This window comes from Schistocerca serialis, chromosome 12 (genome assembly GCF_023864345.2).
Source record: "Schistocerca serialis cubense isolate TAMUIC-IGC-003099 chromosome 12, iqSchSeri2.2, whole genome shotgun sequence".
Classification (NCBI taxonomy): Eukaryota; Metazoa; Arthropoda; class Insecta; order Orthoptera; family Acrididae; genus Schistocerca; species Schistocerca serialis.
In genome coordinates, this window is record NC_064649.1 from 42,495,281 (window position 1) to 43,071,996 (window position 576,716).

General features: G+C 43.2%; 5 protein-coding genes, 1 long non-coding RNA gene and 1 other non-coding gene across 9 annotated transcripts in view; 3 read left to right on the plus strand and 4 right to left on the minus strand.

The window, feature by feature from the left end:
* Positions 1-95,311: 95,311 nt before the first annotated feature.
* LOC126428282 (general transcription factor 3C polypeptide 3) lies at positions 95,312-125,809 on the minus strand. Of its 2 annotated transcripts, none has more exons than XM_050090196.1 (3): positions 125,697-125,809; positions 100,625-102,571; positions 95,312-96,492 (listed from the first exon to the last, which is right to left on the minus strand). In XM_050090196.1, the coding sequence occupies exons 2-3, from the start codon at positions 102,566-102,568 to the stop codon at positions 95,692-95,694; spliced, it is 2,745 nt and encodes a 914-aa protein (XP_049946153.1). In that variant the 5' UTR covers positions 102,569-102,571; positions 125,697-125,809; the 3' UTR covers positions 95,312-95,691. The 2 variants fall into 2 exon arrangements, with proteins under 2 accessions (XP_049946153.1, XP_049946152.1); XM_050090195.1 differs by lacking the exon at positions 125,697-125,809 and adding an exon at positions 125,192-125,673.
* A 62,985-nt stretch (positions 125,810-188,794) lies between these two features.
* LOC126428413 (angiotensin-converting enzyme-like) lies at positions 188,795-478,138 on the plus strand. Of its 2 annotated transcripts, none has more exons than XM_050090336.1 (14): positions 188,795-189,119; positions 366,344-366,566; positions 395,892-396,050; positions 429,142-429,238; positions 431,177-431,320; positions 433,869-434,060; positions 438,160-438,257; positions 438,488-438,657; positions 447,218-447,342; positions 466,067-466,313; positions 468,375-468,473; positions 469,603-469,743; positions 473,283-473,458; positions 477,891-478,138. In XM_050090336.1, the coding sequence occupies exons 2-14, from the start codon at positions 366,345-366,347 to the stop codon at positions 477,959-477,961; spliced, it is 1,941 nt and encodes a 646-aa protein (XP_049946293.1). In that variant the 5' UTR covers positions 188,795-189,119; position 366,344; the 3' UTR covers positions 477,962-478,138. The 2 variants fall into 2 exon arrangements, with proteins under 2 accessions (XP_049946293.1, XP_049946294.1); XM_050090337.1 differs by lacking the exon at positions 447,218-447,342 and adding an exon at positions 454,896-455,020.
* Positions 195,973-196,049, minus strand: Trnar-gcg (transfer RNA arginine (anticodon GCG)). Its single transcript has one exon. It is a non-coding gene; the product is annotated as a tRNA-Arg (tRNA).
* Positions 478,139-487,565: 9,427 nt separating the features above from the next.
* On the minus strand, positions 487,566-510,972 carry LOC126428123 (protein NATD1). The gene is made up of 3 exons (XM_050090028.1): positions 510,700-510,972; positions 497,020-497,129; positions 487,566-487,859 (listed from the first exon to the last, which is right to left on the minus strand). Exons 1-3 carry the CDS (start codon positions 510,839-510,841, stop codon positions 487,749-487,751), a joined length of 363 nt encoding a protein of 120 aa, XP_049945985.1. The 5' UTR covers positions 510,842-510,972; the 3' UTR covers positions 487,566-487,748.
* A 108-nt stretch (positions 510,973-511,080) lies between these two features.
* LOC126428124 (migration and invasion enhancer 1) lies at positions 511,081-516,219 on the plus strand. Its single transcript, XM_050090029.1, has 3 exons — positions 511,081-511,323; positions 511,422-511,519; positions 515,822-516,219. The coding sequence occupies exons 1-3, from the start codon at positions 511,292-511,294 to the stop codon at positions 515,983-515,985; spliced, it is 294 nt and encodes a 97-aa protein (XP_049945986.1). The 5' UTR covers positions 511,081-511,291; the 3' UTR covers positions 515,986-516,219.
* A 5,792-nt stretch (positions 516,220-522,011) lies between these two features.
* Positions 522,012-531,644, minus strand: LOC126428130 (uncharacterized). The gene is made up of 2 exons (XR_007576782.1): positions 531,402-531,644; positions 522,012-522,921 (listed from the first exon to the last, which is right to left on the minus strand). It is a non-coding gene; the product is annotated as an uncharacterized LOC126428130 (long non-coding RNA).
* LOC126428129 (all trans-polyprenyl-diphosphate synthase PDSS1) overlaps positions 531,610-576,716 on the plus strand; it is an 804,750-nt gene continuing 759,643 nt past the window's right edge. Inside the window, exon 1 of the mRNA XM_050090031.1 lies at positions 531,610-531,817. Coding sequence (XP_049945988.1) covers positions 531,668-531,817 — 150 coding nt within the window. The 5' untranslated portion in view covers positions 531,610-531,667. The remainder of the gene's footprint in view (positions 531,818-576,716) is intronic.

Genomic DNA, 576,716 nt, shown 5'->3' on the forward strand with positions numbered 1-576,716 from the left:
CAGGAAAGGAAATGACTAGTAGAGGTACAGGGTACCATCTGCCGCACACCATATGGTGGCTTGTGGAGTATGTACATAGATGTAGATGTAGGGCCGCAGCAAACGTGTTCTGTAGGTTGGGCAGAGATCTAGGGACTTAGCTGACTATGAAAAACCTCAGAATTACACAGGCAGTTCATAGTCACATGTGTCATGAGTGGACGAGCATTGTCCTGTTCAAAAGTGCCACCACAATACTGCCACACGAGAGTTGACACCTGAGGAAGCAGTATGTCCATGACATACAGTTGTGCTGTCACATGGTCGACCGGAGCCTTGAAGATGAGTATGTCTGTCCTCACATTCCTATGGAGTCCAACACTGGACCACTGTCACATCCAAATGCCTCACAGATCTTGATGTTCACGATTCACCAGCCAGCCAACTGGACATGCATAATGAGTCCCCTTTCAAACAAAATGGTTCAAATGGCTCTGAGCACTATGGGACTGAACATCAGAGATCATCAGTCCCCTAGAACTTAGAACTACTTAAACCTAACTAACCTAAGGACATCACACACAACCATGCCTGAGACAGGATTAAAACCTGCGACCGTAGCCGTCGCGCGGTTCCAAACTGAAGCGCCTAGAACCGCTCGGTCACACCGGCTGGCCCTTTTCAAACAGTGTCTGGTGCTGATGACACTATCTCATACAAGTATTTGGCATTTTCATCGCCTTCACAGTGATCACTCTCTACGTCTCACAATGTTCAGGTCCCTTATATGATCTACCGAGCCTGGTAGCAACACTTAACACACAAGAATGATTCCTATCACAGACAAATGCTATCCTCATCATTTACACACCTCCTGATAGTGTGTAGTGCGTACAAAGTTACACTACCATCTGATCGTGGGAGTGTTTCACATTTTTTTATGTCAAGCAGTGTACATGCATGAAAGTCAACATATCCCATCAGATTTTCGGAAAAATATCGTTAACACAATCCTGAAAATTTTTTGTGGTAAGTTCCTATGGGACCACACTGCTGAGATCATCAGTCCCTAGGCTTAAACTAACTTACGCTAACGACAACACACGCGACCACACCCAAGGAAGGACTCGAACCTCTGATGGGGTGAGCTGCGCGAACTGTGACAAGGCACCCTAGACTGCTTGGCTACCCCGCGTGGCCACAATCCTGAAGCCACAAAGGACAGCTAAAGAGAACTACCGCACAATTAGTTTAACAGATCATTCGATACTCCTTAGGTAGGGCTTGCCTACCTTCAGGCGTTGGAGCAGCTTGAGGCTGAATTGGTGTCGAAGTTTCTCACAGGCGCACCTATAATATGCTCAATAAAGGTGCGTGGGTGGCGCCGAGGGTTTTGCCCAACTGGGATGTCTTACAAGGACGCTTTGTCATTTCATTCACGCACAAGTTAACATTGTACTCCCTCGTGATTCCTCCAAGGAGGGTGCAAAACAGGAGGGCTGAATAAACATAAGTACCCTTTGCTGCCTCCGATCACGCCCAGATTGCGTCGAATTGTTTTGAAGAGTCCCTAGTAGTTCCAACCTGTACACGAGAGCAAAAACCGCGGTCACGCTTCACTCCAAAGAGGTGCGATCATATACAGTGGGGATGCAGCCCCGCAGTGACCTTACAGAAGGGACGAAATGTCCACGGGTGTCAGGACTGTCAAAGTTTGTCAAGAACGTTTTCCCACTGCTCATCGCACTGCAGATACACTACTGGCCATTAAAATTGCTACACCAAGAAGAAATGCAGATGATAAACGGGTATTAATTGGACAAATATATTATACTAGAACTGACATGTGATTACATTTTCAGGCAATTTGGGTGCATAGATCCTGAGAAATCAGTACCCAGAACAACCACCTCTGGTCGTCATCAAGGCCTTGATACGCCTGGGCATTGAGTCAAAGAGAGGTTGGATGGCATGTACAGGTACAGCTGCCCATGCAGCTTCAACACGATACTACAGTTCATCAACAGTAGTGACTGGCATATTGTGACGAGTCAGTTGCTCGGCCACCATTGATCAGACGTTTTCAGTTGGTGAGAGATCTGGAGAATGTGCTGGCTAGGGCAGCAGTCGAACATTTTCTGTATCCAGGAAGGCCCATACAGGGCCTGCAACAGGTGGTCGTGCATTATCCTGCTGAAATGTAGGGTTTCGCAGGGATCGAATGAAGGGTAGAGCCACGGGTCGTAACACATCTGAAATGTAACGTCCACTGTTCAAAGTGCCGTCAATGTGAACAAGAGAAGTGTAACCAATGGCACCCCATACCATCACGCCGAGTGATACGCCAGTATGGCGATGATGAAGACATGCTTCCAATGTGCATTCACCGCGATGTCGCCAAACACGGATGCGACCATCATGATGTTGTAAACAGAACCTGGATTCATCCGAAAAAATGACGTTTTGCCATTCGCGCACCCAGGTTCGTCGTTGAGTACGCCATCGCAGGCGCTCCTGTCTGTGATGCAGCGTCAAGGGCAACCGCAGCCACGGTCACCGAGCTGATAGTCCCTGCTGCTGCAAACGTCGTCGAACTGTTCGTGCAGATGGTTGTTGTCTTGCAAACATCTCCATCTGTCGACTCAGGGATCGAGACGTAGCTGCACGATCCGTTACAGCCATGCGGATAAGATGCCAGTGATACGAGGGCGTTGGGATCCAGCACGGCGTTCTGTATTAGCCTTCTGAACCCACCGATTCCATATTCTGCTAACAGTCATTGGCTCTCGACCAACGCGAGCAGCAATGTCGCGATACGACAAACCGCAATCGCGATAGGCTACAATCCGACCTTTATCAAAGTCGGAAACATGATGGTGCGCATTTGCCCTCCTTACACGAGGCATCACAACAACGTTTCACCAGGCAATGGCGGTCAACTGCTGTTTGTGTATGAGAAATCGGTTGGAAACTTTCCTTATGTCAGCACGTTGTAGGTGTCGCCACCGGCGCCAACCTTGTGTGAATGATCTGAAAAGCTAATCATTTGCATATCACAGCATCTTCTTCCTGTCGGTTAAATTTCGCGTCTGTAGCACGTCATCTTCGTGGTGTAGCAATTTTAATGGCCAATAGTGTAGTTTCGACCGCAAAGCGTGGGAATAAACGCTCCAGGGACCGGGTGGTTTCATTGACGCCATTTATACTACCCCGTGAGGCGTCTTCGTGTAGATTCTGAGTGGCGGTGTGTCTGATCTGCCACCCATAAAAAAACGCATGATTTCAATGCTGCGCGTCACGTTTCTTACCTCGATCGTAGAGGCGTCAAGAGAAGGGGTGGAATATGTGTAAGAAGGGGTGTGACGAACTTCCCATCGTGCGACACGTCTTTTAATTCTGTGGTGCAGTGTAGTTCACCAATGAGCAATACCACCACTCATCCTGCAGTGAGTCCCTAGCAGAATTTGAGTAGATCGTTATGGATAATGTGAGTGAAGATATAGATTAACAAACAAGTATCATCTTGAGCCTGTATAAGTGGTCAGCACTTAACCTCGCTCCACCCATCAATGGGAGTATCAATGCGTTGTTATCTTAAGTCCGAAGACTGGTCTGATGCAGCTCTCGACGCTACTCTATCCCGTGCAAGCCTCTTCATCTCTGCGTAGCTACTACAACCCTGATTTGGTGTCCTCAAGCCTTGACCACCCACTATAATTTTTACCCTCCTCCTCACTCTCTCTTATTTCTTGAGGCCTTCATATCCTCTCTCCTAGACTCCTTTTAGTCAAGCTGTGTCATTTCACCTCATTTCTACGAAATACCTCCTCAGTAGTTATTCGGTCACTGTTTCTAATCTTCTGAATTCTCCTGCAGAATCACGATATGTGAAACATCATTCGTCCACATTTCACTTCCGTACGCGACTAGAATTCAAAGAAAATCGTTCCAAAAAAGACGTCACGATATTAACATTTGTATGCAACGTTAATTAATTTCTCATTTTCACAAATGCTTTTCAGGCTTCATTTTACATCTTGTGTATATCGGCTATTGTCAGTAATTTTGTGGCACAAACAAAAAAACTGATTTTACTATCCCATTTACTAACCTAATTCCCTCACCATAGTTTAACATTATTCGACTGTATTCCATTAGCCTTGTTTTACTTTTCTTGATATTCTGGACTTTATTTCCTTTCCAACATATCTACTCAGTTTCTTTCACACCTCGCTCAGTGTACCCACTGAATAACATCGGGGTTAGGCTGAAACACTGTCTCATTCCATTCTCAACCACCGCTTCCCGTTCTGCACCACTGAGGTCTGGTTTCAGTAAAACTTGTGGATAACCTTTCACTCCCGGTATTCGCTCTCTGATACCTTCAGAATTTCAAAAAAATGTAATAAAATCAACAACGTATGTTTTCTGTTCTTCCAAATATCGTTTAAGATACGTCATAGGATCATAATTATCTTGCATGTTCCTTTCATTTCTTCGGAACACAAACTAATTTTTCCGGAGATCGCATTCTACCAATTTTTCCATTCTTGTAGAAATAGACTGTAAGAAAAGAATCGGCGCACAAGGGAATAATCCGACTGGAAGGGAAATAGGCAGGTGTGATGTTGCCATACAGACAAACAATCGATAACAATTTCAGATGAAATGGATGTCTACTCGAGAGAGAGCTTAAGAAATTTAGCAGGTCAATATTGCGTTGGGTCACCTCCGGCCCTTATGCAAGCAGTTATTCGATTAGTCACTGAAGACAATTATGTTCCAGTCAATGAGATTCCAGGCCTAAATCGTACATTCCACAAGTCACAGAAAGAAATGTCCCATGAGTACAATGTCAATGAGGCACAATTGGATTGGTTGGTTTGGGGGGAGGGGACCAAACAGCGAGGTCATCGGTCCCATCGGATTGGGGAAGGATGAGGAAGGAAATCGGCCGTACCCTTTCAAAGGAACCATCCCAGAATTTTCCTGGAGCGATTTAGGGAAATCATAGAAAACTTGAACCAGGATGGCTGGACGCGGGTTTGAACTGTCGTCCTCCTGAATGTGTGTCCAGTGTGTTAATCACTGAGCCACCTCGCTCGGTACACAATTGGAGTCTGTCAGCCAGTACGGATACGTGGGTGCAGTAATTTGTAAGTGTATGAAATGGAATCATCACATAGGTTCAGTATAGATTAAGCAAGTGTCAGACATGATTCAGTGTCAGAATACTGGGGAATCGTGGTCGGTCTAAAAAGCAGATTGTCACAAAACACTTGTGCAACACACCCTAGAACACTGCTGAAGTGTATGGGGTTCGTACCAGATAAGACTAACAAGGGATACTGAATGCAAACAGAGAAAGCCAGCACGAATGCTCAGAGGTAAGATGGATTGAAATGGCAGACGGCTGAAGATATAAGAACAATATGCTGAGACGACTACTTAGTGTGCACAGAAGCATATAAGTAATAATACTGCCACACTCCATATATGAATGGAACGGGGTCAGGTCCTAACAGCTCAAACAATGGAGAGTACCTTCTGCCATGCACTTCATAGTGGTTACCAGAGTGTGGATCTAGATGTACAATGCACTTCGTTTGAGACATTAGGAATATAAACTGAGTGCTCCCACAAGTTAGAAAACGAACCGAAAATTTGGAAGTGTTCCTACAATCTAGATATATGTCTAATAGTTAGTTGCATCGTATTAGCGGATGCCACGAGCGGAGGAATGATGCGAGTATATTGCCGTCAGATGGGGACAGATGTTATGAGTTTCGTGTGCTGCCATTCGAACTCAGTGAGTGCCAAAGTATTCGTCAGTGCACATGGATGAGGTTCTTGGCCAAAAGTGCTTAGAAAGAATTAGGGTTTCCGTGGACGACATACTGATCACCAAGCCATTGTAGAACAAACTAAACTGCAGCAAAATATACTGGCACTCAGAGAGTCCTTTGTTAGTGCCAACCTTAACAAATCAAAATGTGGGCTCACAGAACTGAAATCCGTTCGTCATACTGCTATGTCGGAAGGCATATTTTCCTGATAGCTCGAAAACCAGTCCAGCAGAAAATTTTCCCCAACCACATCCGAAAAAAGTATCATCCTATCATCCCGACAGTTAACAATGGCCATTAAACCAGTGCAAAGTGGCAATACCTTTTCCCTGAGAGGAACACGGGAAAAAAGTCTTGATAGGCATCCAAAAAGCAGCAGGAAACAAGTCTGCCTAAAAATGTATTCAGGGAACTGATTCTGTTAGAAGCCAGAGTAATTGCTTTGCTTATCTTTGGCAGTCTGGAGAAATAATGAACACCACCATTAACTTCACACTTCATGAGTTAATGTTCAGATAACAAGAGAACAATGAAGGTGCAACAGAGTACCGAAGTACAATGATATTATTATCTAGAGTAGTGGTCTTTTACCTGTGCTTCGCAGCACCCTGGCGCGCCACGAATGACTGCATAGGGGTGCCTTAGATTTGTTTCGTATACTTAGTGGCAAAGAGGACATTTGAGGAGAATTTCATTTCTGGTGTCAACCTGTGTGGCCACGGAGGAATGCCACTTTCGATATTGGCCAGCCTGCGTAGGCAGTCACAACCTCAAAGCTGAACTATCGCACTTTAGTCTTAGCACCAGTAGCGATTGCTGAGTTTTCCATCAGTTTGTATTGTGGCTCTTATAAAGTTGATGAAGCTGATAAGCTATATAAAAGATTTTAAATTTGTTAAGTGGATGTATAAAGCGAGAACCCATTGAGGACAACAAGGAAAGTGGTAATGAAGATATTACACAAGTATAGATAATGCGACGACAGCTACTTAAATTTTGGTTTCAACTGGACTGTTGTGAAAAATGAAGAGCATCCAAGAGTGTTTTGTGTCTGAAAGTACTTTCTGTTGAATATATGCTACCTAGGCAATTAAAGGGTCACTTAGAAAGTGTCCATAAGAGTGGCGTGATGAAATAAAATGCATGTTTATCTAGAATACAGTATTTTCTAAGCAGGCGAAAAACTCGAATCAAGCACGTCTAGTGTCCTACAATGCAGCAAAATGAAAGAAATCCCATTCGATTTGTAATGAAACTGTACCAAGAGTAATTTCCGATACAAGATGTTTTATCACACATTTTGCAATACCCTTTTTTAATTGTCATAAATTTTGTAAATATTTCTTATAAAAATGTCTCCATTGGTTTGATGAATGCAAGTGTCAAAGAGGTATGTAAGCATGGAGAAATTTAATAATCTTTGACCAATATGTTGTTTCGTTTGTATTTAACAATCTGTGGGCTATCAACGTGTAATGTAAGTGGGCTGCTATGGAGTAGTTTGCGGAGAGAAGTGGTGTATGGCCGCATGTGGTCAAAGTTGGTCGTGTGTTGTCCATTAGGTCTAAATAAGAATGCTCAAAAGTGCAGGGGATAGGTAAAATCACGTGAACACCTGTCCTTATTTGGGAATGGTTTATTAATAAAGTGTTGGACCTCCATTTGCCCATAATACAGCTGCGATCCTCCTTGGAATACTGGCATATAATGATTGTACAGTCTCAAGTGGAATGTTATGCCACTCTTCGATCAGAACTTCTTCGATCAGAACTTCTTCTAATTCCTGTAATGACGAGGGAGGCGGAAATCAGCTCTGGAGTCTGCGCTCCAATACTGCCCATGAGAGTTCGATAATGTTCAAGTCCGGGGACTGTGTTGGCCAGGGAAGAGGCTGCAATTCACTTGCATGCTCCTGATACCACGATTGTACTGTCCTGCTTGTGTGAATGGGTGCATTATCGTCCTGAAATATGGCATCATTGTTGGGGAACAGCATTTGAATCATGGGATGCACCTGATCACCTAAAATGGTCACATAGTCGTTGGCTATAACATGGCATTTGAGAGGAATGATGGGACCAGCAGAATACCACGATATAGCTGCACACACCATAACACTTCCACCTCCATACTTAACCGTTGGAATCAAGTAATCAGGAATGTAAGCTTCTTTTGGCGTTTTCCAGTCGTAAACCTGACCCGATATTGGAAATAACGGAAACGTTGACTCATCGGACCAAATGACATGTTTCCACTGATCAGCCATCCAGGATTTATGTTCCCGAAACCATGTTTTACGCTTCTTTGCGTTGGTTGTCGTCACTAATGGTTCCGGTGCAGCAGCTTGTCCATGAATATTCGCCTTATGAAGTTCTCGGCGGACAGCGTAGATAGATACAGGGCCTCAAAGATGGCCATTGAGTACTGCAGTCACTTTAGCCACCGCAGTTTTGTGTTGTTTTGACACAATTCATATTAGCGCATGACGATCTCTGTCATTTAGTTTTGATTTGCGCCCACTATCACTTTTACACGATGATGTCTTTCTGTGTTTTGTGAAGGCTGCCATGACTGCCGAAACAATTGCTCTTGAAACATTCAATAACTTGACTGTCTTGGTTACTGATGCTCCAGCTAACCGGGCCCCCACAATCTGCCGTCTTTGAACTCTGTTAGGTCTTTCCTTGCACGTCAACCTCAGCCTCTGAATAGAAATGCGAAATGTGCACTATTCGTGAACAACCTTCACTGATGCCTAGTCCGTACTGAACACGCACAGTCCAGGGCGACACGTCCCTTACCTGCGTTGTTGTCCGTCAGACATAACCATCCCATTACAACCACTGTTTACATTATTTTGCCTATCCCTATATCATTTTATATTTGTGAACCACAAAGAAAAATTGTTATTTTAAATTTGTGAATTGATTTCAAGAATATATCAACAAAGTGAAAAGTGAAACGAATTCATTGTTTTAATTAGAACTGATACAACAAGATCAAGAGGGAAATGTGCCATGTGGGTGAGTATACTGTTGGTAACTGTGGTTGTTCGAAATTACCCGAGATCGGCACAGTACAGTGTGGTTGTCGGGGAACATGCTTTGCCTTTGCTTTATAATGGTACATTGAAAGTGAGCTGTGGCATGACGCATAATCCAATGTTACGCTGCAGTATACAGGGTGTCCCAGAAATTTGGACGGGCTCCAGGGGGGTGTTACAGGACAATCAGAATATACAGGGTCTTTATGAAATGTTGCAACAAATTTCGATGGGTTGTCTGGGAACGTCATCGAATGACGCTACAGAGCGTCGAAGTTCTAGGTGCCGGTGCGCCTGCCACAGCCGGAAAGTCTCGCAGTGTTGTCTGTTATTCAGTGATCAAGACTGATTGCCACGATGGAAGTAGCTATTGCGTACACAGGCCTTTGTTATGCAGCTAATGCGCTGTTGCCTCAGTGGATGGCGCTTTCAGACACAGGTTTCCATCTACAGTTTATTTTTATCCTCTGTACAGAAAAACGTTTGAGAGTTATGAGGGCTCCAGGATAAAAATAAAATGTGGATGGAAGCCATGTCCGAAACTAGTATCCACCGAGGTAACACAGCATCGCCGTCAGAGGAGTGAAGGCCTGCTTATGCAGGGCAGCTAGCTCCATCTTCTCCACTTGCGATTATGGCAATCAGTTGTGATCACTAAATACCGAACAACATTATGACCTGTTCTGCTTACGATCCGTTAGTTTACAGAGTCACATTTGTTGCTGTGGGGGTGGCCTAGCGACACGCGCAAACACCTATAACTTCGACACTTTGTACCGTTAGATGATGTTTCCGGATATAGATTCCTATCCTCGATTAAATCCTCAAGACACCCTCTACAACCCCTCGAAATTTATCGCAGTACTTCTGGGCCACTCTGTGTATTGAAAAGAACTTATATTTAAAGAAATTTAATTTATAGTGTTGTGACTTGGCAAGACAGCCAAGCCACTAGGAGGTGAACCCGAAAGGCACGCATTTAAGCTCACGCAGGTGAGGTCTGGAACAGTTAAAGGATTTGAGTGTAGCAAATAAAGTACGTAGCTGTTGGAATACTTAACTTTAATCCATAATTGGTGAACATCGGTCTGACGGTACATGCATCACAAGATAAATAGCAATTGATAATGGCGCCTTGTTATGTCGTAGCAAATGACGTAGCTGAAGGCTATGCTAACTATCGTCTTGGTAAATGAGAGCGTAATTTGTCAGTGAACCATCGCTAGCAAAGTCGGCTGTACAACTGGGGCGAGTGCTAGGACGTCTCTCTAGACCCGCCGTGTGGCGGCGCTCGGTCTGCAATCACTGACAGTGGCGACACGCGGGTCCGACGTATACTGCCGGACCGCGGCCGATTTAAAAGCTACCACCTAGCAAGTGTGGTGTCTGGCGGTGACACCACATATAGTAACATCCGAAGTAAAGCAATTAAACGGTTTATCAAATATAGCAGCTTCACTGCAAAAGTGACGAAACAATAAGCAGTTCCAAATAAGATACTGTACCGCATTTCGGTATGCACACCGCCTATATACGCCAATTTAGTATTGGAGGGCAGCGTGGAGGGTAAAAATCGTAGGGGGAGACCAAGAGATGAATACACTAAGCAGATTCAGAAGGATGTAGGTTGCAGTAGGTACTGGGAGATGAAGAAGCTTGCACAGGATAGAGTAGCATGGAGAGCTGCATCAAACCAGTCTCAGGACTGAAGACCACAACAACAACAACAACAACCGCCTATATAAGACAACAAGTGTCTGGCGCACTTCGTAGATCGGTTAGTGCTGCTAGAATCGCAGGGTATCGAGATGTGAGTGAGTTTGGACGTGGTGTTATAGTCGAAGCACGAGCGATGGGCACAGCCTCTCCGAGGTAGCGATAAAGTGGGAATTTTCCCGTATGACTACTTCACGAGTGTACTGTGAATATCAACAGTCCGGTAAAACATCAAATCTCCGACATCGCTGCTGCCGGAAAAAGATCCTGCAAGAACGGGACCAACGACGACTGAAGAGAATCGTTCAACGTGACAGAAGTGTAACCTTTCCGCAGATTGCTGAAGATTTCAATGCTGGGCCATCAACAAGTGTCAGCTTGCGAACCATTCAGCGGAACATCATCAATATGGGCTTTCAGAGCCGAAGGCCCACTCTTGTACCCTTGATGACTGCCGACACACAGCTTTACGTCTCGCCTGGGCCAATCAACACCTACATTGGCCTGTTGATGACTGGAAACATGTTGCCTGGTCGGACGAGTCTCGTTTCAAATTGTATCGCGGGGATGTACGTGTACAGTTATGGAGACAACCTCATGAATTTATGGACCTTGCATGTCAGCAGGGGATTGTTCAAGCTGGTGGAGGCTGTGTAACGCTGTGGGGCGTGTGCAGTTGGAGTGATATGTGATCCCTGATACGTCTAGATACGACTCTGACAGGCGATACGCCCGTAAGCATCCTGTCTGATAACCTACATCCATTCATGTCCTTTGTGCATTCCGACAGACTTAGGCAATTCCAGCAGGACAATGCGACACCCCACACGTCCAGAACTGCTACAGAGGTGGTGCTCCAGGAATGAGAGTGAAATAGACGATTCTGACACGGACCCAGACTTCGAAATAAACAGTGAACATGACAGCAATAGCAAAATAAGTAGTGATAAGGAGGAAGATATTGAGCCTTCTGCCAGCACCGATGCACCTACTGTTGTTGATTAAAGTACAGCTCTTCCAAGTGACCCATCTACGTTAAAGAAAAGCCAGAAATTCCGGTTGACTTTTCATTAAAAAAATTTAAAAAAAACGTACGCAAGAAGTATGTTTAGGTTTCAGGAAGACGTCACATTGCTTTCATGTGCACCAAAACGAAACAAATCAGTACTGCAGTGGACTTTGTGGAGTAAATTTTTCGACGACCGGCTGCAATCCCGAAACCTCTTCGAACATTTAAATTTTAAATTTCAGTGCTTATTTCGTCAGTGCATCATGATGATGAAATTGACAGTGACAGCGGCAAAAGAAAAACCAGTTATAATAACGTACTACAACAAAACAAAGGGCCGCGTAGACTCATCGATGCTGTGTGTGGTGAACATATTGTTGCTACAGAGACAGATGATGGTCTCTCTGCCTCTTTTTTCAGTTTTGAACATTTCATCTCTCAGTGGCTGCAGTGTATTTAAAGCAAACAAAAACATTTCAGTTGGAACAGAATACCTCAGAACCCAAGGCAAGTCTCCCATAACGCCATATTTAACAATGCGTGCAACCTAGCTATACATAAAGCGCGAAGTTCTCATGCTTACCTGTAACCTCCCCAGCACCCAAGAACAAAGGATTGTTGAAGATCCACAACTAGGGAAAAGGGGGATATGCTACAAATGCAAGGAAAGCAAAACTAAATACTTTTGCAAAGTTTGCAAGGTGTGGTTATGCTTGGTGCGTGCTGAAATGGTTGTGGCAACTGTTTTGAAAAATGATGATTTTAGAGGACGATATTTCACAAACTATTTATCGCATTCACAATTTCTATTTATATAATGAAAATCCACATTTTTTCTTCTTAGTTCTCTAACTTATTCTCATTTATATTTCAATCAAATTTACTTGTGTTTCCAGTTTTCTTACATTTAGTACTAGAAAGAAGTATGGTTTTAAGTTATTTTCTGCAATTATTGTATAATTTAAAAATTTTAAATAATGCCACTATAGTATTTAGTACTACCTGAACAAAATAAAATTCGTCATTTGATGTAAATGTACTGTTTGTCACTCGTTATAAGTGTTTTATTTATTGTGTACCACAGACCCAGCTCGCTCATTCCTGAAACCATTCTTCGCCCAACAGTTCTAGGGTTAACGCACCTGCCTAGTAATCAGGACATCCTGGGTTCGAATCCCAGTCCGCTACACATTTTCACTCGTCGCCGCTGATTCCGGATAATGACCTGGTGCAGCTGACAGCAGTGATCCCATCCCTTTCCTCTCCTTTCTCCACCTTCAGTTTTACATACAACTGAACGAAACTAATCTGCAGCCGTTTCAGTTTCCAGGTTTGAGCGGCTTCACTTAATGTGACTGACACAAGTACTGTCAGTTACGTCAGTTATATAATTTTTTCCACTCACTCTCTGGGTTCGAGTGATTTCACTTACATACTTATTTCACCCTTTTCCAGGGGAAGCGCGTGGTAGTAATGGCGCTTATCGCCGAAACAATCGGTTTTCGGTTATATCTGTTTTCTTTCCATGCCAATTTAACCTGACTCTCAAAACCGCTTAAAATAATCGTTTTTCGTTTTTTATGTATATTAGTTGCCGTAATAAACGTACAAAAATGGAACAATATTGATTCACTCAGTGTCAAGACACGTAGAATCGGTATAAATTAAACAGGCAAACAAAAGAAAATATAGTCCATCCACCATTCGAATAGTCAAGATCAAAACAGACTGAAGGACTATTTTTGTGTTAATTTGCCCGTTTTCAAGGGCTACAAGCAGGTAACGGCACATTATGTAGACGCAGACAACAGATCAGTTACTTTCTATTTTTGTAGTATATTGTTAAGTTTTTAATTCATTACTGTTACGGGGTACATGAAAGGAGCCCCCACGAAGATTTCAATGATTTCCGACCAAGACAAGACTTACAATCGGGCGTACCTTGGGCGTTAGATTTCTCTGGCGGCTGATCCTTCCGCACCAGAAACATCACCTTGGTCCTTCTCAGGACCACAGCTCACCATCACATCGGTGAGTACAGAAGGTATACCATCACCAAAAGAACTGCTACAAGAGCTGCGCAGACAAACCAAGTGCGATGTACTCTGCATACAGGACACCCACAGAACCTGTGAAATGTGCAGACCAAAAATAAACGGAATGCGACTGGCTATGGGAAGACCCCATCCAAAATACGGAAGTGCTATATTTGTCCAACCAGATATACAGGTAATATCAACAGCCTTTACTGAAGCAAATGATCTTGAACTCTGGAAATCAAAGGCTGTACAATCACATCCGTATACAAACCACCGGATGCTGATCTTAAAATCAATGTACCTGATAACATCTATAGTCAACATACACAGATAGTGGCTGGTGACTTCAACCATCACAGCACTACGTGGGGCTATGAGCATGATGATGAGAATGATACAGCATTACAAGAACGGGCGGAAGGCAATCTTCTGAACCTTATACATGACCCTAAGCAACCTGCATCTTTCAACAGCGGCAGATGGAAACGTGGATACAACCCTGATCTGATATTTTGCAGCGAGAACATCTCACAACAGTGCGTAAAACCGGCTGCAACCCTATTCCAAATTCACCTATCATGTGCGAAATTTACGCAGCATATTAGGCCGCAGACAGTTCCGTTTAGAAGGAGGTTTAACTTCAGGAAAGTCAACTGGCCGAAGTTTACAGAAACGCTGGACGCTGCAGTTCCCAGTGTTGAACCTTCACCTGACTCATATGACACTTTTGTGGAGGCTGCAAAGAGATGCTCCAGAATTGCCATTCCTAAGGGTTGTCGAACATCATACATTCCTCGTCTAACTTTAGAACTCACAGAGTATAAGGTACTATTCTAAGAAGATCCATTTGGTGAGAAACGCTGGCAGCTGGGGAAAAAATTATTATATCTCTGAAAGAATCCAAAAGGAATTCTTGGGTTAAAACTATGGAAGAACTTGATCTAATCAGAAACAGTCATAAAGCGTGGAGATTATTGAGACGCCTCAATAATGACCCAACCAGATGCACAGCACACTGCAACACCAACTGTTCGTGAATGGGAAAGGAAGCTATAGAATCAAAGTGCCAAAAGTACACCAAGAGTCCCAAGAGCAAACGAAGGATCTGACTCTCCCATTAGAGACATCAGAATTAAACAAGGCTATTAAGGAGAGCAAAACTGGGAAAGCATCCGGTTTAGATGATATCCATATGTAGCAAATCAAGAATTTCGGCCCAGCAACCAGAAAATGTATCCTGCAGCTATTCAACAACTGCATGAACCAGTGCCAAATATCAAAGATCTGGCGAAAGAGCAGGGTGATAGCTCTTCTCAAACCTGGAAAGCAAGCAAATCATCCCAAGAATTTCAGACCAATTAGCCTTTTGAGTCACCTTTATAAACTGTTCTAACGTACGATTCTTAATAGAATCCTACCACTGGTATATAAGCAGGATTTCAACCAAACAGAAGCTCCACAGGGCAACTTTTGAATCTGACTCAGTTTATAGAGGATGGCTTTGAAACCTGACAAGTAACAGGCGTGGTCTTCGTGGATCTCACAGCAGCTTATGATACTATCCATCATCGGTTACTAAAAGAAAAATTATAGAATATGATGATGAATGCCCACCTTGTTAGACTAATCAGCACCCTCCTCCAAAACCTCAAGTTTCTAGTTGAATATCAAGGACAAGGCAGTGTCAGGATGCAGGGAAGCATCTTGGCTCCACTTCTCTTTGACATTTACACCAACAACCAGCCACTAAACCCAGCACAAGGAGATTCTTACATGCAGATGACCTAGGCCTTGATACGCAGAGCTCATGCTTCGAAACTGTGGAAAGAAACCTGACAATTGCACTTAGAACACTGTCAGGTTATTACCACCGGAACAAACTCAGACGAAACCCCTCAAAGAGACAAGTGTGTTCCTTTCATTTAAGGAGCTGGGAAGCTAATCGTGAGCTACATATTGAATGGTCAGGCATGCAACTCCAGCATCATCATGCCCCTAAATACTTGGGAGTCACTCTCGACAGAACTCTGACATTCAAAACTCACTGCAACAACACCAAAATGAAAATCTCCACTAGAAAAACCTAATTCGCAAACTAGCAGGGATACAGAGGGGTTCACATGCACAAACTATTTGCTCTTCTGCAACAGCACTGTTCTTTTCTTCTGCCAAATATGCTTCCCCAGTCTGGTACAAGTCATCTAATGCCAGACAAGTAGATATTGCTCTCAACCAAACCTGCAGGTTGCTTAAGACCTACCCCAACTGATAAGCTCCACTACCTGGCTGGAATACCACCACTATGGGTATGCAGAGCAGTGGCTGCCAACAAGAAAAGACTGGTACAGACCAGTGCCCATCCACTGCATGAACATAATCCACCAAAGCAGTGGCTGAGCTCGCGAAAGAGCTTCCTGAGGACATCCAAGAAACTCACCGTTTCACCATAGAAGGCAAGGCTGGAATTATGGAAGAAGTCGACGCCCACCCGCACGGATGGATGCCAGAAGCTGAAGAACTACTACCTGGATACAATGAAAGCTGGCTGGCGTGGAAATCTTTAAACAGATTGCGATCAGGAGTTAGACGATCCAGAGACAACCTTAAGAGATGGGGCTTCATAACAGAAGATACATCCTGTGATTGTGGACAAGGACAAACCACAAGACACATGCTTCAATGCCCTTTGTGCCCTACATCCCACAAGAAGATTGATCTCCTGCAAGCCAACCCAAGTGCCTTGGAGGTTGCAAAGTACTGGACACATGTAATATAAATACAATTTGTATATATATTGATGTGTATAACTACTGTAAATTTGTATTTTCCTGACTCGAGAATAATAATTACTGTTACCATCATTTCCTTCCTCTTTTATTATTTAATAGAAATGACAGATGAATCTTTAATCTTTCAAAACAAATGAAGCATTGTACTCCATTGCTACATCATATCATATAGATGTTTCTGCACTATGGTTGGCGCCATTCTGCAGTACAATGGATGTCTGGCGATAAAAGCGAGAAACTACTATTTAGACCAGGTCGGAACAAGAAAAGTCTTGCACACTGCACATGCACTCGTACCTTAAGCCACGACATGCAACAAGGACATAATTGTCTCAGCAAAGCTGTACCAGTTCTTAGGCTATGTATCTGTTGCTCGTTTCTCTCTGCATTGTTAAAACAGCACTAATAACTTTTCCAATTTTTCTACAATAAAGCAATATTTCAAACCAATGCAGATTTCACAAATAAAAATCCTTTTTTTTAAAAAAAGTTTATTTTAGCACTGCTGCTATATACACTCCTGGAAATTGAAATAAGAACACCGTGAATTCATTGTCCCAGGAAGGGGAAACTTTATTGACACATTCCTGGGGTCAGATACATCACATGATCACACTGACAGAACCACAGGCACATAGACACAGGCAACAGAGCATGCACAATGTCGGCACTAGTACAGTGTATATCCACCTTTCGCAGCAATTCAGGCTGCGATTCTCCCATGGAGACGATCGTAGAGATGCTGGATGTAGTCCTGTGGAACGGCTTGACATGCCATTTCCACCTGGCGCCTCAGTTGGACCAGCGTTCGTGCTGGACGTACAGACCGCGTGAGACGACGCTTCATCCAGTCCCAAACATGCTCAATGGGGGACAGATCCGGAGATCTTGCTGGCCAGGGTAGTTGACTTACACCTTCTAGAGCACGTTGGGTGGCACGGGATACATGCGGACGTGCATTGTCCTGTTGGAACAGCAAGTTCCCTTGCCGGGCTAGGAATGGTAGAACGATGGGTTCGATGACGGTTTGGATGTACCGTGCACTATTCAGTGTCCCCTCGACGATCACCAGTGGTGTACGGCCAGTGTAGGAGATCGCTCCCCACACCATGATGCCGGGTGTTGGCCCTGTGTGCCTCGGTCGTATGCAGTCCTGATTGTGGCGCTCACCTGCACGGCGCCAAACACGCATACGACCATCATTGGCACCAAGGCAGAAGCGACTCTCATCGCTGAAGACGACACGTCTCCATTCGTCCCTCCATTCACGCCTGTCGCGACACCACTGGAGGCGGGCTGCACGATGTTGGGGCGTGAGCGGAAGACTGCCTAACGGTGTGCGGGACCGTAGCCCAGCTTCATGGAGACGGTTGCGAATGGTCCTCGCCGATACCCCAGGAGCAACAGTGTCTCTAATTTGCTGGGAAGTGGCGGTGCGGTCCCCTACGGCACTGCGTAGGATCCTACGGTCTTGGCGTGCATCCGTGGGTCGCTGCGGTCCGGTCCCAGGTCGACGGGCACGTGCACCTTCCGCCGACCACTGGCGACAACATCGATGTACTGTGGAGACCTCACGCCCCACGTGTTGAGCAATTCGGCGGTACGTCCACCCGGCCTCCCGCATGCCCACTATACGCCCTCGCTCAAAGTCCGTCAACTGCACATACGGTTCACGTCCACGCTGTCGCGGCATGCTACCAGTGTTAAAGACTGCGATGGAGCTCCGTATGCCACGGCAAACTGGCTGACACTGACGGCGGCGGTGCACAAATGCTGCGCAGCTAGCGCCATTCGACGGCCAACACCGCGGTTCCTGGTGTGTCCGCTGTGCCGTGCGTGTGATCATTGCTTGTACAGCCCTCTCGCAGTGTCCGGAGCAAGTATGGTGGGTCTGACACACCGGTGTCAATGTGTTCTTTTTTCCATTTCCAGGAGTGTAGATAGCTAATTGATATTTCTAATTTTTTCTGGGTAATTAGTAAAAACTAATATCTATTGTAACAGAAAAATGCCGAAAAATTCCGGTTATTCACAATTAAAATACCGTATCGGTTTTAACCGGTCGGTTTGTCCTTTCAAGCCAATGCAAATAAAATTACTCCTTTTTTTTAAAAAATTGATAATTTTAGTTATCGATATTTCGGTTATTTAGACGGTTATTCATATAAAGTAAAAAACACCTATTGTACCTGGTAACAAATAAAAACCGAAAAGTACCGGTTATTTACACTGGTGTCAGTTTTTTTTTCCATCCCTAACGGCGTGGTGCCGCCGCCGTAGCCTCGACCTGCGGCTGCCAGGGCCAGGGCTGCAGCCGGCACGGGGAGGTGGCGCGGTGGCCGATGCAAGCGCAGTACTGCAGGAACCTGCCTACCTCCTCCAGCCGGCTGCTACCCTGATCCTCACTGCGGCAGGACGGAGTGTGTAACCTCGTGTGTGCTTGCTTGGTTGGTCGTCGACTTCATTTTTCTATACACAACTAACTAACTATTGCCACCTAGAATAACTCTGAAAGTATGTCAGTAGCTGAAACGTTTGTGGGACAAATGTTGCATGGGACAACGGGGGCCATAATGTGACGGATTTTAGGTCAACTTTGTTTTTTTTTTTTAACATCACACACTTCGAAAATTTCTGATCGCTGGCATCAGCCAAAAACGTGTAGATGTACATCGAGAACCGGGGGCTAAAGGATGCAACAGTTTTGTCTATATAAGTAATGAGTTTGTTAAGAAGGCGTCAGTTTTCGTGAAGTCGCACGTGCAGCAGCAACAATGGCTCACAGACTGCATCCCATGTGGCTGATGCAATATGCTCATTAATTGAGTAAGCGATTTGATTTTTTTTGTTTTTTGTTGGGATAAAGGATAGGAAGTACTTTATTTAACTTCTATAATAATGCGTGAGATCAACCACGAGTTTCATCTTTTTAAAGTCAGCACCTTTCACCCACACTGACACAGATTCAGATTCATTTATTTTACGATGATTCCTGGTCCTAAGAACCAAGGAAATTGACGACAGGTAATGTTTAAAAAAACAAATTTGACCTTCATATCTCTGATGCGACCCCATCTAGCAACAAAAAACCAACGTCATATTATGGCCCCCGTTGTCCCATGCAACATTTGTCCCACAAACTTTTCAGCTCCTATCATACTTTCGGAGTTATTCTTGGTGGCAATAGTTAGTGACTCACCCTGTATACGTACTTACTACTCCCATCGATTTTTTTTGTTAGTTACGCATTGAATGCACCTGGTAAACAATTTAATTCACAGCAGTTTATTCGTCAGTTTTAAAGGGCGAAAAGAGGAATTAGTTTTTCAGCACAGAATTAAATCTTAATGGTCCCCACCGATCGCTTGCGTAGACTGTACGGCCTGCACAGATTTTTTTTGTCTTTTTTTCCTTAATGGAGTTTTTTATGTAGCAATGAAGGCCATAGAAGCACGGTCTTTTCCGAATGTACGTCTGATCAAAAAGCGGTTTATGTGTTCTTGTGGCGGTATTTCATAGAAACTTTCATCCCTTAAGAGGGAAATTTTTATCGCAGGAACCGCTAGCTTAACTATCCAAGAATACGCTGTCAAAATTTCAAAGCGAAATGTGCATTCGTTCAGATTTTATGAGCATAGAACCGAGTGCACATTATGAAGATTTGTCAGGGGATGAATTACTGGAAGTATGTTTAGGTGGCCACACACAAAATGCGAATGAAAGTTTTAATTCCACTATTTGGCGATTAGCTCCTAAACATATTCAATGAAGGAAATTCATCCCTTCTAATGGTCATGAACGCATAGGCATGCAAAGCTTCAATTATGCCGAACAAATGGATAACCAGCGCGTGAGCCGGCTGAATCGACGTAGTTCATTTGAATCGAAGGAAGGTCGGAAAGCACTGCCGCAAGCGCAAAACGAAGCCTATGAGGAAGAAGAAGGACTACTATATGGTGCTGGAATCGCAGATTAATCTATAAGCATTTTACGCCATTGTTAACTTCCTTAAACTTCTAGTTTCTGAGAATTTATTTTACAAAAGCGTTCATCTCGAAATGGCACATTTGCGTGCAGTCTGACTCAAAAAGTATAGAAGCGATCATTATGAAAATTGATAGTATAATTCTTTATACAATTACGAATTATATGAACCAACTTGTGAGATGATATCATGATTTTAAAGGTAGTTTTCTCTTCATAATTAGAGAAAAAATCGTGAAAATCGAAGTAAACTGTTCCAACGCCTGCAAAATTTTTAATTTTCATTATTCTCTTCTGCATTGAAGATCATATTCTTAGAAAATACGTTATTAATGTAAAATAATAACCTTTCTGACTGCGGAATGGCTACACTGCACGTAATTGGAGAACTAATACTCACAACCTTCAGCGGACATCACAGCGTAACTTTGTTATTTTTGGCTGAAATTATTCTAAAAAATTCACAAAAACCGTTCGAAATATGAATGAAATTATGTCAAAATTTGATTAAATTCTAATTAATTCCTCCTAACCAAAAAAATCTCAAAAAATCTGTCTCAAACAGCCCCCTAATGTGGTTTCCCCCCTTAGCACATATTTCATTGTATTTAACCGAGCACTGAAATACCAGTTGTAATAGATTTAGCTTTAAAATTTCTTTAAACTAACGACATATTTTCTTTAAAATTTCCATCCCGTTTTCATCCCCGTAGGCGCTAAACTTGCAAAAACATTGAAACCAATACATTTTTAAATTTGTAACCTAAATTGAAATATGGGTTATTTTTTCAGAGTACAGAAGCGGAATAATGGTGTATTCGGTGTTGATGTTTTGTGATTATGTGTGTTAAATATTTTCAATGTGTTAGGTACGTTACATCACAACTGAACAGCATTTTTAAAGAGGAACATAGGAGGAAGTCTAGGCCTTTGTGTAATTTACGTACAGATTACCGTCTCTTCAAATTGGTATTGTCGATTAATTTTTGTAATACCGTAACAGGAATGAAGTTGTCATTCACGACTATTATAGTACACAGCAGTTACAGTAAGCTTTAAACGTGCTCAACATTTTATGTCATTCATTATCCAAGACTGCATTTGACATTATAGAACAATTTGCATTGTTACCACGTCCTTCTTCACTTATTAAAGGTTTTTACACTTCACTGGCATTTTATCGTTGTATGTATTGCATAAATACGAGAAAAATTCCTCTTCAGTCCCTCTCCATGAAAATGTGTTGTAAATACTCTACTGTTCTGTATTTCTACTAATTTTTGAAGTATAAACTCCACGGCAGCCTAAAATTGGCAGATACGTTTTTTTTTTCAAAGAACAATGCAAAAACCCGGCTATAACGACTGTAAACCGTCGGCGTCATGATAACCAGTTTCGACCGTATATAAATTGCTTATTTTAATTTTGGCGTACCCAATGAAGTATCTTCACGAACACCAGGCAATGAGGCTACATCTGCCCCTCCCCCCGCCCCACCCTGGGAGGGGGGGGGGGGGTATGCGTTCCCCAGCTTGTATTGTGTACCAGTGCTTTACCTCACCTAATGAATGTACTACAGATTGGTTTCCCTCCAGAAGAATAACTGGATAACTCAGTCACCTAAACCATTAGACCCTGCATCCAGTACAATGAACGAATGCCTCCACCGACAGAAAAACTAAGAACTATGTACGATATTGCAGTACCACCGTTGTTCCGAATTACAGGCAAAGCGGAACTACAGCCGTTATGAAATACGTGAACTATATTCGCAATTGCGAAACTGACAACCATCAGCTCTATAATGGAATGACAACAATAAAAATTTGTGCTGGACTGTGACTGGAACCTGGATTTTCCCGCTTATCGTTAGCGGTCGCGTTGTTACTTGACGCATTTCATAACGGCTGTGTTCGCCGCAGTACGTAGTCCTGCCGATATACTTCCATGTCTGAAGGAACTTGGCATCGTTATTCGGAATAACACAGGCACTGCAATACCGTATTTACCCGCCGATACGGGGCAACCGACTTTCAAGAAAAATGTCTCCTCTGTACGGGAATGCACACGGTGAATGTACGAGTACAGGTTGTAGACACATGGCTGATGACTTGAGGAAGCTTGGGTCGGGCCGTCAGTGGTGTACGGACAGCCAAATGGTAAGGCGGTCGCTCGCCGTAATCGGGAACACCGGGGTTCGGGTCTCAGCCCGGCACACATTTTCACCGTCGTCATCCCATCATACGGCTGATGCGCCGCTCTCTCGCCTTTAATGATGACGCCCTCCGTCACGTAGAAGAGGACCCGACGGCGAGTGCTCCAAACACTGGCCACGCTGAAGGGCCCCTGTATCAGAACTCACTGTCTCCGACGCGAGCGTGCCGTGAAGTGGCAGATTTGAAACTGATCCGGCATTCGAAATTATGAGAGTTTCACTCGAAAGAACGAACGAATAATTCAAACGATACATGAAACTACGACAGAATGAGTCAGGGTTAAGCGCCAGCTCTAGCAGTTACGTCGCCCTGGACCAAAAGACAAATTGCCACTCCTTGAGAATCAACTACACTATATTCACAAACATTTTTTTTTTCTAACTTTCAATTCTGCAAGCTTTTTTATTACATCTTTTAAATTTATTTTATAAGCAATTTCATACTCAGTTGCTTGAAACCCAAACCATGAAAGCTATTTTGTATAGTGTGTAGTCTAATGTAAAAAGTGCGTGGTTGATTTTGACTTACAGAAGCTACTTTCGCCACTTGCTACAGTTATTGGTGTCGTTGGCCAGATTCTTGAAGCAATAGTAAGATTTGGGGCAAATTTTAACTTCGTAATGAAGCTCAGTGGATTGATCAGTTTTCCTTCCTTGCCCAAAAGCGCTACCGTCAATTAAAATATATTCTAAATTCTTGCGGTGTTTTAGTAGCATTTGTTTGCACACAATATTTAAATCCTATATATTATACAGAGTGTCCCAGAAATATTGCGGCAAATTTATACGGGAGGACTAACAACAGCAACCATGGCCGCAAATGTCAAGGATAAGTGGCAGCAGAGATCGATGATCGGAAACGTGACAGGGATTCGTTTGAAACATGGTGTACGACGTGAATACAGCTCTGGTGTTACAACAGATGCACGACGTTTGTGCCATCAGACGCCAAGTGTGGGTGACACAGGCGGAACATTGGCTGCAGGACACGCTCGAACACACGGGCAGTTTCTTTGAGTGTTGAAGCTGCGCAAAAAATTATTGCGAAAAGGATCCATTTCAGACTCCACGTTTCGTGGCTCCCCGCAAAGAGATATCAGTGCTCTATAAATCCCCCATGGATGCAGAAATGACTTGTTCAAATGCCTACATACATCCAGTCCAAAAAGAGTAGGAGACCTATCGAGTTGGAACCACATGCTGCGCCTCACGTTTGCGAGAACATCTAACATCTTCAAACAAGCTGGGAAGAAACTGTTCGAGAAAGGTCTGATAATTCACGACGGTCAAGTGGTTTGCTTAGAGGTGCGGCCAAACCCCCGTTCTCCCCCCCCCCCCCCACTCCGCCCCCCCCCCCAGAACACACACACACACACACACACACATACACACACAAACACACACACACACACACTATGGAGCGGTCCTGCGCCGAGTAGTCCCATAGACCGCGGTGTTTTCTTGTACGGCAGATGATAATTGTGCAGACTGAATACGCCATCGTTACTGGAAGTGATCTCACCAGTGAACAATACATATTCTGGAAAACGCGTGTCTCGGCCACTTTGTTGTAGAAATCACTGTGCGAAACACACATGCAGGGCGGTCATGTGGGTGCAGTAACTGTACTCTTTGGAGGTGAAAGGAGTGTGAGGACTCGGCTTTCAAGAGACCCCAGACACTGCTACGATATTTTCTTAACTCCGAGGCAAACACACGTCACTCAGGTGACAAAATACATGGGATACTCATAATATCGTGTTGGACCTCCCTTTTCCCGGCGTAGTACAGTGTGGTCTCAACAAGTCGCTGAAAGTCCCCTTCAGCCATGCTGCCTCTATAGTCGCCCTTAATCGCGAAAGTGTTACCAGTGCAGTGTTTTGTGCACAAACTGATCTCTCGATTATGTCCCACAAATGTTCGATGGTATTCATGTCGGGCAATCTGTGAGGCTACCTCTAATTGTCCAGAATGTTCTTCAAACTAGTCGTGAACAGTTTGGCCCAGTTACATGTTGTTGTTGTTGTGGTCTTCAGTCCTGAGACTGGTTTGATGCAGCTCTCCATGCTACTCTATCCTGTGCAAGCTTCTTCATCTCCCAGTACCTACTGCACCCTACATCCTTCTGAATCTGCTTAGTGTATTCATCTCTTGGTCTCCCTCTACGATTTTTACCCTCCACGCTGCCCTCCAACACTAAATTGGTGATCCCTTGATGCCTCAGAACATGTCCTACCAACCGATCCCTTCTTCTGGTCAAGTTGTGCCACAAACTTCTCTACTCCCCAATCCTATTCAATACTTCCTCATTGGTTATGTGATCTACCCATCTAATCTTCAGCATTCTTCTGCATCACCACATTTCGAAAGCTTCTATTCTCTTCTTGTTCAAACTATTTATCGTCCATGTTTCACTTCCATACATGGCTACACTCCATACAAATACTTTCAGAAATGACTTCCTGACACTTAAATCTATACTCGATGTTAACAAATTTCTCTTCTTCAGAAACGCATTCCTTACCATTGCCAGTCTACATTTTATATCCTCTCTACTTCGACCATCATCAGTTATTTTGCTCCCCAAATAGCAAAACTGATCTACTGCTTTAAGTATCTCATTTCCTAATCTAATTCCCTCAGCAACACCCGACTTAATTCGACTACATTCCATTATCCTCGTTTTGCTTTTGTTGATGTTCATCTTATATCCTCCTTTCAAGACACTATCCATTCCATTCAACTGCTCTTCCAAGTCCTTTGCTGTCTCTGACAGAATTACAATGTCATCGGCGAACCTCAAAGTTTTTATTTCTTCTCCATGGATTTTAATACCTGCTCCGAATTTTTCTTTTGTTTCCTTTACTGCTTGCACGATATACAGATTGAATAACATCGGGGAGAGACTACAAACCTGTCTCACTCCCTTCCCAACCACTGCTTCCCTTTCATGTCCCTCGACTCTTATAACTGCCATCTGGTTTCTGTACAAATTGTAAATAGCCTTTCTCTCCCTGTATTTTACCCCTGCCACCTTCAGAATTTGAAAGAGAGTATTCCAGTCAACATTGTCAAAAGCTTTCTCTGAGTCTACAAATGCTAGAAACGTAGGTTTGCCCTTCTTTAATCTAGCTTCTAAGATAAGTCGTAGGGTCAGTATTGCCTCACGTGTTCCAGTGTTTCTACGGAATCCAAACTGATCTTCCCCGAGGTCGGCTTCTACTAGTTTTTCCATTCATCCGTGAAGAATTCGCGTTAGTATTTTGCAGCTGTGACTTATTAAACTGATAGTTCGGTGATTTTCACATCTGTCAACACCTGCTTTCTTTGGGATTGGAATTATTATATTCTTCTTGAAGTCTGAGGATATTTCGCCTGTTTCATACATCTTGCTCACCAGATGGTAGAGTTTGGTCGCGACTGGCTCTCCCAAGGCTGTCAGTAGTTCTAATGGAATGTTGTCTACTCAGGGGGCCTTGTTTCGACTCAGGTCTTTCAGTGCTCTGTCAAACTCTTCACGCAGTATCGTATCTCCCATTTCATCTTCATCTACATCCTCTTCCATTTCCATAATATTGTCCTGAAGTACATCGCCCTTGTATAGACCCTCTATATACTCCTTCCACCTTTCTGCTTTCCCTTCTTTGCTTAGAACTGGGTTTCCATCTGAGCTCTTGATGTTCATACAAATGGTTCTCTTTTCTCCAAAGGTCTCTTTAATTTTCCTGTAGGCAGTATTTATCTTACCCCTAGTGAGATAAGCCTCTACATCCTTACATTTGTCCTCTAGCCATCCCCGCTTAGCCATTTTGCACTTCCTGTCGATCTCATTTTTGAGACATTTGTATTCCTTTTTGCCTGCTTCATTTACTGCATTTTTGTATTTTCTCCTTTCATCAGTTAAATTCAATATTTCTTCTGTTACCCAAGGATTTCTACTAGCCCTCGTTTTTTTACCTACTTGATCCTCTGCTGCCTTCACTACTTCATCCCTCAGAGCTACCCATTCCTCTTCTACTGTATTTCTTTCCCCCATTCCTCTCAAGTGTTCCCTTATGCTCTGCCTGAAACTCTGTACAACCTTTGGTTTAGTCAGTTTATCCAGGTCCCATTTCCTTCAATTCCCACTTTTTTGCTGTTTCTTCAGTTTTAATCTACAGTTCATAACCAATAGATTGTGGTCAAAGCCCACATCTGCCCCTGGAAATGTCTTACAACTTAAAACCTGGTTCCTAAACCTCTGTCTTACCATTATATAATCCATCTGATACCTACTAGTATCTCCAGGTTTCTTCCAGGTATACAACCTTCTTTTATGATTCTTGAACCAAGTGTTAGCTATGATTAAGTTATGCTCTGTGCAAAATTCTACAAGGCGGCTTCCTCTTTCATTTCTTCCCCCCAATCCGTATTCACCTACTATGTTTCCTTCTCTCCCTTTTCCTACTGACGAATTCCAGTCACCCATGACTATTAAATTTTCGTCTCCCTTCACTACCTGAATAATTTCTTTTATCTCGTCATACATTTCATCTATTTCTTCATCATCGGCAGAGCTAGTTGGCATATAAAGTTGTACGACTGTAGTAGGCATGGGCTTCGTGTCTATCTTGGCCACAATAATGCGTTCACTATGCTGTTTGTAGTAGCTTACCCGTGCTCCTACTTTCTTATTCATTATTAAACCCACTCCTGCATTACCCCTATTTGATTTTGTATTTATAACCCTGTATTCACCTGACCAGAAGTCTTGTTCCTCCTGCCACTGAACTTCACTAAGTTCTACTATATCTAACTTTAACCTATCCATTTCCCTTTTTAAATTTTCTAACCTTCCTGCCCGATTAAGGGATCTGACATTCCACGCTCCGATCTGTAGAACGCCAATTTTCTTTCTCCTGATAATGACATCCTCCTGAGTAGTCCCTGCCCAGAGATCCGAATGGGGGACTATTTTACCTCCGGAATATTTTACCCAAGAGGACGCCATCATCATTTAATCATACAGTAAAGCTGCATGCCCTCGGGAAAAATTACGGCCGTAGTTTCCCCTTGCTTTCAGCCGTTCGCAGTACCAGCACAGCCAGGCCGTTTTGGTTATTGTTACAAGGCCAGATCAGTCAATCATCCAGACTGTTGCCCTTGCAACTACTGAAAAGGCTGCTGCCCCTCTTCAGGAACCACGCGTTTGTCTGGCCTCTCAACAGATACCCCTCCGTTGTGGTTGCACCTTCGGTACGGCTATCTGTATCGCTGAGGCACGCAAGCCTCCCCACCAACGGCAAGGTCCATGGTTCATGGGGGGGGGGGGGGGGGGCGGGGAACATGAATGGCTGCAAATGGTCCTCAAACAGCCGAACATAACAGTTTCCAGTCAATGATCGGTTCAGTTGGACCAGAAGACCAAGTCTGTTCCACGAAAACACTGCCCACATCATTATGAAGCCAACACCAACTTCTGAGCCACCACCAGCTTCTACAGTTCCTTGTTGACAAATTGGGTTCATGGCTTTGTGGTACCTGAGCCACACTCGAAATCTACCATTAGCACTTGGCATCTGAAATCAGGACTCATGTAACCAAGCCACGGTTTTCCAGTCATCTAGGGTACAACTGACATGTTCACGAGCCGAGGAGAGGAGCGTTTTGAATCAGAATTGTATAATGAGAAGACGAGAAAACCAAATCATAAGACACTTTACAAAGCTTTCACCTACCTCACAGGAGATTAGCCTCTCTGACAGGAGTAGAACGAGTGCAGTACAGAAACAATAAGGAAGATGAATGCTCCACACACGACTCGAGCAACCTGTGGACATCAAACCACATATCCACTAGCATAGTTCGCCGGCCACGGTGGTCTCGCGGTTCTAGGTGCTCAGTCAGGAACCGCGCGACTGCTACGGTCGCAGGTTCGAATCCTGCCTCGGGCATGGATGTGTGTGATGTCCTTAGGTTAGTTAGGTTTAAGCAGTTCTAAGTTCTAGGGGGCTGATGACCACAGATGTTAAGTCCCATAGTGCTCAGAGCCATTTGAGTCACTAGCATAGTTCCATGGTGAACTCTTACACATTGAACTCACGCGACAACACTACTTTTGATAAATCAGTCATGCTGTTAGCAAAGTCACTTGCTTCGATCGATTGCTGCTATAAACCCATTGCCATTGACGTCAAATTTCGTCACAGTGTCCCAATGGATAAGTCTGTCACGTCCCACATTGACTTCTGCTCTTATATTCACACATTGTTGATTGTCTGTTAGCACTGATATCTCTACACATACGCTGCTGCTCTCGGTAATTAAGTGGCGGCCGTCAGTCACTGCTATGTCCATGGTGAGAAGCAATGCCCAAAATTTGTTATTCTTGGCACATTCTTGACACTGTGGATCTATGAATATCGAATTTCCCAACGACTTCCGAAATGGAATATCCCATGCGTCTAGTTCCTACTATCGTTCATAGTTCGTTAATTCCCATCATGTGGGCATAATCACGCAGGAAACGCTTTCATATTAATCGTCTGAGTGCAAATGACATCTCCACCAATGCGCTGCCCTTTTAAAACTTGTGTATGCGATACTACCACCATCAGTATATGTACTGTCGCCATCCCATGACTTTCGTCATCCCGGTGTATGCTGACACTTGGATTAGTCTCCACGGCATCTGAACGCACAAATTGTAGCCTGGTCTCAATAACCCGTCCACTTCGTAATAGAGGAACTCCTCACATTCCCCTCCAGTACTGTTGTGTACAGCGACACCTAGCAGCACAACGACGTCTGTGGCCATGGGTTGCTAAGCAATTCTCAATTCTCATGATGGCCCCACTACCTAAGAAGTTTGTCGCAACATTCTAGGACACACTGCATAAGAACTGAAAATGTTATTACACTGAAGGACCAAAGAAACTGGTATACACCTGCGTATTCAAGTATAGAGATATGTAAACAGGCAGAATATGACGCTGGGGCCAGCAACGTCTATATAAGACAAGTGTCTGGCACAGTTGTCAGATCGGTTACTGCTGCTACAATGGCAGGTTATCAAGATTTAAGAACAGTCGGCGCACGAACGATGGGAACAGCGTCTCTGAGGTAGTGATGAAGTGGGAATTTTCCCGTACGATCATTTCACTAGTGTACCTTGAATATCAGAAATCTGGTAAAACATTAAATCCCCGACATCGCTGCGGCCGGAAAAAGATTCTGCAAGAACGGGACTGAAGAGAATCGTTCAACGTGACAAAAGTGCAACACTTCCATAAATTGCTGCAGATTTCAATGGTGGGCCAACAACAAGTGTGAGCGTGTGACGCATTCAATGAAACATCATCAATATGGGCTATCAGAGCCAAAGGCACACTCTTGTACCCTCGATGACTGCATGACACAAAGCTTTACTATACCTCGCCTGAGCCCATCGACACCGACATTGGACTGTTGAAGAATGGAAACATGTTGCCTAGTCGAATGAGTCCGATTTCAAATTCTATCGAGTGGATGGACGTGTATTGGCATGGAGACAACCTCATTAACCAATGGACCCTGCATGTCAGCAAGGGGTCCTTCAAGCTGGTGGAGGCTCTGTAATGGTGTGGGGCGTATGCAGTTGGAGTGACATGGGATCCCTGATATGTGTAGATACGGCTCTGACAGGTGACACGTACATAAGCATCCTGTCTGATTGTCAGTATCCATTCATGCCCCTTGTGCATTCTGAAGGACTTGGGAAATTCCAGCATGACAATGTGACACCCCACACCCAGAACTGTTACATAGTGGCTCCAGGAACACTCTTATGAGTTTAAACACTTCCGTGAGCCACCAAAGTCTCCAGACATGAACACTATTATGCTTATCTGGGATGCCTTGCAGCGAGCTGTACAGAAGAGATCTCCATTCCCTCGTATTCTTACCGATTTATGGACATCCTTGCAGGATTCATGGTGTCAGTTCCCTCCAGAACTACTTCAGACATTAGTCGGGTCAATGCCACGTCGTGTTGCGGCACTTCTGCGTGCTTGCGGGGACCCTACACGACATTAGGCAGGCGTTCCAGTTCCTTTGGCGCTTCAGTCTGTCTTGTACTTCTCACACAGTCATCTTCTAAAACCGTGTAGGTGCTTTTGTATTAGTTTGGTGCAGATGTTTGTATCGCTTTTCGCCAAGTCTCATTAATACATCAGATGCATTTAACAGAGACTCTAGTCATTAACAATATACCTGGTATACCCCTACACTATTTACAAAAGTCTGCCAGCGCTGAGATAACTTTTCGATACCGCTGCTGCAGAACTCACGTGGTTTTAACGTGAAGAACTCGTCGAGACATGCAAAGAGTCTCATCCGGAAAGGAAGTTCCTTGAAGGTTCTTCGGTAGAGAGCTGAAAATGTGAAAATCTGAGGGCACAATGTAAGGTGAGTAGGGCGTGTGCGGAATGACTTCCCAACCCAACTCCTGTAAAGTGTCTTCCGTCAGTCTAGCAGAATATGGGCGGGTGTTATAGTGGGGTAGCATCTCATGACGCCGTGTTGCTGATCGTTGTTCTTGGATTGCGTCAGCAAGACGTCTCAGTTGTTGACAGTAACTGTCAGTAGTGATGGTTACACGTCGGGCACAGCATACCTCACTATTCTACCAGATGCATATGATTATCTTCTGTGGATTTGCGTGGATCTTTGTATAGGGGCTCTTTGTTAGGTAGGATAAACCAACATTCTAGTAACCAATAACGATACAAGATAGGAATGGTCAGTCGGAGGTTCGAGTCCTCCCTTGGGCATGCGTGTGTGTGATGTCCTTAGCGTAGGTTAGTTTGAGTTAGATTAAGTGGTGCGTAAACTTAGGTACCGATGATCTTAGCAGTTTGGTCCCATAAGACCTTACCACAAATTTCCAATTTTTAATTTGATCCATAATATGAGACTTTACACTTTGATGCACGAGACCTGTTTCATCGTTTGTGAATTTTTACTGAGATAGTGAGCTTTAGTCTCTTCTTTCTTTACCATCAACGAACGTACTCTTCCATAATGGGATCAAATTCAGATGGCAACTCACTATATTCAAGACAATGCTATTATATTCGAACAACATATCACTTGTACCTTGAAAAGCCAGACCACTTTTAGCAAGGATTTTCCAACTACTTGTTTCGGTATTAATAATTCTCTGAAGGGCCACGTCTACAGCTTTACAACAGTTTAACACTTGGTTCATATCCAACTATGATTTTGGCCGTGAATTTGCTTTTTGGAAATTTCATGCTCTTTTAGAGTTTTGCCAAGATGCTTTCAAATTTTAAAATCCTGATTTGAAAGAGAACTAACTATGAGAGAACGCTGAAAAGTAGTACCTCCGATTTTTCTTTTAGTGAGAATTCTTAAAACTTTTTATGTCCCCATATACGCAGCCTTCTGCCGCTAGAGGGCTCCGAGTTGTACTGTGTAACGTGTTGGTGTGTAATGTAACTACGTCGGCGCGTATGAAACATCGTACTGTAATCGAGTTTCCAGTTCGAAGAGTTCATCCACACATGGGGGCGCCTCTCCTTCAGTATGACAATGCCTGACCACATGGTAACTCTGCGATATCCGCAACAATACAACACCTCGGGTTCACTGTCATCGATAATCCTCCATATAGTCCCCACTCGGCCCCATCCGATTTTCATCTACAAGGTGTACAACTTTGCTTCCACCACTTTTCCACAACACTTGAGACTTTAATGAAACAAATTCCTTACACATGTATCGGTCAAAGTATTTTCCATCGCTGGCCACTACTTTCTCCCATCTTTCAGGCAGTGTACGAATCCCGCATTGAAAAAATTGTTCATCTTTTGAAGCAATCCAATTTGTGACTTCTTCATGAGATCGGAAGTGTTGGTCAGCCAGGTCATGCGCCATTGATCTAAACAGGTGATAGTCAGAGGGAGCAATGTCTGGAGAATACGGCGGGTGGGGTACATTTCCAAGTACGTTTTGACCTCTTTTGCAATGGGGTCTAGCGCTGTCGTGCTGCAAAATCACTTTATCGTGCCTCTCCCTGTATTGTGGCCGTTTGTCTGTTAATGTTCTGCTCAAACGCATTAATTACGTTCGGTAATGAGCACCTGTAACTGTTTCACTTGGTTTTAACACCTCATAGTACACGACGCCGAGCTGGTCCCACCAAATGCAGAGCATGATCTCGGAGCCGTGAATATTCGGTGTGGCCATCGACGTGGAAGCATGGCCGGGATATCCCCGTGATTTTTTGCGTTTAGGGTTATCGTAATGAACCCATTTTTCGACCACGGTCACACTTCGATGCAGAAATCCCTTCCGTTTTTGCCTCTGAAGCAACTGTTCACAAACACACAAACGCCGTTCAACGTCTCTTGGTTTCAGCTCACACAGGACCAAAGCTCCTTCTTTCTGAATCATGCCCATAGCCTTGAGGCATTTTGAAATGGCTTGCTGTGTCACTTCCACTAATCGTGCCAATTCTTCTTCAGTTTGACGCGAGTCTTCACTCGGCAATGTCTCCAATACTGCATCTTCGAAAACATTCTCTCTTCCACCACTATGCCGATCTACGACGTTAAAATCACCGTTCTTGAAGCGCTGAAACCACTCACGACATGTTCTTTCACTAATAGCATCCCTACCATACATACCTGAGAGCAATGGATGAGACTCAGCCGCTGTTTTCTTCATATTGAAACAAAACAGTAACACCTCCCGCAAATGACGAGAATTAGGGTCGTAAACTGACATTTTCAATCAAGGACAACTTTATGACGCAGACACAAATCGACTACTGTTTGAATGAGGTTATGTTGACCGAGGTCCAAGCTGTTTCTTTCGACCTCTACTTATCGTTGTGTCACCTACGGCGGAAGCAATGTTGTACACCCTGTATTTCCAAAACTCAAAGAACACCTTCACTTTGACAATGATGAAGTGCTGCAGGCATAAGTGATGTTGTGGGTCCGTCAAGAAAGTTGAACATTCTACAATGATGGTACCGACAAAATGGTCTCTCATTGGTAGAAATGTGTTCGTCACCAGGGTGACTATGTTGAGAAATAAATATGTAGACATAAAGAAGATGTAGAGTGCTAATAACGTTTGTTTTATTGAAAAAGATATTAAGAGTTTTTCCATAAAATGTTGGGAGGCATTACTTTTTAGCACACCCTTGTATACTTTTTGCAACAGAAACAGTAAGCGTGATTTCGTGAAAGAGTGTACTCTAGTCAGTATCGTAAAACTTGCTATGCATTGGTTAAAATTCGTATGTAATAATTTGCGCCAAAATGTAGACCGGTGTCATTGGGAGGAAACTTGTAACTGTGCAATGGTTTAGGTGGACCCTTGTCTTACTATAAAAGTTATTGCAGCGTGTCTTACAATTCATGGTCACAATACTGAACCGGTTCTCAAAGTTTGTAGGACGCTTTCTGTGGGAATCACGTTAGTGTCAATTTTTTTTAGTGCATTCATCTCGTGATAACAAGAGTCAGAGTGTTGTCCAGTTCAGTTGATTCAGAAACTTTGTACCTCTGTTTTCGTTATCATCATAAACGATTCCGTAGTCTCATAATCGTACCAGATGTTGCATCCTAGAGCCGTCATTTGTTTTGGAACAGATTTTGATATAATTTTTAACGGGCCAGCTTGTTACTGCCTTTCAACTTCCTTTTTAAGTCTTCTTTTATAGTGCTGGTAACCAGACAGTACTGCCTAATAGCTTGACATTCTGGAAAAGGCACTCACATAATGCATAAAAAATATTTCCTCGTTATAAATAAGCCAACACCGTAATGTATTGCTTCCCCCTACTTATACCTCCCGAGGAGATCACGAATGTAAAATTAGAGAGATTCGAGCAGGCACGGAGGCTTTCAGACAGTCGTTCTTCCCACGAACCATACGCGACTGGAACAGAAAAGGGAGGTAATGACAGTGGCACGTAAAGTGCCCTCTGCCACACACCGTTGGGTGGCTTGCGGAGTATAAATGTAGATGTAGATGAAGATGTAGAATTAATGTAAGTTCAAAATTATATTCCGTCAATTGCATGAAACATGTTGATGCCCTACACAAAATGTTTTTCATAGTATGTCTGGTGTTATTCTATGTGTATTTTGTACATTGAAGTGACAAAAGTCATCAGACACCACCTAATATTGTGTCAGACCTCCTTTCACAGGCTTAGTGTAGCAGCTCGAAATGGCATGGACTCAACAAGTCGTTGGAGGTCTCTGCAGAAATATTGAGCCATGCTGCCTCTACAGCTGTCCATATTGAGAAAGTGTTGCCAGTGCAGGGTCAGGGTTTTGTGGACAACTGACCTCTCATTTATGTCCCACAAAAGTTCATATCAGGAGATCTGGGTGGCCAAATCATTCGATCGAATTGTTCAGAATGTTCTTAAAACTAATCACGAAGATTTGTGGCTCAGTGACATGGCGCATTGTCCATGCAAATTCCATCGTTGTTTGGGAACATGAAGTCCATGAATGGCTGCAAATAGTCTCCAATTCTTACGAACTGAAACTGGGACTCATCTAACCAGGCCATGGTTTTCCACTCGTCTAGAGTCCAACTGATGTAATCACAAACTCAGGAGAGGCGCTGCAGGCAGTGCCGTGTGGCTACCAAAGGCACATGCATCAGTAGTCTGCTGGTATAACCCATTAACGCCAAATTTCACTGCACTGTCCTAGCAGCTATGTTTTATTTCACACAGTGTTGCTTGTCTGTTAGCACTGACACCTCTACGCAGACGCCACTGCTCTCGGTCGATAAGGTCTTTGGCCACTGTGTTGTCCGTGGTGAGAGTTAGTGCATGAAATTTAGTACTCTCAGCTCACTCTTGACACTGTCGATCTCGGAATATTAGATTCTCAAGGGATTTCCGACGTGGAATGTCCCATGCATCTAGCTCGGACTGCCATTCCACATTGAACTTCTTTTAAATCCTGTCGTGTGGCCGTAATCACGTCAAGCACTTTTCACATAAACCAATTGAGTGTAAAAGACAGCTCCGCCAATCAATGTCGTTTTGTACCTTTCGTACATGATACTAATCTCATCAGCTGGCAAGTCGCTGAGCAGTTCTAGGCGCTACAGTCTGGAACCGCTTGACCGCTACGGTCGCAGGTTCGAATCCTGCCTCGGGCATGGATGTGTGTGATGTCCTTAGGTTAGTTGGGTTTAAGTAGTACTAAGTTCTAGGGGACTGATGACCTCAGAAGTTAAGTCCCATAGTGCTCAGAGCCATTTGAACTATTTGAGCTACTGTCATCTGTATATGTGCATATTGCTATGACATGACCTTTTTCGCCTCAGTGTAATAACAAATATTTCACCAATCATAAATAATCGTAAAAAACAGTTTTAGAATTCTTGGTTTTGAGATCTCATTCAGTTCAGTTATTCAAATACATTGTTGTAAAATGTGTTTTATTGAGGGAAATACAAATAATAAATACCTTACATTATTGATTCAAAAAATTATTTTCATAAAAGAAAAATACAAATAAATATATCTATCAAATATATTCCTTTTTAAACACAATAGCTTACTGATTCAGTATATAGCCTTTTTGGGTTTATTAAATATTTATTTTATTTGTTCGGTTTGGTATCCATCAAACTAAACAACAGCGTAAATATAACTGTATTTCCCTTCGAACTAACTGGACAAGTGCGAGAAGGGCGTGCGCTCTGAAGGTTCCGCACTGCGAATGGCACATGGCTGCTGCTCGTATTACCTGGAGCCACATAACAATAAGTCACACAACGGAACGATGGTATTTCAAAGCGAGCGTGCAGCGAGAGAAGTCATCATAGACATGAAACTGTAGACAGCTGACGTGACAGAAACACTTCGCCTGACTCATTTTGTGTTTACAAGCAGTAATATTTTTCTATTATTGTGTAGTCAACACGTCAATATTTTTATCACACTTTACAGACAAAATTGCCCCCCCCCCCAATATAACGTGTTTCAAAACGAATGATGTGATTTCAAAACTCCATATTTATTGACAAAAAATATTACAAATGTGGGATGGATTGCGAAATACTCAGAAACTCTTGAAGTTTTAGCTATGCTATTACAAATGCTCTGTGTGTCCAGAAGCAACTGCATGAACAACATCTAGACGATAGCTAAATTCTTCAAAAACTTTACACACTGTACTTGCTTTTAAAGAAGTTATGGTAGCCGTTATTCTGTTCTTCACTTCTTCTGTGTCATGAGGTAACTGGGGGATGAACACATTTTCCTTCACAAATCTCCACAAGGAAAAATTGCATGGGGTCATGTCTGAGCATCTTGAATTCCAAGAAAGAAGGGTAGTATTTCAGGGTTTTGTGTGCCCTATTCAACATTGAGGTAGAGTGTCATTGAGAAACTCCCGTACATTGTTGTCCAACGTGGTGGAGCTCCAAACTGTTGGACAATAAAGTCATCAGAGTCCTTCTGAAGCTGTGGAAAAACCATTTCTGCTGCCTTTGAAGACAACTCATTCCACTCACTGTGGTTTACTCAAAATAGAAGAGACTGTATATTTTTTAACCATAAATGGCACGAAAAGACGTTCACTTTAGGTGAGTCTCTTTTGTGTCGGGTAATGTCGAGGATTCTGGAGACCCCATATGGGCACATTATGTTCGTTTACTTGACTGCTAACATGAAATGTAGCTTCATCACTGAAAATTAACCTTGGTAAAAATGTGTTGTTTTTCCATGTCCTCTAACAGAGAACTGCTGAAGTCCACCCATTTCCTTTTATCGTCAATCCAAATAGCCGGCACTGATTGTAGTCTGTATGCTTTACAAACCAAGCAACATCTTAATACTCGCATCCTCAATTCTTTGCTCCCCAGTGAGAAGAATTTTGTGGACCTCACTCAAACTTTTACCAAATTCTTTGCACTGTGTCATCAGATGTGCGAGGTCGGCCTGGACTCTTACCTTTCCACGACGATTCTGTTTCTTCAAATTGGTGATACCAACAACGAATGTTTCTGGGTGCAGACAGATAAATGCCATAATGCTGATGAAAAGCACTCTGGACTGAAATCCCTCATTCGCTCTTTGCAAACTGCAGCACACACAATGCCTTCTGTTGAGCAGACGCCATCTTGCTTCCAAATGAGAAGACGCATTGACTGACACCTAATGGCAATATTATGAAACTCTAGGACTCGCTCATTCAAGCATCACACATTTCCTTGCCAGCACGTCCAAAATCAGGTAATTCTTTTTGAAACACCCATTACTTTGATGCCCTGGACAAACGTCTGGACAGAGCAGCAGCTGTCATTATTCCAGCAACTGACTGTACTGGTGGTTTTTATTCATTTGTTCTCACCACTAGCTAGTAGGCGATGCAGGGCTTAGCATAATGGCTACACTGAGATGGAGTAATTTCTACACAGAGTGCGGATACGGAGGTTACAGCCTCACTGCTGGCACATCGCTGACTTCACCGGTGATTCTTTTCTCGCCGGGAATCTTTACGCTCTGGCTGCTCACTTCGCCAGTTGAATGGATTACGTGCAGTGTGCGAAGCAAAAGTGATATTCTCTGCTCATCTGACGAGATAGGATAAAAATGTGGTTACTGACACAGAGACAGAAGCACAGTTATGGATGCATTCTTTTAATGTAGACTGCCCACACAGCGGATACGCTCAACAATTAGAACAGCCGCTCAAAAGTTATCCGGAGCACTTTTTGACAGTTGCAAACGTCACAACAAAATTTCCAATTTGTTGTAAATACAGGGTATCCCCCATAAAACTGGTACGCCTCAGCCGGAAATTCGTGTAACAATGAACTACCTAAAGAAGAATAAATAACAGTAACACTAGAAACATTTATTACTTGTTTATAAGAGATCCTGGAAGTGGTGGCCACGGCATCAAGGCATCACTGACTTTGTGTGATGATGTTACCGGCAATGCACTGTAACTCTGCAGGCGTAATGTTGTTAGTTCTCTAGTAATGTTGCGTTTAAGATCGTCTGTTGTGTGAGGATTATCAGCATACACTCCTGTGTGCCTCATAAATAAAAATCATAGGTTGTTAATTCCGGGGACTTTGGGAGCAAGCTGCCTCTACTGACAAGTCTGTTTTCACACAACACATCGATGATGTGGGTCATTCTTTGGTTAGATGTGTGAGCGGTTGCACCATCTTCTTGGAATAGTGAATACAGCTTTTCTGCAACTGTTAACTGTGCACAGAGTCAAAGATCTCTAGATATCTGGCACTGTTTAAGGCGAAATTGAAAAATATGGGGCCAATAATGCGGATGCTGGGTACCGCACACCAAACATATATCTTCTCTGAATGGAGAAGTTCTTCATGCAGAATATTTGGATTGCCCTGCGACCAGCATCTGCTGTTCTGGAAGTTTAGATTTCCTAACAAATGAAACCAGGTCTCATCTGACATGAAACAAAGCAAGAGATCCAAGTAACCATTAGCAATTGATGTTAACAACCAGTTACAATAATGAACTCTTTTTTTTTTTTTCCTGATCCTCAGATTTCAGCTCTTGCACCACACTTATACAATAGGCTTTTTACTTTCACATCTTTTAGTACACGACACAGTATACGAAAGAGCCTGTTGCGATAACCTCCTTACCGACGTCTCGTAATGTCCATGCAAGTTCTCTCTATTGTTTCAGGGGTCTTCACTGTGTCGCCATTCCTGTTCATATTCTGAACAAATCATACTGCACTCCATTTCTTCTACAGATCTTGAATACTGCTACTTGTGGGGAGTTTCCTACCGGGGTACTTCAAATATTTCTTAACACTCCTTGATGGAGCTTGTCCTTATGTAACACTACACGTCATCAATTCGGTGTTCTAACGCAAACTGCCCCACTGCTGTAACAACACAATTTGAGCTTCTCACAGCATCTGACGCATGAATGCAGCTGCACTTAACTTTCTGGTAAAATGCAGTGTAGGCAAGTTTCAAGAAAGTCTTGCCACTTCACAAGCAGTTCAGCGAGATGATTAACCGGTACATGAGGCATACAGATTTTATGTGGAACACCCTGTGTTATTGAGTCAGAAATAGTTAAAAATATAAGGATTCGACCTGCAATATTATTAACGAAATTTCTGTAGAAGAGCGGTTGGTATAACTACTCACACTGTGGTGATAGTTCGTCAGTTTTTATTCACATCTACTTCATTCATTACATCTGCCACTTGGAGCTTTTTGTCCTTCGAAAAATAGAAAACATTAAATAAAGTATAACAGTGAAACTTATTACCAAAATTTATTACATTTAATATGACTTATCCTGAAGCTGTGACGATCTGTAAACCTCTAGCACCAGATAGCCTTACATCCAAAACTGCCTCAAATAAGTGCCTGTGTAAAACAGTTGCTTGCAGTTCTCACTCTTGATATTATCTCGTAAATGAAAATGGACCTGTCTTCTTCGTATGACAGTTTCATTGGCAGGATATTAGGAAAATGCGGTTAGTCTACAAAGAAGATTGCTTACAGAACACTCGTGCAACCATCCCAGACTATTACTCAGGTTTGTCAGATCCACACCAAACAGAGGTACTGAATGTCTCTCAGCACTGTGCAACCTCTAGATGGCACTTACAAACCCAGACCTCTTACTGCTCTCCAGGGTGTTGTGTATGTCTGTTGATAATGTGCACAGCAGCCAACAGGAAGAACTGTCAACCACTTAAACATTACTTCCGTCTTGTACTGGCAGACATGGAAATCCTTTTGTCAACACGCCCCAAAACATGACATGCCATGGACACACGCCTTGTTACAAACCAGCAGCTAGATATCTCAGAAACTCCCCGTGGAAAGACTTGCCCACATCCACAATGGATAATTTTATGCATCTGGTGGAATAGTACTGGTCTGGTGTGCTAAAAATTGCTGCAACCATCACTGTAGACATTTATTGTCAACAACTGAGAGGTCTTGCAGTTGCAGTCCAAGAACAATGATCAGGGGGACTGCATGAAGTGATGCTATCCACGATAACAACTGCCCGCATTCTGCTTGACTGACAAAAAACACTATACACGAGGTGGGTTCAGATGTCATTGCACACTGACATTATTCACTTGATCTTGCGCCCTCAGATTTTCACCTTTTCCTCTCTCTATAGGACAGCTTTTGAGGAACATCCTTTCTGAATGACAATGGTCTCCAAATGTGGCCCAACAAGTTCTTTGCCTCAAAAGACATCGTTCTTTAGTCATGGAGTCAAAAAGTTACTCAGCATTGTCAGGCTGTAGTAAATAGTGAAGGAGAATATATTATTGATGGCTAAAGTCTCTGTTATGTGTATCTGCTGTGTTTATTAAACTTATAGAAAAATGCTACAAACTTATGCACCAACTTAATAGGGAGAACTGAAATAAAACCAGGCAAAGTTGTGAATATTATTTATTACTGAAACTTTACTTAAATGAATAATCTTGAAGTTCGCATAATCAATGTAGATAAATTTAATTTTCAATACAAATTCAAATATTAACAAAAAATAAAACCTTGGTGTGTCAGATTACTTCGCAGAGCATGTGGTGATTACAAATGATGTGAGGCATGATCACCGACATAGACTAATCATCTTGATGTACTTTCACAAAACGTGCAACTTTCGTGGATCCATAATTACATTTGTGGCATTGTATCTAATCATCAGTTGAAGGATCTTCATACTTGTCTTCACAAATTAAGCAATAATACTCACTCTCCACTGCAGCTCCTACACTGACCTTTTTCTTCTTGTGTGGTATGTCCTTCATCTTTGTTATATCTGTGAATATCTTGAATGCTCTTCACACCTTTCCTCCCTGTTGTGGAACGTATAACCCTAACAGTTTCTTTCATTTGCTGCTTATTGTTTTTACTTTCTTCTTTTTTTCTAATACACAGAGTGAGTCAGGAGGAAAGGTACATGCTTTGAGGGGTGATAGTGATTCTGATGAAAAAACTTCATATGGACGTATGCCCTATTCCGAATGGTTTCCGAGATAGAACACATTTAATATCATTTTGTACGTTTTTCTCAAAAACCATGCCCTCCAGCAAAAACGTGTCACATTACAAAATTAAACAATATTAAACTTCCTACAAAAAAAAAGGTCCTATTCATTATTTTCTCTAGAACTAATGGTTCGTGCGAAGAGAGCATGAGAATGTTGAAAAATTTGCTCGATGTGCATAGGCTGTAGCTTTCATAGTTTTTGTAAGCCAATTTGTGGTAGCATATTGAAATAGCAAGCTGAGATGAACAGTTTGATTCAGGCACTTGTGGTCTATCAAGTTCGGAAACTATCTCAAATTGGCCTACAAAAACTACGTAAGCTAAAGTGCATACAAGTCACGTTCTCTGCTCTATGGAGCCTTGAGAGGCCCAAAATATGGCAGGTCCAGTGGTTGAATACGATGTGATCTATGTCGTGGAAGGGATAATAATATTATTACATTCTGGCAACAAAGCAGATAGCAGGCAAAATTTATGTGATGTTCATGAATGTCTAAAATATGCAGGACTGGTCCTGCAACAGTTGGTTTAGCATAGGAGATGAAGTGGTGTAGCCTGTCTACAAATAGCTTTTTCGTTGATCAAACCCGAATCCTTAACTGCTGCTATCATTGCCTCCATGCAATGACTGAGCATTCATTCACTCTCTCTTAAAAATAAAAAATTGAGGAACTTAGTTTCCTGAAGCACTACATGCACAAACAACTGTTGTTGTATTGCCTCTTTCACAACTTGTTGCCAGGCCCTTTGGTCCTAAAATCTTTGAATTTCTTCTGACATTAGAAATGCCTGTCTCATCAATATTGTAAAATGTGATTAACATCAAAGTGGTATTTGGTTTGCAAAGCTTACAAGTTGTTGTTGAACATTTTCACTTCCATTTCATTAAAAGCTGTAATTCTATTTGTGGAAGGTTTTTTTTTTTTTTTTTTTTTTTTTTTTTTTTTTTTTTTTTTTTTTTTTTTTTAAAATCCATAGAATCAGTCTTTTCCTGCCATTTTGGATGTTTTTGTCAACATCCCATGTCACTGGGACCACAATTAACGCTGACAGGTACTGTGACACTCTGAAAAAACTGAAACGGGCAATTCAGAACTGGAGAAGAGGAATGTTGAGCAAGGGCGTACACATTCTCCACGACAACGCTCGCCCACACATCGCTCAGCAAACCGTTGCTCTCCTGCAACAGTTCCAGTGGAACATAATCACACACCCACCCTATAGTCCTGACTTGGTGCCCAGTTCCCTAGGTTAAAAAAACATTTGGCCGGAAAGCGATTCAGCTCCGATGACGAGGTGAAAGAAGAGGTTCATAACTTTCTGAATAGCATGGCGGCAAGCTGGTATGACATAGGCATACAACAACTGCCACAGTGTCTACAAAATTGCATTGACAGAAATGGTGATTATGTCAAAAAATAGCAAAATGTTCAAGCTGCAAACTGATGTAAACCATTGTAGATATAAACAGGTCTATGTACTTATAAAAAAATAGGAGACCATACTTTTGGGATTTCCCTCATATTCCTATTATTTCCTTATGCTGCCTTCTTAGATCCCAGGTTCCTTACTTCAAATTGTGCAGTGGGGCATTCTCTACATTCTGTTGAATTTTTGCACACTCTTGCAGAAACATCCTGTATTTCACACCAAAATCTGCTGTATATTTTGAAAATAAGATATCAACAATGTAGGAAGAGATAGATTGCTACTTACTGTAAAAAATGGCATGTTGAGTTGCAGACAGGCACAATTAACAAGCACTTACAAAAATCTTTCCACCACAGACTCAACAACAAAAGAGAAACACATACAATTAGTATACACAAGCAAGTACACCTCAAGCACACATGACCATCAACTCTGGCAGCTCAGGCCACAATGCAGCTATCAATGGGACAGAAGAAGCAATCTGGAGGGGTGGGGAAGGGAAGAAGATAGTAGTGTACAGGTGGTGGAAAGAGCAATGCTGTCTGGCAGAGTGTGCAGGGACTAGAATGCCAACACGTGTAGTGTCAGGAGGTTGTGGGGCAGGGAGGTAGGGAAAAAAGGGGCGAAAAAGGAGAGGAGCTGGAAAAGATGGGCGGATGTGTTGGTAGAGGGCAACAACAGGAAGGTGGAAGACGAGAATTGGGAGAAAATGATAGAACAGAGGGGGTAGAAACTCTTGGATGGTGGGTGTAGGTACAGATGTTACTGTAGGTTGACGCTGGGTCACTGGAGCAGAGAATGTGTTTCGAGCATAACACCCATCTGCGCAGTTCAGAAAAGCTGGTGGTGGAGGGGAGGACCTGGATGGCTAGGGTAGTGAAGCAGCCATTGAAATCAACACGTTACGTTCAGCTGCATATTGTGCCACAGAATGGTGTATGTTGCTCTTGGCCCCAGTTAGGCGGTCACTGTTCATCCTACTGCACAGCTGGTTAGTAGTCATACCAATATAAAAACCTATGTAATGACTGCAACAAAGCTGGTAAATGATATGGCTGCTTTCAGAGGTGGCCCAGCCTCTGACCAGGTGGAATAAATATGTGACAAGACTGGAATAAGAAGTGCAGAGTGGGTGGATATGGCAGGTCTTGCACCTGGGTCTTCCACAGGGATCTGATCGTGACGACAGGATGGGATTGGGAGTGGCATAGGGATGGACTAGGATGCTGTGGAGGTTTCGTGGGTGGTGAAACACCGCTTCAGGAGGGGTGGGAAGGATCTTCGGTAGGATGTCCCTCTGTCCCCCATTTGAGAGCATGATGATAGATAATCAAAGTGCTTGCAAAGGATGTGGTTCAGTCGTTCCAGTCCAAGGTGGGACTAGGTGATGAAAGGGCAGTCCTTTGTGGCTAGTCCTTGGAGGTGGTGGAAAGATGGGGGGTGTGAAGGAAATGGTGAGAGGTCTGTCTGTGACTTGATCTTGGGGATAGTGTTTGTCTGTAAAATCTGTGGTGAGACCCTCAGCATACTGAGCAAGGGAGTTCTTGACACTGAAGATGCACCGCCCAGGGGTAGCTAGGCTGTATGGGTGGGATTTTTGGTGTGAAAGTGATGACAGCTGTCAAAATCCAGGTACTGTTGGTGGCAGGTGGGTTTAATGTGAACAGAGGTGCAGTTGGAGCCATCAGAGATGAGGTGATCAACGTCTGGGGAATTTGGCAGCTGAGTTAAGGTGAAGCGGATGGGAGAGGTGTTGAGGCTGTGAAGGAATGAAGATAGCTTGTCGTGGCCCTGAGTCCAGATCATTAAGATATCATCAATGGACCAGAACCAGATTAGGGGTTTTTGCATTTTGGGAGGCTAGGGAGGTCTCCTCTACACGTCCCATTGGTTGGCATAGGAGGGTGCCATGTGTGTGTACATGGCTATGCCACAGATTTGTTTGTATACCTTTCCTTCAAAGGTTATAGGTTACAATACAGTTAGTGAGGTGTATGAGGAATGAGATAGTGGGTTTGGCGTCTGAGGGATGCTGGGAAAGGTAGTGTTGAAAAGCGGTAAGACGATGGGCATGAGAGATGTTAGCGTACAGAGGGGTGGTGTCAACGGTGACAAGCAGGGCTCCAGGACGTAAAGGGGTGAGGAGGTGGAAAGTCATTGAAGAAAGTGGTTGGTATCTTTGACATGGGAGACTAGATAATGAACAACTGTTTGGAGGTCTTGATCAATGAGGTTGCATGGGACTTGTTTGATGGGATCACTCTGGCACAGTTCATAGGTGGAGGCAGTCCTGTCATAGTCTTATCTTACTACACAAGAGGTCAGGTCACCTGTGAAACAAGGCATGTCATACAGCAGCTCTGCAGCTTTTTACATTGGTATGACTACCAATCAGCTGTCCACCATGATGAATGGTCACTGCCTAACTGTGGCCAAGAGCAAAGTAAACCAACTTGTGGCACAACATGTAGCTGAAGATAAAATGCTTGATTTCAATTCTCCTTCACTTTCCGACACATCTGGAGCCTCCTCTCCACCAGCAGCTTTCCTGAAGTATGACATATCCTCCACTTCCAACATTACCCTGGCCTCATCTTATGGTGACATACTGCCTCCACATTTATACCCAACAGCTTCCACCTCCTCTGACCCTGTTCTCATCCCCTCATTCTCTCTATGTGCCAACCCCTGTCAGTACACCTGCCAATCTTTCCCCTTCCCTTCTCCTCTCCTATTTCGCTCCCCATTCTCCTCCTCCCCTCCCCACGTCAATCCAAACAGCCTCCTCATGCTGTGTCTGTTGGCAGTCTAGTCCCTGCAAGTTTCCCCACCAGCACCCTGCTAACCCCTTCCTCTTCCCTGCCTCCTCCAGACCAATTACATTCTATCTGCAGCCCAGTCTGAGCTGCCAGAAACGGCGGTCATAAATGCGCCAGGTGTGATTGCTTTGTGTGAATGAATGTATGTGTATTTTTTTCCAATTTTGAAGGCTTTAGCCAAAAGCTAATGCGTAAGCCACTTTTCGTTGTGCGTTTCAGCAGCTCAACGTGTCGTCTTTACGGTGGATAGCTATTTATATTTTCCTTATATTGTTGTTTTCATTATATATAAAAACATATAGTTTAAATATATTATTTCATTGTAATTTTATACTCTGCCTGTGTCCATTTACATTTTATAAAATACTTTAGCATTTCATACTTTTCCTACGAAAACTATTAAATTAAAATTAAATATCGGACCAAAATGTTCTAGGCATTCTGTATATTGCCTTTATTGGACACTTTGCCAGTAACATTTACACCAAAAATTAGTGGCACATGTTAAGGGTCCCAGGAGAAACTGTCAATATTCAGAGATATGACAGGAACTATCGTTCAAATGGTAAAAATCTAGTAAACGTGGGCTCCAAAATCCAGACCACAAGAGCTGCAAGCAGTTCTTCATCTCTGATACTGTGAAACAAATCTCTTCTACTGCAAACCCATTGCTTCCTGTATTTTAGTAGATAGTGTGGACCAAAACAATAAAAAAATTGTCTAGTGAACATGGAGTCTAAAATGCATATCTTCAGACCTACAAGTTCAGTAGTAGAGATGTAGTTCACAGTAGCAATGATGAACAAGAGCTCATAGCTCTTTAAGGCATGCATTATACAGCCCATGTCTGCTGCACTTTTTTGCTCTGAAAGATCGTTCATCATATCCCTGAACACTGACCATTCATCCTGAGACACCCTGTGTGATGGAGTTCAGATGTCTCTAAGTAAGCATAAATCTCTTTTGTTAACTGTTTCAATGTGCCTCTAAAAATATTTCCATAGGGCTTCCTGTTATCATTTGAAAATCTATTAAAAAATGTCTTCTAGTGGTAAGTAAACTGTGATCTGTAAGACATTTATTACTTAGAATCATATGACAGTTATCTCAGGTTCATATACTCTAATGGTAAACATCTCTATCCATTATGCTGTTTTCTTTACTTCACTCACTCCCTCATTCACTCACTCCATTCATTCATTCATTCATCCATCCATCCATCCACCCATCCATCCATCCATCCAGGGATCCATTGTGTTCCGTTGCACCCTTCAAGAAGGCGAACCTTTAAGGATGTGGAATGAGTCATATCTTGCATTTAAGAAATCAGTCATGCCAGAGAATAGTACAAACACACCAATGTTTGAACATCGAACAGACACCCTTGTGGAGGTCATACTAATAGACATCCCTGGCACAGAGAAGCAACTGAAAGAGTTGAAAATAAATAAGTTGCCAGGTTTGGGTGGACTCCCAATTCGGTTTTACAAAGGGGCGCCCCACTGCAGACTCTCAATGACAATACAAGAATACAGAATAGGTTCCCAGATATGAGTGTCTCAAATCATTCTTAGATAATATGACCCAGCACACTGCCTTCAGTGGTGAATATTCATCAAAGACAAGGGTATTGTCAGGAACACCCCACAGAAGTGTGATAGGACCACTATTATTGTCTATGTACGTAAATGGTCTGATGGGCAGTGTGAGCAGCAATTTGCTGTTGTTTGCTGATGATGCTGTGGTATACAACAAGTGATGTCATTGAGTGACTGTAGGAGGATACAAGACAAAATTTCTAGTTTGTGTGAAAATGGTAGCTAGCTCTAAATGTAGAAAAATAGAAGTTAAAGCAGAAAGACAGGAAAAACAATCCCACAATGTTTGAATACAGCTTAGTAGTGTTCTACTTGACACAGTCAGGTCAATTAAATATCTACGCATAATGTTGCAAAGTGATATGGAATGGAATCAGCACATGGAGATTGTAGAGGGGAAGGTGAATGGTCGCAGAATGGTAGCAAAATTTTGGAACATGTGGCTCGTCTGTGAAGGAGATTGCATATTAAGATGCTAGTGCAACCTATTCGTGAGTACTGCTCAAGTGTTCAGGACCTGCAGCAGGTAAGATTAAAGAGTGACATCAGAGCATTTAAAAGGCGGGCTGCTAGATTTGTTACTGGTAGGTTCAATGAACATGCAAGTATTACGGAGATGCTTCAGGAACTCAAATGGGAATTCCTGGAGGGAAGGTGATGTTCTTTTCAAGGAACACTACTGAGAAAATTTTGAGACCCAGCATCTGAGGCTGGTTGCGGAATGATCCTACTGCTGCCAACATATATTTTGTGTAAGGACAACAAACATAAAGTAAGAGAAATTAGCACTCATGCCCACGAATATGGCAGTCACTTTTCCCTTGCTCTATTTGAGAGTTGAACAGGGAGGGGAAAAAATGTAAAATGTACCCCCCACCTCACACAATACGGCAACTTGTGGAGCACATTTGTAGATTTAGATGAAGAAGGTATACATTAACAAAAGTAAGTGATATCACAGAAACTTACTCTGTTTACTGTATTAACAACAAACTATCACTATGCTGTTTCATACTATTTACACTTGTCTAACTTGAGTTGAATAAATTAGAAAAAAAAACATCGCGCATGTGGTGTCACCGCCAGACACCACACTTGCTAGGTGGTAGCTTAAATCGGCCGCGGTCCATTTAGTACATGTCGGACCCGCGTGTCGCCACTGTGTGATCGCAGACCTAGCGCCACCACAAGGCAGGTCTCGAGAGACGATATAGCACTCGCCCCAGTTGTACGAGGAGATTGCTAGAGACCATACGGACGAAGCCTTCCTCTCATTTGCCGAGAGCCAGTTAGAATAGCCTTCTGCTAAGTCCATGGCTACGACCTAGCAAGGCGCCATTAGCCTTACCTACTTTGAGAGTTATAGTATAAATGTCTCAAGAAGAATGCTGTAGTCATCAAATAATAAAGTTAAGTATAAAGCAGCTACGTACTTTTCTTGCTACCATTCAATAGTTATCCTGCCCGCGGTGTGCTACTAGACATTCGCGTGAACATTGCCCGTCACGCCAAGCTATTTGCTTTTTCTGCAATAAGAAAGGACATGTTCAAAGTGTTTGCCAGAAAAAGCTCTGTTCAGACAATCACAACCATTCCAGGCCCTTTGCTTCGCGCCGGAATCGAACCAAGGACACTCAGGCTCGTGGACCTTCGCCCATGGACATTCATGTCGTTAATTCCACTTCGTCCAGTGACACTTTCTCTAACAGTGCCTGTGTTCGTCCCACAAAAACTGTGCGTCGACGTCGCCGGAAATCACGTCAATTAGCAAGTGATTCTGTACCAGTGTCTGTTCAAATTGCACACAACAGTCGCTCTTGTCGTCAGCGGAACAATAAACTTTTTGTGGACTTAGACTTTGAAGGCAAAGTGATACCATTCCAGCTCGATACCGGAGCTGCAGTTTCATTGCTCAATCACGACACGTACAAACAACTGGGCAAACCTCCGTTGCGTTCCGCAAATGTTAAGCTAACCACATATTCAGTACAGACAATACCTGTGTTAGGACAGTGCACTCTTTTTGCAACATATAAAGGACAAACAAAACTTGTGTCATTTTACGTTCTTCGTTCTTCTACGGCAGTGAACTTGTTTGGCTTAGATTTATTTCAGTTGTTTAACATGTCTATTGTAAATCAGGTCCTCTCAGTGAATCAGACTGTGCCTTCAGACAGTGTTTCTCGCTTATGTGACGAATTTGCAGACATTTTTGCACCAGGCTTAGGTTGCGCTAAAAACTATGAAGCACATTTGGAACTGAAAGTAAACGCGCAACCGCAATTTTTCAGAGCGCGCAATGTTCCCCACGCATTGCGTGATGAGGTCGCAAGACCATTAAACGATTTAGCATCACAAGGTGTGAGTGAATGTGCGCAATGCCTCTTTCATTTCAGCTCCGCTTCATCGCTTACGCCGTACAGGTGTTCCGTTTCTCTGGACGACGGAATGCGAACGTGCCTTTCGCCAGTTGAAATCGGCGTTGCTTTCTCAGACTTGCCTTACGCAATTCGATCCCCAGAAACCCCTTTTGTTCGTGGTAGATGCATCGGATTTCGGGATCGGTGCTGTGCTTGCGCACAAAGTTGGCTCCCACGATCGCCCTATTGCCTTTGCGTCCAAATTGCTCTCGTCTGCCCAAAGAAATTATTCACAGATAGAGAAAGAAGCTTTGGCTCTCGTGTTTGGTGTTACTAAGTTCCATGATTTCTTGTATGGTCGTCATTTCACCATCATCACAGACCACAAACCTTTGACATCGCTTTTTCATCCGACCAAGCCTGTACCTCCACGTACAGCGCAGAAATTCATTCGCTGGTCTATTTTCCTCTCGCAGTACCGCTACGATATCTTGTATCGGTCCACTGCTAAGCACGGAAACGCCGATGCGTTGTCCCGTTTGCCTGTTGCTGAGGATAAAGCATTCGATTCTTCCGAACTTGCTTGCATGTTCATTGATTCGGAAACCGATGATGTGGTCGAATCGTTTCCGATTGATTTTCGTCGTGTAGCTACAGCCACAGCTGCTGACCCTGTCCTTGCTACTGTTTTGCGTTTTGTTGCTACGCAATGGCCTTTGTCAAAGTCTCGGATCGAGGATCCGTTGGTTCGCCAATTTTTTGCTCACAAGGAGAGACTTTTTGTTCGACGTGGTGTTTTGTTGTTGCGTTCTGATAATGATCAGTCCAGAGTCGTGGTCCCACGTTCGTTACAGTCCTCTGTTTTACGACTTCTTCACCAAGGACATTGGGGTATAGTGCGAACGAAACAACTTGCTCGTCAGCACTGTACTTGGTGCGGAATCGATGCTGCGATTACAAATATGTGTTCTTCTTGCATGGCGTGTGCCGAACAACAATCCGCACCGCCGCGGAAAGTCTTTGCATGGCCAAAAGCCACTTCCCCTTGGCAACGCTTGCACATTGATTTTGCTGGTCCATTCTGGAATGCTCGATGGTTGGTTCTGGTCGATGCCTTCAGTAATTTTCCTTTTGTTGTCCGGATGTCTTCCACGACGTCCTCCGCCACCATCCAAGCGTTGTCTGCTATCTTTTGCATTGAAGGTCTTCCACAGACTATTGTTTCCGACAATGGCCTACAATTCATGTCCGCAGAATTTCAGTCATTCTGCCAGGCCAATGGTATTCAACATCTAACATCCGCGCCGTTTTCGCCTCAGTCCAACGGTGCCGCTGAACGATTGGTCCGGACTTTCAAGTCACAGATGTTGAAATTGAAAGAGTCGCATTCTCGGGAGGACGCATTGTTGCTCTTTTTGTCTTCGTATCGCTCTCAGCCCCGAGATGGTCGCTCGCCGGCTGAGTTGCTCCACGGTCGTACTCATCGCACCTTGATGTCTTTGCTGCATCCGCCGCATCAGGTTCCTATGCAGCGGCAGACTCCTGCTTTTGCTCCAGGCGACGTTGTATTTTATCGCAACTATCGCGGTTCACGGCGTTGGCTCGCAGGGCGCATTCTTCGCTGCCTCGGCCGCGCGATGTATTTGGTTTTGGGGGCCTCTGGTGAGGTGCGTCGGCATCTCAATCAGCTGCGCCTCTGTCGTCGCACGGGTTCTGCCGCTCCCCATCTGCTTTCAGCGATGGTGCCGTCCGGTCAGCGCCCTAGGGACCCATCTACTGGCTCGCCTCATCCCCAGGTGTTACCGACGATGCCTTCCCATTTGCCCCATGGCGACGCGCCGCCGCAGCCGCAGCCGCCGCCGCCGCCGCCGCCGCCTGTTCTCCCGCCGGCGCCGCCCGCATTAGACACTTCGCTGCAGCCGCCAAGCGCCTCCCAGGGTCACACGCCGCCGATCGCTTCCCGTGACCAGCTGTCCTCCGCCATGGAACTCCCGACCGCTCCGGACCACATGACGTCATCGCGTGTCGGCTACCCCGACGCAATGGAGTTCGACACTTCGGCCCCTCATGTTTCTTTACGGGCGCATACACTGCATGTTGACGTGCACCCTGGACTAGCTTTTCAGGCGTTTCCTAGCTCCCCTCGGACCGAATGGCCGGGTGCGGGTGGCACAGCCTCGCCTGTTGTTAGGCTCCCCACCTCGTCGCATACGTCAACATGGGGTCCTCCCCACGGCGGGCGGAAGCCTTATCTCACAACCGTTCGCCGATTTGCGGGGGAGGAATGTGGTGTCACCGCCAGACACCACACTTGCTAGGTGGTAGCTTAAATCGGTCGCGGTCCATTTAGTACATGTCGGACCCGCGTGTCGCCACTGTGTGATCGCAGACCTAGCGCCACCACAAGGCAGGTCTCGAGAGACGATATAGCACTCGCCCCAGTTGTACGAGGAGATTGCTAGAGACCATACGGACGAAGCCTTCCTCTCATTTGCCGAGAGCCAGTTAGAATAGCCTTCTGCTAAGTCCATGGCTACGACCTAGCAAGGCGCCATTAGCCTTACCTACTTTGAGAGTTATAGTATAAATGTCTCAAGAAGAATGCTGTAGTCATCAAATAATAAAGTATAAAGCAGCTACGTACTTTTCTTGCTACCATTCAATAGTTATCCTGTTCCAGAATTGACGCCCTTCGGCGTGAGTGTGTACGCGTGCCTTTCTATCGGCTACCCGTCACTGTGGACTGGCTGCCTTGTCAGTCCACTTCAGCGCAACTTAAGAAAGCTACTGCCTCCTCAGTTTTACTATATAGCTCCTATTTGTAGCTTGATATTTACTACATTACAATACCGCTGCCATCAGTGCAGAAGGACCAGGGTTTGATTCCTGATATCTCCACATATTTTTTCTGATGCAGGGAGATCTGGTATGGGGTCAACTCATCCTGTGTAGGGCTGAATGAAGAGCCATTTTAACAAAGAAGCTGCTGCATCATCAGTGGCCATATACCAGCAATGACGGATGGAGGGATTGGTGGCATGCTGATCATCAATCCCATCATAAATTGTTCCTTATACCTTGTAGGCAGCAGTTGCAACATCGTTAAGGCCTAACCTGTGAGTGGTACTTACATTATATTTCTTATTCTTTTGTATATGAGCTGCTCTGGGTTATATTAAATATTGCTCCTTCCTTCTCATCCATATATCTCTCTACACTTCCCACTGTCCAAGTCCAGTCTTCTTGTGTTTTTTATGGAAACCTTTCAAGTCCTGTAATGTCTTTCTGACTGGCTCTCTTTCCTGAATATCTTGTGGAGTAATTTGAAGTTCATTCACATCCCTTCCAACTTATTTGCACCACAGAAAGCTATTCTCCTTTCCCCGATCATGTCTGTAATTTTTTCAATATGTGTATAAAGGTCACCGTTATGACGTCTTCTGTACAGTCTTTGAACTTTTTCTTAGTATTTTTCTTTCTGTGATTTCCAGTGCTCCCATCATCACCTTTTTGATTAGAGCTTAAAACTCCTCTGCATAAAGAGCTTATGAGCATGTTACTATGGAGTAGTATCTAACTTTGGCATTGACTGACATTGATTTCTTATTATTTATTCCTCAGTGAAGTGGTATCCTACTTTCATCCTAGTAATTCTTGCTGTGCTGTACTGGTTTCTTTCTCTGAATGTTAAATTAATTTGGTTTTCTCAAAGGAGATTCATAAGCCTGCTTTTTCAGTTTGTTCTTTAAGTAATTTTATTTGTCTACAGACTGCTTCCATTGAATGGTTAAAAGCAGCTAGGTCATCCACAAACACTCAGCAGTTCATTTGTAGTTTGTCCCTTTTGTAACCTAATCGACTCCCTCATTAAATTGACTTTCTCCTAATGACAATCTCAATTCTCTCATTACTTTTTCTAGAACATGATTAAAGAGCAGTGGGGAGAGAGAATCTTCCTGCCTCAATCCAGTTTTGATCTCACTTCTAGAAACTACACCTCAAAATTTTACTTTACAATTGTTGTTTGTTAGTGTTTGCTTAATTAGAGCTGTGATTTTACTAAGCCAAGTTCACTGAGTATTTCAAACACTGACTTCCTATCAACCCAGTTTTTGCTGTTAGCCATGTAGAAGAAAGTGATCATGAAAATTTTAGATTTTCTTTCCTTCTAAAATCCATAGATATTCACCAATTACAGAGTCAGTCAAGTTGTTATTGTGCCCTAGCTAATAATGGTTTTGATAACATATCATGGGTAACCAGTATGAGAGAAATGTCTCTGTGGTTGTTCACATTCAGTTTTAGTACTTGCTTTGTGTGATGGATGGCTCAGTGCCATTTCTAATCTTCATGGATCTCTTATATTACAATTTCAGTTAGTTTGTAAAGAAATTTGTTAATTGAATATTGTCAAAGTTATGGAGTCCTCCCCAAGTGCTTTATTGTTTATGAGAGATTTGATGATATCCCAGTTTGTTAGGTGTCTGAGTGTTTCCTTCTGTAAAGTTAAATCTTGATTTTGGACATTCACAATTTAGCAAATTTCTGAAGATACTTTGCTAAAATGTCACACATTTTTTTGTTATTATTTGTTACTGATGGGTCAATCCATTTTAAATCACCCAGGCAATGTTGCTCCACATTTTTAATTTTCATGATTTTTTATAATGTGTTTCTTACAGGCAGACAATCACAAAACACTGTTTTAAAAAATTTTATAAGCCATAGTTTTTTCTGGCTGCCATTTTTAAAATGGAGGTTGGCCAAATTTTAATGGAACAGTTTGCAGAAAGTTTAATTGCCAAGTTATTTTAAAAGATATTAGAATAATTCAAAAACCAGTGTGTTCAATATGAAATTTTTCTACCATGCAGGGGAGTCAGTCAAACACTTTCTGTAACGGCTTGGAAAAATTTTATCAATCTTTACTTTTTACGATCCTAATTTTTTATGAAGGAAGTGAGACTCACTAATAATATGTTATTTCTGTGTTGAGCACTTACATAACTACCTGCAGTATAAGTTTCAGACCTGTCAGTGCGCTCCTGTTTCTTCTAGAGCTTTTCATAAAGGGCCACAATCCTTTTAACATCAATTTTCCCAGGTCAATTTCTAAAATGGGCTGAATAAAAGCAAATGAAAATTTTACAGAATGTTCTTTATACTCAGAGGAATATCAAAAATGGCTGAGACTCATCTACACTGAGAGTAACAGGACAGTGTATTTCCATAAAAATGCAACCCAGTGCCAAGTTAGCAAGCAAGGGCTTGAAATGTTTACAACTGACATTGGTCAAATGCTGTTTAAATCATTGCATATAATAAATGATCAAATATTTCTACTTTTAAATAACAATAGGCAGTGATAACAATAGTTAAGAATTCTAATTCTTAAATTTAACTTACCAATACTTTTCTTGTACTACAACTGTGTATAATAAATACACAATACTGTTCCCCTATGCATTTAGATTTCTGTGGGTTGGAAGTATTTTTGTCCAAAATGAGGTATACCACACTATGTCCTACATAGAATATTGGCACAGTTACAGTGGAATGAAATAACACCAAGTCCACTTTACCTTAGAGGTATACAACACCATCTGGACACAGTGCTGTATACTTCTGCACACTCTGGTGGTGCTAGTATGAACTAAGGTCAGTCCAGTCAGTTTTATATGGGATTTGGCAGCATTATCTGCAGTGTGTTTTTCGTACAAGTTAATAATTATGAATCCAAACTCTCGTGGGTACAAAATGATGATGTTACTTAAATGCAGTGATCGTGCTGCCTCAATAGGTAAACTATGTTTTCTACACTGTCGTTTTGTTAATGAATAATGTGGCTGTAAACATAACCTAACTTATTTGTATTTGTATTTCACCAGATGAGGAACCATTATGTGGTCTGTTTTGTTTCAGAATCAAATACTAATCCAACTAACTATCATACTATTGGCAGCAAAGAAGACGTGGGGAACATTCGAGTAACGACGAGGAGGATGACTCCGATTGTGACAAAACCTATGAACCTTCAAGTGGGTCAAGTTCTGACTCGGATGACAATAACAGTACACAGAATTAATCACAGAATAGGTTAAAAACATTAGTAATGTTCAAACTGTCACAAATGAACAACTAATACCGAATATACTAGTGGAAGATTTATACTTAAGCACTGATAGTGAAAAGTGATGTAAAAAGTTGTGGAGTTTTGGAAACAAATGAATATGTGGGAAGGAAAGTAAACAATAAAACTAATATATCACAGCATGGTAAAAAGTGTGTAGTTCATGCTGACGAATGGAAATGTAACGTCCGCAAACACAAAGTAGCTGGTGGGAAGGAATACGTCAATAAAATAGGTAGGTCTGTTCCTGCTAAAGTACTGCAGCCTCCGTGCATGTGTAGGATGAAATGCTCAGAAAAACTGCCTGAAAAAGAAAGACAGAAGATTTTTCATTCATACTGGCATGAGGAAATGTCTACAGATATGAAAAGGCAATTTGTTGGCTCGTGTGTTGAGCAACGTAGTACAACTCGTTCAAGAAAAAGAAACTTAAACTCGAATACGTGTAAAGAAAACACTAAGCTACTACAGCTACTATTGTACTGTAAATGGTGGATGGGTTAAAGTGTGCAGATTATGTTTTTGAACACACTTTCTTTCTCAAATACAGTTGTAGTAAACATATTAAAAAACATGGAGCCAGGTGGCATACTCCAAGCAGAAAAACATCAGATGAAACCGTTAAACATATCAAAAGACATATTTCTTCTTTCCCGCATTATGAAAGTCACTACAGTAGAGAATAGAGTGTCAGGAAATATTTAGGGCCAGAACTGGACATACAAAAAAATTGTGACCTATACAAAGATGACTGTATTCAAACCAATATTGACCCAGACATAAGGGTTAAAAACGTTGCTTTATGCGGACATCTTTAATAAACAGTTCGATTTGTCATTCAAAACACCTGAAAATGACACCTGTGATACATGTGATATATTTCAGGAAAAGCTGAAAAGTAATCTGACTCCAGAAGAAAAAGAATCTGTTGAAGCTGAGCATACTGCTCATCTGAATTAATCAAAAAACAGTTATCTTCTAAAAAGTAATGACACTAACAAGGCACAAGAAACACCAACACACAAAGTGTTAACAAGCGACCTTCAGAAATGTTTGCCATCCCCAATCATATCAAATAGTATTAGTTTCTATAAAAGGAAACTTTGGGCTTTAAATTTTACCTTGCATAAAGCATCAGATTCCTCAGTTCACTGTATGATGTGGGATGAGTCAAAAGGAGGGGAAGCGGAAACAAAACTGAATCAGTAATTTTAAAGTGAGAAGATACTGTCATACCTGACAGTGACATGGAAGAAATCACAATTTTGACAGACAACTGCTATGGACAAAATAAGAATGTGAATATTATAATGTGTTTTTTTCTGGTTACTGCATAAGCATCCACAAATTAAGACCATAACTCAGAAGTTTCTACTAAAAGGCCATACCCATATGGAACACTTTCAGCAAGTACATTGTTCATAATATGTAACTTCAAGGTTTCTAAAGTTTTAATTCACTGTATGCCACAAAAGACTCTGAAAGGCCTCTCCTTGTTCAGAGGAAAATGGATACAGAGAAACGGCCATTTTTGTTATCGAAGTGTGTGCAATTACAAGTGAAAAAGGAAAACATGGGAATTCTGTACTTCATAACATCTTTTGATGATGACAACAAACTGGCCGACTTCGTTAGGTTATGTAGACATGGACTTACATTTCCAGCAGATTTGAACCAACTCTCATATGTCCCAAGACCTATTTCGCTGCAGAAATATAATGATTTACTGGCACTGTTGCCATATATCCCTTCAGTTTGTCATGCATTTTATACGAACGTGGAACATATGCGTAATACAAACATAACAGACTATCCAGAAGAATACAAAGCTGTGATTTAGGACCAAATGTGACATTTATGTTTGTACAGCACGTTGTACGACAATGTGAATAATGTTCTGTTCACGCAATATATTTTCATAGTGAAATGAATGTGACTGAGCAATATTATTCTTTAAATACCAAGAGCACTATGCCATACAATGCAACATGTTTATGAGAGGTATACAACACCATGTCTGTTACAAAATGAAAAACAGCCATTACATGTGAAGCAACATGATACTTAATGTTCAAAGTGTAAACTGACCAAATTTCATACAGTGATGCTATTAATAGGCAAAATATTTAAGGGAGAACACAATAAAATACCTTCAAACTGCTCTCCTGTAAAATTTAATAAATGTGACATAGTGTCCTATACCTAGGACCCACAGATTCAAACTTTAGTTGTAAACTAATTGCCAGTTGCAATCTTCATTAGAGAGTTAAACAAACATCATATTTCATTATGTAGTTTATCAGTTACGTTGTGTGTTTTACAGACTAGATAAGTTGCTGCAGAATGGATTTTGCATATTATACAGCTGAAAATAGATATTTCATATAACTGAATTTATATTGAATATAATGGCCACCTTGCAGCAGCCCCACAAAAAACAGCAGTGAACTGAACTGAAAAACAGCTGCTTCTGAATTAATGAGGCTTATACCTTAAGGAAAATCAAAACCATTTGACAGTTTATAAAATTAAGAAACCACAAAACAGTTGCTTAATCCACAATCTTTTTATTATGTAAACAACTGGTTTTGGGGTACTAATTTCCATCAGATTGTGTAAAAAGTAAATTCACTTAACAAATGGAACAACATAAATTCCACAAGAACTGTTCCCAGTGCTGCACGACCAGGAACACAGACAGGAAAACTACCAATCCCCGTCATGCAACACAAGGGAATGGTTTTTATGGCATTTATGTCCCTTTTATCCTTTCGACAGGGAACCTTTGATTCCATGACAACATTGAGGTGAGGATGAACTCCGATGGTTAAGTGATTTTATTTTTTACACCATGTTAAGTGTTCCAAATGGTCATGTACAAATGATCCGATTGTGGATTAAGTAACTGTTGGGCCTAATAGTTTATTACAGCCTATGTTGTTTAGACCTTTGTACACACAATTCTGCCTACACTTAACCAGAAAGAGATGCTAAAGGTCAGGTGCATATTGGGGCGCAGACAACGAAGAGCAGGGCGATGCAATGAAGGTTTTTGTGATCACAGGTGTAAATAAAACAGAGTTAATTGTGGTGCAGGATAGAGCAGCACAGTGCCTGCTTCAGCCTTTGCTGCACAGTGTCTGCAACACTTAAGCTGATGGAAAACATGCATATGCTCTTGCAAGGTCTGTGTGACACTGGAAACTGCCTCCCAATATATATTCACACTGTGTCACGAAGTATTTCCTTCACTGCGCTGCAAAGTGAAACACGCCAATAGAAGTACTGTTTCCCCTGCAACCAATACTGTTTTTCTTTCATAAGAAATGATCATCTGCAATGTCGTCAATTACGAAATAATTATTTTGTGTCTTCCGAAGGGAAAGTCTACTGAAACAAAAGTAAATAAACAGTTTTATTTGTTTCTACCTTATCAAAGCCTTTAAACAACAGCAACATACTTTATATTCAAATTTATGTATTTACAAAAATTGTGAAACTTCTGCCATCAATACAAACAAAATTGTCTATTTTGGTAGGCAAAAGGCAAATACAGATAACAATAAATTTACATAGCAGGGAAAGTTCTAGCAGAATTTAAATAATTTGGGTGCAAATGAGACCACTCTTCAAATATCAGAAGCTTTAATTTATCGACAGACATACACAAAAGAGAAAGAAAGAATAATTCTCCTTTAATCCTAAATTATTAACTATAAATTCAGCTCCATGTGAATAATGCCAGGAACAAAAACACAATTTTTGACACCTCACTCTTCATCGCTGAAATCTAACAACAATGTTAAACAGTCTTAATTAATTCATGAGGTGCCACTTTCTGGCGACAGATTACTGTACACTTTATAAAATACACATTAATTTCAATGCAACACAGCACAGCTCAATAAAAGAAAATGATAGATAAAGGAGTATATTGTTCATATGAATTTCACATACATAAAAAGGATGTAACACACTGAAGTTATTCTTTGTGACTCTCAATAGTAAACTAATGATGATATATTTGGAGCTGACTAAAACATACAGAATCATTAAAAAGAGAACTCCATAGCACTTATACCCATAGATCAAAATCAATGTTAACAAATGATGAACAGACGGCTTGTACTAAAATAGCCCTGCACTAATTACATATTAGTTGGGTCAGGTCATATAATTTTTAAAAATGGCAGTCCTGTCAAAAGTCAGATTTGTAACACTAATCTCTAGGCGCTCAGTCCGGAACCGCGCGACTGCTACGGTCGCAGGTTCGAATCCTGCCTCGGGCATGGATGTGTGTGATGTCCTTAGGTTAGTTATGTTTAAGTAGTTCTAAGTTCTAGGGGACTGATGACCACAGATGTTAAGTCCCATAGTGCTCAGAGCCATTTGGACCATTTTTTTGTAACACTAATTACAGACTGAAAATCACAAATTACATGAGCAGGCAACTTTCTACTGTCTTTTTAACGTAGAAAATTTCGTGAGGTTGAGACATAAGTAAATAAATAAGATGATCTACAAGCAGAAAACAATAAGAATTATCCTAAGTAAACAACATTCTAATTACAAACAAAAACGGAATTACTTAAAAGTTCAAAGGATCTAGCCTGGCAAGACACCTGTTGACATTTCTCCCAATAATTTTGAGAATAAGTACGTTATGTGATCAAAAGTATCCGGACACCGGACACCTGGTTTAAAATGACTTACAAGTTCGTGGCACCCTCCATCAGTAATGCTGGAATTCAATATGGCGTTGGCCAACCTTTAGCCTTGATGACAGCATCCACTCTCTCAGACATGCGTTCAGTCAGATGCTGGAAGGTTTCTTGGGGAATGGCAGCACATTCTTCGCAGAGTGCTGCACTGAGGAGAGGTATCGACGTCATCGGTGAGGCCTGGCACAAAGTTGGCTTTCCAAAACATCCCAAAGTTGTTCCATAGGATTTAGGTCAGGACACTGTGCAAGCCAGTCCATTACAGGGATGTTATTGTCACGTAACCACTCCGCCACAAGCTGTGCATTATGAACAGGTGCTCGATCATGTTGAAAGATGCAATCGCCATCCCCAAATTGCTCTTCAACAGTGGGAAGCAAGAAGGTGCTTAAAACATCAATGTAGGCTTGCGCTGCGATAGTGCCATGCAAAACAACGAAGGGTGCAAACCCCCTCCATAAAAAACACAACCACACCAGAACACCCCCGCCTCCAAATTTTACTGTTGGCACTACACAAGCTGGCAGGTGAAGTTCACTGGGCATTCGTCATACTCACACTATGCCATTGGATCACCACATTGTGTATCGTGACTCATCACTCCACACGTTTCCCCACTGTTCAATCGCCCAATATTTACGCTTCTTACACCAAAAGAGGCGTGGTTTGGCATTTACCGACGTGATGTGTGGCTTATGACCAGCCACTCGACCATGAAATCCAAATTTTTTCACCTCCCGCCGAACTGTCATAGTACTTGCAGTGGATCCTGGTGCAGTTTGGAATCCCTGTGTGATGGCCTGGATAGATGTCAGCCTATTACACATTACGACCCTCTTCAACTGTCGGCAGTCTTGTCAGTCAACAGACGAGGTCAGCCTGTACGCTCTTATGCTGTATGTGTCCCTTCACATTTCCACTTCGCTATCACATCGGAAATGGTGGACCGGGATGTTTAGGAGTGTGGAAATCTCGCATACAGACGTACGACACAAGTGACTCCCAATCACCTGACCACGCTCGAAGTACATGAGTTCCACGGGGCGCCCCATTCTGCTCTCTCACAATGTCTAATGACTACTGAGGTCACTGATATGGAGTACCTGACAGCAGGTGGCAGCACAATGCACCTAATATGAAAAATTATTTTTTGGGGGTGTCTGGATACTTTTGATCAGATACTGTATTTGCACTGAAACATCTACTCAAAACATGGCAGATTACTGTTAAAGATATTTGGACAACACACAGTAAAGGTCTTCTGTCGCAGTTGGAGTTAATAACCCCTCTTCTCTTCAAAACATTACACATGTGAATTTCATAAGATAACATAAACCAGTAAAACAATTTGCTATCACACAGCACATCAAATCCACACTTTACAGAAAAGCTACTACAACTGATGTGAAATAGCACAATACCTTATATCTACTATCTTGTTCCACAAAATGCCAGCATAGAAAAGCATGTCTCACGTGGCTTTAACGATAGTTTTTCACTGTTTAAAAATCAACTGTAGGATCATCATATGCACCAATGTACAATTAATGAAATACACATTTATGACAATGAGAGTTTAAAAAATTATCTGAGAGAAAAAATGGGTAACTATCAAATACTTGGTTGTAGAAAGAACATATATAGCTTTAGTCCATTTAAGATACTGAGAATGTAAACAGGATTATCATCTATCTTAACCAACAAAAAGAGCTTTGGGTTATATAAACATTAAAGACACTTAAACATCACAAACATATAAAAATCAATGATTAATATTGGAAAGCTTCTAAGTAAACTATGTTTTTACTAAACTGTGAGATCATTTAATTGAAACCACAGAATATTCAGAATGTATACTAAAGTGATATGGTGAAATGACTCACCAACTGATATTTACTTTTATCGTAAGATTGATTGTAAGCAATATATGCATCGAAATTGTGATTTTTAATGACATTTTTCTATTACCATAAAATGCTGTTTGCTACCTGCATGATGACATATTAATCCTATAACTTATTCTTATTCCATGTGTCTTCATGGCTGTGCACTTCACCCTTCTCTCTCATATTTTTGTGTAGCTATTCTTCCATTTTACTGATAATTCTCAATTTTTGTCCTTTTAATAACCATCCAGCCACACAGCTAATAGTACCCTTGCAAATCTGTAGTAATATTGGTGTATGATACATACACCAATGTAATTCTGTGGAAAAGTGCTTCCATATTGATAACAATATAAGGAAAGATTGCTACACACCATAAACATGTGATATCTTTATGTGACTAGCAATCTGGCCATTCCTTATATTGCTGATATTCCAATATGGAACCTCCATATTGTCATATACTTGCATTATGTTTTCCCATGTGTGTCTGTAAAATTTGATATGTAAATCATTCTCTCTGTCTTCCTTTCAGCTTTCGAATCTTTTAATGCAGACATTATACCACCATAAAAATTTTCTGTGGACGTATTCTATATGAATTGCTGCAGTAATCATTTTTACACAGATTAGCACAGGTTCTACCTGTCACTTGACTCCAAGATAAAATTTCTATGGCAGAATAAAATAGTGTAAACATATTTTATATTTAGAGAATGAGACTGATGATGATGATACTGCAGCTTGCTTCGAGACGCGGGAGAGCCAACATTGGCACGCAAAGATGATTTACACATTTCCTACTTGGCCAGTACTCACAGAACGTGAACAGCGATGGTTTCGTACCAGTATCTGATATAGTTCCATAGACTCTGAAAAATGTTAAAACTCTTGCTGTGCTGCAATCACCACCATGAATCTGCTACAGAGATTTCGCAAAACCAGCTGTATAGTGTCATGATAGACACTATCACACTACATGCACCCATCAGTGAAGTGACTAGTGACACAATCATCACATCCCACAACACAAACGCATGTTCCAACCGTCGCTGCAACTACAGTGAGAGGCCTGCAACACTCACGGAAACAACGGGGGTCTTACACAGGAGGAAGGACACGACGACCGAGGAGATAAAAATGGAAGAAGTACAAGGGGGTACTGAAAAGTTCTTGGCTTTGTTCCCTTACTGTACAAATATTAAGTGTTCACTATTTGCAAAAATTTTTCTGCTGGCGATGATAGCCTAGATGGCAGCATCACAAGCAAGTTTCTCTCACTGGAGTTACGGCCCATCATGAAGTTTTATTTCTCCAGGGAAAATCAGCAAAAGACATTCACACTGAGATGTCACAAACACTGGGACAGAAGTGTGCTTCCTACAGAACTGTGAAAACTTGGATATCTTGTTTCTAGACTGGCCATTTAAGTGTTGAGAACGAGCCTTGCCATGGTAACTCTTAGATTGGAACAGACACTGCAACATCTGATGCTGTACATGAGCTGCTTCTTCAGGGAGCTGATTCTTCAGGCCCAATGAATATCTACCAAAAAGATAGCCAAGATGCCGGACATATTCCAGGAGTATGTTTGTTTCTTAGCAACACTATCATGAACATGCACAAACGCTCAACAAAATGGATGTTGAAATGTTTGAACTATGAGCAGTGGAAGGAGTGCGTTGAGACACTGAAAGCCCATTTGAAGCTTCAGAAACTTTCAGGTGAGGTGAGTGACTGAGGATGAAACTTGGCTTTACATTTATCACCCTGGAACCAAGAAACAATCAAAAGAATGACGCCACAGTGAGTCTCCGTGGCCTAAGAAGTTCCGCACCTCGAAATCGGCCAAAAAAGTTTTCTGGGACACAGATGGCATTCTGCTGGTGGACTGTTTACCTCAGTGATCTTCTATAACCGAACAACATTATGCTAGATGTGACTCTTCAGGCTTTCCCGGCAGATATGTTGTAAATAGTCTTCACGGGTGTGCCGCCAGATGATGATGTGCAAATCCCACAATATTTCCTCGGAGCAACTGGGACCATTCCTATCTGAGATGTGATTAGTGGAATAGAACAGGCTGTTTTGAAACTTCCTAAGGAAGCTGCAGAAGAGATTAGGCGTGATTCATGCGGCATCCTGACTCGGGTGCCACCTAAGAAGACCAGCTTTAACATTAAAACAGCTGAAAGAACTGCACTACAAGATCTGAGAAGAGACCAAGACATCGTCATCTTACCTGCTGACAAAGGAAATGCTACTGTTCTCCTCTCACACACACAATATAACAGCAAGGTGCACAAACTGCTCATTGATCCTGCATACAGTAAATTAAAAAGTGATCCGACAGGTAGGATCCAGAGGAAGACTTTGGAACTCATCAGGAAGAGCTCGATCCCAGCGCAAGTCGCTAAGGGTTTACGTCAACAAGCTGCAGTTCCTCCTAGACTCTATGGCCTAACCAAGATCCATAAGAATGGGGTGCCTCTGCACCCTATCGTGAGCAACACTGGAGCACCTACTTATTTTGTTGCCAAATATCTGACGTCACTATTGGGACCTCTCGTAGGCAAGTGCGACCATCATATTCGCAACTCGGAGGATTTCATAGGTTGCTTGAAAACTCTTAGACTGCAATCATCAGATCTCTTAGTAAGTTTCGATGTTGTGTCTTTCTTTACAAAGGTGCCCTTGTAGAACTCTTTAGAGCTCATTAGTAACAAGTTTGAGGAGGACATAGTGGCACTATTTAAACATGTGCTTACTTCAACATACTTCTTATTTCAAGACCAATATTTTGAACAAATGGATGGTGTTGCCATGGGGAGCCGCCTTTCACCTGTGGTGGCCAATTATTTTATGGAGGACTTTGAAGATAAAGCACTACAGTCAGCCACTCTCAAACCCTCTTGTTTTCTGCGGTATGTTGACGATACGTTTGTGGTGTGGCCACACGGACTGGATACTCTACCTACGTTTCTTCAACATTTAAATTCGCTCTATCCGAATATTAACTTCACTATGGAAGTGGAAAAAGATGGCACTTTACCTTTTCTTGATGTTTTGGTACGAAGGAAAGCAGATGGAACCTTCGGACACAGCATATACCGCAAGCCAACGCATACAGATCTATATTTGCAGGCCACAAGCTGCCGTCATCCAGCACAATGCGGTAGTGCATTATGTACGCTAGTTCATAGAGCACGTGTGGTATCTGACTCTGAAAGCCTGCCGAGTGAGATACAACATTCTGTCAAAACGATTATTCTGAGAGACAGATATGTAATGTATTCAGGCCCAAGCGAGTTCAATCTATGGAGCAGAATGAAGATACGAAGACACCCACCACCTTGGCCTTCTTGCCGTACTTTGGTGCCAAGTCGTCAAGAATCAGAAGAGTCCTCAAAAGATATGACATCAAGTGTGTTTTCCGACCATCTGCAAAACTGAGGAACCTGTTAGGTTCGGTTAAGGATGATCTCGGTATGAGGAAACGTGGTGTGTACAAGATTCCTTGTCAGTGTGGGGCGGCATATATAGGTCAGACATGTCGCACAGTACAAGAACGTTGCGAGGAACATCAGTGTCATGCACACCTACGCCAACCGGAGAAGTCGGCAATTGCAGAACACTGACTGAACACAGGACATCACATGATTTATGAAAAGACGGAAGTTTTATCCCCAGCATCCTCTTTCTGGGATTGCGTCATTAAGGAAGCAATACATATCCATACAGCTGATAACCTTATCAACAGGGATGCGGGATTTCAATTGAGTACAGCCTGGAACCCTGCATTGGTTGCTGTTAAATCACAACAAGACAGCAAAGAGCTTTCGATAATAGACCCGTCATAACTTTGGCAGCATGTTAGTAAACACAGCGTCGGCACACGTGCAGAACGGCCACTCTGTGTTTCCCGGCAGAGGGCGTTTGAGTCTGGTGCCATCTATCTGCAAATTTTTGTGCATGCATGGTTCCCGCGCCTGCGCAATCTTCACGCGCGTGCTCTATATACAGCAGTGTCGACATGCAGATCTTGTCAGTCATACCTAGCCTCCAGCGAGGTTCAACCACCTGATGATGTCGGACAGTTGCTCCGAGGAAATATTGTGGGATTTGCACAATGTCATCCGGCAGCACACCCGTGAAGACTATCTACAACATTATGCTAAGCTGCTGGACTAGCTGATGGGGCAATTAAGAATAAGAGTGTAAAGATCATGATAAAAGAAGAAATTGCAAGTTCAAGACAAAAGGCGCTCGACCACGAGATGCAAGTCCACAAGCTCCAGAAAAGAGAGCCTGGCTCTATGTAGGACGGCTTAAACCCGAGACAACACCGGACTCAATAAAACAATTTCTCAATAAGAAAGGAATCAAAGAAAACGTGAAATGTGAAGAACTGGCAAACAACAATAATACAAAGTCTTTCAAAGTAGGCATCCCCTTTCACAACTTAGAGTTGGCGAATAAATCTGAATTCTGGCCAGCAGGAGTCACCGTCAGACGCTTTCATTTCCCCCGTTTTTTTTTCCGAGAAAACGGAGGGGTGCCTCTTCCATAAGACACAAGAATGCAGCCCAAAAGAAAGCAAAGAAGGAGGAGCAGTAGGAACCTTAAAGATCCTCCTGTGGAATATAGAAGGTCTATAAAGTGCAACCAAAACAGCTCCAACAGAATTTCTGCAGGGATATGACATAGCAGTCTTAACAGAAACGTTCTTAACCAAAGACTGGCAACACCCAGAATTTTACTGTACTCATCTCCATGCAAAACAAGGTGACAGAGGAAGACCCAGTGGAGGAATAAAGGTGCTCATAAAACTGGAATTAACGCCAGTAACTGCAACTATCAAACAAGAACATACACTCCTGACAGAAACGAAACACATTACAATAATATCAGCATACTTCCAACCGATCAAAACATGCATTGATATAATAGATGAAATAGGCCAGCTGATCACTCAGAGTAAACATAATAAACCACTAATTATTGCTAGAGACTTAAATTTCAGAATGGATATACAAAATTACAAAGCAAAAGTAACAGTGGAAAAGTTGCAGGAAGAAGGCTTTATCCTGTTAAACAATTCCAACATACCTACATATATTTCCCACAACGGCAAAAGTACAATAGACATTGCATTCATAAGGGGACCAATCAGGGGTAATATATCACCTCTCTGGACTGCAGACCACACACCACTTCGGAAACATATCCCTCTGGAAATAAATATCCAAGGAGCATGGCGAAAAACACGAGGAAGCAGCACTCTCGAAAACAATAGATGTTGGGAAAGTGGAAGCAGAATCCAACCATATAAAACAAATCAAAATGTTAATAGACAATTCGCGACTAGAGGAAGCAACAGAAGCGATAGGAGAACTTCTAAGACAAGCCACCAACCCCAGATACAAAAGAAGAGCGAAAAAATGGTTCGACACAGAGTGTTACAGTCTAAGAAAAGATGTACTAGGAAGCCTACATCACCTAAAACAGTGTGCGGAGAACCCTATACTCCTCAGGAATTACGCCGAAAAACAAAGCATCTATAAGAAAACTCTAAAGTAAAAGAAGAGATCATTCTGGGCAAGAGAAGGAAAGAAACTAGTGGAGGAAGCCTTTAAAGACCCATATATTGTGCTACGCCCCAGAAAACGAGCAGGAACACATTACATAGACATGAAAATATGGGAGACGCACTTCGACAACGTACTGAATAAGGAAGGACTAAAAAACTGTGGATTGGATCCCACTGACCAGGGAAGAGATCAAAGATGCCATTAACAGCACCAAGAGTAAAAAAGCTGCAGGCCCTGACAGACTTTATAGTGAAAATCTGAAAGACACTGCCCAAATACTAACTCCAATGTGGACAAAACTCTACAATAAGTGTATAGAAACAGCCTCCATTCTGGAACAGTGGCGACAGTCAACAGTAAAAGTGCCTTATAAAGGGAAAGGAGACCCCAAGGACCCTAGCAAATACTGAAAACTTACCTTTCAAAGTGTTCACAAAAATAATAACAGGAAGAATAAAGCAAATAATCGACGAACACCTCCCCAAAAGCCAAATGGGATTCAGAAAGGGAAGATCAACTCTGACAGCAATAGAACTCCTGCTAAAGAGCATATGGGAAGCCCTTGAAGACAGAGAAAAGTTCTATGTAGTATTCTTAGATTTTACAAAAGCCTTTGACTTTATAAACAGAAATTAATGACCAAAAAACTAGAGGAAACCCTGGGAAAAAGCAACATCTCGGCACAAATTATAAGCGCAATACTGCAATGGAACGAAGTAAGAATATCAGACAATCTCTCCCTATCGGAGCTGATACTCCAATCAAACGGAGTACTACAGGGAGACCCACTGAGTCCTCTGTTATTCATCCTTGCAGCGGAAGAAATTGTAAGAAAACCCCACGGGGGGGGTGTAGTCTCGTATGCATATGCAGACGATATTGTAATAGGTGCAAAGAATATTGCAAAGTTACAAGAAGCGATAAACGATATGGAAGATTGGTGTGTCGAACACGGCTTCGAAATAAATGTGGCGTAAACAGAAATGATGGTACTCAGAAATGGAGGAAGAACACCTGCATCAGCTGAGATCTTCATACGAGAGAGAAAACTGAAGATTGTACCAGACTACAAGACCCTAGGGGTCACAATACAAACAACTGCAAAATGTTTCACAAAACATGTAACAGAGGAAGCAATGCAAGCAATAATGGCAATACATGAAATAAAATACATCAGATCCCTTAGCCTAGATAGCAATGGCACTATTCAGAGCCAAAATCTTCCCAATACTGACATACAGCATAGAAATTATTGGACCACATCTTACAGTGAACAACCTAACACCACTAGAAAGAGTGAAGGCGACCTATATAAAGAAAGCAATAGGAGTGTCCAAACAACACGATCGAGACTTGTATACATGTTGGAGAGGGAACCCTTCCTCATTGAAGACCTTCGGCCAATCCTGATGCTACCCAATAGCAGCGCCTTGGAAAGTTTACTTCAAACATTGAAGGAAAAAAGGGAAGACAAACCTCCAGAATTTTACAGCACAGATGACATGATGACCGAACATGGACAAAATAAAAAATTCGAAATGAGACATGTGATCACCAGATTGGCAATCCATGGTTTCCACCTTATTTGCAACAACACATCATATCATGAACCAAAAAAAAATGTGTGAGTGTAAACTGTGTCACCAAACGTGCAAATGTTACCATACAGAGCTCTGTACCAAAAGGACACAAACAATAAGTGACTATGCAAATCACAATATGTGAAATTTCTAATTTATCTTATTATTATCACTGTACATTGAATTTGTGTGGCTATTTGGCTGCAATATACTTATTATTAAGAATAAATGCCAAGGAAGGCTGACCAATGCTCCATGACAATGCACCTGCGACTGCCAAATTGATAACCCTAGGCTTCCAACTAGTAAACCATACTCCCTACTCACATGGTCTAGCCCACTCGGACTATTATCTGTTTCTGAACTTTAAGAAACACCTGAAGGGCAACCATTTTCAGGACAGTGAAGAAGCCAAAAAAGTTGGGGAGACTTGGTTTCACGACAGCCCACATGACTTATTTGCACAGAGTAGAAAATCTGCAACAGCAATGTAGGACTATATTGAATAAATGGGCAATATCAAAACTCTGGCTTTGTTTTTTCTAGGCAAAGCCAGAAATTTTTCAGCACCACCTCGTATTACATGTTGACACCACCCAAGAAGGAACCATCAACCACTAAAACATTAAATGCTTGCACTGCTAACTTCTATGCAACTACCAACAAAGGGCCTTTCATCTTAGTTGCTGAAAATAGGAAGGCTCCACCTTATGGCATGAATGTGAGCCATTATTAAAGCACATAATCAATATTATGGCAGAAGTGGAAAACTGTGTGAAAATCAAGACTATATTAGAATTAACTGCAAGTAACTAACATGTATTCAGTGCGCTCATGGTGATAATGCCCTGTTTAGAACCTGCCCAATGTATCTCAAACACAAGGACATTAAGAGAATTATGTCTCTCAGTAATATTACCTTTTCACAAGCAGCAACTGTGTTTGAAAACAGGCCTTATGCAAACGCTGTTACCTCTTCCCCAAACATTCCCAGCAAAACACCGAAATGCAGTTACTTCTTCCCTAAACTTTCTGACACAGGAGACAATTCCTGGCCCTTCTGACCCAATAGCAGCTCAATGCAAGTATTAGCACTATCACTTATCATCTGCAGTAACCAACTCGAGTCATGATGACAGTGACACAGACATCAGTAACAATGGCTGCAGTGGATTCATCAGCAATACCACTGCCCTCTCCTGTAGAGCATCATGCCCAGATGCACCACCAGCAACCCCAAACTTCTGCAGAGCATAAAGGGCCCCACCAAAGTGTGGTCAGCCAGGACAAATGTATCAACCACAATTTTGCCTTCATCTTGGATGAATGGGTCCAAACTCCTACATCACACACTCAACCAACTGAAATGTTAAGAACTATCTGGTTAACAACATTTTTAATACAATTACAGCTGTGATAAATGATATATTGAACTACCAGACTACTAATGGGGCCACTCCAGTATTACAAACAAATTCAATTAGGATGCCAATCCAAAATATGTTGACCCAGTACTTACACCTCAAAATGGCTTATAAAATAATCCAATGGAACACAAAATCAAACAGAGCAAACAATGACAGCCTACGCTATTTTCTGTTTAAGACTCCACCGGGAGGAGAGTGTATAGAGTCACATCACTCCATAAGAAGAATAAATTAAACAGTGCATCTTGGAATAAATGTCAAAAACAAGTAGTCACAGGAATTCTGTGTATTAAAAGCAACTTCTGGTTGCATGAAAAGTGTGCCAAAATTTGTCTAAAATTTATCAGTGACAATTTTCAGCGGTCATGTTCTGACTTTTTTAGAAGAAGAAAAAGTGTATTTAGCATTGGTAGTGCAGTTGAAAGGTGATGTTGTAAAAATGTTATTAAGCAATTCGGGCATTCTGGACATTGAATGGTATCATCCACCAAGCCAACTTCAAACTGCACCAACATGCCAGACTTCAACTCAAAAAGCTATTCCACCTTCTCCTAAACTACCTGAACAGTGGTATTTCCCTTCCTGTCCCTCTGCAGCTACCTAAACAGCCACACCATCAACCACCACCCCTCTCCTACAAATCGAGCTTGGCCAACCTCCTCAACATCCCACAGGCATCAACACTGCCTCCCAGACCAAGAATTGCCCATAATCCCAAGAACCAGTGACAACAGTAAAATATCCTTAACATCTCATCTTCAGCACTCTCCTCTCCTGTATTATCTAAGGGCCTTACTTTCAGCCCTAAACTTGCATTTGATCATGCTGCTTTGATGAAGGACCTCCTTTCCTTCACATGTAATATCCATTGGAAATATCACTTTGCATCCCAATCCCAAAAACCTTTCCAACAGCAAACCTGACATTGGACCCTGCCTTGAACAGTTCAGACTAAGATCCTAACGTGATCCACCACACTACCTCAGAATCATCCCTTACAAGCCTTCCAGGAATTCCTCACATCCAGCATTGCCTCACAACCCTTCCGCAGGTCCCTTCAACATGACCCTAACCTGTCCTCTGCAGATCTCCAGGCTCTAAGTTTCCTAAAAGCTGATGACTCTCTCCTCCAGACAAAGGACCTACCACTGTAGCACTTGACCACAAGGAGTATGTTAGTGAAGGTCCACACCAGCTGTCCGACACCTATACATACAGTGTCTGCCACCAAGATCCCATCCCTGTGACTCAAACTGACCAGCACCAGCACCAGCAGTCCCTTCTTAAAACCTCAGGCCCTCACAAGGACTAACACCTCAATCCATAGAACTTCTCACCCCACCCAAACCACATATCCCCACATTTTACCTTTATCGTAAGATCCACAAACCAAATCATCCTGGCCATCCTATAGTTGCTGGCTTCAATGCACCCACCGAACTTATATCTACCTTAGTTGGTCAACACCTGCCACTCAAGAGTACAAAAACTCCCCTCCTACAACAAAGACACCAACTATTTACTATACTGCCTGAAATTTGTGCCTGTTCCACTCCCACCACACATCTTGCTTGTTACCATTGATGCCACCTACCTCTATACCAACACCACCTACATACATTGTCTGTCTACTGCTGAACATTTCCTCAGTCGGCACTCACCTGATTCCAAACCTATGACTTCCTTCCTACTCACCTTAATGAGGTTACTAAAATAGATAATGTCACCTCCCTAAGTTGTGAAAAAGACTTTGAGATGACAGTGATAAAAATTCCAAAATTAGGTTTGATAATAGCTACAGTGTACCGCTTTCCAATGGGAAAGTTTGAGGTATTTTTAGAAAAAAATGGAAATTTTCTTAAATAAGCTGCATAAAACAAGGTGCAATGTTGTAGTATGTGGTGACTTTAACACAGATTTTCTTAGTAAGTGTAAACAGAAAACCGCCCTTGGCAATCTCATTAAAACACATAACCTTACAGCCACAGGTGAAGTTGCAACGAGAATAACACTAACCAGTCGGACAGGTTTAGATCAAATCCTGATTGATAAAGAGAAATTGGAGTGGTCAGTAAAAGTGTTTAAAACAGGATACAGTGACCACAAAGCTCAAATACTTACCACCACAAAGGAAGGAAGACCAGTTAAGAATAACTTACTAAAAGGTCAAGAGAAGGATCTACAGGCAGAAAAGCATTGACCACTTTAACTCACTATTGCATACTGAAGACTGGTCTGATGTCTATGAAAAGCAAAATCTGAATTCGAAATTCAATATTCTTCTAGAAAAAATGGTAAAGCATTTTGATTCAGCCTTCCCTCAAAAATGGTAAATATAAGAGAGAAGACAAGAGGAAAGGGTTGGATTACTAAGGGAATCAGAACTTCTTGCCAGAAAAAAAGGGAGCTCCACAGAATCTGCAAAGAAAATAATGCCACTGAGGAAATCCATACTCACTACAAAACATACACTAAAATCTTACAAAAGGTTATTAAACAGGCAAAAAGAATGTACAATGATTACTACATAAACAATTCTACAAATAAAGTGAAAGCTATGTGGGACATCATTAAAAAAACTGGTAAAAATAAGAGAACTGAGGAGAACATTGTCTTGATACACAATAATAAAAAGATTTTACAGGCTAGAGAAACAGCAAACATATTCAACAAATACTTCACTGGGATAGCTGAAAATTTATTAAAAACTAATTTTAGTTCAACTCAGCATCAAGTGGTAAACAAGTGCAACAGTAATAAATTTTCAATGTTTGTGGACCAAGTAAGCAGGGAGGAGACATTGAAGGCTGTCAGAGAACTAAAGACAACATACTCAGCAGGAATTGATGGTATACCGAACAGAATCCTAAAACTCTGTATCCAAAATATAATTGACTCCCTTACTCACTTATGCAACTGTTCCCTAGAGCCAGGCATCTTTCCAGATCAACTAAAAACATCAAAAGTCATCCCTATTTTCAAAGCTGGTGACAAAGATGAAGTAATAAACTATCGTCCCATTACATTAACATCCTGTTTCTCAAAAGTAATAGAAGAAATTATGTGTAGTAAGTTGTTAAAGTTTATAAACAAAAATAGTGTGCTATCTAATACTCAACATAGCTTTAGAAGCAAGAAATCAACGGAGACAGCAATCTATGAATGCATATCTACTGTATTAAAAACAATAGATGAAAAACAACAAACAACAGCTATATTTTTGGACCTAACCAAAGCCTTTGATATGGTAAACCACAAAACCCTATTGAAGAAGCTAGAGCACTATGGAATTAGGGGGTTGGCAAATGATTGGATTCGTTCATTTCTCAGCGACCGTAAACAAAAAGTATCCATCAGACATACAGATGATAAAGCACGAATAATCACAGAATATGTATCATCAGAAAGCCCAATCACTTACGGGGTACCGCAGGGGTCAGTAATGGGACCCCTACTTTTCTTGTTATATATCAACAATATGGATATACAAATTGATTCCCACAAAGTAATACTGTTTGCTGACGATACAACAATACTGGTAAAAGCAGCAAAAAATGAAGATATACAAGAAGAAGTAAACACAGTTACAAAACGTCTAAGTAATTGGACAGCAGAAAATCAGTTGATAATAAACAACAAAACAGTAGCCTTAAATTTCCATAACCACCAAAACACCACATTGATATATCCAGAAATAAAAATCAATCAACACCCTGTTGCAAATGATGAGGCTACAAAATTTCTCGGCATCTGGATACAAAGAGACTTAAAATGGGACAAACACACAGAACAAATTAATGCCAAGCTGAGCACGGGCTGTTATCTTCTTAGGGTTCTCAAACGATGCATAAACGAACAGGCACTATTGTGTGCCTATTATGCGTACTTCAATGCCCATCTCAAGTATGGACTCATATTCTGGGGAAATTCCCCAGCAGCTCAAGGGACTTTCAGAATACAAAAAAGAGCCATTAGGATTATGACAGGGAGTGGTGTTCGACAGTCCTGCAAACCAATATTTAAAGCACTGAATATACTACCTCTACCGTGTATGTTTATTGTTGACACACTAATGCACGTAAAAAAGTATATGATTGGAAATGATGATAATACTTCAAAAAACAAAGATATACATGATTATAATACTCGAATAAAATATAACTTGCATGTACCCCCAGCCAGTACCAGTTTGTATCAGAAAGGTACATGCTATCTGGGTATTAAACTCTATAATAGACTATCAAATAGTATAAAATGCTTACAAAATATTAGTGCTTTTGAAAGATCTGTCAGAGAATATCTACAGTAGCACTGTTTCTACTCAGTAAGGGAATACTTGGACGAGAGTAACTGTTAATAACTAAAGCTACTGTAATTTGTAACACTGTATCATTGTAAGAACTACAACTATTGAAATTGGTAGCATGTTGAAAAATGATTATTTAAATATGTATCATTTTGAACTTAGTAATAAGTCCAATATCATCCTGTACACTGTACTACATATGATCAAAGGACTCAATAAATAAATAAATAAATAAACTTCATGCTTACCAACATTTACTTTAACTTTGAGAAGCAGACACAGAAACATGTTCAATTCATATTTTCCTGCAACTGCAAATGATTTATTGATCGAAAAATTGGGTAAATTGGATGTGTAGGACATTCAGTCACTTGGAAACCTCAGTATCAACAAAAGAATCATGTTCCTTGGTCTTGCTAGTTAAGATGAGCTAAGAAAAATCATACACCCATTAAAAAATATCAATTCAGCAGGTGTTGATGAGATCCCTGATCATATAATAAAACTGCCAACAAAATTTATTTTCATGCCATTTTTAGATATTTGCAGTTCTTCAATGTCGTAGGGCATTTTTCCAGATCAGCTAAAAACTGATTAAGTCCTACCTCTTTATAAGAGACATGTAGCACTGCTGTCTGGCTTTTCAAAGATTGTAGAACAACTCTTCCTAGCTGAGATAACAAAAGCTTTCACACATAATGGTTTCAGGGCACAACATTCCACTGAGAGTGCTACCTTTCATGACATCTTAAGTGCAATGTCAATTACTCCAAAATTTTAGATATTTTCTTAGATTTAGCAAAAGTCTTTTGATGTTATAGGTCATTTAGTTCTCTTAAAAGGAATTAATTGTTATGGTGTGTGACATGTGCCAACTGAGTTGCTGAAATCCTACTTAAGAAATCAATCTCATGTCACAGAAGTCAGACAGACACACACTAACATTACACAGAACTACCTGCAGTGCCATCCTCACTGTCAAATTGTGTATTGCAGGGCTATTTCTTTTTCTAGTAAACATTTATAAACTGCTATTACATATTGATACCTCCCCTTGTGTTCAAAGAATGCAGGAGCAATACTATCTGCAGATGATACCAGCCAGGTTATTGAAGCGAAATATGATGAAGATCTTATCACTGCTGCAGATGCCATCATAGATGAAGTTTCACGGTGGCTCTGTGGGAAAAGGCTTGTCTTAAAAGCAACAAAAAATTGTCACTCTACCTTTTCAATGCAAGAAAAATAAATATACAGCAAAGCCAGCTACTCACCTGAACAACAGAGATATTCAGAATGCCACTGCAACAAAGTTTCTAGGCCTTTGCCTGCAAGAAAATCTCAAATGGAACTCTCACATAACCTCCTGAAACTCCCAACTCTCTAAACTAACATGTGTAATCAGAGTATGATCTAGCAATGCAACTCTCAAACTGTGTATTTTACTCGGATACACTTGCTGTTAACATATGGTGCTCTTTTTTGGGGAAATTGTCCTCTTGCTATAACAACATCCAGGAAGCAAAAGAGAATAATCCAAATAATACAAAAACAAACAAGTCTTTTTTTCTTTTGGATATTTAAATATTCTCCTTCTCCCTCTTCCCTGCATTTATATCCTATAACAGTGCTTGGGGGGTGGGGGCACTGCTGTGAATGAGCACCAGACTAGGTTAAGGAAAAGTCTATCCCAAAATGGTGTTTATCACAAAGCTGCCAAAAATTATTAAGAATACCAAACATATAAATGCATTCAAAAAAGCTGCTAAAACTTGTTTATTAAGTAAAACTAGAATAGTTGCCTAATTTTACCGTAAAATATGTACAAGATTTACTGGACTAATAAATGAATAAACAAACCAACAGACAGCCGTGCCACAGTTGAAACATGATTAAAACCAAATGAACTGTTCACAATCCTGGGCTACTCTGTCATAAGAGATGATAGCTACGGTCTTGCGGCACTGCTGGTAAAACAAGATATCAACTTTTCTGTTATCAGTACTGGCACTCAAGTATGATACATTGCAAATGGTGAGTATTTGCCTACACATCAAGGATCCCTATCTGAATTTGGTCTCTGCATACAAAGCACCTATCAACAGTGCAGTAGCCACCAGAAAGATCGCGGGAGGCGCACATCGGCACGGCGCGTCACGGATGGTAGTTGCCGCAAGTAGAGTCCCGTCCACCAGAGGGCATGCGAGAATGCATACGCGACCTCTGCCGGCATAACAACAACAACTCTGGCAGCACGGGCCGTGCCCAGTCAGTTAACATCGGGCATGCCTAGGACACAGTCCCGATCTACGCTAAGTGAAGTGCGACGTAAACGTGAACAGTGTTACTACAAACAGACTTTCCAAACAACAGTTAACAACTATAATAGACTCCACAGGAAAACTGCTTCTGCTATCATGTGACTTTAATGACCACAATGTACTGTGTGGGGCTGCAGAAATGCTAATGAAATGGGACAAATATTGGTGGATGTATTAGATTCTGAAAAATGTATAGTGCTACATGATAGCTCACCGACATGAATAGTCTGACCAAATGAAGCCTGATGGCAATGGACTTGAGGATAGCGTCCCCTGTATTGTCTACCAGAACAACATCAGAGTGACACCAGATGCTTTAAGGTTCATTTAAGTGGGCATATTTTATAGAAATATTTGGCTGCAATAGCATTGCTGTGAAGGTAACTGCAATAGACAGCATTTTGTGGTGTAGATGGACATGTTGCTCATTTTGCAGTGAGATACTGCCAAGTTGTTGCTGTATTCTCCAAGGGTGAAAAATATTTCATACTCTGTCTGGGTCTGTAAATTCCTTTCTCTTGCTATCACCTGTTTCCTATGCATCTCACTGGCACTGATGTAGTCAAGTGTTTTGAGTGAAAACAATATCGTTACACTTTTGTTCAAAAGATTGCTCATACATAGTGTTTTGTTTTGAGATTCTTGACACGACAATGTTGTGCGTAGCAATTAAGAAGGGGATAAACAACAAAACTACAATTTCTATAAATGCTATTTGTCTACGTCTGGAGCTATGGGACATGGAAAGTAATGTCTACAAAGACAGCAATGCGAAACAGGATAGTTGCGAGGCTGTTGCTGGTGAGTTCAGAATCAGTTGACGAAGCATACAAAAAAATTTCAAAATCTTCGAACCAAATGTGAGGTAGAAAAGTTGCATAGTACGAGTGGAAGTGCAGGTGGCTGTTTATCCACATGATTTGCATTTGATGCCATTAGTTTCATACTATCTTGAGGTGTGCCTGAAGCAGGAACTGATAGTGTGAACCCTAGTGTGAACCCAAGTTCAAAGGTAAGCAAAAACTTTATTTCATGTCAACATCAATAAATTACTCCAAGCTGAAAGGTCTACAGTCACAAAATTTGCAAAATGATATTCTGATGGAAATCATATCTTTATGGGTGTTTCCATCATTCTGAGCAAAAAGGTATTCAGTTCAGTGCGTGGAAATACGGAAACTGGAGCCTCTTATTAAAAAAAAAGAGTTCTACGCAGAAAGGAATTCAATACAGGACTGAAGCTATTTGTTCTAAGAAACTACATTGCAGCAAGAAAGCTGGAGATTTCACAGGGAAATTCTGTTAACTTAGCTAGTCTGCACCAATTATTCACTGAATCGAAACAGCTGATATTGTACATTGCAGATCTACTCTTTTTGTAGATAATACTTCGTTTTATTTCTGAAAGAAATTGAAGGAGTCATTGTACGGACAAGAAGAAAGTAGACAAAGGAAGAAATGAAAAAGTAATTACCATGTAAGAGGAATATTTCAAAAACAGTAAAGCTAAAACGTCAAGAATATACTGACTATAAAGGACAATTCGTACCAGTTAAAACTACAGGATCTGACTGTAGATATTTTTAACTACATTGAATGTTACAGACAGTTTCTTGAACAGTCTAACTAGTGTTTGTACTACATACTACACTGTATTATAATCATGCTAATTGCTTAAATATATGATTTCAGGTACAAGAGGTTCAAGTGCTTTCAAGGTATTAGTGGAGAAGGAAGCTATTTTAGTATGATTTCATAGCCTCCCCTCTACGGATGAACAAGCTATTTATATCCAGTCACTTATACATGACATACAGTGAGTTTGACAAGAGGATTCAGCTCGACAAATTGACAAAATTTTTATTTGCCATGTAATTGTTGGTAATAGGAGAAGGAACGTATGTTACAAATCATTTCTGGTTCTTCTAGCTATGGCTGACAAGAGAGTGGCTGACAAGAGAGTGAAATGACTGAGAAAGCTCTATATATTAGACAGGAGTCCGCATAATAAACAGAGGGACAACTCCCAGTATAAACGCTTTGTCACCCAAAATCAGAAAACTTACCAGAGAACACATTAATAGCTACCCAGTAAAAGAAAACCACTACTCTGTGAGGTCAACAGAAAGTTGATTCATAAAATGTTCTGGGAGAGACAGCTTATGTTAAATGTAGCTACCAGACTTTTGCTTTGTTCTTCAATGAAACCTACTAATTGTCATTTGGGCGAGCACATGTAGGTGTGTGCTGCTTGTGTGAAGAATTGAAAGTAAAGATTTGAAATCCCCTTATTAACGATGCGGCAAAAGAGCGTGCATCGGCTGAGATGACAGTGCACAAGAAAATAGCCAAAAAAATTCTTTACTAAACATGAAGCTAAAACATTGATGAAAGATCAACCCCACGTATTATCTCTGGGAATAGATTTTATGCAGAACATTCAATTACAAGTCACCCCTGTCCATGATGTGCCAGCTGACTACTAACGATTTTTGGATTCATGATATTGGGAAAGATAAAGCTAGAATATACATTAGAGAGAAAGAACTGCAAGAAAAGGTGCAATGAGGTGTGTTCTTTCAGGACATTTCTGCTGAAATTACAGAGCTACATTCATTTTCTGACAACTGTACAGAGCAAATTACAGGGTGTTTCAAAATGAAGATACCAGTTTTAAGGCTTTGTAGCATTTATTGCATTCAGCTTACATTATTATAAAAATACATCAAATGAAAGAGCAACTCAAACACTTTTCCTTACAACTATTCAATGTGAGCATTATTCATCACACAGCACACATCGAGCTGACAGGTGAGTTCTTCCCAAACCTTGATCGGTGTGTCCGAGGTCATTGTTGCAACAACAGTTTCAGTCCTGTTTCAGGAACGCCAGCTTGTAGCACAGGTAGATACACATGATCCTTTATGAATCACAAAGGTAAAAATCCTTGGCATCACAGTTCAGGCGACTGTGGAGGCCATGCGAAACGAGCTCTGTTGTACCGCACCTTGCAGCCAACGTCATTTAACCAACTGTGTAGTGTGTCTCGTCAGTGAGACAGCACACCATCTAGTTGCCAAATGAAGTCGTGTGGTTCAGTTTTGTCCGGTATAATGAAAGAGCCATAGTTCTAACATATCAAGATAAGAAGCACCAGCTGCAGTTGCTGCACAGAAAAAGAAAGGCTTTGAACCCATTAACTGCCACAATCCCCATTTGGGGACTGGATAGTTTTTGTCCCATCAGTTGGCAGTAGTGTCTTTGTTTTAATGCTGAGTAGCTTATAATGTTTGACAACAGTCTAACTGAAGTGCGTGACAGAACATAACCAAAATATTGCACTTGGTTTCTTGTGTAAAGTTGAATAAACCACAAATCATATGGTAAGTCATGTAATACGAATATCATAGATTTTCAATAGTGTTATTTCTGCATTATTTTTATTATTATGTCAAATGATGCAATCATATTGTAAATTTGTAGGTTACAGTAGCTCAAAAATGTTTCCTTGTTCATTTATTATTAGTAAATAATGTTTTATTACATCCCCATTTGGGGATACGAAGTACTTTCACACAACCACAATCATTGTATCTTTTTTTTATGATATGGGAACCAAAAAGTTCCTCACGCTAGCCAAAGTAAAAGATATGATAAATGATCCTAACTTTCTCACCGAAGATGATGATGTGATAGATATTGTAGAACTTCCCCCTGACATTGTGGGTGGTGTTTCCGACACTGAAGAATTTGATGACAACAGTTTGGAAGACCCTTATACTAACAATGTTCATGGTAGGCTGGAAGTTCATTCAAGTGCAACTGCAGCTACCGATACCAATACAGAAACTCTGGCCAAAAAAGATACTAGTACTTCACAGCCCAATTGGTCAAAGAAGTGAGACTTGAAAATGGTTAAAATAGTTTCCGATTGGCAAAGTTCAGCCTGATTACGAAAAGACATTTGGGTATAATGACGATATAAACAGAGCCATGGAACAAGTAGCCTCCTTCAAAGGAGACTGAAATTTTTGAAACACTATTTGACCAAGACATAATGAAATTTCACTGTCAAAGGAAGTGTCAGATATGCTGCAGAGCACAACAGGCATGGATTTACATTTTCGGCAGACTGTTTTCAAACATTAACAGGCTTTTTATGCCTTACAGGTTACCATTCTTTGCCTCAGGAGCAAATGTATTGGTGCGAGGATGAAGGCTTCGACATTAGAAATGTCAGAAAATGTTTCTCCAGAAACAGCTGATGAAATCTGTATAGAAACAGTGAGAATAATAGCCAATGCAAAACCGCCAAAGAGTAATATAACTGTGGGTGAGAGAAGAGCTTTAAAACTCCTGAATGACGACAATAGTATTTCGATTCTCCGAGCTGACAAAGGAAGCGCAATGGTGGTTATGGATGTGGCCGACTATCAGAGTAAAATTACTGATCTACTGGATCCGCAAGCATATAGGAAGCTGAATAAGGACCCTACTAACAACATCCTTAGAACTGTGTCACGTTTAATAAAAAAAGTCCTCCATTGAAGAGAGTGTACGGAAAGGTTTCTGCAATTCGGTTGCGCAACCACCGAGGCTTTATTGATTGCCCAAAGTTCATAAAGAAAATGTGACATTAAGACCGATACTAAGTGCAATTGGTTCGCCCCCTACTCATTAGCCAAGTTTTTGACTACACTGTTAAAACCACATATGGGCCGTACAGGCTCTTATATAAAGAATTCGACACTTTTCATTAGCAGATTGAATGGCATAGTGGTCCAGCCGGAGGACATATTGGTCAGCTTCGATGTGGTATTGCTGTTTACCATGGTTCCGCTTAATGATGTATTGGAACAGCTGGATCGAATTTTTCCTGCCGATATTTCAGAACTGTTTAAGTGTTGTTTGACGACCACATACTTCAAGTGGAATGAATAGTTTTATGAACAAATGGATGGCATGGCATTGGGAAGCCCCGTAAGTCCCATAATTGCAAACTTCTTTATGGAGAAATTCGAAGAACAGGCCTTAGGTACTACCAGCAAGAAACCAAATGTATTGTTGCAATACGTGGATGACACATTTGTGCTGTGGAGACATGGCAGGGAGGAACTAAGCCGGTTCCACGAACATCTGAATAGTATAAACTCGAGAATTCAGTTTACAATGGAGGAGGAGGTAGACGGCAATTTACATTTCCTCGATGTATTTGTTTTTAGAAACGAAAATGGTAGTTTGGGCCACTCGGTATATCGCAAACCCACACACACAGACCGTTATTTGCACCGGGATTCAAACCACCACCCACAGCAGAAGCGGGGTGTTATCAGGACGTTAGCGGACAGAGCTAGAAATATTTGAGAACCTGAGTTGCTCGACGCCGAGATGGAACATCTCCACAATGCACTAATGAAGAACGGATATTCGTCCCCCGAAATAAAACGTGCGTTGAGACAGCCACGCAGAAACCATAGTTACGTACAGGCTACTGCAAAATCTAAGGTTTTCCTGCCGTTTGTTAAAAATGTAACGGAAAGAATAGGGAGGATCTTGACAAAGCGAAATATTACCGTAATTTACAAGCCCACCAGGAAGATACAGGAATACGTTAAACCTGCCAAGGACGCTCACAAACCATTGGAAAAAGCTGGAGTGTATAGGATCCCATGCAGCTGTGGAGATGTTTATGTGGGTACCACTAAAAGAACTGTTTCAAAACGTTCGGAAGAGCACAAGGACAACTGTAGAAGAGGAGAAACGGAACAATCAGCAGTTGCAGAGCATGCTTTCCAACCAGGTAACCACCATATTCGTTATGAGTAGACGCAAGTACTAGCGGCCACAAGGGGATATTACGAAACGCTCTACAGAGAAGCAATCGACATCACCAAACACACTAATAATTTCAATCGAAAGGAAGAGGGTGTGAAACTAAACGGTATATGGATGCCGGTGTTGAAGAAGATGTGTACCACCCGTACACCACTGGGTGATGGCAACGGCGATCGACGGCAGTGGACAGCGGCCAATTGCACTGACATTTTCAAAACCCCTGACATCAAGCCTCGGCGTGGGAGCACGCGGACACGGAATTTAGCAGTAGTCAGTAGTGAGCCAGTGGGTGTGTTGGACCCTCCATCGAGCTACAGACCCCCTCGAAGACGTCCTCCGCAGACGGGGACGAAATGTTGGGAATTGACACAGAATTCATCAACCGACCACGGCATAACAGCCTGGATAATTGTAATGGATATACCATGAAAGTAATCAAGGAGATTACATCGATGTTAAAAGGTGGTCTCAACACCTCATGTAGGAGCTCATCGGTGAAGTTTTAGGCATCCACACCCCCAGACTGCAGAACACTAAAAGATTACTTTCAGAGACATAACATCCCCCACCACACATATCCAATGTAGGAAAGAGAGACATGCAAGGTGCTGATAAAAGGTCTCCCCCATGACACACAGACCGAGCAGAAATCAAGGCGGACCTCATCTTCCGCAAGTTCAAGGTGATAGAAGTCAAACAAGGAATACGCACCTCTGACCCGGCAAAACCAGGAGAAGGAAGCAAGAAATGCGCGTCTTTCATGGCCATTCTCCATCCCGACCAGAAAAACCGAGAACTGTACGCAATAAAGCTCATGCTGCATTGCGGAGTAACAACTGAAAAATATTGGCAGCCTGAAGGTCCTGTACAGTGCCACCAGTTCTTTCATAGTGCTGAAAGCTGTAATCACCCGCCGATGTGCGTAAAATGCACTGGCCCCCATCACAGTAACACGTGCACCAAAAAACGGGACAGGTCGGCTAAATGCACTATCTGCACCACCCTGAGTGTCATCGCCCCAGATGAGCCCACAAATACTCCTGGCAACACGGACAGAAATTCTGATATATTAGATATTTTTGTCGCAATAAACTTGGATGTCGATGCAGCAGCCACAGTGCACTAAGAGATGGACTCCGACCACAGTCCTGTCGTGCTGGATCTCGCCAGTACCAAAGATGATGCCAGGAAGATGGCAAATACACAAGTAATCACAAACTGGGACAGGCATGTGCTCTCCCACTCACCTGGTGGGAGAGCATGTGGAGGAAACTCCCCCACTCCAGACAGAAGGAGACGTGGACAGAGCCATTGAGAAATTCACTGGCATTCTCCACGCATGTGCTCGTGCACCTAGCGTCAGGATAACCACTGATCTCGTCACCAGGGACCTACCCCCTGACATCTGGGACCTCATAGTTGCGAAACGCAGAAGGCGTAGGCTGTGGCAACGCTACCGCGACCCACCCGGTCGCCGTCTGCTGCGGAGTTTAGAGGACCAGATGAGACAATGACTACAAGAGCACAGGAGCCGCTGCTGGGAGGAGAAACTGAGATACGCCGAAGCAGACATACTCATATGCAAAATCTGGAAAATAGCAAGACAGCAGAAAGATCTCACCAGAGAAAACAAGTCACTCCACGCTGAGAACGGTCTTGCATACGACGAACAAGAAAAGGCAGAAATAATGGCAAAGTCACTGAAGTCACAATTCCAGATTCATGTCATCCACGATGAAGTGAGCGATAGGCATGAGAGAATAGTTACTGGATGAGTGACTCAGATAAGAAACATGTGCCCAATGACAGAATTCGAGCCCGTTAACGAGCCAACAATACGTGCACTCATCAAGTGGCAGGGCAACCACAAGGCTCCGCGTCCGCATCCCACTCCTAAAACACTTTCTCCCTCCCGCAGTATCCTACCTAGCAAGTATTTATAATACAAAATTGTTAAGGCTTTCGTGGCCACTTGTTGACAAACTGCCTATTGGCTTCTGTCTCGGGTTCTTCGGCCGACGTTCATCTAATGATTTTTCTGACATTTCGCCAGCACGAGTGGCTGGCATTGTCAAAGCTTCACCCTCCATTGCCGGTGTTCACCACCGGCAATGGAGGGTGAAGCTTTGACAATGCCAGCCACTCGTGCTGGCGAAATGTCAGAAAAATCATTAGATGAACGTCGGCCGAAGAACCCGAGACAGAAGCCAATAGGCAGTTTGTCAAGTATTTATAATGCCTGCTTTAAACTCACATACTTCCGCTCAGCATGGAAAACTGCTAAGGTCATCACCCTAACCAAAGCCAATAAAATCCGGCTCCTTCCTGAAAGCTACAGGCCCATTTCTCTCATAACTGGCCTTAGTAAAACCCTGGAATTAATAATCCTTTCACCCTGTAACGGAACTGAAATGGTGGTAGGCTGCCAGTAATTTGGAGCCCGCGCGTCGGAAACGGGCACTCTGGCATGAAACTGCCAGGGAGCGCACCCTGATGCCATCTATTGGCGAAACCAGGAATTAGCGCAAGCTGACACCAGCGGGAACTAGCGGAAAGGCACCACCACGCTATCTGTCAGACAATGCACTAAGCTCTCGGACTCAAATTTATTCTTTTTCTTGTTAATTATAAGTTATTACTGTATAATTTAATGTTGTTAAGCGCTAGTAGTAAATCATTATGACTGGTATGAACTCCAGGGTAATAAATATAAAATTTCTTAAACACTAAATGATTTCGATAAAAATGTGGTAGGGGAAGGCCCCCACTCTTGGTGATACGAGCGTCGCTCGTGGTAGCTGGAGACACAGGGACTGAACAATAGAATGGCCTGGGTAGTGTTGACGTGATCGGACATGTGTAACTGTGCTTACGCAAAAGTGATTGTGCAATGGCGAAGAGGCAAATATCATCACCGTTTGTGGAGTCAAATGCAACGAATGGTTATTGAAGTCACCTATATGCCACAATAGAATGGCCTGGGTAGTGTTGACGTGATCGGACGTGTGTAACTGTGCTTACGCAAAAGTGATTGTGCAATGGCGAAGAGGCGAATATCATCGCCGTTTGTGGAGTAAAACGCAACGAATGGTTATCGAAGTCGCCTATATGCCACTGGGGCTGATTGTAAGAGTTCCTGCGCCCAGATTTTATGGTGAAGGTGCGGTAGCTTATACGAGTGCTACGGCTCGTGGTTCCAGCTGCCATTAAGGGCATGAGGCGTGAAGAGTTGCATTATCCACATACATCTCACCACCAGCACCGGCACATCTACCCAAGGCAAGACTGCTTGTAATTGTTAATTCAAACTTTATAGAAATGTAAAAGGAGAATACCAGTTGTTCTTTTTATGCAAGTACAGAGGACAGAATACATTTATGAGTAAAATTACGACGCATGTTGTTCATTGTAAAGTGTAGTAACCTCAAACATAGTATAGTGGAATCAGACTGAGGCCACCATCGCCTCTTTCATTTACAATTCTTTTTGTTGTAGAATACTTTAGCGTATAAGAATGCTGAAAAGAGCAATGATCACACCAGAATGAGTCACCATTTTATAGTTAATTTAAATTTTTCTGAGTAACTTTTTAAGTAAAGTCACTTAAGTAATTCTATATCAATTGTTCAAAGAGTAATATCCAAAATCATTACATAAAGTTGAGAGATAGAATTTTGTTAACCCAAGTTGCATAAACAGCCTTGGTAGTAATTACCACATCAACACACAGAAATTGAAAGAGTATTTGCTTTGTTGAATCACCTTGAATGATCAGTAATAGTAATATTCAAAATTAAGTTTAAATTCAACTCAAGCCGTTTCACTTTTAAACGAGCCAAAAATTGATCTATTCTTTTAGTCCTTCAGAGCTGGCGACGGTAGTTATAAGTATTTTGAGGAGGATTTGACGATAAGCCTGCTGCTCTCGTCGTGCTGATAGGATTATCCACTGCTGCTAGCAGTGATGATTGGATACATAAGCCCACTACCCAGTTAAGTGGGTCAGGTAGGCAGTGTTACCGTGTGAACTGTAGGGCCCTGTAGGCCATGGATCGAACCCGTTCAATCATCACAGCTCTTTGGGAAATAATCTGGTTAGGAGTGTGCTTTAATCACTAGGTAAATACTGGTGAGTAACGGTCAAAATGTACACGCAAGTGAATTTAATAGCTTAGCAAGGTCCAAGTAGCACATAGTTAATGTTGTGCAATGGCACGGGTAGGAGCGGAGTAAAAGTGAACTGAGCGTGTGTCAGCTGTGCTGTATTCAAATATTAACAACTTGAATTCACTACTACCTCTTACCATTAGGACTCAACTATTTGCTGTTAAAATACGTAGCAGTAAGCGCAAAGGCCTGACAGCTACAAGTCCGTATTGGTGATATACATACGGAATTAGGAAGCGGGTCATTCCGTCAGTGGAGGGGGTTAAAACAACCGAGTCAGTTGAGAACATACCTCATTTACTGACGGAAGGATTCGGCGGTTCGGTCGCAACCTCTCCATCAATAGCTGACTGAAAACAACATCCTTATGCCCAAACAGTTTGGTTTACGTGCTAAGCACTCCACTACTCAACAATCCCTTCGCTTGGTAGAACACATTTGTCTGGCCAGGGCAAGGAGAGAAGCAACAGGACCAGTGTTCCCAGACATAGAAAAAGCATTTGACCATGTCTGGCACAACGGCCTTATCTACAAACTTGATCAAATAGGGTGCCCAGGACACATAATCAGGGTCATTGACTCCTTCCTTACAGGACGACAGTTCTTCAAAAGGAACGGAGACAAGTCCAGCCAGACATGACAGATTGCTGCAGGAGTCCCACAGGGCTCGGTTTTAGGTCCTGTCCTCTATAGCATATACACAAATGGCATCCCTGGGCAGATTGGCAGAGAGACTGCTCTCTATGCAGACAACACTGCCATATACAGAAGCAGTCACAGCCTCCTCCTCCTCATACACTGCCACCTCCAGCAACATCTCGACAAAACAACCCAATGGCACAACCGTTCGAAAATTAAAATCAATCCTGCAAAGTGCTAAGCAATCTATTTCGCCCCTAAAATCGAACTCCCGGATCGCCAACTCACAACTGACGGCCAAGAGCTAACTTGCAGAAACTCAATCATTTGCCTGGGGATCGCAATAGATCACCGCCTAACATGGAACAGGCACTTCACTACTGCTGCAAACAAGGGCTGCGCCCTCTTCTGTAGGCTATATCCACTCCTGAAAGGCGATGGTATAACCATCTAGTGCAACCTCCTTCTCTGGTGCCAGCTCATACTTCCAGTCATCCTGTGTGGCTCGGAAGTATGGTCTATGGCGTCAGACACAGCACTTTCCTCACTGCAACGTCTCCAGGACAAAGTTTTCCCTGTCATCTCTGGTGCGTGCAGAAACATCCCTAACACACACATAAGAGACCTCCTAGGCCTACCCACCATCTACACACTTATTCAAGAAAAATCCACAAAATTTTATGAAACAACACAAACTTCGACCTACTTTCTCATACAAAATTTAGGAAATGAACCACCAGAAGCTTCTCACAAATGCCCAAAAACACACCTCTTTAGAGACCAATAACACATACATAAAACACCAAACACAAGCTTACACACAGAAAACATGCACACAACTCTAATCCCTCAGTTTCAAGAAAACCCCTAGTGCATTCCGAAGTCACACAGGCACAGCCGAGTGGTACTTCATGTACAACCAGAACACCCACAGCCTCATATAGAATTGTACACTGGGGAAAGGAACGACACCACTGAAGTGCAAGGTTTGGGTGCATCAGTTATAATGAGCAAAATATCTATGGCGAACAATCCCTCTAAGCACAATATCTTTTTTGATAATTTTTTCAGTAGTTTTGATATAATGAAAACCTTAACAGACTGAAATGTAGCAGCAACAGGAACAGTTCGATCAAACCAGATAAATAAATACCCTCTCAAGTCAGGTAATGAATTCTGAGAGGGGCCTCATGGAGCTATGGATTACAGATTTTATGTCAAAAAAAAATATTCTGTGCTGCATGTAAAGATAATAAATCTGTAGAAGTCTTTTCAAACCATCAGGAAATATATCCAGAGAAGAAAGTAACTAGATGGTCCAGATTGGAGAAAAAAGACATGAAAAATACCCCAGCTTCTCTGTATACATCTCTACAATAAATTTATGCGTGGTGTGGACAAATTACACTGGTATATAAATAAATATAGGAAAAAATGTGTGGAAAGAAATGGTATTTTCCCATATTTACAAACATAATTGATAGAGCAGTAGTTAAAAATGGTTCAAATGGCTCTGAGCACTATGGGACTTAACTAGAACTTAGAACTACTTAAACCTATCTAACCTAAGGACGTCACACACATCCATGCCCGAGGCAGGATTCGAACCTGCAACCACAGCGGTCTCGCGGTTCCAGACTGTAGCGCCTAGAACCGCTCGGCCACTCCGGCCGGCCTCAGCAGTAGTGAATGCTTACGTATTATACTGTTATGCTAACAGCAATACACCCCTTTTAGCATTTAGGAGGCAAATAACTAGAGGCTACCTACAAACACAGTCTATTTCTAATCCTAAGAGTCTTGGTAGACTATCATTGCAGAAAAAGACCCAGAAACGTGTTCCAGATACAGTGAGAAAAAAAAAAGTCAATTGGGATATTATCAAGAAAGAATCTGTGAAGCCAAACAAAGAAAATGTGTGATATGCAAGAGGAATGTAAGAAAACAATGTAGAAAATGTAATGTAGGCTTACATATGGAATGTATAGAACAGTGGCATCAATAAGTTTTTTACTTACACAAATGTAAAACATGAGTTCATACGAAATGTAATGTAATTTGTGTCCAAATAATTAAAAATAAACAGAACTGTAAAATATTATCACAAATAAAATTTGTTTCCAATTATTCCTTTTTTTTCATGTCATCTGCCACAATCCTCATTTGGAGCTTTCTGAAAAAGACTGCTATACTTTTGAAAAACATATTCTGTAGATAAAAGTGGTATGTCAGGTTCAAATCTCTTACACAAATAAAGAGAATTTCCCAGGAAATCAAAATAAAAAAACTGGCAGTTAATGGGTTAAACTTTCTGCTTGGATATGACACAAGGAACATTTAATTCAGGGAAGCCTTGTTACAACTATACCATCTCATGAGGATTTGGTGACCCTCCCCCCCCCCCCCCCCCCCACACACACACACACACACACACACACATTATGTGTGTTCACATTTCTGCTTAGATGAAATGTCGACTCATCACTGAAGACAACATGATCTAGAAAAACTTCGTTACACACCAACATTTTGTTTGCATAGTTCATATGTACACCATAGTCTGTAGGCTTTAGAGCTTGTAAAAGGTTTACAAATAAAAATATCTGCACTGCTCTTTCATTTGATGTACTATTTATAATTGTAAGTTGAATATAATAAATGCCACAAAGTATTGAAACAGTATATTCATTTTGAAACACCCTATGAGAACCAAACTTTCGTAAGGTGGCTTCCATTTTTAACGGGCACTAGCGCAAACGCGCACACACACACACACACACACACACACACACACACACACACACACACACACACACACAATAAATAAAAAAAATAAAAAATCGAATAATTCTTCCCTTTCAGAGACCATTCTTTTCTGCCTTGTGACAGGGATTTTCTACAATCAAATACAGCCTTAGAAGGTATTACCGATTGTACACTGTGCATGAAATAACCAAACTGATCACTGAAAATAGCACATCTATGGAATTTTTGATTCCAAGAATGGGTGGCCAATGATTTATGAAATAAATTGATCATATGGCATTTACTGGCCGGGATATCCCCTTCGGGATTCGGCCACCATATTGCAAGTCTTTTGAGCTGACGTCACTTAGGCGACTTGCATGTCAATGACGACGAAAGTGATGACGATGGATACACAACACCCAGTCCCCTGCCGGGAATTGAACCCGGGCCCCCTTGCGTGTTAGGTAGTAATGCAACTGCTGTGCTACGGAGGCAGACAACAAAGTCGGAACCACGAGACAACAAAGTACATTCTGATGATTTATGTACAGCAGCCAACTCGATGAATGTATAATAATGCCCCCCAGCGAACTTTGTGGATGTATAATAATGTCCAAGTTTATTGAGGTTTCAACAAACATACATTTCTACGGACTGGAGACATCAACATTACAGTCACCAAGATAGTGGTCATAAAGGAAAGTTGCTGCAGAGGGGGTTGGTATTGACTTGTGTTTATTCTACCAAACGAATTACACAAGAAGTTGAGTTCAGATAATGTAGTGAGCAGGTAGTGCAATGCAACAACGTGACTTACCGAAGCTATGGCATGGAGAGCCATAGGACGGTTTGAAGCAGGACTGACACAGAGGGAGGTGCCTGCAGCCATTGGAGTGTCCCAAATTGTAATTTCCAGGACCTGGAGGCGATTTCAGACAACAGGAACCGTTTAAAGAAGGCAAGGTTAAGGTTGTCCACAGGCAGCATCAGCAAGAGATGACTGTTATCTCCAGTTAACAGCCCGTCAAGACAGGAGGCCGAATGCAACTCAGCTGCAACGCACCCTCCAGGCAGCAACAGGAAGCGCAATATCAACACAAACAGTCCGAAATCGCTTTCGGGAATGTGGCCTCTATGCACGGAGGCCTATGGTGCGTATCCCGTTAAAACCACAACACCGGTTAGCCCACAGAAACTTGGCAGAGGAACATCAAGATTGGAGTCGTTATGCATGGTGCCGTGTGCTGTTCACAGATGAGTCAAGATTTTCTGTTCAGCCAGACAATCATTGTTCCCTCATCTGGAGAGAACGTGGAACTCGGAGCAATCATGCTTATGTACAGGAAACATCACCATATCAAAGAATGGATAACCCAGGATGGAATGTAACAATACAAGAGAGCAGTGTAGTTTCAGCTCTCTAAGACTGCAGATGTGTGTGAAAGTTGCTCTTGCGTGTGTGTGTGTGTGTGTGTGTGTGTGTGTGTGTGTGTGTGTGTGTGCTGCTGCTGACAAAGGCCTTAATGGCCGAAAGCTATGATTGTGCGAATCTTTTTATTATGCCTATCGCAGCTAAACATCATCACATCATGGTGGTGGACGAATGGTGTGGGCAGGAGCCAGTATTGGTGGAAATGCAGACTTCTATGACATTTAGAATGGTGCTTTGACTGCCCAGAGGTATAGAGATGAGATCCTTTGACCATTTGTTGTGCCCTACACTGGTGCCATAGACGATGGGTTTATTCTCGTGGACAATAATGCTCGTCCTCACAGAGCTGCACTGGTAGACAACCTGCCTGAGGCTGAGGGAATTGAATGAATGGAGTGACCAGCTTGTTCAATGGACTTAGACGTAAATGAGCATGTCTGGGATGCACTTGGTAGATGCACTGTAGCCAGGTCAGCACATGTCACAATGGGCGCAGAGCTGGATATTGGCCAAATATCCTTCAAGAACTGACTGATAACATCATACTGTCCACGCTACACAGGTGTGCAACTGTACTGGTCGTCTGAGGTGATCACACATCACATTAGAGGGCAATGAGAACGACTGTTTCATTATTGTGGCTGCCCCATGGTGCCTCGCTCTACGTAAACACCATGTAAACCTCAAGTAAGGAGTTGAGATAGCAAAATATCATACTGTATCACACAAATTGCAATTGCAACCGATATCTGTATAAAATATGTTACCATATGTTGAAGCAGAAAGAACTTCAGTACAACACCAAAAAAACTATTTTTGTAGTTTAAGACACTTCAGATTCATTGAATCTCGATAGAACTTTTGTACTCTGTCAATATACAGCAGTGAATTTTTCCTTCACCTTTGCATTCCTATAGTAGTGTCCAGATTCTCCCCCCCCCCCCCCCCAGTTATCAAAACTACGAATAATGGACTCCAGCTCTTTCTGCATAGGGTGATTCAAATATGATTATACACTTTTCTAATATACCTGCTGAAGCTGATGACAGTATTGAGGGAGGTGACACCAATGGTGACAAGCAAGGTGTGTGTGGTGGAAGTGGGATGGTGATACCAACATTATCCACGTACACGGTCTGCCCATTGCTGAACATTTCCTCAAACAGTGCCCACCCGATTCCAAACCTACGACTTCCTTCCTGCTCACTTTAATGAACTTTATGCTTACCAACATTTACTTCACCTTTGACAAAGCAGACAGAGAAACAGCTCGGGAGCATGGCCATGTGAACCAGGGTGGCTCCTCGTATGCCAACCTTTCCATGGTTCGCTAGAAGAGGCTTTCCTGGGATCCATAAGCCTTCAGCCCGTGACATCTTTGGCTTATGGACTCATCATGAGGCTGGCCAGTTAAAATTCTTGGAATCTCTAAATACATTCTCCCAGTACATCACGTGGTCCTATTCAGAATCCCATGCCACTTTCCTTGATGTTGATCCCATCCTCACTGAGCATCAGCTACACAGTTCAGTTTTTATTAAGTCTACTAACAAACAACTATACTTACATTTTGACAGTCACCATCCTTTCTGTGTCAGATATTCCTTTCCACATAGCCTTTGAATTTGACACAAATGTATTTTTTCGGGACGCTTTAGAGCAATACGTAACCATTCTTACCACAGCCTTCACTGGACTTAATTACCTTACCAGCCCTAGTCCACTAGCACATTTCCCATGCCATCATATCCAATAGTGATACCTCCAAAAAACATCTTAGCCATACACCTCCTGTCTCTCAGTATTATCCAAGTTCGGAATGCATTAATCAGTTACTTCAACAAGGCTAGGACTTCCAAAGAACACGGCCTGAAATGAATTCCATTCTGTCTGACACTTTTTCCCACAACATTTAGAATAGCTTTTCGTCACATTCCCAATCTCCGCAATATCACTGTCAGACACTCTGCTCCTTTTCCACCCATTTCCCTACCCTGTGACTCCTACCCCTGTGACCGTAACAACTGTAAGATTTGCTCTATGCACCCTCCTATCACCACCTGTACCAGCTCTGTAATTGGCAAAACATATACTTTCAAAGGAAGAACCATCAGTGAAACAACATGTCATGTGCTAGCTGTTATGTAAACAATGTTTGGCCATTTACATTGGCAAGACTACATCAAGTTATCGGCTGGGACGAATAGACGTAGGCAAAAGGTGTATACTGGCAATGAACAACTCTCTCACAGTTTTCAATAACCTATAGTTTCTGACCTGTCAATATTTTCTCCACCCCACCACATACAGCACACTTCGCTTTCCACTCTTATTAGTCATGCCCAATGTTTTACCAGTAATCTCAATCTTGAGTATTACCATATCTTCTGCCTTTAAAGTCTCAGATTTGAAAATCTCATCTGATGGAATTTGCAACAATCTCTCTCTCCTCCCCATTCCGTCTGATAAGTCTCCCTTGGCCCGAGGCTACCGATTTTTCCAAACTTTCCCCAGTTCTCTAATCGCAGAGATATCCTCATATTTTGCTAATTGTACATACAAAATTATATCACTGAACACCACATGTTTCAAGAGACATGACATCATTAACACGAACATGCATGAAAAAATGCTGTGTCATGCATGACATTTTAATTTATTACATCCTCAAAACTACAAATTTTGCAGACATTATCTAAAGAAGGATCTAGATAGAGGGAGGAGGATAAGGAGAAGGTGTACAAATAGAGGGGAGTAGGAAATGGGCAAAGAAAGGAAAGAGGATGAGATGGACAGAGAGGGGAGAGGAGATGGACACAGAGAGGGGGGATGAGGAGATGGACAGAGAGGGAAGGAGGAAATGGACTTACAGGACTAGAATACATACCCGGGCAACAATGGGTACTCAGCCAGTTTATAGTAAAACTTGCAAGTTGCTGCAGCTCCCATCATTTTCATTTTTCTCTATATTCAGTTACATACTATGAATGTCAACATTTTAAAGATAATCCTTAGTATTAGACAACAATATACTTTTCAAGGTAGCTCCTTGCGATATCACTGGAACCTGAACTGTGGTAAATTAAATACAAATTGAATGCCGCTTCTCTTTGAAGGTTCAATCGTTTCGGCGACTGCTCAATTAATGGCGAGACATTACTCTCCAGCGCATTACGGTAGTTAAATATAGCAGCAGGTAACAGGCCCAACTGGTGGAAAGCTCGACCTAAATTGTAGGACACTTCTTGGAAACCCTCCTGACCACGGTATTTCCTGTACAGACTCATAAATGACAGCCCCTGGACGACAAGTGCATGTTTTTTTGCGGAAAATTTTTGACACGCGACCTGAATAAGCGTCACTCCGACAAGGAACGCAGTCATTGCTGACGGTCTGGCACGGTAAGCCGTGGTGTACTCACTCAGGGCATACTTGTACGTCCCCGCCACGAGGCAGTTGTTGGCATGCAGGAGGGTGAGGGCCTCGTGGTTGGGTTGCCTCGCAAGAAGCCTCATGAGAAACCTATTGTGACGCACGTCATCAGCACGCTGGATGACCAAGTTGAACAAATTCCAAATCCTGGGTTTGGAGGAGTCTCTCAACACATTATCTCTCGCCAAATTGTAGCCGTAGTATGCGTCGGCATTGTAGAAGCAGGCCAACATGCACATGAACTCGAGCTCCCGCAACATTTCTGGCTTGGATGTCAACTTCTTTGAGCCCAGCGCCGAAAATGTCAGTCTCTGCAGGAGATTGAACCGCTCAAGTCGCATACACGTGTTGCACATTTCTTTGAAGAGTGCCCACTCTTCTTGTACCTGTAACAGAACAAGATGGGACTATCGTAATTTTCCTTAATACCACTCCCAACATTAATATTGTTAAAAGCATCAATAATTACACAAAATAACTAATTTCTTTGTAAAGCTGTAGCTCATTGGACATTATTATTCCCTGCATAGTTTTTTCAGTTACTGATGACAATATTATAGCTAATGCAGATGGAAATACTTTTTCGCAAGAAATATCCATGATTTATGATCCTTACTAAATGCAAGGAGGTGAAATTTTCATTGAGCAAATAGCTGTTTATTTCTAAATTTGATTACCTCATTTGAAAACTCTCATTCTCCTCTTCTCAACAAACAGTTTATTCCAAAAACTTCCTATTTAAAAAGTTATACATACTCAAAATTTTGGTGTACCGCAAGGTTGAATCTTAAATAGTGATTATTACCAGAATTCAGTACCACACTTCTATAGTCTAAATTTTCCCAAATTAGAAAAATATCTGCTTCCACCAGAATAACTTTTTACTTTGTTAATTATTCAATTTGAAAATTGCACCTTTAAGAATTTTTTTTTTTACTTCAGGAATCCTCGCATAAGTAGGCTGGTCATTTGAAACTATGCATGCCTGACCATTACAGTGGTGCGATGAAGTTGAAATTCGTGTCAGTTGTCAATGAGACTTTAGGGGTGACGGTCGTATACATGTCTGCTGGTTCACGTGGTTGTCTTGTGAGTAATTCAGGTTTAAAATGGAAGCAGAAACCTAATCAGGTCAGATTACGCGTAGTGACCAAACAGAAATTTACAATGCTTTGAAAGAGGTGTGTGGAAATAGTGTGGTGGACCATAGCACAGTATCACAGTAGTCTGCTCATTTCTGTGAAGGTCGGGTAAGCCCTGAGGACAATCCAAGAAGGGAATGCCATCAACTGCAACACACTAAACCTCTCAGGTTATTGTCAATGACACGTTGAGAGAGGGTCGTCAAAAAGTATGAGAGAAAATGAAATATGAGGCCAGAATATGTCATTTGAGTTTACAGAAACATAACTGTAATGTTGACGATAAGGTAAGTTGCTGCCGGATGGGTTTCACATGATGTGAGTGAAGAGCGGACAGCAGGTTGCAAAAGAATTGCTTCAATGTTACTGAACAGAATGAGCACTGTTTCTGACATGGACTGTTGCATTTAATGAAACCTGGATACAAGATAATGCACCAGAACTGAAGTCTCAGTCATCACAATGGAAAAGATCTGACTCTCCACACCAGAAAAAAATTCTGCAACAAACAATCATCAAAGGTGAAACTCATGATTATCTTTGTGTATGACACGAATGGAGTCAAAACTATAAATAAAACTGCCCCATGGGACATCTGCAGCAGGTGTGTACTACAAGCTGTTTCTGCAATATGTTTTATACTCAAAAATTCATCAAAGAATGCCTAACGTTCTTGCAGCTGGTCTCCTCATTTTGCACAAAAAAGGAAGCCACATGTTGGCCTACCAGTGAGTGAAACAATCAACAAATGGATGGGAAATCCTTCCCCACCCACCACACAGTCCTGAAATTAGCCACCCCAGGCTATGATTTGTTTCCCAAATTGAAGGAACAATTCTGTGGAAATATTCTGATACAACTGAAGAAGCTTACAGTCAGGTGACCCCAGTAATCACACAATTCAACAATGAAGGTGCTCCATCTGGAACAAAGAACTTACCAAATTGTTGGGAAGCTGTCATAAGCAAGAATGGAGATTATATTGAATGCCTGTAAATTATTCTCTAAAATAAATTATTTGCTTCAATTCTATCTCGCAGTGTGCAGAACTTTTGAAATGATCTTCGTAGAAAACTTTTTTCATAAATTAGCGCCTGTAATTTTGGTTTTTTTCTTGTTATACAGCTCTTGATCTTTTACTAATGTAATTGTGTGTCCTTATTTTTGCTATGTTATTTGTTGATAATAACAATATAACACTAAGTTTTGATTTTTAATCTTATGCATATCTAAAGGCAGGTTTGTAGGACAATGAAGTCAGAGGCTATCATTCATTTCTTCAACATCGTGTACTCTGTGTAGATGTATGTCTATGGTCAGTTATTTGAAACGTAAACTTAATTGTGATCAAGTCTTTAGTTTACAGCCATCAAGTCAACAACGTACAATGCTTTTTAAAACAATTCCCATTTATTCTACCGTCTCAGTTGCACAATTTTAATTCATGACACGTTTTGATCACTCTTGATCATCTACAGATCTAACAAGAAGAGGTCCCCAGCAGTGAGATTTACTTTTTTACTGCATTAATTACTTCTATTCCTCATTTTGCTTGAATTTTGTTTCACTTATAATCCCTTCTTTCATTTAAATCTTCATCTTCATTGTTTTGTCCATAGTGTGACAGAAATTTGTGTGTTCAATGTTTGTATGATGATTATCATCTAAAAAATGCACACCTGATAAACTAAAAACACATTTTTGACATCACTGCACAGTCAATATGAATACATTTATTTCGTCTTTTATTTCTTAACCAACAGACCAGCATTTTCAAATGTTTACATATTATAACACATAAATAAATATAAATAAATTTGGTGCAGATATAGAAATTTACATTTAAGCCAAACTGAATAAAAGTAATGAAGAATGTCATTATGATTTTTAAAAAGTAAAACAAAATAAAGTACCTGACAAGATTCAGACCCACAACCTCTGCTCACTCAGTATATAAGCTACACAAGCGGCAGAAAGTGGACATGCACTGTAGGCAACTTCGCAACTCTCACACTACACACTCCGCCACTGACGACCTCAAGGCAAACATAGATGTAGATGTAGAAGGCATCAGTCTGCATTGCACTACAGCCACGTAAACATGGCTGTCATCATTGTTGCTCCCGCCAAGTGTGAATCACGAAGTGTAATTTGGTTTCTCCAAGCAGAAGGGAATAGTGCAGCAGAAATTAATTGGAGAATGAGCTGAGTGTAAGGTGATAACTTCATGACTAACAGTGTTGTGCGCGAATGGTGCCGAAAGTTTAAAAAATGGCCGAAATGACGTGCATGAAGAAGGGGGCCGAGGACACATGTCTGTCATTACAGCCGACCTCATTGAACAAGTTGACAGAATGGTTAGAGGAAATCGTAGGTTTGCCATAACTGCTTTGTCTACGGAAATTCCGGAAGTTTCAAGATCTGTCGTACACTCTATCGTGCCTGAACATTTAGGCTACAAAAAACTTTGTGCTCGTCGGATTCCAAAAATGCTGACGGATGCTCACAAAAGTCACCGAATGGCGTCAGCTTTGAATTTCCTTGACGGTTATCACGATGAAGGCAAAAACTTTTTGAAATCAACTGTTACTGGAGAAGAAACTTGGATCCAATATGACACACAAGGGAAAAAAAAAGACAATCACAACAATGGATGCATCCAAATTCACCACACAAACAAATAAATTCAAACGAACATTCAACAACAGAAAGGTTATGGCTACTGTGTTTTGGGATCAAACAGGTGTGTTGCTTGTAGAGTTTATGTAGCCTGGAACCACTATCAATGCAGCTACTTATTGTGAAACTTTACGACGTTTGTGGAGAGCCATTCAAGCAAACGAAGAGAAATGCTGATTTCAGGAATCGTGTTGATCCATGACACTGCTCATCCACACACTGCTGACACAACCCAACGGCTCACTGAACAATTCCAATGGGACATTTTCGATTATCTGCCATACGGTCCTGACCTGGCACCCAGTGACTTTAACCTTTCCCCTGAACTGAAAACTTGGCTAGGAGGGCATCACTTTCAAACCAATGAAGATCTTCAAAACGATGTCAATGCTCATTTGAAATCAATGGTGGTAACATTTTCTGAACAGGGTATTACAAAGCTTGTCCACAGGTATGATATATGTCTCAATCTTTTCGGTAATTATGTTGAAAAGTAACCATAAGTGTACAAAACTTTGGTAATAAAATAATTGTTTTCTATGAACTGGTCTTTTATTTATAGCCTATCAGAGGTTGAAAACGGCCCTGGTACATTACTGCATATCTGTAAGAATTTTCACGACAGGAAGATCATGATCATTGTCGACAGTGAAGCTACTACGAAAGGGAGGAAAACTATATGAGCAAAGTTACATACCGACGGTTCTCCTTTGCCAGAATGGAAGTCCGGAGCGTCAGGGTCATGGGATGGCTCTCCACGGCTGGTACGTATTTCCCTGAGCGCGTCGCGTTTCTTTGTAAACCTCCTCATTCGGGTGAGTGCGTACATTTCCTCACGGTTCCTGATCCGCGTCCAGTGCCTGGACAGCAAAAGCTGGCCCACAGCCAGGAATTCTTCGGTCTTACCCTCAGCATCTTTCAGAAGCAAGCACCGCTCATACAGCAGTCCCGGTTCCAGTACTTCCGACTCTTCATCCTGTGTGAGGACCACGAGTGCCTCCTCCTCACGGCCCACGACTTTCAGCAGGTCCGAAAGTGTCAGCCGCGCGTCCAGGTGCTGTGGCGCCTGCGTGACCACCTGCCTGTACGCAGCAATTGCCTCCTCGGTTCGGCCGCACTGCTTCAAGCACTCTGCGTGCCGCAGCCACACCGCGGGCAGGCTGTAGTTTTCTGTCTCTGTAAGCGGTTCTAATAGACGCAGGGCTTCACGGTGCTCGCCTTCCGACATCAGGGCCTCCGCTACGTCAAGGTACAGGTCGCCCGACTGCTCTGGGCTTTGCCCGTTCAGGAGCAAGTTCAGCAGCTCGTCAATCAGGTGAAAAGTTTTCATATGGATTAGTACGACTATAACTTTAACTTTGAGGTCAATCACCAGTGTCTCCGGGATATTGCACGACATTATCTTCAAAACTGGTTCTCGGCCGGACGCCTGATTCTCAGATATTGCTTCCACTTCCACTCCACAATACTGAACGAGGATGTTGATGCATTCCTGGTAGTGCTGCAGGCTCAAGAGAAGTTCCAACATCAAATTGACATCTTCCGTAGTGACGGACTGAGGACTTTTGGAAAATGCGATGTCCATAACTTCCTTCGCACGGACCAGTTCATTGCGCTCGTGGTACTTTGTAGCCACAATCTTCGCTATGTGGAACAGGACCAGACCCTGGTCGTGACGGAGGAGTGTCATCAGCCTGATGAGGCCCCTGAGGCCAGCCTTCGTTTCACCCACCTTGTCCAGGAGCTCCCAGCGTTTCATGTATATACTGACCATGTGCTCTTCCGTATTGGCCGAATCAGCTGCAATGGCCTTGGAGTAGCAGGTTGCCGCTTGCCTCAGGTTGCCCTGCTCTTCAGAGATTTCAGCTAGGCGTACCCATTGGTCCACATCGTTTGGGTTCAGGTGGGCCGCAATCAGTGCAAACTGTAAGGATTTCTCCGGGTAGCCCTTCTCCTCATACAACACCGCGAGCGTGTGGAAAGGCTCGGGGGCTGTCGGCACCTGCCTTATTATCTCTAGGCACATTTTAATGGCCATCTCGTGATCACCTCGAGCGTACCTTAAGTTTGCCTCACCCATCAATCCCTTCAGGGCGGGAGGAAGGTGCCGTCTGACACGTTTGGTCTTTTCTGTAGTTGATTTCCTCTGCCTCTGTGAAGGCCCGGCTGCTAGTTCTTCAAATTCTTTAACTGCTGCACTTGAAGGTTTAGGCTGGATTGATTCGTCTGGGCGGTCTTGTACAGTACTGTAACTGTCAATAACATCGTCGTCGTCACCATCGTCGTCCTCATCGCCACCCATCAAACTCGCGTACTGACTAAATGTCAATTCCCCATTCAGAAAACGATTTGTTAGCTCTGACTCTTTAGCATCTACCAGCAAGTCACGTTCCAACACATCTAATTCCATCGGTTCCATATCATTGCTAGAGGATGAACTTTCATCCATTGTGACCATAGGAACTAAGTTACTCGTTGGTGGGCTACTACCTTCGTCCCAGAAGCTGAAAGATTCGATGATCTCAGCATTGTTCAGGGCTTCACTCAAGTTTTCAACAGCGATGATGGTGGTGATGCCACTGTCCGATGTATCGTGTTGTGCATTTACACTTCCAGAGCTGGTGTCCTCTTTAGCATCCATTGTCTGCAACAAGTATTTCAGTTCAAGGCACTGTTTCTATAATGACTAGGTAAACAGTACAGTATTAAGAACTTAAGTGCAGTCTATAAAAAACAGAAATTAATAACAAAATGTAGGTACTTTACCATCAACCTGCTATGCACTATTAATAAGTCATGAGGTGTATAAAACAGCATCTCCCCTTCTTATTAATAATCTCCAACTGTATAGTGTAAAGTGACTACAAACATCTAATAGTACTGAAGAACACAATACCCAAAACTAATACGTAGCCTAATACAAGGGTTGAAGCTTAAGCAGTGGCAACTATTTATTCACAACCGATACAAAAGAGTTAAATGTTTGCACCTGTTACTGTCCTTAAAAGTAGTCACCAGAGTTGTGTAGAACCTGTTGCCAGCGATGTGGAAGGCTTAGTAAACAGTTAGCAGAGCCTGTTCTGCTGATGGTGCGAATGGAGCGGTCTAAAGTTATGTGATTCTTGTGTACGATTGTGATGGTGTTATCCTAATGCATTACATTCCTTCACGGCAGAGCGCCAATGCACAGCATTACTGTTCGTTTTTGGAGCATCACCTGCGACCAGCTGTACGAAAGAAGCAGCGACACTTTCTGCGTAGCCCACCCATCATTTTGCAACACAGTGCGCCGGCGCATACAGCGCAAGCTGTGGCTGCTCTGTTCTGTCGATGGGACTGGGAAGTACTGTACCATCCACCACACTCCCAGGACTTCCGTCCTTGTGACTTTGATTCAATTCTTAATGAAGGAACCACTTCACTTCATGGCATTCACTTCAGAACTGTTCCAGAGATTCGACAGGCAGTAGACCGCCCCATTTGCACTATCAACAGAATGGGCTCTGGTAATGGTATACTACGCCTTCCATATCACTGGCAACGGGTTATACGTAACGCTGGCGACTACTTTGAAGGACAGTAACAGGTGCAAACATGAAACTCTTTTGCATCAGTTGTGAATAAATAGTTGCCACTATTTAAGTTCCAAACCTCAGATAAATTCCATTTTTTGCTCACTTACATAATTTTACTACCAAAAGATGTTTTGTTTCACAACTGACTTGTAACTGAATGTTTTATATTTATTTTGTGTCAATTTCAGCTCTTATAACATTTTACATTTCATTAATAGTTGTTGTTGTTGTGGTCTTCAGTCCTGAGACTGGTTTGACGCAGCTCTCCATGCTACTCTATCCTGTGCAAGCTTCTTCATCTCCCAGTACTTACTGCAACCTACATCCTTCTGAATCAGCTTAGTGTATTCATCTCTTGGTCTCCCTCTACGATTTTTACCCTCCATGCTGCACTCCAATGCTAAATTTGTGATCCCTTGATGCCTCAGAACATGTCCTACCAACCAGTCCCTTCTTCTTGTCAAGTTGTGCCACAAACTCCTCTTCTCCCCAATTCTATTCAGTACCTCCTCAGTAGTTATGTGGTCTAACCATCTAATCTTCAGCATTTTCTGTAGCACCACATTTCGAAAACTTATATTCTCTTCTTGTCTAAACTATTTATCGTCCATGTTTCACTTCCATACATGGCTACACTTCATACAAATACTTTCAGAAACAACTTCCTGACACTTAAATCCATACGCGATGTTAACAAATTTCTCTTCTTCAGAAACGCTTTCCTTGCCATTGCCAGTCTACATTTTATATCCTCTCTACTTCGACCAGCATCAGTTATTTTGCTCCCCAAACAACAAAACTTATTTACTACTTTAAGTGTCTCATTTCCTAATCTAATTCCCTCAGCATCACCCGACTTAATTCGACTACATTACATTATCCTCGTTTTGCTTTTGTTGATGTTCATCTTATATCCTCCTTTAAAGACACTGTCCAGTCCGTTCAACTGCTCTTCCAAGTCCTTTGCTGTCTCTGACAGAATTACAATGTCATCGGCGAACCTCGAAGTTTTTATTTCTTCTCTATGGATTTTAATACCTACTCCGGATTTTTCTTTTGTTTCCTTTACTGCTTGCTCAATATACAGATTGAATAACATTGGCGAGAGGCTATAACCCTGTCTCACTCCCTTCCCAACCACTGCTTCCCTTTCATGTCCCTCGACTCTTATAACTGCCATCTGGTTTCTGTACAAATTGTAAATTGCCTTTCGCTCCCCGTATTTTACCCCTGCCACCTTTAGAATTTGAAAGAGAGTATTCCAGTCAACATTGTCAAAAGCTTTTTCTACGTCTACAAATGCTAGAAATGTAGGTTTGCCTTTCCTTAATCTTTCTTCTAAGATAAGTCATAGAGTCAGTATTGCCTCACGTGTTCCAACATTTCTACAGAATCCAAACTGATCTTCTCCGAGGTCAGCTTCTACCAGCTTTTCCATTCGTCTGTAAAGAATTTGCGTTAGTATTTTGCATCCGTGACTTATTAAACTGACTGTTTGGTAATTTTCACATCAGTCAGCACCTGCTTTCTTTGGGATTGGAATTATTATATTCTTCTTGAAGTCTGAGGGTATTTCGCCTGTCTCATACATCTTGCTCACCAGATGGTAGAGTTTTGTCAGGACTGGCTCTCCCAAGGCCATCAGTAGTTCTAATGGAATGTTGTCTACTCCCGGGGCCTTGTTTCGACTCAGGTCTTTCAGTGCTCTGTCAAACTCTTCACGCAGTATCATATCTCCCATTTCATCTTCATCTACATCCTCTTCCATTTCCATAATGTTGTCCTCCAGAACATCGTCATTGCCTAGACCCTCCATATACTCCTTCCACCTTTCTGCTTTCCCTTCTTTGCTTAGAACTGGGTTACCATCTGAGCTCTTGATATTCATACAAGTGGTTCTCTTTTCTCCAAAGGCCTCTTCAATTTTCCTGTAGGCAGTATCTATCTTACCCCTAGTGAGATAAGCCTCTACATCCTTACATTTGTCCCCTAGCCATCCCGCTTAGCCATTTTGCACTTCCTGTCAATCTCATTTTTGAAACGTTTGTATTCCTTTTTGCCTGCTTCATTTACTGCATTTTTATGCTTTCTCCTTTCATCAATTAAATTCAGTATTTCTTCTGTTACCCAAGGATTTCTACTAGCCCTCATTTTTTTACCTACTTTATCCTCTGCTGCCTTCACTACTTCATCCCTCAGAGCTACCCATTCTTCTTCTACTGTGTTTCTTTCCCCCATTCGTGATAATTGTTCCCTTATGCTCTCCCTGAAACTCTGTACAACTAACTCTGTACAACCTCTGGTTTAGTCAGTTTATCCTGGTCCCATCTCCTTAAATTCCCACCTTTTTGCAGTTTCTTCAGGTTTAATCTACAGTTCATAACCAATAGATTGTGGTCAGAGTCCACATCTGCCCCAAGAAATGTCTTACAATTTAATATCTGGTTCCTAAATCTCTGTCTTACCATTATATAATTTATCTGATACATTCTTCCATGTGTACAATCTTCTTTCGTGATTCTTGAACAAAGTGTTAGCTATGATTAAGTTATGCTCTGTGCAAAATTCTACCAGACGGCTTCCTCTTTCATTTATTATCCCCAATCCCTATTCACCTACTATGTTTCCTTCGCTCCCTTTTCCTACTCTCGAATTCCAGTCACCCATGACTATTAAATTTTCGTCTCAGTTCACTACCTGAATAATTTCTTTTATCTCATCATACATTTCATCAATTTCTTAATCATCTGCAGAGCTAGGTGGCATATAAACTTGTACTACTATAGTAGGCATGGGCTTCTTGTCTATCTTGGCCACAACAATGCTTCACTATGCTGTTTGTAGTAGCTTACCCGCACTCCAATTTTTTTATTCATTATTGAACCTACTCCTGCATTACCCCTATATGATATTGTATTTATAACCCTGTATTCACCTGACCAAAAGTCTTGTTCCTCCTGCCACCGAACTTCACTAATTCCCACTATATCAAACTTTAATGTACCCATTTTCCTTTCTAAATTTTCTAACCTACCTGCCCAATAAAGGGATCTGACATTCCATGCTCCGATCCATAGAATGCCAGTTTTCTTTCTTCTGATAACTTACTTGTAAATAAAAGATATGCATTGTTCCAATAAATTTTGAACACACTTTCAGGAACAATGAAAAACATTATAAAAAATGGTATAGGGAGAAATGTGAAGAATGACGTATGTTCCTTCAGGAAATGTTGGAACTAAATATGGAATGGATTTATATGTACCATATATCAGCAACACAAAAAAGTGGATCTTTGTACTTCATCAGTTACTTTTGGATATTCACAAACAGTTGTACTTTCAAACATGTAGATTGAAATTAAGTCACACAAAAATACTACAACAATTTGTAACACTTTGAAAAATAACAGTTTTCATCTTATTTTTACATTTTAACGATGAGACATACTTCTATAAAATTAAAAAATTTATGATAGCTCCATGCATATGTAACTGTTGTTATTGTTGCCATGTAGATATGTGAGTTGGCGTCTGAACTGATTGGCATTGTACCTATGGCCGCGACAATACTTTTTAACTATGTCTTGGACTGTGGTAAATAATTGAAAAACTGCAAAAGAAGTGTGTTGGATTATTGTCAAATAAGAATCCAAGACCTGTTAATCCTTGCCCTTAGTTCATTTAAACCATGATTACAATATGTCTCTCTCTTTATTGATGTTTTTCGTTCTATCTGACAAAGTACATCACACTCTCAATTTTTATGAAAATATAACATTTTTGTAATGTTTTGATGAGGTACCATACATTAGAACAGGAAGTGGGAGAACTGTGGAGATCTGCTGTTCCAGACATCTGCATAGAAACTTCCTTTTCACAATAAATGTTATGGGGGGGGGAGGGCAAAGGAGACATACTTCAGTAAATCAAGCAGAGCCTTGCAAAACAAACATGCATAAATTGAGGAATGTTCAAGTACTACACATACCAGTGTTTGACATATAGCAATATGGCAGACATAATGTGTGCATGCCCTCTATCTTTATCATCTGAAAGTGGACTCAACATTTTTAAAAAGAAAGTGAAGGTTGTCGTTCGGATGCAGCTCTCCATGCTACTATATCAGCGCCAGCTTCTTCATCTCCAAATAACTACTGCCACCCGCATCCTCCTGAATCTGGTGACTGTATTCATCTCTCGATCCCTCCACAATTTTTACCCCCACCCTCCATACTTCCCACCAATACTAAATTGGTGATTCCTTCATGTCTCAGAATGTGTCCTCTCAACCAATCCATTCTTTTGGGCAAACTGTGCCACAAATTTCTTGTCTCCCCAATCCTATTCAGTACCTCGTCATTTATTATGTGATCTAACCACTTAATCTTCAGCATTCTTCTGTAGCGTCAAATTTCAAAAGCCTCTCTTCTTGCCTACACTGTTTATTGTCCCTGTTTCACTTCCATACATGACTACACTCCAGACAAAGACATCCCAACACTCAAGTCTCTTCTTCAGAAACACATTTTTTGCCATGGCCAGTCTACTTTTTATACTCTTTAATCAAACAATGGAAAAAATACTCTTTCTATTTCAGGCACCATCAATTACTTTGTTGCCAAAATAGCAAGACCTATCTAGTGCTTTAAGTTACTCGTTTCCTAATCTAGTTTCCGCAGCATTACCTGGTTTAATTCCAACTACATTCCATTATCCTTGTATTGCTTTTGTTAATGTTCATCTTATATCCTCCACTCACGACACTGTACATTCCGTTCTTCCAAGCCTTTTGCTGCCTTGGACAGAATTAAAATGTCATTGGAAAACCTCAATGTTTTAATTTCTTCTCTCTTCTCCAGAACTTTTTTTTAGTTTCTTTCGCTGCTTGCTCGATGTACAGACTGAATAACATTACAACCCTGTCTCTCTCCCTTCTCAACCACTGCTTCCCCATGGAGTAGAGCTGGATGCCCTCGGCAAAATCAAAATCACAGTTGTAGTTCCCCTCGCTTTCAGCCATTTGCAGTACCAGCACAGCAAGGCTGTTTTATTTGGTGTTACTACATCAATCATCCAGACTGTTATATCTGCAACTACTGAAAAGACTGCTAACCCTCTTCAGGAACCGAACATTGTCTGACCTCTCAACAGATAGATACCCCTCCATTGAGGTTGCATGTACTGTACAGCTATCTTTATCACTGAGGCATATTTGTAGGATGTATTTTTTAATTTTAGTACTGTTTCTAATGATACCTTGAGTCATAGTAGCAGCTGGTTCACTATTGCCATTGTAAGAATTGGTAGTACTGCCCCTGCTGCTGCTGCTGGGTTGGAGAGTTTCAATTCTCATAATGTGATTGCTTGTCTCACCTATCATATTGGTGAGGTAGCTAATAACTATTTTGGGAGGAAAAATGACGGTAGATAATTGTAACTGTAAATCACTGATTAGTCCAATTGATACTATTAACTGATGAAGCCACTTTCATTCATGATGGTACCACTAACTTTTGACTTACATCATGGTCCAACAAAAACCCCCATGTCTTTGTGAAGACATTTCCAAAAATGCTAGTCTGAAAATGAATAGTGTGGTATGGTGGAAAATAAGCTGACTGGGTCTGTCGTGTTACTGAATCCCATTGAAGGGCCGTTATCTAATCTTCCTCAAAAACCAACTTCTAGCATTATTTGATGAATTTCCTTTGGCTACAAGGATGGGTATGTTCTTTCAGCATGACGGAGCTCCAGCACATTCTACTGACTTGATCTAAGGCTGACATTCTCCAGAAAATGAACTAGCAGAAATGGTCACTTGTTTGTCCAGCAAGGTCTCTAGACCCCACTCCTTTAGATTTTTACCTGTGGGAACGGCATAATCCACAAAGGAAAAGTAAACACAAGCGAGGAATTTATTATTCACGTAATGAAGAGTGCTGTCTTCATAAAAAGAGTGCCGAGAGGACCTCACAAGAGCTACTTGTGCTGTTATCAAGAGAATTCAAAGCTGTACTAGACTTGAAGATAGGTTTTACAAAAATCAACTCTGAACTTAATCATCTGCCTTTGCTTAATACCTTCTTTGAGTATTTGTTTGGGTTAGATTCTAACAACTGTATCTCTGGAAACGTACATTATATGGAACACTTTATTGAAATTAGTCTATACTAACACCTCCTAAAAAAGTTACTATTCCTTCTGGAAGACCCTGTATGTATGCACGTATTGGGCACCAAAAAACTTTGAGATTTTTCTGCTTTACAACACAGTGTTACTGAATTTACTTTGCAGTTTTAGTATTTATTAAGAAAAATGCATTTAATATGAAACGAATGTTGGCTAAGACAGCGTACCAAAATCAGAAATGGTTGAACCAATCACAAAACAGGGCCAACATATTACAATGACGTACATTAAACATGGATAAAATATAACCAGTGACACACATATGCCTCTAGACTACAGTACAGGCCAATATGTCACAACAGGCAAGATTTCTGCAAGGGGGAGGTAAGAGGGGAGGAGGGTGGTTTGACGTTTATGGAGGATGGTCCTATTACACTTGTGCCACAACTGTGGGTTGTCTACAGACTAAATAAATAATGGTGTGCCTGACGATACCACGTAGTATGAATTAGCTGGGAGTTTATGCAGAATTTAATACTCTTTTCATTGTGATTTAAAATCAGTAAAAGATACTTGAATCTTGAGCCACACAATACACCCTGTAAATTATAGCGGCACAGGTGTTTCTATTTATCGACTAAAGACAAAGAAACTGCAAGAGTGCAATGTTCCAAGTTTAACATTAAATGTCAGTTACCCAACTCTGTAAGTCACATACACGGCATATCAAAAAGAATTATCTGAATTTAAAAAAAGTCACAGCTATTCTGTTGTTTGAGATGTGTGTGCGAACAATGTACTGTTGGAAAGATCAAACTCACGAATTTTACATGGTCCCCACTAGGTAGCAGCAGTGCACGCCCACCTCAGTTCTAGGAAAAATGGTGTCGGAAAAACAGAGATTTGCGCAGTGCGGGTCAATAATACACTAGACTCTCATTAATTCAGCCCTCAGTACGCTGTCCTCTCAGAAATCCAGCGCACATCAAAACACACATGCACAATGAATTATCATGTGCAACAATGTTTAGTTAAACAATGCTGTATATACTGTATTTGAAATTGTAGCTTTCTTTAAGGTTTGGAATCAAGTCTTCTAAAAGGAAACACGTTACGCTAGACCTCAAGCGGAAACTCGAAATTTTAGGTAAGTTAAATCGAGGTTCTTCACAGAAAGCCATTTCTGCTGAGTTCAATGTTGGACAGGCAACTATTTATGACATCAAAAAGAAAGAAGATGTTATTCGACAGTACTCAACACAAATGGATAGTGAGTTGGGAAAACAGAAGGTTATGCGAAAGTGTGAGAATGAAGAACTGGATGTAGCTGTTTATAGATGGTTCGTACAACAGCGCAGTAAAGGAATTCCAGTCAGTGGCCCAATTGTAAAGGAAACAGCAGCTGCATTTAACAAACAACTTGGCGGTAGTAACTTGTTTGCAGTGAGCGCAGGCTGGCTATCAGAAAAAAAACAACATGGCATTCGGCAGCTGACAGTCACCAGGGAAAGTCACTCAGGTAATGATAAGGGATTCTGATGAGTTTGTAAGCAAGTTATGGAAAATAATAGAGGAAGAAGATTTCGCTGCTGATGACTTGTATAATGCTGATGAAACAAGACTATTTTACAAGATGCTTCCTTCAAAAACATTAGCTGCCAAGAACAAGAAGGAAGCTCATAGTTACAAGTAACAGAAACAGTGTGTAACATTAATGGTGTGTTGTAATGCAAATGGGAGTCATAAACTATCACTTATAATAACTGGGAAATCCCAACATCCATGTTGTTTTCAACACACTGACATAAATACTTCAGAAGTGCAGTACTGCACTCAGAAGAAAGCACGGATGGACAGACAAATATTCTCTTTGCGGTTCCATGAAACGTTTGTACCAGCAGTGAGAAAAGAGCTAAAGAAGAAAAATCTTCCACTGAAAGTTATCCATATAACTGACAATGCTCCTAGCCATCCTTCAGATGTTTCTCTAAAGTCCAATGGTATACAAGCACTCTTTCTCCCACCCAAAGTGACAGCCCCAATTCAGCCCGTGGACCAGGGGATTTTGGAATCAAACATCATTATCAAAATTCACTTCTTATCTCCTTGCTGAACGAAAGTGAAAGCAACTCTATCGAGACTATGCTGAAGGCGTGGAAAGTAATTAACAAATGTGATGATGTTTTCCAAGCAGCCGACGTATGGGAAAAAGGGAGAGCGCTACCATAATGAAGAGCTGGAGAAAATTGTGGCCATCCATTGATGCCGAGTTGGGTCCAATAGTCAGCGACAGCGATGAGTCAGTCAATTCATAACTAACACTGACATGTTCCACAACCTTTCAGGAGGAGAAGAAACTGATGGTGAAGATGTTATTAAGTGGCTGAATGAGGAAAACTGTGATATGGATCAAACTTTAACAGATGAAGAAATAATCAAAAGCGTGCAAGAAAGTAATGAAGAAGAGGACACAGGACGAGAGAGGATGAAGATTTCTCACAATGCTGGTGCTGAAGATGCTGAGGTCTTCCTGGAGTACATTATGCAACAACCAGATACATGCATTACCAATGTAATGCTTGCAAAGCGGTTGCGTAATAAAGCATGCCACCATCACGTATCATCATTGCAACAGTTAAAAATTATGGACATGTGTCACAGTGAGTGATATGACTGTCTAATTATGTACAGTATACACTCAAGGCTGAGTTTTCTTTGAAAATTAAAGTACTTTTGGATTTATTAAAGTATATCATCTTTGTTTTAAAATTGTATCCTTCGGTTTAATAAAGTTCGGAACAATATATCCCATATGTTTCAAAAATAAATAAAAAAACAAAATAAAATAAATTCAAGACACTCAATAATTTGGCACTTCTGCTAATTTGGCACCCATATGTGCGAGAAATGGCAAGATTAGCAAGAGTCTAGTCATGACTTTAGGTATGGTGTGGGTCCTCCTATAGCACAGAGCATTAGACATTGGCCTGATCAATTCCAAGAAACAGGTTGTTTGTGTAAAGGCAAATCGCCAGGCCGTCCCCAAGTGTCTGACACAGACATCGAAAGCATATGCCATAGTTTCACAAGGAGTCCACAGAAATCCGTTCGCCGTGCAACTCAACAGCTCAACATGCCCCCAATGTCTGGTGTGTGTTGCATAGACATTTACACACGAAACCATACAAAATTCAGCTACTGCAAACTGTTCGTGAAGGTGAGAAACAACAATGTGTGGAGCTCTGGAATTTTGTTCTTGTCAAGATGGAGGATGACAGTTTTCTTCCACACTTACTGTTTAGTGACCAGGCATTCCATTTAACTAGAAAGGTGAACCATCATAATGTGAGAATATGGGGTATGGAATAACCACATGATGTTGTACAACATGAGCGGAACTGTCCAAAATTTAATGTGGTTTGTGCATTTTCACAGGAAAAGGTGTATGGACCATTTTTCTTTGCCAAGAATACTGTTATGGGAAGCACATATCTCAATATACTTGAGAGCTTTCTTTTCCACAGCTGAAGACTTATTCAAATGACTTCACTTACCAACAGGATGGGACACCACCACACTGGTATCTGGAAGGGCGGGAATTTTTAAATCAAAGGCTTACTGATTGGTGGGTCAGTTACACTTCACCAAATAATTCAGCCTTACAGCATTGGCCTCGAAGGTCACCAGACGTGACTGTATGTGATTATTTTTTGTGGGGATTTATAAAAGACAATGAATCAACTGAGACATCGCATAACAGCAGCTGTGGAAGCTGTAACTCAAGATATGCTCACTGCACTGTAGAAACAATTTGAACACCCCATTGACATATGCCATGCATCTCAAGGAGGGCGTATTGAACACACATGAAAAAAAATTTCTTGAGCTTCCCGTTCATCAAAAACCAAAATTCACTGTATATGTTTATTAGTTTCAGAAATATAGACATGCCAAATCGAATGATTCTTTTTTAATACACCCTGTATAACGGGGACTAGATTCCGCACCTTTCCACCCAACAGTTCCAATCCTTCCATCCTATTAACTCCCCCCTATTCTCATCACCCACCCTCTTTGTGTGCTGCCCTCTGTCAACGCACCCGCCCATCTTTCCCTGATCCTCTCCTTTTCACCCTGTTTTCATCCCCCCCCCCCCTCCCCCAACCCCATCTCACTGCTCCACAGCTTCCCGATGTTGCGCCGGTTGGCAGTTTAGTCCCTGCACACTCTGCCAGACAGTGCTATTCTCTCTCGCTCTCTCCCCACCCACATACTGCTATCCCTTCCCCTTTCCCAGCTCCTCCGGACTGCTGCTCCAGTTTTATGTGACAGTTGCATTCTCCTCTGAACTCCCAGAGATGTGTGCTCACTCATGTAAATGAATGTGTCTCCTTTTTTTTAACAAAGGCTGTGGCCAAAAGCTAATGTGTACTTGTCTTTTAGTAGAACCTGTCTGCAACTTAACGAGTCATCTTTACAGAAAGTAGCAATCTACCTTTTCCTTAAATTTTTGATATTCCAACCTGAATCCTTCTGAATCTGCTTACAGTATCCATTGTTTGAACTACATTCAGAGGTGGCAGTCCCAAATCCTGTAGGAGGAAGTTTCTTTCAGTATATGGTCAGGAAGGAAGGAAAGGCGGTCGCCTAAAATTTCTTATCATCTAACTTTGTGCCAATGTCCTGGGTTAAATTGTCAACCACAATGTAATGTCTCATGAACTGAGGACAGATAAAATGGTTGATGACCAGTCCATCGGATGGCAAAAATAAACTTGGTAAATCCCTTGGTGATATCCAAGAGAATTGGGTTATGAACCTACACTGGATTTCAGTCTCTATTATCATCATCTCAAACATGATAAAGAGTTATGTAGTGCAATGCCTTCCTTCCCCACCCTCCCCTCCCATTCTGTGTTTTTCGTATTTAATTTATAACATGTACATAAAATGCACCAATAAATTCATATTTGTCTGCTATATAAAACAGCTTTTCTGAATTTACATTTCAGTTTTAGTTACTTATAATGGAAAAATGAAATTAGTACTAAAGCTATGCTACAAATCAATATGGTACCACAGCCTTTATTTCTCACACACATTCATTGACTCTGCCAATGCTCAACCAAATTGTCCTCTTACACCCTAATCTAAACGAACTGATATATCACAGATTACCACAAGAAATATGCTGAGAGGTATACTATCACACTTAACGACACAAACACACAACACTGTACACATACTCACCACCCACCTTCTCAAAAAAGCTAAATTTACTACAATAATGTGTAGACTACACACTACGCATGTTGTTCACAATCTGAAGTACACCCGAAGAAGCAGTTAAATATAGTAATCAGTATATTATTAGAGTGTGGGAAATGCATTACAGCTGATATGCACAGAATATCTGTCTTTGTCTTTGAAATTATGCAAACAATGACATTTGGACAATAAATTAAATTCATAACAATGGCAAACAGACCTGCTCACCAACAAATAACAACGAGAGCACTTATTTTTGTCAGGAACAAATTTCTCAATATAATGCAAGTGCCTGAAGCTGCCAAGCTGTACAAGCAGACTACAGAAGGCACCAACACCAGCCCGCAGAAGATAATTTACGCCAGTGGCCAGAAGGCACACACATTAAATTACTTTAGTCTTATCCCATGGATCACAAAGAGAGAGATCTCCAGGATTGGTAAATAAGTCAAGGACGTTCATTTAAGTGCAATACAATGGAATAACTTCATGTTATTGTATCTGACCTAACAATTTATCGTAAGAGATACACATATATATATATACCATTTGTAAATGCTTTTTACAATGGTACAAGACTACACTCTTTAAAATTCTGAAGGCAGCAGGGTAAAATGCAACAGTGAATGGTTATATACGCAGCTTGTACAGAAACCAGTCTGAAGTTATAAGAGTTGAGGAACATGAAAGGGAAGGACTGGTTGAGAATGGAGTAAAAAACGGTTGTAGACTATCCCCAATATTATTCAATTATCGCACTGATCAAGCAGCACAAGAAACCACAGAAAAATTCGCAGAAAAAATTAAAATTCTACGCTATAATTTTGTACAGAAACCAGATGGCAATTATAAGAGTCGAGGGACATGAAAGGGAAGCAGTGGTTGGGAAGGGAGTGAGACAGGGTTGTAGTCTCTCCCCGATGTTATTCAATCTGTATATTGAGCAAGCAGTGAAGGAAACAAAAGAAAAATTCGGAGTAGGTATTAAAATCCATGGAGAAGAAACAAAAACTTTGAGGTTCGCCAATGACATTGTAATTCTGTCAGAGACAGAAAAGGACTTGGAAGAGCAGTTGAATGGAATGGATAGTGTCTTGAAAGGAGGGTATAAGATGAACATCAACAAAAGCAAAACGAGGATAATGGAATGTAGTCGAATTAAGTCGGGTGATGCTGAGGCAATTAGATTAGGAAATGAAACACTTAAAGTAGTAAAGGAATTTTGCTATTTGGGGAGCAAAATAACTGATGATGGTCGAAGTAGAGAGGATATAAAATGTAGACTGGCAATGGCAAGGAAAGCGTTTCTGAAGAAGAGAAATTTGTTAACATCGAGTATAGATTTAAGTGTCAGGAAGTTGTTTCTGAAAGTATTTGTATGGAAGTGAAACATGGACAATAAATAGTTTGGACAAGAAGAGAATCGAACCTTTCAAAATGTGGTGCTACAGAAGAATGCTGAAGATTAGATGGGTAGATCACATAACTAATGAGGAGGTATTGAACAGAATTGGGGAGAAGAGGAGTTTGTGGCGCAACTTGACAAGAAGAAGGGACCGGTTGGTAGGACATGTTCTGAGACATCAAGGGATCACCAATTTAGCATTGGAGGGCAGCGTGGAGGGTAAAAATCGTAGAGGGAGACCAAGAGATGAATACACTAAGCAAATTCAGAAGGATGTATGTTGCAGTAGGTACTGGGAGATGAAGAAGCTTGCACAGGATAGAGTAGCATGGAGAGCTGCATCAAACCAGTCTCAGGACTGAAGACCACAACAACAACAACAAAAATTTTGTCAGGGACAGAGGAAGTCTTGAACGAAAAGTTGAGCAGAATGGATGGAGTCTTGAAAGGACGTTGTAAGATGAACATAAAAAAAGTAAAGTAAAGGTGGAGGAATCTACTCGAATTAAATCAGGCAATGCTGAGGGGATTAGATTACAAATTGAGACACTAAAAGTTGTAGATATGTTTTAGTACTGTATTTAAGCAGCAAAGTAATTGATGATGGCTGAGGTAGGGAAGACGTAAAATGCAGGCTGACAATGGCAAGAAAAGTATTTCTGAAAGAGAAATTTGTTAATACTAAATGTAAATGTTACAAAGTCTTTTTTGAAAGTATTTGTCTCAAATGTAATCTTTCACAGAAATGAAATGTGCTGACAAAAAGTTCAGACGTGAAGAAAACACAGGCTTTTGAAATGAGGTTTTACAGAGAATGCTGAAAATTTTATGGGTAAATCAAATAACTAACTGAACTGCTCTCTCTCACTCATTGCTGAGTGCTGTGACCTCATTTTCTCATTATTCTTACATAGTTGAAACTTCAGACAGATGTTTCCACCCACAGCGATCTTCGGCCTTTCTTAATATGACATGAAGAGGCAGACTGGTAATCTCCTTCGCTTGCTCCAACTGTCTGTCTGCTGCTCTCCCATGTGGTCTTCTGCTCTCAATCTTTCCCTGCACGAGGGTCTTCTCTAAATTATCCCCTTGTACAGGCAAACCAAGGGCTGCATACAGTAAACAGGTTCAAATGGATTTAAGTTACTGTAGTTTTGCAGAGATGAAGAAGCTTGCACAGGATAGAGTAGCATGGAGAGCTGCATCAAACCATTCTTCAGACTAAAGACCACAATAACATAGTGCCAACAATTATGAAACAAGCTAAAACACCAGTTTTAAGATTAACATTTGTTACCAGCCAGCACACTTAATTTGTAAGGGAAGGATACCAAAAAAATCAAGGAACATGCATACAATGTCAGAAGTCAGCAATTCTGACAACAGACTTGAGGCTATACGGAATTTAGTTGAATGAGGGACAGAACAATAAGCTACAGAGCAAGCTAGCCTCAGTACTGAACTGACTAGAAGGACTATAAATCATGAGTCACAAGTAGCAAACATATTAAATCATTTCTTAAACATAGTAGAAAGCATAGGGACAAACAGTTCAAGAGAAAAATCACAGCAGTATATTGAAAATGTAACTCACACAAAACTGAATCATCTGAATGCATCACCAACTTATCCTTCTGGAATTAAGAAAATTATACATTCTCTCAAAAATAAAAGCGCATGTGGTTTTGACGGTGTTTCCAATTGAGTACTAAAGATTTGATACTATATAATAAACCCGGTCTTATCCGAAATGTGTAATGTCTCACTCACTCCAGGCATTTTTTATGAGGTAGAAATATGCTGTTGTTAAAAACATCTTTAAGAAAGATGCAATAACTACCTACATGTTTCACTTTCGATCTCATTTTCCAAAATTTTTGAGAAGGTAATGTATTCTAGAATAATATTTCACCTTACAAACAACAATATCTTCAGCAAATCACAGTTTGGTTCTCAGAAGGGTTGTGCTACTGAGAATGCTGTTAACATGTTCCCTCACCAGATATTACATACATTAAATAATAAAATATCACCAGCTGGTATTTTCTGTGACCTCTATACGGCATTTGACAGTGTGAATTGATGATATAGCCAACCAATGGCTAATGTAATATATAACCAAAAGAATGGAGAAATTAGTAATTTAACCAAAATAGTGCCGAGTCTTAATTCTGATTAGGGAGAAATCATGTATGGGAGTTTCCCAATCTTAGGTTTACTGTTGTTCCTCATATATGTAAATGATCTTAAGTCTAATACACAACAAGCATAATTAGTTCTTTTTGCAGATGACACTAGTATTGTAATCAATCCAAGAGCACATACAGAAATGGAAAAAAAATGGTAAACAATGTCTTAAAAGTAACGCTGACAGGTGTCGTCCTCAATTTTAGAAAGATGCAACATACTCATATCTGCACATCTAGAGGTACATCAATGATATGTGAGACACATGGTGAGGAAATAATAAATAGTGTGGCAACTTCAAAATTCTTAGATATCCATATCACTGAATATTTAAATTGGAAAATTTTTGAATACTTTTAACAATTTAGTTCGGCCACATTTGCACTTAGAATCATTGCAAATCCTGGGAGACAAATCATTAAGCAGACATATTTTCATTCAGTAATGCTGTATTGAATAATGGTCTGGGGTAACTCATCTATAAGAAAGAAGTATTCAATGTGCAAAAATGTGCTGTAAGAATAAAATGTAGTGCTTGCCCATGATCATCCTGTAGACATCTGTTTAAGGCGTTGGGCATTCTGACTTCTGCTTCATAGTATATTTATTCCCTCATGACGTTCAGGATAAATAATCCACTACAGTTTAAAATGAACAGTGATATACATAATTACGATACCAGAAGGAAAAATTGCATTCATTACTCCACATTAAGGTTGTCTTCAGCATAGAATAGCGCGCAGAATGCTGCAACAAAAATTTTTGAACCCAGTGATACAAAATGTCTGACAGACAGCAAAGAAAAATTTAGAAAATTTCCCCTTGACAATTCCCATTCCATAGAAGAATTCCTTTCTATTAATGTAATGTGTAAAAAGTGATGGATGGAAATTACTAACTCACACCTGCGTACCTTTTCTTTATGTAATATAAACAAAAGCCTTAGAGATTTTCAGACTATTAAACACACGCAAAATGTTCTTCGGAAGGTGTAACCAACTAACTATTTTTGTGGAGGTATATGTTGGTCCTATCCGTGCAAGTTGCAAGTGTACATCAAATTGCAGATAGTGGAGACTACTTTTGTTTCTGGTGTTATATTTACAAACACTACCATTTTCAAATTGTGCCTGAATACTCACAACAAATTCCATATGAGAGTACAAGTAACTTCTTTTTTTAACAAGACAACTACTGTGAAACTACTGGTGGACAAAGCAGAGGTTCATGCCCAATGTCATGTGTCCGACAACACATACATTCCACTCTACTACAGTCTAACTTCAAATGACGAGTAAAACTGTGAGAAACAAAGTTCAAAACACTAAACACCACTGTACCTGATTTCCTGTACACCACAACCAAACAAAAATTACAGATTAATGCAAAGTACTGAACTATATAACAAAAACACCACTCAGAGATTAGGCCTGTTCCAAATGGTGGACTGGTGCATACAAAGCAGTACGAGGTAAGATCTATGATGTCAGACACGTCATCAGCATGTCGACAGATCCTAGAGCAGTCACTATCAGTAGATGAATCCTCATGATGTTGCAGCTTCTTGATTCAAGCAGCTCCTCATCGGCCTAATAAGGGCTGAGACCACTCTGCCTCAAAAAATCTGAACTGAGAGCCAAACCCGGATTCTTCTACACCGAAGGCTACAGAGGCTGTCTACAGAACTGTTGCCCGTAGGCGTTTAAAGGTGGACACCTTACTGCATGTCTTTGTGTTATAAATACCTTGTGTCTAAATATGGAATTGCAAACAAAATTATTCAGTTACATCAGTAAATGAACGTATGCAAAGTAAGTTAATTTTCTAATTGTTTCAAACCCAGCAACTTACGTAGAGCAATTGTTGTGAACTGAAGCATTTGATACTAACTTAGGCCTCACATTTTGTCGGAATTTCATATGTAGAAGCCAACAATTAACTCCTGATGTACAATACTTAGGATGTTACACTCATTTGTGTGAGGACTGTCAATGAGTATGCAGCATTCTGAATTTTATCATCTTTGACAAATGATTACATAGTAGCAATACCTAAGAGTGATCTCCCTGTGACAGTTGCTGCATCACTTCACTGCAAACTGTGCTAACAAATTTAAAAACTGCAGAATTCAAGATTGAACAGTCTCGTTATCAATGCCACTTTAAAACTGAGAAATAATTAGCCAGGTCAAATACCTTATAAAGTATCATCGATATTTTTTTCTAAACTTAAAAACCTTAGGAAGGCCTCTGTTGTAAAATAATAAATGATCCTTACGATTAGCTAAGTTACCAAGTCCTATGAATTACTTAGTTTAAGAATATTTTGTGGTAAAGATGGTCCAACAGATTTTGAATTTTTTTTTTCTTTTGAAGCCCTGTATGTCATAAAAGGGACATCTCAACTCTTAGCTTAATCTGTAATTTGAAAGAGCTCATTGTTTTGTACGAGAATATGTAATATTTTAAAAATGTAATTTGTTTTATGGAGACACTTTGGGACTAGTCTTTAAACAACAAATGATAATGGCTACAAAAATGCTTATAATAGTTCAAGATTCAACTGATATTTTAAAAGAAAATTTCATGTAATGTTTAAAACATGATTTCCTAGCTAGACTGGAATTTCATTTTGTATCCAGCAGAGAAGTTAAAAATCAGCTGGAATTTTTAGTTAAGATATTCATGAATTAAGGTGCAAAAACTTCTCCATTCTAGGATATTCAAAAATTAGCATTCTATAATGCAAGTATTACACACATTTATGAGCATTTTGTATAAAAGATATTGTGGAGAATAGAAAGTGTTAACACTGTTTCAAGATCTCCAAGGCATTGTTAAACATAATTTTGTTGCTGAACTGCTCACTTTGGCTGTAAGACAAAGATTCCATCATGAACCCAGGCAACAATGAAGAACTATCGAAGAGTATTACTCGAATTCATAACAATTCAGTTCATCTGTTGACATATAGGCCCCTACTTGAGGAACAAAACTGAAATTCCTGGAAAAGGGAAGTATCGGATTCCACCTGTCTGCTTTGACCTTTGGCATAAGTGTGTCGTGTTGCGTTATGTCATTGTGTTTTTGAGTCGGGTCGTGTTTTTTGATGGAATGTTGTTGTATTTGGTTGCGTGTTCCTGTAGTGGATGTTCAGTTCTGATGATGTTTGTGTCGTGTGATATTCCGTCATTTAACTTTGTGTAATCATTCTGTGAAGTAGTAGTTGGAAGTGTGTGCTGTGTCGTGAGTGAGTTGTGTTGATTTATTGTTATGGGGGTTTATGCACCAGTGTTCGTGTAAGGTATGATTACTGTTGTGTGTTTTTATGGACTGAAATGTAATACTGTTTTTCTTCGTTTTTGCCTGAGACAGATATGACAGAAAAATTTAATAGTTATTCACTTCGAATTGGCTTGTTGACAATATGATGATAACATTTTTGCAACAGTTCGTTTTGATTGATGCCAACATGAGGTTTCATGCATGTAATGAAAGTACAAAGCTGACAGAATTTGGCTTCTTGGATCAGGGACCTGTGTATGAGGCGGTGTCACCATGACAATATTTGACGATTGGTCCGATGGGGAACCTTGTTCAAGAGATCTAGGTCAGTCATCAGGGAGATTGTTTTACTAACATATTTTTGTTATCATTCATCTTTATACATCTTTGAGGAGTTATTTTGTACTCTGAGTAATATTTTGTGTGTGTGTGTGTGTGTGTGTGTGTGTGTGTGTGTGTGTGTGTGTGTGTGTGTGTGGACACACGGGTGCTTCATGTCACTGAAGCAGCTCTTCACGTAACATCATGGGGCTGAGTGCGTCCTTTTCCAGGCATCCCAGAAAGGAAAAATTCCTAACAATGCTGGTAATCAAACCCAAGTCTTCTGCATAGCAGCTGGAAATGCTGATCACTTACTTATGGTGGAGGACTGGAGAAATTTTACAACTTCTCAGTTTTGAAGACAAATACAAGGTGAGTAGAATTTATTATTATTATTATTATTACTATTACTACTGCTATTTTTTTTTTTTTTTTTTTTTTTTTTTTTTTTGCAGTGATGTCAATGGCACAGCAAAGCAATTAGGTGCTAGAGCAAGGTTGCAATGTACAAATGAGAATCCCATTCTCACACAATTTGGCCTCCACAAATTTTGTGATAACTTGTGAAATGTCAAATACATTTTTGTTGAAAAATCAAACTGAATGTGATCAACCTGTTCCAGTGCAGTTTGCATCCATTTCCGTTGTTGTTGAAATAATGGAAAACCATTAGTTTATTCCTGTTGGTTTACACAGGATCTGTAAACAACCCGGTCAGTACATTTCTCATGTTTAGGATGGCAATTGGTGGGTTAGGAATGTATGCAAAATCTCAGCTGAGCGTCATCAAGGAACAATAAAATTTTTTGCACCACAGTGGACCATCATATTCTTTCCATTGGTCATTGGGAGAAGATCCAAGCTGAATTTTGAACAGCCTCTTTTAGCAACTCCTCCTGCAGCTGCTACAACCTGATTGGGCCAGCAGTATTTAGATGCTATTGTCTAATATGTAGACAGTAAGTTTGGTTTCTTGTAATGATCACTTTCTTACTGTGTTTTGATTAGGCAGACTGGAGAACCTGTAAGACACCCACCAGAGGCTTCGGATCCTCAGTTAAGACATTCGCTAAATGCTTATGAACCTGAGCAAAGTTTTCCACCAGTTCTGGACTTGCCTCGGTATCAGGCATACCCACTAGCAATGAGAACATTGTTTCAAAACGCTGTAGTGGCCAAAGTCACTGTGAACCGACTCCAATTTATTGTCCATGCACAGAATGAGTTAATCAAACTCTAGAAAGCATTTTGGTATGCATTACTCTGTCATTTAAAGACTATTCCCCAGGAAACACTACGAAGCAAATTACACAGTCCTGCACGAACAAATGAACCCATTCACATGGTGCTTAAAGCCAAAAAAGTGGAACTGTCCATTTTGTGATATAGGACTTCGAAAAGCAGTACAATTTGGTGCAATGGTCTTTGACATTCTCTTTACCTTACACTACATATCTGAAACTGTTTAGCTGTAAAGCACAGAAACTGGTGGCTTTGCTACTCATACAGTACTTTACATTATTACAAAGCTTTTTGACTCGGGAAAATTTGGCAACAATTTCACAAATATTTGACCTGGTGAATTTTTCCTTAACTTTAAGTGGCCATGGTACCCTGTCAACATAACCTTGAACCCTGCAATTTGTAAGCTGGTTATTACTCTTAGCAGTGGGTTGATGTTGTACTCAAGAACACCCATAACTACAACGTAATCCTCTGTCCAAAGCTCTGAATGCCACATTCATTTTGACTGCCCTCATATGAATGTGTGCAAAACCTCCAGAGTTGCACATCAAGACCTAAAAATCTGTAGTTTAAGTTTTGGCAAATATTGGAAACTACATATCAAAATCTGAAATACTAAATTGCGGATGATAGACTAGTTGCAATTTCCATTTAAAATCCACTTTATGAATGCCTACGAATTTTTAGCAATAAGTTTAATGTATTTTCATGCACTACATTACCCATAAGACAACTCACTTTGTAAAGTTGTTAAATACATGTGTTCTCAAGAATTTGGCTTCTTTCCATACTACTGTTGAGCCCTGTAAGTCTTTTGAGAGTATTTTTTTTTTATCCTAACACTATATTTACACTTTGCACTACTTCTTAAAAGAAGAGAAACATTTGCAACAGTTAATAACATTTGTGAACATACTTGCTCTTAACCCATTGTTTAAAATTGGAAGATGTTTATGCAGGATGTTTCTAACTAACACCAGATACTGATACAACTGATCTGCAGCATACCCCTAGTCTATTTATGTTGGACATGAGATACTTATAGACTTATCTGCAGCATGGCCCTAGTCTCTTTATGCTGGGAGATGTGTATCTGATACTTCACAGAGCCCACAAATGTAATTGCAAAAGAAGGGTTACGTAAACACACTTATCTGTAGTGTAATTTTTGTCTATGTTTGTGCAATATTTCATGCCTTTTATCATGTTTAACACACTTTTCATCATGAACACTAAAACTGCATTGTAGATTCTGGAAATCTATCTATACTGGGGCAGATGAGGCTCTGAAGAGTATTTTGGTGGATTAAGACGAGAGGGGTTTGGGAGGGGGGGGGGGCACCACATAACTTTTACTTCTATGTTCTGAGAATAATATCCATGTAAGTCCAGTTCCCAAGAAATCTCACTCCGGAACTCAATAATGGGTTTATTTGTTATAGTTTCTTCTGAATGCATAGAAAAAGGCAAGCATCGTCAAATTACTTTGTAAAAAACTACCAGTACTATCTGAAGGTCTGCATTAAGGACTATGAAGCCAAATAGCTCCTAGTACGAAACTCTTGCGGAAAGTTTTCAGATACAAGGGCACTACTGAACTCTTAGGGCAGTGCAGAAATTTAAACACAAGTTCAAGATTACTTTGAGCACTGTATTCTGACGAAACGATCTGGCACGAAGGAACTTCAGTAAAGGAGAGCACAAAAATTTTGTTCGTGTTTAACAAAGAAATAGGTGTATTGTTAATATTTAAGTTCTAAAATAACACAGAAATATATACAATAGTGAGATTTGATATCAAACAGATTTCACTAACACAAGACGTAAAGACGATTAAGTTAACGTAACCTCAAGTAATATCAAGAAGTTAATTTAGCACTCTTCGGAATGTTCTTGGCTGTTTCATTCTCATTACAAATTTGAGCAAATGAAAATAAGTTATAGCAATATGTGGGCAACTGTGGAGATGTAAGGATGGGCGGGCAACACACTACGAAAGCCCGATGACAGTTGCACATCAGAGCCATTACCAACACTGCTGCTCCCAACAAATGAATTCATTAAATCATTTTTCACTCTTGGAGATTCATTGCATTATCATTTGTTGGCTTCAGACATTTTAGTTTGAAGGACTTAATACAAGGCACGCGACTTTTACAAGCTTCTGCACTTTTGAGCATTACATCACGACTGCTGACACTAAAATCCAACAACAGACTTCAACAAAAACTAAATAACTTGGCGAACACATCAACAGAACGATCAAGCCACATGTTAGCAGCACTATAGTGGGGATATTCACATGTACGCAACACTTTAACATGATGCACCCACAATTTAGAAATAAACTTACAGTTACAGAAACGCGTGAATCGGTTGTTGTCTAGGATATTAACGAAATATTTGCGATGAGAATGTAAACACGCACTCAGTGTATCGTCTTCAAACCTTCCCACTTGCAACTCTATAATCGATATATCGATCGATGTGCAGTTTCATTTTCGATACGCTGCATTAGAATTACTACCGGCGGAACTTTCAAAAGCACGCCTTCTTTTGTTTATTTATTCGTCGATTTATTTTGTTTATTTATTTGTCCGTTTACATGCAGTCGATGAGTAATTTAAACACAACTTTTACACTAAAGATTCATGGAAATCTTTGACTCTCGTTCGTTTGAGCAGTTCCCGGAGAGCGCCAGAAAACAGGCAGTACTGTGCATGCGCAGCTACGAAGACGTACGCTGCCCTTGCTTGGTGTTTGCTCTTCTCATTCGTTTTTCGTCGCATTTCTGTTTGGAATTTAATGAATGGTGGGGCATCACGTTGCCATGTGCGGCCATGCTGCATATTGCTGAGAGGACATAGCGAGTTGCCTCGACAGACTCTCCACAGTTCCTGTCCCTTTACCACACGGTGCCCTGCTCGTCACTATTGATGCCACCTCCCTGTACACTAACATTCCTAATGCCATGGCCTTACTGCTGTCGAACACTACCTTTCCAGACGCCCTGTGGATTCCAAACCAACAACCTCCATCCTAGTCTCCATGACCAACTATATCCTCACCCACAATTACTTCTCCTTTGAAGGCATTACCTACAAACAAATCCGCGGTACGGCTATGGGCACCCGCATGGCACCATCCTATGCTAACCTATTCATGGACCATCTAGAGGAATCCTTCCTAAAAACACAGAATCCTAAACCCCTCACTTGGTTCAGATTCATTGATGACATCTTTGCTATTTGGATTGAAGGTGAGGACACCTTATCCACATTCCTCCAGAACCTCAACAACTTCTCCCCCATCTGCTTCATCTGGTCCTACTCAAGCCAACAAGCCACCTTCCTAGATGTTGACCTTCACCTCAGAGATGGCTACATCAGTACCTCCGTCCATATCAAACCTACTAACCACCAGCAATAGCTCCACTTCGACTGCTGCCACCCATTCCATACCAAGAAGTCCCTTCCGTACAGTCTAGCCACCCGTGGTCGTCGCATCTGGAGTGACGAGCAGTCCCTCTCAAAATATACCGAGGGTCTCACTGAAGCCTTCACAGAGTGTAATTATCCTCTCATCCTTGTACAAAAACAAATCTCGCGTGCCTTATCTTTCCAGTCTCCCACCACCCCCCAAAGTCCCACAGTCTGGCCGCAGAGGAGCATTCCCCTCATAATTCAGTACCATCCAGGACTGGAGCAACTGAATTACATTCTCCACTAGGGATTACCTCTCGTTGTGCCCTGAAATGAGAAACGTCCTGCCCACTATCCTTCCCACCCTTTCTACCATAGTATTCCGCCGTGCACCGAACCTACACAATATACTTGTCCATCCTTATACAACCCCTGCTCCCTATCCCTTACCTCATTGCTCATACCCCTGTAATAGACCTAGATGCAAGACCTGTCCCATACACCCTCCTACCACCACCTACTCCAGTCTAGTCACTAACATCACCCATCCTATCAAAGACAGGGCTACATGGGAAACCAGTCATGTGATTTACAAGCTAAGCTGCAGTCTCTGTGCTGCATTCTATGTAGGTATGACAACCAACAATCTGTCTGTCCGCATGAATGGCCACCGACAAACTGTGGCCAAGAAACAAGTGGACCACACTGCTGCTGAACATGCTGCCAAACATGGTATCCTTCATATTAATGACTGCTTCACAGCCTGTGTCATATGGATCCTTCCCACCAACACCAGCTTTTCTGAATTGGACAGGTGGGAACATTCCCTGCAATACATCCAACGTTCCCGTAACCCTCCTAGCCTCAACCTTCGTTAGTCACTGTCCTCACCCATCCAGCCCCCTCCCTGTTCCCGTTTCAGCACTACGCAGCCGTCATTTCACTCTCACACCCAGTCTTTTATTTCTCTCCTTTCCATTACTTACCTCCTCCCCCCTCTGCACCTTCTCTCCTGCCCTCCATCTAAACTGCAACACTTGTGTGTCCGCCACTCCCACCATACTATCCCTCCCCCTCCCCGCTCCAGCCTCCTCCTTACCAACACCCAGTCACCACTCCCATCATGCAATGGTGCTGCTGTTCGCAGTGTGGTCTCAGCTCTCTGAGGCTGCAGACGTGTGTGCGAGTTGTGTTTATGTGAGTTTGTGTGTGTGTGTGTGTGTGTGTGTGTGTGTGTGTGTGTGTGTGTGTGTGCGTGCGTGCGTGCGTCTGTGTATGTGTATGTGTGTCTACTGCTGACAAAGGCCTTAAAGGCCGAAAGCTTTAATTGTGTGAATCTTTTTGTTGTGCCTATCGCGACTCAGCATCTCCGCTATATGGTGAGTAACAACTTTCCTTCTCTGGTATTGTTACATTCCATCCTGGATTTTCCATGGTTTAAGTAAAGTTTCAGTAATAAATAATATTCACAACTTTGTCTGGTTTTGTTTTATTTCAGTTCTCCCTTAAATGATTGCAATTACCCCACTCTCCCTATTAAGTTGGTGCCTAAGTTTGTAGCATTTTTCTATAAGTTTAATAAACGCAGCAGATACACATAACAGAGACTTTAGCCATCAATAATATATTCTCCTTCACTATTTACTACAGCCTGACAATGCTGAGTAACTTTTTGACTCCATGACTAAAGAACAATGTCTTTTGAGGCAAAGAACTTGTTGGGCCACATTTGGAGACCATTGTCATTCAGAAAGGATGTTCCTCAAAAGCTATCCTATAGAGAGAGGAAAAGGTGAAAATCTGAGGGCGCAAGATCAGGTGAATAATGTCAGTGTGGAATGACATCTGAACCCACCTCGTGTATAGTGTTTTTTGTCAGTCAAGCAGAATGCGGGCAGTTGTTATCGTGGATAGCATCACTTCATGCAGTCCCCCTGATCATTGTTCTTGGACTGCAACTGCAAGACATCTCAGTTGTCTACAGTGATGGTTGCAGCAATTTTTAGCACACCAGACCAGTACTATTACACCAGATGCATAAAATTATCCGTTGTGGATGTGGGCAAGTCTTTCCACGGGGAGTTTCTGAGATATCTAGCTGCTGGTTTGTAACAAGGCATGTGTCCATGGCATGTCATGTTTTGGGGCGTGTTGACAAAAGGATTTCCATGTCTGCCAGTACAAGACGGAAGTAATGTTTAAGTGGTTGACAGTTCTTCCTGTTGGCTGCTGTGCACATTATCAACAGACATACACAACACCCTGGAGAGCAGTAAGAGGTCTGGGTTTGTAAGTGCCATCTAGAGGTTGCACAGTGCTGAGAGACATTCAGTACCTCTGTTTGGTATGGATCTGACAATCCTGAGTAAATGTCTGGAATGGTTGCATTAGTGTTCTGTAAGCATTCTTCTTTTTAGACTAACCGCATTTTCCTAATGTCCTACCAATGAAACTGCCATACGCAGATAGGTCTATTTTTATTTACGAGATAATGTCATGAGTGAGAACTGCTAGCGACTGTTTTACACAGGCACTTATTTGAGGAGGTTTTGGATGTAAGGCTATCTGGCGCTAGAGGTTTACAGATCACCACAGATTCAGGATAGGTAATCAGTTTCACTGTTTGACTTAATTTAATGTTTTCTATTTTTCGAACGACGAAAAGCTCCAAGTGGCAGATGTAATGAATAAAAACTGACGAAATATCACCACAGAGTGGGCAGTTATACCAACCGCTCTTCTACAGAAATTTCGTTAATAATATTGCAGGTCGAATCCTTACATTTTTAACTATTTCCGACTCAATAACACAGGGGGTTCCACATAAAATCGGTATGCCTCATGCACCGGTTAATCATCTCGCCGAACTGCTTGTGAAGTCTCAACACTATCTCGAAACTTGGCTACGCTGCATTTTAACGGAAAGTTAAGTGCAGTTGCATCCATGCGTCAGATGCTGTGAGAAGCTCAAATTGTTGTGTTGTTACAGCAATGGGGCAGTTTGCATTGTTGTTCTTGTGGTCTTCAGTCCTGAGACTGGCAGCTCTCCATGCTATTCTATCCTGTGCAAGCTTTTTCATCTCCCAGTACCTACTGCAACCTACATCCTTCTGAATCTGCTTAGTGTATTCATCTCTTGGTCTCCCTCTACGATTTTTACCCTCCACGCTGCCCTCCAATACTAAATTGGTGATCCCTTGATGCCTCAGAACATGTCCTACCAACCGATCCCTTCTTCTGGTCAAGTTGTGCCACAAACTTCTCTTCTCCCCAATCCTATTCAATACTTTCTCATTAGTTATGTGATCTACCCATCTAATCTTCAGCATTCTTCTGTAGCACCACATTTCGAATGCTTCTATTCTCTTCTTGTCCAAACTATTTATCGTCCATGTTTCACTTCCATACATGGCTACACTCCATACGAATACTTTCAGAAATGACTTCCTGACACTTAAATCAATACTGGATGTTAACAAATTTCTCTTCTTCAGAAACGCTTTCCTTGCCCAGTTTGCATTAGAACACCAAATTGATGTCATGTAGTTTTACGTAAGGACATGTTCCATCAAGGAATGTTAAGAAATATTTGAAGTGAAGTAGCATGGTAGGAAACTCCCCACAAGTAGCAGTATTCAAGATCTCTAGAAGAAATGGAGCGCAGTATGATTTGTTCAGAACGTGAACAGAAACAGGCGACTGACAGTAAGGGCCTCTGAAACAACAGAGAGAACCTGCATGGACATAACGAGAATTCGGTAAGGAGGTTAGCGCAACAGACTATCTCGTATATTATGTCATCATGTACTAAAAGATATGAAACTAAAAAGCCTATCGTATAAGTGTGGTGCAAGAGCTAAAATCCGAGGACCAGGAAAAAAAAGTCCATTATTGTAAATGGCTGTTAACATCAATTGCTAATGGCTACTTGGATCTCTTACTATATTTCATGTCAGATGAGGCCTGGTTTCATTTGTTAGGATATCTAAACTTCCAGATCTGCAGATACTGGTCGCAGGGCAATCCATTCAGAGAAGATAAATGTTTGGTGTGCGGTACCCGGCATGCGCATTATTGGCTCCATATTTTTCAATTTCGCTTTAAACAGTGCCAGATATCTAGAGATCTTTGACTCTATGCACAGTTAACAGATACAGAGAAGCTGTATGCACTATTCCAACAAGATGGCGCAACCGGTCAAACATCTAACCAAAGTATGACTCACATCATCGACGTGTTGTGTGAAAACAGACTTGTCAGTAGAGGCAGCTTGCCCCCAAGGTCCCCGGAATTAACAACCTGTGATTTATATTTATGGGGCACACAGGAGTGTATGCTGATAATCCTCACGCAACAGACGATCTTAAACGCAACATTACTAGAGTACTAACAACATTACGCCTGCAGAGTTACAGTGTATTGCCGGTAACATCATCACACAAAGTCAGTGATGCCTTGATGCCGTGGCCACCACTTCCAGGATCTCTTATAAACAGGTAATAAATGTTTCTAGTGTTACTGTTATTTATTCTTCTTTAGGTAGTTCATTGTTACACTAATTTCCGGCTGAGGCGTACCATTTTTATGGGGGATACCCTGTATTTACAACAAATTTTGTTGTGACGTTTGCAACTGTTTGAAAACGTGCTCCGGATGACTTTTGAGCCGCTGTTCTAATTGTTGAGCGTATCCGCAGTGTGGGCGGTCAACATTAAAAGCATGCATCCATAACTGTGCTTTCTTCTGTGTCAATACCCACATGTTTGTCCTATCTCGTCAGATGAGCAGAGAATATCACTTTTGCTTCTCACACTGCACGTAATCCATTCAACTGGCGAAGTGAGCAGCCATAGAGTAAAGATTCCCGGCGACAAAAGAAACCCCTGTGAAGTCAGCGATGTGCCAGCAGTGAGACTGTAACCTGCATATCCACACTCTGTGTAGAAATTACTCCCTCACAGTATAGCCATTAGGCTAAGCCCTGCATCGCCTACTAGCTAGTGATGAGAACAAACGAATAAAAACCACCAGTTCAGTCGGTTGTTGGAATACTGACAGGGCATGCTCTATCCGGACATTTGTCCAGGGCATCAAAGTAAAGGGTGTTTCAAAAAGAATTACCTGATTCTGGACGTGCTGGCAGAGAAATGTGTTATGCTTGAATGAGCGAGGCGAAGAGTTTCATAAAATTCCCATTAGGTGTCAGTCAATGCATCTTCTCATTTGGAACTAAGATGGCGTCTGCTCAACAGAAGGCATTATGTGTGCTGCAGTTTGCAAAGAGTGAATGAGGGATTTCAGTCCACAGTGCTTTTCATCAGCATTATGGCGTTTATCTGCCTGCACCCAGAAACATTCGTTGTTGGTATCACCAATTTGAAGAAACAGAATCCTTGTGCAAAGGTAAGAGTCCAGGCCGACCTTGTACATCTGATGACACAGTGCAAAGAATTTGGTAAAAGTTTGAGTGAGGTCCACAAAATTCTTCTCACTGCGAAGCAAAGAACTGAGAATGCCTAATACGACTATCTGGCGAGTATTAAGATGTTGCTTGATCTGTAAACCATACAGACTACAATCAGTGTGAGCTATTCGGATTGACGATAAAAGGAAATGGTTCTGCTAAAGGCCATGGAAGACATTTTTACCAAGGTTAATTTTCAGTGATGAAGCTACATTTCATGTTAGCTGTAGAGTAAACCAACATAATGTGCCCATATGGGGTCTCCAGAATCCTCATGACATTACCGAGCACGAAAGAGACTCACCTAAAGTGAACGTCTTTTCGTGCAATTTCCGGTTAAAAAATATGCAGTCACCTCTATTTTGAGTAAACCACAGTGAGTGGAATGAGTTGTTTCAAAAGGCAGCAGAAATGGTTTTTCGACAGCTTCAGAAGGACTCTGATGACTTTATTGTCCAACAGTATGGAGCTCCACCACATTGGACAACAACGTACGGCAGTTTCTCAATGACACTCTACCTCGTCGTTGAATAGGGCACACACGACTGTGCACTGGCAACGCTCTCGCAATATGGACAGCTATAGAGGCAGCATGGCTCAATATTTCTGCAGAGACTTCTAACGACTTGTTGAGTCCACGCCATATCAAGCAGCTACACTATGCCTGCGAAAGGAGGTCCGGCAAAATATTAGGTGGTGTCCGATGACTTTTGGCACTTCAATATACAAAATACACAAAGAATAACACCAGACGTACTATGGAAAATATTTTGTGTAGGCCATCAATATATTTCATGCAATTGACGTTATATAATTTTGAACTTACATTAATTACGATTTTGGCTTATTTAGATCGAGGAAATATTTTTTATGCGTTATGTCAGTGCCTTTTCCAGAATGTCAAGCGATTAGGCAATAGGGTCTGGTCACCAGCACTATAAAAGAAGACTGAGAAAGGAAGTTGAAAGGCAGAAACAAGCTGGCCCGTTAAAAATTATATCAAAGTCTGTTCCAAAACAAATGACGGCTCTAGGATGCAACATCTGGTACGATTATGAGAGAAAATACGGAATCGTTTATGATGATAACGGAAACAGAGGTACAAAGTTTCTGAAACAACGGAACTGGACGACACTCTGACTCTGTCATCACGAGATGAATGCACTAAAAAAATTGACACTTACGTGATGCCCACAGAAAGCGTTCTACAAACTTTGAGAACCTGTTCAGCATTATGACCATGAAATGTAGGACACGCCGCAATAACTTTTATAGTAAGACAAGGGTCCACCTAAACCATTGCACAGTTACAAGTTTCCTCCCATTGACACCGGTCGACATTTTGGAGCGAATTATTACACACGGATTTTAACCAATGGACAGCAAGTTTTACCATACCGACTAGATTACACTCTTTCACGAAATCACGCTTACTGTTTCTGTTGCAAAAAGTATACAAGGGTGTGCTAAAAAATAATGCCTCCCAACATTTTATGTAAAAGCTCTTAACATCTTTTTCAATAAAACAAACGTTATTAGCACTCTACATCTTCTTCATGTCTACATATTTATTTCTCAACATAGTCACCCTGGTGACGAACACATTTCTACCAATGAGAGGACATTTTGTTGGTACCGTCATTGTAGAATGTTCAACTTTCTTGACGGACCCACAACATCACTTATGCCTGCAGCACTTCATCATTGTCAAAGTGAAGGTGTTCTTTGAGTTTTGGAAATACAGGGTGTACAACTTTCCTTCCGCCGTATGCCGATAGGTGACGACAGCGATAAGCAGAGTTCGAAAGAAACAGCTTGGGCCTCAGTCAACATAACCTCATTCAAACATTAGTCGATTTGTGTCTACATCATAAAGTTGTCCTTGATTGAAAATGTCAGTTTACGACCCTAGTTCTCGTCATTTGCGGGGGGTGTTACTGTTTTGTTTCAATATGAAGAAAACAGCGGCTGAGTCTCATCCACTGCTCACAGGTATGTATGGTACGGATGCTATTAGTGAAAGAACATGTCGTGAGTGCTTTCAGCGCTCCAAGAACGGTGATTTTAACGTCGTAGATCAGCATAGTGGTGGAAGAGAGAATGTTTTCGAAGATGCAGTATTGGAGACATGGCTGAGTGAAGACTCGCGTCAAACTGAAGAAGAATTGGCACGATTAGTGGAAGTGACACAGCAAGCCATTTCAAAACGTCTCAAGGCTATGGGCGTGATTCAGAAAGAAGGAGCATCGGTCCCGTGTGAGCTGAAACCAAGAGACGTTGAACGGCGTTTGTGTGTTTGTGAACAGTTGCTTCAGAGGCAAAAACGGAAGGGATTTCTGCATCGCATTGTGACCGTGGTCGAAAAATGGGTTCATTACCATAACCCTAAACGCAAAAAATCACGGGAATATCCCGGCCATGCTTCCACGTCGACGGCCACACCGAATATTCACGGCTCCAAGATCATGTCCTGCATTTGGTGGGACCAGCTCGGCGTCGTGTACTATGAGGTGTTAAAACCAAGTGAAACAATCACAGGTGCTCATTATCGAACGCAATTAATGCGTTTGAGCAGAGCATTAAAAGACAAACGGCCACAATACAGCGAGCGGCACGATAAAGTGATTTTGCAGCACGACAACGCTCGACCCCACGTTGCAAAAGAGGTCAAAACACACTTGGAAACGTTAAAATGGGAAGTCCTACCCCACCCGCCGTATTCTCCAGACATTGCTCCCTCTGACTATCACCTGTTTAGATCAATGGCGCATGACCTGGCTGACCAACACTTCCGATCCCATGAAGAAGTCACAAATTGGATCGTTTCAAAAGATGAACAATTTTTTCGACGCGGGATTCGTACACTGCCTGAAAGATGGGAGAAAGTAGTGGCCAGCGATGGAAAATACTTTGAACGATACATGTGTAAGCAATTTGTTTCATTAAAGTCTCAAGTGTTGTGGAAAAGTGGTGGAAGCAAAGTTGTACACCTTGTAGATGAAAATCGGATGGGGCCGAGTGGGGACTATATGGAGGATTATCGATGACAGTGAAGCCGAGGCGTCGTATTGTTGCGGATATCGCAGAGTTGCCATGTGGTCGGGCATTGTCATACTGAAGGAGGGGCGCCCCCATGTGCGGACGAACTCTTCGGACTGGAAACTCGATTACAGTACTCTGTTTCACACGCGCCGACCTAGTTACATTACACACCAACACGTTACACGCTACAATTCGGAGCCCTCTAGTGGCAGAAGGCTGCGTATATGGGGACATAAAAAACTTTAAGAATTCTCACCAAAAGAAAAATCAGAGGTACTACTTTTCAGCGTTCTCTCATAGTTAGTTCTCTTTCAAATCAGGATTTTAAAATTTGAAAGCACCTTGGCAAAACTCTAAAAGAGCATGAAATTTCCAAAAAGCAAATTCACGGCCAAAATCATGGCTGGATATGAACCAAGGGTTAAACTGTTGTAAAGCTGTAGACGTGGCCCTTCAGAGAATTATTAATGCCGAAACAAGTAGTTGGAAAATCCTTGCTAAAAGTGGTCTGGCTTTTCAAGGTACAAGTGGTATGTTGTTCGAATATAATAGTAATGTCTTAAATACAGTGAGTTGCCATCTGAATTTGATCCCATTATGGAAGAGTACGTTCATTGAGTGGTAAGGAAAGAAGAGACTAAAGCTCACTATCACAGGAAAAATACACAAAACGATATAACAGGTCTCGTGCATCGAATTGCAAAGTCTCATATTATGGATCAAATCAAAAATTGGAAATTTGTGGTAAGGTCTTATGGGACCAAATTGCTAAGGTCATAAGTACCTAAGTTTACACACCACTTAATCTAACTTAAACTAACTCACGCTAAGGACAACACACATACCCATGTCCAAGGGAGGACTCGAACCTCCGACGAGTGGAATCAAATTTAAAAATCCAAATATTTTTCCATTATTTTAGACTGTACTCCTGATATTGGTAAGATATGGGAGATGAATCTCGAAATCAGATAAGTTTCAATCAATAAATTTACGCTGATCTTGAAATTAAAATTGCCGGCCGAAGTGGCCGTGCGGTTAAAGGCGCTGCAGTCTGGAACCGCAAGACCGCTACGGTCGCAGGTTCGAATCCTGCCTCGGGCATGGATGTGTGTGATGTCCTTAGGTTAGTTAGGTTTAACTAGTTCTAAGCTCTAGGGGACTAATGACCTCAGCAGTTGAATCCCATAGTGCTCAGAGCCATTTGAACCATTTTTTTGAAATTAAAATTAATGAAAGCTTTTATTGTTTCTTGACAGTCGAAATAATGCAAATGGCTAATATAATTGGAGAACTTAATGGGTTTAAATTTGCAGGATACAAGGTGGCAGGGATACGACAATGGGTGCAAATTAAACAATGCAATTCGCGAGCATTGTAGTTTCCGTAGTGTAGCCACTCTCTCAATCTAGTTGTTAATGATATGGCAAAAGCATCCATGGAAACCGTTTATTTCTTCAACATTGTCTAAAACACGTATTTATGTTTCTCCGTATCTACTTTTCGATGGGCAATACCTTTAAAACATATTCAAGGTTTAGCTTTGAAACCATTGAGTGACACTAGATGGGAGAGTATGGTACAGGCCTTAAAGTCTTTGAGATTCCACTTGACAGATGCTTGCAGTGGCGAAAGTTCAAAAGTCGGCTCTAAGCCAAAATCACAAAAATCAGTGGGTGGCCATACATGCAACTGCGCTTGCTCGTCATAAACTGGCTTCTGAATAACAACTGACCATTCCTATCTTGTATCGTTATTGGTTACGAGAATGTTGGATTATCCTAACAAAGACCCCCTGTACAAAGACCCACGCACATCCACAGAAGATAATCATATGCATCTGGTGGCATAGTGAGGTGTGGTGTGCCAGACGTGTAACCATCACTACTGACAGTTACTGTCAACAACTGAGACGTCTTGCTGACGCAATCCAAGAACAACGACCAGCAACACAGCGTCATGTGATGCTACCCCACTGTAACACCCGCCCATATTCTGCTAGACTGGCGGAAGACACTGTACAGGAGTTGGGTTGGGAAGTCATTGCGCACACAGCTTACTCACCGTACATTGTGCCCTCAGATTTTCACATTTTCAGCTCTCTACCGAACACCCTTCAAGGAACTTCCTTTCCGGATGAGACTCTTTGCATGTCTCGACGAGTTCTTCACGTTAAAACCACGTGATTTCTGCAGCAGCGGTATCGAAAAGTTATCTCAGCGCTGGCAGACTTTTGTAAATAGTGTAGGGGTATACCAGGTATATTGTTAATGACTAGAGTCTCTGTTAAATGCATATGATGTATTAATGAAACTTGGCGAAAAGCGATACGAACATCTGCACCAAACTAGTACAAAAGCACCTACACGGGTTTAGAAGATGACTGTGTCAGAAGTACAAGACAGACTGAAGCGCCAAAGGAACTGGTACACCTGCCTAATATCGTATAGGGTCCCCACAAGCACGCAGAAGTGGCGCAACACGACGTGGCATGGACCCGACTAATGTACGAAGTACTGCTGGAGGGAACTGACACCATGAATCCTGCAAGGTTGTCCATAAATCCGTAGGAGTACGAGGGGATGGAGATCTCTTTTCAACAGCACGCTGCAAGGCATCCCAGATACACTCAATAATTTTCATGTCTGGGGAATTTGGTGGGCTGCGAAAGTGTTTAAACTGAAAAGAGTGTTCCTGGAGCCACTCTGTAGCAGTTCTGGGCTTGGGATGTGGTTTGTCTTGCTGGAATTGTCCAAGTCCTTCGGAATTCACAATGGACATGAATGGATACAGGTGATCAGACAGAATGCTTATGTAAGTGTCACCTGTCAGAGTCGTATCTACATGTATCAGGGGTCCCAGATAACTCCAACTGCACACGCCCCACACCATTACAGGGCCTCCACCAGCTTGAAGGATCCACTGCTGACATGTAATGAGGTTGTCTCCGTACGCATACGCGTCCATCCGCCCAATACAATTTGAAACCAGACTCGTTCGATCATGTTTCCAGTCTTCAACAGTCCAATGTCGGTGTCGATGGGCTCAGACGAGGCGTAAAGCTTTGCGTCGTGCAGTCATCGAGGATACAAGAGTGGGACTTCAGCTCCGTGTAGCGGGACTTTGAATTTCGCCGCGCTACTCTCCTTCCCTCGGATGTAAATTATACTGTCGCAGCTGTATGAGCGCTCGACGGCAGAGAAAATAAGAAAATGAAGGTACAAAAAATTGTAACTCTTCTTGTTTTCTACCCGCTTTTGTCTTTGAGAGAGGAAGCTTAACTTACTTATTAGCTAGTCTTGGTCGGATTAAGACGAAAAAGCTTATTAATGTGCAGACGTATTGTGGAAGTTAGTATGAAATTTGGAGGATGGAAGCTGCAACGTAAAATACATTGCATTCAATAGCAAGATGGTTTTGATTTGTATACATTAGTAATTCCTGGACAATGAAATTTATTGCAAGATTTCGGAGCAGCTAAGACTTTTCACGCAGAAATGAAGCAGGAGATTTTTGGAGAATAAGACCTGGACGCCGCACGAGAGAAGACATGTTAACATGATAAAGGATGAACTCTTATCTACGCCATTTCCCCCTGTTAATCACATTTTGTTATTCTCTGTTCTCTTTCAAATAATTTTTGTAATGGAAATTGGTTTGACTTTTGCTCAGAAACGCCACGAGGACCACCCCAGCAATAGCTTTTCCGAATCATGAAGTCCGATAACGTTTCTGTAATACGAAGTCCGATTTGCATTTCACTCTTTCCCTTTTTCACGGTCATTAACGATTTTAAAAACTCCTTTTTATTCACCATTTCTTCCCACATTTTAAACCTTTTCTTTTCTTTCCTTCTCTTCTCTTTTTCTTTTTTATTAACCACTACAAGTGGCGACCATGACAGGACAGATTGTCTAGTGTTTCATTGAATGGTTCACACATTGACCCTTGTTGATGGCCCAGCATTGAAGTTAGCAGCAATTTACAAAAGTGTTTCACTTCTGTCACGTTGAACGATTCCGTTCAGTCGTCGTTCTTGAACGATCTTTTTCCGGCCACTGCGATGTCGGAGACTTGATGTTTTACCGCATTCCTGATATTCACGGTACACTAGTGAAATGGCCTTACAGGGAAGTCCCCACTTCATCGCTACCTCGCAGACGCTGTGTCCCATCGCACGTGCGCCGACTATAACACACGCTCAAACTCACTTAAATCTTGATAAACTGCAGTCGTAGCAGCAGTAACCGATCTGACAACTGCGCCATACGAGGTGCGGCTAGAAAAAAACCGGACTGATGCTGGAAAAAACATTTATTTACAATTATTTACAATTTCATGTTATCTCCTTCAATGTACTCTCCTCCTCGGTCTCTACACCGCTCCATACGAATTTTCCACTGTTCATAGCAATGCTGCACATCATTTTCGGTAAGTCCATACATTACTTCCGTCGCTTTTTCTTTTACTGCCTCAACAGTCTCAAATCTAGTTCCTTTCAAAGCTGACTTGACTTTAGGGAAAAGAAAAAAGTCACAGGGGGCCAAATCAGGTGAGTAGGGTGGACGATCTAAGATGGGAATGTTGTGTTTTGCCAAAAACGTCTTCACTGACAACGCACTGTGAGCTGGGGCATTGTCTTGGTGAAGGATCCATGACTTTTTTCTCCACAAATCGTTCCGTTTTCTCCGTACTCGCTCACGTAGGGTAGCCAGGACGCTAATGTAGTAATGCTGATTCACTGTTTGTCCCTCTGGTACCCAATCAATGTGCACAATCCCTTTGATGTCAAAAAAAACAATCATCATTGCCTTGAATTTCGATTTTGACATTCGTGCTTTTTTTTGTCGTGGAGAACCAGGAGTTTTCCAATGCATCGATTGGCGTTTAGTTTCGGGATCGTAAGTAAAAAACCACGATTCATCGCAAGTAATAACATTTTGTAAGAAGGTGGGATCACTTTCAATGTTTTCCAGGATGTCAGAACAAATCATTCTTCGGCGTTCCTTCTGTTCAATTGTGAGACACTTTGGAACCATTTTTGAACACACTTTGTTCATGTTGAAACTTTCATGAAGAATCTGCCTAACACTTTCCTTGTCAACTCCTGTTAACTCAGACACTGCTCTGATTGTGAAACGGCGATCTTGTCGAACAAGTTTACCGATTTTTTCAATGTTTGCATCACTTTTTGCTGACAATGGTCTGCCAGTGCGAGTGTCATCACTGGTGTCTTCGCGGCCATCTTTAAATCGTTTAAACCACTCAAACACTTGTGTTCGCGATAAACAATCATCGCCGTACACTTGTTGTAACATTACAAACGTTTCACTTGCAGATTTTCCTAGTTTGAAACAAAATTTGATGTTAACCCGCTGTTCTTTCTGTACACTCAACATTTTCCGACGCACAGACAAAACGTCAACTACTTAAAACAGACGCCACGGGCAGACTGAGTGCGGGAGGTAGATGAAACTCGAGCAGTAGGCGGAGCGAGAGTCAATTCACAGGCCACGCGACTTTCAGCCTTATTGCATTCGTTTTATTGTTTCACCAGTACTAGTCCGGTTTTTTTCTAGCCACACCTCGTATACCAGAATTGTTGCGACTGACTTCTATGGGAATGGGGCCATCATGAGAATTGAGACTTGCTTAGCAACCCATGGCCGCAGACGACGTTGTGCCGCTAGGTGTCGCTGTGTACAACAGTACTGGAGGGGAACGTGACGAGTTCCTCTTTTCAGCGCTAGCCAGCATACGAGAAGCACGGGTCAGAATGCGATCGGTGCAGACACGCACTTAATGTACAGAATAGCTGAGGGCAGAGGATGCAGCGCTGGGCGCATTTATAGAGAACGCTTTCCATGCTGTTGTTGTTGTGGTCTTCAGTCCTGAGACTGGTTTGATGCAGCTCTCCATGCTACTCTGTCCTGTGCAAGCTTCTTCATCTCCCAGTACCTACTGCAACATACATCCTTCTGAATCTGCTTACTGTATTCATCTCTTGGTCTCCCTCTACGATTTTTACCCTCCACGGTGCCCTCCAATGCTAAATTTGTGATCCCTCGATGCCTCAAAACATGTCCTACAAACCGATCCCTTCTTCTAGTCAAGTTGTGCCACAAACTTCTCTTCTCCCCCACCCTATTCAATACCTCCTCATTAGTTACGTGACCTACCTACCTTATCTTCAGCATTCTTCTGTAGCACCACATTTCGAAAGCTTCTATTCTCTTCTTGTCCAAACTAGTTATCGTCCATGTTTCACTTCCATACATGGCTACACTCCATACAAATACTTTCAGAAACGACTTCCTGACACTTAAATCTATACTCGATGTTAACAAATTTCTCTTCTTGAGAAACGCTTTCCTTGCCATTGCCAGTCTACATTTTATATCCTCTCCGACCATCATCGGTTATTTTACTCCCTAAATAGCAAAACACCTTTACTACTTTAAGTGTCTCATTTCCTAATCAAATTCCCTCAGCATCACCCGACTTAATTTGACTACATTCCATTATCCTCGTTTTGCTTTTGGTGATGTTCATCTTATATCCTCCTTTCAAGACATTGTCCATTCCGTTCAACTGCTCTTCCAAGTCCTTTGCTGTCTCTGACAGAATTACAATGTCATCGGCGAACCTCAAAGTTTTTACTTCTTCTCCATGAATTTTAATACCTACTCCGAATTTTTCTTTTGTTTCCTTTACTGCTTGCTCAATATACAGATTGAACAACATCGGGGAGAGGCTACAACCCTGTCTCACTCCTTTCCCAACCACTGCTTCCCTTTCATGCCCCCCGACTCTTATAACTGCCATCTGGTTTCTGTACAAATTGTAAATAGCCTTTCGCTCCCTGTATTTTACCCCTGCCACCTTCAGAATTTGAAAGAGAGTATTCCAGTTAACATTGTCAAAAGCTTTCTCTAAATCTACAAATGCTAGAAACGTAGGTTTGCCTTTTCTTAATCTTTCTTCTAAGATAAGTCGTAAGGTCAGTATTGCCTCACGTGTTCCAACATTTCTACGGAATCCAAACTGATCTTCCCCGAGGTCGGCTTCTACCACTTTTTCCATTCGTCTGTAAAGAATTCGCGTTAGTATTTTGCAGCTATGACTTATTAAACTGATAGTTCGCTTTCCATACAGACATCAAACTCGCCACAGTTTGTTTGCACGTCTGCATCGAAATTTTTGAGAGTACAGGTCACTTAGAAGTGGACGGGTTATTGAGAGCAGGCCACAATTTGTGCGTTCAGATGCCGTGGAGACTAACCCAAGCGTCAGCATACACCGGGGTGACAAAAGTAAGGGGGTGGTGACAGTACATATACTGATGGTGGTAGTATCGCGTACACAAGTTTCCAAAGGGCAGTGTATAGGTGGAGATGTCATTTGTACTCAGATGATTAATATGAAAAAGTTTCCGGCGTCATTATGGCCGCACGATGGAAGTTAACAGACTGTGGGGAAGGCTTACTAAAGGATGCGTTTTATTGGCAGGACACCTAGAAAATGTAACAGATCTCCGAAGGAGACTGCCTACACTACGCTTGTCCATCCTCTTTATGAATACTGCTGCGCAGTGGGGAATCCTTACCAGATACGACTGACAGAGTACATCGAAAAAGTTCAAAGAAGGGCAGCACGAAATGGCTCTGAGCACTATGGGACTTAACTTCTGTGGTCATCAGTCCCCTAGAACTTAGAACTACTTAAACCTAACTAACCTAAGGACATCACACACATCCATGCCCGAGGCAGGATTCGAACCTGTGACCGTAGCAGTCCCGCGGTTCCTGACTGCGCGCCTAGAACCACTAGACCACCGCGGCCAAGGGCAGCACGTTTTGTATCATCGGGAAATATGGAAGAGTGTCACTAAAATGACACAGGATTTGGGCTGGACATCATTAAAAGAAAGGCGTTTTTCGTTGCGACGGAATCTTCTCACGAAATTCCAATCACCAACATTCTCCTCCGAATGCGAAAACATTTTGTTGACAGCGACCTACAAAGGGGAAACGATCACCAAGATAAAATAAGGGAAATCAGAGCTCGTACGGAAAGATATAGGTTTTCGTTCTTTCTGCGCGGTATACGAGATTGAAATAATAGAGAATTCTGAAGGTGGTTCGATTAACTCTGTGCCAGGCACTTAAATGTGATTCGCACAGTATCCATTTAGAGGTAGATGTAGATGCATGGGACAGTCCATTTCGAAAGTCTTTAAGAAATTCGATATTGCGAGATCCAGAGTGTCAAGAATGTGCCGAGAATAACAAATTTTGGGCATTGCTTTTCACCATGGACATAGGAGTGACTGACGGCCGTCACTTAATTACTTAGTTATCGAGAGCAGCAGCATATGCGTAGAGATACCAGTGCTAACAGACAATAAACACTGTGAAATAAGAGCAGAAGTCAATGTGGGATGTACGAAAAACGTATCCGTTACGACACTGCGACGAAATTTGGCATCAGTGGCAATGGGTTTATGGCAGCAATCGATCGAAGCGAGTGACTTTGCTAACAGCATGACTGATTTACCAAAAGTAGTGTTGTCATGTGAGTTCAGCGTTTAAGAGTTCACCATGGAACTCTGCTAGTGGATATGTGGTTTGATGTCCACAGGTTGCTCGAGTCGTGTGTGGAGCATTCATCTTCCTTTTTGTTTCTGTACTGCACTCGTTCTACTCCTGTCAGAGAGGCTAATCTCCTGTGAGGTAGGTGAAAGCTTTGTAAAGTGTCTTATGATTTGGTTTTCTTGTCTTCTCATTATACAATTCTGATTCAAAACGTGCCTCTCCTCGACTCGTGAACATGTCAGTTACACCTTAGATGACTGGAAAACAGTGGCTTGGTTAGATGAGTCCCGATTTCAGATCCTAACTGCTAATGGTAGATTTCGAGTGTGGCTCAGGCCCCACAAAGGCATGAAGCCAAGTTGTCAACAAGGAACTGTAGAAGCTGGTGGTGGCTCAGAAGTTGGTGGTGGCTTCATAATGGTGTGGGCAGTGTTTTCGTGGAACAGACTTGGTCTTCTGGTCCAACTGAACCGATCATTGACTGGAAACTTATGTTCGGCTGTTTCATTTGCAGCCATTCATTTTCCCTAACATGTAACTGGGCCAAACTGTTCACAACTGGTTTGAAGAACATTCTGGACAATTAGAGGAAGGCTCACAGATTGCCCGACGTGAATACCATCGAACATTTATGGGACATAATCGATCAGTTTGTGCACAAAACACTGCACTGGTAACACTTTCGTGATTATGGGCGGCTATAGAGGCAGCAAGGCCATATTTCTGAAGGGGATTTCCAGCGACTTATTGAGTCCATGCTGCGTCACGCCGGGAAAAAGGTGGTCCGACACGGTATTAAGAGTATCCCATGTCTTTTGTCTTTGTCTCTTGAGTTACGTGTCGTTGCCTCGGAGTGTCTGGCGTCTTTTGAGAGCCAAGTCTTCACACTCCTTTTACCTCCAAAGGGTACAGTTACTGCACACAGATGACTGTCCTGCATGTGTGTTTCGCACAGTGATTTCTACAACAAAGTGGCCGAGACACGCGTTTTCCAGAATATGTATTGTTCACTGGTGAGATCACTTCCAGTAACGATGACGTATTCAAACACCACAATTATCATCTGCCGTACCAGAAAACATCGCCGTCTACGGGACTACTCGGCGCAGGGACGCTCCACAGTGAATATGCGTGTGTGTGTGTGTGTGTGTGTATGTGTGTGTGTGTGTGTGTGTGTGCTTGACCGCCGCTAATTATCAGACCTTTCTCGAACAGTTTCTTCAAATGGTTCAAATGCCTCTGAGCAATATGGATCTGAGGTCATCAGCCCCCTAGAACTACTTAAACCTAACTAACCTAAGGACATCACACACATCCATGCCCGAGGCAGGACTCGAACCTGCGACCGTAGCGGTCGCGCGGTTCCAGACTGAAGCGCCTAGAACCGCTCGGCCACAGTTTCTTCCCGGCGTGCTTCAAGATGTTCTGGCAAACGTGCATGTAGTTCCAACGCGATGGGGCTCCTACTCTTTTTGGACTGTCTGTTCGTAGGCATTGCAACAAGACATTCGTGCATCGATGGGTTGGGCGTGGTGGACCGGTTCCCTGGTCTCCATGCTCACGGGATTTCCCTGCGGGGAGCCACGAAATCTCTCAAGTATCGCGGTCCTGTAGAGTCTGAAATGAATCTCGTCGCAATTTCTTTGATCGAATGCCCGTGTGTTCGAGCGTGTCCTGCATTCAATTCTCCGCCGGTGTCACCCACACTTGGCCTCTGATGGCACAAACTTCGCGCATCTGTTGCAACATCAGAGATGTATTCACGTCGTACACCATGTTTCAAACGAATCCCTGTCACGTTTCCGATCATCGATCTCTGCTGCCACTTATCCTTGACATTTGCGGCCATGGATGCTGCTGTTAGTCCTCCCGTATAAATTTGCCGCAATATTTCTGGGACACTCTGTATAACATTTAGGATTTAAATATCGTTTTTGTCCAAAGAAATGCTACTAAAACAACGCAAGAATTTAGAATATATTTTAGTTGACGGTAGCGCTTTTGGGCAAGGAAGAAAAACTGATCAATCCCCTGAGCTTTATTAGGAAGTTAAAATTTGCCCCAAATCTTACTGTTGCTTCAAGAATCTGGCCAACGACACCAATAACTGTAGCAAGTGGCGAAAGTAGCTTCTTTAAGTCAAAATTAATCAAGCACTTTTTACATTAGAGTACTGCACAAAATCGCTTTAATGGTTTGGGTTTCAAGCAACTGAGCCTGAAATTGCTTATCAAATAAATTTAAAAGATGTAATAAAAAAGTTTGCAGAACTGAAAGTTAGAAAATAAGATTTTTTTGATTTTAGCGTAGTTGATTTTTAAGGAGTGTCAAGTGGTCTTTTTGTCCAGGGCGACGTAGTTTCATGTATCGTTTGAATTATTCGTTCGTTCTTTCGAGTGAAACCCCCATAATTTTGAATGCCGGATCACTTTCAAATCTGTCGCTTCACGGCACGCACGCGTCGGAGACAGTGAGTTCTGATACAGGGGCCCTTCAGCGTGGCCAGTGTTTGGAGCACTCGCCGTCGGGTCCTCTTCTACGTGACGGAGGACGCCATCATTAAAGGCGAGAGAGCGGCGCATCAGCCGTATGATGGGATGACGACAATGAAAATTTGTGCCGGGCTGAGACTCGAAACACGGTGTTCTCGATTATGGCGAGCGACCGCCTTACCATTTGGCTGTCCGTACACCACTGACGGCCCGACCCAAGCTTCCTCAAGTCATCAGCCATGTGTCTACAACCTGTACTCGTACATTCACCGTGTGCATTCCCGTAGAGAGGAGACATTTATCTTGAAAGTCGGTTGCCCCGTATCGGCGGGTAAATACGGTATTGCAGTGCCTGTGTTATTCCGAATAACGATGCCAAGTTCCTTCAGACATGGAAGTATATCGGCAGGACTACGTACTGCGGCGAACACAGCCGTTATGAAATGCGTCAAGTAACAAGACGACCGCTAACGACAAGCGGGAAAATCCAGGTTCCAGTCGCAGTCCGGCACAAATTTTTATTGTCGTCATTCCATTATAGAGCTGATGGTTGTCAGTTTCGCAATTGCGAATACAGTTCACGTATTTCATAACGGCTGTAGTTCCGCTTTGCCTGTAATTCGGAACAACGGTGGTACGGCAATATCGTACATAGTTCTTAGTTTTTCTGTCGGTGGAGGCATCTATTCATTCGTTCATTGTACTGGATGCAGGGTCTAATGGTTTAGGTGACTGAGTTATCCAGTTATTCTTCTGGAGGGAAACCAATCTGTAGTACATTCCTTAGGTGAGGTAAAGCACTGGTACACAATACAAGCTGGGGAACGCATACCCTCCCCCCCCCCCCCCCTCCCAGGGTGGGGCGGGTGGAGGGGCAGATGTAGCCTCATTGCCTGGTGTTCGTGAAGATACTTCATTGGGTACGCCAAAATTAAAATAAGCAATTTATATACGGTCGAAACTGGTTATCATGACGCCGAAGGTTTACAGTCGTTATAGCCGGGTTTTTGCAATGTTCTTTGAAAAAAAAATCGTATCTACCAATTTTAGGCTGCCGTGGAGTTTATACTTCAAAAATTAGTAGAAATACAGAACAGTAGAGTATTTACAACACATTTTCATGGAGAGGGACTGAAGAGGAATTTTTCTCGTATTTATGCAATACATACAACGATAAAATGCCAGTGAAGTGTAAAAACCTTTAATAAGTGAAGAAGGACGTGGTGACAGTGCAAATTGTTCTATAATGTCAAATGCAGTCCTGGATAATGAATGACACAAAATGTTGAGCACGTTTAAAGCTTACTGTAACTGCTGTGTACTATAATAGTCGTGAATGACAACTTCATTCCTGTTACGGTATTACAAAAATTAATCGACAATACCAATTTGAAGAGACGGTAATCTGTACGTAAATTACGCAAAGACCTAGACTTCCTCCTATGTTCCTCTTTAAAATGCTGTTCAGTTGTGATGTAACGGACCTAACACACTGAAAATATCTAACACACATAATCACAAAACATCAACACCGAATACACCATTATTCCGTTTCTATACTTTGAAAAAATTACCCATATTCCAGTTTAGGTTTGAAATTTAAGAATGTATTGGTTTCAGTGTTTTTGCAAGTTCAACGCATACGGGGGTGAAAACGGGATGGAAATTTTTAAGAAAATGTATCGTTAGTTTAAAGAAATTATAAATCTAAATCTATTACTACTCGTATTTCAGTGCTATGTTAAATACAATGAAATATGTGCAGAGGGGGCAAACCACATTAGGGCGCTGGTTGAGAAAGATTGTTTGAGATTTTTTTTGGTTAGGAAGAATTAATTAGAATTTAAACAAATTTTGACATCATTTCATTCATATTTCGAGCAGTTTTTGTGAATTTTTTTGAATAATTTCAGCCAAAAATAACAAAGTTAACGCTGTGATGTCCGCTGAAGGTTGTGAGTATAGTTCTCCTATCACGTACAGTGTAGCCATTCCGATTTTCATCTGCAATGAGAAAGGTTTTGATATTACATTAATAACGTATTTTCTAAGAATATGTTCCTCAACGCAGGTGAGAATAATGAAAATTAAAAATTTTGCAGGCGTTGGAACAATTTACTTCGATTTTCACGATTTTTTTCTCTGATTATGCAGAGAAAACTACCCTTAAATCATGATATCATCTCACAAGTTGGTTCATATAATTCGTAATTGTAATAAGAATCATACTATCAATTTCATAATGATCGGTTCTATACTTTTTGAGTTAGAGTGCACGCATATGTGAAAAAAGCCATTTCGAGATGAACGCTTTTGAAAAATAAATTGTCGGAAACTAGAAGTTTAAGGAAGTTAACAATGACGTAAAATACTTACCGATTAATCTGCGATTCCAGCACCATATAGTAGTCCTTGTTTTTCCTCATAGGCTTCGTTTTGCGCTTGCGGCAGTGCTTTCCGACCTTCCTTCGATTCAAATGAACTACGTCGATTCTACCGGCTCACGCGCTGGTTATCCATTTGTTCGGCATAACTGAAGCTTTGCCTGCCTACTCGTTCACGACCATTAGAAGGGATGAATTTCCTTCGTTGAATATGTTTAGGAGCTAATCGCGAAATAGTGGAATTAAAACTTTCATTCGAATTTTATGTGTGGCCACCTAAACATCTCTCCAGTAATTCATCCCCTGATAAATCTTCGTCATGGGCACTCGGTTCTATGCTCATAAAATCTAAACGAATGCAAATTTCGCTTTGAAATTTTGACAGCATATTCTTGGGTAGTTAAGCTAGCGGTTCATGAGATAAAAAATGGGATTTTTTGAATCACCTAATGCGGTTTCGCCCATTAAGGGATGAAAATTTCTATGAAGTACCTCCATAAGAACGCATAAACCTTTGGACTGCAGTTATCAGAATCGCTTTTTGGTCAGATGTACATTCGGAAAAGACCGTGCTTCTATGGCCTTCATTAGAGCGGGAAATTGCAACTTGTGAACAGCATAAAAAATTCGTTTAAGAAAAAAAAGACAAAAATAATCTGTGCAGACCGTACAGTCTGCACGAGCGAAGCAGCGGGACCATAAGATTTACTTCTGTACTGAAAAACTAATTCCTCTTTTCGCTCTTTACAACTGAAAAATAAACTGCTGTGCACTAAATTGTTTACCAGGTGCATTTAATGCGTAACTAACAAAAAAAATCGATGGGAGGAGTAAGTAAGTATACAGGGCGAGTCACTAACTATTGCCACCAAGAACAGCTCCGAAAGTATGATAGGAGCTGAAAAGTTTGTGGGACAAAAGTTGCATGGGACAACGGGGGTCATACATGACGTCAGTATTTTGTTGCTAGGTGGGGTCGCTTCAGAGAATGAAGGTCAACTTTGTTTTTTTAAATGGCATACTATATATAAAGTTTGGTACTTATTTTCTGATTTCCATTGCTACATCACTTAATATAAATGTTTCTACACTATGGTTGGTGCCGTTCTGCAGTACAATGGGTGTCCGGCGATAAAAGCGAGGAACTACCATTTAGACCAGGTCGGACCAAAAGTGTTGCACATTGCATGTACACCCGCACCTCAAGCCACGACACACAACAGGGACATTATTGTCTCAGCAAAATGGTTCAAATGGCTCTGAGCACAATGGGACTTAACTTCTGAGGTCATCAGTCCCCTGTCTCAGCAAAGCTGTGCCAGTTCTCATGCTATGTATTTGTTGCTCGTTCCTCTCGGCATTGTTAGTAAAATAGCACTGATCGCTTTTCCAATTTTTCTATAATAAAGCAATATTTCAAACCAATGCAGATTTCACAAATAAAAATCCTTTTTTTAAAAAAAGTTTATTTAAAAAACGAAACATTTTAGCACTGCTGCTATATAGCTAATTGATATTCCTGCTTTTTTTCTGGGTAATTAGTAAAAAATAATATTTATTGTAACAGAAAAATGACGAAAAATTCCGGTTATTCACAATTAAAATACCGTATCGGTTTTAACCGGTCGGTTTGTCCTTTTAAGCCAATGCAAATAAAATTACTCCTTTTTTTTAAAAAAAAACGATAATTTTAGTTATCGATATTTCGGTTATTTAGACGGTTATTCATATAAAGTAAAAAACACCTGTTATACGTGATAACAAATAAAGACCGAAAAGTACCCTCACTGCATCAGGACGGAACGTATTATCCTTTATGTGCTTGCTTGCTTGGTCAACTTCGTTATTATATACAGGGTGAGTCACTACCTATTGCCACCTAGAATAACTCTGAAAGTATGTCAGTAGCTGAAAAGTTTGCGGGACAAATGTTGCATGGGACAACGGGGGCCATAATATGACGGATTTTTTGTTGCGTGGGGTCGCATCAGAGATATGAAGGCCAACTTTGTTTTTTTAAACATCACACACCGAGTTTAGGCTTGGAAAATTTCTGATCGCTGGCGTCAGCCGAGAACTTGTAGATGTACACTACATCGAGAACTGGGGGCTCAATGATGCAACAGTTTTGTCTATGTAAGTAATGAGTTTGTTAAGAAGGCGTCAGTCTTCATGAAGTCGCACGTGCAACAGCATCAACGGCTCACGGACTGCATCCCATGTGGCTGATGAAATATGCTCAGTAATTAAGTAAGCTGATTTTTTATTGTTGGGATAAAGGATAGGAAGTACTTCATTTAATTTTTATAATAATGCATGAGATCAACCACGAGTTTAATCTTTTTACAGTTGTCAGCACCTTTCACCCACAATGACACAGATTCAGATTCATTTATTTTACGATGATTCCTGCTCCTAAGAACCAAGGGAATGGACAACAGGTAACGTTTAAAAAAACAAAGTTGACCTTCACATCTCTGATGCGTCCACACCTAGCAACAAAAAATCCAACGTCATATTATGGCCCCCGTTGTCCCATGCAACATTTGTCCCACGAACTTTTTAGCTACTGATATGCTTTCGGAGTTATCTAGGTAGCAATAGTTAGTGACTCACGAAGTTGACCAAGCAAGCAAGCACATAAAGGATACGTTCCGTCCTGCTGCAGTGAGGGTCAGGGTAACAGCCGGCGGGAGGAGGTAGGCAGACTCCTGCAGTACTGCGCTCGCATCGGCCACCGCGCCACCTCCACGTGCCGGCTGCACCCCTGGCCCTGGCAGACGCAGGTCGAGGCTACGGCGACGGCACCACGCGCAAGTTAGGGATGGGAAAAAAAAGCCGAGCTGGTTGGTTATATATAATAAAACTGTAATTGTAAATTACCGGTACTTTTCGGTCTTTATTTGTTATTAGGTATAGCAGGTGTCTTTTACTTTACACGAATAACCGTCTATATAACCGAAATATTGATAACTGAAATTATCAATTTTTTTTAAAAAAAGGAGTAATTTTTTTATTTGCATTGGCTTGAAAGGAGAAACTGACTGGTTAAAACCGATACGGTATTTTAATTGTAAATAACTGGAATTTTTTGGCATTTTTCTGCTGTAATAAATATTATTAAATATTATTTTTTACTAATTACCCAGAAAAAAATTAGAAACATCAATTAGGTGTATAGCAGCAGTGCTAAAATAAACTTTTTTTTAAAAAAGGATTTTTATTTGTGAAATCTGCATTGGTTTGAAATATTGCTTTATTACAGAAAAATTGGGAAAGTGATCAGTGCTATTTTAACAACAATGCCAAGAGAAACGAGCAACAAATACATAGCATAAGAATTGGTACAGCTTTGCTGAGACAATAATGTCCTGGTTGTGTGTCGTGGCTTACGATACGAGAGTATGTGCAGTGTGCAAGACTTTTGGTCCGACCTGGTCTAAATGGTAGTTTCTCGCTTTTGTCGCCGGACACTCACTGTACTGCAGAATGGCACCAACCATACTGTAGAAACATTTATATGACGTGATGTAGCAATGAAGTACAATGCTTCATTTGTTTTAAAAGATTACAGATTCGTCTGTCATTTCCATGAAATAACAAATGAGGAAGGAAATGTTGGTAACAGTAATTATTATTCATGAATCATAAACATACAAATTTACAGTAGCTGTGCACATCAATACATATAAAAATTGCATTACATGTGTCCACTACTTTGCAACCTCCAAGGCACTTGGATTGGCTTGCATTAGATCAATCTCTTTGTGGGATGTTGGGCACAAAGGACATTGAAGCATGTGTCTTTTGGTTTGTCCTTGTCCACAATCACAGGATGTATCTTCTGTTATGAAGCCCCATCTCCTCAGGTTGTCTCTGGATCGTCCAACTCCTGATCATAATCTATTTAAAAATTTCCACGCCAGTCAGAATCGTCAATGCGTTGCTGCATTGGCAAAACCGGTTTTCAGATCACTCAAGTGCTTAGCTAAAACTAGGGTGGATGTCTGTCAGGATCTGTTGCCAAGTGGGGAGTACTCAGACCATGTGAAGCAAACTGAGGAACTATCTGACTGAGAAGTAGCGGCTCGGGTCTCATAAACTAACAACGACTGGGAGGATTGTGTGCTGACCACATGGCCCCTCCATATTCGCTCCCAGTGACGTGTATGGGCTGAGGATGACACGTCGGTCGGTCCGTGCCTTTTCCCCTTCTGAGGCCTGTTCGGACAGGGTTTACCTTCTAGTTTTTAATGTACGTACTGGTAAGTATTCTGTGCCACGAGTTTCACGGTGGTTTACAGAGTACGTATGCAGACGTAGTGGGGAGCATTCCTAAGGGAGGGCGGTGCCGCAGGTCCTCGACCTCTATGGAAGCGCTAGAGGACTTCCGCGAGGTATTTCAGGCGCCGCCGGCAGCGGCAAGCGGCGGCAACCGGTCGCCGGCCTGCGCATCCAGGCGGGCCGGCTGCCAAGGACCGCCCCCACAGCCTCACACCTCACGCCTCACACCTTCCAACCGGTCCCGCTGTAGGAGCAGGGCGGACGCCGACCTGGCGGACTGACCGACCATTCCCAACAGAGGCGCGCAGCAGTGCTACACCACATCTAGCCTCCAGATACACAAAGTAACTTCGGGCACACCGCAGGGGTCTGTTCTAGGACCATTACTGTTAACAACACGTAAAAGAGACCAGTGTCGTGAGCTCTGTGAGGCTGCTCGCTGATGATGCTGTTGTATGTTGTCATTTTGAGCTCTATAGTGCAAGAGTGCTCTGGTGCAACTCTCCACACTACTCTACCCTGTGCATGTCTCTTCATAACTGCTGCAGGTACATTCTTTTGAGTCTGTTTACTGTACCGAAACCTTGGACTACATTTACCAATTTAACCTTCCCCGCTCCTCACTTATTTTCATGATCAAACTGACAATACCTTGATTCCTCCGGTTGTGTCCTATCAACCGATCTACATATGCATGTACATACTACTCCACAAGACACTGTACAGTCCGTGGCAGAGCGTATGTTGTACCATTACTAGCCATTTCCCGTCCTGCTCCACTCCTAAATAGGGCGGGGGAAAAAGACTGTCTGTATGTCTCTCTACGTACCCAATTTCTCTTATTTTCGTGGTCCTTGCGCGAAATCTACACTACTGGGCGTTAAAACTACTACACCACGAGGATGACGTGCTACAGACGCGAAATTTAACCGACAGGAAGAAGATGCTGTGATATGCAAATGATTAGCTTTTCACAGCATTCACACCAGGTTGGCGCCAGTGGCGACATCTACAACGCGCTGACAAAAGGAAAGTTTCCAACCGATTTCTCATACACAAACAGCGTTGCCTAATGTTCGCATTGACGGTACTTTGAACAGTGGACGTTACATTTCAGATGTGTTACGACCCGTGGCTCTACCCTTCATTCGATCCCTGCGAAACCCTACATTTCAGCAGGATAATGCACGACCGCACGTTGCAGGTCCTGTTCGGGCCTTTCTGGATACAGAAAATGTTCGGCTGCTGCCCTGGCCAGCACATTCTCCAGATCTCTCTCCGTCTGGTCAATGGTGGCCGAGCAACTGGCTCGTCACAATACGCCAGTCACTACTCTTGATGAACTGTGGTATCGTGTTGAAGCTGCATGGGCAGCTGTACCTGTACACGCCATCCAAGCTCTGTTTGACTCAATTCCCAGTTGTGTCAAGACCGTTATTACGGCCAGAGGTGGTTGTTCTGGGTACTAATTTCTCAGGATCTACACACCCAAATTGCGTGAAAATGTAATAACGTATCAGATCTAGTATAATATATTTGTCCAATGAACACCCGTTTATCATCTGCATTTTTTCTTGGTGTAGCAATTTTAATGGCCAGTAGTGTATGTGGAAGGAGATATGTAAAAACGATACCAGAGTACGTCGTCACGGCCTCGAAGACACCATATGAATATTAGGTTTGTAAATGCCTAGAAGAACGTGGCGTCCACTCAACAAAATCCGCCGCGCGGAGTGGCCGCGAGGTTAGAGGCGGCGGAGTGGCCGCGTGGTTAGAGGTGCCATGTGACGGATTGCGCCGACCCTCCCGACGAAGGTTCGAGTCCTTCCTCGGGCATGGGTGTGTGTGTGTGAGTTAGTTTAAGTTGTGTGTAAGTCTAGGGCCCGATGAACTCAGCAGTTTGGTCCCTTAGGAATGCACACTCATTTGAACATTTGTACAAAATCCGACGTAGTCGCGGGAGAACTGAGTCCTTCATGTATAAACTCTCAGATTCTTGTGGAGATTCAGAGCAAACAGTTGATCACATTGTGGAGGTCTGTCCCCAGAGATGTTTCTGTGGAGCCTGGAAAGATACAATGTGACAATTATTGAACTATATGAAATAAAATCTTCATAACTTCTGAAACGTTCAAACTGCGCGGTTCGCCGCGAGGCATGATGGGAATTAGTATGCGCATGCGCATTTAGTTTAGCAACGAAGCCCCCTTTCATTTGGATTGTTTCGTCAATAAGAAAAATTCACTCCAGACAGAAGATGGAGTTATATTCATAAGCAAAATTGGCACATTTCGGAGACTGAGAATCCGCATTTCGCAATCGAGAAGTCTCTTCATCCTCAACCATTGACTGTGTGGTGTAAAATGTCTAGTCACCGAATAATCAGTATGATATTCCTTTATGACACGGTGACCACCGAATGGTATGTGAAGGTTTTGGAAGATGATTTCATCCCCATTATCCAAAGTGACCCTTTCGACAAGCAAAACGGAGCTCGACCCCATCGAAACAGGTTGATGCCCTGGAGGAGCACTCTGGCTCTGGCATATCCAGAGGCCAGTGGCATGGGCCTTGATTGGCTGCTATATCCTCCGGACCTGAACACTATGACTCCTTTTTGTGGGACTGTATTAAAGACAAGGTGTACAACAATAACCTCAAAACTAGTGCTGAGCTGACAATGCCATTCAGGATCGGCAGCATCGATGTTCTGACACTCCAGTGGCTCACGCAGAATATCTCTCTTCGTCTGCCCCACCTCATCGCCAGTGATGTCGGCAGCGCGTGGTCTAGTGGCTAGCGTTGCTACATCTGGATCAAGAGGTCCCGAGTTCGACTCCCGGCAAGGATGGGGATTTTCTCTGTCTGGGAACGGGGTGTTGTGTTTTCCTCATCATTTCATTATCATCCTCATCATTCGTGACAGTGGCTATATTGGACTGTGAAACAATTGGGACCTTGTACGGGCGCTGATAACTGCGCAGTTGAGCGACCCACAAACCAAACATCATCATCATTATCATCGCCAGTGATGACAGGCACATCTCATAACCTAAATCCGAATATCTGTAGTGACGTTTACATGTTGAATAAATTGTGTGCACGCCGTAGTTTGTAACTAATTTACGTTTTTTTCATATAGTTCAGTAACTGTCATTCTGCCTCGTCAGTGCTACTCCAATAGCATTTCAGTAGATAGATTCTCTTGATATCACTTTGCAAGGTCAACTGAGGTCAGAACTCTTCCATATTCCTTTTGTACTTTATTGAATAATATTTCTGTGAACTGCGCAAATATTTCCATTCAATAAGTAATAATTAATAACCAGGCAGGAAAAGCATTGTGTTAAGCAATTACCGTCTTGTAGAATACGATCCTTGACCACGGTTTCTGTATATCTAAATACACCGGAACAGGAAGACACCTCCATTAACAAAAAAAACATAGCACCATAACTGAGACAGAAGAAATAAACAAACACTTATAGCTTTAAGTAACAATGAAAATTACCAAAGTAATACAAGCACAAAAACTTTTAGTCACTTACTAAAGTCACATCCTGCAGTGAAGATACATAAAATGGAGCCAAAGGCGTCGTCAGTAGTTAAATTAAAATATCACCTCCATCTGTACAACATAATTATAAAGAGATGGTCGATGCGAACACGGCATACTAACAGTACTTCGCCTGTGAACTAGCGTGAAGAGGGTGTGGAAGCACTAGGGCAGGCAGTTGCACCGAGAGACAGTTTCACCGAGAGAGGGCACTTGTGGTATGCGCGAGACACTCGCACACATTAAAACCCAGGGATACATACCCATGCGCGTCAAAATTTTAAAGATTGTGCTAATTCAATCCCTCTGTCTTAATAAATAAAACATATCAGAGCCATTTAAAACACCTACATACAACAGAAAATATGAACTCCTATTTGCCTATGTCCTAGTGTCAAATAGGTGAAGCTTGCGTTAAGGACCACATCTAACGAGAGAGAGCATTAGTGTTACGCGCGAGAATCTTGCGCAAATTAAAGACTAGGATACATTCTAGCGAAAACGAACGAAATGTTGTAGTAAATCGAAACCATCTGTCGTCATGAATAAAAAACATAACAGAATCATTTAAACCGACATACACATCGAAAACCGCGAACAACAATCATCAAAAATACGTAAAATCCCAAGACAGGAAAGGAGCATCTCACCAGCATCAACAGGCAAGAAAACTAGCTTCTTGTCAGCCAGACTATATTGTGTTAGAGCAAGAAGGGGCTTGTTTCTGAGCTGCACCTGTTCGTTAAGAATAAATACATCTTTTTGAGACAGATGTTTGAAAATTTCTAATTCCTCGAATAGGTCCAGTTTGTAGCCCTTACTGATTTCATATAGCAATTCTACGTCATCCAATTTACATGGCGTATGCTGTAAGAGCAATAGATGTTCAGCAAACGTGGAATTGTACACGTTTTCCCCATTTTTACCTCGCATGTGTTCTTTATATCTTACTTTAATGGGTCTGCCTGTCTGGCCAACGTAATAGTTCGGGCAGTCGTTACAAGTAATTTTGTAAACTACGGACTTAGTGCCAAGTTCTTCCCGTGCCCCAATAGTAAGAATCATTCTTTGTTTTAAGTTCTGATTTACGGAAAAGGCATCTCTGTAACCGTATTGCTTCTGAAGAAGTCTCCTTATCTTGGATGTTACGTTCCCAAAAATGGAATAGAAATAAAGTTATTACCCTCACTCTTTATCGCCCAGTTATCTCCTAAGGTTGAACATTTTACAGCTGTTTTTTTCCTAACAATTTGGTCGTATCCATCGTTAGTAGCTATGGATTTCACTATAGATATTTCTTTTTCTAAACAATTCTGTTCTAATGGTGTGTTCACGGCACGATGAACTGCAGAGTGAAAGAAGGCAATTTTGTGAGTTTGTGGATGATAAGAATCTGCTGGGATAATATTATCCGGAAAAGCATTTTTACGAAAAATGTCGAAGCTAATTGTGTTGTCAAGTAACTTAAGCTCCAAACCAAGAAAATTGAGTTCTCTCTCATCGTTTTGCATCTCTTTTGTGAAATTTATTTTCTCGTGAAACCTGTTAAAAACATGAAACATTAGTTGCAGATCTTGGCCACTCCTTTGAAATGTTATGAGCAGATCATCAACGTAACGAGCACAGAAAGAAATCAAATTACCCAGCCGAATGGTTGCTCATACTTTTTGCCATTAAACTGAAAGTAATTATAATCGAGCACAACCTGCAATAGTGACATAAGTTCTGACAGTTGCGACTCACTTAAAGTTTTATGTTGTCGAATGTTATTTTCAATAATTTTAAAAGTAACATCCACCGGACTTAACAACGTCGAACGGAGGAGGTAGTGAAATCTACCGCTTTTAGCGGTAGATTTTTAACGGAATAATTGTTTTCACAACCGAAGGCTTCTTTAATTGTTGTGTGTAGGAATTTCGCTGATTTATGGGGACTCTTTATTCCATTAACAATCGGACGAATTGGGTGTTGACTTTCGTGTACCGTAAATTGACTTCTAAGGGTAGGTGCTCTGGGGTTCATGTTAATTAAAGTTTTCCATTAGCTGTTTTAAACCCTCCCAGATCTTTCCACCATACGAGGTTTGTCCGGAAAATACGTATAAAAGCTGAATAATAACTTTATTTTACAATTATTCAGGTATTACAATATGGTCTCCTTCAAAGTACTCGCCCTGAGACTCGATACACTTCTGCCAATGCCGTTTCCACTGTTGATAACATTGCTGAAAGTCTTCAGTTGTGATGTTGTTCAATTGCCGTGTCGTTTCCGCCTTGATGGCTTCCACATCTCCAAAATGCCGCCCCCGAAGCACCATTTTACATTTCGGGAACATGAAGTCACACGGGGCTAAATCGGGTGAATAAGGCGCGTGGTCTGTCACGGTGATTGAGCTTCGGGCCAAAAACTCGCGCACAACGAGTGACGTGTGAGCGGGCGCATTGTCATGATGAAGGATCCACCTGCCCCCTTTTGCCAACTCCGGGCGAACTCGGGCCACACGAGTTCTGAGACGTGTCAGAACTTCAACGTAAAAATTTCCGTTCACTCTCTGGCCGGGAGGGACAAATTCCTTGAGAACAATGCCCCTAGAATCAAAGAAAACAATCAACATTGTCTTCACATTAGACCTTGATTTTCGCGACTTTTTTGTTCTCGGTTCTCCTGCTAGTTTCCATTCCTTTCTTTGAGATTTGAGCTCCACATCGAATTCGTAAAACCAGGACTCGTCTCCAGTGATGACTCGGTTGAGAAAGTCCCCTCGTTCCTCTGCTTCCAACCAATCCTCACAGCACTCAACCCTCTTTGCTTTCTGTTCTGGCGTCAAGAGCTTCGGTACGATTTCCGCACACAATTTCTTCATTTCAAGTTTTTGTGTCAGGATTTCGTGAACGATTGTTTTGGGGATTGACAGCTCGTCAGCAATCATTCTGACTGTCAATCTACGATCTTTAAGAACACAAGCCCAAATTCGTTCAACATTTGCATCGGAACTCGATGTCGACGGGCGTCCTGGGCGAGGGGTCATCGTTCACTTCTTCTCAGCCATCCCGGAACCTTTTTAACCACTTGTTCACGGTTGGTTCCTTCAGAGAATTGCCTCCGTAAACCTGTTTCACTCAAAAATCTCGCGGCCATTCTTGCCTAGCTTTGCAAGAAACTTGATGTTGACGCGCTGTTCCTCAATCAGAGAGAGCTCCATGACGACGGCGGGTGAAAAAGGGTAACTGTCAACAAGCTGCCGCCCACTCCCACCTTCACGCAGAGTGCTCTGACTCGAACTGAGCGTTGATGGGATTGATTACAGTAGTAGTCCCACCTGGCGGTGACTGCAACCTGTAACGTAAAGACATTATTCAACTTTTATACGTATTTTCCGGACGAACCTCGTATACGGCCTGCAATACTTATCACCGCCCGCTGGTCGCAAATCTCAGAATACTCGGTTCAGGATCGTCTACGGTTCTATAGTCTTCATAACTCTTGACGTTAGACGTTTGGTGCTTCCGGTGTAAAACTGCACGTCTCGCAGAAGGGGCGTTTAGCACGTGCTCAAGTTGTCGGCAGTAACGCTAGCAGCTCCGTAACGAGCAATCGGGTTAGGCGTCAGCTTGCGACGGGAGTTCCGTTCGCGGGCCGTAAACGCGGACAATGGCGTCTGCGTTTCCCAACTGACTGTTGGGAATAAGCGCGGGCCGTTCCGTTCCCCTGGTTACGCCAACTAAAAGTGCCGCGACACGTCGTAAAAGTCCCGCTTTCTCGCAGCCCGAGAAACGACGACCGGGCAGCAGCTGAAAAGACAGCCCTCGATATGAGGTTCGGAGCTGGTGGCCGAACTCACTGCTTGAAGTCACAAATGTAGATTCCCTTGCTCCCCGTATCACAGTAGGGTTCTGGCCCCCAAACTTTTGCTCTGAAGGAACACTTCGAGAATCTTGGTGCATTGATGGAGCACCGTGTTTGTGAAGATAAACATTTTAAAAAAATGAGAATAACTTGTTTTATTAAGGGATAATTTCCATTTTCAATCCTGTCTAATAACACAGTGCTTAATCATTTCCCACGGAACACCTGTGTTCTGCAGAATACTGTTGGGGAAATCCTGCTGTAGCGTCAACCCGCAGCCTACACGGGGACACTGGATTACCGAAGACACCGACACATTCATGCACAATATAACACTGACGGAAAAAAATCGCAAGATGATGTCTATCCAGATTTCGCACCAATCACATAAAAGAAACACTATGTGATCAAAAGTATCCGGACATCCACAAAAACATACATTTTTCATATTAGGTGCATTGTGCTGCCACCTACTGCCAGGTACTCCATATCAGCGACGTCAGTAGTCATTAGACATCGTGTGAGACCAGAATGGGGTGCTCCAGGGAACTCACGGACTTCGAACGTGATCAGGTGTCATATGTCTGTACGCGAGATTTTCACACTCCTAAACATCCCTAGGTCCACTGCTTCCGATGTGACAGTGAAGTGGAAACATGAAGGGACACGTACAACACAAAAGCGTACAGGCCGACCTCGTCTTTTGACTGACAGACACCGCCGACAGTTGAAGAGAGTTGTAATGTGTAATGGGCAGACATCTATCCAGACCAAACTGCATCAGGGTCCACTGCGAGTACTATCACAGTTAGGCGGGAGGTGAGAAAACTTTGATTTCATGGTCGAGTGGCTGCTTATAAGCCACACATCACGCCAGTAAATGCCAAACGATGCCTCGCTTGGCGTAAGGAGCGTAAACATTGGACCATTGAACAATGGAAAAACGTTGCGTGAAGTGACGAATCGCGGTGCACAATGTGGTGATCCGATGGCAGGGTGTGGGTATGACGAATGCCCGGATAACGTCATCTGCCAGTGTGTGTAGTGCCAACAGTAAAATTTGGAGGCGGTGGTTGTGTCGTCGTGTTTTACATGGAAGGGGTTTGCAACCCTTGTGGTTTTGCATGGCACTATCACAGCACAGGCCTACATTGACGTTTTAAGCACCTTGTTGCTTCCCACTGTTGAAGAGCAATTCGGGGATGGCGACCGCATCTTTCAACACGATCGAGCACCTGTTCATAATGCACGGCCTGTGGCGGAGTCCCTGTAATGGACTGGCCTGCACAGAGTCCTGACCTGAATCCTACAGAACACCGTTGGGATGTTTTGTAACGCCGACTTGGTGTCAAGCCTCACCTACCGACATCGATACCTCTCCTCAGGGCAGCACTCCGTGAAGAATGGGCTGCCATTCGCCAAGAAACCTTCCCGCACCTGATTGAACGTATGGCTGCGAGAGAGAAAGCTGTCGTCAAGGCTACGGGTGGTCCAACACCATACTGAATTCCAGCAATACCGATGGAGGGCGCCACGAACTTGTAATTCATTTTCAGCCAGGTGTTCGGATACTTTTGATCACATAGTGATCGAAGGTTCCTACAAGCTTGCTCTGTAACGATGCAAAAGGGGGGGCGCCCTGCGACGACACCCTCCGGCTCGGTGATGCTTCAAACAGCAGGGTGTCGACACACTCGAACGAGCGGAAAGGTGGGTTAATGATGTCGCATTGGCATCAAATTTCACCACAATTCTGCCCACTTTGACCGCGGGAGTGTCACACGCGGGAAGGTCGTCACACGCCCTCTTATCTACACTCCTGGAAATGGAAAAAAGAACACATTGACACCGGTGTGTCAGACCCACCATACTTGCTCCGGACACTGCGAGAGGGCTGTACAAGCAATTATCACACGCACGGCACAGCGGACACACCAGGAACCGCGGTGTTGGCCGTCGAATGGCGCTAGCTGCGCAGCATTTGTGCACCGCCCCCGTCAGTGTCAGCCAGTTTGCCGTGGCATACGGAGCTCCATCGCAGTCTTTAACACTGGTAGCATGCCGCGACAGCGTGGAAGTGAACCGTATGTGCAGTTGACGGACTTTGAGCGAGGGCGTATAGTGGGCATGCGGGAGGCCGGGTGGACGTACCGCCGAATTGCTCAACACGTGGGGCGTGAGGTCTCCACAGTACATCGATGTTGTCGCCAGTGGTCGGCGGAAGGTGCACGTGCCCGTCGACCTGGGACCGGACCGCAGCGACGCACGGATGCACGCCAAGACCGTAGGATCCTACGCAGTGCCGTAGGGGACCGCACCGCCACTTCCCAGCAAATTAGGGACACTGTTGCTCCTGGGGTATCGGCGAGGACCATTCGCAACCGTCTCCATGAAGCTGGGCTACGGTCCCGCACACCGTTAGGCCGTCTTCCGCTCACGCCCCAACATCGTGCAGCCCGCCTCCAGTGGTGTCGCGACAGGCGTGAATGGAGGGACCAATGGAGACGTGTCGTCTTCAGCGATGAGAGTCGCTTCTGCCTTGGTGCCAATGATGGTCGTATGCGTGTTTGGCGCCGTGCAGGTGAGCGCCACAATCAGGACTGCATACGACCGAGGCACACAGGGCCAACACCCGGCATCATGGTGTGGGGAGCGATCTCCTACACTGGCCGTACACCACTGGTGATCGTCGAGGGGACACTGAATAGTGCACGGTACATCCAAACCGTCATCGAACCCATCGTTCTACCATTCCTGGACCGGCAAGGAAACTTGCTGTTCCAACAGGACAATGCACGTCCGCATGTATCCCGTGCCACCCAACGTGCTCTAGAAGGTGTAAGTCAACTACCCTGGCCAGCAAGATCTCCGGATCTGTCCCCCATTGAGCATGTTTGGGACTGGATGAAGCGTCGTCTCACGCGGTCTGCACGTCCAGCACGAACGCTGGTCCAACTGAGGCGCCAGGTGGAAATGGCATGGCAAGCCGTTCCACAGGACTACATCCAGCATCTCTACGATCGTCTCCATGGGAGAATAGCAGCCTGCATTGCTGCGAAAGGTGGATATACACTGTACTAGTGCCGACATTGTGCATGCTCTGTTGCCTGTGTCTATGTGCCTGTGGTTCTGTCAGTGTGATCATGTGATGTATCTGACCCCAGTAATGTGTCAATAAAGTTTCCCCTTCCTGGGACAATGAATTCACGGTGTTCTTATTTCAATTTCCAGGAGTGTACATTTCATCCCTTCTTTTGACGCCTCTGCGATGGAGGTCGGAACCGCAAAGCCGAGCGTTGAAATCACACGGTTTTCTTATGGGTGACCGAGGAAAACATTTTAGGCATACCAGAGGTCAGAAAAGGCAACAGAGGGTGGCATAAGAGGCGTCAATGAAACCACCCCTTCCCTTGGGGCGTTTAGTCCCACGCATCTCGCGGTCGAAAACGATCTTTCGCAGTGTACGAGCAACAGGACGCCGTTCTTAACGAACTTTGACAGTGCTTACGCCCTCCCCCAGCTGGACGACTCAATCCTTAAGGATATCGTGGGACAGCAGCCCCTTTTAATGCGGTCACACCCCTCTGGAGTGCACTGCGACCACAATATTTCTGCTCTGTACAGTGTCCAATTTTGGGTGTAAGCGGTGACTTCCTCTTTATTCCCATCCCTCTATGATGGCCCCAGGTCTAGTGATGGGACAACCAGCTGGTTCTAACAACTAACTGGCCAGTCAATTGCTTTCTCGTTCTGTCGCGTGTTTTTTTTTTTTTTTTTTCAATCGTTAAAAACACAGAACGACTAAGTCTCTGCGGGCACTGCAGCTATACGAATGTTCTCGGTCACCCTCCGGCTTTGAGTGTCTTCACTGAACGTAAGATACTGACTGACACATGTCTGTAGCGATTACGTCAGTTATATCAACGTTTTCATTCAGTCAGAGTGATTACTGTTACCTTTTTAACCTTTTCAGTTGTACACGAACCAGCGTTGCAACCTTTTTTAGACACAAATAATGTAACTTATTTAAAGGAGAAATCAGAGAACCGAAAGTTCGGGTTCGAATATCAACAATTATGAAAAGGATAGTTTCCTACTCATTGAAAGATACAGGATGACAATTATTGAACTATATAAAAATAACGTAAATTAGTTACGAACTACGGCGTGCGCACACTTTATTCAAGATGTAAACGTCACTACAGATATTCGGATTTAGGTTAAGACATGTTCGATATGCCTGCCATCACTGGCGATGATGCGGAGCAGACGAACAGCGAAATGTTGCATGACTCGTTGAAGTTTCGGAACATCAACGCTGTCGATGACCTCTTGAATATATCCCCACAAAAAGGAGCCGCATGAGTTCAGATCCGGAGAATATGTTCTCCAGGACATCAAACTCTGTCCTGCTTCGATGGAGTCGAGTTCCGTCTTGCGTGAATTATATCTTGTCGAAATCGGGGTAACTTTGGATAATCCGGAGGAAATCATCTTCCAAAATCTTCACGTACCATTCGGCGGTCACTGTGCCGTCAAGGAATATCGCACCGATTATTCCGTGTCTGGACTCTGTACACCGCACAGTCAACGGTTGAGGATTAAGAGACTTCTCGATCGCGAAATGCCTATTCTCAGTCTCCCAAATACGCCAATACTACAATAACTACATCTTCTGTCTGGAGTGAATATTGTTTATTCACGAACCAATCCAGATGAAAGTGGGCTTCGTTGCTAAACCAAATGCGCTTGTGTGTACTAATGCCCATCATGCCAGCCGGCGAACCGTGCAGTTTGAACGTCCTAACGCAAACCGTTCAGAAGTTATAACGATTTTATTTCATGCAATTTAATAATTGTCGCTCTGCACCCTTCCAGGCTCCACTGAAACATCTCTGGGGACAGTCCTCCACAATGTGGTAAATTTTCTGCTCTGAATCTTCACAAGAATCTGAGAGTCCCCATTTACACATGAAGGACTCAGTTCTCCAGCGAATACATCTGATTTGGTTCAAGTGTGTGTTAATTCCTAAGGGACCAAACAGCTGAGGTCATCGGTCCATAGACTTACACACTACTTGAACTAACGTAAACTAACGTATGCTAAGAACAACACCCACACCCACCGTGCCATCAAGGAATTCTGTGACTGGCCATTGTACGCCATACAGTCACTTCTCGATTGCGAAATGCGGAATCTCAGTCCACCAAATGCGCCAATCTTGCGTATTGACGAACCCATCCAAATGAAGGTGGGCATGCGCACACTAATTCCCATCATGCCGCATGGCCATCCGTGCAGTTTGAATGTCCTAACACAAGCTGTTCAGAAGTTATGACGATTCTATTTCATATAGTTCAATAATTGTCACCCCGAAATACGCTCAGTTGCAGAAAGGCACAACAAAAAAGCCTTCTTCAGAAAAGGACGGCAAAATACATGTTCACACACACACACACACACACACACACACACACACACACACACACACGCACACACACACATACACACACACGACCGCTATTTAGCCGGCCGCAGTGGCCGAGCGGTTCTAGGCGCTTCAGTCTGGAACCGCGCGACCGCTACGGTCGCAAGTTCGAATCCTGCCTCGGGCATGGATGTGTGTGATGTCCTTAGGTTAGTTAGGTTTAAGTAGGTCTAGGGGACCGATGGCCTCAGATGTTAAGTCCCATAGTGCTCAGAGCCATTTGAACCATGACCGCTATTTCCCACCTCTCTGCCCAGACGGATCGGAGATAGCGGTCAAGAGTGTGTGACGTGTGCCTGCTTGTGTGAGTATATTTTCTTTTTTTTCTGAAGAAGGTTTTGGCTGAAACCTCAGTGCATAACAATCTCTCCGTTGTACCTATCTGCAACTCATTGTGTCATCATCATAACGAGAAGCAATGTATGCTTTTCATAATTGTAGTCATTTCAGGGAGAGAAGAACAAAAAGTATATTTCTAAAAAAGAAGTATTTTCAAAATCTCTATGTTTAATTACTTAAATAAGTATTATCAGTATTTCTGGCATTAAATATTTGTTTTTGGTTAGCTTTTGAAGTCTAATAACAGGTGCTACAGAGATTTATGTTTAAATAAATGAACAACTGCTTTTTAGGGTTCTATACTTCAAATAGGTAAAAATGGAATACTTACAGGATCATCTTGTTGTTCCCTTACCTGTCTGTCTGTCGGTATGTTTGTTAAAAACACTTTTTCTCAGGAACAGGTAGATGTATCACATTGAAATTTGTGTCACTTACTAAGGTCTACAGTCCCCTCACCAACTAACAAATGAAAGCTTATAAGTCAACGCAGTCAAAATATTTTGAAACTAGCAAACTCACTCAGTAAAATCCATAGGGCACTTCTCGGTGATGTAGAATCGTGAAATTTGACAAGAAGCAGGGTTTCACTGTATTAAGTAAAGGAAAAAATCCGAAAATTGTTAATTTCTAATTATATCAAACGAGAAAGTATTTCTTTTGACGTTTGTTATCCAACTTCAGACTTTAAATTAAGACATCCTCGAAAGTCTTGGCACACCTGGGACCGATATCTCACCAGTATCAATGTCGATAACAGGCAAAAATGTTCGAGATTCTCGATTCTCAGAATGGATGAACTGTGCATGTACGTAATTACATTTGTACAGAACCCTCAGTGTGCGAGTCCCACTCGAACCTGGCCAATGTTTTTTCTATCGGTCTCGTTTTTTTTTTTTTTTTTTTTTCTCTACCCCTTACAGATTAAGAACAGCAGAGGCCATATAGCACTTCCTTGTGGAGCCCCAGATGTAACTTCGGTTTCACTAGGTGACTTCCCCTCAATTACCTCGAAATGAAACCTTTCGGATAAGAAATCATTGATCTAGTTGCACAACTGAAGTGATGTTCCGTGGTCACGCATTCTGATTAGAGGCAACTTGGAAGGAACAGTGTCAAAAGCCTTCTGGAAATCTACACATATAGAATGAACTTGAGCTTCTTGAGGATAAAATGAGTGCGAGCATAGCTCCTACTGAGTCACATAAGCAGCAATTCTTCCCTCATTCCATTTGCTGGTAGTGGCCTAATGTACACACCACCTTGCACTATACCAGGGACGGCACACTGGAAGGACTCTGGCTGCATACTTCCCCCACCACCACACCGCTCTGAGCAGGAGAAAAGCTAGAGAGGAAACTGCGAAATGTGCCGCATTTAAATGGAAATGCAGTCGCACTGAATAAGACTTAGTTTCATATTTCATATGTCTCAAAAACACACGTCACAAAAACACAGATTTTCAGTATTGCGTAATTACTTTGGTGCACTGAAGACATATAATGTCTATCTGGTGTATAATGTCGGCGTACGGGCAGGTGCAGACAGTTTCACAAATTTTCGCACTCAGGTTGCCACATAATCGTAAATTACTTAGTTTCATAATCGTAGAAAGCCTTTCATGCACATGTTCAACTAAATACTTTATCACGTTGGAAACTCATTATAGAGACATGTGAAAGTATCCTTTAAAATGTTTTAATACTCGTATAATCGTGAAGTCAGACAGTGAAATATGCAAAGCTGCGTAATTGAGAAAGCTCACACTACACGATGCGAAATCCAGAGTAACCGTTCAATCAAACAATACGACTGCGAGCAAGAAATTTTTTCTCAATAAAATTTATATACACTAACTTACTCTGTGACAAAATGACTATGTGTTAAATGTTGGCCATGAATGTTCCGAATCTTTGTTGGATTAGAAAACAATTGCTGTAACAGAACTGTTTTCGTAGTTACACAAGAAATAATCACCGAATAAAATGCATCTGACCTTGTCAAATTTGTTTCGCATCATTATGTAGCACTTTCACAAAATACTTAACTCACATCAAACCTCTGAACTTACACTGATTCTCATAAATGCACTCAGACAATCATTGTGCCTGACTCCTTTATGAACTACAATGATAATGAAATATATGACTTACCTGTGCGCAATGGACTGTTCGTCTGCTCTGCAACCTTGTTTTTTATAAAATAATGATCTGACTATCAAAATTAAGTTTCACTCACTGTACTCTCGACATGTAATACGAGTGTGCAGTCAAATAAAACCATGAATGCAAATGAAAAATAGGGTACTAATCTCACCAATAAGGAGATAACTTAATCGACACTTTACGTTTTAACTGAGATTCGTTAAGTCATAGCAGAAACATGGCAAAAACAGCTTTCCACATTTCTTACACATGAACTAATTCACAAAGTACTCTTTAGCATTTGTCATTGCAGGGGAAGACAGAACCATATAACTTCATTACAATAAACATTACAGTAAATCTAAACCATAAGCACTGTTATAACAACCAGCATAGTAAGTAATTACAAATATAACAAACTTATGTTACATTTAAATGTTAATTTTCTCCTTCATACAATATTCTAATCGTTCTGCTTAATATTGCTATGTAAACATCATATTATAAACATTGCTCCAAATATTGCTGACTCCCCTGCAGGCAGGCTAGCTTCCGTCCGTTTTAAACCAAGTGCATTACCACACTGTTGCTACTAGTGAAACCTGTTAGTCAAGGAAGGCAGGATTCGATTACGATTGTGGGCGGGGTCGTAATCAGTTACTGTTGGTTGCCTTTTACAGCTACACACAATTTATTTTAAATTAATAATTCCAGACTCAACAATAAATAAAAAAATACCACACGTTATTAATGAAGGAATAAACAACTGTGTAAATAATAGTGTTTTCAGTGCCTTACAATTTAGCAAATCACTATAAAATACAGATACAGATAACGCTAAAAAAAAAGAGGAAAACAAACCATTGTGATCACAGGTGAAGGCCGTACACGCCAAGAGTGGCAATAAATTAAGAATGTTTAAGAACTCGCTGCAATTACAACTAACAGGCATTGAAAAATTAAAAAGTAAGTGGCCACAAACAGCAGAAGGTGTCGGACGCCAGGAATGGCAGTAAATAAGGTTTTAAGGTTTACTGCTAAAATACAAATATCGAATTATTTTTTAAAGCAAATGACCACAATCACGGCTGAAGACCTTACACGCCAGGAACGACAACTACATAAAAAATTTAGAATCCTGCTGTAAAACAGCAAATACAAGCAAAGGTTAATTAAAAGCAACTGACCACCAAACGGGTGAAATAAGATGATGGTACCTTGTAACACAACCCTTACACTACTAGACTTATTCCAGAAGGCGACCGGAACTATTAACTAGACATAGATAACCTTTAATGTAGGCATTACAAGGTATGGTAATAAATAATACAATAATAAAACACAAGGACCAGTCACAAAAAAGTGGTTCAAATGGCTCTGAGCACTACTTAATTTCTGAGGTCATCAGTCGCCTAGAATTAGAACTAATTAAACCTAACTAACCTAAGGACATCACACACATCCATGCCCGAGATAGGATTCGAACCTGCGACCGTAGCGGTCGCTCGGTTCCAGACTGTAGCGCCTAGAACCGCACCGCCACTCCGGCCGGCTGACCAGTCACAGATGGTGCTCCAGGAATCGACCTCTGAAAAGGTCCGGCAACAAACACTTTCGCGAGCGATGAGATAGGCAGCCAAGAGTTGCATTCACTTCACAAAATGGTAACTGAGACTAGAGGCAGTCTAACGAATGACTAATGACAATCTTGCTGAAGCTACCTGACGTACGATAAGACAAATGCAAGAATGGAACAACACGGCAGAGCTGGAACCGGCGGTCTGCACTACACCCCCAGAATAGTGTGCTTAGAGCGCCCAGAACGAGAAAGGAATCACTACCACCAGAGTAGAAGAATCACAAATGGCCTAGAATCAAGAAAGCTGTGAAAACTACGCGCCTTACCGGACAGCAGCGGCAAGACGAGGAAACGTACACCGTCATTACATACACTAACCCCCAGGGCAGGTAACTGGGGTGTTAGCGGCCACCGGGCAGGAAAAATACCGCTGGTTGAACTTGACAAATTGTAACAAGCTGAACGCAGTAAATGGTAATAAGAAGTCGAGAAAAGCTAATCAGATCCGCTTTCCCCAAGCACGCCACTCGCTGCTCTTCGCCTCGGCGACACTACGAGCAGCAACACGAACCCGAGTCACTGGGGAATCGCGAGATGTCACAGTGGTGGAGTTTTCTCGACTTGAATTGAAATTCACTCATCTTAAAGCCTGTAGGATCTGGTTTACGACGAGGTCGTGCACCCCCGTGACCACAGCTCTTCCATCTGGCAGTCCATGCGTGCCGCCAGCGGTCCCGGCGTGTTCGCACAATGCTTCGACCTGGCTCCTCCTGAGTCCCCAACCGAACTGGTCCACTCACACGACACAGAAAAACAAGGACGTCGCCCCAAACATAGAGCAACAGTTACATATCGATAACCGCCTCTGCTGCCACTAGCGGATAGGCAACGCTTGCGAAACGAGTGGCGCCAGTCAACACGAGAAGAAGACAAACAACCGCAACCATGCCAACTAAAGGATACGGTCTGGTCTCCAACATAGGGTGGAAACCTACAAACAGCACCAACGCGAACCACAGCACGGTTCAACTAGTAACCTCTGACTCTAACAAAGTAAAGGTAATCTCTCGCAACAACATCTCTGGTGCTGAACATAGTTCCAAAGTGCATAATTATAAAGGCAATGTTAAAGCGACATTACAAGGCTTGAGAACATTTATCGAATTTACAAATTAACTGATTTTGGCCCATGACATACTTAGAATTATCATAGCAAAGAGGACAGCTACCTTTCACATGCAAACTGTTCCAGAGGGAAACAACGTAGTCCCCTGGACAGTTTTAACGTAAAACAATTTGTCTTGATCAATCAGTTCCATCGGCACAGGCACAGACGCACTTTCAGCTGAAATGTCAAATGGTCTCGAAAACAGATGTGTCCTCAAAATGTTTAAGAAGCTGTCCTTCTAATACAGGTTGTGGCAAATAAAAGTGGCCCAAAGGAATGGATGCGGATGGACGTGAATGTACACTACTGGCCATTAAAATTGCTACACCACGAAGATGACGTGCTTCAGACGCGAAATTTAACCGACAGGAAGAAGATGTTGTGATGCAAATGATTAGCTTTTCAGAGAATTCACACAAGGTTGGCGCCGGTGGTGACACCTACAACGTGCTGACATGAGGAAAGTTTCCAACCGATTTCTCATACACAAAGAGAATTTGACCGGCGTTGCTTGGTGAAACGTTGTTGTGATGCCTCGTGTAAGGAGGAGAAATGCGTACCATCACGTTTCCGACTTTGATAAACGTCGTATTGTAGCCTATCGCGGTTGCGGTTTATCGTATCGCGACATTGCTGCTCGCGGTGGTCGAGATCCAATGACTGTTAGCAGAATATGGAATCGGTGGGTTCAGGAGGGTAATACGGAACGCCGTGCTGGATCCCGACGGCCTCGTATCACTAGCAGTCGAGATGACAGGCATCTTATCCGCATGGCTGAAACGGATCGTGCAGCCACATCTCGATCCCTGAGTCAACAGATGGGGACGTTTGCAAGACAACAACCATCTGCACGAACAGTTCGACAACGTTTGCAGCAGCATGGTCTATCAGCTCGGAGACCATGGCTGCGGTTACCCTTGACGCTGCATCACAGACAGAAGCGCCTGCGATGGTGTACTCAACGACGAACCTGGGTGCACGAATGGCAAAACGTCATTTTTTGGGATGAATCCAGGTTCTGTTTACAGCATCATGATGGTCGCATCCGTATTTGGCGACATCGCGGTGAACGCACATTGAATGCGTGTATACGCCATACTGGCGCATCACCCGGCGTGATGGTATGGGGTAGCATTGCTTACACGTCTCGGTCACCTTTTGTTGGCATTGACGGCATTTTGAACAGTGGACGTTACATTTCAGATGTGTTACGACCCGTGGCTCTATCCTTCATTCGATCCGTGCGAAACCCTACATTTCAGCAGGATAATACACGACCGTATGTTGCAGGTCCTGTACGGGCCTTTCTGGATACAGAAAATGTTCGACTGCTGCCCTGGCCAGCACATTCTCCAGATCTCTCACCAATTGAAAACGTCTGGTCAATGGTGACCGAGCAGCTGGCTCGTCACAATACGCCAGTCACTACTCTTGATGAACTGTGGTGTCGTGTTGAAGCTGCATGGGCAGCTGTACCTGTACATGCCATCCAAGCTCTCTTTGTCTCAATGCCTTGGCGTATCAAAGCAGTTATTACGGCCAGAGGTGGTTGTTCTGGGTACTGATTTCTCAGGATCTATGCACCCAAATTGCGTGAAAATGTCATCACATGTCAGTTCCAGTATAAAATATTTGTCCAATGAATGCTCGTTTATCATCTGCATTTCTTCTTGGTGTAGCAATTTTAATGGCCAGTAGTGTATGTATATAACCACATCCTGTCAGTTACCTCCAACAGGAAGGAACAACGGCCCATACAGCCGGTCATACCTGGGAGCACATTTACACAGTCTTCACTTCTAACAGATTTGTTAGCAGAGGTCAGTCTGGTCGCGGTCGTAGCTGGCCACCCAGGTCACCTGATTTGTTAGTGTGATTACTTTGCGTGGGGAGCTCTCAAGTCTAAGATGTATCTAAACAACACTCGCTGTCTTCAAGAACTGCAGCAGAACATTTCAGATGAGACTGCAGCAGTTCCAGCAGTCCAGCTACGTTCCGCCTTCAGCAACTTGATGACCAGGGCCCAAAAGAGCCAACAGATGAGTGGTGGTCACTTTCAACATCTACTATAACCAGATTAGTACTATATTTCCTTTCCTCTGCTGTGTTTCTTTGTACTCTGGAACTATATTCTCCAGGCTAGCTTTATTTGAGGCACCCTGTACTTCAAGCATACAATGACGTCTTCAGAGCTCGCATGTTCAACGCCAGTGAGCTACGGGAATTTATCCTTTCCACAATGCGATTTTCTTTTTAAACGCATCCACATCAAATCAAGTTGTTTCCCGCCTTGCAATGTTTTGCTATGGGCAATATGCAGTCAAGTCCAATAAAAATGCGAAGTCTGCAGTCCGTTACGGATGTTCTAATTTTTTTTCCTGCTGTTCATTTCCCTTCGTAAATTCAACAATAGCGGATTTTAAGTTGGAAAATGGTTCCAGGCATGCCTCTTGACTGCAGTAATATGTAAAGATTGCAACTCGTTCAATTCCGTCAAAAACTGTTGCATATGGCAGCAGAATCAAGCGTACAACTTCAGAAAATTTTCTATTCGTACCACCAGTTTCATCGTGTGCCCCATTACTGACAATTTAACACAAACTGCTTTTTGATGTGCCTTTCTGTGCTGCTACTGCGAACGGCTGAAAGCAAGGGGAAACTACAGCCGTAATTTTTCCCGAGGGCATGCAGCTTTACTGTAAGGATAAATGATGATGGCGTCCTCTTGGGTAAAATATTCCGGGGGTAAAATAGTTCCCCATTCGGATCTCCGGGCGGGGACTACTCAGGAGGACGTCGTTATCAGGAGAAAGAAAACTGGCGTTCTACGGATCAGAGCGTGGAATGTCAGATCCCTTAATCGGGCAGGTAGGTTAGAAAATTTAAAAAGGGAAATGGATAGGTTAAAGTTGGATATAGAGGGAATTAGTGAAGTTCGGTGGCAGGAGGAACAAGACTTTTGGTCAGGTGAATACGGGGTTATAAATACAAAATCATATAGGGGTAATGCAGGAGTAGGTTTAATAATGAATAAAACAATAAGAATGCGGGTAAGCTACTACGAACAGCACAGCGAATGCATTGTTGTGGCCAAGATAGACACGAAGCCCACGCCTACTACAGTAATACAAGTTTATATGCCAACTAGCTTTGCAGATGATGAAGAAATTGATGAAATGTATGATAAGATAAAAGAATTTATTCAGGTAGTGAAGGGAGACGAAAATTTAATAGTCATGGGTGACTGGAATTCGAGAGTAGGAAAAGGGAGAGAAGGAAACGTAGTAGGTGAATATGGATTGGGGCTAAGAAATGAAAGAGGAAGCCGCCTGGTAGAATTTTGCGCAAACCATAACTTAATCATAGCTAACACGTGGTTCAAGAATCATGCAAGAAGGTTGTATACATGGAAGAACCCTGGAGATACTAGAAGATATCAGATAGATTATATAATAGTAAGACAGAGATTTAGGAAGCAGGTTTTAAATTGTAAGACATTTCCAGGGGCAGATGTGGACTCTAACCACAATCTATTGGTTATGAACTGTAGATTACAACTGAAGAAACTGCAAAAAGGTGGGAGTTTAAGGAGATGGGACCTGGATAAACTGACTAAACCAGAGGTTGTACAGAGTTTCAGGGAGAGCATAAGGGAACAATTGACAAGAATGGGGGAAAGAAATACAGTAGAAGAAGAATGGATAGCTTTGAGAGATGAAGTAGTGAAGGCAGCAGAGGATCAAGTAGGTAAAAAAATGAGGGCTAACAGAAATCCTTGGGTGACAGAAGAAATATTGAATTTAATTGACGAAAGGAGAAAATATAAAAATGCACTAAATGAAGCAAGCAAAAAGGAATACAAACGTCTCAAAATGAGATGAACAGGAAGTGCAAAATGGCTAAGCAGGCATGGCTAGAAGACAGATGTAAGGATGTAGAGGCTTATCTCACTAGAGGTAAGATAGATACTGCCTACAGGAAAATTAAAGAGACCTTTGGAGAAAAGAGAACGACTTGTATGAATATCAACAGATGGAAACCCAGTTCTAAGCAAAGAAGGGAAAGCAGAAAGGTGGAAGGAGTATATAGAGGGTCTATACAAGGGCGATGTACTTGAGGACAATGTTATGGAAATGGAAGAGGATGTAGATTAAGATGATATGGGAGATACGATACTGCGTGAAGAGTTTGACAGAGCACTGAAAGTCGAAACAAGGCCCCGGGAGTAGACAACATCCATTAGAACTACTGACAGCCTTGGGAGAGCCAGTCCTGACAAAACTCTACCATCTGGTGAGCAAAATGTATGAGACAGGCGAAATACCCTCAGACTTCAAGAAGAATATAATAATTACAATCCCAAAGGAAGCAGGCGTTGACAGATGTGAAAATTACCAAACTATCAGTTTAATAAGTCACGGCTGCAAAATACTAACGCTAATTCTTTACAGACGAATGGAAAAACTGGTAGAAGCCGACCTTGGGGAAGATCAGTTTGGATTCCGTAGAAATATGGGAACACGTGAGGCAATACTGACCCTACGACTTATTTTAGAAGCTAGAATAAGAAAAGGCAAACCTACGTTTCTAGCATTTGTAGACTTAGAGAAAGCTTTTGACAATGTTGACTGGAATACTCTCTTTCAAATTCTGAAGGTGGCAGGAGTAAAATACAGGGAGCGAAAGCCTATTTACAATTTGTGCAGAAACCAGATGGCAGTTATAAGAGTCGAGGGACATGAAAGGAAAGCAGTGGTTGGGAAGGGAGTGAGACAGGGTTGTAGCCTCTCCCCGATGTTATTCAATCTGTACATTGAGCAAGCAGTAAAGGAAACAAAAGAAAAATTCGGAGTAGGTATTAAAATTCATGGAGAAGAAATAAAAACTTTAAGGTTCGCCGATGACATTGTAATTCTGTCAGAGACAGCAAAGGACTTGGAAGAGCAGTTGAACGGAATGGACAGTGTCTTGAAAGGAGGATATAAGATGAACATCACCAAAAGCAAAACGAGGATAATGGAATGTAGTCGAATTAAGTCGGGTAATACTGAGGGAATTAGATTAGGAAATGAGACACTTAAAGTAGAAAAGGGCTTTTGCTATTTGGGGAGCAAAATAACTGATGATGGTCGAAGTAGAGAGGATATAAAATGTAGACTGGCAATGGCAAGGAAAGCGTTTCTGAAGAAGAGAAATTTGTTAACATCGAGTATAGATTTAAGTGTCAGGAAGTCGTTTCTGAAAGTATTTGTATGGAGTGTAGCCACGTATGGAAGTGAAACATGGACGGTAACTAGTTTGGACAAGAAGAGAATAGAAGCTTTCGAAATGTGGTGCTACAGAAAATGCTGAAGATTAGATGGGTAGGTCACATAACTAATGAGGAGGTACTGAATAGAATTGGAGAGAAGAGGAGTTTGTGGCACAACTTGACTAGGAGAAGGGATCGGTTGGTAGGACATGTTCTGAGGCATCAAGGGATCACAAATTTAGTATTGGAGGGCAGCGTGGAGGGTAAAAGTGACTGGCGCAATTGTTAGATCGGTTACTGGTGCTACAATGGCAGGTTATCAAGATATAAGTGAGTTTGAACATGGTGTTGTAGTCGGCGCAAGAGCGTTGGAACACAGCATCTCCGAGGTAGCGATCAAGTGGAGGTTTTCCCGTACGAACGTTTTACGAGTGTGCCGTGAACGTCAGCAAATCTCCGACACCGCTGCGACCGGAAAAAGTTCCTGCAATAACGGGACCAACGACGACTGAACAGAATCGTTCAACGTGACAGAAATGCAACCCTTCGCAAATTGTTCCAGATTTCAATGCTGGGCCATCAACGAGTGTCAGTGTACAAACTATTCAACGAAACATCGTCGATATGGACTTTCAGAGCTGAAGGCTCACTTGTATATCCTTGATGACTGCGTGACACAAAGCTTTAGGCACCGCCTGGGGTCGTCAGCACCGACATTAGACTGGTAATGACTGGAAACATGCCTGGTGGGACGAGTCTCGTTTGAAATAGTATCGGGCGGATGGACGTGTACGGGTATGGAGACAACCTCATGAATCCATGGCCCCTGCATGTCAGCAGGGGACTGTTCAAGCTGGTGGAGGCTTTATAATGGTGTTGGGCGTGTGCAGTTGGAGTTATAAGGGACGCGTGATACGTTTAGATACGACTCTGACGGCTGACACGTACGTAAGTATCCTGTCTGATAACCTGCATTCATTCATGTCCATTGTGCATTCCGAGGAACTTGAGCAATTCCAGCAGGACAATGCGACACACCACACGTCCAGATTCGCTACAGTGTGGCTCCAGGCACGCTCTTCTGAATTTAAACACTTTCGCTATCCTCCAAACTCCCCAGTCATGAACATTATTGAGCATATCTGGGATGCCTTGCAACGTCCTATTCAGAAGAGATCTCCATCCCATCGTATTGTTACAGATTTATGGACAGCTCTGCAGGATGCATGGTGTCTGTTCCCTCCAGCAATGTTTCAGATATTAGTCGAGTCCATGCCAAGTCGTGTTGAGGCACTTCTGCATGATCGCAGGTGCCCTACACGATGTTAGGCGGGTGTGCCAGTTTCTATGTACGTAGACTTAGGTGGAAGTTGAGCCTAAAGAACGGAGAAAGTCCCTGTCTCAAACGACTTTGAAGAAGGGGAGATGATAATGGCCTGTTAGCTGCGAGCAGTTTCACGGAAACTACCGTAAGAGGCCCCATTACAAAGTCATCATAGTCATCATTAAGCGACAAAAGGTCATCGTCCGCTCACGGCACGTCACGTCGTCAGTATCTGTCGAGCTGAGGGGAAGCTGCCAGCTAAAGGCAACGAGTCGCACGCCCGTCGCCTTCTGGTCTGTTCTTAAGCACCTTCGCATGGATTGCAAACTGGATATGAGAAACGCTGAAAGTGCAAAATGTAAGGAAAAAAGAAAAAAAAACTGCGACAGATTCACATCACGAAACATTTTATTCGAAGGAATGCAAATTACGATAGTTTCAAATTATTTGTAACTTTTGGCAGATAAAGTGATGTAGAAGTGTAACAAGTTTACAGTTGACAAAATGTACAAAAATGGAAGTTTAGGTAAAGGTGTAAAAGCCATGCTTCACCTTCACAGCGTCACCTCACATATTTCGGCGCAGTAACAAAGAATATACACTACTGGCCATTAAAATTGCTACACCAAGAAGAAATGCAGATGATAAACGGGTATTCATTGGACAAATATATTATATTACAACTGACATGTGATTACATTTTCACGAGACGATTTCAATTGGTGAGAGATTGGAGAATGTGCTGGCCAGGGCAGCAGTCGAACATTTTATGTACCCAGAAAGGCCCGTACAGGATCTGCAACATGCGGTCGTGCATTATCCTGCTGAAATGTAGGGTTTCGCAGGGATCGAATGAAGAGTAGAGCCACGGGTCGTAACACATCTTAAATGTAACGCCCACTGTTCAAAGTGCCGTCAATGCGAACAAGAGGTGACCGAGACGTGTAAGCAATGGCACCCCATACCATCACGATGGGTGGGACGCCAGTATGACGATGACGAATACACGCTTCCAATGTGCGCTCACCACCGGCGCCAACCTTGTGTGAATGCTCTGAAAAGCTAATCATTTGCATATCACAGAATCTTCTTCCTGTCGGTTAAATTTCGCGTCTATAGCACGTCATCTTCGTGGTGTAGCAAATTTAATGGCCAGTAGTGTATATTAGGCGAGTGGGCAGAACACAACAGTGTCATTGTGATTTTATAGAAACAGAACGTCTGTTTCCGTGCATAATGTCTTTTGCTTAAAGCACTAGGTCTTACAGATACCGCATCTGGTATGAAGGTAACAAAGCTAACAAAAAAAAAAAGTGCTCTAAGCACTATGGGACTCAACATCTGAGGTCGTCAGTCCCCTAGAACTTAGAACTACTTAAACCTAACTAACCTAAGGACATCACACACATCCAAGCCCGAGGCAGGATTCGAACCTGCGACCGTAGCTGTTGCGCGGTTCCAGACTGAAGCACCTAGAACCGCTCGGCCACTCCGGCCTGCAAGGATGACATATTAGAAAACTCTGGTTATGGGGAAGGCCCCTACCCTCACACACACACACACACACACACACACACACACACACACACACACACACACACACACACCAACCGACCGACCGACAAACTGGACGCTTGTAGACGCTTTGGCCAACCTGCCGACCAACGTTTCTTGTGGGGGTGGGGGTGGGGGTGGGGAGGGAGATGTCGGTAAGGTGGGACACTCTACAGCCAGCCCCCCCCTCCCCCCTCCCCCCACGAATCCACCTAACAAATTTTGTTTGTGGCTGTCGTGAAAACTGTCCGACAAATGTTCCTCGTTTGTCACTGCTCTAGAAATGAATTGCTGTTCTAATACACAGGGTGATTATAATTAGAGTGCAGCTGCTTACAGAAGTTCAGGATAGATCGTAACTATGGCAGCGAAACTTGGTACATATTCAAATTTGTTAATGCACAACCTCTTTACAATGGGAAAAAAATTAGTTCCAATTTTGGCAACCAGATACAAATCTGGTGCTGTGAGTGCAAGAAAGACGTATAGAAATGTTTTCATGTGTAATGGATTAGGAATGGGACAACACGAACAAGTGAAAAAGGCGTAATGTTGATTTTATTATTAACACGGTTCGTTCAATATGAGACCGGAGACGTCAACGAGTGCTGTACAGCGACAGACTCGCACCTGGTGGCCAAAATTGGGACTACTTTTTCCACAGTAAATCGGTTCCGTATTAGTGCGTTAGCGTATCCTCCACGCCTCCACGTTTAGCTGGACCTGCGTGAGTAGCTGCACTTTGATTATAACCACCTGGTACATGATAAGAGTGTGAAGCGGGCGAAAATTTACTAATAGAGCTTCTGGAGAAATTTAAAAACTGCAGATGTTTGTGGGACATGGCAAGCGAGAAACACAGCGACTGGGGCGCAAGAAATGGTTTCGTGTGGCACATATTTTATTAATAAAAGACCGGCGACCTCCTGCATTTCAGTTTTTAGGTTTTACTTCCGATACTTATCGGAAATGAAATGAAAACACCGAAATATAGATATACTATTTTAGATTTCATTTCCGAGACATACCAGAAGCAAAATCTGACAACCGAAATATAGACAGTTTATTCATAACATATACATGCTTTATTGTTACAAGTATTAAAATGTCCAGCCTGTATCCAAGCCTTCCATACGAAGAGCAAAGTGTAGGATATTTTTGTTTGTTTTTACTGTTCTAACAGTCGCTAAATGCTTCATTTCGTTTGTATGTCTTGTGTCCATTAGACGATGTGCGCCAGCACCAATTTTAGCCTTTTTTCTTCTAATCTGAAATGTGTTTCTTAAACGTGCTGCATGCATAAATAAATTAATATGGTTTATACGAACATGTTTTGTTTTATTTATTTTGCTTTACCATGACGTGTTTCCTCAGACAACTATAAATGACGCTGTAGCTTTTAAGAACTATTTTAGACAATGACTGTGAGGAAACAAGAGCACAGAATTTGTCGTCCTCGTTACTTCTAACCAGTGGCTAGAAACCATAATGTAGGCAACAGCCTCTGCCTGCAGCTTTCACCATCTCTCATGACTGTATTCCCTTTCTTTGCAAATGGTTTGATGATATTCATGAGGTCCAAAATGCATGTTTTATCCGTTCTTAGATAATTACGAAAAACATCGGCTGTCAGCTCCTTCAGTAATAGAACGTGGGTGAGTTTCTTTCTTTGCCCACAGCTTTCTATAGACTTTTTTTTGGTGTCTTACCTCCAAAACATCCAAGGCAAAATACCTCTCATAGAGCATAAACTCCGTGAATTTAATATAAATAGATCCCAACAAAAGGCAGAAATTCACCCAAATTCTGTTGCTTAAGGAGCTGGGAGCGGATGATCTTAGTAAACATCCAAGAATGGGTGAAGCATATGTTTCGAAACTGCTGAAAATCATCAAACCATTCTTAAAGAAAAAGAATACGGTCATGAGAGAGGTTGTAAACTGCTAGTAGAGGCTGTGAGCTACGTTAAGATTTCTACCCACTGGCAGAAGATACGGAGGACGTCAAATTCAGTGCTGTTTGAACCCCAGAATTATTAACTAAAATAATTCCTGAAACGTGCAATTTGATTTATAGTTGACTGAGGAAATAGATCACTGAGCAAAATAAATAAAACGAAAGCCACTCATGTAAACGTTGTTAATTTATTTCTGTATGCAACTTAAAAGATGACCTGTAAGTTTAAGAACTCAAACATTTAGCATCTGTTTTTTTTTCTTTATTGTTATTTTAACACCTGAACAATCAGGTAGGCTGGCAGCGGCATGCTACGCCGCTCTTCAGCCATAGTGTTGACAATAACAGTACAATAATGGAGAATTAAAATGAACATAGTGACGGGCAAAAAATAGTGGTCACAGATACACAAAAAACACGGAGCCGTTCACACTCGACGATAACGACACTGAAAACACGTTGACACGGCGCACATAACACTGATGAATCCGACGGCACAAGTGAACGTAGAAGCGTGGCGGCGGACACTAAAAACACAAAACGACGTCACACACACGAGACACTGATGGCGATTAGCATCTGTGAGAAGCGAAAAAATAAATCCCACACCTTGCTCTTTAGAGGGCTTGAGTATGGGCTGGACTTTTTTAACACTTACAACAATGAAGCAAGAGAATTTCATGAGTTAACGTGCTTTGATTGTCGATAGTTGGGTTTCTAGATTAATTTTATGGTAAGTATCGGTAATAGAACTTTACAACAGAAATACAGAGGGGCGGTGTGGTGTACATAGTTCCGCGTAGTCACCGCGTACACAACTTTCCCACTGGAGCGCGCCCCGCTAAGCACAACAGCGCAGGCGCAGCGCTCGTCCGTCTCCGCACTACGAGATGGCGCTGCCTTAGAGACGGATCAAATTCTGCTTCCGCCGATCCGCGTATTAATATGTCACGCAGCCAATGAGATTGCTGCTAACGTAGAACCTTTTCTCCTCGCGGATCACACTCGCGCAGTGATACCTGAACGCGCGAGGTATTATAACGAGTGTACAGACCTCCGATTAGTCAGTCTGCATTAGTCTGTACGAGTCTGAATTTATCTGCACCTGTCTGTACCAGTCTGCATTTGTCTGTACCAGTCTATAGTCAAGTTTCAGTCTGCGCCTAATAAGATTATCATATTCCTGTACATAGCCATGAAGATAAATGAATAGACACTTTATCAAGTATCAGAGATATGTGAGAATAAGATTAACGTACCAAGACCAAAGGAACTTCAGACGTGTCAATTATAAACAGCATCCAGAATCAAGTTACGTAATATCTATGATTTTTATTATTTTAATAAAAGTGTGTGAAAATTAATCAAGTTCTGTTTAAAGTTGGTCACCGTCAATCTGCTACTCTAAGCGTGCAAGTGGCATTTCTACCGTCTGACCTAACGGCAGAAGATAAACACGCCACGATAAGACCACGAGACATATTGCTGACACTCGCCTACTTCGTTAGAGCGACAAGTCAAATAATCCGATGGTGTGTGTACCGAAGACCTTACAGTACGCACACCACAGTCGGCGAAGTTTTATTTTCTCTGTATGCCACATGAAACCATTAAGAATTCGTTAAAGAAATGAGAAAGTGCTTCATACACTGAAGAGCCAAAGAAACGCACACATGCCTAATATCGCTTAGGGGCCCCTCGACCACGCAGAAATGCCGCAACACAATGTCTGAAGTAGTGCTGGAGGGATTTGACACCATGAATCCTGCAGGGTTCTCCTTAAATCTGTAAGGGTGGAGATCTCTTCTGAATAGCACGCTGCAAGGCATCCCAAGTATGCTGAATAGGGTTCATGTCTGGGGAGTTTGGTGACCAGCGGAAGTTCTTAAACTCAAAGGAGAGTTGCTGGAGTCACTCTGTAGCAATTCTGGAGGTATGGGTTGTCGCATTGTTCTGCTGGAATTCCGTCGGAATGCACAATGGACACGAATGGATGCAGGTGACCAGAAAGGATGCTTACGTAGGTGTCACTCGTCAGAGTCGTACCTAGACGTATCAGGAGCCCATATCACTCCAACTGCACACGCCCCACACCATTACAGAGGCTCCAACGGCATGAACAGTCCCCTGCTGACAAGCAGGGTCCATGGATTCAAGAGATTGTCTCTATGCCAGTACACGTCCATCCGCTCGATACAATTTGAAACGAGACTCGTCGGACCAGGCCACATGTTTCCAGTCATCAACACTCCATTGTCGGTGTTGACGGGCCCAGGTGAGGCTTAAAGCTTTGCGTCGTGCAGTCATCAAGGGAACAGAGTAGACCTTGGGCTCCGAAAGCCCATGTCGGTGATATTTCGTTGAATGGTTCGCACGCTGACACTTGGAGGATGGCCCAGCATTGAAATCTGCAGCAGTTTGTGGAAGGGTTGCATTCCTATGACGTTCAACGATTCTGTTCAGTAGACGTTGGTCCCGTTCTTGCAGGATCTTTTTCCGGCCGCAGCGATGTCGGCGATTTGATGTTTTACTTATGAAATTCACGATACGCTCGTGAAATGGTCGTACGGGAAAATTCCCACTTCATCGCCACCTCGGAGTTGCTGTGTCCACAGCTCGTGCGCCGACTATAACACCACGTACAAACTCACTTGAATCTTGATAACTTGCCGTTGAAGCAGCAGTAACCGATCTAACAACTGCGCCAGACATGCCGACCGTAGCGCCGTATTCTGCCTGTTTATATAATTCTGTACTTGAATACGCATGCCTGTATCAGTTTCTTTGGCGCTTCAGTGTACTGATTTTCTGTTGCTATACTCCTCGCAAGACGTGTCCTGCAAACATATGCTGTTTTTTAATATTTTTCCAGGAACTCTATTCTTTAAGTTCCGTCCGCCTTTCAACTTGTCACGTGTAAATTAATAGAACAACGTTTAATCCTGCGTGGAGTGACTGAGTGACACGGCACGATTTGTTTGGAGTGATTTGGGGGGGGGGATTCCGCTGTTGGGTGGTTCTACCCTCCCAACATACCGACAAGGAAAGTTCGTCGGTCGGTCGGTCTCGAGACGCCTACACACATTTACTTTGTTGGTCGGTCGGTCGGTTGGTGCATGTCTAGGGGCTCTTCAGCATGACAGCAGACCGTGAAAGTACACTCCTGGAAATTGAAATAAGAACACCGTGAATTCATTGTCCCAGGAAGGGGAAACTTTATTGACACATTCCTGGGGTCAGATACATCACATGATCACACTGACAGAACCACAGGCACATAGACACAGGCAACAGAGCATGCACAATGTCGGCACTAGTACAGTGTATATCCACCTTTCGCAGCAATGCAGGCTGCTATTCTCCCATGGAGACGATCGTAGAGATGCTGGATGTAGTCCTGTGGAACGGCTTGCCATGCCATTTCCACCTGGCGCCTCAGTTGGACCAGCGTTCGTGCTGGACGTGCAGACCGCGTGAGACAACGCTTCATCCAGTCCCAAACATGCTCAATGGGGGACAGATCCGGAGATCTTGCTGGCCAGGGTAGTTGACTTACACCTTCTAGAGCGCGTTGGGTGGCACGGGATACATGCGGACGTGCATTGTCCTGTTGGAACAGCAAGTTCCCTTGGCGGTCTAGGAATGGTAGAACGATGGGTTCGATGACGGTTTGGATGTACCGTGCACTATTCAGTGTCCCCTCGACGATCACCAGTGGTGTACGGCCAGTGTAGGAGATCGCTCCCCACACCATGATGCCGGGTGTTGGCCCTGTGTGCCTCGGTCGTATGCAGTCCTGATTGTGGCGCTCACCTGCACGGCGCTAAACACGCATACGACCATCATTGGCACCAAGGCAGAAGCGACTCTCATCGCTGAAGACGACACGTCTCCATTCGTGCCTCCATTCACGCCTGTCGCGACACCACTGGAGGCGGGCTGCACGATGTTGGGGCGTGAGCGGAAGACGGCCTAACTGTGTGCGGGACCGTAGCCCAGCTTCATGGAGACGGTTGCGAATGGTCCTCGCCGATACCCCAGGAGCAACAGTGTCCCTAATTTGCTGGGAAGTGGCGGTGCGGTCCCCTACGGCACTGCGTAGGATCCTACGGTCTTGGTGTGCATCCGTGGGTCGCTGCGGTCCGGTCCCAGGTCGACGGGCACGTGCACCTTCCGCCGACCACTGGCGACAACATCGATGTACTGTGGAGACCTCACGCCCCACGTGTTGAGCAATTCGGCGGCACGTCCACCCGGCCTCCCGCATGCCCACTATACGCCCTCGCTCAAAGTCCGTCAACTGCACATACGGTTCACGTCCACGCTGTCGCGGCATGCTACAGTGTTAAAGACTGCGATGGAGCTCCGTATGCCACGGCAAACTGGCTGACACTGACGGCGGCGGTGCACAAATGCTGCGCAGCTAGCGCCATTCGACGGCCAACACCGCGGTTCCTGGTGTGTCCGCTGTGCCGTGCGTGTGATCATTGCTTGTACAGCCCTCTCGCAGTGTCCGGAGCAAGTATGGTGTGTCTGACACACCGGTGTCAATGTGTTCTTTTTTCCATTTCCAGGAGTGTAGTTAGCCCGGACTGGGGCATGGTAACTTGAAGAGCGCAGTATGCCTTCAGCAGGCGAGCTAGCAAGCTTGCCGGCTACGACAGCGGTCTCCGCTGCCTGGGCCATTGCTGTAGTATGACCGATCACACCGGCGCCCCGGATTACATCGCATCAACACAGGACCACAACAACTTCTGACAACAGCAAGTTACAGTAGCAGAGATTTGTCCAAAGATAACTAAAAAAATTGGTTAACATGGACCTACGTGAAGCATTCATTGCAAGCAACATTCCTCTTCACAAACTTACGAACCCTATTCTCAAAGGATTCCTGCGCAAATATTGCTTGAATCAAAATATACCAGATGAATGAACATTGCATAAAAATTTACGTGAATGTTCTGGAAGAAATACGCAATGAACTCGACAGCTTTATCTGGATTTCAGTTGACGAAACTACAGACACTTGCGGCCGTTAAATTGCAAATTTAGTTGTTGGTGCTTCAAAAGAAGAGCCTTCTTCTTCCTATTTAGCGGCGTGCAAAGAACTTGAAAAGAGCAAATAATACTACGATCGGCAGAGTTGTGAATGAAGATATTAGAAAAATATTTCCAGAAACTTATGCAGATGAAAGGATGTTTGTGCTTATTTCAGATGCTGCTCCCCATATGACCAAAGCAGGAAAAGCCCTCCGAGTATTTTATCCCAGTTTGATTCATGTGACGTGTTTTGCTCATAGAGTACATCGTCTCGCTGAAGAAGTACGTTTTAAGCTTCTGAATGTAAATAAACTGATTTCATCCACAAAGAAAGTTTTTCTAAAGGCTGATGCTCGCATCAAGACCTACAAAGGAAAACTACCAAATGTGTCTTTACCTCCCGAATCAGAGGTAACTCGTTGGGGTACGTGGGTCGAGGCTTTGCTGTTTTCCACTGAATATATGGAGGCCATTAGACGGGTAGTAAACGAATTCGATAGTGCAGAGGTTTACGCAGTTTGCCGGTGCAAGGAAACTTTTAATGATGCCGGTATTGCTGTCATTAGCACTCATTTTCTCCATATATCTCCAAGTATTAAAAAGCTTGATACTCGAGTTTTGGCGTCAAATTAATCTATTCAGTTAATGAATAAAATTATTCTAATGAACTCCTCATTTCCAAGAAAACTTAAAGAAAAGTTCGAAAACATTTTAAACAATAAGCCTGGCTTTGTACCACTGTGCCAAATTGATAGTTTTGTTAACGGGACAGGTGAACTTTTACCAGAAACTATAAGTGCCAACATAGCACTCAAATTCAAATACTGCCTAGTTACCTCGGTTGATGTACAACGGTATTTTTCTGCTTATAAAAATGTTTTGAGTTATTGAAGACACGATCTTACTAGCGAACATTTGGAACAGTAGTTGGTCGTTTATGTTTACAATACTGGAAAAATGTAAAATAAGTTGTGAATGATGCTTTGGTCCAATGCTGTTAAAAATTACGATTGTATGTTTCTTTGAATAAAATGTTGCCGAGTTTTTGAGCGTGTCTTCTACGTGTGATATATCTCGACGTTGATCCTGTACATATCTATTGTTTCGCTGCGACTCAATCGCATCGCATCCATCTGTTACCGATAGCAATAGCAAAGGAGGAACAATTCTTGAATCACGGTATGCCTCCCCATTTTGCAAATTTTTGGAAAATAATCCCAGAAAGGCCCCCTTCCTAACCTCTACCAGAAAGTATTCACATAATGATATCAGCGTTCTAAAAGTACCGACTTTTCGCGAGGCTGGCTCTCTTCCTCGTAGTTGATATGCAGAGTTTCGACTTTGAGATACAATGCAGGCAGTAACTACCATGTTTTTTTTATTATTTGATCATGCATATTTCGACACTTTTTATGCATTTCTCGAGCATTTTTCATGCGTAACTTAAGGTTTTTATGATGCATATAATCCGGTCTGTAATAATATATCCAATACATAAGTAGTACGTACATAAATAGTACTACGGCTTCTGACGAATCATCGCGTTTGTATTTGATCAGGTGTATGCTTTTGATGAATAGAATATATTGTATAAATAAATCCTAACCCGTACGATCGTGTTTCTTTTTTTCTGTAAAATTAGTGTAAGGAGGTTTTTCTCAGTATTTTTCCTTACCTAATTTTAAACTATAAATTAAATTAAAACTAGAAGTTCACGAAATCAAAACGAAAAAAAAGTCAGGGGTGAAATGGATAAATTGTCAATATTTGAAAATTTTAATTTTCTCATTTTGAGGGCAGTGAAGGCGCGATTCGTTTTACTTGCTAAAAACGTTCAACAGCCTACATAGCATAAAATATTTCTTTATTAAGGCAACTGTTTTCGACAGACTTCGCTGTTATCTACCCGCCTTAAAATGTGTGTGTGAAGTCCTATGGGACCAAATTGCTGACGTCATCGGTCCCTAGACTTACACAATACTTAAAGTAACTAAAACTAACTTTCGCTAAGGACAACACACGCACACATTGCCCCCCAATTTTGCGTGAGGTTCAGCGTCAAATTAACACGTTTTACAACAAAAAAGAACTGAAGTTAACGGTAAAGTCTGTCGAAACCGGTTGTTTAAAATAGATATATTTTATGCAATCTAGTCTGTTGAATGTTTTACATTCCAGAAGTAGCAGGCAAGTGGATGCAGCCACAGGAAGTGCTCGATATGTCCGGTTCAGTACAATGACTCCATGAGCGGTGTAATGGGATGCAGACTTGCTTGCGTGAAGAGACGGTTCGATAAACAACTTTACAGGGCAATATCGATCGAGCAACATTTTTCTCCTAGCACCGAGGCTAATAAAAACAAGAAAGAGGAGCAACAATCCGGGAGGAGGTTCAACGGACTTCTTGTTGTACAGCCCGCCCACACAAACGCCGCCATTGGCTGCCCTCGAGTTGGCGAGCGGAGCGAACGCCTATGGTGGGGGAGCCTGCCGAACAAAACACGGCGGTAGCGGGCCGTGATTCGCAGAGGGCCGACAGGAGCGCTGGCATCGGCGGAAGCGCGCCATTCGTCTGTCAGCCAGGTGCCATTTGACTATCTGAGCGCTCGCTTCTCTTTGAAGCTCAGTTCGCGACGCGACTCGTCGAATGGTGTACGCGGGCGGCCCTGTTAAGCAGACAGGAATGTTGACAACCGTTCTGTAGAAGCCGCGAGCTCCGACGCTTTTGCCGCACGGCAAATAACGTTAACTTACGCCGACGTTTTTCCTTCAAGGAGAACACAAAAGACTTTCACATCCTCGCGCGACCAAGAGCTGTAAACCCGTCTTACCTACTGCGCGGAGTCAGGTAAGTTTTGACAGTTAATCAAAGGTTAATGCAACTGATCCTTTTTCTCTGTTCAAAAGATTGACAGAACATTGGGGGGGAAAGTTTCAGTCTGTTCTGCTATGCTTTCCGCGGAGAATAAAATTCTGGATCGTATCTATGCAAAAGAGATGTAGTGTATGGACTCTTTCCACATTTTTAGCGAATGCAGTATTGCCTCTTACTGCCATTATGAAATGATGTTATGGAAAAATTCGCCATAAACGATTCGTAGGTAGTTATCTCTAAGCTGTTTTTATGTTTTCCTCCGTCGTTCACATTTCGTATTGAAAACAACTGCATTTTACAATTTCCGCATCGCTTACTTCCTTTACTGATGGTAAAAATGTGAGAGAGAACCTATAATTGCACATAAAATATGTAATGTTCTGGATTCATACGTAACTGTTCTGCGAGCAATTTAAACTGTTAGGTGCAGACCTATTTAGAAGCGCTTTGTTTCTAAGACAGTAAGACATCGGAATTTCTAACGGAAGTCACCGATTATTATCAGTAGTTTCTGAGGGTAAACTTAACACATTGGAAGAAACAGCGGTGATTTTTAGGACGAAATATACGTGCGTTTCTTGACAACTTCTATAACCATCTAAGATGGTACTCATAATAAAATAATGCTTACTATATTAACTGAACAATCGCAGTTGATTTGCATGTTGTCAGTACTCGGACGTGTAATTCTCGCATTTCAACGGGGTTCATTTCTTTTTTTCTTTTTTTTTTTTTATACTTCGGTTTAAAATCAAGTCATCACGTTTCTGGCTGTTGTAAGTGACTGGCCTTATGTTAATTCCACAAACTAGAGAACCACAGCCAATTAAGAGTGATGTTTGAAATCTTAGCTTTGAACACGCTGTAATTCAATAATATCATCGATATAAATATTCGACTGCAGACAACAGCCTCTAACAATGCATTTGAATAGGGTTTCACTAAAGTTTTCCAAATAAGCTCTAGGACCGCGGTTTCTCCAGGTTTTTTTTTTTCCTGATCCAGACTTAACATATATCCACATCCAAGAAGCTAACTGTCGAAGGCTCTTTAAATGTTTTGTCTTATATTAATTGCAACGGTTTTATGCATAAAACTTAAGTAGACTTTTTGTTTCTTTCCCCCTTGTGCAGTGCTGCAGCCAGTGGGAATATAATAGTTCTAGACTCCGGAATAATTAGAATCCCCCACCACAACGTACAAATTGTCCCAAATGTTTAGGGTCAAAATTAGGAGCGCCCATTTTGGAAGACGAATGGTAAGTAGCCATAAAAATGTTCCATTTCCGACTCTGTTGAAACCTACGTAATGCCGAATTTTAAATCATTTCCTTGAAAAGAAAACAGCTGAGTGTATTATGTTTTCTCCTTTCCCTGACAACTAGGAGGACACACGCAGCCCCCACTTGCTGCGTGGCATGGGCGCCTTTGGTCAAAATTATAAGGAATGTAAATTAGTATTTGGGCATAAAGAACGAGTGGTCGGATCTTAGTCTGCATACATATTCCGCAAGTCACCACACGGTGTGTGGCGGAGGATACCTTTCCTGTTCTACCCGCGTATGGAGTGAGGGAAAAACAACTGCCTATATGCTTCCATAAGAGACCTGATTTCTCTTAGCTTGTTCTCGCAGTCCTTACACGCGGCTGACGTTAATGGCAGTAAAATGCCGGTTTTCTAAACTTTTCCCCAGTAACGTTTTGCGTTCGCCGCGTTTCCTCCATGTATTTCCATTTGATTTCACGGAGTATATCCATAACCCTCGCGTGTTGAGCGAAGCTGCCAGTAACATCTAGCAGCACGCTACTGAATTGCTTCGATGTCTTCATTTAAACTGACTTGGTGGGGATCCCAAACACTCGAGCGGTGTTCAAGAATGGGTTACACTAGTTTTCTATAAGCGGTTTGTTTTAGAGATGAGCTACACCTTCCTAGAATTCTCCCAATAATTCCAGTCACAGCCCGTGAATTGACACCATCACTTAAAGCGCTTTCTATTGCTGCGCGATTGAAGATTTTTAACTTAATACCCACCAATTAGTTCCTTATCTCAAACTACTCGCTCTGTATAATTTTGATCAGCAGGCTGTGTATTGCGGAGTATTCTGTGAATCAGTAAATAGAATCTGCCATAATGCCTTTAGCCACAAGACGTGTTAAAAAAAGAAAAAAAATGGTTTTTTAGTATTCATTTATTCGTATGAAGTAACGTTGTAAATAGCCCTGTTTTACACCTACTCCAGCACTTTTTCAAATTCTTAAAATGTAGTTGGAACTCTATCGCTGGGGCATCTTTCAGCTCTCAGTAATGCTAGGGAAACGATCGTTCTTTAAGATTTCCTATATTTGTCGAAACAGACAAGTCATATGGGTCATGTACGGCGAATATGGAGGCCTGCCTGCTTCACGCAAACGGCGTTGTAATTGTAAATACTACTTGTTATTGAGAGTTCGACTCACGGTGCACTGTGCCACTGGAATCGAAAAACAGTGATGAGTATAACGTTCCACTGGAACGACTGGGCTTAATTTTGACGTCATATCCGTAATCCCATGTTTCATCACCTTTTATGACACGTTTCAGTAGTTCTGCGTACTTGTTGACTCCATCAAACGAAATCTGATCGTTTTTAATTTGCCACAGTTTTTGTTCGAAGGACAACCGTTCTAGGGCAAATTTTGCTGTCACACATTTCATACCCAAAACATCCGAAAAAAATTCATGACTGAGCCAGTTGGTATGCTAACATCACCGACTTCTTTGATTGTGATCCGGTGATCGTTCATAATCATTTATTTCACTTTTTTTATCTCTTGTTGATGTTCTGTGGCATCTAGGGCGCTCGCCATCTTCAGCGTCTTCACAGCCTTCTTCAAAAAAACGGTTATACTCCTCAAAACCCTTATTTTACTCGTCAAAACAATGTTTAACATTTAAAAATGGTTCAAATGGCTCTGAACACTATGGGACTTAACATCTGAGGTCATCAATGCCCTAGAACTTAGAACTACTTAAACCTAACTAACCTAAGAACATCACACTCATCCAGGCCCGAGGCAGGATTCTAACCTGCAACCGCAGAGGTCGCGCGGTTCCAGACTGTGAAGCGCCTAGAACCGCTCGACCCAATGGCCGGCTAACATTTCAAAAAATTTACGCCTCTTCATTCCGTGATAACAAGATTAGGACAAAATAAATTCTCTTATCCATTTTCGTACAAAAAATATAATCATCGCTACTAGCAAAACACATGTAACCTCCTTAACCAGACTAAATATGCTGTACGGTTAACAGTGTACAGATACTTGTAGGGTATGTTTAGCAACGCGAAATCGAAAAAATCCGCCTGTCGTACGAATACAAAACTTGGAATTACAAATTGCGCGTTACTTTTTGAATACGTTTCGTGTATTTTTATAGGTAAGCGTCATGTGTTAATGAGTTTCTGGTGTTACCACAGAAACCTATCTGTGTAGCGCAGTCGGACAAAAATACGGTAAGACTTTGGCTGCGACTGAGCATTGATTGAAATCAATGGGGAAAGTTGAAAATTTATGCCAGACCGGGATTCGAAACCGTGTCTCTTTGCTTCCAAGGCAGATGCTTTGACCACTTTTTTTTTTTTTAATCTAATTTTGTTCGTTGCGGACATCCCACGACACCCGTTCAAGTTCATCGTTTACCCAGTCATTGAGTTTTTGTTTTACAGAAAGCAGCTAACCCTCTGACCGGACACGCTGAGCTATTGTGCCGACTACTACTGAGCCCTTTCCATCGAGTGGTCGTAGCAACTGCAGGGAGTACTACAGCACGCCTGCCGCCAGGCCCAAATTCTCTCTCACACACAGCAAATGTAGTACCTCTTGCCCATTATCCTCAGTACTCGCAGTGTTTCACCAATTTCCATGAGCTCGAGCCTGGTGTGCATCTGCGCTCAAGAGGTAATTGGTCTGTTCTTTCGGACATCGCGAGAAATGCATGCTAGAACATAAATGCAGATGCTAACCAAGCCGGTAGCTTGCACTGCTGTTTTTGACCATAAACGGCACCCATGCTATGTCCTCAATACGTTGAAAGTATCAGTCGCGCTGAGAACAGTGTTCTGCTTAGCTGCGAACGCATTATGTCGGAGCTAAGTGAATTCGAACGTGGGTAAATGGTTTGTGGCCGTGTGCTGGGTGCTTCCTTAACGAAGTGAGCCGAAGTGTTTGATGTTTCCGTATATTTACACCGCATACAGGTAAAGCAGGAAAACACTACGTGCTAAGTCACAACGCGGACGAAAACGTGTGTTGAGTGTTCGAGACAGACAGTCAGTGAAGAGGATTATGACGAAAACTAAGAGTACGGCAGCTACAAAAGCCACTACAGAACTGAATGTCGCACTCGCAAACACCAAAACAACACCAAGAACCTTATAAGCTGGGAATTGCAGGGCGAGCTGGAATTCCAAAGCCACTTATCACTGAAGCAAATGCTCGTAACGGGAAACGTGGTGCCGAAGCCATAAAACATGAACTCTGGAGCAACGGAAGGAAGTCGTTTGGTCCGATGAGTCTTGTTTCACACCTTTTCCAACTTCTGGCCGAGTTCACGTCCCATGACGGGCGCGGTGATGATTTGAGAGCCATATCGCGGTATTCCATGGGCTGCAAGGTCGTATTAGTGTCAAATATTATATGACCATTTCGGCAGATCAGGTCCATCCTACGGTACAATGTTTATTCCCCAGTGGTGATGCTGGGAAGACATCAAGCATGATGGGATGCAGGTGATCCACAATACAGCTCACATAGTCCACAGCTGTCATGGCACTTTCGACTACTACCACAGACCCTTTCGGTGCCCAGGTGAGTAATGTCCATAGCGTAGTACTGCCGGCCGATGTGGCCGAGCAGTTCTTGGCGCTTCAGTCTGGAACTGCACGACCGCTACGTTCGCAAGTTCGAATCCTGCCTCGGGCATGGATGTGTTTGATGTCCTCAGGTTGGTTCTAGGGGACTGATGACCTCCGAAGGTAAGTCCCATAGTGCTCAGAGCTATTTGAACCATTTGAGCATAATACTGACGCAGTCACTTGCTTTCGTGTCGCGGTGCATGTTTCAAGCCGCCGTTCGCTTGAATGACGGCCTATCCAGACACGACCATCTACCCGTTGCAACAAGAAAAGGCGACAGGTTGCCGTTGATTAATGGCCCAATTTCGATTATCCCTTGTCCACTAGAGTTGCAACTGATGATGTTGGGTCAACGTAGGAACACATTTGCTGTCGTTTGCTGCGGTGTTTCATGTTCAACCATGAACGCTGAAAGGCGTTTTCTGAAACACTTGTATCTGCAGCATTGTACGAGGCATGTTCAGAAAGTAAGTGTACAGTTACCGTAACGGGCTGCGCTTTTTTTAAATGTTTTTTTTTAGCGTTGGCAATACTGAATGGTAGAGAGGGATTCTCTGACCATAGCGAACATCGCAGAAACGCGCCAGTACATAATCTCACGTTGTGGTGTCCATTTGCCTGAAAGATGTCGGTAAGAAATCCCGCCAAGTGCGAACCACTGATTCGCTTCCTATTCGCGAAAGGAATATACCTACTGAAATTGTATAGCGCGTCAAAACAGTTTACGACGAAGGTGTTTAAGTGGTGTACGTAGAACAAATGTTCATGAAGAATAAAGGAGTGGACGACCTTCCATTTTGACTCTTAGTTGGTTCAAAAAAATCGAGGAACCTGTTCGTGAAGACCGCCGTTTGTCAAAGTGGATGAAATTTCTGTGATGTTTCCACGGCCCTCTAGAACTCTCTTAGATGTGACCCACGCAGAAACGCTGAGACACCGGAAATCTGTGCGCAAGATGGGTCCCCAAACACCAGAAAAATTGGGACATTAGCGCCCGAGACTTTCTTGAGCGACTTGATGTGGAAGGCGAGCATTCCTTGAGTTCTATTGTGACTGGAGACGAAACGTGGGTGGCTCATTAAACGCCTTAGACAAAAAGGCAATCGTCACAGAGGCGTCACACTAATTCCCCATCTGCCAGAAAATTCAAAACCGCAATTTCGAGCAAAACAAGATTATAGATTCAGTGTTTTGGGACCGAAAAGGCGTCATTTTGCTCGAATTTCTGCCTCAGGGGAGATCATCAACCCACAACGATATTGCGAAATCCCAAAAAAATCAAAAGGAACATTCGAAACAAAAGGAGGAGAATGCAGACGAGAGGAGTGTCCTTTTTGTACGATATAGCTCGTCTTCACAGAGCCTTAGCAATCAAAGTGCTCCTGGTCCCATTTGGTTGGGATGTTATTAACCATACTCCCATACTCCCCTGACTTGGCGCCTTCAGATTATCGTCTTTTCATCTCCCTGAAGTGCACACATGAGTGGATCTAGATTTTCATCGACGAGCAGGTGCAGAAAGAGGTTCTGAAATGGGGAAAGGAGCTGGCAAGAGAGTTCTTGGAGGAGGGCATAAAGAAGCTTACGTTATGGCTCACCATTTGCGTTGATCAGGATGGCGATTATGTTAAAAATAGTCAACAAATGTATCAACAATACCCTGTAACTTGCCGGCCGACGTGGCCGTGCGGTTAAAGGCGCTGCAGTCTGGAACCGCAAGACCGCTACGGTCGCAGGTTCGAATCCTGCCTCGGGCATGGATGTTTGTGATGTCCTTAGGTTGGTTAGGTTTAACTAGTTCTAAGTTCTAGGGGACTAATGACCTCAGCAGTTGAGTCCCATAGTGCTCAGAGCCATTTGAACCCTGTAGCTTCTGGAATGAGATTTTCACTCTTCAGCAGAGTGTGCACTTCCTGGCAGATTAAAACTGCGTGCCGGACCGAGACTCGAACTCGGGACCTTTGCATTTCGCAGGCAAGTGCTCTACCAACTGAGCTACCCAAGCACGGCCCGTCCTTACAGCTTTACTTCCGCCAGTACCTCGTCTTCTACCTTCCAAAGTTCACAGAAACTCTTCTGCGAACCTTGCAGGACTAGAACTCCTGGAAGAAAAGATATTGCGGAGACATGGCTTAGCCACAGCCTGGTGGATGTTTCCAGAATGAGATTTTTTTTCTGCAGCGGATTGTGCACTGATACGAAACTTCCTGGCAGATCATAACTGTGTGCCGGACCGAGACTCGACTCGGGAACTTTTCCTTCCGTGGGCAAGTGCTCTATCAACTGAGCTACCCAAGCACGGCTCACGACCGTTCACAGCAGAGTTTCATATCGGCACACACTCCACTGCAGAGTGAAAATCTCATTCTGGAAACATCCCCCGGGCTGTGGCTAAGCCATCTCTCCGCAAAAACCTTTCCTCCGGGAATGCTAGTTCTGCAAGGTTCGCAGAAGACCTTCTGTGAAGTCTGGAAGGTAGGAGACGAGGTACTGGCAGAACTGTAGCTGTGAGAACAGGTCGCGAGTCGTGCTGGGGTAGCTCAGTCAGTAAAGCACTTGCCTGCGAAAGGCGACGGTCCCGAGTTTGAGTCTCGGTCCGGCACACAGTTTTAATCCGCCAGGAAGTTTCACCCTGTAACTTTTTTTCCAATACTCTTTTTCTAAAAAGATGTAGTACACGTATTTTCTGAACATGCTTTGTACTGTGTCATCGGTTCTGTCACAGATCGCCGCCATTCTGCTATACGGAGCAGCCAGGCCTCCGACCTACGCTTTCTGCGATGTGGCGTTGACGTCCAACACCTTGTCACTCCCTCGTTGGTTCACCGTCCTTCCAACACTACTTTCCCACACACGTTCACGACTGCAACACGCCAACAGCCAAGCAGCTTCGCCGTTTCCAAGATACCATTTTCCACTTCAGAATTGATAATGTCCCCATTTGCAACCCGTATCGACGCTCCAATGACTCCCCATTTGCTTCTGCTACGCTTATATCCTTTGTTGCATTACGAGACCGCAACGTTTGCAGACGGCATAGTCTCGTGGTGGGCAGTAGTCTGAATGTTTTGGGTGATCACTTTATAAACCCGGAAGAGAAAACTGGTTAACAAAACGCGAATTTGGTCTTCCGCAAGTTGTGTTTCGTGACTGAGGCGGCAAGTCTGTCTAACCAGTGACCGTAACTGATGTTCCACTGAACGCTAGTACGTCGCCGAGTACCGCTGCATCGGACGACCTCGGCGCGTCCTCCAGATTGGCGTAACGAAGTGGTTCTGTACTTTGAACCGGCTGATACGGATGAACAGAGATAACTAACAGCTCAACTGTAGGGTTTCCCATTTGCGATAGTCGAGCAATTAGCGATAGGCTTACTCTTTTAAAACTCAAAATAGCAGCTGCGAAATGCAGGGAGAGAAAGGTAATCAGCTGGGTTGGTTGATAAATCCTGGCGGTTTTGTTTTAAGTGAAAATTCTGCACGAAAAATAAAATGTTTTTTAGAGGATAATGTATTCTACACAACCGTGTGTCATTAAAATGAGGAGTCGACGTCTTCTGCTTTTTGCGTTTAATCGAGCTACCAAAGCCACAGAAACAGCTGGAGGGATTTGTAAAGTGTATGACGGAGAAGCGATGGCCCTTAGCATGGCTCAAAATTGGTTTAAGCGATTCAAAGACGGCAATTGCAAACATCAAAGACATGGGTAATCCACCAGGAACTACTTGATCGTAACCAAGCAGTGAACGCGGAACATTACTTCCAACAAATGCAGCGACTCAGGAATGCTATGCAAGAAAAACAACCTTACCGCCGACATGGCATTCCTTCGTTACACGACAACAGTTTCACATCGCGAAGCAGATCGTTCAACGCTTGACTGGGACGTGCTGCCACATCCTACATATTCTCCTGATTTCCATTTGTTCCGATCCCCCTCGAAGTACTGCGTGGCGTTTCACTCAAAAATGGCGTGAAATTGAAAGCTTAGCTGTACGATTTCTTCGAGTGAAAACCAGGTGATTTCAACCGTCAAACCAGTGACCACCTTGTTAAGTGGTGGGGAGAAGTTGGAAACAATAACAGAGTATACCGAATGTAACTGTACAGTACCAGAAACCTTTTCAAGTCTTGAACTTCTAACACTTATACAGGGTGTCTCACCTAAATCTGCCATCTCAAATATCTCTGGAACAACAATAGATATTCAAAAATGGTTTTCACCAGCATGAATGTACGGCAGGGGCTTAGGAAACCAAATACTATGCGAAATTTTAAAACGTAAACAAATACTATTTTCAACACAAACTTGTGTATTTTCAAACGGACATCACCTATTATTTCGTATGCAATCAACAGCATGAAAAATCACAAAAATCATGGCGTTGGTTGCATCGCAATACGTCGATTACATCCCGAGAAATTGCGAAGCGAAGCTGACGCTTGAAATGAATGAAGCGCACAGCTAGCGCGCCTCCTGAGACTCAAGCGTGCCCCTCACGCTGCCGGTAATCGTGATGTAATTGAGTACTACGTCAGTGGAGTATTAATGTATGGTGTGGTATTGTGTGACAACACATCATTGGCCCATATTTCATTGATGGCACTCCTAAAGGGGGTTAGTTTAGTCCTTTCTTGAGCTGTACCTTATTTGAACCGGTCCATCTCTCATAATGTGTCAAATAATGCGGTAACAAAAAAATGGTTCAAATGGCTCTGAGCACTATGGGACTTAACTGCTGTGGTCATCAGTCCCCTAGAACTTAGAACTACTTAAACCTAACTAACCTAAGGACATCACACACATCCATGCCCGAGGCAGAATTCGAACCTGCGACCGTAGCGGTCACGCGGTTCCAGACTGTAGCGCCTAGAAACGCACGGCCACTCCGGCGGGCATGCGGTAACAGAATGATGGATGTCCTACGCATAATGTTTATTGTGGCGAAATGACAACTAGAGGTACAATTAGTGGTAACACACTTGGTTTCGTGTTTCTAAACCTCGTAAGTTCTGAAATATGTGCCTTGTAAAGGATAGCAACGGGGTCACAGTTTCTGACGTAATGCATCGCATGTAGTACTGTGCTCAGAACAGGGGCTGCCTGCACTGGCGCCTGTATCCTGCCCTAAACATAACAATATCACCACGGCACGCTCTATCTTCAGTGTACAAGTATCTCCTAATCTAGTCTGTTTAACTGCTCTCTTACTGTAACGTAATTTACATACGTTGCCACATTAAAACCTGTTTTCTTGTGGCCTGTTACTTTTGCCGTCATCTAGTCGATATGCCGGCCTTCAGTAATGAAGAAAAACTAGATATTATTTTAATTTATGGCGAATGTCACAGAAATTCAATCTCAGCTATGACACTGTATGCTGAACGCTACCCAGATTGGGGGTGTCCGTCACGTCGAACCATTGGCAACATCAGCAAGACAATCACGGAAACAGGAAGCTGGGCTCCCACAAAACGTCGACGTACAACGCCAGCGACTGGCAACGGAAACGAAATTGCTGCTCTGGCTGCTATAGCGCACAATCCTCAGGTGGGTGTACGAGAAATTGCACGAGGTGTAAGTAAAGGGTGTTTCAAAAATGACCGGTATATTTGAAACGACAATAAAAATTAAACGAGCAGCGATAGAAATACACCGTTTGTTGCAATATGCTTGGGACAACAGTACATTTTCAGGCAGACAAACTTTCGAAATTACAGTAGTTACAATTGTCAACAACAGATGGCGCTGCGGTCTGGGAAACTCTATAGTACGATATTTTCCACATATCCACCATGCGTAGCAATAATATGGCGTAGTCTCTGAATGAAATTACCCGAAACCTTTGACAACGTGTCTGGCGGAATCACATGCAGATGAGATGTACTGCTTCAGCTGTTCAACTGTTTCTGGATTCTGGCGGTACACCTGGTCTTTCAAGTGTCCCCACAGAAAGAAGTCACAGGGGTTCATGTCTGGCGAATAGGGAGGCCAATCCACGCCGCCTCCTGTATGTTTCGGATAGTCCAAAGCAATCACACGATCATCGGAATATTCATTCAGGAAATTAAAGACGTCGGCCGTGCGATGTGGCCGGGCACTATCTTGCATAAACCATGAGGTGTTCGCAGTGTCGTCTAAGGCAGTTTGTACCGCCACAAATTCACGAAGAATGTCCAGATAGCGTGATGCAGTAATCGTTTCGGATCTGAAAAATGGGCCAATGATTCCTTTGGAAGAAATGGCGGCCCAGACCAGTACTTTTTGAGGATGCAGGGACGATGGGACTGCAACATGGGGCTTTTCGGTTCCCCATATGCGCCAGTTCTGTTTATTGACGAAGCCGTCCAGGTAAAAATAAGCTTCGTCAGTAAACCAAATGCTGCCCACATGCATATCGCCGTCATCAATCCTGTGCACTATATCGTTAGCGAATGTCTCTCGTGCAGCAATGGTAGCGGCGCTGAGGGGTTGCCGCGTTTGAATTTTGTATGGATAGAGGTGTAAACTCTGGCGCATGAGACGATACATGGACGTTGGCGTCATTTGGACCGCAGCTGCAACACGGCGAACGGAAACCCGAGGCCGCTGTTGGATCACCTGCTGCACTAGCTGCGCGTTGCCCTCTGTGGTTGCCGTACGCGGTCGCCCTACCTTTCCAGCACGTTCATCCGTCACGTTCCCAGTCCGTTGAAATTTTTCAAACAGATCCTTTATTGTATCGCTTTTCGGTCCTTTGGTTACATTAAACCTCCGTTGAAAACTTCGTCTTGTTGCAACAACACTGTGTTCTAGGCGGTGGAATTCCAACACCAGAAAAATCCTCTGTTCTAAGGAATAAACCATGTTGTCTACAGCACACTTGCACGTTGTGAACAGCACACGCTTACAGCAGAAAGACGACGTACAGAATGGCGCACCCACAGACTGCGTTGTCTTCTATATCTTTCACATCACTTGCAGCGCCATCTGTTGTTGAAAATTGTAACTACTGTAATTTCGAAAGTTTGTCCGCCTGAAAATGTACTGTTGTCCCAAGCATATTGACTAATGACCTCAGCAGTTGAGTCCCATAGTGCTCAGAGCCATTTGAACCAGTCAGCCAAGCATATTGCAACAAACGGTGTATTTCTATCGCTGCTCGTTTAGTTTTTATTGCCGTTTCAAATATACCGGTCATTTTTGAAACACCCTGTATAAGCCACAGTAGTGTGTGCGGACTCTTGCAGCGGCATCGGTTTCATCCGTTCCATATCTCACTGCACCAAGAACTGCACGGGGATGACTTTGAATCCCGCATTGCATTCTGTCGTTTTGCACTTCAGCAGTTTCAAGGCAATCCAGTATTCCTAAGCAATACGTTGTTTACGGATGAGACTTCATTTACAGATCATGGTAATGTGAATCTGCGGAACATGCACTACTGGTCCGGCGGAGGAACCGTGCGATGGCCAGCACGGTCCCCCGATTTGACGCCATTAGACTTATTTTTCTGGGGCGCAGTGAGAGAGTATATCAAGAACACCCAACGACTGTAGAGGATATGCAACATCGTATTGCAGCGGCGTGTGCGGCAATATCTGTAGAAACTCTACAGTCTGTGCAACACTTTCTCATTATCCGTCTGCAAACGTGTATTGATGCGCCGGTCGTGGTGGCCGATCGGTTCTAGGCGCTTCAGTCCGGAACCGCGCGACTGCTACGGTCGCAGGTTCGAATCCTGCCTCAAATGGCTCTGAGCACTATGGGACTCAACTGCTGTGGTCATAAGGCCCCTAGAACTTAGAACGACTTAAACCTAGGATTCGAACCTGCGACCGTAGCGGTTGTGCGGTTCCAGACTGTAGCGCCTTTAACCGCTCGGCCACTCCGGCCGGCAATCCTGCCTCGGGCATGGATGTGTGTGATGTCCTTAGGTTTGTTAGGTTTACGTAGTTCTAAGTTCTAGGGGACTGATGGCCTCAGATGTTAAGTCCCATAGTGCTCAGGCCATTTGAACCATTTTTGAACTATGGGACTTAGCTTCTGAGGTCATCAGTCCCCTAGAACTTAGAACTACTTAAACCTAACTAACCTAAGGACATCACACACATCCGTGCCCGAGGCAGGATTGGAACTTGCGACCGTAGCGGTCGCTCGGTTCCAGACTGTAGCGCCTAGAACCGCTCGGCCACCCCGGCCGGCTCAGTACATGTACCAAAACAATATCGAAGATACAAAGCACAATAACTGACAACGTTGTCTCAAAATCTTCGTCGTTCAGCGAGTTTTGATGTGAGAACCAATGTACATGCTACCCTCCGCCTCGTGAAAATATCTCTGCAAGGATTTTGAAATATGTTTATTGCATACCTTTGCGCATTTTTTGGCTTAAATTTCTCCCTTTTCAGAGCAGGGGTCAAAATATTTCTTTGTACTTTATCACTGCGAAAATTGTAACCAGTTTTGAGATTACATAAAAACATGAAACTTCCTGGCAGATTAAAACTGTGTGCCTTGCCCGCGAAAGGCAAAGGTCCCGAGTTCGAGTCTCGGTCCGGCACACAGTTTTAATCTGCCAGGAAGTTTCATATCAGCGCACACTCCGCTACAGAGTGAAAATCTCATTCTGGATACATAAAAACACTTCACGAACTTGAACAGTACACAGAAAATATGTATATTTCATACAATTCCGCAGATTTTTTATGAGACACATCATCATTCAGTTCATAATATTTAGACACAAACAAATATTGTCAAAGAGAACGTCATTCGCAGCTCTTGGTATTCACTGATTTACTCTCGAAAAATTCGTTTGCAACTTTTGGATATGTTTTAAAATAGTTTTATCTGTGAATCGAAATATTACTTCCTTTCACGTATGTTACCGTGCAATGAAACGCCGTACGTTTCACCTTAATAACACGAGGAGAGTGCCAGAGATAAGTCCCTGCAGTCGCAGTATCGTCTGTGTCCTCGGTGGTTTAGTCGGCTAGAGCGTCTGCAATGTAAGCAGAAGGTCTCGGGTTCGAGTCCCGGTCGGAGCACACATTTTTCAACTGTCCCCGTTGATATTTATCAATGCCTGTAAGCAGCTGAAGGTCTGGATTTCATTATAATTTCATTCTTCGAGAGCTGCAAGATCTTCATGAGGAAACTTCAACTGAAAATAATACAGTTATGATAAAGATACACCGACCAGTGTTCCAAAGTCGCCTGCAAATGGATGTTTGTATCAATGTAACGATGCAATGCGTGGTCTTCATCATTCATGATCCAAGATATATGCCCATGTGTGGCAGTATGCGCTATACTTTCCTTGTTGGGTTGGCGTTGGGTTATTTGGGGGAGGAGACCAGACAGCGAGGTTATCGGTCTCATCTGATTAGGGAAGGATGGGGAAGGAAGTCGGTCGTCCCTTTCGAAGTAACCATCCCGGCATTTGCCTGAAGCGATTTAGGGAAATCACGGAAAACCTTAATCCAGATGGCCGGACGCGGGACTGAACCGTCGTCCTCCCGAATGCGAGTCCAGTGAGCTAACCACTGCGCCACCTCACTCGGTCTTAGTCTCCTTGTAACTGATAAACTTAAGAGCACTGATAATGTCACAGCAGAAACAAAACCGAACCCTAAATTAGTGTACAGAAGGATATAGCAACAGTCACCATGTTGCAGGGACTGATTGTAAGATTAGTCGCTACTTAAGTAATCCTCTAACATTAGCCGCAGACTTATACACACACACACACACACACACACACACACATCCCAAAAGTAACAAACAGTTGGATCACAGAATGAATTTTCGCTCTGCAGCGGCGTGTGCGCTGATTTCAAACTTCCTGGCACATTGAAACTGTGCATCCGACCAAGACCCGAACCTAGGACCTTTGGCTTACGCAGACAAGTGCTCCACTGAATGAGCTTAGGTTTTGGAACGACTTACGATCGCCCTCACAGCTTTGTTTCTAAATCTATGTCCTGCAAGTTACCGGAAGGTGTGTGGCGGAGGGAACTTCTGGTACAACTTCCTTTTCTCCCTCCCCCCGCCCCCCCTTCACCCTTCCTGACTCATTCACGAATGGTGCGAGGGAAGAACGATTAGCGGCCGGTATTAACCACCGCATTAGCTCTAATTTCTCTGGTTTTTGTCGTCCTGATCATTTTGCAAGACATTTGTGATTGATAGTAAAATAGTAGGCGACTGTTCCCGGAACGTATTCTGCGAACTTTATTGGTAAACCTCTTCGTGATGCATAACGGCTCTCATAGCATCTGCCACTGCAATTTGTTCATCATCTCTTCGTAACGTTCCTGCGCCGACTAAACGACTCCGTCACGAGACGCGCCGATGTCTGTTGATACTTCTCTCTCTCATCTATTAATCCCACTTGGCAAGAGCCCCAGAGTGATGAACAGTACCCAAGCATCGATTGAACGACTATTTTGTGAGGCGCTTCTTTCGCGGATGAATTACATCTCCTTAAGGTCCAACGAATCTCAGCCTGGCGCCTGCTTTCTCTAAATTTTTCATGTACAAGAATTTAAGAGAAACGAAGTACTCGGCTGCAATTTTGTACTGAAATAAGTTCATCGGTTACAAGTGAAAATTTGTGCCAGACCAGAACACGAACACGGACTACGCGCATTACGCGAGCGATTACAATAACCTGCTCTTCCATCTGTACACGCTTCCCATCCGACCCACATTCTCAACTTGGCACACGTTACTAGCGTCCGCTGTCCACCCCCTTTGATCGTATATTTTGTCTGCCTCTCGCTAGAGTTCGGACGTACACTGAGGTGACAGAAGTAAAGCGATACCCTCTGATATCGCATCGGACCTCGTTTTAGCCGGCGAACAGCAGCTACTCGACGTGGCAAGCCGTTGGAAGTCTTCAACAGAAAAACGGAGCCATGATGCCTCTATAGCCGTCCATAATCGCGCAAGTGCTGCCAATGCAGGATTTTATGCGCAAACTAAGCTCTCGATTATGTCTCATAAATGTCCAATGAGACGGATATCAGGCGATCTATGTGGCCAAATTATTCGCTCGAGTTGTCCAGAATCTTCTTCAAACCAATCGCAAACAATTGTGCCTTGATGAAAAGACACATTGTCATGCATAAAAATTCCATTGTTGTTTGGGATCATGAAGTCCATGAATATATGCAAATGTTCTCCAACTAGCCGACATAAACGTTTCCAATCAAAGATCGGTTCAGCTGGACCAGAGGACCCAGTCCATTCCACGTAAACACAGCCCACACCATCAAGGAGCCCCCACCAGCTTGCACAGTGCCTCACTGACCACTTGGATCCATTGCTGCATGGGGCCTGCGCCACTCTCGAAGCCTACCATCAGCTCTTACCAACTGCCATCGGGACTCATCTGACCAGGCCACGGTTTTCCAGTCGTCTAGGGTCCAACCGATATGGTCATAACCCAGGACAGGCGGCGCAGGCGATATCGTGCTGTTAGCAAAGGCACTTGCGTTGGTCGTCTGCTGCCATGGCCCTTTTAACGGCAAATTTCGCCGCACTGTCCTATCAGATACGTTCGTCGTACGTCCCACATCGATTTCTGCGGTTATTTCACGCAGTATTGCTTGTTTGTTAGCACTGACAAGTCTACGAAAACGCCGCTGCTCTCGGTCGTTAAGTGTAGGCCATCGACCACTGCGTTGCCCGTGGTGAGAGGTAATGCCTGGAATTTGGTATTCTCGGCACACTCTCGACACTGTGGATCTCGAAATATTGAATTCCTTAACGATTTGCGAAAAGGAATGTCCCATGCCTCTAGCTGCAACTAACGTTATGCATTCAGAGTCTGTTAATTGCCGCCATGCGGCCATAATCAGTCGGAAATCTTCTCGCTTATACACTCCTGGAAATTGAAATAAGAACACCGTGAATTCATTGTCCCAGGAAGGGGAAACTTTATTGACACATTCCTGGGGTCAGATACATCACATGATCACACTGACAGAACCACAGGCACATAGACACAGGCAACAGAGCATGCACAATGTCGGCACTAGTACAGTGTATATCCACCTTTCGCAGCAATGCAGGCTGCTATTCTCCCATGGAGACGATCGTAGAGATGCTGGATGTAGTCCTGTGGAACGGCTTGCCATGCCATTTCCACCTGGCGCCTCAGTTGGACCAGCGTTCGTGCTGGAGGTGCAGACCGCGTGAGACGACGCTTCATCCAGTCCCAAACATGCTCAATGGGGGACAGATTCGGAGATCTTGCTGGCCAGGGTAGTTGACTTACACCTTCTAGAGCACGTTGGGTGGCACGGGATACATGCGGACGTGCATTGTCCTGTTGGAACAGCAAGTTCCCTTGCCGGTCTAGGAATGGTAGAACGATGGGTTCGATGACGGTTTGGATGTACCGTGCACTATTCAGTGTCCCCTCGACGATCACCAGTGGTGTACGGCCAGTGTAGGAGATCGCTCCCCACACCATGATGCCGGGAGTTGGCCCTGTGTGCCTCGGTCGTATGCAGTCCTGATTGTGGCGCTCACCTGCACGGCGCCAAACACGCATACGACCATCATTGGCACCAAGGCAGAAGCGACTCTTATCGCTGAAGACGACACGTCTCCATTCGTCCCTCCATTCACGCCTGTCGCGACACCACTGGAGGCGGGCTGCACGATGTTGGGGCGTGAGCGGAAGACGGCCTAACGGTGTGCGGGACCGTAGCCCAGCTTCATGGAGACGGTTGCGAATGGTCCTCGCCGATACCCCAGGAGCAACAGTGTCCCTAATTTGCTGGGAAGTGGCGGTGCGGTCCCCTACGGCACTGCGTAGGATCCTACGGTCTTGGCGTGCATCCGTGCGTCGCTGCGGTCCGGTCCCAGGTCGACGGGCACGTGCACCTTCCGCCGACCACTGGCGACAACATCGATGTACTGTGGAGACCTCACGCCCCACGTGTTGAGCAATTCGGCGGTACGTCCACCCGGCCTCCCGCATGCCCACTATACGCCCTCGCTCAAAGTCCGTCAACTGCACATACGGTTCACGTCCACGCTGTCGCGGCATGCTACCAGTGTTAAAGACTGCGATGGAGCTCCGTATGCCACGGCAAACTGGCTGACACTGACGGCGGCGGTGCACAAATGCTGCGCAGCTAGCGCCATTCGACGGCCAACACCGCGGTTCCTGGTGTGTCCGCTGTGCCGTGCGTGTGATCATTGCTTGTACAGCCCTCTCGCAGTGTCCGGAGCAAGTATGGTGGGTCTGACACACCGGTGTCAATGTGTTCTTTTTTCCATTTCCAGGAGTGTATTACCTGAGTACAAGTGACAGTTCCGTCAAAGCACTACCTTTACGCGAGCCTACCGCCATCTACGTATGTGTATACCGCACTCCCATGGCTGTTGACACCTCAGTGTAATCTAATCTTCGGCATTCTTCTGTAGCACCACGTTTCAGACCTTCTATTCTCTTCTTGTCTGAACTGCTTATCTTCTACGTTTCACTTCTATACAAGGCTACACTCCAGACAAATGCCTTCAGAAAAGACTTCCTAACGCTAAAACTGACATCAGGTGGTTACAAATTCCTTTTTTCAGAAACGCTTTTGTCGCTCATGCCACTCTGCGTTTGATATATTTTCTTCCACTGACCCCAAACCACTGCCATCTGAGACTTCAATGGCGTCAAGCAAGAGACCGGTGGAGGGCGGGTTAGAGGTCTGTTGTGTTTTCTGATGAAAGCCGGCTCTGCCTCGGTGCCAGTGATGGGGGATTGTTGGTGAGAAGGACGCCAGTTGGGGGCCTGCAACCAACCTGGACCCAATTACTGGACCCACTCCTGGGCTTATGGTCTAGCAAGAGGGCTCTCGTGGTTATCCTCCCCAAACTGACAGCAAATTCGAACTGTTTTGTTGTCATTCATGAGCAGCATTCCAAGGGAGTGTTTTCTAACGGGATAACGTTCGCCCACATATCGCTGTTGTAACCCAGCTCGCTCTACAGACATTATGGAGACATGTGCTTATGGAAATAGATGTGCTTTCTTATAAAAGCACAATGAAACATTTCGTACATATTGTTGAGGAATCGCCAGAAAATAAATGACTTTTGCTAAAATGATATTCAATCTGTTACTCTTATGGAAACAGTCAACTAAATGACGCAGAGTGCAACAAAAATAGCAACTCATTTCACTGTAATTCTCTCATTTCTAAAAAGAAAGAGCTGCCAATGTACATAAATTAAAAATTTCAAACCTTTCACCTGGCCAAATGTAACAACGATAACCGTCCGATTAATATTGGGTTAATTGTACTACTCCACGTGTAATGCTTATACAGTAGATTGTTCGCTCCATTTCAGCTGTAAGTGTGAAAAACTGTAACTATTGGCTCCACCTATGGCAGAGACTCGACATTTTGTCGTCCGTCACATGAATCAGATGTCGGCTGCTTTTAGATCTTTCCCAATCTCGTCTTCCTGTACAGGTTTTACTCTCTGCAGCTCCCTCTAGTACCATAGAGTTTATTTCATGATGTTGTACCACGAGTCCTATCATTTTTTTCTCTTAGTCGGTACATCCTGGAGAATGTCTTGAACACATGATGTAGAAATGTCACACGACAACTTTGACCACAGTGGCTTCACGCCCACTACTTAACAGTGCCTGCTCGCAGCTGACACTGGAACATGATTTCGCTGCCTATTGATTGTCGTGAACGATGGAGAATGGACTTATCTAACACAGTTGTTCCTTTTCTGCGAAGTAAATACGTCCTTTCTACATCTTGCCGTACAATTGCGTAGCATACTCGCCATTCGTAATGTCACAATGCTGAGAAGACTTTGTTGTGGAGAACCACAGGGAAATGGTTTCTCCATCAATGTGGTGAATTCAGACTGAAGCATATTGAATATAAATCAGATTGGAAGGGAAGATTATTGTTTTAAGTATACTGATGTACTGGTCAAACACACATTTTCTCTTAAATGCTACAATATCTCTTTTAGTCTACGTCATGAGAACGCCTACATCACTGATATTGTTCCAATAATGACAAAAAGTGAAACCTCTGCATAAACTTATACAATATGTTCCGGCAAAATAAAGTGAGTTTTGTGAGACACATTTCAAGCGGTCGGCAAAATACTGTGTCTTATGAGACACTTTTCAAACACAAGAAGAAGACAATGGATGAGAAGAAAAACTGACTGTAATTAATTCATATGTCTTTCTGAAGATCTTTATTAGTTTTGCTCACATGTTTATTTTCTCATGTGAAATAGTATTATAAAAGTTTTTCTGACAGTTTATTGTTTGTTCCATTAAAATTTTCAAAGCTCCTACAATACAGAAAAAATGAACAGAACTTTTTGTGGGAAATGTAATGTAGTTAAATTGTGTACTGGGATACGTTTTTGCTAGAGGGCAAGATTCTCCAGTTGTTTAAGAAAAACGCATTCGAAGGTCACTTTTGTATGTTTTTCTTGAATAAATCGAAAATTGTAGCATATCTTGAAAACTTACTGCAGTACAAAATTTGACTACATTTAATTTCCTACAAAAATGTTCAGTTCATCTTTTCTGTAGGACCAATTGTTTTCGCGTAACGAGCGAGAGAATATTAAAATCTCGCGCCTGGTTTTTGAAGGCGTTGTGGGTTGCTTAAAAATCAAGTTTTATATAACGTACGATAATTGGCTGATATGTCACATGTTGGGGTAGTTTTCCTTTCATTATTGTGGCAAAACATGATTGACAAAATGCAGAAAAATTCCGCGTGCAAAGTTTGTGCTTCAAACCATCTCTGAAGTTTTCTGTATCTACTGAAAATTTTCGCTTTTGTTAGGTATGCCTTTTCTGTTTCCTGTAATTTGGTTGTATAAGCTCCCACCTTAGTTACTGCGCTAATATCGCTTATACGACAGAAATAAAGTAAGTCTCCGAATTCCTAAGCGGATTTTATGATCTCAGGGCTATACACTTCTTGAAATCAATATTCAGTATAATCATACGAAAAAATGTGCTATGACCAACCCTAAGTGCGACACTGAATAACTTCATAGGGTTTCGTACCTGAATCGGTAAAGTGGAACCCTTAAAGCATCACTGTGCTGTCTGTCTGTCCAACTGTTCAAAAGTCTTTTTATCGGGAACAAGTTGACGTATCAACTTGAAATTTATGTCGCATGTTAATGCCTACGTCTCCTTGTTGATATAAAAAAGTGAAGCACCTGACTCAATGCAATCAAAAGACGCGGTCATTTATGCCGCACATTTTGTTATTCACACACACTCATCAAAACCTACAGGACACTTCCCGTTGCCGTAGGATCATGAAATTTGTCAAGAAGCAAGGTATCACACTGCAACCTAAGGAAAAATCTGAAAATTGTTAATTTGTAATTGTATGACACGAAAAATTTTTTTGTCATTTGATATCAGACTGTCTGACTGTCATTCGTGTGTTAAGACCCCTTTTTCTCAGGGACGGGTAGACGTATCAAGTTGACATTTTATGTCACATACTGAGGTCTATAGTCCTCTGGTGGTGTAGAAATGTCACGCTTCGAAGCCAATGCAGTCAGAAGATACGGTCGTTTGTGTTGCATATTTTGACACTCGCAAACTCACTCATTAAAACCTGTAGGGTTGATTTATAATCATGAATTTGCCAAGACGAAAAGTTTCTCAACGCAAGTAAAGGAAAACAATCAAAAATTTTTATATCACAAGCACAAATGTTGCTTTTGTCATTTGTTATTCGGCTTCAAACATGAAATTAAATCGTTCTGGAAAGTCTTGGAAATCGTGGCACCGATATTTGCCAGTATCAATGTTGATAACAGGCAAAAATCGACGACAGCCTTGATTCCTGAAGTGCTTGAACTGTCTATATGTCTAAATACTTAATTAATTTGTAGGGTTGCCTCAGTGAGTGAGTCCTCCTCGCACCTACCGTTTTTCTTCATTTGTGTGTGTGTGTGTCCAATGACTGATGACGGCGACAATACTGAAACGGAAAGGTCCATTTTCACTCTTCTGTACTACACAACCCTATGTTTTTACGCCGTAACAACTGAGTTTGTGGAAAGCTGAGATCTCTCCAAATAGTGTGTACGTAATGAGACTGTGGATGTTGCCTAGCGGAATCTGTGCGTGAGGGGGACGTTCCCGTCGACTTGTCTGGCTGCTCGCAGCGCTATACATGTCGCAGGACCTGTTGCACGTATAACTGGTGGAGGGTGTGGGGGGGAAGAGGGGCGGTAAGGACGGGGAGAGAGAGTCAGCCAGTGGAATGCAAAAAGCCAAGGCTGCCCCGAGAGAGAATTTGAGGCCAAGAGGACTGCGCAAGGCGTTTTGCAACGAGCACCTCGCCTCTGCAGCTGGAGCCCTTAGAGTCTGGCCCGCTTTTAACGCTCAAGCTGTTAGTATCTGTTCTGTTGGCAGTGTCGAGAACGTCGTCACAAAAAAAGAAAATCGCAATTATGAATATCTGTATTAAAGATCCCGCGGGCAATATCAGAATGCGGTTCCCTGCGGATCGATACGAAGACATGGGTGACAAAAGTCATGGGAGACCTCCTAATATCGTGTCGTTCCTCCTTTTTCCCTGCGTAGGGGAGCCCCCTATAGCCGTCCATAACTGCGCAAGTGTTGCCGGTGCAGAATGTTGTGCACGAACTGACTTCTCGATTATGTCCCATAAAAGTTCGATGGGAATCATGTCGAGCGGTCTGTGTGGCGAAATCATTCGCTCGAACTCTCCAGAAAGTTCTCCAAACAAATCGTGAGGAATTGTGATTCGGTAACAGGGCGCATTGTCGTCCACACAAATTCTATCGCCGGCCGGAGTGGCCGTGCAGTTCTAGGCGCTACAGTCTGGAACCGAGCGACCGCTACGGTCGCAGGTTCGAATCCTGCCTCGGGCATGGATGTGTGTGATGTCCTTAGATTAGTTAGGTTTAATTAGTTCTAAGTTCTAGGCGACTGATGACCTCAGAAGTTAAGTCGCATAGTGCTCAGAGCCATTTGATCCATTTGAACAAATTCTTTCGTTGTTTGGGAATTTGAAGTCCATGGATGGCTGCAAATGGTCACCAAGCAGCCCAACATAACCATCTCTAGTCAATGACGGGTTCAGTTGGACTAGAGGACCCAGATCCGTTCCATGCAAACACAGTCCACACCGTTATGGAGCCACCACCAGCTTGCACAGTGCCTTGTTGATAACTTGGGTGCATGGTTTCGTGGGGTCTGCGCCACACTCGAACCCTACCATCAGCTCTTACCAACTGGAATCGGGACTCACCTGACCAGGCCACGGTTTTTTAGTCTTTAGGGACCAACCGATAAGGTCACGAAGCCAGGCGATGTCGCGCTATTAGCAAAGGCACTCGCGTCGGTCGTCCGTTGCCGTAGCCCATTAACGCCACCGCCATCCTAAAGGATACGTTTGTCGTACGTCTCACTCTGATTTCTGCGTTTATTTCAAGCAGTGGTTGCTTGTCTGTTAGCACTGACAACTCTACGCAAACGCCGCTGCTCTCGGTCGTAAAGTGAAGGTCGTCGGCCACTGCATTGTTCGTCGTCGGAGTAATACTTGAAATTTGGTATTCTCGGCACACTCTTGAGACGGTGGGTCTCGGAATACTGAATTTCCTAACGATTTCCGGAATGGAATGTCCCATGCGGCCAGCTCCAACAACCATTTCACGTTGAAAGTCCATTAATTCCCTTCGTGCTAGCTCCGCCAACACATTGCTCTTTTATACCTTGTGTTCGCGATACTACGGCCGTGTGTATATGTGCATATAGCTGTCCTATGACTTTTGTCAGTGTATAGCTGTGTGTTCTATAGGCCGTGGTCGAAGGCACATTTCTCTGCGTCCTCTGCATGGTTCCGTCTCCTAATGCAGGAGTTGTCATCAGGGGCTATAAATGCTCTGAAGCAGTTTCAAACTTAAACAAGCGCACAATCCGAACTGTTGATACATATCCATGCGACAGTCGGACTGTGACGTCACCACACCGCAGCCCAAGACTTACAGACCGTAGGTGCATGTAGAAGGCGCACGCCCCCTAACTCTAGCGTGTTGAGGTTTGAAGCGAAGATGAGAAATGGAGCCGACAGTTAAAGTTTCTCGCATTCATAGCTGAAGCCCGCATCCCGTGGTCGTGCGGTAGCGTTCTCGCTTCCCACGCCCGGGTTCGATTCCCGGCGGGGTCAGGGATTTTCTCTGCCTCGTGATGGCTGGGTGTTGTGTGTTGTCCTTAGGTTAGTTAGGTTTAAGTAATTCTAAGTTCTAGGGGACTGATGACCATAGATGTTAAGTCCCATAGTATTCAGAGCCATCATAGCTGAACTGGACGCTTGTTGTCTTACACATGCAGTACCATAGTTAAGTTAATCTCTACAAAAATTCGCAATATTAGTGTTATAAAAGAGTTCCTCGTCCAGGGCTTGAAGGTCCAAGGTATGTCGATTAGCCGCCATGTCATGCGGATGGGGGTGGGGGTTGGGGGGAAGGAGGGCGGGGGCATACTACAGCTAAGATAGAAAAATGTTAAAGAAGGAAGTTGCAGGACTTAAAAAGGTCCATCAATTGCTTTCTTTCATTTCGAGATGAATCGGAAAAACCGGTACAAATCGAGTTCTCTGCTGCGCGATAATATTCACGTTCCCATACCTGCGCCGGCTGGTGTGGCCGAGCGGTTCAAGGCGCTTCAGTCTGGAACCGCGCGACCGCTACGGTCCCAGGTTCGAATCCTACCTCGGGCATGGATGTGTTTGATGCCCTTAGGTTAGTTAGGTTTAAGTAGTTCCAATTTCTAGGGGACTGATGACCTCAGATGTTAAGTCCCATAGTGCTCAGAGCCATTTGAACCATTTTGTTCCCATACCTGCAATTTAATGTGATCGTAACCAGCGCTAAGGCGAAAAAAAATTGTTGGTTTGAAAAATTTGGAAAAAATTGAAGAATTTTTCGAGATATGTCGACATCTTGGAAAAAAAAGGCGCTCTCGATTATTGGCTAGTTCTTCTCAGTAGATGATCTTATAATAACGGTCTTAGAATTATTTTCTCTGCAAGTTGTGCTATCATGATATTAAATAAATTTTAGAACTCTATTAATTGTAAGGATCAAAATACGACTTCCAAAAACTTGCATTTTGTTGCGCATGTTTCTTTAAATATCTAAATTTTTGTTGTGTGAAAATAACTTTTGAAGAAAGCAATTGCCGGCGTTTTTCACAAATTAAAAAAAATTACGACTTTCTGGATGTGAAGTAATGTTTATTATTATTATTATTATTATTATTATCATTATTATTATTATTACTTAATGAATGCAGTTAACATTTTACAGCAATGCGCTTGATGCAGATTTATATTGAATACTTATATTCTCCAGTCTTAGTGTTAATAACTGAAGCGTGCAGTCACGGAATGCAACAGCTTGAGCGGCCGGTGGTGTGTGTGTGTGTGTGTGTGTGTGTGTGTGTGTGTGTGTGTGTGTGTGGATGGCCTGGGGGGGGGGGGGGGGGGGAGCAGCCATCGCTCGCTCGCTCGCTCTGAAAACTGATTGGAACGGTCTGCGCTTGCATAACCTGAGATATCTCGGCTTCTGAGTCACGTACAAACACTCTTTTTGCACTTACTGTGAGGTAGCTTGGAGAGATATACACGAATGTTCTAGTCGTTTTCCTCTTAGAAGCAAAACAGCCGCAGAAAAATTTATTTAATTTTCAATTTTCTTACGTTTATCATCGTTATAATAATTTTTGTTACAACGGTACTTTTCACATTTACTTCATTACTTCAGTATTTAATTACTTTTGGTACACTCCGCTAACGCACTTCGCGCTTCCAACTTCGCTTTATCACTCAATTACTAATAATAACAATTAATGAAACACGTCCTAGCATTGTTCTTTAAACCTCCATCAAGATCATTGTCGCAAAATGTTACTTGCATGCATTCCCTGTATCAAAAAGAAAAAGGTTATTTCGCCTGCAGAAGATCGTAATTGTTTTTAATTTTGTGGAAAAATGTGAACACTTCCATTATTTAAAAGTTATTTTCATAAAATAAAAATTTATATATTTTGTTTTTAAAAAACACGTACAATAAAAGTGCTTGCTTTTCGATGTAATATTTTAATCCTTCCAGTTGATAAAACCGTAAAGATATTTAATAGTGTTGTAGCACAACTCTTTGCGAAGAAAATAAATCCAAAACCATTACTGAAGGGCCATGCGTTGAAATGTTCAGCCAGTTGTCGAGAGGGTCTTGTTTTCAGACAAGCGATATCTCACGAAAACTAAATAACATTTTTTTAATTTTTAAGAGAATACTTTTCTGACTTACCGCAGGCTATGGTTACAGTAAATAGAAAGTATGGCAAAGTGAATGTTAACGAATTGTAGAGAACACGCTTTTAACGGTGTTTTCGGTATATCTTTAAACGTAAGAAAGCAATCGATACCTACAAGAAAGTAATCGACAGATCGTTTTAAGCCCAGCAACTTACTCATTTAACATTTTTCTACCGGAGCTAATGTTTTTTACTTATTTGAGGAAAACCGACGTCTGCACCTTTGCGAATTTTTTGACATTGTTCGCCATTCTTGGATCGAGTTTCATGAAAAAGAAACAGTTTAAAATTTGACTTCCTGTGCCATCATCTTTTGTTGTTTTCACGTAATAATTTTTTTGCAAATTTAACATAAGGCCGGCACAGAATGCTAGGACTGTAACAGCAAACGTCAGACAATATGGCTTTATCTGGATATATGTGGCACTGTTCATAATACAGCATTGTGGTGGTGACAAGAAAGAATGAACAGTAGAGACCATCACATATTAAGCCTTTAAATATTGTGGACAAGATACCACGCAACAAGTTGTAAACAGGAACCCACGCAACAATCTTAAAATCTGACACATAACGAATAGATAGGAACGAATAGATGGATGTTTGAAAGATGATAGGTAAGTGTAGTGGGACACAAAGACGAGTGGAGATATTGGTATAGTAGTGTGGCCAGAATTCAAAGACATTTTTGATTCATTTGAATGTGACGTTCCTCTACCAGATACGCTATTAAGCCCGAAGACTGGTTTGATGCAGCTCTCCACGGTAGTACAAACACGTCACTGGCTTCCTCCATTCACTTAATTTATACCTTAAGCGAAGTATCTGATGCGTTGAAACCTCGAAGTGGAAAAACATGGAAATGGCGAGATATCTCCAAGACTATCTCGCATCTCATCTTGCGCTAGCGTAACCAGCCACTTCCTGGCATTCATCTTGTCATTCAAACGAAGGATCTACAAGAACAGGGCAGCAAGGAAAAAATCGTGGCAGGTTCACACTCTGCGTTTTTAGGTTAAAGTCCATTTGTCTTCTGGCTTACTCCCCTTTTGCATCAAAATACTTTGTCAGGCGTATTTCCAGTGAGTAGTTCGATCTCAGGAAGTCTCAATTAAGTTTGCTGGCGAAAGCTCTTCATTGGGCTCGGAACGTATCCAGACAAAAAAAAAAAGTTTTGTACCATCTTCGTGTATGGAAACGCGTACAGATTCAAGTGATCAAAAGAATAAAAGAATAAGCCTTAAGAAACTAAAAAAAAGCTTTACTGCGAAACAAAAGCAAGATAGCAACTAAAATAAAGACCATCTAGTTGAAGGTACACGTCTTTGAAATCAAACTGACGCACAAAACTTGAGTCTTACATGTCTGAACATGTTTGGTACACAAATATTACATTTCTGGAGGTCGAAAATCTCATCTGCAGCAACCAACATGGGTTCCGAAAACAACGATCGTGTAAAACCCAGCTCGCTCTGTTGATCCACTAGACTCAGAAAGCAACAGATACGAGCGCCTAGGTTGTAACGTGTTATTTTTTTATTTATCATAGTCCACTATCTTGAGTACAACAAAGGACCATTACATATAGAATTACATGTGCGTGTATTTTCATGTTAATCTATTTATTTTTCTATCCGTTTTTTCGTGTTCTAGCTGTGAAGTGTTCTTTGATTTCGGAAGGCGTCCGATACAATTTCGCTCTGCCGCATAGTGAACCACATGAAAGTGAGCGAAATACCATGCCGGCTATGCGACTGGATTGCAGAGTTTTTAGCAAACAGAGTACGAAATGTCATTCTCAATTGAGAGAAGTCCTGAGATATTAAAGTAACTTTGGATGTACCCCAATGGAGTGTTATCGGACCACTGCTTTCCACAGTATACATGGTGAACACTAATGAAACCGACAACAGCAGGGACGGATTCCTGATTGGAAGTGGAGGAAAAAAAGTCCTATGAACATACGTCGCCACGCGTAGTGGCCGCGCGGTTAGAGGCGTCATGTAACGGATTGCGCGGTCCCTCCCGCCGGAAGTTCGAGTCCTCCTTCGGGCATGAGGGTGTGTGTTGTTCTTAGCATAAGTCAGTTTAAATAGTGCGTAAGTCTAAGGATCGATGACCTTAGCAGTTTGGTCCCTTAGGAATTTACACACATTTGAACATGTGTCCGGAAATGCGTCCTTGCCATGGTAAGCGGCGCTGACGAATGACAGTTCCTCTGACCACGAGCCGTGTGTTCCTTGTGTGTTGCAGGCTGTGTGATTGACGCAGCGTACTGTAAGCCGCAGCATGGCCCGGTATTCATGTCAGGAGCAATCTGAGACGGTGTTTGTGTACGGCCGAGCGGATGGAAACGGTCGACAGGCAGCACGGCTGTACCACACCAAATACCCTCACAGACAACAGCCACATTACACAACATTTCAAGCCCTTTTTGGGCATTTGTGTGACTATGGGTCCTTCCAGACAGACGAACGTGCAGGGAGGCGGTGGACTGTGCGTGCACGAGATTTGGAGGACTAGGTTCTACAGGCTATTGAGATGAACCCTAGTACAGGCTCCAGGCAACTGTCCGACCAAGCTAGAGTTGTATTATGTGTGTCGTGCATGCAACGTGTATTCTCCCTATCACTTGCGACGAGTACAAGTATTATCAGCAGCAGAATTGCGCTCTGCGGGACGGATTTCGTCGACAGCTTTTGCACTAGATCATCACAATTATGGGATTTCTGTCATTAGTCTTCTTTGCGGCCAACGGCCTTGTCGCAGTGGTAACACCGATTCCCTTCATATCACCGAAGTTAAGCGCTCTCAGGATGGGCTAGCACTTGGATGGGTGACCATCCGGTCTGTCGAGCGTTGTTGGCAAGACATTGTGAAGCAAACTGAAGAGCTACTTGACTGAGAAGCAGCTGTTCTGGTCTTGTAAAGTGACATACGGCCGGGACAGCGATGTGCTGACCACATGCCCCTCCATATCCGCATCCAGTGACGCCTGAGGGTCGACTCGGCGGCCGGCCGGTATCGTTGGGCCTTCACGGCCTGTTCGGGCGGAGTTTAGTTTACCGACGAAGAAATCTTTACCAGAACTGGCATCATTGATCTGCATAATCATCATCTGTGGGCTACATGCAACCCTCGGGGAATGACTGAGTCATCTCATCAGCATCGATTCAGCATCAATGTGTCGGCAGGGAATCTTGGATCAGTTATTATTCCACAAGGCCTCGATAGAGGAATGTACCTGGACTTCCAGCGGAATACTCTGCCTGGACTGCTTGAGAAGGTGCCTTTGGCAATACGACAGGTTAAGTGGTTTCTGTAAGACGGAGCACCACCCCACTTCCGCATTACAGGTTCACCGACATCTCAACAGCATCTTAACTGGACATAGGATAGGATGCTGCTAGATTACCGGACTTCCGTACTTTTACCTCGCGCATCTGAAAATCATTGTGTATCCTGAACCAGTTCCTTATGTGCAGGCCCTTCAACAGCATGTTCACGACGTCTGTGATGCAATTCAGAGAGAGGCCGGAGTGCGTGAAGGGCTGTGGCAATCTATGACACGATGTGTGGACGTGTGCATTACATCTCATGAAGCTCACTTTGAACATCTTTTGTAACGTGGATGCAGTGTTGTTGTCGTTCCACCCACATCATCCATTTCCGGACACATGTTCGTAGGTCATTCTTTCCTCCATTTCCGGTCAGGGATCCCTCCCTGTAGTTTGTGGGTTTTATTAATGTTCACCCTTTATACAAGCTGATTTAGCTGCCCCTACCTATGAGTTTTATGCAACGTGCAATTCCTTCAAAAACAATGTGCGAGATTTTCGTATGCTCTTGCTCGTTATGTGTACACTACTAATAATACAAAAAAAAAATGAACAATACTTTTTTGTAGGAAATTTAATGTACTTTAATTCTGAGCTGGGATACGTTGTCGCTGGAGACCACAGTTTTAGAATTATTCAAGAAAAACGTGTTTGAAGGTGACTTTTAAACGTACTTTCCGAATAATTCGAGAACTTCAGTCTTTAGCGAAAGCGTATCCCAGTACAAAGTTTAACTACATTAAGGTTCCTACAAAAATTCATGTTCATTATTTCTGTAGGACTAATAGTTTGCACGAAGCGAGAAAGAGAAAATGAAAACTAGCATGTGATATTTGAAGGTGTTGCTTAAGCCCGTAGGTGGGGGCAGCTGACTCACCCTGTATAAATGACATAGTGGATAACGTTTAAAGTTATATGAGGCTTTTCGCGGACGATGCTGCTGCATACTCCAGAAAATTATAGCGAAACGCATGGAGAGCTCCTGGCGATGGACGCTTGGTGCAGGGCTCGGTGGTGGACCCTCATCACAAACGAATGTTCCATATTGCGCATAACTAGGCAGAAAAATGCGTTGTTATATGATTACATGATTCAAGAACAATCACTGGAAACAGTCACAGCGATAAAATATATAGGAGTTTGCGTACAGAGAGGCTTAAAGTGGCACAACCACATAAAACTAATCGCAGGTACGGCAGACGCCAGACTTAGATTCGTTGGAGCAGTTCCACGCTTTCGACGCCTTAAAAACTCTTGAAGGGTCGACGATTCCTGTCGGACAGGGACGTGCAGTAGGTAGTTACGGACTTGTTCATGATGTTTCAGCAAGCGGTCTTCTTCAGTCCCTGGTGTGTCTGAGGAATCATTGCCTCAGTGTTCACGGCGATTTTGCCTGATTGGCATACCGATTCTGGGCTGTACGGCGTTTGAACGGAAACTTTTTGATCGTTCCTTATAGTTTCAAACATAGATCTGAACTTGAGGAAGAATGTAGTTCTGGAGGGCAGCATTGTATGGATCTGAACTACGTAGTGTGGGAAAACTGGGAAGGACAAGAATGGAAACACTTGTGCTGTAGTGTTACAGAAGAACGGTGAAAATTAAGTGGACTGACAAGTTGAGGAAAAAGGTAGCTCTCCGCCGAACCGACGAAGACGGGAAACTGCTGACTACTAGAAGGGACAGGATCCTAGGGTGTACATCTATATCCATACCGCGCAAACCAATGTGAAGTGCGTGGCAGAGGGCGCTTCCCATTGTAGCGGTTGTTACATTTTTCGCATTCCATTCACGAGTGACTGCTTAAACACCTCTGTGTGCGCTGGTGGTATATCCGTAGAATCATTGCTTAAAATTGGTTCTAGAAACTTTCTAAGTAGACCTTCTTGGGATAGTTTGCGTCTGTCTGCCTGTTCAGTTTCTTCAGCTTCTTTGTGACACTCTGCCACGGGTCAAACAGACCTCTGACCATTCGTGCTGCCCTTCTCTGTATCCGTTCAACATCCCCTGTTAGCCCTATTTGGTATGGGTCTTACACTTTTCAGCAGTATTCTAGAATGGGTCGCACGATTGTTTTGTAGACTGACTGCATTTTTCAGTACTCTAGCAATGAACCGCAGCCTGACACCTGCCTTACCATCGACTAAGCCCATGTGATCGTTCCGTTTCATATCCGTACAAATTGTTAGATGCAGGTATTTGTGTGAGTTGACTGATTCCAGTCGTTGCTCACTGATATTGCAATCACGGGATACTATTGTATTTCTGTTTGTGAAGTGCACAGGTATACATTTTTTAACATTTAAAGAGAGTTGCCAATCTTTGTGCCACTTTGAGTGATAGGTGTTAAGATATACTGACTCGTTTCGTGACCTTGGAGATTTGCTCCTCAGTTTGGTGCTACGGAAATAGACGTGTAAAATGAAATAATTTAAAAAACGTTAAGAAATAACAACCATGATACTTGAGGGATCTGTGGAGGGCAGAAACTTTATGGGAAGACGGATATTGATATGCTAACGTCAAATAATTTAGGACGTTCGGTATAAGCCCTACTCTGAGATGAAAAAGCTGGCACGAGAGAGCATATCGTACCGGGCCACATAAAACAAGCCAGAAGATAAGAAAACAAACTTGGCGATCATATTTCTTCTGCGAAAACGCTTCAGAGATCAGGTAGGATAAAAAAAAAAATGATGGTGCTGCAAATGATTGCTAGCAATCTTCATTCTGGAACTCACCACTTCACGAAAGATAGATCATTAAAAAAGCTTACTCCGGTGCAGAATTTCCTTCCTCTCGATGTTGTCGACACGTTTTCTTAACGAGGTCGCCGTAGAAGCAGTTGAACAGCGAGAGTTTTTAGGGTCGTCAAAGCAGGCCAAACGATCGTTTCCTTATTGTCCGGGAAAATATATATTGTGTCCCTTCAGAACGAGGTAGGCATCCGACCCGACATTTTCCGAAATCGGATCAGAACAACAATAAAAAACTGACTGACGCCATAAACGCCGTACTGCTGGTATTTAACATCCGGAGGTATTCAACGATCGCTACCAAAAATTGTGTTGCTAAATAGGCGACTAAAATCTTTGTCGTTCACTACCGCTATTTACAGTGAATAATATTTTGTTGCTTTATGAAAGATTTTTATGGGTGAAGTATCCTTTATTGGTCAGAAAGTGAGAGAGTACCCGTAGTTTCGTTTACGCTTGGGTTTTCCTCTTCGGTGACGGACGCTATCGCGTTGAGCAGATAAAAGGAACGCCAGATCCGTCCTGACAAAACTTATGTGATTTCTGTGCTAGTGAACTCGACCATGTTACTCAGATGGGTTTCCGAATTGTGCCTCATGTAGAAAACACGAGCTTACCGAGTAAAGGGCCAGATTTCTGATTGCGTACAGCACTTCCTTGCAGAGAGAACTCAACACGCCGTTGTTTGCTGAATAGAATCGATAGGCGTAATTTCGGGAACGTAGGCAGGGGAATATTACTGCGCCGTTACGGTTTACAGTTTGTTACGGATCTATTGTGTAAAGCTGGAGGTTCCGAGTTGTTGTCTTTAGGGTCGTCGCAACGCGAGAATCCTGTGGCGAAATGCGCCAAGGCTTACACAGTATCGACGCTTGGCGCAACTGACATTGCAGTTTACATGTAGCCTACTGCACATAAACAGTCGAAGATATTCAGTACCGTTGTGTTGCCACTATTAGCGACAAATTACTGGATGGGGTAATTACCGTGAAATACCTAGAAGTGACCACCGGGTGCGACCTAAAGTGAAATAAACCCACAAGCTTGTCCGTTCCCTGCTACAATATTACTATGCAGCACGAGATCTTTACCACATGGGACTGACGGAGGACATCGAAAAGGTTCAGAGAAGGGCAGCTCGTGTAGTGTTACGGGGAAATAGGGGAGAGTCAATCATTGAAGCAAAGGCGTTTTTCGTTGCGACGAGATCTTTTCCCGAAATTTCATTCTCCAACCTTCTCCTCCGAAGGCGAAAATAATTTGTTGACAGCCACCTACATAGGGGGAAACGATCATTGTAAAAATGGTTCAAATGGCTCTGAGCACTATGGGACTTAACATCTGAGGTCATAAGTCCCCTAGAACTTAGAACTACTTAAACCTAACTAACCTATGGACATCACACACATCCATGCCCGAGGCACGATTCGAACCTGCGACCGTAGCGGTCGCGCAGTTCCCGGCTGAAGCGCCTAGAACCGCTCGGCCACACCGACCGGCGATCATTGTAACAAAATACGAGAAATCAGAGCACACACGGGAAAGATTTTAGTATTCGTTTTACCTGCGCGCTGTAAAAGAGTGGAACGGTAGAACAATATTATGAACGTGGTTGGATAAACCCTCAGCCAGGCACTTAATTCTGAATCGCAGGGTAATCACGCACATGTCGATGTAGATAAAAATGTAGGTAGATAAAAATGTAGGAAAAGCATATGTCTGGCTGAGATTCGTGAGAAGAGCCTTAAGTAAATTTAATTCATCCACGAAAGAAGTGGCCCACTTGGATATTATTTACCAGTCTGGGATCCTTACCAAGTAGGATTAATAGAACAGATGAAGAAGATCCAACGAAGAGCGGCGCGTTTCTTCACGGAATCGTTTAGTCGGCAGACGCTGCAAGAGAGGCGTTGTGCATCACGGAGACGCTTACTGTCGAAATTTCGAGAGCGATTGTTCCGGTAAGAGTCGGGCAACATATTACTACCTCCCACACACGAAGCGTCTAAGACGACGGTGCAGTCTTTCGTCTCTGCTGTTCAGTCTACACGTCGAAGAAGCAATGACGGAAATAACGGAAAGGTTCAGGAGTGGGATAAAACTCAGGGTAAAAGGATATTAAAAATAAAATTCGCTGATGGCACTGAAAGAGAAGAAGAATTACAGGACGTACTGAATGGATCGAGCAGTCTAATGTGCACACACTGTGGATTTAGAGCAAAGCGAAGAAAGATGAAAGTAGTGAGGAGTAGCACAAATAATATTAACTATAAACTTAATGTCCGAACTAATGACCATGAAGTAGTGGGAGTAAAACAATTCTGCTAACTTGGAAGCAGAATAACGCATGACAAAGGAAGCAAGGAGGACGAAAATGTTAAAGTAGCGCAGGAAAAGAGGGCATTCTTGGCCAAGTGAAGTTTACTAGTATCAAACATAGTACTTAATTTCAGAAAGAAATTAAGAAATTTCTTAGAAATATAGTATTGGTTAAAAACAGTCTTGGTTGCAATTTTAGTTTTTTTATTTTTCAACGACGCGTTTCGCCTTATTTAGGCATCTTCAGGTTATCTTTTCTAGATGGACGCGAGAGGCACCAAGTTCTGCATAACGCGTTCCCATGAACGCGTTCATCTAGAAAAGATAACTTGAAGATGCCTAAATAAGGCGAAACGCGATGTTGGAAAATTAAAAAAAAAATAAAATTGCAACCAAGACTGTTTTTAACCAATACTGTTAAGCACTGGTTTGCTGTTATGCCACATGTGGACTGGAAGAATTTCTTAGAAAGTATGTTCGGAGCACAGCATTGTATGGAACCGGATGAAGGACTATGGATAAACCAAAAAAGAGGACAGTCGAAGTATTTGAGATGTTTTTATATGTCCATCCTTCTGATTGAAGGTTTTAGACACTTCGACCCTTCACTTGTGTAATAAAATGGAACACGTACAGTCGTCCTTTCTGTGTTATTTATTATATGGCTCCCATTGTCGGTGATTCAATACACCATCTTCAGGCCTTAACTAACGCTGAGGGGCATAACTTCAGTGTATACACGATTCCATCAGTGGCCAACATCTATGAACTATTTTCCGTGGAGTATAACAACGATATTGTGTCTCCAACCATACTAGTAGTTGCTACAGTCTACGGAAAATAGTTTGTAGATGTTGGCCACTGACCGATTATTTTATACATTGGAGTTAACCCTGTGAGCGTCCGTTAAGGCCAGAAGATGGTGTGCTGAATCACCGAAACTGATTGCCGTACTACAAATTATATCGAAAAGACCTCTGTAGGTGTTCCATATTATTACATGCACTGAAGAGCCAAAGAAACTTAGAAGTGTCGCAACACTACGTCTGAAGTAGTGCTGGAGGAAGTGACACCATGAATCCTGCAGGGCTGTCCATAAATCCGTAAGAGTACGAAAGGGTGGAGATCTGTTCTGAGCAGCACGCTGCAAGGCATCCTACTTACGCTCAATAATGTTCATGACTGGGGAATCTGGTGGCCAGCAGAAGTGTTTAAACTCAAAAGAGTGTCCCCGGATCCACTCTATAGCAATTCTGGTCGTGTGGAGTGTCGCAATGTCCTGCTGGAATTGCTCTAGTCTAATTCACAATGGACTTAAATGTATGTAGGTGATCAGACAGGATGCTTACGTACGTGTCTCCTGTCAGAGTTGCATCTGTACGTATCAGGCGTCCCATATCACTCCAAGTGCACACGCCCCGCACCATTACAGAGCCTCCACCAGCTTGAACAGTCCCCTGCTGGCATGCAGGGTCCATGGATTCATGGTGATGTCTCCATACCCGTACACGTCCGTGCGCTCGATAAAATGTAAAACGAGATTCGTCCGATTAGGCAACGTCCAGTCATCAAGGCTACACGAGTGGACCGTCGGCTCCGAAAGACCATATCAATGATGTTTCGTTGAATGGTTCGCACGCTGACACTTGTTGATGGCCCAGCATTGAAATCTGCAGCAATCTGCGGAAGGGTTGCACTTCTGTCACGTTAAACGATTCTCTTCAAACGTCGTCGGTCCCGTTCTTGCAGGATCTTTTTCCGGCGACAGTGATGTCAGAGATTTTATGTTTTATCGGATTCCTGATATTCAAGGTATACTTGTGGAACGGTCGTACGGGAAAATCCTCACTTCATCGCTACGCCGGAGATACTGTGTCCCATCGCTCGTGCACCGACTGTAACACCACGTTCAAACTCACTTAAATCTTGATAACCTGACATTGTAGGAGTAATAATTGATCTGACAACTAGCCAGATACTTGTTTTCTAATACAGGCGTTGCCGACTGCAGTGCGGTTTTCTGGCTGTTTACATATATCCGTACTTGAATACGAATGCCTATACTAGTTTCTTTGGCGCTTCAATGTATTTGAAATGTGGTGCTACACAAGGATCTTGGAAGTTAAGTGGACTGATGAGAAGTGAAGATATTCTCCGCAGAATCGATAGAAGAGATGAACATACGGAAATAACTGACAATAAAAAGGGATAGGATGATAGGACATGTGTTGAGACATCTGTGAGTAACTTCCATAGTACGGGAAGAGAGAATGCATCCAGCGTATAATTGAGGACGTAGAAGAGATTAGCACAGTAGAGTAATTCGTGGCGGGCCGCATCAAACCATTCAGGAGACTGGTGGCAATTCTTGGAACTGCATTTGTAGTTCCCAAACAGAATGCGCTTAAACAGAACAGTAAAATATTGTGGCTGAAGTCGGCGTGTTTCTAGCCGAAACATTCTCAACCTTTAAAATGCAATCGCGGGTAGCCCTTGGCAAAATATTTGTTAATAATATCGTAAGGTAAGTTTTGATTACCATTTTTAATTAACCAAAAGCAGTGAAGGCCGATTCATCTTCGGTAATGTGAAATGCAACCCCTGTATTGAACAAGTGCTCATAGCTCTTAAGGTATGCATTTTAGAGCCCATGTATACTGCACATTTTTTTTCTTGTATTGCTTCATAATACCACCTCTGAAAGCTGCCTACGCTAAATCGAAACAACAACAGTACCGGTACATGTGTAACACTGTCACAGGTATCAGAACGATTTTCGCTTTTGATTTTCGACTCTTTAGTTTCCGGTACAGGAACCCTTTCCTCAAATTGATACATTTATCCTTCTCCATCATCCTTGAAAGTCTGTAACATCATCACGGAATCACCCCCTATACACTGTTGAGCCAAACCATTATGACCACCTGCTTAATAGCTTGTTTGTCCGTCTTTGGAACGAAATAAATCACTGATTCTGCGTATCAGATATCCGACAGTTTGTTCGTTAGTTTCTGACTGTGTGTGGCATTACATGTCTACCCACAGGTCATGTAATTCGATTAAATAACGGGCCGCTGATTTGCGTACCCGGTGACGGCGGCGACTAGCGACCAGGATCTACATCAGGGGTTTTGGTAGCCGAGACATCAACGCACTATAATGGTTCTCAAACCACTGTAGCACGATTCTGGCTCCTAGACACGGAGAGTTATACTGCTGAAAGATGACATCGCCGTCGGGGAAGACATAAGGCATGAACTGATGCAGGTGGTTCGCAGCTTTCAGCGAATTTTCGATTACTACCACACATCCCACGCAAGCGCAAGAGAATGTCTCCCATAGCATAATACTGCTCGCCCCTGCCTGTGCCAGTGGCGCCCTGCACGTTTCGAGTCACGGCTCACCTCGATGACGGCGTTTGTGGAGGCAACAGTAGACCTAGTACGGCAAAAATATGATTATTCCCAAGAGGACACACATAGGAGATGTGAGATAAGTTAATACATATGACAGACGTATAGCATCGACTTCAGCAGTTTGGTCATCTGTCGGATCCCGATGGTCCGTGCCCATTGCGATCGTAACTGACGATGTCATTGGGTCGACGTGTGAACACGTAGGAGTGGTCTGGTGCGAAGCACTCTGTTCAACAATGTACGATGAACAGTGAGCTCCGAAACACGTGTGCTCTTTCGGCAGAGATGCCACAGATCACCATCCATCCTACTTTACAGATCAGACGAGTCTCCGAACCCCACGTTCTGTGAAGAGTAGAGGGCGTCCAACCATTTAGAGCCTACTGGTAGTTTCACTGTCCTACTTTCTTGCATAGATGCTCACGACACTAGCACGTTGGACCAGCTTCGCCGTCTTCGAAATACTCGTTCACAGACTCTGCGTTATAATGTCCCCTTTGTCAAAGTCGCTTATGTTAAGGGATTTCCCAGTTAGCAGCTCACATCTTCGCCAGCCATTTACAAGTGCCAGCGACTATGACATTGACGCTCTGTAGCGTCGTTGGATGACTTTTACCGATATGGGTTCCGGCGTAGAACTTGATCTACCGCCGGCCGCGGTGGTCTAGCGGTTCTGGCGCTGCAGTCCGGAACCGCGGGACTGCTACGGTCGCAGGTTCGAATCCTGCCTCGGGCATGGGTGTGTGTGATGTCCTTAGGTTAGTTATGTTTAAGTAGTTCTAAGTTCTAGGGGACTTATGACCTAAGATGTTGAGTCCCATAGTGCTCAGAGCCACTTGATCTACCACGTCTTCCCCACAACCTCCAGGAGTGCGTAACATGAGTATTGTGAAACATCGAATACATACATACATACACAGGTACTGGCGCCTTACTTCGACGCTATGAAGCGTCGTTGGATGACGCTTCCAGACAGGGGTTCCTATACTCATTTTGTTCCTTAAGACACCTTCTACAGTTAGCACACTGGACCCGCATTCGGGAGGACGACGGTTCAGTCCCGCGTCCGGCCATCCTGATTAAGGCTTTCCGCGATTTGCCTAAATCGCTTCAAGAAAATGCCGGGATGGTTACTTTGAAAGGGCACGGCCGACTTCCTTCCCCGTCCTTCTCTAACCCGATGAGACCGATGACCTCGCTGTCTGGTCTCCTCCCCTGAACAACCCAACCCCCAATGCCTTCTACATTCGCTCAAAGTTTGTCGTCGCTGTTTTGAAATATGCCGTATATGCAAGCACTCAAATTTATAATATCAATATACCTCCCTCCCCACCCCAGATTTTTTAAAGACTCGAACTCCCACGTATAAAACAGCTTCAAGCTTCAGATTACTTGGCAGATAAGTTACTGCGTCAAATATTTGACGTTAATCATGTAACGAGCAAAAATGAGGAATGGTCTGAAATTATGCTTAAAGTTTGTTGGAAGTCGCTAAATGCTCTCATTGTCAAACACTGAATGAGTATAGTCTGCGCAATTTTCGCTCTGTTTTAGGAGAAGCTAGTTTTTCACAAATCTGAATGTTTATGACGTCATTTCTCCTGAACGATGTGCCTTACGTTGATATAATATTACAGGTAAACTCAGTGGCATAACTGGATACTCTGTGCGAAACATGTTGGGACTAGAGACAGTAGTAAAGAAGTAATAAGTTAAAACGTTATATCTGGTCCTGATGTTATACTGCACGAAGAGCGAAAATGTAGAGGGCTATAAACTTTTTACTTTGAACTTGCGGAGGATGTCAACGAGAAAAAGTTCCACGAAGGTTTGAAATTATCTGCAAGTCGTCCTCACACGGGATGTGTTTGCCATTGCGAAGCTCACCAAACGTGATGTCCGTCGCGGTTGCCGCTGGTTCTGAAACAGCCTCCGTACGTCTCACGGATCACAACGCGCTCCTCACTCCTCACCGTGATTTCTGATCGCAGCGCTCTCCGGCGGCACTTCCCGGCGTTACGTCTGTGGGCGGTTGTCCAAAGCAAACGGCTTGAACGGCGAACTGCTGGTAGAGGAACGCTACACAATGGCGTATGCTGTACTACGACCAAAGATACATACTAGCAGATGTTATTCGTTAACTCAACCGAATCTCCCATTTTCGGTTGTAAATTGAATGCGATAAAGGGCAGTATCTTGTCAGTTCGCGCATGAATAATATCCAAATTCTCGATGTTGCGTTGACCACCACCACTCTTAAGTAATGTACTTCAACACATCGATTTCAAGATCGAGATTCATTTCGTAATCTCATTTGAACAGAAGAGAAGCCACTCACCATCATTGAAAAAAACTATTTACTGTGTGTGTGTGTGTGTGTGTGTGTGTGTGTGTGTGTGTGTATGTGTGTTATCATAAAAGCAAAAATACCACTGTTTAACTTGTGGTTACTGTCTGACACAGACTGGCAGTCCCAAATCAGTAACATCGACTTTGTCTTCCCGGTTCACGACACTACCAGCTATACAACTTCGACGTGGTAGCCAGGTCTCCGTGTTTGTTGTATACATAGTACAGACTGTATGTGCAGATGTCATTACTTCGGCTCACGACACTATCAACTATACGGCTTCGACGTGGCAGCCAGGTCTCCGTGTTTGTTGTATGCTGGGTACAGAGTGAATATACAGATGTCATTATTTGACATTTAGCTATGAAAAACAGTATCAAGACGACGCGCTTTTGATAGATAGTCATTGTGTCATAGCACTGAGACGGTATACTTTCATAATACACAATTTATAACGCTAAAAACATGAAACACAGTAAGCCTTTAACTACCGATACCTAGTTTCCTCGTATTTTATTATAACAGATCGTATCTGAAACGACATGTTTTCTAGAGGTCCTCAATTTGTTGATCTCTTGAACCACATTATATTCATAGCACGTAGTCTATAATAATTTAAAAAAATATCGCACAAAATACGAAGTTCCGCTCCTTCCAATATGGCGGCTCCTAAGTTCTGCTTCTGACGTAAAAACGATGTTGCGTGTCATTGGCCACGCTTCTCTCCGCGAGGCAAAAATCTGACATGCGAAATTCTTCGTTTCACGCTTCGTAGTGCAGTGGAACATGGAGTTCCACGATACGACGTCACCAGCTCCTCCTCCAGGTCGCGTCAGATGACGGCTTAAAGCTTGTCAGAAGTCGCTAAGTGGTCTCATTGGCAATGCTGAATGAATGTAGTTTGGGCATTTGTGCGCGGCGAGTTGCGCTGCCTCAAGACATACTGGGTGATTCAACTACCCCTACCGATGTCGTTTTATGCAACCCGCAATGTTACGTGTGGCCTCCATAAACCACGCGCAAACTATTAGTCCTATATAAAAAATGAATAAGACCTTTTTTCAGGAAATTTAATGTGAGATAATTTTGTACCAGGTAACGTTTTCTCCAGAGGCTGTAGTTTTCGAGTTTATCAAGGAAAAAAGTACAAGACTGACCTTCAGACTCACCCCCACTCCTACACTCAGTTCTCACCAGTCAGGATTTCCAGCATGTTGTTCGTGGCACTCCCTCCTATCACTGTGAAAAAATTCGCCATTGCATGAATTATTTCCCACAGTGGACCTTGTTTGGTCTTCATTCACTGCTCTTATTGCGCCACAGACTTAGTTGAGCACTTACAATTTGTCATAACTGACGTTTGTGTAAATTTTACCTAACAATTTTGTGCATTTTAATAGCATAATACAGTTAAACAATTACGCCGATGTATTCGTCAGGCCTTGTGACTACGAAACTATTGTGTTTGTAAAAGATTGTTTGGGTGGTGGTGTCAACGTAATTAGTTTTAGCGCAATGTTTACAAAAGTGGTTTTTATTACCCTCACAGGCACATTTAGTAAATAACGTTAACGAAATAGCCGTTTATGCTATTGGCGTAATAGCCCAATCAATAGAACCAAAAAAGTCGAGTAATGGGAATAGTTCATGTTGCCAGAAATTTTTGTGCAGTGGTAGGAGGGAGTGCCACGAAGAACACAACTAGAAATCTCGACTGCTGAGGGATGAGAGTGGGGGTGGAAGTGCCTGTGAAAGTCACTTTTGTACGTTTTTCTTGAGTAACTTGAAAACCCTGGGCTGCAGCTAAAACGTATCCAGGTTACAGTTTAACTGCATTAAATTTCCTACAAAAAGGTTCTGTTCATTTTTTTCTGTAGGACTAATAGTTTGCGATTAGCAAGCCAGAGAATATGAAAATCTCGCGGGTTGTTTATTGGAGGCTACACACTGTGGGTTGTATAAAACGACATCGGTAGGGGCAGCTGAATCACACACTATTCACAGTTTGTTGGGTTGGGTTGTTTGGGGAAGGAAACCAGACAGCGAGGTCATCGGTCTCATCGGATTAGAGAAGGAAGTCGGCCGTGCCCTTTCAGAGGAACCATCCCGGCATTTGCCTGACGCGATTTAAGGAAATCACGGAAAACCTAAATCAGGATGGCCGGACGCGGGATTGAACCGTTGTACTCCCGAATGCGAGTCCAGTGTCTAACCACTGCGCCACCTCGCTCGGTTTCACAGTTTGTAACTGTGAAGATAGAACCTCTTAATGACTAGATAGCAACAGCATTTCAGGTTTTTAATAACTGTATGAATTATTAAAAATCTAATTTTTGTTGCCCCTGGAAGCCGTCATATAGTCGACAGTCCACTAGGTTAGCTGTTTAGCAGTATGGATACCGTTTGGCCACAGGTTTACGCGCACTTTTCGGACACATTGTGAAGTAGTACGTTTCTTACTTGTCGGGACTGAATCTCTTTTCCCGCTATGGCACTATTTTTTTTCCGCCGTTTTCTTGCGTCGCGTCTCGGCCGAATTTTCTCAGAACTAAACACATTACTTGAGCAGAGATCCGTCGACATCCCTCTATTGTTGTTCGGCTGGGCAATAAAGGTGTGGAAAACCTTGCCAGAAACGATGACCGTGCCCGTCTCGAGGCAATAACACGCAGTCAGCGACAGAAACGAGCAGCATATTCGCTCTTTATCTTAATGACCCTTCTCGCTCGCCGGTCGTTTCGCGTATCAGCCGGAGATTGTAAAAGCAAGCAGTCAGTATCCCCTTTGTTGCTGCGAGTGGTGCGCGCTGTAATGCCCCATTCCGCTCGCTACGTTTTGCAAAGCCGAGAAACAGACAATGGACGGTACGGTGCTGCAGAACAGTGCGTGGCGCGCCGCGTTTCCGCGGGCCCCTCACATTCACGTCAGCAGGCGCTGCCTGAGGAGTTGAACATGTTGCGGAAACGCCGTGCTCCTCGTTTTGTTTGCGCCCACGACAATGGTATCCATTTTACAGCTAGCGAGTTCGTTGTTTCGTAGTAGAAATTCCAGTGTGACATTTTAGGTATACCGTCAACCGCGTTTCTGTTCTTCCTTCTGTTTCAAAATCTGAGCATTCTTGTAAGGTTCACTAGTAGGAAATAACCCACCTGAAATAAAGTGGCGTACGTGGAAACTAGCAACCATTATGACTATAGAAGATATAGACTTGTAATATCTACATCACATTTAAGCGCTTGGGAGAGGATTCACAGAACTACTTTCATAGCCTCTCTCGATCGTTCCACACGCGAATAGCTCTAGGAAAAATCGTAACCTAAATCTTCCCGTGCCAGCTCTGATTTCTCTCATTTGATTACAGTCATTTCTCCCTAAGTATATGGGAGGCAACAAAACAGTTTCGCATTCGGAGGAGAAAGTTGGTGATTAAAATTTCGTCAAAATCTCGCCATAAAGCGCCTACGTTTCAGTGACTGCCACATCAACTCGCGTAGCATATCCGTGAAGCCCTCTCCCCTGTTCGTAGAAAATACTAACGAACTGTGCTTCTTGTAAATTTGTATCCTGCGTCAATCCTGTCTGGTAATGATTCTTGCAGCGATCTCCAGAAGAGGACGGAAAAACGTAGTTTAGGGATGGTTTTCCTTCCACACAACGTTTTTGTATGAGATGGTCCCAGTTCACGTTGTTCGTAGTTGTAACCCCAAGGTATCTACTTCAATCGATAACCATACAATCGATGCGATTTTTCGTGTAACTGACGTTCAACGGAATTTTTTTAGTAGTGGAGAATTTTATTTTTCTTATTGTTCAGGTCATTTTCTACTTTGCACACCATGCAGATATCTTGTCTAAATTATTTTGCTGCTCGATCTTATCTGCCAGTGCCTCTACTAGACGGTAAGCGATAGCATCATCTGCCAACATCTAAGAAGCTTGCTCAGATTGTTTCTTAAATAGTTTCTGCTGTATAGATTAAGATCTGTAGAAGGCCTGTAACACTTACTTGGGGAAACCCAGATATCACTTCAGTTTAACCCGATAACTTTCCGTCAGTTATTACCAACTGTGCAAGTTCTGACACGAAACCACGAATGCAGTCGCACAACTGAAACCATACTCGAGAGACAATGTGATTAGATGCTGCTTGTGTGGAACGATGTCAAAAGCCTCCTGGAAATCTAGGAGTGTAGAAAGAACTTGGGATCCGCTGCCGATAGCACTAGTTACTTCGTGTGAATAAGGAACCTTTTGTGTTTTCTCAAGGATGTTATTTTCTGAATCAGTTGTCGTGTGACGTAGATCTTTTTTCGGAAATTTTTAATAATACGGTATATGTTCCAAAATCCTGTTGCAAATCGATGTGAGGGATATGTGTCTATAATTTAACAGACTACTTCTGCTTCGTTCCTTGTGTACTGGTGTTACCTGTGCTGCTTTCAGTCTTTACGTACGGCTCTTTCGTGGACAGAGCCTCCTATACATCCAACCCATGGTCCCTAGTATTCTACAAATTCCGAGAGCTCGGTTTGCGGTAGCACTGGACAGATATGCGACACAGACGCGCTGACGTTCAAAACTGCGTACTATAATGGTGAGCAAAATTGACGGACGAAAGTAACTTCTGCATGATGTGTCATTGCCAAGTAATGAAACTTCGACCATACTTAGAAGAAATGCTGCAGTATAGTACTGAAGGTAATTGAAAGAAATGGACAATAAAACGAACAGTTTATTCAGAGACAATAAACACATTGAAGTTATCGTCATTTATGATGATCTCCTGTGCTTTACGAAAGGTGGGACATGTTCTTGATAGGGTGTGTAATCACGAGAGACGGCAGTGCATGCCCTCCAACGTTTTCGAATGCCGGCCACAAGACTGGTCATGAGTTCTTCTGGTACTGCATTCCATTCCTCCATCAATGCGGTTGACAACTGCCGCATGGACATTGGTTTATCTGGACGTGATACAGTAAGTCGCTCTAGCGCGTCCACACGTACTCGAAGGGCTTTAAGTCGAGAGAACTGGCAGGGCAGTCCATTCGCCGAATATCCTCTCGTTCCAAGACCACCTCCACCTGTGCTGTTGGATGCGGTCGCGCATTGTCGTACATAGTAATGAAGTCATGGCCGAATGCACACCTGACAAGACGCAGATGGGGAAGGAGTACAGTGTCAAAATAATGTTGAGTAGCGAGTGTTAGGGTGAAACTTCCTGGCAGATTAAAACTGTATGCCGGACCGAGACTCGAACTTGGGACCTTTGCCTTTCGCGGGCTCTATCATCTGAGCTACCCAAGCACGACTCGCGATCCGCCCTCACAGCTTCAATTCTGCCAGTACCTCGTCTCCTACCTTCCAAACTTTGTAGAAGCTCTTCTGCGAACCTTGCAGAACTAGCACTCCTGAAAGAGGGGGATATTGCGGAGACAAGGCTTAGCCACAGCCGGGGGGGGGGGGGGGGGGGGGGGTTTCCAGAATGAGATATTCACTCTGCAGCGAAGTGTGCGCTGATATGAAACTTCCTGCCAGATTAAAACTGTGTGCCGGACCGAGACTCGAACTCGGGACCTTTGCCTTTCGCGGGCAAGTGCTCTACCAGCTGGCAGAATTGAAGCTGTGAGGGCGGGTCGTGAGTCGTGCTTGGGTAGCTCAGATGGTAGGGCACGTGCCCGCGAAAGGCAAAGGTCCCGAGTTCGACTCTCGGTCCGGCATACCGTTTTAATCTGTTAGGAAGTTTCATATCAGCGCACAGTCCGCTGCAGAGTGAAAATCTCATTCTGGAGTGTTAGGGTGTTTAACGACCCGTCGACATCGAGATCAGTGAGTACCAGGCATGCAACATTATGCCTCCTCAAACTATAACAGCTGGTCTGACAAAACCATCATGTTCGATGATGCTGGACGTACCCTCATGTGGCAACAGGTGGGAACACGTAGTGCACCTAGCAACATTGTCGAAGATGATCGTTTTGTTAGTCCACGTGTTACGGTGTAGGGAGGAATGATGTTGCATGGGCGTACTGACGTTTAAACCTTTGAACAAGGTACGCTTACCGGTCAGCGTAACTGTCACAGACTACTCCTTCCTCATGTGCGTCTTCCCGGGACTGCATCAGCCCTGAGTTCATTTTTATGAATGGCAATGCGCGGCTGCATCGAATAGCGCGGGCTCAAAATGGTTCAATTGGCTCTGAGCACTATGGGACTTAAGAGCAGAGGTCATCAGTCCCCTAGAACACAGAACTACTTAAACCTAACTAACCTAAGGACATCACACGCATCCATGCCCGAGGCTGGATTCTAACCTGCGACCGTAGCGGTCGCGCGGTTCCAGACTGAAGCGCCTAGAACCGCTTGGCCACTCCGGCCGGCAATAGCGCGGGTGGACGAGCTCTTGGAGCAAGAGGATATTCGGCGAAGGGATTGGCCTCCCCGTTTCGCCGACTTAAATCCCACCGAACACGTGTCCGATGCGTTGGGGAGACGTAGTGCAGGAACGACCAGCTGGCTGTTTGCAATAGCGCTGGTGGACGGATGGAACGGCCTACCACAAGGACTTCTTACCAACCTCCCACCCAGCACGGGAGCACATTGCAGAGCATACGGTGTCGTGTGTGGAGATCACACACCCTGTTAAGAATCATATCCCGCCGTGTGTATTTTCAAGAGGACCACCATGAATCGCGGTGGCTTCAGTATAATTATTGGCTCTGAATTAAAGCTTCATTTCTGCTCGTCTGCCTCCGTATTTCTTTCAGCTACATTCCTGTATTGTACTGTAGCAGTTCTTTTCATGTCTGGTCCAAGTCTCATCGAGCTACGTTGCTTGGCAGTGACGCATACTGCGAAAGTTACTTTAGCGTGGCTGGAGCTACGGCCGCAATATCCTATGAAGAACTGCAGTAGTGGTCGGTAGCGAGCTGAACGAGCGGGGCGCGCCGATTGCTGGACGATGCAAAATCTGGAGCGCCTGCGCAGTCCAGTTTCGCGGTCAAGGCGCGGCCTGGAATGCTGGAGCAGTGTCGCGCGGTGGCTCCAGACCAGGGAGGAGGCCTTGCGTCACGCTCTGCTGCCCGCCGCTGGTCCCACCGGCGCGTTGGGCGCGAAACCGCTCTGCGTGCAGAATCTTTGTGGCGACTGTTGAGGGTCACACAACTCACAAGGGGAGGCCACGGCCTCGGACTCATAGATTTACACCGTCAGTAGACCAGTGAAACAACATAATGTGCAAGTAGTAAGGGGCGCTACTCTGGCAATTCAGAGAAAATCGTCTATTATGTAACAGGTGTATCTGTGCCTAGGTGCTAGACGTTAGAGTTCATGGTGGTCAAGTGGTTAGCGTTTCACTTTCATATAACGAACGTGTATGAGGCGATGGTTCGAATTCGCGCAAACTTAATTTTTAACCTATTTTTTTCGTCACTGGTCATATTTTTTAATTTATATGACGTTTCATGTTATTTGACTACTTACTGGTTTAATTAAATTTAATTATTAGAACAAACATAAATATAACTATCGACAAGCAAATGAAGAAATGCATAGAGTTTTCCTGGAAATGTATGCCTGTATGCCTGTCGTGATTTGCGAAATCTCTTACACATGCAATCTGGTAAGGTACCCGGAACTGCTATGCACCTCGAGGCTTCGATCTACAGAGACAGAGGCAGGCCCCATTTGGCAGTTAACCTGCGTAGCGGTGAGACGTCGATTTTTTTGAATATCACAGAATTTACACTTGAACTGCAAAACCGAGCGAGATGGCGCAGTGATTAGCACACTGGACTCACATTCGGGAGGACGGCGTTTCAAACCTTCCTCCAGTCATCCTCATTTAGGTTTCCCGTGATTTCCCTAGATCGCTTCAAGCAAATGCCAGGATGGTTCCTCTGAAAGCGCTCTGGCGACTTCCTTTCCCATCCATCCCAGCGATGACCTCGCTGTTTGGTCCCCTCCCCCAAATCAACCAACTTGTAATACAAAAATGAGGGTTTCAGCGGGAGTCGAACAGTTACCTCATACACGATCGCTTTACGAAGCTCGAACGTCAACCATTGGACCACTATGGGCTATAACTTCCGACCCCCTAAGCACAGAGACATCCGTTACATAACAGACGCGTAAAACTTCTTTTGCGACTTTCTCGGAATCGCCAGAGTAGTGCACCTTACAGCTTGCAGATTATGTTGTTTCGGCGCTACAGTCTGGAACCGCGCCGCTGCTACGGTCGCAGGTTCGAATCCTGCCTCGAGCATGGATGTGTGTGATGTCCTTAGGTTAGTTAGGTTTAAGTAGTTCTAAGTTCTAGGTGACAGATGACCTCAGGTGTTAAGTCCAGTAGTGCTCAGAGCCATTTGAACCATTATGTTGTTTCAATGATCTACCAAAAGTGTAAAAGGTTGGAGTAAACACTGCAACATTTCAGTCGGAGACTCGACACAATTCGGTGTAATTGGGATGTTTTCGTCTTTTTCGGCGCAACAGTCGTGATAAATTGTAAGAAAGACTCAATTTCTAGCAGGCTGTTCTGGTAGTATACCCCCATAATAAAAAATAGAGTATAGTGAAAACGATAGTTTCAGTGCTGCAGGTGTTCTACGTAGTCTCTCCCTCCCGCTTGAGTACAACGTACAGGACGTTGCTACAACTATGTGAACTATGTCACAAAGTCCTTCTTCGGGATGATGTTCAACTCGCACTCCACTTTCGCATCTTATTTGGTCATGCTAAACCACCAGAGACCCATTCTGAACGTTGTCGTTTTGTGGTAGGTTCGTATTGATAAGACCAAGTGACGTCACCTGCGACGATTTTTTCCAGAAAAGAGCAGTCTGCCTTTTGCATTTCAAGCCGCAACTCGCGACCACGCTTCGTTGTTTTTGTTCTCGAATCGAGGAGTGCGGGACACACTTTCACACACTTTCTCTTCTTCAAAATACTCTGGAGAATGTCTTGGTTACTTGACTTAGAAACGTTGCTCCATTGCGATTTGTATCACAACAACGTTGATACTCTACTGCCGCATGTCCATTACTTAACATTGGCTGCTCACATCCGACTGGTGGAATGCACATCTGTTGTTCACAGTTGTTTCTTCAGGCTGCTACCGTGGTTCATTGCGCTGACGTCGCTTATACGCGAGGAATAAGAACAGTCTCAGAACGTTTCCTGCGGACTGAGTGTATGTGTGTGTGTATGTGTGTTTACATCTCTTAACACAATTGCCGAGTTCTGCGCCTACATTCCCACTCTGCAAACCACCGTGATGTGCATGGCAAAGGGAGCTTCCTATTCTACCAAGTACAAGGGATTCGTGCGTTTGATTTGCGTCTGGAGCGTGGGTGGGATGCCTTTGTGCGCACATTAATCAGGCTGATCAAGTGTTCGCAGTTCCTACGGGAGCGATGTGTAGAAGACTGTGGTGTATTCCTAGATTTCCCACTTCGTACTGATTCTTGAAACAGTTCAACAGCTGCACTTTCTTGATTTTTTTTTCACTTATTTGTGTTTGTTTCCTTACCAATAGATTCGCTGCCACTCCTTCATTCTCGAGCGTCCGAGTATAAAAATAATAGGTAAAGACAGGGTCTAAGCACTAAAGTACAGTTTTCCGTAAATTACATTATACCAGTAATACGTAGACATTTATTTTCCCTCTTTACTTCCTCATTCCTTCTCTCTGGGGGCCGGTTAGCAGCAAAGCCGCTCTTCAGACGTACAGGTTTTAAAGCGTACAAGAAGTGGTTAAAGTAATCGATGAGAGACAGCCCTAGATATCTGTTAAATCTTTATTTTACCAGTCTCAATTGCAAATTACAAAAAACTGGCAAGTAACTCCGATCGTTTAAGGATCCATTCTCTTAAGTCAACCTACAAAATTCGCTATCTCTACGAGTTTTTTTGGAAAAACTAATGAAGCAACTAGCGTAAATCTCGTATTTATTGATTTTGAACAACATTTTCTGATTTTTTTCTTAAGAGATTGTTATTATACGAGGAGTTAAAGTTGTTCTACCCAAAATGAGATGTGTCCACGACAAAAGTCCTGCAGTCTGGAAATCTTATCTGAAATTAAAAAACGAACAATTTTCTTACTCTATAATATGCTGCACACGGAGTAATAGGACAGATTTTTGAAATTTGACAAAATAATGAAATGAAGGGCATCTGAAACAAAGATGTAGTTTTGTCGTGTGTTTTTTGGTCATGCTTTGGCAATAATTAATGAATAAATTAAAATAAGTAATTAGAATATTACTCCTGCTGGACATGGCTGAGAGGTAATTCAGCCAAATTTCGTAAAGATCTCTTTATTAGGGTGCTTGCAGTCCATTCCATCAGTTTGAGGTACACTGCAATACTCCCTGGGCATGTCCGCAAGGAGTAGTAGGTTAATTTTTTTATTTAAATTTATTTATTAGTTATTGCAAAAAAGTGACCAAAAATACACGACAAAATTACACCTTTGTTTCAAACGTCCTCCGTTTTATTATTTTGTCAAATTTCAAAAATCTGTCCTATTACTCCGTGTGGAGCATATTATAGAGTAAGAAAATTGTTTCTTCGCTTTGTAGATTGAACAGTCCCTGAGAATGTCGAAGATATTGCTCTATTTTACATTGTCGAACGCTTTTTCTATGTCGACAGCTCCTACGAAAGTGTCCTGATTTTTCTTAATTTTCGCTTCTATCAGTTAGCGCAACTGTCTTTCTGGTACATTTACCTTTCTTAAAAGCCAAACTGATCACCATCTAATAGATGTTCAGTTTTCTTTTCCGTTCTTCTTTATATTATTTTTGTTAGCAACTTGGATGCATGCATCGTTAAGCTTATTGTTTTCTAGTTCTCGCACTTATTTGCCCCTATTATCTTCGGAATTGTATGGATGATATTTTTTTCCGAAAGTCTGGTTCAAATGGCTCTGAGGACTATGCGACATAACATCTGAGGTCATCAGTCTCCTAGAACTTAGAACTACTTAAACCTAACTAACTGCGGCTGGTCCCGGCGGAGGTTCGAGTCCTCCCTCGGGCATGGATGTGTGTGTTTGTCCTTAGGCTAATTTAGGTTAAGTAGTGAGTAAGCTTAGGGACTGATGACTTTAGCAGTTAAGTCCCATAAGATTTCACACACATTTGAACATTTTTTGAACCTAACTAACCTAAGGACATCACACATATCCATGCCCGAGGCAGGATTCGAACCTGCGACCGTAGCGGTCGCGCGGTTCCAGACTGAAGGGCCTAGAACCGCTCGGCCACTCCGGCCGGCCCGAAAGTCTGATAGTAAGTCGCTAGTCACATAGATTTTGCACACGGGGTTCAATAGTCGTTTGGTTGCCGTTTACCTCGGTGCCACTAGAAATTCTGAAGGGTTCTTATCCATCACTTTCGCCTTATTTGCTAAATTAGAACACGTATTTTCCGCTGCAGTGCTGTTGGCGTGTCTGCTGAGAAGCGGTTCGCTCGACGAGTACTGTGCCTCGGTGCGTTCTGCGGAAGATTGTTTGGTCTCGCCAGGTGCAATTCGATATATCGATCCCAGGCTGTTACGCGGCCGCGAAGATTACGCAAGCGTCAGGTAGGGGAATGAGTGAGCGATGGCAGCGGTCCAACCGCCGCTTCGTTCTGTTGCGTCCCGCGGCGCGGGCGGGACATGCGTTGGATGAGGGCGACAGCACCGCTCTCTCCGACATAGTGCTGGTCACGTGAGAGGGGTCAGGGTCTGTCGAGCTGCCTGGTGACCCGCTTATTCACGAATCTTGCACCAGAGACAACGCTGGAGGATTTGGGGACAAGTTCCCCACTACCAGGGTAAACACGAAAATAGTTATGGGCCGATGCTGGCCAATGAATGGATCTGCTCGACTGCATGCTCATCGGGTTCTTCCAGAAAGGTTTGAGTGGAGTATAGCTCTATTCATTAGGTTCAAATGGTTCAAATGGCTCTGAGCACTATGGGACTTAACATCTATGGTCATCAGTCCCCTAGAACTTAGAACTACTTAAACCTAACTAACCTAAGCACATCACACAACACCCAGTCATCACGAGGCATATTCATTAGGATCATCATCATCAACGTGATCATAATCAACTATATGGTCACCATCAACATCACAATCACGACCATCAACAACGGCACGGTCAAAACCACCAACACCATCATGGTCAAAACCACCAACATCATGGTCAAAACCACCAACAATGCAATCATCACCACAATCAACATCATGATCATCAGTGATATCAACAGTAATTTGGGCACCGACAATAGCATGATCGTCACCAGTAAGAAGATGATCACATCAAAAGCAACATAATCAGTATAATCATCAGCACAACCGTCATCAGTAATAGCATCACGCAGAAAATCTTGTAGATAGGACAACCACAGCTGTGACTAATCATCTTGGGGATTAAGAAACTATTTCGGTTGTGTAGAACCTTTTATTATCAGGTCACAACTGGTTTTGTGGCACTGAAAACCACATCCTCAGTTGAGATGTAGCTATGTCATAAGAGCTAAGTAGCCGGTTGTATGGTATCCAGAATTCGTTGTCAGACCAAACTAATAAACCACAACTTAACTACATGACACCAGAGGATCTGGTTTTAAGTGCCACGAAACTATTGGTGATCTGGTAGTAAAAAGATTACATACAGTTGAAGCGTTTTTTTTATCCCCAAGAATATCATCATGATCATCAATGTAATCTTGAGCATCAGCAGGGTCATCATCAACATTACTTTGAGTAACAGCATGATTATCATGCTCTTGGTGATCATTATTATCGTCAACATCAACACTATTGTCATCATAACCATAACAGTTGAAACATCCCCTCAGAAAAATTTATGAATGACTGTGCTGATAAAACTCTTACGTTATTTGCTTTTCAAACAGCTGAGCAAAACTGAACGTAGTCAGTCATTACTCTCTTTACGTATTCTGATCAACACTAAACTGACACACAATATTTTTAGCGCAACGCAGTCTGACTTTTAATAATCCCTACAAAAGAATGGCCCTGACTAACAATAACCTATACCTTTCATGAATCACTTACCTCACAAAAATCTTCGTTACTCAAACTACTGCAATACAGCGAGCGCCAATACTGCCAGCTAAATAAAGGATTCTAACTACTGAAGTCACTAACTACTGATAGGCATAGTTAGCAAATGAAAGATTTTGATAAAGAACAAACAACGTATTTACCTTAATAGTGTTCAAAAGTCATATATATACCGCTTCATGACATCCAGTCTTACAAATTTACTGTCTCTGATGGACACACGTCCAGATCATCCGCTCTCAAAACTCCGCCATCTCTCTCTCCACATCCACCACTGATGGCGGCTCACCTCCCACTGTGCAACGCTACGCGCTTTTAACAGCCAACTGCCCAACACTACAATAGCAAATTCCATCAATGCAAACCAGGCACAGACTGCACACAGCACAGTCAGTGATTTTCATATAGAGCGCTACATGGCGCTACCAACATAAAAACCTAAACAGCCTACTTACACAGTCATCATCATCATCATCAGTCATCATCATTACTGTTATCATGACTGTTATCGTTACTGTTGTCATCATCGTTATTGATTTCATAATCAATCATTATCATCATCACCATCGCAGTTTCCATCATTATTGTCATCATCATCATCATAGTTCTCATCATTGTAATCGGCTATTCTGCATGCACTGTGGGATCAAGTCAACGTCAGTATCCATGAATGTTGCTCTTGCATGTGTTCTATTCTCACCTATCCACTCTTCATTAGGACTCGCATCGGACGTTTAGTATCTCTACAACCCACCTGAGCACTTCCTCCGTCCAGCTACGACCTCTTAGCGCCGCCACCTGTCCCGGTCATCTCCATTACACTGTCGCTACTGCCTCTCTCATTCTGTTCTGTTCTGTGATCTACTTCCTTATGTCCTTGCCTCTTTAAATAATACTCAAAATGCATCTCTCCACATCTCTTTGAGTACCTTTCGTTTTGAATGATTTTTGCATTTAATGTCCAACCGAGTGCCATAAGCCCAAAACTAGTGATACACAGTGGCTGTAAATTTCCTTTTTAGACGTACTGGAAGCTTTTTCTTGGAAACGGTATATGGTTCACCTCTTTATCAGGGGAATAACTACAGTCAAGGGGTCCTAGGGCAGGTGCTCCTCCACACCGGGTGGTGGCCTCTTTTTCAACTGAACTAAATGTTCCCACGCCTCATCAGTCATATGCTGCTTTCCCTCTTCTCTTTTTTTTTCGTTACAGTTGTTATTCGATTGTTAGTGCAAGATATCCGTTTTTCTATACAGAATTCTAAACATGCCTCAGAAGCTTTTGGGATTACGAAACGTTCATATGAACCTGGGTTGGAAAATCCTTCGGCAGGGAGTATGAAAGGATTTATGAATCACTAGCTGAGAAACCCGGCGTTGCCCGGGTATTTATTTATAGCTGTGCCTGAGAAATTTTACGTGTGGGTTTGCACTGAAGCGCCAAATAAACTTGTATAGGCGTGCGTATTCAAATACAGAGATATGTAAACAGAACACGGCGCTGCGGTGTACCCTTGATGACTGCATCTCCGATGTAGCGATGAAGTGGGGATTTTACCGGACGACCATTTCACGAGTGTACCTTGAACATCAGGAATCCGAAAAACATCAAATCTCCGACATCGCTGCGGCCGGAATAAAAATCCTACAAGAATGGGAGCAACGACGACTCAAGAGAATCGCTCAACGTGACAGAAGAGCAACTCTTCCGAAAATTGCTGCAGATTTCAATGCTGGGCCATCAACAAGTGTCAGCGTGCGAAACATTCGGTGAAACATCATCGGTATGGGATTTCGGAGCCGAAAGTCCACTCGTGTGTCCTTGATGAGTGCATGACACAAAGCTTTACGCCTCGTCTGGGCCCATCAACACCGACATTGGACTGTTGATGACTGGGAACATGTTGACTGGTCGGACGAGTCTCGTTTCACATTGTATTGAGCGGATGGACGTGTACGGTTATGGAGACAGCCTCATGAATCCATGGAATCTGCATGTTAGCAGGGGATTGTTCAAGCTGGTGGAGGCTCTGTAACGCTGTGAGCCGTGTGCAGTTGCGGTGATACATGATCCTGATACTTCTAGATAAGACTCTGACAGGTGTTACGTCCGTAAGCGTCCTTTCTGATAATCTGCATCCATTCATGTCAATTGTGCATTCCGACGGACTTCGGCATTTCCAGCAGGACAATGAGAGACCCCACACATCCAGAACTGCTACAGACTGGCTCCAGGAACACTCTTCTGAGTTTAAACACTTCCGCTGGCCACCAAACTCCCCGGTCATGAACATTATTGAGCATATCTGGGTTGCCTTGCAACGTGCTGTTCTCAAACCCTTCGTACTCTTAAGCATTTATGGATAGCCCTGCAGGATTCATGGTGTCAATTCCCTCGAGCACTACTTCAGATATTAGTCGAGTCCATACCACGTCGTGTTGCGGTATTTCTGTGTGCTCGCGGGGGTCCTACACGATATTAGGCAGGTGTTCCAGTTTCTTTGGCTCTTCGGTGTATTTTGACTTGTAGAGCTTCTTTACATACAACATTTAAAATAATACGACTGGGGACATGTTCGAAGAGCTTGTTTGCTTCACTAAGATTGGAGAGAGCCACGTAGAGCTGTCTGTGCGAAAAACAACTGCCACGCAGCGCCCGGCCTTATTAGGCTTCGTGTACGGTCATCGCGTATCATAAGCTCACCTGGAACTGAGCAGGTTCAAAGCAAAATAGTGAACTGTTAGGAACAAGCGAGGTTTAGGGTATAAGAACTCTCCCACCTGCACCATTTTCCGTCAGAATTTCCACTTCTATAGTGTTACAATTGGAGAAAAGCAAGTGAGTGAACGCCTCTGAGAAGCGAGATAATGCATGACGCTGTCGGTCACAGTTACCCCGCACCTCGCTTTCGGAAGGACTTACAGCCCGATGTTTTCCAGCCACACCACTCTCGCCTGATTATATTCATTGGATTATTGAGATGACAGAGTCTTTTAGCCATTCTCGTCTATTCAGAACTACTCGACCGTTTTCTAGGCATTTTTATTCGTGATCTAAATGTATCAAAATTTAATGAACGGGCACACAAATCACAAAGCAAAGTTCAACAATTCGTTTTTCCTAGCAAAGATACGAAACTAAAACTACCGAAAGAAGCAAAGTACTGTCGTTAAATTTTTAGTACACAAAGTAAACTCAGGAAATCAGTATATCCTAGGCAAGTCAATTCGTTGGTAGTTTGTATTCGTACAGATAAGATTGCGGCGCATAATTTTGTGACATGTAAACTTCTGAAAATACATGAGTCACTGAGTTAAAAGAATTAACAACGCCATTCATTGGTTCTTTCGTGTACTGCACCGTGATGATTAAACATCCGAACTACGAAGCTAAGCAGAAGATTTTAGATAAAACTTTAGATTACAATATCTCTTTTTCCTGTGTTCCGATTGTGATGGAATTAAGCCTGTGCGTTGTCCCAAGCTACGCTCAAGTTATCTGTGAAACCCAATGAAAATTCGTCTTGCAGTTTTGTAGATTAGAGTGTTCATAAAGATAGTCATGACGGTATTGCAGTTTTATTATTAGCATAGACATGGAACTCACGAAAATGATACATTTACGAAACACATTTGCATTTTAAAGTATTGCTAGAAATGATTACCTGCTTCCGTGCATTCTCTGAGCCTGCGCTCCATACTTTGCATACGTTGTGGAAAACTCCTTATGCCTTCCGTATCTCGTCAAATCCGTTTTGGGTACGCTCATTCAGAAGAAGGAGATTGGGAACGGAAGTTCAGTACAGCTGACAACTCTCATAGTAGTAGCACGACCTTGACGAAGTTGGCTGATGAGCACGCTGTTCTGTGCCCAGCAATTTCAACACTTCCGAGACGGAGTCGAGTCTCACAGGCACGACGTTGTAATTTATTATTTCTTTCTACTAACTCCTATTCGCACCAATTCTTGCAGACAGAATCCACATTTGCCGCCGAATGTACCTGCAAAATTACATCATTTTACGGCACGTAGTTCAGAAGGTATGACCTCTATGGCTACGGGCCTGTGCCCGAGTGAGATTCGGGCCCCTCTCGAAAGTGTTAAATCAGTCCATCATTCCATCCATCCGCAGCGCGGATTTTAAATGTTCAAATGGCTCTGAGCACTATGGGACTTAACTACTGTGGTCATCAGTCCCCTAGAACTTAGAACTACTTAAACCTAACTAACCTAAGGACATCACACACATCCATGCCCGAGGCAGGATTCGAACCTGCGGTCGTAGCAGTCGCGCGGTTCCGGGCTGCGCACCTAGAACCGCTAGACCACCGCGGCTGGCGATTTTAAATGTCCCCAAAGAAGAAACATCACTGGCTTCAAATCTAGTGATCGGGCAGGTCATTACGTGGATGTTCCTGGACCAATCCATCTGGTGGAAAATGGTTATCGAGATGATGGCGAAATTTCCGTGGAAAGTGAGGAGGAGAACCATTGTACGTGAACCATATTCATCAGATGCCCTCTAGTGGTACGAGGATTGGACAAAAATGAGTGTTTGAACATAAATGCAGATGCTAGACAAGCCTACAGGTTGCGCTGTTGTATTTGACCAAGAATGGCACCTACAGCTACATCTACATTTATACTCCGCAAGCCACCCAACGGTGTGCGGCGGAGGGCACTTTACGTGCCACTGTCATTACCTCCGTTTCCTGTTCCAGTCGCGTGTGGTTCGGGGGAAGAACGACTGCCGGAAAGTCTCCGTGCGGGCTCGAATCTCTCTAATTTTACATTCGTGATCTCCTCGGGAGGTATAAGTAGGGGGAAGCAATATATTCGATACCTCATCCAGAAACGCACCGTCTCGAAAGCTGGACAGCAAGCTACACCGCGATGCAGAGCGCTTCTCTTGCAGAGTCTGCCACTCGAGTTTGCTAAACATCTCCGTAACACTATCAAGCTTACCAAATAACCCTGTGACGAAACGCGCCGCTCTTCTTTGGATCTTCTCTATCTCCTCTGTCAGCCCGACCTGGTACGGATCCCACACTGATGAGCAATACTCAAGTATAGGTCGAACGAGTGTTTTGTAAGCGACCTCCTTTGTTGATGGACTACATTTTCTAAGCACTCTCCCAATGAATCTCAATCTGGTACCCGCCTTACCAACAATTAATTTTATATGATCATTCCACTTCAGATCGTTCCGCACGCATACTCCCAGATATTTTACAGAAGTAACTGCTACCAGTGTTTGTAGCGCTATCATATAATCATACAATAAAGGATCCTTCTTTCTATGTATTCGCAATACATTACATTTGTCTATGTTAAGGGTCAGTTGCCACTCTCTGCACCAAGTGCCTACCAGCTGCAGATCTTCCTGCATTTCGCTGCAATTTTCTAATGCTGCAACTTCTCTGTATAGTATAGCATCATCCGCAAAAAGCCGCATGGAACTTCAGACACTATGTAGTAGGTCATTTACATATATTGTGAAAAGCAGTGGTCTCATAACACTCCCCTGTGGCACGCCAGAGGTTACTTTAATGACTTTAACGTCTGTAGACGTCTCTCCATTGAGAACAACATGCTGTGTTCTGTTTGCTAAAAACCCTTCAATCCAGCCACACAGCTGGTCTGATACACCGTTGGCTCTTACTTTGTTTATCGGGCGACAGTGCGGAACTGTATCGAAAGCCTTTCAGAAGTCAAGGAAAATGGCATCTACCTGGGAGCGTGTATCTAATATTTTCTGGGTCCCATGAACAAATAAAGCGAGCTGGGTCTCTCACGATCGCTGTTTCCGGAATCCATGTTGATTCCTACAAAGTACATTCTGGGTTTCCAGAAATGACATGATACACGAGCAATGTCCTCAGTACATTGCAAGCGTCTGTCGTAAGAACAATTTTCTTTGTAGTTGTGAGTGCATTATGTCGGAACTGAGTGAATTCGAACGTGGTGCTCGTGTGGTGGGTGCTTCGATTACCAATGTAGCCGAATTAATGTTTCAAGAGGCTCCGTATCTAACATATATACCGCATAGAGGGAAAGAGGAAAACATCATCCCGTAAGTCACAAAGCGGACGAAAGTGTGTGTTGAGTGTTACAGAAAGCGGTCATTCAAGAGGATTGTGACGAAAAATAAGAGACGGCAGTAGCGAAGGACACTGCAAACTGAATGTCGCACTCGTGAACCCTGTCATAAATCAAAACACGAAGAGAGTTACATAAGCAAGGAATTGTTGGGCGAGCTGGAATCCTAGACCACTCATTAGTAATGAAAATGCCCGTAAGAATGTCATTTGGATGAATGACTCTTGTTTCACCTTGTTTCCAACCTCTGGCCGAGATTACGTCCCAAAAGTAAAACGTGACCGAGTGGTGATTTGGACAGCCATATCGTGGTTTTCCACGGGCCCCTTGGTTACCCCACAAAGTCGTAATTCTTCCAAGGATTATCTCACCATTTTCGCTGATCAGGTCCATCCCATGGTACAATGTTCGTGCCCCGATGGGGGTGCCGCGTTGCAAGACGACAGGGCTCCTATTCACGCTCCTCGCATTGTCCAAGACTGGTTTTGTTAGCAGTTGCATGCATTTTCGCATCTCTCCTGGGCCACCACATTCACAGATCTCAATATTATTGAGCCTTTGTGGTGTACTTTGGAGAACAGGGTGTTCTATCGCTATGTACAAAACTTCCATTGTGCAACTTTCTTACTGTTTTACAGGAAGAACTATATATATTCCATCTAAAACGACACAGGATTCATTTTTATCCATTCCGAGGCGACTGGAAGCTGTTTTGAATGCCAACAGCTTTGCTACACCTTAGCAGTCATAGCAGTACACTGTCCAGTCCATTAATGGGACCACCGCGAGACGTGCGGGAAGGGAGTTAGTGAGTGTCTGGAAGGTACCTGCAGGGGTGTGGAGCCATGCTGACTACAGTGCCTTCGACAGCTGTGCTAGGTTGAGTATGCATGGCGCGAATAGCCCGATCGAGGTGGTCCTCCAGATTCTCTTTTGGGCTTTAATCCGGGGAGTTTGGTGGCCAGAGGAGCACGGTAAACTCGTCATGGTGCTCTTCGAATCATGCACTTAAACTGCGAGCTTTGTTATGAAATGTTGTGTTGTCCTGGTCCCCAAATACACTCCTGGAAATGGAAAAAAGAACACATTGACACCGGTGTGTCAGACACACCATACTTGCTCCGGACACTGCGAGAGGGCTGTACAAGCAATGATCACACGCACGGCACAGCGGACACACCAGGAACCGCGGTGTTGGCCGTCGAATGGCGCTAGCTGCGCAGCATTTGTGCACCGCCGCCGTCAGTGTCAGCCAGTTTGCCGTGGCATACGGAGCTCCATCGCAGTCTTTAACACTGGTAGCATGCCGCGACAGCGTGGACGTGAACCGTATGTGCAGTTGACGGACTTTGAGCGAGGGCGTATAGTGGGCATGCGGGAGGCCGGGTGGACGTACCGCCGAATTGCTCAACACGTGGGGCGTGAGGTCTCCACAGTACATCGATGTTGTCGCCAGTGGTCGGCGGAAGGTGCACGTGCCCTTCGACCTGGGACCGGACCGCAGCGACGCACGGATGCACGCCAAGACCGTAGGATCCTACGCAGTGCCGTAGGGGACCGCACCGCCACTTCCCAGCAAATTAGGGACACTGTTGCTCCTGGGGTATCGGCGAGGACCATTCGCAACCGTCTCCATGAAGCTGGGCTACGGTCTCGCTCACCGTTAGGCCGTCTTCCGCTCACGCCCCAACATCGTGCAGCCCGCCTCCAGTGGTGTCGCGACAGGCGTGAATGGAGGGACGAATGGAGACGTGTCGTCTTCAGCGATGAGAGTCGCTTCTGCCTTGGTGCCAATGATGGTCGTATGCGTGTTTGGCGCCGTGCAGGTGAGCGCCACAATCAGGACTGCATACGACCGAGGCACACAGGGCCAACACCCGGCATCATGGTGTGGGGAGCGATCTCCTACACTGGCCGTACACCACTGGTGATCGTCGAGGGGACACTGAATAGTGCACGGTACATCCAAACCGTCATCGAACCCATCGTTCTACCATTCCTAGACCGGCAAGGGAACTTGCTGTTCCAACAGGACAATGCACGTCCGCATGTATCCCGTGTCACCCAACGTGCTCTAGAAGGTGTAAGTCAACTACCCTGGCCAGCAAGATCTCCGGATCTGTCCCCCATTGAGCATGTTTGGGACTGGATGAAGCGGCGTCTCACGCGGTCTGCACGTCCAGCACGAACGCTGGTCCAACTGAGGCGCCAGGTGGAAATGGCATAGCAAGCCGTTCCACAGGACTACATCCAGCATCTCTACGATCGTCTCCATGGGAGAATAGCAGCCTGCATTGCTGCGAAAGGTGGATATACACTGTACTAGTGCCGACATTGTGCATGCTCTGTTGCCTGTGTCTATGTGCCTGTGGTTCTGTCAGTGTGATCATGTGATGTATCTGACCCCAGGAATGTGTCAATAAAGTTTCCACTTCCTGGGACAATGAATTCACGGTGTTCTTATTTCAATTTCCATGAGTGTATATAGCTGCACACCTGCGTTTATCCCTTTATCCAGAATGACGGGATCACCCAGGGCATGCCTCAAAAATATTGCCCAGGCCATAACGCCCCCACGTGCTTTGGTTTGAGGTTTTACATCGTATATGTCGACGGCCATCTGTCCGATGGAGCATAAACCTAGAGTCATCTGAAAAGGCCATCTGTCGCCACTCAGTGGACGCCCATTTGCGGTAATGGCGGTGAAGAGCAGTCAGCATGGGCGGACGAACGAACCAGGCGCCTGCTGCGGCAGCCCATACGATACGATACACCATTTGATACAATTGAAATTCCACCCACCCCTCCTTCTGAAATTAGGAAGATAATAAACTCTCTCAAGAATAAAAGCTCACATGCAATTAATGGCATTTCCAGCAGGATAATAAAAGCTTGTTCCTAAGAAATAAGTGGGATTCTCAGCCACACATATAATAGGTCTCTGAAGCAGGGTATTTTCCCAGATAGACTGAAGTATGCCAATGTTAAACCACTGCATAAAAAAGAGGATACGTCAGATGTCAACAACTACCACCCAATCTCTCTTCTGACTGCCTTATCCAAAATTCTTGAAAAAGTAAAGTATTGTAGAGTAGCTTCACACCTTTGTAAAAATAAAGTTTTAACAAAATGTCAGTTTGGTTTCCAGAAGGGTTTTTCAACGGCAAATGATATATATACTTTCACTAATGAAATATTAAATGCTCTGAGTAACCGAAAGTCACCCGTTGAGATTTTTTGTGATCTATCAAAGGCTTTTGATTGTGCAAATCATGGAATACTTCTAGATAAGCTCAAGTACTGTGGTATGAATGGGGCAGTGCTCAAATGGTTTAGATCATACCTAACTGGAAGAGTGCAGAAAAGTTGAAATAAGCAGTTCACATAATTTGCAAAAAACTGGTGATTTCTCAAACTGGGGAACAATCAAGAATGGGGTGCCGCAAGGTTCGGTCTTGGGTCCTCTGCTGTTCTTAATTTATATTAAAGACTTGCCATTCTATACTCACGAAGATGCAAAGCTGGTACTTTTTGCCGATGGTAGGAGTATAGCTATCACACCCAACAGACAAGAATTAACTGGTGAAATTATAAACGATGTTTTTCAGAAAATCATTAAGTGGTTCTCTGCAAATGGGCTCTCATTAAACTTTGACAAATCACAGTATATACAGTTCCACACAGTAAATTGAATGACACCATTAATAAATATAGACTTCGATCATAAATCGGTAGCTGAGGTAGAATATTCTAAATTTCTTGGTATATGCATTGATGAGGGGTTGAACTGGAAAAAACACACTGAGGATCTGCTGAAATGTTTGAGTTCAGCTACTTGTGTTGTTAGGGTCATTGCAAATTTTGGCTATATACATCTGAGTAAATTAGCTTACCATGCCTATTTCCATTGTCTGCTTTCGTATGGCATCATATTCTGGGGTAACTCATCATTGAGTAAAAGAGTGTTCATTGCACAAAAGCGTATAATCAGAATAATTGCTGGTGCTCATCCAAGATCATCCTGCAGACACTTATTTAAAGAGCTAGAGATCTTCACTGTAGCCTCACAATATATATATTCTGTTATGAAATTTGTTATTAACAATCCGAACGAATTCAAAAGTAATAGCAGTGTACATGGCTACAACACTAGGAGAAAGGATGATCCTCACTACTCAAGATTAAATCTAACTTTGGCTCAGAAGGGGATAAATTATGCTGCCACAAAAGTCTTTGGTTACTTACCTAATAGCATCAAAAGTCTGCCAGATAGCCATATAGCATTTAAAAGGAAATTAAAAGAATTTGTTAATGGCAACTCCTTCTACTCATTAGATGAATTTTTGGATATAGTAAGTGGTTAATTTCCCAACCTCCAAAAAAAAAAAAAAAAGAAAAAAAAATTAAAAATATTGAGTGTCATGTAATATTTTGTGTAATGTAATATCTTGTATAGACACCTTTTATTAACCTGCCACGTTCCACATCATTACGAAGTGTCGTATTCATGATCTATTGAACAAGTACTAATCTAATCTAATCTAATCATACGCAGCGACGTTCGCTGAGCGGTCGTTGAGGAGACACTGTTGGTAGACCCCTGGTTCATTTGGGCGGTCGGTTTCTCACCAGTTGCACGTCTGTTCGCCCTACATATCTCTGCAGCCATCTTTCACCCCTGTCATCTATGGTCCGTGGTGCATCCCAGTTGCCTCGATGCTGGTTTTGGGTAGCGCCATCTTGCCGTGCACGGTATACATTAACCACGACGGCACGCGAACAGTTCACAAACTTAACCATTTCGGAAACGCTTGCTCCCTTGGCCAGAAAGTCCATGATCGTGTCCTTCTGGACGTTGCATAAATCGCTCCGTTTCCGCATTACGATGACTACGGCACCTCTTCCGCTCACACACGACACGCTTTACATACCCTCCACTGCTAGTGTTGCCACTTGGCGTTTGTGAGTAGTTATTGCACGTTGACGTCAAACATAGGCGGTGGTTGCATCAGTGTTACTGGACCGAGCGTGTTGCGTTTTTGGTGTTCCGTATTTTTGTCGAACCTCTGTACATCGTCAACTAAAACAATCATATGTCTGAGGAACGCTAGTTACGTTTCTCTAGTAAGACGTCGTGGGAGAAAGAAAGCCGGGCTGTTCGCCAGTCGAAATACCGGCGATGGTCCATGTGGTGGTCAATCCACCCTAATCAGTCAATTGCTGTTGAGTGGGAGGGCCGGGCCACATAAGCAACATTCACAGTTTATAGCAACAACACTTTTATTAAACATTTTTTGGGAAAATAAAATTTTATCTTTAAAATTTTTGTGATAAGGTAAGTAAGCAAAAAATCCTTACAAGCACGGGCAACCGCCCTATTCAAACAACATTGATCTTTAAACAAGCATTAAGTGATTCGCAAGTTAATTAAATTCTTTACACAGTAAAGCTCCCAGAAGGAGGCTACAATAATGAGATAAACTTTAACCAATAATGGATACTACAAAAATTTTTAACACAAGATAAAATACAAACAGATACGCCCCTTCGTGACACATTTTCAAAACAGGTGGCGTCACATAGGCACGGGCAAATTCTAGTAGCAGAAGGGGGGCCCACTGGACCCAGACCAGAGGCGGCTTGACCCAGAGCCCACAGCAAGCGGGCGAGCTGGACAGCCCGTGCTACTATAGAATTTCAGAGAAAGGGATGGGGGGGGGGGGGGGGGGGGAGAAAACGGCAAACATTAATTCCTCAAACGTAAAATAACTACGATGTATAAAATGATAGCCTATTTCACGAACATTGAAATACAAGAGTCAAGGGGGAATCAATAACTAATGCCCTTGACGTAACCCTTAAAGGATGAGGGCGAATAGCATAATACTAAGTCAACTTAGAAATTTAAACTACACTAGTAGGTTAACAGATGGTCACTGAAACTGGGGAGCTCATTTAAATTACCCCTTAACAGGATACTGATAAACTTAAACAGTCAAGTCAGGCTACCATTTCACAGTTTACGAGTGAACAAGTAATGCAATTAGATAACACAGAACGTACAGATTCAATGTGAAGCCTGTGACCGAGCGAGGAGGCGCAGTGGTTAGCACACTGGACTCGCATTCGGGAGGACGACGGTTCAACCCCGTCTCCGGCCATCCTGATTTAGGTTTTCCGTGATTTCCCTAAATCCTTTCAGGCAAATGCCGGGATCGTTCCTTTGAAAGGGCACGGCCGATTTCCTTCCCCGTCCTTCCTTAACCCGAGCTTGCGCTCCGTCTCTAATGACCTCGTTGTCGACGGGACGTTAAACACTAATCTCCTCCTCCTCCTTAAGCCTGTGCTTTGGACCAACTATAACAACGTCCACACGGCTCACTGTACCAGGAAAAATATTACAGTTTCACCATACTGGCTTATGCCGTCCGTCACTCCGAACAGCAGTAGTACCAATTAATACACGTCGCTTGCTCGGACTGTATCACATCACAAAATCGAGATAGAGCTTTAACTAAACACAATAACACGCGTTTACTTAAACAGCAAGACAACAGTTTCCGGTCATGGCGCCGATACTTGGGAAGCAAGGATCAGTATAATATGCGCACCAAAAACATGACAAGCAATTCTCACCAAATCTTTTACGAAATTCTTTACAGATCCAAATCAGGACCGCACGACTCGATTCGGGTATTGTGACCGAGTCCAGTTCCCGCACTACAAGCCAGGTTCGGTCTTGCAAACGTGTCAAACACACCACAGCCTCTGCGTCGTGCCCCGGCCTGCTCCACGACGCTCGCCTCCGATTCTCCAGCGCCGCGCGGCTCTCCGGCTGTCCCTCTCGAGCGCCGCACGCCCGTCGCTGCCAAAAGCCACGTCAAACGGCCGAGCCCAAAGATCACACCATGCCGACCCGATCGATCAATCGATACGAGCCGGCACGGCTCAGTCCAAAACATCACGCATTGCGGAAAGAACTAAGTGCCAATAAAATGATCATAAATGATTCCACCAGACATGTTGAGGTTGAACCCCTGCTGATGTCGTCCAGAGTTTCCCGTAAGTTGTTTGAACATTTTATACCCCGGGAGAAATTCGAGATTCACAATGCAACGTCTCAATTACAGCCAAGGTGTCGAGATCCGCAGCTGTGAACGTGGGAAACGAGGAAAAACGAGCGAGTCCTTCAGCGCAGAGTCATTTACCCGAGAGAACTAACGACGTGGCAGTTAAACTAACGACATGACAGTTAACGGCAGGCCCTAGACAGGCGAGCAGCGCAATATATGACCGGCTGGAGGAAGCGCTCACTCGCCCATTATGCTGACACGTGGCTCATTTTAGTCGAGAGTACACAAAGCCGTATCGCTGGAGCTCGGAGTAACGGCCGAGGAATAGCCAACACGGGGGCAGGTCTTTAGGAGGTATAAACAAGATTTGGGTGGTGTAAGTGTCACTTCTACGTAATTCTGTGCAGAGGGAATACGGCACGAGATATTCACGAAAGTGGCAATCTACCTTATAGAAGAAAGGAAATGGTTCAAAAAAATGGCTCTGAGCACTATGGGACTTAACATCTGTGGTCATCAGTACCCTAGAACTTAGAACTACTTAAACCTAACTAACCTAAGGACATCACACACATCCATGCCCGAGGCAGGATTCGAACCTGCGACCGTAGCAGTCGCACGGTTCCGGACTGCGCGCCTAGAACCGCGAGACCACCGCGGCCGGCAAAGGAAATGGATTTTGATATCCATTGAAACAACAAATTGCGGTAACCGGACAAATTCACTCCGCATTTCAGTGCGTCTTCATCATGAGGATTTATGTTGATTATTTAATAAGGCACTGGCGCTCTAAATATACAAGTTTTGTGTACAAACAGTGGCACTGTCTTGCAGCACAAGACAAAAATGTATGTCGATATTATGACATACATAACTAACCTAAGGACATCACACACATCCATGCCCGAGGCAGGATTCGAACCTGCGACCGTAGCGGTCACGCGGTTCCAGACTGAAACGCCTAGAACCGCAAGGCCACACCGGCCGGCAAATCAGCTGTGACGGGACACGCCTTGTGGTAGGAAACCACAGCGTTCCATCTGATAAGACTCAGGCTCTGGCAAGCACAAGCAGATACTACACAGTGGGTTGAACGGACGGGAGACAGAGGTTGCTACTCAAGCAAACAGTTTTATTCGGAAACAGGAATGCGCGAAACTCAGTGATGGCTGGTTTTTGGTTACGAAGAGGAACTGCACCAAACTTTGTTACATCTACAACTTGTTTGGCCACGGCGTACTATGGTAGTAGAATTCACAAATTTGATCTGCGAGTACGTTCCAGGTAATGCTCAACGCTTTGGCCTAGGACATAGGCGCCGTCAACGAACTAAGACTCGTTGATTTTCTCAAGACTCCGATAAACGTAATTCTTACAAATAAGGAATGTGGCGAGTGAAGTGTAGCGATCTGTCTTTAAAAAAAGAAAAAAAAATGAATTCTAGAGCTTCGTTACCCTTTTAGTAGATCAATGCAAAGTACTAGAAAAAAATCAAGAGCGCATCAAATGTTATAAATCTGAATCTAAGGACGTCGCAGTTGCATATGATATGTGAGGAACTGCTCTATTAGAAACAGATTACTTGACGATGTACAAGTTACTTGACGATTTTTTAAATTCTTCTGGGCCCGCTGCGTAGAAGATGTCTCTCAACGACAGTGTATAATTATATTTTTATAATTCGAAGTACGCTGCTAAGTGATTGCTTCTGTTTTACAATAGGCCTATTTCGGTTGAACTGTCATCAGATTATATCTGATGCTTTTGACGTGCACGCGATATCGGTAGTTCTCTATTTGCTTGTTAGTTATTTTCCGTTGGCGTTATTGTAGTAATAACAGTTAGTTACCACCTTATCTAACTTATTACTTTATGTAGTTCTCAGATTATATTCTATATATAGGAATTTTCGTAACACCTTCTATACAGATAAATAAAAATGCAACAAAGGCAAGTCTTCCGCTCCAGACTGTTTGCCAATTAGGTTCCTTTCAGTAGCTCCATACTTGGCTATAATATACAACCGCTCGCTTGTAGAAAGATCCATTGGGAAGAACACACAGAAAATGTAATGGGGTAGGCGAACAAAAGATTACATTTATATTGGCAGAACACTTTAGAAGATCCAACAGAACTACTAAAGCGACTGCCGACACTACGCTTGTCCGTCCTTTATTGGCGTACTGCTGTGCGGTGTGGGATCTTTACCAGATAGGATTAGCGGAGTATGTCGAGAAAGTTCAAAAAAGGGTAGCACGTGTTGTATTATCGAGAAATAGGGGAAATCATTAAAACAAAGGCCTTTTTCGTTGCGACGGTATCCTCTCACGACATTTCAGTAACCAACTTTCTCCCCCGAACGCGAAAATATTTTGTTGACGCCGACCTGCGCAGGGAGAAACGACCATCATAATAAAATAAGAGAAATCAGTGCTCGAACGGGAAGATAGAGGCATTCGTTTCTTCCGCGCGCTGTTCAAGAGTGGAATAATAGAGAATTATTGTGAAGGTGGTTCGATGAACCCTCTGCCAGGCACTTGAGTTGCAGAGTAGCCATTTAGATCAGATATAGAATAAGACTGTGTTGTCTGTCAAACAAGCTGTCGCGAAGTTACAAGTATAAAGAATATAATCTCAGACTCCATGAAGTAACACCAACGGAACGGAACTAGCAAGCAAAATGACAGTGTCAGAATCATCGATATCGCTTTACCGTCTGTCATACCCTGATGATGGCAATTCAGCTGAAATAGGCCAACTGAAAAATGAAAGCAATCAAACTTAGCATCGTACTTGGAATCATAAAATATAATTATACTTCACGGAGATTTTGACATCTGTGAAATACAGGGAGTACATGTAATAGACGTTAGGGGTTTATTGTTCACATAAAAACGTTACGAAAGGTTCATATGAACACGGGTTCGAAAATCCTCCGTTATGGAGATATGAAAGGAATTTCCCATAGTGACTTCTGACTTGTAATGTACCTCAAACCTGAATTTTCACCCTTTTTTTGTTTACAGTTAGTCTCGGCATTTGTTTATTTGTCTGATTGGCCTTTGTTCAGTTTTAGAGGAACTTCCATTAGAATACATCCCGGCAGTGTATTGAGTTTCTGAAATGATGAGTATGCACATCTACGGCGCAGCAGATGGGAATGCGGACACACACGTAGACTTGGGTGCTACACATTGCCCTGGGAGGCAGTTACGTTGTGCAAGAAAGTTTGTACGACTCTACCACCGGTTGCGAGAGACAGGCTCTTTTGAGGAGAGAATTGCAGATGGTGGGAGACCATGCGATGTACGAACGCTGAGACTCAAGAACGGGTTCTTCGTGCTGTGGGTGGTACTCCATCAACTAGTGCAAGGAGAGTGTGGTGTATCAACAATCGATGCGCCTTAATTTATCCTACGAACTTGGATGCGCCTAGTTAGAGCTATCGATCCGAGTGGACGCTACACAAAGGGGCCTGGTAATTTGTTAACTATCTCAGTTAACTAGCCCTCGATACTCTCTCCAATTGCCTGACTTCGTATTCAGCCGAGAAGAAACCAGAACTACTACGACAGCTAAAAATTTCCGCTTCCACGGAACCTGTATCTCCTTTAACGAATAAACAGTCTGTCACTTTGACGTAAATATTTTTACACTCAATAACGAATGTTCCTTCTCAGTGTAAGACTTCCACCAAGCAAGCACATTAATAAATTCACTCTATAAAGTCCACAGCTAAGCACAAATCAAGAATTTCAGTAAATCAGTAGTGGTATAAGCTATTCTTCTTCTTATTATTATATATACCAGCCGGAAAATACTACTGTCGGAGTACAGAAAACGCGAATATGTTCCTGTTTATTTATTAGTCTCTGACTGAAATGTGGGGTACCAGCTGCCTCATTCTACTTTCCTCGACACTTGTAAAAATTTTCTCAAAAATTTTGGCATGTGAACATTGTTGCACTATTTATAACATGCAACTCACTTCAAACTTCCACAAGCTCCCCCAACTGTAACTCACTCACACCCACCAGTCCATCGCTGTAAGTCACTCATACCCATCCACTCCCACTTGCCCATTCTCGCTCACTCATTCAGCCCAACTCGTCTTCTGTCTCACAGCCAGCGCTTCCTTCGTTCTGTCCTCTCCCTTTCACAGTCCCCCTCTTGCTCTCTCTCGCTGTCACTGTCCTTCCCACTGCTGCTGTCCTCATTGTCACTATCCCTCTCTTCTTCGTTGTCACTGTCGTACACTCTGTCCCTCATTATCACTGACTCTCGCCCACTTCCACTTTCTGCTTCTCTTTATTGCTCTCCCACTGGCACTGTGTCCTTCACTTTTTTTCTAGGACTGTTGTGCCGCTGTCAGCTCTGTTCCATTGCCATAGTGTCCCTCTCTTTCTCTCACACATCAGTTGCCTCCTTCGCTCTTTCTATAACACAACCACTGTCTACTGTCTTTCATTATTTATTACTTTTCCATCGCTTTGCCACTGCCACTGTCTTCTCTGTGAGCATAAAAAAGCGCTGGTATGTTTGCATACCAAATTTTTGGGAAAATTTTTAAGGGTGCTACGGCAGCTGTGCCCCACTTTTCAGTCATAGCAGTTTAAAATAAACGGAAACAATTTCACATTTTTTGTGCTCCGATAAGAGCATTTTTCCGCTGCTTCCTTTCTTTACCCTGCTGCAGCAGGGCATGTCACTCATACAAAAAAATGCATTGCTCAGTAAAATTTAGATACTTCACTTAAGTGAAATTGAAATAACGCAAAACTAATTTGACGCTTCAGAACGAATTTTATGTGCACAGAAATTATGCGTGTGCTTGTGGTTCCCAGATGATAACGGAAACACTTTACACCATATTTTTACGTGCGTATTGTCCATGTACTAGTAGGATAAATTTTGAACTTCTGCATCTTGGAAACGGGTAAAAATATAATGAAAATTATTAATGTTGTTCGAGAACGGGATCTTAGAAATACGTGGTAAAAATTACAGTCATCTGCTGTGCATAGCCGTGTCTGCGTCGTCGGATGAGTTTTGGTCTGCTGGTGATGGTGAAAATATAATAATAAGCCATTTCTGTATGGTTTTCCGAGGAACCGCACATGAAATAACGGTGCCTGCGAAAGTCCCATAAAGCTCACCGTAGACCACATCAAATGCAAAAAGAACCAACCGATTTGCTCCATTCGCCTAAGCGGGGAGAGGTTTGTAATATTCGTAGTTTGACCCTATAGTGTAGGATAGTGACACTAAAACAATCCTTTTGTTGGGTATACAAATGGTCCCCAGCACAAGGGCTATCCAAAACACTTGAGACTACCTTTTTGTCACCAATAGAACCGGAACTATGAGCACTGGAAAGTCCCATTTTTATTCGCGGCGTTTTTTAACAGGTTGGGTACACGCTATTGCATGCAAGTAGGTTATTGTTGTTGTTGTTGTTGTTGTTGTGCTCTTCAGTCCTGACACTGGTTTGATGGAGCTCTCCATGCTACTCTGTCCTGTGCAAGCTTCTTCATCTCCCAGTACCTACTGCAACCTACATCCTTTTGAATATGCTTAGTGTATTCATCTTTTGGTCTCCCTCTACGATTTTTACCCTCCACGCTGCCCTCCAGTGCTATATTGGTGATCCCTTGATGCCTCAGAACGTGTCCTACCAACCGATCCCTTCTTCTGGTCAAGTTGAGCCACAGACTCCTCTTTTCCCCAATTCTATTCAGTACCTCCTCATTAGTTATGTAATCTACCCATCTAATCTTCAGCATTCTTCTGTAGCACCACATTTCGAAACCTTCTGTTCTCTTCTTGTCCAAACTATTTATCGTCCATGTTTCACTTCCATACATGGCTACACTCCATACAAATACTTTCAGAAACGACTTCCTGACACTTAAATCTATACTCGATGTTAACAATTTCTCGCGCCATAATTCCCTAACTTTCAGTAATATTTCGCTTCAAATTGAAATCAAGTAAATCTAGTGTGGGGTGTACAGCGAATACCAGACATCTTTCTTAACAAGACAATACGTGACTGGCCTTTTAACAATATTTTCAAATATTTTGAGACGACCACGGGCGCAGACGGACGTTCCTCGACCACCGCTGCATTACTGTCGCTGTCAGTGACAAGCTCGAGTAATTACATCATTCTCAAACAGTTTTAAGCCATGTAATACGCAGAAAAGCTCCCACCGCGGGTACTTTCTCGGCCCCCACAGTAACTGTTTAAAAACTTGCGGATTAGAGCACCTTTTCTATTATTAAAAACAGCTTATAGCGTTGGACTTAAGCGATTCGTCGCATAAGAACGAGTATGGAAGGCGCTTATCACATGATGGTCTGGAACATTCTTCATGAGAATCTCGTGTGCAGCCGGTTCTAGGCGCTTCAGTCTGGAACCGCGCAACCGCTACGGTCGCAGGTTCGAATCCTGCCTCGGGCATGGATGTGTGTGATGTCCTTAGGTTAGTTAGGTTTAAGTTAAGTCCTATAGTGCTCAGAGCCATTTGAACCAATCTCGTGTACCCGTACCACCTTGAACAAGAACAAGGATTAAATGAGACAACTTTCAGCCAAGAATAACGTTCTGTGCACGCATGTTAGCAGCGGTCTTGTCCTTAGCATTGCTGACACGTGATCACGGGGCCCCGGCTTCGATTCCCGGTCATCGACGAGAAAAACGAAAGAGAGACCTGCACCGGGCGGATGAACTCCCCAGAACTGGTATCCCCACCAAATATTAGGGTGGTGCATAAGTTCGTAACGCGTTCCTTTTGCATGTTGGTATTCCGGTTGCTATGGGTTTAGTTATCGATTGTCTTTGTTTTTTACTTGTAGTTCACTGCTATTTGAGTTTACATATTGTCATTCTGTCATTTAGAGATGGTGTGTGGGCTATAGACGCTAGAAAATGGATCGCCAAATAGAGAAACCGGAACGTTTCCGACGTATTCTTCTGTTCCGGTTCAGTAGAGCGGTGACAACCAGCTGAGGCAGCCAGAAACCTGAGTACTGTGTATGGGGATAATGCCATTGGACAGAGCACGGCAGGAAAATGCTTTTTTCGTTTTAAGGAGGATCGTTTTGGTATTAGTGACTCTCCACGTTCAAGAAGATCTTCGGAGTTTGATGAAGATCGTTTAAACTCATTAATCGACAATGATGCATGTCAGTGTACGCGATAACTGACAAAGGTGATGGACTGTGATCCACCATCGCGCGACATTTGCACGCAATGGGAAAGTTTCAAAAACCGGCTGAGAGGTACCCCATATTCTGAGCCAAAATGACAAAAATCAGCGGGTTGCCGTATGTGCATCTGTGCTTGCTCTTCATCGACTGGCTCGTGTATAACACCGACCGTTCCCATACTGTATCGTTACTGGCGACGATAAATTGTATCTTTATGCTGATATAAAGAAGAAAAAGTAAAGGTTGAACCCAAGCAAAGCAGCAATTCCCAATACAAAGAACAGCGCCCATCCACAAAAGATAATGTTATGCAAGTGCGACTGTGTGGTGTACAACGAGGTGCTTCCCCAAGCTCTAACCATCTCTGCCGACATTTATTGTCAACAAGTGAGACGTCTTGCAGAAGTAATCCAAGACTAACGACGAAGAAGACAGCGTGAAGTGATGGTACTCCACGACAACACTACTCCGACAAAAAACATTATACAGTAGTCGGGAAGTCATTCCGCACGCACCTTGTTCACCTGATATTGTGCAGATTCTCACCTTTTCCACTCTCTGTCGAGCAGCCTTCAAGGAACTTCCTTTTCGGATGAAAACACGCTCCGACCGTGGCTCGACGTGTACTTCGCCTCAGAACCACTTGATTTCCACAGTCGTGGAATCGGAAAGTTACCCCAGCGTTGGTAGGCTGTTGTAAACAGTGAGGAAAATATATTATTGATGACTAAAGTCGCTGTTATGTTTATCTGTTGTATTTACTAAACTTAAGGAAAACGATACGAGCTTAGCTATTCACTGATGAGGCTAGCTTTTCACGTGATTGGATCTTCAGTTATCATTACAGTCATGTCCGAGCTTATGAAAACGTTCATGAAAAGCGAAAAGAGTGTCATCAACAGAGGCTGAATGTCAGCATGTGGAGTGTAGTCATCCATCATCTCAGTGGCCCTTACTGTTTCCGGCAAAGCGTGACGTCTTCGACCACCGCCGAGTTTTCGACAGGTGAACACCCCGGCATTTTCAGAACACAAACGCAACGAGGGAGCGAAGTGCAACGAAATTTAAATCCTCAGAAAGACAACACACGCCGTAAGAACTAACGCCACCACACAACAAAAGACGACCTACATCAGAAGTTGTCGCTCTGTTGTTTGACCAGGAAGAGAGCGTGATTACAAGCAGAATTTAAGCAAAACCGGCCGTCTGTATTTATAAGGTCCCTTACTAGTTTAAGCTCAACTACTTCTTTACTAACACTATCCCAGCAGCCGGAACTGGACAGAAATGGATGTAAGTAACGTATCTTAAGCTGATCAGTTTGCTATATAATTTTCTTTTCTGTATTCGGTGTTTAATGGTTGCTAATATCACGTGATTTGGATCAACTTCTTTTCACTGTCATGACCATTCACCGGGGAAATTTGGTAGGCGTGTTTCTAGGTCTGAAAGATGATGCCTATTGAAACTTCCCGATAGTCGCACAAGAGTGGCGCTATGAGGATGCAAATCATGTTGGCTTTAAATACACATTTGACGGTCGTGAGCGTTAGTTACCTTAGAGGCTGGACGTGGTGACTTGATGTCAGTCACCGAGTTAAACGAGGTAGTGTAATAGGGCTACAAGAAGCTGGATACTCCTTCTCCGATATTGCGGAAAAATTTACCAGGATACAGCCACTGTACATGATTGATGGCAGCGGTGATCAGGAGAATGTACGGTCGCAAGAAGAAAAAAATGGTTCAAATGGTTCTGAGCACTATGGGACTTAACATCTGAGATCATCAGTCCCCTAGAACTTAAAACTACTTAAACCTAACTAAACTAAGGACATCACACACATCCATGCCCGAGGCAGGATTCGAACCGGCGAGCGTAGCGGTCGCGCGGCTCCAGACTGAAGCGCCTAGAACCGCTCGGTCACTCCGTTCGGCCCAGCATGAATCGTTCCTGTATTGAGCGACCAAGTTCAGTGCAGGGAACCCAATCCCACAAACTGACATCCGGCACCTGTACAACACAATGAATGCACATTTGGATGCTTGCGCCTTACATTGTGGTGGTTACCCCGAATAATAATGTACCAGCATTTCACATTTGCAGTGGTTTAGCTCACACTTGCGTTAACCTGTGATCTTCCGGTATTAATCACATAAATGTTACGTAGAAAAACGTATTCCCGACATTTCATTACTCTGCATTATTTTTTTGGTGTTGCGAATTTTTCCATCAGAGTGTTTAAGCTGACAAACTCTGGGAGGATGAACGGGACACCAAAACAAACATTTTTCTCTAATGTCACAATTGCCAATGAACTTTTTTTAATCCGGTAGAGGACGTAATCGCTATCAACACGCGTGCAATTACGCGTAACATGGGAAAGAATCAGACGAATGTAAGAAATGTCCGTGATGAGCAATTGATAATACATTTCATGTACAAGCTATGCGCAACCTGGAACTAGATGATTATCCACTGAGATCACAGTCTTCACAGTGGTGTCTAGAACAGTGTCAGATGCATCCTATATACCTGCCCTCGGTGCTGTTTATAGATGAAGCAACGTTCGGGCGTGATGTGTGTCTTCAGCATCCACAAATGGCACCTTTTGAGTGACATTAATCCACATGTCACGTTTAGTCGCGCTCATCACTTGCGGTTCTACGTGAATGTGTGGGCAGGTATTGCTGGTGACTACATAACATCTACATCTACATCTATACTCCACGAGCCACCTTACGGTGTGTGGCGGAGGGTACTTATTGTACCACTATCTGATCCCCCCTTCCCTGTTCCATTCACGAATTGTGCGTGGAAAGAACGACTGCTTGTAAGTCTCCGTATTTGCTCTAATTTCTCGGATCTTTTCGTTGTGATCATTACGCGAGATATATGTGGGCGGTAGTAATATGTTGCCCATCTCTTCCCGGAATGTGCTCTCTCGTAATTTCGATAATAAACCTCTCCGTATTGCGTAACGCCTTTCTTGAAGTGTCCGCCACTGGAGCTTGTTCAGCATCTCCGTAACGCTCTCGCGCTGACTAAATGTCCCCATGACGAATCGCGCTGCTTTTCGCTGGATCATGTCTATCTCTTCTATTAATCCAACCTGGTAAGGGTCCCATACTGATGAGCAATACTCAAGAATCGGACGAACAAGCGTTTTGTAAGCTACTTCTTTCGTCGATGAGTCACATTTTCTTAGAATTCTTCCTATGAATCTCAACCTGGCGCCTGCTTTTCCCACTATTTGTTTTATGTGATCATTCCACTTCAGATCGCTCCGGATAGTAACTCCTAAGTATTTTACGGTCGTTACCGCTTCCAATGATTTACCACCTATGGCATAATCGTACTGGAATGGATTTCTGCCCCTATGTATGCGCATTATATTACATTTATCTACGTTTAGGGAAAGCTGCCAGCTGTCGCACCATGCATTAATCCTCTGCAGGTCCTCCTGGAGTACGTACGAGTCTTCTGATGTTGCTACTTTCTTGTAGACAACCGTGTCATCTGCAAATAGCCTCACGGAGCTACCGATGTTGTCAACTAAGTCATTTATGTATATTGTAAACAATAAAGGTCCTATCACGCTTCCCTGCGGTACTCCCGAAATTACCTCTACATCTGCAGATTTTGAACCGTTAAGAATGACATGTTGTGTTCTTTCTTCTAGGAAATCCTGAATCCAATCACAAACCTGGTCCGATATTCCGTAAGCTCGTATTTTTTTCACTAAACGTAAGTGCGGAACCGTATCAAATGCCTTCCTGAAGTCCAGGAATACGGCATCAATCTGCTCGCCAGTGTCTACGGCACTGTGAATTTCTTGGGCAAATAGGGCGAGCTGAGTTTCACATGATCTCTGTTTGCGGAATCCATGTTGGTTATGATGAAGGAGATTTGTATTATCTAAGAACGTCATAATACGAGAACACAAAACATGTTCCATTATTCTACAACAGATTGACGTAAGCGAAATAGGCCTATAATTATTCGCATCTGATTTATGACCCTTCTTGAAAATGGGAACGACCTGCGCTTTCTTCCAGTCGCTAGGTACTTTACGTTCTTCCAGCGATCTACGATAAATTGCTGATAGAAAGGGGGCAAGTTCTTTAGCATAATCACTGTAGAATCTTAAGGGTATCTCGTCTGGTCCGGATGCTTTTCCGCTACTAAGTGATAGCAGTTGTTTTTCAATTCCGATATCGTTTATTTCAATATTTTCCATTTTGGCGTCCGTGCGACGGCTGAAGTCAGGGACCGTGTTACGATTTTCCGCAGTGAAACAGTTTCGGAACACTGAATTCAGTATTTCTGCCTTTCTTCGGTCGTCCTCTGTTTCGGTTCCATCGTGGTCAACGAGTGACTGAATAGGGGATTTAGATCCGCTTACCGATTTTACATATGACCAAAACTTTTTAGGGTTCTTGTTTAGATTGTTTGCCAATGTTTTATGTTCGAATTCGTTGAATGCTTCTCTCATTGCTCTCTTTACGCTCTTTTTCGCTTCGTTCAGCTTTTCCTTATCAGCTATGATTCGACTACTCTTAAACTTATGATGAAGCTTTCTTTGTTTCCGTAGTACCTTTCGTACATGATTGTTATACCACGGTGGATCTTTCCCCTCGCTTTGGACCTTAGTCGGTACGAACTTATCTAAGGCGTACTGGACGATGTTTCTGAATTTTTTCCATTTTTGTTCCACATCCTCTTCCTCAGAAATGAACGTTTGATGGTGGTCACTCAGATATTCTGCGATTTGTGCCCTATCACTCTTGTTAAGCAAATATATTTTCCTTCCTTTCTTGGCATTTCTTATTACACTTGTAGTCATTGATGCAACCACTGACTTATGATCACTGATACCCTCTTCTACATTCACGGAGTCGAAAAGTTCCGGTCTATTTGTTGCTATGAGGTCTAAAACGTTAGCTTCACGAGTTGGTTCTCTAACTATCTGCTCGAAGTAATTCTCGGACAAGGCAGTCAGGATAATGTCACAAGAGTCTCTGTCCCTGGCTCCAGTTCTGATTGTGTGACTATCCCATTCTATACCTGGTAGATTGAAGTCTCCCCCTATTACAATAGTATGATCACGAAACTTCTTCACGACGTTCTGCAGGTTCTCTCTGAGGCGCTCAACTACTACGGTTGCTGATGCAGGTGGTCTATAGAAGCATCCGACTATCATATCTGACCCACCTTTGATACTTAACTTAACCCAGATTATTTCACATTCGCATTCGCTAATAACTTCACTAGATATTATTGAATTCTTTACTGCTATAAATACTCCTCCACCATTGGCGTTTATCCTATCCTTGCGGTATATATTCCATTCTGTGTCTAGGATTTCGTTACTGTTCACTTCCGGTTTTAACCAACTTTCCGTTCCTAATACTAAATGCGCACTATTTCCTTCAATAAGAGATACTATAAGAGATACTGGTCCGTATCTCCTACCTAGACTGTTAAATGATAGGAATTATTACAATTTTCTCGTCAAAGTTGCTGGATGTGGTGCTACTCCCAAGACAGCGCATGTGGTTGCAGCATGACGGGATGACGGGGCCCCGGCATATTTCAGTCGTCCTCTGCGTCGGTTCTTGAAGCTACAGTTTCCGAAAAGTGGATTGGCAGACGTAGTCCTGTATCGTGGCGTACTCGAGTCCCTGATCTGAACCGTCTGGACTCTTTTGTGTGACGAGAGATGTGTAACCTTGTTTAGAAAACCCCTGTTGAATCAGAAGCGTATCTGGTTGCTCGACTAGTAACAGCAGCAACAAGAATCAAGGACACTCCCGCAGTCTTTGACGTGTTAGACAGAACATGACCCACCTGTGTAACCTCTGTTTACAAGTCAATGGCAGCAATTTTGAAGCTCTACTGTAACTGAAGTACTTGTTTTGCGTTAATGTTGCTGTCTCATGGTAATACCTGTTTGTTACTTTTTGTCCTCACTGGAAAACACCTCAGAAAATGTTTTCACTGTCCCATGCAATCTCTCAGAGCTTGTCAGCTTAATTACTTTTCTTCCAGAGAAATCTGCCTCCGCTTCTTTAAAAAATCCTCATAGGAAAGTATGACATTAAATAAAAATATTTATTTCGGTGTCTCGTGCCGTCTTCCAGAGTTTGCCGGTTTAAATAATTTTCACCCTGTAGAGATGACTGGGGTGACATCCACCTCGTAACCGCATTCGTATTATGGAGCTCTGATGCTGTTTACTCGTTCTGACTCATTCGGCAGTTCCGGCTGAATGCGGCGATTAAAACATTCCTTTATTTGTTTGGGTTATTGTTCGCTCCCAGATCCATTCCTGCAGTGCTTGTTGGCGTATTTTCCGTACAGTCACTCCATGGGAGTGTAACTCCTCGGAATATGGCTTGAGGATTACTTTCTTCGGCATATCTCTCGGCTATTTTCGTTTCGATTGATGCATGAATGCCCTTTGACGCACACGAAGTTTACGTCGGTGTTGTGATGTGTTTGTGCAGCAAGCAAACGTTGCCAGAGGGCGCGGGTACGCTAGACTGGAGTCCAGTCTACTTTCTCCAGCGAGCAGCGGTACCGCGACCTGCATACACGGCGACACTTGTGGACACCCCTGTTGGCCGCGCAGCGTCTTGAAAGCTGCGCGTTTCGTCTCACCGCTGTCTAGTAGACCAAATCCTTCCTTGGTCACCTGACGGCAATAGGATTCTTGTGTTTTTATATACGTATATATCTATTTGTGGTACGTGAAGTTCAGAACTCAAATATCAATTTGAGGACTTCTATGCATCTCTCAGAAATTCTCGAGAAACTAGACGTAGAAGTTTTACCAGCGTCTTTAATACCTTAAAGTAACGACATACTTTGGACGAACTGCGTGCCTCTGTAGTAGACTGCATGCCTGCCACCTGTGAAGTACATTGCTTGTTATCAAAACATCTTCTTTTACTCGTATCTTATGGCCCGACTTTGGTTACGAAGCTGTACGGACACTCACTGAATGTGTGCTGTTTCCAGCTTCAGTGTAGAAATGTCAGTTAGCAAAATGAACAGTAACCCACAGAAACCTTCATTGATGATGTCATCAACAGACGCCTAGACGCATTAGTTTGCTGTAAATGTAAGTAATTGCGTGCAATAAAATTATTTTATTGATTACCATAATTTTATTCTTTAAGATAATTTATAAACTTAGGCTATACCAACTTAGTACTTACAAATAATTTAATTAAATATCACTGATTAATAAAATTTTTTGAATATTATTACCATTGCTATATGTTTAGTATCGCATCACTAAAATTGAAGCCTAATGAAAAATAATTATTTAAATAACTTTTTCAATACAACACGTTTTTAAAACGGACTGAAAAGCATAGAATAATTTCTCCTTGCACCATGCAGATTCCTAATCCTCATAGAGAGAGCCCCGAAAATTTGTGCTTGTGAATTATTAATAGCTATGACAATACTTGCAAAATTAAATATGAAAAAGTGGCGTGCATACAGTAGATAAATGATGCATGAATAGTTCACACAAGTCACTGACAGTTTTATTGAACTGCAAATGTTATGAACAGCTGCATGATTCTTCTCAACGATGGCTACACTCTATACACGTCTACTGGAATGGATTTCTGCCCCTTCTAAATTTTTCAAATACTGTCATAGCTATTAAAAATTCACAAGCATAAATTTTCAAGACTATCTGTTTGGGTTTAGGAAACTATATGGGGCTAGGAGAAATTATTTTATACTTTTAAATACGTTTTTAAAAAGTTTTGTGTTAGAGTTTTTACGTAAATAATTAATTTCTGCTTTTTAGTTTTGTGTATGGCAAATTTTTCAGTCGCTTTCAAACATTTTCATAATATTACAACAGAGACATGTGGCAAATTCCAGGTTTATTTCAGTTTTTTTTTTCAGCTGAGTGAACTAATGGCTGTAAATCCTTTTCTCCTACGTATATTTCGCAAAAAGACGGCGAAGGTAAAAATTAGAGAGAAATTCGAACTAGCACGGGGACTTACCAGCAATCGTTCTTACAGCGAAACATTTGTAACTGGAACAGGAAAAGGGGCAAACAGCAGTGGTAATCCCCGCCACGCACCAGGCACGAAACGAGTAAATATTGCATTGGCATCCAGCTGCGAGCCGTGTTGAAAGTTTCAAGTCTATAGCTTATCGGGAAGTTACATTATGTGATCAAAAGTATCCGGACACCCCCCAAAACATACGTTTTTATATTGGGTACATTGTGTTGCCACCTACTGCCAGGTAGTCAATATCAGGGACCTTAGTAGTCATTAAACATTGTGAGAGAGCAAAATGGGACACGTCTGTACGCGAGATTTCCACTCTCAACATCCCTAGGTCCACTGTTTTCGATGTAATAGTGAAGTGGATACTTGAAGGGACACGTACAGCACAAAAGCGTACAGGCCGACCTCGTCTGTTGACTGACAAAGACCTTCCGACAGTTGAAGACGGTCGTAATGTGTAATAGGCAGACATCTATCCAGAGCATCAAACAGGAATTCCAAACTGCATCAGGATCCACTGCAAGTTCTATGACAGTTAGGTGGGAGGTGAGGAAACTAGGATTTCATGATCGAGCGGCTGCTCATAAGCCACACATCACGCCGGTAAATGCCAAACGACGCCTCGCTTGGTGTAAGAAGCGAAGACATTGGACGATTGAACAGTGAAAAGGCCCGGTGAACGTCATCTGTCAGCATGTGTAGTGCCAACAGCAAAATTCGGAGGCGGTGGTGTTATGGTGTGGTAGTATTTTTCATCAAGTTGGGTTGCACGCCATATTGTTCTGCGTGGCACTATCACAGCACATCCCTACATTGATGTTTTAAGCACTTTCTTGCTTCCCACTGTTGAAGTGCAATTGGGGGATGACGATTGCATCTTTCAACCCGACCGAGCACCTGTTCATAATGCACGGCCTTTGGCGAAGTGGTTACACGATAATTACATCCCTGTAATGGACTGGCCTGCACAGAGTCCTGATTTGTATCCTATAGAACACCTTTGGGATGTTTCGTGGCAGGCCTCACCGACCAACATCGATACCTCTCCTCAGTGCAACACTCCATGAAGAACGGGCTGCCATTCTCCAAGAAACCTTCCAGCACCTGATTGAACGTGTGCCTGCTAGGGTTGAAGCTGTCATCAAGGCTAAGGGTAGGCCAAAACCATACTGAATTCCAGCACTAGCGATGGAGGGAGCCACGAACTTGTGAGCCATTTTCAGCCAAGAGTTAGGATGCTTCTGATCACATAGCGTATTTTAAAACCAATTGCAGAATCTGAACCGAACGGAAAAGCAGACAAAAAAACAACCTAAAAAAGTGTTAAAATGTGATACTATGGAATATCAGACCAATTGTGTAAGATTAAAGAGTTCTTAGGAAACAGAAGACAGCACGTCAACCTTGATGAAGTGAAATCTTCAGACGTAAAAGTAACTTAGTGGTTGTCGCAAGGAAATGCAGTAGGGCTATTCCTGTTGCAAATACATATAAATGACCTAGAGGATTACGTTGAAAGTTCCAGAGGCTTTTCGCGGATGATGCTGTTGTGTCAGATAAGTCGCAGCGCTAGGAAATTCTAGCAAACTGCTGGAAGACCAGTATATGATGGAGCGTTGGTGCACTGAGTGACAGTTGACCCCAACATAAACGAATTTATGTATTGCTCATAAATTGGCAGAAAGATACTTTATTGTCTAATTACATGTTTTCAGAACAATCACTGAAAGCAGTCATATCGATTAAATATCTTGGAGTACGCATACGGAGGGATTTAAAGTGGAACGACCACATAAAACTAGTCTCAGGTAAGGCAGATGCCAGACTGAGATTCATTGGAAGAATCCTCAGTGAGTGAAATCTCCCCACAAAGGAGGGAGCTTACAAAATCCTCGATCTACCAATATTTGAAAACTGCTCGTCAGTCTGGGATCTGGACCAGAGGGGAGTGACACAGCGCGTTTACTTGCGAGTGCATTTAGTAAGCGCGAGAGCTCTCGGGGATAGTCAACAAACTACAGTGGCAGAGGCTGCAAGAGAAGCTTTTTGCATCGCCGTGTGGTTTATTGCTATAGTTGCGAGAGCGTACGATCCTAGAAGAGTCGACCGAGGTATTGCTTCCTCTAGCGTACATCTCGCGAAAATACTGTGGACGTAAATTTAGAGATATTATAGTTCACAAGAAGTCTCACCATGAATCCGCCCATACACGGATCGGTCAGAAACCTCAATATATGCTACGACACAGACTGCAGAGTCACACCCTCCGTAGCAGCTAGCAGAGAATATCTGCAGAACAAATTCCAGAGGCGTGCCGCGTACCAGTTACGACATGGCTGCTTCACGGTGTGAAGTAACGTGCGGGAGGCCTTGTAGACTTCCCAACAGCCGACAGAGCTGGCCGGACTGTTAGTGCACTGGACACGCATGCTGGACACGTCGATGGAAGTTTCACACTGGACATCTTTCAAAGTATCTTCCAAATTGTTTCAGTCTGTATTTACATCTACTTCTGCACTCCGCAAGCCACCTTTCAGTGTGTGGCGGAGGGTACGTTGTGTATCACTGCCAACCCACCTTTTTCCTCACTCGCAAAGCAATAAACCGAGCGAAGCAGTGCGTCACTCACGCCCCCTAACGGGGAGCCAGTCAGTCGGAGGATCCAAAGATAGCACAATGCCGCCGCGACTCATTCTAAATGCTCCACTGTTTTCGTCAGGTGGTGCATGCGGTCACCAAATGTAACTGCACAACCCCAAACTGTATGAGTAAAGACGGGTTTTTCATGATCAACCTCGTGTAACACTAACCATTTTATGTCTGTCAGTGAAACGAACTGAAATGGTACTTTCTTTGTTGCAGGTAAGCAGCTATGTTGGTGTCTGACGGAGGCTCATAAACGTGGTAAGATTAAAATTTTTGTGTTCTCATTGCATAACTTTTTTGAATGTGTGTCATCGAATAGATCATTCTGGCGAGTTGCACTACTCACGAGGTAGGTCCTCTGCAAGAGAACACAAACTTCGACAACGACCAGGCGAAACCTCTATCTTTTTAGTGAACGAGGAATATCCTATGCCTGCTAATATTCTATTGTAGCCCTTTTATGCTACTGAAATTGAAATAAAGAGCAGTGCAGTATTCATCTAAACTGGTACAATGGAATGGACTTCCTCTGGGGTCAGGATGACAATGAGCCTCAGGATAGCTGCCACGTTCTCTTGCTTGAGCTGTAGTTTAAAATTTTTCGCTACACGGCCCACATAAGTAGTTTTTCTTGTATTTACTGCAGTCAACTCCCAAAATTTTTATTTAAGCGCCGCAGAAGTTATTCTATCGAATTTTGACGAGAAAACAATAGACCCACATTTCAAATGCCTCCTTATTTTTCACTGTTAACGTCAACCTACTATTTGGTAGGGAGCACCGACCAGATTTGTGTGTCCACCTCTGGCGCTGCAATCCGTATTATTAACAACTTCCTGAAATTACATTAAAGTACTGCGAACATACTCTGCTCGACATTATACACCCACACCCCATAACCAGCGTTCAGACCTACAGCCATAGCTGAACCTGTTAGAGTGTCTTAAATCGTAAATGCATAGGTTAGTCGGCAGTAACGTTGCTAGCGAACAGCAGGGTTTCAATTTCGGCATTCGGCACGTATCATAAATTTTCATGCTAGCCCAATGTTTTCAGAATATAAATCGTGTTCAAAAAACAACAGCACTTTTTTGGAAAGAATTTGATTTGTCCGTCTACATCCCCCCGCAAAGTAGATTATTGTAGACTTATGCAAGCTTTTTTCTTTTTTGTCTCAAATACGAAAAAAGTTCTGGAATTCTATCTTTGGGACAGCTTTTAGTCCTCTCAGCGGCATGTTTTTGATCTTATTAGTGCTTGTAAAACCACTAAAACCACAGATTTTCTTTATTTTTGGGAACAGAAACTCACAAGAGGCCATGTCTGGCGAATATGGAGAGGCCGGGGCATCACAACTTTGTTTTTGGTCTAAAATTCACGCACAAACAACGAACTGTGAACAGGTGCATTAGCATGATGCAAAAGTCATGAATTGTTTCGCCACAAACCCGAATTTTTTTTTCTCGGCGATCCAAATGAGAGTTAGTTTACACGTAAACTAATGTTTCAGGACTTCTGCATCGTCGTTGACTCCATATAAACACGCCCGAGTAACCTGTCACTGTTTTCGTTCGAAGTTAAACAATTCGTCGTTAATCGTTTGTTTCACTTTCACCACGATTTGATCGGTTGATGATGTCCTGGGACATGTAGGGCGTTCTTCATCTTTAACATCTTCACGGCCTTCTTCAGAACACTTACTCCACTCGTAAAACATAGTCGACCCAACAAAAGCAACATTTAACGTTTCAAAGCCTTTGCTGCACTCCATTCCGTTCTTATAGCAAAAATTTGAAACAAATTCTCTGATCCCTCTTTATACAAAATATGTCAGACGATAATACCAAAACACATGCAACCTTTTTGACAGCTGACAACAGACTAAGTATCCTATATGAGTAATAGTGTACAGATATCTCTAAGTTAGATATGTTTACTAAAACAACGATGAAAAAATTGCGCGAATCGGGCTGGTGCAATATATATTATTGGCTTGGACTGGATGTGGAGGAAAGTTTAGAGTGTAACCTCCCGTCGATGTGAAGAAGATCGAATTGGCGAATGGTGAGAAAGGTGTCCGTCACACGCTTTTGTGCGAGTTGTCTACAGGCCTTTAAGGTCGTTTCTCGCAATCTCGTATCCAGACTCGTCAATCGGTGCATAAATTTTCTTTCAAGTTTCTTCGCTGCATACCCTCATTCACTTGATTTTTCCATTCTGCACAACATCTTACATCTTTCGTCATGTGTAGTCCATTCAACGAAGGAAAATTAAGAAAAAAAATTGCGTGTGGTCGCAAATTTTTGTATGATGGTAGGAGAGAGTGCGATTAATAACATACAAAAAATCTCCACCAGTAGGGTGTGAGCCCGGGGGTAGGAGGTATTTGAAGGTCATTCGTTTATGTTCTTGTTGAATAACCGTAAAACCGCCGCTTCTAGCGAAAATGTTTCCGAGTACAAAATTAAACAAGAAGCAACTACACGGTGTTTTATAAAGTTATACCGCCTCCCGCCCCCAGTTAGCGTACAAACAGGGCCTGGGGTGTTAATTTTCCACAAAGTGCTTTAACCTCACTTGGAATAAAGATATGAGATAACAGTAATACTAAAGCAAGAAAGGAATATGAACAGTGTGCGTAATCTCTGCACACTTTTCTAAGCTGCTAGAAGCGAAACTGATTGTTGGTCTTGTTCTACGGGAGTTGTAGCGTTCTTTCACCACAAACTCTGCCCACTTTTCACTTTACAGACGGACTTTATCTCCCCAGTATTTCCTGTCTAGTTCTCTCAGATGGGTGGACACAATAACATCACTCAGCTCCTGTTTATATTGTGTAGTTATTTTCAGTTTCTAAATGAGATATTATTGAAAATACGTCACTATGAAGAATGACTGTGAAGCGTTTAATTTCTAAGTGTGATGCTGTCAGTGACCTTTGTAGTGATGATGGGAATGGGATTAGACTGGTAAATGTGGCCCTTGCCACTGTTTATCAGTGATAGCGTATTGTAAAGCCGCGTAATTGTACTGTTGTCACCTGGTGGAGACTTAGTAGTGACCAGATAGTTACTGAACTTCTATCACCATTAATTGTGTCACTAGTAGACTGCATAAATTTCGTCCATTCAGAAATTGTTGACACTTGCCGAGTGGGCTGCACTGAGTGGCACCTTCAACATCGCAGCGCCTCAGCAATCGTTGGTTAATATATTAAAAAACTAGAAACCCGCCTCGATTGCGAAAAAAGCACCTAGTGTTAACCTAGGTCTCGGCGTAGATAACTACACCTTCTTCAGAACACTTGTGGGTTTTATTGTTCTGAAGAAGGTGTAGTTATCTACGCCGAGACCTAGGTTAACACTAGGTGTTTTTTTCGCAATCGAGGCAGGTTTCTAGTTTTTTAATATGCACTGAGTGGAGACACTTGCCACACATGCACAGTATATCTTGCAAGGTGGGTTTGAGTACCTCATATGGAATGGGACTGATTATGACCAAGTGTAGAACAGTAACCTGTTGCAATGCATTCCTTGACATATCCGTATGTTGATATATCTGAAGCTCCGTAAAACCAAGGTGACCTACTTTTGTTAGAGGTTACTGGCAGAGCTGAGGCTGGGGTGATGCATTTGATATCCCTCATGATGTATGAAGCATTCCAGCCACTGATAAATGGATACAATGAAATCGACATACTCTAATCCATATTGACATCATGTTGCGCTTGGTACAGCCCCTCCAGTGTGGTAGAGATTTCACAGCTCAACTGTTGCTTTTTTGAGTGTAATAGCTCACTTTACAAGTGCAAATAAGTACCAGCTTTACAAGTTGAAAGAATTTCTCCCCTTCTACAGAGGCTCTTGTGTCGTAGCCGTTCTTAACGGTTCTTTTAGTATAACTCCCGTACGCAACACTCCGTCTCTGATGCTGAGTGGTCAACGCGGCTGACTGCCATGCAGGGTACACGAGTTCGAGCCTCATTCCTAGCAGGAATTTTGGCAGGAGGACTGGTTGGGGTGCACTTAGCCTCGTGAGGTCAGCTGACCAGCAACTCGACCGTTCGGTAGTGGTTTCAAGGTAAAGAAACCCGACAACGGCTGAGAGAGCGCTGTGCTGACCACATGCCCGTCCATAGCGCCTCCAGTGACGTCGGTGACGGAGGATGAGACGGCGGTCGGCCGTAGCTACTGGAATTTTGTGGTAAGATCTTATGGGTCCAAACTGCTGATTTCATCGGTCCTTAAGCTAACACACTACTTAATCTAGCTTAAACCAACTTACGCTAAGGACAACACACACACCCATGCCCGAGGGAGGACTCGAACTTCCGACGGGGGGAGCCGCACGGACCGTGACAAGGCGGCTCAGACCGCGCGGCTACAATCCGTTTAGTTAAGGTCTTCAGTATGGTGTCAGTTACGTCTTTAACGAACGGCAGGAAAACCATGGATTTTGTACACGCCCGTACATTTCTGTGATCTTGTTTTGGCTAAGCTCTTTTCATCTCAACGAACGAATACCCAATCTTCATCAACGCACAGGTGAAATATCCCAATTTCGCATCGAGCAGCTCCCATTCACGTAACTGCACTATCGGCGAGCCTGTTTATAACAGCTCGCCTTTTTCGTCGGTGGTTATCTGGGTCCCAATGTGGGTAATAGTCTACGTGCGAGGGCTTTCGGTTCACGGTGTTGCCTAAGCCATCACCTTCTTTCTTGAAGACTAGCAAATGTAATCTACCTTCTGCCTCTTGCTCCGACATACTGAAGTTAATCTTAGGATTAATCTCACAGAGATGTTCATCAAAACGAACCAGTTTGTTTCAGCCTCGTCCCCAGAACACAGACGCGTCACCCACATTGCGGAACTACATATCCGTTTTTTTGGCACTTGCTAATTCCTGTTCTTCGATTGTAAGATTAAGAAATTTGTTGACACCGGGATCGAGGGTCTCCCCCTTGGCAAGCCATTCGTCGTTTATTAAAACTCGCCGTTCCATTGGAAGTACGCGATCGTGACACAGTATTTAAACAGTTCTGTAATATCGAGAGACTAAGACGAACCATGCTTAACAGCGGTACAACAAAAATTTAAGCATATTTAAATATGTCTACTTGTGTCTGTATGTGTGGATGGATATGTGCGTGTGTGCGATTGTATACCTGTCCTTTTTTCCCCCTAAGGTAAGTCTTTCCGCTCCCGGGATTGGAATGACTCCTTACCCTCTTCCTTAAGACCCACTTCCTTTCGTCTTCCCTTCTCCTTCCCTCTTTCCTGATGAGGCAACAGTTTGTTGCGAAAGCTTGAATTTTGTGTGTGTGTTTGTGTTTGTTTGTGTGTCTATCGACCTGCCAGCGCTTTTGTTCGGTAAGTCACCTCATCTTTGTTTTTATATATAATTTTTCCCACGTGGAATGTTTCCTTCTATTATATTGATATGTACATACTCTGCAAGACACGGTACGAAGTGTGGCGGAGGGTACCTTGTACCACTACCAATCATTCCCTTTCCTGTCCTTTGGCAAAAGGAGCTACGGAGAAACTCCTGTCTATATGTCCCCATCTGAGTCCTCTTTCTGTTACCTTGTCCTATCGGTGCTTAATGCGAAGTGTACGCTGGCGACAGAGGAATGTATCTGCAGGCAGCCGCAAATGTCACTTCTTTAAATTTTCTTAATAGCGTTGCACTAAAATAACGTAGTCTTCTCTCCAGGGATTTCCATCTGCGTGTTTGTTTGATCGAAAAGTTAAAAAATTTAGCTTCACGCCTCTGAATTGCTTCAATGTCTTTCTTTAATGCGACATGATGGGGATCCCAAACACTTGAACAGTCAGTACTCAACAATAGGTTGCGCTTGTGATCTATACACGGTCTCATTTGTAAATGAGCCACGCTTTCCGAAAATTCTCCCAATAAACAAACCTCGACCATTCATCTTTCTTGCTACGATCCTTTCGAGTGCATTCCTCTTGATATCACATTGCAACTTTGTGCCTGGATATTTAATCGAGGAGACTGTGTCAAGCAGCACGCCACTAATACTGCAGTGGAATATTACAGGATCTTTTCCCCTACTCATCTGCATTAACTTACATTTTTCTACACTTAGAGTAAGCTGCAATTCATCACGACAGCTAGAAATTTTGCATACATCTTCCTCAGTCCTGCTACAGTCACTTAATGAAGACACCTTACCCTACACCACAGCGTCATCAGCAAACAGCTGCAGATTGCTGCTCGTGAGATTACTTATGTGTGTAGAGAATAGAAGGGGTCCTATTACATTTGCCCGGGGAACTATGACGACGCTTTGATTAACAGTCGTCGTCCAGGAAAACCTACTGGATCCTATTAAGAAGTCTTTGCACTACTCACAGATCTGGGTTCCTATTTCATGTGCTCGGACCTTCGTTGAGAGTCTGCGATGCGCACAGTGTCAAACGCTTTCCGGAGATCTAGGAATATGGAAACTACCTGTTGCCCTTCATCCGTGGTTCACAGGACATCGTGCGAGATAGCAGCCAGCAATGCTTTGTAAACCTATGCTAATTTGTGGACAAATGTCGCATGGAAATTTATTAAATTTGAACTTAGAGCGGGTTAAAGAATTCTGGAGCAAAGTGATGTCAAGAGTATTAGCCTGTCATTTTTGCGACCATTCTTTTAACCTCCTTGTTTACTAGAGTCACCGGCACTTTGTGTCATTTGGGGCTTTGTGATGGGTGATCCAATGCCATTACCATAAGTCTGAGCGGAACTTTTTCTTTATGATTTTTTGGCAAAAGCTTGGTGTTATAAAAACTTTACAAGAAGAAATAATAAATATTTAATGTCGCATTATAGGACATTAATTGGAAAATTCTCTAAAATTGTATATCTGAGGGTTAGTTACCACAGAATTTTCCCACATCACAGGTTGAGCCTAGAGATCCTAAATACGGCACTGTTTCTCTGATACAAATGTTCTCCTATCGAAACACACAGCCACGTCAGATTTTTGAGTTGTAATTGGAAGCGAAGCCGTGGTTGTAACGTAAACAGCGGAACATTAAACTTTGGCCTGGGTTTAGTGAAAACGCGAGACGGATCGTTGACATGTTTCATCACTAACAGTACGTGGTTCAGCTACGTTTCGATTGGTAAAAAGCTCCACGATTCAGAACCAGTGTGTGAGTTGCTGCAGGTCTTACGGTATAAGAGCCGAGTCAGCTCCGCAGTGTGTTTTATCGCTCATAACGGTGAGCCGTTGACTCGGTCGTTAGTACATTCGTGCAAAAAGCTTTAGTCTGAGGAATGTGCACATGTTGGGCTATTCTCCTGTTAACATGCCGTGCAAACGCTTCTGGAAAATTTTCCATTGACGTTCTGGTGGAAACCGGTACTAATTCACAGCTTCACGGGAACGTGATGATTCTACACGCAGCTGCGTAACAAAAGGTAAATCTGCCATTTACCTTCCCTCCTCCTACTTCAGGTTTCCGTGCTCTGGTTTAGTCAGCAGCAGCGCTCTGTTCCCGCCTCATTTCTACACTCGTTCTCTTCCTCAGCGGTGTGTGGCGGAGGGTGCATACTACATACAATGTGACTCAGCTAAGCAGCTCAGACATATCCGGCACCGTTTAAAATGTCATAATTCTCATTTCACCCAGATGAAATGAGAGAAAGTGCTCTCTAAATGACGTACAGTTTCTTTTCATAGCTAAAAGTTGGTAAATCCCAGTTTCTATATATTGCAATATCTCTGAAAGTAGTAATCGGATTTTGGAGCGCGAATCGGCGCTGAATTTCTCTTTTAGAACTACGATACTAGCATCAGAAATTAGAACCGGTATATCTGTAATTAATGTAGCTGTGAAAAGAGGGCTTTTTGACAATTAATTCTGATAAAAATATTGTTAAGATATCTTACACGGTTCAGGAAATATTTGAGGTGAATTTAGCTGAATCACCCTATATAAATCCTCCTTCGTATGTTTTCGCAGATGGTACTCGCGACAAAAGAGTCTGTCATCTCACAAATTTTACCATATCACTGTTCTTGTCTTAAGCTTTCTACATGTTTGCATACAAAAATCTGCAGAAATTTGCGTGTACCCTTTTCGTTCTCTAAGGCTTCCTTACTTTTCACTCCCAATTAGGATAATTTTTGTGGCATTGTTTTCCCATCCCCCTCCTCCCCCCCCCCCCCAATTTAAAAACTCACTTCCTTTCAGCTCTTCTTCCCGTACCACCATCCTTAGATCGGTAAACATCAGGGACCTGTACCAAAGATGTCCAACACTCCCAAAGATTACGGCTTTATGAATATCAGTGCAGAACTACTCAGTAACACAAACTTTAAAAACACCAAAAATCGGTGTCGGGAAACAAAAATAGTCTTACGCAAAGGAACCGTTCTTGCTCCCACAGTATCTAACTTGTGCTCCAACGACGAGCACGTAACAAGGCTTGCACCTCATTTATTTATGCCGACGACCTGACCCTCTCGATCACGCATAGTAAGGTAAATATTTAAAAACTTGCGTGCGGTTGGAAACGACCTGTGCAAAATGAAATGGCTCCAAGCACTATGGGACTTAACATCTGAGTTTATCAGTCCCCTAGACCTAGAACTACTTAAACCTAACGAACCCACGGTGATCACACACATCCATGCCCAAGGCAGGATTCGAACCTGCGACCGTAGCAGCAGCGCGGTTCCGGACTGAAGCGCCTAGAACCGTTCGGTCATAACGGCTGGCAAGACGTGTGCAACAGTAAGATTATAAGACAGCGACAGCTCCACGATGCAATATGGAAATAGCCTGAAAATGGCGATAATGCCGAAATAGGAATATTGTTAATGTAAAACGTCTAGCAATTAGCAGTTATAGCATCATTCTGGTACATTGCCGTCTTTTATTTTATTATGACTATTTGTTATACAGCACTGAATATAGTGTGTTTTCTCAAAATTTAGAATCCGGTTTCAGGCAACCACTAAATAGCTCTTTGGCAAACATTCTCTCTCATGGTTTTTATTATAACACTAGTATCAGCTGCAAGAAGTACCAATTCCTCTTGATGAATGTTAAGGTCATTAACATATATAAGGGATAGGAGTGGCCCTAAAATTGTACTTTGTGAGACTCCCTTGTGTTTCCTCCCCGGTCACTAAAATTTGCACTCCTTCCAAGATTGTTTACATTATTCAGCACGACGTTTTTGATACTGTTCTGTTAAATATGATTCAAACCATTTGTCTGTAAAGCCATCAGTTCCATAAAATTCAAGTTTTGGTAAGATAGTAACACGATCTTCGGAAACACCTTGGAAGGATCGCAAAAAAATACCAACAAGCAATATTTTGTTATTTAGGGGTTGTAACATTAACGGCCACGCTCACTTGCATCTGTTTGTTGCTTCGACGCCGAACTACTCTCTCTCTCTCTCTCTCTCTCTCTCTCTCTCTCTCTCTCTCTGTGTGTGTGTGTGTGTGTGTGTGTGTGTGTGTGTGTGTGTGCGCGTGTGTGTGTGTGTGCGCCTGTGCCGTTGCGATAGCTCGTGCTATTTTCCTGTGGGGTGTTTGTAGGTATCGTTGGGCCACCATCCCGGATGTCACACGGTGCGAGGCGTGTTTGCCGGGATCGTTTCTACCATTAGGCAAGAGGAGGCGGCCGCCTAGCGGCAAGAGGAGGCGGCAGGAAAATTTTAGGGACGCCGATGGGCAGAAAAAATTAATTTCGAATCAAACAGCGAAAAAATTGGGCAAATGAGGAGAAAAAATGAAAGATGAGAAACTGTAATGTCTAATTGTTTTCTAAAGCGCCCGGAACACAAATTTGGTAAGTTGATTGACGCAAGTAAACACATTGCCTCTACCTATCTCAAATGTGAAGTAGCCTCTACTGAATACAAAACGGAAACAAACGCTGGAGCGTGGCACATGCGCTGGTTTGCAATCATGTTGCGACTCAGATCTTCTTTTTGTTTTTTCTCTGCAAATCATTTGTCAAGTCAGTTGTATTGAGTGGGTCTGTTGATGATTTTAGTTGTACTATAGTTCCCTGCGGATAGTCGACTCACATATTCACAAGCTAGATATTGTGCTTCTCTTTCGCCATAGTTAAAAGGAGCAAAAGGTAAGTGCAGTTGATGACACCCGTACGTAAAAATGAGTATGTGTCCGTCTGTAGGTTTATCTTTGAGTGTGTGAGACTCGCAGCACGAAAAAAGAACTACGCTTTCTCAAACAAATTAGCTGTCGTGTTCTTAAAACTGAGGACAAGAAATAAGAAATTTGGGACATTTGTTGTCCTCAAGCAATTTTAAAGTAATCGAGGACAAAACATGAACGTTGAGGACTGTTCACAGAAAATACGACCGTCCGCTCATCTTAGTTTAATGATTAAAAGTATAATACGAGGTCTGCCTTATTGTGCAGTTGGGTGTTGCTAATGGTGGAGGGGTGGAAGATACCGGAGAAATCGATGGAAATAAAAAAGAGGAGGCTCATTCTTCAATTGTCACCTAGGGTGCTAGAACACCCAGCAACGGTGTTCAAGATGACTGAGGAGCAACCAGGATTAAAATTTTATTTCTTTACTAATGGAAGTTGTTTGAGTAATTTCTTCATATATCTTGTTATTATTCCTTACTGCTTTACTTACCTTATAATTCTCCTATTCGTATCAATTTCGATACTGAAAAATACAAATAAAAAAACAGCAGAATGTATTTGTAAACCTAAGACCTGTTCTCTGCTCTCCAGTCAAATATCCTGCGCATAACACGAGCGGCGCTTTTTTAAAATAGCGTTTACCTTGTAGATGATTAAGTGGCGGTCTAACAGTTATATGAGTGTCCGTTTCTTTGTAATTCATACAAATCTGCAGTTTTATTCCGACCTTGATGAAATTTTGCACACTTTACTCTCAAGAGAAGAGGTAGATCATTGTCTATCTAAGGTTCGTGATCTCACTTGAAACATATATGCATGTAATATATAAAGGGGGAAGGTTGTTACCAGAAATCTCTAAAAGTTCTTTTCCGATTTACTTGAAATTCCTACACGATCCAGTAGTGAACATTTAGGCGAACTTTTGTTACCAGTAATAGCAACATGGTAGCATGTGCCATTTTATTTACGACGAGTCATCGTGGCTTGGATATAATTCCACTGAAGTTAGCTACACAGAGGCTGGAGTCAATCTGCACTAAACACATCAAAATTTACGACCGACGCTACCCGCCTCCTATCTTGTATCTCATCAATACTTACGGTCATGGAGCACGCAGTTACTGATGGAAACAAACCTCAACTTATTTTTATTCCTAAAATGCATAGTGCCATACAAGCGTTAAGGCAGGTCATGTATATAGTACTGTATATAGTACCAACAAAAGTCATTAGATCGCGGGCCGAACAAAAGATCGAACAAATCCCGAGATTTTCCGAACTGCGACGTAAACTGTTCGAACAGTTCAAGTCGTGCTAAAACACAGACCTATTTGAAACAGTGAAAGCTGACCTGAAAAATTGGACGACGATTTGTCCAAAAATAAAATGTGGTACTAATTGCAAAATATAACAGCCCATGTCGGAACTAATCATCTTTTCGTACATGTGAAGACGTATTGCCAGTGACTCAGATACACCCTTTGATTTAAAGCGATTGCAGTTTCCCATGCGGCTTCCATCCGCTATGGTCAACAGGGCAAGGTGGCAATCACATTGTGTGGTAGATATTAAAGATCCCGGCCAACGCCAAGCATTGCACCTACATGACGCCAAAGAAACTGGTATAGGTTCAAAATGGCTCTGAGCACTATGGGACTTAACTTCTAAGGTCATCAGTCTCCTAGAACTTAGAACTAATTAAACCTAACTAACCTAAGGACATCACACACATCCATGCCCGAGGCAAGATTCGAACCTGCGACCGTAGCGGTCGCGCGGTTCCACTGGTATAGGCATGCGTATTCATATAGAGAGATGTGTAAACAGGCAGAATACGGCGCTGCAGTTGGCAACACCTATATAAGACAACAAGCGTCCGGCGCAATTGTTAGATCCGTTACTGCTGCTACAATGGCAGGTTATCAAGATTTAAGTGAATTTGAACATAGTGTTATAATCGGCGCATGAGCGATGAGACACAGCATCTCCGAAGTAGCGATGAAGTAGGGATTTTCCCGTACAACCATTTCGCGAGTGTACCGTGAATATCAGGAATCCGGTAAAACATCGAATGTCCGACATCGCTGCGGCCGGAAAAAGATCCTGCAAGAACGGGACGATCGACGACTGAAGAGACTCGTTCAACGTGACGGAAGTGCATCCCTTCCGCAATTTGCTGCTGATTTCAATGCTGGGCCATCAACAAGTGTCAGCGTGCGACCCATTCAACGGAACATCATCGAAGTGGGCTTTCGGAGCCGAAGGCACACTCGTGTGCTCTTGATGACTGTACGTTCCCTAGTCGGACGAATCTCGTTTCAAATTTTATCGAGCGGATAAACCTCAACAGTACATGAACTCTGCATGTTAGCAGGGGACTGTTGTTGGGTGCTCTGTAATGGTGTGGGGCGTGTGCAGTTGGAGTGATATGGGACCCCTGATACGTCTAGATATGACTCTGACAGATGACACGTATGTAAGCATGCTGTCTGATCACCAGCGTCCATTCATGTCCATTGTGCATTCCGACGGACTTCGGCAATTCCAGCAGGACAATGCGACACCCCACACGTCCAGAATTACTACAGAGTGGCTCCAGGATCACTCTTCGGAGTTCAAACGCTTCCGCTGGCCAGCAGCTCCCCAGATATGAACATTATTGAGCATATCTGGGATGTCTTGCAACGTTATATTCAGAAGAGATTTGTACCCCTCGTACTCTTACGGATTTATGGACACCCCTGCAGGATTCATTTTGTCATTTACGTCCAGCACTACTTCAGACATTAGTCGAGTCCATGCCACGTCGTGTTGCGACACTTGTGCGTACTCACGGGGGCTCTACACTTTATTAGGCAGGTGTACCAGTTTCTTTGGCTCTTCAGTGTAGTAAGGAATAATAATAACAAGGTATGCGAATAAATTCTTCTAATAACTTGAATTAGTGAAGAATTAAAATATTAAGCCTCGTTGTAAGAAACCAATTCCGAGTAAGATTACCGCGAATTAATCACGAGGGACCACAGACAGCCGCGAGACGCCTGCTTATAGACAGATGCGCGATATTGCTTTGTATCTAGGCTTCAAAATTGCAGTGTGCTTGCGGAAACCGAGAGGGAGTTGCCCAGCTGCGTGGATGCACAACGATTTACTGCATAATTTATTAACAACTTTTAGCACCGACTTCTCAGACGATGTTATGGTATGTGTGGTTGCACCAGTATATATAACATTGACGGAAAAAAGTCGCAACACCAAGAAATAATTAATGTAGCGTAATGACATTTCTTGAAAACATTTGTCTAGGTAACATATGTAAGCAATTTACATTATAAGATCACAGTTCCATGTAAGCGCGAGATACGCCATTGTAAATTTGAAATGCTGGTACATTAATAACCGGTGTAATCGCCAGAATGTTGAATGCAAGCATGAAACATGCATGCATTGTGTCGCACAGGTGCCGGGTGTCAGTTTGTGGGATGGAGTTCCATGCATGTTACACTTGGTCGGTCAATATAGGGACGTTTAATGCTGGTTGTAGATGACGCTGGGGCTGTCCTCCGATGTTCCCTATGTGCACGACTGGAGATGGATCTGGTGATCGATCCAAGGCAACATATCGCCACTCTATAGAGCATGTTGCGGTACAACAGTGATATGTGGACGAGCGTTATCCTGATTGAAAACACGCCCCGAATGCCGTTCAAAAATGGCAGTAAGACACGTCGAATCACCAGACTGGCGTACAGCTCTACAATGAAGTGCGTGAGATAACCCTAAGAGTGCTTCTACTGTAATACGAAATTGCAAAAATGACTATGGGCCTTAACATCTGAGGTCATCAGTCTCCTAGAACTTAGAACTACTTAAAGCTAACGAACCTAAGGACATCACACACATCCATGCCCGAGGCAGGATTCCGGACTGAAGCGCTAGAACCGAACGGCGGCACGAAATTGCACCCCAGGCCATAACTCCAGGTGTAGGTGCAGCGCTAGCACGCAGACAGGTTGGTCTCTTTCTAGTCAACACACGGCCACCACTGGCACCGAGGCAGAACCACCTTTCAGCAGAAAACACAACAGACCTTGTCTCTACCCTCCAATGATCTCTCGCTAGACACCACTGAAGTCGCAATTGGCGATAGTTTGGGGTCAATTGAAAGCACGCTACAGGGCGTTTGCCCCGGAACTGTCCGATTTGTAACCGTTCAGTTGGTGTGGTGCCCACTGCTGTTCGAACTGCTGCTGCAGATGCAGTACGAAGCGCCAGAGCCTACGCCGAACACAACGACCTTCCCTCTCGGTAGTGCCACGTGGCCGTCCGGAGCCGGGTCTTCTTGCGGCCGTGCATTATCTACATCTACATCAATTCTAGTCCGCAAGCCACCCAACTGTGTGTGGCGGAGGACACTTTACGTGCCACTGTCATTACCTCCCTTTTCTGTTCCAATCGCGTATGGTTCGCGGGAAGAACGACTGCCGGAAAGTCTCCGTGCGCGCTCGAATCTCTCTAATTTTACATTCGTGATCTCCTCGGGAGGTATAAGTAGGGGGAAGCAATATATTCGATACCTCATCCAGAAACGCACCCTCTCGAAACCTGGCGAGCAAGCTACACCGCGATGCAGAGCGCCTCTCTTGCAGAGTCTGCCACTCGAGTTTGCTAAACATCTCCGTAACGCTATCACGCTTACCAAATAACCCTGTGATGAAACGCGCCGCTCATCTTCTCTCTCCTCTGCCAACCCGATCTGCTACCAATCCCACACTGATGAGCAATACTCAAGTATAGGTCGAACGAGTGTTTTGTAAGCCATCTCCTTTGTTGATGGACTACATTTTCTAAGGACTCACCCAATGAATCTCAACCTGGTACCCGCCTTACCAACAATTAATTTTACATGATCTTTCCACTTCAAATCGTTCCGCACGCATACTCCCAGATATTTTAAAGAAGTAACTGCTACCAGTGTTTGTTCTGCTATCATGTAATCATACAATAAAGGATCCTTCTTTCTATGTATTCGCAATACATTAAATTTGTCTATGTTAAGGGTCAGTTGCCACTTCCTGCACCAAGTGCCTATCCGCTGCAGATCTTCCCGCATTTCGCTACAATTTTCTAATGCTGCAACTGCTCTGTATACTACATCATCATCCGCGAAAAGCCGCATGGAACTTCCGACACGATCTACTAGGTGATTTATATATATTGTGAAAAGCAATGGTCCCATAACACTCCCCTGTGGCACTCCAGAGGTTACTGTAACGTCTGTGGACGTCTCTCCATTGAGAACAACATGCTGTGTTCTGTTTGCTAAAAACTCTTCAATTCAGCCACACAGCTGGTCTTATATTCCGTAGGCTCTTACTTTGTTTATCAGGCGGAACTGTATCGAAAGCCTTCCGGAAGTCAACGAAAATGGCATCTAGCTGGGAGCCTGTATCTAATATTTTCTGGGTCTCATGAATACATAAAGCGAGTTGGGTCTCACGCCATCGCTGTTTGCGGAATCCATGTTGATTCCTACTGACAAGGGAACCTCCCCATCGCACCCCCCTCAGATTTAGTTATAAGTTGGCACAGTGAATAGGCCTTGAAAAACTGAGCACAGATCAATCGAGAAAAGTTGTGTGGAACTATGAAAAAAATAAGCAAAATATACAAACTGAGTAGTCCATGTGTAAGATAAGCAACATCAAGGAGAGTGTGAGCTCAGGAGCGCCGTGGTCCCGTGGTTAGCGTGAGCAGCTGCGGAACGAGAGGTCCTAGGTTCAAATCTTCCCTTGAGTGAAAAGTTTAATTTTTTATTTTCAGAAAATTACTATATGTCCGTCCATGCGTCCGTCCGATGCGATCACTTTTTTGGGAGTGATTATCACATCCACAAGAAAACCTAAATCGGGCAAGGTAGTAAAATCTTTTTACCCATTCGCCAAGTGTACAAGTTACGTGGGTCGACAACATATTCCTGTCATGTGACGCACGTGCCGTCACCAGTGTCGTATAGAATATATCAGACGTGTTTTCCTGTGGAGGAATCGGTTGACCTATGACCTTGCGATCGAATGTTTTCGGTTCCCATTGGAGAGGCACGTCCTTTCGCCTACTAATCGCACGGTTTTGCTGTGCGGTCGCAAAATACAGACACTAAACTTATTACAGTGAACAGAGACGTCAATGAACGAACGGACAGATCATAACTTTGCGAAAATAAAAAAAGTTAAATTTTACTCGAGGGAGGACTTGAACCGAGGACCTCTCGTTCCGCAGCTCTTACACTAACCACGGGACCACGGCGCTCCTAAGTTCTGAGAATCTTGATGTTGCTTATGTTCCTCAAGGACTACTCAGTTTGTATATTTTGCTTATTTTTTTCATAGTTCCACACAACTTCTTCCTGTTTTCTCGATTGATCTGTGTTCAGTTTTTCAAGGCCTATCCACTGTGCCAATTTATAACTAAATCTGAGGGGGGTGCGATGGGGCGGTTCCCTTGTGAGTAGATTCTGGGTTTCCACAAATGACATGATACGCGAGTAAAAAAACATGTTCTAAAATTCTGCAACAGATCGATGTCAGAGATATAGGCCTATAGTTTTGCGCATCTGCTCGGCGACCCTTCTTGAAAACTGGAACTACCTGTGCTCTTTTCCAATCAATTTTCTCGTGACCACTGCTGCCAGCAATCATGATCAGTGGCTACATACCTACCAAGTCTTCTGCAATATCGCAAAAGGGATATCCAGCTTCTCGTAGTCCTGTTACATGACCTCGTCCAAACTCTGTGAGCTGTTGATAGAGACATCTTCGTCATCTTCAAGGCATTCTTCACTAATATCAACACGTCCAATTTCAAAGCTAACTAACGCTCACGACCGTTACACCGTTACAGCGTCTAATGAAAGCAAAAATGATGTGCATTCTCAAAGTGGCGGCACTGGCGCCACTCTTTTGTGACTGGCGCGAAATTTTAATAGACGTCGTCCTTCAGATATAGAATCACGCCAATCATCCTACGTTTATCTCGCACATCTCGTTGTTGGTGTCGGGATTTTTTTGTCAGTGTATTTTAAATGCAAACCGAGTCTGTTTTCGCCGAATCTTCATATTGAACAATATAGTTGCTCGAAGATGACATTGATTAGCTTTCCTTGGTGCCACGAGTATATTTGTATTGAACATTTACATAAGTAGCATCAAAGTAGTTGTTGGAAGGAGAGTGAGGACATTTAAAATTTAATTACATTGAAATGAATACCCCTAGCTGCATATAGGCGTTGATATAAGTCAACGGGGACAGTTGAAAACGTGTGCCCCGACCGAGACTCGAACCCGGGGTTTCTTGTTTACATGGGAGACGCTTTATCCAAATGAGCCACCGAGGACACAGAGGATAGTGCGACTGCAGGGACGTATCCCTGGCACGCCTCCCGTGAGAACTACATTCTCAGGTTATTGTCCCGCACTATATTCATAGTGCCCCTGCCCATTATACTCACTACTCGCGACTTGTTGTTGGGAATGTGGTTATCAGGGGAGGCCTGCCAGAGACAAGTCCGGTCAGTCTCACTATGCTCGGTGGCTCAGATGGATAGAGCGTCTGCCACGTAAGCAGTAGATCCCGGGTTCGAGGCTCGGTAGGGGTACACATTTTCAACTGTCCGCGTTGACATATCAACGCCTGTATGCAGCTAGGGGTATTCATTGCATTGTAATTTCATTCTAACGAGCTGCATGGTCACCGGTGGTATCTGATCTTTCGGACATGGTAGCCACGTAACTTGTCTGGTCGAAGAGAGCCTAGTTGGGCGTCTGAGGCACTGACCAGGTCAAACTGGCGCATGTTGCGGACGCAACGCACGCGAGACGAGTTTTCTTTCTGACAGTCGAGCAGGTAAAGTGTGTACGTACCCTCCGCCACACACCGCAACGCAGCGTGCTTTCGGAGTGCAAGTGTAGACGTCGGTTTGACCGCAGATCTTGATCGGACACATGGCAGCTGCCAGCCGCGAAATGTGAGTCTAGGACTGCACGCGCCACATGGCAAATAACCCGCCGCAGCGCAACATCAATTTCAATCCGGGCGCCTTTTATGAAGCGCGCGGAGTAAATTGCAAGCGACAGGCGGTCCTAGCATTTACCGCCCCTCCGCCTGAATTATGCCGGTGCTGGCAGCAAATAGGGCACACTAAACCCCCGCTATCGTTATTTACGAGGCAGTAAGGCGCCAATATGTTTCGCAAGAGCACCCGTTACAGGTGCGACATTTACGCGTGCCTCCAATACGGAGCAGAGTTCCCCTCCAGCGGCACTTACCGGTGTCTGGTTAAGCCTCGGGCATAAATCGAGGTCCACACGGACACGATACGATACCCAGTGTCACAAGCGACACGAAGCAGGACATGGGCCGATCACATAGAAACGTAGCAGAAGCGACTTAAGGGGGGACGTTATTGGAAAACACACACACTTTGAAAAAGATGCACCAAAGCCAAAATTTTGAAGATAAAGCAAGGAAATTTTGTATCATGGTTCACATGAAATTAACAAATTTACTGTTCTGATATATATATATATATATATATATATATATATATATATATATATATATACCTTTTCCATAGAACTTAAAAATTTTATTTTAAAAAAATAACATGTGTACCATTTTGTCAGAAACTCTTCAAGAGAATTAAAAAAAAATTCGCTGTTTAATCCTCTGACGAGGTTTTTTGAATTTATCGAATAGGAGAATTTTAATAATTTTTTACTTTAATTCTTCAAGTACAATATAAAATTCATGGAAAATTCCATGCACTTTGTCGCATATCTCATTTTATACTCAGTTTCAAAAGTTGGTCTTGAGATAACATTTATTAAATTTATGGAAATAAGTGTACAGAATTTCATAATTATAGAAAAGTTCGGAGTAGGTATTAAAATCCATGGAGAAGAAATAAAAACTTTGAGGTTCGCCGCTGACATTGTAATTCTGCCAGAGACAGCAAAGGACTTGGAAGAGCAGTTGAACGGACTGGACAGTGTCTTGAAAGGAGGATATAAGATGAACATCAACAAAAGAAAAACGAGGATAATGGAATGTAGTCGAATTTAAAGTCGGGTAATGCTGAGGGAATTACATTAGGAAATGAGACACTTAAAGTAGTAAAGGAGTTTTGCTATTTGGGGAGCAAAATAACTGATGATGGTCGAAGTAGAGAGGATATAAAATGTAGACTGGCAATGGCAAGGAAAGCGTTTCTGAAGAAGAGAAATTTGTTAACATCGAGTATAGATTTAAGTGTCAGGAAGTCGTTTCTGAAAGTATTTGTATGGAGTGTGGCCATGTATGGAAGTGAAACATGGACGATAACTAGTTTGGACAAGAAGAGAATAGAAGCTTTCGAAATGTGGTGCTACAGAAGAATGCTGAAGATTAGGTGGGTAGATCACACAACTAATGAGGAGGTACTGAATGTGATTGGGGATAAGAGGAGTTTGTGGCACAACTTGACTAGAAGAAGGGATCGGTTGGTAGGACATGTTCTGAGGCATCAAGGGATCACCAATTTAGTATTGGAGGGCAGCGTGGAGGGTAAACATCGTAAAGGGAGACCAAGAGATGAATACACTAAGCAGATTCAGAGGGATGTAGGCTGCAGTACGTGCCGGGAGATGAAGAAGCTTGCACAGGATAGAGTGGCGTGGAGAGCTGCATCAAACCAGTCTCAGGACTGAAGACCACAACAACAACAGCCGTAATAGATTCTGAGAAAAAGGTAGGCATACATAAACTTTAAAAAGCTAATTTCCAAGAAAAGCTATTTAAAGTTGAACGTAACCGAAATATCAGTTAACCGTAGCAGCAGATTTGAAATTTTTCGTTTTTAAATAAATTAAAAAAATAAGATCGATCTTTATTCGTAAAATTTGCACTGATTTGAGATATTGCGTTATTATAGAAAAGTGGGAAAAGCGATCAGTGGTATTTTAATAACAATGCTGTCACAAACTAACAACAAATACATGGCATAAAAACTGGTAAAACATTACTGTCCCTGTTGCCTTGTGTCGTGGCTTGAGGTATACGCGTACGTGCAGCGTGCAGGACTTGCCCCCCACCTGGTCTATACCGTAGTTTCTCGCTGTCGTCTCGCAGACATCCGTTGTATTGCAGAATGGTACCAACCCTAGTATCGAAACATTTTTCCGAAGTGACATAGCTGTGAAGTACAATACTTAATTTGCTTTGAAAGATTAAGGGCTTATCTGCCATTTCTGTGAAATAATAAAAGAGGATGGACATTATGGTAATAGTAATAATAACTCAACAACAGTTCATACATAGTATACAATAAAAGTAGGAAGTGGCTGATCTGCTGCCTGTGTCTACATAATATACCTTTATGTAGCTCTTGAAAACGGACAAATCAGACGAAAAACAGATTTATTCATCTAAGTTTTCACCCTTTGGCACTAACTACTCGTATTGCCGAAATAGTGGTATGATCCGCGATTACATGATTTTTGTGCAAAAATCAGTGGGTGAATACTGGCGATTTTCTGTAGCATTCCACCACTTATCACTTTTCGAAAAAAGCAATGTACAGTGGACAAAAAAAAGTTTTCTTTTATTTGTCTATTTAATTAAATATTTTGATTTTATGCATCTTGAAACTGAGGGAGTTAAATTTTTTTATCTTTCTTATATGTCTCCATTTGTTAGAGGAATAAAAAAACCGAAAATCGGTTATTTCAGAAACCGGTTATTTTCAGCAGTTTGAACACTCGGCTTAAACTGGAGTGGGAAGAAAAAACGGGTATAACCAAAGACCAGTTGTTTCAGCCATAATCGCCGTCCCTAACTGACATGCGTCGCGTCGCGCGACATGTATTGGATAGTGTCGTATCGCATACCTTATCGTCCCCGTGTGAGCCATGCCTCAGACCGGTGCAACTTCAGTCAGTAGCTGGCTGGCAGGAAGGTATCGGGTGCTTATAATTAAACTTTCCCTATTTAACACCTTATAACACGAAAACTAATTGCCGTACCAGTACCAAACTTGCTAGCATTCATGTCAAGGACATGGGAAAGAGAAATAATGCACAATCAATTCAGTTGAAACAGTTTTAATATGCTGCTACAGTACATCATCGCATTATATACCGGTACCATTACTGCTACAAAAGGGGCCCAATTTGGCGCACACCAGTGTCCAGAGGGGTCTGAAAGCGCAGGATTGCATTCTGCACAGCAGAACGAAGCATCTCCGTAGGTATGTTAGCTATCTCTCATGATATGCCGCACTTCAGATCAGCACGTGTGTGAATGTTCCCCTGGTAAACCCTGTCCTTCAGGTAGCCTCACAACCAGAAATTACAAGGAGTGAGATCAGTGATCGTGCCAGCCAAGCATTTGGAACCGATCGGCTCATAATTCGATCGTTTCCAGTTGTGTTTCGGAGAAGCAGGTGAACTTCACGAGCGATGCGCGGTGAGGCCCTATCTTGCATGAAAACTGTTGAAGTCAATACGTCTCTCTGCTGTAGGGCGGGCGTGACATGCTGGCGAAGCATATCGCAGTAACGCTGGCCAGTCGCACTGCACGTCTTTGGTCATTGGGCACCAACCTGTTCAAGAAAGAATAGGCCGATGTTGAACGTAGCCGTGAAGCCACACCATAAGGTAATATGTTCACCGTATAGAGGAACTTCATGCACAGTGACTGGAGGTGAAGATCCACACACGCGTCAATTCTGTGTGTTCACCTCAACCGTCAGAGAAAAATGAGCTTCGTCTGTCCGAAGGATGGTCCAGGGCCCTCGTCAACTTCAACCCGTGCGAGAAGGTGGAGAGAGAAGTCAACACGTCGTTGTGCGTCCTGTGGTACAAGCTACTGTATGATATGCATCTCGTACGGATCCATATGAGAACGGTTCTAAGCACCTTCCGTACAATGCACCACGGGATGTTCAACTGTCGAGACACAGCACACGCGCTGCCAAACGATCGGGAATTGCGCACAGCACTGTCTGCCACAGCAACAGCGATTTCATCAACCACTTCTCGTGCAACCGGTCATCGGCCTCTTTCCGGAGCGACGCCCAGTTCTCCAGCTGATTCGAACTTCATGCTCCGTAGAGTAGGTGGAGAAAGAGGACCCTTCCGTAATCCTTCCAGCCGGGCGTATTCTTGAAGTGCACCTGCAGCATTACTGTCTTTTTGATAACACAGCTTCACCAATAATATTCTGCTCCTTTTGTCTAAGCTGATGTTGTCACATCAACAAGTGCACTGCGACTGGTCAGGTGTGTGAGGCTATGAATCACGACGACTGATCACGGCAGCCGATGGCCGTGGTTGGAACTGGACGGTGGCGCTGTGACGAGTGGAAATCATGCACCCAATACTCTGGACATTAATGCTGGCAAGTTTGGTACTCGTGCGGTAACTAGTTTCCGTGTTATAACGCGTGAAATATGGAAAGTTTAATTATAACCACCCGTTAGCACTACTGACTGTAGTGCCTATCGACGCTGGTGTCAGCTCGCTCTTCTGGACTGAGCAGCCACCGGCGTAAGTTCGCAGCGGCGTCCTGGTCTCTCGATGCACTAGTGGTCATTAAAATCGCAACACCATGAGGCGGCACGCAACAGACGTCAAACTGACGTAAAATGTACTGCGTGCTTGCTTATGCAAATGATCAGCGTTACAGTGCAGCGCCATCTACATTCAGTGTGTAAGGAAACATTTTAAAATGGTTCAAATGGCTTTGAGCACTATGGGACTTAACTTCTGAGGTCATCAGTCCCCTAGAACTTAGAACTACTTAAACCTAACTAATCTAAGGACATCACACACATCCATGGCCGAGGCAGGATTCGAACCTGTGACCATAGCGGTTGCGCGGCTCCAGACTAGCGCCTAGAACCGCTCGGCCACTCCGGCCGGCAAGGAAACATTGCGCAAGAGGTTTCATCTACGTCTACATCATCTACATGGATACTCTGCAAATCACATTTAAGTGCATGGCATAGGGTTCATCGAACCACCTTCGCAGTTCTCTATTATTCCAATCTCGTATAGCGCGCGAAAAGAATGAACACCTATATCTTTCCGTACGAACTCTGATTTCCCTTATTTTATCTTTGTGATCGTTCCGCTCTACTTAGGTCGGTGTCAACAAAATATTTTCGCATTCGGAGGAGAAAGTTGGTGATTCGAATTTCGTGAGAAGATTCCGTCGCAACGAAAAACGCCTTTCTCTTAATGATTTCCATCCCAAATCCTGCATCATTTCTGTGACACCGTCTCCCGTATTTCACAATTATACAAAACGTGCTGCCTTTCTTTGAACTTTTTCGATGTACTCCGTCAGTCCTATCTGGTAAAAGGATCCCACACCGCACAGCAGTATTCTAAAAGAGGACGGACAAGCGTAGTGTAGACAGTCTCCTTAGTAGGTCTGTTACATTTTCTAAGTTTCCTGCCAATAAAACGCAGCCTTTGGTTAGCCTTCCCCACATTTTCTATGTGTCCTTTCCTATTTAAGTTGTTCGCAATTGTAATACCTAGGTATTTAGTTGAATTTACGGCTTTTAGAATGATTCATGGTCTAACCGGAGTTTAACGAGTTCCTTTCCGCACTCATGTGCATGACCTCACACTTTTCGTTATTTAGGGCCAACTGCCACTTTTCGCACCATTCAGATATTTTTTCTAAATCGTTTTGCAGTTTGTTTTGATCTTCTGATGACTTTATTAGTCGATAAACGACAGCGCCAGCTGCAAACAACCGAAGACGGCTGCTGAGATTGTCTCCCAAATCGTTTATATAGATAAATCGCTTTTGTATGTTGTTTGCGGAGAGATAGTATTATTCCTCGTGTAACGAAGATAAATGCGTACCAGCGCACATACGAAATTCAATAGGGGCAGGATCGTGACCTATCGATACGGTGGCTAACAGTTTCACAGAACTCGTGCTTGCATTCGTTGGGGTACAGTGACTGCCGTGGGGATCAGCAGAGCTATACCAGACGCAGTGCCGCGATTCAGCGGCCCAGCGCGACTAGGGCTCAAGAGGCGAGACACATCTTTCTCCTGGCAGTGCAAGACGGTACTTCCACGTCACATGACTTGTTTGCAACAAGACAAGTGTCCAAACGGATTGTGAGACGACGTCAGGAGCACCATGGAGTGTCACCATGGCGACCAGTGGGGTGGCGCCCTTTTGTCGCGGCAGGAGAAAGAGGCGCACCAACAGTGGTGCGACCAGTGGTGATAATGGGCACAGGAGTGGGCACTAGGGCTGTAGATATAAGACCGATTTATCGATATTTATTCCAAAAGGTGACTACACTACTGGCCACTAAAACTGCTACACCCAAGAAAAAGAAAAAAAAAACATACAGATGATAAACGGGTATTCATTGGACAAATATATTATACTAGAACTGACATGTGATTACGTTTTCACACAAATTGGGTGCATAGATCCTGAGAAATCAGTACTCAGAACAACCACCTCTGGCCGTAATAACGGCCTTGATACGACTGGGCATTGAGTCAAACAGAGCTTGGATGGCGTGTACAGGTACAGCTGATCATGCAGCACCAACACGATACCACAGTTCATCAAGAGTATTGACTGGCGTATTGTGACGAGCCAGTTGCTCGGCCACCATTGACCAGACGTTTTCAGTTGGTGAGAGATCTGGAGAATGTGCTGGCCAGGGCAGCAGTCGAACATTTTCTGTATCCAGAAAGGCCCGTACAGGACCGGCAACATGCGGTCGTGCATTATCCTGCTGAAATGTAGGGTTTCGCAGGGATCGAATGAAGGGTGGAGCCACGGGTCGTGATACATCTGAAATGTGACGTCCACTGTTCTTAGTGCCGTCAATGCGAACAGGAGGTGACCGAGACGTGTAACCAATGACACCCCATACCATCACGACGGGTGCTACGCCAGTATGGTGATGACGAATACACGCTTCCAATGTGCGTTCACCGCGCTTTCGCCAAACACGGATACGACCACCATGATGCTGTAAACAGAACCTGGATTCATCTGAAAAAATGACGTTTTACCATTCGTGCACCCAGGTTCGTCGTTTAGTACACCATCGCAGGCGTTCCTGTCTGTGGTGCAGCGTCACGGGTAACCGCAGCCGTCGTCTCCGAGCTGATAGTCCATGCTGCTGCAAACGTCGTCGAACTGTTGTCTTGCAAAGGTCCCCATGTGTTGACTCGGGGATCGAGACGTGGCTGCACGATCCGTTACAGCCATACGGATAAGATGCCCGTCATCTCGACTGCTAGTGATACGAGGTCGTTGGGATCCAGCATGGCGTTCCGTATTACCCTCCTGAACCCACCGATTCCATATTCTGTTAACAGTCATTGGATCTCGACCAACGCGAGCAGCAATGTCGCGATACGATAAACCGCAATCGCGATAGGCTACAATCTGACCTGGATCAAAGTGGGAAACGTGATGGTACGCATTTCTCCTCCTTACACGAGGCATCACAACAACGTTTCACCAGGCAACGCCGGTCAACTGCCGTTTGTGTATGAGAAATCGGTTGTAAACTTTCCTCCTGTCAGCACGTTGTAGGTGTCGCCACCAGCGCCAACCTTGTGTGAATGTTCTGAAAAGTTAATCATTTGCATATCACAGCATTTTCTTCCTGTCGGTTAAATTTCGCGTCTGTAGCATGTCATCTTCGTGGTGTAGCAGTTTTAATGGCCAATAGTGTATTATATCGGCGGCGACATCTTTTCACCGATACATCGATAACCAAATGGCGTTATTTTTTTCGCAGTTTTCGGTAAATATTTGAAATTTTTCCTTTGAAACTGTAGTAGAACATAATTTTACTTTCACTTTGTGAAGGAATTTTACTTCTTTTTGAGCAATCATCACATACAGTGTTTTTCTTTGACTGTGTGAAGCAAGTATTGGTGACACAAAGAAGGAGTCTGATTGCACTAGGGCACATCGCCATTCTTCAAAAACTGTTGCTGAAAATAATGAACAAAAATCTAAGAGACGAGATTGGTCTTTGCGGTGAGCGGACACACGTGAGGGGAATTGCTCACGTAATTGGCGCTCAGCGCTACCGGCGGAAACTGCAACTTTTAACTTCATCACGTAGTTTCGACAGTAGAACTGCTAGGTCCCTGGCGTTTACAGAAATGATAAAGCCGGGAAGTCGACATGGAGCGCTCTGGACAAAACTGGTATGTGAGGAAACCAAACGACGTGCCCATCGGACACTTTTTATTGAGCCACTTACATGCAGTTACCATTGTTAACATAGTGGTTATCAATAAGCGTGAACGTACATCGTTTTCCTTTCAATTCTTGCTCTAAGGGGGATAAGCAGGCTGCTAGCTTGTTGATGTACAGAAAATCTAATAATAAATCAGTACTTAAATATACAGCTCTAAAAACCGGCAGTATGCTTATGTAGAATGTGCAGCCGATATTTTCATACAGCGGTGCGTCGATGTTCTTTTCGTCGATATATCGATAAATCTATACTTTCTTCGACATATCAATGGCCGATAATGACACTTTTTTAAATATCGGTATATCGGATACCCGATATTTTTAAAAATGTCGACAGTCCTAGTGGGCAGCTCATAGTCTTTATAGGCGAGTGCCTGTTCTGCGTACAGCATCGTGGAGGGCGTGTCCGTGTGAGGCCGCTCTGAGTAGAAAGAATGTTGCGCGACTGTGTTAGTCATCGTCATATAGGCCTGTCACGTGTCTTGTGTGTGAAATGTGTGTGAAATCTTATGGGACTTAACTGCTAAGGTCATCAGTCCCTAAGCTTACACACTACTTAACCTTAATTATCCTGAGGACAAACACACACACCCGTGCCCGAGGGGGGACTCGAACCTCCGCCGGGATCAGCCGCACAGTCCATGACTGCAGCGCCTTAGACCGCTCGGCTAATGACACATGTCCTTTTGCTTAATTTCGTCTACTTCGTGATCACTAATTCTGATATTAAGTTTCTCGCTATTCTCATTTCTGCTACTTCTCGAGGTTTTTGTCTTTCTCCGGTTTACTCTCAAATGTTCAAATGTGTGTGAATTCCTAAGGGACCAAACTGCTGAGGTCATCGGTCCCTAGACTTACACACTACTTAAACTAACTTACGCTAACGACAACACACACACAGACCCGTGCCCGAGGGAGTACACGAACCTCCGGCGGGAGGCGCCGCGCAATTCGTGACATGGCTCCTCTAACTGCGCGGCCACTCGGCGCGGCGGTTTACTCTCAATCAGTATAGTGTACTCATTAGATTGTTCATTCCACTCAATAGATCCTCCAATTCTTCTTCACTTTCATTAAGGATAGCAATGTCGTCAGCGAATCTCTTGAATTTTAATCCCGCTCTTGAAGTTTTCTTTGTTTTCCGTGATTCCGATCTGCCCTATGTATTCGTATTCGCAGATCAGTGGCCCACGATAACGCGAGATGCTGTTATTTGGCCGTTCTGCATTGAAAATAATGTCTTCACAAATCCGTTACATATCTGCTCCATACAGTCGCAGCTGTCGTCTAGAACTTGATGTTGCGCAACTTCAGTTCCACAGTGTGCACAATTCCAGCACATGGCACTGATAAATTTACGGAGTATGTTTTGTATGCACCACGTCCTACTCTGTGACACCTGCGAAACAGTTTGTGTTTTCTGAGCGACGCGACACAGTACAAGGCTAATGCCTTTCTTCGCGCTGGTACGGTGCACACCTCAATTGAAGTGTTTTGCCCGCATCACCGCAAAGGAAAACCAACCCAGGAGTCGTCACAGACGCCTAGCCTTCGATTGATCTTCTTCTATGTATGAGAGGCAATTTCCTAACTGACTGATTGACTGACTCATGATTGCCCAGCTCAAATCGCTATGGATAGAAACTTGAAGTTCGGAGTGAATGTGCATCTCATACTATAGGAGTCGTATAAGAAGGGATTTTTAGAGATTCCCACCCAAAGGGATTGAAATAGGAGATGAAGGGTTGTTTGAAAAATGTCGCGATTAAGGAAATTTTGAAACTAGAAATACGAAAACTGGTATTTGGTTTTTCAGTCAGAAAATTAAAAAAAATACGTATTTCAGCATTTTTGAAAATTCAAGCACTAAAGGGGTTTAATAATGGGTGAAAGTCTCTTTTTGAAAATAAATAGGTACTAAAGAACTACTAAAGGATTTTGAGGGAACATCTGTGTCAACTAGTATTTGACTTCTAGGTCAGAAATAAAGAAAACACGTGTTTCAATGGTTCCGGAAATTCAACCCTTAAGGGAGTGCAATAAGGGATGAAAATTTTTAAGAAAATATTTCGTTTCATCAAAACAATTTGAAAGCAAAATTTATTAAAATTTGTATTTCTTTTCTCGGTTGGATATAAAGAAATATTTGTTAGGTGATGAAAGTTGCTGTGAAAATATATCTACAAGAAAGCAAAAGGCATGATTAACAAAAGCTTTGGATTCCAACTACCAGAATCGCTTTTTGGACAGAAGCACATTCGGAAAAGACCATGTTTCTGTCGACTTAATTAGCGTGAAAAGCGTAAATGGTGTTGCAATTTTTGAAAAACATAAAAATTCGTTTAAATAAAAACCAAAATAATCTCTGCAGACTATACAGTTTACGTGAGCGATGCAGTGGGCGCTAGACCAAAGAGACTGTATAGTCGAAACACACTCTCTTACACAATTATACGGAAAGACACGGTGAAACATTTACGTTCAGTTGTATTTGTAATACACAGTAGCATTTATTGCTAAATATAATGAACAAAACAAAATAATGCAAGGACAGAGAGAAACTATTTATACAGGGTGTTTCAAAGTCTTTTCATCAAAAATATAAGGGTGATATATAACATTATGGGGAACAACTTTTGTTAGAGGCAAAATGGTCGCTGATACTTCCCGCCGATGTTAGAGTAGTTTTTTATTAGTAATGCCCCCGAGAGGCGCAGGTGTAGGCATCTGCGGCGAGCGTATGTAATGCGAGTTGCTCATATTCCACAGTCACGTCTTCTGCGTGAAACGAGGTAGGCGGTGTAAATTATTTTCTTCTAAAAGATCGTTCTCCACTTAGATACTCATTCTTAGGGTTCTTTTTATTAAAAGGCACTCTGTATTTACTGAGATAGGTAGTATGCAAACGCGGTACATCTGCTAATTATGTGAAACTTCGTCGTCCCACGGCCGGAGGATTAAAGATAAAGACGCCTGATGTCGTCGGGAAACTTCGCCGAACATTTTGTCCCTAACAAAAATTTTGCCATTAACCTAGACGTTTGATGAAAAGGCTTTGAAACGCGCTATTCACAGGCTCCTTAGAACATTAGCTTTACATTTTAAATAATGGAAACAGTTTGTGTAACTGGAACCACTGAGAAGACTTTACAGACTCGGCGAGCCCTCCATACAAGCACTCATTTCCCCCAGACTCCTATGTGATGATGCTGGAAGGTACTTTAATTGGGGGGGGGGGTGTATTGATGACTTTGATGACGCATAGAGGCGGTGATGCCCCGCAGTAGGCTGGCCTCGTGTATCGCGTGTTAGTTCTGCCGTAGAGGATCCCACTAGAGATGTTTGTAAATACCAGGGATCAACTTTCACTGCCCGATGAGCATACGCGGCTAATGTTATGTAAGCATTACACTGGCTCGGGGATTCTGATTATAACACTGGCAAGTTATGCGGCCATCCGTAGGCAGTGCCATTGTCTCTGTCAGGCTCGTGCTGTGTTTTTATGTGCAGCGCTTACGATCGATATAAAGTGGGGGTTATTCGCCACTGCTCTGTAGAAACTTCTGCACTAAAGAAGTTTCGCTTTCTGGTCAACACTGCTGAGAGGTGAATGGTGTCTTACAGCAGCTTTTTTATGTTCTCTGTACTTACTGAAACTCGTTCAGTTTTCCATTCTTCTGACTTGGCAGCTTCCTTCTTTATTCACATTTATTATTCTCAATTTGTCCCCCTCCCCCGGTTCATTTATATATTTTTTGAGTCATCTGTCTTCTATCAGTTTAATAAGACATGGTTACAAAATACTAACACGAATTCTGTACAGAAAATGGAAAAACTGCTGGAAACCTGCCTCGGGGAAGATCAGTTTGGATTCCGGAGAAATGTAGGAACACACGAGGCGATGCTGACCCTACGACGTATCTTATAAGATAGCTTAAGGAAAGGCAAACCTATATTTGTAGCATTTGTATACTACAGAAACGTTTTGACAATGTTGACTGGAATTCTCTGAAGGTACCAGGAGCAAAATAAAGGAAGCGAAAGGTCATTTACAACTTGTAAAAAAACCAGACGGCAATTAGAAGAGTCGAGGGGCATGAAATGAAGGCAGTAGTATAAAATGGAGTGTGACAGGTTTGTAGCCTATCCCCGACGTTATTCGATATGTACACTGAAGAAGCAGTAAAGGAAACTAAAGAAAAATTTGGTGTAGGACTTAAGGTTCAGGAATAAAAAGTCTGAGGTTTGTCGATAACATTGTAATTCTGTCAGAGACAGCTAAGGCCTCGGAAGAGCAGTTGAACGGAATAGGCAGTGTCTTGGAAGGAGGATATAAGATGAACATCAACAAAAGCAAAACGAGGATAATGGAATATAGTCGAGTTAAATCTGATGATACTGAGGGAGTCAGATTAGGAAAGGAGACGCATAAAGTAGTAGATGAGTTTTTCTATTTGGGCAGTTAAATAACAATAATGGACGAAGGAGAGAGGATATAAAAATTAGACTGGCGATGGCAAGAAAGGCATTTCTGAAGAAGAGAAATTTGCTAACATCAAGTATAGATTGAAGTGTTAGGAAGGCTTTTCTGATTGTATTTGTCTGGAATGTAGCCAGGTATGGAAGTGAATCATGGACGATAAACAGTTTAGATAAAATAGAATAGAAGCTTTCGAAATGTGGTACTACAGAACAATATTGAAGGTTAGATGGGTAGATCACGTAAATAATAAAGAACTACTGAACATAATTGAGGAGATAAGGAAATTGTGCCGCAATTTGACCAAAAGAAGGGATCAGTTGATAGGACACATTCTGAGACGTCAAGGGATGACCAGTTTAGTACTGTGTCTGTGTGTGTCTGTGTGTGTTGGGGGAGGGGGGGTAGGTTAAATCGTAGAGGGAGGCCAAGAGATGAAGAAAGCAGATTCAGAAAGATAATAGGTTGCAGTAGTTTTTCGGAGATATCTTTCCAACCTGAATTTTAATCCCACTCCTGAACTTCTCTTTTCCGTGATTCCGATATGCCTTATGTATTCGTATCTGCGCTTAGGACTTACTTCTTTCACCTTTTCGTTGCATTATACGTTTCCTAATTTAGCGTTTTCTACCATTCACAGAATGCTAACGACTCTAGCTGTAATGTATCATTTCCTAACCGCCAACGTGTGGTAGTCCTGTTTACCACCGCACTCGTCTAGGCCTGTTCCCAGTTGCAGGGAGAAAGTTGTTTTATTCGGGCAGAAGATGATGGGCCCCATTTTTCCTAATCCTCCTTAATGGGTTGTGACCGGACCCGACTACGCGGATTTCGAGGGCGGAGGTCTGGCGTTTTTCAACAGCCTTTGCAGACAGACATCTAAAAGTCGTGCCAAGTAGAAGCACCTTGCAGAAACGTTTTGAGTTCGAGCAGGAAATGACCACTGAAGTTACCTACATTGTGTTCCTCATTCTGATCGGCTAGAAGGCCCAAACCTATACTACTGTGCAAAGGTAAGACTTTGTTTAACGTTGTTACCAAAAATTCTCGAAAAGTGCTTGACCGGTTTATTTAATTTTTACACGATGCTCTAATAAACTTCCAGACGGATAGAACATTTAAAATATTAGACAGATTGTTCCTCCTAGATACTTTCTTTCTGATGAGGCTGGAATCCATGTGATGCCGTTGTGCGCAGCGATCGTTGAATACATTCTTTCTCTTCATATGTAATTTTAAAAAGAATTGTATGCACAACTATGTGCCGTCTTGTTTTCTTCCTTGCAGTCGGTTTTAAAAGCAAACAGGAAAGTTGTATTTATCACTTATAGGATAATGATTAGAATACTAATACGGAATGTGAGTCGTTCGAAACTTTGTAATCCAACCCGTTTACAGATTAAAATTGTACGAAACACTGTCACTGAAGCTACTATCCTCATGTATCCAGCAGCTGGAGACATGTCTCTCATTCTCCGTATACCAATTATCCCAACCGAAGGACGTACTCATTTTGAGTGACTTCAGTCCCAATCAGTGTTTCGTTTGCAATAAGAATAAACAAGTCTCAAGCTCAGAGGGAGGGGGGGGGGGCGGCAAAACGACATGGAGAGGGAGAAATTGGAGACGGAGAGAGAGAGATGAGGTGGAGGAGATGGACAGAGAAAAGTGGGAGGAGGTGATGGACAGAGAAAAGTGGGAGGAGGTGATGGACAGAGAGAGAGGGAGTAGGCGATTAGGACGTACATGGAATAGCTATACATATTTAGCAACTGCAAAGCATTGCCGAATTCGCTAGTATCAATTTTTTTCTTTACAACTAATTTAGTTCAGTCGTGAATCTGCCTATGTCATTTAAGCCATAGTGGTCTAGCCAAGACCTTGACAATTAGTTGTTAGCACTGTAGCATTTGGAGAGATGGTACTGGGGCGTGTGGGAGAGCTAATTTAGTTACAAACTAAGGCGTGCACACACTTCATTCAACATGTAAACGTCACTACAGATATTCGGATTTAGGTTATGAGATGTTCAGTATGTCTGCCATCACTGGCGATGATGTGGCGCAGACAAATAGAGAAATTCTGCGTAAGTCACTGAAGTGTCCCAACATCAAAGCTGTTTTTGACCTCCTGAATGGCTATTTTCAGCTCAGCAATGATTTTGGGGTTATTGCTGAACACCTTGTCTTTAACATAGCCCCGCAGAAAGGAGTCGCATGTCTTCAGATACGGAGAATATGGGGGCCAATCGAGGCCCATGCCAGTGGCCTCTTGGTACCCCAGAGTCAGAACAAGATCCCCAAAGTGCTCCTCCAGGATTAAGCACTGTCCTGCTTCGATGGGGTCGATCTCCGTTTTCCATGAACCACATCTTGTCGAAATCACGGTCACTTTGGATAATGGGGATGAAATCATCTTCCAAAACCTTCACGCACCGTTCGGTAGTCATCGTGCCATGAAAGAATATCGCACCGATTATTCCGTGACTGGCCACTGCACACCACACAGTCACCCGTTGAGGGTGAAAAGACTTTTGGATCGCGCAATTCGGATTCTCAGTCCCCCAAATGCGCCAATTCTGCTTATTGACGAATCCATCAAAATGAAAGTGGGCTAAACCAAACAATGCGCATACTAATTCCCTTCACGCCCCGCGGCCAAACGTGGAGTTTGAACGTCGTAACATAAACCGGTCAGAAGTTATGACAATTTTATTTCATATAGTTCAATAATTGTCACCCTGTACATCGATAAGCACCCTTCTGTTTGTCCGTGAAATGCGCATTTCGGAGAACACAGCGTGGAGAGTATTGGTAGAGTATCAGCTAAAAACGGCGTGCGGAATCAAAGGGACCAACTAATTTTAGATCCTGTGTTCAGTTCTGCCAAAGGATGGTGTTGCGGAACTTGTGTTGAGACTGGCGGTAGTCACTTTGAACACTTGCCTCGAGATTACGTTCTTGTCATAATGTGTGAGTCACTTATGGCATTGGAAACGTAGATTCGTTTACGGCCATTAGTTCCTTATGTCAAGCCACCGATGGTCTTTCATCTAAGGGTCTGACACGCGGTCTGGAAAGGAATATTGATGAATCTGCGTCTGTCCGGCAACCAGTAAATAAGCCCGAGGTCGTATCGACCTGCAGTATCGATGGTCGTCATTTTTCACAGGTCGTCAGGTCTGTTTTCTTGTCGTCTAGTTACATTAGACTTCCACTAATGGTATCCACCGCAAAGAAAATTAATCACAAAAGAAACAGTCGAAAGAAGGAAATAACTATCAAGACTTTTTTTCTGTCTTAAGCGTGCTGTACTTTAATAGAAGGAAAAACCAGACGCGTTTCGCTTTAATTTACAAAGCGTCATCAATGGCGTTTTTCATGTGTTACTCATTTTTACATATTTTAAGTTATTAGCAAAGGTTGCAGTCGGAAAAAAAACTTGGTTGCACTCTCCGCCGCTGCAATTTGTCGACTTTTAGAAAACCACTCTTTCTTTTGGTGTATTTGCCTTGTTTGCAATTCAATTTTATAAAACTTCACACAACTTCCCTTCATAGAAATTTTACCTTGGTCCTACCTGTTTTGTATTCAGCGCTGTGTGTTTGTGTGCTCGTATGTTTTCCGTGTGCGTCGTATGCAAAGAACGCAAATGCCGCAAACGGAATAGCAGATTCCCATAAGCCAAAAAGGCGCAAAGGCAGAAAGCTAAGAACGATGGAGGTACTGTCGACTTTGAAACGAACAAAAAAAAAAAAAAAAAAAAAAAACAGGAGTGAAAGTCAAACACCACTGATAATACTTTGCAAAATGCGCCTAACGTAACATACTCTTAAAGTGTAGTATACTCTAGACAGAAACGAAAAACAAATAGTAATTGATATAAAACTGCGTAAAGTAGTAACCCGAAAAAACGCTTAAGTTAATCTCTCTCTTCGATATCAGGCCAATTAGAGGCTAATTTAAAGCCGTACATTCCATGTCTCGGCGCTTTTGAGGATATGAAGCTTTTGATAAAGATGTAAAATGAACCAAGAGTATTTAATTCTAAGAAATACTGCTCCATATGGTCAAAGTTTTTAAATTATGTCTACACTTAACGTTTTTTCCAGCAAATGTATGTGCAATTAAAGTTTCCCATTGATCATCTAGCCATCCCACCTAGGAGATCACGAATTTCGTCTTCAGTTAGATCCACTGCCCGACATACATTCACATCCACCCGAGTGCGAAGAGAGCCGCTCAAGAAGAAATAAAGAAAAAAAAACACTTTGTGAAAAAATCACTCTGGAAAAACCTGTGCTGTGTGAGTTGAGATAATGTCATCGAATCCTTGGGTGACGCGCCCAGAGAACGAGATAGCTACTGTTCATTTCCTTATCGTGATCTGTGCCGAGTTATGTTGGTTATATCAGACGTCGTTAAGGTGTCGAGAAATGTGGAATGCAGGACCAGCTGAAGAAGAGTACAGCATTCTAGCGCAGCGTTGGTTATTGTTGTCTATTCTTATCGAAAACTTAAGGAACGTTGTCAGTTAATGTGACGTGGAATGATCTCGACAAGTAACAGTTTTCAAAATTAATCATCTGATGTGTTTGGAATGACCAGTGTTTAGGTCATAACAGTTCAGACGTGCGGCAATGGCATTAAAAAACTGAGAATTGTTGACCGGGAAATTCCTACCCGATAAAACTAAACTCTTCGTTCCTAATGGGATGAGCCGGCCGATGTGGCCGAGCGGTTCTAGGCGCTACAGTCTGGAACCGCGCGACCGCTACGGTCGCAGGTTCGAATCCTGCCTCGGGCATGGATGTGTGTGATGTCCTTAGGTTAGTTAGGTTTAAGTAGTTCTAAGTTCTAGGGGACTGATGACCTCGGATGTTAAGTCCCATAGTGCTCAGAGCCATTTGAACCATTTTTTTCCTAATGGGATGAAATCATCGGTTGTAGAAATGCCGTCTGGACTGTGCACAGTTGACCATGATGATGTGGATAACATCAGAATCTCCGCGCAGCTATTCACGAACGGTGGTATGATGTACGCTGTCTGATCAAAAGGATACGGACGCCCCTAAGTAATGCGGAATCAGCCGATAGACGTTACGAAAGGCGGACCCGGCATTATAAAAGGAGGCATGGAGTAGTGTGTTGTCAGTACAAAAGCAGTAACAGCAAAATGTGTCATTCAGGACAGCTCAGTCACTTTGAAGATGGTCCACTCACTGGATGTCACCTGAGTAACAAATCAGTCAGGAAAATTTGAACCATTATAAAGTTGGCCACGTCGACTGTTTGAGACGTGATCGTGAAGTGCCGTGGCAATCCCGTGGAGGAGTGTGTGTGTGTGTGTGTGTGTGTGTGTGTGTGTGTGTATGTGGAGAATTCCTGCCAACGTGTGTAGTGCGATGGTGGCATGGAACGGGAGTGTTTTTAGTGGCTAGGTTGTGGTCCTCTATTGTGCTTAAGGAAACGCTAATGCGTTGTGTACTGCGTACAGAAGAGGAGCAGTTGTAGGACGATGACAGTATCAGCGTGATAATGCACCCTGTCACAGAGCAGCACCTGTGAAGCAGTGGTTTGGGGATAATGACGTTCCTGCAGTGGGCTGGCGCAGTCCCGACCAGAACCCAATGGAACACCTTTGGGATGTGCTAGAACGTGGACTTCGCTGCAGGTCCCAGAGTCCAACATCACTGCCTTCTTCGGTTTCGGCTGTTGAAGACGATTGGACTGCCACAGACGTTCAAGACAGTAGAGCTGAACTTCTTCATGTGACAACCGTTTCGATTTACTACTGATACACTCGAAAGGTAGTAATGCAGTCTAGTTAAAATCAAGCTGCGACCATAAAACTGACTACGAACATAAACCCTTCCATAAATATTACACATTAGTACGACAGATTTTTTGCTACAGTGGATCAGTTGTCGTAGACCTATGTTGTAACAGTCTGCATTTGGCCCTTTCGGAAACTTTTTGTGAATAAAACTTTCCAGATAACTTACACTACTGGCCGTTAAAATTGCTACGCCACGAAGATGACGTGCTACAGGCTCAAAATTTAACCGACACGAAGAAGATGCTGTGATATGCAAATGATTAGCTTTTCAGAGCATTCACACAAGGTTGGCGCCGGTGACGACACCTGCAACGTGCTGACATGAAGAAAGTTTCCAACCGATTTCTCATACATAAACAGCAGTTGACCAGCGTTGCCTGGTGAAACGTTGTTGTGATGCCTCGTGTAAGGAGGAGAAATGCGTACCGTCACGTTTCCGACTGTGATAAAGGTCGGATAGCAGCGTATCGCGATTGCGGTTTATCGTATCGTGACATTGCTGCTCGTGATCCAATGACTGTTAGCAGAATATGGAATCGGTGGGTTCAGGAGGGTAATATGGAACGCCGTGCTGGATCCCAGCGGCCTCGGATCACTAGCAGTCGAGATGACAGGCATCTTATCCGCATGGCTGTAACGCATCGTGCAGCAACTTCTCGATCCCTGAGTCAACAGATGGGGACGTTTGCAAGACAACAACCATCTGCACGAACAGTTCGACGACGTTTGCAGCTGCATGGACTATCAGCTCGGAGACCATGGCTGCGGTTACCCTTGACGCTGCATGGTGTACTCAACGACGAACCTGGGTGCACGAATGGCAAAACGTCATTTTTTCGGTTGAATCTAGGTTCCGTTTACAGCATCATGATGGTCGCATCCGTGTTTGGCGACATCGCGGTGAACGCACATTGGAAGCGCATATTCGTCATCGCCTTACTGGCGTATCACCCGGCGTGATGGTATGGGGTGCCATTGGTTACAAGTCTAGGTCACCTCTTGTTCGCATTGACGGCACTTTGAACAGTGGACGTTAAATTTCAGATGTGTTACGACCCGTGGCTCTACCGTTCATTCGATCCCTGCGAAACCATACATTTCAGCAGGATAATGCACGACCGCATGTTGCAGGTCCTGTACGAGCCTTTCAGGATACAGAAAATGTCCGACTGCTGCCCTGGCCACCACATTCTCCAGATCTCTCACCAATTGAAAACGTCTGGTCAATGGTGGCCGAGCAACTGGCACGTCACAATATGCCAGTCACTACTCTTGATGAACTGTGTTAAAGCTACATGGGCAGCTGTACTTGTACACGCCATCCAAGCTCTGTTTGACTCTATACCCAGGCGTATCAAGGCCGCTTTTACGGCCAGAGGTGGTTGTTCCGGGTACTGATTTCTCAGGATCTATGCACCCAAATTGCGTGAAAATGTGATCACATGTAAGTTCTAGTATAATATATTTGTCCAATGAATACCCGTTTACCATCTGCATTTCTTCTTGGTGTAGCAATTTCAATGGCCAGTAGTGTAGTTTAAAATGTGACTCGAAATATTTCTAGTCTTTTTACAGTAAATTCTCGTAAACAGAAGCCTCAAAAGCGGATTCTAATCAAATTGCGTGTGTGTTGAGTATTGTCTCAGTTGTGCGATTGGATTCGTAATTTCTCTGTCACAATTGTGGTAGCTGACGGAAAGTCATGTAGTGAAATTGAAGTAATATCAGCGGTTTCGCAAGGAAGTAGTATTATGGGTTCTCTGCTGTGCTTAATCTATGTACGCGACTTAAGAGACAATCTGAGCAGCCCTCTAAGGTTGTTTGCAGATGATGCTGCCGTTTACATTCTAATGAAGTCTTCAGAAGGTCAAAACGAATTGTAAAGTGACTTAGACACGATATCTACGTAGGGTGGAAAGTGGCTACTGACACTAAAGAATGAAAAATGTCAGGTCGTCCACATGAGTACTAAGTAAACCTTAAGCGTCGGTTACACGACACAACACTCAAATAGAAACGTGTTCGATTCATATACATTCATTGGGGTTACAATTACGAACAACTGAAACTGAAACATCAGATAGAAAACGTTGTGAGGAAGGCGAACAGAAGAGTACTTTTTACTGGCAAAGCACATGGAAGATGCGACAGATCTAGTAAAGAGATTTCCTCCAGTCCGCATGTCTCTCCTGTTTGGAGTTTTTCGGTGCGGTATGGGATCCTCTCTAGACAGAATCGACGGAGGTCACCGAAAAAGTTCAAAGCAGGACAGCTCGTTTTGTAACATCGCGAAATAGGGGAGAAAGTGTCACAGATATGATAAGCGAGTTGGGATGGTAGCCAACGAAACGACGGCTTTTTTCGTTGTGGCGAGATGATCTCCAACTTTCTCCTCCGAACGTGAAAACATTTTGGTGGATCCTCCTACACAGGGAGAGATGAACATCGTAATAAAATAAGAGAAATCAGAGCTCGCGTGGAAAAATTTAGGTGTTCATTTTTCCGATGTGCTGTACAAGACTAGAACGGCCTAGAAATAGTCTGAAAGCGGTTCTGTGAACCTTCTCACAAATACGTAAGTGGGACTTACAATGCTCTCATGTAGATGTAAGTGAAGACTCTGTAAGTTTAAAAATGTGGGGAACTAGGCGACGTTGTTATCTACATCTACACCCATACTCCGCAAGCCACCTGACGGTGTGTGGCGGAGGGCACTTCGAGTACACCTCTATCGGTTCTCCCTTCTATTCCAGTCTCGTATTGTTCGCGGAAAGAAAGATTGTCGGTATGCCTCTGTGTGCGCTCTAATCTCTGGATTTTATCCTCATGGTCTCTTCGCGAGATATACGTAGGAGGGAGCAATATACTGCTTCACTCCTCGGTGAAGGTATGTTCTCGAAACTTCAACAAAAGCCCGTACCGAGCTACGGAGCGTCTCTCCTGCAGTGTCTTCCACTGGAGTTTATCATCTCCGTAACGCTTTCGCCATTAGTAAATGATCCTGTAACGAAGCGCGTTGCTCTCCGTTGGATCTTCTCTATCTCTTCTATCAACCTTATCTGGTACGGATTCCACACTGGTGAGCAATATTCAAACAGTGGGCGAACAAGCGTACTGTAACCTATTTCCTTTGTTTTCGGATTGCATTTGCTTAGGATTCTTCCAATGAATCTCAGTCTGGCATCTGCTTTACCGACGCTCAACTTTATATGGTCATTCCATTTTAAATCACTCCTAATGCCTACTCCCAGATAATTTATGGAATTAACTGCTTCCACTTGCTGACCTGCTATATTGTAGCTAAATGATAAAGGATCTTTCTTTTTATGTATTCGCAACACATTACACTTGTCTACATTGAGATTAAATTGCCATTCCCTGCATCATGCGTCAATTCGTTGCAGATCCTCCTGCATATCAGTACAATTTTCCATTACAACCTCTCGATATACCACAGCATCATCCGCAAAAAGCCTCAGTGAACTTCCGATGTTATTCGCAAGGTCATTTATGTATATTGTGAATAGCAACGGTCCTACGACACTCCCCTGCGGCACACCTGAAATCACTCTTACTTCGGAAGACTTCTCTCCATCGAGAAATACATGCTGTGTTCTTTATCTAGGAACTCTTCAATCCAATAACACAATTGGTCTGATAGTCCACATGCTCTTACTTTGTTCATTAAACGATTGTGGGGAACTGTATCAAACGCCTTGAGGAAGTAAAGAGACACGGCATCTACCTGAGAACCCGTGTCTATGGCCCTCTGAGTGTCGTGGACGAATAGCGCGAGCTGGGTTTCACACGATCGGCATTTTCGAAACCCATGCTGATTCCTACATAATACACTCCTGGAAATGGAAAAAAGAACACATTGACACCGGTGTGTCAGACCCACCATACTTGCTCCGGACACTGCGAGAGGGCTGTACAAGCAATGATCACACGCACGGCACAGCGGACACACCAGGAACCGCGGTGTTGGCCGTCGAATGGCGCTAGCTGCGCAGCATTTGTGCACCGCCGCCGTCAGTGTCTGCCAGTTTGCCGTGGCATACGGAGCTCCATCGCAGTCTTTAACACTGGTAGCATGCCGCGACAGCGTGGACGTGAACCGTATGTGCAGTTGACGGACTTTGAGCGAGGGCGTATAGTGGGCATGCGGGAGGCCGGGTGGACGTACCGCCGAATTGCTCAACACGTGGGGCGTGAGGTCTCCACAGTACATCGATGTTGTCGCCAGTGGTCGGCGGAAGGCGCACGTGCCCGTCGACCTGGGACCGGACCGCAGCGACGCACGGATGCACGCCAAGACCGTAGGATCCTACGCAGTGCCGTAGGGGACCGCACCGCCACTTCCCAGCAAATTAGGGACACTGTTGCTCCTGGGGTATCGGCGAGGACCATTCGCAACCGTCTCCATGAAGCTGGGCTACGGTCCCGCACATCGTTAGGCCGTCTTCCGCTCACGCCCCAACATCGTGCAGCCCGCTTCCAGTGGTGTCGCGACAGGCGTGAATGGAGGGACGAATGGAGACGTGTCGTCTTCAGCGATGAGAGTCGCTTCTGCCTTGGTGCCAATGATGGTCGTATGCGTGTTTGGCGCCGTGCAGGTGAGCGCCACAATCAGGACTGCATACGACCGAGGCACACAGGGCCAACACCCGGCATCATGGTGTGGGGAGCGATCTCCTACACTGGCCGTACACCACTGGTGATCGTCGAGGGGACACTGAATAGTGCACGGTACATCCAAACCGTCATCGAACCCATCATTCTACCATTCCTAGACCGGCAAGGGAACTTGCTGTTCCAACAGGACAATGCACGTCCGCATGTATCCTGTGCCACCCAACGTGCTCTAGAAGGTGTAAGTCAACTACCCTGGCCAGCAAGATCTCCGGATCTGTCCCCCATTGAGCATGTTTGGGACTGGATGAAGCGTCGTCTCACGCGGTCTGCACGTCCAGCACGAACGCTGGTCCAACTGAGGCGCCAGGTGGAAATGGCATGGCAAGCCGTTCCACAGGACTACATCCAGCATCTCTACGATCGTCTCCATGGGAGAATAGCAGCCTGCATTGCTGCGAAAGGTGGATATACACTGTACTAGTGCCGACATTGTGCATGCTCTGTTGCCTGTGTCTATGTGCCTGTGGTTCTGTCAGTGTGATCATGTGATGTATCTGACCCCAGGAATGTGTCAATAAAGTTTCCCCTTCCTGGGACAATGAATTCACGGTGTTCTTATTTCAATTTCCAGGAGTGTAGATTTCTAGTCTCTAGAAAAGTCTTTATACTCGAACATAATACGTGTTCCAAAATTCTACAACTGATCGACGTTAGAGATATACGACTATAGTCCTGCACATCTGTTCGACGTCCCTTCTTGAAAACGAGGATGACCTGTGCACTTTTCCAATCCTTTGTAACGCTACGCTGTTCTAGAGACCTACGGTACACCGCTGCCAGAATGGGTGCAAGTTCCTTCGCGTACTCCGTGTAAAATCGAACTGGTATCCCATCAGGTCCAGTGGCCTTTCCTCTTTTGAGCTATTTTAATTGTTTCTCTATCCCTCTGTCGTCTGTTTCGATATCTACCATTTTGCTATCTGCGCGAGAATCTAGAGAAGGAAGTACAGCGCAGTCTTCCTCTGTGAAGCAACTTTGAAATAAGACATTTAATATTTCGGCCTTTAGTCTGTCATCTTCTGTTTCAGTACCATTTTGGTCACAGGGTGACTGGACATTTTGTTTTGATCCACCTACCGCTTTGACATAAGACCAGAATTTCTTAGGAAATTTCGTCATGTTGTTGACGACGTGTGGCACTCGTTCCTTACGCCGCGAAGGCTATAATTGCAATTTCGACTTCATCGCAGAGTTACGTGACGAATCCGCGGCGTGGTTAACTCGCTTGCCGCGTATTGTCCGCCTGCCGGAAGACTGGGCTGTGCCCAGCTTCACACGGTCGCAGCTGTGTGTTTGTCCATTATGCCCACAGCCAGCAAAAAGGACGAGGAGCAAGAGGCGGAAGAGGAGGAGCAAGGCGGTGGGAGGCGAGAGCTCTTTGTGTGGGGGCGGTAGCGTAGCGTGGCGTGAAACCGCGGCGAGTATTGCGTAATGGCGCTCCCATAGCTCGTAGCCGGCCGCAGCCGCCGTGGTTTGCGGCAGCGCCTGTGCGGGCCTTGGACACCATCGAAGGCTCTCTACATGAGCCTCTTCATGATTTTAAGGCCGCGCGGGGTAGCCGCGTGGTCTAGGGCGTCTTGTTACGGATCGCACAGCTCCCCCCCCCCCCCCCTCCCGTTCGAGTCCTCCCTCGGGCACGGGTGTGTGTGTGTTGTCCTTAGCCTAAGTTGAAGTTAGATTAAGTTGTAGCGTGTAAGCTTAGGGACCGATGACCTCAGCAGTTCGGTCCCATTACCGCAAATTTCCAAAATTTCCATGTTTATACTTCTCATTTAACTTAATCTCCCCATCTGTGGCACCATAATTCTGGGCGCAAACTGTCAACTACATGAAAAAAGACTGAGTAGCTGAGTGTGTCTACAATGGCCACAATGTATATTATCTGTATTTCACTTCACATTTCACCAAGATTTTTGGTTATTGTCGAAGACCCATATGCATATTCAATACGTGTTTGTGCAATATGTCAATAGATACTTCCTTTCCTCCTGTCACCTGATGAATGCATGAATGAGTGCGTACAATATAAATTTCAACCTGTAGATCTGTGGGAGTAAAAGTGTGGCAACGGCCTTGCCGCAGCGAATACACCGGTTCCTGTGAGATCACCGAAGTTAAGCGCTGTCGGGAGGTGGCCGGCACTTGGATGGGTGACAGTCCAGGTCGCCATGTGCTGTTGCCATTTTTCGGGGTGCACTCAGCCTCGTGATGCCAATTGAGGAGCTACTCGACCGAATAGTAGCGGCTTCGGTCAAGAATACCATCTTACGACCGGGAGAGCGGTGTGCTGACCCCACGCCCCTCCTATCCGCATCCTCCACCGAGGATGACACGGCGGTCGGATGGTCCCGGTAGGCCACTCGTGGCCTGAAGACGGAGTGGGAGTAAAAGTGGTATGCTACTGTGGCAGAATAGCCAACCGTATTGAGCACGTACTAGGTAGCGAAGAGGTTTCTGTTCGCCTCGGACGGACTTTTTGTACAGATTGGCACCACAAGATTGGGAGGTCTCTGGGCATTTCCGGGGGAATGGGACGCGTGGGTTCCATAAGAGTTCGCACGGCAGTGTTCCGAGAGACGCGAGTCGGGCAACACCGACCAAGCGTGAGAGTGTCTGACCGTAGTTAATTCATTATCTCATTTTTATAGATTTCTGCTCCAGTCAAAATTAACGTCTTGCTCTCATCGCTCTTTGCTCATTGAGCGGTATACGGAATTTTCGTGGTAATTTCGGGACATTATAACCATGTGGACTCGCGATGTATCTTCTCGGTTCAGTCTGATTTACTTAATTGATTATCCAACGAGTGCAATATAACTGAACCGATTTCTGAAACTTCGCTAATTTCAGTTCGTAGTCTAGTTTCGACAATATGTATTCGTTGTCTCAGCACGTGTTAAGTGCGGATCTGAGAGACTTAAGTTCGGAGATCGTGTCCAATTTGCTTAGTTACTCAGATTTTTACCACACATTTTATGCACAATTTTTGTTTGTGACGACCACGTATTCGCAGATTGTGAGAATCGTTACGTGTCACTGTTACTGATTCTCGGTATAAAACTCCCAAAATTTCGTCTGTGGTGCCTAACGCTTCGTCTCGTAATGCTGGAAACATCGTCAGATGCAATTAAGCAGCTCTATACTTCAACAAGGTCAACAAGTGAAACGGTTTATACGTATCCATATATCGGTCGGACCATGACGTCATCAGACTGCTGCGTCGACTTAGACCACAGATACAGTATGTGGTCAAAATTGTCAGGGCACCCCTGCGCAAAGCGCAACTGACCAACAAATTGCATGAATGGCGGATCCGCCAGTACGAAGGATGGCGGGCAGTGGAGCCAGTAGAGAAGCAGAGTAACAGCATAGTGTGTCGGTCAGGAGAGCGCAGTCATTTCGAACGTGCACTGGTCATTGCACGTCACCTGAGTAACATCCACCCTACAAGAGCTGCCTAAGTTGATTGTCGGTGACGTGACTGTGAAGCGAAAACGCGGACAACCACAGCTAATCCGGGACCAGGCGGCCCTAATGTACTGACGGATAGGGACCGCCGTGCATTACTGAGGGTGGTTGTTAAAAATCGCACGAAGTCGGCAGAAGGAGTCACTCCTCAGCTCCAAAGTGCTACCAGCAGTCCAACAGGCACGATGACTGCGCGTAGTGACTTAAAAAGCATGTGGTACATTGACTGAGCAGCTCCTCATAGGCCACACGTTTCTGTGGTCAGCGATAGGCGACGCTGGACACGGCTTAAAGAGCGGCGCCAGTGGACAGTGGATGACTGGAAACGAGCGACTCGCAGTGACGAATCACGCTATAGCCTGTGACAACTCGATGTGAGTGGCAGGGTGTGGGGAATTCCTCGAGAACGTTACATGCCGTCGTGTGAAGTACGGATGAGGTAGTTTTCCGGTGTAGGGGTGTTTTTCGTGGCCAGGGTGTGGTCCCCTTATTGAGCTTGAAAAAACGCTAAAAGCGGCAGGGTGTGAAAACGTTGTACAGCATTGTGTGCTGCGTGTAGCAGGGCAGTAGTTCAGAGAAGAGCATGGAGGACACACCCTGTCATAAAGCAATGGTTTGTGGACAATAACATCCCCGTAATGGACTGATCTATCGAGAGTCCCGATCTGACCCCTATGATGAGTTGGAACGTTGATTCGCTCCAGGCCCCAGTGTCCAACAGCATTAACATCTGGGACTTGGGCTCTGGAACAAGACTGGGCAGCATTCCTCCGTAGACATTCAGACACGCATTTCAAAGTATTCCCAGCAGAGGCCCAGCCGTCATGAACCCAAAGGGTGCAAACCCCATATTAATGCCCACTAGTAGATCTGTGGATACTATCGATCAGATAAAACAAACACCATCTGAACAAGCCGTGAAGGCCCAACGGTACCTACCGGCCGCCGTGTCATCCTGAGCCGTCACCGGATGCGGATACGGAGGGCGTTTGATTAGCATACAGCGTTCCCGGCCCTTGTCAGTTTTCGTGACAGGAGCCGCTACTTCCCAATCGAGTAGCTCCTCAGTTGGCCTCACAAGGGCTGAGTCCCACCCCGCTTGGCAACAGCGCTCGGATGGTGACCGATCCAAGTGCTAGCCCATCAACTTCGGTAATCCTGACGGGAACTTGTGTTACCAATGCGACAAGGCCGTTGGCACTATCCATCACATAGTGTATATACTCACCGGTGCATATTCCTTCCTTCACTTTGCCCGGTACCCGTCTGCTAAGGACAGAAGTACCATCTCTCAAATATGTTTCGAATGAGCTGTGGTGGCCGGTAATGCAGGCAGCGAGGCAACCAGGGCTGCAGTCTTCGCGCAACACGGGTGGCCTGTTCCGCGGAGCGCTGAAGCGGCCACTCGCGCGTATTTCTCGCTATTGTTTTCGCGTCGCTCACTCGTTGACTCCCCCGCTGCATTCACTCACGTGTCAGGCGGAGCAAAACACGGCACGTCGCTTTCGACGAGGAAATTAGCTGCGAGGCAGTTGTGAAGGGCACAAAACACTGGCCGGCAGTCGGTTTCCGCCGGGGTCCGTGGTTCTTATCCCTGCCGGAACTGAGTTTCTCAACCGCACGTACCGTCGCCGCCAGCTTTCGCGCATTTTGTGCTATGCTTGTCGCTATGCCGTATTTCATCGAGTGAGAAGGTGTTTAGTGACAGGTGTTTTATTGCAACAGTGTACGTGGCACACGTTTATCACCATCATCACTTGGTGTTTGACGGCCTGCATTTGAATTTGCCGTTCATTACTGTCTTTAACCATTTTTTTTTGTTTCTCGTTGACTCCAGTAAACAACTTCTTTGGTCCACTTACCCACCATTCATAAACCTGGTTACATGTCCCAACCGAAACTGTTTAATTTTGTTTACTGTTGCCAGATACGTTTGCATATTCTCCTAAGTCTCACGTCAATCTCTGTGTTCGCTGAACATCCCTCAATTTTTGAATGACTTATAGTTACCTTACAATGTGTTAAAACCGTTTCCAAAGTAAAAACGTCATGAATTTCCTTTCTTTTATCTGTTTATTTCTTTAACGCTCATGAAGAATACGCTTGTATATTGTCTTGTTGCTGTGAGCGATTATTATTTACTTACTATGTTATTTGCTGGCCCCTCTCCGTAGCTAAGTGCTCAGCTCGGCTGACTGCCATCCAGAGGAACGGTCTTCGATTCCCGGTCCTTCCAGCGATTTTTCCTTGCTGGGAAAATTGGGAGCGCTAACTGTGTGCTTGCTTTATTGTGTTAAACTTTTAATATAATGCCCTCTTAATAAGTACATCAGCACAGCATTTTAAATTTTTAAATTCGATGTGTAATCAGGCGAAATATCGAAAATCGAATTCTTGTTGCCCCAACACTGCAACCGGTACGGGATTCCGGGTTCCGAGATAGCGTTTTGGTAATGTAGATTATTGGGCAGATTCTATAGGTGAAGTCACGAACTGTGGCGGTCGAGTTTAGTGTCGTTCTGCGCTTCTACGTCAGGCGTATTTCGAAAACCAGTGAGTCTTCATGATAATTATTATGTTTGGTTTGTGGGGCCCTCAACTGCACTGTCATCGGCGCCCGTACAAAGTCCCAATCTTTACACACTTCAGTCTAGCCACTTTCACGAATGACGAAAAAATGATGAGGACAACACAAACACCCAGTCCTCGGACAGAGAAAATCCCCAACCCGGCCAGGAAACGATCGCGGGACCCCGTGATCCAGAGGCAGCAACGCTAGCCACTAGACCACGAGCTGCGAACAGTGAGCGTTCAGTAGCGTTCTGAGCGCTCTGCTGTGAATGTCGTGGCCAGTGTTGTCGTTAAGCGTGGTCGTAGCGAGACTTTTATGAATTTTTATTCCAGTTGTTGGGAGTCGTCATCGCTGATGGCGGTGGTAAGCGACAAATTTTGCATAAGCAAGCGAAACATAATATGCGGGTTGTCAAGTGCAAAGCACATGTACCGGACGGTTATAATAAAAGTGCAGCTCCTCAAGGACGTTCATTGTGGACTGTAAGTATCGTGTGGCAGGGAAACTTGATAGATACTCTAATGTATAAATGCGGAATCCATTTAACTGGAAAAAATTAGTTCCAATTTTGACCACCTGGTGCAAATCTGGCGCTGTACACTCCTTGTACGACAGTTGACATCCACAGTGTCATTTGACAAACCATGACGTTTAGTAATATAGTAATTGTCTTTCTCACTTCTTTGAACATTTCTGCCCACGTCCCATTCCTAATCGAATTCACAGCGCCATTCAGCACCTGGTGGCCAAAATTGGAACAATTTTTTTTACATTGTACATACTTCCGCCTTAACGCATTACATACCTGCAAAATATCGTTGCCAAACATTATTACCGCCCACACTGGACTTCTGTAAGTGGCTATATTTAAATTATAACACACCCGCTGTGTGCGTAACGCTACTGTCGCTTCCAATCGGCAACACTACAATCCTCGCCCATGGCTCGACCTGCGGAAACCGCCATGGTTCGCGAATCGGACTATAGTCCTCCTTAACCGTTCTGAGACATCAGCATGGTTGCAGAGGTGCTACGTCTGCTACACGGCAGCGGAGTTCCCTGGACTGTCGTTACGGACAGGAGACTGTTACACCGCAGGATTGTTTGGTCACGGAGGTATCAGTCAGCTTGACGGATCTCCGTAGTTGTTTGTAGTCCATCTGTGCGGGCGGTGCCCTGTTGAGTCTTGTAATTGACAAGCATCTCTTCTGTTCATCTACATCTACGTGGTTACTGTGCAATTCGCACACACGTGTTTGCACAGGTTTCCACCGTTCCACTCTCGAATAGCAAGCGGGAAAAGTGAAGATCTAAATCTTTCTATGCCAGCTCTAAATTTGTTTTATTTATTGTGACGATCATTTTTCCCTGTGTTGGTGGGTGCAACAAAATATTTTTGGATTTCGAAGGAAACCTCGTGGAAAGAACTCGCAAAACGAAAAATGCCTTCGTTTTAATGACTGACACCCTGTCTCGCCTATCTTATTCGTGGAACTCTATCCCCTATCGAATAATGCAGAATGGGCGCCCTTTCTTTGAATGTCCCCCTTCAGTCCTATCTGGTAAGGATCCACACTGCTCAGCAGTACTCCAGAAGAAGACGGACGAGTGTAATGTAAAGAGCTTCTTCAGTAGGTTCCTTGCGTCTTGTAAGAGCTGGGCCATCAAAACACAGACATTGGTTTTCTACGCGATCTTTCCAATTTAAGTTGTTCGAAACTGTACTTATCAGCTATTCTGTTCAGTCACCGACCTTTAAATTCGTGTAGTTTATCGTCTAACCGAAATGATGTTTTCGTGGATGCAGCTCTCCATGCTACTCTATCCTGTGCAAGCTTCTTCATCTCCCAGTACCTACTGCAGCCTACATCCTTCTGAATCTACTTAGTGTATTCATCTCTTGGTCTCCCTCTACGATTTTTACCCTCCACGCTGCCCTCCAATACTAAATTGGTGATCCCTTGATGCCTCAACACATGTCCTACCAACCGATCCCTTCTTCTAGTCAAGTTGTGCCACAAACTTCTCCCCAATCCTATTCAATACTTCCTCATTAGTTATGTGATCTACCCATCTAATTTTCAGCATTCTTCTGTAGCACCACATTTCAAAAGCTTCTATTCTCTTCTTGTCCAAACTATTTATCGTCCATTTTTCACTTCCATATGTGGCTACATTCCATACAAATACTTTCAGAAATGACTTCCTGACACTTAAATCTATACTCGATATTAACAAATTTCTCTTCTTTAGAAACGCTTTCCTTGCCATTGCCAGTCTACATTTTATATCCTCTCTACTTCGACCATCATCAGTTATTTTGCTCCCCAAATAGCAAAACTCATTTACTACTTTAAGTGTCTCATTTCTTAATCAAATTCCCTCAGCATCACCCGACTTAATTCGACTACATTCCATTATCCTCGTTTTGCTTTTGTTGATGTTCATCTTATACCCTGTTTTCAAGACACTATCCATTCCATTCAACTGCTCTTCCAAGTCCTTTGCTGTCTCTGGCAGAATTACAATGTTATCGGCGAGCCTCAAAGCTTTTATTTCTTCTCCATGGATTTTAATACCTACTCCGAATTTTCCTTTTGTTTCCTTCACTGCTTGCTCAATATACAGAGTGAATAACATCGGGGAGAGACTACAACCCTGTCTCACTCCCTGCCCAACAACTGCTTCCCTTCCATGTCCCTCGACTCTTATAACTGCCATCTGGTTTCTGTACAAATTGTAAATAGCCTTTCGCTCCCTGTATTTTACCCCTGCCACCTTCAGAATTTGAAAGAGCGTATTCCAGTCAACATTGTCAAAAGCTTTATCTAAGTCTACAAATGCTAGAAACGTAGGTTTGCCTATCCTTAATCTAGCTTCTAAGATAAGTCGTAGGGTCAGTATTGCCTCACGTGTTGTAACGGAATTATTTCCGTACTCATGTGGATAATCACACACTTGTATCGCTCAAAATCAGTTGCCACTTTTCGCACTATGCAGATCTCATATCTAAATAATTTTGTAACCCGTTCTGATCGTATGATGACTTTACTAGACGTAAAGGTCAACATCTAAGAAGACTGCTCAGATTGTCTCCTAAATAGTTTATATAGATTATGAAGTGCGGAAGTTCTTTCTTGGGAAAGGCCTTCCTTGCGGAAACTCAGATATCACTTCTGTTTCATTAAATGGCTTCCCGACAATTAGTGCGAACGGTAACCTTTTGACAGGAAATCACGAATGAAGTTGCATAAAAGAGACGATACTCCAAAGACACGAAATTTCATTAGAATTCGCTTGTGAGGAACGGTGTCAGAATCCTCCTTGAAACAGAGAGTTAATTTGAGAGCTCATGTCGATAGCACTCATTACTTCGTGTGTGTAAAGAGCCAGTTGTGTTTCACAAGAAAGATATTGTCTGGATCCATGCTAGTTCTGTTATCAGTAGTTTTCTTCGAGCTAATTGATAATGTTCGAATACAGTACATGTTCCAAAATCGTACTGCTAACTGACGTCGGCGGATTGATCAATTCAGCGGACTATTCCTATTTGGTTCCTAGTATACTGATGTGGCGTGAGCTGCTTTCCAGTGTTTAGGTACGAATCTTTCACCGAGAGAACGGTTGTTTATGATTGCTAAGTATGGGGCTATTGTATCAGCATATCCTGAAAAGAACCTAGTTGGTGCGCTATGTGGACCGCAAGACTTGCTTTTATTAAGTGATTCAAGTTGCTTTGTTACACTGACGATATCAACGTGTAAGGTACTCAGGTTGGCAATTGTTCTTCATTTGAATCTTGGAATATTTACTTCGTCTTCGTACCTAGTGATGGACGTGTACACGTCGTCCTTATTTGGTACAGAATCAGAAAAAACACGAACAGTAACAAAATATCCATAAAATACAGACAATACAATATCTCTGAACGATTGGACACTATGGTGTTGGTGTTACAGGTTTCCGCATGACGTCAGTCTTTCATCGTAGATGGCAACATATCAAGAGAGGTTTCAGTCGATGGTAGGATTCTTCAGGCGGCTGTGCTCCGATCTCCGATCCATACTGATGAGCCAAAATGGTGTGGCCAGCATTTTGCCAGCGTGTTCGTCCACATTTCGAATGCACTACAGCTGCGGTTCTGTGTCGAATGAATTCAGAAGGTCCCTGGTAGGTTTCCGGAGGTACGTGGCAACAGATCTACACACGGGTCACGCAGTTCCCGTGAATTACGCATTGGTAGTTTTTTTTTGGGTGGGGGGTGGGGGGGGGGGTGAGTGAGGTGGAACTGCCAACACACAGTGTCCCAGATATGTTCCACTGTGTGCAAATCACACAAATTTGGTGGAGGAGATCAAAGAGAGTTCAATAGCAGGACTCTGCTGAAACCACTGTAGCATGATTCTTGCCATGTGAAATGGACAGTTAACCTTCCGGAGGGTGCTTTCGCCATCGAGAAGGACGTAAAGTATGAAGGGATGCAGGCGCTCCGCGGTAATATTCACGTAGTCCACAGCTCTCATGGTGCTTCCGAATACCGCCTCAGGTCCCACAGTGTGTGTGTGTGTGTGTGTGTGTGTGTGTGTGTGTGTGTGTGTGTGTGTGCGTGTGTGTGTGTGTTTGTGTTTGGAGTTAACGGGCGCTCAAGAGTGAGGAGGTTATAAGCGCCCTTACACACTTTAAAAGAAACGAATGTGGGTAAAATAGCGAAATGTTAACATATGCGCTAAGACAATCAAGAAATGTGCTGTACAGGAGATTAAAACACAAGTAAAGCGACAGAGGAGCTAAAAGAAAGGCAGGCACAGGGAAATGTCACTGGCTGACCACTTTAAAACCATTCCCCTAAAATCTCCGGAAAAATATTGGACAGTTCACAAAACTTTAAAACTCGAAACGCATATGTTTGAATGTTACTTAAAACAGAGGGCGAAGCCGTCGGAAAATCCGCCGCTGCCCGCTGGTCGGAAAATAAAACGCAGGCACGGTGACCTGAAGCCGCAAGTACCACACATTGGAGGGTCCTCTCGCCGGAGCATCATAGGGCAGTAGCCCACGCGAAGGCAGAAGGACCTCGCTCCGTCGACGTGGCTGAAGGAGGTACGCCACGGCCGCGTTGTGGCTTTCCTAGACACAGTTTACTCGTCCTCCCACTTACGCAAGACTTTCTATCTCAACAGTGAGCCTGGGGGATTGCACTCTGAAATAACTGAAGATCACAACACGAGGTCCCATGGAAGCCTACGCGAATATGTTCCTTTACATAGTACAGCCCACATCGGCCTCTTCCGGTGGCGCGGTGCAGGTTTCGAGCATAGGTTCTCCTCGATGACTCCATATCCGCATATGACCATTGACTTCGTTTATTAACAAACGCGAGACATCCGACCAGGCGACACATGTCCACTGTTCCACTGTCCAATTCCGATTATCCCGGAACGGAACACTTTTGTCTCCGTCGACACTGTACTCTATCGCCAGGTCTGCCACAGAACACCCTTTATCCGGCTTTGCATAGCGGCCAAGCGTCCGACCTCCACGTCCCAACGCCTTGTGACCTATTCGTGATTCCTCTGTCCTTCAGCTGCTTTTCACAGATGCACACTGCAGCAACATCCGCCAAAGTCGCTTACACCAGTGGGTTTCCCCGTTTGCGGCACGCATCGTCGTTAGAACGGTTCCACATTCGTCTTTGCTCCGATGATATTCATTCCTTGGCGCGCCACGAGCCCCCAACGCCGTCAGCCGACATTCTGTCTCGCGGTGAGCAGCGGTCATTAAGTGTTGGTTTTTCACTGTATGTTCGCTGAAAGCTGTCTGCGAAGCATTGTCAGCAGTATTCGTATTTAAAGAATCATGTACAATGTATGTTTCCCAAGGTAACTGATTTTCCTGTATCCGTGTAACAGACGCGGATCAGTAGTTGTCGGTGGGTGAAAACTATGTCATTATGTGCACTTGAGCATACATCTACACTGGAGGGACAAAAGTCATGGGGTACCACCTAATAAAGTGTCGAACCTCCTTTTGTCCGGTATACTGCACCACCTAGATTTGGCATGCACTCAACAAGTCGCTGGAAGTCCCCTGCGGAAATACTGAACCATGCTGCCTCTATTGCCGTCCGTAATTGCGAAAGTGTTGCCGGTGCAAGATCTTGTGCGCGAACTGACCTCTCGATTATGTCGCATAAATGTTCGATGGGATCCATGTTGGGCTATCTAGCTGGCCAAATCATGCGCTCGAATTATCCAGAATACCCATCGCGAACAGTTGTGGCCTCATGACATGGCGCATTGTCATCCATAAAAATTCCATCGTTGTCTGGGAACATCAAGTTCACAAATGGCTGCAGATGGTCTCCAGATAGCTGAAGATAACCATTTCCAGTCATTGATTGGTTCAGTGGGACCAGAGGACCCACTACAACCCATGTAAACACAGCCCACACAATTATGGAGCCACCACCTGCTTGCACGGTCTGTTGATAACGTGGGTCCATGGCTTTGTGGGTTCTGTCTGCGCCACACTCGAACCCTACAATCAGCTCTTACCGAATGAAATTGGGATTCATCTGACCAGGCCACGATTTTCCAGTCTCTAGGGTCCAACCGATAAAACCACCAGCCCAGGAGAAGCGCTGCAGGCGACGCCTCACTTTTAACAAAGGCGCTCCCGTCAGTCGTCTAATGCCACAGTCCATTAACGCCAAATTTCACCGCTGAGTCCTAACAGATACGTTCTTCATACGTCCCACACTGATTTCTGCTGTTATTTCACCCAGCGTTGCTTGTCTGTCACCAATGATATGCCAACACCGCTGCTCTCGTTCGTAAGTGAAGACCGTCGGCCAATGTGTTGTCCATGGTGAGAGCCAATGCCTGAAATTTAGTATTCTCGGCACGCTCTTGACACTGTGCATCGGCCGGCCGGTGTGGCCGAGCGGTTCTAGGCGCGACAGTCTGGAACCGCACGACCGCTTCGGTCGCAGGTTCGAATCCTGCCTCGGGCATGGATGTGTGTGATGTCCTTAGGTTAGTTAGGTTTAAGTAGTTCTAAGTTCTAGGGGACTGATGGCCTCAGAAGTTAAGTCCCATAGTGCTCAGAGCCATTTGAACCACTGTGCATCTCGGAATGTTGAATTTCCTAGCGATTTTCGTAATGGAATATCCCATACGTCTAGCTACCGCTATCGTTCCACGTTCAAAGTCTGTTAATTCACGTCGTGCTGCCATATTCACATCTGAAACCTTTTCACATGGGACACCTTAGAACTAATAACAGCTCCGCCAATGCACTGGCCATTTATACCTTGTGTATGTGATAACTACCGCCTTCTGCATGCGTGCGTATCCCCATCCCATGACTCCTGTCACCTCAGTGTGTAGTAGTAGTTGTAGTAGCAGTATTAGTAGTAGTAGTAGTTTTATTCGTTCCGCAGATCTATTTTCCAAGAATATTGGACATGTCTTGGTATTAAAATTTAAGACCAACAAAGATAAAGTAATTCACATATACAAACATTTTATTGCATAGTAACGTTTAAAAACGGAAAACGGCGCGCAACTACTGCTTTTAGGTGTCAGTCCGTTGTGACTAAGGTTTGTGTGAACATGAGACTTCACAGCATTCTTGTCCAGATAGATTTCCATGCTGATCAGCAAGCTGCGCAATCGAAAACTGTATGAATAGAAATGAATATACTTGCATACGAGGTGAAACGTTTAATTTCTGTTATGAAATCAGTTGATTAACATATCAGTACCGTAAAGCTGAAATAGTACCCTCTTGTTTGCAGGTAAGGCGATACGATGGTGTGTGACTGTGCTTCCAAAATGTGGTAAGATACACTACCGTCAATTCTTGTTATTATACAACTTTTTTTTTGTATTTCCCATACTGCGGTAGTTCACGCTCGCCAGTTGTGTTACTCATTAATTTTGGTAGTAACCTCTCTGCAACAAAACACACCTTCGTCAAAACCTAGACGAAAGTTTTGCCTTTTCTTTCATGAGGAACGTAGCATGTTGCGTAATATCCTGTCACGCATCAGTTATGCAGCTGAAATGGTTACGCGAAACCAGTGCAGAATTCACCCTAAAAACTTACATAACTGAGATAAATGTTGACATACTAAGTTTGTGTTATTTACTAGACAAGTGCTTAACGTGTGTCAACCATTTCAACTCGTAGTTAGAAAAAGATAATGACGTCACACGCGACGTTTCTCGAAAGTATTACATAACGTTTTACGTAAAATGATTCATCTTCTGTGCGTCCCAAGAAGAGAAATAACTGATATGCGGAATTCAGCGACTACCATGAGTTAGTATGACCTAACTTTATGGAACACTATATTAAAGTACTAATACGGGTTGCGACAACTGAGAGACGTGACCCAAATTATATTCAAAACGAGTCAGTACACTACCTGACAAAGAAAGTGAAGCTCCCAGAAGGAGTGGAGGAAACGAAATGAAACTTCACGGATTGAGACATAATGTGATGTTATTTCAGTGATTACAACATGGAATCAAATTTACAAAGAACTTGACAGTGTAGGCCCACTTGTCAGTATGAAGGTTAGTACCCGATCTGGCCATTCAGTTGGGAAGTGTGTCATCAAGACGTTGTGTCCTCTCCTGATGCAAGATACTCCGCAGCTGTAATAACTGTTCCTTGATATCCTAGATACTGCCATTGGGACGGTGTTGATGTCCGATTTGATCCACAAGCATTGTATTGGGAACAGATTGCGGATCTAGGTGGCCACTGTGGTGCCTCAGCATCTCGCGTAAGTTCATACACTGATGTCCCATGTGGGGAAGAACATTATCGTGTTGAAAAACGGCACAGCGATACTGTCACATGAGTGATAAAATTTCCTCGGGCTTCCAGCCGCGCCCAGTGGTTTAAGATCCACGAGCTTTCGGCCGAGTTCTCCTCGGCCATTGTCAAGTGATACCAGTCGAAAAATTGCTGCTGCTGCCGTTCTTACATAGCCGCGCTGTCTTCAGTGACGTCACTGGTGCTCGCTCCAGTGCCGTATATGTCCGTGTTGTCGTTGCGTGCTTGCCGCGCCCGCTTCTACTTTCCGATAGCCGGGTTCCAAGCTGGGTTTAGCTGCAGGCCGCCGTCTTTATTGAGGGTGCTGTCAAAAATTTTTTGACTCGATCGCTTGTTTTGTCACACTGTCCCAAAAACTAGTAGTCCGCGTAATAACAGATGTCTCGGCAAATGCAGTACGGTGTCTGTTTTCTAAAGCATGTTCCACCACCGCTGATTTCCCAGATTTTCACCCTCATGAGGCCAGACTACGAATATTTCGTCGACGTTACGATAAAAACACGCGGATTCCCATCAAATACTCTTTAGATTTGCTCTCCCAGTTATTTGACGACACTGTTGTGGCTTTATTTAAGCACACTCCGACATCATTGTATTTTTTGTATGATGGAGTTTATTTTAACCGGACAGACGGCGTTGCGATGGGAAGCCCATTAACTCCAGTTACAGCCAACCTCTTCGTGGAGTACTTCGAGAACATCGCCCTGGACACGGCTCCTGCAAAGCCTAGCTGCTTTTATCGTTACGTCGACGACGCATTCGTTGTCTGGCCTCATGGGCGTGAAGAGTTGGGAGAATTTTTCAGCCACATCAACAGCATCCATGATAACATCAGATACACGATGACACAGGTGGTGCCTTGCCTTTTCTAGATGTCCTCGTCCGCCGGAAAGAAAATGGGTGTCTCAGCCACAGTGTTTATCGGAAAGCCACCCACACAGACGGATACCTGCATGCTACCAGCTATCATCACCCTTCGCAGAAAAGTTCTGTTCTGATGGGATTGGTGCATCGAGCGGAAGCCGTTTCAGATGCTGAAAGTCTTCCGAAGGAACTGAGCCACTTATGGAAAGTCTACAAAGAAAACTGATACAAGAACCGGCAGATTTCGCAAGCCATGTTGCCGAAGAAAGATAAGCAGAAGACCTCCGACGAGGGCACGAAGAAGCTGGCATTCCTCAATAACAGGATAGATTAGCCGGCTTCTAGAGAAACACAAAATCGATACTGTTTTTAGGTCACCGGCCAAAATTTGTCAGCTAATGAGGGCTGTGAAAGAAGATGTTGGACTCAGAAGAGTGTATAAAATACCGTGAGGGTGTGGACAGTTCTATATCGGACAGACTGTATGTACTATTGAATAGCGCCGTGTGGAACAAGGGAGATGTTTTAGCCTACGGTATCCTGAATGAAGCGGTGGAGGAACATGCTGCAGAAAACTCGCACCGTATTGCATTTGGCGAGACATCTGCTACTACGCAACTAGTAGCTTTTGGGACAGTGCTATAAAAGAAGCGATCGAGTTAAAAATTTCCGACAAAACCCTCAATAAAGACGGCGGCCTGCAGCTAAGCACTGCTTGGAACCCGGCTACTGGAAAGTTGAAGCGGGCGCGGCAAGCGGACAATGAAAACATGGCCAGCGACGTCACTGAAGACAGCGCGGGTATATAAGGACGGCAGCGGGAATCATTCGACAGTCACCACTTGACAACTGCCGAGGAGAAATCTGCCGAAAGTTCGTGGATTTTAAACCACTGGACGCGGCTGGAAGCCGGAGAAAATTTTGTCATTATACACTCCTGGAAATTGAAATAAGAACACCGTGAATTCATTGTCCCAGGAAGGGGAAACTTTATTACAGCCAACCTCTTCGTGGAGTACTTCGAGAACATCGCCCTGGACACGGCTCCTGCAAAGCCTAGCTGCTTTTATCGTTACGTCGACGACGCATTCGTTGTCTGGCCTCATGGGCGTGAAGAGTTGGGAGAATTTTTCAGCCACATCAACAGCATCCATGATAACATCAGATACACGATGACACAGGTGGTGCAACGGAGCATGCACAATGTCGGCACTAGTACAGTGTATATCCACCTTTCGCAGCAATGCAGGCTGCTATTCTCCCATGGAGACGATCGTAGAGATGCTGGATGTAGTCCTGTGGAACGGCTTGCCATGCCATTTCCACCTGGCGCCTCAGTTGGACCAGCGTTCGTGCTGGACGTGCAGACCGCGTGAGACGACGCTTCATCCAGTCCCAAACATGCTCAATGGGGGACAGATCCGGAGATCTTGCTGGCCAGGGTAGTTGACTTAAACCTTCTAGAGCACGTTGGGTGGCACGGGATACATGCGGACGTGCATTGTCCTGTTGGAACAGCACGTTCCCTTGCCGGTCTAGGAATGGTAGAACGATGGGTTCGATGACGGTTTGGATGTACCGTGCACTATTCAGTGTCCCCTCGACGATCACCAGTGGTGGACGGCCAGTGTAGGAGATCGCTCCCCACACCATGATGCCGGGTGTTGGCCCTGTGTGCCTCGGTCGTATGCAGTCCTGATTGTGGCGCTCACATGCACGGCGCCAAACACGCATACGACCATCATTGGCACCAAGGCAGAAGCGACTCTCATCGCTGAAGGCGACACGTCTCCATTCGTCCCTCCATTCACGCTTGTCGCGACACCACTGGAGGCGGGCTGCACGATGTTGGGGCGTGAGCGGAAGACGGCCTAACGGTGTGCGGGACCGTAGCCCAGCTTCATGGAGACGGTTGCGAATGGTCCTCACCGATACCCCAGAAGCAACAGTGTCCCTAATTTGCTGGGAAGTGGCGGTGCGGTCCCCTACGGCACTGCGTAGGATCCTACGGTCTTGGCGTGCATCCGTGCGTCGCTGCGGTCCGGTCCCAGGTCGACGGGCACGTGCACCTTCCGCCGACCACTGGCGACAACATCGATGTACTGTGGAGACCTCACGCCCCACGTGTTGAGCAATTCGGCGGTACGTCCACCCGGCCTCCCGCATGCCCACTATACGCCCTCGCTCAAAGTCCGTCAACTGCACATACGGTTCACGTCCACGCTGTCGCGGCATGCTACCAGTGTTAAAGACTGCGATGGAGCTCCGTATGCCACGGCAAACTGGCTGACACTGACGGCGGCGGTGCACAAATGCTGCGCAACTAGCGCCATTCGATGGCCAACACCGCGGTTCCTGGTGTGTCCGCTGTGCCGTGCGTGTGATCATTGCTTGTACAGCCCTCTCGCAGTGTCCGGAGCAAGTATGGTGGGTCTGACACACCGGTGTCAATGTGTTCTTTTTTCCATTTCCAGGAGTGTATATCGCCGCGAAACTGAGCATTCGTATGCCACATGAGTGGTAACACGCGAGGACGCAGAACGTTCATGACGTACCGTTGTACCGTCAAAGTTCGCTCAGTCACAACAGCCGTGACTGAAGTCAAAACTGATGGTGATCCACACCATGATGCCAGGAATAACACCGCTGTCCCTCTCCGAAACATTGCAAGTCGCTGCTACACTAGCCGACGATGGTCGTCCTGGACAGAGCAGATCGGTGATTCATCGCTGAACACAGTGCGACGCCAGCCATCAGCAGTCCATGCTGCCGGATCACGGTAATGCCCCAAGTGCAGCCTACGCATGGGAGGGCAGCTGCCTGCTCCGGCTGCTGCAATTCTCCAACCAATGGTGCGGGATGAGATACAGTGCTGCAGGCACTCTGTTACTTGTTTTCGCATGGCAGGAGCAGATGTGAAGGCGTTACGATGCAGTACGGCGATCGTCCCTCATGCTCGTCATACGAGGTTGAGTGGCACCTTGACGACAAGTAAACCTGTCCTCTTGTTCCGATGCAGTGCAACATCGGGCCACTTTTCACATCCGAATGCCCCATAAATATGAATATTTCACTATTAGGCCAGTCAGTCAGAGGTCCACAATGAGGCCCCTTTCAAACTCTTCTCAGGTGCTGATAACGCTGTCTCATACGATACGCAGCATCTCAGTCCTCTTCAGTGATCACTGTATAGCTGACACTGTTCACGCCCCTTATACACCCTACCAGGCCTGGTAACATCACTAAACACGAAGAACGCTGATGCTCTATGGTGGCCGCTCTACCTGTCACAGAGAATTGCAACTCCAATCATTTACGTACCAGGGGATGGTGTGTATGTGTAGCAAGTTACATCGACATCCGACCATGTTTTTTTGGTGCTTGACCTTTTTAGTCAGGCAGTGTATATCAAAGTACGCTTTTCGTCCAGGTACAGAAGAAAATGTGGCGTGTTGTCGGACCTACGCAAGGAATTTTTAGCGTTTATCGATCAACTTTGCGCGTCAATTACGGATAGAGTGCCAAACTTTGAGTGATTTCCTTCATCGCCGTTGCTAGGAGCTAGTTTTATCGCTGCCGAATTAAAAAATTAACATTTTTTAGTGATGATGATGTTGGTTTGTGAGGCGCTCAACATCGTGGTCATTAGCGACCGTACAAGTTCCAATCTTTCCATTTCCACTCTCGCCACTACCCAAATGAATATGAGGTGGTAATGAGGACAACAGAAACATCCAGTCCCCAGGCGGAGAAAATCCCCGATCCGGACGGGAATCGAACCCGGGACCCCGCGATCCAGAGGCAGCAACTCTACCCACTAGACCACGAATTGGACTGTTTTTGGTGCAACTCTATATTTTTTTCTGTGGAAATGGAAAGAGTCTTCGATAGGGATTCAGCGATATGAGACGTATGGAAGTTGTTCAGAAAGTAAGACTATAATAGAGCCACAAACTACCGTTTCTCTGTCAGTAGAAGAGCTTCCACGAATATCTGACACGTTCAACCAGACGTAAGCGAACGTGCTGCTCAGGTGCGGTTTGTGTGTTTGTTATTGTGACTGGCCTATCAGGGGCTCAGAATATTGACAGGGAGCGTTTATATCACGTGATGCATCCAAAAACGCTATTCCGGACAGACGGTAGTGCAACACTTCATTTATCGCAGCACAGGTCCGTACTACACCTCGTTTCATGTATTTGAATATCGTCGATGTTTGCTTGTCGACGTGTTGTTCAGTTTTCGTCACACATGAAAATCCAGAGCTGTACAGTCCGCGACGTGCAGAACATTTTCTGTTTTCTCAACGACATATACAGTTATCTGCAAACTTTTTGTTTAGGTCTGTAATTGTCTGTGTGGAATGAGTGGTACCGAGCGAAGTGACGCAGTGGTTAGCACACTGGACTCGCCTTCGGGAGGATGACGGTTAAAATCAGCATCTAGCCATCCTGATGTAGATTTTCTGTGACTTCCCTCAATCGCTTCAGGAAAATGTGGGATGGTTGCTTTCAAAGGGCACGGTCGACTTCCTTCCCATCCTTCCCTAATCCGATGGGCCCGATGACCTCGCTGTTTGGTCCCCTCCCCCCCAAGTCAACCAACCAATGGATGAGACATCCGCCATGGTTTGGCACATGTCCAGTGGCATATCTTGGAATAACTGCGGCACCATACGCTCTCTGGTCAAAAGTATTCGGACACCCATGTGTAATACGGAACTGACCGCTAGATGTCAAAAATGTCTCTGAGCACCATGGGACCTAACATCTGAGGTCATAAGTCCCCTAGAACTTAGAACTACTTAAACCTAACTAACCTAAGGACATCACACACATCCATGCCCGAGGCAGGATTCGAACCTGCTACCGTAGCGGTCGTGCGGTTCCCGACTGACGCGCCTACAACCGCTCGGCCACACCGGCCGGCGGAACATTACAAAACGAGGCGTTCATTGATGTGCATTTCATGCGTGGTATGGCTAATGGCAATGCACGGTAGCCCGTACGTTTGTGCCAAGAAGCATACCAACCAAAGGCACCCCGAGTGTCGAACGTTTGCAAGGGAGCATCGACGCCTTCAAGAACGTGGGAGCTTTGCATGTGCTGTGGGAGTCTGGTAGGCATGGAGGAATTACAGCTGCGCTTAAACACGTGGTGCGGTCGAACGTTTTCCAGGAATTTCAACAAGGAGAGTTGCCACACACATTTCTGGAATGAGCCACCGTAGTGTTTGCAGAATAATGCATCACAATGCAATGTGACGTATTGGGTGGCGAGTTTTATTACCACCTCCAAGAGTTCATTGTCTTAGTGAGGCGGACTTTGATCCTAGACTAACGTTCTGTCAGTGGATGCAACAACAAGTTGTGGGCAACCCTATTTTTGACAATAACATTTTACTTAAGATGAGACAGGTTCCACCCGCGGTGGTGTGTTTAACTATCACACCTTCCACGTTTGGAGTCATATAGGCTCGAACCCACATGCTGTGCACGAGTCTACACACCAACGCACCAGCGACGTTTCTCACTGATTGCGTGGCTTGTCGTGTTAGGTGATCATCTTATTGGGCCGTACATGTTACCAAACAAACTCAATGGACAGAATTACCTTAGGTTTCAGTAGTATCATCTTGCAGGATCGCTTGAGGATGTTCACTCAGAGCAACACCAAGAGAGAGTATGGTACATGCATGATGGAACAGCGACACCTTTTGTTGCTATGGTGAGACGACATCTCCAGTGCGCCAATACGGCCAAAAATGGATTGGGTGAGCTGAACTGTGGCCCCCAAAATCCACAGATATGAACCCCATGGATTTCTATGTTCGCAGCCACCTTACAGGTGCTGTGTTCACCACTCAGGTTAACACAGCTGAAGAGCTGAAGAACTGGGGCGGAAACTTGTCAGCGCTTGCCGAGAATTTCGAAATGATCCCTGCATGTCTGAATGGATTCGAAACTCATTGGGGGGGGGGGGGGGGGCACGAGCACAGGACTGCATCTGGGTACAACGACAGCACGTTGCACACGTCCTTTAACTACAAGTACAGTCATCTAACTGCTGTTGTGACCATTCAGAGCACTTGCACTTTTACCGAAGTATCCCTGAAAACTTTTCTTAACGTTGTACAGTGTTGTTACCTTTTCCTGATTGGGATGACGTTTAAACAGACTCAAGTCAGTCGTGGTTGGTAACCAGAAAGTCGCAGTTATGTCGCAAACTGTTCTGTACTTACTGTGTCGTGTTTGGTAACACTATCATGTACTTTACTCTATCGACCTAAGGGAGCAAATTCTTTCAGATAATTTTTGTAGAATGTTAGTTACCTTATCTGGTACTGTGGCGTTTGCACTATTAAGCGATCGGTTATCTCAAATTTTCTCACTTAGACAGTCGTACGATGACTGAAAAGGTGGACTGTATTAGGATCTTCTGTGGTGAAACCATTTTGAAAGACCGAATTGTGTATTTCGGTCTTCTATCTATTATCTTCCGTTTCGGTGTGTGCAGGGTCACTGAATGAGTCAATAGATGATTTCGAACCACTCACTGATTTTACCTAAGACCCCAACCTCTTAGGGTTTTCACTCCGATCGGTTGACAAAGTCATCGAACGCTTCCCTGATTCCATTCCTTCCGCTCATTTTCGCTTCGTTCAGCTTTCCTTTGTCAGCTATATTTTGACTTCTCCTGAATCTGTGATGAAGCTCTCTGTGCTTACGCAGCAGTTTGCTAACATGGCTATGAAACCACGGTGGTCTTTCCCATAGCTTAACACCTTTTAATGAGTCACAGTAGCCAGCCGGAGTGGCCGTGCGGTTCTACGCGCTACAATCTGGAACCAAGCGACCGCTACGGTCGCAGGTTCGAATCCTGCCTCGGGCATGGATGTGTGTGATGTCCTTAGGTTAGTTAGGTTTAAGTAGTTCTAAGTTCTAGGAGACTGATGACCTCAGATGTTAAGTCCCATAGTGCTCAGAGCCTTTTGAGTCACAGTATGACACCTTTTTTTACCATTAGTCTAATGTGATCGTTTCACTGTTTGCAGTGGTTTATCGCCAATATCGTCATCGATCAGTAATAAAACTCGCCACCCAATACGTCACATTTTGTTTGTCTTCACCATCAACTGCCATTCGCAGCACCAAGTGGCTATTCTCTGCAGACCTCGTAGTATTTCGTTTTCTGGAGTTGCAACATTTCTGTATTCAACAGCGTTGTTCGCAAAGAGTCTCACAGAGCTTCCGACACTACCCCCATATCATTCATATAGCGTGTATCATAATGAATAGCGAAAACTGACGTAGGTGACATTACGCGACAATCGAAACGAAAAATTCCAGTGCACAAGGGTCTGCGAATAAGTCTTCTGCCAGGTAACTGCGAATGTGTAGTTATAACTCAGCACTGAATTGGGTCCGAAATATTTCCAAGCATTTGAAATGTAAATTTTCGATTAAATTCCCATCCATCTTGGATCAATACACTTGCTAGAAAGCGTATGTTAGAGGACTCAGAGTAGTTCTATACCCGACTACACATATACATCATTTAAAATTAAAGTTTAAAACAGTCTTGATCGCAATCTTTTTAAAATACTTTTTTTCATTGAGGTGAGTGACCGGTTTCGACTCTATGAAAGAGTCACCTTCAGACTCCAGAGCGGTGGATGGACACTGCTAGACGAGTTCCGCCGACCTTCGAGCAGTGTCCATCCACCGCTCTGGAGTCTGAAGGTGACTCTTTCATAGAGTCGAAACCGGTCACTCACCTCAATGAAAAAAAGCATTTTAACAAGATTGCGATCAAGACTGTTTTAAATTTTAATTTTAGATACTTTTAAGACCGCTGACTATGTTTTCAAAAACCTTACATATACATCAGCGTAAATAAGGGTCGCCATTCTCACTTGGGCCCATAAGACAGGGTTTGAAGCAGTCGGTTCTACTATGCCACTGGCCGTTGACCTGTAGCATTTCAGTTCCTTTCAGAAGACTCTCAGATCCGACGACTGGTTTGGAAAACGAGCACCGCAATCCCTACATCCTCTGCAGTTGGTTTATAGCATGTCCTCTATCATAAAACAGTACATCAGTCTGCAGTTATCAAACTTGCTGGCAGATTAAAACTGTGTGCCAGATCGGGATTCGAACCTGGAACCTTTGCCTTTTCTGGCTAGTGCTCTACCATCTGAGCTATCCAAGCACGACTCACCACCCGTCCTCACAGCTGTACCTCTGCCAGTACCTCGCCTCCTACCTTCCAAATCTTACAGAATTTCTCCTGCAAAAGTTGTGGGACTAGTACTACTAGAAGAATGGACACTGTGGAGATCTGTGTTTACTGAGTCTCTTGTAGTAGTTTCAACTGTTCGCGCCATTAGTTATGGTACGCCCTGTATACTAACGAGTGTCCCAGGGTTTAGGGTTGAGGGTGTGCGTGTACCTGATAGTACCGCTGTGGAGTCCGGAAATGGCAACTTTGCGCATCTCGTGTGTTATTAATACACAGAGTGTTGAGTAAACACTGACCCCACGGTTCGCAGAAGTGTCAGAGAGACGTGTTTACGGACGCCCACCGCCGAGCGTAGTTTAGCGCGCAGTAGAGGAGTTTGGCCGCAGCGGTTACGCAACGGCCGTGTGAATGGGCCGTGGGGAATTCCGAACCCAGCCGTCCTCCGGGCAAGCCAGCGAGCTGTGTGGGCGTTGGAGACCAGACGAGTCGAGTTGTGCCCCCTGAATCACGCCCCTGTTGCCCCGTCTGCTTGAAGATGAGTCAGACCGCGCGCTGACGCCGCCATTGACGAGTGCCACGGGCAGAGCAACCTTCAGTTGGGCACCAGTTGCCGCCGGATCAGCGCGAGGGCAGGACCTGTACTCTCTCCGCAGTCGTTCCTAGCCGGGTGAGTAACGTCTGCGGTGGCAACTCGACCAGTCAGGTGGACACTGTCGGGCGTCGACATCTACACCCTGCGGACCACCTTGTGGTATGTCGCGGAGGGTGCTTTGTCTATCTCTGTGGCGTACTGTACCATTCCCTCACCGCATCCATTCAGCTAGTGCCGGTCGATTTAGTGAACGCCAGAGCCAGTTTCAGGGGGACGGGAACTACGCTGGTACGCAAAAGTTAAAGATGAAAGTAACTTTTGCACGATGTGTCACAGCCAAGTACCATAGTTCTATGAGACTTGGACTAAATGTAGAAAGAACTGAAACTTCCTGCCACATGAAAACTGTGTGCCAGACTGTGACTCGAACTCTGGACATTTGACTTTCACACGCTAGCGGTCCGGCACACTGTTTTTAATCCGGCAGGAAGTTTCATATCAGCCCGCACTCACTTACAGAGCAAAAATTTCGTTGTGGAAACATCCCTGAGGCTGTGTCTAAGCCATGCTTCCACGGTATCCTTTCTTCCAGGAGCTCTAGTCTTGCAAGGTTTGTACGAGAGCTACTGTGAAGTTTGGATCGTACAAGGTGGGGTACTGACGGAAGTAAAGCTGTGAGGACGGGTCGTGAGTAGTGCTTGGGTAGCTGAGCCGGTGCAGCACTTGCCTGCGAAAGACAAAGGTCCGAAGTTCGAGTGTGAGTCCTGCAGACAATATTAATCTGTCAGGAAGTTTCATATCGGGGTACACGGCGCTGCAGAGCGTAAAAACCACTTTAGAAACATCTCCTATGTCTCCGCAGTATCCTTCCTTCGTGAGTACTAGTCCCACATGTTTTGTAGGAGAACTGGAAATTTGGAAGCCAGGAGCTGTGAGGAGTTGTCATGACTCATAATTCGGCACCTCAGACAGCAGAGCCTTTGCTGCAGAGGGCAAAGGTCCCAGGTTCGAATCCCAATCTGGCACACAGTTTTAATCTGGCAGTAAGTTTCATAATTTCAGACTGATATCCTGTTTTATGTATAGAGGAGATGCTATAAACTAATTGTAGACGATGTAGCAACTGCACTGCCTGTTTCCCAAACCACAGTCTTCTTAAAGGAATCTAAATGCTACAGATCAATGACAAACAAATGCTTTCTAGTAAGTGCATTGATCCCAGTTGGCTGGGTCCAACAACGAAAAGCTCATATTTCTTATGCCGTAAGAGCAATGCTGACTTATAAGCACACATTCGCAATTACCTCGCAGAGATATACCTGTGTATACTGGAATTTTTCGTTTCTATCGTCGCATAGTATCACCTTTGTCAGTTTTCGCTATTCATTATGATGCACCCTATATAAATGATATGGGGATAGCCGGCCGAAGTGGCCGTGCGGTTAAAGGCGCTGCAGTCTGGAACCGCAAGACCGCTACGGTCGCAGGTTCGAATCCTGCCTCGGGCATGGATGTTTGTGATGTCCTTAGGTTAGTTACGTTTAAGTAGTTCTAAGTTCTAGGGGACTAATGACCTCAGCAGTTGAGTCCCATAGTGCTCAGAGCCATTTGAACCATTTGATATGGGGATAGCATCGGAAGCTCTGTGAGATTCTTCGCGAACAATGCTGTTGAATGTAGAAATGTTGCAACGTCAGAAAACAAAATACTAGGAGGCCTGCAGAGGACAGCCGCTTGGTGCTACAAATGACAGTTGATTGTAAAGACAAATAAAATATGACGTGTTGGGCGGCGAGTTTTATTACTGATCGATTACGATATTGGCGATAAACCACTGCAAACAGAGGAACGACCACATTAGACTAACTGAAAAAAGGTGTCATACTGTGACTCATTAAAAGGTGTTAGGCGATGAGGAAGACCCACCGTGGTTTAATAGCCATGTTAGCAAACTGCTGCGTAAGCAAAGAGAGCTTCATCACAGATTCAGGAGAAGTCAAAATATAGCTGACAAAGGAAAGCTGAACGAAGCGAAAATGAGCGGAAGGAATGGAATCAGGGAAGCGTTCGATGACTTTGTCAACCGATCGGAGTGAAAACCCTAAGAGGTTGGGGTCTTAGGTAAAATCAGTGAGTGGTTCGAAATCATCTATTGATTCACTCAGTGACCCTACACACATCGAAGCGGAAGATAATAGAGAGAAGACCGAAATACACAATTCGGTCTACCGAAATGGTTTCACTGCAGAAGATCCTAATACGGTTCCTCCTTTCAGGCACTGTGCGAACGACGAAATGAGAAAATTTGAGATAACGGATCGCGGAACGGAGAGCGACTACAATCGCTTAGAAGTGGAAAGACAACAGGTCCAGAGGTAACTACAAGAGTATACCAAAATTATACGAAAGAACTTGCTTTTCTTGTAGCTGCAGTTTATCGTAGATCGCCGTTGCAAAGACGGGTACCTAGCGACTGGAAAAGAGCGCTGGTCATTCAAATGTTAAGGAAGGGTCGTAGGGCAGCCACACATAGTTACACGCCTATATCTTCGACGTCGATCTATTACAGTATTGTGGTATACATTTTCTGCTCATGTATTATGACTTTTTGGATATCGAAAATCTGCTCTATAAGATTCAACAATGATTCTGCCAACAGACATCTTGCGTAACTCATTTTGCACAGTTACTCCATGGGATACACATCGCTGTAGACATCGGCTCCCAGGTTGATCCCTCGTTCCTCGACTTTAGAAAGGCATTTGACAGTGTCCCCCACTGTCGTTTAGTTTTAAAAAAAGTAAGAGCTTGCAGACTATCGGGTCAGATTTGCGATTGGATTCAAAATTTCCTCAACACGTCGCCCGCAACGGAAAAAAACCGATAGATGTGAAGGTAACTTCCGGCGTACCCAAAGGAGGTGTGACAGGAACGTTACTGTTTTCTTTGTGTATGTGTGATCTAGTAGAAAGCATGGGAAACCATTTACGGCTGTTGGCAGACAATGGGGTTGTCTGTAAGAGGCAAAGGTGTCTGTAAGAAAGTATTAACGTCAGAAGACAGTACTGATTTGCAGAATGACCCTCCGAGAACTGATGAATGTTGCAGTCCCTGGCAATTGGCCCTCAGCATGAATAAATGTAACACATGGCACATGCGTAGGAGAAGATATCCACTACTGTAAACCTGGAGTATTGATGTCAAAGCGCTGGAAACAGTAACCACAGTGAAATATGTAGGAGCAACAATCCAGAGCGAACACATGCTAGAAGTAGTAGGAAAGGCTGATGCCAGTACTGATTTAACTGTAGAAACAATCGGGTGCGCCGCAGGGAAGTGTATTATATATTAATAATTTGCAGACAATATTAATAGTTGCATCAGACTTTTCGCAGATGATGAAGTTACGTACAACTACACTCCTGGAAATGGAAAAAAGAACACATTGACACCGGTGTGTCAGACCCACCATACTTGCTCCGGACACTGCGAGAGGGCTGTACAAGCAATGACCACACGCACGGCACAGCAGACACACCAGGAACCGCGGTGTTGGCCGTCGAATGGCGCTAGCTGCGCAGCATTTGTGCACCGCCGCCGTCAGTGTCAGCCAGTTTGCCGTGGCATACGGAGCTCCATCGCAGTCTTTAACACTGGTAGCATGCCGCGACAGCGTGGACGTGAACCGTATGTGCAGTTGACGGACTTTGAGCGAGGGCGTATAGTGGGCATGCGGAAGGCCGGGTGGACGTACCGCCGAATTGCTCAACACGTGGGGCGTGAGGTCTCCACAGTACATCGATGTTGTCGCCAGTGGTCGGCGGAAGGTGCACGTGCCCGTCGACCTGGGACCGGACCGCAGCGACGCACGGATGTACGCCAAGACCGTAGGACCCTACGCAGTGCCGTAGGGGACCGCACCGCCACTTCCCAGCAAATTAGGGCCACTGTTGCTCCTGGGGTATCGGCGAGGACCATTCGCAACCGTCTCCATGAAGCTGGGCTACGGTCCCGCACACCGTTAGGCCATCTTCCGCTCACGCCCCAACATCGTGCAGCCCGCCTCCAGTGGTGTCGCGACAGGCGTGAATGGAGGGACGAATGGAGACGTGTCGTCTTCAGCGATGAGAGTCGCTTCTGCCTTGGTGCCAATGACGGTCGTATGCGTGTTTGGCGCCGTGCAGGTGAGCGCCACAATCAGGACTGCATACGACCGAGGCACACAGGGCCAACACCCGGCATCATGGTGTGGGGAGCGATCTCCTACACTGGCCGTACACCACTGGTGATCGTCGAGGGGACACTGAATAGTGCACGGTACATCCAAACCGTCATCGAACCCATCGTTCTACCATTCCTAGACCGGCAAGGGAACTTGCTGTTCCAACAGGACAATGCACGTCCGCATGTATCCCGTGCCACCCAACGCGCTCTAGAAGGTGTAAGTCAACTACCCTGGCCAGCAAGATCTCCGGATCTGTCCCCCATTGAGCATGTTTGGGACTGGATGAAGCGTCGTCTCACGCGGTCTGCACGTCCAGCACGAACGCTGGTCCAACTGAGGCGCCAGGTGGAAATGGCATGGCAAGCCGTTCCACAGGACTACATCCAGCATCTCTACGATCGTCTCCATGGGAGAATAGCAGCCTGCATTGCTGCGAAAGGTGGATATACACTGTACTAGTGCCGACATTGTGCATGCTCTGTTGCCTGTGCCTATGTGCCTGTGGTTCTGTCAGTGTGATCATGTGATGTATCTGACCCCAGGAATGTGTCAATAAAGTTTCCACTTCCTGGGACAATGAATTCACGGTGTTCTTATTTCAATTTCCAGGAGTGTAACTTGAGTGCCCGGCATTGCGCTTCAAATCGAAGGGAAAATATGAATCACTGGATGTCAACGGAATGCCAGACTGAATACGTCTTCATGAAGATAAAGTTCTGGGCTTTTGATTCTGACTTATGCAAATTTTAAACACCAGTTTCAGACCAAAATTTTAGTAACAACAATTACAGCATAAATTATGCTTTGATTCCCATTTAAATTACAAATAAAAGTAATATATCTGTGATACATAATTTATAAATTGCGTATGTTAAAAAAAAATTATAGTCTGTGTCTGCCCAAATCTTCGTTAGGGGATCGTGTAGAAATCTGAAGTAAATCGGCCAAGAACTTTTGGAGATTTTCAGTAACAATCTTTCCCCTTTATACATTACACACATACAGGTTTCAAGTCAGATTACGAAATGTTATGTAGACAGTGATCTTCCTTTTGTCTTGAAGGTGATGCATGCAAAAATTTCATCAAGATCGGAATAAACGTGTAGGTTGTTGATATAAACAGCCTCGGATGCAGTAATAAGTTACTCGGGATACGCGTAACCGTGAAATCGTTTTCGTGTGAAATGTTAATTTTGGGATGACGTTAATGATCTATCTTTAGTTTGCGTATGTCGTATTTTCACGTGCCGCCACAGGACAGACATTCTACCATTATTAGCGTGGCGTTTGATGAACTTTATCATCAAATTATGGCGAGCATTCACTTAAACATTTAATTTGAACAGTTATAGTTGCATCAGCGCATTAAACTCTGAACTGCTCTGGTAGTTGGATTGTGTGGATTCTTTTTGGTCTGTGACTTTCAGAATATACTGAACATTTTAGAGAGAATGGTTTTTGATTATGAATACCACACAATCTCCTAATTCCTCAGAGCTATAAGCTGTAGCTATAAATGTATTTCTCAGATGAAGTGGGCACTAGGAATTCTAATTACAGGCTTCACGTTTTGCTAATCACTTTCTGGTTGCCAATATTGTAGTTAGAGAGCCAGTGTTGAGAACGGCAAACAGCATAAATACAAAACATTTATTCTATTATTCCACCCGCCGCCCCACATTTTTCTCAAACAAACTGAGAAACGGATATTCTTCTTGTTATGTATAGACAGATGAAGTACTGTCTGTAAAAAGCTGTAAAACTATTCAGTCAGACTTGATACGATTTCAGAGTGGTGCAAAGATTGGCAAATTGCTTTAAATGTTCAGGAATGCAAATTGTGCAGTTCAAAAAACGAAAAAACGTAGTATCCTATGACTATAATTTGAACGATTTTCAGTTGGAATCGGTTATCTCTTACAAATAGTTAGGGGTAACACTTAGTAGGGATATGAAACTGAACGGTCACACAGGCTCAGTCGTTGGCAAAGCAGGTGGTAGACTTCGGTTTATTGGTAGAGTACTGGGGAAGTGCAATCTACAAAGGAGATTGCTTACAAATCATTTGTGCGACGCGTCTTAGAATATTGATCAAGAGTGTGGGACCCATACCATATAGGGCTAACAGGGGATATTAAACATCTACAGAGAATGGCAGCGCGAATGGTCACGGGCTTGTTGGACAAGGGAGAGTGTCACAGACATCTGAAATGAACTGAACTGGAAAGCCCTTGAAGTCAGATGGAAACTGTCCCGAAAAAACCTGCTTACAGAGTTTCAGTAGCCGTCTTTAAATGATGACTGCAGGAATATACTGCAACCCTTTATGTATCGCTCAAAGAACGATTTTGAGGATAAGATTGAATTAATTACACCAAGCACAGAGGCATTCATACATCGTTCTTTCCTGCTCCCTACGTAAATGGGTCGGGAAGATGCCCTAATAGCTTGTACAATGGGAAACACCCACTGCCATGCACTTCACAGTGGTTTATACAGTATTGGATATAGACTTAGATATGGTTCATTGAGGTGGCTTACAAAACATTTTTTCGACCGATTCCTCAGAATATTGTTGGTCCGTTTGGTGCCCTTAGCAGATGGGATTGGTAGGAGGCGTAGCCTGATCCAGCGCCGTTTGTCACGGGATCGTTTAGTGACTGCGAGAGCTTCACGGATATGCCGGCAGACGATACAAGAGAGGCATTGTTCCACAGAGAGGTTTAGCATAAAAATTCCCTGAGCTTATGCCACTGGAATACTCTGGTGCCTTACATACTAATCCTCACGTACGTTCATAAGGAGGTTCAGCGACACTCCACTCCATTTGCCAATGCCACAAGGACTATGGTAGATGTACCATATGTACCCTCTGCCACGGACAGTAAAGTGGGTTGCGGGGTGTGTATGTAGATGCAGATGTGTGTGCGTAAAAAAGAAAAAAAAGGCTCTTCATTTCTTACGTAGCCACCAACACCACGAAATTAACATCAAGCTGCACATGGTCCATAAAGTAATGTTTCTGTAACACCGTTTTTCTGATGATGATGAGCCTCCAGTGGCTGGAAAACTACTTCATGGTACAGAAAATAAATCGTAGCAGATTCCAAAAGCGAGTGTTTGCATCTCAGACCATCATTGTTCGTTGTCAGACTATCCTCTGATGTGATCCATGACTCATGTTTCGTACTGGATTTCTTTAAATTCTGATACACTGTACGTTCATTCACTAGACTAGAAACGTTTCGCAGCACATATTACTTTTAACATAGCGTGACAGATCTGTAGACCAAAACTTATGCACGTGGTTGGGATCCTACACTGACTACCTCCAGACAACGAACTGATGACCTGATGATATCGTCTTTTAAGCGAAACTGGTTGTCAGAAAAGAAGTATTTTCACTTTCTGCTTGTATTCAAAAAAATGGTTCAAATGGCTCTGAGCCTATGGGACTTAACATCTGTGGTCATCAGTCCCCTAGAACTTAGAACTACTTAAACCTAACTAACCTAAGGACATCACACACATACATGCCCGAGGCAGGATTCGAACCTGCGACCGTAGCAGTCGCGCGGTTCCGGACTGAGCGCCTAGAACCGCATGGCCACCACTGCCGGCGGCTTGTATTCAAACCCATTAGTTGCTTCAAAACACTTTTCTGATTAGTGTCAAAATAAAAATGAGCAGTATTCTCGGTTCAGGGCCTACAGGATTAGCTCATAGAAGCCATCCCCCTCGAAACTGTTGTGTCACTGCGAATAAGAGCAGATTATTGACTTCCTACATATTACTAAGGCAGGGGATTACTTCTGAAAGACAGCCCAAGTACGAAAACTTCAACCGCACGGAAAAAAGGAAGGGAGATTAGGGTTTAACGTCCCGTCGACATGTCAGAAGTAAACGCTCGAAATGTTTCATGAATAGGGAAGGATGTCGGCCGTGCCCTTTGAAAGGAACGATCCCAACATTTGTGTGGAGCGATTGAGGGGAATCACAGGAAACGTAAATGAGGATTCCCAGACGCGGATTTGAACCATCGTCCTCCCAAATGCGAATCCAGTGTGATAGCCAATGCACCACTTCGCTCGGCTGAACCACACTAAAAAGCTATTAAACTTCTTTGTTCTTGTTGTGGTCTTCAGTTCGAAGACTGGTTTGATGCAGATTCGACGTCACTCTATGAGCTTCTTCATCTTCGAATAACTGCTGCAACCTACATCCTTTTGAACGTGCTTACAGTAATAAACTCTTGGTCTCTACAATTTTTACCCCCGCCCCACCACTCTCTCTCTCTTCCCTCCAGTATTGAATTGTAATCCCTTGATGTTTTAGGATTGTGGAACATATTCTGCATGGTTTTAGAAACCATTGTTCATGTGAAACTCAGCTTGCCCTTTTCTTCCATGGTATACTAAGGACTAAGGATGAACGGCAACAGGCAGATTCTGTATTCTAAGCTTTCCGAAAACATTTGACGCGGTACCGCACTACAGACTGTTAATGAAGGTACGAGCACACGGAATAGGTTCCCAGATATGTGTGTGCCTCGAACACTTTCTTAGTAACATAACGCAGTACGTTGTCCTTGACGGCGTGTGTTAATCAGAGACAAGGGTGTCTTCAGATGTGCTCCAAGGAACTGTGATATAACCGCTATTATTTTATGTGTACGTAAATGATATGACATATTGACAGTGCAGGCAGCAATATACGGTAATTGCTGATCATGCCGTGGTGTTCGGGAAGATGTCGTCGTTGAGGTAATGTGAGAGAATACAAGGTGAAATGGCTCTGAGCACTATGGGACTTAACATCTGTGGTCATCAGTCCCCCTAGAACTTAGAACTACTTAAACCTAACTAACCTAAGGACATCACACACACCCATGCCCGAGGCAGGATTCGAACCTGCGACCGTAGCGGTCGCACGGTTCCAGATACAAGGTGACTCAGACAAAATTTCTGTTTGGTGTGAGTAGTGATAGCTGGCTGCAAACGCAAAAAATTGTAGGTTAATGCGGATGAGTAGGAAAAACAAACCCGTAATATTCGGGTACAATATTAGTAGTGTCCTGCTTGACATGTAACAGCGTTTATAGGTCTGGGCGTAACGCTGCAAAGCGATATGAAATGGAACGAGTGTGTGAGGATTGTGGTAGGGGAGGCGAGTGGTCGACTTTGGTTTATTGGGAGAATTTTGGGACAATAGTGCGACCTATTATTGAGTACTGCTTGAGTGTTTGCGATGCACACCAGGTCGAATTGAAGGAACACATCGAAACAATTCAGAGGCGGGCTGCCGTGTTACCTGTAGCTTCGAAAAACACGCAAGTATTACGGAGAAGCTTCGGGACTCTAATGGAAACTCCTGGTGGGAAGGTGACCTTCTTTCTGAGGAACACTATTGACAAAATTTAGAGAACCGACATTTGAAGCTGACTGCAGAACGAACGTACTGTCGCCTATATACATTGCGCGTAAGGACCACGAAGATAAGAGACGAGAAATATGGAGGCATATAGATCGTCTTTGTCTCTCACTCTTGTCTGTCAGTGGAACACGAAAGGAAACACCAAGTAGTGGTACGAGGTACGTTGCGGGACAACCTACAGTCGCTTGAGGAGTATCTGTGTTGATGTAGGTGTGTTCTATCAACCGATCCCTTCTCTTAGTCAAGCTGTGCTACATATCTCCCCACCCTCCACACACAATTCTATTCAGTACCTCCTCATTACTTACATAACGCACCCATCTAATCTTTTGCATTCTTCTGAAACATCACATTTCAAAAGCTTCTATTCTCTTCTTGTCCGAACTGTGTATCGTCCACCTTTCACTTCCATACAAGACTGTACTCCACAAAAGACTTCCTAACACTTAAATCTATATTCGCTGTTAACAAATTTCCTGATGGAGACATCCTACTGAGCACTCTCAGCCTGGAGATCAGAGTGGGGGACTATTTTACTTCACCCAAGAGGACACCATCGCTTAACCATACAGTAGAGGTGCACGCTCTCGGGAAAAAATAATGGCTGTAGTTACTCCTTCCTTTCACCTCTTCGCAACACCGACACAGCAACGCCATGTTGGTTGATGTTGCAAAGTGAGTCCAGTCAGTCTTCCAAACGGTTGCTCCTGCAACCATTGAAAAGGTTGCTACTCCCTTCAGGAACCACACGTTTGTCTGGACGCTCAACAGATATCACTCCGTTGTGGCTGCACCTACGGTACGGCTGTCTGTACCGCTGAGGCACGCAGACCACGCACCACAGCAAGATCCGTGGTTCATGTATAGGTAGAGTTAACACATATAACTTTCAACTTCATGTTCTGCCTTACGGCAGGTCTTGTCATGGGGGAAGCCTCGTCAGAGAGGTCCATCGCATGAGCGTCTGGGGAAGTGATTCCAATAGTGGCTTTCCGTTGTCTTCCACTGATGATGATGATGATGAAATGATAATGAGGACAGCACAACACCCAGTCCCTGAGCGGAGAAAATCTCCGACCCAGCCAGGAATCGAACCCAGGCCCCTTGGCGTGACAGACCGCCGCGCTGACCACTCAGCTATCGGGGCGGACTAACACATATAAGGTCAGTATGAAAAGGGACACACAGTTTCAAACAATATTGTATACTGGCCGATAGTGTCTGTCATGTTTCATCAGTTAAAACTTTTACTACACAGAATTTAGGTTACGATGAACAAGGCACTTTTCATGCGAAGCAGTCCGATGGAAATAGATAGATTAATTGGAATCAGTTTCGGATTCAAGAATTAGATCACATCCGCCTGCAAATCGTGGCCCATGTCGGCACGAATGGCTCCTGCCTTCTGGGTGCAGTTGGCATTCTAGGTTCCTACAGGCGGCTGCACATTTGGTGAAGACAGCTAGCTGCAGTGGAAGAACCAATCGTGGTCCTCTAGTCTGGAGCAGAGAGTAAGGTCTAAACCAGAGACTCAGACGATTCGGCGACGGTATCGGATGCAAATTTCTCTACCTCTGCTGTTGGGTGGAGAACTGTAGGGTTCCCATTAATAGGTCATGCACACACTACATGGCCGGCCGGGGCGGCCCAGCCGTTCTAGGCGCTTCAGTCTGCAACCGCGCGACCGCTACGGTCGCAGGTTCGAATCTTGCCATGGGCATGGATGTGGGTGATGTCCTTAGGTTAGTTAGGTTTAAGTAGTTCTAAGTTCTAGATGTTAAGTCCCATAGTGCTCAGAGCCATTTTTTTGAACCAAAAACTGGCTTCGTGGTGTTTGCGCCACAGTCGAACCCTATCATCAGCTGTTAGGAAATGAAATCTGGACTCGTGTGACCCGGCCCAATAGTCTAGGGTCCAACCGATACGGTCACGAGCCAAGGAGAGACGATGCAGGCGACGTGCGCTGTTAGCAAAGACACTCGCGTCGGTTGTCGGCTGTCATAGCCCTTCGATGCCACAGTTCATCGCACCGTCCTAACGGATACGTTCGTCGTACGTCTCACAGTTATTCCAAGCAGTGCTGCTTGTCTGTTAGCAGTGACAACTCTATGCACTAACTCCCCTGCTCTCGGTCGTTAAATGAAGGCCGTCGGCCACAGCGTTATCCGTGGTGAGAGACAATGTCTGGAATTTGATATTCTTGGCACACTCTTTACACTGTGGATCTCGGACAGTTGAATTTCCTAACGATTTCGGAAATGGAATGTCCGATGCATCTAGTCCCAACTGCCATTCCGCGTTGGAAGTCTGTTAGTTCCCGTCGTGCGGCCGTAGTCTCGTCAGAAACTTTCTCACATGAATCATCTACACTACTTGCCATTAAAATTTCTACACTACGAAGATGACGTGCTACAGACGCGAGATTTAACCTACAGGAAGAAGATGCTGTGATATGCAAATGATTAGCTTTTCAGAGCATTCACACAAGGTTGGCGCCGGTGGCGACACCTACAACGTACTGACATGAGGAAAGTTTCCAACCGATTTCTCATACACAAACAGCAGTTGACCGGCGTTGCCTGGTGAAACGTTGTTGTGATGCCTCGTGTAAGAAGGAGAAATTCGCACCATCACGTTTCCGACTTTGATAAAGATCGGATTGTAGCCTATCGCGATTGCGGTCTATCGTATCGCGACATTGCTGCTCGCGTTGGTCGAGATCCAATGACTGTTAGCAGAACATGGAATCGGTGGGTTCAGGAGGGTAATACGGAACGCCGTGCTGGATCGCAGCGGCCTCGTATCACTAGCAGTCGAGATGATAGGCATCTTATCCGCATGGCTGTAACGGATCGTTCAGCCACGTCTCGATCCCTGGGTCAACAGATGGGGACGTTTGCAGGCAATAACCACCTGCACGAATAGTTCGACGACGTTTGCAGCAGCATGGTCTATCAGCTCGGAGACCATGGCTGCGGTTACTCTTGACCCTGCATCACACACAGGAGCGCCTGCGATGGTGTACTCAACGACGAACCTGGGTGCACGAATGGCAAAACGTCATTATTTTCGGATGAATCCAGGGTCTGTTTACAGCATCATGATGGTCGCATCCGTGTTTGACGACATCGCGGTGAACGCACATTGGAAGCGTGTATTCGTCATCGCCATACTGGCGTATCACCCGCGTGATGGTATGGGGTGCCATTGGTTACACGTCTCGGTCACCTCTTGTTCGCATTGACGGCTCTTTGAACAGTCGACGTTATATTTCAGATGTGTTACGACCCGTGGCTCTACCCTTCATTCGATCCCTGTGAAATCCTTCATTTCAGCAGGATAATGCACGACCGCATGTTGCAGGTCCTGTACGGGCCTTTCTGGATACAGAAAATGTTCGACTGCTGCCCTGGCGAGCACATTCTCCAGATCTCTCACCAATTGAAAACGTCTGGTCAATGGTGGCCGAGCAACTAGCTCGTCACAATACGCCAGTCACTACTCTTGATGAACTGTGGTATCGTGTTGAAGCTGCATGGGCAGCTGTACCTGTACACGCCATGCAAGCTCTGTTTGACTCAACGCCCAGGCGTATCAAGGTCGTTATTGTGGCCAGAGGTGGCTGTTCTGGGTACTGATTTCTCACGATCTATGCACCTAAATTGCGTGAAAGTGTAATCACATGTCAGTTCTAGTAAAATATATTTGTCCAATGAACACCCGTTTAACATCTGCATTCCTTCTTGGTGTGGCAATTTTAATGGCCAGTAGTGTAACTACAAATGACAGTTCCTCCAGTGCACTGTACTTTACCTTGTGTATGCGATACTACCACCAAGTGCATATGTGCACATCGTCATATCATGAGTTTTGTCACTTGAATGTAAATGTAGAGCTAACCCGTCTCCGTTCCAGAGTTCTGAAAGAGAAGCTGCAAGGTAATGCCTCGAAGTAACATTGTCGTCATCGAATGTGCCGAGACGCGCTATCCTTGCCCCTGCAGGCGGTTCGCCAGAGACGCAGGAACCTTACAACTCGAGGTCTTTGTCGAGTCGGATAGCGTCGCCAGCAGCCTCGGTTAGCGGGAGCAGGCCTTTCCGGGAGCACCAAACTTGGCCGCCGCAGCGCGCGGCTGACGGTCGTTGCGCAGGTTGTTGTGGGCCCAGGTCCGGGCGGGCGGCGCGTAGCGTCCTTGGCGCCCCACGCCGGCGCCGCTGCACCCGAGTGAGTCACGTCTCGGCCAACTGCCGGCTAACGGGACGTCCAGGCCGGCCGGCGGGCAGTCGCCGGGACCGCGTGCGCGCATGCCAACTGGAGGCGTCCGACGAGTCCTGCAGGGAAAAAAGGCAGCGTCTGCAGAGCGCCTCGGTGTTGCTCCTCGTCACTGGGAGCCAACGTGCATTCGACTACAGCCTAGACTGTTGGTTGTCCACCTGGACGTTATCCGATTCTGGGGAGACGCTTTACTTCTCATTACCGGACGCGGGACCGAGCGGTTCTAGTCGCTTCAGTCCGGAACTTCGCGGCTGCTACTGTCGCAGTTTCGAATCCTGCCTCGGACATGGTTGTGTGTGATGTCCTTAGGCTTAAGTAGTTCTAAGTCCAGTGGACTGATGACCTCAGGTGTTAAGTCCCATAGTGCTTAGAGCCATTTGAACCATTTGAACTTCTCTTTGGAGCGGTGGGACGAAAGCGGATGACAGGGAGAGCTGCGCAGAAAATACACGAACGTGAATTTCGTAAATATTCGTGCCTTAATACATGAAAGCTGAAGCGAGAGTCATTGATTACAGTGATACACAATGCACAAGAGCACACTGGTCGTTTGGAGCTCTGTGGTTGGTGCAGAGCTGCTACAAGCCGTCGCAACCGCCCCCTCCCCCCCTCCTCCCCCTCCGCTGGGATACGAGGTGTGTGATGAAATGAGACTGATTTTTATCTGACAAAGATTTTTTTCTTCAAAGAACAGTATTGTCCTCTTCAGAGTAGTTCCTTTTGGCAGCTACACACTGGCGGAGTCTATGTTCCCAGTCTTGGTAGCAACCCTCTAAGGCTTCAACTGGTAGAGCTTGTAACATATTGGTAACATTCTTTGTATGTTCTTTAAAGTCTGAAAATGGCATTTTTAAATTTAGGAAAAAGAAAAGAGTCACAAGGATTCAGGTGAATAGGGAGATTCTGGAGCGACAGGAACGCTTTTCGGGTCAAAAGACCCGTGATACCATTGGCCGTGTGACATGAGGTCATTCTCATGATATAGCATCCACTTGTCTGCAACGTCGTCTGGTCTCACTGGATTCGCCGGCCGTTGTGGCCGAGCGGTTCTAGGCGCTTCAGTCCGGAACCGCGCTTCTGCTACGGTCGCAGGTTCGAATGCTGCCTCGGGCATGGATGTGTGTGATGTCCTTAGGTTAGTTAGGTTTAAGTCGTTCTAAGATCTAGGGGACTGATGACCTCAGAAGTTAAGTCCCGTAGTGTTCGGAGGCATTTGAACCATTTGTACATTCCCCTCTCTGAATACACCACAAAGGCTCAGTAATACTGAGATCTGGTGGCCAAGGGGGGGGGGGGATGCAAGAATTCGTCCTCGTGCTCACAAAACAAGTCATGCTCATAAAACGAGTGTGAACAGTGGCCCTGTCGTCTTGGTACACAGCATCACTATTGGGGAACAATCACTGTTCTGTAGGGTGCACCTGATAAGCCAAGTTATTCAAATGATCCTCGGGCGTAATGCGACCTTGCACAGTAACCGTGGGCCTGCACAGATCATCAGTCCCCGCCATGTTTCACTCTGAGGAGGTCAACTCCAGGAGTTGGTTCAGATGGTTCAAATGGTTCAAATGTCTCTGAGCAATATGGGACTTAACATCTGAGGTCATCAGTCCCCTTCAACTTAGAATTACTTAAACCTAACGAACCTGAGGACATCACACACATCCATGCCCGAGGCAGGATTCGAACCTGCGACCGTAGCAGCAGCGCGGTTCCGGGCTGAAGTTCCTAGAACCGCTCGGCCACAACGGCCGGCGAATCCAGTGAGACCAGACGACGTTGCAGACAAGTGGATGCTATATCATGAGAATGACCTCATGTCACACGGCCACTTGTATCACGGGATTTTTGACCCGAAAAGCGTTCCTGTCGCTCCAGAATCTCCCTATTCATCTGAGTCCTTGTGACTCTTTTCTTTTCCCTAAATTTAAAAATGCCATTTTCAGACTTTAAAGAACACACAAAGAATGTTACCAATATGTTACAAGCCTCGGCCACCGTGACCGGCCGAGGAGTTGGAAACGGTGTGAAAGAAGACTTATCTGATCAAATGGCTTTCTTCATTTGCTCCATTGTCCAGCTTTCATTGCTTCGGCACCTCGTTTTATTGTTTTGGCCATTTGCATCACTAATGAGTAGTATTGGAATTCTAGATTGCCATGCAATTTCCCTTTTATGGATTTGCATTCGAGTTTTTTGGTTGCTGACAGAGTTCGCGAGTGCGACATTCAGTTCTGCAGTGACTTTTGCATCTGTCGTCCTTTCGATCACAATTTCGTCCACGTTGTGACTCAGCGAATGATGTTTTTCCGTTTTCCCTGTATGCGGTATATGAAATGTTGGCAGAAGAGCCAACACCGTGTTGCTAGAGGAGGCCGAAATGCACGCTTTTAAGCTCACGCAGATTGGCGTGAGGTCTGGAACAATTAAAGGAGTTTATAGTAGCAAATAAAGTACGTAGTTGATGTAATACTTAACTTTAATCCACAATCGGAGAACATCGCTCTTGTTTAGACATTATTACAATCTCAATATAACTGAATATGGCGCCGTGCTAGGTCGTAGCAAATGACGTAGCTGAAGGCTATGCTAAACTATCGCCTCGGCCAATGAGAGCGTATTTGTCAGTGTAGCATCGCTAGCAAAGTCGTCTGTACAACTGGGGCGAGTGCTAGGGAGTCTCTCTAGACTAGAACTGCCGTGTGGCGGCGCTCGGTCTGCAATCACTGACAGTGGCGATACGCGGGTCCGACGTATACTAACGGACCGCGGCCGATTTAAAGGCTACCACCTAGCAAGTGTGGTGTCTGGCGGTGACACCACAGTATATATCTTCGATACGGTGCCTCTTGGAACACGAAACATTTTGGCTATCTTGGATATCAAACCATCCACCGAGCACGAACAATTTACCCACGCTCGAATCTGTGGCGGCTGCTATGTAAGGACACAAAAGCACGTGATCATCCTAACTTTTGACACATTGCCTGTTAACCGTACGGCACTAAATCTACGGCCCTGGGATACATTGCTCCTATAGACTCAGTGAAACTTGGCATCAGAGTCGCGAGCACACCCTCACTCGTGAGGGTTTTCAGGAGCTTCTGCGGATGCGCAGTTGGCGTGACGTGGTTGCCTTTCGGGCCAAATACGTGCGGATTTGACGAACAGTGTCAACGGTTGACAGCGGGCACTGCTTGCCGTGACTACTCAGCTACTACGTAGTTTGTGTCAGTGCCACCTGGTGGTAGCACACTGCAGCAGACTGTCTTCCACGTTCGGTTGGCATACATCCCGCTCACTCCACAGACATGCCAATTCACTCAGTATACAGTAAAATTAGATTGGACATCAGCATATGTTATAATTATACTGATAGAAAAACCTATATTTGGGATTCTGAGTGAGATACAGTGCGTTAAGTTTTGTATTTTATCATAGAGTAATTCTTTTGAGGCGCTGAGAACCATAACGTACATCATCGTCGACTGTGAGACTGTAGCGTTTATTCATGCTTCTGGCATCTGTCGATCCTATGGTGGGCCATATTGTACGTATATCTGAACAATCATGAAAAGCTTTTACACTCGTTTCTCAGATATTCACTTTGTGAGCGGTCGAAGATGGTGCAGTTCTAGCCCTTATGGTTCTCAGCGCCTCATTTTGTATTCTAGTCAAGTGACCTTGTTGGTAGATGAAACTACTTGAATTTAATAATTTCCGCAAACGACAGTTTGTGATTGGTGTTCGTTGTTTACTGTGCAGAAATCGCTTTTCCTGTACAGTGTCAAGATCAATTCTGTTGAACCTGTATTAAGCGCAAACAGAAAAGAAAATTACCAGGAAGAGTTGGCCGCAAAGGAAGTAGGGCCTCCCAGACCAGACAAAGTGACGAAATCAGGCAAACGTGACTACAAGAGAACTTTTTAACAAAGAAAGGTATAACAAGCCTATGTTGTATGGGAGCAACGTAAGAATGCCTGACTTTCAGCCCGGGAGGTAATTCGTTAACTAATACATGACTTAGGGATCTAGTACATTTGCCCTAAAAAATAAAAAAGCACGAAAACACCCACTTACACAAAAATGCAAAACAGTGAGTAGTGAAAGTTGAAACATTATTTCCTTCTTGCCACAAACTGTGCTTAATTATGTAGAAAACAACAAAATACCACAAAAACAATTCTTCCCTTGTTCAGACAAGTTATGCATATTATTATTATTATTATTGACAGCGGCTGAAGTTGCATAAATATTTTGACAAGTTGTTGTTGTGGTCTTCAGTCCTGAGACTGGTTTGATGCAGCTCTCCATGCTACTCTATCCTGTACAAGCTTCATCATCTCCCAGTACCTACTGCAACCTACATCCTTCTGAATCTGCTTAGTGTTTTCATCTCTTCGTCTCCCTCTACGATTTTTACCCTCCATGCTGCCCTCCAATACTAAATTGGTGATCCCTTGATGCCTCAGAACATGTTCTACCAACCGATCCGATCTTCTAGTCAAGTTGTGCCACAAACTTCTCTTCTCCCCAATCCTATTCAATACCTCCTCATTAGTTATGTGATCTACCCATCTAATCTTCAGCATTCTTCTGTAGCACCACATTTCAAAAGCTTCATTTCTCTTCTTGTCAAAACTATTTATCGTCCACTTTTCACTTCCATACATGGCTACACTCCATACAAATACTTTCAGAAATGACTTCCTGACACTTATATCTATACTCGATGTTAACAAATTTCTCTTCTTCAGAAACGCTTTCCTTGCCATTGCCAGTCTACATTTTATATCCTCTCTACTTCGACCATCATCAGTTATTTTGCTCCCCAAATAGCAAAACTCATTTACTACTTTAAGCGTCTCATTTCCTAATCTAATTCCCTCAGCGTCACCTGACTTAATTCGACTACATTCCATTATCCTCGTTTTGCTTTTGTTGATGTTCATCTTATACCCTCCTTTCAAGACACGGTCCATTCAGTTCTCAGCTGCTCTTCCAAGTCCTTTGCTGTCTCTCACAGAATTACAATGTCATCGGAAACCTCAAAGTTTTTATTTCTTCTCCATGGATTTTAATACCTACTCCGAATTTTTCTTTTGTTTCTTTCACTGCTTGCTCAATATACTGATTGAATAACATCGGGGAGAGGCTACAACCCTGTCTCACTCCCTTCCCAACCACTGCTTCCCTTTCGTGTCCCTCAACTCTTATAACTGCCATCTGGTTTCTGTACAAATTGTAAATAGCCTTTTGCTCCCTGTATTTTAACCCTGCCACCTTCAGAATTTAAAAGAGAGTATTCCAATCAACATTGTCAAAAGCTTTCTCCAAGTCTACAAATGCTAGAAACGTAGGTTTGCCTTTTCTTAATCTAGCTTCTAAGGTAAGTCGTAGGGTCAGTATTGCCTCACGTGTTCCAGTATTTCTACGAAATCCAAACTGATCTTCCCCGAGGTCGGCTTCTACAAGTTTTTCCATTCGTCTGTAAAGAATTCGTGTTAGTATTTTGCAGCTGTGGCTTATTAAACTGATAGTTTGGTCATTTTCACATCTGGCAACGCCTGCTTCCTTTGGGATTGGAATTATTATATTCTTCTTGAAGTCTGAGGGTATTTCGCCTGTTTCATACATCTTGCTCACCAAATGGTATTGTCAGGACTGGCTCTCCCAAGGCTGTCAGTAGTTCTAATGGAATGTTGTCTACTCCCGGGGCCTTGTTTCGACTCAGGTCTTTCAGTGCTCTGTCAAACTCTTCACGCAGTATCTTATCTCCCATTTCATCTTCATCTACATCCTCTTCCATTTCCATAATATTGTCCTCAACTACATCGCCCTTGTATAGACTCTCTATATACTCCTTCCACCTTTCTGCTTCCCCTTCTTTGCTTAGAACTGGGTTTCCATCTGAGCTCTTGATGTTCATACAAGTGCTTCTCTTTTCTCCAAAGGTCTCTTTAATTTTCCTGTAGGCGGTATCTATCTTACCCCTAGTGAGATAAGCCTCTACATCCTTACATTTGTCCTCTAGCCATCCCTGCTTATCTATTTTGCAGTTCCTGTCGATATCATTTTTGAGACGTTTGTATTCCTTTTTGCCTGCTTCATTTACTGCATTTTTGTGTATTGCAGGTACACGTAGCGCTGGTGGCAAAAAGGAAAACATTATACCCACCAGTCCTATGTTCGTCACGTTAAACTTCCATTGCATTAGGAATTGACGTCCATCATCGATATCAGTACGATATGTGGTAACCCAGGCAAGAATACACACTCGCATTCGTTGTGGCATGGAAATAGACTGACTCCATCATGTCATCTAGAGGGATTGCTTGCCACGTCGTAAACATCTGCTTTGTCCGTTCATGAAGATTGCAGGCTGGAATGAAATGTACCTCTTCCCGTCGCTTCTTCTCTGTGGGTGGCAAATCAAGATACTGCGAAGGGCAGTCAGGGATCCGTATTTTCCTTAAGGTATCTGTGGTGTGAGCTGTCGTGTGTGGTCTTGCGTTATCCTTCTGGAATATGCCATTGCCTACCCTGGTCACCAAGGGTATGGCAACAGGGCTTACCACTCTTGCCGCACACTGGCGGACGTTCGGCCTCCCTTCAACGATTACCACATCAGCCCTGTCGTCGTATCCAGTAGCTCCACACAGACCACAATTCCACGAGTCGGAGAGGTACAGATCTCGAGACTCGCTGCTTCCTGTGGCCTTCTACCAGGCCACCTACGGACACGCTGGCGTCTATATCACCGCCACACACAGAACAGAGACTTTATCGCCATACACCACTCAGTGTCCCAATTGACTTACACTGTGCGCTGTGCTGTGTGATATGGTATCAGCAATAAACGTCGATGCCATATTCATTACTCACCCTTGTTTCCAATAATTCATTCCTGATGGTTCATGGTGATACTCTGTAACGTCTGCCAAGAATCCAGCTGTTATCACCTGGCTGTGGGTGTGAGGCAGACAAAGAATCGTTTGATCTCATCGTGGAACTGTTGTTGTGGAATGATGGAATGTCTCCTACCTATTCATGTTGCCACTGAGCCCAGCTCGTCACCACATGTTCTGCAGTCATTGCTCTATATACACTCCTGGAAATGGAAAAAAGAACACATTGACACCGGTGTGTCATACCCACCATACTTGCTCCGGACACTGCGAGAGGGCTGTACAAGCAATGATCACACGCACGGCACAGCGGACACACCAGGAACCGCGGTGTTGGCCGTCGAATGGCGCTAGCTGCGCAGCATTTGTGCACCGCCGCCGTCAGTGTCAGCCAGTTTGCCGTGGCATACGGAGCTCCATCGCAGTCTTTAACACTGGTAGCATGCCGCGACAGCGTGGACGTGAACCGTATGTGCAGTTGACGGACTTTGAGCGAGGGCGTATAGTGGGCATGCGGGAGGCCGGGTGAACGTACCGCCGAATTGCTCAACACGTGGGGCGTGAGGTCTCCACAGTACATCGATGTTGTCGCCAGTGGTCGGCGGAAGGTGCACGTGCCCGTCGACCTGGGACCGGACCGCAGCGACGCACGGATGCACGCCAAGATCGTAGGATCCTACGCAGTGCCGTAGGGGACCGCACCGCCACTTCCCAGCAAATTAGGGACACTGTTGCTCCTGGGGTATCGGCGAGGACCACTCGCAACCGTCTCCATGAAGCTGGGCTACGGTCCCGCACACAGTTAGGCCGTCTTCGGCTCACGCCCCAACATCGTGCAGCCCGCCTCCAGTGGTGTCGCGACAGGCGTGAATGGAGGGACGAATGGAGACGTGTCGTCTTCAGCGATGAGAGTCGCTTCTGCCTTGGTGCCAATGATGGTCGTATGCGTGTTTGGCGCCGTGCAGGTGAGCGCCACAATCAGGACTGCATACGACCGAGGCACACAGGGCCAACACCCGGCATCATGGTGTGGGGAGCGATCTCCTACACTGGCCGTACACCACTGGTGATCGTCGAGGGGACACTGAATAGTGCACGGTACATCCAAACCGTCATCGAACCCATCGTTCTACCATTCCTAGACCGGCAAGGGAACTTGCTGTTCCAACAGGACAATGCACGTCCGCATGTATCCCGTGCCACCCAACGTGCTCTAGAAGGTGTACGTCAACTACCCTGGCCAGCAAGATCTCCGGATCTGTCCCCCATTGAGCATGTTTGGGACTGGATGAAGCGTCGTCTCACGCGGTCTGCACGTCCAGCACGAACGCTGGTCCAACTGAGGCGCCAGGTGGAAATGGCATGGCAAGCCGTTCCACAGGACAACATCCAGCATCTCTACGATCGTCTCCATGGGAGAATAGCAGCCTGCATTGCTGCGAAAGGTGGATATACACTGTACTAGTGCCGACATTGTGCATGCTCTGTTGCCTGTGTCTATGTGCCTGTGGTTCTGTCAGTGTGATCATGTGATGTATCTGACCCCAGGAATGTGTCAATAAAGTTTCCCCTTCCTGGGACAATGAATTCACGGTGTTCTTATTTCAATTTCCAGGAGTGTAGATCTGTGAGCGTGATGCTCCCATCATTTGGCCTTTCCAGACTCCGAAATACGCCTATAAGCTGCACGTACACTTGTTCTGTGCTTCTGTGTTGCTGTCTCCACCTGAAAAGCTTCAGTAGCAAATTTTTTATACAAATTATTCTTTGTATGTGAATTTCATGACATCGGCAGCAATGGGTTTGTGTGTATTACCCAAATGTGACATACGAAAATTTGGGCTGGACCATGACCCAAAACCAGATTGCCTGTTTATCGCGAGTGGTCACTGTAACCACTTTGGCTATCCGTGCACGATTCCCGGCCCTATCGAAACCTCCCCACGTCACAGTTCTCGTCGGTAATATGATAGTCTTAGGTAGTCTCACATTAAGCTCGCAACATTACTTTATTCCCTCTTAGGAAGAATGACACCACTACAAGGAATCGAGACCATTTTCATCGTAGTATGCCCCGTCTCAGATTATGAAGAGCACTTAGCGAATAATGATATATGTGTAAAATGCAGTGTCCCGACTGACTGCCTAACTCACTGATTCATCATCCCCTAGCTGAAACTGCCAAGGACAGAAACTTGAAATTTGGAGAGGGTTTTTATCGTTTAAGAAGGGTTTGTTCGAAATCCCACCCCTAAATGGGCGAAACAAAAGATAAATGGTTTTCCTGAAGATACGTCGCTATGAAGGCAATTTTGAAGCTAGACCTACGAAAACTGTTATTGGTTTCTCTGTCAGAAATAAAGAAATTAGTGTTTCAGCATTTTTGGAACAAGCATTTTTGGAAATTCAACCTCTAAGAGAGTAAAATTGTGAGTGAAAGGTTTTTTTGAAAATAAAAATTATTAAAGAAATATTAAATCATTTTGAAGCTACATTTATGAAAACTGGTATTTGAGTTAGGAAAAAAGCTTTGATTTCTTAGGAAAAAAGTATACGTCTTCGAACAGTTTTGGAAAGTCAGCTCATAAGGGAGTGGAATATGGGATGAAAAGTTCTATGAATGTACTTCATTATGAAAGCATTGTCACTTTTTGGTCAGAAGTACATTCGGGAAAGACTATATTTCAATGGCCTTAATTAGCATGAGATGTTTAGAAGGTGTTAAAATTTGTGAAATAACCAAAGAAAGTTAATTTACATTCACCTTGACATATTGGCTTTGTTAGAGTTCCATAGAAAAAGGAACGGATCGTCTCTGTTATAGAGAGTAGTTTCTTTGGGCTGCACAAGATAATGTTGACTGTTTTGTTTGTTTTCTGATTGGAAACTTCATTGAATTAGTACTTCTTTCAGCATTTTACTTTTGTGCGCTCTTCGGCCGGATATGGAGATTTTAAATATAAACGCCGAGTGGCTGCCTTACACATGAGCTATGGGCGTAACAGCATACAAATTCGATTAAAGAAAAAAAAAATCAGCGCAGATCATGTACAGCCTACGCGAGCGAAGGAGCGAGCTCCAAGCTGGTTGGTATATAATTGGGATTAACAAGAAAAATTGGCATCAGTCTTAATACAGTATATAAAATTACCGCAAATTGTGTTCATAAATATTCATATTCTTGCCTGTTCACTTACTGCCACGATAATTCTTGTTTTTCTCTGCAAGTTGCCTTAATTAGTTAACTAGTCCATAGAATCGGTTTTCCAGCTTTTAATCAAATTATACTAACATTTACAAAAAAAAAAAATTATCATTGCCCCTCATTTCATCATGTTGGTCGAGCGTTGCAAATTGACTGGTTATGTCAGCTGCATAAGAGATCTGGAAGCTCGTGATACCAAAAACAAATCACTCCGTAAAACTTCTATTAGTCAGGTACGTTTTCTTTCAACGTAAACAACTGAAGGTCCCTTACACGTTAATCACAGCCATTTATCCGTCGATGCCATTGTATGTATACCTGCGTATAAACTGACTGAAATAATACGGATCCCTTACGTCAACGATTATTACTTCCGTACTCAATAGGAACATCATGAAATAAGAACCGAGAAAAAGTACCAAGAACGCTACAGTTACATTATGATTAACCTGTAACGATACTACTGTTTTAAACAGAATATAAAAGAACAACCTCTTCGACGTGGAGAGCTAGTAATTACGTTCATATTGTGGCCACCACGTCAGTAAGCGCCGGGTGGCAATTTGTTTCGTCTCCAGTCACCCGAGATATCGCCAGCTGAATACGCGACGAGTTCACCCGCCAGGCACTTCTTCCTGTCACAACCTGCAAACTGTCGGCTCTCAGTGAATCCAGAATTTTTGAGTCAGTTGTGTGTACAGTAAATGCTCTCGCAAAAGAAATGACAACAGCAACAAAACGTCGTATGCGTACGGATATTATGGGGTGCCGCCGCGTGGCACACACACAATCGTTCGTAGGGGACTGAACTCACGTTACCCAAGGTGTGCGGAAGCAGTCCTTACAGCACTGATTTAATGCTAAATTTTGACGAAGTCTCTCTTCATCGGCATAGTAATAGAAGCGGATTACCATTCTTCAAGACAGAAAGCTACCTGATACCTGTGACCTGGTGCTGCTATGTTTGTCGTCAACTTATTTCACCTGGCATAGTAAATGTTACGAACGGACTAAATGCCGATGGGACCCCCATGTCTAAGTAGCAGCTGTATGCAAGGTTTTGAGCTAATTGCGCTAAGTTCTGCTCAGTTATGCTCACACTGGTGGCTGCGAAACGTGGACGACACTTTCGTCATCTCATCGAATGGAGAAACATAGTGAACAACACTAGTCTTCGAAGTATTCTTCGAAATGTGACGTCAAACGTTAGGTAGATGACGTCTCTTTCGTGTTTTCTTCGTGTAGATCGTTACGATGCCATTTTTCCAGTATGCCGTTTAGTTCTTGTGATTGGTGACTCGGATCATGTTTTTTACTAAACGTTTGTCGGTCTAGTGGAGATAGCTTGGTTGTATACCAAACTTGTACAGGTCGAATATTGACTGTGGGAGTAAAAAAAAAAAAATAATAATAATAAAAACACAGTATTTTGAAGCGCAACGGTACAGCTACCTCCATCTACTGACTGCATCTGAAAACTTCGATCTTATCTTTTGTTTAGACATGGAATTTAATTCACACGGGGTATTTGTACACAAACGCGAGCTGCTGTTACCTTACTTATCAGGCCACTACCGTATCTTCCACACGTTATGTTGCCCGGTGTCCCTGTCCCTGTCCCTCTCCCTCTCCCTCTCCCTCTCTGGACTCGCATTCGGGTGGACACGTGGCCATCCAGACAGGGTTTCCATGATTTCCCTAAGTCGTTCCAGCCATGTGTTGGGAGGGTTTTTTTGAAAGGGCACGGCCGATTTCCTTCCCCATCCTTGACGCGATCCGTCTTCGATGACCAAGCTGTCGTCGGGACCCTAATTTCTTTCTCATTTTCTCTCCCCTCCCTCTCCTAATCTCTTCCCTCTCTGCAACTCTCGTTCCGACTCCTCTCTCGCCCCTCTTTCGCTTACTCACCATTCACCTTCTATTCTTATTCTTCACTACTACCTGACTCCTCTTTTCCTCTCTCTTCCCTCTATCTCACCACTATCCTTCCATCTCACGCACCCCATCTCTCTTTACTTCTCCCCCTCTTTCTTTCCTTCTTATCACCTCCCTTTCCTTTTACCCTTTTCTCTCCTCTCCCCACCCTCTCTCTCTTTCCTTCTCCCGACTCTCTTTCTTTCTTTCTTCCTCCCCTCTCTCTCTTTCACTCAGCATCTCTCTACTTCTAACTCTCCTCCTCCACTCTTCGTCGCTCTCTCCTTCTCCTTCTCCCTCTCTCCCCTCCCCTTCTATCTGCCTCTCTCCCCTTCTCATACTCTCCTGCTCTCTGTCACCATCCTCTCTCTTCCTCTTTCTCTCATCCCTCTTTCTCCCTCCCTCACTCACCTTATGTCTCTCCGTCTTGACCCCCCGCCTGTCATCAACACTCTCCATCTCTCTCTCTCTCTCTCTCTCTCTCTCTCTCTCTCTCTCTCTCTCTGTCTCCCCCCCCCCCAACACACTTTTTTAAGCCTCCTGTACTAGTGTGGTATGCGTGTCCGGTTGCAGGATGCTCGCGGCGTGGTGGCTGTGTGTGGTGGCCGTGTCGCTGTCGGCGACGGCGCTCTCCGCCCTGGACCCTGAGCAGGAGGTGCGCGTCGTGGACCCGGAGCAGGAGGCGCGCCAGTACCTCGAGCTGCTAGACAAGGAGTACGGCCGGCGCGCCAACGTCGAGACGCTCGCCGAGTGGGGCTACGCCTCCAACATCACCGACGAGACGCTACAGTACAAGGTGAGTGTCTCACCACTCCTCCACGTACTGCTTCACAACGTCAAATATGAATCTGTTCAAACACTGGATATTGTTCCTTATTTTCTGTCACGGTCAATAGTTGTAGAAGACTGTTCAGTAAGTAAAGTCTGATGGGTCGCGAAACGAAAACCACAGCGCATATGTGTTGGGCAGTGTCTCTAGTATGCTCGTCGATCACGTCACGTCGCTCTTTTCAGTTCCGACACACAGCGAGCGTGTAAAGACGTCTAGAACGACAGTGTCTCCCGCCAAGTATGGGTGCCCACTGAGAGGTTTCGCCTGATTTCATACGACCACACTCAACGTACCTGTCATGCACGTCCTCCTTCATGACAGTTCTCGTCCACACACTGCATGGGCAATGAGGGCGCCCCTACACCGTTTCCGATGGGAAGTGTTTGATCACCTACAATAAAGCCCGGACTTGAATCCCTCTGATGTTCACATCTCCTTACATGAACCACTTGCTATGAAGACAACATTTTCGCACAGACAACGAAATAGGCCAGCGAACAAAAATTGGCGGAAGGCACAGGCGGCTGCCTTCGATGTCGAGGGTATTGGGAAGTTGGTACAACGCTACGACAAATGTCTAAGTGGGAGCGCCGACGATGTAGAGAAGCGAAATTAGAATTGTATATTAATACCTTCAGATGCTGACGGGCGTTGATATCAACGGGGACAGGTGAAAATGCGTGCGCCGACCGGGACTCGACCCCTGGATCTCCTAATTACATGGCAGACGCTCTATCCATCTGAGCCACTTGAGGGCACAGAGGACAACGCGACTGCAGGGACTATCTCGCGCACGCCTCCCGCGAGACCCACATTCTCACCTTGTATGTCCACACACTATATTCGTAGTCTTCCACCCCAACTCACTCATTACTCGTGGAAGACATTCTTACCAAATCCCGTAAGAGTTCGGGAATATGTGTGCATCTACACAGAAGAGGAAGGTCATGGCCGGTATTGCCAGAACTTTATGCTTATATGGATATGGTGTTTGTTCTTTCGGACATATCCGAAAGAAAGATACCATATCCATATAAGCATGTAGAGAAGCAGCTGGAAGGTGTAACTAATTGTTGCAAATAAAAAAAATTAATTTTGACTGTGGTTTCCATTTCGCGGATCTTACTTTCCGAATAGCCCTCGCAGATGCTACCAAATTACTCTGTCTGGTGCGGTGAATAGTCACGCGTGACTCGAAAAGAGCGCAGGTCTCTACTGTCACAAGAAAGATCGAATGCACAGAATTACAGAACAATATCGGCGACGCCCGTCTGTTGCAGGTTCCTGACCTAGAGCATATTTGAGCACAAATATATTATGACATATCTCGAGGCAAACAAGCTGCTCTCAGAGAATGGGCAAGCATTCAGAAGAAACCAGTCGTTTAGAACACAGCTTGCTTTATCCATACACCACATAATGGAAACAAGAGAACAGGTGAGCAGGTGCGCTCTGTGTTCCTAAATTTCTTACAGGCCTTCCACTGTGGAGCACAATGTAGGGTATTAACCAGGACACGATCATACGGAGTACTTTGCAAACATATGAATGGCCCAGTGAATGTTTTACTAACAAAGCATAGTACGTTATTCTGGACGGCAAAAGCTCTATAGAAACGAAAACGACATCGAATGTGCCCCAACGAAATGTAGTAGGACTCTAATGTTCTCTATATACAGGGTTACTATAAATGATTCATTCGTTTCAGAGTATCGTATTTTACGAAGTAGTGCGTGTACAAATGTTATTCTTGCATGAATGGAAGCATAAGCTCACCGATTGTGTATTCTGGCCACCAGTTAGCTTTACGGGTGCTGTGCCTTGACAAAATGGCGACTAAGCGAGAAAAGAGTATGTGTGCTGGAATATGCGAGACGTTTATCTTTTACAACAGATTAGAGTGCGTCAGAAGGAATTACGGAAAAGAACCGCCATGCAGTCAGAGCATTGTGCATTGGTATCGAAAATTTAGGTTATCTCTGTAAACAGAAAAGTACCGGTTGACCAAGTGTGCCGGATGCAACCTTGATGAGGGTAAGGGAAATTTTCGTACGCAATAAAAAGATTTTGCGACAGCGGCTACAGTTCGAACCGTACCGTCTGCAGCTGGTGCAACAATTAAAACACAATGGCGGGCATCTCACAACGCAATGCATTGCGTGAAGCACGTGAGGAACATTTAGCTTCCAAGCTGATATTCAGTGACGAAGCAAACATCCATTAATCTGAAAAGCTTAAATGCCACAATGTGAGACTGCGGGGACTGAAAATCCTCATGAAATTTTGGGGCATGGACTGGATTCCCCGAAGGTTTCCTGTGCGGTGTCATACAAGAAACTGCATGGATCATGTTTCTTCTGTGATAAGACAATGACGGGCACCTCTTACCTTGTTGTGTTGCAGTTGTGGTTGTTTCCACAACTGACAGCTGATTCCGAGAATATCATCTTCCAACAAGACGGGCCACCCCTCGTCGGAGCATCGATGTTCGTCGCTACCTAAACGAAGAATTTCCAGATCGCTGGATTGGGCGTAATGGCGAAGATGATGATGATGCATTCCCATGACCTACAGGTATCTTGATCCAACACCTGACGACTTTTTCGTTTGCGGACACATTAAGGACCGTGTTTGCGCATCCCCTCTGGCGAGAACCCCGGACAGCTCAGAGAACCCGTCAGTGCGACTGGGATGAGCATTGATAGGATGCTGCTGCACAAGAACTTGACTACCGCTTGGGGCACTCGTGCAACATTTATAGAGTGAAAAATGCTAACTTGCTTAGCTTGCGGTTGTATTTGTGCATCAGTCATACTTGTAAACGTAATACTTTGGAAAATATCGACCTTTCAGTAAATCATTTATAGCCTCTGTGTACCTGAACGACTCGTCAGATGGGATCATCAGCACTGTATGGTTGTCCGCTCGATGACGCTATTGTGTACAGTAAACTACCGTCGTCAAAGATTGTACGGCACTTCAGAGAGACTTAAAAAAATTTTCCACGTTGTGTGTTGAAAGTGGACAAATGTAAGAAAATGCGTATGACTAAGAGAAGCAACCCGATTGGTCACAAGATTAATGGAGAACATTTTGCGAGTATCACATTATTAAGTATTTAGGGCTAATACTAAGATGCATTATGAAAGTGAACCATCACGTTAAATCAGTACTAAGATGAGGGAATAGAATATTAGGATCTGTTGGAACGATTATGAGAAGTGCAGTTCATTTGTTAAGGGAATCGCTTACAAGATACTAGTGCGACCAGTTCTAGAGTACTGTTCCAACGGTTGGGGTCTGCATGAAGCCAAGTTGACAACGGACATCCAGTGGATTCAGAAACGAGCTGCTAGTATTTTAACAGATTAGAATAGCCCATAAAAATATATATACAACAGAAATGCACGTGGAACTTAAATGGGAATCCTTAGAAAAAAAGGGACGTAGTTTTTGGCAAAATCCTGTTGGGCAAATTTAGAGAACCTTTATTCGAGATGGCTTTTCTACCATTTTACAAGGAGTGATCAAAACGTTTCCGTTCAAGGGTGGTACAATCCAGAATCGGTTTGGCAGTCAGAAAAAAATCACCGTGAGCATTGAGGAAATCATCCCATCGACGCCTACAGTTGAAGATACTCATTTGGTAAAATACAGCGTCCTACTGCGTAAATTCCCTTGTACCTGGTGCATATCCTCGTCAGACAGGAATTGCCGACACTTCTAGGCCATTTTTAAGCGATCGAAGGCGCGATAATCGCATGGTAAAAGATCGTGACTCTAGGGCGAGTCCTCGAGTGTCTCCCACATGAGTTCCTATCCCACTTGAGTTCCGTAACTTCTGTGTTACGTTTGCGATATGGGGACGAGCGTTCTCAAGAATCAGCAGCGCCGTTTGTCCCAGTTTTCCCGGACGTTTCGCCTTAACTGCACACCGCAATCTCTCCAGCTTGCGCAGTACAGCTCCCCGGCTTCATTGAATTCGGTAGCAGGTGGGCTCCTGTAACCAAAGAACATGTGAAGCATCACCTTTCCAGCAGGTGGCTGACTCATTAACTTCTTGGGACGGGGGGACGATGGATGACGCCACCGTAACGTTGACGATTCAACTCTGGTTCCCCGTGGCGGTAGGAACGCTCGTAGCCTGCCACAACGCGCTGAAGGAACTTGTTGCCCCCGGCACTGAAACGCGTCAGGTACTACTTGTTCAGCATTCAACACCCGGCTGCGCAACTTACGATAACCTTACTCCAACCGGATACTGCGTTGCAAGATGCCCAAGTTGATGTCGAATCGCATCATCAACCGCCCTGGCCTCCCAGATGGAGCGGCGTCTTGTGTCGAATCGCGATCAGCTCGGAGCTTGAAGCACCAGTCCCCAATTGTGGTTTTCGACAGACATGGTGCCCAATACACATTCTTCATTCTCCGGCAGATACACTATGTCGTCAAAAGTATCCGAACACCCCCAAAAACATACTTTTTTCATATTAGGTGCATTGTGCGGCCGCCCACTGCCAGGTACTCCAAATCAGCGACCTCAGTAGTCATTAGACATCGTGAGAGAGCAGAATGGGGCGCCCTGTGGAACTCACAGACTTCGAACGTGGTCAGGTGATGGGGTGTCATTGTCTCGTACGTCTGTACGCAGGATTTCCACATTCCTAAATATCTCTAGGTCCACTGTTTCCGATGTGATAGTGATGTGGAACCGTGAAGGGGCACGTACAGGCCGACCTCGTCTGTTGACTGACAGAGACCATCGACACTTGAAGATGGTCGTAATGTGTAATAAGCAGACATCTATCCAGACCATCACACAGGAATTCCAAACTGCGTTAGGATCCACTGCAAGTATTGTAATAGTTAGGTGGGAGGTGAGAAAACTTGGACTTCATGCTTGGTTGCTCATAAGCCACACATCACGCTGGTAAATGCCAAACGACGCCTCTCTTGGCGTAAGGAGCGTAAACATTGGACGATTGAACAGTGGGAAAACGTTGTGTGGAGTGACGAATCACGGTACACAATGTGGCGATCTGAGGGTAGGGTGTGGGTGTGGCGAATGCCCAGTGAACGTTATCTGCCAGTGTGTGTGGTGCCAACAGTAAAGTCCGGAGGCGATGGTGTTGTGGTGTGGACGTGTTTTTCATGGAGAGGCTTGCACCTCTTGTTGTTTTGCATGGCACTATCACAGCACAGGCCTACATTGATGTTTTAAGCACCTTCTTAGTTCCCACTGTTGAAGATCAATAAGGGGATGGCGATTGCATCTTTCAGCGCGATCGACCACCTGTTTATGCACGGCCTGTGGCGGAGGGGTTACGCAACAGTAACATTCCTTTAATGAACTGGCCTGCACAGAGTCCTGATCTGAATCCTATGGAACACCTTTGGGATGTTTTGGAACGCCGACTTCGTGCCAGGCCTCACCGACCGACATCGATACCTCTCCACAGTGCAGCACTCCGTGCAGAATGGGCTGCCAATTCCCCAAGAAACCTTCCCGCACCTGATTGAACGTATGCCTGCGAGAGTGGAAGCTGTCTTCAAGGCTAAGGGTGGACCAACACCATACTGAATTCCAGCACTAGCGATGGAGGGCGCCATGAACTTGTAAGGCATTTTCAGCCAAGAGTCAGGATACTTTTGATCACATAGTGTATTTACAATGAAGCGGCACAGAAACTGGTATAGGCATACATATTCAGATACAGAGATATGTAGACGGACGGGATACGGCGCTGCGGTCGGCAACGCCTATATAAGACAACAAGTGTCTGACTCAGTTGTTAGATCGGTTACTGCTGCTACTAAGGCAGGTTAGCAAGATCTGAGTGAGTCTGAACGTGGGGTTATAGTCGGCGCAAGAGCGATGGGACACAGCATCTCCGAGGTAGCGACGAAGCGGAGATTTTCCCGTATGACCATTACACGAGTGTACCGTGAATATCAGCAGTTCAGTAAAACATCAAATCTCCGACATGACTGCGGCCAGAAGGAGATCCTGCAACAACGGGATCAACGACGACTGAAGATAATCGTTCAACGAGACTAAAGTGCAATCCTTCCGCAAATTGCTGCAGATTTCAGTGGTGGGCCAACAATAAGTGTCAGCGTGCGAACCATTCAACGAAACATCATCGATATGGGCGTTCGGAGCTGAAGGCCCACTCGTGTATCCTTGACGACTGCACGACACAAAGCTTTAGGCCTCGCATGGGCCCGTCAACATCGATATTGGACTGTTGATGTCTGGAAACACACTGCCAGGTCGGACGAGTCTCGTTTCAAATTGCATCGAGCGGACGGACGTGTACGGGTATGGAGACAACCTCATAAATACATGGACCTAGCATGTCAGCAGGGGACTGTTCGAACTGCTGGAGGCTCTGTAATGGTGTGGGGGGCGGGGGGGAGGGGGCAGGTGCTGTTGGAGTTTTATGAGACCCCTGACGTCTAGATACGACTCTGAGATGTGACACATACGTAAACATCATGTCTGACCACCTGCATTGTATCGATGTCCATTGTGCATTTCGACGGACTTGGGCAATATCAGCAGGATAATCAGACACCCCACATGTCCAGAATTGGTACACAGTGGCTCCAGGAACATATTCAGAGTTTAAACACTTTCGCTGGCCACCAAACTCCACAGACATGAACGTTATTGAGCATATCTGGGATGCCTTGCAACGTGCTGCTCAGGAAAGTTCTCCAGCCCCTCGTACTCTTACAGATTTATGGACAGCCCGACAGTATTCATGGTGTCAATTCCGTCTGGCACTACTTCAGACGTTTGTCGAGTTCATGACACGTTGTGTTGCGACACTTCTGCGTGCTCGCGGGGGCCCTACACGATATTAGGCAGGTGTACCAGTTTCTTTGGCTCTTCAGTGTACTTGACATTAAGCTTCATGTATCATAGTTTAATTTCCATGATTGATTCATCATTATAGCTACTAGGAGTAGTATGTTTTAGATTGGTTAGTAGCTCCAAATACATGTGGCAAGAGTAAACCATTAATACTTATTTTACCCTAGGCTGCAGGTCAGGTATTGAAATGTGGGCACATGGACACAAAGCGGTTAGTCTATACTGACAGGCATAGTCCATTTAGTGGTGCAGTTAGGCCGTGCAGAAAACATGTCATAAAGTTTGTGATGTGCTTATAGGAATACTGTTCGACACAGAGAAAAAACAACAAAGATACTGATGTGTGTACATATTATGTTACCGCATATGGAAATATCTGCTCTTATATCTGTTACATCCTGTACAAGAGGAACAGGGACAACTGGGGAAGCATTCTAGTGACGATACCGACCGAAAATCGGGAAATCCACTGACACAAGCATATTTGACAAAGGGCTAATTGTTATGGCCCCATGCCTGTCAACGAACATCTCGGAAACGACGAAGCTGGTCGGCTGTTCGTGTGCCACAGTCGTGCGGTTCTAGGCGCTTCAGTCTGGAACCGCGTGACCGCTACGGTCGCAGGTTCGAATCCTGCCTCGGGCGTGGATGTGTGTGATGTTCTTAGGTTAGTTAGGTTTAAGTAGTTCTAAGTTCTAGGGGACTGATGACCACAGATGTTAAGTCCCATAGTGCTCAGAACCATTTGAACCATTTTTTGCCACTTTCGTGAGCGTATATGGAGTGTGGTTGTCGCTACGGTCGCAGGTGGGAATCCTGCCTCGGGTATGGATGTGTGTGATGTCCTTAGGTTAGTTAGGTTTAAGTAGTTCTAAGTTCTAGGAGACTGATGACCTTAGAAGTTAAGTCCCATAGTGCTCAGAGCCATTTTTTTTAGTGTGATTGTAAGACCGTGAAGCACTAGTAGACTAGTAGCGTCGGGTCACACGCTTGCTCGCCCTGCAAAAATAGGCAGGCTGTACCACCTGTTGCATATCTGACGACAGAGTACCGTGCTGGCGCAGGCGGGAGTGTTGGAGCAATATGTTGAACACGGAACTCCGCAGCAGACAACCCCTACTTATTCCCATGCTGACCCAGTGACTCCGTAAATTCCGATTGTAGTGGGCAGGGGTTAATTGAAATGGGACCAGTGATAAGTGGAAAGGAGTCAGCTGGTCAGATGTATCGTATTACATCAGGCCGTCATCCAGGCGAGTGTCTGTTTGAAACATGCACTGGTGGGGCCAGTATTATGCTGTGAGGGACGTTCACCTAAGCTTGCGTGGGACCGGTGGTAGTAATCGAAGGCATCATGACATCTGTGGACAATGAACATTAGTATGGACCACCTGCATACATTAATGCTTGATGTATTTCCGACGGTGCTGGCAGCTTCCAGCAGGGTAATTCTCCGTGTCACAAGGCCAGAACCGTGCTACAGTCGTTTGAGCAGCATGATAACGAACTCATGTTGATGTCTTGACCACCAAACTCACCTGATATGAAAGCGATGGAACACATCTCGGACGCTACCGGGCGACAGCTCCGCACCCACACACCACCGCTCCGTAATTTACGGGAATTGATTGATGTGTAAGTAGACATATGGTGGCACATTGCTCCAGAAATATGCGAACTGCGTGCCGAATCAGTTCAGCGGGTTGGTCGTGAAAATGTCGGAGAAAGAATTACTTTCGCATTTACAATACGAGGGTGAGTCAAATGAAAACTTTAAGTTTGTAATAACAAATCGAAATTTCGCGCCGTTATCCTGTAAGTTGGTAAGCGTACTACAAACCGCTTGCAGGATGGCCTGTAGGAGGCAGCATAGTGCAGATGCACACATACCGTCGTAGTATCAGTATAAAGATGGCCGCCTCACTTGCGACTTGCACCAGGGAAGAACAGCGCTCTGTTATTCGGTTTTTGCGTAGTGAAGGTGTGAATGATGGTTCAGTATGGTGATGCATGTTTGTCACAGCAGCAAGTCTACGAATGGAGAAGGAAGTTGGCAAATGGTGTGACTTCAGTGGAAGATGCTCCTCGTCCAGGTCAGGCACAACGAGTTGTGACTCCACAGAACATGGCAGCAGTTGAAACCATAGTGAAGGAAAACCGCCTAGTGACACTGAATGACATTGCAGCATGTTTACAGATTAGTCATGGGTCGACACACCACATTGTGCATGATGTGCTCCAGTTTCACAAATAGTCTGGAAGATGGTTGCCACGGCAGCTGATTACTGAAATGAGAGAACGACGTGTTGATGGTTGTGAAGAACTTATTCGGCGCTTTGAACGAGAAGGTGATGGCTTCCTTGCAAGAATCGTTACTGGGGATGAAGCCTGGGTTCACTTCCACCAACCGGAAACGAAGAGAGCGAGCAAGGAATGGCGCCATTCCTCATCACCAAAACCAAAGAAGTTTCGAACAGAACCATCAGCAGGGAAGGTCATGCTGACTCTGTTTTGGGACGAAAAAGGCGTCATTTTGGAGCATTACACGCGTAGAGGGGCTACTGTCACCAGTGCATCATACACAGATCTCCTAAAAAATCATCTGCGGCCTGCAATAAAATCAAAGCGACGTGGATTGCTGTCAACAGGTGTCCTTTTGCAACATGACAATGCAAGGGCCCACACTGCCCGTACAACAGTTGCCACAATGACAGACCTGTATTTTGAGTCTTCCTCATCCACCATACTCACCAGACCTTGCCCCAAGTGATTTCCATATGTTTGGATCACTCAAAGACGCAATTGGAGTAAAGAAGTTCCGTTCTGATGAAGAAGGTACTCCACGCTGTGCGTGAGTGGTTGCGCGGACTACCAAAAGAATTTTTTTCTAAAGGAATTTATGCACTTTGTAAGCGCTGGAGGACTTGCATTGAGCGTGGGAGAGATTGTGTTGAAAAGTGATACAGCTTTGTACCACGTCTGCACAATAAATAATATTTTAAAAAAATATTTAAGGTTTTCATTTGACTCACCCTCTTATTAGTAAGGACAAAATTTTCAATTACGGTACCTTTTTTTATGTGATCCGATTTTGATGAAATAAAACCTAATTGTGCCCCAAGCTATACTAAAGTTGTCTGTGATAACCCCCATGAGACTGGAATAGAAGGGAGAACCGATAGAGGTACTCAAGGTACCCTCCGCCACACACCGTTAGGTGGCTTGCGGAGTATGGATGTAGATGTAGATGAAAATTCGTCTAGTAGTAGTGAAAAGTTATTAGTGTAGATAACTAGACTTTCTCCGTACATCTTAATCGCATCACTCAGATTTCGGGTGCCATAAATACCACGAGCGCTGGCCAGAACAGGACGGTGTCATAAGGAAATCAGACGAATTATCGAATTTACCTCCCCTACACGTTCCACACAACACGTCCACCCACAGAAACAGCTAGTCAGATGAGATAACTCATCAGTGGTCGGAAATGAATGACTATTCATTTATTGACATGAACAACTTACGGTCGGTTGCTCCTTAATTAGTTTACAGTTGGCTGATGACCTGTTATAACTGTGCCTTCGCGTCGGACACACCACCTCCTGAACAAGGATACCTGTTTGTCCTTTAGATGTTTATCAGTCTGATGGGGTACACTCATAACATTGCTATATACGAGGGGCGTTGAATAAGTAATGCAACGCATTTTTTCTCCGCCAATTTCGGTTGAAAAAATGCGGAATATGTTGTGAGAGAGCGCGGAATGTTCCCGCTTCAGCCCATGTAGTTCCATGCAGTCCCGATAGGTCGTGGTGCTATACATAGACTTCAAAGTGGCGTCTGCAACGAAAGTGCGTTCCAAGCAGAGAGTTGTCACTCCGTTTATTTTGGCAGAATAGCAGAGCATCCAAATATTCATACACGCTTGCAGAATGTATACGGAGACCTGCCAGTGAACAAAAGCACGGTGAGTCGTTGGGCGAAGTGTATCATCATCGCTAAAATCTGTCCGATGTCGTGCGTGCCGGCCGGCCGCACACAGGTGTGATCCCTGCAATGTTGGAACGTGCGGACACTCTCTTGCGAGGTGACCGACGGATCACAATCAAGCACCTCGCGCTGCTGCACTGAACGTATCTGTGTATCGTGCTGACACACTCTTCCACCATTTGGGGTACTCAAAGGTGTGTATCCGCCGGCTTCCATCTTACAGCCCGGATCTTGCACCTTATGATTTCCATCTCTTTGGGCCAATGACGGGTACACGTCTCGGGGAGCAGTACGTGGATGATGGGGGGTTTGTTGATGCAGCAAGACGTCGGCTCCGACGTCTACCAGTAGAGTGGTGCCATGCGGACGGGACCTCACAGTCAGGTGGCGTAAGGCCATCCCATTGAACGGAGGTTATGTTAAAAAGTAGTATGTTTTAGCCCAAAGAGTGGGGAATGATATGGTGTACTGGAATCCTCAATAAAACGAACTTGCATTCAGCAAAAAATGTGTCGTAGATATGACATGATAAGGGGGCTCTGAGCACTATGGGGCTTAACAGCTATGGTCATCAGTCCCCTAGAACTTAGAACTACTTAAACCTAACTAACCTAAGGACAGCACAAAACACCCAGTCATCACGAGGCTATGACATGATATTTACTTTTTTTACTGTGATGATGGTTTAGACCCACAGAAAAATACACTGCGGATGCAAGATAGACGATTGTCTGTTGATTCCGAAACTGGTGCCGCCAACGTAGATGCCGAAACACAGTTTACGAACACCAGGTGGCTCCCGTGCGTTTTTCATTCGAGACCTTGCGCCACATGAGGTATTCATTTCTGACCGTTCGTCCCTTTTCTCAATATACTCGGCCGAGAGCCCTGCGCCGTCCACGTAATTTAGACCCTAATGGTATGTGGGGACGCACAGTGCAAGCGCAGCTGGAGACTTCTGGAGAAGGTCGTGGCTGGCACGGACTGCTACTGGTTGGCTATCTGGAGAAGGGATCGGCCAGGCACAAGTGCCCGACCTTGCAGCTCTCTGTAGACACACACACACACACACACACACACACACACACACACAGGTATTCTCATTGTTCTGTCGGTTTACCTGCAGGTCGGACACGATTTTGTGGCGTGACTTGCGAAGTATGGACAACAGTGTTGTTGCCATGCTGTATTGAGACTTCACGAACAAGGTTCTCTCTGTATCTTAACAAGCCTCTCGGTCCGCAATTCTCTTAGCATGTTATCTAATATATCGCATATATTCCAAATACCATACTCGAATGTTGATCTGTACCTAACCAGACTGCAGTTACAAGAGTTGAATTAGGCGTACATGAAAGGAGGCGTCAATTGAGGAGGGAGTGAGAGAGGGTTTTAACCAGGGTTGTGATGTAGCCCGACCCAAAAAAAGCTGCCAGTTTTTTTTCAACACATTTTTAAATAATCGCCAGAAAACCCAACTACAGGGTGGGCGAGAATTAATTCCTTATTTAATACTTAACCAGTTTTCATAAAACAAAAAAAAAAACATTATATAATTGTAGAGCTGCCACTAGGCGCATGTAACTTATTATTTATTTTGCATGTTTCACTCGACCAAGGCGAGCATCTTCAGAACTGTGGAAATACAATGTGTTTACACCACCATACAACAAGATAAATTAATAGATTCAACTTCGAACATGATAACTTACATTTCGTGGTCGTGGGCCACTCGTTACAAATAGCGGGCTGCGTATAGCGCCATTTTTATACATAAAACGGAGCTAACGTAAACTTTCTGCTCAGGTGCATTCTAAGATTAAACAGCAAAACGTACCATTTCTTGTTGAGCTAGTCAAGACCCTATCGATATGCGCTTTTGCACACATGCGAGCAAAAAAAAGGTACGCAGTTATTAAAATAATTTATTTGACATAGTTTAATGATACTATTTATTTAATGAAAAATAATTAGTATCTAAAACATGTTTGCATTTTACAAATCCATATGATGATGATGATGAAAATATGCCGAAAAATATTTCCGCGTTAAAAAAACTATAATAATTTACAATAATAGGTGGACCTGAATTCTCTTTGTTTACTCTGAAAAAGACGCTGTTGCCAGACCTCTGAAATCAAAGTGACGACTATTTATTTCCGTTTTTAATATGTAGTAAGCTTTTCCCTGAGCCGGCCGGGTGCCCGAGCGGTTCTAGGCGCTACAGTCTGGAACCGCGCGACCGCTACGGTCGCAGGTTCGAATCCTGCCTCGGGCATGGATGTGTGTGATGTTCTTAGGTTAGTTAGGTTTAAGTAGTTCTAAGTTCTAGGGGACTTATGACCTCAGCAGTTAAGTCCCATAGTGCTCGGAGCCACTTGAACCAGGGTTCCCGGGTTCGATTCCCGGCGGGGTCAGGGATTTTCTCTGCCTCGTGATGGCTGGGTGTTGTGTGCTGTCCTTAGGTTAGTTAGGTTTAAGTAGTTCTAAGTTCTAGGGGACTGATGACCATAGATGTTAAGTCCCATAGTGCTCAGAGCCATTTGAACCCATTTTTGAACCACTTGAACCATTTTTTCCCAGCGGAAGGAGAAACGTCGAAGTGTAGTGCGGTAACTCTATTTTCTGCAGTGGACTGCTGTGGCTAAGCGAAAATTTGCTTGTTGCTGACAGGGACTTGAACTTGTGTCGCATATTTCAAAAATGGCTCTGAGCACTATGGGACTCAACTGCTGAGGTCATTAGTCCCCTAGAACTTAGAACTAGTTAAACCTAACTAACCTAAGGACATCACACACATCCATGCCCGAGGCAGGATTCGAACCTGCGACCGTAGCGGTCTCGCGGTTCCAGACTGCAGCGCCTTTAACCGCACGGCCACTTCGGCCAGCTGGGATATTTCATAGCCGATGTGTTACCAGGTGAGCTATCTGACCAGACCGACCAGCGCGAGGCGTACGTCGTGAGCGTTTGCCCAGGACAGGGACGTAGTCGCCAGTACTCTCACATTATTTTCTGAAGACGCCATTGTGTGCAGTGAGGAAATCCGTAACTACCTGGCCGGGATTTCCACGTTGTTGCCCCGAATAGCGGCGTGTGCCTTTAAGGTAAATGAGGAGGTAATGCACACGTACAAAGGAAAAAAAGAAGAGTTGCAGCTGTCGAGTATTTTATAAGAGATCCCAATGTGCTTTATCGGCTAGCTGGGTAAATGTCGGACTTCAGATCAAAAGATGAGGCCTTCTTTATTCTATTTGTTTGGCCACTGGCTACCCAGCTATTTAGCCAATTGCACTGTTATGTATTATCTCACAATTACATACGAGCTGTTACGTAAACAGTGGACTTTGGACACATCTCACTAACGTGTCGGTGGTAGAGGAATCTAATAAAGACACCCAGACGTCTACAAGAAGATAACACATTAATAAGGTTAGATATACTATGTACACTTCATCACTGAGACAGACATAATTTTGAAGTGCTGTAGGTTCAATGGGATACCGATATGCACGTACGATTACATAGATGGCGGTAGTATAGCGAACACTAGGTATGAAAGGTCAGTGCAGTGACGGAGTTGTCATTTGTACTCAGGTGATCCATGTGACAAGGTTTTCGAAGTGGGTTATGGCTGCACGAGGGGAATTAATAGACTTTGAACGCTGAATATTAGTTGGAACTAGACGGATTGGACATTCCATTTTGGAAATTGCGAGGCAATTCAGTATTCCGAGATCCACTGTTCAGGAGTGTGCCGAGAATACCAAATTTGAGGCATTAAGTCTCACTGCAGCCGGCCGTTATTGCCGATCGGTTCTAGGCGCTTCTCTCTGGAAACGCGCGACCGCTACGGTCGCAGGTTCGAATGCTGCCTCGGGCATGGATGTGTGTAATGTCCTTAGGTTAGTTAGGTATAAGTAGTTCTAAGTTCTAGGGGACTGATGCCCTCAGATGTTAAGTCTCATAGTGCTCAGAGCCATTTGAACCTCTCACCGCGGACAACGCAGCGGTCGACGGCCTTCACTTAACGACCGAGAGCAGCGGCGTTTGAGTAGAATTGTCAGTGCTGACGAACAAGCAACACTGCGTGAAGCAAGTGCAGAACTCAATGTGGGACGTACGACGAACGACAGTGCTGCGAAATGTGGCGTTGATGGGCTTGGCAGCTGACGAACGGACGCGAGTGCTTTTCCTAACAGCACGGCATCGCCCGCGGCGCCACTCCTGGACTCGTGAGCATATCGGCTGGACTCTAGACGCCTGGTAAATTGTGGCTTTGTCAGATGAGTCCCGATTTCAGCTGGTAAGAGCAGATGGTAGGATTCGAGTGTGCTGCAGACACCACGAAATCGCGGACCCAAATTGTCAACAAGGCACTGTGCAAGCTGGCGGTATCTCCGTAATGTTGTGGGCTGTGTTTGCACGGAATGCATTGGATTTCCTGGTCCAACTGAACGGCTTGGAGACCAGTTGCAGCCGTTCATGGACTTTGTTTCCAAATAACTACGAAATTTTGATGCCACCAGGCCACAACTGTTCGTGATTGGTTTGAAGAACATTCTGGACAATAGCGAATGAATGGTTTGGCCAGCAAGAACCCCTCGACGTGAGTCCCATCTAACATTTATGGGACATAATCGAGAGGTCAGTTCGTGCACAAAATCCTGCTCCTAAAACATTTTCAAAGTTATTGGCGAATACAGAGGCAGCATGGCTCAGTATTTTTGCAGGGGACTTCCAGTGACCTGTTGAGTCCATTCGACGTCGGGTTGCTGCACTATGCCGGGCAAAATGAGGTCAGACACGATATTAGGAGGTGTCCCATGACTTTTGTCACCCCATTGTATAAATAGTGTTTAGTGGCGTTGTGCTGTGTAGACGTATTGCCCTCAGTGCGGTCTTCCGTACGAATGTTGGTAAGTCTACAGTACAGAAGCACTGAATCTGGAGGCGAACCTCTGACAATGGAACCGCGCCTCCTTGTCATCACCAATTTCGTTCAAATTACAGTATAAGCAGGGCTTGGATGTAAATGAAAGTGACAAATGAGAGCTCCAGGTGGCCACGTGTGCAGGAAAAAAAGCGTTTTCGCACGGATTGGACGTTGCATGGGCCATTTATGGTAACGCAGTTTCCAGGTTCCGGTTGGGGTAGCGGAAAGAATACAGAAATTGTCATTGTCAATGAAATTCTCCAACAGCCGAGTAACTAAGATGTTATTTTATTTTATTCTGAAGGCTACCATTGTCAGAATTTCACAATGCCACCTTAAAGCCCAATATGCATCTCTCCAAATAATCGAAAATGTCATATAGTGCCTTAAATCTCTGGATATCGTTAATTAAAAATAAAATAAAATAACATCTTAAGTTACATGACTAATGCAGAATTTCATTGACATTGGCAGTTACTTAACCAGCCTAGTCCCCTGTCCATGATGAACCAACAGAGACAGAATACAGGACGATAATCCGAGGGTCATGCGTTTGAGAGCGTATGGGGAAATATTTTTATTTTCAATTTTTACGTTAAGTACACTGCAGATCAACCGAAATGATGATCAATGTACTCTATGCATTAATATTTCCATGAAAGGCGTGAAAGGAGAAAGGCAAATTTAGGATTGTAAATAATTTCCAGAAAGGGTTCTAAGCCATACACGAGAATTGCGTTTATGAAATTATTCTTTTATTATTTTACACATGATGATTTACACGCGCTGAGGTGATATTCATCGAAAAAAAAAAAAAAAAACAGGAGAAGCAATAAATTTATCGGCACCTTGCACGAGTTTACAGTTACACGAATCTTTTAAAGTGTCTATTGAAAGTTAAACGTCGTTTACATTCCTAAAAGGTTCATATTGGCGGCAAACCATGCCAAATACTGGTGAGGATAACTAGAGGCTATGTATTTTGGTTCTGTCTCCTGGGGATGTGATTTCTTCTTGTCTCTCGATGAGATAAGAGCAATTTTGAAGCTTTTTGATCAATTCTTTACCTGTCGATAAAAATAGATATAGTAGGATTGCATTAACCGACGAGGACTGCTTGAAGATCAAAATGAAACTAACAGAATGCGAAGTCATTTACGCTTTAATTACAGTTCCTCCGTGGGAAGTTCTCGTGGACGCTGACGAACTGGTGATGGAAAACAGCGACAAAATTTGTGAATATCATCGTTCCACAATTACGAAACTTTCACAACATTTCCCCCAAATTTCACGGAGTTTGTTGCATGAAACTGTGATAAAGAAGCTTGGTTACCACAGATATTTTGCTAGGTGGGTTCCCAATATCCTAACAAAAGACCGCAAAAAAAACAGACTGGCTGCAGCAGTGATCTTCCTCAAAGATTGCGAGAATAATGGTTATGGACCACATCGTAACTGGGAATGGGACTTGGGTGCAGCATGTCAGTTGTGAAAGAAAGAGACAGTCAATGGAAAGTGGACTTACATTCTCCCAAGAAACCAAGGAAGTGTTTGCAGGCGCTGTCCTCAAGAAAGAATATGGCTTTTTGTTTTGGGACTCAAGAGAGTAATTCTCGTCGATTTCCTTAAAAGTGACAACAGTTAACTCAAGCACCGACAAAGTTAAGGCGGGCGATACAAAACAAGCAGCGGGGAAAATTTATTCCAAAAGTATTTTTTTTTTCCTCTCGCGACAACGCATGTCTACACACGGCTAGTCGTATCGGAGAGCTCCTACAAGATTTTGGATGTGAGGTGTTTGATCATTCACTCCACCATAGAGCCCGGATTTGGCGCCGAGCGACTGCCGCCTCTTCCCAGCAATGAAGACATGCCTCGCTACACAACGCTTTGATACTGACGCCGAACTGCATGCCGACATAAACCAGTGGCTGCCATCGTAGGAAGCAGATTTCTACAGAACCGGTATTGAAACATTTGTGCCACGGTACGATAGCGCCTCAATTTGAGTGGCGATTATGTAGAAAAATAGCTTAAGACTGTGCTTTTAAAATGTATATAATAAAATTTGGATTTTCCATATTAATTTTATATTTCAAAGGGTCTGTTACGTTCTGGATGCCCTCGTATCTTTTCCCTTTGCCTTTGCTTGTCATGAAAATATTGATAAATTCAATATATTGGGCATTATTTCGGTTGATTTGAAATGTTATATACGTAAAAATTGAAAATGAGAGTTTCTGCTTTGGGACTCCATTCTACAACCTTCGGATTATCGTTCTGCAGTCTTTCCGCTGCGCCACCGCTGCCTGGATGCTATGTCAACGTAAACAGTTCATGCCTAGAACGATCCACACCAAAAAGGCTACTTTTCCTAAACGCTTGGCCACATGGAGCGTCCACTTCTGTCACTTTCGTTTCTGGCCACGCCCTGCGTATGCGACAGATTTGGACGAAAAGGATGACGACGAGTAGGCTCGATTTCCTTTTGAATTGCGACTGTTTAAGAAGGTGCGCCGGCCTCTCAGAGTCGCACGCAGTGAGGTCGTGCCCTGTGGTGGCGTGTAGGCGTGGCGCCACCCAGCGGAGAACGGCAGGTTTGAACATGTGTGCCGTTCCCCTCGAAGCTGAGAGGAGGCGTTATGTGCGTTCGGCGAAGCTGGCGTCGATACCGCACTGCTTTTCTTAATTACATATTATCACTAGAAATAACACAAACAAACATTTTTATTCTGGTCTGTGGATAATACAGCGTGCAGTCACGTTAATAGACCAGCTGTCAAAAGTCTGGAAAACCGCCTTCTGCAATGCGGACTACTACGATTGGTTGGTTGGTTGATTTGGGAGAGGGGACCAAACATCGAGGTCATCGGTCCCATCGGATTATGGAAGGATGGGGAAGTAAGTCGGCTGTGCCCTTTCAAAGGAACCATCCCGGCATTTGCCTGAAGCGAGTTAGGAAAATCGCAGAAAAGCTAAATCAGGACGGCCGGACGAGGGTTTTAACCGTCGTCCTTTCGAATGCTTGTCCAGTGTGCTAACCACTGCGCCGTGTCGATTGGTAGACTACTATGAGACGTGCAGGAAGAGTGTCAGTAAGGTTCTGGAAGGTACGAAAAGAAATGTGGAGCCGTGCTGACTCCAGAGTCGTGGACAGCTGCGCCATGTTTCTCTGCTGAGGATCCATGGCGCGAACAGCCCACCCGAGGTGGCCGTCCAGATTCTCGAATGGGTTCGAATCCACGGAGTTTGGTGGCCTGTAGAGTAGGATAAACTCATACTGCTGCTTTTCGATCTACACACTTACACAGCGTGCTGTGGTACATGTTTCATTACCCTGCTGCTAGATACCATCGTGCACAGGAAACACACACTGCGTATAGGAAAATCCAGTGTGGAATGTAGCAGTATTACGAAAAGGAAAGTTGCCACTCCCCATACAGCGGAGATGCTGCTTCAGTTGCCAGAGACTGCTGTCATGTGTGTGTGAGTTGCGTTTGCGTGAGTGTGTCTGTCGTCCATTTTTTGAAGAAGGTCTTGCTGGTCGAAAGCTTATTTGCGACACTCTTTTTGTTGTGCTATCTGCGCCTCAGCATCTCCACTACATGGTGAGTAGCAACTACCAGTTGCCAGAGAATGCTATCATATGCGTGTAAGTTGCGTTTTCGTGTGTGTGTGTGTGTGTGTGTGTGTGTGTGTTTGTGTGTGTGGTCCATTTTTTACGAAGGCTGTGCTGGCCGAAAGCTTATTTGTGACAAAAAAAAAAGTGTGTGAATTCCTAAGGGACCAAACTGCTAAGGTCATCGGTTTCTAGTCTGACACACTACTTAAACTAACTTAGACTAACTTATGCTAAGAACAACAGACACACCCATGCCTGAGGCAGGACTCGAACCTCCGACGGGGGGAGCCGCACAAACCGTGGCATGACGCCCTAGACCGCGCGGCTTATTTGTGACAGTATTTTTGTTGTGCTATCTGCGACTCAGCATCTCCACTATATGGTGAATAGCAACTTCCCTTTTCATAATATTGAAACTGCGTATAGGGGTGGACATGGGTCCTAGGGATAGATGCGTACTTGTGTTGACCGCTATTGCCTTCCAGAATGACCATATTACCCAGGGAATGCCACGAAAACATTCCTCAGATAATAAAGCTCCGGCCTGGACTCTTCCGACGATTGTTCTTTGCTTTCAGACATTTCACTCCTTACACGCCAGCGACCATATGTCCGATGGAACATAAAACGCGATTCATCTGAAAAGGCGTCCGCGGCTAGTGGTCTTGAGGTAGCGTTCTCGCTTCCCGCGCACGGGGTCCCGGCGGGGTCAGGGATTTTCTCCGCCTCGAGATGACTGGATGTTGTGTCTATTTCATCCTCATTCACTCGCCAGTCGCCGTAGTGGCCCCCGCGAGGGGTCTCCCGGCCACCAGTGCCATACGCTCATTATTATCATTATCTGAAAAGGCCACCAGTCACCAGTCAGTGGACGTCCAGTTGGGGTACCGGCTTGCAAACGGCAGTCAGCATGGGTGCATGAATCAGGCTTCTGCTGCGGAGGCCTATGCAGAGCAAAATTCTCAGAACGGTTGTTGGGGAGACACTGTTGACAGCCCCTTGATACATCTGGCGGTCATTTGCAAACAGTTACTCGTCTCCAGAATGAGATTTTCACTCTGCAGCGGAGTGTGCGCTGATATGAAGCTTCCTGGTAGATTAAAACTGATGTGTCGACAGAAGTGCCGACACAGTGTTATTTTGAGGGGGCCGATATACACGCTATAAGCTCACGCAGAATATCGTGAAGTCTGAAACAGGACGCTCAATTAATGCTATAAAGAAAAGTACGTTGCTTTGGGAATACTTAACTTTAATCCATCCTTTTGGTATACATCGTTCTTGTTGAGACATGCTTCAGACGATAATTATCAATTGCTATGTAAGGCTATTGGCGCCTTGCTAGGTCGTAGCCATTGACTTAACTGAAGGCTATTCTATCTGCTCGGCAAAGGAGCGAGGCTTCGTCCATGTAGTCGCTAGCTACGTCGTCCGTACAACTGGGGCGAGTGCTAGTCCGTATCTCGAGACCTGCTTTGTGGTGGCGCTCGGTCTGCGATCACACAGTGGCGACACGCGGGTCCGACATGTACTAATGGACCGCGGCCGATTGAAAGCTACCACCTAGCAAGTGTGGTGTCTGGCGGTGACACCACAAAAACTGTGTGCCGGACCGAGACTCGAACTCGGGGCCTTTGCCATTCGCGGGCAAGTGCTCTACCATCTGAACTACCCGAGCAAGACTCACGCCCCGCCCTTACAACTTTACTTCTGTCAGTATCTCGTCTCCTACCTTCCAAACTTTAAAGATTCTCTTCTCCGTATCTTGGTGGAGCACTTGCCCGCGAAAGGTAAAGGTCCCGAGTTCGAATCTGTGTCCGGCACACAGTATTAATCCGCCGGGAAGTTTCATATCAGTTGCTCCTCTGTTCGCCCGGACACATCTCCGCAGCCGTCGTTCGCCCGTCATGTATGACACGTTGTGCATCACAGTTGCCTCGTTGGCGGTTTAGGATAGCGCCATTTTCACATGCGCGGTTTACTTTAACCACAGCGGCATGCGAGCAGTTTAAAAACTTAGCCTTTTCGGGAATGCTCCACCCATGGCCCGAAAGCAAATGTTCATGCACTTCTGGACGACAGATAAATCGCTGCGATTCCGCATTACGACAACGAGTACACTGTTTTTCGAATCCGCCTGACACCCTTAATATACCCTCCACTGTTAGTGCCGCCACCTGCTGTCTGTGAGTCGTTATTGTACGTTGGCATCGAAAAAAAAAAATGGTTCAAATGGCTCTGAGCACTATGGGACTTAACATCTGTGGTCAGCAGTCCCCTAGAACTTAGAACTACTTAAACCTAACTAACCTAAGGACATCACACACATCCACGCCCGAGGCAGGATTCGAACCTATGACCGTAGCGGTCGCTGGGCTCCAGACTATAGCGCCTAGAACCGCACGGCCACACCGGCCGGCGGCATCGAACATAGGCGACTGTTATATTAATATGACTGGGTCGTGGGACTGGCAAGTCTTTTTCACTGTAGTGAGCGTTATGGGGATCATCCTTGGAATCAAATAACTAATCGGGCAAGAGATTAACACTGTACCCAAATAACCAGTTATAAAATGACTAAATGGTTGCATACAGTTTCTTCTTTTTCTTATGGTAGCAGCTGCTGGTGTTCACTACTGGGTCGGTGTCTTCATAGCTTGGGAGATAAATGTTTGTCTCTTGAAAGTTTCTTCCGGTGTTGACGCAGAGTTTTGGCTGTCGGGCAAGGTTCGTGACACTTCCAAGTGAAGGAATTCCCAGTTTGACGACTGCCTTACAAGGTTTGTCCTGCTGAATGACGTAGCCGAGCAGCAATTGATCAACTTCTGATGGGTGATCTTCGTTACTTCGAGAGGTTAAAACTTTGATTCTGTAGAGGTGTGCAGCATTAACACCCCTGTCCATTTCGCATTGTTGTAATGGATGTTGTACTCCGTTGTGAAAGTTTAGTGTTCTTACTGTTCACTTCACCTCTAGTAACCATTTATGTTAATGTGAAACTATATCTGGCTCGGTCATTCAATCCTACGTTCAGAAGGACGATGCATAATACAGCACTGAGGTCTTGAAGAAACCAACCTTTGGAGTGAATTCGCTTTAAATATTTTTAGTCCATTCGGCAGGTTTCTATATAAAAATTGCTTCGATGGCATTCAAAATAGTGTTTAATGATCTTTGCAAGCAGTACAGGTGTGTCTTAGATGTCGCTAGACGCAGCTGTGTTGTTTTCTCGATGTGTTTCTCGCCACAGCCGTGATGTGACTCCACTCTCCTCCTGTAGCCTTCTAGCGTCGACGTCACTCTTTGGACAGAAAAAGAGTTTGCACGCGGGAAGGAGAAAGTTTCTCAGGAGCACGTTTCAGACGCCCGAGGTTTTCATACTTGCTAAATCCGCTTTTGAAGTAAGAAAACATCGAGAAATTGCCTGTTGGTTTCTGTCCCTGGTTCTTCGGCCGACGTTTGTGCGGCGAGTTTTTTCTGACGTTTCGCGAGCACGATGTGGCTGGTATTGTCAGTGCTTCACTCTTCTTTGCCATCAGCAATGGAGGCTGGAACTTTGGTAGTGCCAGCCACTCGTGCTGGTGGATCGTCAGAAAAATCGTCAAACAAACATCGGCCGAAGAAGCAGGGACAGAAACCAACAGGCACTTCGTCACCAAGTGACCACGAAAGCCTTAACAATTTTGTAAGAAAACATCACACAACACTTGCCCCTTACCACCACTGTGCTGATATTAAGTACGCCGACAAATAGAACTGATGAGTATATCCGCCTGCTTCCGAAGTTCTTTCGCACTGTATACGCCGACAGTAGCTAGTTTTCCAAATTTATTTACGGATTTCACGCTCATTTTAATGCATTCAAAGCTAGACACGATTTCTACGTTCTTATATATTAGCCGCTATTTATTCTTATAAAACACCTGTTGGCCTTGTCCTTGCTTCTATGCCTTGCGCATACCTATCGCGTTTCATTTTCCCGGCTGCAACATTTAGTTCTCTGCCATGTCCACCTGCTACACTTTCTTCTTTCTGTGCCTATCTAAACCTTCAGCTAGCACATCTTTCATTACATCTAGCACAAAACTCAATTCTTATTCACTTTCAGCTATTACTGATGCATCAGCGATGAATCGTTTTGTGCTAATTTTGTGCCCTTGACAAACAACAACAGTTCCTTAATTGCCTTTTCAACGAACAAAGAAACATCAATGGGGACAATGAACTTTTCTTTCATCTTTCCTAGTTTGGAAGTCTTATACAAATCTGTCAGTGGAGACTATTCTAATTCGGGTTAAGGCAAGAGAGTGGATTTCCATCTCCCTACCTGAAAAAGCAAAAACATTTTATTTCATCCTAGATCGTAAAACATCTTTCCATATTTATAACGCCACAACAAGCACCGAAATACGACCCCGTTTGCATTTCGAATGTGGTTCTCCAGTCCATATACAAACACACCATCGTTTCGCTGCGTGTTTATACATGCTAGCGGCTTTCGCTAAACAGAAAATCGTTTTCTGTGATCAAATCTAAGGCGAAGCGCTAGATTTGTCAGATAAAGTTGAGGGAAGGCAACATCTGACAAAAGTCCCCTATTGTACCATGGGAAATATATTTGACAAAGCAACTTTGTCAGAGAAATTTGATAGTGTAATACCGATCTAAGGCTGAGATCAGAGCGTCACCGACAACGGTCGCCAGAGGTCGCCCGATAACATCGGCCGACAGCTTGGTCGCCGTGCGTCCAATATCCGTGGCAGGATGAAGGAGATTAGGATAAGTGAAGGTACAGCGTAATCTTTCGAGGAGCTTATATTTTAGCCTCCTTGGGCGGAGTGGATTCCACGATGCTCCATGCTTCGAGACTTGCGCTACATTGCGGATTTTGCTGTTTAAAGGATGTGAATAAGCTAGTTCTGTCCTCAGTTATTGGAATAACCAGACAAGAATATATGAGATGAAGAGGGAAACGTTCTGTTATGTATTGTTGTGGTTCGTAGTGACGTTGCAAACACTCTGCACAACTTCAAGTGAATTCAGCAAAACAGACATTTATAAACTAACTTTCAGGGACTGTCATTCAGCGTATGTGTGAGAGAGAATCATAAATTGCACAATAAGGTACTCTGGACACCTAAAGTACCGTACTGAAATGTTTCAAATGGCTCTGAGCACTATGCGACTCAACTTCTGAGGTCATCAGTCGCCTAGAACTTAGAACTAATTAAACCTAACTAACCTAAGGACATCACGCACATCCATGCCCGAGGCAGGATTCGAACCTGCGACGGTAGCAGTCACGCGGTTCCGGACTGCAGCGCCTAAACCGCGTGTGCGTGGTGCAGCTCTCGTAAATGTCGTCCCGCGCAGATTCTTCATTGGCGCATTGGATGTCTCTGTCGGTGGAAGCCAATTATCTGAAATTGCTGTCGACCAACTTTGGGGTATCTGTTTATTCGAAATTAACATTCAGAATGCCGTAATATAACTTTTTTCCTATTAGATCAATAATGAAACACTCATGTCACAAACTACTCGTAACCGAGAATTTGGCTACCATCGAACAAGACAGGAAGAGCTCTTAACGCCGACTGCCGACTTAGGCGCGCAGTCCGTATCTCTTACTAGTTTCGTCACAGTTCGTGGATTTCCGATCAAGTTCGTACTTACGGTACTAAGATATGCGTTTGTTATTGAAAGGGTGTGAATTTTAACGAGGCAAAATTATGATAAATAGTTTTAAACATCCAGTGGCTCCTCCTAGTATTCATGTTCCCATAAATGACTTTAATTATTAAATATAAATAAACAAAATCGGTGACTTTGGCGCCAATATGGCGGTACTTCCGGTCACGTATATTTCCCCGGCTGACGCTTGTTGCTAAGGTCCAGCGCCGAGCCCCACCGCACTACGCGCGACATACGGTCGCTTCGTCACCTAGCCAGCCAGCGTGGGAAATGCTCTCCGACTCATGGCTGGCTACGGACTACAGCACTTCCTAACTATCGTGAATACATCAATAAGAGACAATAATTTATTAAAACTGGTAAAAATGTCTTCCTCACGTAAGAGGCACCTTACAACATCCCGTGAGATGTGTGCGCTGTGTGACGTGAGACTGCATTTCCCGCCCGCGTCCACGTCAGCGATAGCTGCCCCGTCCGATGCACAGCTGAATAACGCGGATTCGGCCGCTCTCACTTGTGTGGCGTGGCCTTGCCGCTGGACGCGGCGTTCTGTCTGTTCAGTCCTTGAGCCATTTCAGTTATCTCTCTTCAAGACGTGGGAACTCAATTCGCTGTGTCCGCTTCCTCCTTCCTTACGTTACAGTTTCAGTAATTTTAGTGTCTGCTTCAAGAGTCTCGGCAGCAAGTGTGACGGAATGCCGAGTTCGCTGGCTGCATCCTGTATTGTTTTTCCCACTCCACGTTCCACGGCATCGATAACACGCTTTTGTTCCGCCAAAGTAAAACAGTTGTACGTCTTTGAAGTCATTCTTGCAATTGGTTTGTGTACTGTAGTATGTTGTGTATCTGTTGAGGAAACAGATAGCGTCGCGAACACTTAGAAGAGGCAGCAGTTGTCTGCAAACTGACGAAATAGTTCGAATTACCAATTTTATGTGGGCGGTATTTTGCGGAAATATTTGGCCGCAGTAGCGTTTACCGTCTATATTGCTGCTATGTGGCTGCAGTAGAAGGCAATTTTGCGATATGGACGGGCAATATTGCTGATGTTGCAGATAGTTACCGAAGTACGGCCGAGTGAGTGCCGGTGTTTTTTCACCAAGGGTCCTGCTCTCACCTTTCTTCCCTGCTGCAGTCACGTGTCAGAGAGAAACCTGTATCGTTTCGCTTCTGTTCTAGAGTTTGCGCGCATACATGTAGCACCCTGTTTTGCCTGTTGTAGAGTGGAGAACTGGACAAACGAGAGAACTATGAATTTCATAAATGCGTTTTGCCTACGACGAGAGCGATGTGGCATCGAAAGTAATGTATACAAAGATCGCACTTTGAAAAAGGACAGTTGTCAAACTGTTGCCCATGAGCTCGGAATCACTTCTGATGAAGCATACAAAAAATTCGAGACAGAAAATGTTGCCTAGGGATAGTGGGAGCGCAGGTGTCTATTCCGACACGTGATTTGTATTTGATGTCTCGAGTATCATAGTGTCATTGTATGTATGTATGTATGTTCCACATATCTTCCTAAATCAACGTATCGATTGCAACCAAACTTACAAGGATAAGTCCCCAGCGATGAGATCGACGTTTTGAATCTTTGTGCATGTGATTTTAATTAACTTCTTACGTTTTGTAATCCTGTATTTTTGTCCACGTTATTACATTCATTATTTCGGTTCCTTATTTTGCTTGAATTTCGATTTGTTTACAATCCCTTCTTTCATTTAAATCTTCATCTGTGTTCCTTTCTCGATTTTGTAAGACATTGCCGACCAAACTAATTGTTATCTTGTAACGAAAAATAAATTTTTAACTCAATTGCAAAGTCAAAGGGCCGGCCGGAGTGGCCGTGCGGTTCTAGGCGCTACAGCCGGGAACTGAGCGACCGCTACGGTCGCAGGTTCGAATCCTGCCTCGGGCATGGATGTGTGTGATGTCCATAGGTTAGTTAGGTTTAATTATATCTAAGTTCTAGGCGACTGATGACCTCAGAAGTTAAGTCGCATAGATTATTTCGTCTTAAATCGGCATTTTCAAGTGTTGTTACATAAATAAAAATAATTAAATTCACACGCACAAAGACCTCAACTGGAAAAAGGGCAATAGAACAGAAAATGATTGCAATTTGAAAAAAATTAATATGGTGATTAAAATGATGTGACAAAGGAATAGAAATAACAATACATTTAACTCAATTAATAATTGAAAATAAAAAATTTCAAAGCACCTGACAAGATTGAAACCCACAACTTCTTGCACTTGCAGCCCGTACTTTAAGCGTTACGCTGCGCGATCAGTCTATTAACTCTCTTTTTTTTAAAAAAAAAAAAAAAAAAAAAAAAGCTGAAGACATCACGCGAAATTCCGAAATTTTTGTCATCTATTTTTCGTAAACTACGGCCCACCAGGGTGAATGGCAGCGAGGTTTGATTTCTGGGACCTTAACCTACAGCACCACATAGATGATTTCAAAAAGTCAGTCCCTGCGCTAGGGACCTCTCCTTGTTAGTACACACATGACGTACTGTATTGGAATAAGCACTGTGGGAATGACATGCACCTGCCCTCATAGGGGTTGCGGTGGAGGTGGCATGAAAGCATAGCTCAGGAACGCCAGGAACATTTTCAATCAAATTTAGAGTTTATTTTTCACCCTGCAGCGGAATATGCGCTGATATGAAACTTCCTGACAGAGTAAAACTGTGGGCCGCATTGGAGCACGAACGCGGCATGTGTGCCTTTAGCCGGCACTTTTTCTACCAGTTGAACTACGAATCACGACTCAAGACCGATCCTCAAAATTTTAGTCACCAAGATGTTTCAACCAAATTTGGTGTATACAGGAATGATTATTTGAGTAGAAATGCTGTGGGAGTAAGATAGCTCTAGAGATAGCTTGGTTTGTTTGTTGGTTTGTGTGTGTGTGTGTGTGTGTGTGTGTGTGTGTGTGTGTTAGCTTCATGAATGATAAGTTTGTATTGTTCTGAGACAAAATAAGATAAAAAGACTAAATTTAAGAAATTAATGTGCTTCGCCAAAATTTTAGAGCGTCTTCAAATCGAATTATATTTATGTTAGAAAATAACTGGCATTTGTACATTACTCAGAAAACTTAGACACCTTAAAATAATGAAATCAGTGCCATTGGAGTGTTGCAGTGGAGGTCGTCGTCCCAGTGCTACATCGATAAATACATGTAGCTGTTTCTGTATCGTGGGACCTGCAGCATATATTAATGTCACGGTAGGACGTTATGCAGAGAATTGTAAAATAGTATGTTGCTTCACATTTTAGTTTGGTGTATAGGCTTACTTCGGCTTCATCGGCTTCATCAGTATATGTCCTGACGTTGTATATGGACATATGTCGACTTTCAGTAAACCGCTATTGTTGTCTGTAGTTGTTGGCTGTAAATATTTTTTTCAGCAAAGTTTTAAAGCTATTCAACAATTTGTTGTTGCACGTATATTATAATAGGTTTTCTTATCAGGTATTAAAAAATTTATTATGATATACGTGCAACAGCAAATTATTGAACAATATAAAACTTTGCTGAAAATAATATTACAACCAAAAACTACAGAGAGCAGTAATGGTTTACCCAAAGTTGACATATGTCCATCTACAACGTCAGGACATATACTGATGAAGGCGATAAAGCCGAAGTAAGCTTATAATCAAAATAAAATATCAAGCAGGATACTGTTTTCCAGTTCTCTGCATATGTTGCTGTATTGTTGTGATGAAATAAAAAAATCACTAATTAGATAGTTTACGGTATCTTGGGAAATTATAGCGTGTTCTAAATACATTCTAGTCCAAAATTACTAAAAACAAATGGAAATTATCTTTGTTTCTCGAAGACATGCTGACATTGCGATAAACAACTTCATTTAAGCAGATGTTGCTGCCACCTGCCGGAAACACGCAGAAAAGAAAACATGCAATGCACTGCAAGCGCATAATTTGTACACGCTACAGTCAGGCACAGAGACTTCCCTGACTTGGAAAAAAAAATAGTATTTGGATGTGTCATGTATGCTTCAGAACGTCTGAGGAGGATAAATACTAGGTACCGTGCTGCAAAAGTCAGAAGGCTAAGTCTCCTGAAGCATGCTATCCTTATTTCTCGACGCATGTTCTAATGTACGTTTTTGCTCTCCTTTGTTGCAGCTAAACGTGTCGGCGGAGCACGCCAAGTTCCAGAAGCAGCAGTGGCTGGAGACGATCAAGTACCCGTGGCACACGTACAAGGACCCCGACATCCGCCGCCAGTTCCAGAAGTACTCCGTGCTCGGCACGGCCGCCCTCTCCGAGGAGAAGTTCGACAAGGTCAGTCTCTGAAGATTGCCGTCAATTCTGCGAGCGAAACTTCACTCCAGCTGTAGTGTTTTTTTTTTTTTCCTTCTTCTTCAGGTATATGGGTCAGTGTTATTACCTTGGTCTTCCAGGGGGGTTTCGGTAAAGATCACTCACACGGCCTGGAAGAGCTTTATCATTTGGCACTATGACTGCAGCACCTTAAGTGGCGTCACTGGCTCCTGAACACTTCGTGGTCCTTCCACGAAATATACATTGGCGGCAGTAGAAACGTTCTACAGTCAGCTCCAAATGCCGGTTCACTAAATTTTCCCAATAGCAGTCCTCGAAAACAGCGTCGCCATCCAGGCATTCCATTTGAGTTCCCGAAGCATCTTCGTAATATTTTCTTGTAGCTCGAACTTACCAATAACAAATCTAGCAGCCCGACTGTGAATTGCTTTGATATTGCCCTTCAATCCGACTTGGTACGGATCCCAAACAACCGAGCAGTACTCAAGTACAGATTGCACTAGCGCAGTGGCGCCCGCAGGAGGGCGGGGGGGGGGGGGGGGGGGGCAGTTGCAGTTTATTGTTAACTTTTACAAATGCATTCTTGAACAAAATTTAAGCGTTTTCCCTGAAGGCACGCCCATTGTTCTTTCTTTACATATTAAAAGAGTCAGTTGGGTCATAAAGGGACGTTAAACACATACGTAAAAAAATGATATCTTCTTTGAAAAATAATCTACGATACAGTATCTATATGACGAAAAATACAAAATTAAAGATAGATATCTATAGCCGGAATATTCGAGAGTTTAGTAACTGTAAACAATGCATATCTGATAAGGAAAGACCGTTTACATGTTAACAAACTCTGGGCATTACTAATAAGCTATAATAAAATAAAGCGAATCTGCCGATCGACAAACTACCACATGTGTACGTGGTCCCATTAAGAATGGTACCCATGGTGAGAGTTAATGTTGACTTACAGGGTACTAAAATGTCACCCTCTCTGTTCCCACCTCACCAGGTACAAACCTCTTCATAAACCTCAACTGGCAACATAATACAGTTGCACAACAAAACAAACTCGGCAAAATTTTATTCTTTCAAATTTCAAATAATGGTTAACAATTGTCAGACGCTAATTTAAATTAGCGTATTGTATTATGTTCCTTTTCGTTTGCTGAAGAAGTGGTCGAGGGTACTGTGTGGCCACTAATATCGCTACTTGTCTGTAGAAGTAGGCAATATTCGTCATTGGAACTACTGCCAACGAATGTGATTTAGCAAGGTGTGGCGTGAGCTAGCTTCATTTCCGGAACGTTCTAGATGAGTCTTGCTATGTTCTAATAGGAAAATATCGCATAAATATTTCCACATCCATCGCAAGAAACCGCTCCAAACGATCGCGCGAAGCTCAAAGTCGCTGGCTTGCGGTCTAATGGACATCGCGCTGTTTCATTGTTGAACCAAAACCCCTCCCTCCCTCCCTCGCCCACTGTGATACGATTTCAGCTTCTGTTCTTTAGTCATCGCTCAGTTTGGTTCGGCATCGCATCGCTTTAAGGGTTGTGTAAATTCATTGTGAGTTGTAAGTGCACGGTGGTGCATGATTGTGGTTTGCATAGACGTTTGTGCGTTGTGAAAGTAAAAGCGCAATGTATACAGTGGCAAAATGACCGATATACGTAAGTTTTTTGTACCTCAAAAGCGAATGAAAACTACAAATGAAAGTGGAGGTGTCGAAGAAGATATGATGAGGTATCTCAGGAAAAGGGTGAGTCAAACGCAACCATTACTATTAAAAATTCCAGTAGTTGTGCTGATGGAGAAAATAAAGACGAAGCCAGTACCTCTGCTGCCTTCAAGTGCGGTTTACACAGTTGAGTGTAGTGAACCGGTTTTTTCCGGACTGTTAACTTAAATCCAACTGCGTTCACTGCATGAGCAGTGTTTTTAAACGCTTTATATGATGAAAATTTTTTGCCCCTACTGAGACAAAAACCTGCGGGCGCGCCTGCACTACCGTCCTATATGTAGCCTCCTTTACAGATTAACTGTACTTTCCTGAAACTCTTCCAATAAAACGAAGTCGACCATTTGCCTTCCTCACTACAATCCTTACATGCTCGTTGCATTTCATATCGCTTTGCAACATTCTGCCTAGATACTTGAAGGACTTGACTGTTCAAGCAAAACAGCACTAATGCTTTATTCGAAAATTATAGGTTTGGTTTCCTACTCATATGCTTTGGTTTACGTTTTTCTACTTTTAACGCGAACTGCTGTTCATCGCACCAACCAGAAATTTTGTCTAAGTCGTCATGTATGCTCTTTCAGTCACTCAATGATGACATCTCCCCGGACACCACAGCATCATCAGCAAACAGTCGCATATGGCTTCTCGCCCTGTCCACCAGATCATTTATGTATGCAGAGAATAATAGCTGTCCTCTCACACTTCCCTGGGGCGCTGCAGACATTCTTGTCTCTGATGAACACTCACCGTCGAGGGCAACGTACTGAGTTATATTTTTAAGAAGGCTTCTAGCCAGTAACATATCTGGGAAACTGTATGGTCGAATCTTCGTTAAGAATCTGCTGTGGGGCGCCGTGTCAGACACTTTCTGGAAAACTAGGAATGTGGATACAATAATCTTACTTTTCTGGGGAGTCTTCGTTTCATATAGTTCTTCTGACACTCCTCATAGAGCTGTCACGTTGCAATTTTTCTCCTTTAGAGCCAGCCGCGTAAGGAGGTCAGATAATGACATGATTATTAGAAAGATGCACCAGAAAAGCTGCTTATAAAACTAATCTTCATTAACGACGGAGTGTTTCAGAATTTATCGCCAATGTCAAGTAGCTGCGAATGCAATTTTGGTGAGGCCGTGTACAAATTCGAATATCATTTATATTAAAGTGACTATATTATACTCGTAGTATGATGTGACCTCCATATTACGTCGTTAGTGGACTGTCTTGTAACTGTCGATGTCTAGATTACATGGTAAATTACATAAATATATTGAAAATAATACGTCAACTATGGTTTGACAGTAGTTTGAAAAATGTATGATTAAGTCGCTATTTGTTTACAAAGATTATACCGATGAACAGCGATATTATTTTACTAATTAAATTTTGTCACATTTATCTTTGGTAACATTAGAAATGTCAAACTACTGTCAAACTGTAATTAACGTGTCTTACCATGTAATAAGAACACTGACAGTTGTAAGACAGCTCAATAATGACGTAATATGAACGCCACATTATTCTAGATCTGCGTACAGTATAGTCACTTCAATATAAACAAGTCAAAAAATGGTTCAAATGGTTCTGAGCACTATGGGACTTAACATCTAAGGTCATCAGTCCCCTAGAACTTAGAACTACTTAAACCTAACTAACCTAAGGACATCCGACACATCCATGCCCGAGGCAGGTTCGAACCTGCGACCGTAGAGGTCTCGCGGTTCCAGACTGAAGCGCCTACAACCGCTCGGCCACATCGGCGGGCATAAACGAGTCACATTTATAAACAGCCTCACGAAAAATTATATTCGCACATGCTTGACAATGGCGATAAATGTCTAAACAGTCTGTCATTAATGAAGATTAATTATTATAAGCCGGCCGGTGTAGCCGAGCGGTTCTAGGCGCTTCAGTTTGGAATCGCGCGACCACTCCGGTCGCAGGTTCGAATCCGGCCTCGGGCATGGGTGTGTGTGATGTCCTTAGGTTAGTTAGGTTTAAGTAGTTCTAAGTTCCAGGGGACTGATGACCTCAGATGTTAAGTCCCATTAATTATTATAAGCAACTATTGTGGTGTACCTTTCTAATAAGTCTGTCACGTTATATTAAATGTTCAGTTAGCTGTTTGTGATTTCTTCCATTATACTCCCCAGCAACTTCAAATTTTCCAGCATTATGAGTTGTACCCCACCCACTGTCATGTTTACCGCATAGACCTCATCTTTTTCTCGTTGTCACTATAGGCTGACATTTCTTTGCCTTAAATTTTCTACTATACCGTTGTACAGCTTGTTCCTATATTGTTAGTAAATATGCAATTGGGTTAAGCCAACTGAAGATCGGTGAAAAGTCGAGACGCTTCTTGGCGTAAATAAAATTTTAAAAAAGCGACGGGTTGGTGTATTAGTTCTCGTGACAAACAGTCAGAGAGTATTAGGAGTTTTTGGAGACGAGCAGAAGGCAATCACTTGTTGGGCTGCGCGACAGCCAATACGCGGTAAGCGGAGAGCGAAGCAATCAGCTGGCTGTGTTTGCTCACCGTCACCGCAGCCGAGCGCCACCCGATATGCCCGCAGGAGCGACGCCGAACGCCGACCTGCCTCGTCGCCCGTCCACAGGGACGATCCGGCGTCAGGCATTGCTTTCCACTGCAAGCAGAGGCGTGGCACTGTTTGGGTATGGCGATGCACTTCGAGCCAATGTGAGAAGCGTGCGTAATACCGTGATAGGGGTTTGAACAGTCCCCTGCTGACATGCAGGGTCCATGGATTCATGAGTTTGTCTCCATACCTGCACACGTCCATCCGCTTTATACAATTTGAATGGAGTCTCGTCTGACCAGGCAACATGTTCCCAGTCATCAACAGTCCAATGTCGGTGTTGACGGGCCCAGGCGAGGCTTAAAGCTTTGTATCGTGCAGTCATCAAGGGTACACGAGTGGGCCTTCGGCTCCGAAAGCCCATATCGATGATGTTTTGTTGAACGTTTCGCACGCTGACACTTGTTGATAGTCCAGCACTGAAATTTGCAGCAATTTGCGGAAGGCTTCCACTTGTGTCACGTTAAACAATTCTCTTCAGTCGTCGTTGGTCCAGTTCTTGCAGGATCTCTTTCCGGCCGCAGCGATGTCGGAGATTTGATGTTTTACCGGATTCCTTATATACACGGTACACTCGTGAAATAGTCGTACGAGAAGACCCAGTTCATCGCTACCTAGGAGATGCTGTGTCCCATCGCTCGTGTGCCGATTATAATACCACGTTGAGGCTCACTTAAATCTTGACAGCCTGCCAGTGTAGCAGCAGTAACCGATCTAAGAAATGTGCCAGACACTTGTTGTCTTATATAGGCGTTGCCGACCGAAGGCCGTATTCCGCATGTTTACGTATCTCTGTATTTGAATAACTATGCCTATACTAGTTTCTCTGCCGCGTCAGTGTAAATATATGAAATATGTAAAGGAGAAACGTTGTTAACCACAAATCTCTAGAAGTTGTGACTATGTGACTGATTTATAACAGATTTTTAAACGATACTTCCGTAAACGTTCAGACAGACAGTGGCTATATGGTTTTTTTAAACAACAGTGTGAGGGTTTTCTGTTAAAACCGGCTGCTGGAAAGGAAATGCTGTGCTCTGCTGTGCTGTGAAAAGGTACGGTTTCGTATTCTTTGTCGCAATCAGTCTTAACTAAAGTAGCTGATCATTTAAACCATTGGAAAAATAGTTTCTCCTACTCATATTCTTTCTCTTTCGACATAATTTTAAACAAAAATTACATACAGGACAATGTGCTGTGTTGATTTTTTCGCGGCCGGCCGCTCTGGTCGAGCGGTTGTAGGCGCTTCAGTCCGAATCCACGCGGCTGCTACGGTCTCAGGTTCGAATCCTGCTTCGGGCATGGATGTGTGTAATGCTCTTAGGTTAGTTAGGTTTAAGTAGTTCTAAGTCTAGGGGACTGATGACCGCAGATGTTAAGTCCCATAGTGCTTAGAGCCATTTGAACCATTTTTTTTATTTTTTCCTCGCAGTCAGTTTTAACAGAAAACTGGAAAATTGTTTTTATGGCTCATCGCCTTCTGATTACCATGGTACTACGGAAACATCCGAAACTTCGTAATCCTACCTGTTCGTAGATTAAAAGTATGGGAAATACAGTAATTGAAACTACTATCCTTACAAATCCAGATAGCAACACAAAAGCCGGCCGCTTTGGCCGAAGTGTTCTAGGCGCTTCAGTCTGGAACCGCGCGACCGCTACGGTCTCAGGTTCGAATCCAGCCTCGGGCATGGATGTGTGTGATGTCCTGAGGTTAGTTAGGTTTATGTAGTTCTAAGTCTAGGGGACTGATAACCTCAGAGGTTAAGTCCCGTAGTGGTGAGAGCCATTTGATCCAACAACAGAAAAACGATTATACAACAAACCTTAACCAACACCGCCTACAAATTGAAGTGCAGAGGAGAGATGTCGGATGCCTTTGAAATCGGGACAAGAGTGAGACAAGGAGATGGATTGTCGCTGCTACTTTTCAGCTGTGTTTCAGAAAAGATCATCCGAGACTGGCGGAAAAAAATAAAAAGTTCGGTGGTATAAAATGGGGCAGCGCTAGGATACTGATATATGAATCTCACAGTCGGCTACCTAGATGATGTAGTGATCTTTCCAGACTACATACAAATGCGAACAAAACACCTTAACCAAGTGAAGACACATGCAGCGAAGGCCTAGGTTCCGCGATATGTAAGTGGTTCGAAGACTTCTTAAGTACGTTGCACTCGATAGCGAGTGTTCATCAGATACAGGGGTATCAGTAGTACACCAGGGAAGTGTGGACAGAACCGCTATTGTACTTTGTATACATAAATGATCTGACGGACAGGGTGAGCAGGAATCTGCGGTCTTTTGCTGATAATGCTGTCGCGTACGGGAAGATGTCGTTGAGTGACTTCAGGAGGATACAATATAACTTAGACAAAGTTTTGATTTGGAGTGATGAATGGCAGCTTGCTCTAAATGTAGAAAAGTGTAAGTTTATGCAGATGAGGAGGAAAAACAATCCCATAATGTTCGACTACAGAACTGATAGTGAAGCGTGACAGTCGGTTCGATTAGATATGTAGGCGTAACACTGCAGAGCGATATGAAATGGAATGAGCACGTGGGTTAATGCGGACGAGTACGAGAAACAGTCATGTAACGTCCGAATACAGCATTAGTAGGATGCAGCTTGACACAGTCATTTCGATTAAATATATAGCCGTAACGTTGCAAAGGGAAGCCGAACGCCCGAGTTCGTTTTATTGGGAGAATTTTGGGAAAGTGTAGCTCATCCACAAAGGAGACGACTTAGATAACGCTAGTGCGACACGTTCTTGAGTACTGTCAGCGTTTTTGGGATCACCACCAGGTCGGATCAAACGAAGACATCGAAGCGATTCACAGGGGGGGTTCGATGTATTACCGATAGGTTCAAAAATGTTCAAATGTGTGTGAAATCTTATGGGAATTAACTGCTAAGGTCATCAGTCCCTAAGCTTATACACTACTTAACCTAAATTACCCTAAAGACAAACACACACACCCATGCCCGAGGGAGGACTCGAACCTCCGCCGGGACCAGCTGCAAAGTCCACGACTGCAGTGCCTGAGACCGCTCGGCTAGTCCCGCGCCCGATTGGTTCGATCAGTACACAGATATTTCGGAGATGCGTGGTGAACTCAACTGGGAATCCCTGGCGGGAAGACGATCGGCTTTCGGCAAAGCACTAATGCGCAGATTTAGAGAACCGGCGTTTGAGGCCGACTGTAGAACGATTTTACTGCCGCCGCCCTACATTTCGCGTAAGGACCACCAAGATGAAAGACATTAACGCTCGCACGGACGCTTTTAGGCAGTCGTTTCTCCCTCGCCCTATTTGCAAGTGGAACAGGAGAGGGAATGAGTTGTAGTGGTATAACGTATCGTTCGCCATGCACCGTGCGGTGGTTTGTGGAGTATGTATGTAGATGTAGATCTGGCTTTCACAGAAGAATTCAGTGCCAATTCCAGTTTGAAAACGGGAATCATAACAAATATTACGTCATGTTCTTCCTTTCTGAGGTTAGTTTCACTCCTGTGGCTATATGTTTGAGACCCTCAGCTTTCTGTTACGAAGGTAAGCCTTCAGCCATGTAAGAGGGATGCTATAAATGCCATAAAACTTTAGTTTGCCAAGTGTACTCTTGTGATCCACACTGTCACTGCCTTCGGCATGGAAACAGCTGCGCCTCTGTGGGGTGTCCCCTGCTTGTGTCGTTAAGCGGCCGTGTGGAAAGGCCGTTATGCATCGAAAGACTCGAAGCGAAAGAAACAGCGTCGTCTCACGCCAAAATAAAAAAAAGTAACAGACGGGGGTTTGTGTCTCTCTGCGTGACCAGCACGGGGCGCTGGAGCGGAGCGGTTCGCTGACCTGTGCCTGCAGCCTAGCCGCCTAGCGCCCAACTGGTTTGGCGCGGCCTCCGAGGACAGGGCGACGTTCAGCTGGCCGCGTGGTCACTGGCCTCTGCTGCCGGTGGCCGAGGAGGCGAGGGCCAGGCGGTGGCGGCAAAAATAGACCTCAGGCTGTCAGAGACAACTATGGTCACAGTTATACGATTGATAGAGGATCGTGCACCCGTGCTCAGAAAAAAAAACAGGGCCCCTTGAACGACTAGAGATAGAACGTTCGTAGTCACGGAACATGTGCATGAGTACGTTCTGCATAAGCATGAACCATGTCGGCCCGCGGGTTCAAGGTCAACATCGATATCGCGGCGCAGCACCACCTACCGTAAGATGTGCGTGCGGCTCTCATTGTCGCTGTAAACGGAAGGTAGCGGATCAGTGTGACTCGAGCAGACGTGTAGGGTACCTCGCAGATGTGCGCGAAACGGGTCGTCGAATCAGTGAGTTTGAAAGAGGGCGCATTATTGGCATGAGAGAATGTGATGCACCCATCCGGGAAATTGTTGCTCGTGTGGGACGAAGTGTTACGGAGGTGCAACGGGTGTGCGCAGAATGGTTCAGGGAAGGCCGTAGAACGCGACGAGATGGGTCAGGTCGCACCACCCAGACCACACTCCGAGAAGATCGACATCTCATCCGAATGGCATTGCAGGGCAGATCTGCGTCCTCCTCGACTCTGGCGCAATAGTGGAACACATGGTACACTGTCAGGTGTAACAGTCAGTCGCCGTTTATTACGGCACTGGTTGCGTGCGTGTCGTCCACTTCTCTGCCTACCTTTGACGAACGTGCAGCAACATCCTAGACGGCAGTGCTACAGGGAAAGATGTCACTGGGGATAGGAATGGCATCAGATAGCGTTTTCGGACGAATCCTGATTCAGTTTGTTTGAAAAAGATGGCCGTGTTTTGGTTAGCCTCTGGCAAGGGGAGCGGCATGGCAGTGAGTGTATTCGCAGAAGACATACGACACCACCTCAAAGCCTTATGGTGTAGGGTGCTATTGACCACAAATACAAATCACAGCTGTGTCCAGGGCACTTTGATCAGTGTGACCTTCGTGAATGACACCCTACGAACCGTAGCCGCAACCTTTCTGGACACTACTCCACAAGCCATATTTCAACAAGACAATGCACGACCACATGTTGCTGCACGAACACGTGCCTTCTTGGTGTCACAGGATATCAGCCACATGCCTTCTTGGTGTCACAGAATATCAGCCTGGACCGCCAGATGATCTGACTTGTCGCCAAACGAAATTGTGTGGGATATGGTGAAACGATTGGTACAGCTCTGTGACCCAATCCCAACCACCACAGATGAACTTTGGAACCAGGTGAATGGAACATGGGTGGCTATACCACAGGACGCTATTCGCGCCTTATGCGCGTCGATGCCATCTCGTGTGGAACAAGTTATCAGGGCCCATGGCGAACCGTGTGCTTACTAGGCAACAGGACACATGCTGAACAGAGGTGACTGAAATGCTAATCGTTTCTGCAGAACATAATGCTGTACATGTCCTGAGAATATGAACGTCCTATCTCTAGTCGTTCAAGGTGCTCTGGTTTTTTTTCTGAACGTAAGCGTATTTCGAGATCGGTCACCGATGGTCAGACAATATAAACGGCAACCAACTTTTCGCAGATGATGCAGTTATCTATACTGTCTGGCAAAAGAAGTGAAGAATCCAAAGGACATGGTGAGGTGTCAGAGTAACTTGGTTCAGGTGCACACCATCGGTAGTTATGCAAATGATTAGAGTAGCAATACTCTGTGACAGGTAGAACGTCCAACAGAATGCATTACTTTTGAAATTTCGCAGCAGTGTGAAAATTTCATTCTGCATTAGTTTTGTTGTGTTTAGTGATGTTACCAGACCTGCTGGCGTAAATAAATGCCATTAACAATGTTATTCTGAACTACCTCGAAGAGAAGATTTATTGACAACTAGCCAACACGGGTTCAGAAAATATCGTTTTTGTGAAACGTAATTAGCTCCTCAGGAGTGAAAATTACCTATCAGTTTAATAAGTCACAGCTGCAAAATACTAACACGAATTCTTAACTGACGAATGGAAAAACTGGTAGAAGCCGACCTCGGGGAAGATCAGTTTTGGATTCCGTTAGAAATGTTGGAACACGTGAGGCAATATTGACCCTACGACTTATCTTAGAAGATAGATTAAGGACTGCTGAAGATTTTTCACAAAAGTGCTAGTCAACTAGGCCTATTTGACTAAGGCAAACACGTTCTTCGTTATTTCTAAGCGAGATGTCAAATATCCATCACAGATTTAGTTTTAAAAATATTTTGATATAAAGAAGTATTTTCATAAATATTTTCATCTCCTATTCCACCTCCTTAGAGGTTGAATTTCCAAATAATTGAAACACTTATCTTTTTAATTTCTGAACGAGGAGTGAAATATCAGTTTTCGTAGATGAGGCTTTAATAATGGTTCAAAACAACATCACCCCATTTTCTTCCCCTTACGGGTTGAATTTCAAAAAAATCCTGAAGCAGGTATATTATGTCTGACCGAGAAATCTAATACCAATTTTGGTAGTTATTGATTTCAAATTGCCTTAATAGCGACATATTTTCAACAACCTCTCATCGTGTATTCCACCGTCTTAGAGGTGGATTTTCGAAAAATCTGTTCTTGAACGATCTCTCCGACCTACTATATCGACAAGCTCTCCAAATTTCAAGTTTCTGTCCTTGGCGGTTTGGCCGAGGCGATGATGGGTCATCGAATCAGTCAGGACATTTCCTTGTGTATATGAACGTATTCCGTCTTTTCTTCATTAAGAGGCAAAAGGAGGAGTCGTATGGCATTGTTGGGTGGGCGATGCCAAGGGCTAGGTTGTAGGTTCAGCCACCTAATCCCGACTGATGTACCCATTGCGTGAGCCTGCCCGTGGTGTCCTGTCTGTGTTGTTATGGATGGAGGTAAGGGTGCAGCACACAGCCTGCTGCTCTAGCAAAGCACCTAGGAATGGCCGATTATAGTCGGTTAATTGGTCTTTCCAGTTCTTTAAACGAATCGATTAATCAAGTCGATCAACTATGTCCTAATAGTCGCTTATTCGATTATTTGTTATGCACACACAGCTTACATTTGAATAAGCCTTTATCACCTTTCTGAAAATGTTTCCATACTGCACTTGGTTTCTTTGGTTGCCCGATTGTAACTTAGGGCATATGTACACACAGTAACTTGGAAAATGGACACAACGATAAGGCTTGGTTACGGACGGAAATTCGATTGGATTATGGGGAGCAGAGGAAGAATGAAATTAATTTCCTCCATCATAATCGATGTTTTCGAAAAGCCTGCAACTGTGTCATTCATGATTTAAATAATGAAAAACTGCACCAGTTATTTTTTCATGCTTAGCCTCACGCCTTTCCAGAATTTATTCTGATTTTCAAGTGAATTTGTTTACATAAACATTGTTTACATGCAAATATCACAAGAAATATTTATGTACACAAATCACTCGAAAAAGAGAATAACTTCTCCAAATGCGTTGCGCTAAGCATGAAAAAATAAGGAGGAGATTAGCGTTGAACGTCCCGTCGACAAACAGATCGTTAAGACGGAGCACAAGCTCGTATTATGGAAGGATGGAGAAGGAAATCGACCGCGCCCTTTGAAAGAAAGCATCCCGCATTTGCTTGAAGCGATTTAAGGAAATCACGGAAATATTAATCAGGATGGCAGGACGCGGGTTTGAACCGTCGTCCTCCTGTATGCGAGTCCAGTGTGCTAACCACTGCGCCACCTCGCTCGGTATGAAAAAAAAAAAAGTAAACTGGTGTAGTTTTTCATCGTGACTTCCAGTAAATAAATAAGTTCCATGATAGCTGAAAGAGTTACCCGCGCTTCAGTGAACACAATTCTAAAATCTTAAGAGCTTTACGTTCGCCGGCCGGTGTGGCCGAGCGGTTCTAGGCGCTTGAGTATGGAACCGCGCGACCGCTACGGTCGCAGGTTCGAATCCTGCCTCGGGCATGGATGTGTGTGATATTCTTAGGTTAGCTCGGTTTAAGTCGTTCTAAGTTCTAGGGGACGACCTCAGATGTTAAGTCCCATAGTACTCAGAACCATTTGAACCATTTCTTTACGTTCAAAACAGTGAATTAAGTTTCTGTAGTTACACGCTCTTCATTGAGCAGAGTCTTCAGGTTAGGTCGATACGGGAAAATAAGTTTCTCACTTCAGATTCGGAACCGGAGTACAAACCCTAGCTTCAGTCAAAAAGAATATACATTTAACAACTATTATGGCGTTCTTTGCTAAAGAAGTGTTGAAAGCCAACAGTAAGTCTGACACTATCTTGTCGGGTGGACGAACAACAGTACAGTTATAATCGTACCAAGTCCCAACGAGCACGTCGCTGATCCCAGCTGAGGAGGTGGCGTGCCCTCCAGAAGTGGATGGCGCAGTGATCTTCAGGTTGCTGGCTGCGGCGGGACCGCTGTCCGGAACTCCTGCGCCGGGCTAAAGTAGTCGCCTCGCAGATGGATATTTGCGGACCTGTTTTCAGCAAGTGATACGACGGATGCATGAAAAAAATGGTTCAAATGGCTCTGAGCACTATGCGACTCAACTGCTGTGGTCATCAGTCCCCTAGAACTTAGAACTACTTAAACCTAACTAACCTAAGGACATCACACACACCCATGCTCGAGGCAGGATTCGAACCTGCGACCGTAGCAGCAGCGCGGCTCCGGACTGGAGCGCCTAGAACCGCACGGCCACCGCGGCCGGCCGGATGCATGAAGAAGTACGATTTGCTAACGACCTCCACTGTCGCTGTGTACACTACCTGGTGTGAACTGGCCGGAGTGCTGTTGACGCCATCTGCTGGTCCGGCCACAGAGTTCTTGGGTTGCTGCGAAGTTCATGTCGTCTGCAGTGTAGGGGCTGAGCTCGCTGCAACCCGCATAACGAATGACTCGTGCGTGTTGCCGACGTCAAGTGTTGTGTCAGACGCCACGGCGTCTCCCTTATCTATCACTGAAGAGCCAAAGGAACTGGTACACCTGCGTAATATCGTGTAAGGCTCCCGCGAGCACACAGAAGGACTCGCCTAATGTCTGAAGTAGTGCTGGAGGGAATTGACACCATGAATCCTATAAGGATGTCCTTAAATCCGAAAGAGTACGAGGGGGTGGAGATCTCTTCTGAACAGCACGTTGCAAGGCATCCTAGATACGCTCAATAATGTTCATGTCTGGAGAGTTTGGTAGCCGCGGAAGTGTTTAAACTCAGAAGAGAGTTCCTGGAGCCACTTTGTAGCAATTCTGGACGTGTAGGGTGCGACATTGTCCTGCTGGAATTGTCGGTCGGAAAGCACAATGGACATGAATGGGTGCAGGTGACCAGACAGGATGCTTAAGTATGTGAACCAGTCAAAGTGGCATCTAGACGTATCAGGGGCCCCATATCACTCCAATTGCACACGCCGCACACCACTACAGAGCTTCCATCAACTTGAACAGTCCCCTGCTGACATGCAGGGTCCATGGATTCATGCGTTTGTCTCCATACCTGCACACGTCCATCCGCTTTATACAATTTGAATGGAGTCTCGTCTGACCAGGCAACATGTTCCCAGTCATCAACAGTCCAAAGTCGGTGTTGACGGGCCCAGGCCAGGCTTAAAGCTTTGTATCGTGCAGTGATAAAGGGTACACGAGTGGGTCTTCGGCCCCGAAAGCCCATATCGATGATGTCTCATTGAACGGTTCGCACGCTGACACTTGTTGATGGCCCAGTATTGAAATCTGCAGCGATTTGCGGAACGGTTGCACTTCTGTCACGTTGAACGATTCTCTTCAGTCGTCGTTGGTTTCTTACTTGCAGGATCTTTTTCCGGCCGTAGCGATGTCAGAGATTTGATGTTTTGCCGGATTCCTGATATTCACGGTACACTCTGGAAATAGTGGTACGGAAAGTTTCCACTCCACCGCTACTTCGGAGATGCTTTGTCCCATCGCTCGTGCGCCAACTGTAACACCACGTTCAAAAGCATTTAAATCTTGATAACTGCAATTGTAGCAACAGTAACCGATGTAACAACACTAAAGACGTTGCCGACCTCAGCGCCGTATTCTGCCTGTTTACATATAGCTGTATTTTAATACACATGCATATACCAGTTTCTTTGGCGCTTCAGTGTAAAATACTCTGTAGCTGTCTACCTTGAAAGTTTGTACACCCACATGTTTTTGAAAACAATAATATTGTCTCAAAAACATAACACGATTAGATAAATATTCTCCTACTTCGGACCAATATTTTCATTAGGCTTCCAAGACAAATTAAGGAACTGTAAAGACTCCACTTGGATATATCGCTAATGCAAGTTCTCTGTCCACCGGCTGGGCGCTGTAGCGCAGTGTGGCAGTTTAGTCACTGTATTGCTATTCAGGGGAAAGTGAGGTTCATGCCCACCACTTCTCGTACAGATTGGATTAACATGAAAACTGTGTTACTTTCTTTGAAAAAGCAATGTACAGTATTCTTCTTGCAAGAGTTGTCGATGAAATGCATGGAGCAAAAACGGGGATACCCGCGTTCGTAGCTGAGATCGCTTACGTACGCCCTTGCGGTGGCGTTGGACTCGATTGCACGCCGGTTTGAATAGTGGAAAACAACCGACGCTCGGAAATCTGGTATTTGCTCGGGCTGGCAAGATCAATTCGGGCCTAACAGGGGAAACGACGGCGAAAATCTATTTTAGAAGTTTGATTTTGGTCTCCGCAAGTTTCGTCGCTAATGAACGTGGCGAGTGTGGAGACATGCCTAGTAGGTTGCGAGCATAGCCGCGGCGGCGCGGGCGCGGGCGGAACCCGGAGGCCGCACGGCGTAGAAAGTCCCGGTTGACCTTGCCACGCCCTTCCACGGCCATCGGCCCGCAGCGCCGCAAGATCGCCCGCCTTGCGGCTGCAGCTCCAGCTCCAGCGCTGGAGGCGGCCCGAAGTGGCCGGAGCGGAGGCGGAGGTGAAGGCCGCTGGAGGCGGACCAGCTGCTCGGCCGACGAACCGCCGCCACTACACGCTGTGACCCCGTGTGCAGCAGGAGCGGCGTCGGCCACGGCGTGGCCAGCAGCGCCACGTCTTGTGGCCTTCGGGTCCAGAAATAAGCCAGCCATTCCACCTTGCCCGCTTTTACGTCAGCACTCTTTGATCAAGTTGTTCCGTTGACGATACGGAGACTTTCGTTAATTTTGGGCCAGGTGCTCTTTTTAATCATTTTCTGTACCACTTGTGTGATTATTTATGTTGTTGTTGTTGTGGTCTTCAGTCCTGAGACTGGTTTGATGCAGCTCTCCATGCTACTCTATCCTGTGCAAGCTTCTTCATCTCGCAGTACCTACTGCAACCTACATCCTTCTGAATCTGCTTAGTGTATTCATCTCTTGGTCTCCCTCTACGATTTTTACCCTCCACGCTGCCCTCCAATGCTAAATTTGTGATCCCTTGATGCCTCAGAACATGCCCTACCAACCGGTCCCTTCTTCGTGTCAAGTTGTGCCATGTTTCACTTCCATACATGGCTACACTCCATACAAATACTTTCAGAAAAGACTTCCTGACATTTAAATCTATACTCGATGTTAACAAATTTCTCTTCTTCAGAAACGCTTTCCTTTCCATTGCCAGTCTACATTTTATATCCTCTCTACTTCGACCATCATCAGTTATTTTGCTCCCCAAATAGCAAAACTACTTTACTACTTTAAGTGTCTCATTTCCTAATCTAATTCCCTCAGCATCACCCGATTTAATTTGACTACATTTCATTATCATCGTTTTGCTTTTGTTGATGTTCATCTTATACCCTCCTTTCAAGACACTGTCCATTCCGTTCAGCTGCTCTTCCAAGTCCTTTGCTGTCTCTGACAGAATTACAATGTCATCGGCGAACCTCAAAGTTTTTATTTCTTCTCCATGGATTTTAATACCTACTCCAAATTTTTCTTTTGTTTCCTTTATTGCTTGCTCAATATACAGATTTAATAACATCGGGGATATGCTGCAACCCTGTCTCACTCTCTTCTCCACCACTGCTTCCCTTTCATACCCCTCGACTCTTATAACTGCCATCTGCTTTCTGTACAAATTGTAAATAGCCTTTCGCTCCCTGTATTTTACCCCTGCCACCTTCAGGATTTGAAAGAGTATTCCACTCAACATTGTCAAAAGCTTTCTCTAAGTCCACAAATGCTAGAAACGTAGGTTTGCCTTTCCTTAATGTTTCTTCTAAGATAAGTCGTAGGGTCAGTATTGCCTCACGTGTTCCAACATTTCTACGGAATCCAAACTGATATTCCCCGAGGTTGGCTTCTATCAGTTTTTCCATTCGTCTGTAAAGAATTCGCGTTAGTATTTTGCAGCTGTGATTTATTAAACTGATAGTTCGGTAATTTTGACATCTGTCAACACCTGCTTTCTTTGGGATTGGAATTATTATATTCTTCTTGAAGTCTGAGGGTATTTCGCCTGTCTCATACATCTTGCTCACCAGATGGTAGAGTTTTGTCAGGACTGGCTATCCCAAGGCTGTCAGTAGTTCCAATGGAATATTGTCTACTCCGGGGGCCTTGTTTCGACTCAGGTCTTTCAGTGCTCTGTCAAACTCTTCACGGAGTATCATATTTATGTAATGTATACAAAAATGATCTGAATCAATAGAGAGAGTCGCTAACTTCAGATGCAGTTCTCTCGAGGAAACTGCACAATGAAGATTCCACAGTATTTCGGATGTATCGACATTATTGGGATTCGAGGAGCAATGCACCTCATCTAAACACCAGAACTACCACCTTATGAGGGATAAAAGTCCCCGAACCGCATTATCACACTCTTTTTTTTTCCAATCGTATTGACCAACTAGGATCACGTTAACAACTTCAGTTCCTCTTCTTCCTTTGTTGTTGTTTCCTATTTTTCCAGTATTCCCTCTTTTTACCCCGTGAAGTCTCTTCCTTTCTTCTGTCCATGTTGTTCCCGATTTTTTATTTCTTCTGCTTTGAAAGCCTTCCAAATTTAGTATTTTGTTTTTAAAACGGGTTCTTTCTGATATTTCTGATTCTTTGATGTTGTTTCTTTCAAGATCTTATCTTACTTCTGTAATCCATGCTATTGTCGATTTCTTCTTCCAGAAATATAGGAGTATTTGTTTTGTTAGTCTATTTCCATCCATTCGGTAGAGATGTCCAAAAAAAGGTTAATCTTTGTTTGGCCATTACTTGAGATATTTTCTCTATATTTTTGTAGATCTCCTCATTACTTCTTATTTTCCAACCGTCTGCAGTTTTCATTGCACCCATTATTTTTCTAATAATCCTTCTTTCCAGTACCTCTAGTTTGTCCATCTAGTTCATCGTTAGGCATTCAGATCCATATAAACATTCTGGTCGTACCACTGTGGTTAGTGTTTTAGTTTTGTTTTTCTAGATATACATTTCTTGTTGTAAATATTTTGGTCAAACCATATGCTCTTTCCATTTTGTTAATTCTTACATTCAAATTTTTCTAGTCCATTCTGTTGTATAGTTTCTCCAAGATATTTAAATTTATTTACTCGCTCTATTTTACCTATTTGTGTTTCTATGTATTTTGGTGCATTTTTTTTATATTTGTCATGAATTTTGTTTTTTGAGCTGAAATTTTGAGACCAGTTCTGTTTGCTAATTTTTCCAGAATGTTTATTTGAGTAACTGCTTCTGTCAGGTTTTCTGAAAGTATTGCGAAATCATCCGCAAAAGCCAAGCAGTTTACGTTAATTCCATTTGTTTTCCTTCCCAGAGTTATTGGTTCAATTTTGTGATTTTTTAGCTCCGAATTCCAGATCATTACATTTTTTTCTAGAACACAGTTAAACAGTAAAGGTGATAAACCATCACCTTGTCTTTTTTTCATTTATATTTTAAAGGATTAGGGCTGTTCGGAAAGTTAGGTCCGAGAGGTCGCGAAATGGAAACGACAGTGAATATCCGATGAAGATTTGCGCGGTGGTGTTGGGCTGTGTCTCCACTATGCCTGTCTATCGCGTCACGTCGCTCTTTCCAGTTCTGAGCAGGCACTGAGCACATAACGATGTCTAGAATAGTACTGTCTCCTGCCAAGTATGGATGCTGCTGCGAGATTGCGCCTGGTTTAATACGACCCCACCCACATACCTTTCATGAATTTCCTTCTTCGTGACAATTGTCAGTCGCTCACTGCAATGGTAGTGACGACGCCCCTGCAGCGTCTTCAGTGGGAAGTGAGCACCCACAGGACAACCCTAGCCGGCTGAAGTGGCCGAGCGGTTCTAAGCGCTTCAGTCTGGGGCCGCGCGACCGCTACGGTCGCGGGTTCGAATCCTGCCTCAGGCATGGATGTGTGTGATGTCCTGAGGTTGGTTAGGTTTAAGTAGTTCTAAGTTCTAGGGGACTGATGACCTCAGAAGTTAAGTCCCATAGTGCTCAGAGCCATTTGAACCATTTGACAACCCGTAACTGCTTTGCTCACATGAATCTCTAACTATGAAGACAACATTTTGTCACAGATAACGAATTGCAGACCGGCGCAGAAAAGTGACGGAAAGCATAGGTGTGACTGCCCTCTGTGAGAAGGGCATTGGAAAGTTGGTACAACACTACGGCAAATTCTAAGTCGGAGCGGTGACTGGTTAGAGAAGTAGGTAGGAGGTGCAGCGGACTGTTGCAAATAAAACATTTTTTGTTTTCACTGTGATTTCCATTCGGACCTTACTTTACAAAGAGCTCTCGTAGCTTTTTGCCTGCAGCTTAGCCTGCACAGGCATATATCACATACAGACTGCCTGACATAAAAAGTTAAGCACGTGGAAGACATGATCATATGCCAGAGTAACTTGGTGCACGAACGCATCATCGGTGGGTACGTAAATGATTATAGAGCTGCAGTTCTCTATCACAGGAAGAACAGCTATCAAATGCTTTAGTGTTGTTCGAATTTAGGGTTACTGCCAGGCGTGATAGGGTATATAACGGGCGTGAACAGTGTCAGATGTTGACTAATCGCTGTGAAGGGCTCTGTTTTGCCACATACACATGTGAGATGGTTTTATCAGCACCTCACAGGATTTGAAAGGCGCCACGCCGTAGGTCTCCATTTGGCCAGCTGGTCGACTCGTGCACTACCCAGATTCCTGTGGCATCCGGGTGACACAGTGCTCTGATACTGGACTGCAGCGAAATGTGAGGGCAGGCATACCCGTTGTAGAGGTTCTGGGCGACCACTCCTGGCCATGACAACGGAGGATTGCCGTATTGTGCACCGAGCACATCGAAACCCTTCACATCCGAGCTTGCCATCCGAAAACAAGTAACAGAGTCCATGCAATGTTCGTGTCATCCCATACCATTGGTCAGACACTAACAGCAACCGGAGTAGTGAATACGATGCCATGCATAGGCTGCCATTAATCCTACAACACAAACGGCTGGGTCTGGAGTATTGCCATGGCCAGGGTGCATGAATTGCTGATGAATGGCGTCTATGTTCAGCGGCGAATCGCGATTCTGCACTGTCCGTTGACCATGATTGGGCAGTATGGCAGCAGTGTTTCTGAGGAGAATAACACTAGCGGCGTGGGGAACCATCGGGTATGTTTTTAGATTACGGCTGATAATGACTAAGAGGACTCTCACAACACAACGGTACCTTAAGGACCTACTTTCGTCCTCGTCTGTTGCCACTCATGCAACTGTATTTTGGTGCGATTTTTCAACAGGACACTGCTCGCCCACACATGACATGTACCTCTGCGGACTGTCTGTGTGATATTGAGGTATTGCTGTGACCGGCAAGATCACCAGATGTGTCCGCAGTGCAACGTGTCGCACAAGCCAAGACGTCAACACTTTCCCACTGACAGGATCCAGGAATCGACAACCAATTACAAAGATTATGGGCCAACGTGCCTCAGTAGAGGATACAATAGCTTAACAATAGCCTTCCCAACCGAATCAGTGACCATAGTGGGTGCAACATCATACTGTTAAGTGGACTCATATTGCTAAATCCTTATAAATCTGGCTCGATATTACAACTATTAAAATAACATATACCCTCCCAACCCATGAAGTTTCATCTCGATCTTTCCTCCCGTTCTGGGTGTTTAACTTTCTTTTGTTAGGCAGTGTATATTGAAGTACTGTCTGAAAGCAACCACATAAACAACCAGTCAGATCTTAACAATATTTCAAAGCGTCATTGGATCACTGTAAAATATTGAAATGTGCAGCTTGCAAGATTCGTTGCTGTTAGCGCCACGTGCTGGGGCTCGCCAGTGGAAAGTGCTGTCTGCCTCCCACACTTAAGTGCTCGACGCACAGACGACACGCAAACTGGTGAAAGCCATATATTGCCTTAACCCAGCAAATTGCTAATTACAGTAACTGATAAAGCTCTCTGATCTTAAGACTGTATTGAATGCAAATGAGAGCAGTCTTCATTCGTCATTTCTCTTACAAATTATTAAATTTCCTACCACACATATATAATCTCTGCTTGGAAGGGAGAATTCACAACTTTCGCCACAGTGACGACCAAGAATTTCTCTCATCACGCTGAAACGCGCGGGAAGCCTGCCAACACTTCTCAACAATCGCTCACAGTATGCCCATCAACTGCCCAGCGGTTGGTACACTGTATGTGCTGTGTCGCCACTCATTGCTTCAGACATTTACGCTCCAGCGCCTGAGCTGATGACCCTTCTGATAGGCTGACACCGACAGCGCAGTTAGTATCTGGAATTTTCCCACACTGAACACAGCATAATGTCGGTGTCGTTTCCGCCGACAGGAAATGCAGATTCGTCACACCAGAAATGCTCCGGGGGACCTGTGGTCGCCGTTCTGTAACTTCCAAGGCCTGTGCCGCCTCGTGGACAGCGTGTGGCCACCAGCAGCACAGCAGGGCAGGGCCTGAGCCATCCCGTATTCCTACCTTTGCGACCACCCAGGTCCGTCACTGCGTTCTCTCAGGCCATCCCCATATCTGAAGGGAAATTTACGAATCTTACATCAGAAGCCACTAATGATATATTTCCCTCCAGCACAGTTGAGAACATTAAGCTGCCAATTTTACTTATTACTGCAAAGCAATATGTTTAATGGTACTATCACTGTATTACTAATATATTTCTGAAAAAAAATTAATTTGGAAAGACCGTAAAGCAATGAAACATGTTCACTCACGTAACGAAAAGCAACAGCTTCGGCGCTGCAAAGGGAATAAAACCTCAACTACTGAGCAATGGAAACATGATATGTTTGCCCTTTCACTCTTCACCACCTGTGGACGTGTTGACGTATGCAGATCTACTTACAGTTCGTGTTCCGTTCTTACAGCGCTAATTCATCGAAGGCACTCTAAGGCGGTTTGGATCATTCTGTAGCGGTTTTCCAATGGTCCTAGCTCAACATTAAAATGAATTGTGGCTTGCATGCCTAAACCTCACATGACATCGCGATAGCCATCAATGAAGGCAGTCAGGTAGATCCAGCATTTCTTGACTTCCGAAAGGCACTTGGCTCAGGACCACACATATCCTTATTATCGGAAGTACGATCATGTCGTATATGAAGCGAAATTTGCGACTACATTGAGAATATGTTGCTAGGGGGGTCCCAGCATATCATCTTGGATGGGGAGCCTTTGACTGAAGTAGAAGCAACTTCATGCATGATGAATCCTTGCCGTTCATGTTGTACAATGATAATATTGCATTCTTTAGACTCTCCGCCAGTCGTGTAGTTACCTGTGGTGAAGTACAAAGCTGCGCAAGTATTCACGTACATCTTGATAAGATTTGAAATTGGAGCAAAGATTGGTCATCTGCTTTAGAAGTTCAGAAATCTAAAAGATTGTGCACTTCGCAAAACACAGAAATGTAGTGTCGTGCGAGTTCGAAATCAGTGAGTCGCCGTTGCAATAGGCCAACTCGTACAAATACCTGGGTGTAACAGTTTGTAGGGATATGAAATGGAACGAACGTTTAGGCTCAGTCGTAGCTGAAGCGCATGGCAGAGTTCGGTTCATTGGTGGTATACCAGGCAATGCAGTCAGTAGAGGAAGAAGGTTGCTTGCAAAAACACTCGTGTGACCCATCCTAGAATATTGCTGTAAAGTGTAAGACCGTACCCAACAGGGCTAAGAGGAGGTATCGGACGTATACAACGAAGGACAGCACGAAGTGTCACGACTGGTTTGACCCGCGGGACAGTGTTATAGAGATGCTTAAGAAACTGAACTGGCGAACTCTTCCAGAAAGACGCATACTGTGTCATGAAAGCGTACTTACAAAGTTTGCAGAAGAATCTAGTAATATACGTTGGTGACCAAAAGTTAGAGTAACAAAGCTTAATGTAATTTGGATCTTACTTAGAAAGAACTGCGACAATATAGTAAAGAAGGTAACTAAAACAAATACGCAGTGAGACGAACAGAAGTGACTTTTTTATTTGATTGCAGTAAGTGCACTGAAGCCATCGCTATTTCTGATGATCCTCTGCATACTACAAAAGGCGAGACATGGTTCTTGCGGGACGATGATGATGATGTTTGGTTTGTGACATGCTCAACTGCGCGATCATCAGCGCCCGTACAAAGTCCAAATTTTTTCACAGTCTAATTTTTTCAATTGTCCAGTGTGGCCACTGTCACGGATGATGATGGTGGTGATGATGAAATGATGGGGACAACACAAACACCCAGCCCCCGGGCAGAGAAAATCCCCAACCCACCCAGGAATCGAACCCAGGACGTCGTGATCCAGAGGCAGCAACGCTAGCCACTCGACCACGAGCTGCGGACTTCTTGCTGGACGAAATCATATTTGGCGAGAGGTGGTGATACGCAGTGCGCCCAGGAACATTGTCGAACTTGATCGCTCTCGTGGTCCAGTTGATACAGTGGGTGGAGGCATAATGGTGCACGGGCGTACTAACCCCGAAATCTTTGGATACGTTTCACTCATTGGTCAACGTTGTTGTGACGTTGTTCCAATTCCGCATGTGCATCTTTTCAAGGGATCATACGGCCCTGACTTCGTTTATATGAATGGCAATGCGCGATCCCATCGAAAAGCGCATGTGGAGGAGTTCTTGGAACAAGAGGATATTCGGTGAATGGACTGACCTCTTCCTTTCCCTGACTGACATCACACTGTGCACGTGTGGGACACGTTGAGGAGACTATTGCAGTACGTCCACACGCAACAACGACCGTCCAACAGGTGTCAACCGCGCTAGTGGTGGGATGGAACCCCCTACCACAAGAATTCTTTACCAACCTTATGGTCAGTATGGAAGCACGTTGCAGATCATGCAGTGTCATCCGAAGTGATGACACACCGTGTCAAGAACCATGACCCGCTTTCTGTAATGTCCAGGAGAGCATCACGAATCGCGGTGACTTCATTGTTAATTATTGCCTCGAATAAAAGCGTCATTTCTGTTCGTCTGATTGCGTATTTGTTGCAATTACCTTCTCTACTATGCTGAACCAGTTTTTTCTGTGTAGGGCCCAAGTTTCATCGAGCTTTGCTATTGGCAGTGATGCATCACACGAAAGTTAGTTTCGTCCCTAAGTTTTGCACACTACTGTACTTCATCATCCTATGAACCGCCCCCGTAGGGTTCGCAAAGACAAGACTGCACAATTATAGCGGGCAGAAAGGGATATTACCCGCGGGCTTCGCGTATATGTGACGCGGAAGAAGCCTAAAACCTGGTAAGATGGAAAGAACCTTCTGCGTGCAATTCCCTGTGGTTCTGCAGAGTGTGGACGTAGGTGTAGGTATAGAAAGTGGCGCCACGGTTATGACGCAGGCAGCTAGGCGTCGCCGGCCTAGCGGCTGCGCCTGCGCTTCTGGGAAACGGCAGTCGGTTGCTACACGCCGCGTAGCAGCTGGCTGGAACCTCGCAGAAAACTGGCTACGCACCGCCGTGTTCTGCGAAATCGTCGCTGAAAACTGGAGCGCTCTAGAAAGCGAAAACCGTTCTGGACGCCCTCGAATGTGTCTCCTGCTGTTTAGGCTGCCTCCTGGCCATGAATCTGCGTTCTCAGATCTTAAATCTCTGTACGAACACGTAATTGTAGCCTGAAGTATTAACGTTTATGGTTCAAATGGCTCTGAGCACTATGGGACTTAACATCTGAGGTCATCAGTCCCCTAGAACTTAGAACTACTTAAACCTGATGTGTTGGTAAATGTGCCAACACCTTGTAGATAGAGGCGGCCTAAATGCACGCTATCTAACGCAGACGGACGTGAATTCTGGAACAGGATAAGTAGTGAATTCTAATAAGAAAAGTATGCAGCTCCTCGAATACTTATCTTTATTCCATCCTTGTAGTACATCGCTCTTGATAATACAAATAAGACTATCTTCAGATACGGTTAATGGCGCCTTGCTAGGTCGTAGCCATGGACTTAGCTGAAGGCTATTCTAACTGTCTCTCGGCAAATGAGAGAAAGGCTTCGTCAGTGTAGTCGCTAGCAAAGTCGTCGTACAACTGGGGCGAGCGCTATTCCGTATCTCGAGACCTGCCTTGTGGTGGCGCTCGGTCTGCGATCACACAGTGGCGACACGCGGGTCCGACATGTACTAAATGGACCGCGGCCGACTTAAGCTACCACCTAGCAAGTGTGGTGTCTGGCGGTGACACCACAAAACCTAACTAACCTAAAGACATCACACACATCCATGCCCGAGGCAAGATTCGAACCTGCGACCGTAGCGGTCGCGCGGTTCCAGACTAAAGCGCCTAGAACCGCTCGCCACACCGGCCGGCTATTAACATTTATTTTCTAAACAACATGCACTCCGTTTCAAAATTCAGGCGTCAGAGTTTCCAGCTGAAACTTTACCCCGCTTTCATTTGTACCGGCACACTATACGACGGACAGTCACACGTTGTTGATAAAGACTGTCGAGTCACATTAATGTCACTACTTGCCAGTAACCTGAATAAACACCTCTTGCAGCGCGGGCCGCCGCAAGATGTGCAGGAAGAGTGTCATTCAGGTCCTGGAAGCTACCGATAGGGATCTGGAGCCAATCCAACTCCAGTGGCCTTGCGGTTCTAGGCGCTTCAGTCCGGAACCGCGGGACTGCTACGGTCGCAGGTTCGAATCCTGCCTCGGGCATGGATGTGTGTGATGTCCTTAGGTTAGTTAGGTTTAAGTAGTTCTAAGTTCTAGGGGACTTGATGACCTCAGCAGTTAACTCCCATAGTGCTCAGAGCCATTTGAACCATTTTGAATCAACTCCAATGCCGTGGCCACATGCTCTAGATTTTGTGGTTGAGTATCCACGGCGCGAATAGCCCGATCGAGGTGGTTCCACAGATTCTAAGTTGGGTTTAAATCTGGGGAGTTTGATGGTAAGGGGGGGGGGGTACGGTAAAATCATGCTGGTGCTCTTTGAACAACGCACGCACACTGGCGAGCTGTGTGACGTGTTCCATTGTCCTGTTGGTAGATGCCATCGTGCCAAGAAAACACAAACGCATGTAGGGGTGGAAACGGTCCACAAGGATGGATGCTTATTCGCGTTGGTCCATTGTACCATCCAGAATGTCGAGATCAGCCTGGGACTGCCACTAAAACATTCACCGGACCATAATGCATGCAGGGTGTTTGTTTTCAAAGGTTCCGTGCCGAACACGCCAATGGCCATCTGTCCGATGGAGTACAAAACGTGATTAATCTGTAAAATCCGTGTATCACAGTGGACGTCCACTTGCAGTACTGGCCTACAAATTCCAGCCTTGGTTGCCGATGAAGAGCAGTCAGTATGGGTGCGTGAAACAGCGCCTACTGCAGAGGTGATACGCTGAACGATTGTGGAGAGGACGCAGTTGACAGATGCCTGGTTCATCTTGGCGGTCAGTTGCTGGAACAGTTACCCATCTGTTCGCCCTTACACATGTCCGCAGCCGTAGTTCACCCCTGTCTTCTACGGCCCGTGGCTCACCACAGTTGCCTAGGCGCTGGTTTTGCATATCGCCATATTGGGATACACAGTATACTTAAACTACAGCGGAAAGTGAACAAAATGGTTCAAATGGCTCTGAGCACTATGGGACTTAACTTCTGAGGTCATCAATCCCTTAGAACTACTTAAACCTAACTAACCTAAGGACATCATATACATCCATGCCCGAGGCAGGATTCGAACCTGCTACCGCAGCGGTTCCTGACTGTAGCGCCTAGAACCGCTCAGCCACTCCGGCCGGCGAAAGTGAACACATTACAAACTTAGCCGCTTCGGAAATGCTTCCAATCTTGGCCCGAACGCCAATGATCACGACCTTGGGGACATCAGATAAATCGCTCCGTTTTCGCGTTGCAACGACTGCACTGTCTTCCACGTCCCCCCGACATGCTTTACATACCTTCTACGGCTAGTGCCGCCCCTGCCGTCTCTTAGTGGTTACTGCACTTCGACGTCAAGCAGAGGCGGCGTGAGTTTACCATTTATTTGCTACCTAAGCAGGAAACGGAGTAACTAATTCGCACTGACAGATATTTGCACCTACCATCTTTGCCCACGAAGTAACATTGACTACGTATTCTTTGCAGTGTCCATAGAACATGTCACAAGTGGCGAGTTTCAGAGAGCTTAAGCGTATAAATGGATGTATAATAAGGGGACGTGGCTCTACCGACTTACGGTTCGTTGCTTTGAAGTCAGTGTCGTAATGTTAACATCAGAAGACCACTGTTTATGATTGATTCTTGTTCTTAATTTCTGACGTGCGCTCGCCACAGTTGTTTTAAATAGAAAATGCTTTCGTGAACAACACAGTGTCAGGAAGTACTTCCACAGTTTTTTCTGATCTTAAGTGCATTTTTGCTCCAGTAATACAAAACATGTCGTCTCGTTAATGTAACTTTGTCTTTGATACCCTTTTAGAATAACCTAGAAGATAAATATGCGATGTGACAAGGATCCTTTCGTAATCCAGCAGGACTGACGAAAGTGATGTTTGCTCTATGTTCTGCTCCTGAAAATGCTGACGACAAATTTCGCTGTGTTTTGTTAATTTCCAATCATTCCTTTTCACAGCGTTTACCGATAGAGCTCTTCGGGCTGGAATGATAGGAAATCTACAGTCAGATGACAGAAATAAAGGAACTGTCGTAAAAGTAAACAGCGCAACCAGAATTCACGTATACACGGTGTTACAAAAAGGTACGGCCAAACTTTCAAGAAACATTCCTCACACACAAATAAAGAAAAGATGTCATGTGGACATGCGTCCGGAAACGCTTAATTTCCATGTTAGAGCTCATTTTAGTTTCGTCAGTATGTACTGTACTTCCTCGATTCACCGCCAGTTGGCCCAATTGAAGGAAGGTAATGTTGACTTCGGTGCTTGTGTTGACATGCGACTCATTGCTCTACAGTACTAGCATCAAGTACATCAGTACGTAGCATCAACAGGTTAGTGTTCATCACGAACGTCGTTTTGCAGTCAGTGCAATGTTTACAAATGCGGAGTTGGCAGATGCCCATTTGATGTATGGATTAGCACGGGGCAATAGCCGTGGCGCGGTACGTTTTTATCGAGACAGATTTCCAGAACGGAGATGTCTCGACAGGAAGACGTTCGAAGCAATTGATCGGCGTCTTAGGGAGCACGAAACACTCCAGCCTATGACTCGCGACTGGGGAAGACCTAGAACGACGAGGACACCTGCAATGGACGAGGCCATTCTTCGTGCAATTGACGATAACCCTAATGTCGGCGTCAGAGAAGTTGCTGCTGTACAAGGTAACGTTGACCACGTCACTGTATGGAGAGTGCTACGGGAGAACCAGTTGTTTCCGTACCATGTACAGCGTGTGCAGGCACTATCAGCAGCTGATTGGACTCCACGGGTACACTTCTGCGAATGGTTCATCCAACAATGTATCAATCCTCATTTCAGTGCAAATGTTCTCTTTACGGATGAGGCTTCATTCCAACGTGATCAAATTGTAAATTTTCACAATCAACATGTGTGGGCTGACGAGAATGCGCACGGAATTGTGCAATCACGTCATCAACACAGATTTTCTGTGAACGTTTGGTCACGCATTGTTGGTGATGTCTCGATTGGGCCTCATGTTCTTCCACCTACGCTCAATGGAGCACGTTATCATGATTTCATACGGGATACTCTACCTGTGCTGCTAGAACATGTGCCTTTACAAGTACGACACAACATGTGGTTCATGCGCAATGGAGCTCCTGCACATTTCAGTCGAAGTGTTCGTACGCTTCTCAACAACAGATTCGGTGACCGACGGATTGGTAGAGGCGGACCAATTCCATGGCCTCCACGCTCTCCTGATATCAACCCTCTTGACTTTGATTTATGGGGGCATTTGAAAGCTCTTGGTACGCAACCCCGGTACCAAATGTAGAGACTCTTCGTGCTGGTATTTTGGATGGCTGTGATACAATACGCCATTCTCCAGGGATGCATCAGCGCATCAGGGATTCCATGCGACGGAGGGTGGATGCATGTATCCTCGCTAACGGAGGACATTTTGAACATTTCCTGTAACAAAGTATTTGAAGTCACGCTGGTACGTTCTGTTGCTGTGTGTTTCCATTCCATGATTAATGTGATTTGAAGAGAAGTAATGAAATGAGCTCTAACATGGAAAGTAAGCGTTTCCGGACGCATGTCCACATAACATATTTTCTTTCTTTGTGTGTGTGAGGAATGTTTCCTGAAAGTTTGGCCGTACCTTTTTGTAGCACCCTGTATACGAGGGCTATTCGGAAAGTAAGGTCCGATACGTAGTGAAATGGAAACGATAGTGGATCTTCGCACAGACGTGTTGGGCAGTGTCTCTAGTACGGCCATCGACTGCGTCACGTCGCTGTTCAAACTTGTGAGCGCACAGTGAGCACGTAAAGGTACCCAGAACAATAGTGGGGCAGAGAGGACGCCCGTGCGGCGTTTTTGATGGGATGTGCTTCATCACCCACCATACAACCAGGACTTGGCTTCCTCTGAGGTTCATATCTGCTCACAAGAACTGCTGGCCAGAAAGACAACTTTTTGCCACAGACAACGAACTGCAGACCAGCGTAGAGAAATAGCGGGAAGCCCAGGTGGCTCGACGGGGGTATAGGAAAGCTGGTACAGCGCTACGACAGATGTCTTAAGTCTGAGCGGCGGCTATGTAGAGTAGTAGGTGGAACGTGCAGCGAACTGTTCCAAATAAAACGTTTTTGATTTTCACTGCGGTTTCCATTTCGTGACTGATCGGAAATTACTTTGCGAATAATCTTCGTAAAATAAAATATCACTTGAACGATTCCACTTACAAATGAAACGTGATTCTCTTACACTTTAGACTATAATCAGAACGATTAGTACACCCATAAATGACACTAGCTAGCATTTATGACCAAAATACTTCCATCAGAAGTTAATGTTCGGGGCAACTCACATGGCGAATGTCGACTTCAAGTTTGTAATGTCATGACATCTCTCCTTATACAGTATTATATGCATGAATATATGTGAACTCAAGGCTGAAACCGATGACGTGTCAGACAACGATAGAGGATGACATCGATATAAATCACAGAATGTCTAATTTCACTGAGAGATCCAATAATTCGTACAATAAACACGCTCCTCTTCAAACTGTAAGATAAACTCTGCATCATAGCTTATTGATCACCTTAAACACCTCTTGGGCATCAGAGACAAGACATAGAAATGGCAATTCACTTCAAAAAACCCTCTCGCCTACAAGCAACTACACAACAGGATTAGTCAGTCTGAGAGAAATGCAAAACTCAGGTATCCACACTCGTTAAATAAGGACAAAGACAGGCCCGCCATACTGTGGAAAAAAATGTACACGGTTTAGAAACAGGCAGACCCAAACCTTTACCTGTACCTCTAGGTCCTACTGTAGATGTAAACCAATACTTCACCACACTGGCGCCTTTATTTGAACAACCCGTAAAGACGCAAAACATCAATTCCATGATAAAAACAGTGGTTGCTATAAGCGCAAGGCAGTTACTCAGTCGCATAACTGTTAATACAGACAGAAAATCCGCTCTACAAATCATTTCGGAAGCTGAGATGTTGCCATTACAGTTAAATGATCAAATTCATTGTCGGTCCACTACATCTAAACACCGGCCCACTTGCACTGAATCAGCGTCACCTAAGGCTTTAGAACTTACTAATTACTTCATCTGAGACAATCTTGGAGGGCCACGGTTCAAATCCGCTACCGACTGTCCAGATCTAGATTTTCCGTGATTTCCCTAAATTGCTTTGGGCAAATACCGGGATGGTTCTTTTCAAAGGGCACGCCCGACTTTCTTCCCTAATCTGAGCTTATGCTCCATCTGTAATGACCTCGTTGTCGATAGTAAAGAACCCTAATATTCCTTCCTCTCCTGCAAATAACCTTCTAGACGTAAACCAATCAAGTTTCCGCAAAGCTCACAGCATGATGACTGCTCTAATAAAGCTAATAGACGAATTGGTATTAGCCATGCACAAACAAAAAGCGACTATTACACTATGTGATCAAAAGTATCCGGACACCCCCGAAAACATACGTTTTCCATATTAGATGCATTGTGCTGCCACTTCCAGCCAGGTACTCAATATCAGCGACCTCAGTAGTCATTAGAAATCGTGAGAGAGCGGAATGGGGCACTCCGCGGAACTGACGGACTTCGAAAGTGGTCAGATGATTGGGTGTCACTTGTGTCATACTTCTGTACCCGAGATTTCCACACTCCTCATTCCTATTTCCACTGTTCCTGACGTGATAGTGAAGAGGAAACGTGAAGGAACACGTACTGCACAAAAGCGTGCAGGCCGACCTCATCTTTTGACTGACAGAGACCGCCGACAGTTGAAGAGGGTTGTAATGTGTAATGGGCATACATCTATCTAGACCATCACACAGGAATTCCAAACTGCATCAGGATTCACTGCAAGTATTATGACAGTTAGGCGGGAGGTGAGAACACTTGGATTTCATGTTCGAGAGGCTGCTCGTAACCCACACATCATGCTCGCAAATGACAAATGACGCTTCACTTGGTGTAAGGAGTGTAAACATTGGATGATTGAACAGTGGAAAAATGTTGTGTGGAGTGACGAATCACGGTACACAATGTGGCGATCCGATGGCAGGGTGTGGGTATGGCGAAAGCCCGGTGAACATCGTCTGCCAGCGTGTGTAGTGAGAACAGTAAAATTTGAAGGCGGTGATGTTATGGTGTGGTCGTGTTTCTCATGGAGCGGACTTGCACCCCTTATTGTTTTGTGAGGCGCTATCACAGCACAGGCCTACATTGATGTTTTAAGCACTTTCTTGCTTCCCACTGTTGAAGAGCAGTTCGGGGATGGCGATTGCATCTTTCAACACGATTGAGCACCTGTTCATAATGCACGGCCTTTGGCGGAGTGGTTGCACGACAATAACATCACTTCGATGAACTGGCCTGCACAGAGTCCTGACCTGAATCCTATAGAACATCTTTGGGACATTTTGGAACTCCGACTTCATGCCAGGCCTCACGTATCAACAGCAATACCTCTCCTCAGTGCAGCACTCCGTGAAGACTGGGCTGCCATTCCCAAAGAAACCTTCCAGCACCTGATTGAAGGAACGTATGCCTGTGAGAGTGGAAGCTGTCATCAAGGCTAAGGGTGGGCCAACACTGAATTGAATTCCAGCATTACCGATGGAGGGCACCAAGAACTTATAAGTTATTTTCAGCCAGGTGTCCGGGTACTTTTGATCACATAGTGTAACTCGCATACAAATTTCTATATACCACTACATAACAGCCATCCTCTTACATTCAGGAAACTAATGTGACAATGTCATTCAAAACCTTGGAGAAATTACAGTCCTTTCTATGTTACAACACGTTTCTGAAACACCATACTCACATTGGTAATCAGAAGTGAATAGTCTTGCTTAATTTGAGTGAGATGGTTAATATTTTGATGAAGAACTGCTCACACAGTAGATATAAGGAGATGGTGTTGGATCATGTAGGAGAAGATAAATCAGTAGGTACTCGTGATCCTGTACATGGAATGCACACTTCCAAGAATACAGCTTCGAGAATACTATAGGAGCAACAGGTAGGCACAGTGTGTGCAAGGAGAGTGTCAAACCCACAGTTTAGTTCTGTCAGTGGATCATTCTACACAGCAGTGCAATGCTGAGGTTCCTACTGTGTGTATTCTATTCAAGTATGATGGTGTTTTCATGTGATGCAATAACAACATCTGGAGTGATGACAGTTTATATCCCACATCTGTCTAAGCATCAATGAGTCTCTGCAACTTGTAGGCAACAATCACACAAGAACTTTGAAAAAGCAGAACTCATCCAGTTTTGTTCTGTCGAAAACATCCCACCCCATATTGACCTGGTGTACCAATAAGAAATAATAAACAGAGTAGAAAGTTCTAAGTTCTTGGGTATTCATGTTTTCTAAGATTTATGCTGGAAAAAATCATATAGTAGAACTGCTACAACATTTAGGTTCAACTGCTTTTGCCGTAAGACCACAAATTTGAATTGTTGTAAGGTGCTAGCTGTTTATGCATAAAAAAAACTAAATTTTCATTTCAAACCATTAGCTGCTTATCTCAAAGTGCTCAGCTTGCAGTTTCCCTCTCAAGTGTATATTTCTTACCTTAAAAGGTTTGGAAACACTCTGTGTGTAGGTGGGTCTCCATAGTCCTTCTATTCAGTACTGTTGGTGAATTATATACATGAACACTTTGGTTGTGTTGCAGCTGGAGAAGCTGGTCAGTGAGATGGAGTCCATCTACAGCACGGCCAAGGTCTGTGACTACAATGATGCCACCAAGTGTGACCTCAGCCTGGAACCGGGTCTGTATATTTCAGACACATAGCTTTCTCTTATATTCTTGTGACACAATTGCTATTTTGTCAAATATTTCTCACATCAGTATCTTTAGTATTTGTTGTATCAAACTGTTCTCATTTCACTCAGAAATGGAAATTAGGGCTCAGGATCGTGTCAGCAATGTGCTCGTTAGAGATGGTGTACTGGGCTGGATCAGAATAGAATGGGGGAAGGAAATGGGCAGTGTCATCCTTAAAGAAATCATTCTGGCATTTGCTTTAAGGAATTTGGGGACACTTCAGAAAACTGAAATTTGAATGCCCAGACTGGGTTTTGAACTGCCCTCCTCCCAAATGCAAGTCCCATGTCTTAACCACTGCCCCAACTCAATCAGTGTTTCACTCACTCTGTGAAGGACTGTAGTGGAATAAGCATAGAGACTAATTTTGCTTATGACATTCTTAAATGGAGCAAGAATTGGGATAAATTTTTCTCAGCTTGACAGGAAGACTGTCCATTTTTTGAAGTAATCCATTTGTGGTCAATCCAATTCCTCCAGTGTACTGAGTGTATTGTATCCTTTAAGTGTGATAACAGAATGGCTGCCATAATCTCTTTACTGAGCAACAGAATCATTTATATGGCTACTGGCAGGAGATGTCAATTCAGGTGTGGATCCACGCTTCGCTGCTCCTCCACTGTTTGTTTTTTGCTTTGATTTTGTCACATTTACCTTGAGTATGGTACCTTTTCTAACTACTTCTCATTAATTCACTTTATTTTTAACTATGAATTTAAGATTGTACATCGTTGTTGTTGTTCCCTCAACCTAGGTCCAGGGTGACTGTTTCATAGAGGCCCTATCAGATTCTTTTTCCAGTCTTTTTAATTGGCCAAGGTACTCCATGTTCTGAAAGCTACTTAATTCCATGACTTTTGTAGGATTCTGTGTCAACTGACCTGCTGCTGGCTCACAAATGGATACATTTACTTTTTTAATCACATTAGTATTAATTGGTTGTTGTAGCTTATTCATTCTCACCTAACAATGAAACCTGACATTCCTATATGAATTATTAAGCGGTTACTACAAAATGCTGGAGAACAAACACCACAATCAGTGTTAACTTACTTATTATCTCAATGCAGTACAATAGTCATTGTCGTAGGAAATCGTAATACAGCAAATTCAGGTCCACAGGTCTTTCTTAGATGCAAGTATCTTAAACTGGCTGGGTTTATATAATAATTCTTTTAATTGTTTCAAACTTATGTTTTATTCTCATTCATCTCAATACATTTATTACATTCCGATTGTCATTCACTACATAAATTCTTCCAATTACTCGCTATTATGTTCACATTACAACTTTTTGCTATGAACTGTACATAATGACTCTCTGTTGCAGAATAAACTATGCATCTGGTAAATATGGTGCCAATCGAAAGATAACATATACAATCAAATGTTTAGCAGCAAAACTGATCTCCAAGATATATTCTTAAATTTAATTTAATTATAAAAACGTTTCAATACTACAAAACAAATTAGTTAATTCACTTGCAAAATGTAGAAAAATTGCAATTTGGCTGGAATATATATATATATATATATATATATATATATATATATATATGTTATTATAAAAGTGATTTGGATTTGACAGATCCACATTTATGTATCAAATATGCACTGTTCTGCCACTTATAAATTATAAATGATCAGAGTTACACACCACGTGTCAAATCACAAAGTCTAATATCCTGATACCAGCTCTGAAAATAACAAATGATATGAGTGATATGCTGCATCTTGAAACACTGTAGTGAACATACTGATAACATTATATTGTACGTATATGCATCGTAGGACTTTGCCTTGCCCCTTTATACAGTTTGTCAGTTTATGATCAAAGTCATCATGGTAATCGTACTGATAAGTGCTTGTTTTGTGCCTGCAGAGCTGACAGAAAGACTGGCAGAGAGCCGAGACCCTAAGGAGCTGTCTCACATATGGGTGGAGTGGAGGCATGCTTCGGGAGAGAAAGTCCGCTCACAGTTTGAACATTATGTCGCTCTCAGCAATGAAGCTGCTGTCCTGAACAGTAAGTACCTACACGAAGATGACATTATTTCTGTTGAGACTATATTTATTCATTTAAACCACCATTAGCCTAAGGGACAGTGGTTTAAGTGCCACACTAAGGGTCTAAAGTTGCAAAGTTTAATCTCTGGTCACTCCCAGGATTTTTATCAGTCACTTACCACTTCTTATACTTCTGGCAGTGGTTTTAATTGGTGAAATGGCTAGCTGAACAGTGTTTTGGATGCTACATTAAACTATAGGCCATGCTATAACTTCTGCGTAAGTCATTTGAGAGGTTGAAGGAAGACAAGCGCACACCAATTTCAATAGGCCATGCCTAGTAGAGTGCTATCATGTTCAAACCACACTATAGGTTGATGACAACTTTACCTTTTCAATTAGTCAAGTTCAGCTATATAGCCTTTTTATGTGGAAAAAGTCAATGTGGCACCCCAATGACAGTTTATCAGATAATCGAAAAATGTCTAGAGATGAGCTCTGTAAAACTGAAAACAGTGTATGTTCTCACTCATTACCAACCAACTGTTAATGCCAGTGTATTGGAAAAGATATATCTCAAAGATGCATCTGCACCATCTGTGACAACAGAGACATTTGCCAACTCATTTACAAATTGTGTGCTACATCGCACAGTGTGATGTGCTGGTTGCTGTTTGGGTGTCACATGACATAAATTTATGGCCTTGTACCATTGAAGGTGACGTTGCACCTGTCTGCAACTTAACGTGTCATCATTACGGCAAGCTGCAATCTCTCTATTCCTTATTTTGTTGATATTCCAATCTGGAGTATCCATTGTTCAAAACTGGGCTATAGTGGTTTAAGTAAACACATACACAGCCTCAGTAGAAATAATGTCATCTTTCAAGAAGTTTCAAAGAACTATAGAACAAAATTTCAAAAGGTCATTTCTCTTCTGCTTGCAATGGACATTCTGCACCAGGTACAAAAAACGTGAAGACCGCAGTTAAAGGTTTAAATAAATTGCTTTCTGGGAAGCTGAGGTGCGCTCCAGTAATGGAAAAGTTCAGCTTCCAGCATTCCAGTGGTATTAATTGGTTCACAAGCTACTTTCCTGTTGGGAAATTCTGAGTCAGTGCAGCATTCTGTTCTTTCTTTCTCTTTTCACAACTGGGGTAAAAGAATTTTTGTTGGCTAGTTCACCAGAATAATACAATTTTATGCCATCTTTCAAATGTTGTGTATGAAAAAATTTATGTAGGAGGTACACAAATTAGGTATGATTACTTTAGACTGTTTTAACATCTTCATCTTTTGGACTGGTCCAAAAAGTAAAAATTATCAATATACCATAACTTTCAACTGTGTCCATTCAGGTGTTAGTATCATACACAGTAACATGTTTTAAGCATCATATCCAGATAATTTAGTGTTCCTACTTGATCTCAAAGTGTTCTAAATCTGGTTCTAACACAACAATCATATATCACCTCATCCATAATCTCAAACGCTGTTCAGTATTTACCATAGCAGGAATTTAGAGCATCTCAGTTCCCCTACAATAGATAACCAAACAACAATTCTTCATGACTATTTTGTTTAGTAGCTGAATTACTTGTAATACAATTAACTTGAACTGGCTTTATTTATTGATCATAGCAAGGTCCCTTAATAAAATTTGCTGTTTTTTTTCCTACATTAACATTGCTGCAGCCCTGTGCTGAAGTGATACACAGAACAACTGAGCAAACATCATATTGAACTGAAATTAAAATGTAGCATTTTACAATTTTAAATATAAAAATTCACAAGTAACTGTGTATAGTTGATAATTGTATTTCTTGCAGAGGTTAGGTTAGGTTAGTGTTTTTTAACGTCCCGTTGACAACGAGGTCATTACAGACGGAGCGCAAGCTCGGGTTAGGGAAGGATGGGGAAGGAAATCGGCCATGCCCTTTCAAGCGAACCATCCCGGCATTTGCCTGAAATGATTTATGGAAATCACGGAAAACCTAAATCAGGATGGCTGGAGACAGGATTGAACCGTCGTCCTCCCGAATGTGAGTCCAGTGTGCTAACCACTGCGCCACCTCGATCGGTATTTCTTGCAGAAGCCTCTTCAGTGACCTAAGGGCACACGCGCTCACACCTAAACTAAACCCACACCTGCCTCCCTCCCCCTCCCCCCCCCCCCACACACACACCTGCCTCCCCCCCCCCCCCTCCCCACACACACACACACTCACTCTATTGTCCCATGTCCAGTTTTAGTATAATTCTCTTCTTTAGTTTTAAAAAATCAAATGAAGAATACATTTGGTGACACCATTTCTGGTGGGCTAACTGGCTAACTTCAATGATAATTAAACCAGAAATGATGCAATGTATCAATTTTTTTCTTGACAGTTTTTGTCAGTTTCAGGCAGAGAGGGAGATGGGGGCTGGGGAAGAGAGGGTGAGGGAGAGGAGAGAGAGAGAGAGAGAGAGAGAGAGAGAGAGAGAGAGAGAGAGAGAGAGAGAGAGAGAGAGAGAGAGAGACTGCACTTTTTAGAGATGTATGTGTGACTTTGACCTCAATTTTCCAGACTTCACAGATGCATCGGCATACTGGCTAAAGGACTACGAGGCAGAAGACTTCCAAGACCAAGTGAAGGCCCTCTGGGATCAGGTGAAACCACTTTACCAGCAACTGCATGCCTACGTCCGCCGCAGGCTGAATGAGAAATACGGGGATGATGTCGTCAACCGCCGTGGGCCAATCCCAGCCCACTTATTAGGTAATGTGTGTTGTTTCTGTACACTTTGACATGTTTCAAGTGCATCACAATGGGATAATCTCAAAAATATTTCATTCATTCAGATGTGACAGTTGTACTGTATTGTATGGAACTGGTGACCTAGAAATGATGGAGAGGCTTCGTCCCCACCGTAGCCCTCAGTGGTTCACAACCCCATAACTAGGCTACAGCAGTCCACTCACCCCACCGCCACCCCACACCAAACCCAGGGTTATTGTGCAGTTCGTCCTTAGTTTTATGTATGTAATTGATTTTCTAATTTATTTTGACTATTCCTGGTTAGTACTTTCATTATAGGGTGAAATCAGTAATTGTTTCATAACTTAAATTCTATTGTTGACTTACAAACATTTGTAAGATGAATTACAAGTAATCTTAAAGTATCTATTTGGCTCTCTTTGAAAACATGTTAGTGAAGCCAGCCTTTAATTAATACCAAAGTAATTAACAATTTTGTCAAAAGTATTGTTTGCATAATGATTTATGTTAATTTCATGATTCAAACAAATAATTTGGCTTAACCCTTGTAGTAGAAGACAATGTTAAAAAGAAACAATTTTTCGATGTATTCAGTTAATTTAATAAGTTAAGTTTTCATTGTAAATTCTGTAAATTAAATTTTGAACTATGTGTTGTTTCAGCACCTATTATTGTGAGGATATATAAGGGCCCGATTTTTGCTCCCGAGACATTCAGTCCACGGCTGAGTTTCAGACGAGGAACCTGTATTGGTTAGATCAAGAACAATGCATCCATGAAATAAATGTAACACAATTAGGCCATGTGTTAAAACAAGAACAGTGCCTGTTCCATACATACCTGATTATTCCGAAAGAACTGTGAATTATGTGGTTATGTTTTTACTGCTCATAGATATTCAACAGTAAACTATTGTAGCAGTATGTGAATGTTTGCCTGAAAACTATTAATGAGGTTTACTGAAGGTTAAACAATAGTGCACTGGCCATATTAAATGTGTATATGAGGCGGCTGTGAAAAGTGAAAGTAAACAACTGTGAAATGCAAATGTGTACCTGTCAGCTACACCATTTACAGTAGACAGTACTGCACTTCCACCCCCTATTTTTTCAGCCAGTACATCGACACCAAGGACAACAAATGAAGAAATAAAGAAAGCAGGGAACGTCATCACAATCTTGCTTTACATACATGACATTTTATAGGTAATGCAATGAAAAACCATGTGTATTTGCATGAACTTTCATTGGATTTCCAATGGTGTTCCACAGTTTACTAATTATTAAAAAACATTTTATATTTACGACTATCAACAAGTCAATGACCAAATGTGTACAGTTTTCCTGAAAATGTACACATTTCAGATATTGTGAAATACCAAATACTGCAATCAGATAAGGTGCCCAGAACTGCTTTGCAACTGTTTGCTTTGACCTGCAGACACATGTTTCAATGATGAGGGACAGCCTTGCAAAGCCCAAGTCAAATACTGACCCATAAAGGTGTGAATAACTTTATTCAGTTATACAATGAGTTACAATATACCAGAGTATAAAGGTAATGTACAAATAAATAATTGTAAGATAGGCTGATGAGGACAAATAATGTACATGCAAATTTCTTGAAAAACATTAAATTTACATTTTTACTGCAAAAATTGAGGTGACTTGTGATTCTTCAACTACTGCAGATGATGAATGTCATTGTCAGCTAAAAGGTGCATTGGTGTACTGCGATAGTTTTCTTCAAGAAATGGACCTGGTTTGAAAATAACAGGCATACATTTTCAGGAAAACTATACGTGTTCTGTGGTTTAGTTGTCAATAGTTGTAAACATAATATTTGTAGTAATAATTACAGTTAGCAAACAGCCAAACAAAATTGGAAATTAATTAAACATTCATGCAAATACACAAGTTTTTTGTTATATTATCTTTCAAATGTCCTAAAAATGAAATAATATGATCAGTATTGGGGGGGGGGGGGGGGGACACCTTGAATAGAACCAGCAATTATGGACCTTGAATACTAACCACTTGACTGCAACCATCTCAACTCACTGTTGCAAAGCACCAGTATATGAATGCTTAAAGCTTCTCTTGCAATTTTCTTGCACTTGTCTTGGTAGTATGCCTTGCTACTTGTGCATCATGTTGTCCTAATAGACTACTAAAAGTGTGCAGAGTTTGAAGTAAATCTGTGATCCATATGTCATGGCCTCCCCATGTTCGTGTTGGTTCTATGAACTATGCAAGTATGATTTCATGGGACAGTTGGTGTCTATCTTAAATCATCTGCTAGTTCTTGTTTTTCATTGTGTCCATGATGCTGTTCCATGATGCAAACAAAGCTGTGATCATTTGTGGCTGACCTGTACATTCAGTATCCCTTAACAGTCCTATATGGTATGGATCCCACTCATTTGAGGAATATTCTAGGATGGATTGTACAGAAGTTTTAGAAGTAGTCGCCTTTGTAGACTAATTGCATTATGAAAGTGAACCAAAGTCTGCCGCTTGCTTTACCTATGACTGACCATTTGTGGAATCTGAACATTTGGTGCAAGAAAGGTATCTGCTCAGCGGGAGAGTTTGGGGGATATGTGCAGGGGAGGCTGAGGAAGGCCATAAAGCAATCTGTGTGCATTTTCAGTGTTGATTTTCACACCTAATTTTCATTCAGTTTTGATAAGAGATGATGCTGTAACCACTATGTTGGTTGGTTAGTGTGGGAGAGGGGACCAAACAATGAAGTCATTGGTCCCAAACCACTATGTCTCTTACTCCACAAGAACCGTATGTGTCTGTAAGAAGTGGAATCAGGACTAAAGACTTCTTAATCACGACAGAGTTCTTGTGCACAGTTGTTTGTGATTCTACAAAATTGTCAGTTTAGACTATTCTGGCACTACTTTGCGAGCATGATTGGGAAGACTGTTTTTGATAACTAGTACATAAGTTTAGTGGGTAATGATGCTGTTTACAATAAAGTATTTTTAGTACTGGTTACAAACTGTAGTTGCTGCACTTCGCTTTTAGTACCCATCGAGAAAATGTTTGTATATGAATAAAAATATTTTTTCTTAATATTTCCTGTCTTTGTTTCTTAATTTGCGGATCTTCTGTTAGCTGCTGGTACTAGCTGAATTTAATGATGTGAGGATGTAATTTCACATCATAAACTTAAAGAATGACATCAATAATCATATTAATATTGTAAAATAAATGTTGATGACATTAGATACGAAAATAATCCATCTATTGAAATATTCAGTTGCTAACGGTCAGTCATTTGTGGTGTAAAACTGACCTCTTCACACATGACACATATTCAAACTCATTAACTCAATAGTAAATTTTAAAAATTTCAATTTTAGAATCTTACAACCCTCCCACAAATGAATTTCCTTGGGTAGAGGATGAAGACATTGTATTCTGAGTGTGCTGAAATTAGGATTCCTGTGTCAGAAATAGAAGATGATAGAAAGATGGGGAAACACATGGAGAAGTGTGTACAGGAAAGTGAAGAATGGAACAGAAAGTAATAAAACACTTTCAAATCTTCAGTTGCTCTTTAAATTGTGTATTTTGCATTTTCATTTTCTGTTTCTTATATTTTCCTCCCTTGTGCTTATCTTTCTTCACATCTCTATTATTATTATTATTATTGGTAATTATAGATATCAGCAATATAATAATAATTATTATTATTATTAGTATTATTATTACTATTACTTCTCTGATTGTGGTATGAGTAGCAACAAAAACTGAAACTGAAGACAAAGACAAAACTAAGAATATGAGATTCAGTGTGGAAAGATTAAGATGTAGGGGGATAAACCATACACACAGATGAAGCTGGAGGTATTGACAGTAAAGACTTGTATGAAGCTTGAAATAACAGGAGCGCAGTGGCAGATTTCTTTCTCAGTAATCTAACAGAACAATAATCTCCATTTCTATCTTTTTGGGGACATTGTCTTAAATCCTCATTGTCATTTAATTTATAGACACATGTATTTATTTTGCCCCCTTTGTTGCAGTTTTGGTCTCCACCCCATACAGACAGAAATGTACTAACCACTGATTTCTATCCACAGGTAACATGTGGGCTCAGACATGGAATAACATTTTTGACATCTCAGTTCCCTTCCCTGGAAAGCAGAACATTGATGTAACAGAAGAAATGGTTAAACAGGTGGGCTACTGTATTTTTCATAAAATTTGTTGTATTTTATTTTGTTGTACCATATATGTCAGTAAATACACATGAAATGTGGGTTATCTGCAGATTTGCTGCCATGCATGTTCACTTTCTTATTTACAAGTTTCTAAAGAATATGTACTACAAAAACAAGGAACATTTGTTTGAGTTGCATCATGCAACTTTTTGAAACTGTAAAATAATTAAAGTTATTTAAATTTTAGGGCTACACTCCTCTGAGAATGTTCAAGCTGTCAGAAGAATTCTTTGTTTCACTCAACCTTAGTGCAATGCCAGAAACATTCTGGAAGAACTCCATTCTTGAAAAGCCAGAAGGGAGGGAGTTGATATGCCATGCCTCAGCATGGGATTTCTATGATTCCAAGGATTTTAGGTGAGAAATTTACAAGGCAATGTCTTAGGTTAAGAATGTATCTGATATGTTGCTGAACTGTGGCTAGAGGTCAGATCCCAGCTACAGTGTGGGAAAACAAATTCAAATGATAAGGGAATTGAAAATGATACGGCATTTGATTCATTGCAACATAGCTGTACTGCGGGCTACCTGCTGAAGTGAAAAAGACTAAATGATCATTCTCCAAGTTGTCAAATCTAAGTTGAAAAGTTTTCTCCTGGCTTACTTCTTCTATTCTGTTCAGGAGTTCCCTTTAGTACTTGAGAACTTTTCTCTGTAAGACGTTATTTATTCATGTACTCCACAGTTTTTTAGGTTTTTCTAATTAGCATTCTGTAAACTGCGTACTGACTCATCCCATGACCAAGTAGCTATGGCTCAAGTGGCAGTCCCATGGGACCAGATAAATAAATATAAAACTAACCTCTAGGAAGGAGTTTACCCTACATGAAGTTTTCTTGTCTACCACTCTCTCCTGGGTGTCTTTCTCGTCTAAAATGTCCTTTTTTCAATGTGCAGTTTTACTTTCTTACTCAGAATGAGGAAACCTCTCATTTGCCATCATCATACTGATAGAAAAGAACTGGATTTTCCAGACATGGAAACTTTGCATAATTTATTTTGGAGTCTACTCGTTCCAGTTGGACAGGAAGTGCGGGAAGTTCAAATAGATGGATAGAGCTGCCAGCATTTGGTTTCTGTCAGATGTTTTTAATCTATTCGAACACAAAAATATTCAAAAATTACAATGTTTGTTTGTGGTCAAATGGTACATATGGAGTCTAGCTTTATATGGGGGAGGATGTGGAGATTCAGAAAGACAGCAGCAGAATTTAGAAAATTTTGTTCTTCCCTGCATTTCTAATCTCTGTGAAGTATATCATCATCATCATCAGTAGTATATAGTGGTGGTCAGCATACACATTAAGCCCTCTCATTACACGGGAGATTTGCAACTGCTGAGGAGTGGAGTAGCGAGTAACGCATGGCTCGACCACAGGTGCTCAAGAGTGAGACAACTCAGTCAGTTTTTTAACAGAAGGGAAACTGGCATAGTGTGAAAATGAATAATCTCTGATTAAAAACTGCATGTGTGATAAGTACATGTTTAATGAGTACAGTATTTCACCATCACAGTATTTTGATTTTTGCACTTTCTTGCTTAGAAACATCAGTGTCAGAGAATGGTCACATATTTTGTTTGTTTAGCATGTGTCTAGAAGCAAAACTCTGTGTGTTACAGTTATGCTCAGTTTACAAAATAAGTTCATGACAGTTCATTGGAAAAAATAATAATATTGATTTCAGCTACTATTGGGTATTAAAAACAGCAATAATAAACAATTGTTCTGTCAAGTATAGCTCCACTATTATTCTCTTACCTCTTTAAAATACTAAAGGAAAATTTTCAAACCTAGAGGGCAAGAGAAAAGCGCTGTGGAAAATATTATGATTATTATTTGCACAATGGTCCCAAGCTGAAACTTGGTCGACACTTCCTTCAGTAAATAAGAAATATCATTTAAAGTGTTTGAAGAAATCAAAGGAACACGTTTTCTAATTCCATTGTCAGCCTCCTTAGCTGAGTAGTCAATGCGTCTGACTCCCATGCAGTGGGCCTGGGTTCGATTCCTGACTGGGTCAGAGATTTTCTCCTCTTGGGGACTGGTGTTTCACTTACCATCATTTTGTCATCATCGACAAGCAAATCACCCAGTGTGGTGTCATCTGAAAAGACCTGCAACTCAGCAGCCAAATTATGCTAGCTGGGCTCTCCCTGCCATCAGTGCCATACAATCATTCTAATTCCATTCCTAAAAAATGTTTTATGTACTATGGCATGTCTTGATATTCCTGAAACCTCATTTGTCACAGAACTTTTTAGTGTATGTGTAACTGAGATAACTTAAATCAGAGAATGAGTGAAAGGGATGCATCAGTCTTGGTAATTGGATTACACTATCAGAAACTAAAAAAGGTATGAAAATAAAACTTAAACACTAATATTTCAGCTAGTTGTATACATGAGCAAGGGAACCATCAATGAAATTTGATAACAGTGTCTGGAGTACTTCATCCATTGAATATGAGATTAAACAAATTACTAATAAAATTATAAACAACTCGTAGCTTGGAATTATCCCAGCTGTAACAATTCCAGCTTATTCCAGGTATGTCTACTAGAACATCTGCTAACATTGGTAGAAAGTGCTCCTTCGTCACAGTGCCACTCTGACAATAGGCACTCAAGCGTCTAAGAGTCTCACAAGAGTGAATTTTGTGGCTGTGAGAATGCCACACGGCAGCCTATGAGTGAGTTTGAAGGCTGTGATGATCTTCTCTAGTAATAGTACTGCCTTGTGGCATGCCATGATATGGTAATTTACTATCTTTCTCTGTACTGAGCTTTCATCTTCAGTTCTGTGCAGCTATCACTTTCCTCACACATTTTCACATCCAAAAGCAAAATAGTGAGTCATTGAACAATACTGCACTTTTTACATCTTTGTGAAAATAATGTAGCACAACTTACTGAAGCAGGTATCAGATCCACAGCAACCTGTGAATCAATGTCGGTTTTGTCCAAACCGCATCCGACAGTCAGTGGCATTTGACGATAGTGCCAAATTTCATTAACAGTGACATCTGCCCAAAAACATGGGTACTTGATGATCCACTCTCATGGCCGGTCGCCCCCCCCCCCCCCCCCCCACGCCCCAAGCAACCAGACACAATCATTCATCACCCTCCCCAACAAAACTTTATTACAGCATTAAATTGGCAGGGGAGGGGGGGTCCACTTTTGAGAAATCCAACATCAGCTCCAATACCAACAGAGCAGAGTGTTCAGTATCAATATTGGCAGTCACTGCAGGCCTTATCTGCAGGTAAAAGTAGTTTTCTCCTTAGCTGATTGCATACTGACTACAATAACACAAACTGTAGTGTCTGCTATACAGTCACAGATATTTGCCAAGACCTTTCACCACCAAACTCCATTTGAATCACACAGGGCTCTTCTAAAGCACACAGAAATGTCATGGTATTACCATCTGCTAATAATTAGTGATGTGCTATGAATCACTGACTCTGTTCAATACCTAATAGAACACTTCTCATCGAATCATCTGATGTTAAATATTACATATATTTTTCCCTTTTCTCAGCTACTGCCCAGAATGCCCTTTTCTTCTGTTTGCCACATCTTTGTGTGTGTGTGTGTGTGTGTGTGTGTGTGTGTGTGTGTGTGTGAGAGAGAGAGAGAGAGAGAGAGAGAGAGAGATATATATCATGTACCGTGCAAGTAAGCAGTGGAAAGGTGTACATAAATTATGTAATATAAGACATACTTGCTGTTGATACTGATACTGTTAGATGTGTTATTAATTTACATATTTTTGCAGTATATTCAGAAATATGTCAAATATATACTTTTTTAATGTAATGCTTCTGCTCTTTCATGATGTTAAAAAAATAGCACTGGCCTGATTCAAAATTTATAGTTAATTTTGCATACTGTCAGCCTAGCAGCTTTTTTTCCCTACATAAAATCTCTTGCATATTATTTAACAGTATATGAATATTAATGTTCTTCTGTCTTTACAGGATAGATGTGCTATTTATCTGTTACTGTAATAATTGAAAGCATAAAGTTTGACCACATCTTAGGATTACAGCTTTATTTTTTCATCTGTTCTGGTACCTATTACCAAGCATAAAAACTGGCTAATCTCAGAAACAAGAAACTATATTAAACTTTAGTAGATGAAAAGCGAAGGCATTTCCCCCCCCCCCCCCCAGTCCACAGAGGAAATTTGTGATAGAATTTTGCAATGGAATTGTTTTAACACAGATATTTTAAACATTGTCGGTAAAGAAACAATGTTAATGACATGTAAATAAATGTAAACTTCTGAAGATGGCATAGTTTATTGATGTTGTGTGTCAGGAAAGGTGTGTCATTCATACTAGTGCATTAGCTTATAAACTTTAATATCACGGACACTATAGTTTTGACTTGATGTACTACGAGCACTCCCATCATTTCACTTGATAAGGGGGCCTGCGAGCTTAAGTAAATATGTGAATTTCGCCATGAACCCAAAAGGCTGCCCATGCCTGGCATAAACTGTCATCTTACTTCACCGGAAGAGAGTGGTGTCTCCACTATTAGTTAAATGAGCATGACCATTCGTGGTCTAAGATAAGTGCATACATACTTCTTACAAAACATGTTTAGTTTAAATGTGGTTATTTTAAATAATGCACGAAGACATTTTGAAGCCTGTGGGTTTGTCTAAAGATATTACAGTTGTATATGCTTATATTTTTTGAGGAGCATTTAAGGTCTAAACTATCATTGTGCGTGATTTACATTAAAGATATTTTCTAATTGAAGTTGGCGTTTGTATATATATTATTTAAGTTGTAAAACTGTTTGTGTATGGTGAAAATGGACAGAAACTTGCCTTTGCATAAAGTGAATTATTCAGCAGCTTTTAAAGGACAAACCTAACCTGAAACTAATTAGTGCATTATTTTGAGTATAGAAGAACTTCAAATATTAGTTAGCAAACTTGCGTTATTCTGCTTTGAAGTTGATCTATAAGTGAAAAATTATGAAACTGAGATCACAATGAATAAATGGCCACCAGAGGGAAATAGCTGTTGAAAGTCTGCATCTGCTAAGGATCACAGAATATGTCTATCTGAGACAATTTGTAAATATGAAAGGAGACCCAAAAACTGGAAATACCTTGACATATTAAATTATGCTAGCAAACTTATGGAAGATACTTTTCATTTTTGAAGTCTAAGATGTCAACTGGGCTGTAGAAAACAGTTTTTGACCAATGTTTACTGCCAGTAATAACTAACAGGTGTGAGACTTGGACATTAAATGAATTCATTGTTGGAAAGCTAATAGTAACCCAACAAGGAAAGGAAAGATCAATGTTAGGCTATGCAAAGGAAGACAGAAAAAAGAAAGCAGTTGATATCAGATGAACAATGAAGGTTGGTGGCACAATCAAAAGGACGAATACCTCAAAATGGCATTGGGCTTGTCATGTCGCTCGAAGGAAAGATGGCAAGTGGTCAAGACAAGTTTAGATTGGGGCCCAATTTAGCAAAAAATGACCAAAGGGAAGATCACTGGATAGATGGGACAGAGACTTCAGAAAGACATTTAGACTGAATTGACAATGGGAAGCTCAAGATAGACAGAAATGGAAGAACCTGCAGGGATCCTATGTTGCTAGCAATTCAGAGAGACCACATTACCACGCGATAAAAACACACATACACATACACTCATGATATGATGCTGTGGGAATTTTGTGAGCTTTGCTTTAGCTACGAGGCAAGGTTCACTTTTATTGAGTGTACTGAGAAAAGATTACATAAAAAAATTTGTATATATTATTTTTGAATCCTCTTAAAGAGTGTAGAATCCATATTAGGTCAAATTGACGGCAAAATTGAGCTTATATAAAGGAGGGTGATCTACTGGACCATTAGTTCACACTCAAAGAAAGACTCATTGTATCTCATGATCACCTTCCTAGAAGATTACAAGAACAGCCCTTCATGGCAGAATCTAAAGATATTCTCCAGTCTCATAAGCAGTAGACTTCTGCAATCTGAATATGGGTAGTTCAAAATATTTTTCTTGTCTTTAAAACAGAAACCTCAATAAATCAAAAAAATTCTTCGTGTAGAAGTCATTGTTACAATATACTACCCACAAATATTCTGTTATTCGTGGTCAGTGGCTATCTACTACATTATGTCCACATTCACTTTGTTTTGCTATTCAATTGTTCATCAGCAATGAATAACACACTGCAATACAAAAATAAGTTTTGAAAATGACTACAAAGAAGTAAAACTATTTACACAGGGCTAGCGTCCTAATTTAAGAAAAAAATATGACATTTGATGGTTTAACACATTTTAGTGATTATGTGGAAAGCAGTAGGAGAAGAAGATGAAGTAGAGCAAATTCCATCTGTGACACCAGAAAAGGCTAAGTGGTCACAGGAGACATTTTGCATATATATTTTTAAAATGGAAGTGGACGATGATGTATTTTTGGCATCCAACACAACAAAAAGTGTGTTTGCCCAAGCACATTGTAGGTCAATTTATTTTTAAGCTTTTTTGTACTGGGTACTCTTACATCGACTACGGGTATTTCTTGAATCCCCCATGATCAGTCATACTGTCATTACATGGCACTCTCAGTTATATGAACTTTTTCTGAGGACTCCCGAATTTTGAATTACTCAGAGTCTGCTCTATGCCGTTACCACACACACCGTGAAAGTACAGTTAAACAAACAGCAGCGCACACAGAGGCATATAAACAGCCATTCTTTCCTGCCACTATTTGCAAATGAGATCGAAAGATATCTTAGTATTCAGCACTATAAAAAGTACTCCATGCCTCAAACTTTATAGGAGAGAATTGTGCATTGAAATAACAAAATGTTGATACTTAAGCATGGTCCTGAAAATGTATATGCTGAAGATGCTTCAGTGCCTAAGCCATAAGGTTTCCTCTAGGAGTAATAACATAGTGTTCTTCCTTCATTAGCTCTTGTAATACCATTTTCTGGTTTTCGTTTTACTCATTTTCTTTAGTTCATCTTTTCTAGTATACAGTACTGGAAGTAACTAAGAAGGTGACGCCGTAAGTGTTGCACATGTAAGTAATACGACACTGAAGCGGAAAAAAAACAGCTAGAGAGCATGTTATGCAATTTCTCAGTATCAACACGAGCTTAAAAATATTCACATACAGCAGCAACATTCTCTTCAGCAACCAATGGAGGAGGTTGACATGGATGGAGAGCTTCATTGAGGCTGGAGCTACCCATACAGGATACTCTGAACCATCTGAATGCGGTAGGGTTAAGTGATCCACCTTCTCCGTAAGCTGTGGGCATTACATTGATGTACAGTCACCTGTCCAGAAAAGTGTATCACAAAACTAGTTAGCACTTTTATTTTCTGCACTACAGCATGGCTTGATACTAATAACACACACCTGAATCTAGCAGGTGCAGCTGAACATTTGTACTAAATTTCGTGCTTGGATGACTCTATACCTGCATAAAAGTAGGGTATGACATCCTGAATGTTCACACTGTGTTCATTAATCCTTCGCATGTTTGCAAAGTGGGGACTATTTTACACCAGAAGGCTGATGTCTTTAACCAACCAAAAATCCAGAACATCTTAATACTGGGTGGTTATAATTAAAGTGCAGGTACTTACAGAGGTCCAGTGTGTCTGTAACTATCATGCCAGCAAAACTTGGTAGATATGCTAATGTGTTAATGGAGAACTGATTTACACTGGAAAAACTTAGTTCCAATTTTGGCCACCAGGTGCGAATCTGGCACTGCAAATGCAAGAATGACGTACAGACATGTTTCAGTATGTAATGGATAAAGAACAGGTGTGGGTAGAAAAGGTCAAACAAGTGTGAAAGGCATACTGTGGATTTTATTATTAACTACCACTTACCCAATTTGTTCAATATGTGCACCAGAGACATTGACGAGATACTGTACAGTACCAGATTTGTATCTGGTGGCCATAATTGGAACTAATTTTTTCAGTGTAAATCGGTTCTACATTAGCACATCTACCAAGTTTCAGTCTTATGATAATTGCAGCCTGCACTGGACCTGTATGAGTATCTGCACTTTAATTATAACCACCCAATATGTTAGTGCATACAAAAATATCCAAGGAAGGGTTTTAGTACTACTAAATGGTGGACATATAATTAATATGTAGCAAAATGGGATACGAACCCGTTAGTTGTGAAATGAATTAAAAATCTGAATGTAAAGTGAATAAAATTTTTCCTCTTTTATGTGTCTGTCACAGCGTCTTCAATGGCTCCCAAAGTATTCCCATACATTTAAACATTAGTATTTTCTCCTATAACTCCAAAAATAGCAAAACTTTGCTCCTGAAAGCTTAAAATTCTACCGCCTTGTCAGAATATTTGAAGAACAAATAAGGACTTTTTATGTAACTACTCTCCATAGTTTCAGCTTTGGCTACTTGTATATCACATTGTAATTGATTCCATTCCACCATTTAATTATTACTGAATTTTGTATGCATCACATACATAATAAATTAATGGCTTTTAAATTAAATTTGATTCATGGGATAAATTGGTTATTCACAATTTTGGGAGTCAACAACCTGAAAATGTGATACAGAATGAGTGTGGTTTGCTATCACAAGTATTAAGCTTTTTATTTGTCATTTTAACTGATTTTTAATGCAAGGTACATACTCCATACTATTAGCTACTGGATTTAAATATTTCACAGATCTAGAAAACTAGAGTAACCCTTCTTCACTAACTGTATGGACTGCTCTCCAAGGAACCTGAGTTGGCAGTCCTGTTTTCAACATTTTTGCTTTCAGTCTGGGTCACTCACTGAGCTAACTGTTGATTGTTTACTAACATGCAATGCACTTTGTTCTTTGCCCCAAATGACCTCTCCAGGATCAAACAGTGCACTGCAGTCAACATGGAAGACCTGTTCACAGCGCATCACGAGATGGGCCACATCCAGTATTTCTTGCAGTACAAGGACCAGCCATTCATCTACAAGGAAGGTGCCAACCCAGGTAAACAGAGCCACCGTCCTGTAGCTCTGCGAAACTGTTGCTTCTTTAGTTGGGAACTTCCTGTGAAAACGCATCCTCTCCGTCTCTGCAACCATTCAGTAGCAACTTACATATTAGTTTAGAAAGCTTTGTGGGAATCAGCAAAGTTGTAAAAAATGTGTTCATATCCAGGTAAGTTAAGTGCTCTTGTTTGATCTCTGTAAGGAGCAGAGTTGTATATCAGAAGGTGTGATAGAAGTTGTACCACATAGGTCACCCTTTAATTATTTTCTTCTTGTTGTTGTTCTTGTTCTTTCTGTGTTTCTCTCTAGACTTCATATAACTGATTCTTGCTGCAGCTTTGGAGTTCACAAAACTTCTGTTGCCACAGTACAGGTGTGTACACCCTTCAGTGCCTGGTTTACACCTGTCTGACCTTTTTGAGGAACAACTCTTTTGTTTAGATTATCTGTACAGAATGAATCCATAGAACACAGGGTGAACCACAATAACACCACATCCCTAAGTTTTCCTTTCCTGGACTATGTTATTAAATAGGCTTTCCAGATTGCTAAATTGATAGTTTAATTAACTAAAAGGTTGGCTATAACCTCATTAAAATTTGGGATCTGGTGCTGGTTGTGACAAGAACATGTTGATTACAGAGGCTGGTGCAGCAATAGGGGTGAGATGTTCTCTGCAATACACAATCGTATTTGGCAATCCATCAGATTGCTTAGTCACCACTTCTCAAGGGACTGTGTAGCTGTCAGGGTGTAGGTGACAAAAACTGTTACTTAGTGCCAGAATTTGTAAATTTTGCTGAAAGAATTATAACCCTGTTGGTTCTTTTTTCCTTCTTCTTCTCAGTCACATATCACTTTTTTCCCCCTGTGGCAATGATTTCTATACTGCTGGAAAAAAAAAATAGTACACCATTTTAGAGGTTTCCGTTTCACTCAAGAGTTACGATTGCCGCATTGCATATGGAGCATTACATTTAAAGATCAATACCGTAAGTGGTTCTGAAGTAGCAGATATCAACCCATGCTGCAATACCCCTACTAGTACTCGGTGTAGCCTCCAAGGGCAGTAATGAAGGTGCTGCCTCTGGCATCCAGTCGATTGTGAAGATGGCAAATACTGTCATGGGATACATTATGCCATCATTCCTTGATCTGTTTACATAATTCTGTAGGAGTTGTTGATTGATGAGTCGCATGAGTCACTTGTCATCCCATCGTACCCCACCTGTGCTCGATTGGAGAAAAATCTGGAGAACGTGCTGGCAGGGAAGTTGTTTCATGTCTTGCAATGCATGTTGAGTTTCATGGTCCGTGTGTGGGTGAGCATTATCCTGTTGGAACAACACATCACCTTCCTGTTGCAAGAATGGTAAAAGAAGGGGTCTAAAACATTCCACACATACCGAGTGCTGGTTAGCGTCCCCCAGAAACACCAAAGGTGACGAAAGTTGTCTCTTATCACACTCCATACCATAAGGTCTGGGAAAGTGCCAGTGTGTCTTGGAAGAATGCACTCTGCAAGACAGTCCTCACCAGGTCCACATTGTATGCCCAAACAGCCGTCACTTTTGTGCAGACAGAATCTGCTTTCGTCGCTGAAGACCATGGCACAGCATTCCATCTTCCCCAAGTTATCCTCTGATGGTACCAGGTGGGACATGCACATTGATGGTGTGGAGTGAGTGGAAGACAGGCTTACAGGCATGTGTACCCACAGTCCCACTTCTAATAACGAGTTCGCCACAGTTCATGTTGACACGTCTGGGCTCACAAAACGCCTTATCTGTGTTGTCGTATCTGTAGGATCTGGCACTGCTGCCCTTACAATACAATGATCCTGGCAGGTGTGTGTGCTGCATGGACATCCAGAACCTCGTCTATGGGTGTGAAAATGTTCACATGACCACTGATACCAGCATTGTAGCATAACTGACACAGCATGTCCAACTTGTGTGGTAATTCTCTGCAAGGACCATCCTGCCACTAGGAAAGACACAATTTGACCCGTTTTAAACTCACTTAGCTGGGTTTAGGAAGCATGGGTGCATCTGCGTGGTGTGTTTAACTGCTTGCTTCACGTGTTTGCACCATGCACCATGCTGAGCCCTTTGGCTGTGGGCATTCCCTATTAAAGGGCAAACACATATGGTGCTTTGGTAGCTGCCACTACTCTATCTGTTGACAAACAATGCTGAAACCATGATCAGGACATCTACTATCCCCCAGGTGGCATATGCCATTATCAGATCAAAATCGGTATCATCTTGCCAGGTGTACTAATTTTCTTTCCAGCAGTGTGTATGTGAAAAATGCCAAGTTGCACAGTGATTCATAATCCACATTAAACTGTAGATCCCCCTATAACTGGCTAGCATGGTCAATTCAAATGTCAAACAAAGGGACAACCATAGCTTCTCCAACAGGTCCACTCATGATAAATAACTGCAGTGTTCAAATCAACTATCAGATTGTGGGCAGCTCTGTCTTTAAAAGCTGTATGTAAGTAAAAATACACAAGAAATTGTAAATGCTGAAAAACATTAAAACAAATTCCTTTAGTGAAAAAGAGAAAAGGGAGAGAAAATAGAAGAACAGGAAAGAATTTGTGAATAGTTGCGTTATTAAATGAGAACAAAGGAGAAACTCACTTATAAGTCAGAATTCATAGCCATCTTTATACCGGTTTAAATGCTGCACATTTTTAAGAAGATCCTTCCCACAGGCCTGTTAAGAGCCATCAGCCAGAAATATTCCTCCAGAAAGAGGTATTACTGCACTTAACATGCAGTGAAACTACAATGCTTGCAAAGGCAATAAAATTATAAAGATGGTCCAAGAAAAGATTAAGTGAGGAGGGTAGTACCTCACACTTTGTCAAAGCAAGTGGGTATTTAAGAAAAATGACATCAGGTTCTCAGCCTTACGAAGGTCTCAGTTTGACAGTGCATCAACAATGAGGCTATGCCCTGGCATTCTGGTTTATGTTTTTTGTGGCTCCTCCAAATTGCTTTTGATGACTGCTAGGATGGCTTCTCTAACATGGCCCCATCTGATGTCTTCACTGTCTGTGTTCACCTGATCAGATATCTTGTCTCACGGTTTCATTCTTGGCAGCATGTTCATGTTTATTTGAACTATGCTCTTCTTTCTGTTGAAGAAAAAAGGAAAATGGGATGTTTATTCAACCCTCATATCTGCAAAAATCACAGGCAATGTAATGTTTTCCTTTACAAAATTTTAAAGTTGTATGTGCTAATGAAAGGATAATACTTCTGCCTCCTATACACAGATGTTTGGCTGATGTTGGCCTATCAAGAATTGTAGCATTATTGCCACTCCATAAGTCTGACATTTTGATGTTGTCACTCCACAAGTCAGATGTCAGATGTCACTCCACAATCCAATTGTGATTGTAGGATACATTCATTTCAAAACTGTGTTTCACTTGTGAATCAACTGCACAAAAATTGGCTGGCTGTCTCAGTTTGTACATAGATGCAAGACATTTTGTTCACACTTCTTTTGTCAAAACATCTGACTTTTGGAGTGGCAACGTCAAAATGTCAGACTTACGGAGTGGCAATAATGCTACAAATCTTGATAGGCCAATATCAGCCAAGCATCTGTGTATAAGAGGCAGAAGTGGTATCCTTTCATTAGCGCATACAACTTAAGACTGAGTACACAAAACATATTTGCCATTGTTTTGATGTACAAAACACAACTTTACTGTCATAAAAATAAATACACTACCCATCCCACTCATGAACAATAATAGTTCACTAGCCAGAATTTGCAAAAAGCATGTTTTCTGTTTAGAATGTGACAGACATTGTTAACCAACATCGCTCATCTTCAGTTTCACCTGATGTGATGAATGGCACCTTGCTGCAGAAAAATGTAAGTTAAGTTAAAGTGGATGAGTACGAAACACAATCCTATACCATTCAAATACAGCATTAGAAGTTTTAGGCTTAACACAGTCAAGTTGATTAAATATCTAGGTGTAATGTTGCCAAACAATATGAAATGGAATGAGCACTCAGGTTGGTAGTAGAAAAGGCAAATGCTCAACTTCATTTTATTACGAGAATTCTGGGAAAGTGTTGCACATCCGTAAAGGAAACAGCATATAGAACACTAGTGTGACCCATTCTTGAGTACTGCTCTAGTGTTTGTGATCCCCCACCTGGTCAGATTAAAGGAAGACATTGAAGCAATTCAGAGACACGCTGCTATATTTGTTACTAGTAGGTTCAGTCAGCATGCAAGTATTATGGAGATACTTTGTGAACTCAAATGGGCACCCCTGGAGGCAAGACAAAGCTCATTTTGCAAGACACTATTGCAGAAATGTAGAGAAACAGCATTTGAGGCTGACTGCAGAATGATTGTGCTGTCACCAATGTACATTTAGTGTAAGGACTATGAAGATAAGGTGCGAGAAATTAGGGCTCATGCTGAGACTTAGGCATTTGTCCCTCACTCTATTTGCAAGTAGAACAGGTAAAGAAATGACTAGTAGTGGTACGACGAGGTACCCTCTTCCATGCGATGTATAGTGGTTTACAGAATACGAATGGACATGAAGATGTAGAAATCTTTATACTCCATACACCACAGCAGACTTTGCCACAGCTGGAAGCAATAGTAATGTCAATAGCCAGCAAAACTGGAAATTCCTTTTGGCTAGTTAACTTCTGCATCTTGAACAGTTTTTTCTGACTTGCTTTTTTCTGCACCAAGCTTCAGAGGCAGGTCTTTATTAACAATGAAGCATTCTCTACACACATACAGAATTGTTCCTTCATACAAGAAGACTTTTGTCAGTCAGTGAAGACTGCCACTTCTTAGCAACTACAAATTATCATATCACATGTGCAGCTGGACCTGTATAAAGTATGAGGGCTATTTTTCTTTTTCAACCTCCAATAGGCTATAAATAAAACACAAGTTCATAGAAAACAATTATTTTAATACCAAAAGTTTTGTACACTTATTGTTACTTTTCAACATAATCACCGAAAAGATTGAGACTTTATCGTAATGCCACCACATCTCCTCCCCTCGGTGGCCAAATACAGACCGTGAAAATTTCATCCATCACCAGAATTCAAACCAACTTACCTCCAAGTTGAGTGCCCCTGTGCAGCTGTGCGTTAGCGACCTCAGCTGTGGAGGCAGGTATTATTCCTGCTGAACATAGTAGATTGTTCCCAGCAAGACGATTTTGATTAGAATGACATACAGTGCTGCAGTAAATTGTTGCTGTTGAACTAAACGTTCTGCAGAATGGTTTGATGCAGCTCTCCATGCTAGGCTATCGTTCATATCTGCATAGCTCCTCCAACCTATTGAAACTACTCATGCTACTCAAGCCTCTGTCATCCTCTACAATTGTTACCCTCCCACCATCCCATAATTTCATCCAATACCAAAATAATAACTGTTTCATGATGCTTGAGGACATGCCTTATCAGATTCTCTCTTCTTTCAACAGTGTGTCCCTTTCTTTTGTCTTTCTTTTTTTCACACTCTCTGATTTGAATTCAAAATCTCTTCATTAATTCCAGTCCATCCCCATAAACTTCAATATTCTTCTGTAGTACCACATTGCAAAAAAAGTAGAACAAGGGTGATGGAGTACAGCCAGTTCACATCAGATGATGCTGAGGGGATTAGATTAGGAAACCAGACACTGAAAGTAGTAGGTGAGTTTTGCTCTTTGGGGAGCAAAATTTATGATGATGACTTGAGCAGAGGATATAAAATGCAGACTGGCAACAGCATCTTGAAGAAGACATCGAATACAAATTTAAGTGTCACTAATTCTCCAACTCCTCCTCCTGAAAACTGTTTTATTTGGAATGTTGCAATGCGCGCACATCTTCAGGAACGGACACTGTTCTGACAATTACAGCTGCAGTAAATATTACGAAATGGTTTCACATTTTGCAAATCCAGATTGTTGCCAGCTGTTTCCGACACATGTTAATTTATGCCGGATTGGTGCTTGAATCCAGATTTCCCACTTATCGTGAGCAATCGCTTTAACCACTTCAGCTAACTGAGCACACCTACAGAACCAATCCAAACTTCCACCTGTCACAGCATCCACAACTCTAACACTCGAGTGCATATTTCCTGATTTCCACATAGGGACAACAAATATTTTATTGTCATTTTAGCTCATCAACATATGGATTTGTGGTAAATATTACAAAATTGATTGATGCCAGCTGTTCGCAAAACATGAAAATTTCTGCCCTGTTTCGCGAACCACTTCGGCTGTCTGAGCATACCTCCAGGACCAATCCAAACCTCCATATGTCATGGGATCACAACCCTTATCCTCGTACACACCGTATAAACACAGATGTCAACGATGTCTCCAAGTCTCGATGGGCTATTAGATGATAAAATATTTCTCTCTATCTGTGCGGGAATCATAACATGTGCAAGTGTAAGAGTTGTGGACTCAATGACACGTGTAAGTTTGAGTTGATGCTGGGGGGTGTGCTCAGATAGCTCACATTGGTTAAGGCAGCTGCACACAAAAAGTCGGAAATCTGGTTTCGAATCATGGTCTGGCACAAATTTTCACGTATTACAAACAGCTGATGTCAATTTGTTTTTGCAAAATGTGAAGAACCCACTTCATAATATTTACTACAGTTGTAATCATCAGAACAGTGTCTGTTCCTTAAGATGTGTGGAAGGCCAGATTTAAAAAAGTTCTGACATTTAAATTTGTCATCAATGTCTTTTTCAAGAAAGCTTTTCTTGCTATTGCCAGTCTGTATTTTATAGCCTCTACTTCAGTCATTATCATAAATTTTTGTTGCCCAAATAGCCAAACCCTTCTACTATTTTCAGTGTCTCATTTCCTCCTCTAATTCCCTCAGCATCACCTGATTTAAAGTGACTATACTCTGTTACCATTGTTCAACTTTTATTTATGTTCCTCTCATAACCTCTTTCAAGACACTATTCATCTGGAATTTTATGCCCTTTGCCATATCTGACGAAATTACAATGTCATGAGCAAACCTCAAAATTTTTATTTCTTGTTGCTGAACTGCAATTCCTTCCCAAATTTCTCCTTGGTTTGCTTTAATGCTTGGTCAATGTACATATTTAATAATGTCAAGGAAGTAAAATTAATGAAGCTATTTAATAGCATTTCTCATCCGGTGACATCCACAATCTACATTACAGTTCTTTAGCATTTCTTGCACTTGAAATTTTCTTGAGAAAACTAGAGCCACCATATCTTGGCCTCTTACACACAAAGGGAATAAATTAAACAAACCTAATAGTGAAGAGAACACTTTCTCTTTGATATGTAAACACCAAAGAACACTGCACAATACACGGTAGTGCTCTAGCCATAGGAAAAAGCATTTTTACCTTTACTTCCTCAGAGGCTGCCATAAAGCTGCTGTATGCAAAATAAGCAATTTCTGAACAGGCCAGTGTTTCTCTCACAACACTGAAACAGTATTTTGTGCAGTATCTGGTGATATAGTTACATTGTGTGTGACACAGGATCAAGCAGTGTACGACTGTGACTATGAAACAGTTGTTTGTGGTCCACCATGAGATGGGCCACATCCAGTACTACCTGCAGTACAAGGACCAACCAACCGTGTACAAGGCGGGTGCCAACCCCGGTGAGTCTCATAATGACAGCTGAATGGCGGGCAGTCTTTCTGCTCACACTCACTGCGCTGACAGTTTGTGAGTGTGGGTATTGAACAACAATTAACAAATCAGCTTTGTGGAGCTTCTGGGCAATCAATACAGCAGCAACTGTTGAAGGGCAAGCAGCCTGCTTCTAACAAAATACAATGCAATGGGCTATCTTGCATATGGTCAGATGTGTCCCACGCCTTGTATTAAGTAGACTGAGAAAATAATTTTGATGAATTCATTGTTGCAGAATACTAGGCATGTTCTGGGAAAAACACTTAAGTTTATGAAGGCACTACGGAAATCTGTGTAAACAAAGGACCTGAAAATAACTTGGGGAACCTCACAACATTAGAAAATCTAAAACTTCATGATTGTCTACTACACTAAATTATGGTTGGTATTGTTCTTGTACTTCTGTCTTTCTGCATTCCCTACTGTGACACATAATAGTAGAAAAACATCTTCTTGTCCTGTCTCTATTATGCATGTTCTTTCTGTTTAATTTGTGTCTCCTTTTTCCTCCTACCTTATCATCATTTAAAAATTGCCACTTTTTAAACAACTGAAATGTCTTCTGTGAGTTTATCGTAATTATTAGAGCATATTACAGATGATTATCATAGAAACATCTCTGTTTTGGTGCACTTATTTTTTGCTAGATAGTAACAGTGATGATATATGTACAGCAGCTGTTATTTATTATTTTTTTGAAGACAGTCAAAAAATGGTCTGTAACTTTCAAAACTTTTACCAAAGGCAAGTGATATCCCTTCATCCACAAGGCAGCCTGTTAGTGGGTAAAAGTTAACATGCACAAATGATGTATAACTTAAGTTAGCAGTGGGCAGTCAAAAATAATTTCACGAACAAGTTTTTGAAGCTTTTCAGGTTCCCCCTCAGATCAACCATGCAGAAATTTACATTGACATACTTGCAACATGATACTGGATGCATCACCATGCTACAAGTCTGACCTTGTAAATTCCTGATGCTCAATCCGAAAAGAAGCCTGAAAATCTTCAAAAATTATTTCATGAAAATAAAGTAATGTTTGATAAGTGACTGCCCGCAGCTAACTGTAATTCTATTACACTGAATATGCTGTTACAGGATCTATGTATCATAATAGAAACAAAGGACAATTTCATTAAATGGAAATACCCATAAGAATCATTGCAGTCCGAGATGATCAGACAATGAAACAATTGCCCCCCCCCCCCCCCCCCCTCCTCCCCGTGTGACTGCAAATTGCTCAAGGTGAATTAGTTCAATTCACTATGATCATCAGTGGACATTCTCTACTCTATGAATTAGTTTTATAGTAAGATACCTCATTTTGTTAGTTTGTCAGCTAAGGATACTTGCTGTTATCTATAAAGAATTACTACTTATGATAATTTTCAACATGGTATAGTGTATAGTGGAATTATCTGCGTAGTTAGCTTGACATAGGTGAAGCAAAGAGGCACCTCACTGACTTAAAATCAGAGCAAATGATTACAGTGTAATTTGTTGAAGCAATATGTACAAGAGAACACTGGGGTGTTACAATATGTTGAGAACAGCTGCTGGGTGTTGTGTTGCAGAGGCTAAGATACTTGATAAGCATTCAAAATTCAAATCTGTCTTGCCATAATGGTTTAGGTCTTCCATGGCAACCACAATTTGAATATCTTGGCATCCTGCTAACCTCTGACAACACTGTAAAAGCTGAAATCAAATTGCAAATAAAAAAGGCTAACAAATGTTTTTATGGCCTTTCTAAAGTTTTCAAGAGGACTTGACTTCCTGGGAAATTTACATTGCACTAGTACAAAACATTAATTGCACCAGTTTCCTAGATATCAATCTGAAACCTCAACATTCACAATGAAAAGAAGAAAGTAAATTTAGGACATTTGAATGCAAAAATTTTTGGAAAATATTTTGACACTTAAGAGCTAGGAATAATAATGACTCGAAACTACCAAATAATGATCGAGTTTATACCAGACGTATTAACAAAAACTGAAGTCAAAAGTTTGCAGTGGCTAGTGCATGAGGTTAAGATAGCACCTACCAATATCATACAGATAGTGGCATAAGAGCTTTTCCCTGGAAGAAAATCTCTTGGACCTTTAAGTACAAGATAGTCTGACAATAGTTAATATTGTTCGGAAAAATGCAGAGTAAAAAGGAGAGAGAGAAATTAATTATGAGGACAGAGAAAAGTGCCTTGTGCAGCCTAATAATAATGATATCCCTACAATGACTTGAGCTGAACACTGGAAAACTCCATTAGGCAAAGGTGAGGTTGATTTCCTTTAATCTCTTTGTCTAGTTGAAGCTTGTGTTCCATCTCAAATGACATCACTGTCATCGAGTTGTAAATTCTGAACTTTGATTTCTTTTTTATGTATACATGGAAGGAATTTAGTTAAATGGTTGCTGTGAATGTGGAAATAATGTTCCACTACTGCAGAACAAGAATCTTGAGGGGAGGGAGAGTTTTGAGTGGTGCTGGGCCAACTAAAATATAGAAGCCATGTCAAACTCAAAAGGATTCGATAGAATTAAGAACAGCAGCATGCAGGAGATGGCACACATACCTTGTGGTGAGACACCGGCAGCAGAGAATAATAGTAGTGAACATGTGCCAAATCTGGGTGTTCAGGGCACCAAAGATTGACAAAAAAAAAAAAAAAAAAAAAGTGACACCAGTTAGCAGCTCAGAAAAACTGTTGCTCTGGTCACATCCCAATGGAAACTGCACAAACATCTGCACAGAGTGGTTTGTACTGAGACCCTATGTTGTGTCGGTATCTGGGCCGACACCGTGAAGTTTAGATGGCTGAAAAGGCAAGCTACACTAACGCTGTAGCCGATAGGGCACGCACGGCTAAAGCAGACGGGCGTGAAGTCTGGAACATGAGAACTTATAAATGAATAAGAAGAAAAGTATGTAGATGCTTATTACTTATCTTTTTATTAGTCCTTGGAATACATCTCTCTTGAATACTCGTAAGCTATAGGCACTGATACAAATGGCGCCTTGCTAGTTCGTAGCCCTTAACTTAGCTGATGGCTATTCTGTCTATCGGCTAATGAGAGAGAAAGGCTTCGTACATCTGGTCTGTAGCTAGGTTCTCGTACAACTGGGCGGTAGCTAGGTTCTCGTACAACTGGGCTGTAGCTAGGTTCTCGTACAACTGGGGCGAGTGCTCTCTCGTATCACGAGACCTGCCTTGGTGGTGGCGCTAGGTCTGCGATTACACAGTGGCGACACGCGGGTCCGACATGTACTAAATGGACCGCGGCCGATTTAAGCTACCACCTAGCAAGTGTGGTGTCTGGCGGTGACACCACATTCCTCCCCCGCAAATCGGCGAACGGTCGCGAGATAAGGCTTCCGCCCGCCGTGGGGAGGACCACATGTTGACGTATGCGATGAGGTGGGGAGCCTAACAACAGGCGAGGCTGTGCCACCCGCACCCGGCCATTCGGTCCGAGGAGAGCTAGGAAACGCCTGCAAAACTAGTCCAGGGTGCACGTCAACATGCGGTGTATGCGCCCGTAAAGAGACAGGAGTGACCGAAGGATCAACCTCCATTGCGTCGGGGTAGCCGACGCGCGATGACGTCATGTGGTCCGGAGCGGTCGGGAGTTCCATGGCGGAGGACAGCTGGTCACGGGAAGCGATCGGCGGCGCGTGACCCTGGGAGGCGCTGGGCGGCTGCAACGAAGCGTCGAATGCGGGCGGCGCCGGCGGGAGAACAAGCGGCGGCGGCGGCGGCTGCTGCTGCTGCGGCGGCGGCGGCGCGTCGCCATGGGGCAAAATGGAAGGCAGCGACGGTAACACCTGGGGATGAGGCGAGCCAGTAGATGGGTCCCCAGGGCGCTGACCGGACGGCACCGCCGCTGAAACCAGACGGGGAGCGGCAGAACCCGTGCGACGACAGAGGCGCAGCTGATTGAGATGCCGACGCACCTCACCAGAGGCCCCCAAAACCAAATACATCGCGCGGCCGAGGCAGCGAAGAATGCGCCCTGCGAGCCAACGCCGTGAACCTCGATAGTTGCGATAAAATACAACGTCGCCTGGAGCAAAAGCAGGAGTCTGCCGCTGCACAGGAACCTGATGCGGCGGATGCAGCAAAGACATCAAGGTGCGATGAGGACGACCGTGGAGCAACTCAGCCGGCGAGCGACCATCTCGGGGCTGAGAGCGATATGAAGACAAAAAGAGCAACAATGCGTCCTCCCGAGAATGCGACTCTTTCAATTTCAACATCTGTGACTTGAAAGTCCGGACCAATCGTTCAGCGGCACCGTTGGACTGAGGCGAAAACGGCGCGGATGTCAGATGTTGAATACCATTGGCCTGGCAGAATGACTGAAATTCTGCCGACATGAATTGTGGGCCATTGTCGGAAACAATAGTCTGCGGAAGACCTTCAATGCAAAAGATAGCAGACAACGCTTGGATGGTGGCGGAGGACGTCGTGGAAGACATCCGGACAACAAAAGGAAAATTACTGAAGGCATCGACCAGAACCAACCATCGAGCATTCCAGAATGGACCAGCAAAATCAATGTGCAAGCGTTGCCAAGGGGAAGTGGCTTTTGGCCACGCAAAGACTTTCCGCGGCGGTGCGGACTGTTGTTCGGCACACGCCGGGCACGAAGAACACATATTCGTAATCGCAGCATCGATTCCGAACCAAGTACAGTGCTGACGAGCAAGTTGTTTCGTTCGCACTATACCCCAATGTCCTTGGTGAAGAAGCCGTAAAACAGAGGACTGTAACGAACGTGGGACCACGACTCTGGACTGATCATTATCAGAACGCAACAACAAAACACCACGTCGAACAAAAAGTCTCTCCTTGTGAGCAAAAAATCGGCGAACCAACGGATCCTCGATCCGAGACTGTGACAAAGGCCATTGCGTAGCAACAAAACGTAAAACAGTAGCAAGGACAGGGTCAGCAGCTGTGGCTGTAGCGACACGACGAAAATCAATCGGAAACGATTCGACCACTTCATCGGTTTCCGAATCAATGAACATGCAAGCAAGTTCGGAAGAATCGAATGCTTTATCCTCAGCAACAGGCAAACGGGACAACGCATCGGCGTTTCCGTGCTTAGCAGTGGACCGATACAAGATATCGTAGCGGTACTGCGAGAGGAAAAGAGACCAGCGAATGAATTTCTGCGCTGTACGTGGAGGTACAGGCTTGGTCGGATGAAAAAGCGATGTCAAAGGTTTGTGATCTGTGATGATGGTAAAGTGACGACCATACAAGAAATCATGGAACTTAGTAACACCAAACACGAGAGCCAAAGCTTCTTTCTCTATCTGTGAATAATTTCTTTGCGCAGACGAGAGCAATTTGGACGCAAAGGCAATAGGGCGATCATGGGAGCCAACTTTGTGCGCAAGCACAGCACCGATCCCGAAATCCGATGCATCTACCATCAACAAAAGGGGTTTCTGGGGATCGAATGGCGTAAGGCAAGTATTAGAAAGCAACGCCGATTTCAACTGGCGAAAGGCGCGTTCACATTCCGTCGTCCAGACGAACGGAACACCTTTACGGCGTAAGCGATGAATCGGAGCTGAAATGAAAGAGGCATTGCGCACATTCACTCACACCTTGTGATTCTACATTGTTCAATGTTCTTGCGACCTCCTGACGCAATGCGTGGGGAACATTGCGCGCCCTGAAAAATTTCGGTTGCGCGTTTACCTTCAGTTCTAAATGTGCTTCATAGTTTTTAGCGCAACCTAAGCCCGGTGCAAAAATGTCTGCAAATTCTTCACATACACCCTGTAGGCACAGTCTGATTCACTGAGAGGACCTGATTTACAATAGACATGTTAAACAACTGAAACAACTCTAGCCCAAACAAGTTCACTGCAGAAGAAGAACGAAGAACGTAAAATGACACAAGTTTTGTTTGTCCCTTGTATGTTGCAAGAAGGCTGCACTGTCCTAACACAGGAATTGTCTGTCCGGAATATGTAGTTAGCTTAACATTTGCGGAACGCAACGGAGGTGTGCCCAGTTGTTTGTACGTGTCGTGATTGAGCAATGAAACTGCAGCTCCGGTATCGAGCTGGAATGGTATCACTTTGCCTTCAAAGTCTAAGTCCACAAAAAGTTTATTGTTCTGCTGACGACAAGAGCGACTGTTGTGTGCAATTGGAACAGACACTGGTACAGAATCACTTGCTAATTGACGTGATTTCCGGCGACGTCGACGCACAGTTTTTGTGGGACGAACACAGTTACTGTTAGAGAAAGTGTCACTGGACGAAGCGGAATTAACGACATGAATGTCCATAGGCAAAGGTCCACGAGCCTGAGTGTCCTGGGTTCGATTCCGGCGCGAAGCAAAGGGCCTGGAATGATTGTGATTGTCTGATCTGAGCTTTTTCTGGCAAACACTTTGAACATGTCCTTTCTTATTGCAGAAAAAGCAAATAGCTTGGCGTGACGGGCAATGTTCACGCGAATGTCTAGTAGCACACCGCGGGCATGATTTCACTGCATTTGTGGGCTGGCGCGGCACACCTGGCTTAGCACGCGGCGGTCGCTGTGTCGACGTGCGCAAGGCCCGGTTACCGGGCCGCGCAGCGCGTCCAGCGGGCCGGTTAATGTTACACACGGCTGGCGAAGTTTCAAAAGATTCCTGAGCACAGTCAAGTGTGTCCTGTCTATCCAATATGTCTATCACTTGTTGAAGGGAGGGATTAACTAGTTTCAAAATTTGCTCCCGTATGCGAACATCAGAAACGTTCTGTGCAATTGCATCACGCACCATTGTATCTGAATAAGAAAGACCACAGTCACATTCAAAGGCACAGTCCCTAGTAAGTCCTTGCAATGTTGCTACCCACTCCCTATTAGTTTGACCGGCCGTACGTTTTGTACGAAAGAACGTATACCGTTTTGCAACCACATTAACTGTTTCTTTGAAATAGGCATCTAATGCAGACACAATTTCCTCGTAGGACAGAGTTGCTACGTCTCGTCGGGGAAACAATTTCACTATCACACGGTATGTGGACACACCGACACAAGAAAGCAAAAACGGCTGCCGCTCATTACCTTGAATTCTGTAGGCAGCAAGGTGGAAGTTGAACTGGCGAGACCACTCTTGCCAGGTCTCATCGGCTGCCACGTATGGTCGAAAGGGAGGTGCAACAGCGTTTAGTGGCAGCGGTAGCGAAGAAGCGGCGGCGGCCGCATCGGTTTGAATGGTACGTTGACCCTGGACGAGCTGTCCAAGGGCATCCAGTAACGCCTGCGTCTGCTGATTCTGCAAGCGATAAAATTCGGACAGTACATCTGGAGAATGTGGCGAAGCCATGACACAATTAAATGTAAGCAATCAGAACACTTTAAATCGTCGCCAATGTTGTAAACGAATTAATACAAACTCTTTTGCTCGTCGCCAATAAATGTTGTGTCGGTATCTGGGCCGACACCGTGAAGTTTAGATGGCTGAAAAGGCAAGCTACACTAACGCTGTAGCCGATAGGGCACGCACGGCTAAAGCAGACGGGCGTGAAGTCTGGAACATGAGAACTTATAAATGAATAAGAAGAAAAGTATGTAGATGCTTATTACTTATCTTTTTATTAGTCCTTGGAATACATCTCTCTTGAATACTCGTAAGCTATAGGCACTGATACAAATGGCGCCTTGCTAGTTCGTAGCCCTTAACTTAGCTGATGGCTATTCTGTCTCTCGGCTAATGAGAGAGAAAGGCTTCGTACATCTGGTCGGTAGCTAGGTTCTCGTACAACTGGGCTGTAGCTAGGTTCTCGTACAACTGGGGCGAGTGCTCTCTCGTATCACGAGACCTGCCTTGGTGGTGGCGCTAGGTCTGCGATTACACAGTGGCGACACGCGGGTCCGACATGTACTAAATGGACCGCGGCCGATTTAAGCTACCACCTAGCAAGTGTGGTGTCTGGCGGTGACACCACACCCTATAACATGTATCAGTGGTGACTGGAATAGGAGAGAGTATATCACTACTGATAATTTACCTTTCATCTTGATGAAATCTTCCCCAGTTATTACTCAAGTAAGAGGTTGTTCATGCTGTATCATTTTGATGTGTTTCAATACTTGCCATCCTTTTTATGGCTGTTCAGATGAATGTGATCCTAACTGTTTTTATCTCATACATAAACTCCCTCAACACAATAAATTATGTGAAATTCAGGAATTTCTCATTAAGCTGTTTTTGACTACTGGACACAGATGAAATTGTGAGCTTTTCTACATAAAACATTCTCAGCTTTACATTGGACTCTCAACCAGTTAGAACCAGCTGTAATAAGTGATGTGAGGTGCAAACTCAGCTGTAATTAGTGTGTAGTAGAACACATTGCATAGGCAGTAAAAAACAAATGTCTAGTGACAAGCTAGAACATAGAAGAAACTATTTGTGGACAAAAATTAAAAACCTTCCCTTCCCTCCATGTAATACAAAAAATAATAGAATGTCACTTTCTGCAATATCAGTAAACCCACTATTTCTTATAGAACTGAACTCCCATGTGTAAAACAGCTTGAAACACCTGATTAGTTTACAAATGTGTTAACATATTAAACATGGGGCTCATTGCAAAGTTCACAACAAATATTTTTTTTCTTGAAAATGGTAGTAAATTAAAAATTCTGTAATATGCAAATGGAAGGTTTGTTCAGAAGTAAACATTATACATAGGGAGATAGATGAACACACACACAAACACATGCACGCACACGCACACACACACACACACACACACACACACACACCACCACCACCACCACCACCACCATAAGATATACCACAAGGAAAAGACAAAACAAATTTTGTTGTTTCATGGTCAACTCACACTGTGGTCTCTCTTCATGCTTCATTCTCCTGGAAAGGACTGCCATCTAGCATTATGTCATGTTACTGTGGATTCTTGAGACACCTGATGCCGTGGAATGTGTGTAGTTTGTAATGTACTAATGTGTACTGTTGCAATTGACTATAAAACACATTTGCCACGACAAACTTTTTTTCCGTCTTTTTTCTTATGCTACATCATTCTGGCAATGTAAGTGTTCATTCATCCCCTTACATGTAATGTTTATACATGAACTTACCTTCCATTTGCATATTTCACAACTTTTTAATTCATTACAATTTTCGAGACAGAAAGTAGTTGCCATGACTTTTGCAATGACCCTTGTATTCGATATTAAACTTTTGAGAAAATTTTTAGAAAAAGTTTGACATTTTGTTTCAAGTCATGAAATGATTTCATTCTCAAATAATGGATGAATATAGCCTGGGTATTTCCACACGGTAAGTTATGCTTCCCCAAGATATATGTACACAGTTCTTAACTGTGATACTTGTCTTGCCATGTTAATCCTCCAACATAAGACAATAACTCTTAATGAATAGATTAAGACCACATTTTAAATTTGATCAATAACAATATAAAAATTGAAATTAAAGGTTTTGTTGCACCTGGAATCCATCATACAGGCAACTTGCAGTTGGGAAGTTTACCATGACTTTGGTTAGCTGTTTTGTAATATAGGTGCTTCACCTTGAGTTGGTGCTTTCTCAGAACACTGTACCAACAGGGAAATTCACCTGCAAAATTACAAGGAAACGGTATGGTTGGCCTGTACTTAGCTGCAGAAAGCGAAATTTCAATTGCTGCCAGCAGAAACATGCAACGAAACCTAGTATGTTGTTTACCAACTAGTATCTTCAGATTTGTATATAGAATGAGCACCATTAAACATGCACATAACCCATGAGCGGACTTGAAAGAACTGTCCACCTTGGAGACACCTAGTACCAAATTGCTGAATGTGCTCTACAGGATGACGTGAGGCACCTGAATGCCTGCTGCTATAACACCACACATGCTACATGGATCCTCCCACACATTATAGTTTTCCTGAATTCCAGAGATGGGAAGTTGCTCTCTGACACACTCTTGCATACCGCCAGTCTCTTGGACTTGACCTCCATTAATTATATTCACTCTATTTTACTCATTTTATGATAATATAATGTAATTGGATCGATAAAAGAAATCTACTCAGCATGCAGTCCCTTTAATCTATCAGATTACATTACATTACCATAAATTGATTATTTTTGTTGATATACTTTTCTCATTTATAGAATTCCATACTTACCTTATTTCTTCGTTTTTAATTTTTTCCCATTTCCTTTAGTTCTATTTTCCACTTAATTTCTCTTCCTCTTTATCTTTCTGCTTCTCATATTGTCCTACCATCTCTGGACTGAAGTTGGCACACTGCTTACCAGTGTACTATCTTTGACCTCCTACTTTCTCCCAATCTTGCCCTCCATCTTTACCTCCTCAAATTAAGATGAGCAACTAAAATGAGTACGGTGTAAATGGCGTTTGTAGGCAATGCTACAGTCAATCTTTCACCACAACCTTCATTTGGAATTCACATTTTTTGGTTTTGCCAAGCCATAACACCTTTCCAGCAAACTTATTCCTCGGGCTATACTACAATTCAGTCTATCACTACAACCAAACTGACCAGCTTTGGGCTAAGGGCAATTGTACCGTACACATTTTAAGATCTGATCACATCAGGTGTATCCTTTTTGACTTTGGGTCTGAGTGGCCTGCCCCTCCTCTCCCATTTTCTCCTTGTGCAAGCAACTAACAGATCCAGAAGTGAGACCAGTTTTTTCTTCTTGTATTCTACTTTTAAATGTGTATGTTGGTGGAACTTGGAATTCTACTTTATAACACTAACATTCTAGTAACTACTGCAGTGCATAACCACACAATAATTAAGCTTTGTTAGTGTCTGTGTATCACTTAATTAATGCTTTAGAGTTTGAATGGACACTTAACAGATACGCGTGCTTAAGCTCTTTTTACATGCATGTAAAATGTAACTTAAGACTGAAACAACAAATCATGATGATTGTACAGAATGATTTATACAAGATAATTTGCCAAACTTTGTTTTTAAAATCAGGCTTCCATGAGGCTGTGGGTGATGTCATGGCACTGTCAGTGTCAACACCGAAACACCTGCGCAAAGTGGGGCTGTTGGACGGTGCGAGTACAGATGACCCCGAGGCAACCATCAACTACCTCTACCTGCAAGGACTGCAGAAGATTGTCTTCCTACCATTTGCTTATGTTGTGGACCTTTGGAGGTGGGCAGTGTTTCAAGGGGAAATAACAAGCGATGCCTACAACTGCAACTGGTGGAAACTCAGGTAAGCGGGACCACAGAGTGTGGGAATTTCCTCACTGACATATGTTTACAGTGGCAGATATATGCTGAGTATTAAGAATCAAACAATGGAAATTCCAGTAGGTATATCAACAATGTAGGAAAAGACAGATTGCTACTTACTGTAAAGAAGACACATTAAGTAGCAGACAGGCACAATTAATAGACACTTACAAAGCTTTCGATCAGAGCCTTTATTGACAAAAGAGAAACACACACCATTCACACACAAGCTAGATCACCTCATCCACACATGACCGCCAACTCTGGCAGCTTGGGCCAGTTTCTGGCATACAGTTTTCCTACATTGAGCATTAAGAATATACTGTTATGCTATACACATTAGAATAATGTTTACAACATCAAAGTACTTATTCCTGTTTCATATTAAATCACAAAAGTACCTTACTGCATTCTGTTGATTACATATACCCACTGTGAGAGTATTTACCAGTCTCCCAAATAACAGAAAATTGTTTCAGTGCTTTTTATAATGTACGGGGGCTATCTGGAAGGTAACATCCGTTTTGAAGTAGTGTGGGAAGAAGTGCAAAGAGTGGGGCTGTTGCTGCGTGTACTCACACAGCAGGCCACTGTGCTTTTGTAGTGAGGAAATGATACTGGAGCTGCAGTAGTGAGGAAATGATACTGCTTCTCATTAGCTTACAGTACCCATTTCAATTGAAAATTCTTCCATATGTGAAATCCATTCTACAATACAGTTTGTACTGATAAAAAATTTCAGGGCTGTTGACATCCGTTGTAAAATCGGTGTTGCATATAGACTGAATGTGATGAGTGGTCTCATTTGAGGTTGGGAGGATGAATGTTCACAATAATTACAGACATGGCCAACCATCAATGGGCTGGTACAAAAAATTAACAAAAATATTTGTGTTACTGGTGTTTCACAATATCTCAGCAGTTGGACAACATTCTGTAAATGTCCGAAATGTGTAAGACAGTCTTCTTTCTTCTTGTTCCCGGACTTCATGGGTCAGCTTGTCAATTATAGCGTTTAGCAATGTTAGTGCTAGAGGGTTTTCTGATGCCCTCCTGTCACCACCCCTTCCCTCCCTAAGGTCAGAGTTTGTGTATCCCAGCTGTCTACCTGTCTACTGGTAACCCATTAAAAAGTGTGAGAACGTTCTTTAAATGTTTGTGAATCGTGTAACTCAGGCAACACATTGTTACCAGACTGGTATTCTCCTAGCCACTGGTATTCACCAAGCCACATGTGGGAAACAGCCAAAAGACACATCCAGGCTGGCCGGCACGGCACATTGGCCTTCGTCATTAATCTGCTGGACGGATCCGATCTGGCACCTCTCCAAATCCCGACTGCTTCTCTGGGTTTTCTTTTTCATTACAGAAGGAGGCAGCCTACTGAACAGAAACATAATCAGTAATGAGACACGTGTTTCTTACACTAACATGGAGGGAAAAGAGTTGAAGGATATGGCTACCGTTTTTTGGGAAGCTAAATAAATACTGTGTTCGGATGTCATGAACATGGGAAAGTAGTTAATTCTGAAGTCCATTGTGAGACATCATGAAAACAGAAGAGCCATTCAAAACAAACAATGCAGTCTATTCCATACAGATGGTGTGTTTTAGAATGACAGCATTCACTCACACAAGATTTATTGAATAAGTTCGAATGGCACAGTTTTGAACACCTGCCTTACAGCCCAGACTTGACTGAGTGATTTCCACCTCTTCACGCACATGAAAAATTGGCCCATTTCCCAACATTTCGACTCTGATGAAGTACTTCAGGATGCTACCATAGGCTACTGCAATCTCAGGCGACACAATTTTGTACAGGGTGAAATTTGTCGACTCACTATGAGATGTGGTAAATGCTTAAATCTACATGTTGATTATATAGACAAGTAATACAGAGATGGAGTTTTAAGATTTTTGTAAGAAACTTGCTGTAATTATTCCTGTATTTTATTTATATCTTACTGGACATTACCGGTACATCTTAGTAAGTTTGTGTACCTGCAGTTTTATGTATTACTGATTTCTCTATTTCTAGGGGCCAATACCAGGGTATTGAACCACCAGTTGATAGGACTGAAGAAGACTTCGATCCTGGCTCAAAATATCATGTCATTGCCAGTGTACCTTACATAAGGTAAGAATACAGTGTGCATGTATGTGGCAATACTTCTCAAACAACTTACCTGGAAAAATTTTTTCTCCTCCATACACTCAAGATGACATACATGTACCGACCTTCTATAAATCCTTAGCTGTTTAGTTTGAAAACACTGGTTGCCTTTTTGTCCACCCTGAAGAGAGTCAACTCCAACTTGTACTACAAAATACAAAATCTGCATAAGGTATGCTGCTGACTGTAAGATGCTCACTTTCTGTTGTTATTAGAATTATAAAGGAGAAGGTGACAGTAGGTTAATTTAGTTGGAGGGCATAGTGCAGGTAATTTTTGTGGTTGCTGGGAAAAAGCAGTGCTTACAAATAAGTGGCCATCTTCTAGGTTTTTATAAAACCAATAAAAGAAAAACATTTTGTTTTTCTCCTTTTTTTCTTTTTGGATGGATCAGCTAAGAACCATTTACTAGTTTCAGTTCTTTATCTGTTGTCCTTTTCTTTACTTCCACAGAATGCTCAATGCTCAATTTTCAATTATTGATCAGTCCCGTAAATTTTGACTCAACTGTGTGTCATGGACTTTTGGGGCTATTTTCTCAGAAATGGTGGGGAAGGTGGGGGGGAGTATTGAGCCAAAAATCTTAGACATTTTAAGTTGTACACAAACTATAAGCCGGATATGAGCTCACATGGTTGGCCATGTCTGAGGCCTTCTCGTTGTAGATGGTGTTACTATAATTACAAAACTGACACACCCATTATGACAGTGAGGGGTCACAATTATGATCCGTGGAATATGCAGATAATAAACAATATCACAAAACTGAAGTTGCATATGGCCACACTATTTGGTTGTGAATATCTTTAAGGAAGATCTTTTAAAGGTAATTCACCACAGCCTAGGTACATTTCGTAATTTATTTCCCCTAACTGTCTTTAGAGACTGTTTTTATAAACATTTATGACTTTATACTTAATTTTGGATTATGTTAAAATTTTTTTACTACCTCAGAAACAAAGTGCTTAGAATAACTAACAGTAAAATCTTTTAAAAACTGTCAACTGGTATCTGATTTTTTAAAATTTTCAACAATTGGAGAGTACAACTTGTAATCAAACAGTGAGCTAAGCCAAGTATTCTTTGTTCACAGGTATTTTGTAAGCTTCATAATACAGTTCCAGTTCCACCGAGCTCTGTGTATTGAGGCCGGAGAATACGATCCTCAGGACGAGTCAAAACCCCTGCACGAGTGTGACATTTACCAGAGCACCAAGGCAGGCAACTTGTTATCGTAAGTACAACACATACCATACACTGTTACTGTCATCACAAAGTTCAGTATTAAAAAAAAAAAAAAACCTCTAGATATTATCAAAATAACAGAATTATCTTTATACAAATTAATGACACGTTCCCTGCTCATCAAACTTGTCATTATGCTGTGCAGAAACAATGCTATTGTTTCACAAGACCCATGTATGAGTGAAACTTGTATAAGAAACTTAGTGCATTCATTTCTGGCCAAATAGCTCTTCTGATGTTTTAACTGCAAATGTACATCACAATCAACAGAATTTTACTGACCCCATGAATATTTTCACACCTGATAGGCTTAAGCTATGGATACCAAACAAGTCCTACATTATATTTTACATGGGCATTAGAACTGATTGCATTATCGTGAGGCATAATATTCACAAGCCCCACCACCTTTTACCTACTCCGGAACACACTGCAAATGATTTTTAGGGCAGAAAATGTTTGCATGAGGTTCATTTTTTTAAGAATTTGAATGCCTTACTTGTATAGATTGTTGTCATGACCAAGTGAAGTGACACAGTATTAAGACAATGGATTTGTATTCCGGTGGACAACAATCTGACTCCACGTCTGGTTGGCCATATTGAATTTTTTTTCCTAAAAAAAAAAGAAAGTAAATAAATGTCCTCTGAAAGGGAACAGCCTATTTCCTTTCCCAATCCGTGCCCGAGTTCTGTTTCTAATGACCTCATCGCTGATGGTACTTTAGATTCCAATCTTCCTTCTTTCTCGGTGTTTTGATTCTGGTGTAACATAAGCCATCTTTGGCAATGAATTGAATGAAAAATTCATCACATTCATTACTGTATTCACAGTCATTACTGTATTACTCAAGGAAATACAAAGCACTGGCTACTCAATTGGTTTAGTCATGCGTGCTTAATGATACAGATAGCTGTATCATAGGTGCAACCACAACAGAAAGATGGTCCCCCATTTGGATCTCCAGGACAGGACTACTCAGGATATCATGAAAAACAAAACAGGCATTCTGTGGTTCATAGTGTGAAATGTTAGAACACTTTAACTGAATGGGCAGGCTAGAGAATTTAAAACAGAAATGGATAGGATGAAATTAGGTATACTGGGAATTCGTGAAGTACACAACTAGGAAGTAAAGGAATAATGGTCACATGAGTACAGACATGCAAGTAAACTACTATGAACAGCATGTTGCAAACATTATTGTAGCCGGAATAGGCAGTAAACCAACAGCCACCACAGTAGTGGTACAAGTTTATATGCTAACTAGCTCCACAGATGAAGAAGAGATTGAAACAATGTGTGAGATAAATGAAATAATTCAGACAGTTAAGGAAGATGAAAAATTAAGTGTGATGTATGGCTGGAATTCCATAGTACGAAAAGGAAGAGAAGCAAAAAATAGGAGAACACGGATTGGAGAACAGGAATGAAAGAGGGATCCACCTTGTAGAATTTTGCACAGAGCATAATTTAATCATTGCTAACACTTGGGTTAAGACCCATGAAAGAAAGTTATATGTGTGGAAGAGACCTCAGGACACATGAATGTTTCAGATTGATTATACAGTGGTAGCACAGATATTTCGAAACCAGGATTTAAACTGTACATTTCCAGGGGCAGATGTGGACTCTGACCATAATTTATTAGTTATGAACTGAAGATTTAAACTGAACAAATTGCAAAACATTTGGGACTTATGGAGATGGGTCAGGGATAGATTGAAAGAACCACGGGTTGCTGAAAGTTTCAGAGGGAACGACTGACTGAGAAAGTGAAAAGGAATACAATAGAAGACAAGTGGGTAGCTTTGAGAGACAAAGCAACAGAGGATCACATAAGTATATAGACAAGGCATAGTAAAAATCTTTGGCTAACACAGATACACAATTTAACTGATGAGAGAAGAAATTATAAAAAGCAGCAAATGAAGCAGGCGAAAGGGAATACATATGGTTAGAAATTGAGAGTCACAGAAAATGCAAAATGGCTAAGCAGGAATGGCTAGAGGACAAATGCAAGGATGTGGAAATATCCATGACATGGACAAAAATAGATGTTACCTACAGGAAAATTAAAAAGACCTTTGGAGAAAATGGAAGCAACTGTATGAACATAAAGAGCTCAGATGGCAAGCCAGTACTAAGCAAAGAAGAGGCCATATAAGGGAAACTCAAGGACAAGATTGTAGAAAGAGAATAGGAAGTAGATGAGATGAGAGATAATGATACTGAATTAGAATAATCTGACACAGCACTGAAAGACCCAAATACAAAAAGTTCCCTGAAGTAGGCAGTGTTTTCACAGAATTATTGAATCCTTGGAAGAGCCAGCCATGGCAGAACCAATAGGAAATGACCGACTACAAGACAAGGACACAGGAATGGAATACACCAGAAAGCATTCTGTGATAGGTAGATACCTAGGAGAGTATGTAACAGGAAGAAGTAGGAGCAAAGAAGGAATAATAGAGAGGAAGAAGAAGATGAGGTGAACTTTCTGTATGTCCAGAAAAGTTTAAATATACAAGCACAAAGGCTGGACATTACAAAGCAATGTTGAGGAATGCAGTATTATTTGTGGCTCAGATGATAACTATAGGAAGACATGGTGTGGAACACCTGGTGAAAGAAGAATGAATAACACTGAGCTCTAAAAGGCTGTGTGAAATGGATCCAAAGACCTAGGGAGAAGCTGCACCAGAGCATGAAGACAACAGCATGAGAAATCAGATTGAAAAGGACAAGTCTGGTGAGACATGGCAACAAGTAAAATATGGGTAGGTTAGCAAGAGTATAGGAAACAACACGTAAGGCAAGAGGAAAGTCACGAACCAGGTGGGCTGTTGAAAACCTGAAGGACTGGTCATCATTTGGGGACTGGGCAGAAGGGGAGGAAAACTGGAGATGCAAATAAAAATGGACCATTATGTCAGAGCTCAACGAAAGGGAAGACAATAAGATTTCAGGAGGAGGGCGGAATAGAAGGCGGGAAATGATAAAGAGGTTCCAGGAGGAGAAACGCAGTCCATGATAATGTTATCTGTGACCCTACAGAGGCTGTACAAAAGAAGCAAATCTTCTTGTATTATAATTAGCTGTTTATTGTGTATCTGAGGGAAAACAAACCAAAAATACCAGAAACTGCTGCCTGGCATGCTAGGTACAGTAATAATATGCACTGCCAAGTGAATTATACCCCAGTGGTAGCAAGTAATTCTCTCATATTCAAAAGGCAGGTCATAGAACATAATGATGATAAGATGTTCTGGGAAATCCTTTGATATTCACATTTATTGTATATTTAACACGATATGAATTATTGTGTTTTATTAGGAACATCCAGTGAATTGTGGAGTTCTTAGGCTACCTTCATTTCATTCAAGGAGACACACAAGAAGTATTTTCTCTTCTCCTTTTTCTCATGAACTGTTCCTGCCACTAACACCAATACACGTAATACACCACAAAATTAAATGAAAATTAATACTGTCTTGCTAAATTTCCATTAACTTTAATGTGTTTCAGAAAAATGCTGCAGATGGGCTCCTCAAAGCCGTGGCCTGATGCAATGGAGGTGGTGACAGGACAGCGGCTGATGGATGCCAGTGGTCTGCTAGAGTACTTCAGACCTCTGCACAAGTGGCTTGAACAGGAGAATGCCAAGACTAGCGAATACATCGGCTGGGATCCCACAGACAAACGTAAGTACTTTTCATCATTTTCTGTGCTCATCATTTAACTGTGTTGAAACATTCCTTCGTCTTTGAATTGGGAAAAAAAAGCTTCCCTGTTGTAAAACCAGTGCTGCGGCAGCATAGTTTCTTTAACCCTTTGAGTTCCAGTGGTATCTGCGTCAAACCACCTCTTTATTAATTTTGTTTTGAAGTGCCAGTGCCTTGTGCATGAGACCACCGGTGCTCTTGCACGACAGAGGCATCCAACAGTACACTGAGGTGCTTCTAAGAACGTAGTGAATTTCAGCAGTCACTTATAGCGTTCAATGCAACAGTCTGCACTGAGTTTTTGCTACATGGTTGAAGGAGATTGCAATATGTGGATTTTTCTTATAGTGGTTATACTGAGATGACCATTGACAGTGAAAGTACATCTATCTAAAATTTAACATAAATTTGAGTTTGTATTACTGTGTTTTTGAGTGGTTTCATCATGAAATTACTAGGGGAAGTATTTACATTTATAAGTTTAGTAACAGGATATAAATTTATCAAATTTAGGTCCTTTTTTTTGCTAATTATTTAGCACATTTTGTAGGCAGTATGAGTTCATGGAAGTTTCATGATGTGGGAATGTGACTAGGATAAATGTAAAATTGCTTTCAGACATATTACATGAAGTGATAGGTGGTTGAAAACTGTTATGTTCCAGTGGTTCCAAACTTAAACCACCCTCTTAAAAAAGTGAATGTCTACTTTTGTCAATTTCTTGTTGTAGTAATTGTTTACTATGATAGTAAAGTTTAATTTTGTGAAAAGTTCTAAACTTATAAATTGTTGGGACTCACAGGGCTAACCAGCATATACTACATATATTTTGGATAAGCCAAATTTTGCACATTGCTGTTTGGAGATATTTTCTGAATATTTTGATCTGTGGTCTTACCCATATTTATCTTTGTATCTGTATCGGACAGGAAATATCTGCAGAACAACACAATTGGGTGATATGCATTCTGGGTAAGGGTTCACTGAATTCGATGTGAGAACTGTACGAGAAAAGTGAAGGAGGCACTACTGACAGTTTGTACAGTGAGCAGTGGAACCAGATCTTTCTGCAAACAAAACTGACAGTGCATACTGTTGATATTTGCAGTGTTATGTGTGTGTTTTCAGTGCAGCACAGATACAAAGATACAATCAGGGTAAGAATTCTAGCAAAATACAATTATTCTGTAGAAGCCATAGGAGATCAAGTGCCCCTTATACCAAAATACCCAGAATATACACTCCTGGAAATTGAAATAAGAACACCGTGAATTCATTGTCCCAGGAAGGGGAAACTTTATTGACACATTCCTGGGGTCAGATACATCACATGATCACACTGACAGAACCACAGGCACATAGACACAGGCAACAGAGCATGCACAATGTCGGCACTAGTACAGTGTATATCCACCTTTCGCAGCAATGCAGGCTGCTATTCTCCCATGGAGACGATCGTAGAGATGCTGGATGTAGTCCTGTGGAACGGCTTGCCATGCCATTTCCACCTGGCGCCTCAGTTGGACCAGCGTTCGTGCTGGACGTGCAGACCGCATCAGACGACGCTTCATCCAGTCCCAAACATGCTCAATGGGGGACAGATCCGGAGATCTTGCTGGCCAGGGTAGTTGACTTACACCTTCTAGAGCACGTTGGGTGAAACGGGATACATGCGGACGTGCATTGTCCTGTTGGAACAGCAAGTTCCCTTGCCGGTCTAGGAATGGTAGAACGATGGGTTCGATGACGGTTTGGATGAACCGTGCACTATTCAGTGTCCCCTCGACGATCACCAGTGGTGTACGGCCAGTGTAGGAGATCGCTCCCCACACCATGATGCCGGGTGTTGGCTCTGTGTGCCTCGGTCGTATGCAGTCCTGATTGTGGCGCTCACCTGCACGGCGCCAAACACGCATACGACCATCATTGGCACCAAGGCAGAAGCAACTCTCATCGCTGAAGACGACACGTCTCCATTCGTCCCTCCATTCACGCCTGTCGCGACACCACTGGAGGCGGGCTGCACGATGTTGGGGCGTGAGCGGAAGACGGCCTAACGGTTTGCGAGACCGTAGCCCAGCTTCATGGAGACGGTTGCGAATGGTCCTCGCTGATACCCCAGGAGCAACAGTGTCCCTAATTTGCTGGGAAGTGGCGGTGCGGTGCCCTACGGCACTGCGTAGGATCCTACGGTCTTGGCGTGCATCTGTACGTCGCTGTGGTCCGGTCCCAGGTCTACGGGCACGTGCACCTTCCGCCGACCACTGGCGACAACATCGATGTACTGTGGAGACCTCACGCCCCACGTGTTGAGCAATTCGGCGGTACGTCCACCCGGCCTCCCGCATGCCCACTATACGCCCTCGCTCAAAGTCCGTCAACTGCACATACGGTTCACGTCCACGCTGTCGCGGCATGCTACCAGTGCTAAAGACTGCGATGGAGCTCCGTATGCCACGGCAAACTGGCTGACACTGACGGCGGCGGTGCACAAATGCTGCGCAGCTAGCGCCATTCGACGGCCAACACCGCGGTTCCTGGTGTGTCCGCTGTGCCGTGCGTGTGATCATTGCTTGTACAGCCCTCTCGCAGTGTCCGGAGCAAGTATGGTGGGTCTGACACACCGGTGTCAATGTGTTCTTTTTTCCATTTCCAGGAGTGTACATTGGACAGACTGCGAAATTTTATTGGTTCAACCCGTATACGAGGCGTGATTAAAAAGTAACAAGAATTTTTGTTTTTCATAAACAACCTTTATTTATTCATCAACAACAACTTTGTTGCTTTCAAAATAATCCCCTTGAGATATAACACACTTGTGCCAGCACTTTTTCTAAACTTGGAAGCACTTCTGGAGCTCACTTTTCATAATGATTTCAGTCAGCTCCTTCAGCAATTCTGTTTTTACCTCAACAGTGGTCTCAAAATGAAATCCCTTCATGGCACCATTAAGCCTCCAGAATAGAAAGAGGTCACATGGGGGGCCACGTCTGAGGCAACACAATGGTTTTGCTCTTTTCTCCAAAAATCATGAACAGGCACTAATATGTGAATGGGAGCATTATCGTGATGCAATTTCCACGAGTGGTTTTGCCGCAGTTCTGATCATTTTCTTTGGATTGCTTCACACAAACGGTGTTTAACTTCCAGGTAGTATTCCTTATTGACAGTACGACAGTATGGTAGGAACTCATGATGGACTACCCCATTATAATTGAAGAAATCAGTGAGAACAAGATTACCATGTGAGCAAACTTGTTGAATTTTTTTCAGTTTTGTCTCTTCAGGCAGCTTCCATTGGGATGACTGGGCCGTGGTTTCAAAGTCGTACCCATGTACCCATGTTTTGTCACCTGTTATAACCTTCTTTAGAAATTCTGGATCGTTGTCGACTTCACCCAGCAATTCCTGAGCAATGTCTATATGACATCGTTTCTGGTCAATATTCAACAATTTATAAACAAACTTTGCTGCTACATGCACCCCCAAAAGATCCAAAAAAATTTGTTTGGCATGAACCAAAGGGTGTGTTGATATCATCAGCAACCTCTGTGATGGTGATTTTCCTGAACCATTGTCTTCACTACTTCCACAATGTCGTCAGTAATTGAAGCACTAAGGCATCCAGGGCAGCTGTCATCTTTAACTTCTCTACCCTCTTTGAAACTACCACTCCTAAACTTTTGTCTTACTCGTAGTAGATTTGCCAAAAGCCACAGTCTATTTAGCATACGGTCCAGCATTTAGAATGCAGTGCTGCACTTCATTCCATTTTCAAGCAAAATTTAATGCAAATTATTTGCAATATTTTTTTTAAATAAAAATTTGCCGAGCACTTGAAAATGCTTATAACCTTTTCGACTGTCAAAAATAAACTCAATATTCAAAACAGATGAAATTGTAAACATAGATCAAGAACTTGTGTACAAACATGGTAAAAAAATTTGAAAATCAAATGTATAAAGCCTACGAAATTAAAAAATTCCCATTACTTTTTGATCATGTCTCATATGTTCCTCACAGATACATGTTACTTCTTTTAGTTAATTTACAGAGTCATCAAGTTCAGCCACCTGTCAAGATTTTTGCATTCCTACTTTTTGCTGTGGTTTTTTCATCTGTGCGCTATCTGTACTGCCTGTAAGCAGTATGTTCCTCTTAAGGGACATCAGGTGCATTTTCTCTGGTATTACTATAAACAATACATTCAAGTTGGTTAGTATAACTTCATTACAAAGATTATTTCTCCAGTTTGTGATTCACGCAGCTATTAAGTGCAACACATATTTTTTCACTCTAATAATTGAATTTTCACCCACGCGATACTTCAGAAGTAGCTTGTTTACAGGAAAGTGGAACAAAAGAAGCACACCGACCAGAAAGCTTATTAACTGTATGCTTCTTGTTCCAGATTGTGTGCAGACACGAGTGGAGCTTGAGAAATTGAAGGCACAACCTGTAGAGAAAGAAGACTCAGAGTAGCAGACCACTCCTGCTGTAGCATTAGAATAAACCCACTAAAATGACATGTCAGAAAGGAGATGCTAATTACTGGAGCTGGTTAGGACATCCCACAAGATGTGAAATGATGTGCTGCTTGAGACTGGAAATTCAACTTCATTACACCTGTGATGTTAAATAAATTAATAAACAATAAAATTCTGTCTGTCTTTTGAAGATCACAATTCCCATCCACATCCCCAACCCTACTATGTATTACAAGTGACACCATCACCTACAGTGGGTTAATGTATGACATAGCTAATAAACTGTCCTAAAGATGAATAAACATTTCAGGAGAGGAACTGCCACTTATTTCTCACAGATGACTCAATTTGTCACAGACACGATTTTTTTTTTTTTTTTAAATTCTTCTCTGAATCAGCTTGTTTCTTAAGCTTTACTACCCTGTGTGACTGTAGGCTCTAACTGGAACTTGTTGTAATGTAATGGTTGAATTTTGTTTTGCATACAAGCAGTAAAAGTTTCTGGAAAAAATAAAAATCAGTACACCGGGAAAGCTTTAAACATCACATCAAGCAACTCTAGGGGAGGAAGTGATGGAATGTATCCGAAGATTCGACAAGTTACGTGAAAGAAGAGCGAGGCTGCTGAGCTCACTGATATTCTTATTAAGCTGTAGAGACAAGGTCATTATTCCAACATTTGCAAAAATTGTGCATTTCATAAATACCGCTGCTGCAAACAACATCAAACGTAAATCAGGCATGGCTTTGGTGAGAGAAAGTACTCGTTTACAAACAATAAAATGGTTGCTTACATGCAACAAAATGGTAACAACTAAAGAGAGAAAAGTCTGTAGATCAAAACAATCAGATCTATACATTGAACACAATACCTACCTTCAGACTGTTGAAAAATTTGTCACAGCTCCAAAAAATTAGTGCAGGTGTGTACACTTTTGTTAAGAGAGATTCAGACAACTTTAATATAAATCTTGCTCCTGTGGAAATATTCCACAGCACAATTCTTAGTACATAAGCTGCATTAAATTTGATCATTTCCACTGTCAAAATATTTTTTGCTGATTGTGTTCCACAGCTTTGATAAATTACAGAAATGACATCAAGTAACACCATAAGCCTCTTTTTGACTTATTCTTTAACAGCTGAATAGTTTCAATGAGACACAGTTATGCAGCACCTGTTGTACAAACGTCATGGATGCAAAACAATTTCAGGTGAAAGGGTGTATAAAACTGTAGTAAGAATACAAGCAATACTTACACGTTTTTGTTAACAAGGACATAAAATTTTAGCCAAATAATTATTAACTACAGGAAAAAGTTTACACTATTTTAAAATGTTTGGCTAATAAGATATTATGTAACATGTATTCTCATATTGAAGGAGGATAAATTTAAGTGCTATTGCATACTTCCTTCTATAGAAAAGTAAAATTTTGGATTCGATTCTTTTGGGCATCAAATGTATTGTACTTGTATCTTCCTTTTTATACTAGTCTTCAGGTTTTATTAAGCGTGCATGCATATATATAAAAAAAATTATTCTGTGTGTCTACTTGTAGCAGATGTTTCCAGACAGGAAGTTATGCAATTCACATTCAAAGAAATATGTATTCACTCTTATCTGCTTGCTCTTGCAAAGCTAAGGAAGGCCTTGTGGCAGTGTCACATGATAGGTTTTCATGGAGCAGAGGGAAAAAGGGGGAGGGGGGGGGGGGGTGATGCACGGGTGGAATGTGTACAAATAAATCCTACCGGCTGTTTTTCTTTGCCGTTACTGGTTGAAGTTTGGTATAAAGAGGGCCCAGCTGGATGTTACAAAAGTATGTCATGAGATGGGCAGCTCCTTTCTTAAGTCAACTTCATGAAGTCACACATCAGGCTTCTGAGCCTGATTAAAGATCAGGTTAAAAGAAGATTCTATTTCACAAAAATGTGTGTATGGCCTATTTGGCCAAGAGTTCCCTTTCAGGGAGTTCAGCCACCTGGCGCAAGTCTTTTTATTTGACACCACTTTGGCGACTTGCATGTTGATGTTGATGATGATGATGGTGATGGTGATGATGATGAGCCCCCAAGTAAGTTCCTGAATTTACAGCCCTCCAGGAAGCGTGTGGCGTGCAAATTATTCTCGGGACTGAGACCTGGCTGAAGCCTGAGATAGGAAGTTCTGAAATACTTAGTGAGGGTTGGAACATGTATCGGAAAGACACCGTAGGAGGTGGTGTCTTCATTGCAGTTGACAAAAATATTGTGTCTACTGATGTCGATGTAGAGTGTGATTGTGAAGTTATCTGGACACGTTTAACAGGGCTAGGGGAAATAAAGTTAATTGTTGGGTGTTATTACCGGCCACCAGGTTCCACCGCGACAGTTCTAGAATCATTCAAAGGGAGTCTACATTCTGTATCGTAGAGGTATCCGGATCATGCTATATTAGTCGGAGGCGACTTCAACCTACCTAGTATAGACTGGGATGTCTATGGATTCATTACAGGTGGTACAGACAAGCCATCGTGTGAATTACTTTTGAACACATTATCCAAAAACTGTCTTGAGCAGCTAAATCGACAGCCAACGCGTAATGGAAATATTTTAGATCTGGTAGCCACGAACAGACCAGACCTCATCGACGGTGTCAGTGTTGAGACAGGGAATAGTAATCATGATGTTGTCATTACGACTATGGTTACGAAAGTTAAAAAGTCGGTCAAGAAGGCTAGGAGAGTATTCTTTCTAGAAAGAGCAGATAAGCAGTTGTTAGCATCCCACTTAGTAAATGAATCGACTTCATTTACTTCCGATACGATGGACGTGGAAGAATTATGGGCAAATTTTAAACACATTGTAAATCACGCATTGGACAAGTATGTGCCGAAAAAGTGGGTTATGGACGGAAAAGACCCACCGTGGTTTAACAGCGCAATTCGGAGAATGCTCAGGAAGCGACGGCAGTTGCACTAGCGGTACAAGAAAGATTGGGAGAATGAGGACAGGCAAAAGTTAGCAGAGATTCGTGCTGCTGTAAAAAGAGCGATGCGCGAAGCATTCAACCACTACCACCGTCATACCTTAGCAAAAGATCTTGCTGAAAACCCAAGGAAATTCTGGTCTTACGTAAAATCGGTAAGCGGGCCGAAGGCTACCATCCAGTCACTCACTGATCAGTCTGGCCTGGCAACGGAAGGCAGCAAAATGAAAGCTGAAATTTTAAATTTAGCATTTGAGAAATCTTTCACGCAGGAGGATCGTACAAACATACCGCCGTTTGAGTCTTGTACAGATTCCCGTACGGAGGACATAGTGATAGACATCCCTGGGGTTGTGAAGCAGCTGAATGGGTTGAAAATAAATAAATCGCCAGGTCCTGATGGGATTCCAATTCTGTTTTACAGAGAGTACTCTACTACATTGGCTCCTTACTTAGCTTGCATTTATCGCGAATCTCTTGCCCAACGTAAAGTCCCGAGCGACTGGAAAAAAGCGCAGGTGACGTCTGTATATAAGAATGGTAGAAGGACGGATCCTCAAAATTACAGACCAATATCCTTAACATCGGTTTGTTGCAGGATTCTCGAACATATTCTCAGTTCGAATGAACATATTCTCAGTTCGAATATAATGAATTTCCTTGAGACAGAGAAGTTGCTGTCCATGCATCAGCACGGCTTTAGAAAGCATCGCTCCTGCAAAATGCAACTCGCCCTTTTTTCACATGATATCTTGCGAACCACGGATGAAGGGTATCAGACGGATGCCATATTCCTTGACTTCCAAAAAGCGCTTGACTCGGTGCCCCACTGCAGACTCCTAACTAAGGTACGAGCATATGGGAATTGGTTCCCAAGTATGTGAGTGGCTCGAAGACTTCTTAAGTAATAGAACCCAGTACGTTGTCCTTGAAGGTGAGTGTTCATCGGAGGTGAGGGTATCATCTGGAGTGCCCCAGGGACGTGTGGTACGTCCGCTGTTTTTTTGCTACTTACATAAATGATCTTTTGGATAGAGTGGATAGCAATGTGCAGCTGTTTGCTGATGATGCTGTGGTGTACGGGAAGGTGTTGTCGTTGAGTGACTGTAGGATGATACAAGATGACTTGGACAGGATTTGTGATTGGTGTAAAGAATGGCAGCTAACTCTAAATATAGATAAATGTAAATTAATGCAGATGAATAGGAAAAAGAATCCTGTAATGATGACTACTCCATTAGTAGTGTAGCGCTTGACACAGTCACATCGATTAAATATTTGGGCGTAACATTGCAGAGCGATACAAAGTGGGACAAGCATGTAATGGCAGTTGTGGGGAAGGCGGATAGTCGTCTTCGGTTCATTGGTAGAATTTTGGGAAGATGAACCCCTCTGTAAAAGAGACCACTTATAAAACACTAATACGACCTATTCTTGAGTACTGCTCGCGCGTTTGGGATCCCTATCAGGTCAGATTGAGGGAGGACATACAAACAATTCAGAGGCAGGCTGCTACATTTGTTACTGGTAGGTTTGATCGTCATGCCGCCAACTTACATTTTGCGGAAAGACCACAAAGATAAGATAAGAGACATTAGGGCTTGTACAGAGGCATATAGGCAGTCATTTTTCCCTCGTTCTGTTTGGGAGTGGAACAGGGAGAGAAGATGCTAGTTGTGGTACGAGGTACCCTCCGCCATGCACCGTATGGTGGATTGAGGAGTATGTATGTAGATGTAGATGTAGCAGAAAAAATGTTCAACCTGGCTGGAAATCAAACCTCATCCTCTCACATGGCATTCAGCCACACTGATCATCTCATAGTCAGTCAGCTGATGCCTCAACCAACAAACTTTTTTTTTTCTCTTCATTGCTGAATTCTGCAAGATCCTGGAAAATAAGAAGTCTGACAATTTCATTTCAATGAGCTCAAACCTGGGAGACTTTCCTTTGCTTGTCTAATGATAAAGATCCAATTATCTGGTGCATAAATACGTGAAATTTCTGATAATAAGAATTTCTGATCAATGACTGTGACTTCACACTCTGATCTTGCCATAACTTCATGAGAGACAATGACAATTTAATGTTCCAGTTTCAGCCAGTGCAATAGTCTGAGATTATTTTGTTATGTGCAGATGTTACACATCCTTACAGTTCTTACTCCAATCCAAAAGAAATATTTGAAGTTAATGCTTTTAAATTTTCCAGAAACAGCTCTTTTCTGAGGCCTCATAGTAGGACCTGGCTGAATGGATCCCTGAAGGCACATTTTGTTGACTGTAGACACTAAGTTTCCAGAAGGAATGAAATATGTTGATTGTAGCATTGCACCTTGGGAGCACTAGTAGGAAGGATTTTAGCTGGAACTCTTACGGCCTTCCTGGCCATGGTTCCACTGCCATTGCCCAATACTTCTCCTCCACTTTTCAGGATGAAGAGAACTACTTCTCCTTCTGCCCTCTGTTCCACCTCAACTGCAGACATTATTGTCAGCTGTTGTGGAGACACTACCTTCCTCAGCAGCTGTGTTCTCTCTGCATTAAAAGAAAAAATATGCTGAGACAAAATACATGCCTGTGAAAATACCATAAAATATTGTTATCATACATTTAAGCTCAACAGCACAGTCTGGTTAATAATTCGTTAGTTAAATAGTCATCAGAGCTCACACACAAAAAAAAACAAACAAGGCAAACTGTGACAAAGGATATGCTCTAGTCCTTTTCACTTAAAATTCTGTTGTACTCATGCTGTTTGTACAACAGGTGCTGGATAATGGTTGTTGACCAAAACCAATGGCCCATTGACACATTAAAGAATAAATCAAACAGCAGGGTACATGTCGTTTCTACAACTGCCACCGCCATTTGTAGAAAACAGAATTTGAGAGCCAGTTTGTGCCCTTTAGCTCTCCTTACATTCACAGAAGCTCTTGTTAATGGTGCCAGGTGCTCTCTTGTAGACGGAGAAGTATTTCATCAAGATGTCTGAACTGCTACTATTTGGCAGTGGTCAGCCAGGCACAGTTGCACATAACTTGGAGTCAGTAGATGAGATGATGAAATGTGGGTTGCCACTACACATTATGCAGAGGTGTTACATGGCCTCTCAGCAACTAGTATCCTATTCCATGCTGTCCCTCTTGAAATTTCTGCCTCCTTGGATCACTGGATCCCAAAGTCTATTTATTTTATTCAGCTGAACATCTGTATCAGTGACAGTGTTGTAATACATACCACCGGATACACAGAAGTTATTGGAAGAAAACAGGACAACGAAACATGCAACTAAGAAATAGGAGAGTGAGAAATAACCCTGTAAACAACCTACATTGTAACAGATTAATCACTTTTACAAATCTTACACGGAGGCCTTACGTACTCTTCGCCCTCTTTGATTTTCCTCGCAACTGAAAGATTTGCAGGTTACAAGATTTTCAAAGCTGTAAGGTAAAAAAATTTCAGCATATTAACATAGATGTGAGTAGCTGAATGTGTGGCACAAAACTTTGTCCATTCAATACTTTTAATAGTAACTTCTTTCTTGTATTTAAATTCCGTATTTATTAACAAATAATGGATCATATTTTTTTTAATACAAATAACATTTATACTTTTAATTTCTGCTCATATGATAATAAATTAAATTTTCATACATACAAGTGAAATGCCTCATCATTAAATGAAAAAACTTAATACATTTCATAACTGTTCAGTCTTTCGAAGTAAAAAAAGTGTTTAATTTTCTATATGAATTTCCCATTTTTTACCAAATTTTAATTAATTTTAATTTCATGCAACTAATAATTAAAAATAAAATATTATTTTTGTTAATAAACTGTTTCCATCTCTTCTTTTCTAAATATGAGGGTCGCCCACAAAGTAAGTTCCGTTTGTATTTCTATCCGCAGCAGCGCTACGATCGCAGTTCCGAGCATGCACAGCAGTTTCTCTGACTCAAGGAAAAGACATGTACGCCATTTTCACATCGATCCTGCCAACGTGTGCTTTGTAGTGCTTCTTTAAATGTCAGCCGTAATTGAAAATGCTGCCGCATGTGAAATCAGATCTGTGATTTGTTTTCTAAATGCAAAGAAAGTTAAACCAAAGCAAATTCATCAGCAAATCTGTGAGGTTTATGGACAAAATGCTATTAGTGATTCAATGGTTAGAAGATGGGTCAGACTGTTCAATGAAGGACATGATCACAAAACGGCAATCAATGGAATGGAGGCACCCTTCATCCCCAACGTAAGTTAAGCCTAAGCAAATCTTGACACCTCAAAAAGTAATGTTCATCATTTTTTGGGACAGAAAAGGCATTTTGCTGATTGATTTCTTACCACGAGTCCAAACAATCAATGCACATGGTTACTGCGAGACCATTAAGAAATTGCACTGCACAATACAGAACAATAGCGAGGATTACTGTCAAAAGGTGTTGTTTTTTTCCACGATAATGCCCGACCTCACATGGCGAATGTGACCAAACAACACTTATGGGAATTTCACTGGGACACATTTGATCATCCTCCGTACAGCCCGGACCTCGGTCCTAGTGACTTTCATCTCTTCTTACACCTGAAATCTGTCCTTGGTGGTCAACACTTCAACAATGATGATGAACTGAAAGAACATGTTACCACATGGTTGAATACACAGGCAGCAACCTTCTATGAAGAAGGCATACAAAAACTTGTGCCACGCTATGACAAGTGCCTACAAAATTTCGGAAGCTATGTAGAAAATTAGTTTAACAGTTGTAGACTTTTGTACAATAAATATTTTTTTCTGTATCTGTACATGTTTGTTTTATATAACCAAACGAAACTTACTCTGTGGATGACCTTCGTATATAAACTGAAGTCTTCTGCTCGCTTCTGTTTGTCTATTTTGAACACTGTAAGGATATTGATACAGTTTTTACTCATAGACAGACCAATTTATTAGGAAGGTTTGTGTAAGTAATTTAAAAATACTTCATACAAACTGGCTGAATTACAATCAATTAAAGACAACTGCTGCTGTGAAAAATGATGTCATGCCACCCAGTGGTGAATCGCAGAACTCAGTGTGCACTGTTGCTGCACAATTGAGAGTGTCTGTTTCATCTTCACCGCTCCCTGCAGCAGCAACAGTTCTCTGCTCTTTTGTAACTGTGTGACCTACAGTCATTTTCTGTTCTGGGGTAAGCACATTTTATGTTATCCAGAAATCTTCAGGGGTCAAGTCAATGTTGTCCAGCCATTGAGACACACACGACTGTTATTACCAGAATCTGTAAATCTATCAACTACTGTAGGGATTTCCTTGCAGTTTCCACTAATAGATACACTGATTCAGGGCAAACCATGTGGTACAGTAACTTGCAGCTTCCATTATTGCCATGAGATATCACTCCAAATGCCATTTAAGTATGGGACACACAACATTCATGCCTCCTGAAAACTTGGCTGATGTGTGCAGCTCACTTAGGTATATCAAAGTAATGTTCTTTAGGAGCCTAACAATGTTCTCTGAACTTTAATCTTAACTCTATGCAGTGAATACAAAATGAAATTACTGCTATGCCTCATAAGTTGTCTGGCCATATATTTTTGGTGCATCCTTGCAAAGCTGGGGTTGGTCACAGGTTCATTAATAAATATGGAATTTAAGTAAAAATAAAACAGATGGTGCTGCTAACAAGATTTGTACCAGCAACTGTTCAATTACTAGATTTCACCCTAGATACTCAGCTACCAGTGGCTGAGTTAATAAGGTAGAAATATTTTATAGCTACAAGCACTTGAATACCTTCTAATCTTCAAAGATGATTTATCAAGTTTTTTTGAGAATTGTGTCATATTGCATTAGGAAACTGATGCCTGGGCATTCAACTTCAAATCCTAGAAGTATGAAGAAAATAGAAGAGGGCCAGACCATAGGGTGTCCTTGTTAACAATGGACAAGCAAAGCGGAGGGTGTTGGAAATGATTTTCATGGGAGCCATCCCGGAATGTGTGTGGAAACTTTGAGAAAACACGAACCAGGATGTGAGGTATGTGACAGGTTGAAGTATTGCTAAGCAACATTTTCTGTCCATTGATTTGGCTGCAGGCTTCTTGAATTATCTTAGTTCCTTACTGCCGGAATGTTCTACACAGCCTTTGTTAATAGCATAGTTTGTCCTACAACATTTTCACAGTATATTACAGACACTTACCATGCTGAGGCCATATTTGTCTTTGAAAAGGCATAAAGTATCCTTAATTATTAGGAGGCAGCCTACAACGACATGATGGCAATGTTTGGCGTTTAGGTGTAACATATAAGTACTGGCCGGCTGAGACATCTGCCCAATTCGATGTCAACCAATTCCAACGCATAAAATGCAAGGAGGTAGCACAGTCTGGCACAGAACAACTCAATTTTGAATATTTTAGTATTTGATGAAAGCAAAAGGCCAATTACTCAGTAAGTAAAATCAAATTCATATGAACGGAAGTCTTCTGGCACGTAACAATGAAAAATGAGAAAAATTAGAAGAATGAGAGCGGTGTGGGTGTATCCTATTTCTTGTGGCAGCACCTAGCAAGACTGGTAAATGTGAAAGAGGTGTGTGGTCACATCAACCACCACATCAACTTGATAGCGATGCACAAAATTTATTCCATTTTCTAAATGTATACAAAGTATAATTTTTAGCTAAAACTTTACAATATAAAAATATTTTTTTTTAAACAAATAGTACCCCAAAGTCATCAACAACTGTAACTCAAAACAGCACCTTCTAATATACATGTATAATTCCACATTCCAAGTACCAAGCTAATTCACAACTATTTTCTTGTATTCTGGAAAGCTGTCAATGGCCTTCTGTAAATAGTCACATGTCAGCTTCATTTTGAGTTCGTTGTTGTGCACATAATCAAAGGCAGCCTGTAACAACGTGAAGACAAAATTTAAAGAGAAATTCTACAAGCCGCAAATACAATTTGAATGTAAATAGCAATAATATAAAAAACTTTCCATACATGACTAGCCACTGTAGTTCACTTAGCAGTTGCCACTTGTATGTTAAGATACCATTAGTTTTTAACATTACATCAGGCACACTACCACAATCTTTGTGTGTTTAACCACACTAAACTCTTGCTACTTTGGCCTCTCAGTAATCCGGCCTTTAGTCACTTTCAAGCAGAAATGACAGGCTCAACAATGAATTCTAGTGTGCAATGATATTGTCAGTTAGTTACAATGTCAAACAATGTTTGAAAATGTGGCTTTCTTTACAGTTCAGTACCACAGCAATAAAAGGAAACACCTCAAGCAGAAGCTTGAAATTTTAGAACTGAGGTTCTTTGAAGAGAAGCACTGCTGCGGAGTACAATTTTAATGAGTAACTATTTATGACATCAAAAAGAAACATATTATTTGACAATAAGAAACACAAATGGAGAGTAGGTTGAGACAACACAGGATTATGCGAAAGAGTGAGAATGAAGAACTGGACGCAGTTGTTTACAGGTGGTTCACACAAAAACACAGTAAAGGAATTCCTGTCAGTGGCCCAATAATACAGGAAAAAGCAGTTGCATTTCACAAACAACTTGGATGTGGCAGTAAGGCTGGATATTAAACTAACTGGGAAGAGGGTGGGGGGCATGGAATGGGCAGCTGACAGTCGCCAGTGAAGTTAATCAGCTAATGACAAAGATACAGAAGAGTTTGTAAAGACAATTTGGAAGACAAAGAAGATTTAATTGCTGATGCCTTGCACAATGCTGATGAAATAAGTCTCATTTACAAGATGCTTCCTTCAAAGACATCACTCCCAAGAAAGAGAGTGGTGGGTGGTGGTGGTTAGTGTTTAACGTCCCGTCGACAACGAGGTCATTAGAGACGGAGCGCAAGCTCGGGTTAGGGAAGGATTGAGAAGGAAATCGGCCGTGCCCTTTCAAAGGAACCATCCCGGCACCCAAGAAAGAGAAGGATGGTTTTGGGCACAAACAATGTGTAACATTAGTGGTACATATTAACACAAATGGGAGTAATAAACTACCACGGTGATAGGGAAATCCCAACATCAATGTTGTTTTCAATATGGCAACAGAAATACACTTCCAGTTCAATATTGTGCTCAGAAGCAAGTGTGGACAGACAGAAAAATATTCTCTCAGTGGTTCCAAAAAAATTTCTACCAGCTCTGAGAAAGAGCTGAAGAACAAAAAGCTTCTGAATGAGGAAAACTGAGAAACAGACGAAACTTCAACAGATGAGGAAATAATTAAAAGCAGGCAGGAAAGTAATGATGAAAGTGATGAAGAAGAGGACACAGGAGGAGAGAGCATGAATATTACTCACCCTGGTGCTCCTGAAGCTGCAGACACCTCCCTGGAGTACATTACACAACAACAAGATACCTGCAGTACTGACGTAATGCTTCTAAGACGGTCGCCTGATAAACCGTGCCGCCACTGCATATAGCAACTAAAAGTTCAGGACAAGTTTCATAGTAAGTGCCACTACTGTATATGTAAATACTTGAGGGCTCAGCTCGCGGCTAGCCGGATTGAATGGGTATAGTTCCCAGACACTCTCAATAAGAATTCAAATGGCTCTGAGCACTATGGGACTTAACTGCTGAGGTCATCAGTCCCCTAGAACTTAGAACTACTTAAACCTAACTAACCTATGAACATCACACACATCCAAGCCTGAGGCAGGATTTGAACCTGCAACAGTAGCGGTCGCGCGGTTCCAGACTGTAGCGCCTAGAACCGCTCGGCCACTCCGGCCGGCCACTCTCAATAATTCGGCACCTCTATTGTGAGGAATGGCCAGTTTAGCAGGAGTATAGTGTATTGATTCTCTTCAGGAAGTGAAATGTATAGCAGCATCAAGAGACCCACCTGACAGTATGAGAGAAAGATAGGTTGAGGTAGTTCAAAATGGAAGGGCAAGTCACAAACATTACATGATGAGGACCCACCTGAGATAAGGGTGACAGTAAACAAAGAGGAAGGGGGCAGTTAGTACTGGCCAGCAGTTCTGTCTCTTAGTTTATCACTTTTCCTTCGATACAATTAACAATAGTTAATTATAAATTTTGATTTTTTTGTTGCAATAACTTTCTAAAATACATGTACATTTATTCATGAAGGACAATTTTTCCGTATCTTTTATAAATAATAATGTCATGCAGAGTGATCTTAACACAATACAAACCAACTTGAGTAACAAATGTTGCAAGTTTATCTCCCATAGAGAATAACTGTATTCTAGTTAGAGGAGCGCTTATCTCAATTATACAGCTTTGAAAAATGAATACGATATGCCAGACTCAGCCTCAAACCCAGGCTTGTCTGAGAGGACGACTCATTTTGCGTACAAGCCTTAGTGTATGGTTAAGCCATTGACTGTGATATCCTTGCACCTAGGAATGTTAGTCTGACACAGTATGCAGGAGAGCATGTATGAGCTGAGAAAAGTGGATAGAGTAACTGGCAGACAGAAGCTCTGATGGTGAGTTGTGGACTACCCTGAGTATCTCAGCCAGTTAAAGGCAAGGCATAAGTTTACTTATACCCCAACAAAACAACTGTGTGTATGCTTACGCAGCATGAGAAGAATTATTTGTTAAATTCCTCTGTTCAATGGGATTAATACAATATTTTCTTCAGAGATCCTATGCGAGTAATACACCCAATTCCTCACTTAACACATGGTCTTGAAACTAGGCTTTCACATTATAGCTAGCATCTATCTTCAATCACGTGCTATTTCATGTTTTTCAAGAGATCAGTGATGCTCTCACCTGGGTCAAACAAAACTGTAACCATTCGTGCTGTCCTTCTCTGTCTACATTCAATATCCCTTGTTAGTCCCACTTAGTATTGGGCCCATACACGAGCAATACTCTATGATGAGAGTCACATGAGTGTTTTGTATGCAATCTCTGTATGCAAACTCTTGCACTTGTTTTAGTCACCCCTGAGGCTAAGTGATCATCCTTTCATTTCCTCATAAATTAGCTCTCTAGATATTTATAGAAGTTGACTAATTTCAGTTGTGACTTACTGGAATTGTAGCCATAGGATACTATTTTTTTTATTCCATTTTGAGAAGTGGTTACTTATATGTATCTTAACATTTGCAGCAAGTTTCTAAGTCTTGCTCTTCTTTCAGACACTGTGCAGCTCTTTCTGATACTATTTCATTATACAGGGTGTCCCAGAAAGAATGCTCCATATTCAGGAATTTGACACGCACAGTCATTTGAGCTAAAAAGGTCTAGAAACATGGTCTCTAAAATACATACCTTGAGAGCTATGAGCACTTTCTCAGTAGAAGAGGTATGTTTCACAGTGGTGAAGATGAACAAGTACTCGTAGCTCCCACGGCATGCACTTCAAAGTCCATGTTTAGTAGGCATTTTTTCTCGTTTTCATCCATACTATCACCTCTCAAAATGTGGAAAGCAAAGAACTTGCATTAGAAGAGATATTTGTTCCACAGTATCAAAGGTGTAGAAGTGCTCATAGCTCTTAAGGTATGCATTTTAAAGCTCACATTTACTAGATTTTTTTGCTTTAAATGATTGTCCCTTTCGTGTCCCTGAATATTGACCATTCTTTCTGGGTTACCCTGCAAATAGCTGCATCATTTGCAAAAGTCTGAAGTAACTCTTAATATTTTTTGCCATGTCAATAACATGCAACATGAACTATACAGGTCCCAACAAACTTCCTTGGCTCACAGCTTAAGTTACTTCTACACCTGTCAATGACCTTTCATTCAAGATAACATGCTATGTCTTTCCTACCAAGAAATCCTCAATCGAATCACAAATTTTGTTTGATATCCCGCAAGTGTACTGTCACTACTAAGCATTGGTGTATTGAGTCAAAGTCTCACCTTGATCCACAACTTTCTGTATATCACATGAGAAAACTGAAGGTTGGGTTTTGTATGACTGATTTTCACTAAATAACTATGCACAGCAAGTTTTAGGAGGAAATGTTGCAAAAAAGGACAAGATAGTATTGACCATTCAGAATGAAAAGACACACTCATTAGCATTTGAATTTAAGATACCTGCTATGTATGGGCAGAGGGATTCCATTGTCACCATGGTGACATACTGCAACATGACCTGGTGGTGGCAGTCATAATGATAAGTCTAGTGTTCAATTGATGTAGAGGACATTGCACTGACCATTTCATTAACAATGTTTAAGAGTGCACTGAGAGTGCTTCATTTCAGGAAGAATTGTTGCCACTGGATTCATCTGTGGTGGGTAACAACATACTGATGAAAGGAGTTGGATGCTCAGAGCAGCAGATACCTGATCCACAGTGCAGTGAATCACTCACCAATTTACAACACAACTGCCTCACATGTGTACCTCTGTTTACTATATATCAAGGGCCACAGAGATTAGCACGAGTAGGAACACCACCAATGGATACTCTACGAGTGGAAAAAGGTTGCCTGGACTGACTATTTGCAGCATATATTGATAAGTTGAACACTGCAAGGTACAAACATGCCAGAAACCACTATGATGTAGAATCCAACTTGCCAACAGTGTACCATTCATTCAGGTAGTGGAAGTATTTACATATGTGATGGTGACAATCATAATCAGTGCTCTTACTGCAATCAAGATACACATCTCGTGGTATGAGCAGTGTCTGTTCTCACAAGCAAAACTCTTGAGACAATTCCCCAGGAACACACAACCACACATTTCTTCAGAAAGCCTATGTTGACACACATTTGTGATTCATTCGTATTAAAAATCCATTAACTGTTTTGAAAAATGTCCTTGCTACACACTATCTGTTATATGGTTAGCTGACCACTTAAACAAAAAGGCAGGGGCCAAGTCAACCACTCTCAGCTCACTGACTTCCTCTCCCTAATACCTAAGGTAGGAGGCCTGACACTTCACAAAATATGGTAAAAGTCTAGAACAGGGTCAGTGGCGTACTTATGTTTTGTGAAGGAATGTTTTTAGCACTTGCTGTGAGGTACTATGGGAACAAGGGAAGATGTGTTGGCTGTTTATGTTACACAGCCAAAGTAAGAGCAGCACGCAGATGATGTGTTTTGATTTAATACATCCAGAAAAAGGGTGAAACATTGCTGTAAACGATGATTATACATTTAATTTCTCCATGTTTGACTTGTAGCTATTTAAACTGTGATAGTATCTACAAATCCAAGACAGTGTCACAACCTATGATACATTTGAAAAAGCAGTGAAATATTTCTCTGCTTCGTGTTGTTACACAATCAATCTGTGTGAGCAGATTAATATATCGAACATGCTATTCTATTACGAATGAAGACTAATCCACTGCCTCCTCCCATGATTTAATTGAAAAACATTGATCCACTTTCTCAGTGTGTTTGTACAGATCAATCACGTGGTCATTTTACCACCACGTCTGACACATTTTCGTGTCCCTGCAATTAATCCATTAGACATGCACCAATGGATTTTGTCACTGTGCAGGATTAAATCACTTAAATCAGTGTACTTTATAGCATTTGCTGCCATAATCACAAAATATTTTTCTTGAAACTCACTAATACTCCAAAAAACAGTAAACAAGACAATAGTTTCAATTACACTGCTAGAAATACATTGTCTCTGTTCTTACCTCTCATCGGTTACGTCAAAGAACCATCCCACTGGCTACACAAAACACGTGGATTGCCAACCTATGAGCAGTAGATAAGCAGCACAGTGACTGCTGTTGGCTCTGATCTAGACTTTAGCCCAGAATTTTAAAGCATGTATTATACCACTGCTGTTATCAGTTACAATGGTGACAGTTCTTCTGCCAACTACAGGGTTTTCCTTATGTCAGCATATGAAACAGTGAAATATTTATACAGTGAAAATATATCTTTGCTATCGTCTTTCAAGGACAAACAATACCAGAACCTAATATCAGATAATTTTCATTTGTCTGTCTACAAATCCTACAGATGACCTGTAGCTTCAGTAAAACAATGCACTACCCCACCATTTCCAAATTGTTTCAGAAAGGTTCATGCAACATTACATGGACGTGAAGATGATTGTGTGGCCCTGCTAGATTACCTGACCTCAGTCATCTGATTCTAGCACACCACCACAGCTCCCGGAAATTTTGGGTTGTGGGAGTTGACTTTCTGATCATAAGTCAGAATGGATCAGAACACTTGACATGATGTGTTTCACTATCATTTGAGCAAAAGGAAGTGTTGCGTGCAAGTAGGTCCAGGTCTCTCAAGACTGTATGCTTCACTTTTAGTAGTTGGAACAAGACAGTACACTGATTAGCTGCGTAGTTTCTGTCTAAAACAGTTGCAAATGAAGCCCTTGGTGATATTTAAAAAAAAAATGATCTGTTCATTTAATATTCTTCCCACTCCTCAATAGCTTCATACAGCTGCTCCTCAGAAACCATTGAGACCAGAGTGCATATTTAATATGTCTCCCTTTTAGCAAAGTGTCCATATTAATGATTCTTAATGTATGTTCATTTCCTCCTCAAACATACTATATTAGATACATTCATATGAAAGTGCAACATCTGCCAGACATTATTTTTCAGAAGAAATAAAAATAAAAAAATTCAGGTGCATTGTGTAGTGTTTGTACTAAACAGTAGACAATGTTGTGGCAATAGGCTCTCACACTGCACCCTCCCCCTCCTATTTTCCAGAATTAGTGAAGACATATTTAGTAATAGGAATCTCTTAATGATATGCAATTCCTCTCCTGTCCAAATCCCTCAGTTAACCAGTGAAGCACATCACTTTAATTTGTTCTGAATTGCATGTCTTCTATTTTCTGCTAGGTTGCTCACCTCAGCAGAAATTCTGTTCATACTGACATGGATTGGGAACAGTTTTTACCACAGCTATGTTGATCCCATCACAAGGCATTGAATTATCTTCTGGAGGAAGATAAAGTACAATAAATTTAATATTATCACTAAAAACACCTTATAATGACTATAGGAAAACAAGTGGTTGATGTTTATGACATGTTTACATGTAAAGAGTTCAGAAACAAGTGTAGGAAACAATTTTCAACATGACTACAACACTAGAAGCAGGTAATTACAAACTTTCCTTTCATGGATTTGGAGTAGTTTTTCATACTTTATAGTGTGCAAATATAAAACTCTATAATCAATTTAAAGAAGGCTATTTCACAGCAAGACCTCAATGCTGCAACATAATATGTACATTTCATCTTTGTGCGTATATGCTATTTATTATTCAGTAGCAGAAGTTTTAAATAATTGCAGCAATGAATAATGTACTTGGCACTATTTCCATGTTAAGAGCTATATATTGCACTGTACAATTTCTGTTTGTTGTTGACTAGTCCCTTGTACACAAAATCAGCAATTAAAACTGGCAGGCCTACAAAATGAGACGACAAAATTCTGATTCCGATACCAGCTTTGGTATACCAGCCTCTACTTTCAGCAAATAATATCAACAGATCATTTTGGTTATCTGACAAAATGATATCTCCCTCAAACCTGTATGAAAATTCATATTTTATTACAATCAAAGGACTCCAGCTACAAGCTGTAACTTCCCTGCAACCAAAAAGAAAAGAAAAAAAAGGTGTAAACAGTCATCAAGCTAAACACGACACTGCAGCGTTGATGGAATAGTCCTATTGGTGCATGGTCTTGCTGCCTGACTGTCAGGCAATATGAACACAAACAGAAATGCAATCTGTGATTTTTCATATAAGTTAAGTAGTGGCAGATATGATAGTCATGTTGAGAGGGAGAGGGCGAGAGGGAGGGAGGGAGGGAGGAGGGAGAGAGAGGGAGAGAGAGAGAGAGAGAGAGAGAGAGAGAGAGAGAGAGAGAGAGAGAGAGAGAGAGAGAGAAACATATCTTTCACACACTTATATCTATGGTCTCACTACCATGATGCAAACTCTTCCTCAAAGTACAAATTCCACATAGCCTACTCCACCAATCTCTCTATACTAATTGTGCTCAAGACAAAGCTAATTTGAAAGCAGAAAAACACACATTGCACCATAACATCTGAATACCAGACCACAACCCTCTCATTACCATGATATTGCAGTGCTTGTGTTATTCTGATTTATGATGCAAAGTTCCTCTGGACATGCATGGGTGTTGGAAGGAACAGGCACTTCGGCAACTACAGCCATTATTAAATACATTACATGTATTTGAAATTGCTAATGTGGATAACCATCAGCTATAGAATGGAATGACGACAATAAAAATTTGTGCTGGACTGGACTTGAACCCGGATTTCCCATGTTTGCCTTCCTATTTTGCTGCCCATGCATGCCTTACAGCCAGACCCATAGTTGATGACATATGGAAGTTTGCGTCTGGCCATGAGGCATGCACGGATAGCGAAATGGTAAGGCGACCACTTGCGATAAGCAGTAAATCCGGGTTTGAGAACCGATCCAGCACAAACTTTCATTGCTGTCATTCTATATTACAGCTGATGGTTGTCCATATTTGCAACTGTGAATACAGTTAACGTACTCCCATTCTCATCACATCCACTTTTCAGACACTCTTTCCAATTAACACCTCACAATTTTCAGCTTTCATGTTTTCCTCGGGCAAAAGGCATTCTTTACTTCTCTTTAACCACTTTCCATTGAAATCGTATTCTTTTCCTTCTACTGTCACATGCTATACTGAGCAGATTCAACATGGAACATAGGTTATAATTTAATGTCTGTTAGTACCAAATTAAAATGAACATGTGGAAACAAACAGTGGCATCTTAAAGGATCCATCCTGATATTCATCTGAAGAAGCTAAATCCAGATGGTTAAACAGGGATACAAATCCCACTCCATCTGTACACAAATCCAATGTCTTAAGTGCTGTGGCATCTCACTCTGTGCTCTTTCTTTCCACGAACCCTGGCAGAACATATTTAAATTAACTAAGCGTGACCCATCCCAGTACGACATTAGTTCCATTCAAAAAGAATAAAGAAATAGGAAATGGTAGGACACATTACCAACAAATTTCTGGGACAACTGTCAACAGAAAAAGAAGAATTCACCTTAGCTAGTATCCTCCCAACACCCTTTCCTTGGAAGATTGATGGGACTTCAGTATGTAGTAAGTCGACAACACCACAAGCGTCCTCATCGTATTGCAGGACTGCTCTTTCTGCAAAGATACAAAACCCAGGTAAGAAGAAATATTTTACTGATGTGGACTATCTTAAAACATCAATACTGCAGTAATTCAGTTCCTCTCAAATGTAAGCTTTTGTGGTCACTGTCAGTTAACATAAAAGTTTACTGCACGTAGACATGTTCTAGAAATAACTGTCTCTACATGGGTAAAATTGAAAGCTTGTACATGGTTGCAGTGGCCTGCCTCTGCACCTTCTAATGGAGAAATTGGCCCTGCCCCCTGTGCTGAACATGGCACCCTACCAAAGTTTTAAAAACTGTTCACGTGACTGATCCATAATGGTGAAAGTAGTTGGAAACCATAATACATTAATTTCTTGTCATGGCAGGAGTCGGTGTATGTTGATGCCTATAGGCCCATTCAGAATGAGTGACAGATGTCGAACTAAAAGTGGAACTACTGTGAGCTCCGTTGTTCTTCTCTCCCTCTGTCCACCTCCTCCCCCCCCCTTCTGCCTGTTCATCTCCTCCTCCTCCTCCTATCTCTGACCATCTCCTCCTCCCACCTTCTCTCTACATATTATTGCCACCATACCAATAAGAAGCTGATGGTTCTTATCCCACAGTAATTCTTTCCATTTTGTAACTAATATGTGTACCAAATTTGATCGATATTGTTCCAAGGGTTTGAGGTGAGTTTTTTACCCATGGTTTTTCCTGCATACATACCACAAGAAAAAGTTTTGCGTCACCTTAGTTCCAATAGTTCTGCAGCCTGTACAGAAAATTGGAATAGAGATCAATATAAACATCATTTCCGCCCTTTTTATTGCTCATGAAAATCACAAGTTGCATGTTGTACCACCATACAGAGAGACCTTCAGAGGTGGTACTCCAGATTGCTGTACATACTGGTACCTCTAATATACAGTAACACATCCTCTTGCATTGATGCATGCCTATGTTCATTGTGGCATACTGTCTACAAGTTCATCAAGGCACTGTCGGTCCAGATTGTCCCACTCCTCAATGGCAATTCGGTGTAGATCCCTCAGAGTGGTTGGTGGGTCACGTCGTGCATAAACAGCCCTTTTCAATCCATCCCAGGCATTTTCAATAGGGTTCATGCCTGGAGAACATGCTGACTACTCTAGTCAAGCAATGTCATTATCCTGAAGGAAGTCATTCACAAGATGTGCATGATGGGGGCATGAACTGTCGTTCATGAAGACAAATGCTTCGCCAATATGCTGCTGATATGGTTGCACTATTGGTCGGAGGATGGCATTCACGTATTGTACAGCCACTACGGTGCCTTCCATGACCACCAGTGGTGTACATCAGCCCCACATAATGCCACCCCAAAACAGCAGTGAATCTCCACCTTGCTACACTCGTTGGACAGTGTGTCTAAGGCGTTCAGCCTGACCGGGTTGCCTCCAAACACGTCTCCGAAGATTGTCTGGCTGAAGGCATATGCAACACTAATCAGTGAAGAGAATCTGACGCCAATCCTGAGTGGTCACTTTGGCATGTTGTTGGGCCCATCTGTACTGCACTGCATGGTGTCGTGGAGGCAAAGATGAACCTCGCCATGGACGTCGGGAGTGAAGTTGTGCATCATGCACTCTATTGCGCACAGTTTGAGTCATAACACGACATCCTGTGGCTGTACAAAAAGTATTATTCAACGTGGTAGCGTTGCTGTCAGGGTTCCTCCTTTCGTTCACTCGGAGATGCCTGTACACATCACTTGTTGAGGGCCCTTCCTGGCACACAGTAACAATGCGGATATGATCAAACTGCAGTACTGACCATCTAGCATGAGTGAACTACAGACAACACGAGCCGTGTACCTCCTTCTTGGTGGAATAACTGGAACTGATCGGCTGTCTGACCCCCTCCGTCTAATAGGCACTGCTCATGAATGGTTGTTTACATCTATGGGCGGTTTTAGTGACATCTCTGAACAGTCAAAGGGACTAAGTCTATGATACAATATCCACAGTCAACGTCTATCTTCAGGAGTTCTGGGAACCGGGGTGATGCAAAACTTTTTTTGATGTGTGTATATTTTACATATGTTTAAAATATTTCACATGTATCTGTTCCCATATTTCACCTGTATCTCTAGAGAATTTCCTCGTACAGTTTCATTTTCATGTAGCTCAATGTTTATGATGATGTACCTGCTCAACTATTTGTCGTACAATGACATAATTTTGCAAGTACATCTAGTGGTATATGTTCAAATGGCTCTAAGCACTATGGGACTCAACATCTGAGGTCATCAGTTCCCAGTGGTATATGTGTTTACTGTCTAAAATGTATTGTGCATAAAGTAGTAGTAGTAGTAGTAGTAGTAAAGAGGTAACACATTAAAAGTCATGCATCACGCAGCAGTTTTTCATGCATCTCAGTATTTGATGTCACATATCCCGAACTATGTGTCACACAATGACACAGTTTTGTAAGTACATTCAGCAGCATTTGTGGGTCCTGTATGTAAAATATGTTGTGAATAGAGTTAGTAGCAAAGAAGTAGTAAATTTAAACATCATTCATGATGCAGCAGTTTTCCACACATCCCCTGAATACATTGCTGGTACCTTCAGTGGTATATGTGAATACTGTCTACAAAATGTGTTGCAAATACAGTTAGTTGTGAAGAAGTAATAAATTAAAACATCATGCTTCATGTGGCAGTTTTACTGCAAAGACCATGAAAATCTAGTAAGTGATCCGACTTTTTATTCCTTTCATCATTTGATGGAGATTAAAAATGTCATAAAGGTTTGAACTTATGTGTATAGTTCATTGCAAGCCCTAAATGCCCTCATTCTTTAATACTGCATGAAGGCAGTAGGGTATTAGTGCGTCATGGACCATGCTGTTTTTTTCAGCCCTCTCCCACCCCTTTGTTAGGTAAGTGGTTCATATGCCCATGGTGATTCTTCCAGACAGTAAGTGATACGTGTAACAAGTTTGGCTGAAATCGGTCTAGTGGTTTAGGAGGAGGTGAGTAACATACATACGAGGGTTATTCCAAAAGTAAGGTCCGGTTATAAAAAAAAAATCAAAACTAAAATGTTTTTTCAAAACAATTGTTTTATTTACAATCCTTACATATTTATCTATTTTTCTACATAACTTCCATACTTATTTAAACATTTGTCACATTGTTCAACAAGCTTTTGAATGCCCATGTTATAGAAATCGGCCGCCTGTGACGATAACCAGTCCTTAACTGCTTCTTTCACTTCATCATCTGTGTCGAAGCGCTTGCCGCCGAGAAACTCCTTTAAGTAACGGAACAGGTGGAAATCACTTGGCGCCAGGTCCGGACTGTAAGGAGGATGGTCCATCTGTTCCCATCCAAATTTCTTGATCAGAGCTTGCGTTTCATTTGCAGTGTGGGGTCTGGCATTGTCATGCAACAACAAGATTCCAGACGACAAAAGACCACGTCGCTTATTCTGGATTGCACGTCGAAGTTTAGTCAGGGTAGCGCAGTAGGCGGCTTTATTAATCATTGTTCCTCTCTCCATAAAGTCGACTAACAATACTCCACGTCTATCCCAGAACACAGTCGCCATAACCTTACGTGTTGAGATTGTCTGCTTTGCCTTGACCTTGACTGGCGATGACGTGTGACGCCATTGCATTGACTGACGTTTAGACTCTGGAGTGATGTGAGAAACCCATGTCTCATCCCCTGTGACAACATTGTCTAAAAGACTGTCACCTTCCTTATGATATTGCTCCAAAAAATCAAGAGCAAAAGCCATTCTTTTCATTCGTTGGGGCTCAGTAAGCAGCCTGGGAACCCAACGGGCACACAATTTGTGAAACTTCAAATGTTCAGACACAATTCTGTACAAAGTTGTTCTACTCACATTCGGAAAATGCATGTCTACGTCTGTAATAGTGAATCGGCGATCTTCACGAATTTTTTTGTCAACCGCATTGACCAAATCGTCTGAAATCACTGATGGTCGGCCACACCGTGGTTCATCGTGCACATTATCCCGTCCTTCATTAAAAGCTCGCACCCACTTGCGCACTTTACTGTCGCTCATTATGTTAGGACCGTACACTTCAGTAATCTGCCGATGGATTTCCGCCGCTGAATTGTTTCTTGCAGACAAAAACCGTATCACTGCCCTTACTTCACAATCGGCGGGCTGATCAATTGTCTTAAACATTGTAAAGTGACACTGTGAACTACACTCAGCAACAGTAACAAAGCGAATGGCGGCGTTTGACGCGCAAGGCTTGCCGGGAGTCGGCGCGCATGCGTGTTTTGTCATTGGCGCCAAATTTCAATAGTTACGGCGAATCGGACCTTACTTTTGGAATAACCCTCGTACATAGGTACATATCTACATCCATTTTTATAATATACATGCACTTTTTAACAGATATCACTTAAATTCTCTATCTGATGTACCAATACAAGTGTAAATACAACAGCCACGACTCCTTTAGAAGAACTGAGAAAGTCAATCTACAACAACAGAACACAAATGTCACATCAACATGGATGACATTTCCACACATTCAATCAAGCTTTCACATTTGGTCTTCTGTGTGGTGCACGAGGAGCAATGTTAAACAGCAACAAGCCTTTATTTCTTAAATGTGTTGCCTTAAACTTTTAAAGTTTAGCAAACAATAAAAATGTCATAATGAGATTAGCAAACCAATGTATGTCAGTCTTAAAGCAACATAATGCAAAGTTTGGAATAACTGAAGTGTTTGATGCTGCTTCTCATCTCTCAACCAAACAGTCAACTTTCAAACTAACTTAGACCTCAGGCTGTGGATCAGTAAGTCATTATACCCAATATTTGACATTCGCAACCGTTGACTTCACCAATGCACAACTAAACTCACCTTCCAACCTAACATTGAGATCGAGCTCCAGTACAGATCAGTCTATCAAGTCAACCAAGACAAGTGGTACTGGTTGCCATCTTTGACTCTTGACATAATTGTGTTGTGTTACATGGTGTCATGACTGAGTGACACTCTCTAGTGTCGAATGCTGATGTTTCGAAGCTTGTTCAAAGTGTCTTTAGTAAGCGATACGGCTGGTGCACACGTTGTTTGTCAGGGTTCTATTCTACATGTTTGTTTTGTATTGGAATTGTCAGATTGGAGCACTGTTAGAAAGTGGTTGGGGTGTCAGTTCTTAGTCCCTACTGGTATTTCTTTGACTCTGGAATTGTTAGTTTGACATGTTGTTAATGGTTTGAGATTTAAATTTTTGTTTCGCATTTGTTGTAAGTTATGGGTATAATGAGGAAATTCATTAGCACATCGTTGCATGCTGCCTGGCATGCAGAGTTTCTCACAGATGAAGCATCCATGTTCACAACTAATTGATATTGTCCTTCCTAATTACAGAGTAAATGTCTATTATTTCCACCTGCGATCACGAAATTGTTAGGTCCTTAGACTAATGATTACAGTCAGCAATGACCATCTTCAGATCTGATCTTAAAAGGCTATGCACAACATTTCTAATCAATGGCTACAGCCTTAGGTCGATCCACACTGCCTTGTTGACGAACACAAGCAAGAAATAGACAAACTGCGGCCAACAGTGCGCTTACTTTATGTGAAAAATGTTACTGATAAACTTGGCAAACACCTTCGCTGGATTGGGGTGCAGGGGTCTTCTATGGTGGTCTCAGGATCCAGGATGTGCTAGGCTCCACTAAGGACAAGGTGGATGCATTACACACTGCAGGCGTGTACAAGGTGGAATGCGAATGTGGAGAGGCGTACATTGGCGAGATTGGCAGGCCAATAGCAACGCGCATTTGGGAACGTGAGTGCTATATTCGTCTAGGGCAACACAACAAATCTGCAGTGGCAGAACACCAGTGGGACTGCGGAAAAGAAATAAATTTCAGCAAAGCCTGTGTGTTAGCCAAGCAGCTGGTTATGACGAAACACAAAATCAGAGGGGCCATCGAAATACTCAAACACCCTAATAACATGAATAGGGAGGATGGACTCAGGCTTGCCCCATCTTGGCTGCCAGCAATCAGAGCTCAACAGACTGCACTGTCAACACGAGGTATGAGCACTACCAGCGAGTAACTGCAGCCGCGTGGCCAATGTCCAGCATTTGGTAAACAGCAGCCAACTTCTCATTCGACGGTGACCACCAATCATGGCAAATAACACAAGAGCCGATAGACAACTGAGGTTATGTTCTCCCTCCACTGCAACACCCTATTAAGATAAAGTTCCCTCTCCTTCTTCCATAAGTGACCAATGAAACGAACTATCTTTTTAAAATTATGACGTAATGGCATGCGTAGTGAACACTAACAACAAAATATAAAGGACACTGCATAGCTAGAACACACCAGTAGACCCAGAAGAAGGCTGCTGCAACTGTGGACGAAATTTTGGTTTTTCTCTAGTAGCAGTAGTTTTATACATTATGACACAGTACCACATCCAGAAAACTTTTATGTTGATGTCTATTAACAGTTCAATATGGAGCCCTAGTCTCCCTCAGTCACTGGCTATGGGCCAGTGCTGAGTGAGACTAGGGTCCATATAAAAGAAGTTAAGTCTCTGCATGTTGTACTGTCATTGCATAGTTAGGCCTTTTGGTCTAATGGTAAGTTGTGTCTCTGGGACTGAAATGTCCCAGGATCATATCCTGCCCAGACCACAGAATTTTTCAGTGTGCCTTTTACTGACCCTCCATCCTCCAATGACGTGAAGATTCACCAGGAATGAATTTCACACACACTGCAAGTCCCCTTGCCCCAGCAGGGGTGTCAGAAAGCTTTTGGTACCATTCCTCACAAGTAGCTTCTAACCAAATTGCATGCCTATGGTTATTGTCTCAGCTGTGTGACAGGATCTGTGATTTCCTGTCATGAAGGTCACCGTTTATAGCAATTAACAGGAAGTCACCTATGAAACTGCAGTTGCGTCTACGGTTCTTCAAGAAGTGTTTAAGGCCCCCTACGGCTGTTACTCCATATAAATGATTTATAAGAATCTGAGCAGCCCTCTCAGACTGTTTGAAGGTGATGCTGTTGATCACCATCTAGCAAAGACACTGCAAAATTAAAACAAGTTGCAAATGTATTTAGACAAGATATCTGTCTACATGTTGTAAAAGTTGGCAGTTGGACCTGAAAGATGTAAAAAAACTGTGTAGTCCTCCACATGAGTACTAAAAATCATTTACTTTAGAGTTACATGATAAATCACATAAATTTAAGAGTTGTCGATTCAAATGAATACACCAGGGTTACAATTAAGAGCATTTTAAATTTGAAACTTCACTCAGAAAGTTATTTGGGGAATGAGAACCAAAGACTGCATTTTATTGCCAGAACACTTAGAAAATGCAACAGTCTGCTATAGAGACTACCTAAGTACACTTGTCCATCATCTTCTGGAGTACTGCTGTGCAGTATGGTGTCCTTCAAGATACGAATGACAGAGAACATAAAAAATGTTGACAGATGCGCTGCTTGTTTTGTATTATCATGAAATAGCGGAGAGAATGTCATGGATATGATAAGCAAGTCGGGATGGCAATCATTAAAACAGAGGCATTCTTCATTTGGGCGAGATCTTTTCACAAAATTACAAATTATAAACTTTCTCCTCCAAATGCCAAAATATTTTGCTGACTTGCACCTACAAAGGAAAAATGAGCATCATCATAAAATAAGGAAAATAAAAACCAGCACAAAAAATATTTAGGTGTTCATTTGTCCCATGTGCTATTTGAGAGTAAAAAAAATGAGAAATATTCTGAAAGTGGTTCTATGAACTCTCTGCAAAAAATGTAAGTGTGAACTACAGAGCAATTATGTAGGTGTAAGGTTACTGAGCCAGTTAGGGGCACACAAGTTGCCGGAGTAGCGTCCAATTGAAAGACTTGCACCAAGTTGTCGAACCACAGAATTATTACACACATCGGATTGAATGTATGCGATGGACATTAATGGATATTAAAGACGGGAAGTGTCCACCTTCCTCCTTTATGACAGCTTGGACTCCACTGGGACAATTTCAGTGAGATTTCTGAATGTCTGTTGAAGATTTGCAGCCCATTCTTTTTCAAGAGCCAAAACCAGAGAATGTAGTGATATCGAGCGCTTGGGGTAGGGAGCAAAGTCGAAGATTTACCTCATCCCAAAGGTGTTCCACTGGGTTCAGATTTGGACTCCAGGCAGGCTAATCCATTTCAAGAATGTTATTGTCCATAACCATTGCCATACAGATGCTGGTTTATGATGGGATGCATTGTCATGCCTCCCCCCATGAACCATAGACTTTGCCGTTGGTGGGGAGGCTTGTGTGCCTCAGCAATACAGATAGCCATACTGTAGGTGCAACCACAATGGAGGGGTATCTGTTGAGAGGCCAGACAAACGTATGGTTCCTGAAGAGGGGCAGCAGCCTTTTCAGTAGTTGCAGGGGCAACAGTCTGGATGATTGACTGATCTGGCCTTGTAACACTAACCAAAACGGCCTTGCTGTGCTGGTACTGCGAACGGCTGAAAGCAAGGGGAAACTACGACCGTAATTTTTCTCGAGGGCATGCAGCTTTACTGTATGGATGAATGATGATGGCGTCATCTTGGGTAAAATATTCTGGAGGTAAAATAGTCCATCATTCGGATCTCTGGGCGGGGGCTACTCAAGAGGACGTCATTATCAGGAGAAAGAAAACTGGCGTTCTACGGATCAGAGCGTGGAATGTCAGATCCCTTAATCGGGCAGGTAGATTAGAAAATTTAAAAAGGGAAATGGATAGGTTAAAGTTAGATATAGTGGGAATTAGCAAAGTTCGGTGGCAGGAGGAACAAGACTTTTGGTCAGATGAATACAGGGTTATAAATACAAAATCAAATAGGAGGAATGCAGGAGTAGGTTTAATAATGAATAAAAAAATAGGAGTTCGGGTAACCTACTACAAACAACATAGTGAACGCATTATTGTGGCCAAGATAGACACGAAGCCCACGCCTATGACAGTAGTACAAGTCTATATGCCAACTAGCTCTGCAGATGACGAAGAAATGTACGATGAGATAAAATAAATTATTCAGATAGTGAATGGAGATGAAAATTTAATAGTCATGGGTGACTGGAATTCGATAGTAGGAAAAGGAAGAGAAGGAAACGTAGTAGGTGAATATGGATTGGGGGTAAGAAATGAACGAGGAAGCCGCCTGGTAGAGTTTTGCACAGACCATAACTTAATCATAGCTAACACTTGGTTCACGAATCATAAAAGAAGGTTGTATACATGGAAGAAGCCTGGAGATACTGATAGGTTTCAGATAGATTATATAATGGTAAGACAGAGGTTTAGGAACCAGGTTTTAAATTGCAAGACATTTCCAGGGGCAGATGTGGACTCTGACCACAATCTATTGGTTATGAAATGTAGATTAAAACTGAAGAAACTGCAAAAAGGTGGGAATTTAAGAAGATGGGACCTGGATAAACTAGCTAAACCAGAGGTTGTACAAAGTTTCAGGGAGAGCATAAGGGAACAACTGATAAGAACGGGCGAAATAAATAAAGTAGAACAAGAATGGGTAGCTTTGAGGGATGAAGTAGTGAAGGCAGCAGAGGATCAAGTAGGTAAAAAGACGAGGGCTAGTAGAAATCCTTGGGTGACAGAAGAAATATTGAATTTAATTGATGAAAGGAGAAAATATAAAAATGCAGTAAATGAAGTAGGCAAAAAGGAATACAAACGTCTCAAAAATGATATCGACAGGAAGTGCAAAATGGCTAAGCAGGGATGGCTAGAGGACAAATGTAAGGATGTAGAGGCTTGTCTCACTAGGGGTAAGATAGATACTGCCTACAGGAAAATTAAAGAGACTTTTGGAGAAAAGAGAACCACTTGTATGAATATCAAGGTCTCAAATGGAAACCCAGTTCTAAGCAAAGAAGGGAAAGCAGAAAGGTGGAAGGAGTATATAGAGGGTCTATACAAGGGCGATGTACTTGAGGACAATATTATGGAAATGGAAGAGGATGTAGATAAATATGAAATGGGAGATACGATACGGCATGAAGAGTTTGATAGAGCACTGAAAGTCTTAAGTCGAAACAAGGCCCCAGGAGTAACATTCCATTAGAACTACTGACAGCCTTGGGAGAGCCAGTCCTGACAAAACTCTACCATCTGGTGAGCAAAATGTATGAGACAGGCGAAATACCCTCAGACTTCAAGAAGAATATAATAATTCCCATCCCAAAAAAAGCAGGTGTTGACAGATGTGAAAATTACCAAACTATCAGTTTAATAAGTCACAGATGCAAAATACTAACGCAAATTCTTTACAGACGAATGGAAGACCTCAGGGAAGACCAGTTTGGATTCCGTAGAAATGTTGGAACACGTCAGGCAATACTGACCCTACGACTTATCTTAGAAAATAGATTAAGAAAAGACAAACCTACATTTGTAGCATTTGTAGACTTGGAGAAAGATTTTGACAATGTTGACTGGAATACTCTCTTTCAAATTCTTTAGGTGGCAGGGGTTAAATACAGGGAGCGAAAGGATATTTACAATTTGTACAGGAAGCAGATGGCAGTTACAAGAGTCGACGGACATGAAAGGGAAGCAATCTCTATATTGAGCAAGCAGTAAAGGAAACAAAAGAAAAATTCGGAGTAGGTATTAAAATCCATGGAGAAGAAATAAAAACTTTAAGGTTCGCCGATGACATTGTAATTCTGTCAGAGACAGCAAAGGACCTGGAAGAGCAGTTGAACAGAATGGACAGTGTCTTGAAAGGAGAATATACGATGTATATCAACAAAAGCAAAACGAGGATAATGGAATGTAGTCGAATTAAGTCAGGTGATGCTGAGGGAATTAGATTAGGAAATGAGACACTTAAAGTAGTAAAGGAGTTTTGCTATTTGGGGAGCAAAATAACTGCAGATGGTCGAAGTAGAGAGGATATAAAATGTAGACTGGCAATGGCAAGGAAAGCGTTTCTGAAGAAGAGAAATTTGTTAACATCGAGTATAGATTTAAGTGTCAGGAAGTCGTTTCTGAAAGTATTTGTATGGAGTGTAGCCATGTAAGGAAGTGAAACATGGACGACAAATACTTTGGACAAGAAGAGAATAGAAGCTTTCGAAATGTGGTGCTACAGAAGAATGCTGAAGATTAGATGGGTAGATCACACAACTACTGAGTAGGTATTGAATAGGATTGGGGAGAAGAGGAGTTTGTGGCACAACTTGACTAGAAGAAGGGATCGGTTGGTAGGACATATTTTGAGGCATCAAGGGATCGCCAATTTAGTATTGGAGGGCAGCGTGGAGGGTAAAAATAGTAGAGGGAGACCAAGAGATGAATACACTAAGCAGATTCAGAAGGATGTAGGCTGCAGTAAGTACTGGGAGATGAAGAAGCTTGCACAGGATAGAGTAGCATGGAGAGCTCCATCAAACCAGTCTCAGGACTGAAGACCACAACAAAAACAACAACAACAGCAGCATTGTCATGCTGATACAATCATTATCTCAAAACTATACCTCTACTGTACATGGTACAAAATGCTGTAAAATGTGTTCATATCCTTCCACATTTATAGTTTTTTTTTTTAAGTGCTATAAGGGGACCATACCCTAAGCATGAGAAACAGCCACATACTGTAACCCCATCTCCTGTTGACACTACACATGATGGAAGGTACTGTTCGCCAGGCATTTGCCACACCCAAACCCTTCCATCACATTGTCACATGGTGTAGGTCAACCACTGTAGCCCCTTCTTTTTAACACCCTACGCACTGTTGTCGTGCTAGCTGGACTGCTGGTATCACTTTGGAACTCACAAGTGATTCCTTCCATTGATTCACAGAATTTTTTTACAACCACTCACCCCACCCCAAGCAAAGTTTGATTGCCCCTGTCCGTCATTGTATAAGATCTGCCTCATCTTTGTTTAGCTGTGGTTGTTCCTTCACATTTCCATTTAACAAACACATAATTGTCTGTTGACTTGGACAGCTTTAGAAACATTGAAGTGTCCCCAATGGATTTTTTACTCAGGTGGCATCCAATGACTAGCCAACATTTGAAGTCACTGAGTTCTACCGACTGCCCTATTCTGCTGTCACTGTTTCTCTACTGAAAACAGAATACTCCCTGCCTCCTTTTATACTGGTTGGCCCACCTCTTGTGACATGTAGTGCTCAATTCTGCCTTGCAGATTTACATCTAACAATGCAGGCCACCTTACGGTGTGTGGCGAAAGGTGCTTCTGGTACCACTATCCGATCCTCCATTCCCTTGTCTATTCGCAAACGGCACAAGGGAATAATAATTGTTGAGAAACCTCTCTGTTAGTTCTAATTTCTCAAATTTTCTGGTTATGCTCATTACACAGGACATATATGGGAGGGAGAAATATGTTACCCAATTCTTCCCAAATCATACTCTCTTACAATTTCAATAGCAAATCTCTGAGTGATGCACAACACCTCTCTTGTAGCATCTACCACTGGAGTTTGTTGTGGATCACTGCAATGCTACCGTGCCAACTAAACCATCCTGTGACCAAATGCGAAGCTCCTCACTGAACTTACCAATCTCTTCTACTAATGTAAACCGATAAGGGTGCAAGACCAGTTGAACAAGTGTTTTGTACATTAGGTATGTCCGAATACTTTTGATCAGAAGTGTACAGTATATTACCCATCTTTCCCTAAAGCTTACACTGATTTTCCTAAGAATTTCAAAAATTTTGCACAGTTTTACATTCTTGAAAGCTTTTTCTATGTCGAGAAATCCTATGATTATGTTTTGATTATTCTGAAGTTTTATTTCTATTATCAAGCGCGACGTCAGAACTGACTGACTGGTGGTGGTGCCTTTAACTTCCCTACAATTCACACAGACCTTCATTTCAATGAACCTCAATTTTCTTTTCCAGTCTTCTGTACATTATTCTTATCAGCAACTTGCATTATGATACACTTTACTTTCTGTTCAATAGTTCTCACCTTCATCTACCCTTCCGTTCTCTACCTCTCCTATTAACCCAACATTGAGAGTGTCAGCTTCCCCTCCCCCCCCAGCCTTTGCCCTCCCTCAGACAGTGTGTGGCAGCTGCACAATGCCGGTCCTGAACGTTGGCGCTGGACGCCAACTGGGTGCCAACGTTTGTAGAGACGCGCACCACTATTACACATCTGCGCCACTACAAATGAGTCATTGTCGGGTCCCACACTCATAGCAGCTTTTCCACTGCCAGATGTGTATTTCGTAGCTTCACTTTAGCCGCCTTGCTGTGTGCTGCAAATCTGTCTCGATGATTGCAGTTCCGGCAGTGGCAACACAATACTCTCCGCCTCCTTTAATTCTTGCAGGTCAGCCTCTCTTTAAATCTAGTCGTTAATTCCAATTTACACAGGGGTTGATCGGAAACTTTTGGTCAGGTATTGCACTAAAGTTATTACATGACAATATATATTTTATTACAAATGTGTGTGAATGTTTGGTCTGAGTCTTGGTTAAATGTGATTTACCCATGGATTTACCGAATCTACAGACTTAGAACGTACCTTTGCCCAAAGTAATAAAGAATTCCTTGACGCTCTTGTCGTGACTAACTTCAAGAGCGTCTGTGGAAAATTGCATTATTGCAGTTGTACTCGCATTTGGTTTAACAGTTCTTGCCAAAATCCTTGCAGAGCGTCGAAGCATCGATATCGCTAAGCCTTGCACTTGTGTAGTAAAATAGACGAACCTTGCCGACAAACGTAGAATGTTTTTATTTACGTTTGCGTCATTGCGTGTCTTCAGTGCCACAGACAATCTACACACATCTCTGATATCAAGGATGTTAGAATTCTAACCTCTTGTCTGCTGTAAACAGCTGCGTTTTTCGTTTTCTCCCTGTTATACCAGTCGGGTGTTCATAGAACCGGTATTTCCACGTGGAAACTAGCTGCTAGGTTTCGAAGAAAGCATGCAGAAATTTTTAATGCGTGTAGGGGCCGCTACGATACTATCGAACAAACAACTACAAGTTTGCAGTGTTTTTGTTTTGCGAAGTTAGACTGTTTGGAATATCGTAGACAGCTGAAGGAATTAGAGAAAGAACTAAGTTGACATCGGATAAAAGAGAAAACAAAACTTATTATTTTAACTAGCATGGGGGACGTAAACGTGGAAGTGGAATACTGGTACGTTATATACAGTGCAGGACAACCGTTGAAAACAATGTTACTTTAACTTTTACGGACAGAAATTCCGATAGTGATGCATTGTGTTTGTGTTGCAGTGGTGGATGTGGATATCTCCCAAAATTCCAAGAGTTATCGGATAAGATTCGTGAATCTGTACCATCAGCGAACGTAACAGGAAAGGAGGGGCGAACAGGTAAGACTATTGTATACACATTGTTGCTTCTTAAGCTGCGTCATTTCTTTACATCAGAACTAAACCCCAGAGTGTAAGATGTGCGCTCGAGCAAAAGCAGCAGATGTATGCAGCGTGAGCCCGAAGCAGGTGTTCGCCTAACTCTTGTATTGGAGTATGGTTGTTTACAGTAGGAGAAGATAAACGAGACCTTCGTGTACAATGAAGGACTAGATAATACAATGCGTTTGCTATATTCTTATCTAACAACAAGAGCCCAAGAACGCAATGTGTTAGTGATCAATATCTCTATGTAAATATGCCTGTTGTATGGGATTCTGTTAACTTAGGTTCAATGCAGTTCCTATTTACCGGCAGAAAGCCCCTGTACATTTTGTCTGAAATAATGCCCATGTTTCACTTCTATACAGTGCAGCAAATACACAGATACCTTCAGAAATGACTTCCTGGTTATTTTTAAGCTCAGAATATGTTACACGATTACACAACAGTTGAATTTAAGTGACGTTGGTATTTTTATGGATCACTTCTGCTATTCTTGTAGACATGTGTAATCAGTGCTTTCTTCCATTGGGTACAGTTTTTTTCTTCAAGGGATATACATTATGTTATGGTTAAAAGGCTCTTATGTAGTCACAGATTCTGTATGGGAATGATTGCAAATCTGTGAGGCCCAGGGAACATGTTCAGTTTCAGCTTTTTCTCAACACCACTGACACTAATGTCCGTTCATTCACTTTTGCAATGATGCGAGAATTAAAGAGGGGCAGTACTCCATTAACTTCTGCTGTAATGGAACACTTGAAGGCAAACTTCAGCATTTCTGTTTTTGCTTTGCCATCCTCCATTTCAGTTCTTGTGCCATCCACGAAAACCTGCGACCATTATTACACACTAGTGATTACTACTATTGATAGCGCAGCTGTTCTTTGCTTGCTCTAACAAACTTAACACATGACAGCCTCTCTCTATCTATACCTTTGTGCTTTGCTTTACATGTATTGTGCCGTATTCACTGTTTCTTTACTGAGAGTGCATGCCATGGAGGGTTCCTTTCATCATGAACTGTTCTGTTATATACATATATATCCATTGCTTACCCAACTGTTGTAATGAATTTGAGCTACAGTTTCACTTCATCCCTCTGCCTAGAGCTAAATGTTTCAGGTTCTTCCTTGAAAAATGACAGTAATGTCTTTTTATGTAGTTTACTTAAAATGTAATTGTTTTTACTTTTTTTAGTTGCTCTTTGTACTTCGGTACTCAACATTCCTACAGTTGCCTCGAGGTCACAGATAAGGTGTTTCATCATTCCCATCGCTTACAAAAGTGTGACTACCCCAGTTAATTGTTCAGTGATTAAAGACTATTCCAGAGATGACAGCATGATTGCAGAACATATGTATTAGCAAGATGAGGTTATCTTTAACATTTTCGATTACACCTGTGAAATGAGTCTGATGGTTGACAGAAATGGTGATCATTAGAAGGACCCAAATAAAGTTCATGCCCAGTCTTGATACTGAGTCTTGCTCAAACAATTCATGTACAGGTTCGATGAAGACTCCAAATCCATTTCCCATTAGCATATCTTTCAGTACTTTTATGTCCCCCACCCCCTCAAATTTGCTAGCTACTATCAAATTTTGGTTTTAGGTAGCTTTCTGTACCTAGTATCATGTGAACTCCACAAGGAGTGCTTCAAACTCGGGGTATTTTCTTGTGCATGCTTTGGTAGTTGGTCGCTAGAACTTTAATAATCTCATCTTTGCATATAATGTCAGGAGGGGGAGGGGGGATGTCCTACAGGTATTTATACCTGAGTGGATGAAGAGTCACCTAATCTAAAATCCCCTGATATGCAGAATCTTTGGTCTCTTGCCTCCAAACTAAATGGCTATTATCGGCTCTGGAGCCAATGGCACAGTGTGGGCTTTGTTGAAATTCTGCGAGCAATGTTGGTTTTCTGAACATGCTTTGCCAGTCATTGATGTGATCCAAGAACAATCATAGAGCTCAAATGAAAGGGATCATTCGTTTAATGTGTGCCGCAATCTGCAGTTGGTTGCACCTGGTTCTTTCCAAGGTTGCCGGAACAGCCTCAACATGTTGAATGTTACCTCAGACATACACACTTAGTGCGCAACCTGATCCTTCTTATCAATTGCTGTAATTTCGTTGAGGGATATCACTATTTACTGTATGTTCAAACTACTAACAATTGACTTTTGTGCTTGCTCTCTCCTGAGATGGGATGCAGCAGGCTTCCTAACTGGTGAAGTGTTAAGCACTGTTGCATTTTCAGTGGGAAACAGTATCTCAGTCTTGTTCATCAGGGTGATGGGTTTAATACCCTGAATTTTCAATGGCCAACATTTGCCCCTTGCAGAGGGGCCTTACATCTATAACATACACACCACTCGCAATCAAGTCAATGAGAACTTATTGGACTCATATTTTCTGGGGAGGAGACAGTATCCACGGAAGATGAGATACTGTCCAATTGTTGGATAGCAGTTGTCATGTTTCTCTTGTATTGGACCATGTTTTGTTTGCAAATTTTAACATTGTATTGGGACACCACAGTTAATAAGCAATATAAAAATGTTATAGCAATGGGTGAGAACTAGTTCCCACACTTGGAACACAGGCGGTGCTACAGGCTGCACCATATGGCAGTTGTGTGAGAAACAATGAGTAAGCTGAATGCCAGGGATGCACCAACATTTAAGGTGTGAAGAAGCCACCTTGAACATTTTAAATGCTGGAGGGAACCTAAGCACCATTAAAGTTTTGCTACTACAAATGGAAGTTGTTAATCTCCCAACAATGAATGAGTAGTTCAAAGGTATGAAAAGGGTACTTAAGATTTCTGTTGTGCACCAGGCTAGTAGGTCAGTGTCAGGGTGCAATCCAGGCCCGATCTGTGTGTATGCCATGCTCTCAGTTTTACATAAATTAGGAGTTCTTTATGTTTAATGTTGTGATTGGTCGATACATGCACCATAATGGCATCCCAAAATTTATTTGAAATACATTAGCTTCCCAAAATTCCAGTGGAGCCACATAGGTAGACTGTTTGCATCACCAAAGGAATCCAACAGTGCTACAAGAACTGCTTCAAAGGACTATGTTAGTGAAAGCACTACACAGAATAATTAGGGATGATTGTGAAGTGTTGACTCCTTATGTTGATACAGGAAAGGGTTAACTTCGCATTTTCAGTCTTAAGTGGGGAGGAATGTACAGTTGTGCTGTAATCATCTACACTACTTCACTCGTGGTTGGACTGAATTTGTATGGAGGTAGGGCCTATAGTATTACAGGGGGGGATCTTGCATTAGGATGATTTCCTGCTGTTTACAAGTAGCATCTAACTCATCTTGTACCCAAGAATAGCATTTTCAGTGGAATATAACCACTAATGTGGCGTGTATTCGAAAAAATAGTGGTTCTAACCTCACAAGATCATAAAACATTCACTTTTACAGTAAATATCATTCTGATAAATGCAGTTTATGAATTGCTGAAAATGTTGTTCATTCCATTTTTGGATTTCAGACTACTGTAAGTGATGACCTGATTTCAGTTCAAGGTGCCATATAAAAATGAATTTTTAAAAAAATGGTATAATACAGTAGCAACAGGTAACAAAATAGTACAAAAGGATACGTGTATCAAGTTCTACAAATGTGTTGACTGTTCCAGCTTTGTTATATTCACTGACAAAGCTATTCTATCATGATATTTTGCCGTATGTTTATTTGAAATAAAAAATTGGAAGGTGGTGGTCATTGAGTGATAGTAGTCATTGTTTATTAAGACTAGAATACAAGTATAAAAGGCTGCTCAACTATAATTCTTCAGAAAACTATATCAGGCTGAAGTTATAACATGCAACAAACATGAGATGTACATAATAGCTAATCACTGTCTGCTACATCACTGCTTGAACTCTTCATTAACTGTAACAGAGTTTATTTTTATGGTACCACATTTATTAAGAGCTCCCATCTCACCCACCATCAGTTCCACCTAACCTAGGCATTGGGCTACTGTGACCTACACCAATGCACTTCCTTACTGTTCATCTATAGGTCACCTGGAAATTTTAGTCGAATGGAATTGATAATTTTCTAAATACACTACAAAATATCACCAAGCTACAGAGTTTCATTTGGTGATATCTGTTTTCTTCCATTAATATACTCTTCTGGTGCTTTTGTGGAGACATCTGTTGATGGTCTTGTTGAGTAATTCTGTGTACATATACCATACTAAGTTCACAAAACTTTGTTCCAGGTTCATTTGAGGTTTCTGTGAATGGACAGCTCATCTACTCAAAGCTGCGAACCATGGCATTTCCTGATTTTCAGAATGTAACAGACATTGTGAATGATGCAGCAGCTGGTAGAGAAATAAAGTCTGTTGACAAACAGCAGCCTATAAACTGCATTATTTTGTAATTATCGTATAATTTGCTCAAGAGTGTTATTGTTCAATGTTTAAGGATTTTTCTATAAAGAAGCTCAAGTATTGAGTCATTTTTCCAAGTGTATCTCTGTGTGATTTGCTAGTTAATATTGTGTGTATGTATTCACAAACCTTTAGTCACTTGTTTGAATCTAAATATTTTTATGGCATGTACAAACTGTAATATATATATAATATAACTATATGTAATAAATACATGAACTTCATCATTGTTTCCTAATTCAGATTGTTGTTGTCGTGCTCTTCAGTTCAGTGCAAACCTCTTAAACAAGTACTTCTTTTCTGTTACTGGCAGCTTGGGGTTATCAGGTTCGGTGAACAGTGGCAATGGAGTGTATAAGATCAGTGTCTAAAAATAACTTCAGTAAAATGGAAATCACACTCATGTCTCCCAAAGAAGTAGCATCCATTATAAAATCCTTAAAATCTAAGTAGTCCAATGGGTATGATAACATATCAATGAAGTTAATCAATGAGTGCTCATGCAAGTTGAGTTCTATCTTAAGTTATTTGTGTAAGCAATCAGTGGTACATTTCCAGACTGGCTAAAATATGCTGAAGTTAAGCCTCTTTACAAGAAAGGCGATAAAGAGATACCATCAAACTATTGACCAATTTTACTTTTGCCGGCTTTCTCAAAAATATTTGAAATGGTTGTGTTCTAGCGACTGAATAAGCATATGATGCAAATAATATATTTTCGAAGTCACAGTTTGGATTTCTTAAGGGTTCTGATCTAGAGAAAGCTATTTACACTTACAGTGAGAATGTACTTAATTCATTAGATAATAAATTAGAGGCTATTGGCATTTTCTGTGACCTGTCAAAAGCCTCTGACTATGTGAACCACAGCATTCTCTTAGTGAATTGGAATATTATGGTGTCACTGGAAATGCTGTGAAATGGTTTGAGTCTTACCTATCTAACAGGAAACATAGGGTGACATTGTGAAATACCAGTGCAGTAAGCTGTCTGTCTTCATCTGACTGGAAATTAATTACATGTGGTGTTCCTCAAGGTTCCACTGCTTTTTCTTGTGTACATAATGACCTCTCATCTGTTACATAGCCAGATACTAAGTTTGTTTTGTTTGCAGATGATACACACATTGCAATAAGTAGCAAGTCAAGTACAAATTTAGAAATAACTGCTAATCAAATTTTCACTGACATTAATAAGTGGTTTAAAGTTAATTCACTGTCATTAAACTTTGAGAAGACCCATTATATGCAGTTCAGAACCTGTAAGAGATTTCCTGCCGGCATGTGTATAGCATATGAAGACATGCAGATCAGAGAGTTTGACAGTGTTAAATTTCTGGAATTACAACTCAACAATAAATTCAGTTGGGAAGGGTACACTACAGAATTGCTTAAGTGCCTAAACAAGTCTGTATTTGCAGTGAGAATGATGTCAGATGTAGGAGATATAAATATAAAAAAAAAAACCTTGCATACTTTGCTTACTTTCATTCTGTTACGTCATATGGGATCATATTCTGGGGCAACTCATCAAACCGAGCAAAAGTTTTTAGGGTACAAAAGAGTGTGATAAGAATCATTTATGGTGTAAATTCAAGAACATCATGTAGAAATCTGTTAAAGGAACTTTGTATTCTAACCACTGCTTCTCAGTATATTTATTCCTTAATGAAATTAGTGGCAAGTAATACATCTCTGTTTCCAACCAGTAGCTCAAAACATACTATCAATACTAGGAATAAGAACAATCTACATAAATACCTAAGATCACTTACCTTGGTCCAAAAAGGGGTCCAATATTCAGAAAAACACATTTTCAATAAATTGCCATCAACCATTAAAAACTTGGTTTCAGATAAAGCACGGTTTAAACAGAGTTTGAAAGACCAATTGATAGGCAACTTCTCCTACTCCATAGATGCATATCATAACAGAGGCTGTTAAGCCAGCTCAAGTAAAAATATCTGTTAGATTTCAGTTTTGACAGCACTTGGTCACAACAGTCAAGATTAAGTATATCGTGTATGATAAATTTATTAATAGTGTATAACAATGTTTCATTCTAACAGCATGTTAATTCTGTAAATATGAGCTGTTCCAGTTTACCTATTTCGACACGCTCCTGACAAATGATCAGGGTAGTAAGTACTATAATCAAATGTTTTATGTTATACTTTCTGATATGTTCCACACCCATGAGAATTACCTCATTTTTTGGTTCTATGGAACTAAAACCGAATCTAATCTAACCTTGATGCAGCTCTCCACACTATTCCACCTAGTGTAAGCCTCTTCATCTCAAAGTAATTATTGCAGTCTACATCCTTCCAAGTCTGCTTACTGTATCCATCACTTGGTCTCCCTCAACGATTTTTATCCCCCATGCATCCCTCCAGTACTAAATTGGTGATGTCTTGATGCCTCAGAATGTATCCTACCAATCAATCCCTTCTTCTAGTCATGTTGTACCACAAATTTCTCTTGTCCTCAATTCTGTTCAGTATCTCATTAGTTATGTGATCTACCCATCTAACCTTCAACATTCTTCTGTGCACATTTGAAAAGCTTCTATTCACATCTTGGCTAAGCTTATCATCACCCATGTCTCACTTCCATACATGATTACACTCCAAACACACACTTTCAGAAAGGACTTCCTGGCATTTAAATCTATATTCGATGTTAACAGATTTCTCTTTTTCAGAGATGCTTTTTTGCCATTGCCAGTCTACATTTTATATCCTCTCTAGTTCGGCCATCATCAGTTATTTTAATTCACAAATAGCAAAACTCATCAACTTTAAGTGTCTCATTTCCTTATCTAATTCCCTCAACATCAACACATTTAATTCGACTACATTATCCTTGATTTGCTTTTGTTGAATTTCATCTTATATCCTTCTTTCAAGACGCTGTCTATTCTGTTCAACTGCTCTTCCAATTCCTTTGTTGTCTCTGACAAAATTACAATGTCATCGGCAAACCTCAAAGTTTTTATTTCTTCTCCCTGGGCTTTTAATTCCTACTCCAAATTTTTCTTTGTTTCCATTACTGCTTGCTAAATATACAGATTGAATAACATTGGGGATAGAGTGCAACTCTGTCTTATTCCATTCTTCACCAATGCTTTCATTTCATGCTCTTCAAGTCTTATAACTGACATCTGGTTTCTGTACAAATTGTAAATAGCCTTTTTCTCCCTGTATTTCACCCATATCACCTTTAAAATTTGAGAGAGAATATTCCAGTCAACATTGTCAAAAGCTTCCTGTAAGTCTACAAATGTAATAAACATAGGTTTGCCTTTCCTTAACCTATATTGTAAGAGAAGTTATAGGGTCTGTATTGCCTTGTGTGTTCCTACATTTCTCCGGAATCCAAACTGATCTTCCCTGAGGTTGACTTCTACCAGTTTTTCCATTCTTCTGTAAAGGATTTGTGTTGGTATTTTGCAACAGTGACTTATTAAACTGATAGTTTGGTAATTTTCACACCTGTCAGCACCTGCTTTTTTGGAATTGGAATTATTATATTCTTCTTAAAGTCTGAGGGTATTTCATGCTCACCAGATGGAAGTTTTTCATGGCTGGCTCTCCCAAGGCTCCAACAGAATGTTGTCAACTCCCAGGGCCTTGTTTCAAATAGTCTTTTAGTGCTTTGTCAAATCCTTCACGCAGTATCATATCTCCATTCTCATCTTAATCTATGTCCTCTTCAATTTCCGTAATATTGTCCTCAAGTACATCTCCCATGTATATATCCTCTATCTACTTGTTCCACCTTTCTGGTTTCGCTTCTTTGCTTACGACTGGTTTTCCATCCGAGCTCTTGATATTCATACAGGTCTCTCTAATTTTCCTGTAGGCAGCATCTATCTTACCCCTATGCTTCTACTTCCTTACATTTGTCCTCTAGCCATTCTGGCGTAGCCATTTTGCTCTTCCTTTCAATCTCATTTTTTATACATTTGTATTCCTTTTTGCCTTTTTCAGGTACTGCATTTTTATGTTTTCTCCTTTCGTCAGTTAAATTCAATATTTTTTGTGTTACCCAAGGATTTCTACTAGCCATCATCTTTTTATCCACTTGATCCTCTGCTGCCTTCACTATTTCATCTCTGAGCTACCCATTCTTCTACTGTGTTCCATTTCCGTTTTTAAATTTTCTAGTGTACTGTCCGATTAAGGGCTCTGACATTCCACGATCTAATCTGTAGAATGCCAGTTTTTTCTGAGTAGTGCCTGCTGGGAGATCCAAATCAGGGACTATTTTACCTCTGGAATATTTTACCCAAGAGGGTACCATACAGTAGAGTTGCATACCCTTGGGAAAAATTATGGCTGTAGTTTTCCCTTGATTTCAGCCATTCATAGTATCAGCACAGCAAGGCCCTTTGGTTGATGTTAAAAGGCCTGATCAATCAATCAATCATGCAGACTGTCGGCTCTGCTCCTGCTTAAAAGGCTGCTGCCCCTCTTCAGGAACCACACATTTGTCTGGCCTTTCAACAGATACCAGTCCATTGGGGCTGCACCTGCTGTATGGCTGAGACACACAAGCCTCCTCATCAACAGTCCATGTTACCTGTAGTTTATGACTACAAAAAAAAACAAATAATGTACTGCTACATGTACTTTAGTTGGCAAAAGTAAAACATTTAAATTACATTCTCATTTACTGGATGTGATTATAGAGTTTATAAGAGAACAGGGCTCGTTATGTTTCACATGCTACATATTTGCCTGCTGTGTCAGTACTTAGTAATTAAGGTGACATAGTGTGTATCTTAAATGGTATTTTTATAACTTAATGCATAGCAGGGTACCTAGGAGGTTAGGGAATCAGGCCACCTGTGTAAAACAAATATTCTAAGAATGAATGATACTGGATACCTCACACAGTCTTGAGCCACAGTGGTAGTGAGTACACCATCTTTTTGAAAACAATTGTTGGTTGCGTCTCCTAAATGTGACACAGCTGCAGCATTTCAACATAATTGATAGAAATATCAGTCAACCACAATGGTGGCTTCAAATGTACACTGCCTGTTGGAATGAAACTGCTGTACTACTGGCATATCAAAAGTTGTAAGTATGCCTTTTCCCTGTTCTGTTTGTTTGTTTATCTGTTCACTACATGGCACATTTTCTTTACCAGTTGTTACTGCTCATGGTATTCTGGGAGCATACACACAAAACATTTTGAATTTGTGAATCTTATAAGCCAGAAACTATTTAAAGCTATTATGACAGCAGGCACTGAGTGTACCATGGTTGTATGGTAATATGTTTTGAAACAACTACTAACCACTAAATTAGCAGTCAAAAGCTGATTAATAGTTCTCACTGTGAAAGCAATGCAGCCATATGGTGATGAAAAAAATGTTCAAAGAAGTTTCCTGTCATTACTAATCATATTTTTTAAGAATAGGTCATCACTTTAGTGGTTGGTAGCTGCTTTAAAACATAAGTCAACTATACATCTATGGCACTTCCTTTAGATGTTATATAACATTAAAACTGCAAAGTATCTTTTGAAATGCCTATTATTACATGCCCAGATTCCATTTAAGGTGGGGGGGGGGGGGGTAGTTGTAGTTGGAAGAAAATGGTATATGATATCATCACAACAGAGACTCGGTATGTGGGCACATCTTAAGTGGGAGATTTGTGCTGGATATTAATTGCTAGAAAGTGAACCCACAATCGAAAGAGATTTATCTTCCTATCAGTATACACAATGACATCAATTTTCTTCTCTGTTTGATTGAAACGGTGCCGCAATGGGCCAATCGATTCGCCCCATGAAGTAATCATTCCACTGATATATTATGTAATCACAATATACATTTAGTCAAAGCAAAAGTTTTGATAAAGACAAATTCTTTAAATGAATCTGTGGTCATTATGAATTTTTGCAAATAACAACATGTAGATCACTTAAATATTTTTATATATATAATAAATAAAATAATACAGGATGTCCACAATGAGACTCCAACATTTCAACTCATAAAATCAGAGTAAAAACACAATTTATTGACGAACAAATACAGGGAAATCATACAGCAGCTCATCAAGTTTTCATACACAAGTGGATGGTTCAGTACAATTTAACATGGGCACCACAGGTAGCGCGAAGAATATCAAGTCTATAATCGATTTCGTGCCATGTGTTGCGGAGCATCTGTTCTGTGACCGAGTTGATGACAATTCTTATGCGCTGTTTCAAGTCTTGCAGGTCCTTTACTGGTGTAGCGTGTACCCGGTCTTTCACATAACCCCACAAGAAAAAATTGAGAGGGGTTATGTCGGGCGAACGTGGCGACCAAGGAGTTGGACCTCCACGGCCAATCCATCGTTGCGGGAATGTGTCATTTAAAAATTTTCGGACATCAAGGCTCGAATGGGGTGGTGCACTGTCCTGTTGAAACATCATATCTGGCTGCAGGTCTGTTATCCGTGCCATGGCAAAATGTTCTAACATGTCCAGGTAGATGGCTCCATCCACAGTCGGCTCCTGAAAGAAAAACGGCCCAACAATGTGATTTATCATCAAACCACACCACACATTAACTTTCGGAATGACCGCCGCACTTGTTCCACATGATGATCGCCGATCCCAGGCTTACCACCACCACGCCCTTTTGCAACACTCCCAGTAGCCAAAAACTGATCACACCACTTCTTTATAGTCTTCAACAACGGGGGCCCTTTGTTGTAAACTCGACGAAAGTTTCTTTGCAACTTCGGTCGCCGATTTTGTCTCTGCATACCACCATACTACTTGTGCACGCTTCTTCATATCGTCCATTTTGCTAAAACAATTGACTGCAGCTCCACTACGGCCACTTGGCGTATCAAATCTGCACACCACAAACTTGTCGAGTTGCTCCGTCTGCCCCTTCAGGATTCACAGGTCCACAATCTGAAATGAGAAAGATATAGGGTATTAAAATGTTGGAGTCTCATTGTGGACACCCTGTACATTAAGTGAACCATACTATTTTACTGGGAAAAGAACCAGGTGCATTTTAGAAGGGCAGTTCTTAAAATAAAACAATCCCTGGTTCCGCAAGACACAACATTGTGACATTTTTGGTAAACTTTTGAAATAAAAATTCCAGTATCATAGCTAACAAAGTAGTGCTTTTCATTATTATTTGTCTGATATCTTGCACATACCACTTTTGGAGATCAGACATGGGTCTAGGAGTGCCACTGTTATTATAAATGAGTTGGTAACGGTGTTGATGGTTCTATTCCATACTCAGATATATATAATTAAACAGATGTAAAGTATCATCACTTCCCCAGTAACATTGTTCAATGATAACAACTGTTGCTTAATTCTGCTGATCAATTTGGTAGTCATGAGACAATGCTGGGAAACCCTATTTAAGTGACCTCTCTTAAGAGAAAATCACACTGCAATTTATAAACATTTTGTCTGGACATCATCTATTGAAATATGCATACATTATTGACAACAATAGTATAAAAACAGTTGAGTTGTATGTGTGCCTCACACTATTCCATCACCGTTGGTGACTCGATGTGATGTGTGTTACACAGTGTTGCTTTTTGGTGAATTCAGTGTCAAGCTAGTAATTTTTGTCAATTATTGGAAATTTTCCATAGATAATAATTGTTTTCCTTCAATGTGAAGTGGAACACGTCACTGGTTTACAAATGTAACACACTTTCTCAGTGAAAAACATGGCAGTATGCTGACCATTTAAATGATTTGTTTTTTACACGTGTCTTAAGTTACTGAAACCTTTTTTCCAAATCACAATTTATGCACTGTCATAGTATTATGCATACAGAACTCTGTCTAAAAAATATGAGTAGATGCCGAGCAAACAATATATCGGTTAATGTTTCAAATTACTTTTATTTTCTATTACATTTTCACATCACTGTGTAAGTGGTTAAAGATTTTTATGGCAGAATATCTCTTACCTTTTTTGTGCTACACTAAAGATGGGTGATGAACAGTGCAAGTCACTTTTGCTTCTGGTTTTATATTTATAAATGTTGCTGATTTTTGTTACACGCATCAAAAAATGTTTTGCATCACTCCGGTTCCCAGAGCTCATGAAGATAGACGCTGACTGTGGATACTGTATCAAGATCCAGTCCCTTTGACAGTTCAGAGATGTCACTAAACCCGCCCAAAGAGGTAAACAATTATGAATGAGCCATGCCTATTACACGGAGGGGCTCCGACAGCTGATCAGTTCCAGTCATTCTACCAGGAAGGAAGTACAAGGCTCGTTTTGTCTGTAGTTCAACCACGCCTAGACGGCCAATACCCCGGTTCAATCACAGCCGCATTGTTACTTTGTGTCAGGAAGAGCTCTCAACAAGGGAAGTGTCCAGGCATCTCGGAGTTAACCAAAGCGATGTTATTCGGACATGGAGGAGATAAAGAGAGGCAGGAACTGTCGGTGACATGCCTCACTCAGGCTGCCCAAGAGCTACCTACTACTGCAGTAGATGACTGCTCTCTACGGATTACGACGTGGAGGAACCCTGACAACAATGCCACCATGTTGAATAATGCTTTTTGTGCAGCCACAGAATGTTGTGTTATGACTCATACTGTGCGCAGTAGGCTGCATGATGCGCAACTTCACTCCTGATGTCCATGGCAAGGTCCATCTTTGCAACCACGAGACAATGCAGCGCGGTACAGATAGGCCCAACAACATGACGAATGGACTGCTCAGGATTGGCATCACATTCTCTTCACCGATGAGTGTCGCATATGCCTTCGACCACACAATCGTCGGAGACGTGTTTGGAGGCAACCCGGTCAGGCTGATGCCTTAGACACACTGTCCAGCAGGTGCAGCAAGGTGGAGGTTGCCTGATGCTTTGGGAGGGCATTATGTGGGGCTGACGGACACTGCTGTTGGTCATGTTTGTTTTGCTTTGCTTTAGGGCGCAAAAAACAACTGAAGTCATAAGTGCCCAAGTCAAAACCATACAACACGAACACAGAGAAGAGTTAAATGACTATACGTCAGTCCCAGTGGACAGAATAGGAGACAGCTAAAAACAGGCATGTGGAAAACGGGCTAAAAGAAACACCATGAAGAAATGGGAGTTCCAGAACCAAAAATTAAATGGCCTAAGCCATATGGTTTCGGCGGATAAAAAGTAAAACACTGTCGACAGCCCATGCGCCATTCGCTAAAACGGCCGATAAATCAGACGGCAAACCCAAGCTGGAATGTAAATGGTTAAAAAACAAAGGGGCATTCCAGCAGGAAGTGGCGGACAGTTAAAATTTGGGCATAATGTGTACAAAGTGGTGCGGTAGAGCCTTTTAGCAAATGACGATGACTAAAAAGGCAGTGACCAATACGCAGCCAAGTTGAAATAATCTCCTCCTGGCGGGAGGGCCGAGAGGAGGTGGTCCAAGGCACTGGAAGAGGCTTAATGAGCCGAAGCTTATTCCCGTGCTGTTGGTCACGGAAGGCGCCATATCGGCTGTACGATATGTGAATGCCATCCTCCGACCGACAGTGCAACCATGTTGGCAGCACACTGGTGAGGAATTCGTCTTCATGGATGACAATTCGCACCCCCATTGTGCAAATCTTGTGAATAACTTCCTTCAGGAACGACATAGCTCGACTAGAGTGGCCAGCATGTTCTCCAGACATGAACCCTATCGAAAATGCCTGGGATAGATGGAAAGGGCTGTTTATGGACAATGTGACCCACCAACCACTCTGAGAGATCTACGTTGAATCGCCGTTGAGGACTGGGACAATCTGGACCAACAGTGCCTTGCTGAACTTGGGGATAGTATGCCACGATGAATACAGGATGCATAAATGCAAGAGGACATGCTACTGGGTATTGGAGGTACCAGTGTGTGCAGCAATCTTTACCAGCACCTCTGAAGGTCTCACTGTATGCAATGTGTGGTATGAGCAATAAAAAGGGCAGAAATGATGTTTATGTTGATCTCTATTCCAATTTTCTGTACAGGTTGTGGAACTCTCGGAACAGAGGTGATGCAAAACTTTGTTTGATAGGTGTATTATGGTTGGTTGTTAAAAGCAAAATTCATTGAGTGTAAATGAAGTGAGAGGTTGTAATCAGTCATCCCAACTGCTTAAGAATGCCACCTACAAGAGATCATGCTTCTGCTTGTTTCATGCAATGAACACTTTCTTTCTAAATGAAGCGTTGTCCCAGAACATGATGCTACATGACATTACTGAGTAAAAATATGAAAAGTGAACACACATTTGAGATTTTCATGTCTTAAGTCTGCTATCATTCATAATACAAAAGTTGTATCTTAGGCTTTCAAGAAAAATTACAGGATGTTTAGGTTCTTAACAATATAAATGTCAAAGAATTTAGAATATAGTTTCATTTATTGATCTGATGAATTATATATATATAAAAACAAAGATGAGGTGACTTACCGAACGAAAGCGCTGGCAGGTCGATAGACACACAAACAAACACAAACATACACACAAAATTCAAGCTTTCGCAACAAACTGTTGCCTCATCAGGAAAGAGGGAAGGAGAGGGGAAGACGAAAGGAAGTGGGTTTTAAGGGAGAGGGTAAGGAGTCATCCCAATCCCGCGAGCGGAAAGACTTACCTTAGGGGGAAAAAAGGACAGGTATACACTCGCACACACGCACATATCCATCCACACATACAGACATGGATGTGTATGATGTCTTAAGGTTAGCCAGGTGTCTGTATGTGTGGATGGATATGTGCGTGTGTGCGAGTGTATTCCTGTCCTTTTTTCCCCCTAAGGTAAGTCTTTCCGCTCCCGGGATTGGAATGACTCCTTACCCTCTCCCTTAAAACCCACTTCCTTTCGTCTTCCCCTCTCCTTCCTGATGAGGCAACAGTTTGTTGCGAAAGCTTGAATTTTGTGTGTATGTTTGTGTTTGTTTGTGTGTCTATCGACCTGCCAGCGCTTTCGTTCGGTAAGTCACCTCATCTTTGTTTTTATATATAATTTTTCCCACGTGGACTGTTTCCTTCTATTATTTATATATATATATATATATATATATATATATATATATATATATATATATATATATATGTGTGTGTGTGTGTGTGTGTGTGTGTGTGTTATCAGGTCTCTTACAATACTGAATTGTTGTAATGTATTGTTTAGTTCAGTTGCACTACATTTACAAAGAACCAGAAAAAAAATTCCAATAAAACTTTATTAGTTTGTTCATTTGGGTTGATTGTAATACTAGTACTACAGCAAAGAGAAATAGTTCTGCTTCTTATACCATTTATCTATAAACAAGTCAAGAGTGGACCCAATAACTGGTAGTAATTAGTCATGAGTCTTAAGATTCTGTTTTGTTGTGTATACTCCCCAAGTTTTTTGATGTGACACATAGCATTTTTTAATGAGACATGATGGAAGCACATTCCTAGCAGGGCAGAATTCACGACACCTCAGATCATTTGATGACTAACAGGCAGGGATATCCATATTTTGACCTTGGCTTACACATGATGGCATCTAATGCCATGTCACGAGTCTTATATGAGGCCAGGCACACATCTTTTTGCAAGCATGCACACAGAATTCAGTTTGTGATAGCCACTAGCCACCACGCCAATGTCATTGCTTTCCAGCTGGTGAATGGTCCCTCCAGTAAAAGGTGGATAGCAACTGCTTATCTACAAAAAAGTCCGAGATTCTATTTCATCATCATTGTTCACTGTTGAAATAGTAGAAGTACTAATGCAGGTGTTGCCATGCACCTCCTGTGAGATGAAAGACTAATTATTCCTTTTTTATTTGTTATACTGAAATGTGAACCACTGGAAATGCAGAGAAGAAAAAAATGAGCAGCATTTAACATGTATTGCTGTCGGAGAATTAAAATTAAGTCAGCATGTAAAATATAAAATGAAGAAGTGCTATAAACAATAGGCAAGGAAAGAACTCTGTAGAATAACATTACCAGAAGAAGGGGCAGGTTAGTGGGGCACCTGCTACAGCAACAAAGAATTGTTTATCTAACATTAGAAGATGCAGTAGAGGGGGGGGGGGGGGGGGGATGGTGCAGGCAGGCAAAGACTAGGATAGCTTGCCTTCCTTGAGAAAAAATCAAACTCAATGTTTTTGTTTGTTAAATGGTAAAGTATGTCTCAACCAGTTCCAAAATGGAAAGACAGATGGAGAGTTACCAGCACTGGGGAAGGTAACAAACCATTTGCAGTTGTTGCTGTTGTCCAAGATGGTGCGAAATCTGATAAACGGAAATATCCTTCAATTGCTGAAGAAGTTAAGATAACAAAAGCTCTTGCATGCAGTTTTACATGAAACTGTCTTCAAAATGCCAACAAAAAAACTAAATAAAACATACAAAGAAGGTATAGGACATGTTGTTCACTAACAGAACTGCTTTTGGGTTTCTTAATATCACAATAACTGGAGGTTAATATATGGTGAGCAAGACGGACAAAGACAGAGATAAGAGTACTGTCAAGAAGTTCTCTGCCAGCTCTGTGATGCAGTCTAGCACAAAAGACCAGCTCTCTTGAAGACGAAAAGCTGTCACTTTATTCATGCCAATATCCCTGCTCATTCACAGTGCTTGATTTAGACTTTCTTGGCTAAAAATAGAAATTAAGTTGTTTATAAAGGTTCACTCTTCTCCTTATATGGTTTCTTGTAACTTCGGGTTGTATTTGATATTAAAGACGGCACTAAACCATCCATCTTGAAATTAGAAATGTGCAATGTGATGGCAGAGCTGCAGGGCCTACTTTGAAGGGTATTAGAATCCCAACCCTGTCAGAAATGTGGTACATAACTTCTCGACCAAAGATCAGACACTCTTTAGATTGCCTTTATGGAAGTTGCGTATAATTTCCATCCATATCCAGTGGGAATAGCAGACTATAAGGTCGCCTTATGGTCATTATTACGTGGTACCATACACACTTCGCCCAACACGGCATATGCATTTATAAGGCCCCATCAAGGTGACTGGTGGCTCGAAAACAATAAGCATTATTCCTCTCCTTTGTCTTACATCAGCAGAATGGTGCGTCCTGTCTCAGTAGGAGGGTGCTCTCATAAAGATATATATTTTTCATTGTCCTGGCACTATAGAGGTTTATTACTACAACTACTACTACATTTACAACATAAATGTTCATGTGATTAAAGCGTTATTATTGTTACACAAATCTCTCTCTTAGCCTTTTTTAAATGTGACAACTATTTTAGTTTATGAACTTTTCACACCATACGAAATAGTCATGTTATTACAACATGATCCGACCCCCTCCCCTCCCCACATTTCTCTTGTACTCATATTCTTGTTTGTCTATGCAGGGTGATTTCACATATCAAGAGCTCAGTTTTAAAGGTCCATTACATAAAGGACTGGATAAAGAACAATATTCTATGCAAGTTGTCAGCTTTGACCACTGATAGAGTAAACATGGGACAAAATCTGCAAACAACACAACTAAACTTGATATCAGTGGCGATATTTTTAAACAGGCTAAGCACTTTTCTTTTGCTTTCACATTTGTAGGCTTCACCAACTAACAAAAAAAGTGAAAATACTCATCCCAAGGGTGATGTCACAGAAGCCATGAACATTACATCAGTGGTTTAAGTCGACAACTTTTACCAAATATTCCTATGGACTCAAAGGACTGATGATGTTAATGATGATTACAACTTAAAATACTTTTCATAGAAGACTTTTTGTTTACATGCTTTTACAGTGGTGGAAGGCAAAGGAAAGTAATATGTAGGAATACAAATTTCAAGTCGACTTAATCTGTTGAAAGAAAACTTATCTTTATTTAAACATTCATGTTGTCAACATAGACACACATACTGTACCTGAAAATAATGGTTTTCTGTAACTAAATGCTGCCTGAAGACTGTCAATTCTATTTGTGCATATGGCACATTCAAACAGGTATTTCATCAAACAAAATGGGATGCAGAAAAGGCACCACCATGAACTAAGTGTTCAACATAATCTGTCCTTGGAACAAAATAAAAATGTTATTGCTTGACTAACACTGTAGTCAATAAGCTTCAGAATAATGCTTTTCTACAGAAAAATTCTTTTCTACGTTGCCTACTTTTTTAGTTCGGTTGGCACAATATGTCTCTACAGTAAGTGAGCTGTTCAATTTCAAGCTGTTTGCTGTAGAAAGACACATCAAAATTCCTCACTACTGTGGAGTAAAGCATCAACTCACAAAAAATGAGCTAAATGCACAAAAAACAAAAAAAATCTAAAATAAGTGACCTCCAAAATGTTAACTGCATAACCATCTGGTGATTTTTTTTCTTTTTTTTATGAATAAAGAAGTGTTTTCTTTTGCATTAACGGGATCCATTTTCCCCACTGAGTAGAACAGGTAAAGATGAATATCTCTATTACTTTACAAATAAAGGAAGCTATTCAAAGTCCTACCAAAAAGGCAAGAACTATGGCACATTTTTGGTTGCAATACACTTTTGTGATATAAACCAACTGAAACAGTGTAAATAAAGAGTTGATAAGGAAGAATCGTCTCTATTACAATGAAGTAGCGGCTGCTTGGATACGGCAATAATCTGCATGTAATACACAGCTCAGATTTATTTTGTCATGCTGTCACTCGTATTGAGTGTGCCTGCAGTGAATAGTAGCACAGCTACTACTGAGCTACATAATTCAAGCTTATGCAAAGTGGTCACAAAGATAAAAAGATGTGTGTGTATAAAAAAAGGCAGATTTTACTGTGTGTACACCTGTTGCAACTCCATACCAGCAAAACGGAGGAGAAATATTTATCATGTGAGCAAACAAGGAAGATGTACCAGCTCTATCATTATTGACAACAACGATTTAAATTCTAACCGTGGGTATACGAAAGTTTTCGTGCCTCAATAAATATTTAAACACACGCAATTACTCGAGTCACCAGTGTATTTTCTTTTTTTCGTTCTTACTATTGACCTTCTACAATTACAAGAGAACCAAGCCATGCACATTTCAACGCCTTCGTCATAGAGGTTGTCACATGTTAAAAACCAGCTGTTAGTTACAACTGCCTGGCTGAAAGATGGAGAGGGTTCGATTTCTGTGGGATCATAAATCGCAGAATACGTTTCATAGACTACTACTGTCACGTACGCCCTACTCGTCCGACATTCTTCCAACGTTTGTAATTAAGTGATGATACTGCTAGTATATGCCTCTACGACATACAAAACCTCACTTTTATTCATACCTCTCACGATGTTTAAATACGAGTCAAATGTTAAAGCATACCTGATGCATGGTGTTTGTGTTGCACTATGAAAAACGGGTAGTATGAAGATCAACCTATAACTATCTGACTCAGAACCAATAGTACATACATGTCCTTACTTCTGGCGACTTGCAAGACAACAGTGATTACGTCGCAATAATTGACGGAACCACATATTCCATTCCTATTGCAGAAAACGTGTCCCATTACTGCTGAAAAACACACCAAACTTTATCAACGGCGCCATCTTCGACCTCGACGCTGCACGACACTCGTTTGTTGCTTCCCAGCACTAGCTTTCCCATTCAGTGTTTTTTGCTTCTTTTCTCGACAGAGGTGAGGCAGTCTCGCCGGCGCGTCCTTACAGTTGCTGCTATGGCGTGTGCAGGGTCGGGAAGGTTTCGTGCTAATGTGGAGAAACTAATAAACAGCATCCAGCAAGTCCGAAGAAAATCGTCGGCACATTCGAGATTTCGAGACCTGTTCAGCCTGCAGAGTTCTGGTTACTGCTCCGAAAGCGGAAAGGTCAGTCTAGGTGTAATAAAATCTTGATTTGGTTATTACTGCAGCTTCGGAGCCGTTATACAACGTAATGTATTTTTGTACCACTCCCCTTCGTATCGACTATCGATTACATAATTTTTTTACGGAGTCAAATATGGAAAATTAAACTTTGTTTACATTTGTCTCGAATATTAGTTCCTACAGAATGTTGACTAACAAAATATCATACTTTAGTTTCGCCGATTGTGTACATATTTGTGTTACAAACTAGCTCGGTTATAACGCTGTTCACTCCCAAGATGCCAGTAACACAATCATTACGAACAACGGACAAGTTAGCATGTGGCATTTAGTATGTAACTGAAGAATATAAAGCGTCTTCATTTAAGAAAGCTGTGTCTGTGTGAAAATAACAATTCGAACCCATTGATTACTGCAAGCTACTTCGCGGCTCAGAAGGGGGCGGAGTTACATAACCCATTCGTTCTAGCAGACGACGCACGTTCAACTCACCCGTTTTTCGACGCGTGTAAAATTTGCTAGCTGCGTTGTTAAGCTGGACATTACACTCGTACGCTCATTACAAATAGAAAAAATAAATAGACATTAACAAGCTGTTGATTGAACATACACACACAAAGTTAACAGCGATTTGTCTTGCCGTAGCAGCAAGCTTGTGCGCATGCGCAGATTGCAGAGTAGCGCTCAGCTGTCTTCCAAGCGGGAAATATGATCGCACCAGCGTTAAGTTGCGTAATTGATAACAATTGCAGATCATACAGTTCCATTGTAAAGTACTTAGCATCATCTGTTTTAAATTTTCGCGTCTGATTTGTTCTCTAACCACCCGTCACACATCTGTACGTTGAGCATTAACATACACTGACAATATTGTTATTGTGATAATTCTGTGTATGTACCAATGAGCTCGGAGATATTTTGGACTGTGGTGCTGTTTTAGGTAAAAGCTTCTCAATTTATTTGATTAATACATGCAAAAGATAATCACTACACAGGGATATTGGTATAGGTATCTCCCGAACTCTTCTCGTCCTTGTTCCGGTGGGAAATAGACTGACTCCACATTATTTTCACGAGGCAAAATATCTTTGTGTTCACTAATTATTATAAACATCCAAAATGAGAAAGCACACAGTATTACGTGCCCTTCTTCGCGTCACCATGTTAGTAAGTTAATTTGATTTACAGCAAACGAAATTAATTTGTCTTTGGTGTTTGGCAGAACATGATAATACGAACAAAAAAATGAAACTATTTCTTTATTGTACATAAGTTTTTTTAACAAATTATTAGCTTTTTGTTTTCTAAGTTGTAGCAATTATTCTATTGTTTGTATTGAATCTCTGAACAAACAGCAATTTTTTCAGTATTTTTTCACCTTTCCCGGCCCACTCGTCGTGTAAACTTTTGTCCAAATATAGCCCAGCTCTCGATATGCTAATAACGAACAAAGCCTTACCGGTTAGAGAAAGAAAACTCGTGAGTGAGTTTGAGACAAAGTTGTTTTCCGCCGTTAATATGTACACAGTCCTCACTTCTCGTACTGATTAAAAATACTGTTTTTGAAGCGACATAAATTGTTGCTCTTTCGGTTTTTCGTTGACGTGCCTCATTAAATTAGGAAATCGATTAAACATTCTTTGTAACTCAACCGACCGTAGTTCAGTATCAAATTCCCACTGCCATTTCTGTTTGCATCGCTTGCTTCTTGCTTCAGTGAGCCAGTGCTCCTCTGTACTCAGGGATCTTCTCGTTCTAAGGCTGACCGTTTATGGGTTATTCTACGTAATACTCTTTTTTGTGTTCGTTGTCTTCTCATCACTTTTGTCAGCGCCATTCTAGGATTTTTTTATGTACCAATCCTGAAAAGTCCACTTTATTATTTCGGGCCCCATGTTGATTAGATTATCGTAACACAAGTTTTTTTAGACCTAAACGTTGAGATGTAGCTCAATTTCTCAATATTCTTACTGCACAATTTTTGTAACACGCTATTTTTATTGTCATGTTTGTGTGATTACTGTACGTCATTTTACTTGCGTTTCGACTTTCGTATTGTATCAGAAGATTACTGTACCGTAATAATACCCCAAATCACATAATGTGGGGTAATACTGCCTTATCACAAATTTAGGATTTTATTTGATTTGCCAGACACGTTCAGGGGTGCTGCTGAGGATAAAGCACAGACATCGTGCCCAGAAGAGGCAGGATTCGAAGTCCCGGCGAGTCTTTGTGCTTTGCATTACTTTTTGTGCCCCTGAATCACTTGAAACGAATGGTGGTTTTGTTTTTTTAGCAGGCTGCTACCGATATCTGAAAACGATCCGTTTCTAGTGTGTTCTCTCGGTGTCTGCGGGAGTTTGAATTCATTATCGTTCAGTTTCCTTGTTTCACACTTTTGAAGCAACAAAAATGCATGGTTTGCTCTACGTTTCTTTATCGTACCTTGCCCTACTACTGTCCATGTATTACGTGTGTGTGTGTGTGTGAGAGAGAGAGAGAGAGAGAGAAGAAGAAGAAGAAGAAGAGAGAGAACCACCTCCCCACCCCAACGTAAACCTTCATTTTCTCTCTTTCACTGCTGCATTCCGCCGTCATCAACAGACCCCTATGTGCGCACAACAGTAAACAGGCTTTATAAATACGTAAAATTTACTTACGTATTCAGTTTCAGTGGTTGGAGTACATAATTCATAAATATAACTGCTTCACAGACAAGACTATATAACCAAAGAAAATGGCGGTACACCGGCGTGAAAGTGGTGAAAGTCATATCCAAGTCGACAGGTTGCTCCAAAATTTATAGTTTTGTATGTGAAAAGTCGTAACTTTGCTTCGCGCAGTTTTCCAACCGCCAGGAGAATCTGTATGCAAAAACTAGACGTTTGTGTATTCAAAAGAAACCACTCTGTGTACGAAAATTCAGGGTTGCGAAATTGTGAAGCTTTCAGCGGACTGCATTTCTCATCAGAGAAATGTACACAGGGTAATTCCTTGATGATATTACAAACTTTCATGGATGACGAGAAGGGTAAATGTTTCAATTTAAGGGAAGGGACCGTAAACCGGAAACGCCAATCGTCGAAAGTTAGACCCGAAATCTACTCAAGTTCAATCTTCTCCTTGGGCAGCGCTCAAACTAAGGGCCATTACTTCCGACCTCAATTCCCTCCTCTGTTGGACTAGTAACGGTACACGGAACTTGAGGACAGAGAGCCAAAAATCCTAAGTCTACGGTACAGTAATAATGAATTCCATTTACCTGCACAAGCTGCTACATCTACAACAGTTATTCAAAATGGCGTCCCCCAGCCTCTGTGCAGGCGTGGCATACGGTTCAAAGTTCTGTCGTGCCTGTTCTAACATATCCAGTGTCATTTGAACAGTGTCACAGGCAGCTAGAGCTCTTGCCAGGGGATCCCCTTCAGTCTCGACAGGCTTTTCGTACACAAGACTTTTTACATGAAGCCACCAAAACAAATGCAGTGGGATGAGATCAGGTGAACTTGCTGGCCATGAAATGGGACATCCTTTGCCTGTACACTTCCTGTACACATTTCAGGGAATTTCCGATCCAGGTGTTCACGAAGCCTCAGTCCAAAGTGAGGTGGGTCTCTACCATCTTGAAACCACATCCGTTGACGAATAACAAGTGGGACGTGTTCTTGGAACTTGTGTAGTATGTCTCCGATAAATACTATGTACACATGTGCATGTAAGAGGGGAGGAGGAAGATACGGGCCTCGTGCGTAATCATTGACTATTCCGGGCCACACGTTGATTGATAAACTGTGTTGATGGCTCTTCCCAACTGTAGCATGTTGATGCTCACCGACTATTTCGCATTCCGTCTCTGGTGGAACGGGGCTCATCCGCGAAAAGTACATACGCAGGGAAGTGAGGATCGACTGTGAGGCATTGCAAGAATCATTGGCTGAACGCGACACGAGGTGCGAAGTCAGCAGGAGTCAAAGCACGCACTTCCTGCGAATGGTGGGGATGTAGTTGCATTTCCCGTGATACCACACAGTACTCTGCGAACATTTATTTCACGTGCAACTGATAGAGTGCTGATTGCAGGCGTCTCGTGAAACGAAACGAGCAAATCGAGAGTCCGTATAATTCGTCGTCGTCCTCGGTCGTTGTACTGCGGGACCAATTGCCTTGTTTCACGTAATCGTTGGAATAATCTTGGAAACATGATGTGAGACGGATGTCTTCTATGCGGATATTTTGTCCTGTACAACCTTTCCGCTTCTCTGCTGCTTCCATCAACAGCTACAACTCCATTTCGTTAGGACTGATCGACTGTAGTACTTCAACTTGTAGACACAGACTGCAGTCTATTACAGTACGGACATGCACACAAGGATCTACATTAGATTAGTTGAGCTATTTTCGCTACCCTTACACCTAATTGGTCCCTCAGTTAATCTGACCCCAACAAGTACAGAAGCCATAGTGCAGTGAAATGCAATTCGCAAGGGCACCGTACGAACGTCCCCCCACCGCTTTGATTTACGTTGAGAAGTTGTGTGTGGCATGACCACGACTTCAACGTATGTAAACAGGAAGACGTAACTTTAACTGTTTTCGATAAAATCTAGTTTGAAAATTTTTAGCGAGATTATATACTTTGAATGGTTACTAGTGTCCAAGGAGTCCGGAGCCGAACGAGTAGGCACATAGTTTCATACGCATAGCAATCAGGTCGATGCAGTATCTCATAGCAATCAGGTCGATGCAGTATCTCTTGATTTCCGAAAAGCACTTGACTCAGTACCGCATCTACGCTTACTGTCTCAAGTTGTGTCGTCGTATCAAGTGAAATTTGTGACTGTATTGAGTACCTATTGGAAGGCAGGACACAGTGTGTTATCTTGGATGGAGGATGAACGTCAGATGTAGAAGTAACTTCGGGTGTGCCCCAGGGAAGTGCGTTGGGACGCTTGTTGTCATATTGTATATTAATGACATCGCAGATAATAGTAACACTAGGTTTTTTGCAGGTGATGCAGTTATCTTTAATGAAGTGCTATCGCCGGCCGCGGTACCCGTGCGGTTCTAGGCGCTCCAGTCCGGAGCCGCGCTGCTGCTACGGTCGCAGGTTCGAATCCTGCCTCGGGCATGGGTGTGTGTGATGTCCGTAGGTTAGTTAGGTTTAAGTAGTTCTAAGTTCTAGGGGACTAATGACCACAGCAGTTGAGTCCCATAGTGCTCAGAGCCATTTGAACCAGCCATTTTTGAAGTACTATCTGAAAGAAGGTGCATAAATATTCGGTGAGATCTTGATAAGATTTCAGAATGGTGCAAAGATTGGAGACTTGCTTTAAATGTTCAGAAATGTAAAATTGTGCACTTTACGAAACAAAAAATCATCGTGTCTTGCGACTACAGTATCAGTGAGTTACTGCTGGAATCGGCTATCTCTTACAAATACCTGAAGGGGTATTAAATGGAATGACCACATAGGCTCAGTCATGGATAAGCCAGGTGAGAGACTTCTTTTTATTGTTAGATTACTGGGGAAATACAATCAGTTTACAAAGGAGATTGCTTACAAATCACCCGTGCGGCCCATCCTAGAATTTTTCTCAAGTATGTGGGACCCGTACCAAATACGACTAAAAAGGATATTGAACGTATACAGAGAAAGCATAGGTTTGTTTAATACGTGGTAGCGTGTCACAGATTTTAAAGGAACTGAACTACAAGTCTCTCGAAGACAGACGTAAACTATCCCGAGAAAGTCTATTAACAAAGTTTCAAGAGCTGCTTTTAAATGGTGACTCTAGGAGTATACACACACAAAAAAGTTTTGCATCACCCAAGTTCCCAGAACTCCTGAAGATAGACGTTGACACAGTTCCTTTGACTGTTCAGAGATGTCACTAAACCCACCCAAAGATGTAAACAACCATGCACGAGCAGCGCCTGTTAGACAGAGGGTGTCCGACCCGATCGGTTCCAGTCATTTCACCAGGATGGAGGTACACGGCTCGTGTTGTATGTCGTTCAACCATGCCTAGACGGCCAGCACAGCGGTTCGGTCACGTCCGAAATGTTAATTCGTGCCAGGAAGGGCTCTCAACAAGGGAAGTGTCCAAGTGTCTCGGAGTGAACTAAAGCGATGTTGTTCGGACATGGAGGAGATACAGAGAGACAGAAACTGTCGATGACATGCCTCGCCCAGGCCGCCCAAGTCCAACCACTGCAGTGGATGACCGATACCTACGGACAACAACGCCACCATGTCGAATAATGATTTTCGTGCAGCCACAGAATGTCGTGTTATGACTCATACTGTGCGCAGTAGGCTGCATGATGCGCAGCTTCACTCCCGATCTCCATGGCAAGGTCCGTCTTTGCAATCACGAGACAATGCAGCACGGTACAGATGGGCCCAACAACATGCCGAATGTACCGCTCAGAATAGGCATCACGTTCTCTTCACCGATGAGTGTCGCATATGCCTTCCACCAGACAATCGTCGGAGACGTGTTTGGAGGCAGCCCGCTCAGGCTGAACGCCTTAAACACACTGTCCAGCGAGTGCAGCAAGGTGGAGGTTCCCTGCTGTTTAGGAGTGACATTATGTGGGGCAGACGTACGCTGCTGGTGGTCATAGAAGACGCCGTAACGGCTGTGCGATACGTGAATGCCATCCTACGACCGTTGGTGCAACCATATCGGCAGCATATTGGCAAGGCATTCGTCTTCATGGACGACAGTTCGTGCCCCCATCGTGCACATTTTGTGAATGACTTCCTTCAGGATAACGACATCGCTTGACTACAGTGGCCAGCATGTTCTCCAGACATGAATCCTATCGAGCATGCTTCGGATAGATTGAAAAGGGCTGTTTATGGACGACGTGACCCACCAACCACTCTGAGGGATCTACGCCGAATCGCCGTCGAGGAGTGGGACAGTCTGGTCTTGATGAACTTCGGGATAGTATGCCACGACGAATACAGGCATGCATCAGTGTTACTGGGTGTTAGAGGTACCGGTGTGTACAGCAATCTGGACCACTAACTCTGAAGGTCTCGCTGTATGGTGGTACAACATGCAATGTGTCGTTTTCATGAGCAATAAAAAGGGCGGAAATGATGTTTATGTTGATCTCTATTCCAATTTTCTGTACAGGTTCCGGAACTCTCGGAACCGAGGTGATGCAAAACTTTTTTTGACGTGTGTACTAAAATCCCCTACGTATCGCTCACATAGGAATCGTGAAAATAAGGTTAGACTAATTACTCCACAGACAGAGGCATTCGATCAATCATTCTTCCTGCGCTCCATACGTGAATGGAACAGGAAGAAACACTGAAAACTGGTACAATGGGACGTACGCTCTGCCTTATACCTCACTGTGGTTTGCAGAGTATAGATGTAGAAGCCTGGGGTCTCTGGATCGAATCTCCTGTCAGTACTTTTTTTTCTTTCCATGTAATTCTAACAATAGGCTTCTCATGACTATGAAGTTATGAATATTTAGTTATTCATTTATTATGATGCTGAGGGGATTAGATTAGGTAATGAGACACTTAAAGTAGTAAAGGAGTTTTGCTATTTAGGGAGTACAATAACGGATGATGGTCGATGTAGAGAGGATATAAAATGTAGACTGGCAATGGCAAGGAAATCGTTTCTGAAGAAGAGAAATTTGCTAACATCGAGTATAGATTTAAATGTCAGGAAGTCGTTTCTGAAAGTATTTGTATGGAGTGTAGCCATGTATGGAAGTGAAACATGGACGATAACCAGTTTGGACAAGAAGAGAATAGAAGCTTTCGAAATGTGGTGCTACAGAAGAATGCTGAAGATAAGGTGGGTAGATCACGTAACTAATGAGGAGGTATTGAATAGGATTGGGGAGAAGAGAAGTTTGTGGCACAACTTGACTAGAAGAAGGGATCGGTTGGTAGGACATGTTTTGAGGCATCAAGGGATCACAAATTTAGCATTGGAGGGCAGCGTGGAGGGTAAAAATCGTAGAGGGAGACCAAGAGATCAATACACTAAGCAGATTCAGAAGGATGTAGGTTGCAGTAGGTACTGGGAGATGAAGAAGCTTGCACAGGATAGAGTAGCATGGAGAGCTGCATCAAACCAGTCTCAGGACTGAAGACTACAACAACAACAACATTTATTATTTTCAAAATCTTTATCCTGAAGAAAAGAAAAAAATTCGTAAGGAGATAGCAAACAAAAGCAGAATACAAGAGAACTTTCAATCAAATCAGTAGAGCATTTTATTTATACTATTGTATCTGCATTTGTGACGAGCATAATGTGTGACATATGGAGTACTACACGTATCAGAATGATACTAATAGTAGAAACACGGAAAACAGTAATTATTACGGCATATAGCGTGTGTAATGGACCCCAGTTTTTTGTATGTTAATGGTGTTTTTCAGTGTGTGTGTTGAAAAACACATCTGATTCACAGTCATAGACGGTTCTCCGTCGTCACACAGTTTCGCGGCGTACCACGCGTATCGAAGCATATTACCGACTAATAGTGCAGACAAGTAATGGTGAACGATGGATTGAATTTTTATACCTCTGGAAACTATCCCTCAGTTTTGTTAGATAATGTACGCACAACTTTGTAGTAATTTTATAAGGTTCTTAACCTATAGTAAAAATAAACGTCTCAAGGTTGTACCAGCGGAGTACATTTTGACATTTTGGACGAACTGCTTTAATACTACACGTTGGCAGACCCTCTCCGTCTTGGAAAGTTTCGTCGTACAAACCGGGATTCGTTTGCCCTCGTCATGAATCTAGAATGTAGGAACAAAAATCTTCTTCTCGCCGATTGTTACAAAATTCTTGTCTAATATTGTTGTGAGTTTGACAGACTTCAAAGATGTTGCAGTAGCGTACCTACAGTGTGCTTAGAAATTTCCGTTACAAATTTCTAGGACTTGTAGAGGGAAGTGAGTACTTAATATGTTGGATAGGAACCTATGTCCGGAAACGTACCGTTTCCGTTCTACGACTGTTTCAGTGCAGGTTTGTGAAGTGCTCGCGTCTGCTGAGGGAAAGACAAAAGTCTCAGAGCTGCTTATCCTGATGTCCAACAGGCTAGACAGGATGACGTGTACTATGTCAGACGGTCACCTGATGTCACCTTTCTGCGAAACGTATTCAATGCCTATCTGTCTCCGACACAGTAAACATGGTTCGGTGCACTTTTCGGACTATACAGACATGCTCCTTGTTTATGGCGAAACTCTAGATATCGGGAGAGCTGCGGGTCGGTTTTTTTTAATCAGCGGCTACGAGAAACAGGCACCTTCACCGTGAGCAGGCAGGACTGTGGTGCTCCACGGCCACACCGAGCCCCCGAATTCGAAGAAAACGTACTGCATCGCGTTGAAGAGAACCCGTAAACGAGTATGCGAAGAATTGCGCTTGCAATGCGTTTTAGTCCCGTTATCGTCTGCAACGTCACGAACGAGCAACAATTACATCCGCACCACAACACGTTGCCTATTGCACGTGGATCCTGCACCACTGCATCGACAGATACCTGTTTCCACGTTGAGTTCTGTTCACAAGTGACTGTAACTTCACTATGGACTTAGTTCTGAATTCGCGAAACGGCCATGTCTGGGCAGACGAAAACCCTCGTGCGACGCATGTTCAGGGATTTCAACACCGGTTTGGTATTAACGCGTGGGTGGGTATTCTGGACGGTCGTGTGACTGGGCCGTACCTCTTTCCATTCAGGCCAGCTGGTCCTCCATACTTGATCTTCCTACAAAACGTATTGAACTGTTCTTGGAAGCTGTGCCACTGAACGCCCGTCAGGAGATGTGATTTCTGAATAATGGTGCACCACCTCACATCTCACGTGCGGTTCGGAGACATCTCAACAGATGATATGGTTACAAAATGGATAGACGGAGGCGGTACAACCGCGTGGCCGCCGCGATCGCCAGATTTGACTCCTATGGACTACTTCTTGTGGCGTCGTATGCAACTAAACACCAATAGGGACCGAGGAAGTCTGCTGGCACTTCTGGTTGCTGCACTAGAACCTGAAGAGACACCAGGTGGAATGAAGAGTGTGTACCAATACCAGTACATCAGTACTGTTCTGTTCGTACAGTATGCTGGGCCCTCTTTTGTTCTGGAATAATTAAACACTTAATGGTTAAGTGTTAATATAAACAAAAGTGCTTTAGTGATAAATGGAGGTTTTGTTATATTTCCTTTCGAATTCTTTACGCCTGATTGAATTCCTCAAACAGAAGTCGATGAGTTAAACATCTGAATTGAAACCGTCGGGGAATGGAAACGGTACGTTTCCGGACATGGGTTCCTATTCAAAATATTATGTACTCCCTCCCCTTTACAAGTCCTAGAAGTGGTAACGGGAATTTCCAACTACCCTGTATATTGCGCGCCTACTAAAGAACAACGGTACCAGCAGCGAAATGCGATCCAGAGACTTCGCGCGTATAAAACCAAACGCATACTCGCTCGGCTGCTGGCACCTCGAGTACTAGCGACCATGCACACTGTGTAACACGCCTAAAATTTTCAAACACGATTTTCTCGAAAACTCCCAGTTGTGCACTACACACCTTGTCAATATGAGTCACATCGATTAGGGGACATTCGTAAGGTCCCTTTGCCAGTAAAAACTTTTTTAGACCTGAAATGAAGTTTGAGTGTAGAACTGCATAAGAGAAAGAGCGAATGAGCATACTAATGCACATGCGTTAACCTAAAAGTGTCGCCAGGAAGCATTATCTATGTGAATTAAACGACTCAAGTCAAAACGTGTATAGTAGAGGGTTACCTTCGTAGACCTCAGAAGACGCCTAAAACAATTAGGTGAAACATGCCGCCTGGTTACACACAAAATTCTTTTGCAGATAAAGAGATTCTCTATAAAGTTATCAACCGTAACCTATCGTAGATCCCCTGAACAATATTTTGCCCAGTAGTTGGTAGGAAGTACTGGTCACATCCGCCAACAAGAAGTGTAACAAAAGTGATCCTCAAAACCATCGTCTAACATCACTGACGTTCATTTGTTGTGGAATATTAGAATATAGCGTGAGGTCAAACTTCCATGAGGTATTTCGAACAGAATGATTTAGTCCATCGCAACTAGAATGGATTGGAAGAAATCGGTAATGCGAAACCCAAATTACGCTTCTCTCACAAGACACATTGAAAGTAGACTTATGTAGGAAAAGTATTTGACTCATGACCATACCAACGCTTATGCATAAATACCCCGATCGTGCAATATTAGTTGGGGGCGACAACCTACCGAGTAGCAAATTCGGGTCCTACGAAAAATCACTTAGCGACTTGAAAGCTGCTATCCAGTCACTCGCTGACCAGTTTGACCGCAAAAAGAAAGCTGAAGTTTTAAATTTCGCAATTAAAAAATTATTCACGCAGAAGGAGAGAGTAGAAGACGTGTATTTCACAATAGCGAAGAGAACAAGAGCTCATAACTCTTTTAGAGCCAATGTTTAGTGCACATTTTTTCTTGTTTTATGTCCGAACTACCACTTACGAAAGTTGCCTACCCTACAGTCTCAGCAGGAATTGTACCGGTGCATGCATTCCACTGTCAGGAGGTATCAGAACGATTTTTGCTTATAATTTTCGTCTTGGTCGTTGCTGGACCACCTGGTTTCCTTACCTCAAGTTGATACATTTACCCTTCTCCATCACCCTGAAAGTTTGTTGTATCATCACGGAATCACTCTGCATAAGAAGGGTAAAAGGACGCACCCGACTACGGTCGCAGGTTCCAATCCTGTCTCGGGCATGGATGTGTGTGATGTACTTAGGTTAGTTAGGTTTAAGTAGTTCTAAGTTCTAGGGGACTGATGACCTCAGAAGTTAAGTCCCATAGTGCTCAGAGGTATTTGAACCATTTATTTCCCTTCTCGAGCAGACTTAAACTCCATGATGGATGGTTTCGGCGTACTAGATGGATTTCCTGGAGTTATTGGTACAGTGGATTGTACGTACATAAGGGTATATTCTCCACGTGGTGATATAATGCGGAACTTTCGTCCAATAGAAAATCGTATTTTTCATTTAACTGCCAAACCATCAATGACCGCAATTTAGTAATACAGGATACTGTTGCTTGGTGGCCTGGCTCTGTGCACGACAGTACAATCACTGAAGGGCCAAATAAACTGGCACACCTGCCTAAATATCATGCAGGGCCCCGCGAGCCGCAACACGACGTGGACTCGACTAATGTCTGAAGTAGTGCTGGAGGGAATTGACACCATGAATTCCGCAGGGCTGTCCATAAATCCGTAAGAGTACGAAGGGGTGGAGATCTCTCCCGAAGAGCACGTTGCAAGGCATCCCAGATATGCTCAGTAATGTTCATGTCTGGGGAGTTTGGTGGCCTGTGGAAGTGTTTAAACTGAGGAGAGTGTTCCCGGAGCCACAGTATAGCAGTTCTGAACATGTGGGGCGTCGCATTGTCGTGCTGGAATAGCCCAAGTCCGTCGGAATGCACACTGGACATGAATGGATTCTGGTGATCAGACTGGGTGTTTACGTACGTGTCACCTGTCAAAGTCGTATCTAGACGCATCAGGGGTCCTATATCACTCCAACTGCACACGCCCCACACCATTACAGAGCCTCCACCAGGTTGAACAGTCTTCTGCTGCATGCAGGGTCCATGAATTCTTGAGGTTGTCCCGGCCGCAGCGATGTCGGAGATTTGATGTTTTACCAAATTCCTGTTATTCAAGGTACACTCGTGAAATGATCGTACGGAAAAATCCCCACTTCATCGCTACCTCGGAGATGCTGTGTCCCATCGCTGTTGCGCTGACTGTAACACCACGTTCAAACTCACTTAAATCTTAATAACCTGCCATTGTAGCGGCAGTAACCGATCTAAGAACTGTGCAGACACTTGTCTTATATAGGTGTTGCCGACCGCAGCGCCGTGTTCTGCCTGTTTACATATCTCTGTATTTGAATACGCATTCGTGTAACAGTTTCTTTGGAACTTCAGTGAATGTTTAGTAACAGAAATTTATGAGTAAAATAGAGCTTGATTTTACCTGGAGTGTAATTAAACTGTACGGAATATTTGACAACGCTTACAGTTTCTCCCTAAAACTACATCCGTCCACTTTTTTTTCTAGATTTTTCATATTACAGGCAACCAACTCTAAAAAGATATCAGTTTCAATTTTGAGAACGTTGGCGTCCTTTTTGCACTCCATATCGCAGCAGAAATACCTACGTCATTATGATAAACTGAAAAGACCGCACGTAAGAACCACAGTATCATTATCTTTGCATGTGTAAGGCGCATTCAAATGAAACCTGGTCACTAGTGTAAAGTAACAGTAACGATTTTACTAACTCAAAAATGTAATTGTACACAGTACACATACTGAAAAATAGTCGCCAAAACTGTTGGCACATTTATCTCATTGCGACACTAGCCGGTCGATTACATCCTTGAAGAAGCTAGTAGGCTGCTGTCGGATCCAGGCCTAGACCCAGTCGTTGTCCGTCGCGAATCGATGTCCGCGAACAGCTTGTTTTAGAGCTCCAAACACATGAAAGTCACACTAAAGCATTCACTTCTGCAACCATTTCCGGTGTGATGACGTGATGAGCCTGTCCAGGACGAGCATCGTCTTCCAGTGACTCGCGCCCCTCAAGGAATTGTTTGCGCCATCCCACAACACCTGAACGACTCAGGCTGTGCACACCGTACACAGCCTGCATCCGTTGATGCAGTTGAGGGAGTTGGGGAGCCAGATACAGCCGACAGTTGCCGCTAGAGAGCGTTGCAATTGCAAATCACATTAATTATCGCGTCCCTTGTGACGCAGGCGCTGTGGCCCGTGAGCCTGAATTTCCCGTCTGCTTCCACGTCAACGATAGCCACTCCGTCCCGTGTGAGACGGCTTTACTTATTACTTGTTCTTGAAACTTAGCAAGTAGGATTTCACGGGATAATTCGCTTATTATATTCAGATGTCTGCCATTTCAAGTTATTCATCATCTCCGTGACGTTCTGTCATGCATTAAACGAACGTATGACCATACGTTCTGTCTTTGTTTGTATACGATCAGTATCCCCTGGTTGTGTGTCTGGAATGGGATCCACACACTTGAGCAGTATTCTATGATGGGGTGACAATGAATTTGTAGGAAGTCTGCTTTTTAGAGTGATGGCATTTTCACAGTATCTCACCTACGAAACGAAGTCTGCCATCAACTTAACCTCCGAGTGAGTCATTCCATTTCAAATCCACACAAAATGTTACACCCGGTATTTGAGTCGACTGAGTCCAATTGGTTCATTGATATTTTATTCTAAGGATACTACGTTTCGTTCGTTCTGTAAAGTGTACAATTTTACTTTTTGAACACTGGAAGCATTCAAAATTTTTGGTAATATTTTCTGGAAGCAGCGACCCTGTAATCTGTATAAAATCAGTGAAAAAACAGTCTAGATTGCGATGGTACTTTATTAAAATGACCGGTTTCGGCCTATGCTTTGGCCATCTTCCGACAACACTGTCAGCTGAAGTTGATGAAGCGTACAACAGCAAGTTGACCTCAGTCGCTGAAAGTGAAGTTTCAGCGGCTGAATTTGTGTTTAATGCAAGTTTTCAATTTTTGCACCAGTTTGAAATCTTGTCGAAATCGTACTGAATATCTGTGCAGCGTTTTTGAGATGGCACTTCAACATACAGGGTGGTCCATTGATCGTGACCGGGCCAAATATGTTAGATAACCGTCAAACGAAAAAACTACAAAGGACGAAACTTGTCTAGCATGAAGGCGGAAACCAGATGGCGCTATGGTTGGCCCGCTAGATGGCGCTGCCATAGGTCAAACAGATATCAACTGCGTTTTTTTAAAATAGGAACCCCCATTTTTATTACATAATCGTTTAGTACGTAAAGAAATATGAATATATTAGTTGGACCATTTTTTTCGCTTTGTGATAGATGGCACTGTAATAGTCACAAACATATGGCTCACAATTTTAGACGAACAGTTGGTAACTGGTAGGTTTTTTTAGATTAAAACACAGAACGTAGGTACGTTTGAACATTTTATTTCGGTTGTTCCAATGTGATACATGTACGTTTGTGAACTTATCATTTCTGAGAACGTATGCTGTTACAGCGTGATTACCTGTAAATAACACATTAATGCAATGAATGCTCAAAATGACATCCGTCAACCTCAATGCATTTGGCAATACGTGTAACGACATTCCTCTCAGCAGCGAGTAGTTCGGCTTCCGTAATGTTCGCACATGTATTGACAATGCGCTGACGCGTGTTGTCAGGTGTTGTCGGTGGATCACGATAGCAAATATCCTTCAACTTTCCCCACAGAAAGAAATCAGGGGATGTCATATCCGGTGACCGTGCAGGCCATAGTGCTTGGTGCTTCGTCGACCAATCCATCTGTCATGAAATATACTATTCAATACCGCTTCAACCGCAGGCGAGCCATCTGCCGGACATCCATCATGTTGGAAGTACAGCGCCTTTCTGTCATGCAGTGAAACATCTTGTAGTAAAATCGCTAGAACATTACGTAGGAAATCAGCATACATTGCACGATTTAGATTGCCATCGATAAAATGGGCGCCAATTATCCTTCCTCCCATAATGCCGCACCAGACATTAATCCGCCAAGGTCGCTGATGTTCCACTTGCCGCAGCCACCGTGGATTTTCCGTTGCCCAATAGTGCATATTATGCCGGTTTACGTTACAGCTGTTGGTGAATGACGCTTCGTCGCTAATAGAACGCGTGTAAAAAATCTGCCATCGTCCCGTAATTTCTCTTGTGCCGAGTGGCAGAACTGTACACGACGTTCAAAGTCGTCGCCATGCAATTCCTGGTGCATAGAAATATGGTACGGGGGCAATCGATGTCGATGTAGCATTCTCAACACCGACGTTTTTGAGATTCCCAATTCTCGCGCAATTTGTCTGCTACTGATGTGCGGATTGGCCGCGACAGCAGCTAAAACACCTACTTGGGCATCATCATTTGTTGCAGGTCGTGGTTGACGTTTCACATGTGACTGAACACTTCCTGTTTCCTTAGATAACGTAACTATCCGGCGAACGGTCCGGACACTTGGATAATGTCGTCCAGGATACCGAGCAGCATACATAGCACACGCCCGTTGGGCATTTTGATCACAATAGCCATACATCAACACGATATCGACCTTTTCCGCAATTGGTAAACGGCCCATTTTAACGCGGGTAATGTATCACGAAGTAAATACCGTCCGCACTGGCGGAATGTTACGTGGTACCACGTACTTATACGTTTGTGACTATTACAGCGACATGTATCACAAAGCGAAAGAAATGGCCCAACTAATATATTTCGTTCTTTGTAGTTTTTTCGTTTGATGCTTATTTCGTGAGATATTTGGCCCGGTCACTATCAATGGACCACCCTGTATACTGTCAAGTCATATTAATGTGACCGCCTGTCAGAAGCGTGAATAATCACCTTTTCCAGGGTGGGCCTCTGCGAGACGTGCAGGAAGAGAGGTGTTGAGGTTCTGGAAGGTGCCGACATGTATGCGGAGCCATGCCAACTCCACTGTCGTGGCCAGATGCGCTGGGTTTCTCGGTTTATGAGGATAAATGGCGTGAACAGCCCGCTAGAGGTGATTCCATAGATTGTGGATTGAGTTTGAACTCGGGGAGTTTGGTGGCCAGGAGAGTAAGGTAAACTCATCGTGGTGCTCTTCGAACTACACATGTACACAGCGAGCTGTGTGTCCCGCTGGTAGATTCCATCGTGTCGAGGAAAAACAAACTGCATATAGGGCGGGATTGGTCCCCAAGGATAGATGCATACTTGTTTCGATCTGTTATGCGCTCCAGAATGGCGAGATCACCCGGAGAATGCCACGAAAGCCACCAGACCCTTACGCTCCTTCTTCCAGCGTCGACATTTCCAACTATTATTGCAGGTGTTTGCTTCCAGGCGCTTCAAAAATGGCTCTGAGCACTATGCGACTTAACTTCTGAGGTCATCAGTCGCCTAAAACTTAGAACTAATTAAACCTAACTAACCTAAAGACATCACACACATCCATGCCCGAGGCAGGATTCGAACCTGCGACCGTAGCGGACGCTCGGTTCCAGACTGTAGCGCCTAGAACCGCACGGCCACTCCGGCCGGCCCAGGCGCTTCACGCTGATGTAGCATAAAACGTGATGCATCTCAAAAGGCCACCAGCCACCAATCAGAAGACGTCCACTTCCGGTAATGGCTTGCAAATTCCAGCCTTCGTCGCCAATGAACAGCAGTTAGCGTCAGTGCACGAACCAGGTGCCTGCTACGGAAGTCCATACACAGCAACGTTCGCGGAACGATCGTTGAGGAGACACTGTTGATAGCCAAAAAATGATTCAGATGGCTCTAAGCACTATGAGACTTAACAGCTGAGGTCATCAGTCCCCTAGACTTAGAACTACTTAAACCTAAGTAAGCTAAGGACAACACACACATCCATGCCTGAGGCAGGATTCGAACCTGCGACCGTAGCAGCAGCGCGGTTCCGGTCTGAAGCGCCTAGAACCGCTCGGACACAGCGGCCAGCTGTTGATAGCCTCTAGGTTCATCAGGTCTACAGATGCTCAACAGATGCACGTTTATTCGCCCGTACACATCTCCGCAGTTGTTGTTCACCCCTGTCATCTATGGCCTGTGGTGCACCACATTTGCATTTCGGATAGCGCCATTTTGCCATCTACAGTATACTTTATTTTGTATCCCGCCTGGAATGCGGTGTGTGGGTCTAATCCAGGAAACTGAAAGGTTGGCCGAATGAAGGAAGCGAGTAGGAGCAGTTGAGGTAAAACACGTCGGTGTCTGTGTCGTAGTGCCAACCTAATAACTTGCCCCTCGCCGTGGCATCTTAGCTATCGATACCACACTTTAACCACAACGACACGAATGGTGAAAGATTTGGCCGTTTCGGAAATGCTTCCACCCTGGGACCAAAAGATAAATCACTTCATTTCCGCGTCGCCCGGACATCCTTTATATACCCTCCACTGTTAGTGATGCCTCCTGGTGTCTGTGAGTGGTTATTGCATGTTGACGTCGATTATAAGCGGTGGTCTCATTAATGTGACTGGACCGCGTATAAGGGCCAGTCATATGGAAAGTAAGTGAATTATTACCTGAAAAGCAATCGACATAATTGTCAGTACATTTATCCAATAGATAAGACGGTCAGTGCTTTCGTGGTAAAATGTTGCGTTTCCCTATGGATCTGTGATTGTACTCAGGCAGGTACCTCTTTGTCCGAAGCAGATCGACGACCACAAATGTCTTTCTTCAGAGCTCTTAAAATCTGAAAATCTCTTGGGAGAGATTGGGACTGTAAGGGGAATGTGTAATGGCTTCCCAGCAAAACGTCTGCAGCATACTCGGAACACCTTTGGCACCATGTCTTGCTTGGAAGCCATTACACGCTTTTCATGCAATCCCAATCTCTCCCCATGCGATTTCCAGATTTTTAGAGCCCCGAAGAAGCACATTCGTGGCCATCAATTTGCTTCGGACAAAGAGGTACCTGCGTGGGTACAATCATAGATCCCTAGACAAACGCAAACATTTTTCCATGGAGGCACTGACCATCTTATCTCACTATTGGATTAATGTATTGACAGTTATTACGATTACTTTTGAAATAATAGTTAACTTACTTTTCTCCATCTTTCTCATTTTAATTTGATTTTCCGTTCTAGATAACTGCATCGTCTGTGGAATGTCTGAGGCTGCTATAAATGTTGCCTGCTAGGTCATTAATATGGAACATGAACAGCAAGTTCTTGATGCAATAATTTACCGACAGCCGTATGTATTGTAGAAATTTATTTTATTTCATGAACTTCTATGTGCTACCAGTTTCGGCATTACATTGATGCCATCTTCAGACCCCACTCGTCATAGTCGTAAAATCGCTATACACGGAAGCCGAAACTGGTAGCAAACAGAAGTTCATAAAATAAAATAAATTTCTACAATACATACGGCTGTTGCATCAAGAAGTTCATGCCAGCCGTCGTCCCACGATCCATAATGGATCAACGAAGATGAACAGCAAGGGTACCAACATACTTCACTGGGGCACACCTGATGTCACTTGTACATCGACAAAGCTTCTGTCCACGTATGACTACGCATTTAGAAAGCATCGCACGTGCGAAACTCAGTAGTCCATATTCCTATATTTCTGGGAAGTGTTTGTCATGGTTCCCTACTGCAGACTGCTAATGAAGGTCCGAGAATATGGATTAGGTTCCCAGATATGTGAGAGGCCCGAAGACTTCGTAAGAGATAGAACGCAGTACGGTGTCTTCGATAGCGAGTGATTTTCAGAGCCAAGGGTACCGTCAGGATAACCCCGGGGGAAAGTGGTAGGCCTGAGGGAGTAAGATAGGACCGGCTTTTGATGGAGAGGGTGAACAGCAACTTGCGACTGTTTGCTGCTGACGCTTTAGTATATGCGAAGGTATCGTCGTTGACTGACTGTAAAACTATACACGGTAATTTACAGCCGGCCGTTGTCGCCGAGCGGTTCTAGGCGCTTCAGTCTGGAACGGCGCGACTGCTGCCGCCAAAGTACATTTGGCGTAAGGATCACGAAGATAAGAGAAATTAGGGCTTGTAAGGGGGCATATGGACAGTCGCTTTTCCCTCGCTCTAGTTGCGTGTATGAACTTACATCAACGTAGATCGATGGATGACTCCATCGAAGGTAACACGATAGGTCCATCCTGCTAAGAAATCCTCAGTCCAGCCAGAAATTCCATTTTGGATGCCGTACGATCATACTTCTGCGAGTAAGCATTGGAGTGGTACTGACTCAGATGCTTTTGGAACTCAAGCAATACTATATCTGACTGCCTTGATTCATGACGTTCACGACATCGTGGAAGAAAAGTGCGCTTTGGGAGTCACATAATGATTGAAGTTCGTTGCTAGTGTACAGTAGTTAAGAAAATACAGAGACGACAACATACTGTCAAGTTGACCGATGGCATCAGAAAACGTGCAGCTGAGCAATCTGGATGCCTAAAACAGGAGGCAGTGAAACTTTGGGAAGTTTAGAGGCGGTTTTCATCCAGTAGTGCGTGTTGAATGGGTGTTGTTGGTGATCTATATCTACACTTTGTGACTAAATGTGAGATGCGTGTGTCAGAGGGTACTTTATGTTGTATTATTCATTAGGATTTCTTTTCATTGGCGTGTGACGAGTGGCTGCTTGCATGCCTCACCACCAGCTGTTATATCCTTGTATTTATCTGCGCAATCTCTACTAGAAAATAAGAATGGAAGAGAGTGAAGGAAGTACTCGGATTCGACTGTGTATGAGACAGGGAGTAGTCTTTCTCACCTTCTGTTCAATCTACACATCGGGATGCAGTCTTTCGTTCCTACTGTTCAACCTTCGCATGGGTTAAGTATCGACGGAAATGAAAGAAAGGTTCACGAGTGGGAATAAAATTCATGGTGAAATATCAAAGATAAGATTCACTAATAACATTGCTGTCCTGAGTGAAAGTGAGGAAAAATTGCTCGACCTATTAAATGCCTAACGAACATACACTATGGACTGAGAGTAAACCGAAGAAATACGAAACGAATGAGGCGTAGCAGAATTGAGACCATGAAGTAGACGAATTCAACGTATTCTGCTAACTCGGAAGTGGAATAATCAATGACGGACGGAGCAAGAAGTGCATACAAATAGAGACTAACACAGCCGGAGAGGGCATATCGGGTTCCCACTAGTCTCAAACATTGGTCTTAATTTGGGGAAGAAATTTCTGACAATGTACATTTGGAGCACAGCATTATATAGAAGTGAACATTGACTATAAGAAAATGAAACAGAAAACAATCGATGTGTTTGAGATGTGGTATTATAGAAAAATGTTGAAAATTAAGAGGACCGATAAGGTAGGTTCTGTGCAGAATCGGCTAGGTAGGAACTCGGGAAAAACATTGACAAGAACAATGGACAGGATGATAGAACATATGTTAAGACATGAAAAAATAACTTCCATGGTACTAGAGGGAGCTGTAGAGCGTAAAACTGTAGCGGAAGACAGATACTGAAGTAGATCTAGTAAATAATGGAGGATGTTGGGTGCAAGAGCTGCACTGACAAGGAGAACACGGGAAGTGCCATAACCCGGTTTCCCAGAAACTTCACTAAGAGGAAGTGGGGTCAGAAAAGGCGGACTCAATTCCTATATTGTTGTTTTTCTATGCAAACACGGACCAAATGGAAGGGTTCCAAGGTAAAGTAATTGTTATTCGTAGATATTCTACCACTTCTGAGTAAACGATGGTCAAAGTTTTACAGGTAATTTATATGCCTTTTAGCGAGTGTACACTTCAACTAAACCGGTAGTACAGTGGCTTTACGTTTTTGCGCCACTTGTTCGAAGTCAGATTATTATTATTATTATTATTTCATTTGTCTACACCCTGTCTCCACAGAAGATTACTACACGAATGTTTTGCAGTGTGTATTGAAACAACGTTGTCCTTATTCGTCCATTAATTGTAGATCTGGTGAATGCATCAAAAGAAAGAAAGGAATTGTTTCGGTGAAATTCCTGTAGTGTACTTCGATTCATAATCAACTGTATCCACCGGCTTTCGGAAAAGCGATCGATTATGCGTGCTTTGTCGAGAAATTATTTCCAACACGTGAAATCATCAGTACTGTTAACGACGTTCCTTTCACGAATGAGATTCATACGAAGAAATACACTGGCAAACCTGTCTTCGCACAATGCTGTGTTTCGAATGTTTGTACGACTCGTACATCCAAATGAATGCACCAAATCTTCTGAAGAATAAACATAAGAATAAAATATAAGAATTAAGAATTGATATAAGAATAAGAACATCACAATTTGAAAAGATGGTAATCCCTGAAAATACAATACACACTATTGTTGTTGTTGATGTTGTGGTCTTGAGACTGGTTTGATGCAGCTCTCCACGCTACTCTATCCTGTGCAAGCTTCTTCATCTCCCAGTACCTACTGCAACCTACATCCTTCTGTATCTGTTTAGTGTATTAATCTCTTGGTCTCCCTCTACGATTTTTATCCTCCACGCTGCCCTCAAATACTAAATTGGTGATCCCTTGATGCCTCAGAACATGTCCTACCAACCGATCCCTTCTTCTAGTCAAGTTGTGCCACAACTTTTACACACACTATTAAATGATAAGTATACGACGGTTATTGTGGAACCTAATTGTAATTTTACAGTTAACGTAACGCTTTTGTTCAAATGGTTCAAATGGCTCTGAGCACTATGGGACTTAACTTCTGAGGTCATCAGGCCCCTAGAGCTTAGAACTACTTAAGCCTAACTAACTTACGGACATCACACACATCCACGCCCGAGGCAGGATTCGAACCTGCGACCGTAGCGGTCGCGCGGTTCCAGACTGTAGCGCCTAGAACCGCTCGGCCACTCCGACCGGCTAACGCTTTTGTATTCCCTAACTTGATAAGACACATTCGTGTACTAACCTTCTATGAACATGGGTAGATAAATGAAAAAAATATAATAACCAAAGACAAATATTCGGATATGAAAAAACGCAGATTAAAATTTTATGGGCATATTAAAAGAATGGATGCTACCAGACTAACTAAACAAGTAGTGGAATTCTACGAAAATCGAAGTAAAGCTAAATTTGAGACAATAAAATGGATTGCTGCTATAAAAGAGGACATGAAAGAGGCAGATATAAAACAAGATGAAATTCAAGACAGAAAATTATTTAGGCAAAAAATTCATGACTGGGTAGTTGGTCAAGCTGAAAAACCAAAGAAAACTGGAACCACATGGTCTGATGAAAGGAAAAGAGCTCATTCCGAGAGAATGAAAACAATTTGGGCAGAGAGAAAGTCTAAAAGAAAATAACTGAATGCCCCGTGATTGTACTTCGCGTGGTCCAGTAGGGCCCAAACGTGAATAATAATAACAAAGACAATAGCCAGGTTTCGAATACAGGACACCAAAGCGAGAGACCCTGATGCTAGCCACTAGCCACTAAGCCACTGCGCTTGTCGCTCGCTGAAAGGCATCTAAATTATGTCGGAAATTTCGACGATTTTTTTTTTCATGGCACTTGTCGTGTTCTTCTCGTGATGTGAAGAGGATGGCACAGGAGAGGAATACGTGGCGGGCCACATCAAACGAGTCAGAAGACTGATGACCCAAAAAATGGAAGCTAAGTCAGCCGTAAATTCTGTGTAGAATGTGACGGGGATTGCGTCGCGCCCTGGAGACTTGTTGGTGGTCTGCATTCCTAGCAGGGACGCTCCCTCTCATTTGTGGAGAGTGCCCTGCTGCAACACCTGGAACCTGTCTGGCAACACGGAGAGCGACGTGGTTTGTTGTTTTTCTGCCGTAGCCACGTAATCGGCTTCCAGGTACAGGTAGGTAGGTAGGCAGGCAGGCGGCTCTTTAATGGCCTTGGCCGCCGGCTGTGTGGGGTGGAACGCCCCAACACAGCCCTGGAGAAAGCCTGCCTGCAGTCCCGCTCGGGATAGCTGCTCCAGGGCCGGCCGCAGGGTCATTACCATTGCTTTCGCCAATCACGAAGGGTGTACCGCAAGGTTCAATTTTGGGCCACTCCTACACCTCTACTTAACAACCATCAAGCTGTATTACCACTTTTTCAGACGATACTAATGTTATAATAAATCCCATTGGCGAGAAAGCAACAGAAAATATTGGTAATTATGTTTTTCGAAGAATTATTAAATGTTGTTGTTGTGGTCTTCAATCCTGAGACTGGTTTGATGCAGCTCTCCATGCTACTCTATCCTGTGCAAGCTGCTTCATCTCCCAGTACTTACTGCAACCTACATCCTTCTGAATCTGCTTAGTGTATTCATTTCTTGGTCTCCCTCTACGATGTTTACCCTCCACGCTGCCCTCCAATGCTAAATTTGTGATCTCCTGATGCCTCAGAACATGTCCTACCAACTGGTCCCTTCTTGTTGTCAAGCTGTGCCACAAACTCGTCTTCTCCCCAATTCTATTCAATACCTCCTCATTAGTTATGTGATCTACCCATCTAATCTTCAGCACTCTTCTGTAGCACCACATTTCGAAAGCTTCTATTCTCTTCTTGTCCAAACTATTTATCGTCCATGTTTCACTTCCATACATGGCCACACTCCGTACAAATACTTTCAGAAACGACTTCCTGACACTTAAATCTATACTCGATGTTAACAAATTTCTCTTCTTCAGAAACGCTTTCCTTGCCATTGCCAGTCTACATTTTATATCCTCTCTACTTCGACCATCATCAGTTATTTTGCTGCCCAAATAGCAATACTCCTTTAGTACTTTAAGCGTCTCATTTCCTAATCTAATTCCCTCAGCATCACCCGACTTAATTCGATTACATTCCATTATCCTCGTTTTGCTTTTGTTGGTTTTCATCTTATATGCTCCTTTGAAGACACCGTCCATTCCGTTCAACAGGTCTTCCAAGTCTTTTGCTGTCTCTGACAGAATTACAATGTCATCGGCGAAGCCGGCCGGAGTGGCCGTGCGGTTCTAGGCGCTACAGTACGGAACCGCGTGACCGCTACGGTCGCAGGTTCGAATCCTGCCTCGGGCATGGATGTGTGTGATGTCCTTAGGTCAGTCAGGTTTAAGTAGTTCTAAGTTCTAGAGGACTGATGACCACAGCAGTCAAGTCCCTTAGTGCTCAGAGCCATTTGAACCAATCATCGGCGAACCTCAAAGTTTTTATTTCTTCTCCATGGATTTTAATACCTACTCCAAATTTTTCTTTTGTTTCCTTCACTGCTTGCTCAATATACAGATTGAATAACATCGTGGAGAGGCTACAACCCTGTCTCACTCCCTTCCCAACCACTGCTTCCCTTTCGTGCCCCTCGACTCTTATAACTGCCATCTGGTTTCTATACAAATTGTAAATAGCCTTTCGCTCCCTGTATTTTACACCTGCCACCTTTAGAATTTGAAAGAGAGTGGTTCTCTGAAAATAGGCTTTCCCGTATGTAGAGAAAAAACACTATATTCATATCTGTAAATGAAACGGTCATATCAACCATTGATGTAGCTTATTACATGGGTCAGTAAACAGGGTAGAACACAATTATTCGATTGCAACAGCTTCCTGTTTGGCGTCCCAGCGAATTCAGTGGTAGGGGCCGTCCCCGAGCCAATCATAGTTTATTCACAAGCGCCAATTGCTCGCGATATTGCCTGTTTTGTTGGTGCATGCAGAGTCCTGCCAAGCGTGGCACAGTGCACGCCATTAACGCGGCAATCTGGCAGTCGGAAAGTTACTTCATTCGAGTTATAACCTATTAATGCGACACTATTCGGTTTTTAACCCAATTTGCAGAAATTTATGGTTCAGTATTCCACGTGTAGAACTTGATATGGTCTTATTGTGGGCAATACACACACACACACACACACACACACACACACACACACACACACACACACACACACGCGCGCGCAAGCACGCGCGTGCGCACAGTAGTTGCACGTATCGCGTTTGAAATAAGTTTTCAAAAAATAAACTATAAGAATGTAGGAAAGCACTGGAAAAGAAAGTCGACACATGGAAAAGATTGAAAAGTTCAGGAAATACGGAACACTGGGAACAATTCAGAAAACAAAGAAAAGAAACATCAAGGATGCCCCGCAGAGTCAAACGATTATTTGAGAATGCAAAATTAGAAAAGCTCCAGGACAGCTTTACAAAAAATAATAGCAGAGATTTCCTTCAAACTTTCAAAGACAAACTCAAAGGATACCAGCTTCCAAGTGTTAGCTCAAAAATGAACAGGGCAAAATTGGATTGAACAATCATGAAAATTGCAATATACTAGGCAGATACTTCGAGAAGCTGCTCAATTGTCCACGTCCAACTACCAAACTGAAGCTTCTGGCTCACCCTGAGAACCTAGAGGATGATACGTCACCAACAAAAGAAGAAATAAAGGAAGCCCTAAAAAATCTCAAAAACAACAAGGCCAGCATAGAAGACTTAATATTAGCAGAAATGCTGAAATGGGCAGAACTGGAAATCCTAGACGACCTACACAGAATCTTCCAGGAAGTATGGGAGACAGAAAAGCAGCCAGACGAATGGAAAACGGCCCTGATCCACCCACTCCATAAGAAAGGCGCAAACAAGATGTAAACAACTACAGAGGCATGTCACTACTCCCAGTCACCTACAAAATCCTCTCAAAGGTACTGCTGAATAGAACTAAAGGAATCCTAGATAAACAGCTTGGAGAATACCAGGGTGGGTCCCGGAAAGGCGGCTCCTGCGCCAAACAAATTTTTAATTTGAAATTAATAATCCGACATAGAATCCGGAATGGCAAAAATATAGTGATTTCTTTCATTGACTTCAAAAAAGCCTTTGACTCGGTGGGTAGAGAGACCCTAGATAGGGTCATCAGAGAATTTGGGGTCAAAAACAAGCTGGCAAACATTATCAGAGAAACCTTAACAGGCACAACTTCGGAAGTGACTTTTATGGGATAACTGTCCCAACCATTTGAAATCAAGACAGGTGTGCGACAGGGTGATGGGTTATCACCAATACTATTTAAATGTGTCTTGGAGAGGAGTGAGACAATCTGGAATTCCGAACTTGAAAATCAAGGGATTAGCCCAATCTGTCTAGGATGACAATCGGGAGTAGTCAGAGTCAACTGCTTGGCTTTCGCTGATGATTTTGCAATACTTAGAAGAAGTGGCTATACAAATCAACCTACTAGAAAGGATCGCTGGCAAGACAGGACTTAGGATCGCGAAAGAGAAGACCAAGTTCATGACAAGTGACAAACATGTACCACAATGCCTTGAAACAGAGACTGGACGGATCGAGAGGTTAAAAAAATTCAAGTACCTCGGTGAAGCCATACAAAAGAACGGACTGGACATAGCTGCTGTGGGGGACCGGATCTCAAAAATTGAGAGCACTTACGGATTAACTAAAATCATTTACAACAAAAAGTGCATCTCTTGGAATGCCGAAATAAAGCACAACAATGTTCTGGTAAAAACAGAGTGCCTGTATGGCAGCGAATGCCTCTCAATGAATTACAAATTGGAAAAACTGGACATACTAGAAAGAAGAATATTATGGAAAATCATTGGTCCAACCCAGGTTGAAAGTGGCTGGAAACTTCGGAGCAAGAATGAAATCTACAAAAAGGTATAGAAAGTCTCGGAGACCGTGAAAAAGAGGAGTTAATCATTTCTATGACACCTGTACAGAATGAACAAAACCAGACTAACCAGAAGGATGTTCGACTACCTGTGGAAAAAGAAGACAACAACGGCTGGCGCCTCAGTTGGACCAGCGTTCGTGCTGGACGTGCAGACCGCGTGAGACGACGCTTCATCCAGTCCCAAACATGCTCAATGGGGGACAGATCCGGAGACCTTGCTGGCCAGGATAGTTGACTTACACCTTCTAGAGCACGTTGGGTGGCACGGGATACATGCGGACGTGCATTGTCCTGTTGGAACAGCAAGTTCCCTTGCCGGTCTAGGAATGGTAGAACGATGGGTTCGATGACGGTTTGGATGTACCGTGCACTATTCAGTGTCCCCTCGACGATCACCAGTGGTGTACGGTCAGTGTAGGAGATCGCTCCCCACACCATGATGCCGGGTGTTGGCCCTGTGTGCCTCGGTCGTATGCAGTCCTGATTGTGGTGCTCACCTGCACGGCGCCAAACACGCATACGACCATCATTGGCACCAAGGCAGAAGCGACTCTCATCGCTGAAGACGACACGTCTCCATTCGTCCCTCCATTCACGCCTGTCGCGACACCACTGGAGGCGGGCTGCACGATGTTGGGGCGTGAGCGGAAGACGGCCTAACGGTGTGCGGGACCGTAGCCCAGCTTCATGGAGACGGTTGCGAATGGTCCTCGCCGATACCCCAGGAGCAACAGTGTCCCTAATTTGCTGGGAAGTGGCGGTGCGGTCCCCTACGGCACTGCGTAGGATCCTACGGTCTTGGCGTGCATCCGTGCGTCGCTGCGGTCCGGTCCCAGGTCGACGGGCACGTGCACCTTCCGCCGACCACTGGCGACAACATCGATGTACTGTGGAGACCTCACGCCCCACGTGTTGAGCAATTCGGCGGTACGTCCACCCGGCCTCCCGCATGCCCACTATACGCCCTCGCTCAAAGTCCGTCAACTGCACATACGGTTCACGTCCACGCTGTCGCGGCATGCTACCAGTGTTAAAGACTGCGATGGAGCTCCGTATGCCACGGCAAACTGGCTGACACTGACGGCGGCGGTGCACAAATGCTGCGCAGCTAGCGCCATTCGACGGCCAACACCGCGGTTCCTGGTGTGTCCGCTGTGCCTTGCTTGTGATCATTGCTTGTACAGCCCTCTCGCAGTGTCCGGAGCAAGTATGGTGGGTCTGACACACCGGTGTCAATGTGATCTTTTTTCCATTTCCAGGAGTGTATTTTTGGAACCCTGAAGATAGACATTCGTGGCCGTTGATTTGCTTCGGACGAGGAGGTGCACGCCTGCGTATAATCATGATTCCGGAGGCAGTTGCAAACATTTTTCCACGAAGGCATCGACCGTGTTTGCACAAAGTGGGCCGCGCGGAGAGGCCGCGCCGTTTGAGGCGTCCTGTCACGGACTGCGCGGACTCTCCCGCCGGAGGTTCGAGTCCTCCCTCGGGCACGTGTGTGTGTGTGTTGTTCTTAGCATAAGTTACTTTGAGTAGTGTGTAAGTCTAGGGACCGATGACCTAAGCAGTTTGGTCCCTTAGGAATTCACACATATTCGAACATTCACACAGTGGGATACATGTGTGAACAGTTACGGCGATTTCTTTTGAAATAATAAACACTCTATTTACTTTTTATGGATGCGTAACTCAATCGGTAAAAATGGAACCCTTATAGAATCACTTTGTTGTCCGTCTGGCTGTCTGTTCGTCGACTGTTAAAAATCCTTTTTGTCAGGAATAGATTGACTTATCAACTTAAAATTTATGTCACATACTAAGGTCTATGGTCTGTTGGAGATGTAATAAACGTCAGCTTGAAGTCAATGCAGTCATAAGTTACGGCCATGTATGTCACATATATTGAGACTCGTAAACTCACTCATAAAAACCTACAAGTTACTCCCCGTTGACCTAGAATCTTGAAATTTGCCAAGAATCAAGGTTTTACAATACAATAAAAGAAAAAACCCTAAAATTGTTGATTTGTAATTGCATCATATGAGAAGCATTTTTCTGCCATTTGCAATGCGCCTATCTGCCTGTCGGCCCGTCTGTTGATACCCCTTTTTCTCAGGAATGGCAAGACGTATCATGTTGAAATTTACGTCACATGTTGAGATCTATAGTCCTTTGGCGGTGTAAAAACATTAACCTTGTAACTCGATGCAGTCAAAAGATGCCGCCATTTGTGTCACACATTTTGATGTTCGTATTCGCAGACTGACTCACTGACATCTACAGAATACTTCCCGATGACACAGAATCATGAAATTTGCCAACAAAAAAGGTAACACACGAAAGGAAAAGAATAAGAAAATTCTTAATTTGTAATTATACAACACGAAAAAAAAATCATTTGTCATTTGGACTTGAACTTAAAAAGTTCTCGAAAGTCCTGGAATCTCTGGGACCGATATCGTGCCTGTATCAATGTCGAGAACAGGCAAAACTCGTCGAGATCTTCTGTTGCCGGAATGGATGAACTTTCTACATCTCCATCTACATCCATACTCCGCAAGCCACCTGACGGTGTGTGGCGGAGGGTACCCTGAGTACCTCTATCGGTTCTCCCTTCTATTCCAGTCTCGTATTGTTCGTGGAAAGAAGGATTGTCGGTATGCTTCTGTGCGGGCTCTAATCTCTCTGATTTTATCGTCATGGTCTCTTCGCGAGATATACGTAGGAGAGAGCAATATACTGCTTGACTCTTCGGTGAAGATATGTTCTCGAAACTTTATCAAAAGCCCGTACCGAGCTACTGAGCGTCTCTCCTGCAGCAGAGTCTTCCACTGGAGTTTATCTATCATCTCCGTAACGCTTTCGCGATTACTAAATGATCCTGTAACGAAGCGCGCTGCTCTCCGTTGGATCTTCTCTATCTCTTCTATCAACCCTATCTGGTACGGATCCCACACTGATGAGCAGTATTCAAGCAGTGGGCGAACAAGCGTACTGTAACCTACTTCCTTTGTTTTCAGATAGCATTTCCTTAGGATTCTTCCAATGAACCTCTGTCTGGCATCTGCTTTACCGACGATCAACTTTATATGATCATTCCATTTTAAATCACTCCTAATGCGTACTCCCAGATAATTTATGAAATTAACTGCTTCCAGTTGCTGACCTATTTTGTAGCTAAACGATAAGGGATCTTTCTTTCTATGTATTCGCAGCACACTACACTTGTCTACATTGAGATTCAATTGCCATTCCCTGCACCGTGCGTCAATTCGCTGCAGATCCTCCTGCATTTCAGTACAATTTTCCATTGTTACAACCTCTTAATACACCACAGCATCATCTGCAAAAAGCCTCAGTGAACTTCCGATGTTATCCACAAGGTCATTTACGTATATTGTGAATAGCAACGGTCCTATGACACTCCCCTGCGGCACACCTGAAATCACTCTTACTTCGGAAGACTTTTCTCCATTGAGAATGACATGCTGCGTTCTGTTATCTAGGAACCCTTCAATCCAATCACACAATTGGTCTGATAGTCCATATGCTCTTACTTTGTTCATTAAACGACTGTGGGGAACTGTATCGAACGCCTTGCGGAAGTCAAGAAACACGGCATCTACCTGGGAACCAGTGTCTATGGCCCTCTGAGTCTCGTGGACGAATAGCGCGAGCTGGGTTTCACACGACCGTCTTTTTCGAAACACATGCTGATTCCTACTTAGTAGATTTCTAGTCTCCAGAAAAGTGATTATACTCGAACATAATACGTGTTCCGCCGGCCGAAGTGGCCGTGCGGTTAAAGGCGCTGCAGTCTGGAACCGCAAGACCGCTACGGTCGCAGGTTCGAATCCTGCCTCGGGCATGGATGTTTGTGATGTCCTTAGGTTAGTTAGGTTTAACTAGTTCTACGTTCTAGGGGACTAATGACAACAGCAGTTGAGTCCCATAGTGCTCAGAGCCATTTGAACCATAATACGTGTTCCAAAATTCGACAACTGATCGACGTTATAGATATAGGTCTATAGTTCTGCACATCTGTTCGACGTCCCTTCTTGAAAACGGGGATGACCTGTGCCCTTTTCCAATCCTTTGGAACGCTAATTACGTAATTAAATTTGTACGGAACCCTCAGGGAGCGAATCGTCCTCGCACCTGACCAATTTTTTTCCCATCTCTCTCGTTTTCAACTGACCATCCCACATATAAATTACACAACTTTGACTCGACTATCTCTTTACCATTCGTTTATACTCTTTGAGCCAGTTTCTGCCTTGTGGTTAACACTCTGAAACTGCCTGGAGTGATAATGAGTGCATCAAGTGTGCACTCAGAATCAAGATGTTTCACTGAGGTCACGTTGTCGTGCTTGATTTACAAGTCATAATTCACAGAATCCTCGACGTCCGCCCGGAATTCATTTACAACGGAAATGTCATAAATCTGAAGATGCTACGTTCCCGACCTGTTATGTCGACAGCTTATTGATGAAGCTCAAACCAACCTTGGACCGCATGGCAGTCGGCGACGAGATGGGAGCAGCAGACGAATAGAGTGAATTGCCCAGTCACGCGTGTGACTGTCCTTGGAACGCTGTGCTACGTCATTGCGAGATACCGAGCACTTCACCGTTGGACGTATTCCTTCTCAGTGGAGCGGTAGCGTGATTGTTTTCCAGCAGCCACATCACTGATTGGACAGTACTTCCGGCCCATGGGCATAGCTTTACCTGGCCCACCTTGTGTACTTGTTTCTTCCGACTGGTAAGAGAGAGCTAATTTCGACAGATGATCGTCTTCTATACGTAACTGACACACACAAACCAAGGGAAGGAAACTCCTCATAGACAATTCTGCTTGGCGAAGTTTGGGATTCTGCTACAGGACAATATACTCCTCAGATAAAATTTTTTCTGCTCATAAATACAGAAGTAGCGTAGTCTACGAGGAGACAAATGACTGGGTCGGTGGAATCTGCCAATAACGGAGGTCAGATTTGACTCGTGACGTAATGATGAAGCTTTGGCGTGTAACCCCATACGTGCGCAGAGACAATATCTACACTCCTGGAAATTGAAATAAGAACACCGTGAATTCATTGTCCCAGGAAGGAGAAACTTTATTGACACATTCCTGGGGTCAGATACATCACATGATCACACTGACAGAACCACAGGCACATAGACACAGACAACAGAGCATGCACAATGTCGGCACTAGTACAGTGTATATCCACATTTCGCAGCAATGCAGGCTGCTATTCTCCCATGGAGACGATCGTAGAGATGCCGGATGTAGTCCTGTGGAACGGCTTGCCATGCCATTTCCACCTGGCGCCTCAGTTGGACCAGCGTTCGTGCTGGACGTGCAGACCGCGTGAGACGACGCTTCATCCAGTCCCAAACATGCTCAATGGGGGACAGATCCGGAGATCTTGCTGGCCAGGGTAGTTGACGTACACCTTCTAGAGCACGTTGGGTGGCACGGGATACATGCGGACGTGCATTGTCCTGTTGGAACAGCAAGTTCCCTTGCCGGTCTAGGAATGGTAGAACGATGGGTTCGATGACGGTTTGGATGTACCGTGCACTATTCAGTGTCCCCTCGACGATCACCAGTGGTGTACGGCCAGTGTAGGAGATCGCTCCCCACACCATGATGCCGGGTGTTGGCCCTGTGTACCTCGGTCGTATGCAGTCCTGATTGTGGCGCTCACCTGCACGGCGCCAAACACGCATACGACCATCATTGGCATCAAGGCAGAAGCGACTCTCATCGCTGAAGACGACACGTCTCCATTCGTCCCTCCATTCACGCCTGTCGCGACACCACTGGAGGCGGGCTGCACGATGTTGGGGAGTGAGCGGAAGACGGCCTAACGGTGTGCGGGACCGTAGCCCAGCTTCATGGAGACGGTTGCGAATGGTCCTCGCCGATACCCCAGGAGCAGCAGTGTCCCTAATTTGCTGGGAAGTGACGGTGCGGTCCCCTAAGGCACTGCGTAGGATCCTACGGTCTTGGCGTGCATCCGTGCGTCGCTGCGGTCCGGTCCCAGGTCGACGGGCACGTGCACCTTCCGCCGACCACTGGGGACAACATCGATGTACTGTGGAGACCTCACGCCCCACGTGTTGAGCAATTCGGCGGTACGTCCACCTGGCCTCCCGCATGCCCACTATACGCCCTCGCTCAAAGTCCGTCAGCTGCACATACGGTTTACGTCCACGCTGTCGCAGCATGCTACCAGTGTTAAAGACTGCGATGGAGCTCCGTATGCCACGGCAAACTGGCTGACACTGACTGCGGCGGTGCACAAATGCTGCGCAGCTAGCGCCATTCGACGGCCAACACCGCGGTTCCTGGTGTGTCCGCTGTGCCGTGCGTGTGATCATTGCTTGTACAACCCTCTCGCAGTGTCCGGAGCAAGTATGGTGGGTCTGACACACCGGTGTCAATGTGTTCTTTTTTCCATTTCCAGGAGTGTATTTTGCTTGTATATTAGTTTTTGGACGATAGGTTGTGGCGAGAGATTAACACCTAGCTTAGAGGTTTGTGTTACATCGGGAGGTGACAAGAACGTTTGGTTGTGAGTTGACGGAGCCAACGAATGTGATGGCGTATGAATAATTATTATTATAATGCGTATTTTATGCGTAGGTCATTTCGATAGTCCAAACTGGCGAAGCAGGCAGCCTAGAGGACAAATGTAAGGATTTAGAAGCCTATTTCACAAGTGGAAATATAGATACCGCATAAGGAAAATTAAAGAGGCCTTGGGGAAAGAGAAGCAGCTCTATGAATATTAAGAGCACTGATGGTAAACCAGTCACAAGTAAAGAAGGGAAGGAGTATATAGAGGGTCTACACAAGGGAGAGGAACTTGAAAGCAATATTATAGAAAGGGAAGTAGGCGTAGATGAAGATGAAATGGGAAACATTATAGAGCGAGAAAAATTTGACAAAGCTATGAAAGATCTGTCGAAACAAGGCTGCGCGAGTAGATAGAGCTACTGATAGCCTTGAGAGAGCCAGCCGTAACAAAACTTTTCCATCTGGTTTGCAAGATGTATGAGACAGGCGAAATACCCTCAGACTTCAAGAAGAATGTATTACTGTCAGACATAGCAAAGGACTTAGAAGAGCAGTTGAACGGAATGGATAGTGTCTTGAAAGGAGGATATAAGATGAACATCAACAAAAGTAAGACAAGAGTAATGGAAGGCACACGAATTACATCAGGCGATGCTATGGGAATTAGATTAGGAAATAAGACAGTTAAGGTATTAGATGAGTTTTGCTATTTGGGCAGCAAAATAAGTAATGATGGTCGAAGTAGAAAGGATATAAAATGTAGACTGGCAATGGCAAGGAAAGCGTTTCTGACGAAGATAAATTTGTTAACATCGAGTATAGATTTAAGTGTCAGGAAGTAGTTTCTGAAAGTATTTGTATGGAGTGTAGCCATGTATGGAAGTGAAACGTGGACGATAAATAGATTGGACAAGAAGATTAGATAGGTAGATCACTTAACTAATGAGGAGGTATTGAATAGAATTGGGAAGAGAAATTTGTGGTTCAACTTGACTAGAAGAAGGGATCGGCTGTTAGGAGATGTTCTGAGGCATCAAGGGATCACCAATTTAGTATTGGAGGCCTTTTCTGAAAGTATTTGTATGGAGTGTAGCCATGTATGGAAGTGAAACATGGACAATAAATAGTTTAGACAAGAAGAGAATAAAAGCTTTCGAAATGTGGTGCTACAGAAGAATGCTGAGGATTAGATGGGTAGATCACATAAACTAATGAGGAGGTACTGCATAGAACTGGGGAGAAGAGAAATTTGTGGTACAACCTGACTAGAAGAACGGATCGGTTGGGGGAACACATTTTGAGGCATCAAGGGATCACCAATTTATTACTGGTGGAAAGCGCGGGGGAGGGGGGGGGGTAAAAATTGTAGAGGGAGACGAAGAGATGAACACAGTAAGCAGATTCAAAAAGATGTAGGTTGCAGTAGCTATTCGGAGGTGAAGAGGCTCGCAGAAGATAGAGTAACATGGAGAGTTGCAATCTTTGGACTCAAGACAACAACAAATTAATCTCGATAAGTGATTCAGGTTATTTAGTTTGATCTAAATTTACCTACATACTTCGCAAGGCACCATACGGTGCTTGATGGAAGATAACCCGTACCAGTGTGGGTCATTCTGTCTCCTGTTCCACTCGCAAATGAAACGAAAGATAAACGACTGTCTGTATACGAGGTCCTGCTGAAAGGTAATGCCTCCGAATTTTTTGTGTGAAAAATAAGAAAGCTTTTTTAATAAAATAAATTTTATTAACATTTTACGTCTTTGTTATTCATGTCTTCATATTTATTCCTCAACTTAGCCACCCTATCGACGAACACATTTCTCCCAGCGAGAGACCAGTTTGTTGATGCCGCTACTGTAGAACCCTGCTGGTAACAAACCTAGCAGCGTGCCTCTGAATTGCTCGGATGTCTTCCTTTAATCTAACCTGAAGGGAACCCCAAATACTCCAGCAGTACTCAAGAATAGGTCGCACAAGTGTTTTTATGTGATGACGTCATGGTTCAAAGAAGGCAGGTGGTATCAGCAGGTTCATTTTGTAGATTGACCTAACTAACTTCGTACGTGTATACAATATTGTTGGGCCCAACAGTTAGGTTAAAGTTATGTAAACGATAGGGAACTTAAACTGAGTATTTGCAGATAAGGAAGCGATGGTCTTGCTGTCTTCGTAATTGTGTGGATCATGTTTATCCGAAAGTTTTATGATATATCGGCACCCTCATACACCATCATACACCATCATGAAATAGTTGTTTTATTGCCTATAGCCCCAATGATTTTAGAAATACCGATGGAATGTTGTCTGTCCTTTCTGCCTTATTTGATCTTAAGTCGTCCAAAGCTCCTTTAAATTCCAACACCGCATGTTCAAAGCAGTTAATAATTGAACAATACTGCAGCATGACAGTGAATGTCGAAAGAAGCTGTCGCGGGCGGCAGCGATTCGGCAACTGCTATTCGTTCGATGTTCGATTAGACCTTTTAAAGACCGACCGGCACCACACATTATCAACTCCTATGAAAATGACGGCATCCGAAGGTGTTTACACATTTCGGTTCCTCCGTATGTCTGGAATTATTAGTATAAGGCTCTCAATTTCCTTAAATCTTTAATTTGCTGTTGAATTTCTGAGTACTCCGTAGTAAAATTAATATGTAATTTATGAAACGACAGCGGGTTGTTCCTCATCTAAGGGTCCAGAACCTGTCACGTGATTTATAGTGTACCAGCTGTTCCCGGCAACACATTGCTGTGGCTCTGTCTGGTTAAATGGAAAAGAAAGAAAAGAGAAAACACACGTTTGTAATTCGTATGGGAATTGGATATACGTCCCAATTCCTTCTCCTCTCTGCCTATCTCCTCCTCCCCTTCTCTTTGTCTGTCTTCTTCTGCTTCCTTCTCTCTCTGTCCTTCTCCCATCTCACACTATGCATCTTCTCCTCCCATCCCTCAGTCCGTCTCCACTCCCTCCCCCCCCCCCCCCGCCCCCTCTCTCTCTCTCTCAAACCTTGAGCCTTGTTTCTTGTTATTCCAAATTCAAATTCTGTTGTAGTATTCTACTCATAAGCCGATAAGCCATCAGTACAGCTTACCTGTTTACTAACAACGTTTCACTGTTACATGTTTATCTACACATCAAAAAAGTTTTCCATGACCCTGGTTCCCATAACTCCTGAAGATAGCCATTGACACAGTTCCTTTTTGACAGCTCGGAGATGTCACTAAACCCGCCCAGAGATGTAAACAACCTTGCATGAGCAGCGCCTATTAGACGGAGGGGAGGTACAGGTACACGGCTCGTGTTGTCTGTAGTTCAACCATGCCTAGACGGTCAATACCGCGGTTCGATCGCGTCCGCAATGTTACTTCGTGCCAGGGAGGGCTCTCAACAAGGGAAATGTCCAGGCGCCTCGGAGTGAACTAACGCGATGTTGCTCGGACATGGAGGTGATACAGAGAAACGGGAACTGTCGATGACATGCCTCGTTCAGGCGGCCCAAGGGCTGCTACTGCAGTGGATGACCGCTACCCACGGATTATGGCTGGGAGAAACCCTGACAGCAACGCCACCATCTTGAATAATGCTTTTCGCGCAGCTGCAGGACGTCGTGTTACGACTCAAACTGTGCACAGTAAGCCTACTGCGCACAGTTTCAGTTGTAACTTCACTTCCGACCTCCATGGAGGGTTCCACCTTTGCAACCACGACACTATGCAGCGCGGTACAGATGGGCCAACAACATGCTGAGTGGACCGCTCAGGATTGGCATCACGTTTTCTTCACCAATGAGTGTCGCATATACCTTCAACCAGACAATCGCTGGAGACGTGTCTGGAGGCAACCCGGTCAGGCCGAACGCTTTAGATCCACTGTCCAGCGCGTGGAGCAAGGTGGAGGTTCCCTGCTGTTTTGGGGTGACATTATGTGGGGCCGACGTACGCCGCTGGTGGTCATGGAAGGCGATACGTGATTGCCATCCTCCGATCGATGGTGCAACCATATCGGCAGCATATTGGCGAAGCATTCGTCTTCATGGACGACAGTTGGCGCCCCCACCGTGCATATCTTATGAATGACTTCCTTCAGGATCCCGTCATCGCTCTACTAGAGTGGCCAGCATGTTCTCCAGACATGAACCCTATCGAACATGCATGGGATAGATTCAAAAGGGCTATTAATGGACGACGTGACCCACCAATCACTCTGAGGGATCTACGCCGAATCGCCGTTGAGGAGTGGGACAATCTGGACCAACAGTGCCTTGATGAACTTGTGGATAATATGCCACGACGAATACAGGCAAGCATAAATGCGAGAGGACGTGCTATTGGGTATTAGAGATACCGGTGTGTACAGCAGTCTGGACCACCACCTCTGGAGGTCTCGCTGTACCGTGGTACAACATGCAATGTGTGGTTTTAGTGAGCAATAAAAAGAGCGGAAATGATGTTTATGTTGAGCTCTATTCTAATTTCCTGTACAGGTCCCGAAACTCTCGGAACCGAGGTGATGCAAAACTTTTTTTGATGTGTGTATATTAAAAATGTGCAGCCTATATGATTCCAAACATTTATTACGGTAACGTGTAAAAATCTGAAGTCATTAGACGGAGTGCTTTTAGAGATTTTTGGTAACAATGTTTCTACTTTATATATTACATACATGTACAAGTATATAGCCTATGTCTGTCCGAGTGCCCGTTAGAGTATTGTGTAAAATTTGAAGTAAAACAGTCACGAACTTTTCGAGATTTTTGGTAATTACGTTCCCCCTCTGCAATTATATATTTATACATTACATATATTCAAAAAATATATATAAACCCGCGCTTGTTGGAATGTAACCGTGTGTCAGAATTTCAAAACTTTCGAAGATTCAAGATTCTGAACAAACGGACATTAACATTGATATATAGACATCCTCTACAATTATTACATGCGCATTTATACATTATATGTGGCGCTCCAGTAGGTAGTTGAAAATACGCGCGTATTCGAATGTAACGTTGTGCCAAAATTTCTTAGCAATCGGTGAAGAACTTTCGGAGATATACGATTTTGAACAAACGAACATTTACAGTTTTATTTATGTAGATGCAAGTGTTCGTTGCACAGAATCTTAAATCTCTGTAAGTTCTTCATTGATTACTATTAAATTCTGACACAACGTTGCATTCGAATACGTGCATTTTGTTCTATACTTACGGGAGCGCCATGTGGTATATATACAGCTCCAGTCTTCTACTGATTGTAAATACCTTATTCAACTTACCATTGACGAAGGCTTTTTATGGGTCCTCAAGAACTACGAAGGCATTTTGATTTTTCTGCGATAGAAGAGAAATTTGTTAACATCGAGTATAGATTTAAGTGTCAGGAAGTCGTTTCTGAAAGTATTTGTATGGAGTGTAGCCATGTATGGAAGTGAAACATGGACGGTAAATAGTTTGGATAAGAAGAGAATAGAAGCTTTCGAAATGTGGTGCTACAGGAGAATGCTGAAGATAAGGTGGGTAGATCACGTAACTAATGAGGAGGTATTGAATAGGATTGGGGAGAAGAGAAGTTTGTGGCACAACTTGACCAGAAGAAGGGATCGGTTGGTAGGACATGTTCTGAGGCATCAAGGGATCACCAATTTAGTATTGGAGGGCAGCGTGGAGGGTAAAAATCGTAGGGGGAGACCAAGAGATGAATACACTAAGCAGATTCAGAAGGATGTCGGTTGCAGTAGGTACTCGGAAATGAAGAAGCTTGCACAGGATAGAGTAGCATGGAGAGCTGCATCAAACCTGTCTCAGGACTAAAGACCACAACAACAACAACATGCCTTTTTATTACCAAGCGGAATGTCAGTGTTTCTGTGGTACCTTTTCCCTTTCTTGAAACCGAACTGATCTTCCTCCTGCGTAACTTCAAATTTCCTGTCTCTGTTTCTGAGTGTTTCTCTGGTCAACAGCTGACAAGCGTGACTTGTCAGACTATTTTTTGAAGCAAACTCAAATAATGCAGTTTTTTTAAATCGACATGAGATCTTCACTGTGTAAAACCACGGGTTAATTTTTACAAAAAGTAGGACGGCACCAGCTACTGTTAATAATCGTACTTATTTAGAACAAACAGCGCCGTTAGCAGCTTCGAAGCAACAGTTTGTTCGGCTGTCACGTTTATGATAACAATTATCTTACACTGTACGTGCTGTGTTGCTTTTTCTTCATTGTAACGAAAGTTCCTTGGGTGGTGGTGCCCTACTGCGAAAATAATGTGATAAAAAGAATTACATTACTGTAACTAGACCTGACAATGAACAGAGATAATTTTTTAAAGATAACACCTATGATAATTTTGTGTTACTAATTTAGCTCTAATCGTAAAAAAAGCTGTTTAGTTCATTGTTAGATCCAATTATTTATAGCAGTCGTTTTCCTTACATCGTTCTTTGTCGTAGGACACCACCACTTCATTGCTTGTGTGTGTATGTGTGTGTGTGTGTGTGTGTGTGTGTGTTTGTGTGTGTATGTAAATTTGGAGCGCTCGACAGCGAGGTTATTACCGCCATTGCTAAAACAGTCCAGCGCGAATATGCTTAAATAAAAGAGTCAGACTGCAACTAACTAAAATACAATGTCACTTTAAAACTGCACCCACTCTCACCCATCTGTACTCCCTTCAAATTCCCATTCATACCTATCAGTGTGGTTTCAGGAGGTTTCGTTCCACCTTCGATAACCTTGCCCTCCTGGAGGCGGCTATCCAACAAGCTTTCCTACGCCGTCATCACCTTATAGGTGTATTTTTCGACATTGAGAAGGCCTACGATACCACTTGGCGGCGTCTCATCCTGGAGCAGCTTCACGAATGGGGTTTTCGTGGTTGTCTTCCTCTTTTTATTCGGTCTTTCCTCTCGCCACGATATTTTAGATACCGAATTGGTGACGTCCTGTCTGATCGCTTTGAGCAGGAGAACGGTGTCCCTCAGGGTAGCGTTTTAAGTGTGACTCTGTTTGCCATCGCTATTAATCGCATTACGTCCATGGTGAAAAGTCCTGTCCAGTGTTCTTTGTTTGTGGATGATTTCTCTTTGTTCTGCTCTTCTTCAAGCCTTGCAACGACAACTCGTCAGTTGCAACTTACGATTAGGCGTTTGGATGACTGGGCACTGAAGAGTGGATTTAAGTTTTCCACCGAGAAGTCTGTATGTGTTCTTTTTAACCAATCTCGTTCGATTTTAACCTTTCCTGAGTTGCGCTTGAGGGACACTATTCTTTCTTTTAAAGACACGGTGAGATTTCTGGGGCTCATTTTTGACTCGAGGCTCACGTGGTTACCTCATCTTAAAGACCTGAAACGGCGGTCGCTTCAGGCTTTAAGCATTTTAAAATGTCTTAGCCACAGTACATGGGGAGCTGACAGGACTTGTCTGCTCCAGTTTTACAGGGCGTTTGTGCGATCTCGGCTCGATTATGGGTGCACGGTGTATGGGTCTGCGAGGCCTACTTACTTAAAGATGTTGGACGTTGTGCACCATGAAGGGCTTCGGTTGGCCACTGGGGCATTCCGAACTAGCCCCATACCGAGCCTCTGTGCAGAGGCAGGTGAACCGCCACTTCATATGCGGCGACGGCTACTTACGGTACGCCGGGCGTATAAAACTTTGTCCACACCCTACACACCTGCATACCATACCGTTGCTCAGCCTCCTCTGGCACGGTTATTTCATAACCGGCAACGTGCGACACAGCCCTATGGGATTCGCGCACAGGATTGCCTCTCTGCAATGTCTATGGCTGGTCTTCGTGTTTTACGTCGCGGTTGGAGCAGATCTCCACCTTGGCTCCTCCGGCGACCCAACCTTATTTTAGATTTGACTAACTTTAAGAAAAATGGCACACCAGATTTTACATTCCAATCTCTGTTTTTTAACATTTTAGATGTGCATCACGGTTTCACTGTGGTTTACACTGATGGCTCCAAACAGGAGAATTTCCTTGGCTGTTCTGTGGTGTTCCCTGACCATATTACCCGGATTCGCCTCCCTGCTGAATATACCGTTTTCGCAGCGGAGCTCCACGCGATCCTGACGGCACTGGAGCAGATGCATCGTGTTCGGGGCGATCGATTTCTTCGCTGCTCCGATTCTCTTAGTGCCTTACAATCGCTGCAGAACCTGTACCCGACTGAAGAGATGGTCCAGCTGATACATAGCCAACTGTACTTGCTACAACAGCGGGGTAAAGAGGTATCCTTCTGCTGGGTGCCTGGTCATGTCGGCATATGGGGCAATGAACAGGCTGATCGGGCTGCCAAGGAGGCCTGCAGAGAGCATGATGTGGTTCAGTGTCCTATCCCCTTGCAGTCAGTCATCGCTGCACTCCACAGGAAGTGCATGGAGTTGTGGGAGGACGAATGGCTGGCGGTGTCGGCCAATAAACTGCGGTCGGTAAAGTCAACCACTCGGCCGTGGCGTTCCTCCTGCCGGTTGCTCAGGCGGGAAGAGGTGGCCCTCACACGTCTGCGGATTGGGCACTGTCCTGTGACGCATAGCTATTTATTACGGCGGGAGGATCCTCCGTTTTGTGACGCTTGTGGTGTGCACATCTCTGTCCGCCACATTTTAACGGATTGCATTTTATACCGTGATGCAAGGGCAGAAGCACAAGTTGATGGGGATCTGCCTTGTGTTTTAGCTGACGATGAGACGTGTGTGTCTAGGGTTTTTAAGTTCTGTGATGTGTCTGGACTCTGGCCTAAACTTTTAGGCTGGAGGTTTTAGTGTGTTGCAGAGTGGCTGACTCCTCCCCTTTTTTCCTTGCGGTCAGCCAGCCACTTCCATCTGCTACATTGTTTTAGCTCCCTCTACCATTTTCTTCCTGTGTTGTCCATGTTTTACTGCTGACGCCCTGCTTCATCCCAAGCTTCGGTGTGGGTGAGCACATTTTTTCAATGATTGTTCCCCGTGTTTTATGTTCCATTTTATGTCAATGTTCTGAGGTTTTTTTTTTTCTTGACACCCGTCTCACTATGATACTGCACGGGCGCTGAAGACCTTGCTGTCGTGCGCCCCCAAAACCCCTCTACTACTACTACTACATTCATACTAAACAGGAAATAAAGTAAAATTCGTTAATATCTTAAAAAAATGTGTTAAGAAAATACTAACTGAAGTGTAGCACAGATGGTGGACAGAAAAACTCAGGAAAGTGCGGCTGGCTGATCACTTACAAAAAACAGGATGAACCAACCATCCAGGTAACACATTAAAACTTAATCCCTGATAGGTTGGGGAGCAAGTCAGATACCTCCCAAAATGTTAAAAAGTCGTGTCACATCTGTCTCATTGCTTGCTACAATAGTGGACAGATTAACTGGTAAACTAATCTCCGGTCTCTTGTCTCAAAACAAAATATGTTTATTTAAAATGTGGTCTATTGAAACCTGTACGCCAAAGGCAGCACACACAGTGCAGCAAGCCATGCGTCATCGGACTGTGCGTTGTACCAAGGCGAGTCAGTTTGCACAAGTGGAAGAAAATAACTTCCTCAAGTTGAGACTCGAGCCACTCGAAAGGAGTTTGTTCGCCATCTAATGTCCTCTCACAGCTTTCCCTGGCCTTCCAGCACAGCTCCTGGTGATGCTGGAGGAATCAGTAAACTACACTCCTGGAAATGGAAAAAAGAACACATTGACACCGGTGTGTCAGACCCACCATACTTGCTCCGGACACTGCGAGAGGGCTGTACAAGCAATGATCACACGCACGGCACAGCGGACACACCAGGAACCGCGGTGTTGGCCGTCGAATGGCGCTAGCTGCGCAGCATTTGTGCACCGCCGCCGTCAGTGTCAGCCAGTTTGCCGTGGCATACGGAGCTCCATCGCAGTCTTTAACACTGGTAGCATGCCGCGACAGCGTGGACGTGAACCGTATGTGCAGTTGACGGACTTTGAGCGAGGGCGTATAGTGGGCATGCGGGAGGCCGGGTGGACGTACCGCCGAATTGCTCAACACGTGGGGCGTGAGGTCTCCACAGTACATCGATGTTGTCGCCAGTGGTCGGCGGAAGGTGCACGTGCCCGTCGACCTGGGACCGGACCGCAGCCACGCACGGATGCACGCCAAGACCGTAGGATCCTACGCAGTGCCGTAGGGGACCGCACCGCCACTTCCCAGCAAATTAGGGACACTGTTGCTCCTGGGGTATCGGCGAGGACCATTCGCAACCGTCTCCATGAAGCTGGGCTACGGTCCCGCACACCGTTAGGCCGTCTTCCGCTCACGCCCCAACATCGTGCAGCCCGCCTCCAGTGGTGTCGCGACAGGCGTGAATGGAGGGACGAATGGAGACGTGTCGTCTTCAGCGATGAGAGTCGCTTCTGCCTTGGTGCCAATGATGGTCGTATGCGTGTTTGGCGCCGTGCAGGTGAGCGCCACAATCAGGACTGCATACGACCGAGGCACACAGGGCCAACACCCGGCATCATGGTGTGGGGAGCGATCTCCTACACTGGCCTTACACCACTGGTGATCGTCGAGGGGACACTGAATAGTGCACGGTACATCCAAACCGTCATCGAACCCATCATTCTACCATTCCTAGAGCGGCAAGGGAACTTGCTGTTCCAACAGGACAATGCACGTCCGCATGTATCCCGTGCCACCCAACGTGCTCTAGAAGGTGTAAGTCAACTACCCTGGCCAGCAAGATCTCCGGATCTGTCCCCCATTGAGCATGTTTGGGACTGGATGAAGCGTCGTCTCACGCGGTCTGCACGTCCAGCACGAACGCTGGTCCAACTGAGGCGCCAGGTGGAAATGGCATGGCAAGCCGTTCCACAGGACTACATCCAGCATCTCTACGATCGTCTCCATGGGAGAATAGCAGCCTGCATTGCTGCGAAAGGTGGATATACACTGTACTAGTGCCGACATTGTGCATGCTCTGTTGCCTGTGTCTATG

Excerpts from the sequence above, each read along its gene's own strand:
- LOC126428282 (XM_050090196.1), bottom strand. The coding sequence starts at position 102,568 with ATGGATGCTAAAGAGGACACCAGCTCTGGAAGTGTAAATGCACAACAC. Across the intron at positions 96,493-100,624 it reads CTGGCAAAGGAGAACCGTCG|GTACAAGAAGAGTGGGCACT; the intron begins GTATGTAACTTT and ends GTTCTGTTACAG.
- LOC126428413 (XM_050090336.1), top strand. The coding sequence starts at position 366,345 with ATGCTCGCGGCGTGGTGGCTGTGTGTGGTGGCCGTGTCGCTGTCGGCG. Across the intron at positions 466,314-468,374 it reads TGCAACTGGTGGAAACTCAG|GGGCCAATACCAGGGTATTG; the intron begins GTAAGCGGGACC and ends CTCTATTTCTAG. Across the intron at positions 468,474-469,602 it reads GCCAGTGTACCTTACATAAG|GTATTTTGTAAGCTTCATAA; the intron begins GTAAGAATACAG and ends CTTTGTTCACAG.
- LOC126428124 (XM_050090029.1), top strand. The coding sequence starts at position 511,292 with ATGGGGGACGTAAACGTGGAAGTGGAATACTG. Across the intron at positions 511,324-511,421 it reads AACGTGGAAGTGGAATACTG|TGGTGGATGTGGATATCTCC; the intron begins GTACGTTATATA and ends TTTGTGTTGCAG. Across the intron at positions 511,520-515,821 it reads AGGAAAGGAGGGGCGAACAG|GTTCATTTGAGGTTTCTGTG; the intron begins GTAAGACTATTG and ends ACTTTGTTCCAG.
- LOC126428123 (XM_050090028.1), bottom strand. The coding sequence starts at position 510,841 with ATGCTTCGACGCTCTGCAAGGATTTTGGCAAGAACTGTTAAACCAAAT. Across the intron at positions 497,130-510,699 it reads CTTTATTACTTTGGGCAAAG|AAAGAGCAGTCCTGCAATAC; the intron begins GTACGTTCTAAG and ends GTATCTTTGCAG. Across the intron at positions 487,860-497,019 it reads TTGGGAGGATACTAGCTAAG|GCTGCCTTTGATTATGTGCA; the intron begins GTGAATTCTTCT and ends ACGTTGTTACAG.